This window comes from Miniopterus natalensis, chromosome 14, assembly GCF_054644295.1.
Source record: "Miniopterus natalensis isolate mMinNat1 chromosome 14, mMinNat1.hap1, whole genome shotgun sequence".
Taxonomy (NCBI): Eukaryota; Metazoa; Chordata; class Mammalia; order Chiroptera; family Miniopteridae; genus Miniopterus; species Miniopterus natalensis.
In genome coordinates, this window is record NC_142094.1 from 43,833,355 (window position 1) to 44,256,052 (window position 422,698).

Consider the following 422,698-nt stretch of genomic DNA (forward strand, 5'->3'; position numbering starts at 1 on the left):
GCCCGCGCCCTCGGATTCCAGGGTGCTTTCTGGTAATGGTTTCCTGACTCTTCTCCCCGCTTCGCAGAGCCCCTGTCCTGGCTTCATGCCTCCGGTTCACCTCCGGATCCCCCTTTTCTGTCCTCCGAGTTCTCACTCTGAATTTCCCTTTCCCTAAGTCCTGCAGTCCGCCCTCCCAGTTTCGACCGGCTCCCCAGGTACCGTTCCCCAGTTCAGCTCACCCAAGTCCCCTTTTAGGAATCCCAAAGTCCAGCCATGGCCCCTGGGCCCCCTGAGCCCCTGTCCTCCGCGTGGTCAAGCACTCACGGTGAGTTCCGCAGCAGGCAGGCTCCCGGCAGCGGCGGCGGCCGCAGTCTGGAGGGCAGGCAGGGGCCAGGGGCAGGGCACCCGGCCGGGGTGGGGGCTGCCCCCCTGCGCCCGGGCGGCCGCTCTGCTCGGGCACTCCCGGGGACTGCGGAGCTGAGGGAGCGAGGGAGCCTCGCCGCAAACTGCCACCCCCCACCGGCGCCCATTCACTTTATGGCAGCCCAGGGCGCCCCCAGCCCGCAGCGGTGAGGTTCGCTCGTAGGGCCCCGCCCCCTTCCAGCTGCGCTTCCCGGGCTCCACCCTTTCCAGCTGTGAATCTTCAGGTCCCGCCTTCGGGGGTGGGGTTCGGCAGGCGTGCCGCCAAGAGCCCCGCCCCCTGACCAATCGGAGGCGCTCCTCAGCAACCGGGACACGCCCCTCCCCACGTGGCTGAAACCAAGCTCCAGCAAGAATGCTTCGGTAGAGCCAAACCGGCGAGCGTGGGGTGGGCTGTGTAGCCCCACCGAGCCGGGGCACCACCCCGAGCGACGGGGAGCGGTGCCGGGGACAGGGCTGCCAGGGTGCCAGGTGGGAGGGCGCACGGGCCCGCAGAGGCCGCCGGTTTTCAGAGCTCACACTTCGTTGCCGCTCAAGTTTCGGCGATTTTCTCCACTTGTCGCTGTCCGTCTCTCTGCCCTTTGTGTCTGCTCCAATCCTCCCACGTCTCGCCTTTCTTTCCTCTTTTTTTCCCCTCCACCGCTTTGCTCCCGCTGTTTGTCCCTCTCCTCTGCCACTTTGAAAGACTAATTTCTCTTTCTCCTGCTCCTCTCTTTCCTCACATCTTTCTCTCCTTCCTCTTCTTGGCTATCTTCCACCCTCTCCCCCACTTTTCTCTCCTTCAAGGAAGGTAGCTTCGTGGAGAAAGCAGACTTTGGAATGAGACAAACCAAAGCATCATCCTAACCCCGTCACCAACCACACCATCACTGAGTGACCTTGGACAAATAACTATCACCCCCTTACTCCCATCTACCCTAAACAGTTTATGGAGGCTCTCACTGGATCTCAGGGCTTGGACTGGGCACTCCTCAGAGGTTGGGCAATTCACCTGTTAGTCTGTGTTTTTGGCTTGCCCAGGCTATGCTCTCCCAGCCTTAACAGGGCTAGCTCCTCCTTGGTAATACTAGGTTCAATTCTGTGGGCAAGGTCAGGCCTTGGTGTTTGCTAATTAGGGGACTGCAAGGGATAGAACAGATGTCCCAAGGAACATGTAGAGTCAGGGTGAGTTGTTTGGGTGCCCCCGAGGGCCCTGAACCCTATCACACAATATGCTCCTAAGATAAATCTGACCGGTCATGTCAAAGTCCTTCAATGGCTCCTGATTGCCCTCAGGATAGAGAACAAGCTCCCTTGCCTGGCCCGAAGGGCTTTCAGGATCTGATCCTGCCTTAATTTCCAATCTCCTAGTGGTTTCCTGCACACCTCTGGCCTTTCTTCTGACAGTAACATATTTCTAGCCAGTCTTCATCTTGTCAATTCCAACTCATCCTCCTAAGCTCCTCTCAGAGGCCTTATTTTCTCTGGGAAGCTGTTCCTGAACTCCTGGGTTAGCCAGATGTCTAGCCTCTTGCTCCCACAACCCTCCTGTGCATACCCTCTATTATCTCACCCACTATATTGAAGAGATCAGCTTATATGCAGTCCCCTATGATGCTAAGGTTTAGGATGGCAAATACCATGTCTCCCTCATGTTTCTATTTCAAGGCATAATGTAGGAACTCAGTACTGAAATCTAAGAGGGAGATGTTCTGCCTGGTAAGATGATGGAGTGGCTAGTGCATTGTCATTTCTCTCCTCTTCATTTCTAACACACAATCCCATTCATGCTTTTAGGTTGGTTAATTTTTAGAGGTATGTGGGAGTGGGGATGGAGGAGTAGGAAGTTTTGGCCCACTTGGAGGGTTTTCCAAACTTTGGCTATCTAGGATCTCTCAATCTGAGACAGACCTAAGAGATCAAATCCCAGTTTTCAAGGGAAGTTGGGAAATGGCTCAGAGGTACTGTGGAAAGAGGTGCTATGGTAGTTGTATCTTCTTCCTCTTTTTGGGCAAAAGAGGCAAGAGTCTCAATTGGACCCAGAGACCAGGAACCCAATGTCAGGTGCAGGGAGCTGTTGAAGAGTTCTTCAGGTCTGATGGGTTCTTCAAATTAGAGGATTGTAGTAAGTGGTTGGCCTTTGGATGTCTGGTTTTGAGACCACATTTCTATGGGGTTAGGCATATAGATTCCCTGGACTTGGGTCATCCATAAATGAGAGGAAAATGGGAGAGACTTGGTATCTTTTTTCATTGCCTCCCAGCAGTCTCTTCAGGTCTGCAGGGACACCTGGGCTCTATTCTAGAAAACAGGCCGGGAATTCCACCAGTCAATCTGCAAGGAGGAAATCTATCCTCCTGTCCTCTTCCTACACACTCTCACTTCTAGGTAATTTGTAAATATCCTAGCAATCTCTATCATCTCTTGCAAGAGGCAAGGCACCTGGGGACGGGAGGGTGAAGACTGGGGTGGGCATCTAGCCCTTAGGCTTCTTAATATTTTTAGGGCAAACAGGAAAGGCTTCAGTTTCCTGTCTCTGATATGGACTAATCCGTGTGATTAGCTTTGTTTCAGATAGATAAAGAGTGTCCAAGGCTTAGTATGAGAGGCAGAGCTGGGAGTCACTGCCTGAGAGACTAAGGCATAAGAGGTAGTGAAGGGCAGTGAAAAAGAAAATTGACTGGGGATGAGGACACCTGAGTTTGTCTTTCTGCTCTGCCAGTAAATAGTTATGCGAACGTGGGGGCTATCTTTCCACTCTGGGACTCAGTTTCCTGCTCTGTAAAATGAAGAGACCTGAATTGGATAGGTTTCTGCCACCTCTCATTTTTTCTATTTCTGCATTATAGGAATGGGGTACAAGACACAGAAATAGATAGGACAGACACTCTATGAGAAGCCAGACAGGGCAGATAGACGAGAGAGTGGGGGAGGGGGGGTTGGGCTAAACTGTGGGACTGGTCCCCGGATGGATGGAGCCCAGAAGCTGCTTCATGTGGAAGTGTTCCCGTACGGGGCACGGTTTTGGTCCACCTGATTTTGATGCGGAATGACCGCGCCGGGGTGGGGCAGGGAGGAGAGAGTAGAGTCGTCCGCTCAGGCTCTCAAAACGAACCCCGCCCCCTTTCCAACAAATCAGAGCTTTCCTCCCCATAATGCCCAGCAGACACTACCAAGCCGCAATGCAACCGAACTCTAGCTAACTCCACCTCTCCAACTGCCCAGCACAATTTCTCCATTTTTATTGGCTCTTATTACTGTCACTCACAGAATCCTTGTATCCGTTGGCTGTCCCCTACCTACCCTTTTCTTTCCCTTGTAATCTCGCCTCCTTAGGCACAACCCACCTCTCGAAGCCAATTTCCTTTCTTCAATTGGATAACAGGAGTGCCACTTTTCACGGTGCAGAGTTATGATTGGCTGTGCTCGGCAAGGCTCGCGCAGTTACCAGGCAGCGGGCTAGACTGAGGCTAGTTACCACGTCAGTGAGCTGACAGGCAGGGTAGCCGGCTCTACCGCCCGTTCCGGCCGGCTCTTCCCGGCCGCTGTGCGGCCCCTAACTGCGGCCTCAACTTCCAGGAAAAGGGTTACTTCCCTTCTCCCATCTGCCACCAGAGCCGGGAGAGCCGCTCGGAGACGCCTTCGGGGCCCGGGCTGGACATGAGCAGCGGCTGCCGGTCCTGGGACTAGGCCCCGCCATTTTGGATCCGCTGACAGGTCAGCGAAGTCTCTTCTTAGAGTTCCAGGGTTGTGAAGGCCATCCTGACATCGCCATAGGGAATTAGGGGAGGAGGAACCTTAAATTGGACGAGCCGGGGTGGATTAAGTGCGCAGGGGCTGGAGTAAGACGAGGGAGAGATTGTTGTGGAAAGCAACTGGGAAGAATGTAGGGGGCAAAGGTCAGGCCCCTGCCGCAGGAGGGGTGCCTTCAACTCTGACTTCTGATCCCTTGCAGGTGCCTGAATCCTTCTTCCTGTCTTCCCAGACTTAACCTAGCCTTTAGGTCCGCTCTTCCGGAGCTTTCTGCATCCTAAAGAGCCTGTCCCTCAAAAGCTGAAAGCAAACCTAAAGAGCATTGTATCTACTTTTCAGGGTTGATTATTAGACCTTAGATATGAAAGTCTCTTCAGATTGTGTACAGTGTTCATTTCTTTGTGACTGCCCCATTAACACAGCCGAACTGCTTCATTAATACTGGATGATAAACTAGTGCAACCTAGACTCAGGTAGTGAAGAGAGGTGTGGATGGATTGAGGACAGCAGTGTCAGGACCTGGGCTATGAGAGGCTTTCCTCTTAGAGGGCAGCTCAGTTGCCAGGCTGGGTCTGTATGTAACTCTGGATTTATCTTCTGAGCTGATTGCTTTCTTCACACAATCTGTTTTACAAATACTCTCTCCTGGTGTATGTTTTTGGTTGGCATTTTCTCCCCAGGTCTTCTCTTCACTTGGCCTAAGGAGATGAGGTTCAATCACAAGGAAGCCACTCTTTTATGACATATTTGGCCTAAAACAGAGAAGGATCTGAAGACCGGTGAAGTTTAGTATTTTGGGCCTATTATTTTTAGTGGATAAAAAGAGTCATGAGAGAAGTTCAGCCAGTTTAAAAGAGTCATGAGAGAAGTTCAGCCAGTTTAAAAGAAGGACAGCAGAGTGAATGATGGAACATAACCCCAAAGAGTATGGTATATGGTACTGTGATGACATTTGATAAATTGCAAACCTTAAAGTCCCCCAACTAAGAGTACCTTTAGAAATGAGGAATAGTGTAGACAATGTTTTTAAATACACAACATAGAAATTTGTATTTCTTGAATTCAGGTACACAAAGCACTCCTCTGGGCCCTGTGGAGGATACAAATGGAAAGGTGTGTTTTGGGATTGCTCTGCTCAGTTTATGCACTTAAAAGTAGTACCATATATATGCAGTGGCCTAGTTAGAGCATGTAGCAGGGATAAAGTAGTATCAACCTAATGCCTTTCAGCATGTAGTGGACACTCAATAAATGTTATCTGTGTATGTATGTGTAGATATATGTATGTATATATTTGTGTGTATGTATGTGTTTGTATATGTATATATATTTAGTTTTTTTATTTGAGAGAGAAACTTCAGTTTGTTGTTCCATTTATTTATGTATTTATTGGTTGATTCTTCTGTGTGCCCTGACTAGGGATTGAACCCACAACCACAACCTTGAGTATCGGGACAACACTCTAACCAAATGAGCTACTCAGCCAGGGCCCCTAGTATTAGTTTTAGTATGTGATCCTAAGTTGTGGCATGGTTGTGGTCCTCACAGTCAGGACTTTTGCATCGTGAGGTAGTAGTGACAAGGAGAGTCAAAACCTCATTGTGTTAGAAGGAAAAATTATCTAGAATATAGAATGACTAAACTGTTTCTTTCTACCTAATGCCCTCTGCTCTTCTGAAACTGTGTGTGTTGGAATAACATTATTGATTTAAAATAAGTGAGATGGAAATGGTACAGACAACTATTTGCATTTTAACTTCTTGATCTAAGTTGCAGAATTTTTAAAAAAGCAGTTGAAAGTGGCTAACGAAATGACATAGCCCAGGAAGTATCTAGGTTTGATGGGCCTGCCTTGCACATCTGGGTTGATATGCCCTGTTGAGTCCTGTTGAGTTGATATGCTTTGCATAATAGGCAGTCTAGTCTTTGAGTAGATAGTGTGACCAATCCAGCATCTTTTTAGTTGGGCCTGGAGGTGACTCAGGCATCAAAGATTTTCCCTTTCTTTACTTAAAAAGTCATTTTCTAGATAGCAGTAGTTTTCACCCCCAGCCCCCACACAAGTCAGACAATTTGTGCTTCTTTAAAGACTTGTGTTTAAGCTTCTTTTTAAAGGTGGCTGTAGACTGTACATTCTTATTTTTACAGTGATGCTCATTGACATGGCAGGAACTCAGGTTGTAGACACTTCTCTTCATGTGTAGCTGGGCACCAATCCCAGTTGAATTTGTAGTTCTCAGAGTTCCACTATTTCACTTCCCTGTGTTCCAGAAGGCAGAATGACTGCCACTTTTAGATAATAATTTCATTATAGGGTGCTTAGACTGGCTACTGTGGGCAGGAAGAGTGGAAAAAGACACAGCTCCTGCTTTTGAGGAGTCCCACTATATTTATATAGTACTCATTGGAAGGATTATCCTAGCCTTTGTATGCCACTTGTAATGATTGATCACAGTCTGTCCCTGTGGTTCAGTGTGACAGAATAGAATGATTCCGTTGTTGGGATAAGGGTGGAGTTTAGGTGAAGGAAAAGGAAAGTTTCATTTTGCCCTTAGGCTGGAAGAGCTATGTAAATGTGATTGGCAGCTATTTAGCTATTATTGTTCCTCTTTTCTGTTAGTATGTTCCACAGTAATTGCTTAATTAAATGAAAATATAATAGTGTGTGGATTTGGAGTCCCAGTGGTAGTGAAAGTGATCATGGAAGTAACGATTTGTTGCTATTATGTAAAACAGGGATTACAAGCTCAAATGCCTGAGTATCAAGCAGGTAAATGTAAATAAGTGAGGTGAGCCAGGTGGGAATGGATTAGAATGTAGTGGGACTGTAGTATACTGGAATGTGGGCACAGTATGCCCAGTTTTCCTGTCTTTCAGGAGAAACTAGAATTTCAGATCATTGGGTTTGAAACTGTTGGCAATAGTTAATTTTTTTTAAACCTTTGCAGGTGGAATGAAATATGGATTCTGCCCCATGACACTGGATGATGACCTCTGATATACAAGATGGGCAGGCCTTATGAGACTGTAGTTCTCTTCATATAATCACACAGACTAACTTTTTATCTTGTCCTACTCTGCCAGCTGTTGCCCTTACACCTTGGATGCCCTAAGTAGGTTAAAGATGAGTGAGAGAAGCCTCATTTTATTTTTCATCTTCTACCTGGCAGAAGGGACATCTTTGAACAGCTTTGGACATATCTTAGTGGCTTATCTTGTGTATAGTTCTTGGAATAAACTCAGAATCTCCAGAGGGAGGAGGTGCCATGGCAGAGCTGAGGTACACTGGTCACCTGATTGTCAGGTTTGGGAGGATTTTCCAGTCATGTACTGTCAGGACACCAATTTTTTTCCTGGTTTGACTTTCTCTTACCTCCACCCTTTGAGTAAATTTCTTGAGCCCAGTAAGTTGTTTACTAGTACAGCAATTCTTGGTCACTTTCAATAAAGCACACCTATGGTGTGTTCCTTGTCAAGTTCTGGAAACCTTGTAAGCTCTGCATCTTTAGTGCTCCTCTGGAATGTTTGAGAGACTGAGTGAAGCTAAACCTTGGAAGGGCCAGTTGAGGGTTGTTCAGCTCCCTGGTACCTTCTACTCTTTCAGAAAAACCATCAACGTTCTCTTGGTTTGTGGGCTCTATACTGGACACCAAATCATCATGAAAAAGAAAAAGAAATGGAGTCTTTGCTGTTGGAGAATCTAATTCTAATTTGCTAAGGACAACTTTTAAAAGCAGTTAAGCCCTGGCCGGGAAAGGTCATGGGTTTGATTCCTGGTCAGGGCAAATACCCAGGTTGCAGGTTTAGTCCCCAGTTGGGGCGTGTATGAGAAGCAACCAATCAATGTTTCTCTCTTACATCGATGTTTCTCTTTCTCTTTCCCTCTTCCTCTCTCTCTCTCTCCCTCCCTTCCTCTCTAAAATCAATAAACATATCCTAGGTGAGGATTTAAAAAATAATGCAAGCCCTTGACAGCCCTGCAGACCCGTGCAATGAAAATATCTGGGGATACAGCCTAGGAATCTGCTTTAAAAATAATAATAATAAAAGCAGTTAAGAAAAAAAGGCTTAAATAATGGTGTACTAATAACAGCTGCAACCAGCGAAAATAATATACACACATATATGAAGAATTGACAGTTACATAAAGAATTATATATTTCAACTAAGAAATGTGAACAATGTGAACATGCAAATAGCACATGAGAAGATTTCAGGAATTTAGATGTGAGAATGGAAGCATTATGATTTGGCTGGTGGGTAAATGTGAATTCTTTTTGTCTACAGGGTTGTCTGTATGGAAAGTTTGTAACTTCTGGTACAGAAACAAATATGGGATACAGAGAGAAGATTTGTTTGCCTGGCTTAGAGTCCTTGTCTTCTCTGAAGTCATTGTTTTCACAAGAGGTGGATGTAGCTGCACCACTATCGAAGAGTCAGTCTTGGTGTTAGTTCATTCATTTGTTCATTCAGTATTTATCATTTTCCTTACTACGTGTCAGACATTGGGACTAAAAAGGTGAATAAATTATGGTTTCCTCCTGTGATGCTCATAGACTCATGGCAGAGACAGACAAAATAATTATAAATTAATATGTGTTTAAATAGAGCTACGTACAATGTTATGGGGTGACAAAAAAGGAGTACTAATACTCCCTGGGGTAGTGCGTTAGTTAGGGAAAACTTCACAGAGCAGGCATTGTCATAATAACAACTAACATTTTTGAGGTTTTAATATCCCTGGTACCATGCTAGGTGCTTTATAGGCTTCTTATTTAGGCCTCACAATAAATGGAGGAGAAGGTGCTATCTCCATTTTGCAACTTAGAACTGTAAACTGGGGCTCTGAGAGGCTAAGAAACTTGGTTAAGATCATATAGGTAGTAACAGGACTGGAGCTCAGATCTGTGTTGACTCTGAAGCTTGTCCTTATAACTGCTGTGGTATTTTGACTCTTTCATTGAGTTTTGGATGGAATGAGTAAGGCTTTACCAAGTGGACAAGCGTGGGGAAAAATATTCAGAATGGAAAGGGACCAACATGTGCAAGTGCAGAGAGACAGCAAAGACCATAACTTTAAAAAAAGGAACTTTTTATATATACAAAGAATATATATAGCATACATGGGGCATCAGCGTCTTCCACCCAGCTTAAAAAACAGAACATCACCAAAACTGAGGCCCTGCATGTTTGCCCTTTCCTGACAGTCACACCCCTTTCCCCCTGGCCACTATTCTAATTTTTTGGTAAGTTTCCCTGGGGGTATAGTCTTAGCAGTGTAATTGCTGAAATATAGGATATGAAGTTCCTTCAACTTTGCAAGATAATGCCAAATTATTGTCCAAATGAGTTGTATCAAAATTTATATACTTATCAGCCACTTGGTGTGCATTTTTACCAGTTCTTAGTACTGACAGATTAAAAATTTAGTGCTATTTTGGGGGTGTAAAATGGTATCTCATTATAACCTTATTTTGTAATTTTCTTGATTATTAATGAAGCTAATAATCTTTTTATATGTTTATTTGCTGTTTGTATTTCCTTACTCTGTGAAATGCCTATTCATGTCTCTTGCCAGTTTTGGGAATCATTGATGGGCTGCCTCCTGCACGTCCCCTATTGGGGATCGAGTCCGCAACCCAGGCAAGTGCCTTGACTGGGAATTGAACCGGGATCTCCTGGATCATAGGTTGATGCTCAACTGCTGAGCCACGCAGTCTGGGCTCTCTTTTTTTTTGAAAGAGAAATTAAGTATTCTTATTTTATAGTTTCTTTTCTAGGCCTCCCCCCCTAAATCTTTTTACAATGATAGGTATTTAGTATATATATTGAATAATAACCTTGTATTGAAGGCCTTCCATAGTATGTCCCCACTTGTTTTTCTAGCTTTACCTTCATTTACTTCCCTAGGAATAATGTTCCAGACAGCCTGGAATAATCATGATCCTCTAAATACATACTGAGTTTTCCTACCTATAAGCCTTTACTCATGCCATTTTCTCCTTATATTTTTGACTGTCTTTTAGTCGCCTTTCTAGGACTTCTGCCAGAAATATTCTTTGCTTCACTATAGCACTGTATCAGTCATATATTGGAGATATTATATAAGTTTGTGTATATATGTATGTGTTTTATCTAACCTACCAGTTTATAAATTCCTTGTGGGTTGGTCACAGTATAGGGACAATTCTGTATGACTGTGCCTAGCATTTTGCTTAGCATGTGCTAAGGAATGTGTGATTGACTGAAGTAAATGTTTGTTAGTTAATTAGCTTTGATTGCTGTTCTTAGTCATTTACAGATGGAATAATACAACTACTTTTCTAAAGCACCTACTCATTAAACAAATCAATTAATTAAAATTAAAAAATAGGTAATAGACAATATATGTATGTGACACAAAATTCAAAAGGTGCAAAATAATATACAGAGAAAAGTAAGTCTTCCTATCACCCCTGTTCCTCAGTTTCCAGTTCTTTTCAGTTTCTTAAGAATCCTTCCAGAGAGCCCAGGCTGGTGTGGCTCAGTTGGTTGAGTGTCATCCATGTACCAGAAAGTCCTCAGATCAATTCCCAGGTTGCAGGCTTGATCCCCGGTCTGGGTGCATATGGGAGGCAGTCAGCCGATGTTTCTCTCTCACATCAATGTTTCTCTCTTTCCCTCTCCCTTCCTCTCTCTCTCCCTAAAATCAATAAAAACATAAATCCTTCCAGAGATACAGAGCATACTTATGTTGCCTAAATAATTTTAGGAAGGAGGGATACTAGAGGTTTTATTATTATTGATCTTTTAAATTATTTTCCAATTTCTTCTTCTTCTTGGTTCTCCTTCTCAGAAGAAAATATTATTGTATGTTCTCATCTTTGAGTCTTCTCAGGAAGAGAACATTGTTGTGTGCCTAGACCATCTGTAAAGCAGATAGTCTGAGACTAACCTATTATTTATTTATTTATTTTAAAAATATCTTTATTGATTTCAGAGAGAGGAAAGGAGGAGGAGAGAGATAGAAACATCAATGATGAGAGAGTCATTGATCGGCTGCAGCCCGCAACCCGGGCATGTGCCCTGACTGGGAATCGAACCCCGATCGCCTGGATCCCAGGTTGACGACGCTCAACTGCTGAGCCACGCCTGGCCGGGCTATTATTTATTTAAATTGTCTTTAAAATAAATTTTGACTTATGTTGGATTCCCTTATGGATTGGGAGAGCTGTTATGGGCCTGGACATAATTTGTACCAGTTCTTTTTTCTTTTATTGTGGTGTTTTTCATATTTCTCACTTTCTGGGGGCTCTGTCTTGTGCAAAATATGCAAATGGAGCTACTTGCAGGATTCATTTTTTTCTCTATGTCTCTGGTTCAGTTTTTTTTTTTTAGATCCTACTAAACTCTATAAATGCCTTATGGGCAGAAGTGTACAGTAATACATTCTTGTAAAATATTAAAACATTATAGATAAGGCTAAAATATTCTCTAATTATACCCAGATTTCACAGTACCTTCTCTAAAGATAATTATGGTTATTGAATTTGGGGTACATCTACCCAGACTTTTTATTCTGTGTTTATATATCTATATATATATCTGTATAAAATATATTAAGTACACTTAACAACATGGATGACTCACAAACATAATGCTTCAAGGGAAAATTGCAGAATATATACAATATATTAGTTATATAAAGTATAAAAATATGCAGAATAATACTATATATTGTTTAAAAATACATACCAATGAAGTAAGAGTTTAAAACAACATAAAAAGTTTAATAAACATCAGATTTAGAATAGTGGAACCTATGAATGAGAGAGAGGAGGATATGATTAGGGAGGACACACACAGAGACTTCAGTTGTGCTATTCTTAATCTGGATACTGCCTATTATGTTACTCTTTATGTCTTACTATGTGTTAAATATTGCGTATTTTTAAAAACAAAAATCTAGTTTTGTGTAAGGTGGGTTGGTTTTTACATAAGTGATAACACACAGTATGTCTGACAACTCTTTCCATGTCTTACTTGTTTTGTATCCTTAGCACTCTGTAAGATGCCTTATGCATAGTAGGTGCTCTATAAGTAAATATTTCTGGAATTTCTTCTTCCCTTACCCTAGTAGCCACACTGTTTAACTTTCCTTTAGCCTGATCTAAATGTTTGTCTAACTGTATACACCAGCACCCCTTTGTCTTTCTGAGGAGGCTTTCTAAATAATGGAAAGTAGTAAGTTGGTTTTACCTACTTCTAGGGTTTTCTCTATGCCAAGAAGAAATTGTTTTTGTGTGTGTTTTTTTCCTGTCGTTAATCTTAACCCGAGGATACTTCTTCCATTGATTTTCAGATAAAGTGGAAGGGAGGGAGGGAGGGAGAGAGAGAGAGAGAAACATTGATGTGAGAAAGACACATCAACTAGTTGCCTTCCACATGCTCCCCGACCAGGGCAGGGATCAAACCTGCAACCCAGGTATGCCCTTGACTAGGAATTGAACCCCTGACCCTTCCGTGTGAGGGCCAACACTTTAACCATTGAGCCACAGTGGCCAGGGCTCTGTTTGTTTGTTTTTAAATATTTTCATCTGGAGAGAGAATTAAATATCTTTTCTAAGTGCCGTTCTAGGCAGCAAAGAAAATGGTTGTTAAGTGGTAGTTAAGTTGGGAACACTTACAATACCAAAATAGTATTTCAGCTTCACTTCAGAGACTCATATAGAAGTAGCTTTAAAAAAGTCTGCCTTTCAGTCTGCTTATTAGAGATTTCCTGCTATAAGCAGGGATATTGGTAAACTTGACTTTTCAAAGGTTGTATCACTCCTACTGTCCAGTTTTATGGAGCTGACTTGGCAGAATGGGTGTAGTCTATAAGTTGATATTGTAATTACAGTTTCAAACCAAGGCTATTTTTCTAACAGCCTTCATTCTTTTCTTTTAACTTTAACCTTCATTATTACTTTTATAAAAAAGAACAAAGGGAAGATCTGAAATATATCTTTAACAAACTAGCAACACAGAGGTATTTGCATACCTAAAGGCCTCATAGGAGAGATTTTTTTTTATTGTTATCAGTATTACAGATATCCCCTGTTCCCCCCCTTTGCCCCCCTCTACCCAGCCCCTGCCCCACCTTTGAAGAATTTGACATGCTTGCTAGAGATTGTTTGAGAAATTTTCTGGATTGATGCTTTTTAAAAAACACACATTTTGTTTGATTTTAGAGAGAGAGGAAGGGAGAGGGAGAGAGAGAGAGAGAAAAGCATCGATGTGAAAGAGAAACATCAGTCAGCTGCCTCCTGCACACCCCTGTACTGGAGATCAAGCCTGCAATACCAGCATGTGCTCAGATCAGGAACTGAACTGGCAACCTTTCGGTGCACAGGCTGATTCTCAACCAACTGAGCCACACCAGCCAGGGCTGAATTGATGCTTTTTGAGTTGTATCCTGAACTTCCAGAAATCTTGGTGTACTGCAAAGTTAAATTAAAATTCTAACCATACCAGGTTAGATTTAAGCTGGATATGCTTTGGGTGAGCAAATATTAACTACACTTTTTTCTTAACTATTTTGGTAGGTTTGCCAGGATGGTGGATAAGAATATTTACATCATTCAAGGGGAGATTAACATTGTTGTTGGGGCCATCAAACGAAATGCCCGATGGAGCACCCACACTCCACTGGTAAGTGGAGAATGGGCAGAAAGCTTGGTCACTGATTTGTTGTTGGGGATCTGTGCATGGTTAAAACAGTAATCAATTTCTCAGTAATAATGAAATTCCTCAGTAGGAATTCAGAGTTGTTCTTGATATCAAGGACCCTCTGTTTTATTCCAACTAATGTCAAATTTACAGGCTGCCTCTTTTTTTTCTGGGACCCAAAAGATGATACCATTCTTCTTCTAACTATTTTTGTAAATAACTTAAGCTAGTACTTGGGACCTCTTTAAAATGCCTAAAAATGTCAGGAAGATTCCTTTTCTTTTTTTTTTTCTTTTTTTAAATATATCTTTTATTGATTTCAGAGAGAGGAAAGGAGAGGGAGAGAGAGAGATAGAAACATCAATGATGAGAGAGTCATTGATCGAGCCCACAACCTGGGTATGTGCCCTGACTGGGAATCGAACCCTGATTGCCTGGATCCCAGGTCGACGCTCAACCACTGAGCCATGCCCGGCCAGGCCTTTTCTTTTAATTCCCTAGGGCTATCAGATTTATTTAGTTTAGTTATTTATACATGGAGTATGCCTCGGTTATGGTACTCCTTGAGAGTTCAATAAGCTTCTATGTATAGAACAGGCCATATCTTGCCAATCAGATGAATAAGAAACTTACCTGTTGTAAAGTTGGCTTCCTTTGTTGTATACATATGTTAAAGGATTTTTTTTGTACAGTTGTATAAAACAGTTTTTGACACAATTGTAAAATAAGTTTAGACATTTTCAACTTGGTGTTTGGAAACTTCTCATGTTCATTTATAAAAATAAGTTGTTTTAGAAGTGAGAGTGGAGTCAGGAATGTCTTTGAAATGAATATGTGTGATTATATAGTGAGTATGAAGAAAGAGAAGAGATAGAATAATATACATGTCTTAGTCTGTTTGTGATGCTATAACAAAATACCACAAACTGGGTAGCTTATAAACAACAGAAATTTATTTCTCACAGCTCTGGTGCCTAGAAGTCTGAGATCAGGATGCCAGCATGGTCAGATGGGGCTTTCTTCTGGGTCTCAGACTTCTTGTTGTGTCCTCACATGGTAGAAGGGGCAAGGGAGCTCTCTTGAGCCTCTTTTATAGGGCATTAATTCCATTCATGTGGCCTCTCCCCTCATGACCTAATCATCCACCTTTTAAAGACCTCCACCTCCTGATATCATCACATGGGGCATTAGTATTTCAACATGTAAGTTTTGAGGGGACACAAACACTCAGACCATAGCAAATATAAAGGACCTGGCAATCTGTGGTAGTTTGAGTGCTGTGGTCATGGTGTAGATTAATACTTCAGGATTTACTATTTTAGGTAAGCCCAGAGGACCTCTATAATTAAGAGATTAAGGAACTGGAGAAATGTATAGCTAACTTTCTTTTCCTAAGGAGAAAAACTTGCTGGATTTTCTGGTTGGATTCAGAGAAAGAGCCCTTAATCTGTCCTGTGTTTCCTTTTTCCTCTTTGTCCAATAATGATTAAAAAAAACAACATCTATGTGTTACAGGATGAAGAACGGGATCCTCTGTTGCATAGTTTCAGTCATCTAAAGGAGGTTTTAAACAACATAACAGGTAAGTCCTCACATCTGTGTAAGATTATTTATCCTGGTAACAAAGACATGTTTGATTTACTGCAGGGATAGGCAAACTTTTTCTGTAAAGAACTGTTGCAGGGATGGATAGACTTTTTCTGTAAAGTAAATATTTTAGGCTTTGCAGGCCATAGCAACTGTGCAGCTACTCAGCTCTGCCATTGTAGCTCAAAAGCAGACATAGATAATACTCAAGTGAATGAGTGATAAATCAAATTTTCTTTAAAAAAACAGGTTGTAAGCCAGGTTTCAGTCATGGGTATAGATTGCCCCTGGTTTATTGTATTGCTGATCCTTTTCCTAGAGTTCCTAGAAAGAAACTTTAGTGGGGAATCAGCATTCATATAATTGTAAGCCTCCTTCATTGCTTGAGTAATAAGTAAGTTATTTTGGTTATTTTTTTTGGTTTGGTTTGGTTTTAACTACTTTCTTTGTCTACCTTATGCATGCCATGAGGTAGGAAGTTGGTGGCACAAATAAAGTTTTTAGTATTTGCAACAAAACCTTTCTCCTATAAAAAGTCATTGTCACTTTTAGGGCCTTAGCTCTCTGTAATTCAGATCTTTCAATCTTCATGTGTTCCCAGAATTTTTTCCCCCTTTTTTTCCACCATGTTTTCTTAATCATAATAAGTGTACGTAATATTTATATGTTTAGAATTTTAAAGTCCATTTTCATATTTATTATCTGATTGAACTTTTACACAACAGTGTAAGGGAGGTGTGGTGTATATTGACCCTTTTTATAAATGAAGTTGAAGCCCAGACACATTTTAAATGATTTAGCTGAGGTCACACTAATTTTAAGAGATGGATTCAAAACTAGAATTCTGACTCCTGATGCCTGGTTTAGTGTCCTGTTCTGTACTGCTTCTGTTTGTGCAATTAGAGGAGAATGTGCACAGGAAGTGCCTTATATATGTATATAGACATGAGTGTTGGCAGGGAAGGCAAGTCTCTACACCTTTGAGTTTTTCAAGAGGGGTGATACAGACTGAAAGGGAAAACCTCAGAGCTGCGTTGCTCTGCTGACTGTAAAGGACTTTTGCAGTGTATATCCCTGGAATGGTTTTAGCTAGTAACACATCTAAGATCACAACTGAAATAGTTTTTAGGCTTATGCAAATTACATAACAATAAACAAATATATTTCCTCCTTTTATGAGGAATGTAGAATATCTAGAGAAAAATTCCTTTTTACTTTTCCTAAACATGGCCTAAAGTTATCTAAGGGTTCCCTACATGTTTTCTTTAAAGGACCAAATTCCACTCTATTAAAAACCATTGGGAATGTTAGCCAAGAAGGGTCAACAAGTATAGAGGAGGTGGTTGTTGGCTAGTTAGCAGGGTGAATGTTGCAACTAGGTGGTAGGTTCTTATTTTATGGCCTGTACTGTAAGTGACTTTGATGCTTTTGAAAGAGTTGGCTGCTTGCACAGATTTTTTTTTTTTTTTTTTTTTACTTTATAGATAAAGCTTACATATCCCAATAAGAAAGAAAATATAGTGAGTAGATATTTGCAACTATAAACAAGTGAATATATTTGGAAACATTTGGCCAACATTTTATAACAATAAGCATGGGATTATTGTATTGGTTGGGAAAACCCTAAAATGGCAGAGATCAGACTGGAATAGCCTTGTAGGCCTTTTGGGCACTCTGTGGACCTTGAGGAGCTGAGGTGGTGCTGCGATCCTGACAGCCATATTTCCTGTTTGCCATTCAGTCCATATCCCATGCTTGTTTTCTCTATCCTGACATATCCTGAGACTTCAGCTCAGAGACCATATTTGTGGTAAATGGTACAGTCCAGGACTTGAGGTCTCTAGACCAAGTAAGAGCTACCAAAATTGAGCCTTCTGCCTAATTTTCTTGTATCCTTGGGTTAGGAATCCAGATTATCTGCTGTTTGAAACTAATAAAACCAGAATGTGCTGAGAAGCCAGTTCTGTCTGTGGTACTAGGAACATACCTGGGTGTTACCAAGCTTTCTTCTGGAGGAAGGAAAAAGGTGCTAGTATTTTCTAGGGGCCAACAGTTGTGGCAAATGTTGAAATGATGCCAGCCAAGGTTGCCCCATTGTTCTTGGGCTTTAGCTTATTACCTACCTGAGAAAATGACAGAGTAGACCCAAGGTAGAACATTTCATGGTTTTCTGATTGGTTCTGACCACACACACAGTGTTGGCTTCTAGGAGCAGGTTTATGGGTCAGCTCCCCCTGTGGTCCTGGACTCTGCAATCCATGACCAATTTCTTGTTTCTTTTACTGAAACAAACAGATTTTTCTGATTGGCAGTGTCAGGAGGACTGCTTACTTGGAAGCCTGTTAATGGTAGGAGGCTGGGAAAGGGTTTTGAACTTGGAGAGAGAAACTAAAGAGACTGCTCTTGCCATGTGACTGGAAATGCTGTGCCACTTAGATTGGAGGAGGTATGGCAGGAATTCTAGGGCTTTCTCTTTTTACAAAGGCTTACTATTTGCTTTTTTTTTTTTTTTGGCTTTTTGCTGGCTTAATTGGTTAAGAATATTACTGTTGGAAATAGGTGGTTCATTGGACATTGTCAGTAAACCAAAATGATTTGTTTTCTTGTAAATGGTCAGAGGATAATTTACATACATAAGCACTATCTACTCCTCCAGGATTATTATCTGAGCATTGTGAAGGAAATAAGTCCATTGTCTCTAGTAAGGTTGCTAAGTCCATACCTGTTATTCTCACAGATATGTATCTCTGGACCACATTTACAGTCAGTATTTGCCCAAACTGCACCATGACTTCATGCTCTGTAGCATTTAGAGTAATAGAATATTCTAACACCAAATCTAAAGAGTGGGTTGCACTTGGAAGATACAGTGTGCCTAAGAGCAAAGTTTGCATATTCCTACTTTGGATAAAGCCTTGGCTTACCACCAGTGAGACTTGACTGCTGCCCCTTTTAGGAATCCCTTTAGGAGGTTATTCTGAAAAAGTTAAAGCAGATATATGATTGCTAAGGGTGGGGGAGGGGAGTGGGGAATGACTGCTAATGGGTACAAGTTTCTTTTTGGGGTGTTGAAAATGTTCTGGAATTAGATAGTAGTGATGGTTATACCACTCTGTAAATATACTAAAAACCATTGAATTGTATACTTTAAAAGGATGAATTTTATGGAATGTGAATTATATATTATTTATTTATTTATTTTAAATATGTCTTTATTAATTTCAGAGAGAGGAACGGAGAGGGAGAGAGAGAGATAGAAACATCAATGATGAGAGAGTCATTGATCAAGCCCTCAACCCGGGCATGTGCCCTGACCGGGAATCAAACCCTGATCGCCTGGATCCCAGGTCGACGCTCAACCGCTGAGCCACGCCCGGCCAGGCTCTTAATTTTTTAAAAAATAGCAAATGTAGGTTGGGAAAATGATGGGGTTTGCCAGTTCTTTCTCAGGGCTCATAGCTGTGGAGGGAAGCCTCTGACTGTATTTGATGCTGTGCTTTGAACCCATTGTCCAGCAAAGGCAGCATAAGGCTCTCTGTTCAGCCTCCTGGCCCAGTTTGTCCTTTTATGTCTCTCTCATTAACTCCAGAAGCACATGGCTTTTATATTTAAATTTATTCAAGCTGTAATCTTTGACATTTGAGTTAGCTTTTAGTACAGTTTTGCATTTATAGTAATATATATTATGTATTTTCTCTATCCCCAAAGAATCCGTTTTAATCTTTTCCGGATGCAAATTTCAGTCTGTCTTGTCCCATCTTCCCTCTCTTGCTCTCTTTCCCCTCCCCCAACAGAGTGTGTTTGATCAGGTGTGGCAGGAATATCCACTGTCAAGCTGCGCCCTTTATATTAGTCAATATTTTCTTTCTCCCCCCTCCCTGTCTGTCTGCCCCTTTGGGCTTTCCCAGTTGATTTATAATTTTGGAATTCTCATCGGAGTCTGTAATACAGTTTGTTCATTATTTAACCAAAACCTGTTTAATGAGCAGAGAGAGGCAATGTAAATGTTAGGCATGTTGCAGTGATGTACCTTTGTGCTTCTCAAAGCGGGTGAGTAGTTAACTCTGTGCTGCCTGCAGGGCTGGGGTGTTCTGGCCGTAGGGGCAGAAGGACCACTGTCTCTCACTTACATCTGCCTAAGCCCTGCTATGGGCATAGATTCCAAAGACACATTTCCTTTTATCCTAGAGATCTTGTGGGGGCTCTTGCATATTAGAGTTATCTTTAGTCAAATAGCTAGACTGTGTGGTAAGATCTGTGGCATGGGATAGGGGATAGAAGGGAAAGTGAAGTGTCAGGATACTTGATATTGCTCTTGGTTTTAGGTCTGAAGAGAGTAGATGGTTTAGAAGAATCATTCTAGCTGACATGGTCTGAGGTCGTTGATCTCTCTGTTCCCAGACTAGACAAGTGTTTGCAAGCCTTAGTACCCTTCATCCAATAAGCTTCGTAGAAAGAACTGTAGTCAGTTGTCATTTGTGGTGTTTGGCTGTGGTCATTTGCTTCTAGATTTAGGCTGCTTTTGTCCTTGGTCTTTAAACTTAGTTCATTACCAAGAGATTCTTTTCCAGATTTTGGATTTAAAGCAGAGAGAGAGGAAGAGTCCAAAAAGTCTAAAAGTCTAAACAGTCTAAAAGTCACAACCAGAATTTCCTCTTAAGGAATCACCTCTTAATGACTTTAAAGCCTTCAGGGCCAGGGCTTGAGGAAGACTTCTCAGTAGTTGTGTAGGTCAGGGGTGGTGTGGTGGTGGTGGTGGGACAGTGAGTTTGCTTTTGGAGATTTAACTCCAGGGCTTTTTAATTTTAAAGACCTTTGAGGAATGAGGGTATTGAGCCTAAGACCAAGGTGGTCTTGATGTCCAGTATAAGCACATGTAGTAACTGTGGAACTATTTCAGCTTCTTGGACTTTTTTTTTCTAGGATCCACCAAGATTTGGATTCCTTCTGGGCATGGCTTATTGAATTGCTTCTAACCAATACTTACTCTCTCTTATGTGCTAGGCATTCTGCTTAGGCACTTAGGCATTGGGTCTGTCATGGTAGACGAATAGGCAAACTTTCTTCCTGCCCTAATAGCCACTGGTTTACCAGACTAGTGGCTTTAGCTGACCATTCCAAGGCTAACCTTTGTGTCCTCTACTCTGTCCCATATGGTTCCCTATCAGGCATGGAATGCATGATAGTGAACGAGAGCAATCTATTGCCATCTTTTCTTATTCTCACACTTACCTTTGCTAACAAAACAAACCAAAGAAATGAACAAAAATGATAGCTTGTACATTTGCTAATTTGACTTACATTCTTGCCAGAGTTTTGATATTCCCAAAGACATTGGTGGATTGTATACAGTAACTCTGAGGGATAGGCTATTTCTTTACTGAGCTTACCTGGACAGGAAGAAATGGTGTACTTGAGTTTAAGAGCGAGAAGCAGGTGCCTGGAGAAAGTGGATATGTCAGGAATTTATTTAAATATAGTTTCTCCTGGGCAAACACACCTGTAGGGTACTGTCTGTCTCAAACTTTGTGAATTAAGAGTCTGAGCTAGGAGGTTTGAATCCATATAACATCCAGAGGTTTGCAGAGAACATTTAGACAGCATCTGGGAGCCAACCTGGGAGGAACTAATGCTTAACATTTGTCTGGCCTAGGCCTCTTAGAAATAGACTTCTAAGTAGAAGTGAAAATGTCCAAGGATGCCTCATACCTCAGTTTTAATGTTTCAATTGGAAAGTGGGAAGGTATAGGGAAAAGAAATTTTAGTAGCTACTGTTAGGAAAAAGATTGAGTTAAGGGTATCTTAGTTGAAGAATAAGAACATTTTGCTAGAGTTATCATTTCCCATACTGATTGAATGCATACTTTCTTCTTTTTTTGTTTTTTGTAGTGTCTTATGGTTTGGGGAGTAGTAGAGTATATCACTGTTAATCAGCATGAGAAGAAGGTTGAATGAGTCATTAGCTTTGTCCCACTTGGAGTTGAACTTGTGAATTGTTCAAGGCTTGATTAAATGGAGGCTAAAAGAACTGAGTGTAATAAAATTTGGCAGACAAATTCATGTAATGGCCTGTTGGAAGAGGCAAGGTTGGACACTCTTGTATAAGTATCTATTTCTAGTGCCCTTTTTGACTTTCTTGTTCTATAATAAAATATAAGACTATATTAGTTTGGAGATTATTGAGCAACACATTAGAACATGACTTGAGTTTGAGTCAGACTGATTTTGGCACTTTAGAATCTTGGTAGCTTGATTTGCCTCAGACTTGTAGGCATTTCAGCACAGTTAGAGAAAATAAAATAAAAAGCTGTGATTCCTTTCCCCCCAGGGAATATTCATATAAATAAGGTAGCTCCAAGAGGCCTGTATTTAGATAACTTGACTTTGTCTGATCTGAACCCTTTTCACTTGACATTTCTAAACCAAGAAGTTCTTCCAAACATTTATTTGGCCTTTAGGTTAGAAAATGAAGACTTCTTGAGAAGAAGCAGCTCTGCATAGTCTGGCTTCTTATGGATCCAGCTCTCCTATTTTCTCTTCCTAATACTCAAACATACTTAGCCATCAGAACTAGTCTATGGGCACATTTCTCACTACATGTATCTGAAAGGGGGTTATAAAAAAAGGAGCATTCTTAATAGATTGTCTCTCAAAGGCCAGAGGCAAAGGAACCTAATTTGAAATAGAGGTTAGGGGTGGTGTGATAGTATGGTCTGTGGTGTCAAAGTTGCTGGTATTGCTTTCATTGCCATTGTCTCTTTAGCACAGCCACCTCTTAAAAGGCCTGAAATTATTCTCTGGGTATGTGCCCAACTTGCTATGACAGCAGTCAGATGAGTAAAAAGAGGAAAAGCCAGCTGCTGCTTTGTTTTTAACAAGGAGGCAGGCCTAGTCCCTTTCTTCTTTTCCACCCACTCAAACTCAGGGCAAGTGCCAAGAGGGTTTCAGAAGAAGCCAAATGTTTGAAATTCAATGTGCAGTTTTGATTAGGAAAGATAATAAAGAGTTATTTGTCTCAGCCTGGCCCCCTCTAACCACTTCTTTATGCTCATAGATGCTTAATTGGTTACCTCAATTTCTAAAGTGATATTGAATATGGAAAGGGTGAGTGCATTTGTCTTTTCTCTCCTCGCACCCATTAAAAGATAGAGCTGGGTATACAGCAACATGGAGATTATATCATTTCAGCTCAGATCACCTCATTTAAAATGGGTGGTAAATGGAGAGCAGTAACTACCTTAAGTTCTCCGTTTTGTTTTTGCTCTTGGTGATAAGATGCTCCTTACCAGTTTTGAGGCCTTTGTTTCTTTACTTTGGTCTTGAGAGATCCTGAAGGACTTAGATGGACAAGCACTCCTGGCTCCCTGTTGGCTGGCTTCTCATTGCATGCCTCTTCTGTAACACCAGCCTTCTGTTACCACTGATACTACTGTAGGTTGAGTTGTGAAGGGCTGCCACATGTGCACACATCACAACTGACCTTTCCTTGTTCCATGCTTATTGAGCGATTACTTGCCGTTTGTGGAACTCACATTATTGCCTTGGATTTTTGGCCCTGTGTGAAGTGGTGCATCCAGGAAGTGGCCTGATCGACTGTACATCAGAGGGCAATAAATTGGCATTTGATTTGGTGGAAAGGCAGGGCCAGATGTGGTGTGGGAGCAAGGATTTTTCTGCAGTCAGCCATGCAGCTTGTTTCCAGGTGTCCTGGAAAGCAGCTTGGGAACTGGAGGCTAAGGGTAGTTGGGGACATTAATTGTAGAGGAAAAGGGTCAAAAGAACTTCAGTGTGATATGCCCTGAATTGGGAAAAATCCTCTAAAAATAGATGGACAAATAAAATTTCCCTGATGTTAGTAGGAGTTTTTCTACTGATTATTTTTACTTTTCAAATAAAGTAAGTTATTAATTGGCAGAAAAAATATAAAACTTGGGAGACCCTTGACAAGGGGTTGCAGAATAAGAAAGCCTTATCCCACATGAGCATTTTCATGAAGGTTCATTCTTTTTGTGTAAACACAGGTTTAAGAAAACTGGCTCAAAATTGACAATAATGTGAGAGCTAAGATATTATTATGACTGCCCTACCATGGGCTACAAGTGGTATCATTCAGACTGTAAAAGTTGTATTTTATTAGTGCAGGGGTAGGGAACCTTTTTTCTTTCAAGGGCCATTTGGATGTCTATAACATCGTTTGTGGGCCATACAAAATTATCAGCTTAAAAATTAGCTATGAGAAAAGCTACTAGATTTATTGAATTTTGACACCCACCTGTGGTTGCCTTGGCAGGACCAGACCAAATGATTTCTTAGGTCGTATATGGCCTGCAGGCTAGACATTCCCCACCCCTGCATTAGTGGATTATGATATCATTTTAAAGGGTTGCACAGCATTTTTCCTCAATTTTTAATTATGAAAAATGTCAAACATACCAAAACTTGAAATAATATATTATACTGATCACCCACATCCCACACTTAGAGTTAAAAATTTTAACATTTAGCCACATTTGCTTTATCTGTATATATGTGTGGGTTTTCATAAACCATTTGAAAATAAGTTGCAGACATGATGACATTTCACCTTTGAATACTTCAGCATGCATCCTAAATAAGGATATTGTCCTACATAATTATAGTACCATTATTATACCTAAGAAACTTAACAATTAATTTACCAAAGTTAGCTAATATTGCAGTCTATATTAAAAATTCCCCCATTGTCCCCAAATTTCCTTTTGTAGCTGTAGTTGGTTTTATAAACCAAAATCCAAGCAAAATTCTCATTTCATTAGGTAGTAACATTTCTTCAGACTTTTAAAATCTAACAGTGTTTTCTCTACCCTTTTCCCCTCCCTTTGCATTGACTTTTTTGAAGAGACCAGGGCATTTATTTTTAGAATGTTCTACATTCTGGATTTGTCTTTGTCATTGTGGTGTCATTTTACTTGTTTCTCTATCCCATATATTTTCTGTATTCTAGAATTTAGTATTAAAGGCTTAATTTGATTCAGGTTAAACATTTTTGGCAAGAATACTCCATTAAGTGATACTATGTGCTTCATATTTTATCACCACAGGAGGCACATACTGTCAGGTTGTCCCCACTATTGGTGGTGTTAAGTTTGACTGCTTGCTTCTGGTGCTGACTGCCATATCTCCTCATTGTAAAATAAATTTATTTTTCTCTTTGCAATTAGTAATGAACCTGTGGAGTAATAATTTGACACCTTCTGAATATCCTGTTCTCTAATATTCTTTTACCTAATGGTCATCCACTTATGAATTTTTGCAAGAATCATTTATTTCAGTAGAGGTGGTAGAATGATGATTTTCTAATTGATATTTTTTCTACATTTATTAGTTGGCAATCTTTTTAAAGAATTATTTCCTTCATGCACTGGAGGATCAACTACAGTTTCTTGTAAAAAGGCAGGGGGAATGCTTAATTCTTTCCCTTTTATTGCCAATTTTCAAAGTAAAGAGTTAGTGTTAATGACCATTAATGTTGATAAATGAGGGGTTCCCCCTTTGTGAATACTTACTTATTCAGTGTTTTATAATTAATTACATTTATGATTATTTTTGGTGCTCAATCATTTCAAATTTGGTCAGTGAAAGCCCATTCAAACTAGTTCCTTTTTTCCTTTGATATGACTTCTTTAAGCACTTCCTTGCTTTCTCATATAAGCTATAGGCATTAAGTGGGGGAGGGGAGGAGAAATAGAATAGAAAGTATTAGTGTATCACACATAATAAGGATAAATATTGTTTTGGGAAACTTCAGTTTCAATTAGAAACATGTATATGTTCTGGGTTGTAGTGTAAACTGTCTTTCTTTAGGTCATGGTAAAAAAAAAGTTGGAAGGCCTGGTAGAGAGAGCTTGTGATTTATTCCTGTTCCAGCACTGGTTTGAATTTGTCTCTCTGCAATGTTATTTCTTGGGCGAGGAGTCAAAAAGAATGTTAAGTCAGTGTGCCTCTTCCACCATATTCTTGGCATTCTGCAAAGGATTCTGAAGGTGCCTTAGCCCCCTTGACCTTTGGGAACCAGTGGACTATTACATCTGGGTTTCATCCCTATCAACTTTGATTTTAGTAAAGCAGTTCTTTCTATCTAATCATTTATTTATTTAGAGGTTTACTATTACATATTATTTTATTCCCCCCCAGATTTATTGTGATATAATTGACATATAACATTGTGTTAGTTTAAGGTGTACAACGTGATGATTTGATATGCATATATATACTGAGAAATGATTACCACAATAAGGTTAACACGTTCATCACCTAATATAATTACAATTTGTGTGTGTGTGTGTATGGGGAGGTGAGAACATTTAAGATCTACTCTCTTAGCGACTTTCAAGTATATAATACAGTATTGTTAACTGTAGTCACCATGCTGTGTATTAGATTCCAGAACTTATTTATCTTATAACTGGAAGTTTGTATCCTTTAATCAACATCTTCCCATTTTCCCCACCACCCAGCCCCTTGGCAACTATGAATTTAGCTTTTTTTTTTTAGATTCTACATATGAGATCATACATTATTTGTCTTTCTCTGTCTTATTTCACTTACATAATGTTCTCAGGGTCCACCCATGTCATTGCAAATGGCAGGATTTCCTTTTTTTTTTTTTAATGGCTGAAACGGTTCTATTTATATGGTTGATTTTCTCTGGATAAATCAGCTTTTGCAAGGCAGAAATTAGTTTGAGACCATTTCAGTCATAACAATCCTAGAGAATGTTATCCTTCCTCTAAAAATTGGGGATATAATTGTGACTGACTAATCACTTTGCATCTTCTATTTTGTCCCTTTTATGTGATGCTAAGCTGATGGTTCAGGGATAGGGGGATAGCATGTTGTGATAGACATGGCCTGGCCATCCTTTTGAGTCCTTTTGGTGGGTTGAGAAGGGAGTTATTTGTATTGGAAAAACTCCAAAACAGGACCTTTGCTCTTGGCAGAAATTCATTTATATATTCTGTCAATAAATATTTCTTGAGCACTTAATGTGTCCCAGACACTGAACCAGATATTAGGGACCTAATTTTCAAGGATACTGACACAGTTCATGTCCTCATAAAGTTTATGGTCTAGTGGGATGGTGATTTGAGAAGCTCTGAAATTTGAGTGGACAGCTGGGCACTAGTTTGAAGTCTGCCCAGCTTCCACATGTGACCTCAGGAAATTGTTGTATGCCCTGTGTGCCGAAAGAGGTTCTAGGATGGTCTGAAGAACAGTATTGGTGTTTGCGTGCATTGTCTATCCCACCTCCACCTTCTGCCCTAGCCCTGGCTGCCTGGTAGTAACTGAGTCCATGGCAGTTTCATTGGCCATTTAAGGGCCTTGGATGTCTTAAGGCTCAATTAGTCCATTTATATTCACCTTTGATTAATCAGTCTGCACATCTCAGAACTGAATTAACTAAAATTGTACCGTAGTATAAGATATTGTGAAAATTAATGGGCAGAAACGTCATTTAAAATGGAATAGGGGGCTAGAAGAGAGAACTCTCATGCATGTGTCACTCGATGCACACTACTAACCTTGCCTTTCCAACAGGAAGTGATCCTACTTAACTACCTCAGCACGAGGAAGAAAAGATTCCTCCTTATCCAGTAACAGCTCAACCAATGGCAGACTGCCATAACTCAGCCAATGAAAAGTTACTATATTTCAAATTTGCAGTTTCTTCCAGTGGACTCCCAAGTTCGTAAAAAAGCGGTCCTCTTCTTTGTATCTCAGGTTTTGCATGTGGCTTGCCATTAGACTGCAAGACCCAAATTACAATTCTTTGTTATTGCCAAATAAACCCATCTTGCTGTAGAAATATCTGGCTGTTTGTTTAAGGTCAACAATATCAATGGCTGATTGGCTTTTCTAATAAAATTCTGCTTTGCATTTGAGTCCTCTCAGGCTTGGTCTTCAGACACAATTGTTAGTATTTTGAAACCTAGGGGCACGAAACAAAGCTAGCTAGCTAAGGTGCTAAAAGAATGAGGAAAGTTCTTTTCTATAGCTCTAATAATCCCAGTTCAAAAATAACATCAGCATTTTTTAGTATCAACCCATTGTGTTTAACCCAAGGGCCTCATTCAAGGAAAGAAGCACCAAAACCCATGTAACCATGTAACTTTATTTACTTATCTATCTATCATCTATCTATCATCTATCTATCTATCTATCTATCTATCTATCTATCTATCTATCTATCTATCTATCTATCTATCATCTATCTATCATCTATTTTCTAATCCTCACCTGAGGATATTTTTTCCTTTGCTTTTCAGAGAGAGTGGAAGAGAGAGAGAGCGAGAGAGACATCCATGGGAGAAAGACACATTGATTGGTTGCCTCCCACATGTGCCCTGACTGGGGCCGGGGATTGAACCTGCAACCGAGGTATGTGCCCTTGGCTGGAATTGAACCCAGGACCCGCCAGTCGGGGGTCTGACCCTCTAACCACTCTGAACCAAACCGGCTAGGGTAAAATCCATGTAACTTTAGATAGAATTTGGCTTCAAATTAGTTGAACATCCCATTATGTATTATCTTTTGAATCTCAGAGAAAGCACCTATATTTGGAATAGCGCTTGGGGACCTTGGGTCCTCAGAAAGCCTTTATGAAATGCCCTTTTTCTTTAGGAAAAGTATTCCTAGGATTTTCAGGGGTGGAAAGAGATAATGAGGCAGTGAAGCAAATTAAGTAGGGATTAAGATTGTTCTCAGAGAGAAAGTTGGAGAGGATGTTGGTGTATAGATGTATACCACAAAAGGACCTGTGACGTATCATTTTCTTACTAGCTTATTGTGTTCTGAATTTAAAGTGCATTTCTTTCTCCTTTGCCTCTTTTTTCTGGTTTGAGCCTACATCAATGGAAATACAATGTATTTCATTAATATCTACTATAGCCAAATACTTTTTGTGACCAGAGTCTGGTGACAAAAGGATCCTGGTTCTCTCTGGTCCATGAAGAGAACTTCTTGGTTCAGTCCACCTGGACAGAAGCATTATGGGGAAAGTAGTCTAGGTAAATGGATTTCTGTTGCCAGAATTCAAATATGGCTCGCTAATCTTCCCAGGTGAGCCCAAGATAAACATCTTAATCAGTCTCATTTCAGAAGTTTTAAAGACTCATTCTGTTCTCTAGGTTCATTATAAGGAAGGAAATGAGCAGTGGCTGCATTTGTTAGAACTCTTTGGTATTTAGAGAATGGGATACATTGCTACAGGGTAAAGAGTCAACCAAACTGGGTTGTGTGCATGCAGTAACGGAAGGTAGAGAGTGGGGAATACTGTATTTATGTTGGTAATAGTCTTCCTCTAAAAGCTCCCAGGAAAGGAAAAACTTGACTTGCTCCCCTACCAGAGGTTGTTTTACTGTTATTTAAAATGTGAGTTCATCCCCATTTCCTCTTTACCTAATTGATGTCAGGACATTTAATTAGGTCAACTGATGGTGAATTTTTTGAATTTTTATTTTGAAGTAATTTCAAATTTACAGAAAAGTTGCAAGAATAATACAGAGGTTTCTCATAAACCCTTTTGTGAATTGTTTTAATTATTCTCTTTCTCCACACACATACGCATACATATGTATTTAAAATCTTTTCTAAACCATTTGAGAGTAGGTTATATACATCATGACCTTTTATCCCTAATAATACGTCAGTGTATATTTCCTAAGAATAAGGATATTTTCTTACATAATCTATATTTAGTACAATTATAAAATTCAAGAAATTTAATATTGTTATAATACTTTACTATTTATATCTCAGTTTTGTCAATTGTCCCAATAATAAACTTAAAAAAATTCCTCTCTTCAGTTAAGGATCACATACTTCATTTAGTTGTCATGTTTCTGTTTTTTATTTTTTAAAAAAAATGTATCTTTATTGATTTCAGAGAGAGGAAAGGAGAGGAGAGAGAGAGATAGAAACATCAATGATGAGAGTCATTGATCAACTGCCTCCTGCACACCCCCAACTGGGGATTGAGCCCGCAACCCGGGCATGTGCCCTGACCAGGAATCGAACCCCGATTGCCTGGATCCTAGGTCGACGATCAACCTCTGAGCCATGCCCAGCCTGGCCTGTCATGTTTCTTTAGTCTCGTTTAGTCTGTAACAGTTCTTCAGCCTTTCTTTATCCTTCATGACATTGACATTGACATTTTTTGTGAACACAGGCCAGTTTTTCCTTTTCTTTTTTAAAAAAATATGTTTTTAAAATTGATTTTAGAGAGAGGGAAAGGAAGGGAGAGGAAGAGAGAGAAACATTGATGTGAGAGGGAAACAGTGGTTGGCTGACTCCTGCACTCCTCGTATTGGAGATTTGTCCTGAAACTCGGGCATGTGCCCTGACCGGAAATTGAACTGGTGATCTCTTGGTGCATGGGATGCTGCTCAGCCAACTGAGCCACACCATCTAGGGCTCCCTTCGCTTCGCTTTGCTTCTGTTTCTTTGTTTCTTTTTTTTCTTTTAGAGAATGTTCATCATTTTGGGTTTGACTGCTGGTATCTCATGATTAAAGTTATGCATGTCTGGCATGAATCTACATGCCACTCCTGATAACAGTGTCCTTCTCAGGATATATGTGGAGATACTCCTCATTGGTGGTATTAAATATTTTTTTTAGAGAGAGAGTAAGGGAGAGAGAGAGAAACAACAATGTGAGAGAGAAACATCGATCATTTGCCTCTCATATGTGCTCTGACTGGGTTTCAGACCAGCAGCCTTTGGTGTACAGTATGATGCTCCAACCAACTGAGCCACCTGGCCAGGGCGGTGATATTAATTTTCATCAAGGTATTACTTTATTTGTCCACTGGATATATGCTATTTTTTCTTTGGACCTCATAAGCCATCTGTGAGGAGAAACTTTAAGACCATACTCTGCTCCTCTTTAAACTTTACCCCCACAATTTATCATACATTGATGATTCTTGCCTGAACTATTTTTAGGTTGCAATGAAGGTGAGTTTTGAATGATTGCTTAAATTACCTGTTTTTAAAAGATTTGTACTTAGGCTTGGGCATGAACTGTCTTTCCAGCTTGCTTGTGTTAAGAGTTTCTTTTCTTTTTAAGAAACACCATTGCATGCCCTAAAGGTCTATATTTCTTTATGCCTTTGGTGATTCTGTTTTTAAAAAAATAGTAACCAGAGAGAGTTTTGAAAATTGAAAAAAGGTTTATTTCAGTCTGGCTTGACTGGGGGCTTGGTAATTTTCTAGAATATGGCAATGTAGCCCAACTGAAATTTGTTATCCACTCAACCAACAGCATAAATACTTCCCTAAGCCAGACTAGGAACAGCCACATGAAGATGATTCATTCTCATTCCCTCTCTCTCTCTCTCCCCCCCACCCTTCTAATAAGTGGGATGGCAATACGAATTCATCATCATATTTCAACTTTTATTCTTAAATCTATTTTAAAAGCCTGATTGGGCTCATTAAGAATTTCTACTTTAGCTTTTTTTTTTTTTTTTTTAATATATCTTTATTGATTTCAGAGAGAGGAAAGGAGAGGGAGAGAGAGAGACAGAAACATCAATGATGAGAGAGTCATCGATCAAGCCCACAACCAGGCATGTGCCCTGACCAGGAATCGAACCCCGATCGCCTGGATCCTAGGTCGACACTCAACCGCTGAGCCATGCCCGGCCGGGCAGCTTTTTTAAATCTGTAATTTTAAACTCTCCAGGAGTTTTAAGAGAGAAATGGTTGAAAAAGCATTTTCCCATTCTTATTTACTATCACTCTTTTCTCTCCTTCCCTCTTTTTTCTCTGCATTTTTTTTTTGGCCTCTACTTTCCTTTCATTTCCTTTGAGAGATCTGATCAATATGCATGACTGTGCCTCCTTAAGAAAAGGTGACAGTTTATTTTGTTAATTAGATTCCACTTATAAGTGAGATCATATAGTATTTGTCTTTTCTCTGACTGAGTTATTTCACTTAGCATAATAATCTTCAGGTCCATCCATGCTGTTGCAAAAGGTAAGGTTTCCTTCTTTTTTTACAGCCAGGTAGTATTTCATCGTATAACAAAACTGAAACAGAGTCATGGATACATGGAACAGACTGACAGCTGTCAGAGAAGGGGGACTGGATGAAAGAAGGTGAAGGGATTAGTCAAAGAACATATATACATAACCTATAGACACAGATAACAGTGTGGTAATGGCCAGAGGGAAGGGGGCACTGGGGCTGGGTGGAGGTGGGCAAAGGCAAGGAAAATGGAAACATCCGTAATAGTTTAAAAAAAAAGAAAAGATGAGAGAAAGAGTTATTGCTTTTGAGTCTCAGGTTCTTTGCTGTTACCGTGGAGAGTAGGCTAATGACATGATATTACTAATGAAGGCTTGTCAGTTATCATTATGGTTTGTTGAGGGAGCCTTGCACATGATAAATAGAAAAAAGAGAGAAGTAGGGAAAGAAGAGAAAAGAAAAGCAGCTGGGAGGCTGGAACTATAGAGAAATGAACAGAAAGGCAAAGATGAAAAGGACTTGGGACTGGGTACACAGAAATGGGTGGGAAGGACCAAGAATACAGAGCTGCTAAAATAGGAAAATGGAAGTTCTAACATTTACCTTTACCTACTCCAGTGTTTGGGCTTTCCCCTTTTCAGTAGAGTGTACTATGAGGTAGTGTGAGGTGGGGTGAATGAAATGGTCCCATTCTTGACTCCTTGGATCCATCTACCCAGAACTGAAGAATTTACCCTGTAATAAGGTGACTTGATAGCCTGATCCTAGTAGGTTGGAGTGAAAGAGGCTGTTATTAAGTAATAGTGATGGGTAGCTACTATTAATAGTTATTTTTAACCTCCTATTTCAATCCCTTCATTGTTCAGGCTCCTTCATTGGCTACCATGAGAGCAGTCAAAATTAGCAACTATATAAAATGAGGTACCTCTTGTCTCCCCAGTCACTTCCAAAATAAACAGGGAGTAATACTGTCCATATTTTGTCTCACTTTACTCTGAAGGCTACCGATAGAGGAAGCATGGATTAGTGTGTAGTGATTTCTAGGCTCTGTCCTCTGGACAAATTCCCCTCTGAGTGCTGTGGCTGAATGACAGGACCATGTGGCAGGAGTGCAGCTGGAAGTATATCATCGGCAGATTTGGGTTGGGTAAATATAGCAGGAGCAGGATGTCAGTGTGGGAGATGGATTGTTCTGGGAAAGGAAGTGTTGTCTTTCGTCTGAGAAACAATTTCCTGCACTTCTGGGGCTCTTGCTTTCTCCTCCTTCTTCTACTTCTTTTTCAAGGCAGAATAGGAGTTGGCAGGGGGCGGCTATACTTTCCCTATTCTGTCTCTGGCTGGCTGGCTGGGACATTTGAAGTTGGGAGTAGATCTGTTTCCAGATCTATTTCAGCCAGTTAAGAAATGGACCCAATAAAATAGCCATAGCCATGCCTTACAGTTCACTTTTTCCGGTCTTAAATTAAAGCACATACCTGCATAGAGCCTCTTTTAAAAAACTAATCATTCTTTTAGTAATACAGACAGGTTGAGAGACAAAAATAATTATACAAAGAAAATCAACTCTATTGAAAGTCAGACATGAGACACCAGCTGGCAGGAAACAGCTGGGATGTTTCTGGGGGCTACACTCTTCCACACCAGAACTTAACTCTTGAAGCTATCTCTGTTATCTGATCTACTTAAAATGGCTGTCTACTTACCAACAATCTACATAAAAGACTAAATATAATAAATTATGTGGTATTTTACAATTTATAAAGTGCTTTTGCATTTTTTTCTACTTTTTAAAATAGCCTTTTTATTTTAGAATATATTTAGACTTACAGAGAAGTTGTAAAGAAGTTTCCATGTTCCCCACACCAAGTTTCCCCTATTATTAACATTTTATATTAGAATGGTACATTTGTCACAATTAATGAACCAATATTGATGTGTTGTATTAACTAAAGTTCATACTGTATTCAGATTTCCTTGGTTTTTACATAATGGCCTTTTTCTGTTTAGGATTACACCCAGGATACCGCATTACACTTAGTTGTCATGTCTACTTAGGCTTCTCTTGGCTGTGACAGTTTACATATTTTTTTAAATTTAAATTTCATAGCAACCTATAAAATAGACTGGGCCTTTTTAGTATCCCCCTTTTACAGATAAAACTAAGGCTCTAGGAAGGTTAAGTGACATGTTCAAGGTTACACAGTAAATGCTTCTATTAAAATGTGATTATAATATATGAAAAAGGCAATGAGGTAACTATTTGCTTTTTATGTGGATGAGGGCAGAACTGTAGCTAACTTTCAGGTGGGCCCATTGCAGAAGAGGAGGAAGAAACAGAGGTGAATATAGCTTACTTGTTTCTGGACAATTCTGTCTTACCTGGATACAAATTAACATTATTATTTTAATCATAATTCCATGAGGAATACCCTGTCTCTTTGTAATTCTGCTTTCTACCATAGAAGCTGGTCCCAGAGAATCCTGTGCTGCCAGTTTAATTACCTTTTTCTCTAGCAGCAAATTTCAGGCTGCCTCACAGCTCCCTGTTGTTAGACACCCAAGTTCAAGAGGACGGTCCATCAAAAGCATGACATACACACTAAAGCAACCAGGCTGTTTTTGGCATGTGTGAAGGTAACAGCCTGGGACAAAAGCACATTAATTTTTTTAGTTCTGGTATTTATTTGGATAGACTGAAGTTCTGGGGAGAGGTTGGAGATTTGTAGAACTGTAGCACTGAGAAGTAGTAGAAAAATTAAAAATCTAACAAGACGTGACAATTTTTATATCCAGAGGGGTGAGTGAGGGAGAAGGGTGAGAGGAGGTAAAGTGTAATATGTAACCCATGATCATAGATACTATTAAAAGGTCATCTCAGGGCAATGGAAACTATGAGGGTTCAAACCATCAGATCTTAAGGGAGGGAATATCACCTCTTGCCTATAGAAGTAGTCATAGGATGTACTTGTATTCTAAAGGGCAACTTTTAAAGTGCTCCAACTTAAGCTGACAGGGCAATCAGTTTATTGATACCATTAACAACCACTTTTATTGAGCAGTGTTTAAATGAATGGGAATGGGATACTTCTCAGTTTACGCTTTTATGATATATATCTGAGCATAGAGGCTGGTTTGGGAACCCTTGGTAGTGAGTGACTGTTGCCCTTTTTTGTTAATTCTGAGGCCAGGAAAAATCTGATGTTTTTCTTGAAAAGGAAGCTGTGGAAGTAGCAATGAGTAAAACAATGAAGAAGAGCTTTAGGAAATTTGCATTATGTTGTGTATCTTCATGGCATCATGTAGTGAGTTGAGGACAGGGTAGATTTTTTATTTTTAATTTTTTTAAATAATCACAGGGAATGTGCTTTTGAATATATCTTTATTGATTTCAGAGAGAGGAAAGGAGAGGAAGAGAGAGAGAAACATCAATGATGAGAGAGTCATTGATCAAGCCCGCAACCCGGGCATGTGCCCTGACTGGGAATTGAACTCCTATCGCCTGGATCCCAGGTCAACGCTCAACCACTGAGCCACGCCCAGCCGGGCAGGGTAGATATTTTAAACCACCAATTATAGGAGTCTTTAAACATCACAGGATGGACCTCATACTCTGAAAATACTTTGCTTCAATAATTTGAAAGAAAAAATGTGAAAGACAAAGTGACAATATAAGGAATGACTATTTGAAGTGCTTCTACCAGAAAATCCTGTCCATTGGTGAGATTTAAACTGTCCTTTGGTAGGAGAAAAGACTGAAGAGGATCACTAGTTCTGACTGCAAGATTAGAAGTGATAAAGTACCTGTGTCTCCAGAGAACTCTGCATTTAGATCTAACGGAGGAAGAGGAAAGTCCTTACTGTGGCCTTGCATAATCTAAAATCTTCATATGAGTCTCAGCAGTTGTAGAGTCTCTAAGGAGGAGTTTGTGGCTAGCTGAAGCATCGGGTTCAGTAAGCCTCCAGTGGGAGTGCAAGACAGAAATGGCTCACTGACATTTCTGCTTCAGGGCAACCAGTTTTGTTGAGTGGAAAGCTACCAGGTCTACTTCACTTTTGCAAGAATACAGAATGATCCCTTTGCACTGTGGACTGATGTGATTACTTGTCTCTACAAAAGCTCCAGAGGAGACACCACAGGCTTTAACTGGAACTTGGTTATGGTTTTCCAAAAACAAAGCTCAAATCCTGTTAAAGCACTTTAGAAAAATAAAGAACTTTAGAAAAAATAAATAGAGATAAGGAAATCTTTACTTTCATTTTCAAGAGCTTTTTTAAAAAATTGGGGTAAAATTCATGTAACATTAAATTAACCATTTTAAAGTGAACAATTTAGTAGCATTTAGTACATTCTTAATGTTGTACAACTACCACCTGTACCTAATTTTCTTCACCCCAGAAGGAAAGCCTGTATCCATTAAGTAGTTGCTTCCTTTTCTCCCTTCCCTCCAAACCCTGGCAACTACCAATCTGCATTCTGTGTCTATGGATTTACCTATTCTGGATATTTAATATAAATAGAATAATATGTGATCTTTTGTATCTAGCTTCTTTTACTTAGCATAGTGTTTTCGAGATTCATCCACATTATAGTGTGAATCAGTACTTTATTCCTTTTTATGACTGAATAATATTCTATTGTGTGTATATACCAGTTTGTTTTTCCATTCATCCACTGAGGGACATTTGGACTTTTTCTATCTTTTGGCTATTGTAAATGATGCTGCTAGAAATATGTGTGTATGTGTATTTGAGTACTTATTTTCAGATTTTTTAAATTACGTACTTAGGGGTGGAATTACTGGATCATATGGTTACTTACTCTATGTTTAACATTTTGAGGAGCTTCTAAACTGTGTTACACAGTGGCTGAACTGTTTTACAGTCCCAGCAGCAGTGTATGAGGGTTCCAGTTTCCCCACATCCTCACCAACACATGATCTTCCAGTTTTTTAAATTATAGCTTCAAAATCTTTTGAGACTAGATAGGACTTCAGCCAGTCCTTATGGATCTCTGAGCATGCTTCTCTTGAAGTCGTTGGATGGCTCTTCTAGGCCAAATAAGGTATTGCGGTTCTAGCTTTGTGCTGAAGAATGACTTTCTTCTAAAATCTGTGACAAACATAGTGATCACAAACATAGTCATATGGGTTGCCTAGATAGGGCTGAAATCTGATTTGCCAAAAAAAAAAAGAAAAAAGAGTGTTAGTTATACTTTGGGTTTTGAGGGTAGGTGACGATATTTCAGATTTCATCTCCCATTGGAATCCTGGACCAGGCAATGGTCTGGGTCTTGCTGACTATACAGGAGGCTCAGTTTGCTTGCAGATTGCCAGTTTATTTTCCTACTTGCTGAATAACCTTCTGGAGAGGGAGTTAACTCTAATTCCTGAGAGACTGGTTCTTTTAAAGGTGTCATATAAACTGATTTCAGTTGTTATTCCATTACTACTTATATGAGATTACATACAGATATTAAAACTCTAATGTTCTCATTTTTTTGCTATCTGGCAGGATAGTTTCTTATTTTGATGTCTTCTGCGTTAAATTATTAAGTTCCTAAATGCCTTTTTCTTACCTCCTCTTTTTTAGACCATCAATTTCTACTTCTTGTGTCTATATATTATGGTTTATCTAATAGTCACTGTGGTTAATGTTTTAGAATGTTTTATCTAAATTTATTTTTCTTTTGTGAAAATTATTTTCTTCTTGTGGAAGGAGAAAATTGATGCTGGGATCTGGGATAACTGAACTTCTAGTTCTTTCAGTTTTCTCTATAAATCTAGTTTTCCCTTTTTTCTTAACACTGCTTTCTCTAGTTTATGTGTTGGGTGTTTGATTTTTCTGACTTCTAGAAAAATTTTTTTCCTAGGGTGCTGTTCACTGTATTTTCCCCTTATAATATTTTAAGTCAGTATGCTTCAGTGTTTATTGCTTCCATTGGTTGCTTTTTTAAAAATGAGTTTGGATCAGTTTTCAAAGTAAACAAAAATTATAGTCTCTGCTGTATCTTCACCTCACCCCCAACACCACTGATGTTAGGTTTGTAAATTCATCCTAACCATTTGATCAAAGTCAGGCTTTGAATTAGGCTTTATATTATAGTCAGGTGTGGTTGAATGACAGGTACATCTGGATTTGGTCTTGAGAGATTTGGGGATGTACAAGTATGAGGGGTTTTTTCTTTCTCCTACAGTAATGTACTCTGGTCTATAGTAGGTTGAGTTGTAACATTTATTAAACCACTCCTCACATTGCCTGTTTTCAAAGCTTAACAGGATGACTTTGATTTAGTTATTTGGAACCAAAAAGGCAGTTTGTGGAGCCTGGTCTGGAGTTGTGGAGCAGTAATATATCAGAGATCAGACTTTGGTCCCAGTGGGATTATTTCTCAGGATTTACTTGCCTGGAAGTACACACAGGAGCCAAATGGTATGTATGGAAAGCTTTGCTGGAATGCAAATTGGATACATTTTGTTGGGACCTGTAGGGGATTTTCACCGCTTCATAATTTTTCAAAGGTTTGTTATACATCAGACAGCCACTGCCTCTTCTTTAAATCTTTAAATCCCCCTTCTTTTTCCTGTTGTAAAGGTCAGATTTTTTTTGACAACTGTGTGCAGGAACAAGATTTGCTAAATCCCTTCATTTTTATTCATACAAATATCAGCATTCAGTGAGCATCAGTTATCCCAGCATTTAGAGGTAAGGAAAACTCAGGGAGAATCTTGTGAATCTCAGCTTAGTGCCAGGCATATATCTCTGGGGATAAGTCTGCTGCCTCAACTTTAACCCTTGATTGCTCTGATATGGGACAACACCCTCACAATGGCTAGCATGTGAAGCCTACCCTTTACTAACCTCATGTCTATAGCTGTAAGGTAGATAATATAATTAGTGGGAGGGAGCTGTGTTGGACTCTTCTGATGAGGTTTTTTTGCCTGTGACAATCCTTCAATTAGTGTTGAAAGAGAAGGACAATTAATTCCCTTCAGTAGAGACCCTTTAGCTTTACTTAGCTTTTAGTGGTATCTTGTGCAGCAAACCACTTTTAATTTGAAGGTGATTTTTTTTTCACCCAGTAGGTAAAATCATATTACCATATACTGCAGTTTCCCATTAAACTTGTTTAGGTTGAGGTTATCTGTTATCTATTACTATATAACAAAATACCCTAAAACTTAGCTGCTTAAAAATTGTTTTATTATTTCATACAGTTCCTGAGTGTCAGTAATCTGGGAGCCACTTAGCTAATGGTTCTGGCTTAGGGTCACTCAAGATGGTCTACCCAGGGTGTAGCCATTTGAAAGCTTCTCTGGGCTGGAGGATCTATTCCAAAGCTCACTCATGTGGCTATTGGTAAGAAGTCTCAGTTTCTCACAGGCTGTTGTCCAGAGGCCTCAGTTGCTTACAATGTGGGCCTCTCCATAGGACTGCTTGCAGCATGGCAGTTGGCTTCCACTAGGCGAATAATCCAAGAACAAGTGCAAAAGCCACACTATCTTTTCTGACCTAGTCTCAGAAGTAACCTACCATCACTTCTGCCATATTATATTGGTCACCCAGACCATCCCTGATACAATTTGGGAGAAGACTGCACGAAGGTCATTGTCATTGGGAGTCATCTTGGAGGCTGGCTACACAGAATGTTAATTGGAAACTTCCAGATATTCACTTGGACTTAAAGATTGACTTTTCCCCCCATGAAAAATTACATTCTCACACTCAGCCCCCCCCCCTTCCTTTTCTCAAACTTTCATGTCTCTGAAATTATCCAGGGTGTATATGGCAAATACATGTGTGAATATTGTTTCAACATGTGAATCTCCTCCTCCTCTGTTGCCATCTCAGCCTTAAGCACTAATAAAAACCTTCTATTTTTCTTTTTTCTAAAGCAAGCCAGTAAGCTTTCTTTCTCTTTCCACCCTTTCTCTTTGTCTCTTCCTTTCGAGGGGGGTGGTCTGCAGCAGGTGGTTCAAGGAGCCCTTTCCTCATGAGAACCCCTCAGTTGAACTCAAGTAATCTTCTGTTTCCTCAACCCTCTTACCATTGACCTCTAAAATTTGGGGCAAAAGGACTAGCGTGACCAGAATTATGGGGCCACCATTGATTTTCCAGACTGAGATATATAATGATATGAGAGCTCTTCTTGTATTCTACCCAGGAGCTCTGAAATGGAGATAAAGGCCTTGTACATGGGAGATATTTTAAAACTAAATTATTTGTTTGTTACTTGATGGTTTCATTTGGTCCTTTGTGTATCAGTCAGAAAGGAACTTGAAGAGTTATTTGCTATTCTTCACTTTTGTAGGACAAGCAGGTCTATAGTCACAGTGATGAAGAATGTACAGGTTGATCCTGAAGCTAACCAGGGAAACTGTTCAGTGACTATGCAAGCCATGCTGTTACATTCACATTTTTCCCCCACCTTCGTGTATACCAAACTCTATACCTGATAACAGAAACCTTCGTTGTGAAATTGAACTTGTTCGGCCCTTGCAGGATTAAAATGGAGAATTAGTTTCCTTTCTCAAAAATTCCAGAGAATCTTTGGCTTCCTAGGAAAGCCAGAAACTGTGAGTAAACTCTGTTCTCATATTCCTGTTTCCATTGACTGGCCTAGTAGCAAATTTATACCTGGGAAAATCCATTGAATGCTTTCTTGGCTTAGGCTTTACAGAACAAGAGAGTATCTGAAATTGTGTTTAAGTCTATAGAAGATTATAAACAAAAGTAACAAAGTAGTCAAACAAGAACAGAAAACATTTCTCCATAAAATCACAATTTACCTAACTCTCTGACCTCCTCTAATCCTTATCATTATATACATATAATTTAAATAGATTAGTCATTATTTTTGTTCCTTTTATCCATTTAGCATAATTTAATACAGAATTTTCCATCCATTTACCTACATATTTATTATCTTTAACAGCAGTATAAAAATACATCAAATTAGAATGCCATATATAGGTTAACTATTTTTTTAAAATTTTCACCTATAGTGAACTTTAATTATCTTTGTACTGATAACATTATTTCTCTTTCTAATTATTTTCATGATATAATAGCCCCACTAGTAGAATGATTGAGTTTTATGTGCTATATCTGATACTGAGTTTTCTAACTTTTTTAATTTTTGCTAATTTAGCTGACAAGATGATATCTTTATAATTTGTCTTACATTTCTTTAATTATTAGCATTTTCTTAAGTGTTTTACTCTTTGGATATTTTCCTGTGTGAATGATCTGTTCTTAATTTTTAGCCACTTATTTGACAAAAATTAGACAGTGTCCTTTCAGATTTGTATTAGCTACTTTCATACCTGGATAATGCTTTTTTATCTTTTCATATTTATTGCCAGTGTGTCGTTCCCCGCCCCCCCCCCCGCCTCATTACTGTGGGCTATTTGAAACCTAGGTAGATAGAGGTATTTTTAGTTTTTACAGAGAGATGCTTGAGTATCAACTCGTTTATTTGCATTTGAATGTAGAAATGAGACGTCCTATGAGAACCTTTGGCTCAGAGTGTGCATAGGAGCCTCCCTGTGTGGAGAGTAGGCAATCCAAGGTGTAAGGAGGGGAGATGAGGACAAGGCTGATACTACATCTATAAATAATCTAAAATTTAGCTTTGTACTTTGAAATAGGAATTAGCTCACTTTTATTGTCTTCCCCAAATTATTTACTGTTTGGCCATGAAGAGGAGGCATTGGATTTTTGGAGCAAATACTGTTTTCAGCTCTCAGAAAGTGAAAAGTTCTGATATGAGTCAGTTCTGCCTCTTGTTTTCTCATTTCTCTTAGAGTAAGATGACTGAATGAAAAGTCTGGGTTTGGGAATTTTTTAAACTGGATATGATACCCAGCTTCCTAAGTAAGAAAGTGGAATTCTAAATAGTGAAAGGCCCTGTATCTCTTTGCCATGGCACCATGCCCAGGACAGATTGACCATGTGAAAGGTGGAGCTAGTAATACAGCATGTCATATTTTTCACTGTTGAGCTGTCTTTTTTTTTTTTTAACCTCTATTACAGACTGTCATGCCTAATCATTCTCATTGTCTCTGCACAGATTTAGAGATCCAGACTTTTAGAACGTTTTCTAAGGTCCTAGTTTCTAGTGTTGGCTCTGGGCTGTCCATTTTCTTTTCTAAAATGAGAAAAGTCTCTAACATCCCTAAAGTCCTAAGATTCTTTGGGTCCATTGTCCTCTCACAGTTTGGAAATACTTTCAGAGGGATTCTATTGTATATGAATGTCACTGCACTTTATTTGTAATGAAAATTTTGATGTTGGAATATTATAGAATGTAACTTAAAGAAGGAAATATGCACACTTTTTACCTCTATGCATTTTGAGGTAGTCTGACTTTTCAGTTTCCCTTTGTCCTACTATTGTCCAGTTAGGTCATTTTTCAGATAAACTGTGCTTCAAACTTGTTATGTAATTTTATAATGGATAATTTCAAGATCTTTGTATCTTTTAAATTTTTCAATCATACTTGAAAGTGGATTAACATTGCCTGAGTTTCAAGTGAATATTTTTTTATTTTTAAAATTTTACTCATTAAAATACCTTACATTTTATATATTTCTATATGAAAATATAGAAATATACCTCAATTAAGCTTTATAACGATCCCATGAGGTAGGCATGAGGATATGGAATAGTAGCCCTCGATACCTACTTTTTTCATCCTATGCTACTCCTAAGAGGCAACCCCTTTCCTCTCTTTTAGCAGACTCTTTTGGAATTTACTTTGACATTTCTAAGTAACAAAATTATGTTGCTACTTCTTGTTTTTTAAGTTTTAAGTATGATGTTTCACTCATTTGTTTTATCTCTCTGTTAATGTTTATAAGAATCAAGGTATCTTAAAGCTGGAAGGACTTCAGATCCCCCAGAGATCCAAACTCAAAAAACATCAAGGACCTAGCTGATAATTTAAATGAGTACAAAAATAGGGAGCAGTGTGGACTGTAGCAAACTGGAAGGCTACCTCCATCTAAAGTTATTCAACTCTGTTTTTAACTGCACTCATCAAACAGTTGCAATATATGGACTTTATTTGGATCCTGATTCATGCAAACAAACATAAAACAAAAATTTATGACAATTATAGAAGTATAATAATTGCAAATTGAGCACTAACTAAAACTTTGATACTAAAGCAGTATTACTCTTTTAGATATAATGATAATGAGAATATGGTTGTGTTCAAAATGGATAAAATGATATGATGTACAGGATTAGCTACAAAATAATATGGGAGCTGGAGGGCATAATAAAAAACAAGATTAGTCCTGAGTTGCTAATTATTGAGAATGGGTTTGGGGTACATGGAAGTTTATTATACTAGTCTATTTGCTTTTATATGATTTTGAAAATGTTCATAATAAATGTTAAAAAATTATATAGCTTAAAACCTGGTCACCTTAGCAGAGGAGTAGTAGAATGAGGAAAAGAATCCAGAATAGGCTAGAACAAAGGCAGTTCTATTACCTATAATGTTTAAAGGTTGTCACAAGACCCTTAGTAGTATATTCAGTTAAATAACTATTTGTTATTATAAATATTCATTTGTCTAGTGTATTCTGTTAAATATTTACTTGAGTACTCAGTTAAATATTTATTTGTATTCTTAAGTAGTCAATAATAACATGTTCCAAAATGTGGTTTCAGTTATTCTCAATAAATTCATTTATTTCTATTTAAAAAACTCATAGCATACACCAAACAAAACACATCTGTGGATCAGCCCAGATTTTTTACCTTGCCTTCAGTTTGTAATTCCTGAGTCTGCTGCAGCCTTATCATTTTAGAGAAGAAGAAACTAAAGCACAGAGTAGTTATGATTTGACCACAGTCATGCAACTTATTAGTGGGGAAAGCTAGAACTCAGGTCTCCTGATTCCATATCCCTTGCTTCTTATGAGAAAATTGCCCAACTGACTTAAATAAGAAAAAAGGGTTATGATTTTGCCTGGCAGTTTTTCTGTTCCTTAATCTTAGCTCTTTGTTTTTAGACTACTGGCTAAAGATTTGGCTTCTCTCTTTTTGTAAGATGATAGGGATAAGAGATTCATTCAGCCTTAAAGTCTGGTGAAAATCTAGGCCTAGGGATAGTTATGTTTCTTAGAATGATAAGGAATTGCAGAGCTTAGGCAAATGATAAACATAAAACTTTAGCTGAGGCCGGACTGGAAAAATGAACCCCTTGGTTCTATTTGATCTACAAGTGAGATTTCACTCCCACTAAAAACTATTTCTGTGTGTGGACTTTTAACTTTTATTTTATTTGTATTATTAATATTTTTTTATTCTGACCTGAGGACATTTTTTCCATTGCTTTTCAGAGAGAGTGGAAGGGAAAAAGAGACACACACACACACCAATTGGTTGCCTCCTGCACATGCCCCAACTGGGGCCAGGGATGGAGACTACAACCTAGGTATGTGCCCTTGGCTGGAATTGAACCTGGGACTCTCCAGTCCGGGGGCCAGCTCTCTAACCACTAAGCTAAACCGGCTAGGGCTGGACTTTTAACTTAAAAAAAAAATTATTTTAACTATTTTCTCCAACTCCTAAAGCACTAAACCAGTAACATAGATATACACACTTGCCAACTGTGGGGAATATGTTGCTAAGAAGCTGTGACAGCCTTGGTAAAGTGCTTTGCTGTAGAGCTGTGCCTACGTTTTGCTACCAGGTCAAGTTGGGAAATAAGGATTTGGACAGCCTTATTTTATATGTTTTATTTATGTGCTTAATTTAAAAGCCTAATAAATGGGAGCTGACTTTCAAAGAGTTATTGCTGTACTGGCAAAGATGCACATAGTAAACATTGAGGGAAGAAGATTTATAGAAAGCTCCAGAAGAAAGTAAAATGACTCTTGTAGGTAGATTTTAATAGTCTTCTCCCCATTCCAGCTTCTTCTCCTATTTATTATCTTCCTACCCTACACTTGTTTGTTTATATATTTTCCCACTAAGACCAAACAGAGACAGAAGGGAAGGAAATGATCTTACAGAATTCCTTTTGGCAGAGAATTTGAGTTCTTTTTTAGATTTTAGTTCAATAACCCTTTTGAAGCATACCCTGTTTTTCTAAAGAACCAGTCACTTACTAAGTGTCATAGAACTCAGGCTTTTATGTATTTTTCTCCCTTTCAGGTGTCAAAAGTTATTAGGATAAATACCATTTTGAAATTGATACAGATACCTGGAATGAAAGAGTTGGAACTAATAGTTTTTAGAATACATTCTAGATATCGACTAGTAAATACTTTGCCTTTACCTATGCCTAGGAACTGTTCTAGATTAGAAGAAGGTAGATTACACACCTGAGTCTTCATCCTGATTTTTAAGAAGATTAAATAGAAAATTAAAGCTATTGGCTAAAATTATGTTTATCTCTATATTTTATTTATAGATCCAGCCACATAATTTAATTTAATATATAATGGCATTGATTCTATTTTTATTTAATTAATTAATTAATTTAATCCTCACCCAAGGATATTTTTTTCTATTACTTTTCAAAGAGAGTAGAAGGCCCCAGGGCAGATGGGTGGGAGGAGAAAGAGAGAAAGACACATCGAGTGGTTGCCTCCTGCTTGAGCCCCGGTCTGGGCAGGGATCAAGCCTGCAACCGAAGTACATGCCCTTGGCTGGAATTGAACCTGGGATTCTTCAGTTCGCAGGCCGAACCACTGAGCCAAACCCGCTAGGGCTTGACTCTATTTTTAGGAAAATAATCGTCTCTTGAACTAGAATATATGCTTCTTGTATTTAGGGGCCATGCTTTTTACATCTTTCAGAGCTTAAAGGATACTGACTTGTATATTTAGTAGATATTTTGTTTGTCATGACTTTATTGGCTCTATTCAATATGGGACACAATAATATTATTAGGTGTCAGGAACTTTACCTATATCATCTCATTTAATCCTTCCAAGAATATTTCAACATAATATTACCCTTATTTTATAGAAGAGGAAACTGAGGTTTCAAAAAGTTAAGAACTTGTGTAAGGTCTGAACTTTAGTAAGTGGCAGAACTGGGATTCTAAACCTTAAGCCTGTTTCACTGATGATAGCTCCTGCTCTTATCTCCATATCATGTTCCCTTAAGAGCTTTGGAATCATTTCTAGAAATATTGACAAACTATTCTCAATTCTTTTTTGGTAAATATGAAACTCATTTATTCTGTTGTTCCAAAAGAGCCCTTTATATTTAAATTAGGATTATGGACTGCTCTTCTGAGAGCCTAGGCTAATAGGAGGCAGTATAGCAGAGTGGTTAAGAGTATGTATTCTAGAGCCATACAGACTTGGGTTTGAATACTGGCCCCACCTTGGTGACCTTCAGTAGGTTACTTAAACTTTCTGAGCCTCAGCTGCCTTATCTGTAAAATGAGTACAGTATGGAATACTAGTCAGCAATAAGAAGGAATAAACTATTGATACACGTAAGTGCTTGGATGAATCTCAAAACTGTTATGCCGAATGAATGATTTCAGTTATATGGCATTCTGGAAAAGGCAAAACTGTGAAGACAAGGAACAGATTATGATTGCCAGGGGCTAGAAGTGGGGACAAGGTGTAATTACAAAAAGGGGCAGTAGAGAGAATGTTTGAGGTGATGGAACTGTTCTGTATCCTCATTGTGGTGGTGGTTACATGACTTTGTTTATATGTTAAAATTAATAGAGAAGTACACACACACAAAAAAGTGAACTTACCGTATATTCATTTTAGAAAATAAGGTAAAAGTAAAAATGGGGATAGTAATAAAACTTTTCTCATAAGATCATTGTGAAAATTAAAAATAAGATACTGTAACTAAAGTGTTTATCACAGTATCTGGTATGTAGTACACAATGACTAAATTATTGTTTTATTGTTATTTTTATTATTAAAAGTATGATATTAAATTTAGTGACATTCATTGAAAGGACGATGGAATAAGCTGTCACACCATCTGCATGGGTACAATTAGTAAACAGTGAGAAAAATGAGTAACCATGAGTCAGATAGAGTATGTGTTTTCACATGACTCAGCAAGGGACTTGAGGCCTTCTGGAAGGTAGGGGAAAATTAAGTCTAGTATTTCTGGAGTATCTTGCAGCAGGTTTCTTTTGTGGCTGTGTATACAGTTCCCTTGCTATTATTCTTCAACAGAACAGTTTTGGTCTTGGAAACCACAGCTCCTTTTACTGGCTTCAGATTACATCTGAAATTTTGATTGAGCAAACTGATTAAAGAAGGAGCTGGAAGTGGTTCTCGTACTTGGAAGATGGTAACTGGTCTGTATAACAGCTGTGGCTTCCAGAGCCATTTCCTCCTGCCAGCAAGTCTCTGGATTAGACAGTGACAGTAGGAGGGCAAGTATTATTCAAGAGCTAAAAAAAAAAAAGTTAAGGTCAAAGTGCCATTGTAGCTGTACTAACAGTGAAAAAGAGACCCTAAAGTAGAACCTTGACCTTTCCATGATGTAAGTTGGTTATCTTGTACCAGAGCTCAGAACCTGAATCAAAGGAAGTTGAATTGATAGTAAAAAGGACTGTGACTTTACAATACCTGCTACACTAGTTACTACTTATTAGTCTTTCTAGCACTTACTGGTGCTACACTAGTTACTACTTATTAGTCTTTGTAGCACTTACTGGTCTGCAATAATTATTCATTTTAGCTAATGACACTGGAATTCAGGAAGCAGAATCTCATCAGCATCTGAAAGGCACATTCTAAATCTCTGTGAACTTGGGCAAGTAACTTTACCTTTCTGTGCTTTATTTTCTTTCACCTATAAAATGATGGAACTATCCTGTGATCCCTAGTTTCCTCCCAATACTGATGTTAAGGCTTCCTTTTCTCTATGAATTGGCATTCTTGGTTCCACATACCTGAGGAGGTGTTAGCTTTAAACTTGGTCACCTCAGTGAAATAGTATTAAGAAGTACCACTGCAATTCTAATTATGGACAATATCACTTTCTTAGCTGTAGAAGTTGAAGTCCTTTCAACTATGTTTCTCTTCTAAAGGTCATTTCAATAAATTGTTATTGAATGTCTTCTATATGCCAGACACTTTTGAGTGCTTTGTGGAATACAAAAATAATCACATTTAGTGAGTGTCAGGTACTGTTTTGGACAGATAAACAGTAAAAGGTGAGCATTCCTGCCGAAAGGATGGAGGTAGGAAAGTCCAGGGTGTGGGCAAGAGCAAGGAATCCATTGGGAGAGAAGGGTGATAGGTAGGTTGGATTCATGTTATGGAGGGCCTAAACTGCCAGCTGAGGGAGGCCACTAGGTATAATTGAAAAGAGACCTAACTGGAAATCTGAAGACTTGAGATGCAGACTGGCCTTTGTCATAATTATGTGTGTGATCTTAAGTAAGTGACTTAACTTCTCTTGACTTGAGTTTCAATACGTACACTCATAAAATTCTCTAAAAACATACCATGCAGTCTCATGGTATTTCTCTAAAATTCTGTTATTTGCCTTAATTCATTTAGAAGTGGGAAATCATTATAGGTTTCTGAGCATGGTAATTTTTGTCAGCAGAATTACTGCTGTTGCGCTGCTTGGATTCTATTAATGCTGCTTCTTCCATTGTTATGTGATTGCTCTGGAGGTACTGTCACTTTAGATAGTTCTCAATGTGGTCAAGGAGTTGGTTATTATCTTTATTATTAGTTTACATTATCAAGAACATGGGAATTACCAGGTGTTTGTTCTTGAATCAGATCTGAAACTAGTCTTGTTTCCTCATGTTATCAGTCACTGACCTGAGAGATAGACCATACATCCAGAGTGTGGGCAGCAGGTAAGTGCTGACATTTTGATGGCCACATCATATTTCAGGGATCTATGAAAAGTCCTGTAATGACCATGGAAAGCCAGCCAAGAATCTCCTTGCCATGGACAAATGGGAGAAGTTACTAAGTTTAGCTGACATTAAGCTGCAAATTATTTGAAAGGTGGAAAAGGATTCTATTCAGAGGCTATCTAGAATTTCCATTTACTAATCAGGCCTGTGTGCTGTAGGGACTTTCATCCCAGGAAAAGTATTGCTTTCTCTCTTCCTCTTTCCCCACACTTTGTGCCTGTTATATTGGGAAGATGATTTGCAGCTCTTATTGGGACCTGGCAAGTTAGTGCCTCCTGCTATTCTTAGATGCCAAGGGCCTCAGGATGATAGAATCAGAGGTTGGAACTGCTGGTTAAAAATCAGAATATGAGCTTAGCTGGACTTGAGTTTTATCCAGAGAATGATAGAGACGTATGGAATACAGTACGCTCCTGATTTTTGAGAGGAATATTTCTAGCGATATTCACAAATCACCAAACTTGGCAAACAAAAAAGTCTCTATAAGAACTTGTATAAATCAATAAGAAAAGGGCCAGTTTTTCCCAAAGAAAAATGGACAAAAGACTTGAACAGATACCTCACAAAAGAAGATATTTGAATAGTCAGTAAACATAAGAAAAGACTGTCAACTTCAGTAGTCATTAGAGAAACTCAAAGCCACAATGGAATACTACTACACATGGAGCAGAATGACTAAAATGAGCCAATACACCTGTACCCTGTATAAATTCCTATTGGGTATATCCCTAGGGATTGATGCATGTTCACCAAAAGATGTGTATAGGAGCAGTGCTGTTCACAGAAGTCAAAAAGGGGAAACTACCCAAATGTCTATCAGAAGTAAAATGGATAAGTAAAATGTATATTCTCACAATGGAATACTACACAGCAAGGAGAATTTAGTGAACTACAACATACTACAACACAAATGAAATTTTTCAGTGTAATATCGAGCAAAGGGAGCCAAACATAAAGGAGTCCATACTATATGATACCATTTATATATTAAATACTTTTCATTGATTATGCAAAGCAAATAAGTGGTATTAGGAGTCAAGATTATGGTTACCTTTGGAGGGATTGTGACTGGAAAAAGTCATGATAGGGACTTCTGGGTCCTGGTAGTGTTCTGGGTTGTGGTTACATGGGTGGTTAAGTTTGTAAAAATTCATTAAGCTGTATATTTGATGATGTAATGTACATTAACTTAACGGTTTCCTCAAATGTGGAGGATGGGCTTAAATGTGCAGATGCTGAGCAATTATCCAGGCTCACTCAAAAGCTAAATAACCTACTGCTAAAAATTAGCCTTAGAGCAGTATTCAAATTATTGTCTCAGAAAAGTTATTAATTACAATTCATATCTTGGATCTTCAGAGTCACTCTGTTTTTATTAGCAGTTGGAATTCTGTTTGTTTGTTTTTTATTTATTGAAGGAGGGATTGTTGTTCTACCTCTTTGTGTATTGGTTATTTGTATGTGCCTTGACCGGGGATCGAACCCACAACCTTGGCGTATCAGGACAATGCTCTAACCAACTGAGCGGTGCAGCCAGGGCAGAGTCACTCTTAAATAGTTGAAATAGTAAATGTTAAATCTTTGGATGCAAGGGTATATATTATTTTGTTCATCAGCACTGATAAAATGGCCTTTGGGGAAATGAGTGTAAGATCACTGAAATGAAATGGCAAGAGGAGGTCTACTATTTCCCCTGATAACACTGATTTTACCCTGTCAAAAGTCAGCCTCCAGAGATTGTAAATGTGAAACTTGCTCTTTCTCTTTAGGCAGCTCACTTTGTGACTTTTTTTTTTAGTTTTGCCTCACTATCCTCATTTGTAAGATATTGCTTGCCCACATTCCATGGCTGATAAGCAGCTCTGGTGTGCTATATTCAGATTAGATTGCCTTTTTTAATTCTTTTGAGAATTTTTTAGTCTTTCTAGTTATGATTTTTTACATGTCTTTGTTTATGGATCTGGAACTTGATTCATTATTAGTTGTGAAACGAAAAGTAAAGATATATTTTGTTCTGAATTGTCTCCCTATTCTAGATCTGTGGTCATAAAGCTTTAATCAGAAGCTAATTTGGTGATACTGAGTTAGGCTTAGAAATTCCTTCAATTCTAGTTTAATTTATTCTGTGTTTCTGGGTTATAGAAAAATCTCATTTTATGATTCTTGGTTTACATTTGTTTAATTTAGGAAAATATTTTAAATATATATAGGCCTTATCTTTTCTGTTGGGCTTTAGGAGCTGTGTTGGATATTTTGAAAGTGGAAAGAAGTCATGTGGATAGTTATGGGATTTAGGTGAATTCGTAGTTGATAGAAGTGGTGAATTGGAAAAGTGGTAGGGTACACATATTTCTCATTCAAATCTAGTCTGTTGTTACTGTTTGATGTCAGAGTAAAAGGTGTTAGTAGCTCAAAAAGGCAAAGCAGACAGTCTTCGCAGAGAGTCTCTGTGGTTTCCTGCTTCAACAGTGCTTGGGTGGAACCCGGCGCTCCACCCATCCTCGCCAGCAGCCCAGATCCAGCCTCCCACCAGCTCCTCACAGTGCATCCGACAGCCCCAAGGCCCCTCGCTACCGCTCCAGCGCTGCAGCCTCCTCACCTTAGCCGCCAGCATGAGCACGACCAGGTCCACCTTGCAAGTGTGACAGAACTACCACCAGGACTCGGAGGCCGTCATCAACCGCCAGATCAACCTGGAGCTCTACACTTCCTACGTCTACCTGTCCATGTCTTACTGCTTTGACCGAGATGATGTGGCTTTGAAGAACTTTGCCAGATATTTTCTTCACCAATCTCATGAGGAGAGGGAACATGCTGAGAAACTGATGAAGCTGCAGAACCAATGAGGTGGCCAAATCTACCTTCAGGATATCAAGAAACCAGACCAGGACGACTGGGACAACGGGCTGACTGCAATGGAGTATGCATTACACTTGGAAAAAAGCGTGTATCAGTCTCTAACGGACTTGCGCAAACTGGCCGCTGACAAAAATGACCCTCATTTGTGTGACTTCATTGAGATTCACTACCTGAACGAGCAGGTGAAATCCATCAAAGAATTGGGTGACCACGCAACCAACTTGTGCAGGTTGGGGGCCCCTGAAACTGGCATGGCAGTGTATCTCTTTGACAAGCACACCCCGGGAGACAGTGATGAGAGCTGAGCCTTAGGCTGGCTTCCCATAGCCATGGGGTGACTTCCTGGTCACCAGAGCAGTACCTACATGTTGGAGTTACCTTTACCTTTTCTATAACTTGTACCAAATTATCCACTTATGTCTTTCATTTGTACCGTTCCTTCAAATAAAGTAATTTGGTACCCCAAAAAAAGGCAAAGCATCCTGACAGAATGAAAAAAATTGTGCCTGGTATTCTGTTGCCAAGAAGAGGTTATATTTTCAAACTAGCCTCCTGATATGAAATTAAAGTACACTTGCACTGCTTATTCTTCTTAACCCTGATTTTAGTTTTTCAAATCTTCCCTAATAAATATATATTAGCATTGAGTATTTCAAAGTCGCTATTGTATTGGTTGAGACTTCTGTTAATCTGTGTTAGATTTCTGGTCTTTGTTAGGTCTTTCCTACTACTGGCCTCCCCTAAAATAGAAGCATACATACATGATTATATTCTGTTGAGTATAAGAACTAGGGCTTTTTCCTAGGACTGGTAGAAAACCTTGTAGTAGCATTAACGTAGGAGAGGTTTTGGGGTTTGCAGGTAACAATTGGGGGGGGTCAGTTTGTGGCCTCTACACCAAGACTCTTCTTTATCAGCCTCAAGTTGCAGATTGAGGAAGAGGTTGATTTTCTGTTTATTAGAGGTGACATGGGCAGTGGGGCATCGGCAGAGAGGCCATGTTGCTCTTGCTAAATATACATCCCTGACAGTTGGATAATAGGTTCCAGGAAGTTCAGTGGAAAATTAAAACAAAGCAACATTTATAGCTGATTGAACTTGAAAAGCCATTTTGGTGTTGAATGGCAAATATGTAGACTTCAGCATTCCTGAAGCCTGATGCATCTCGCTGGATGTCACTGTCCCTGTATACATGATGGCCTGGGGACTCAGCAGTGTGCAGGGTGCTCTTTTTTAGATTGTTTTGAGGAAAGACAGTTTGCTACTGCTTATAGAAGTCCCTGTCCCATAGACTTATGCAACACAGGTTCCTTATGTCTGGTGAGCATCTTTCCTCTAATGGTTTGAGGAGTTATTTGTTAGAAGGACAGGAATGTCTGGCAAGAGACAGAGGAGCTCTTAGGTACTATAAATACTCCTAGTCATTCTGTTTTGGGGCTGAAGCTCTAAGCAGATTGCTGTGGTATATACACATGATCTTAGCATGGTAACACTTCTGATTAATGACCTTAGCTGTCATGAGGCCACTGGCTTGAGCCTTAAGCTGGGCTGATTGGCTGAAAAGAGGGTTTTGGACTCTTCTGTGTGGGGTGGTTAATTTTCTTGGAACCAGGAGAGAGACTGCAGGGGATAGGAAGGTGAAGAAATTGTATAGGGAATGTAGGCAGAGAGAGAGAATTGAGCCTTTTGTAACTATCAAGAAAAGTTCCTGCACTTCCCATCTTTTTCTCCAGGATGGACTCATACTGCTGTCCTAAGTATCTGTCTTGTGGGGAATGAGGCATGATGGGAGCTTCTGGGCTTTAGTTTGGTTAGGGTGATAAAGCCCCTATCACTTAACCCTATCAGTCCCTTGGGAACTTCATGCTAACCAGCCTGGCTATCAGGAAAACATGAATTGTGGATATGGGTTTAATTTTCTTCAGTTCCCACTCATGTGAACTGTCTTTGTTGGCTGTAGAACCAACGATTCCTGTGCCCTGTGAATTTCCCTAAGTTGAACTCTCCAGTGGAACTGAGAGTTTATAGGTTCCCTAGCTTATCAGGGCATTTTCCCAGCAAATGAGAGTTTTTTCCCCTTGCATCTTAACTGAAAAATAGAGATCCAGCCTTAACAGTTCCCCCAGCTCCTCCTTTACTTAATGAAGAGCTTGAGTGAACCCCACTTTTTAGAAAAATAAATTTTTTTTATGACTTCAGAGAGAGGGAGAGACAGAAACATCAGTGAGAGCCTGGCCGGGCGTGGCTCAGCAATTGAGCATCAACCTATGATCCAGGAGATCTCAGTTCAATTCCGGGTCAGGGCACATGCCGGGGTTGTGGGCTCGATCCCCAGCAGGGGGCATGCAGGAGGCAGCCGATCAGTGACTCATCATTGATGTTTCTATCTCTCTCTCTCCCTCTCCTTTCCTCTCTCTGAAATCAATAAAGATATATTAAAAAAAGAAAAGAAAAGAAAAAGAAACATCAGTGAGAGAGTCATTGATTGGCTGCCTCCTGCATGCCCCCTGCTGGGGATCGAGCCCAAAATCCGGGCATGTGCCCTGACCCGGAATCGAACTGAGATCTCCTGGATCATAGGTCGATGCTCAATTGCTGAGCCACCCAGGCGAGTGGCCCCCACTTTTAGACATGTTTCCTTATTATGGAGGAATGTTTATAAACGTAAAAAATGTTAAATCTCTCTCTTCCCCCACTCTGCTGTGGGGTTGAGACATAATACATTTAATGGGTCTCTTCCTTTCTCAGCTGCAGCTATGGCAGCTCTATGCTTAGGTTGCTTAGCAAGCATTTATAAACCGGACAACCTGGCACCAAGCCCTTGGTTCACTTATATTAACACTATTGAAGTTTAGCTTTTAGTGCATAGGGGCCTAACTATTCTAGTTAACAATGTCATCCATTGCAAGAGAATCTTGGTGGCTGATCCACTGTTGTCTGTGCAGTTTAAAGGGTCTTTAGTTGGAGTAAAACCATTCTCTTGATGTCCCTAGACTATGAAGCTGTGATGCTACAAGATTGAAACAGCTGTTTCAGTTTGGTTTCTCCGGCAGAAACAACTGTGCTCATGGGTTTTCCTTAAGTACCTGCAGAGTCACTGAGGAAGAAACAGGTTTCAAGTGAATTGAGTTTAATTGTGGCCTATTGCTCTCTGTCTACATCTTGCACTGGCACCATTAGTTTGCTTCCTAATCCGGTGAAAGCAAAGATGTACCTTGTCCTGTGGAGATCTGAGGCTTGGCTAGGCTCATCTTAGTGGTCTCCTAATGGTGAAATAAGGGCCAAGGCACAAGGAAATGGTTGTTCCTATTGTTCTTGTGCATATAGTTCTTCCTAGTCAGTGCTTACTTTGTCAGGACCAAGAAAGTAGTTCTGAATATGTACTCCAGAGGCCTGTACAAGAGTAAAATACTGTGGGTGCTAATGAGGAGGAATTGTGCCACTGGGCAAATGAAAGATTTCATGACTTGAAAGCAGGCTCCTTGTATTGTGGAGGCCGGGTTATTTGCCCAGTTTTATGGAAGTGAGACTACACCATGGGTCACTCAGAAGCTTCATGAAGCTTCATGTTCTTCTGAGTACACACAAGTCCAGACTTCAGTTAGTACTCTTCTTTTCCTGAAATAAGAAAGTGATTTATGAGGTGTGGGCCCTTACATGAAAGAAAACAAAACCGGCCTCTGTGTGGGCCTGTAAAATTCTTGTGCCATCTCGGTGGTGTTGGTTACAGGAGAAGATGGAGAGGGCTAGCTGGCCCTCCCTTGCTGGGGCTCAGCTGCCCCAAATACTTGTGATATTGTGGGTTATTTATGAGCTTGTCTGGGCTAGGATTCACTACCCTACACCCTGGTAGGTGAAGATTTGTAGGCCGAATGTAGAAGCCTTCATTAATCTTCCTGGTCTTGTTGAGGATTTCTTGCCGGCCAGAGATCCTGTTGGAGAACGGACTGGCCTTTCCCACTGAACTGCAACGGCTCAGATTAATATTAATCCCTTTAATGCTGCAGTTCATGATATAGTCATTAGGTGACTTGGAAGTAATCCTGTCCACCTAACTAGTGTGATTTATTAAATACACATGGAGAGCGAGTCTGAATACAGCCAGGCAGAATCAGCAGCAAATAAATACCTCTCTGTATCTGTATTAATGCTGGTTGATTGGGACACAGTTGCAGGCTGGGCTGGGGAGAAACAAGGGCAAAAGGAGGCAGCACTCTCTAATTAACAGCATTTGCGCGCCCTTCGCCTTTAAGTGGCAGAAACTATAAAAACTCTAAAGACATAGGCCCAAACTAAGAAGGAAGAAATCCCTTAAACATGTTAATTATTTGAATGACTTTCCTACTACACTTTTTCTTCCTTTATGTTTTAAGAATAACTGTTGAAATAGAACTTTTTCTATGACTTAACTCGCTTAGATTCTTTGAGTTCTTAATTAGTAGACACCTGAGGCAGGACATTGGGTACACTGATATATCTTCTCTCCTGGCTTCAGGGCTGAAATTTTTCTTTTTTAAAGGGGCAAGTAGGTAGAGCAGCCAAGCCTGCCAGATAACAGTTCTCTTCTTTGATATCCTTGCCCAAGCTAACAGAAGCATAATTTCTTTTGTAAATAATAGAAGTTTATCATTTTCTTTTCTCAAACCTCCTTTCCTCTCCCTCTTTGCTCTTTTAGCAGAGATGGCATTACTATAAAAAACATCTACCTAGCTGGCTTCGCTTAATCAGGCAAGTCTGACATTTGTGAAACCTCTCATTAACCTTTTCCCCAAAGAGCACAAAATGGCTTCTCCTCCATCTCCCCTCCCAATACAGCCACCTCAAAATTTAGGCTGCTTTCCATTACCATTGGCAGGCTGTTCTCAGGGATGTAACTTCTCTAAACTTTCACTCTTGGCCAACAGTCATTGGTCCCATATGGAGGGCAACTATTCCTTGTTCATGCTCTATTCCTTGTAAACATTACTTTTTACCAATTTTTCCTGGAAATGAAATCTTTGATAGGAAAATTGGGTCATGGATTTCTTTAGTACTTCCCTGTAACCTTTTTCAACTAATTTCAAAGCATTGGTTGAGCAATACTATGTTCATGGTCCTCAATTAGACATTGTAATTAATACAAAAGCAAAGAAGCTTTGTCCCTCTCTGCCTCCAGGAGCTGACAGACTACAGTTAGCTGTTCCATAAACCAGAATATGCTATAGTAAAGCAACATCTCTCTAGAAGTATCAAGAAGGAAGAGATTAATTCTGGTAGAAAGAAATCAAGGAGTTACCTTTGCTGAAATTGAAAAAGTGAGTAGTGAGAAAGCCAGGCCTAGATTCTTGGGAAGATCTTGGTTTTGTTACTGCTTTCAAAGCAGAGACCTTGTGTACCCTGAACCAATGGAAAAGAACTAACCTGGAATAGGGATCACACTTCATGCAGCAATAGTGCTTCCTATGTTTACCGCAACATGGGCAGTGGTAATCTTTATTGCTTGTACTCCTCAGTTTTCTACGTCACCTCTCTATGTCTCTTGTTGTTTTCTTTTAAATCCTCACTCGAGGACATGCTTACTGATTTGAGAAAGAGAGAACATTGACCAGTTGCCTTCCCTTACGTGCCCCGACTGGGGATCAAGCCTGCAACCTTTTGGTGTACGGAGCAATGCTCCAACCAACTGAGCTACACCTGCCAGTGCACTACCTCTCTAGTTTTTGACTGAGTATATAGTTTAGGTGAGGACATGGCCTGCTTATATCTCTTGGTAATTTCAGTTGTCCTCTTCCCCTTCTCCTTTCTTCATACTCTGTCTCATCCCAGTATTAGTGACTATTCAATAAGCATTAGGAATAGAACCACCATTTAGGTACTGTGTGAGCTACAGCTTTAAAACTGTGCTCCAGTTAATAAGTAGGAACACTTGGCATGCCTAACAACCAGAAATCATAGTCCTTAATTTTGGAGCTGTATAGTCATTTCCAGTTTCTATCCTCTTTTATTTATTTAAAATTTTTTTTGAAAAAAATTGATTGAGAGAGAGATTTGTTGTTCCACCTATTTATGCATTAATTGGTTGATTCCTGTATGTGCCCTGACTGGGGATCTAATCTGCAACCTTGGTGTATTGGGACCACACTCTAACCAACTGAGCTATATAGCCAGGATATCCTTTTACATCAGTGATTTTGAACCTTTTTCATCTCATGGCACACGTAAATGAATTACTAAAATTCTGCAGCACACCAGAAAATATATTTTTTGCCAATCTGATAAAAATACAGGTATAATTTTTATTCATTCACGCAGATGGCTATTGTGCTGGCTGTTGTCATTTTTTAAAAAATATGTCTTTATTGATTTCAGAGAGAGGAAAGGAGAGGGAGAGAGAGAGGTAAAAACATCAGTGATGAGAGAGTCATTGATCGACTGCCTCCTGCACTCCCTCTACTGGGGATTAAGCCTTCAACCCAGGCATGTGCCCTGATTGGGGAATCGAACCTCGATCTCCTGGATCATAGGTCGATGCTCAACTGCTGAGTCACGCCAGCTGGGCAGTCTTTACCTTATTAAGACCTTAAGTATTATTCACCACCAAGTCACGTATTCCTCCCTTTAAAAAAAAATATGCTTAGTTTTTTTCTACGTTACTATCCATATTTCTTCTCAAGCTCCACATATAGTTTTTAAAACTCTCTGAATACTGTTTTCCCAATGATCAAACACATAGCTCTTCTGTTCCATTTTTATCTCTTCCTAGAGACATCCTTCTCAGAGCCTGCTGTCCCCTTCTCTCATTCTTTATTGGTTGCTCTCTAGGAGTCTGGCACAACTGTCATTCTTGAACTTCACTTTTCTCTGGACTTCTTTTTCCTGGACAACATGTCCATTTCTTTCTTGGGATTTATTCTCTTATTTTGTATTAAAATAAAAATCCTTCAAAGGCTCCTAGGAAAAGACACCTGTGATATAAATTTTTTAGATCCTGCATGCCTGAAACTATTTTTATTCTATACTAACTCTTGATTGAAGATTTGACAGGATACAGAATTTTAGTTCGGAAATTGTTTTAATTCAGAATGTGGTGGCTTTGTTTCTTTGTCTTCTCATTTTGGGTGTTGATTTTGAATAGTCTAGTACCATATAGATTCTCAGTTCTTTGTATTTGAAGTAGAAGTTTTTTACAATCTCCTTGTTCCTAGTTCTAAAACCCTGGGTGTGGGTCTCCTTTTATTCCTTATGTTAGGTTCTTTTGATCTAGAAAAGTATATCATTTGATTTTGGGAAATGATTGTATTAGTTCTTCAATATTTTCTTCTGCTGTTTTCTCTCTGAATTGGCCTTCCTATTTTCTCACCCAGCTGATGCCTGCATTTCAGACCGTGTTTCTCACTGGTGCTTCCCTCTAAAGGCACTTGGTATTCAGACTTTTCAGCTCTGCTTCCATATCCTTCTCTTTTGCTAAGAATATGTTGATGAATCTCATTCACCACATTCTCTTCACCTAAAGTCACATTCTACCTATTATAGTTTCAGTGTTTTTTGTGTGTTTTGTTTTGTTTTTTAAATATATCTTTATTGATTTCAGAGAGAGGAAGGGAGAGGGAAAGAGAGAGATAGAAACATTAATGATGAGAGTCATTGATCGGCTGCCTCCTGCACGCCCCCTGCTGGGGATCGGCCCGCAACCCAGGCATGTGCCCTGACCGGGAATTGAACCCCGATCTCCTGGATCCTAGGTCGATGCTCAATTGCTGAGCCACGCCCTGCCGGGCTAGTTTCAGTTTTTATATTTAACTGTTGAACACTCTTATTGCCTTGTACTTCTTCATAATACTTGTGTGAGCCCTTGCCTAATGTCATTACCTTCCGCTACACAGGAATTGCATTGCATTGTTTACCAATATATTTCTATTATCTAGCCCAGTGACTGGCACAAAGTTGGTGCTCATAAATATTTGTTGAGTGAATTAATTAGTATCTTCCTTTAATCAAATAGAATTTATTTTGTCAAATGAAATGCGATAGGAATTTAACTTTACCTAATAATTAATAACATGTTACAGGCCCATTTTTTGAATATTCTTTTATCGTATAGTATACTTATTCACTTTAGCTTTATAATATATTTTTATATGATACTGTAAACTTTCTGTCATTAGTTGTTTTAAAAAGTATTCTGGTTATTCTCATCTGGTTATTATTTCACATGAAGTACAGAGTCACTTAAGTTTTTGTGTGTTTTTTTAAATTCCCATTGGGATTTTTATTTAAAAACATAACTTAATACGGGGAGAATTTGGCCTCCCTTCCCAGAACATGTTATGGCTTCCTCATTTATTTAAGACTTCTTTTGTGACTCTAGTAAAGTTTGTTGGTTTTCTTTCCCCCATTTATGTGCCATAAATTTCTCAAGTTTATGCTTAGGCATTTTTAATTTTCAATTGCTAATGGAATAGGATTCCCCCCCCCATTATAAATTTATTTTATTTTACTAAAACTGGGTTGATTCTCCTGTATTCCTACAATACAGTATATGTTATATGCCCAGGACAAAAGAACTACTAGCTTCATTTTTAACAAAAGCCAGCCGTTTCAGTTACTTATTGCTAAATAACAAACCACTCCAAAACTTTGTGGCTTAAAACAACAATGTTATTATATCTCATAATTCCAGGCTGACTAGGGCTCAACTGGGTAGCTGTTCTAAAGGTCTTACTTGAGGTCTCTCCTGTAGTTGTAGTAAGCTGTGGCTGTGACTTGGATGTCTGGCACCATGTGGCTTCTTTTGAGGTGATGCCTGACTCTCCAGGCCTTTTTTCATGACCTGTTTCCACCACAGGGTAACTTTGTACATGGTACTTGAGATCTACAAACTGGAAGAAATAGAAGCTTCAAAGCCTTTTTAGTGCCTGGGTATGGAAGTCCCAGATTGTCACTTCCTCTACATTGTGTCCATCAAAGCAGTTACAGACCGGATTAGAGGGGAACAGGCATAAGCTCCACCTCTTAAGTGGAGGAGGGGCATGTCAGGGGTGTTGTTGTGTGGGACTATCTTTGGAGACTGATAATTATCATAATGGCATTTGTTCATTTGTCCTTACCTTCTTCCTTTTCTCCCTCCTTTTATGCCAAGTAGCTACCCTAGACTCTTAGCCTCCCACAAGCGTCTTTTATCCAGTCCCAAATCACTATACTCATTGTTATAAGCAGGAATCTGGTTGAAGGTAGGGTAGCAGAAGTAAAAAAAAATTAATGTTTTTACCTTCCCATTTGCTCTCCTGGACAGAAATACAAAGTTCACTTGAGCGTGAAATACCAGACAAGGGGGCAGTTGTAAATTGGCCCTGTTCTCCTGAATTCTGCCTACTCTCCAGGAAGGGCAGCCTCCCTCTTTCCTCCCCAGCAGAAGTTCAACCCCTTTCCTCATTATGGCTTGTTAAAAGGTTCCCTTCTATGCTAGTCTAAGTAGAAATGAGAATGTTATTCTTTTTTTTTCACATAGTACTTCTTCCTACCCGGGTTTATTAACCTCTGACTTAAATATGCACTAGGCAAAGATGTATAGTCTTCCTGCCCTCCTCCCCCTCAGCTTAGTCTGAAGGAAGGCAGCAGGTGATGGAATGCATAAAGGATGGGGGTGCTGGAGGGGAAAGGAATCTTTTCTCACACACTATGGATGTTGCTCAACAGAACGGGTGTGAAATTCAGTCAGAGCCGCAGCATGTGTTTCAATTTTCCAGGGAATTTCCTCTTCCTAACTGTAGGTTTAACCCTTTCTTCTGTGTAGCGCCAAAGGCTATCGAGATATATGAAATGAGTTACTTGCAAGAAGAAAATGCTAGGATTTACAGGATCCCTTTGAGATGTAGGATCTCCAACTTATTTCCTGCCAAGTGATTGTGAAAAACGCGTAACTTTGGACTTGGATGGACCTAGGCTTAAATCCTATCTTTGCCATTGGGTGGTCTTGACCTATTTGAACCTCCATTTTTCATCTGTAAGTGGAGATAAAAACTTGTCTTATAGGGTTCTTGTGAAGATTAAATGAGATGATGTGTGCATGGTGCCTAGTACAATGCATACCTTGCATATAGTAGGCATTTGATATACATTTGTTTTCTTCTTCAATCCTCCCACTGGATTTTGAGGATATCTACTCTTCTTTTATCCTGTGCCACATTGGGTTTGTGATGTAAACAGCTTCTCACATCTTAGATTTATTGCTTTTCTCCCTGAATCTAACACTGTAAGTATGTTAGAGGGGAGAAATCATTCCACATGATATGCAGAATCCCTCTGGAGGTCCTCATTACGCTAAAGCATGAGTCTCTGTAACACTGATGAGAAGGATTACAAGGCTTGTCTTCCTCATCTGATTCTGCAGACCATATGAACTTATAAGAGTTATAAAATCATATAGTGATAGAGCTCAAATTTATTTATTTATTTATTTATTTATTTATTTATTTATTTATTTATTTATTTATTTAATATATCTTTATTGATTTCAGAGAGAGGAAGGGGGAGAGAGAGAGAAACATCAATGATGAGAGAGTCATTGATCGAGCCCGCAACCCGGGCATGTTCCCTGACCAGGAATCGAACCCTGATCTCCTGGATCTTAGATCAATGCTCAACCGCTGAGCCATGCCCAGCCAGGCTAGAGCTCAAATTTAACAGAGGTCATCTTCTCCACTTTATAGAGAAAGAATTGTGACTTTTAGAGGTCATGTCCTGTGCAAGGCCTCATGACAGTGTAGTGGCAGTTTTGGAACTAGAGCTCTGACTCACTTGGCTGTTACTACAGTTATAATTTAATTTTTTGGAAGACTGATTTGTAAGCCTTGAGGGCCTAGCTTTTAAATTTTTTAAAATATTTATTTATTGATTCTAGAAGGAGAGAAGAAAAGAGAGAAACATCCATTTGTTGTTCTACTCATTTATGCAATCATTGGTTGCTTCTTGTATGCGCCCTGACTGGGGATTGAACCCCCAACCTTGGTGTATCGGGATGAGGCTCTAACCAACTGAGCTACCCCACTAGGGCGGGTCTAGCTTTTGTTATACGTGAACTTTCTTCTTCTAAATTGGGGTCCTGATTTTACTTCTAGCAATGGGGAAGTAGACACTGTTGAAGACATTTCAGTGACACTCCTTTGGGGAGCAACAGGGCTCCATTGAGGGTATATCAATTACCACCTAAAAATCTCTTCTTTCTCCAAAGGTTGTTCAAGGGACACTGAGGTGGCAGCTCAGTTGGCTTTTGAGCTCTGCTCCCAGAATTGTGGGTTGGGAAGCAAATTTGTTTCTTCTGTTCTATAACTTTATTCTCCAAATAATGCCCAGTAGGGGTGGCTCACCCCAAGTCTTCAGCTCTCTTTTCTTTTTTTTTTAAATTGAGGTTTAATTAACACACAGTAAAATTCACAGACTTTAGGTGTTCATTTGATAAATTTTGATAATTATGTAAATCCATGTAAGCATCATTAAAAAATACAGAATATTTTTATCACCCCAGAACAAATTTTCCATGCTCCCTTTAAGTTACCCCCCCACACACGTACACAAAACCACTTTCTGTGTCCTATTATGATAGATTAGTTTTGTTTTTGGATTTCATGTAAGTGGAATCATGCAGGATATGCTCTTTCATATCTAGCTTCTTTTCACTTAGCATGTTTTTTTAATTTATCCATTTTGTTGCATGTATCACTGTTTCTTTTTATTTTGTTTTGTGTTACTGAGTAGTATTCAGTTGTATGGATAAACCATAAGAGAATTTATTCATTATGTTATTGAAGGGCATTTGGATTGTTTCCAGTTTTTGTCTGTTATGAATAGGCTGCTATAAACCTTTCTATACAAGTGAACATATGTTTTAGTTGCTCTTGGATAAATACTTAAGAGTGAAATTGCTGGTCATAGTGTAGATGTGTGTTTAACTTTGAAAGAAACAGCTCTTCAAAGTGGCTGTACCCTGCAGCCTGTCTTTTCTTCCCCTTAGCGGCAAGGCTCTTTAAGTTGAGGATTTGGCAGGGGAAGAGAACCCACATCATCAGGGTTCCTGCTGCCAGAGCACAGTGGCCTGAATCGGACATTTAAAAAGCTGAAACAGGTGTTTGAAACCCTACTCCAGCCTCCCTGTTTGATGCCAGCCCCCTGACAGGCTGGGACTTGGCCAGCAGAATTCAGACCTAATCTAATGGATGCTGGATTAGGGACTTTTGCAGAATGTGGCAACATAATATTGTATATACTGTGACTTGGTACATTTGAAACAGGTAAATGAACATCATCTAGGAGAGGGACCTTTGCTGGGCCAAATGCTTCTGGAGCATGGGGCAGTTAGTCTGTGTGCCAGATGAAAGCCCCTCACCACTCTTGCTTCTTACCCTCTTTTCTCCTTGAAGCTGTATGCAGAAGAAGTCAGCACTTCCCTTAGTGATGTTAATATTGCCAAGAATAGCCAGGTAGGATTTGGTATCTTGTGTGTCATCTATTATGGGAGATAAGTTATTCCCTGGTAAATTCTCTCTCTCCCCCGCATATATATATTTTTTAATTTACTCCTCACTAGAGAAAATGTGTGTTGATTTTAGAGAAAGGGGAAGGGTGAGAGAGACAGAGAGAAACATCGATGTGAGAAATATCTATCGGTTGCCTCCCTTACGCTCCTGGCCTGGGGATCGAACCCACAACCTTTCTGTGTGTGGGAGGGATCACACTCCAATCAACTGAGCCACACCAGCCAGGGCTCTCTATATTTTTAATTCTTGTGTCTTAGGCCTTGGGGAACTAATTTTGATGAGCCAGAGGTTGGAGCAAGAAACTGAAGGTTAGGGTGTGGGCTCCCCAAACCAAACAACTTAATGTACCAAAGCAGTAGTTTCTCTAACAATGCTCAGTGGGGTTAAAATTGATAGAAATGTCATCTGTCTTTACAGAGTTGCTTCAACTGAAGATTTCAAAAAACGAGGTTCAATTTCCAAATCTTTTCTGATATTGTTTAGAAGAGCCCAGGGAACAAAGAAAAAGCTCCTCATGGCAGTCTAGCCTTTCCATAAACACTTGAGAAAGTGCGTTTCTGAATTCAGGTCTCCCTTATGAATTCATGACTACATTATAGCTGACCATTCCCTTAAAACCTAATCTGGATATCTTTAGACCTCAATCTTGGAAGACAGGGCCTGGTATTGGACTGTATTATATAGATGCCATTCTTGGTATGAATAGGCTGAGATTTGTAGATTTAAGATTTTTTCAGTACTTTTTTCCTTTTAATTATCATATAGTAAAATATACAGTTCTGTGAATTTTAACACATACATAGATCCCTGTAACCACTGGCAATCAGGATACAGAACAGTTTCATCACCCAGAAAACTCCTTCTGTTATTCCTTTGTAATCAGTAAATGCCCCCCCTAACTTCTGTCAACCAGTGACATTTTCTCCATAACCATAGTTTTATCAAGGTCATATAAATGGGATCATATAGTATGCAGCCCTTTGAGATTGGTTTCTTTCATTCAGCATGATGCCTTTGAGATTTGTCTAAACTGTTGCATAGATCAATAGTTCCCTTTTTTTTGCTAGGTAGTATTCCTTTGCATGTATATACCATAGTTTGTTTATCCACTCACTAGCTGAAGGACATCTGGCTTCTGCACTTTGGGGCAACTACCAGTAGAGCTGCAGTAAACATTTGTGTACAGGTTTTTATGTAAAGAACATTGGTATCTCTATGTGGTTTAAATTTGTATTTCTCTAATGGCTAGTGACATCACACATCTTTTTTGTGTGCTTATTTGCCATCCATGTATCTTTTTTGATGATGTGTCCAAGTCTTTTACCCATTTTTTAACTGAATTGTTTGTTTCCTTACTCTTACGTTTAGAGACTTCTTTATCTATTCTGGATTCAAGTCCTTTATTGGTAATACAATTATTTACAAATATTCCTCCCACTCGTCTTTTCGATCTTTTAACAGCCTCTCTCACAGAGCAGACATTTTTACTTTTGATGAAGTACAGTGTATCATTTTTTTTCTTTTACGCATTGTGCTTTTGGTATCTAAGTACTCTTTGACTGATCCCAGATCACAGAGATTTTTCCTGTTTTCTTCTGAAAGGCATACAGATTTATGCTTTTCATTTACATCTATGTTCTACTTTGAGTTAATTTTTGTATTATGTGAAGCTTAGATCAAGGTTCTTTTTTTTGTTTTTGTTTTTGGCATATAGATGTGCAATTATTCCAACACCATTTGTTAAAATTAGTGCCTTTTTAGATACCAAATTCTCCTTAGGACTGTATCTTCTTTAGGAATGAAGGAGTTACAGAGGATTCTCTCTTGGGTTTCTCCTTTCTTTCCAAGAAATCATCCTTGTTTCTTTCTGGGTCTTTCTGAATTTGGGTTTGTTTTGAATGCTATGTAATGGAGCACTCATTATTTGTAAGTTGACTGAGCGCAAAGTATTACATTATAAAGTGGCCATCTATCACAAGGAGGCATGTGGGCTGTAAAAAACATTAACTGTACATCCTGGGCTGGAATGCAGCTTTACCAGAATAATGCAGCTTTTGTATTGTGTGCAGTTGGGATAAAAATGAGAGACAGAGAGAGACAGATATTGTTGGAGGAACAGATGTTGGCTGAACCTGGGTTCTGTCCCATGTTTTCTGAAGTTGTTTCTCAACCTTTTCAGGATGCTCCTCCAGATTCAGCGGTCTTGAAGGTTCTCTGGGCACCTTTCAGAGCAAATATTGTGGCCTCTCAGAGTACTGCTGTTCTCATAAACTTTATTTATTCATTCTTCAGCTCACAAACATGTCTTTAGAGGCAAGTGGTTGTTGTACTTGTCCTGGCTGGTTCTGGGTTACATTTTTGATTCCTTTGTTTTCTCATCAGAAAACGGGGAATGTCCCTTATCATAAAGTTCTTGAGCCCGTTTACAAGGGCTGGCTGACACAAAATAAGATTCCTCAGTCTTAGTGTCACTAAGAATTTATGATACACCGCTGTAGAAAGCATCTGCAGCTGTTAGAGAAAGGTAAATAAGTAGGATTCTGTACACTTAAGGGACAGGGCAAGGTTGCTTAGCAGTCCCATAATTGATACTTTGGGGATTCTCTTGATTCTTCTCTAAAAGCTTTGGCTATTGACCCTTCAGTCTTTTCTATCATCTGTAGACTTTGCTAATGTCAGTTCAGAATTTAGTTCTTTTTTATTTTCTCTTACTTTCCTTCAGGGCTCCTAGAGGAGACCTGACAGGGTGGTAACTGATAATAAACCTATAATTGTTTTCTCTTCTTGCTGTTATTGAACAATGAAATTTTTTACTAGACTGTGAGAGAGGAATTTGGATTGAAAAAATTGCTCCAAGTGTAATGAATGCATAAAGTTGGAGTGAATTGTTCTATTTTAAAGTATAGCAGCAGAAGTTTTTAATTTCTCCTGGGCTTTCCAATTGCCTGCTTAAGTTTTGGCTTAGTCTTGTACAATGCATGCAGAAAACGACAAGGCAGAGTAAAGAACCACAGGCGCTCTGGTTTGCCTGTATGTTACAACCTAATTGCTTTCCTTTCAATATGTGCCAATTTCCCTCTAGAAAGAAGAGAACTAGTGTTTAGAGTTGATACACATCAAACTTGTGCTCTCAGTAAGACACATGGATCAGTCTGTCCTTGAGCCTCTGCAGTATGTTTGAGGCCAGTCCCTGTGGGCCTCATTTAGCCCTGCTGGCCTTGTTAAAGGGCCCTCACTCTTCTACTTGGATTAGGAGGGAACCTGGGTAAACCTGATGCTTAATTTGTATAGCAGTACTAAAATCAAAAGCAGTGTTTAGTCAGTGGTTAGGAGGAGGAGAGGTACAGAAGAAATTTCAATTCTAGGATAGTTGAGTTTTAAATTTTTATTTGCCATCCAAGTCAAGAAGTTAATATAGCTAGTAGTAAACTTGTAATGATAGCATGGTATAATATTTAAGAACATAATGCAGTGTTTAGAAGCATGGACTTTGGAGTCCAAAACAGACCTGGATTTAAATTCTACCTCTCCCACATATTGTGTAATTTTGGGCAAGTAACTTAACCTCTTAGAACTTTGGTTTCCTTATCTGTAAAATGAAAACAGTAATACTATTTCTCAGGGTTATTGGGAGGATAAAATAAATAATCTATGTATAATAATTATACTTAATAATCTGTGTAGCTGTTGCTGATGTCTGAGGCAAATTAAGATTTTCGTTCTGGGCAGTGGAATGGGATTTTTAAAAGTTGATTTAAGAGAGAGAAAGAGACAGACATCATTTTGTTGTTCCACTTATTTATGCATTCATTGGTTGCTTCTTTTTTTTTTAAAGAATTGTGTTTTTTTCCGTGCTTAGAGGTGTTTCCTTTTATTTTAGTTTATTTATTTATTTATTTTTTAAATATATCTTTTATTGATATCAGAGAGAGGAAAGGAGAGGGAGAGAGAGAGAAACTTCAGTGATGAGAGAATCATCGATCGGCTGCAGCCTGCAACCTGGGCATGTGCCTTGACCGGGAATCGAACCCTGATCTCCTGGATTCTAGGTCGACACTCAACCGCTGAGCCATGCCTGGCCGGGCAGGTTGCTTCTTGTATGTGCCCAGCCAGGGATAGAACCTGCAACCTTGGTGTATTGGGATGGTGCTCTAACCAACTGAGCTACCTGGCCAGGGCCTGGGCTTCTTCTTGTAAGGGTGGTGGATAGCAGCTCCTAATTGCAAGGTAAACTGACTATTTAGCAGGAATGCCAAAGGTGGGAAGCTCATTTCTCTTCCAGTCAGGATTCATGCATCATGTTGGAGAAAGTCATGCAACAAACTAATTTTCCCATGTGTATGCTGCCTTTAAGTGCCTGTCTTATATTCTGAAAGTGAAGGGTAAATCTGACTTCAGGCAGACCAGGGTGGCCCTACTCAACAAGAAGGAGATGGCAGAAGTGAAGATTTCAAGAGTAGAGATTTACTGAAAGCAGCCTGCTATTGACTGTATATGTTATCAGGGATTTCAATCCTGAAAAACGAAATCTTCTTCCCATCTTCTCTCTAAGGAGAGGTGGACCTGTGTAGGCACAGAGAGGTGGCCAAAGGTCCTGACAAAGTGTTTGAGCCAGTAAGCATTTGTAAGTGCCAAATACCCTTCTCCTTCTTGGTCATCTTGAACATTTTTGGGCTAGATATTTAGGAAGGAGTTCTGTCATCTCTGGCGTAGGTTGGAACATGTACATGAACATGACCTTTCTATAAATTGCTTATCAAATACAATTCAAGGGGAAATGTGAAATTGTGATTTCTAATCATTGGGGTTTTCAGACTTTCAATAAAACCCCAAGTTGTATAAGTACAGGAATTGCTCATGTTTAATCAGAGAGAGCGTTAAATTTTTTAAATATGTGTAAAAAGCAGGTTGGGCTGGTTTTTGAGGGATAGATCAGTCTGAAAAATGAATACTTCAAAGATTATCTCCCCTCTTCCCTCTCTAAAGGCACCTTAAGAAACTAAGCATGTGTTTGAGAAAAGAAAACAGATCTGGGAAACTATTGGGTGATAGCTGAAAAAAGAGGTCCACTGTCAAGAACTTAGACAAACTGGGTTGCCTTCCCCCCAGGCTACCTTTGTAACAGACTGTCTGCATTCATGTGCATTTATTTCCAAACTGTACTTGGCATTTAGAATAAGTTTTAGGGATCTAAAGGAGCCTTAAAGAATTTAATTAAACTACCACGCCATCGTTTTCCCCAGGAAATCCCTATGGATGAGGAAACTGGCCCAGAGAAGTGAAGTGTTTTGCCCAAGGTCACATAATTAGCGACAGACCAAGACTGGGCCTAGTACATTTCTTTATTTAATTTCTCCTGTTATATAAGGCAGGGTTGCAAAGGCTTGCCTGGGTTTGACTCTTAAGCCTCCACTAGGTGATAACATTTTTCAGAAAGCTGCCCTTTGGCAGTCTTCTCTCAAGTCAGTTCCTGAGATCAATTCTAAATCCTCACCTGACCATTCAAGGTCTGGAAATAAAGGTATGGAAGGTGTGGCAGATATTCCAGAGGCTCTGGCTTCACCAAAGTTTAGTTTTGCTCATCCTTTGGACCACTACTCTTGATCTCCTCTAGTGACCAAAAAGTGCACAGCTCCTTTCTACTAAACTTACAGTATCTCAGAAAGTCCAATTGCAGCTAGTTCTCAATCTTACTTATAAGATATTTTCCTGGGTGTAGCATAATCAGAAAAGTAGAACATAAGGATCAAACACTTTTCACCTAAAATGGAATTTGCAAGTGTAGACAGAAAAGCCAAAACCAAAAAGTTTTTTGTGCTTAAATAATTTTGTCCTATATCTCTGGATACAGAAATGTCAAGAGGGGTAAATGAACTAAGCTTCTGTTTTTATCGTGCTCTGATTTATTAGTCTGTTATACATGACACCTTGTGAATGACGATATTCTGTCTCCAGGAATATGAGCCAATATTTGCAGGATGAAGAGCTAGGATGGAAGTAGGCTGATGACCCTCTAGAAAGCAAGAATGGAAAAGTAGGCTCTGAGGGCAAAAGGGTCGAGACAGGCATTTCTGAAGCCAAATGGTGTTGAAATAATATACCACAGGCCTTTTTCCTTGTCAGCGTAATCCAATTGAGAATGCCCAACCACCGTTGATAAAGGGTCACTCAGGAGTGAAGAGCCTCACTACCAGGGAAAGCAGCTTATGTGTGCATTTTGGCCCAGGAATGTGCCAGTCCAGTGCTGGCCAAATGAGAAAAGGCTGCTGCAGGCTGGAGAACATAAGCCTCCTGGGAGGATGGTGACTGCCCCACTGTAGGCTAAGAAGAGAGTGTTCCCTTTTGTGTAAGGGCAATGCTTCATGCCACATGGTGGAGCCTTTGACAGATTATGGGAGATGGTGGCAGCTCTGACGTGAAAAGAGAAAACTGTATCAGGATTCATCCCCTTCTATACAGGTCACCTCATTATCTGAGAAGACAGTAGACTTAAGGGAAATCTGCAGATTCTCCAACTGACATTGGGCCGGAGACTTCTCTGTTTTAGTGTGGTAAAAATATGGGGAGTTGAATTCCCTGCTCATTGGTGTTGAGTAGAGCACCACCAAGACATCTCTAAAGGGCTTTTACTTTGCTTTGTGTTGAAGTGGCCTATGAGCTTCTCCAGAAATGGTTTAATAATTCTTGTTGTAATTGTTCTTATTTGACACTGACTAGCCAGAAGTTGGACCTGGATTTGATTTTAGAAGCAGGTAGCCTGGTACTAAAGTATCCCAAGCGTTCTTTCTCCAATGGGGAGTTAATTTATCCTTTTTTGTACCCACCCCTTTTTTTTCTTCCCATCTTAGAATATGAACCAGTCACCTTCAGAGCGCCCCTCTACCTGATCTGCACTCTGTGTGTACTGGACTGTTTGTGCCTTGAGGTTGACAGCCTTCCAGGGTGGGAGTTTGGCTGCTTGGCAGGGGTGTCAGATGTCTCCTTGGTTGTGAAATTACTCAGCCTCCTTACTATGAGCAGCATTATGGCATCTTTCCCCAGAAGAACTTGGGCAGCTCTTCTCACTCTTCTGAAGAAGATCAAGACAATTGAATCTCAGCCCCAGGTGGCTGAGCCAGGAGATAGAAACCGGAAACTTTTCTGCTCTGGCGTCATAGGAAGCAGTAGAGTTGAATGGCTAGGAAAACAGATTTTGGAGTCAAGTGAATCTGTATTTTTTTAAATGTTTTATTGATTTTAGAGAGAAAAGAAGGGAGAGGTAGAGAGAGATAGAAACACCGATGAGAGGGAAACAACTATCAGCTGCCTCCTGCCAAGTATCGAGCCCACAACCTGGGCATGTGCCCTGACCGGGAATCAAACTGGTCACCTCTTGGGTCATGGGCCAACACTCAACCAACTGAGCCACACTGGCAGGACAGATGAATCTGGATTTGATTCCCATTTTCACCACTTGCTAGTTACATGGGTAGATCTACTTATCCTTTCTAAGTCTCATCTTCAAAATGGGGATAATTATGAAGAGAGAAGGTATATAAACTGCTTAGCACATGGTATGGTACAAGGTAATAATGGTAGCTGCTAATTATCTCTCTCTCTTCTAAAAGGAGGATGAATATTTCAACCATTCACTTTAGAAAGGGAGTCTATTCCTTTCTCTGACAACTTGTATGTATACCTTGGATAAAGCTAAAACCCTCAGGAATTAAAAGAGCTATTTCATGGGGTGGTGAACACATAATACAGTGTACAGATGATGTGTTGTAGAATTGTGCACCTGAAACCTGTATAATTTTGTTAACCAGTGTCACCCCAATAAATTTAATAAAAAGAGGGGGAAAGAAATTAAAAGAGCTATTTCAAATTGTACCATATATAAATAACACCTTAACTTGTATCCCTTTTAAGGTTTAGTAATCAAATATAGACGACTCACCTTTGAGGTTTTTGATATTTACTTAAATCTTAAGAATAAACTGAACATACAGTACCTTACAGTATTAAGAACAGTGGACTGGGATTCTAGAGCTAAAAACTAGAATAATAATATCTTAGTTATATTTATTGCACATTTAATTTATTCCATGTACTTGTATCACATGTTTCACATGCATCAAATCAGATAATGTATATGATTGCTGAGCACAGTGCCTGGCGTATAGTATATGCTCAGTAAATGTTAGCTGTTATTTATTTTAAAATGTGATTTATTTTAATCCTCTAACACCCATTTTGCAGGTGATAAAATACAGGCTTAGAAAAGTTAAGTATCTATCACACAGCCATTACATTGCACAACTGGGACTTGAACCCTACTTAAAGCCCATGTTTTTTTCAAGTGCCCTCAACTTCTAGTCCTGGTTCCAATACTACCTGGCTTTGCAGCATTGTACAAATTACTTAACTTCCCTAAATCTTAATTTCCTCCTTCATAAATTATTTTTAGCGCCTATTTTAGGTATAATATCCAAGGATTTGAAGGATTTTCTGGAATAGCTTCTTGTAAATTAGGGCTTATTTTTGTAGAGCATTACTCAAAGTATAATTTGTAAATCATTTCAGGTTCACAAACTGCTGCTACTTGGTACACAATGGGATATATACAAAAATTGAAAGAAAGCACTTAGAGATTTCTATAACATCTTGACTGAATAACTTTATGTATGTTGATTCTAATAAAAAAGTGGAGTTTGTGCTATGTCTTTCTGTTTTAAATTTTGTTTTCTAGTAATTCATTTTATTGTAGTTTATAAAACTGTAAATCTGCAATGGATTGCCTAAAGAAAAAAAAACTGGCCTTCACCACAGATAGTTTGAGAAGCACTATTCTAGAGGGCCATCCAAACATCTTGCTGATTATGAATAGAAATTTTAGGGTTTTTTTTAAATTATGTGTTTACAAAGAGGTACCCTTAAATTAAAAATGTCCTTACTAGTGGTGTCCTGCTAGGAGTACAACATCCCCTACCATGCCCCTCCCCCCCACCATCAAAAGCTGCAGGAGTTGCTTTTATTAGAGCTTCTCTGACGTTCTTGGCAATCAGCAGCTACACCTAGAGAGCAAAACTCCAATTCTGCCTAGATCAAACTCTCTTAGGAAAGTTAACTTTATATACATTATTCTCTTTTTTTGGAGGGGTGGGGGGAGTGAGGGTGATAGTAAAGATTCCTGGTGAGCTCATTAAAAAATCCAGCCCTTCTAGTTTTCTATCACTAAGTTTCCATAAAGCATTGACTCATAGAATGGAAGTGCTAGAATTAATGTATTGTAGCAGTTACAGATTCTAACTACCTAATTCGACAGATGATCTTGAGTAGCATATACCTGGCTATTGGTAGGACTGAGACTAATGATCCCTGTCCATTAACTGGATTGTACACTGTATGAGGATCGCATTCAGAACCTCCAGAGAGTTCTCCATGGGACTTTCTCCAAGCCTCTGTATGGTATTACTCCTGTCCCCTCCAAGACTCTTGATGTCATATTGAGCCCTTTTATTTTAAGAAGCAGATTAGCAAATCAAAGCTAACAATATATAAAAAGAATAATATACCAAAACTAAGTGGGGTTTATCCTGGAAATGCAAGACTGATTCAATGTCTGAAAATCAATCTATCATATTAACATTCTAAAGAAGAAAAACCACATGATCTTATTAATTGATGAAGAAAAGACACCTGAGCCCAGCCAGGTGTGGCTCAGTGGTTGAGCGTCAACCTAGGATCCAGGCGATTGGGGTTCGATTCCCGGTCAGGGCACATGCCCAGGTTGCGGCCTCGATCCCCAATCAGGGGTGTGCAGGAGGCAGCCAATCAATGACTCTCAGCATTGATGTTTCTATCTCTCACTTTCCCTCCATTCTTCTCTCTGAAATTAATAAAAGTTAAAAAAATTGAAATGGAGCCCTAGCCGGTTTGGCTCGGTGGTTAGAGCATCGGCCCCGTGGACTGAAGGGTCCCAGGTTTGATTCTGGCCAAGGGCACATACCTTGGTTGCAGTCTTGATCCCCGGCCCTAGCCATATGAAGGAAGCAACCAATCGATGTGTCTCTCTGACATCAATGTTTCTCTTTCTCTCTCTCCCCCTTTCATTCTCTCTGAAAAGCAATGGAAAAAATATCCTTGGGTGAGGATTTAAAAAAAATTGAAATGGAGAGGCAAAGGAACTGGAATACTGAAAATGGTATTGAAAAAAGAGGAATAAAGTTGGAAGAATTACATTACCTGACTTTAAGCATTAGAATACAGTTACAGTAATCAAGACAGTGTGGTAATGTCAGAGAGTTAGACACAAAGATCAATGGAACAGAATGGAGAACCCAGAATAGACTCACACAAATATAGCTAACTGATTTTTGACAAAGGCAAAGATGACTCAATTGAGAAAGGATCATTTTTTTCAATAAATGGTGTTGGAACAATTGGATATCCATATACACACACAAAAACCCTTACTCTAAACCTCACACATTATATAAAAATTAACTCAAAGTAAATCATAGATGTATATGAAAAGCATAAACCTGTATACCTTTTAAAAGAAAATAGAAAAAATCTCTGTGACCTGAGATTGGGCACAGTACTTAGATACCAAAAGCACAATGCATAAAAGAAAAAAGATACACTGGGCTTCATCAAAATTAAAAACGTCTGCTCTGTGAGAGAGACTGTTAAGAGATTGAAAAGACAAGTGGGAAGAATATTTGTAAATAATTGTATTACCAATAAAGGACTTGAATTCAGAGTAAAGAAGTCTCTAAACGTAAGAGTAAGGAAACAAACAATTCAGTTAAAAAATGGGTGAAAGACTTGAACAGACACATCATCAAAAAAGATACATGGCCCGGCCGGGCGTGGCTCAGCGGTTGAGCACCGACCTAGGATCCAGGAGATCGATCGTGGTTCGATTCTTGGTCAGGGCACATGCCCGGGTTGCGGGCTCGATCCCCAGTTGGGGGCATGCAGGAGGCAGCCGATCAGTGATGACCCTCTCATCACTGATGTTTCTATCTCTCTCTCTCCCCCTTCCTCTCTCTCAAACCAATAAAGATATACTTAAAAAAAAAATAAAAATACATGGATAGCAAATACGCACACACAAAAATGTTTGATGTCACTAGCCATACCGATGTTCTTTTTTTTTATATATATATCTCTATTGATTTCAGAGAGAGGAAAGGAGAGAGAGGGAGAGAAACATCAATGATGAGAGAATCATCATTGATCGGCTGCCTCCTGCAAGCCCCCGACTGGGGATCAAGCCCGCAACCTGGGCATGTGCCCTCTCCAGGAATCGAACCTTGATCTCCTGGATCCTAGGTCGATGCTCTACCGCTGAGCCACACCCAGCCAGGCATCAATGTTCTTTACATAAAAACCTGTACACAAATGTTTACTGCAGCTCTACTCATAGTTGTCCCAAACTGCAGAAGCCATATGTCCTTCAACTAGTGAGTGGATAAACAAACTATGGTATATACATGCAAAGGAATACTACCTAGCAAAAAAAGGGAACAAACTATTGATATATGCAACAGTTTAGACAAATCTCAAAGGCATCATGCTGAATGAAAGAAACCAATCTCAAAGGGTTCCATACTGTATGATCCCATTTATATGACCTTGATAAAACTATGGTGATGGAGAAAATGTCAGTGGTTGACAGAGGTTAGTGGGGGGGGTGACTGACTACAAAGGAATAACAGAAGGAGTTTTCTGGGTGATGAAACTGTTCTGTATCCTGATTACCACAGTGGTTACAGGAATCTATATATGTGTTAAAATTTATTGAACTCTCTATACCAAAAAACGCAGCTTTGCTAAATTAAAAAAAAATTTTTTTAAGAGGCCAAATGCACAATGCCCTGAAAATGTCAAACTATGGCTATAAAATTGCCCTGGTCTTTCACTATGAAAGAAGACATGAAGCAAGTGTAGTAATAGCAATTGTATGAAAGCTTGGAAGAAATGTACCCTGTCCCACCTCTCAAAGATTTTTTTTCCATCTAGATTTTTATATCTCAAATATACCAAATATGACCATGTTTTAAATGATAGACCAGATAGTATGTAATACAGTTGTGTTCCTAAAGCAGCAACACTAGATGACTTTAAATCTTTTAATGTAGTTTGTAAAAAAGTATTTAAAATGTTAAGACTATTAAGATAAGAAAAATTTTTTATATTTTTTCAGTTTTTCCAGATGTTTCTTTTCTTTACATCTCAACTCTCTACCACCTCACACACACAAAGGTTTTTCTCTAGATTTTTTTTCTGTGAATTGTACAGTTCTAGGTGGGGGTAGTGGGGGATGAGAAGCAGGTTTTATACAGCTGATGTTATCACTGTACAGACAAGCTTGGAAAATGCTACTCAATCTGCCAATTAATTAAAGCATTAATCTGAGGAGCAGCCGGGCCCAGGGAGTGTTTACCCGGGGGGAGGGAGAGGGAGGAATTGAGTGGGAAGCTCCCTGCATTTGCATGAAAATGAACGTGCTTAGGAAACCTAGCTTCCTTTTGTCTCTAAAAGTGAGCAGCCTGGATCTTGACCCTAAATCTTTCTGGCCTATTTAGGAAGCCTTTCAGAGAGCCGGTCTCTGAATGATGAAAGTACAGCATACTCTAGAAAAACAAGTTAAACCCTAGGCAAAGTAGGGTAGGAAGCAAGTCCAGTGTAGTATAACTTCTTAGACCTTCTAAATTCAGGAGTATGTGCTGGTAATTAGATAGAATAAATGTAATGGTTTTACAAGTTTTGGAACTATATACTATATAGATTGGGTTCAAATCCCATCTCTACTTTTTATTAGCTATGTAATTTGGAGCCAGTCATGTATTTTATTTGAGCCTTGTTTTTCTCATCTGTAAAATAAAGATTATGAATTGCCCCTTCACCTCAGGGCAGTTAGCTCTCTGCTTGCTCTGGGCAGAAAGGAGGTTGGAGAGTGGTTAGGACCTTCCAAAATTATAAACTGCCTCCATGGGTAGGGACTGTGTAACCTTTTGTTCTTTTTAGGTTTATTTATTTATTATGTTTAAAATTTATTTTATTGTTGAGAGTATTTCATATTCCCCCATTTTCTCCCCTTTACCCTCTCCCCCCTATTTTTTTTTTTTAAGCAGGGTTTTATAAACCTCAAGGTTTCCCTCTCACCTTCCTGGGATGTACTACATTCTTTATCCCTAAGAGAAGTGACCTGACCTTTATCATAACAGCAAAAGACAAAGAAAGACAGCAGCTCACTCTGGGATCTCTTTGACCATATTAGCTGTACCCAAGATGAGGTTTACCTGTGTATCACTAGGGGCAATGGACATGGAAAATTGACCCAGCAATATTTGAAAATAAATAGTTATTGTTATTTTTAAAAATTGTGGTAATAGATACATAACATAAAATCTATCTTAACCATTTGTTAATTTTTAAACCATGATAATGATGCTCTGTTTTTTTAAGCTTTTATTTTATTTATTAATTTTTTTAAATTAATTTATTTATTTTTAATATATCTTTATTGATTTCAGAGAGAGGAAAGGAGAGGGAGAGAGAGAGATAGAAACATCAATGATGAGAGAATCATTGATTGAGTCCGCAACCCGGGCATGTGCCCTGACCGGGAATCGAACCCTGATCGCCTGGATCCTAGGTCAACACTCAACCACTGAGCCACGCCCGGCTGGGCTAAGCTTTTTAAGCTTTTAAAGCTACATACTAAAAATTTTACAGATTAGCCCGACTGGCGTGGCTCAGAGGTTGAGCATCGACCTACTACAATCCAAGAGATCACAGTTTGATTCCTGGTTTGAGCACATGCCCAGGTTGCAGGCTTGATCCCCAGTAGGGGGCGTGCAGGAGGCAGCTGATCAATGACTCCCTCTCATCATTGATGTTGCTCTCTCTCTCTCTCCCTCTCCCTGAAATCAATAAAAACATATATTTTTTAAAAATTTACAGATTAAATGATGTCTTAAATGCATCCAGGATTTGATTCAAGGTAAAACAGACAGAGGGAGATCCATCCAACAACTAAGAACTTGAGCCTCATGACACACATAAGAAGGATCTTTTTCTAGGATTTAGCTTTTTATTAGATGGCATCTGTTCATTCCTGTTTCTTTTCTTGCAGAACTCTCACAAATTGAGCCCAATGTGTTCCTTCGTCCATTTCTGGAAGTGATTCGCTCAGAAGATACTACTGGGCCTATCACTGGACTGGCGCTCACGTCTGTCAACAAGTTCCTGTCCTATGCACTCATAGGTAAGAGCCCAGGCTTTTTGACCATAAGCACTTCATTTCCTGCCTTTCCTGAGCTGGTCAGGCTGTAGGCAATGAGCTGGTGAGGCTGGGAAGTTTTTCCCAGCCATTTGTCTCCTTGTAAAAGACAAATAGGATTATTGATTACTCATCATGCTAATTGACAGGTTTTGCAGAGTGGGGAGAGAGGAGAGGTTTCTTGGGACTCCGATTTCTTTGTGCTTTGGAGAGAGTTAAGGGTATGGTGGGTGCCCATAAAGGTTTGGTTTGGTTTATTTTTGAAGTTATTTTTTAAATGTAATGCCTGCTTATTTTAAGAAGATAAACAATAAAGAGATATCTAAAAGAAAAGTTAATGGACTCTCCTCTGTCTTTCTCAGTGCTATTCCTTCCTTAGGCAAATAATGTTAACAGACTGGTTTGAATCTTCCTATACCTTTCTCTACATGTATATAAATGTAGAGAGTGTACCATATTATGTGCTACATATTTTCTTTTTTTACTTAATAATAAAGAAAAAATGTACATTATATAATTATCTATCTGATTTCTCCCCCTCAGTTTTATTGAGATATAATTGACATATAACATTGTATTAGTTTAAGGTGTACAGCATAGTGATTTGATATATGTATATATTGTGAAATGATTACCAATATAAGTTTCGTTAACATCCATCATGTCATATAGTTACAATTTTTTTTTTTTATGATGAGACCTTTTAAGATCTGTCTTAGCTACTTTCAAATACACAATATGGTATTGTTAACTATAGTGACCATGCTCTACATTACATCCCCAGAACCTGTTAATTTTGTAATTGGCAGTTTGTATATTCTTTTTTTATTGTCTTAAACTGTATATAATATAAAATTTTCTATTTAAATCATTTTAAGTATATAATTAAGTGGGCATTAATTACATTCACAATATTGTGCAACTATCAGCACCATCTGTTTCCTAAACTTTTTCATCACACCAAAAAGAAATTTCTCCTCAGGACTGGTAAAAGAATTTTTCTTTTTGGTAGCTATATAATTTCCATAATATAGATGTAACACAGTCCATTCAATCGTTATCTTGTTGATTAATATTTACTATTCAGTTTGTTTCCTAGTTTCAGCCGTTATAAATGCTGAAATAAGCATCTTTGTTCATATATCCTATTTATTAATTTTCCTTTTGTATGACAGATTTCTGTACTTGAAATTTCTGGATTAAAAGGCCATGTGCTTTTTACATTTTCATAGGTACTACCATGTTGCTTTCCCAAAACATTACGGCATTTGTACTTCCAACAGTAATGTTTGAGAGTTTCCATTTCCCCACCCTGTCACCAGCACTGAATATTACCAGTATTGTTTATTTGTGCTAACTCAGTGGGTGAAAACTGGTGTTTTGTTGTTTTTATTTCCTTGTTGAACACTTGAATTTCTTTTCCTTTGCCTGTTATTTTATTGAGTTGTTTTTGTTCTTCTTATCAATTTGTAGGAATTTTTTTGTATAGTGGGGATACTAACCCATTGTCTATCCCAGTATTACATATATTTTCTCCCAATGTAGCCCAAATATTTTATTCAGTCTATTGCTTATCTCTGAATTTGTTTATAGTGTCTCTTTTGAATTCCTTTTTAGTTGGTCTTGTCATTCAGAATCCTGAGTTCCTTTTCCCCTATTGACAGCCCATGTGCAAGAGTAAGGGACATAGAAAACAGGCAGCTGTCTTTGTTTCTAAGAAAGACAAGAAAAGAGGCAGCTCAGACTGAAGCTAGCTAGAAAGAAAAATGGCCTTCAGTTTAGGGCAAGAAACCTGTTTATCTTTTCTAGAAAATTGGGTTTGCTTAGTTGACAAATTCAGGATCCTGAGCAGGAATCCTGGGTACCAGCTAGTTTCTGAATAGGTGCACCAGCCTCTCCAGGCACCCTAGTCCTAGCTTCATACTTTTCCTAAGCAAAAATCAGGCCCAGCTACTTCCAGCTTTGTCCTGAGCACCACCTGCAGGTCATCTCTCTTCACAGCCTCCAGCAGCTGCCCTCTGTGTCATTTCCCTCTGCTCTCCTGTCATGTAACCCTCTCCCCTTCCTGGACTTGGCAGACAAGCTGGGTCATTGGAGACCTCAAGCCAGCTGGTCATTGGAGTTTCCTGTGGTGGGAAAAGAAAATGCTGGAGGTGGTGATTGCAGTGGGCATGAGAAAAGGAGCAGGAAGGAGTGTATGAAAGCCAGAGGCAAAGGAGACGAATTTGGCAAATTTCCCTGTAGTCTGCTCTAGAGTGGCCAAGAGAGGAGGACATTCTAAGGAATGGGTCCTGGGGAACACAGGTCTGCTAAGTGAACCCAAGCCAAACACTCCTTTGTTTAGGCCTTTCTAGAAGACAGTATCCCACCCCCCACCCCCCAATCCTGTGACCCAAGGCTTCTAGGATTATTTTAGGTCTTACTCCAAGGACCAGCCTTTTATTTGGCCCCACACAGCTGCCAGACCAGGATTTGTGCCATTGATTGCCTGGCTTGCTGGTGGGCCATGCCTATGGTTCTAAAGACCTATCACTCTTTCCTGCCTCTTTAGAAAATTAACTTTGCTACTTCATTCAAGCTCAGAGGATAAGAGCTACAAAAAGACTGGTAGAGCTTGTCTGGAGTAGCTCGGTTGAATGAGCATCATCCCATGCACTGAAGGGTTGCTGGTTTGATTCCCATTCAGGGCACACGTGTGGGTTAAAGGTTTGATTCCTAGTCTGGGAGCATACGAAAGGCAAGTGATTGATGTTTCTCTCTCTCTCTCTGTCTCTCTTTCCCTCCCTCCCTCCCTCCCTCCCTCCCTCCCTCCCTCCCTCCCTCCCTTCCTCCCTCCCCCCTCTTCCCTTCCCCTCTCTCCCTTCTCTCTCTAAAATCAATAAAAACATATTTTTTAAAAAAGAGCTTAAACTACTTTAATAAGGGAGATTTCTGAAGGAGGGGAAGAAATGAGCCCCCCAGGAGCTTTGTGAGGTGGGAGCAAGGCTGGCATTCACTGAGCTCTAAATATGCAACACTAAAAAGAAGGACCTGAATTTCCTGTGCAAGGAAAGGTCCCTGGAGGCCTGGAAAAGGACTATTGGGCAGGGCTGAGAGAGAGGATTCAGGCAAGGGCCTTGAGTGTACAGGCATACCTCAGAGATATTGTGGGTTTGGTTCCAGACCACTGCAATAAAATGAGTCATAATTTTTGCTGGTGGAGGGTCTTGCCTTCAATTTCTACAAAACACAACATCTGTGAAGTGCAATAAAGTGAAATGCAGTAAGGCAAAGGTATAGATTTTCTGTGTTGATTGGGAGAAACAAGGAGAGTTGAAGTGATAGAAGAAGCTGGTTCACCCCATGTACTACGTGTCATTATGAAATTGACTTCCTTCTGCATAACCTCTAAAGTAGCCACTCCTGATGCTGAGTATAGGCATGTTGTAAGTAGGACAAAAACAGTCTGACTAAGTGTCAGAAACTAACCAGGACAGAAAAGAAAGGTGAAAACCACTCACAATTAATGAAAGTCCTCTGGCTCATTGTGCAAGAGAAATGTTCTAATTTCTCAGCCATCCTCTGAGCTTTAGGCTCAAGAACTGTTAATTTCAGATAACAGGAAAGAGACAATGGTAAGAATTTACTATAATTCCTACCACGAGAAGGTGTTCTGCATTACCCCATGCTACCTCTAGAGCAACTTCCTGTCCGTTGCAAAGTTTTGTCATGTTCCTACCCCTTTTTTTCCTACTTACTCTCCCCATTTAAGGGTAATCTAGATAGTCCTCAGGACCCTTGTAGGCCTTCTGGGAGGCTACTTCTTTGGCTACTCCTAGTGGACTTTTAACACATGAATGGAGTTTTCCCCTTGGCAACATTTGTGTTAGCCTTCAGCATGGTGCTGTTTGACCTTTAGCTTCTCCCCTTATCCTATTCACAGTTGAAATTCTCCCTCTCTCCTACTCCCCAAGTAACCAGCTTCCAGTCCTGTTTAGTTTGTCCCTTTTCTCTCCTAACACCTGTTTAGTTAAGCTGATAACAGGATTCTTGCTCTGTGTCACATTATTTTAAATAAGAATGAAACCAAAGCAGGAAGAGGTCTATGATTTGCTGTAACATGGCACCCAGATATGAGTATTGGCAGCAGTGACTGTCCATTTCTTCCCCCTACTTCCCTTCCTCAGTAGCTTCTAAACACAAAACTCCAAAAGCAACCAGAGAGGGATGTGTTGAAGGAGAACACATGAAAAAAGAAAGACTGCAGCCTTGGGATTCAAAGGTCTTGCCCTACTCAGCCCTTACTCTGGACCCAAAACTCTATTTCCACACCCTTTCTCTGTGACATGAGTAACTTTAAATCAGTGATTCCCAAAGTGTGGTCCCCTGAGCAGCAGTGTTAACATCACTTGGGATGTTTTTTTTTACGCCTCACCTGAGGATATTTTTCCCCCATTGCTTTTCAGAGAGAGTGGGAAGGGAGGGAGGGAGAGAGAGAGAAATGTTGATATGAGACGCATCAATTGAGTTGCCTCCCACATGCACCCTGACTGGGGCCGGGGATCAAGCCTACAACTGAGGTACGTTCCCTTCGCTGGAATTGAACCTGGGACCCTTCAGTCCTTAGGCCAACGCTCTAGCCATTGAGCCAAACAGGCTAGGGCTGAGATCTTGTTAGTAACACAGATTCTCCGGCCTCATTCTAGACCTGCTAAATCAAAAGTTCTGAGAGTGGGCTCAGCAATTTGTATTTTTAACAAGACCTCCAAGTGATTTGATGTATGCTTAAGTATGAGAAACACTGGTTTCACAGAGGAGTTTGTGCTGAGGAGCTTGTTAAAGTCGTTTATAGGCTAAAATTCTGACGTAGCCAAGGAACCATGGGTTAGGGAATTGGAGAGGAGAAAACCAGTCTTTCAAAGCAGTCCCTAGACAGGATGTCTTGCTTTTTCTCTCTCCTCTCCACATCATTTAGTCTTTCCTTTTTCACTGGAGCAGATCCCACTCATGAGGGCACAGCAGAGGGCATGGAGAACATGGCAGATGCTGTCACCCACGCCCGTTTTGTGGGCACGGATCCTGCCAGCGATGAGGTTGTCCTGATGAAAATCCTTCAGGTAAATGGAGGGGAAGAACAATTAGGCTAATGGCCAGGAGCTGATGCTGTTGGCTCTACTTACCCTAGTCTACCAGTCTGTCGGCAGCATGAAGCTGTGTTTTGACTCCACTGGGGCTTAGGGAGCTACTTTGTTTCCAAACAAGCAGCTCGGGTACCCAAAGTAAAAGCTTTTCCTAAGGAAAATAATTAAAAGCTTTAAATGAATTGATATCAAATACCGAAAGCCCTTAATACACTTGTACCTCTGGCAGCCTGTGTCTGTGCCATCCATCTGTTAGGCTTACGGGCAGGCTAGGGCTGGAAAGAGTGCTGAACTATGTCAGGGTTATGCAGAGTAAAGACACAGTTCCCAAAACAAGCTTCTGGGAGATCGCCCTGCCAAACTGAAGCAAAGTCAGCAGCATTCCTGCTAACCTTTCTCACTCCGAGTGCTTCCGTAGGAGACTAGAGCAACAGGAGGCAACTTCTTTCCCCTCAGGTACACCCTTCCTCACCTTGCCTGCTTTGCTTATTACAATATCTCTTCTTTCTTCCTGATAGGTGCTGCGGACTCTCTTGCTGACGCCAGTGGGTACCCACCTAACCAATGAATCTGTATGTGAGATTATGCAGTCTTGCTTCCGGATCTGCTTTGAAATGAGGCTCAGTGGTAGGTCCTTGAATATTGGGCCCTTCACTTTTCCTGTGGCCAATGTGAATATGAATACAGGATGCTTTCCCTGAACCCAGAGAAATGGAAAACTCGGGATCTCTTTATCACCTACCTTGTGGAGCCATAGGAGTCTAGAATTCTCCCTGTACTTGACTATTTGTTGTGCAGCTAGAATAGAGAACTTAGCCCACTGTGCCAGGGCAAGAATTAGAATAGATCCCTGACTAACTCAGCCCAGGCACCAAATCTCCCTCTCTTGGGTTTTCTGGAATTGACACCAGCCTACAATCCCTAAGAACACATCATTGCACCCCTTTTTTTTCTGACTCAGTAGTGCCACCTAGTGGACCAGTGAAGTTATGGCTGCCTGGCTGAGCTGGATGGAGCTAGTTTTAATAAGTTTGGCATAATCCTTGGTAAACAAGGTTTGGAGGGGAGTCTGCTCTGAGAAGCCTCCTGATAATAGCACAGCAAGTAATGACACCTGTGTTATTTGTTTTTGCCTGTGCAGAGTTATTGAGAAAATCCGCAGAGCACACTCTCGTAGACATGGTGCAGCTGCTCTTCACAAGGTAAACCTGCTGCTGTTTGCTTCAGCCCTGCTGCCCAGGCCTCTTGAGCCTGCCTGCTTCCACACAGCCACTTCAGGGACCTGGCCAACCCCACAGCCACATCAGAGGCCAATGGGATTATGGATGGGGGTACTTCTCTGGGTCCAGGGTTACCAATCAAGGGTGAAGGAGGAGGGAACCAGCTTGGCCTCAGGAGGAGGCAGAAAGTTATTTGATCTAGGCTGACAGACCTCGTTCTGCTTCCCAAACGTGTGTCTGTTTCTGTACAGGTAGCAGCTGGGAAGAGAACCCAGAGAGAAGCCAAAGTCAAGGGATCCTAGAACAGGTTGCCAAGCTCCTAGAGCTCAGCCCCATTTCTGTGAGGAAGGACCAAGGCTAGGGTGACCAATTATCCTGGTTTGCCCAGATTATCCTGATTTTAGTGCTGGAAGTCCCTCATCCCCCACAAATCCCTCAGTCTCGGGCAAACCAAGACTGTTGATTACCCTAATCAAGGCCCTCAACTTAGATCCTAGGAGGCCTTTTCATACTATGCCTAACTTACTGTTTCCTGCACCTCCTTTCAATAGACTAACTTTGAGAAGAGCTGAGGCAAGGGCTTTAAAGCCCCCCACACCCCCAGGGTATATTGATAATGGGGGAGGTTATGCATGTGTGGAGACCGGTTATATGAGAAATCTGTAACTTCCACTTGATTTTGCAGTGAACCTAAAATTGCTCTAAAAAAATAGTCTATTTTTTATTTTAAAAAGGCTCTTCCTGGGACTTCATTTTGCTCTCAGATCTATAAATAATAATCCTTATTATCTACAGAGTAGATCTACCCCTTCACTCTGCTACAAAGAGTTTCTTACTCCTCTGGCTCAAATTTCCTGGTTTCAGAACTTCAACCTGCCTTTTACTTCTCATCCTATGCCCAGTCTCCTGGGGTTTTGATTGACTGCTCTCCTCCATCTCATGGCTTTCAGCAACACTTGCCAAGTGAAGCAGGAAGGAGTCAGTTTAAGGATGAAAAGAGGCTCCACACTCGAAGGGCACTTAGTTACTTTGCCCTGATATCTACCTTCTTTTTTAGAAAGTGTCTGTGTCATACATACCCCAATTTCTGTGGCTCTTTGTTGAAGCTCCAAAAAGGGTGAAATTAGCATGCTTCCTTCCTAGCTATTCCTAAGAGACAGGCATGCTCTGTCTCAGAGCATCTTTGGGCTGTGGCTGGCATGGAGAGGGAGATTTGTTATTATCCCTAATGATAGCCCATGGGATTCTTTGTACTATAGGTTACCTCAGTTTAAAGAAGAACCCAAGAACTATGTGGGGACCAACATGAAGAAGGTATGACCTGCTGTCCCTCATCCAAACCTTGATTTCCCAATGTCAGTGCTATGGGGATTTTCCTGTGTACCCCTGCTTAGCAAAAATATGCTTTTGCCTAGCAAGGTCTGTTTGGAATCTAGAAATAGCAGTCACAACTTTAGTGAGAAATTTATTCTTTCCCAGATACCTCTCCTTCCCCAACCTTTTCTTTCCAGCCTATCTTATTGACCCACTACATAAGCTGATGAGCCAGTCCTTCCTAAAAAACTGGATGAAGCTCATTGGGTTGGGCTAAAAATGTATGTTGATAAAGATGAAAGACCTGCCATCCCCTCAGGGCCCAGCTTTGTCAGCAGGTAGGAGTCCAAGAGAGTCTATACCCCAAATCCCACCCTAATATTGAATTAGACTGGGCTCATGCTTGGGCTAGTCTCTGTTGATGAGACAAATCAAGCCTGACTCCAGATCAGAAGGTTCTCAAACTGCTAGAAGAAAAATGATGGTTAGAAGAATGGCTTCTTTCTATCTTTTACGGAAGCCTTGGACTTCACAGACCTCTTATGAAGATTCTGCTTGCAGCCCTAAGAGGTTCTGCCCATGGAGATGACCCTTGGCTGTTTGGTGCATGCACCTGACCTTCCCCTCTCCCCTGCCATCCATCCCCATTCCTGCCCTGTGCCCTGTTGGCTTGTGTCTGAGTTTATTTCACTCTGTTTAAATCATTCGTTTGCCTGTCTTTCACAGATTTCTCCATGTCTCCTCAACAAACTGGAGCTAAGTAGTGGGGAGCAGACCAAAGCCCTGAACCAGTTAGAGAGGGTACTACTCTTTAAGAACCTCAAGGTCTCTCTCCCTCTCCCTCTCCTTTCCCCCCTTTATATTTATTTATTTAAATGTTTATTTTTTTATATGTAATGTGTGGGTCCCATTTCCATTGTGTAGAGCACAACTTACCCCTCCCTAGTAACACAGCATGGCTTTGAAAGAGTTGCATGTGTTTGTAGCTTTGCAGTGTTGATAATATTCTTTGGGCATCTAGTTGCCTGGAGGCAGAAGGAATCCTTCAACTGGTGATGTATCACATAGTGGGCCTAGATAGAGCTTGGGTCCTGCTGACATGTTGTGGGAAAGCTTAATATCTATCGTTTCTAGGGAAACTATGAGGGACCTCCAAGCAAGACCCTTCCCTCTTCTACCGTTTTTCTGTCTCACAGCTGGCATAGAGAGCTTAAGCACAGTCCTGTCTCTTATCTGGATACCTGAACTGGATTTGGAGGGAAAGGGTAGTCCATCTAGTTGGTGTCTTTATTATTATTATTATTATTATTATTATTATTATTATTTTGTTACCATTAAAGAGGTTATTTCAAATTTTAAGACTAAATGGATGAAAAGGAGCCAGGTGCCAGGATAGCCCAGGACACTGGGAAAACTTTGGGATCTGCAAAGATGCCCTCTATCCTTTAAAAGTGAAGATATATGGGAGCTTAGTGGAGAGGCCCAAGCTAAAGATTACTCTAATGCCCATATCCCTGCCTTAGGAGGAAGAGGGAGAAAAGGAGATGTGGGCTGTCTAGGTTATCTATCACAATAGTGTGCATGCTAGCAATATGGTTTTAAGACATCCAGGTCATTGAAGATAAAAAGAAATGTGTGTGTGTATACCTAGCTGGATAGTCCATAGACCTATGTTCTCATTGCATGCATTGCCTCAAGTTCCATTTGTGTCCTGGCCTAATCTCAAATTGCAGGTCTTTTCATAGGCTACCCAGCATTTTGCCATATTTATTGATCTAGGACCTGTCCTTTCTTTGTAAAGCTTATACTGTCCTTTGGAAATACAGAGTTATGTGAATATGGTGGTGAGGGTTCCATGAACATCTACTGCCCTCCCCCCCCCCTTAGGACTGTAGGACAGGGAGCACAGCTATACTTTTTAAGGGCTGAAACATTTGTGAGAACTGTCAGTCAGGAGACAGAGAACACTCATTGAAATGATCAGGTTGGAGCCAGCTTTGCTGAGGATAAAGGAGGAAACAGGAAAGACTGATCCTAGTGTGGGAAGGAATCCTAATGAGTGATTAGGAAGTAGGACTACCTAGAATCCCTGAAATGGGTAGGGGGAGCTGCCTGGAGAGAAAAGATATCCCATAAAAGTAGATCAGATGTTAGCACTTTTTGGAGCTCAGTAACAACTGCCAACAAAGCCAGGATGTTCTTGTTTTCCCTCATTGATCTCTTGGGCTTCTTACCTGTCTTTATGTTTGGCTGACTCTTACCTCCAGAACATTTTTTTCCCCCATGAATTTGACCGAGATGAGCCTCAGTGGTTCCTGGAGAGAGTATCTTATTTCCTGTTTAACCACAGTGCTCAGAGTACTTGAAGCTCCATTCTAGGCATATGACTGCAGGCATTTTGGAGATGGATAGACAGGAAGTAACCATGCAAGCCTATTGCTATGTTACTAAAAGCCAGGGGCAGAGCTCAGCTCCAGGTCTTTTCTCCTTATAGGTGGAGCTATGGATAGGGAAGGAAGAATTATATAGTTTTTAAGTAAGGGATCAAAGGTTATCCAGGTTCTGGAGGACTTGGGGGAGGTTGAGGAAGGGAGCCTATTCCCCAAATATCAGAAGGAATTGAACAGGCCAAGAATAATATAGTTATACTTAGCCTTTAGAAAGAAGCAGGAAGGAAAAGTGCTTCTACTGTCTTTAGAGTCATTTTGATGGTTCCTGGAAGAGAATTGCTGTTGACCATTCCAGAAATGGCCCATCAGTCTTGGAATAGTTTGCTGTAACTCTGTAGAAGGACTGGTTTTAAATCCTAACTGAGAAGGCATCAGGACTAGGAAAACAAAATGGGCCTAAACAAAGTCACTGTGAACTTAGGGTGGAGAAAATGCATAAAAACTTATATCTTAGAATAGTCAATAGATGATAGAGATTTTCCTGTGTGACTAAAAGAAAGCTATAGGAAGAATAGAAATACAGCAAGAGAGAGGGAAATGGAATGGAGCAAGGGTCTAAGAAATCAGTAGCTTTACCATCTGGAAACATAAAATTGCATCTAGAAAGACCCCACAGTGAGGACAGGAAGGCCTATTGATATACAAAAATTGGGAGCAACAGTGTGGCATGACCCTCCATCCTTAATTCCACAAACCAACTGAAATGCCACTCCTTTCTTAACTCTAAGAAATGAGCCTTTGACCAATTTGATGCAGAAATTCCAGACGGTAAGGGGTATGGCCCAGCTCATGAAGCAATAGGAAAGCTAGGAGTCTGGCTGGGAAGGAGCAGGCTCTCATAGTTGGATAAGAACTAGGAATAGGAGGCTTCTCTGCAGGTAGTTGAGGAGGAAAGCCCAAGAGTCCAGGAACTGTAGATTTAAAGCTCCAGGCAAAAGAGTCCCTGCCCTTGCCCTTTCTGCAGGAGAGTCGGGCACCATCTATAGGTCTCAGGATTGCTACCCAGGACTCAGGGAAACAGAGTGATGTGTGAGGGCGGGGCCCTATCAATGACCAGCCTAAAAGCAGAATGTAACCTTCCACATGGAGGTTGTCAGGCTCACCTGTAAAGTGGCCAGTATAGAAGCTAGGTTAGAGGAGTAGAAATGTGCTCTGATGGTCTAGATTCTTCCTTTGGCACAGATACAGAGTATAGGCTGTTTCTAGGGACGAGTAGAACTAAGAGAAGGGAGATTTTTAGGGATAGAGTTTTAGTTTGAATACCAGTGCTAATGAAGTGTGATATTTCCAGCTGAAAATGAGAGCAGGAGGCATGAGTGATTCATCCAAGTGGAAGAAACAGAAGCGATCCCCCCGGCCCCCACGCCATATGACCAAAGTTATACCAGGCTCAGAGCTGCCCACCTCCAATGGAACCACCTTATCCTCTAACCTCACTGGTGAGTGCCCTGAGTTGCTCCCTCTAATTAGAATAGAAAAAAGAAAAGCATCTTCCCCTCAGAGATTTTTTTTTTTTAATATGTCTTTATTGATTTCAGAGAGAGGAAGGGAGGGAGAGAGAGAGAAACATCAATGATGACAGAGTCATTGACTGGCTGCCTCCTGCACTCTCCCAACGGGATCAAGCCCGCAACCTGGACATGTGCCCTGACCGGGAATCAAACTGAGATCTCCTGGATCATAGGTTGATTCTCAATGACTGAGCCATGCCGGCCCAGCTCTCTCAGAGATTTTGACATTGACGACCAGCCAACTGAGGGGCTTTGGTTTCTTTCTGCTGAGAGCAAAAAGGGGAAACTCTGGCTCAGATCAGATGGTAACCATTTAGAAATTCTGCAGTGACTTAAGGATGTTCTCCTTCCAGCGGGACCCTGACTACATTAGAAACTAGTGTGTACAGAGATTAGTATGCAGTATAGGAAACAGTTCTGGTACTGTAAAGGGTATATACCTCCCACAGAGTCTCTTCTTTAAGGCTCACTTACTTTGCTTGGCAGGTGGGATGCCCTTCATTGATGTGCCCACTCCCATCTCCTCTGCAAGTTCAGAAGCTGCCTCAGCAGTGGTCAGCCCCTCTACAGACAGTGGCCTGGATTTCTCCTCCCAGACCACTTCTAAGGAGGACCTTACCGACCTGGAGCAACCTAGCTCTTTAGGGTACAGCACAGCTACAGAGCCTGGGAGCAGTGAGCTAGGAGTTCCTGAGCAGCCTGACCCCCAGGTATGGCTTTGATTTCTAAAGGTCCCTCTCCAGTCTTCCACTGTGGGAACTGGCTTGAATCTTTGGATCCTTTATCCAGGCCTTGGCTCAAGAGATGGCTGGGGTAGGGCGGGTTCTTCCCTGTTTCCTCGAATTAGCTGTGCTGCCTAGAAAACCCACAGCATGACTCTGTGAGAGGTAGTTCATGGGATTTATCAAGTTATGCATACAGATAGTAAATACTTGGCAAAGGTGAGGGAGCTGGCCATGTCTTTTTCTGGAAGGTAATCATCTAAATCCCAAGGTTATGAGAGCCTCTGTTGCCTGTAGGATTTGAGTCATTATAGGTCAATGATGCCTCAGGACATGTTTTCTAAGTCCTTCGTCATACTCCTTCTATTGAGTCATAGCCCACTGAGCCGGCCCTATTCCTGCAGTCCATAAGAGACACTTGGAAGACAGATATTTCAGGGGAGTAAGTTCCAAGTTGCTCTTGCCTCATCTCACTTCCTATATCCCCCTGCCACTGGTCATAGCAGGAAGGGGCCCATGTGGAAAAGGCTCAATCAGCATCTGTGGAATCTATCCCTGAAGTGTTAGAAGAGTGCACATCCCCTGTTGACCACTCTGATTCTTCCTCTGTCCATGACATGGATTACGTCAATCCCCGGGGCGTGCGCTTTACACAGTCCTCCCAGAAAGAAGGTGAGTACTCTTAGGCAGGCTCTGCCTATCCATCTCCCCCATCCAATCCACTAAGCTGCCTGAGCCTAGACTGTCTTGGACCCATAGCATCTGCTAGTTCAAGTTCTAGTCAGGAAGTGGAATCAAGCCAGAGGGCTATTGGCATGGATTGAGCCCTTCTTACACAGAGAGGATGTTTGGTGGACAAAAAGTGAGAGGGAAGAATAGAAAACCTGGGACTTTTAACAGAAAGGCAGGATCATCAATTCTGATTCCCTTCAGTAAATGAGACTAGTCTCCTTACTTCCCCAGAAGAAAATATTTTTTTTCTTGAAGAGAATCACTAATCTGAAATTGCCTTGTAAAATGCAGGGCAAACTAGGTCAAGCTATCAAGCCAGTTGTTTCTTAGGAGCCCCACTACCCTCCTGGTCTTCCACAGGTACAGCTTTGGTCCCCTATGGTCTTCCCTGCATCCGCGAGCTCTTCCGCTTCCTCATCTCCCTCACCAATCCACATGATCGCCACAATTCAGAGGTTATGATCCACATGGGACTGCATTTGCTGACAGTGGCTCTTGAGTCAGCTCCTGTAGCCCAGTGCCAAACCCTCTTGGGCCTCATTAAGGATGACATGTGCCGCAACTTATTCCAGGTAAGGTTGGATTTCTAGAGGGGCTCAGAGCCTCTGGCTGTTTCAGGGTCTCTCACAGGGCAGGGGAGCACAGGGAGGTTTGAGAGATTCATGAGAAGAGTATAGGACCCAGGAGAGAACCTCCCTCCCAATTTGGCCAGTAGTTGTAGTCCAGATGACTTCATCAATTTCCAGGAACTCTGGCAGCCAAAGGGAAATATAGGAATGGCTAGACATAGAACCCCCTCAGAGCACAGGACCTTAGTGGAAACTTCATACAGTTTGCTCTCCTGCTTTTCTCTTGGTTGAGCCATAATCAGGTTCAGAAACCTAATGGCCTACCCTACCCTGATTTCCAGCTACTCAGCATAGAGCGACTGAACCTTTATGCTGCTTCCCTGCGGGTATGCTTCCTACTGTTTGAGAGCATGAGGGAGCACCTCAAGTTCCAATTGGAGGTGAGTTTCTCAACCTTGGAAAAAGAAGAAAAAAGTAGGAAGATCTGTGGCACCTTTGGTGGGACTAGCTCTGTCATGCTACAGGGGTAGGATTTAGGGGCTTCTGTAGGAGAGTGCTTCTAGCCTCCACAGTTTGGTTCATTGTCTGTCCTCTTTAGTGGAGAAGTTAAAGAGATCCTAGAGAAAATTAGCTGGCTATAAAATGGGATAACCCAAAGATGAGGACTGGCAGGTAATCTCACCATGAGTTGGTAGAGCTCTTCTACCTAACAGCTCCTCTGCAACACAGGCAGGCAAGTCAAGCTGGCTTTGCCACTAAATTGGAAAAAAGAACTCTAAATAGGACCAGGTCAGGCTCACAGAGAGAGCACAAAAAAGGGCAACAGGCGACTTGTTTTGGATCAGGCATGAGATAGCCAGGCCTTATCCCCCAACGTGGAGGCCAAAGAGGGGATGTATTTAGGGTATGGATATCTATTAGTGTCTCTTTTTAGGAGTCTTTTTATTGAAGTTATTAGGATGACACTGGTTAACAAAATTATACAGGTTTTAGGTGCACAATTTCACAACACATCATCTTTACACTGTACTGTGTGTTCACCATATACATGTCTCTTAATGCATGCCTCCTGACAGGGCTTCTGCTTCCTGTTTAATGTTTTCCAATTTTGTCTCTTCCTATTTTGAATCCTTTCCTCACCCAAATGGCAATTAATGGGTTATTGCCAGATGTACATCAAAAAGCTCATGGAGATCATCACTGTGGAGAACCCCAAGATGCCTTATGAGATGAAGGAGATGGCACTGGAGGCCATTGTGCAGCTCTGGCACATCCCCAGCTTTGTCACTGAGCTCTATATCAACTATGATTGTGACTACTACTGTTCCAACCTCTTTGAAGACCTCACCAAGCTGCTGTCCAAGGTGCTGAGCATTATTTCTGGCTTCTAGAAAGAAGGCTGTAATAAGGAAATCTCTCTGGTAGTAGTAAGGGTGCCTCATACAGGGAGGAAAACACTTGAGAACTGGGGAACCAGAAGAAGAAAGGCGTTTTCTCAGGCAATGTAGAAGTTATAGGAGGTTGGGGATTTTTGGAAAAGGATCAGATAAGTGTAAAGTATTCTCACTTCAAGTCTGCTGGATCTGTTTACCTTCCAGAATGCCTTCCCTGTGTCTGGCCAGCTTTATACAACACACCTACTGTCTCTTGATGCCCTGTTGACAGTGATTGACAGCACTGAGGCCCACTGCCAAGCTAAAGTCCTCAACAACCTTACCCAGCAGGAGAAGAAAGAGGCAGCCAAACCTAGCTACGAGGCAATCGACGGTATTCGAGAAGTCAGCAATAGTAAGAGGCATTTCTTACTTTGAGGATCCCAGGGTTCTATGCTTATCCCTTCTCTACTCTGAATTCTTTTCCTGCTCTTATATCACTTCCTCTGGGGTACTCCCAAGTCTATGTTTTTGAGGTTTGGTGGTTTGAATTACAGGCCAGGCAAGCAGCTTAGCAGGGCTCGTGGACTTTGCCCTTTCTCCTTCTCCACACTTTGGCTTTTTTACAGAATTATTTATGGAGAGAAAAGAAAACATAGATTAAAGGATATAGGACTTCTGTCCCTAAAAGTTCCAGGTCCTACCTTCTCCCACCCCAGTATCTGCCTCCACTCTAATTAATCTCCTCAAGCTTCCCCTTGAGATTGAAGTTGCAGAAGATAAGGAAAGTGACTGGGTAATCTCTATTAAATTCTACAATCTAATGCTTGGCTCACCTGGGACAGTGTCTGCTTGTTTGGGCTTGGGTTTATCCTGTTCAGCGCTGGCAACCTATGTGGGCACATGCAGGCCTCCTTGGCCAGGTACTTAATTTTTCCTGTAGCTTTACTTGGCTTCCTACTCCATAAGTCTTCACCTATCTTCTTCTCTCTTACCAGCTGAGAGAGCAGCCAGCGATGGGAAAGCTGTAGGCATGGCCCCAGATATCCTAGGCCTGCATCTTCCAGGCGGAGGGCGGCTACCAGCAGAACATGGGAAGCCAGGATGCAGTGATCTGGAGGAAGCTGGTGACTCTGGGGGTGGGTACTGGGTGTCTGTAATCCTAAGCCCCCTTAACTGGGGGGCCTGGTGGAGAGCAGAGGTGGGGGAGCAGAGACACCCTAGGGTAGTACCTGAGTGCACCTTAGCTGGTCACCATGCCTTCAAACCCAGAGAGAGGAAAGAAGACATATGGAGCCAGCCCTAGGAGATAGAACCTCTAGGGAAGTGGAAGACGGATGAGGACAAGAAAATTTCTGAGGCATTCTTCTTTTTTTTTATCCTCACCTGAGAACATTCTTTCCATTGATTTTTAGAGAGGGGGAGGGTAGAAAAAGAGAAACATCAATGTGAGAGAGACCTATATCAACAATTTCTAAAAGTCACTTCCTGGTAAAAGAGGTCTTATGGGTTTTTCTATTTCTTCTTCCCATTCCTAGCTGACAAAAAGTTTACCCGGAAGCCGCCTCGATTTTCCTGTCTCCTGCCAGATCCACGGGAACTAATTGAAATTAAAAACAAAAAGAAGGTATCCCCAGAGCCCAGCCTCTACCCACCTCTGTCTGAGTATTCTTTGTAGGGCTTCTATCCCAGAGGATGAGACAGTCTAGCAGCTTATTGTACAACTTCCTAAGGTTAATCTTTGGGCTTGTTGGGACTTCACTAATCCCCCAGTTTCCTTTGAAGTCCTTCCCTTACTCCAAAACCATGTAGTTAGTCATACCTACCCTATTGTATGCTCCTAGACAACTGCTTTTCTAAATGAGAGCTGTTACTGGTGGTCACAAGAGCCCTGGGAGCTGGTATCATGGCCACTGAAGGTTATTGGTCTGGTCATCTCAAGCTCTGGGATGATGGTTGTCAATAAAAAGAATGTTTTGGTGTTCTTAACACAAAGAAAACCTTCTGTTTAGCCCTTTCTTCCTTCTATTGCTAGCCTAAATGACTTTGGTTTATGTGTGCCCTTGATTACAGGGCTATGAGTAGAGTTATCATCACAGTTAATTCTCCTTATCCTTCAAACTCCAGAGCCTCAAGAGCTAGGAAGCCAAAGAAAGACAGGGAAACCAGGCTAGGCTATAAACAAGATGCTGGCTATAAACAGATCCCAAGGATCGCTATAAAACTGTAGAGAAGAAAACCTTCTCTGGTCTCTTTCTTCTACTTTTTCCACAATCCTATTGATGGAGTAGAATGGTCTGTCCTGTGCATCTTGAGCACTCAGAAAAAGAGTGAAAAGGAGCTCTTCAGCCAGCTCTAATGAGACATGAAGACTGAGGAAAGCTAGGGCCAGTATGGCCCAGCCTTAGTTCTAGAACCACTTAGAACCACATTCTAGGAGACTGTTTGGTAACAAGCTGTGGACTGTGATCAAGTCCAGCCTGGCCTTGTCTGGTTTAGGGGCAGAGCAGCTTCTGACACCTCTAGTATTTCTTCTCCAGCTTCTGATCACTGGCACAGAGCAGTTCAACCAGAAACCAAAGAAGGGGATCCAGTTTCTACAGGAGAAAGGCCTCCTCACCATCCCAATGGACAATGCAGAGGTAGCCCAGTGGCTTCGAGAAAACCCTCGGTTGGACAAGAAAATGATTGGAGAGTTTGTGAGTGACCGCAAAAACATTGACCTGTTGGAGAGCTTTGTGAGGTGAGGAAGCCGCAAGAAATATGGGACATAGTTGTTGATCATTTGGGGAGAAAGCATCCTTCCCTCAAAGCAGCCTCAGTCAGTTCCTGCTGGTGACCTAGCTCTCACACTCTTCCATTTTTATCTGTTGGACCTGAAAGTCTCCAGCAAGATGGCTTTGGGAGCTGGGATGGAGCAGGGTCCCTGAACACAGGGTAGGTTCTGGGTTTCTAAAAAAGGCAAGAGTGCACTGATATGAAAAGTACTAAGGTTAGGAGTTTTCAAATTCTGGTCTGTGTTAGAAATGGCCAGGAGATACCTCCCCTTTGCTAGAGCCCTCGGGCTGCTCTTTTCCAGTAGGAGAAGGTTAGGAGGACTGTAGCTAATAGAGAGCACAACATTTGCAGCTTATATATTTTTAGCATCTTCATCCTTCCTCTCCCTATAGCACCTTCAGCTTTCAGGGTCTTAGGCTGGATGAAGCTCTTCGCCTCTACCTGGAAGCCTTCCGCTTGCCTGGCGAAGCACCAGTCATCCAGAGGTTGCTGGAGGCATTCACAGAGCATTGGAGGGTGAGTTTAAGTGTCAGGGGCTGAGCCTAACCTTCCAAGTTAATTTGACTGAGGGTTTCTATGGTTCCAACTAAGAGACTCAGCTACTGTCTCCTAAGAAGGCTGAGAGAATCATCAGTGAGCTTTTCTTAGAGAGTCCAGCTTCTGTTTTAAGGAATTGGCAAGAGGTTGGCCACTTTCTGTATCAGCATTGACCAGTGGGTTGGTGGTGCGTGTTTAATTGGCCGGAGAAGGGCATTGACACAGGTGGGGTCTTTGCTTTTTCAGAATTGTAATGGCTACCCATTTGCCAATAGCGATGCCTGCTTTGCCCTGGCCTATGCTGTCATCATGCTTAATACTGACCAGCACAACCACAATGTTCGCAAACAGAATGCACCCATGACTCTGGAGGTAAGCTTGAATCCCAGCCAAGGCAGAGAAGATCCAGCAAGCTTTGGAGATAGCAGAAATGACATGGGATATCTAGTGGGCATGGTTGACAGGGTTCTGGGAGTCAAGGAGGGCTGGCCAATCCAGAAGAGGAACTGCAGTGGGGAAGTGGGCTCTTCACTTACTGTTTCCTAAGTCCTATTTACCACAGACTCAAGTGTTCCTTGGGTGTGGCTTCAGCATTGACACATGAGGGGGGAAATTTTATTGGTCTGTCTCTAGGAGTTTCGCAAAAACCTAAAAGGTGTGAATGGAGGCAAGGACTTTGAACAGGACATCCTGGAAGATATGTACCATGCCATCAAGTGAGTATGTATGGCAGATGGTGTAGCATCTCTGTTAAGTAGAAGCACACTGCTCCCTTTTCCATATTTTAGAGTCACATCAGGCTGCAATGACTCATATGCCCTGGATTTAGCCTTGGAACTTAGCTGGGCAGCCCCCTCTCCCAACTCATTTCTTCCTTAAAGAAGCCTGAACAATATTGGGACTAGCGCTTTAAGCCAGGATCTAAACTGCCCCTGCTAAGCAGAGTGTCATGATCCCATTTCCCCAAACCAGAGCAGCTGGGTTTTCCTGTGTAGCTCCAAAGTTGTGTTCTGGGGCTAATAGAGAACCCAAGATGGGCACTGGATGGTGAGGCCTGGATCAGAGGTCAGAGATGGGACACTTAGTTCTTTACTACAAATCAGAAACTGTAGAGAGAATTGTGACATCTTACTACAGAACTAAAGACCTCACTTAGAGACAAGTCCTTGAGATTATGGGGAATTATGGAACACCTCTTTTCTTTCTCCCTGGTGGGTGGGAAGTAGACCACTGAACTTCAGTTTTGATGACCTCTCATTTATGGAGAGTGCCACAGTAAAGCCCCTTGTCCTAGCTTGGAAGCAGTCAGGTGCACAGCAGTGTACCTACTCCTTCCCTTACTTCCTGATAGGAATGAGGAAATTGTGATGCCTGAGGAACAGACAGGCTTGGTTCGGGAGAACTATGTATGGAATGTACTGCTTCATCGAGGTGCCACCTCAGAGGGCATATTCCTTCGTGTGCCTGCTGGTAGTTACGATCTTGACCTCTTCACCATGACATGGGGCCCCACTGTTGCTGCTCTCTCTTATGTCTTTGACAAAAGCCTTGAGGAGACAATCATCCAGAAAGCCATCTCAGGCTTCAGGTAGCTCACCTTTGGCCTTGGTATTGACCTCTTCCCTCCTCTCTGAGCTAATATGGTTTCCTTCATACCTCTCTGAGTCCTACTCTTATTTTCCTTAGAGTGGGTTCTTCCTGAGTTTTTGGAGGGAGAGGGTGAAGCTTGGGAAAACTCAGTCTTAAAAATAAAAGGTTTCCTCCTGGAACTGATTGGGGAAGACTCGTAAGCAAGCCTCCTCAGGGACTTGGAAGGACTTCCTGGCCTTCCAGTAACTCTGTTTCTGGGGTGGGGGTGATGTTACAGGAAGTGCGCCATGATCTCCGCCCACTATGGCCTCAGCGATGTGTTTGACAATCTCATCATCTCTCTGTGCAAATTCACAGCTCTCAGCAGTGAGGTGAGCCAGGGTGGGGGGAGCAGGAAATATGTACCTGGAGTTCCAAAAGAGGACCTCTTTGGGCCATGAATTATTCTTATTTTCAGAGCTGGTTACCCTCAGCATATTTCCTCACCTCCCACTTGACTACAGTAGAGCTTAGGCCATTTCTGTCTTGCATGCCCTAAGGTGAGAATAGCGTCACCTCATGTAATGGGGATGGAAGAGGATATGCAATAATGGGGAAGGCCTTATCCAGGTTAGCCCTTCCTACTAGTATTGTTGGTGATTGAAGGAGAGCCAGCAGAAGGACCCTCAAAGGACCATAGGTTGAGGCCTAAGAGGTTCTCTTTTTCAGACATTTGCCAGGCTCTAAGCTTCTTCTCATCTTGTTTTCCAGTCTATTGAGAACCTGCCCAGTGTGTTTGGAAGCAACCCTAAAGCCCACATTGCAGCCAAGACAGTATTCCATTTGGCCCATCGTCATGGCGACATCCTTCGAGAGGGCTGGAAGAATATCATGGAGGCCATGCTGCAGCTCTTCCGAGCCCAACTGCTGCCCAAGGCTATGGTGGAGGTAATTCTTGGTAGGAGACTAATCAACAGTAACAAGCAAGAGCTCCAAGATTATATACTATCAGTATATAGAGCTGGTTGAGAGTAGCACTGGGCTTGATGCCTACTGATGCTTACCAGGAATACCTCAAACGTAAGACCACAGATCTTGAGTGGGGTGACAGCTGTCAAGGAAGACTGGTAGAAGCCATTACCAGTCACCATATGGAGGGGCCCTAGTCAACAGTGTAAGGCAGAGAGCTATAAGAAGAAAGCCAGAGAACTTTGCATGGGGGAGCAGGAAATGCAAAGGGCATGTAGAAAGAAATTATTCTTGACTTGCTTTTCCAGGTAGAAGATTTTGTGGATCCCAATGGCAAGATCTCTCTACTGCGGGAGGAGACACCATCGAACCGGTGAGGGCAGATCAGAGTTTGAAGGCCTTGGGAAGAGAGGGTCAGGACTCTGGAGCTCACCTGGGCTTGTACTCTGTTCCTACAGAGGAGAGTCGACAGTGCTGAGCTTCGTGAGCTGGTTGACACTAAGTGGTACCGAACAGTCTAGCGTGCGGGGCCCATCAACTGAAAACCAGGAGGCTAAGAGAGTGGCCTTGGAGTGTATCAAGGTAACTGGTAACTGCCTGCCTACCTCTGGTGAACAAGCCTGGACCCCTCCCCACTGGACAGATGCCCTGTGAAACTGAAGAATAGAATCATTGAGGGCTTGTGACCAAAACACACTCCTCCTCTCTCTCCCTGGCTCTTGTGCAAGTTTTTTTTTCCCTCCATCCATTGTCACTGACCCCTTCCTTTTCTCTTGTGCCCCCTCCAGCAATGTGACCCAGAAAAGATGATCACAGAAAGCAAGTTTCTCCAGCTGGAGTCACTACAGGAGCTCATGAAGGTACAGAATGAAGAGGAAAGAAAAGGAAGGGCCAGCTGAGTCTGGGAGAGGAGACGGGGACAGTGGGACAGTGGTGTATACTTCAATTTCTGCCAGGGCAGGGCCAGTGGCTGCCTACTTTTCTGCTGTTGTTTTCCTCTAGGCTCTCGTCTCAGTGACACCAGATGAAGAGACATATGATGAGGAGGATGCTGCTTTCTGCCTGGAGATGCTATTGAGGATTGTACTGGAGAACAGGTAGAAGTCCGTCTTTAGGCAAGCCTCACACTGGGCTTATTCCAAAGGGATGGAAGCCTGGAGCCATCTTGCTGAGTGGACTCTAGGGGCAAGAAGCACATGAAACTGTAGGCATTGGAGGATAAACTTGCTCATTATCCTTGTCTGCTTAGGGTATAATACCTGAAAGGCCTACCCTGCATCAGAAAGGGAGGCTTATTGCCCAGTGGCCACTCTAGCTGACTATACTCATCCCTTATGTTCCTAAGGGACCGTGTGGGCTGTGTGTGGCAGACTGTTCGGGACCATCTATACCACCTGTGTGTCCAGGCACAGGATTTCTGCTTTCTTGTGGATCGGGCAGTGGTGGGGCTACTGCGCCTGGCCATTCGGCTACTCCGGAGAGAAGAGATAAGTGGCCAGGTAAGCAGAGTACAGCTGGGAGGGCAGGAAGGTATGCAAGGGATTAAAGTCATAGTGTCAGTTGTGGATATGGCCTGAGACAGAAAGTACATTTAGTGCCCCATAGAATGAACCCCAGTGACCAACTATGGGGCTGGTAGGATCTAATAGGTGGCAATGGGGATGAGTCTAGAACATCCTCAGGTATGAAGCTGATATTCAGCGCCTCTGCTGGCTCCTATAAATCTGCTCTGAGGGTCGGATGGCTGCTGCTTTGTGGCAATCCCAGCCCTATACCTGGTTTCCTCTAATGCTTAGGACCCTCCTGAGATCTCTTAGCTCAACTATAAAAGACAACAAGCATAGAACTAATAAGTGAATTTAGCAAGGCCCCAGGATATAAAATGAAGACGCAAAAATTAATCACATTTCTATATACTGACAATGAACATATGGGAAATAAAGCAAAAAAAAAACCCCAACAATACCATTTACAAGTGCTCCAAAAAAAATGAAATACTTAGATATATACCTAATAAAACATGTATAGGATCTATATGCTGAAAATTACAAACTGCTAATGAAAGAAATCAAAGAAGACCTAAATAAATGACAGGGCATACCATATTCATGGATTGGAAGACTCAACATAGCAAAGATGTCAGTTCTCCCCAAATTGATCTGTAAGTTTAATGCAACTCCTATGAAAATGCCAGCAGGAGTTTTTGTAGACATAGACAAGCTTATTCTAAAATTTAGATGGGAAAGCACAGGCCCTAGAATAGCCAAACATCTTGAGAAAGAAGAAAGTGATATTAAGGCTTACTATATTGCAACAATAATCAAAACTGTGTGGTATTGGTGGAGAGATAGACAGGTAGATCAATGGAACAGAAGGGAGAACCCAGAAATAGACCCACACAAAGATCCTCAACTAATTTTCTGAAAAGGGTACAAAACAATTTTTTAAAAAACAGTACATAAAACAATGGGGGAAGGATAACTTTTTCAATTACCAAAGCAATCGAAGTCCATAGTACAGAAAATCAAATGAACCTTCACCGAAGCTTCATACCTTACATAAAAATTAACTCAAAATAGATCATAGATTTAAATGTAAAATGTAAAACTATAAAACATTTAGGAAGAAACATAGGTGAATATCTTCAGGAGCTAGGCGCAAAGAGTTCTTAGACTTGACAGCAAAAAAGAACAACCCATAAAAGGAAAAAATGATAAATTTCGTCAATACTAAAAACTTCTAGCCCATATAAAAAGGAAGAAAAGACAAGGAATATATGTTTGCAAATCACATATTTGAAAGAAGACTGGTATCTAAAATATAAAAGAACTGAAAACACAACAGCAAAAAAAAAGAAAAAAATTAGAAAATGGACAAAAGGTATGAACAGACATGTCACTGAAAAAGATACACAGGTGGTAAATAAGCATGTGAAGACATTAAGTGATGCTCAATATCATTAACCAATAAGGAAATGCAAATAACAGAATGGCTAAAGTAAAAATAACAAGTGCTGGCAAGGATGTGGGTCACTCATACATTGCTGGTGGGAATGTAAAATGGTATAGCTACTCTATTGGCAGGTTCTTCTAAAACTAAATATGCAATTACGACACAATCCAGCAATTGCATTCTTGGGCATTTATCCCAGAAAAATAAAAATTTACTTTCTCATAAAAATCTATAGATATATGTTCATAGAAGTTTTCATTGTAATAGCCAAAAACTGAAAGTCAGATGATTTTCAACAGGTGAATAAACTGTAGTCCATACATACCCTGGAATACTTACTATTCAGCAATTAAAAGCAACAAACTGTTGATACATGCAACAACTTGGAATTAGGCCGAGTGAAAAATGCCAATCCCAAAAGGTTATATACTATATAATTCCATTTATTAAATTTTTGAAATGACATGGTTTTAGAAGTTGTGGACAGATTGCCAGGGATTAGGGATGGCCTCAGGAAACAGGCAGATGTGATTATAAAGGGGTAACATGAGGGATCCTGTGGTAGAACTCTTCAGCATCTTGACTAGTAGTGGATACAAACCTACACAGGTGAATAAATTGTGTAGAACTTAATACACACATGAGTAGAAGTAAAACTGAGGAAATCTGAATAAATTAGTGGATTGTATCAATGTCAGTATTCTAGTTATAATATTATACCATAGTTTTGCATAACGTTGCCATTGGGGGTAAACTGGACAAAGTGTATAAGGGATCTCTTTGTGTTATTTCTTATAATACATAACCTATAAGTTTCTCAATAAAAATTTTAATTTAAAAATAAAAGCACTGAAAAAAAAGACCAGGTGCTGTACCCTAACTTAGGTCCTAGTCAAAATATCCTCACTGGCCTAAGAAGACTGGTGGGAAAGGAGACTAGACGAGAAGTTGTATGCCTCTTCCTCTTCCTACTCCTACCCAGGTATTGCTGTCCCTGCGCATTTTGCTACTAATGAAGCCCAGCGTGCTGTCTCGAGTCAGTCACCAGGTAGCCTTTGGGCTCCATGAACTCCTTAAGACCAACGCTGCTAACATCCACTCAGGTGATGACTGGGCTACCCTCTTCACGCTGCTGGAGTGCATTGGCTCAGGCGTGAAGCCTCCAGCTGCCCTGCAGGCCACAGCCAGGGCTGATGCACCTGATGCTGGTAAGCCCTTTTCCAGGGAGACCCATACTAGCAGATAACAGTTATGGCCCCAGAGGTTGATACAGGAAGAAAAAACAGGTTATTGTGTTCAGCAGATTAGATACCCATGGCTTCAGCCATCTGCTTCCATAGCTTCCTATACCCACTGGCTTCTCCCCAGCACACCCTCAGCATGAAGGCAAGTAGGTAGCAGAGAAGGCGTGAAGCCAGGCTAACTACTGTCCTGAGGACTGTTTTCTCAGAAACTGTGAGAAACTGCCACCTCCCTCCCCTGACAGTTGCTCCTAGATGCCATCAGGAACCCAAATTAGCCTGCTGCCCTGTTTGGTCAAGAGAGAAGCTGTCCAGACCATCCTTCAGCCCTCTGGTGACAGGGCTGAAACTAAGCCAGACCAAGAAAGAGGAGAGGCCAGGCTTCAGCACCTTTCTTCTGAGAGCTGAAATTATTTCCTCACCCAATGTCCCCAACCTCACTTTGACTCTGCCTTTCTCCTTGACGGCTCAGGGGCTCAATCAGACAGTGAACTCCCATCCTACCATCAAAATGATACGAGCCTGGACCGAGGGTACACTTCCGACTCGGAGGTCTACACTGACCATGGCAGGCCTGGCAAGATCCACCGATCAGCGACAGATGCTGACATGGTCAACAGTGGTTGGTTAGTGGTGAGTGAGCCTATGGACAGCAGATGAGACTTCCCTCCTTGGCATGTGGGGAAGATTTCTGGTCCTCTGAGGGGCATCCAGGGGAAGATCTGGTTCAAGCCTGGGTTCCCAGCTCCTCTGTGTATTTTACAGGTGGGGAAGGATGACATCGACAACTCCAAGCCAGGGCTTGGGACTGGACCCAGCCGGCCAGGCCCGTCACCCCTGGTCAATCAGTACAGTCTAACAGTGGGATTGGACCTCGGGCCACATGACACTAAGTCTCTGCTTAAGTGTGTGGAATCGCTGTCTTTCATCGTGCGTGACGCTGCCCACATCACACCCGACAACTTTGAGCTCTGCGTCAAGACTCTCCGCATCTTTGTGGAGGCCAGTCTTAATGGCGGTGGGTCACCCAATGAAGGGACAGTTGGGGAGTAGCCATGTGAATATACAGGGGACAGGGAGGAAAAGGCAGGCCATCTGTGCCCATGTTTGCGGAAATGTGACCTAGATCTGGCTCTGCTCAGGGTGCAAGTCCCAAGAGAAACGTGGCAAGAGTCATAAATATGACAGCAAAGGGAACCGCTTCAAGAAGAAATCCAAGGAGGGCTCAGTGCTTCGGCGGCCTCGAACGTCCAGCCAACATGCCACTCGGGGTGGGCATAGTGACGACGATGAAGATGAAGGCGTGCCTGTCAGCTACCATACGGTGTCTTTACAGGTCAGTCAGGACGTAAGTATGGCACCCTTTACTTCCTCCTCTCTCCCTGCACCTGACTTTGGGAGCATGGGCGGGGCCAGGGACAGCCAGGACTGAGAGGAGGGGCCAGGCCCTCAGCCACCACCTCCACAGTGTCCCCACCTGTAAGTCTTTGTTTGCTTAATTTTTAAACTAAGGTTTATTTTTTGAATCAGTAATACATGCACATGGTACAAAGTTCAAAAGGTACAAAAGGGTAAACAGATAAAAGTAAGTTCCGTTCCATTCCATTCCCTAGCCACTAAGTTCTCACCAGACAGAACTACTGCCACCAGTTTCTTGTCTATCTTTCTAGAGTTATTCTGTGCCTATTCAAGGCATATAAAATTGATTTTATGAGCAGAATTTTTATCACTAAATAAATAGATAGCTAATTGTCTTAAGTAGAATAGCCTAAGAAAAATGATGAAAACAAATTATTAAATCTGGGCAGACACTATTACCCATCAAAGCCTCTGAGCCTGAGGTATGCTTTCTGTTTTTAAAATAAGATTAACATGATAAGGTTTTGTCTATAGTCAGGTGTGAAAGAGAATTGAAAAGAAAGTATCTTTTTCACTGTGTAATTCAGTATTATTAAATACTTAGTCCACACCTCCTCCTTAAGTCCCCTCTGTTAGGCGTAATACCCAACTTTGGGAAACACTGGCTAGGACTGGGCAACTAGCTTCATAAAATCAAGAAGAGAGGAGAGGGGTGAAGTATGGTGTGATTGGTACTAGGGGATCCCTTGAGGACTTAGGGACAGTAGAGGGGTTCACCAGACCTAACCCCACTCATGTCCTTCCCCTCTTGTGACCCCAGTTGCTAGACCTGATGCATACCCTGCACACTCGGGCAGCCTCTATCTACAGCTCATGGGCAGAGGAGCAGCGCCACCTGGAGACAAGTGGTCGGAAGATCGAAGCGGATTCACGCACCCTCTGGGCCCACTGCTGGTGCCCCTTACTGCAGGGTAAACCTTGGGGGAGCAGGCAGGGGAGGGGCAGAGGTGGACCTGGAGCTTGGGAAGTACCAGGATTGGAATGCCTGAAGGATCCTGAGCCTGTTCTCACTCTCAGGCATTGCCTGCCTATGCTGTGATGCCCGGCGCCAGGTGCGGATGCAGGCACTGACCTATCTGCAGCGAGCACTACTGGTACATGATCTACAGAAGCTAGATGCTCTGGAATGGGAGTCCTGTTTTAACAAGGTAGGACTTCCCTCTAGTCTTAAGTTAAAGTTCAAATCCTTAAGATAAGGAGAGCAAGGCAGCCTGAAGAGCCCCTAATGGCAATCTTCAGCCTGTATCATACCTTCCCCTTCGCTCAGTACCCATCCACCCCAGCCCCTGGCTTCCTTGGTGCAAGGGTGCCAGCTGACCCTGCTAGGAGATGTTGGCTATTTACCCACCAGGTGCTGTTTCCTCTACTGACCAAGCTCTTGGAGAACATCAGCCCTGCAGATGTGGGCGGGATGGAGGAGACCCGGATGAGGGCTTCTACACTGCTCTCCAAGGTACTGCTCACCACCCTACACCCACCCACTCTCCTGCCTCTTCACAAGGAGGGAAGCCAAAACTGCTGGTAGGACCTAGAGATGCAATGTAGGTGCTCAGGACCCTAGCTATGGAGACTCAGTGGGACTTAGGGATCTGGGTGGATTTTGGAATTCAGAGAAACCTCTAATCTAAGATTTCCATACAAGGGAGGGCAGGCTTACCTCCTAGCCTTGGAGAAGGGTATAGAAGGCTCCTACCCTACCCTTGGCTAAAAGGGGCTGGTGGGGCCATAGGTCTTCCTGCAGCACCTGTCTCCGCTGCTGTCACTCTCTACCTTTGCGGCCCTCTGGCTGACCATCTTGGACTTCATGGACAAGTACATGCATGCAGGCTCCAGTGACTTACTGGTACGTTCTACCTCAGCCTGACTCCTGCTGCCTGCTTCCTCTCCCACCTGCTAGAAGTCTTACTGTTTCCCCCTTGGTGGCTACCTCCTCCTTACCATATTCTCCCATGCTGTCTCCAATTCTTATGGTCCCACTGCCACCTGTAGTCAGAGGCCATCCCTGAGTCTCTGAAGAACATGCTCCTGGTGATGGACACAGCGGAGATTTTCCACAGTGCAGATGCCCGAGGAGGCAGCCCCTCAGCCCTCTGGGAGATCACCTGGGAGCGCATTGACTGTTTTCTGCCCCACCTACGAGATGAGCTCTTCAAGCAGACTGTCATCCAGGGTAAGGGGCTCAGCCCAGCTTCATCAAAGAGTCCGGAGCTGACTAGTTCTCTATGTTCTAGGTGTATGGGAAGACTAGTGGGTAGTAGGCTTCACTTGAAAGAAAGCATTAAGAGCTGCCATCTGGATTCTTTGCCCTTTCCAGACCCCATGCCCATGGAGCCTCATGCACAAAAACCTCTGGCCTCAGCCCACCTGACTCCTACTGCTGGAGACACCAGGACACCTGGCCATCCACCTCCCCCAGAAGTGTCCTCTGAACTGGGGGCCTGTGGTGAGTTCCTCTGGGCCAGCCTGCTGGGTGTTGAGCAGGAAACAGGAGGCCTAAGAGGAGGCCCAGGGTAGCTTGGGGTTGCTGCTGAGCCTGGCTGTGAGCCAGGGGAAGGGGAGAACCAGAGAATCCTATCTGCCTGCTCTTCCTATCAGAAATGGCAGGACCAAGTAAGTTATGATGAGCTAGGTGCTTGAGATTTTCAGGCCTGAGAGGAGAAAGCTGGCTCTGGGACTTGGAGAATATGCAAAGGTTTTCCTTCAGGAATTCTAATAAAGACCAGACCAAAATTAACCTGACTAGAAATACAGCAAAGGAGGTAGAGCGTAGAGATAAGATAGCTGGGCATTGGAATGAGTTTCAAGGGAGACTCCCAACTATTTAGCCTGGGAGGGGTCATTCTGCTCAGGGGAGTGGGGAGGAGCAAAGATTGGCATGAGGGAGTCTAACAGCAGCCACCTTGTTCTTTCTCCTTACAGACTTTGAGAAGCCTGAGGGCCCCCGACCTGGCAACAGCAGCTCCCCTGGATCACCAGTGGCATCTAGCCCCAGCAGACTGAGCCCTACCACAGACGGGCCTCCACCCCTGGCTCAGCCCCCACTGATCCTGCAGCCTTTGGCCTCTCCACTGCAGGTGGGCGTGCCACCCATGACTCTGCCCATCATCCTCAATCCTGCTCTCATTGAAGCCACCTCACCAGTGCCCCTCCTGGCCACACCTCGCCCCACAGACCCCATGCCCACCTCTGAGGTCAACTAAAGTAGACCCCTCAGAGATCAGGACCAGGACTACCAGGCTGTCCCTGGCTCCCCCTCCAACTGTCCCAGAGGCCACAAACTCTTCAGACCCAGCCTGAGCTGTTGTCGCTGCTACTTGTATGGGGACCTGAAAAAGAGAACTTTCAAAGCCCTTACTAGGACCCACAGTCAGACTGCAGGACCTTCTTCCTGCTCTGCTCTCCATTCTTGGGGATCCAACCTGAGAACACACTCAGGTATCACCTGCAGCCTGGTAGCTCTGGGGAGGCATCACTGTGCCAGCCCTGCAGTGCCCGTCCTTGTGCCCCTCCTGCCCATCGTCAGGCATTGAGAGCCAAGCCAACCACTCTGCACTTTGTTTCCCTCTCCCATCCCCACTCCCATCAGCCTTGGGCCACCTTCTCCAGTTCTTCCTCTTTTACTAACTTGGTCAGTTTGGAGAGCTGATTGGCACCATGGAGGGTGGGCAGATGGGGGCTGGACAGTGGGACTGCCCACAGGAACGTGTACATATGGAAAAACAGGACAATGGACTTTTTATGATGTAATAAATGTCTTAGTACCAACATCAATGGTTTTCCCTCTGGTTTCCTTCTTGAACTTGTGGGCACCATGTTATCAGAATACCCAGGGCTTGGACCTTTCATGAACAGAAGTGACATGGAACCTATCAATAGTCTGGTCCATGTGGCCCCCTGCCAGACTCCAGGACTGAGGTCAGGATTCCCTTACCACTGCTGCTGCTGGACCACCACCATCAGCCCAGCAGTGCACCCTTGCCAGCAGGGATGTGCCAGGGGTTTAGGCAGTTGTCCTCTCACCTAACTGCTCCAAGGGGGACACCTGAGACAACACAGACTGAGGTCAAAGGGAAACCAGAGCTGAGCTGTAGTTATTCAGAAGTCTTCCTTTTGATGTGCCTCAATGTCCAGGAGCAAAAGGAGCCTATGGGGCATAGGAGGGGGCCATCTTGCCCACAGCTGTGATCGTGTGTATCTGGGCACAGGATATTCACTTGGGCTCCAAACTGAGGAGGAACAATTTTTTCCACCCCACAGCCTCCATCCATGCCAGTCACTGAAGCATGATTGGAGAACCCCTCCTCTTCTGTCCCCTTGCATCAGGGTAAGCTAGGTGGGCGTGTGAATGGGGCAGGCTGTGTAGCCCCTGCCTGGCTTAGGTACTGTGGGTTGGATGCAGGATGCTATGTATTAAGCTTTCCCAAGTGAAGCACCTATATCACCTTGGTTTCCTCCATAATGGTCCCTTCCCCCAGAGGGGGAGGGAGTGGTTCCATGTTGTACTACTAGCTGACCTCATGGAGAGTTAGGGAGACTCACTGTCTTCATTTGGGCCTAGCTGGCTATGTGATCATTCAGCATCTAGGGCTTCCCTGTGCTCAACATAACCATGTGGATGTCGCTGGGAGTCTGGACCTCTGTAAGTGCCTCCCTCAGGTGTGGAAAAGAGTGCCTCAGAAATGGGAATAGCCTGATGTGGAAAATACTGACATGAGACCTGAGCTCCTATACTAGTTTCTACCTCTTCCCTTCCTTCTTCCCCAAGTAGTCCCAGACTGTCCCTGGTTTCCCAGCCCTGCCCATGGGAAAATTAGGAGTATGACTGCACTTTCCTGTACAAGTGCAAAAAAGACAGGAACTACAGTCAGGTAGACACTCAGCCCCTTGGCTTGTAACAGCTATGATGTCTCTGTTCTACCACCTACAAGCTCTGCCTTTAGAAGCTTGCAAGTGTTTGGGGGTGGGGGAGGTTGATAATGTTGGCTGCTGCAAACAAGCCTGAAAACCATCCTGTGGTCGAAGGAATGCGACAAATCTGTGTTCCTCAGTTGGCCTGCAAATATTAGGAAAGAAGCTGGGATGATTGCAAACTGACCCTCTCCCTGCCGGGTAGCAAAGAAAAACATTTGTTGGAAGTCTCATTCTGTTATAGAAAGGTCAGCTGACATATACATGACTTGTGTTGTTGGCAATGTTGTCTCTGAGGAGGCAAAGGAAGCTACAAGAAAAACTAATATTCAGGCCCTAATTCTGACAAACAAGGAAGAGTGGCTCGGTGATGTGGAAGTGACAAATAACCTTGTGGGTAGTAATTCAGAGGGAAATGCTGGTCTTAATGATGCGTTCTGTAAGAACGCTAGGAGAGCAGATTTTAACAAGTTCAGAGGAAAGCTAGAGACCCTGCCATGGAGAAGTGACTTTGTGTGTCAATATTAAGTGCATGCTCACACACCTTGTAGAGGTATGCACCACTCTTATGGACGAGGCAATGGCTTCAGAGATACCAAGTCCCTGGGAAGTTAGGGAGTTGGGACTCAAACCCAGGTCTGTCTCACTCTAAACCTCATGGTCTTTCCTATAACACTGCTTCAATTTGAAAGTGGTGGTGGTGGTGTGGAAACCCTCCAAAGCTACCAATGCTCCTTCACTTACCATGGGCTTGCATCCCAATAAACCTATAAGTTGAAAATATCATAAATCAAAAATGCATTTAATATACCTAACCTACTAAACCTCATATCTTAGCCTAGTTTAAATGTGTTAAGAACACTAACATTAGCCTACAGTTGGGCAAAATCATCTCACACATCTAAAATGAATATACTTTAGAGTACTGGTTGTTTACCTTCATGATCACATGGCTGACAGGGAGCTGAGACTTGCTGCCTTGTCCAGCATCACAAGAGAGTATCATACAGCAAGCATATCGCTAGCCTGCGATAAAGAGTAAAATTCAAAATTCAAAGTACAATTTCTACTGAATGCGTATCTCATTCACATCATTGTAAAGTTGAAAAATCTCAAGTCTAACCATTGAAGTTGGGGACCATCTATACATACATTTTCTATAGCCTCTCATGAAAAATAAAAGGTTGAGCATCTGAAGAAACAGGCTATTACCTAGTAAGCTAAGAATTCACTAGAAAACTGGAAATAAAAAGAGATGTACGCAACCAAGAATAAAGGTGAATTTTCTAAGCACATAAGAATGATACCAGGCCCTGGCCAGATAGCTCAGTTGGTTAGAGCATCGTCCTGATACGCCAGGGTTGTGGGTTCATTATAATATTCTCTGCATTCTTTATGGTTTATACAAATTTGTGGGGAAAGAGTTTCATCCTAGATTTAACAGACTGGCTTTGAATTCTTGTTCTGTCCCTTTCTAGCTGTGTTACTTCACCTCTCTGAGACTTAATTTCTTCATCAGTAAAGGAAGGTAATATTTATCCCCTGGAGTTGTTGGAAGAGCAAAAATGTATACTAAAGTACCTTAATATGGTACCTGGCACATTCCATTTGTAGGCAAGATTAAGAGGAAGAGGAAGTAACAGGAAATAAAGAACCCAAATCAAGGGCCATAATAGTCTTTCTTTATGTAGAGCTAGTGCAGACCTGTAATTCCATTATTAAGAAGGTCAGGGGAAGTTGCAGGAAAGATCTGAAAAGACGGCCTGTGTTTGACTGTGAGCCCAAGGTAGGACGACTCCAGGAATGGAGGTTGCTCATGGTGCCTCATAAAGGGAAACTCTACCAAGCAGAGGTGTCCAGCCTCAGAGTTAGTACCTTGTGAAATCCTGTACTGACCTTGCTGCCACTAGAAGCATACAAGCGGACGTTAGGAACTACATAAAAGGCAATTTCCTATATCAGAGAAAGTTTGAACTATTAAGATCGTGGATACCTTTTTAATTCTAATATTCCAAATCTCTGGGATGGATGAGCAAAGCCTTTTCGGGCGCAGAGCTCCTGAGCTCAGTGAGGTCTGAAAGTCTGCCCCGCTGTGAACCTGTCATTTATAGAGGAAGTTTTAGGTCCAGATTGTCTCTTCCAGGGGAGAATGAGTCAGAACGGAGGACGGTTAGAGTCTCCTTGGGGCTCCAGAAAGGCCGCCAGATGGCGCCTGGGACCGACGGCAAGAGCAACTAACTTCCTCTTCCCCTAACTTCCCGGCAGCGGGGCCCCGCTCGGGGCAGGCCACCGGAGGGCTGGGGCCCCTCAGCTTCCCCCTGGGGTTCCCCGGCCAAGCTGTAGGCACAGCAAAAGCCGAGGGGCAGCGGGGGCTGCCAGTTGTTTGAGGCAGGCCTGAGGGAGTGAGGAGACCGGAGTCGGGGCCCTCGGCCCGGGGTGGCGCTAGTTCCACGAATCTCGCCTCTGGCTGGTCCCCCACTAGAGCCGGAGCCTGGCTGACAGTCGTCTCCACTCCCCACTCCCGGCGAGGCGCGAGTATTCCCCCCTCAGGGACACGCCTGAGTCGCTCCTGATTGGCTGTAAGCATCCGGAGTTAAACTTTCAGCCAATGAAAAGGGGCATGGGGCGTGACGCACGGATACGTCACGGGAATTCCCCCCTCCCGGGGGCGGAAAAGGGGCTTTCCCCCCTGGAGCCCTGGTGACTGGAGAGGTGTCGCGACCCGTCCGAGGTGGGTCGGGCCCGGAGAGAAGCCGGAACCGAAGCCGCCGCCGCGGTGAGTGGCCGGGTTCAGATCGCTGGGTGGCGGAGACACTGGGAAGGGAGGGAGGAGGGCCTGTAACTGAGGGAGCTCCAGGGCTGGAAAGCAGCAGATGCACACACACACGCAGAGCACGCACACGCACAAGACACCCGGATACACATCCACATCCTCGTACAAAGACACGCGGACCCGTACCTATGCCGGCGAGTGCACAGCATCATCCATGTACTCAGAATCGCACACATATACACACACCAACATGCTCACCTTTCACAGGTGCCTGGACCCATGCCCTTCACGCACAAAGATATGTTCACCTGTGCCCTTACATATCAAGACAAGTTCAGATATGTGTCCACACTGAGAAGTTTAAGGACGCTCACCTGTTGCACACGCACGCCAGCACATGGGCCAAAATACACTTGTATACCTGTGGTGGAGACACACGTGTATTACACACCACTATGGGGCTCGAGCAGGGGCGTGGGCACCCATAGCAGGTGCGGTGTGGGAATCAACCGCTGCCGAGATGTTTCGGTGAGAGGGGTCCATCCCAAAGAAGAGACACCTTTCCTCCCACCACCCCGAAGCCCCAAGAGAACCCCGGAGCCCCCCAAGTGGGAAGAGCCCCCGCCTACAGGCCTTCTGGGAGGAGGCCTTCCTACAGCAGGAATGTCCCCCCAAAAGCCCCCGGGTGAATCAGCCGTGGCCTCCCTTTGGGTAGAAAATCCCAAGGTTGCTCCAGAGTGGGGGAGGGGAAGGAGGAGGGAGGCGGGCCTCGCACCCTAACTAGCAGCCTCCCCGGGCCTTGAAAGACCCTCTAGTCCCCGGCACCTGCTCTGAAGGGAGGAGGGGGACCTAACCCCCATGGGGGCTTCCCTGGGTCTGGTTGCCCCTCTGCCCTGAGGCTGCGTGAGTCCACGGGCCCGTGCCGACCTGGCGCCCCTCCCGCCTCGGGGGCGTGGCCAGTGCGTCATTTCCAGGCCCGCCCCCTCCGGCCCCGCCTCCCCCTGGTATTTTCGGGACTTTCCTAAGCTGTTCTAACTTTCCTGCCCCTTCCCCGACCCAGCCCAGCCCAGCTCCGGATCTCGCCCTCCACCGGATCTCTCCCGCCACACCCGGACGGGTGGCTGGAGGAGATCCGACCCTCCCCCAAATCTGGGCCCCCCTCTCTTCCACATTCCGGTCCTGATTTGTCTCTCCCTGCCCCCGCCACTCCCCCCAACCTAAGGCGGGCGCCTGAAACTCTGGGAAAGAGAACCCGGCCGGAGCCACCAGACAGAACCGGGCCTAGCCCAGAGACATGGAGAGTTGCTACGACCCAGTGAGTCACTCCGCCTGGCCCCAAAGCCGGCTGGCTGCCCCCGTGTTTGTCTGCTTGTCTGCCAGTCGGCCGGTGTCCCCTCTGCTCCCCTACACCTGTAATGCCCTCAGATGATCTCAGCCTGCCTGTTAGTCTCTCTGCAAACTGCTTTCAATGGGAGCTCTTTTATGGGCATGAGGAGAGAAGTAGTGATTACTGAGGGTTTGGAGAGTTGGGAGGTGGAGGGCCCTGGGGGCGGCTCAGAACCAGCTGCCACCCCAGTCTGTCTCCAAAGCAGGGTCTGGATGGCATTATTGAATATGACGATTTCAAATTCAACCCTTCTATTATGGAACCCAAGGAGCCTGCCCCAGAGTCAGGTTAGTAAGTCTCCTAACCTCCCCTTGTCTTAGAGGGAGGGGGAAGGGGAGACTGTGCCTTCTGCCTTGGGGATGGGCTCAGAGATCCTGGATCAGCAAGGCCCCTCTGTCCACAGCTGACGGCCCCTACCTGGTGATTGTGGAACAGCCTAAGCAGGTAAGTAAAATGGAAGGGATGGTATGGGACCGCTTCAGCTTTGGGGGCAAATGGGGTAGGTGTAGCTGGGTGGCCGTGGGGAGGGTCACTGACCACAGAAGTCACTTCAGGTTGGAACAGTTGGCTGCTGCTGATCACAGTGGTGTGGTTGTGATTCAGGCAGACACTACCAGTCATTATGGTCACTGCTCGCAGGGGGTGTGGCTGGCTCTGGGGGGGTCTCTCCTGGTCACAATATCACTCTACCCTGGAACCTTCAGCGAGGCTTCCGATTTCGATATGGCTGTGAAGGCCCCTCCCATGGAGGGCTGCCAGGTGCCTCCAGTGAGAAGGGCCGGAAGACTTATCCTACTGTCAAGGTGAGCAAGGATGGTGCTTGAGGGTGGGCTAGTGGACAGTGTATCCAGGGATATTACTGACAGCCCTCGACCTTCCCAGATCTGTAACTACGAGGGACCAGCGAAGATCGAGGTGGACCTGGTAACACACAGTGACCCACCTCGTGCTCATGCCCACAGCCTGGTGGGCAAGCAATGCTCGGAACTGGGGGTCTGCGCCGTGTCTGTGGGGCCCAAGGACATGACTGCCCAGTAGGTGCCCCCTACCCCTGGCCCCCACTGGCATGCCCCCTCATTGCCTACCTGTCCTGTCTAGGAGGAGACTTAGGTTGGCCCCAGAACCCAAGGCCCCAAGTAAAAACCAGAAAAGCTTCCTAGAGGAAGTAGGGCTAAGCTGAGCCCTGGCAGTGGGGCGGGTGCCTCAGGAGGAAAGAACTGGCTGCAATACCTCTGACTCTCCCTCCTCCACCCAGATTTAACAACCTGGGCGTCCTGCATGTGACCAAGAAGAACATGATGGAGATTATGATACAAAAACTTCAGAGGCAGAGACTCCGCTCCAGGCCCCAGGGCCTTACGGGTACGGTGGGGAGGGAGGGAGTCATGGGAGGTGGTCATGGAAGGAGTAGAGGAGGAATCCAGAGGTCACATTGTGCCCACTGCCCAGAGGCTGAGCGGCGGGAGCTGGAACAGGAGGCCAAGGAGTTGAAGAAGGTGATGGATCTGAGCATCGTGCGACTGCGTTTTTCCGCCTTCCTCCGAGCCAGTGACGGCTCCTTCTCCCTGCCCCTAAAGCCCGTTATCTCCCAGCCCATCCACGACAGCAGTGAGTATCTTGACTACCTGGGATGCAAGTCCTGGGTGTCAGAGGGAACATGACAGGCAACCTCAAGCTGTGGAGTCAGAAAGGCCTGGCTTTGAACTTGGCCCTGCCACATATAACTAAGTGATCTTAAGCAAGTCATTTTAGCCTCTCTGAGTATGGCTTCTGCCTTGGGAAAATGCAGATACTAGTGGTTCCTCTTGGGGTTGTTCAGATAATGATACAAAGCACTTGGCTCCATAAATGGGGTCATGACTCTTACATCATTTCAAGTAATTGATATCCCACCTCCATAGAGTCTCCTGGGGCCTCAAACCTGAAGATTTCTCGCATGGACAAAACAGCTGGCTCTGTACGGGGTGGAGATGAGGTTTATCTGCTTTGTGACAAGGTGCAGAAAGGTGAGGCTGAAGCCTATGCTGGGAGCTAAGGATGCTGGGTGTCAAGATTGGGGGCCAGGGCAACATCAGGACAAATGGCCCTTAAGATTCCACTAGAAGTTGTGGCCAAGCTTCAGTCTTCCCTGCAGATGACATTGAGGTTCGGTTCTACGAAGATGATGAGAATGGGTGGCAGGCCTTTGGGGACTTCTCTCCCACAGATGTTCATAAACAGGTACCGTAGGGATACTACCAGGCCAGGGCTGGGGGGCCCATCTAGGCCAAGGCCTCAACGACACTTTATGTCTTCCTTTTGCCCAGTATGCCATTGTGTTCCGGACGCCTCCCTATCACAAGATGAAGATTGAGCGTCCTGTAACCGTGTTCCTGCAACTGAAACGCAAGCGTGGGGGAGATGTCTCTGACTCCAAACAGTTCACCTATTACCCTCTGGTGGAAGGTGGAGCAGGCCTGAAGATCTCAAGGGGGCTGGGGGGGGGGGGCTGGAAAGTCCCAAGAATTAGATCAGGGTACCCATGAGTCAAGTTAGGAGTGGGGAAGGTCCCAGAAAGAGGTGTTCCTACGAGCCAACCTGAGGGCTTTGGGGGAAAGGGTCATTACCAACCTTGGGACAGGGCTCATGAGTGACCCATGAGTTGGGGTTCTAACACCTCATTTCCCTCTGCCCCCAGACAAGGAGGAAGTGCAGCGGAAGCGGAGGAAAGCCTTGCCCACCTTCTCCCAGCCTTTTGGGGGTGGCTCCCACATGGGTGGAGGCTCTGGGGGCTCAGCAGGGGGTTATGGAGGAGCTGGAGGAGGAGGTGAGGGGGTGCTGGTGGCATGAAGGGCGATGGAGGAGGGAGGGGTAAAGGGGACAGAAGTTGTGGGGGAGGTAATCTGGGAGAGTTCAGGCTGGTGCCCCTCCCCACAGACTGCTTGTCTCCACAGGTGGCAGCCTCGGCTTTTTCCCCTCCTCCTTGGCCTACAGCCCCTACCAGTCCGGGGCTGCCCCAATGGGCTGCTACCCGGGAGGCGGGGGCGGGGCGCAGATGGCCGCTGGGGCGCCTAGCGGGGATGCTAGGGAGGAAGCAGCAGAACCGAGCGCGCCCCCCGAGGACCCCCACCGCAAACCACAAGCCCCAGAGCTGCTGCAGCGAGGTATAGTCCCAGGAATTCGGGTGGTCTGGGCGCTGGGTGTGGGGGTCTCTAGCCCACGCCCACGCCCCCTGTCGCCCGCAGCCCGGGAGTACAACGAGCGGCTGTTCGGCCTGGCGCAGCGCAGTGCCCGAGCCCTGCTCGACTACGGCGTCACCGCAGACGCGCGCTCGCTGCTGGCGGGACAGCGCCACCTGCTGACGGCGCAGGACGAGAACGGAGACACGTAGGTGGGCGGGTGGCGGGGAGAGGGGAGAGGGGCTCCAGGGTGGGGATTTGGGACTCGGTGTCCCGTCCTGTGGAAGGTCGTGGGGTGCTCTGAAGTTGAACAGACCCGCTTTCAAGTCGGGCTCTCTACGTACTAGTTCTGTTGAAGGTACTTAATCTCTCTATACTTCAGTTTCGTCAACTGTTAAAGGTACTTATGTACCTCAAAAGCTGCTCAGGTAGGATTAAATTCAGGTGCTGCATTGCCCTTGGAGACGTCTGGGCTCCACAGGCCCCAGCAAGACAGATTATGGAGGCTGTGGGGTTTTGAAGGTAGAGGATACTCCGGCTGGCTGGGCTTGCTAAAGCAGAGTCTTGCTCCCCAATCCCTAGGCCGCTGCACCTGGCCATTATTCACGGGCAGACCAGTGTCATCGAGCAGATAGCCCATGTCATCTATCATGCTCGGCACCTGGGCATGGTCAACATCACCAACCACCTGCACCAGGTGAGGAGCACCTATTGGTGAGGGGCTGAGTTGGAAGGTCAGTGGATCTAGGCCAGGGGCCAGCCTGGCTCACTCTACCTGCATTCCCAGACACCCTTGCACCTGGCGGTGATCACTGGGCAGACCAACGTGGTGAGCTTCCTGCTGCAGGTAGGCGCAGACCCGGCACTGCTGGATCGGCATGGAGACTCAGCAGTGCACCTGGCACTGAGGGCAGGTGCCAGTGCCCCTGACCTGCTGGGTGCACTGCTGCGGAGTGGAGTTCCCAACATGCCCCAACTGTTGCACATGCCAGACTTCGAGGGTGAGTTCTTCACCTCATCTAGACCAGGGGCAAGGGTAGGGACCAGGGAGGGTAACTGGTGAGTGCCTAGAGTGCACATAAGGTGTAGAGGTCAGCTTGTCAGGGGGCCACATTGGGGTCACAGCTGCAGGCTGAGTATCCTGTGTCCCTAGGGCTGTACCCAGTACACCTGGCAGTCCGTGCCCGAAGCCCGGAGTGCCTGGATCTGCTGGTGGACAATGGGGCTGAAGTGGAGGCTGCAGAGCGGCAAGGGGGCCGAACAGCTCTGCACCTAGCCACAGAGATGGAGGAGCTGGGGTTGGTCACCCATCTGGTCACCAAGGTGGGAATGAGGACCATGGAGGGACCAAGGATGGTGAAAATGTAGGGAGAGGGAAAGCCAGTCAGTTGGTGCTGTGATCAACCACTCCCTTGTATCCTGCAGCTCCATGCCAACGTGAATGCTCGAACCTTTGCGGGAAACACACCCCTACACCTGGCAGCTGGATTGGGATCCCCAACCCTCACCCGCCTCCTTTTAAAGGCTGGTCAGTCTCACCCTCAGGGGCATATGAACAGGACTGGGAGGAGAAAAAGGGGTGCCTCCCAGGCCCCCCACTGTGCAATCCTGAATGTGGGCTCCCATTGCACCTCTCTCCCCTAGGTGCTGACATCCATGCAGAGAACGAGGAGCCCCTGTGTCCACTGCCTTCGCCTCCCACCTCTGGTAGTGACTCAGATTCTGAAGAGCCTGAGAGGGACACCCGAAGCAGCTTCCGGGGCCACACACCTATTGACCTCACTCGCAGCACCAAGGTGAGGCCAGCCTGGGACAAGAAGAACCAAGGAACAGGGAGTCTCAGCTTAGGGATGGGGTCCAAAGTATCTGGTACCTGGGCTTAAGAACTGGGATGGGAGTAGTCCAAGCTGAGGCTCTCTCTTCAGGTCAAGACCTTGCTGCTAAATGCTGCTCAGGACACCATGGAGCCACCCCTGACCCCGCCCAGCCCTGCAGGTGAGATCTCTTCACTCATTCCCAGCCCCCAGCCCCTGTTCACAGAGGTCTCTTCTCCTTCAGAACCTCTGAAGGGGTCTGCCTTGTCTACCAGATTGCCATGGGAGAAACATGAAACATGGAGTCTGTGCCTGTGCCCATCTCTGGAGGTAATTGACACATTTATGTGTATGTCCCCCTCAGGGCCAGAGTTGCCACTCGAGGATACAGTCCTGCAGAACCTGGAGCATCTGCTAGATGGGCCAGGAGCTCAGGGCAGCTGGGCAGAGCTAGCAGAACGGCTGGGGCTGCGTAGCCTGGTGGACACATATCGAAAGACGGCTTCCCCCAGCGGCAGCCTCCTGCGCAGTTACAAGGTCAGTGGGGCCCTGTCCCCTGCTCAGTGCCTGGCTTCCTTTCCCGTCTCAGATCCCAGGTCCTTCCTTGGCCTCAGGGCTCCTGACCCCACATCCTAACTATAACTCAGGTTCTCATACCTCTTCCTTCTCTCCAGCTGGCTGGTGGGGACTTAGCAGGCCTGCTGGAAGCTCTGTCTGACATGGGCCTAGAGGAAGGAGTGAGGCTGCTAAGGGGTCCTGAGGCCCGAGACAAACTGCCCAGCACAGGTAAAAGGGTCCTACCTAGAAGATCATCTGGGCCTGGAGGGTGGAAAGCCAAAGGCCCTGACTGTCCCTTAACCCCCTCCTTATGTCTGCTTCCCCAACAGAAGTGAAAGAGGACAGTGCATACGGGAGCCAGTCAGTGGAACAGGAGGCCGAGAAGCTAGGCCCACCCCCTGAGCCACCAGGAGGACTCTGCCATGGGCACCCCCAGCCTCAGGTGCACTGAACTGCTGTCTATTCACCAGCCCCCTTCCTGGGCCCCTCTGTACAGCATCCCCACCTACTCTAGTCCTTATTTAACACCCCGTGCCCACCCCTCAGTTGAAGTAAATAAAGGACTCTCATAGGAAAGGGAGGGAGGCCTGGCTCCCTTCCCAACTTATGGCAGCCCTTGAGTGACTTGTCTTACCCTGGCCCCAAGCTAGGCACTGGAGAGAAAAGGGGTCCGGCCAGCAAGTTCAGAGCAGTTTTAATGGGGGCGGAGGTGTATAAAGGGTGGGGCCCACTGAAGGAGGGAAAGCAAGGCCATGCTGTCCCCGGCCTGTGTACAGGGGCCTGGGCATGGACACCCTTCCTCCACCTCTGAAAAGAGAGAAGGTGAGCCCTCAAGGAGGAAGGAAAACCAGCTCACCCCCAACTCCTGGCCTCTGTCTGAGCCAGGCCCCAGGATGGAGGACTGCTGGTGTCAGGGGTGGGGGTGGTCTCAGCAGAAAGCGGAAACGTTATCAGGCCTCCCCCCCCAAAAAAAATCAAAAGTCCAGGGGCCCTGGCCCCTCCTGCCCCAGCCCCCAGTACGAAAAAGTGCAAAACATTATCACAAAATGGGGTCTCAGAGGAGCCCTAAGCCTCAGCTCCTGAGGCCCATGCCCTAGCCCTGCGCTGCCCCGGACACCGCGTCCGGCGCGGTAGGGCCCTAGGCCAAAGGGCCCTCAGGGGTTGCCCGAGGCCGGCCCGGGCTCAGGCAGGGCCATGTCATGCAGGTGCCCAGTGGGCACCACCCCACCATACTCTCATCCCCAGCTCAGGGCTTCCTATGCCCACTGCCTGCCCCTACCCGAGGCTCTGAGCCATGACACAGAGCCCGGGGCTGGCTGGAGATACTGGGCTGCAGGGAGGAACCGGAGCGAGGTGGGGGGACTCCATCCTCCGTGCTTCCAGCCTGGGCCAGTGCTGCCTCTACCTCGTCCAGCTCTTCATTGCCAGCCTTCAGCTTGACCCGAAGCAGCGCTGCATATGTGCCATAGCGGGATTTCTGAGGCAGAGGGGCAGGGGCTGTGAGCCGACTCTCCACCCTCTGCCCATCCCACCCCATCTCTACCCCATCTGGACCAAGGAGGGACACCGAAGAAGGCTAGGAGATGGCAGGTTCTTGCCCATTTCTGAAGCCCCCAAGGACTGTGACACGATCCCCTGGTAGGTTGATGACCCTCTATGGGCTCTCAAGATTGCCAATTTTAACAGCCAATGTTTCTTGAGCCTTCAGAGAGTTGGGAAACTGAGCACTTGACAGACATCTCACTTCAATACCCTAGTGAGTACAGAAGTCAATAACCACTAGTCTGAGCCTATATTGGGACACAGAGGTCCTGCTAATGGAGATAGGTGCCCGGTAGCTCACCTCAAACTCCAGGTAGGCCTCCTTCTGCCGCTGCTCCTCAGCCTCCTTGCCACGGGCCTTCCTACCCAGTAGGGCAGCCCTGTGCTCCCGCAACTCACTTGCCATGGCCTTCAACTTGGCCTCATGGGTCCGCACCTGCTCCTCCTAGAGGCCAGAGGAAGCACGGTCAGGGTTACTCTAGCATACACAGTGCCTTTGTGCAAGTTTATTTAAAAGGTGCCCCTTCCTTAGGATGAACAAAGTACTGTGTCTGGATTCACAGCTTGGCAAGTGGAGCTCAGCCTCTACTTGCCCCACCCCACCCCCACCAGTGTCCTAGTGCAGTAGACATCTACATATCATGTCAGCAGCCTTGACTGTAGTTGGCCTGAGGCTGCCCTACTCCATCCCACTGGCCACGTGGACAGAGTTGGGACTACCTGGGAGAGGCGGGTGGCAGCGCTGGGCAGCAGAGGGCGGCTGAACTTTTTCTGGGAACTGACAGCAGCTGGGAAGGGGGGTGCAGAGAACATGGCAGCCACCACATTGATGCGAGTGATCCAGGACTGCATCTGCTCCAGGCTCCTGAGGAGATAGCACAGCAACTTGAGACCTGGGCCCAGGGCTCCTATTCAGGAGTGCTAGTCCTGGCTCAGGATGCGGCCTGAGAAGGAAAGAATCCAGGAACAAGGGAGGGGAGCAAGCTGGGAATGGAGAGAAGGGGTCTGGGATGGGCAAGAGGAAGACACTCACGGAGCCTGGAAGAGGAAGACCCGCCAGTCAGCTGTGCGTAGGTAGAAGACGTGGGGTCTCTTGCTGTAGTCGTTGGCACGAGTGGCCAACGCGTGGTGGATGCTGATGGCATTCTTAAGCTCTGCCTCCGATAGGGCCTTCCCAGGCTGGTACTCCTCCTGCGGGGGTGCCCATCTTGTCCTGGCCACAGTCCCAGCCTGGCCCGGCCCAGCCCAGCCACATTCCCCAGAACCAGATCAGCCCCCATCCCTTGGGCTGGCCCCGAACCTTCTGCAGGTAGAGGATCATGCCCTTGAGGATCCCGTGGAAACTCTTCCAGCCCCGCTTGCCCCGAGGTGCTGGGGGGAAGGAAGATAGGTCACGGGAGGACTGGGACAGGCCGACTCCCATCCATTCCCCCAGACCCTTCCACCAGGACACGTACTCTTCCTGCAGTCAGGGTCTGCGTGCACCTTTCGCACCAGGGCCCCATGCTTGTAGACGGTAGCCCCAGGCTCGGGAGTCAGGTCCAGGAAAGGGCTGGAGCCGCTGCCACTGCCCCCGCTGACCCTCTTGATGACCTTGGGGTTGGGGTCGGCCAACTCAGACAGAGAGCGTCTCAGCTCCTCCTCGTCTCTGCAGGTGTGATCACCTCATAGGGGGCTGGCCATGAAGCCATACACCCCCCCTTTCAATCCTGGCCCTTGCCCACCCAGGAAAGCCCTTCCAGTGTTTGTAGTGATGGAGGGTGGGGGAACTGCTACTCTCAAAGGGTGTGGCTCCCCTCAACCTGAAGCATCTGGAACCATGGCTCCCACCTCAGACCAGGTCAGCTGTGTCTCCCCACTCAGATCAGGGCTCCCTGAGGCAGCATGGCTTCTCCCTCAGATCAGAGCCCCAAGGGTAGGGCCGTGTCAGTCCCTTCCTCCCCTCACGTGTAACCAACCCCATCCTCTCCATTTCTGCACGCACACACACACAAACCTCACACACAAACCTCACGCCCTTCTCTACTAGGACAGACACATGTCTGACTCAGCTGGCTCAACCACACCCAGCACCAGCTCACAGCTTGTTGGCTAAGTGGTGGCAGACGCTGCTGCTTCTTAGTGGTCCCCTAGTACATCCCTCTCTGCAGGCTGTCAGATATCATCTGAAAAGTCTGATTCTGTCTGGTCACTCCATGCTCAAGAACCTGCAAGCTCCCTATTGCCTCGCACATGGAGCTATAATACATTTCTGCCAACATTCTCCTTCTTCCACTCTCCAATCAGGCCTGCCTCCTCTTGGTCTCTCCACCCCATACTCATTTCAGCCACCACATATTTGCCTCCCAAATATCAACTTCTCCCTTTCTCTTCCCAAACGTTTCCCCTCTTTCAAGGCTTGCCCCTAAGTCCTAATCCTCCAAGAAGCTTTCCCTGACCTTTCTCTGCACCCCAATCCTGAGCTCTGCCACCTGAGGTCTCTCTCCCACCTACTGGGAGCTCCCAGCTAAACTGAGCAGTGACTGGACTCTCAGCAGATACCAGAAAATATGAGTGATTTATTGACTGTTTAGATGAGGACTCTATCATCAGACAAGGCTAAAATGGGACCTTCTCTCTCAGACTGGACTCTTCCAAGACTTACTCTGAGTCTCTGTTTCCACTGGGGCTGTAAGAGTGCACAATGTGGTTCCTTGTTCTGTAACACTTTGGGCTCCCTAGGACCCAAGAGGGGACTTTCATGCTATTGCCCAAGGTCCTACCTCCAGAGACTTCTGCTTTCCCACAAGGGTTGCCAAGGGACCTCCCGTTCTTTCCTTCTCCTCCCAGGCAAGCTGACAGTGGCCACTTACCCCAACCCAGCTTGTCATAACAACCCAGCTAGAGACAAGACACAGAACTCCAAGTCCAGGCAAGCATCTCCAAAGAAGGAAGTGAGGCCCTTCACTGCCTCTCATGCCTCACCCACTGCCCCGGCCCTACAGCCCCAAGACTCACAGGGCCCACCTCAGCTCTCTCCACCTCTCCAGGCAGACCCTTCCCCACCCCCACATCCCCACCCCCACCGCACAGCCCCAGGACTCACATGGCCCATTGCAATTTTTCATTCTTGATGGAGCTGTACAAGGCCTGAGGAGGGAAAAACAAATCAGGGCAGTGTGGGTCGATCTTGGGGGAAGGTGCACTATGTACCCCGATGCCAGAGCTCAGAGCCCTCCCTCCCAACCTGGGGGAGAAGAGAGAACTGAGGGAGAGGGCAGCAGGGTGTAATTACCAAAAACATAGGCTCTGGAACAGAGTACTAGGACCGGGGCCCAGCTCTGCCACTTTAGCTGCATGACTTTAAGCAAGTATCCACAGGGAAGAACATAGTGCATATGACTGATGCACAATAAATGGCAACTGCTAATATTATCTTTACTGTTGTTATTGTTAAGAGATCATCCTGCTCAGATCCTAAGTGGGAGAAGCACAGCTCTGGAGGAAATGGAAAAGAGCATCCCAAGAAGCTCGCCTTTTCCCAAACCTGTGCCTTGGACCTGTTCCACAGGTTAAAACCACACAGAGCATATGGGGAAACTGAGTCCCGGGAATGGGAATTCACCGCCACTTCTTTCCTTGGCTAGTGAGAACATATTCTGATGGCTCCCAACCCCAGGAGTTGAAACCTTCCCTCAACCCAGACTCCCCCACCAAGCCAAATGCCAGGGTGGTCCAGCCCCCAGCCCACTCCCACACTTCATGTTACTAGAGAGTGAACATTCGTTTAAAAGGCAGTTGTTTTAGCTTCCAAACTCTGCACACCCCAAACTCCCTGTGAATTCCTAAACTAGTCACTTTCTCTCAATATAGTTGGCCTGGAGGACCTGTTGGGGTCTTTGGGTGGTCAGAGGACAGAACAGGCTCCAGGAGTAGCGCAGGAGACCCCTCTTCTTGGGAGTGGCCTGCAACATGGGTCCACACTAGGGCCTCCCACTGTGGGGGTGCTTCTGACAGCCTGTCTGAGTGGGTGTGTCCCCAGCATGTGCCTGTTGGGCTAAGTGTGTGGTGCGATGCTGTCTGCGTGTGAGCTGGGTGCAGTGGTGACGTCGACACCTTCTCTGTGACGGGACACAGCCCACCCCCAACACACCAATACTTCTGACTCTCTCACTGCCCACCTCCATGCCAAACAGCCCACATGAGCACACCCTGTCCAGGGTTGAGTACACCCCACGGCATCCACCCTACACACGGCACAGCCCAGGCTTAGGCACACATAGCTTCCCAGCACACACCCAACCCAAACCCAGCATAGCTTGGACTCTAAACCCTCACTCTCCAACTCTCTGGCCAGGACCCTGAAGTGGCCACCGATATCCAACCTGCCATCCCTGTCTCCAGCCTTCCAGTTCATCCCCTGCCCCATTTGGCCCCCAATCACATCTTCCTTCCAAAGTTCTAAACCCCATCCGTGAGCGCCAAGTCACGCTCCCACCTAAAAGACCCAAAGGCCCTTTAGTTCGAGATGCCCACCTTGAGCGGCGGGTCTGTGCTCTTCCTCCTCCAGTCTTTGCCCACCCCTGGCTACCCCTGGGCGCCAACCCTGCTGGGCTCCCCCCTCATTCCCACCAATGTCCCCTTCTGCTCGTGCTGCCTCAGGTGCCTCCCTCCAGCCGCCCCCTCAGCCGCGCCGCCCTGGCAACCCCCGCGGTCGCCCCCCAGCATGGCGTGGGCCACAGCCCCAACGCCCTCACCGCCTTTTTCTTCTTGCGGCTCTGCAGGCGGCTGACCACCAGGTCGGTGTAGAGCACCGGCTTGAGGCTGCGCGAGCGCTGCGGCCAGCCGTAGCACAAGGTCTCGGCGCCGCGGTGGGTGCGCCCGTAGCGCACGGAGCACAGCGAGCGCGAGCGCAGCCGCCCGGCGCTGCTGTGGATGCTGTTGACGCCGATCATGCTGGCGGGGCCGGCGCGCCGCGGCCCCGGGCCATACCCCCGCCCGCCCTCGGCCCGAGCGGCCCGCGGACGGCTCCCCCGACAGCCGGCGCGCGGGCCCGGCCCGGCTCCCGCGGACGCAGGACCGCGCGGCGCCGGCGATGTCGGCTCTGCAGCTCTGCGAGCGGGAGGGGGCGCCGACAGCCAGGGGAGGGCGAGGGCTGGGGCGGGGACCGCGCAAAATGGAGGCGTCGGACTGAGAGGGTGGCCCCCCCAGCGGCGCGCCGCCACGGGGGAGGGGCCGAGGGAGGCCAGTGAGGAGCACCTGCGCCGGGGCGGGGTGCTCTAGGGGCGGTGGGGGAGGCGCTGGGAGCCCCCAAGCCCGGGGCTGGGAAGGTGGGCGGACCCTGGAGGGTCTAGAGCTCCCTCCCTGCTCGTCGGGATTGGGAAGGAAGGGGGCGGTGAGGAGAGAGGTCGGAATGCCTCCTGGAGGCCCTTTTTTACTGATCTGCCATGAAGCCAGACGGCAGCGCAGGATAGAGGCAGCCCTGGAATCGCACTGGCCTCACCCAACTCACCGACTCGCAGATAACCTCAAACGCCCTTGTGTGTACCCCAACTCAAGTTCACACTCCCCAGTTTAGACACACACCTCAACTAACCAGATGCACCAATTCACATTCACCCCAACTCATGGGCACTACAAATTCAGATGCACACCTCGAAATTTAGTCATTAACTCACAAGCATGCACCCCTCTACTCACGGCCACATGTCATAAATCGGGGTCAATTCATAGATGTACACCCCAACCACATAGCACACAACCTACGCCCCAACTCAGACACACACTCTAAATCATAAGCACCAAAGCACAAACATACCCCAAATCAGACAAAACCCATTGCTTCACCGATGCCCGAAATCATACATATACAACTCAACTCAAGCATACCCCCAATTCCCAATGGATACCCCCACTCAGATACGTTCCCAAACTCAGAAATCCAGCACAGCCCAAGTTCACAGACAAACCCAAGGACACACCTATGCAGACACATTTATGCGGTGGCCCAGAGACCCTTGCCAAATCTGGGGGTTTCAAGTGAGCCCAGGCCTCCCTGGGTGAAACTTCACTGGAGGAGTGAACCCACGGACTGGATGCCCCTCCGCCTCCCATCCTACCAGCCCCAGGGGAACTAACCCCGCAAGGGGCCTGGGCTCTGGGCTGCCCACCAAGGAACCAGAAGCACAGTATCTAGTTCCAGTTGGCGCTAACTCTCCGCCAGAGCTTGGAGAGGCCTTTGTCCCTCTCAGGCCCCGCTGCCTCCTGTGGGATGGCCTTCGTGACTGTAAACTCTGGGGCAGGGGAGTGGCGGCGGAAGAGGGAAGCGGTATGCCTGTGTGCCTCCCGCGCCACGCAGGGGCCCTTCCCATCTTCAGTGGACACAGGATGAAGACAAATGCAGGGTCCAGGGTCGCCACATCACGCGGTTTTCAGAGCCGCCTCCCCTCCCCCCGCGCGATGCGCGGCCGGGACTACACGTCAGTGCGCATGTCCCGGAGAGCCTGCCAGTGAGGCTCCGGGGAAGGGGCGGGACCCAGGCTGAGTCGCCCGAGCCCAGGTCCCGGGGCAGGGGCCCTCACCTCACCTTCCGCCGACGCCAGCCAACAGTTCCCTTGTCCCTCCCCTCCAGCTACCTGTGCCCGCCCGCCCCCCACCTTGAGCAGCTCCCTGGGGAAGTCGCCGCCTTCGTTGAGGCCCTCCAGGTTCCCGATGAAGTCTCCGCAGGTCATGCGCTTTCCGATGTTCTAAGGGAGGGAACAGAGGACTGTGAACCTGGGTGACCCTGGGCCTTCTGGGCCTTGAAGTCTCTGGACAGGGTCTATTTTCTGGGCTCCTTCCCGCCAGACCGCACTCACGTGGCCATGGAGATCGGTGTTCAGTAGCATGAGGGCGCAGGTCAGCGTGTGTGCGCCGTCTAGGGTAGAGTTGACATTCAGCCTCCGCCACCTCCCAGGGGCTCTTACTCATTCCTGCACACATACTCATGCACCTATGCACACACACAGTGCCCATCTGCCTCAGTGCCCAGCCGGGAAAGCCCTGCCCCTGGCCTCCTCACCCTCTGAGGACAGAGCTCCAGGATTGCACTGGAAGTATCTCTGGGAGAAGTGGGCCAGCACGCGCTCCCGTTCCTGGGTCTCACCCATTAAGGCCAGCTCCTTCAGAAACACCCTGGGGAGGAGGGAAGGAGCATGTCACCCCCACCCAAGGTCCCCTTACCAGGTAGCCCTGGCTCTTGGGAAGGGTGATGTCAGGGCAGCTTAGGGGAGGTGCAGGAGCTCAGAGGGGGCATAGCTGAGGCCCTGCACACCAGGCCTGGAGAGCTGGGGCTGCCCTCAGAGGGCTCAACACCCACCTGAGAGCTTGGTCCAGAGTCATGCCCGTGAAGACAAAGAACTTGAGGTACTCTCCAGCCACAAGTTTGCTGAAGTCATTGCTGTGGGCAGAGCAGAGAGACAGGTAGAATCTCAAGGGGAGTGGGAAGGGGCCAGGTGGGGGTTACCTAGAAGCCTGGGGGCATTAGATAGAGGGGATGTGGAGGTGCTGCCCACAGGATGCATCCCTCTTCCCCCCTTCTCATTCCCAGCCCAGTGGCTTTACTTCTTGCCCAGGTGCCGGGCCACATCAGCCTTCCTGAAGCCGTCTAGTCGGTATAGCCTCTTAGCTAGGCGCTGCGCAGCCTCCAGGTCTGCTTTTTGCCCATTAGACAAGGTGTCCGTGCTTCCCAGAGCTAGCCGCTCTGTGCTGTCCAGCTCTGAGTCTGAGTCAGATATCAGCTGGCTCAAGGGTGGTTCGCTGCCAGGGTAGAACACCAGCTCAGAGGTAGGGCAGGCTCTCAGGGGCCATCCAGATCCTTCCTCTGCCTCCAGACCAGATGGCAGAGAAGGGGAGACTGGGACATGGGGAAGACATTTTCTTTTCCCCAGAGGGGATTGTACAGGTTCCCTCCATCATAACCGCCTCTCTCTGGAAGTTCTGCCTCAAGTCTAACCCACATCCATTTTGCTGCTGTGGGAATTCTGGCTGCTTCCCCAAAGCTCCCTAAGTTTGCTGTTACACATAGATTCCTTATCAGCACACTGGTCCTACTCAGTACAGTCTTCTATCTCTAAGAATATGGGTAAGGGTACCATAGATAAGCTGTCAGGGAGGAACAGTAGATGGTGAAAGATTTGAGGGCAACAGAGACAACTTCCCCCTCCTATGTCTTTCCTCCTCCCACCTTTTAAGGAGAGGAGACTCCTCCTTCGTCCTTCTATACACAAAGAAGCAGGTTCTGGGATAGAGGGGACTGTGGGTCAAAGTGCTCCCCCTCATCTCCTGTCTCCTCCTCTCCTTCCCTTCCCACCCCAGCTGCTCTACTTGCAAAGCCACCTGTCACCCAGAGACAGAGGCCGGAAACTCCTGGTTGCTAGGCAACCCTGTATCCCTGGCCACCCCCTCCTGTTGCCATGGCTTCCATGACTGAGAGGGTAGCTGGCAGAGGGGAGAGCAGAAAGGTTAGACTGATGAATGGACTTCCTGGAGAAGGGTGAGAGACTCCTGATTGGAGGGGGAGGTGGCAATGGGAGAGGCTGATGGCTGCATCTTTGGGAGAAGCCTCCAGGCTGGATGGGCACGTAAGGTCACAAGAATTCTAGGCAGGTTCCAGGCTCTGTCTGGGGAGGGAAGGGCCCTCCTGGAGGGCATCCTTCAATTCTGAATCATGGTTTCTCGAGTCACCGGATCTGAGACCAAGGGGGAGGGCTGTAAGGGGCTCCCCCTCCCAGTCAATGGAAAGGCCTCCAAGTGGGAAAACAGGGCATCTGCATTCCCTAACCACCCCTATCAGGGGTCAGAAATATAAACTACATCTTCACACTTAGGCTCTGTCCCTTGGAACAGCTGTTCCTAGAGCTCTGGTGGCCTTAGGTCTGAGAAACCAAAGGAATCACTCACCTGCCTAGGGGTGCTGTCCCCAGCCCAAAGCTGTCCTCTGAGCGGCAGGGACTAGGGGGCTCCCTCCCTGAGGCCTGCTTGGCTGCAGCCTCTGCCTCTTCTTCTTCCCCTCTCTGTGTCCAAGGCCCATCAGCAGCAGAGCTTGTACCAGAATCCAGTTCAAGAGGGGCAAGTGGGGCAGGAGCAGGGGGATCAGGCCGGGGGGTGGGCGATTGGGGAGGCAGCTCAAAGGTAAAGAAAGGGCTCTGGGTTGGGCCAGGTGAGGCCAGGGCCTCCAGTGAGGCAAGGCTGGTGTAGGAGGTGCCCTTGGCCCGGTGTGACTCCAAGATGGCTTCGAACACACAACTGAAAGAGTCAGGCCCATCAGCCGAGGGGCTGATCCCAGGTAGAAAGGGCACAGGTGACTTGAGAGGCCCCAGGTGAGGCATCCGGGTGCCTGTCCTGCAGGGGCAGGGAAAATCTCTGATCAGGGACCTATAGGACAACTCTCAGGTAGCATTTCATTGAACTTTCATGCTGACTCTATGGAGGGGATTATCACCTACTTTCACAGTCCCCCAACCCCCTTAAAAAGCCATTTGGATAGGGGCACCCCACCACAGGTTCTCCAAGCTATTCAGGGCCCTGGGGCACACCATCCCTATGCACCCCCAGCACCCAATCCCCTCCTTCTCTCCCCCCTGCTAATCTCCCTTTCTCCTCCGCCTCCCTGATCCTCTCCTCTCCTGCCATCCCATTTCTATTTCTGGCAACATCTCAGAAGAAGATGAGGCTCAAGCTGCAGTGGGGTGTGAGACGGAGAGGAAAGCCCCCACACCCACACTCCCCACTGTCCACCAAGATCCAGGATCTGGGTTGATGCTCTCACACCCCCAGGCTTCATTCTGGCCTCTGGCATCTCCTCAGCCCCTTTCTTCACTAGAACCCCTTTCCTCCTCCATCCTGGCTGCCCCCCTCCTCCCGGGTTCTTGCTGATTCCCCCACATCCCCAGTACTCTGCCAGGCCTCAGGGATCTGTTCAGAATCTCCTGCCACACTGCCCTGTTGGCACCACCAGCTTGGTCCTTGCGCACCCCCCCAGCCCGTCTCTGTTCTAGTCCCTTTACCCCAGCTCTGCCTTGGGCCCGTGGGAGGGAAAAATCTGCTTTCCTCCCCCCTCCCCCTCCCTACCCCCCCCCCCCACTCACCGGGCGCCCTCAGAGGCCTCAAACACCTCATCGTCAGCATCCTCTTCCCCACCTGCCTCATCCTCGGCCTCCTCCTCGCCGCCGCTGCTCAGGCCCAGACGGAGGCCGAGGCCCGGGCAGGGCCAGGGGGCAGGCAGGCGGACAGAGCCAGGCAGGCCCTCGGAGCTGGGCTGACTCTCGATGGCCGAGTCAGCCTCCTCCCGCTCAGCCAGAACTTCATCGATGTTGGTCTCTCGGTAGCACCTCAGGGGCACCGTGTCCAGGTCGGTCTCGGAGTACTTGGCTGCCTGCCCCACAGCCACCCCAGAGCCCTGCCCTGAACCCACCCCAGGTGGAGATGGGGGGGCCTGCTCTGGGGGCTTAGCACCTGCAGTATGCACAGGCATCGGGTCAGGAGGTTATCCAGGCCAGCTTCCTGTCCTGACTCTGTTCTAGAAAGGAACTCAGCCCCACTGTCTCACATTGGCAAGAAATTCTTTCGCTCTCTAGCCACCATTCCTGCTACAAACTCAGCCTGGTACCGGTGGGGCTCATTTCAAATCAAGTTCTTGTCAGACAATTTTGAGGGGCCTGAGGGAGATCAGTCTCTTTTCTACTCCAAGGACTGATCCTTGATATCCTGCCATCCCCTCCTTCCACCACCTAGCTTGCTGCAGGTGCCCAACCCAGCCACCACCCCCTAACCCCTCCATCCTAACACAGGTGGAAGGATATAGGCCTGAAGAAGCACTATCTGACTCAGGAGCCCAGGAAAGGGTTGGGGGAGGTTTAAAGGAAGGCTTCCTCCTATGCCTCAGCTGCTGTGGAGGACCTGTCCTGTTCCCCTTGCTTTAGCCCCAGGCCTTACCTGAGCTGGGGGGTGCCAAGGAGCCATAGAAGAATTCCCATTTGGCTCGAGCGATCCTCTGGGCATGAGAGGAGACTTCCCGGGGTGAGGACCAGGTGTCCCCCTAAGCCAAGGAGGGAGAGATAGACACAAACACCCAGAGATAAAGCCAGATATGCAAAGACAAGAGGACATGGGATAGAAGCACAAAGAAAAACACACAGGAACAGAGATGGAGGTACAGAGACAGAGGGACAAGCACAGAGGACAAGAGAGAGACAGGCTTAGAATAGGATTGAAGGATTCAATGAATAACCCATGGGGCCAAAACTGCCACAGATTCAAGTCTTGCCCCCTTCACTGGGACTCTGGGATTCCAGGGAGACCAAGGGAGGTCGCATACCTGGTTCAGGAGTCCAGTGTCAGCAGGTCCTCGGAATAGTGTGGCCAGGTGCTCAGAGGGCCCCCCCAGCCCATTGGGAAGAGAGGAATAAAGGCCATCTGCCCCAACCTGAGGTTGGGCTGGTGGCCCCTGTAAAAGGCCCTGGCCGCCAGGCAGAGCTGAGCCTCCTCCGGCTGGGAGTGGGTCTGAAGTGGATGCTTCCAGCCGCAACTTCCGGTTGGAGCCCGGCCCAGGAGCTGGAGTGGGCCTGGGAGGAGAGACTCCACCCAGGTCCCAGCTCCGACTCAAGCCTCCGGGAGCAGGTAGCCCATTCAGTGGCCTCACGCTGGCCTTCTCCACAAAGCGGAATATGACCACGGAGCTCCGGGCCCCTGGTGGAGGCTGCCCAGTGGGTGAAGAGGGTGCCCAGGGTGAGGGAGCAACACGGGGTGAAGGGGAGCCACGCAGGGGTGTACAGGGTGCTGTCACACGTCCCAGCTCCCGGCCTTGGGGACCTGGACCTGCCACTCGCCGTAGCAGGGAGCCTGTGCTGCCATACATGCTGGCTGGGGGACTCTGGGGCACTGGGCCTTCTGGGAGCCATCGGCGTGGGCATCGTGGTGGGGAGATGGCACAGTCGCCTTCTGAGCAGAAGCGCATGGCACCCTGGGCCATGCTGGGGCCGGGGGTCAGGCTGGGGGGGCAGGGATGGCGAGGCCAGGCGGGGAGTGAGGGGGCAGCATGCTCTTCAGACAGGCCTGCAAGAGAGGAAGGGGAGCAGGGGGTGAACTGCCAGGGAGTTGGATGGGCAGGAGAAACAGGGAGGGAAAAGCTGTCTGGGGCCACTGAGCACCAGGGGCTTGGGCCAACCTGGGAATATGGCATCATTGATCCCTCCCCTAGGGGTGATCGGGCCTCCTGCTTAGGCTACTTCCATGGAGGCCTGAGGAGAAAAGATTGTTTCCCCCAAAAGGCGACTGGATTCTCTCCTTCAACCTGGGGACCCTGAGTATCACCTTGGGAAGAGAGAGGAAGCTATTTCAGAAGCGGAGTGAGCCCAGAGTCCCTGTGGCATTTTGGAGCTACTTCTGGTGGGGGGGAGGGGAGAGCAGGCGCCCCACCCTCTGGACCAGGAGTGTCAGCCAGCCATCACTATCATGCAGCCATGAGTGCCCACAGTTCCTCTTATGGAGGCCCCAATTCAGGCCCCCTGGAAGGAGAGGAAAGAAGAATTGGAGAAGGAGGATTATATAGGGACCATAAGGAGCTGAGAGGCATAGGGTGAAGGGGAGGGAAAAGGTCTGAACAGAAGCTGCTACTCCTAATACATACGTGATGAATGGGAAAGGGACATTTTTGTCCTTAATACAGGTACACACACTCATGCATACACACATACTTAAGGACAAATAAGTCAATATATAGTTAAACACATTAATAGGCTACACCTTCCAGCACACACAGATACAGGCACACATACACATTGCTCAAAGACACACCCTCACATACTCTACAGTCATAACAAATATGTGTGTAATGGAAAGGCACATTCTTGTTTTACACACACACTGTCATCAAACAGGAACACACAAAGAGATACCCAAATATACACACAGGGACCATCATTCTCCAATGCTCACAGACACACAGGCATATCAGATACAGAGACCTACCGATCACAATTGCACACAAATACAGATACACACTCACACCGTACTTAAGCAGGGACACACACCCTCTCTCCCAACCCCCACCAGTCACTGGTCTCTGGAGGGGGAGGCTGCACCAGACCCCTCTCTTTCCTTTCTCCCCCCAAGGGTGACAGATCTCGTCCAGCCCAGGAGGGACCATACAGGGGTAAAGGGGCCTCTGGTGGCAATGCAGAGTAGAGGCAGAGGTCAGGAGCAGCAACCCTGCTTGTCAGGTTCCTGAAGCTCAATTGAGGCCCAGCAAATCCCCAGTGCAGCCCGGACTCCAGCCGCCTCAGTACTTACCGCAGCTGGCCTGGAGCTGGGGCCGAGGAGAGGGAGGGTAGAGGCTGGGCCCAGCTCAGCTGTGAAGGCAGCGCGGCTCCCGCTTGCTCCCGCTTTCTCCAGGCCCGCCCGCCTCTCAGTCCCTCCTCCTCCCCCCTACGCGTGGCTCCGGCGGAGCTAATCCCACCCCACCCCCACAACCCCCGCCTTCTCCCAGGGCGCTGAGCCCAGGAGGTTGCCCGCCCCTCTCGCTGTTAGTTCTTAGGGCCCCGCTGGGTCTCCCGCCAACCTGAGACCCGCCCCTGACGAGGGGGAGGGCATATGGAACCCCTGGTTCTCTTCCCCAACCCTCACGTGTCCCACCCCAATCGTGTCCACGTTCCTCCCGCCCACTGCCCCCTGAGCCACACGCAGGACCCAGCTTCACACGCGTGTCCCACTCCAGACCCCACTCGTGTACCTAGGAGGTTGCCACATGACCTGTTACATGCCACACGCGTTCCCGCCCCCACGAGAACGCGGCGGCGCCAAGCACACGGTATGGGTGTAGGCTGGACCCGCCCCTAAATCCAGGAGACCATCAATTTATGGAAGAGAGACTTAGGGTACACAGTCTCAAACCCTCCCGGGTTCTGAGTCTCGGACCCAGGAGACACAACCCTGACCATTCGCCCGGGATGCAGTAGGAGGGATATTAACCAGACTTCAGGAAGACTTCCTTGATGCCCGAGTTAGGTGGCCGTCTAAGGGTAAGAGGTTAGACGGGATGACGGCGGGGCTGAAGGTAGTGGGGGACAGGCAACCCTTGTGCCCTTGGCCAAGGTAAAAGGAGACCCATCTATTTTTAAGGAAGCGCCGCTAGAATTACTATGGCAACTGCTCTTCTAGGGAAAGCCAGGGTAGGCAGATGGTGACCACGGAAGGAGGAAGGGGTCTGTTTGGGTGGTCGGGGGCCGCGAGGACGTGCGAGGCGGGGACGCGCGGGGCTCACCGCGGGGAGGGGCGGCGCCGGCTCCGCGTGGTGCTGAAGGGGACAGCGCCGGATTTGTCGCACTGCGCAGGCGCAGAGGCGCTAACAAAGCGGGGAGCGGGAGAAGGCGCGCGGCCGGAGGTGCTGCGCGCCCACGAGCCTCTATCTTAGCAGAGGTGGATCCTTCCAGCTGTCCCCTCCCCAAGCAGGCTGAGGAAGAAGAAGCAAGTCCCTCACCCAAGCTGATCCTCTTTGGTCCTTCCCCGCTGCTGGCTTCTCTCTTCTCGCTGCTTTGGGAGATGAAGGGATGTGGAAAGAATTCTGGGAAACCCAGGATGCCTTAGTTCTCTATCCTGACTCGCTTGACCCTGGACAAGGCGCTTCCTCCCCAGGGCCTTTGTCTCTTGTTTACAGTGGAATGACAGCACAGACCTGCCCACCTTGCAGAGGTGCCCGAATAATGGATGGGAAGCAGTTTTCGTTATAAAGAGGCAGGTGAATCTGTTGCACCGAGAGGGCAACCCTGCTGGGGGGGGGGGGGGCAGCGTTCAGACACCAGCAGCTCTCGGAGTCCTTTACACTTTTACCACCAATGGGTGATGGGGAAAGCACTGCTCCAGGGGGGTTCCCCGGAGTGGACCCTGGAACTAAGACCTGGGAATGTGGGGATGTGGTGAGAGGGTGGCCCAGAGTCTGGGCCCAGAGCTCAAGGGCGTCACTGCGCTAGGGCAGCTCAGACCCGGACTCCACAGCGAAACCCTCAGACCAACCGAGAAGCAGTATTCCTGGAGGGCTGAGCTGAGCTGAGCACGCATTTTTCTCAGGACTCTAGAGCTCCTAGGGAAAGAAAGGGACTCTCGGCTGGAGATGTAGTCTTTATATATATATCTTTATTGGTTTTAGGGAGAGGGAGAGAGAGAGGAAGGGAGAGGGGGAGATAGAAACATCAACGATGAGAGAGTTGTCATTGACCGGCTGCCTCCTGCACACCCCCGACTGGGGATCAAGCCCGCAACCCCGGGCATATGCCCTGACCGGGAATCGAACCTCCCTTGATCTCCTGGATCCTAGGTCCATGCTCAACCGCTGAGCCACGCCCGGCAGGGCGAGACGTAACATTCTTAATGCGCCCTACATCTCTCCCCCAAGGTGTAAACCCGTTGCAAATTGTCCGGGAGTGGAAGGGGTTGGATAGCTCTGTACTTCACAATTAACCAGGAATGGGAGGCTTGGGCAAGTTTGTTTGATGGAAGAAAAATTCTAGCTTCGCCCATTCAATTCATTCAACAATTATCGAGCACCTACTGCTTGCCAGACAGTAAGAGCCTAGTTTCTTCCCATTTTTCAAAGTCCCTAAAAGCGACAGAAGGCAGAAGGCAAGCCCAGAACCTTGGAGTTCTGGCTCCGCCCCTTCTGCGTTTTGGCCTTGCTTGCTCCTCCCATCACACTTCTCTAAGAACCATGCACTGGCCCAAGACAATAAAAGAAGCCAGTCTCTGCTGCATCATTGCCTTCTTTAGACTCGGATCTCGAGCCCTGTAGCGGAGAAGGCGAGATCTAACGTTACAACACCGGTCTGTTCTGTCTTCAGTAGCCGCAGTTTCGGGATCCTTCCGGAACGCTTTCAGATAGGCTCCTCAGTGAGACGGCACTCGATTGAATCAGTCTGTCACTACAGCCCAAGAAGGCGGGTTCACCGCAGCTGCTCCAAAGCCAAAGCGAGAAGACCGTACTGCGCACGCGCAGTAGACAGCCGAAGGAGCCACAGATGGAGCCGTCCGGAGGGGAGCAAGAGCCCGGAATCGTCAGGTACCTAGCACCCGAGGGGCCGAGAGAGTGAGGAAGGACCTGGGGGAGGGGAGTTGACCCGGGACCCGGCCTGGAGGCCAATCCTAGGAGCCAGGGCGCAGGAGCATAACGGAGGCGGACTCGCAGGTAACAGCGGTCCGGGGACACCGCTGCCAACGCCCTTTACCCATAGGCTCCTGGACCTGCCTTGGGAAGACGTGCTGCTCCCACACGTCCTGAACCGGGTTCCCCTGTGCCAGCTGCTCCAGCTGCAGCGCGTCAGCCGTGCCTTTCGGGCCCTAGTGCAGCTGCACCTGGCTGGGCTGCGCTGCTTTGACGCTGCTCAGGTGAGCCGGAGGCCGGAGCCCTGCTCGGGTCTCGGTGCCGCCCCCCGCCCCGCCCCGCCTCCAGCCCAGCCCCCAGTCCCTCTGTTTACGGTTCCGGACTTTCTTGCCCTTCCTGGAATGCCGGGGGAACGATCCACCAAGCGGGAAGTACTCTCAAAGGGCGAGTACTGGGTATCAACTCAGAGTGCGCGTGGGGTCTCTCCTGGGAGGGCAGGTGGCAAGCCCCAGAGGGCAGGCTACTGCCAGGAAAGAACTCATCTGGGGCGGATAGACAGCGCCCGCCCCGTCCCCAGCACCAGCTGAGAGTCGAGGTGCCTCCCCGCCCGCAGGTTGGTCCGCAGATCCCGCGGGCTGCATTGGTCTGGCTGCTGCGGGACGCCGAGAGGCTGCAGGAGCTGGCGCTGGCACCTTGTCACGAATGGCTGTCGGACGAGGATCTGGTGCCGGTGCTGGCGCGGAATCCGCAGCTGCGGAGTGTGGCGCTGGCCGGTTGCGGACAACTGAGCCGCCGCACGCTGGGAGCGCTGGCCGAGGGCTGCCCCCGCCTGCAGCGCTTATCCCTTGCGCATTGTGACTGGGTAGACGGGCTGGCGTTGCGCGGTCTCGCGGACCGCTGTCCGGCCCTTGAGGAGCTGGACCTCACCGCCTGCCGTCAGCTCAAGGATGAGGCCATCGTGTACCTGGCGCAGAGACGCGGCGCAGGGCTCCGCAGCCTCTCTCTGGCGGTCAACGCCAATGTGGGGGATGTTGCGGTCCAGGAGTTGGCTCGGAACTGCCCGGAACTCGAGCACCTTGACCTAACTGGCTGCCTCCGCGTCGGAAGTGACGGTGTCAGGTGCATGGGCCTGGGGCTGGTGGGATGGGAGGAGGGCAAGCACTTAGCCTCTGGGGGTAGAGGTAGACAGTAGTCAAAGATAGAACTGGGGTTTCTGGATATTCCTGTTACCACAGCACCCTCATCCTGAACAGGAAAGGCCTCTAGGATTGCCTAGACCAGAAAGCCCACAGTTTAGAAACTTTGTTGAACCAGTATTTATTTACACATTGGCAGTTTTCACCTAGTCAGATTCCTGGCTTTTCTTCAACCAGAGGTGCTGAGGAGCAGTAACGCTTTTAAGAGACAGGAAGTCTCCGGTTCACTGGAGGCATTAAGCATATGACCCCGATCCAGACCCCTTCCCTTGTGTATAGAAGAAAAAAGTATGCCCCAAGATAGTGAGATACATAGGGGCTCTGCTGGCTTCCCCCACTATGGGTGTAGGGGTTTCACGCCCTCAGCCTCACTCCACTCATCCCTCAGGACTTTGGCGGAATACTGCCCAGCGCTGCGTTCACTCCGAGTGCGGCACTGCCACCATGTGGCTGAGCCCAGCCTGAGCCGCTTGCGGAAGCGCGGTGTGGACATCGACGTGGAACCACCGCTGCATCAGGCCCTGGTGCTGCTGCAGGACATGGCAGGCTTTGCACCCTTTGTCAACCTGCAAGTCTGACCCACCCACTGATGGGGCACAGCTGGACTGTGTGTCCGGGCCTGACTATGAACTGTAGGAAATTGGACTATGGGGGCCTCTAGTAAGAGGACAATGTCCTACCCCACTCTGGAGCTTCAAATAAAGTTTTTTACCCCCTCCTGCCTGGCGCTGCCCTGTTGGAGAAAGGGGATGTGAGGCTGGAAGAGAAGGTCAGGCAGACACAGTCCCCCAGCACCCCAGTTCTGGGGCATAAATGACCAGAATACACTCATCTTCTTGGGGCCACCTTTACTGTGCCCATGGGCAGCTCCAAGAGGTTAACATGGTGGGGCAAGGAGGTAAGAGAAGATGTAGAGAGGGGGTCAGGATTAGGATGGGCCCTCTGGTGGTGTAGGGCTCCTGCATCCCTCTGGGATCTGATCTAGAAGGCTCTAGCAGAATCTGGCGAATGCCTCAGTGGAAGCGGTATTTTCTGGCTGGCTTGAGGTTGATGTATGTAGCCTTCATCTCCTCGGCCTCAGGGTTCCGCACATCTTTGAATCGCTCCCCCTTGGTGCTCACTACCTGGTTGTCGATGTATCGGATCAGCTTCTTGGGGGCCTGTCAGGCAATTAGTGAATAGCAGAAGCCAGGAGACAGTCCCACCCATTCCACACCCCTGGCAGCCCCAACTCTCTCACCTCCTTGGGAGCCATGGGCCTGTGAATCTTCTGATCCTCTGCGCTATCCACCATCATATACCTGCGGAAAACTGGCTGGTTGAAGCTCCTGCCACCCTGGGAAAACCGTTTAAGAGCCCAGCCCAGCCCAGACTCACTTCTGCAGGATGAAGGACTTCAGCTCATCCTTTTGGGGGCTTCTGAGGCGCCTGGGCAAGTCCTACAGAGGGGAAAGCCTCTTACTAGGTCACCAGTAAGAGAAGCATATGGTGATAGGACAGGGGTGGGGGCTTTACACTAAGGTGCAATGTAGCTGGGGCTACATGGGTTAGGGGGCATACAGCAGAGGATACCTGGTTGGGGCTATCCCAGGCTGGAGGCCCCTCCTCCTTCCCCTCTACCAGCATCTGCACAGCTTCTTCCAAGTCCCCCCGAGCTTTGGCCAGGACCCACTGGGCCTGCTCCACCGAACAGGTAGGGAACACCTCCAGGAGTACATCCACCCCTGGCAGCAGCTCCTCCTCAGCACTGGCTGCCTGTGGGCATAAATGTTGACAAAAGGCAGTACTTCCTCCTTTTCTGTCCCCTAGCTCCCTCATTAGTACCCTCCTCTACCAACCTCATCTTGGGTGTCCCCAGTAGCAGGAGAAGCCCTAGTCTCTTCTTTGAGCTTTTCAGGTCGCTGCAGGGGCTCTGGAGAGATGGGCACCTGACACTGGACCTCAGAATTCTGTGGTTGCAGGTTCTCTTAAAGAGGCAGAGAGAGCACCAGGTTTGCCAGAGCTTTGAGGATGAGGGTTATAAACCATCCAAGTGCCTGATCCCCAGACTCACCTTTGTTCCTGGCACCACTCAACTGCCCTGAGAGCTTCTGCATCATGTCCCCTACTGTACCCCTGAAAAAACAAGGAGGATGGTAAGAAGACAACTCTGCCCACCCTCCACAATCAGCTAGCACCCCTCCTCTTGGTCCCACGCAGGCCCCACCTTGGGATGTGGGCAAAGCCAGGCACATAGGCCTCCATCATCTCAGTGAAGGCCTCCATATCAAAGTTCTCATCTGACGGGCCTGAGGGGCCCAAATCCTCCAGGACCCCGAGAACATAGGAGAAGATGACCTCATCCAAGCCGCTGCAAGAAGGGGACAGGACAAGCAGTGGGTAAAACATTGGATACTTCCAGCACTCCCATCTAGCCTAAGGCTCCAGCCCTTGCCTTCATGGTGTCCATGAGCCAGACCTCAAGCCTTAAGGCCAGAGACTATTCCACCCTCCCTTAGAGCTTTGGTTTCCCATTTGTCCAACAATGGTGACGGACAGGATAAGAAGGCCATACAGCAAATCATAATCAGCCCTCCCCCACCTCCGGAATAGGGCTGTGATCCCATCCCAGTCTTTCCATTGGCCATGGCCCAGATACTGCCAGGCAGCTCCAACCCTAGCCCTAGCGTGATCCTTCTAGGAGAGCTGCTTCTACCTGAGGTCAGCCTCTGGGAGGTGCGTCTGGACAAAGGCAAGGAGGGCTGCACTGACAATCCTCTCCAGCTCCATTCTCTCTCCTCTTCTGAAGGGACACAGATGTAGGTTTATCAGGCCCTCTCCTGCCTGCCCCTACCCACTAGGCCCAGGGGCGGTCAGCTCCTCCCTCCTGCCCTGCTGTGGAAACCATTTGTTAATGTTGCTCATAGCTTCCAGCTCTCCAGCCCTCCCTCACTCCCTCAAGCAGAGCCATAGCCCTCTCCCTGCCCATCTCTCCACCTCCTCCAGCCTGAGACAGGGCAGGGTACTGTGTTAGGAGAAGGCTTCCAAAGTGACAGTTCCCCTCACCCCTCCCTCTGACCTCTCTCCATCTCCCCACCCCATTCCCCAGCAGCAGGCACAGACCCTCTAGTAAGAAACCAAGGTCTTGAGGTCACATGCCTTCTGGTTGAGGAATCCTATCACTGAGAGGGCCACTTACCCCCAAGTCTAACCACAAGGGGCCCATTGTCCAGCCCCCTAAGGAGCAAGCTTAAGGACACAATCCTCCCCACCCCCCAAGAATGGCCACCCACGTTCTGGCACAAAGGGGCTTTTCTGGCTCCAGGGCCTAGATAGAAGGGGTAGTCTTCCATGAATTCTCTTCCTGACTAATCCTTGCCCTTCTAGTAGCTTGGGACTATCTACAAAGGACTTTCCATCTTCCTTTCAAAGGCCTATGGAGCCCTAAAGATCTACCCCTCCAACCTCCCCATTCCTTCCTCACTCCCTCCACTCCCACCTGACCAGCCTCCTTGCTGTTCCTCAAACTTGCTGGGCTTCTTCCTATCTCCTCCAGATATCCACATGGCTCATTCCCTCACCTCCTCCAGGGCTCTGCTCAAATGTTGCCTCTTCAGAGAAACATTCCCTGACTAACCTACCAAAATAAGTATTCCTCATACTCCCTAATCCCTTACCCTGCTTTATTTTCTATATAGCTTTTATTACATCGTAATGTTATTTTATGTTTATTTGCCTATTGTCTGTCCTCCCCCATAGAATGTAAGTTCCAAGAAGAGGGAGGAGGGAGGACTTTGTCTTATTCATTGGTATAACCCCAACACCTAGAAAAAGGCCTGCACATAGTACGTGCTCAATAAATACTTATTTACTTATTTCATTCCCACCTACATATGTCTCCCAAGTCTGTATTTGGGAGTCAGGAACACATAGATGGTAATGAATGGCTCCAGACCCATAGGTCCAAATGTCAGCTCTCCGTCCCACTCAGAAGACTCAGAGGCACCTTAAATTCTACCTACTCCAAACTCACTATATTCTCCCAATATACATTCCCTCTCCAAATATGCACCTTCTCCTGTTTCACCAGCTGATACAAACACTCATTCACTCAGTTGCCAACCCTGAAACTTGGGGATTACCCTTGATTTCTCCCTCTCTCAACCCCACCTGCTGCACTCAATCAATACCAAGTCCTGTCCATTCTACTCCCTTATTCGTCTCCATTCTATCCACTTCTCCCCAAGTTGTCTGGCTTCTGCTCCAATATCTCTACCAACATTTCTTAGGCTAGGTCATTAGTTACTTTTTCAGGTTTTGCTCTAATTAGATTGAACCATATGAGCTTGCCAATATTGCTTGATTTTGATTTACAAAGTAAAAAGAAAGGGTGTGGCTCAGCAGTTAAGCATCGACCTAGGATCTAGGAGATGGAGGTTCGATTCCCGGTCAGGGCACTTGCCTAGGTTGTAGGCTCGATTCCCAGTCTGGGGTGTGCAGGAGGCAGCCGATCAATGACAACTCTCTCATCATTAATGTTTCTATCTCTTCCTCTCCCTCTCCCTTCCTCTCTCTGAAACCAATAAAGATATATTTTTAAAAAAAAATTTTTTTTAATTAAAAAAAAAAAAAAAAGGATGTGTGCCCTTCCAAGCAGTATTAATGTTGGTTTCTAAGGCATCACACTCTCCTGTTTTCCTTCTACCTCTCTGGCCATTTCTTCCCAGAGTCCTCTCTCTGCTACCCTGTAAATGTGACAGCAAAGCTCAGGCTCAAAGTTGTTCCTCCTTTCTTCTTACTCTGTACCCTCTCTCTCTGGAAGATCTCATCTAGGCCCACATCTTTATGTACCAACTCCATGTCACCAAATCCCAAATGTCCAATCCTCTAGACCAGTATCTTCTGTGGCACACCCAAGTCTTTTACTCCTCCAAAGCTGTCTTCAGTAAATGCATGTCCACACACCGGGCTGTTCCTGTCACAAGCATGGGAATTATCTTTGACAACCTTTCCAGATCCAATCAGTCACCAAGCCCTGACAATGTATCTCTCAACACATCTACTTCTCTGCATTTCTACTTCCACTCTGCTCCATCTCTTAACTGCAAGAGCTTCCTCACACTTCTCCCCACTACCATCTTTCACCCAATAACCTATTCTCCACAAAAATCAGTTGTGTGACCATTACAAAAAAATGTTTTTCCTGCTTGAAATCTATCAGTAACTTCCCACTTCCCTTCAGATAAATCCAGATTCTTTTTGTGGCCTTTGATTCAGGGCCACACCCCTGCCTACCTCTCTCTAGCCTCACTATGCACCACATCCTCCCGGGATCGCACTCATGTCCACTCTGGCTTTCTTTCAACTTGCCAACACTCAAGCTCTTTGGTGGCAAAAGCCTTTCTATGAACTGTCTCCTCTACCTAGGCAACCTTCCACCTCCACCCCTTCACTTGTCTAATTCCTTCAGGTCTCAGTTTTAAATTCCCTTCCTCAAGGGACATTGTCCCTTACCCTCTAGAACTGGTTTGGGTCCCTGTATATACACTCTCATTGCAGACTGCCTTTTCCTCACTTACCAGCACCTTTCACAGCTACTTGGGCAATGTTTAATGTTTCTTCCAACTGTTTCATGAGGACAGGGACTACACTTATTCATCAATGTACACTCAGTATGTCCTGTGAACTAGATACTCAATAAATAGTTACTGCCCGCTTTACAGGTGAAGAAAAGGAAGCTCAGTGAGTTTAATTACTTGCCCAGAGTCACTTGGCTTGACTGTGGTAGTCAAGACTTAATTTCAGGTCACCTAGTTAAGTGTATAATCGAGGGGCTACTCTGGGGATAGGAGGATAACAAGACTTCTCAGTGGGTTGAGACAGGACTACCATCTATGATCAGTTTCCTGGTCCCCTGAGTGTAACACAGAGTTGCTATGACAGCACAGGGGTCACTTTGGACAGCAGGACTGAGAAGCCCTAGCCTAAGGGCAATGCCTGCCCATTGCTCCAGACCTTAGCATGGGCCCTGGGAAGGAGCCGAATTTCTCAGACCAGGCATACCAGATCACCTCATGCAGCTTCCCCAAGAGGTCAGCCACCTTCAGAGACCACATCTACCATGGGTTACAACAAATCATGGTTGCTGACAGTTGCCTGGCAACCTCTGCAGGGACAAATGCCCATGGATGCTGAATGAAAGCCCAATTTCTAGGGAAGAAGCTTTAAGGAATGTGCCTGATGCCTCTAGGTTTCTAACCAAGGTCTGAGGGCCAGGGAGTTGTTATTGGGAAACTCCTCAGCATGCCCAATGTCTTCCTCCTCTGAACTTTCGGACTACCTTGTCTCCTAAGGAAACATCCTCCCTCCTCCTGTTTTTGAGCTGCCTAAACTCTACCCAGCCTTCAAAGTTTGCACTTCTTTCTTTCACCCTTCTCCATCCCCCTAGCCTTCCTCACTTCTTTCCTGCCCAGAGGCTTCTCCTAACATTTCTCTCCACAGTCCCTGGGAAGTTGCAGCCTGGGCAGCCAGCATTCTCCAGGGTAAGAACATGATTTCCATAAGATTTTTCAAATTCTGGATGTAGCCCACAGAAACCCATTACTCCTGGGGGCTCTAAATCAAGACTCTCTGGTTAATGGCAAAAATGAAATGTGGCTCTTGTCCTGCCATGAGTCCTATTTAAACACCTTTGATAATAGTAATAATAGTTAGCATTTACTGACTGCTTACAATAAGCTAGGGATTGCTCTATGCACTTTACATGTATTAATTTACCTAATCCTCACAATAACCCTAAAATATAGATACCAATATTATCATTTTCTCCCATTTTACCCAAAAGGAAATAGGGAACTGACAAGTTAAGTAACTTGTCCATGGTCACACAGCGAGCAGATTTATACCCAGGCAATATGGCTCCAGAACCCTCACTGTTGTAAATCCTCCTCCCCTGCTGGGTGGGCCCTCTTGCCTACCTCACAATCTTTGCTCACACCATTCTCCCCACTTATAACATCTCCCTCTACCTCTCGTTGTGCAGGATTCATTTCCTCCCAGCAGCCAACCCTGAAGGCCCCGTCCTCACTGCCCCCAGCTGGCCTGAGAGCATCCCCAGAACCAGGCACAGGCCTGGGCTCTCCAGATGATCCATACAGACCCTCTGGGCAAACAGCCTGGGAGGAGTACCTGGGGGAAGGAGTACAGTTCCCTTTGGGTGGGGAGGTGCTCAAGGTGGAGGGAGAACAGAAGGCCATGTGGTAACCAGTGTGGAAGAAATCCTGTGGCACTCAGAGGGTCTAGTATGGAGGTATTCACTGCTTTCCCAGCACCTATGAAGCCCGGCCCTGGGGCCCTAGTTCCCTAAGGCAGGTTCTAGAGGACATCATTGTCCCCTCACCCCGAATCAGGTCTTAAAGGCGCCAAGGGCACTGATGGGTACAAGATATTCCGGCATCCAAAGTCAGGCGGGAACACAAACGGATGGAGGGGGCAGCACAGGAAGTGGGACCGCAATGATGGCCGACCCCTGAAGCAGGAGCTCCCTAAACTGGCTAGCGGGGTATCCGAAAGGGTCCAGAATCGTGGGCCCGAGAGCATGGGGATGCGGTTGCGGCCCTGCGGGGACACGTGACGCGGGAGGCCTGAGCAAGCTGGGGTGTGCCTTGATACAGGCCAGGGCAAGAATCAGAAACGGGGGCCCGGGAGGTACCATGGGGGAACACACAGGATAGGTACCCTGGGTCAACGCTCTCTGCGCCTCTCCTCGCCCCGGGCTGGCGGCTGGAGGGGAAATCACCTGCTCCGTCGGGCGGCGCCGGCGACTTCTCCCGCGCGGTGCAGCTCTCATCCCCAGCCCCACCAACGAGATCAAAGGCGGGGCCCAGAGCGGCTCGCATCCAGAAGCTCCGCGGTAACCATTTTTGAGAAGGGCAGATGCCCACACGTGGGCGTGGCTTCTGCTCCCATTTTCCTTTGTGTCAGGGCTTTGGCGGGGCTCCCGCAGCGGCCATTTTTGTTGCGGGGAGGAAGGAGTGGAACTTGGAGGTCCGGCCAGTGGGTGGAGTCGCAGTACTATCCAGTGTCTTCCCATTCACCTCCTGTCTTCGCCACAAAGTCTCCGCCTTCAAATTCTATAGCTTTTTCCTGCTCTCCTTGTCTCTCCTGCCCTTCCACAGAACCGTGACCCCTTCCCAAATCCCAGTGCCTCTTCCCCTTCGTGTACAGTCCTGATTCAAGGCCTGTCATCCAATCCACTCAGGTTCTGACTTCCCCACCCTATCTGTCCCCTTAGCATTCCCTTAACAGAGATGTCTCCCCAAGACTAGGGTAGGTTTACAGGGTCTGGGTCTTAGGACCGCAGAGCCGGGCTGGATTAGGGAGTGGGGGTGGAAAGAAAGTGTTCTGGGTGAGAATCGACCTGAGCTCAGATCCTGGACGCACTGCAGGCCATTCTTACCGCCAGTGCCTTCACTCCCATGTTGGCAGGGCTTCTCATTTAAGACAGGACATCTGAACTCCAGGACCCAGCAAGGCCTCAGCTTCCTCTTTCTGTTCCTGCTGCCTCAGCTTCCTGGTGCTACCCTGTGGGGAAGCCCACAGCCATCTCCTTCCCAAAACCCCCCCAGTGGGTCATGAGGGAAAGAGTTCCCCTCAAGAATGAGTTCACCCATCCCCAAACAGCAAGGATGATCCCCTTTTCAGGGCTAGTCCCCTTGAAGGATGCTGAGGACCCAGAGACTGTCCCTGCCCTCAGGAGTCACAGTCCAAAGTAGAAAGTCCTGCCCTCTCCTCTCTCCTAAGGACTTGAGGCAGTACCAAAACATGGAGAAAAGGGAGATCACTGCTCCCTCTTCCAGCCTTGTTTCTCACTGTAGCTCCCACCACCCACCAGGGTCCCCTAGCCTCAAAAGCAGCAAGATGTTGACTGCTGGAGAGAGGGGGCAGAAAAGGGGAGGGAGGGAAGAAGGGAGGGAGGAGGGAGCACATTTGGCATCGCGTCTCCCATAAAAGCACTGCCGCTGCTAGTCTGGCGCTACTGGGGTTAATGAGGGGCGTGGTAACAGCCACTTTCAACTCTGGCCAGACAGGCCCCTGGGAAGGGGATGACTGGTAGCTCCACCAGCCCCAGGCCTCTGCCAGCCTCTAAAGACTGACCATTCCTCCCCTTTCCCAATCCTTCAACCTCCTTGCTGCACCCCCACCCCCATTGCTCAATACTGATGATGACTCTTCTCTCCCTACCACCCCTATTACAGGAACTGTCTGGTTTCCTCAGCAGAATTGTCCCTAGTTTTGGCCCAAGACCCGGGGTATAGCCATCCCTGACACTGTGCCTTTTCCCCTCCCCGTCGCCTCTTTTTTTTTTTTTTTAAGGCAGTTGGATGTAACTAGATATCATCAGAAAGAACTTCCTGAGTTTTCAGGGAAAGATGATGGGAAAGACCTCTTCGGGGGAGCCTCTTAATTGCCAGCTCAAACTCTGGAGAATACCAACTGTGTAGCTGGGGTCAGAGGATGGGGTGGGCTGAGGAGCTGGACAACCACAGACACAAGACACACACAAACTGCAAAGTAGGGGCTCCAGGGAACACTTGTCCTGCTCAGTATTCCACAGCTGGCTGGATCTTAAGACACTTATTTTCTCTCACTCTCTCCTTCTCCAAGATGGGAACAGACTCCACCTGCCCTATGGGTGCTGCTTGAAGCCACACAGGTTGAAAGGAAGTAGAGTGATGCCTCCCCTCTCCCCATTCCCTCAAATGAATTTTGCAGCTGGTGTTTGGGTGCTTGGGTGTCCTTAGCTGACTGGAAAAGCTAGAAGCCTATGTTTGAGGAATTAGGCCTAAAGGGCAGGTTTCCCAGACATTAAGAGCAGAAAAAGGCCTGGCAGGCATGGCTCAGCAGTTGAGCATCAACCTAGGATCCAGGAGGCTGAGGTTCGATTCCAGTCAGGGCACTTGCCTGGGTTGCGGGCTGGATCCTCTGTCCGGGGTGTGCAGGAGGCAGCCGATCAATGACGACTCTCTCATCATTGATGTTTCAACTCTCCCTCTCCCTTCCTTTCTCTAAAATCAATAAAGTTTTTTTTTTAAAAAAAAAAAAAAAGAGAGAGCAGAAGAAGAACCGAGCTGTTTGGTCTCAAAAGCTGGGAGGGACTCAGAGACTGAGGCGAGGAAGGAGTCTCTTGGGAGGCTGGCGGGGAGCAGAAGGGGTGTCCCCACTCTTGCTTGAGGTCAGAAAGGGCTCTCTGGGCAGTGCGCCCGGCCCTCCCACACCTTCCTCCTTTCTCAGAAGAGCCAGGTTGGGGCGGGGGCGGGAGTTGGCTGGGGCAGAGTCAGAGCCCTATTTAAGTAGCTCTCTTTGAGAGCATCACTGCAGACCCAGTCCATCACTGCAGATCCAGTCCCTGGAGCGAGAGAGGAGGCTTCATGGGTAAGTGCTGCCCCCTTTCTCTCGACTCAAGCAGAGCGAGGGTAGGGTGGATACTGAGCCTGCTGGCTTGCCTTTCCCTCTCCAGGAAAAGGCTGCAGCTCTGCCTTTTGAGTGGGAATAGTATCTAGCCCCCAGTTTAACTCTCTAGAAAGTGAAAATGTGTTTCAAGGAAATCTTTCTCTACCACTCTCCTATCTTTTGGGTACTTCAGATGAGACTTTTGGGGAGCTGGCACTCCTGGGCCCTTATCTTGGGGATCCACATTTTGGGGATCCCCTCTGGCTGAGGAAGCCCCTTAGTCTCTAGAGAGATACGCTTCTTGGTATACATGTCCTGGCTCTTCTCCCAACCCCTCACCCCTCCAGCTTCACATCTGGTCCCACTAGGAGAAGCATATCTTCACATGAGTGATGGGACTGACTCAGCAGTACCCACAAAATTCTTGCCACAGCCCTTAGTCCCCTTTTCTCATGTCTTACATCAATTCCATTTGAAATGTAAAGAACCTCTGCCCCTTTCCCTAGCAACGAGCCCCTATTTTCAGCTCCCAGCCAGACTGTCCCTGGGATAGGAATCGTGAGATCCCACGTTCCTTATCTGATCCATCCTGGGAATGGGGAAAAATGCAACAGAAATGAGCATGGGAGGGCATCATCAGAGCTGAGAGAACTTTGGCCACCTGGCTCTGAGAACTGAATTCCATAGGCTGTGAGCTCTAGCAAATGCCCTAGGGACTCAGTTCTGGTGCCCGGCAGCTCTACATCACCAATATTAAGGTCATGGGGAAGCTGCTGGCTCAGGCTCATGGCATCCCAGCCAGGTGCTCCTCTTCAACTTGGGCTACTCTTCTGCTCAAAGACTTTAATGTCCCCCTAAAACTCCTTACCTTGCCATTAAAGTCTTTCATAGTATGGCCTGCACTTAGCTTTCATGCCTGATATTCCATTGAAACCCTTCTTCCTGCTCCTGCTGCAGTGCTTTTACTCATGCTCATCCCTCCTCAGTGCTTCTTGGGACCCCTCCTTCCCATCACTATCTCTTGGAATCCTATACATCCTTCAAAGCCTCTGTTTGATGGCTCTTTCAAGAAGCCTCTGTCAACTCCCCAGTGGTGCAAATGATCTCCTGGAAATCCTCCACACTCCCCTCCATCACGTCTTGATTCATGAGCCCCTTAGTGTCTAGTCCAGTGTTCTGTACATAGCAGCCGTTTAATAAATGTTCCTTAAATTTTACTGAGTGTGTCTCATGTATGAAGAGGCAGTGTAGCCTGGAGATTTAGGCTATCGTCAGATTTCCCTAGATGCATTCCTTACGTGTGACCTTGGGTTAGTTGTTAACCTCTGTAGGCCTCATTTGCCTCATCTGTAATTGGAAATAATTACATCCACATCAAGGTTTTGTGAAGATTAAATTGAGTTAATAGTTTCTATACAGGACTTCAGCACAGCGCCTACACATAGTGTGAAGTTGTTATGATTCTCACTCTACTCCCTTGAGTAGAACGTGAGCTATCCAGTTGAGAAGTATAATAGGGATAAAAATTGGTCAGTCAAAATTCACTGAGTGAAGGGCTCCAGGCCAGATGCCAGGGTTGGTAAGGTTGGGACAAGGCCAGGAGAAGGAGGCCATCAAGATCAGGGTTTGGTGGCCCAAGCTCTGCTGAGGTCTAAGACCTCTGGATTCCCACCTACTATGTGACCTGGGTAAGTGGCTCCCTCTCTTTGGCCTTTGTTCCCCAGCATAATGTAAATTGAAGGGCTTGGACCAGGTGATCAACAAGGTCCCTGGCAGCGCAGATGTTTTATGATTTCTAAGCATCTAAGTGTCAAGTTCAAAGAAAAGATCAAAGAATGAAGCATCCAGGCTCCCTGAAGGGCTCCTTTACATCCACGGGGCCAGGAGCAAGCACTGGGGTTTGGAAGTACAGGGCATGCTGAACTGAGGTGAGTGGCAGCACCCCCTTCAAAAGCCTGTAATCAGAGGGTAGGGATAAACTCGTGTGCAGCCTATGGGCATTTCCAAAGTATAAGTGGAAGCCTTGGAGAAATGTGAGCAATGCGGATCCTCAGAGATGGGGGAAGTTGAGAGACTTCAAGGGTTTGGACCTGAGAGGAAGTTGAAAGACTTCAAGGGTTTGGACCAGAGACATTGTTTTCATGTCTCTTTAGTGTCCTTTGACCTGAAACAGTTTCTCTGCCTTCGTCTTTTATGACATTTTTGAACAATAAAGACCAGTGGGATTGTGTCTCAATTTAGCTTTATCTGCTGTGTCCTCATGATTATGCAATACTGCTGAATCGATGTGGTGTTTTCCAGTTTAACATATCAGGAATCACATGACGCTGATTTGTCTCTGAGAAAAAAATTTCAAGACACTTGTTAAAGACGGTAAGAAAGACTTTATTCAAGGAATATTTCATTGGGGTTAAAGTGCTATCCACCAGTGTTCCATACTATACTATTAGGTTACTATTTACTTTGTAATTAATAAATACCTTATTGGAACATACTTTGAAACTACGTCAGTATCCTGTTTCTCATCAAACTTTCACCCATTAGTTTTAGTATCCATGAATGATTCTCATCTGAATCAATTACTATTGGTGATCAATTGCTGATGGTTGGCAATGGTGATTGCCTTTTTTTTTTTTAATCCTCACCTGAGGATATTTTTTCCATTGCTTTTCAGAGAGAGTGGGGGAGAGAGAGAAAGAGAAAGAGACACATCGATTGGTTGCTTCCCACACACGCCCCGACCAGGGCCAGGGACTGAGCCAGCAACCGAGGTATGTGCCCGTGGCTGGAGTTGAACCTGGGACCCTTCAGTCTGCAGGCTGATGCTCTAACCACTGAGCAAAACTGGTTTGGGCTACAGTCTCTTTTTCATTCAACATCCAAAATAACTTTTTTAAAAGTCTGATCACATTCTCTCTTGCTCATAGCCCTCCTCACCTAAGAATAAAGTCCAAAATCCTCAACATGGCTTCAAGGTGCAACAGGATCTAGTTTCATCTCTAACCTCAATTACCACTTTTTCACTAGCTCGCAGGAAAGAACATTCCAGCCACCAGGCTGTTGCACCTGCTTTTCTCTCTAGGCATTCAAATGGCCTATAAAGGTCTTTGTCTCCACTCAAGAGTCACTTTTTTTTTTTTTAATATGTCTTTATTGATTTCCGAGAGAGGAAGGGAGAGGGAGAGAAACATCAATGATGAGAGAGTCATTGATCGGCCGCCTCCTGCACGGCCCCTGACTGGGGATCGAGCCCACAGCCCGGGTATGTGCCCTGACCAGGAATCGAACCTTGATCGCCTGGATCCTAGGTCCATGCTCAACCGCTGAGCCATGCCCAGCCAGGCAAGAGTCACTTCTTTAGAGAAGCCTTCCCTAACTATCTACTGAAAACAGCACCCCATCACTTATCACTGACATTACATCATATATTTGCCCAGTTGCTTGTTGTCAGTCTCTATTTCTCTACATTACATCTCTAAGGTAAGCACCATGAGAACAAGGACTTCTTTGGTTTTCTCCTGTAGCTCAGTGTCTCGAATACTGCCTGGCATATTGGATGTGTGGCCTAATCCTCCAGCAAACTCCCACAATTATTGCAAATTCAACCTATTAAAGACTTAGCAAGAATCAGGGGACAAGAAGTGACATTCATCTTAAATTTCAACCCTAGTGAATTTTCCAGGTAGGTTGGGTTGGTTTTATGCTTCTTTTACAAAGAAACTAAGGCTTAGACAGCCTAGTTACATGACTAGAAAATGTCAGCACCAGTTCTGTATCTGTCTTAGATATCCCTTCCCGAGCCATGCCTGCCATCTATGCCTCAACTTACACCCTCAGAATCTCTCTGTGGGTGGTGGGTCGCAGGATCTAGGAAGGTGTCATCCTGCACACTGCAGGTGGGTAGGCACACTCTTTCAAGAGGTCCACTCTCATCCCTCCCAACTCCTTGAGCCCCAGGCAGGGAAGTAAGGCTCACATTACACAGATGAGGAAACATCCCCACCCCCAAACATAAAAATAATCTCGCAGTATACACTTGACTACGCTCATTTATTTACTTTTCATTACAAGCTGGAGACAGGTGGGCCCTCAGCTTGGGGAGTTCAGGGAGCTTTGCTAGAGGGAGGAGAAGAGAAAGGGGAAAGTGGGAGCTTACTGCAGGGCAGGCTTCTAAGGGGAAGAGATGGGGAGGAGGAGAGAGAGGATACAGAGGGTTCAGGCCCTTCTTCCACCCCACACCCAGGTTTCCCAAGTCCAGGAAGGAAAGAGTAACGGGACACCCACTCAGGGATGTCCTTGATCCCTTCTCGCCCTTCCCCCACCATCCAGCAATAACACGAGAGAAATCAAGGAAATGCAGGAGGTGGGCGGCCGGCATTCTCGGTAAAAAAGCCAAGACAGGTGACCCGTGCACCCAGCCCGATGCACAGCGTAGGCTCCCTCCTCGCTTGGGAGGAGAGCCGCGCGCGCGCTTCCCGGCCGGGCGGCGGGCCCTGCGGCGCCCTCAGCCCAGGCCTTTCCTCGTCTTCCGGCGACCGCGCTCCGCCGCCTCCACAGCCGGGCTGCTGTCGCCACTGCCGCTGCCGGCGCGCGGGCGCAGCAGGCGCCTCTGCACGCGGTACTCGGGCTCGCCCACGCGCGGCGCTCCCTGCAGCAGGAACTCGCCGCCGCGGAAAGTGACGCGCACGTCGGTGCGCGGGTACGTGCCGTACACGCGCCGCAGCTCTCGGCGCACGAAGTCCGGCAGCTCCAGGCGCGAGCCCAGCGCGCGCTCCACGCGGCCCCAGCGCAGCTCCGCCTGCAGGCTGCTGCCCTCCGGCCACGGCGCCCAGTTCTCGGCCGCCGCGGTCCCCGCTGGCGCGGGCGCCTGCTGCGACAGTCCGGCGTAGCCGGGCGCTGGGAATGGCGGGGGCAGGGCCGCGGCGTAGGCCTGCGGGAAGGCCCACCAGAACGGCGGGGCCCCGGGGCACGCTCCCGGGCCGTGGAAATAGTGGTATTCCCGCGGGGCCGTCCAGTCGCCGGCGCTCAGGGCTGGAGGTCGGCTGCAGAAGTTGTGGGCCTGGATGGGGGGCAGCAGCAGAGGGCCAGGCAGGTAGGTGTAGGTGAGGGGCTGCAGTGGAGGCCAGACGCCTTCCGCGGGCGCCAGGCAGCTGCATGAGTACATGGTCGGAAGCTCAGGCGGCAGGCATGTTTCCTGGGGCCTGGGCCTGGTCCAGACCTGTAGGGGTGGGTGGGTGGGTGGATACACTGTTCTTATTAACACCACCCGTCCCTGGGGCCTGCTTATCCAGCGCTCTGGTTCATAGCATGAGGCCGAACTTGCCTCCTGGCTTTTGGGAATCCTTCCTAAGGTGTTGGCTCCTACCTCACCTCTTGTCCCAGGGCTGGGCCGGAGCCCTAGTCTCCCAGCGCACAATAAGGACCTAAGGCCTTCTCAAGCCCTCAGCCCTCAGCTCTTCCACTCACGTATCCTCTTCAGCTGGGGGGCAGTTGGTTCTCAGCATTTGGGGGAGCCAGAGAGATCCAGAGCTAGGGCTCTTCTCCACCACTTTGTAGTTGAGCTGCTACCCTTCATGCCCTGCCTCAGCCACACCTCCCCGTTTCCAGGCAAAGGGAAACACCTTGAGCTGGCCAAGAGCCAGCCAGCCTGAGTAGACACTAAAATGAGCCTGTTGGTTGTACCCACAGTAACCTAAGATGTTGTGCTCAGTGATGCCCTCACCACAACTTGCTCAGACTCACAGCCAGTTTGGTAAGGGCAAAATTCACCTGTTAGGTGGAGGGAAGTGCTTTCTTTTCCCTGGACAGAACTTTGAAAGAATGCAGTCTGGGTGGAGAGGTAAAGACCTATCTGAGCATGGAACCACAGAAGTGTAGCCAAGGGACAGAGAGAAATTGGGTCCTGATGACGTCGTTTGAATTCTGGACTTCAAAGTTACACAAGCCAATAAGTTTCTTTTTCCCTCTCTAGTTTTTTTGAGATATTGACATACACTGCTGCATAAGTTTAAGGAGCAGGCACAGCATGATGACTTGATTTATATATATTATGAAATGATTACCACAATAAGTTTAATGTCCATTATCTCTATAGATACAAAAAGGAAAAAAATTTTTTTCTTCTATTAAGAACTTTTAGGATTTACTCTTTAACAATTTTCAAATATACCATACAGCAGTGTTAACTAGTCATCATGTTGTCCATTACATCCCTAGCACTTACTTATTTTATAAATGGAAGTTTATATATTTTGAACCTTTTGACCATCATCATCCAATCCTCCTTTCCCCCACCTCCCAATAAATACCTTTCTTGCTTAATCTAGTTTGAGTGGAGTCTTACTTTTTTCTTTTTTTCTTTTCTAACACATAGCCAGTTGTGTTTATTTCATATAAATTTAACTACAGAAGACATAAGGAAATGGGCATTTTAAAAGTTTATTTGAGCCAAATGCTCCAGAGGATAACAGGCAGTTTCTGTTACACATTTGGAATTAAGGAGGGAACAAGGAAGATCACATGAAGGTAGGAGAAAACAAGGTACAGGATCGTTACCAAGATTATGTACTTCCTTGAGGGGGGTTAGCCTCCAAGGGGTCTGAAAAAGAGGATGACTCTGGCAAATGGGCTTTTTTTTTTTTTTTTTTTTTTACAAAGCACCGTCACCTAAATCTTCAGAAAATTAAATGTTTGGGTTATTATACTATGGAGTAGAGTTCTCCTTTGCTTGCAGCAATAATACACCCTCAGTGTTCCCCTCCCCCAGCATTTTATTATAAAAACTTCTAAATACAGCAACCTGAGTAGTTTTTGATCAGTGAACCCCATGACTAGAGGCTCTCTTGTCCGGAAAGTAGGGATATGTTGGCAAGAGAGAGGATGGAAGCCAGTCTTGGAGGAGGTTCTCACACTAGCCCAGGAAAACTGATAGCCAAAATAGGCACAGGGGAAGAAAAAAAGGGATGAGAACAGAGTCACCTGGACTTGGTCCTAAATAACTGCATGGCTGGAGAGGGTAGGATAGAAGTGGATAAACAAGTTTTGGGCTTAGTTACCTGGGTTGGTAGTAAAGGCAATCCTGGAGATTAAAAAAAAAAACACCCTAGTGGGCAATTGGAGGCGGAGGGAATGGTGAGTTCAGCTGGGACATTTGGGGAGCTGTCCAGCAGGCAGTTTTATATTCAAGCTAGAGATGGGAGGTGGGGTAGTCATGAAGGGAAACAGAGTAGGTGTGACCAGAATAACTGCTACTCAGGCCTGCATCACACTGTGTCATCATGGCTGCCAATTTATTGGGTTCCACTCATGCCTTTTTAAAAATCATCTGAGGACATGCTTAGAGGGAGGAAGTGGGGGAGAGAGACAAACTGATGTGAGAGACAAACATCTATCGGTTGCTTTCCAAACACTCCCCAACTGGGGATCGAACCTGCAACCCAGGCATGTGCCCTGACTGGGAATTGGACTGGTAACCTTTCGGTGCATGGGATGATGCCCAACCAACTGAGCCACTCTGGTTACAAAAATAATATCACAGAGTTCTTACAAAAAGAGAGTATTGAAAATGGAAACTTGGGGGACCCTCCCTCCGCCTTAGAAAGCCCTGGGAAAAAGTGAAGGGGATTGAGAAGTTAGGTAGGAGGAGAACACAGTGGAACCTAGATCTGAGAGGTCAGAAGCCAAAGGAGAGGATTTCAGGGAGAGTGTATCTTTCTGTCCCAGGATCCTGGGACTCTGATATCACTCAAGAAGTCAGGCAGGCCATATGACCTTCAGTCGCACCCCATGTCCCCTCCCAGTTAACTCTGTGCTTGGCAACCGGGAAGGGAAATCAGATAATCACAAGGTCCAGCCCTGGTGACAACACAAAGGATAACTGGTTACATTGTAAACCCGGAGGGCTGCAGAGCCTCAGAGTGTAACAATGGGGCAGTAAGTGCAACACGGGCCAAAAAGCCTTTCCTATTGTTTCACACCTAGTTCTGTCCCTTCGGAAGTTTTCCCCGTTCCCCTGTTCCCCAGCTGGACACCCAGGCAGGCCAGAGACAGAAAGGCAGGGGCACTTCTTTAGTTATTTTACAGAGGCCCTACTGTGCTAGGCTCCATGCTGAAAGTTGGGTTTCCTGTCCTCTCTTCTCACAGCCAGGAATGCACAGATGAGGGTAAGGATAGGGATAGGGATCTAGTCAGGAGTGCATGCTGGAGCAGGAGGGGTTGCTGAAAGTGCTTGAAGTCTGTAAAAGAGATGTGTGTGTGTGGCTTAGGAGAGACATAAGAGGTAAGAAGAGGATCTGAAGGGGCAGGATTGGGAAGGAGGGAAATGAGACAGACTGGTGGGAGATGACTGCTGAGGGCAAGTTCATGGGATCCCTGGGGACTCCCCCAAGAACTGGCCGAACATACTCTAGCCCCTGGACACCAGAGCTCTTGTGTTGGACCATTCGCTGTGGATGGGCCCTTTGCCAGGCTGTCAGGAAGGAGGGAGAGAATGATATTCCTGTTGACAACAATCAACAAAGTCATACGGACCAAAAGTTTGCAAGACTCTTGTGCCCCTGCTTCTCATTTAATGCCCACAAAATCCTCATAAGGCATAATATAGAGGCTCACAAAAGGAGGTCCCATAACAAAGAAGTGGAGCTAGGGGACTGAGTCCCAGGTCCCCCAGCAGCTAAAGGCCATGCTCATTGCCCTATCTCCCAAGGTAGGGAAACAGCAAGTCTTGAGTGTGTGCTGTCTGACTGCCTGGAAACCTAACCAGGAGAAGACCTGAGACATCCTCACCAGACTAGACTGAGCAAAACTAAACTTTGAGGGCCTGCAGAGGTAAGAAGAGGAAAGTCCTGTTCTAGGAATCAGGAGAGCTGGGTTCCAGCTTGTCTGGACCTCTTGCTTGTTGTGTGAATGTCACTGAATCTCTTTGAACCTGTTTCTTCATCTGTAAAATGGGGATAATAGCACCTGCCTCCAAAGAATGATGTGAAGACTCAACAAGAGAATGCACATAGAGTTCTTGACACAGTGCAGGGCACATAGTGAGAGCTCATTTCTCTTTATATTTTATTATTACTATTATTAATAGGAGGCGGTTGGGCTGCTTGGTTGCTCTCTTAGGGCCTGTAACCTGTGCCCACAGCTCAAGCTGGGTCTGTCTGCTCTTGAGGGGCTCACAACCCAGCAGTAGGGAGTCCCAGGTCGGGCCACTGCCATCTCCTTATCTGCGTGGGCTGTGCATTCAGTCAGACAACAAGGCTTGAAGGAAGGGGCTGAGCTTTCATTCTCTGAATTAATACTAAGGAAGGACAGGGGAGAGGTGAGGGGATGCTCAGAAAAACCTTGTTGATTTAAACTTGTCGTCTGAGTGTAAATGAATCAGGAGGCTTTGGCTAGAAATAAATGATAAAGATTTATTTGATGATCTTGGGATTTGCAAATAGGAAATACAACTAGGCAATACCCAGAGAGTTCCGAACAGGAGAGAAAGGCTGAGAGTTCTTGTAGTAAAAAGAACAGTCTTGAGAAGCATCAGTCCTGCACTCAGCCTCTGGATTGTCCGAGATAGTGATCTTCCCGATGTCTGGTGGCCTGGACGCTGAACATGCTTTCCTAATATGTACAGGGGGTTATCTACAGATTTCCATACATATCTCCAGGCATTGACGCACAACTGAAAAGTTCGAAAGTTTAAGTTCCCAGGCTAGTTAGAGCAAGAATGGAATCATTTCCTACGCCTCAGCTTACTTTGATTTTAGTAATTTAGCAGTTTGACTAAATGACTCCACTTTATTTCTTCACTCTTTCCGCACTCTGAAATGACATTAAGCTTTGAGGAGGGGACGAGCAGGTCAGGAATCCAGGCAATCCGCCCCCGTCTTGCTAGCACCCACGTTCTCTTTTTTGGTCCCTAAGGGCACGCGCCCATGACAAACATGGCGGCGGCGGCCTCGGGCCCGGGCACCTACCTGCCAGACGGCGGCCCGGAGCTGCGCAGAGCCAATCGCAGGGCGGGGGCGGGGGCAGAGGCCGGGGAAGCGGCGGAGCGCGCGCCCGAGCGCCGCCTGGCACCTGGTTCCGGGCGGCCGGGATTAGGCTTCGGCTCCCACGATTGCGGTGAGGGCTTGGCCGCGGCGGGGCTCTGGGGCAGGAGCGGGCCGGACGGGGGGCCAGCCAGACTCAAAAGACAGATCTAGAGGGACAGCAGTGCAGTCCGCCCTGGGAGCCCCGGGGGCTGTCTGCCGGGGTCCCCGAGATGATCAGGTTGTGGGTTCGGAGAGTCCTTGGGTCAGGGTGGGAGGAGCTTGGGCTCCCACGCGAGGGTGGAATCCTTGCGCTGGGGCTCCCGGGGGCTGGGGCGCGGCACGCTCAGGGCCGGGTCCATTTCCTTAACTTAAAGGCCCTTAGCCCAGGTGACGTAGAGTTTTAGGAGAGCACCGCGCTGGGCCCCATCTCTAGAAATTCCGATCCGACTGGTCGGGGGTGCGGCCTGGCCTGGGTGTTTCCAGCAGGTGATTTTAACGTGCGGACGGGCAGGAGCACCACCACGTGTTTCAGCGTCAGCTCCGGAGGAAAGACTCCTGCGGGCGAGGGAGAGGGAGAGGGAGAGGGAGAAGGTCCCTCTCCGAGTAAGGTGCAATTTCATTTCCAGCCTGAGGAGGAAGAGGAGGAGGAGGAGGAGGAGGGCAGGCCCACCGGTGTGCGTTCCCCCAACAGCCCTGGCCGGCTGGGCCTTGCTGTGGGGAGTCTGGGCAGGGCGACAAGGCTCTGGGTGTGAAACAGGAAACAACAGATAATTCTGAGGTCAGCTGCTTGTTAAGAAAAGGACACACCTAATATTTGCGTGTTTGCGTAGGGCAGTATACCTTTCAATTTCATTTGATACCCCCGAGGAAAGGCTGGGAGTGGATTTGTTTCTCCTGTTTCATAAACTCAGATGGCTAGTTAGTGATAACATTCAGACCTGGCCCAGGGCTCCCAACTTCAGATGTTGCTTATTACTAGCTTTCCCCTCTGCACTAATTGCTTCTCATATGGTCTCTGGCCCTGAAGGGAGTCAGAAGCAAACACCCACCTTCCGACACCCCTCACTCCAGGGGCCTAGTCTGGCATCCTTGGTTTCCTCCACTGAATCCATCAGTCCCACTCACCCAGCGGGAGGGGGGGGTGCTACTGTTTTTTTTCTTTTCTAGTTCTTTATCTCCCAGAAGCCTGATAGGGTGAAGAGGGCAGAGTTTTACATAATGCCAGGGGGATCTTTCCAAACAGCTCTGCTCTGTGCTGGGGGTTTGTCTGTAGCATTGCTGAACATTGTATGTGTTCCTGCTCATTGCAGGCCCTCCTCTATTGACTTTGTTAGATCTCTCCAACTCCCTTACCTCCATTGGAAGAGGTCTGATTATCAGGATATCGCCGTGCTGCTACCCTGATCTGTTATAAGTGAGCCTAAGCAAAAGCCAATTTCTGATCATCTTCCATGTTATTGATGTAGTGCTTGGGACATTAGTTTAATCCTCCCTGCACTCCCATAAAGATAGGCATTACTACCCCATTTTACAGATGAGAAAACCAAGACTCAGACTGGTTAGGTGACTTGCCTGAGGTTACACTCTTAGCAGGAAGTGCAGTTGACATTAAACCCAGGACCTTCTGATGGCACAGTCAGAGCCTTTCCATCTCACCCCCTTCAGAGGTTTTCTACTGTTGCCCCAGTGCGGGAGCCCAGACTTGGGACCTTACCTGCAGGGTTCAGCTCTAGCAACTGGGGCAGGTCACTGGATATCTTGGTGGCAAGGGAGTTTCACTCCCTTGGTCAAAGGCTTTGGAGTAAAGTTGGGGAGTTCTGATTCCCTGGAGAATCAGAGAAAGTGACCCAACTTAAGGATAGTAACAGAGGTGTACATTGTGCTTTATAGCCCTAAAGTCCCTTTAGATTAATTTGCACCCCATCCTTGTGTGGTGGGGAGGGAAGGCTTGAGAAGTTCAGTAGTAATCATTTCTAAAGTGCTCACCACACCCATCATGCTAAGTGCTTTAGAGTCTTTTCTCATTGACTGCTAACCATAGCCTTATGAAGGCTGGCCCCATATTGCAGACCAAGAAACAGGCATAGAGAGGTTAAGCAAATTGCTTCAGGGCACCCGGGGACTAAATGGTAGAGTTAGGCCTTCAGAGACATCCAGTATGTCTTCTTTCAGCTAAGGTACTTAGAACGTGCCAAGGAAACTTGTAGGGTGAGGGATATGTTCATGACCTCAATTGTGGTGGTTTCACAGGTACATACCTGTTAAAACTGATCAGACTGTAACACTGAATATATGTAGATTATTGTATGTCAATGATACCTCAATAAAGCTGTGAAAAAAAGGAAAAGCATTTCCCACCAACCATTCCTTCAGGAGCTCAAGGTTCCAGAGAGAGGCTACCTGGTCGTCTTCCTGCTCTGGGGCAAGGAAGGACCACTGTGGCCTGGGAGAGATTCTCATAGACTTAGTAGCTGGTTTCAGGTATTTGGGCTGCTTCTCCTTCTCTATTCCTTCACCACTAGACATAGACTGGCAACAGGTTGGCATGGGGTTGGAGGTGCATACAGATCTCTTGAGGGATTGCCACTTGGCTTCCAGTGAGTCTGAGAATGACCCCAGTGAGATTTTCTCTTCTCCCATCAGAGCCACTTTCTTTACCAGTCACTCCCAGAGCAAGAGTGGCTGAGTCCAGAACATTCTTCCTGAGAGGGAGATGGAGAAGACACAGGCCCTGTTCTTAAAACCTCCCAGTCAGGCTGCAGTGGAGCAGGCAGGAGAGCCTGCTGTGCGGGGGCAGAAGGCATCAGTGAGGGCCCGAGAAGTTGGAGGCCTGTTCACAGTGCTGGCTCCTAAAGAATGGGTGAGATGGAGATGGGGAGGTGGGGAGGGTGCTTCTTGTGGGAGGCTCCAGCAAGAACAAAGGCCTGGCCAGAGGAGAAGGTGGCTTGAAGATCCAATTAGGCCAGGCTGAACATGTTGGGAGAGGCCAGACAGCAGAGGCCCTTGAAGGCTGGGCAGGGAGAGGGGGCCGTGGTGGGTAATAGGGGAAGGACAGGTCCTGTGGGGTCATTACTGTTGGACTGGGGCTGAAGTGGGCTCTCCAGGGCCTGAACTATTGAGAAACAAGTTTTGGCTCTGTATGTGAGAGTATATGTGAGTGTGTGTGTGTGTGTGTGTGTGTGTGTGTGTGTATGTACAAGATTATATCGATGAGGCCCACAGGCAGGCTTGGGTCACAAGGACTCAGAGGATCAGCCCCTGAGGGTGGGTATAAGTCTCCTGGGGGTGCCATAACAAATTACTGCAAACTGTGGTGTGAAACAACCAAAACTTACTACTTATTCTCTCATAGCTCTGAAGGGTAGAAATCCAAAATTGGGGTGTCAGCAGGGCCACACTCCCTCTGGAAGGAGGATCTAGAGCAGGGGTGGGGAACCTTTTTTCTGCCAAGGGCCATTTGGATATTTATAATGTCATTCTCAGACCATACAAAATTATCAACTTAAAAATTAGCTATGAAAAAAGCTCCTAGATGTATTGAATTTCTAGTTCTGCCTGCAATTGCCTTGTCAGGGCCAGAACAGATGATTTTTGCGGGCTGAACATTCCCCACCCCTGATCTAGAGGAATCCTTCCTTGCCTCTTCCAGCTTCTGGCAGTTGCCCCCAGTCTTCAGCATTCCTTGACTTGTAGCTGCATCACTCCAACTTCTGCCTTTGTCTTCACCCGGCATCTTCCCTCTGTGTGTGTCTGTCTCTATGTCCAAATTTCCATCTCCTTATAAGGATACCAATCATGGGATTAGGGCCCACTTTAATTCAGTATGACCTCATTTTAACTTGGTTACATCTGCAAAGACCCTATTTCCAAATAAGGTCACAACGTGGTTACATCTGCAAAGACCCTATTTCCAAATAAGGTCACACAGGTACTGGAGGTTAGGACTTGAACATATCTTTTGGTGGTGGTGGTGTGTGTGGGGGGGGTGTTGCAATTTAATTCACAATAGGGAGTTTGAGAAAAGGAAGCCCCCAGAGCTTCCCGTTGGGGGTTAGACAAGCACACATGGGATTATTTTTCTGAAAAAAGAACAGCAGCTTTGAGCCTAAAAAAAAAGAGACAGACTTAATGCCTCACTGTTTAAAGTGTGGTCGTGGACCGGCAGCATGAAGTCAACTAGGAGCCTGTTAGAAATGCAGAATCTTATGTTCCTCCCCAGACCTACTGAGTCAGAATCTACATTTTAACAAAGTCCTCAGGTGACTTGTAAGTACATTACAGTTTTACAAACAGCTCTCCATTAAAAATCTGACCTTTATTTCCTTTCCCACCCATGATGGTCAATCCAGCTTGCCAATCTCTGCACAGGTCGGCCTGGTTGGAAACCAGACACCCACGCTGTCCTTCGTTTTCTCTTTACACGTAATGTGTTTTTGAGTTTCTCTCCCATGTGTCAAGTTTGCCGTGTGCTTCCACCTTCTGGAGAGCATTGGCTTGTTGAGCCAGTCCCTTTGTTGTGTCCTTGGGCTGTGTCCAACTTTTTGTTTATAAATGTGGCTGCCATGATCATCTCTATACACATTCCTTTGGGGTTAGCTCCTTGAGGTGGAATTTATGGAATCAAAGTGCATGGGCAGTTGTGGACTCTTTATTATATCTTATCACACATCTATATCTATGGAACTTGACATCACAGCAGGTTCCCCATTTTATCCAGCAGTTCATAGGAACCGGATTTGGGAGGTCAAGTGGCAGATAAGGCTTTGGAGCCAAAGAGGCCAGGGTTCAAATCTACATTTTTGCTGTGTGACATTGGGCAAATTACTTAACATCTCTGAGCTCAGTGTTGCTCTATAACATTGTAACTTCGTAGGGATTTTATAAAGATAATCATGACATCACCAACATCCATTTATTGAGCACTTTCTGTGAGTTACCTCATTTAATCTTTTAAGTTTCTTTGCAGAGTAGGCATGATCATCTCCCTTTGCCTTTTACAGAAGAGGAAACTGAGGCTTGGGTTAAGTAGCTTGCAGTTATATTGTAGGAACATCGTGTGCCCAAGCCCAAGGTTGTAATGTCTAGATCATTAATGTCTAGATCATTAAGGCCAGAAAGAAGATACTGAGCACATGGCCTGAGCACGTGGTCAAGGTTGTACCTTGCTCAGCACTTGTTGGGTGCCTGCCTTTGCTTCCCATGCCTTTATCAATTTTCTCAGGTTACTCCCAGGTATGGTAGCTAACCCAGCATTGTTTCAGCTGTATGTCATTAACGATTCTACAGCTTTATTTTACGTGCAAACTTTCTCCCAGTTGGAAATGAGTTTTTAAATGACTCACAGGTCTGTGGTTTGGAGCAGAGCTGACTCTGATCTTTGCAGCTAACTAGCTCCTTCTTCCTTAGGGACAACGATGGCCAGACTGCACGTGGCCATGAGCGCTTCTCAGTACTCCTAGGCTGAGGCTGGGCTGGCAGCCATGAGGCTGGGTGGGCCCCAGGCCTGGCTGTTGAGCTTGCCCACAGCCGTGGTCTACGGCTCCCTGGCCCTCTTCATCTCCGTTCTGCACAACGTGTTCCTGCTTTACTATGTGGACACCTTTGTCTCAGTGTACAAGATCAGCAAAGCTGCCTTCTGGGTCGGAGAGGTAGGCCAGTGCCTGGGTGGGAGCTGGGCAGATTGCTGTGCTGGGTCCTGCCCAGCCAGGGGCCTGGGGCAGGCAAGGCTGCCCACTGACACGCAGCAATAAAAGCTGGAGCAGGAGGCCTTGATGGCTCTTTAGTAGGGATTACACTGGCTCTGGCCACTATCCTATGAGCCAGGGACTGTTTTATGTATTCACATATATAATCATATATATTTTCTCAGCTGGATATACTTATCAGCTGGGCCCTGGATGGGTGGGAGTTTGATGGGACAGTGGCCCATAGAGTGGGTTTTAGCAGAGGGACTGACCTGAGCAAGTTAGCAGGCAGGAAAGCTGGTGTCATCTATAAGGGGTGGTGAGCAGGCTGGGTAGGGAAAGTCCTGGAGAGGAGGCTGCCTGAAGCCCACCTGCCCCATCTCCCCTCTGCCCACAGACGGTGTTTCTCCTGTGGAACAGCCTCAACGACCCCCTCTTCGGCTGGCTGAGTGACCGTCAGTTCCTCAGCTCCCAGCCCCGGTTTGTGTCTTGGGGAAGGCTCATCACTGGTCCTGCCCCACCCCACACTTCCCCAGGACTGGAGGGCCCCCACCTGTGTTTGGGGTGGGGAAAGAAAGGGAGACCATTTTCAGCTGTTGTCCAGGTTTCTTCCCTTCCCCAAGATTAGGGCAGACTCTGTCTAGGTTGGAGAAGTAGCTTTGACTAGCTGTTGGCCTTGATCACCTGGGGGAGAGATTGACCCCAGCTCTGTTCCTCTGGCCCTCGGGACTGGGTACTCACTGTACCACAGACATTGCTGCTTCTGGCAGACCCCTTTACCCCATCCCTGCTTTAGCCCATCACTGCCTCCAACCCTAAAAACATGGTATCACATCCCCCTTTGGCCCTCAGCCCTGGCAGGCTGGCAAGAGAACAGAGGAGGGAGTACCCATTGGTGAGTTGTATTTCCTAAATTGGAGGCTAAGGACTCAAAGCTCAGTGGGACACCCTTGGGTGAGTCCCACATCTTGGGCCTCTGTCCCTCTTCTGGGACCTGAGCAGGGGGTACTGGGGCCCAAGGCTGCAAGGGCATTTCCCAACAGCCCTCCTCTCCCTGGCAGGTCGGGCACTGGGCTCTCCTCGAGGGCTGTGGTGCTTGCACGGGTGCAGGCACTTGGCTGGCATGGGCCGTTGCTGGCGGTGTCGTTCCTGGTGTTCTGGGTGCCCTGGGCCCCAGCTGGCCTGCAGTTCTTGCTGTGCCTGTGCCTATATGATGGCTTCCTGACTCTCGTGGACCTGCACCATCATGCCTTGCTGGCTGACCTGGCCCTCTCAGCCCACGACCGCACCCACCTCAACTTCTACTGCTCCCTCTTCAGTGCAGCTGGCTCCCTCTCTGTCTTTGCCTCCTACGCCTTCTGGAACAAGGAGGACTTCTCTTCCTTCCGTGCCTTCTGCGTGGCACTGGCCGCTGGCTCTGGGCTGGGCTTTGTGGGGGCCACACGGCTGCTGAGGCGGAGGGTTGAGGCGGCTGGTAGGGAGCCAGGGTGTCCAGATCTGGCTGCGGATAGTGGGTGAGTGGCCAGCACTTTTCTGAGTCTGATTTCAATGCTGGATTCCCTGTCTGATGGGTGGCTGCCCTGGGGTGGGGGATGGCTCTGGCCCAGCCCTAGGCGGTTCTGACTCCCCTCTGCCCCATAGCCTGTATGGAGAGGAGCTGCTTGTGGGCGGCGAGGAGGCTGGCAGCATCACCTTGGGCCAGTACCTCTGGCAGCTGGCACATCACCGGAACTTCCTGTGGTTTGTGGGCATGGACCTGGTGCAGGTATGGGAGCAGTCCCCCTATCCAGGATGGTTAGGGTACTCCTCACTCAAGGCAACAGGCTTCTCAAAAGCTGGGAAATCAGTTCTGTGCCTCTTGTGATGACTGCAGGGTGATTTGAAGGCAGGAACACAGGTTGGGTAGTTAGAAGACCTGGATTCTAGCACCATCTGAGTTCCTAACTCCTTGTGTGATCTTAGGCGAGTCTTAGCCCCTGGGGCAGCCGTGTCCTGCAAAGTGAGAATTTGAAAAAGAGGCACTCCTCTAGGAACTCAGTGATAATCCTTTTAAAACACCAAGTGCCACACCTAAAACACAGGTAGTAGATAAGCTAGCCAAATAGTTTTTATGGCATTAAGCTTGTTTTACTAAGGTGTTTTTAATGAAAAAGAAACAAACTTTTAATTGTTCTAATGACAATTTTATCATTCCTTCTAACTTTTAGCAACATTAGATAAGCAACTTGGTTTTAGGTTTTGTTCTGGCATGTTCCACTTTGAGGGACATGAGGATAAAGGTTGCTCTTGCCCTGGCTCCCCTCCTTCCCTGGTGGCCTCCTCACTGCCACTGTTGGGTTGCAGGTCTTTCACTGCCACTTCAACAGCAACTTCTTCCCCCTCTTCCTGGAGCACCTGTTGTCGGACCACATCTCCCTTTCCACGGGCTCCTTCCTGTTGGGTGAGTGGGTGTCTCGGTCAGGCTGGAAGGACAGAGGCTTGCACCCCAGAACCCTTAGCCTAGCTGCAGGCACAGCCAGCTCTTCAGCTGGGGCCTGGGTGGCAGAGGGCAGAATCCGCTGTGGTTGCACCTCCAGCTCCCAGCTCAGTTTCCCTGGGGAAGGGATGGAAGCCTGTTGTGGGTATGAGGGGGTAGGGCTGCTCTCATGGTGGTCCCCTTGGTGATGGTGCCACCCAGAGGCGACGCAGCACAGCAGCTGGTTAACAGCAAGGACTACAGTGTGCCAGGCGTGAGTGTGAGTCTTGACTGTACTTATTGACTGGCCTTGGGTGTGTTTTATTTCATCTCTTTGGGTCTCCATTTCTCATCTGTAAAGTGGGAATAATAATAGTACTTAACCTTCAAAGGCTATGAGAATTAAATAAATGGATGCAAATGAGCTCTCAGTATGGAGCCTGGCAAGTTGTTAGGCAAACTCTGGTTCTGATGGTTAAAATGTGGAAAATTGTGGAAGCTGCCGCAGTGCCCCCTGACAAGGCTGCATCCTCCTCCCCAGGCATCTCCTATGTCGCTCCCCATCTCAACAACCTCTACTTCCTGCCCCTGTGCCGGCGCTGGGGTGTCTACACTGTGGTGCGGGGGCTCTTCCTGCTTAAGCTGGGCCTGAGCCTGCTCATGCTTCTGGCTGGCCCCGACTGCCCCGGCCTGCTCTGCCTCTTCATTGCCAGGTATGCCCTGCCCTCCCTCAGCCCCACACCTCTGTCCCACCCCTTCACTCTTGCCTGCTTTCTCTCTCTGCTGGCAGCAACCGTGTCTTCACTGAGGGCACGTGTAAGCTACTGACCTTGGTGGTCACTGACCTGGTGGATGAGGACCTGGTGCTGAACCATCGCAAGCAGGCGGCCTCAGCGCTCCTCTTTGGCATGGTGGCTCTGGTGACCAAGCCAGGCCAAACCTTCGCCCCACTGCTGGGCACCTGGCTGCTGTGCTTCTACACAGGTGAGGGCCCAGGGGCTGGCAAGGGCCCCTTGAGACTCCGGGAGCATGGCTTATCTGGAGTACCAACTGGCAAGCCTGGCTCTAGGTCCAGTGAGGGAGAGAATGGCAACTGGCTGGCACAGGCTGGGTCTAGGCCACCCTGGGCTGCCACACCTCCTCAGCCTCTGCCCACATATGTTGAAAAACTAGGTCTCTGATTCTTCTGTTTCGAGTTCATTCATTGATTCAACAAATATGTATAGAATACTGTCTCTGCCAGGTGTTGCTCTGGGTGCTAGGGAGGTAACAGTGAGACATACAAGGTCTTGGCCATCATGAAGCTCATATTCTAGTCAGGGAGGAGGGGGATGTGGTGATATACAGCCAAACAAGAAAATAGCAGGTAGTGATAGTGCAGTGGTAAAAACACAGCAGGTCTTCAATAGATGTGGTTTTGTTCAACATTGTTTCATTATGTTGATGAGATGCTGTAGGAACTTAACTAGTTTATGTCAATTAGCCTACGGTAGAACTGGTTCGTTATAAATTATTTTACTTAAAGCCACAGTACTTGCTGGTGACAATGAGTGAGGACTTACTGTAATGTGACTGAAAAGCTGCTTAGTGTGGTCTGGGAAGTTCTCTCTGAGGAGGTGACACCCAGGATGTGAATTGAATGGGAAGGATTTGGTCTACAGAGATCTCAATGAATCCCAGACAGAGGAGCAACAAGTGCAAAGGCCCAAGGTATGAGGAGTGCTTAGATGAAGCTGGAAAAGTGATGAGGGCTCTGAAGAGCAGGGCTGGGTTTGGATTTTATTCTCAGTTCAAAGAGAAGCTATTGGAAGGGTTTTAAGCAGAGGGTGACACGGTCTGATTTCTGTTTTTAAGAGCTGGCTCTGGCTGCTGTATGGAGAATGGTTTGTAGGGAGGCTGTGGCAGAGGTGGTGCTGGGGGGCTGGAAAGAAGTATTTGGGTTTGGGATGTGTTTTGGTGTTGAGTAGAGGTGAAGGATTGGCTATTGTGGAGTGCTAAAGTTAACCAAGGAATCTAGGAAGACTTTAAGGTTTTTGGTTGCAGTTATTGGGTGGTTGGTGGTGCCATTAACTGAGAAGTAAAAGAACAGGGGAGAACCAAGGTTGGGGCTGGAACCAAGAGTTGTGTTTTGGTTGTGTATGTGTGGCATTTGAGATGCGGCATTGTGGACCTGGGAGGAGCCCAGGGCTGACTGTTCTTTCTGCACACTCTCTTGTCCTAGGTCATGATCTCTTCCAGCAGCCCCTACTGACTCCTCTGGGGAGTGCCCAACCCTGGCCAGAGCCCCCAGCCCCACCTCCGGTTCAGGCCCCGACACTCCGCCAGGGCTGCTTCTACCTGCTGGTGCTGGTGCCCATCACCTGTGCTCTTCTGCAACTGTTCACCTGGTCCAAGTTCACACTGCACGGGAGACGCCTGCACATGGTCAAAGCCCAGCGCCAGAATCTGTCACAAGCCCAAACCCTGGACATTAAGACAGTGTGAGAGGTGTGGCATGGCCACCCTGATGAGGACACTACCCACAGCTCTGGGCAGGAGCCACTTTTGCCAGCCTGGTTTCCTGCTCCCCTGCCTTCCTTGGGTGCAGCCTGGAGGACAAATGGCAGAATGGGAGCTCCTGGCTCTGAGCCAAGAGTGTCACTGGGTCTAAGATCTTGCTTGGCCATCTGGCCCAGCTTGGGCAAGGGCTGGGCCAAATTTGCTCAGGGACCTGCTTCCCCCTATGGAGTAGGAGTAAGAAAAGGACCAAGAGGGAATGGGATTGCCCTGTGGTCTCATGGGGTTGCCACAGGGCACAGAAGCCTAACCCACTGCCTGGCTGGGGCTCACACTTCATGTGTGCTCAGGAACCACTTTTGGTACTGCAACTGCTCCCTTTCATCCAGTCAGGGGAGCTGACTGTAAGTCCCACCCACCCCCTCTCTACCCTTCTAGTGGTTTGTCTGGTTCTCTGCTTCAGCTGTGCCTGAAGTAGCATGCCCCTGCTGCTGACTGCTGCAGGGTTTCTTCACCCCCACCTGGCCTTCAAAGAGGTTCAGCTCAGCAGACGGATTAAAGTCATTCTGTTCCTGTTCCCATACCTGAGGTCTGTGCTGTGTGTGGGAATGGGGGGTTGGATAAGTTCCTCATTTAATATGAAAAGCACTCACAGCATTTTTCCAAAGGTGAGTTGGGGGGTCACCCACATCAGATTCACAGAGATGGCAGGGAAAACACGTGGACTGGTAATGCAAGGGCACTTGGGAGCAAAAGGCTTTCAGGCCTGTGGTCATAGCCCCAGGGCACTTCCGTGTACCACTGCTGGACATTGCAGTCAAGGAAGAGAGGCAACTCTTAGTCCAGAGCCCTCAACCTTGGAGACACCAGGGAGCTTTCAAAAATGGTGATATCTGTGTTCCGTTCCCCAGGTTCTGCTTTCATGGGTCTGGAGTTCAGCCTGGGCACTGGGGTTTTGGAAAACTCTGTGGTGATTTTACTTCTGCTCTAGGACAGTGTTTCTCAGCCTTGGCACCCCTGGCCTCTGCTTAGATGCCAGTAGCAGCCCCCTTCTCCCATTGTCACAACCAAACGTTTCCAGGTATTGGCAAATGTATATGGGGGGCAAAACTGACCTTGATGGAGAACGACTGCTTTAGGTCAATGGTTTGTGGAAGGTCTGCATAGTGTCTAAGAGCGTAGGCTCTAGGGCTACATTGCCTGGGTTCAAATCTTAGCTAATAAAGGGCACAGCTTTGGGAAATTATGTGACTTCTCTGTGGCTCTACTTCCTCATCTATAAAATGGATGATAAAAATACACTATGTAAGGTCATTGGATCAAATGGATTAACAATTGTAAAGTGGCTGGCAATTTCCCAAGTATATAGGTTTAAAATGGAGAACTGATTAATCAGAATATCTGAGCATGGGCCCCAGGAACTGCATTTTAATAAGCTCTTGAGCTTCTTGTATACATGGAAGTTTTGAGAGCCTCTGATTTCAGGGATGTGAAATGCTGCTCCCCTCATTTGGGTGGAGTCTCACCCATGGGCTTGCCAGTCTGGCACTTGGACTAAGGGTGGCCAACTCTGGCTGGTGCAACAGTGCCCTCTAGAGGATGGACTAGGCCCAGTCACCACCTCAGATTCAGGGCCCACTGCTCCTCCCCCCTCCCACCCAGCATTGACCACAGACAGAGGCCCAACTGATGTGTCTATTGGAAGGACTTTATTTAAGTACACTGGGCCCCACCAGGCAACGTGGTTTGTGCGAGGCTGTGTGAGGGACAGGCTTGGGCTAAAAGAAGGGAGGTGAGCTGGTTAAGCACACTGCAGTCCTTGGGGTCGCCACATCGCTTTCACACACATCTGCTGCTGTGGCCCACACCTAGCGGGGCCTTTGGTTGTTGTTGGATGGCATGGGAAGAATACTGCCTGAAACTGGGACTGGGGCAGGTCTTAGTGTCAGGTGAGGGTGTCAGTGAACATTTGCTAGACCCAGCTTTGTACCACCTGGGCTGAAGGGCCTTTGGACCACTGCTAGGTGAGGCCAATCTAGGGTAGGTGCCTGGGCCCACTGGACCAGGGATGAGCCTGAGCCCATCAGCTCCTGGCACCTGTGCCTGGCCTCTTCCCTCCCTAACTAAACAAGCCCAAAGTCAAGAATGGCACAAAATCAGCCCAGAGGGGGACTTCTCATTTATACAACCTAGCCCCTCAGGTCAGCTAGGGGAAAAGGCAACTTGGTTAATTGCGGCTCTTTCTCCAAACCTAAGGGAGTTAGATCCCCAACACCCCTCCTTTGCTAGGGCCTCTGCAAAAGAGTGATTCTACCACCTGTTTCAGAAAATCCAGCCAGCAACCAACCTTTTGATTCCAGGGCAGTGAGCAAGTGGATGAGGGAGAAAGAAAGAGGCTTGTGGGAGTGAGTTGGAGTGTAGCCTCAGATCCCAAATGGCCTCAGCCTATGGATACTGTCAGTTCACCCTTAGCAGGGAGTGGTGGGGCCCTGGAGGCTATGCTAATTAGGTGCTGTAAACATTAGTATGAACAGGGTGGCTAACTGGTGGGCAGGAGGCAATGAGTTCCCTCTCTCCAGTTTCCATACTGAACAAACACTTCAATAAATAAAACTGAAGATGGCACTGCCCAAGGACGGATGAAAAGTAACAGGGCCTGGAGCCAGCAGGCTCCTTAAACTCTCTGGAGCCCCCCTGGAACTGGAACATTAATTCTGCTGCCAATCAAAAGTAGCACTACTAAAAACAAACAAACAAAAAAACCTAGCACTACTCCTGCCCTCCTCACATCCCAGTATGGTCCTGGCCCCCAGGTAAAGTTAAGAGCACCCTGGCCTCTCCTGACCCTGGAGTCTCAGTAACAGCCTTTTCAGCCCCCCAAACCCAAACTGCAATCAAAACCAGACAGAACTCAACCTCGGTTCCAGTCCGCAGTCCATGATCGAGAGGCATCAGGAACAGAATGATGAGCAAGGGAGGCAGCAGCTGCCTTGGGCTTCAGGGCACCCCGGGGGTGGGAGGGGCGGGAGCGGGGCTTGGCCAGCCTAGGGTGGGCAGCAGCAAGGTCTCCCGGGGGTCAGGTCTGCCTCCCTTTGTGTCCCCATACTAGGTAGTAAACATAGTCCCGCACAGCCAGCCAAAGGCCCAGCAGACGAAGGAGTGGGGCCCTCTGCCAGCATCCTTCCCTGTCAGGGGCCAGTTAGTGGTCAACCTCAGGCCTCAGGCCATCACCATCATGGGTAGTTCATCGTCCTTTCTGGGCCCTGGGATCCCTGGGCCACACGGCACTCGCATAGGTGCACATACCTGTACCCACACCCACACACACACACACACACACACAGGCAGTTCCTCGCAAACACTCCGACTCAAGAAAGCGAGTTTTAAAGTGGAGTTAACTTCAGAGAAAGGTGAAGATGTTGTCCCAACATTAGAAGGTTTTCCTGTGGATGGATCGGGCACCGTCTTCCTCATATTCCTTCTTGGAGACCCACATCTTCTTAAAGGTGTCCAGGGATGCGAGGATAGAGCCCCTGGAACAGAGGGAATCCAAAGAAACAGTATGAGAAAAAGAGAGCGGGTATTTGCTTCCTGTTCCACCTTCCCAGAAGAACTACTCACCCAATCCACGTGGAATACAGTCTCTCCTGAGGTGCAGATATCTGCAAGGGTGAGTGGAAAGAGGAACCTGAGACACTCATCCTCCCCTCTCACTTTCCCTTCCAATTCTCCTCTTTATGGCCCATTCTCACCACCCAAGGCAGTGGATGGATTTCACACAACAGACTAAGTTATGTCCCTGCTGGACCCTGTGGCCTCTCTGGGGGTATTGTAGCTAGCCTGGCACTCATCTTGAGAAACAGGTTTCCAGCAACCCTAAGTACAATTCCCAGAGAGGCTAGGGCTATCTGGGGGGGAAGATCTGGCTCTGTTGGGAGTCAGTGGGAAGCAGATTCCATGGCAGGAACCACACTTAGAATCCCTCCTTTCTCAGGCAGGCTAGCTCCCCTTAGCAGTCACTAAGATGTTGGACTGGGTCACAGGGGAGTAGCAAAAGTCAATCTCCTATCAATGTTACAGTTTCCCTGAAAGATCACAGGTAGGGCTCTCACTCCAGCACTCTACCACATCTGGGTATTAGAACCCTCCCCCTTTGTGAAGATGGAGAGTGAGAATGGGTCCTTCACTCTAGCAGACCTCAGGGTCAGTGTGGAGGGAGGAACCATCTGCTGGCACCTGTGTAGCCCTGGATGCCTGAAAAGCTTGGGCCGAGCTGGAAAGGAGTCCACACCATATGTCACTTTGGACCCTTAGAGGCCCAGTTCCACCCAGCCCTAGCCCGCTCTGTGCTCCTACCCTGATCTTCACGTCTTTCGGAGCCAGTTTCTTTACTTCACTCAGTAGCCTGTCACCAAAACCTGGATGGGTAGGAAAGGAGAATCTCAAAGTCAATCCTCCAGGCATCTAGGCCCAGCAGGATCTGGAAGCTTCCTGGGGAAGGGCCCTGAGAGCAAAAACCAACCTTTGAACAGGGTGGAACCTCCTGAGAGGACAATGTTAGAGAAAAGCGTGCGCCTCAGGTCCATGTCAGACTTCTGGATGGCAAACACCAGCACCTCATGGATGCCCTCACTCTCCTCGCCGATGAGGTCTGGCCTGAATAGAAGCTCAGGTGCCCGGAATCGGGAAGGACCAATCTGCAGGGTGGAGGGCAAACTTTAGAAGCTGGGACTGGGGCCGAGGTCCCTTTGGGAATGGGGATGGAAGAGGCCCCTGTGTTCACCTCTTAGTAACAAGGTAGCTATGAAGGCCAGACTAAGGAAAGACCTCGGATGTCAAGGGTCTCAAGGAATAAAGATAGGGCTCTTGGGAACAAATAGGGAACAAAAAGAAACACGGCTCCCAGGAAACTAGAGAGGAAGCTTTGATGTTTAATCCTAGCTCTGGCATTTCCCAGCCAAGAGACCTCTGGCATTAATAATACATGGGTTCACTCATTCATGGAGACTTCTTCCTATCAGTGGAGGTCTGGGGAGAGGCAACTCAGCCTGTACTGTGCTCAAGTGGTTAAGGACAGCACTAATCACCCCCTTTCCTAATCCTATCCTGACCAAGGAATGTGCCTCTGGTGTCCCCTCTTCTCCACACAAGAGAAGCAAAGTCCCTGGCACACTGGGCAGGAGATGGTGCTGCTCAAGAGCTCCAATGCTCCAGGCAGGGGCTGAAAAAGGACTGATACCTCTGACTCCAGCCTCCCCACAGGGAGTGTTTGGGCCCAGAGCTTTTGGGGGCCTGAGGGCACTGTGGGGAGAGGTCCGGTTGCCTACCTCAATGGTGCTGCCGTCGGGCAGGTAGTACTGAGCCTTCTCCGTCTCTAGTGTCTCATCCTTCTGAGGGTTTATGGATAGGTAGCAGGCTCTCTGCAGAACCAAGCACATGTCAGGTAGGCAGGAAACCTGGCACCTACCCGGTCAAAGTCCCTGGGGACTGATGTGCTGCTGCAGAAATCTGCCCATCACAGTGATTTCCCTAAAGGTCATTAGAGCTGCTGCCCTAAAGCAGGAAAAGGGACATTTCCATCGGCATTCACTGGGTGGCATTTAGGAATTCCCACCGATTCCACCTTCCTGGTGGGCAAGCATGGAAACATGGCTCTGTGGATCTGGGTGTGAAACCACAACCTAATTTTAGTCCAGACTCAGGCATCTTTCTTCTACTGCTCATATGGTTCTGAGTCCCACTACGCAGCTTAGAGGTTACCCACAGCTGCAAGTGGCAGGAGGATTGTTTACTTAGAAAGAAAAGTGTACTCTGAATTCCTCAAGGATGTAAAAGAACAGGTGTAATTTGTACATAGGTATGAAAAACATAATGATCACCAGTGTGCCCCTCACCCAGCTTACGAAACAGAAGCAGTTCCCTTTCTCCCCTACCAGGTGGGAGCTCATTGGGAAAGTGATCTGTGTGAGGGGGTCCAGATGGATATCTCACAGCTGTCAGGAGGCCTGACACAGATCCCCAGGACAGGAGTGTCACTTCTTTTCATTCCTGGTCCTGGAAGTCCTGGATGCTCTGTTCCCATTCCCTATCCCATCCCTGGGCCCACAGGGCAGCACTCACTTCTTTTATGGCCTTGACAATCTCAAACTCCGAGGATGAGTGGAAATCATAGCCCTCTTTACGCAGATAAAGGCGAAGGAAGCGAGAGACGTCTCGGCCAGCGATGTCGATGCGCATGATTGAGTGAGGCATAGCAAAGCCCTCGTAAATGGGCACAGCATGGGTGACACCATCCCCAGAATCCAGCACCACACCCGTGGTCCTACCTGTGGCATAACTAAAGCAAAGGGGGTAAACCATCACTAACCCCTGCCTCCTCACTCTGGGAAAGACTCACTTGTGTTAGAGTTCCATGTTAGCTAAACTAGAGCTGGGGCCTGTCTTTCTCTGGGGCCTGAGACTGGACTGAGTAGTAAGGATGCCTGAGCACTGAAACAAGTCTCAAATGACCTGAATGAAAGGAGCTGGGCCTCTCCAAGCTCCCTCTCCACCCGCAGAAGACCAGGCCTTCCAATCTCAAGATCTGCCTGTCCTTCAACCATTTCAGGGACCCAGCCTAAAGGGCAGTTTTCACTCCTAGACAAGAGGAAAAACTCAGCTGCCTGCAGGGGTTAGGCAGGAAAAGTAAACGAGTAAAGGAAAATAAGGATGTTTTCACTTCCACAAAAAATTAGCTTTTCCCCCACACAGCTCTCTAGGTCTGTCCTTAGTTTTTTCTCTTTTGGTAGAGACAAGGGGACAGACATATATTTCTGTGATATGAAGGGATAAACCTCACAATGTTTGATAAGTAGCAACTGACACTGCCTTCGTGTCGGGAGGACAAGGAACGGAGTGAACTGTGGTGAAGTCAAGCTAGCAAACTCTAAAATGGCAGCTTATGTTAGCTGGTATTTTGCCCTATAGGAATGCCAAAGGACTGCTTTCCCCTCAAGGGGCCAGGCTAGCCACCCAAGCTGCTACTCACAGGCTGAGCACAGCTTGCATGGAGATGAAAAGGGCTGGCACATTGAAGGTCTCAAAGAAAACTTCAGCAGCTCGTTCTCGGTTTTTCCGCGGGTTTAAAGGCGCCTCTGTCAGGAGCACAGGATGCTGTTGAAACATGCCCAGACAGCAGTCAGAGTGAGGCCAGATTTCCACCCCTCATTAGTACTGGGGGAGAAGCCTGTGTGTGGCTGGCCAGGGGACCTGTGTCAGCCTCCCTCTAAAAAAGGCAAGCTGGGCCTATCACTTACCCCTACCCAAGTCAGTTTTTCAACTTTCCAAAATAAAGGGCTCTTTAAAGTCTCATTCTCTCCTCACCTCCACCTCTTTACTCCCCTCCTTTTCTTTTAAGATTCTTATATAGATCCCTATGTCTACTATATATCTCCAATTGTCAAGAAGATTTTGCTAATAAACTCTTGGAATTATTATGATAAAAATAGTTTACATTTTGTTTAAAATAGAAAAGAATGTACTTTTAAAACAGAGCATATCCTTCCCCTGGAAATTCTGATACACTTAGTATGCATGTTCCTTGGTGTTTTTGAGTGGAGAGTTACTCCTTAGAAGTTAAAAAGTATAGGCTCTGAAGCCTGAAAGATGTGGGTTTGAATCCCAGCTTTATTCACTGGGTGATCTTTGAAACACTACTTGACTTCTCTGAACTCATTCCCTTGTTTGTAAACTAGAGATAATACTACCTACATCTCATAGGAATGGTGTGAAGATTAAATGCAAACACGTTTAAAAAGCACAAGGTCTGATGCCTGGCACACAGCTAGGACTCAATGCTCTCGGCAGCTATTGTCATCTTCTTCATCTCTCGGTAGGGGTTCTGACCAGCTCTGCACAGCCCCCAGGGCTGCTCTGCACACAGGCCCTCACCTCCTCTGAGAAAGTCTGCAGCTGGTCCTTAGAATAGACATATTGCCAGATGCGCTCCATGTCGTTCCAGTCCTTGACAATGCCGTGCTCCATGGGGTACCGGATGGAGAGCAGCCCTCGATGCTCCTGGTGGCAGAGAGCAGGACTTACAGCAGCAGCCAGTCTCTCAGCTGAGCTGGCCCATGGACCTTGATCTTCCAGGACTGGGAGTTCCCACCCCACAGCCCCCACCCAGGGCTAAGGGCAGGCACCCATTCATTTTCTAAGTCTCCTAACTGTACGGCTGCAAACTGCTTTCACTGCCTAATCAGCAGGTAAAGTAGAGGGCTTCTGCAATTCCATGGGCCCTTGGGGGTCCCTAGAGCAAGTGACAGGAGACACCCTTTTCATTGCCTGATCCCAGGACATAATCTCCTGGCTCCCACCTCTGGGCCTCAGCACTTTGAGCCAAGGCTGCAACTATGATTCTGTTGTTCTGCTTCTAGAGGCTGCCTGAGGGCTTTGCCAAACTGTGCTAATTAACTCATCCCCAGGGTACCCCAGCCAGGATCTGCCCCCAATCCCTTTTGCCAAAAAATAACCAAGCCAGTAGTCAATTTGATCATTGGCAACATAGTGACAGAATACAAAAGGAAGGCAGAAGTCCTGTTTCCTAGATTGCTCTCTGTTCCCTAAATTAGGGTTTGATATTTTCTTTCCAAAACCAGAAGCTGCTCCTGGGAGAAATAAACTGATGAGGCCTAGGATGAGAGAACAGAAGAGGAGATTTTTAAGAGGAAATCACTCCTTTTTCTCATGGCTATGTCCCACTGCTGGCACACTGTCCACGTGGGGAGCAAAGAAGGTCCTCAGTTGGCTTGAGGACTGGGAATTTACCTCAGCTTTGGGGCCAATGAAGATGTCACCTTCGAGGGCTCCTGCCATAACGCGAACGTGCTTGGGTCTGCCCACACTACACAAGAGAGAGGAGAGGACTGTCATTTTTCATTTCACAACAGAACACATGACAGAACACAGGAAGGAGGTATAGAGGCACAAACGACAGGAATATACTCAATTCTGCAGCGATTATCTTTAAGAAGGAAGGTTACAGTTGATTTTGATTTTCTTCTTTCTCCTTTTCTGCATTTCCCACAATTTCAACAATGAACATGTATTAAGTTATTCATACATTATTTTTATTATGTTTATATTATTTTATAAGTTATTAAAACAAATTTTAGAGGCTTCAATACCTCTAGTTCTTCTCTTTCCCCAATGTATGTGCAGAACAAGAGAGAGAAGGAAACAACAATTTCTAAATGAATGGTTAATGCAAAAGATTTTAGTCTCCTTAGGCCCCTGCCCAGGCTTTCTACTAAGTAAAACTATGCTGTTGTAACTGTGACAGATGGCCTTCTTTCTTTTGCTTTTTTTAAAAAAAAATTATCTTTTTTTTTAGATTTTAATCCTTATCTGAGAATGTTTTTATTGATTTTTAGAGAGAGAGGAAGGGAGAGAGAGAGAAACATTGATGTGAGAGAGAGAGAGAGAGGGACTGAGGGAGAGAGAGAGAGAGACATCAATCGGTTGCCTCCTATAAACGCCCTGACGGGGATTGAACCCGAAACCTTTTGGTGTATGGATCAATGCTCCAACCAAACGAGCTAGCTGGCTAGGGCAGATAGCCTTCTTTCTTTTTTCCCCGATTTCAGCCCCTTCCCCAGGTGCCCTGCCCTTCTCCTGCCTATAGTTTCTCTGCCTTAGGAGGAAAGTGCTGTGAACTCATTCTCACTAAGATGGGAGGTATGGTTTAATAGTTGAACCCCATCCTGGGTGACAGCCAGCTCCTGTCCTTTGCTTGTTGCTTTGAGTACCAAGGCTGACCTGAATAACAGATCCTTTCTCTCTAAAAGATGGAGGGGTGAGCCCATAACAAAGCCAACAAGCTTCTCAACCTTCTGGCTAAGCTACAGAATGACTTACTAGTTTGGAAAGCAGTATTTGGGGATCTGGTCACCAGCAAAACCAGCTTTAATCACACCGGATCCCTGAGGAGAGAGGAGAAAGAAAAGTCAGAAGTATCACAAAAACAAGAGGAGATGTATACCATACAATATGTATATGGTTTCGTTTTTATTTAAAAAGAGAGAGACCTTCTAGTTGTATATAATATGTCTATTTTCATAAGCATTTTTATAGTGAATACATCCAAAGAGAAGTGGGACTGGGGAGGGTGAGGAGAACTTTCACTGTACACTCAAACTGTTATTTGCTTTTTCTGTATTCTTTGACTTTTCTACATTAAATATGTTTTACTTTGGCATTAAAAATGTTAGCTTTTTGGCAGCTGTGAAGGTGGGAGATCTTGGCCAGATCTCATTGTCCTCCCAGGGCTTTGACCCTCCCATAAAGGCCCTCAATAAAATGGTTTGATACCACCCCCCCAAATATTAATAAAGGGAAGAAAAGGAGAGAAGAGGAAAGTAGCTAGAAGCACCAAAGCAGTCAAGTTCAGGAACACAACCAAGGTGGGAAGAGTGCATGATTCTTTCAGTTATACCACCAAGGAATGTCTGAACCCTCCCTGCCGTCCAGGCTGTATATGACAGACACCACCATGAGCACTGCCATGGCACACACTGTCTGCTTCTTACTGCAGGAGCAGACACTCTGCTTTGTAGGGGGGGAGTTTGTGGTTATTGTTTTTTATTATGCCTTGTTTTACTCATAGGTCTCCTGATGATAAGGAGCATGGAAGCCCGAAAGCATTGTCTGAGAAGAGAAGAGATCCAGCATTATAATCCTGCTGCTCCAATCTTTGGTATGTTGGGTGGGGTGCCCAGAAAAGAACCTGACTTCTCCCACCAGCATCTTTGATACCACCCTGGGCCCAACCAAAGTAAACACTGACTCTATACACAGATACTAACTCCATGCAGGGCAGCTGTTGAGGCTTGATATTGCTTGCAGACAGAATCTGTTCTCTTCCTTCTTAACTCTTCTACCACCACAGCTGATACCCTCGTCCTTCCAGCCCAACACAGTTTGCAGCTAATTGGGGCAAACCTTTCCCTGCTGCCTGTCAACCACTTCTCCTGGGGCTGGGTGTGATATTTCTAGAACCCACACAGCAAGCAGTAAACATATCAGGAGATAATAAATAGCCAAGGTTATCTTTGCCCCAAAGGCTTCCCAGCAACACCCCTGGTTCCCTCCATCTCTTATTCCTGCTCTTCTATGGGAGAATGGGCTGAGATGGGCCATCCTGGTGCCTGACTCTGGCAACACAGGAAGGAAGAAGTGGCTGAAGGACAGGGAAAGCAGTAAGTTGATCAGGCAAGCCAGTTCTCTATGACAGCAGGAACCTCTGCCAACAGAAAAGAGAAAACGGGAGATAAGTGCAAACTCATTGGCCTGGGCAGACAAGCAAGAAGCCTGGAAAAGGTGAAGCTGTACACTGAGCTGAAAGACTGGGAAGGAGGAAGAAGTTATCGGACTGCAAACACAGGGCTCTGGGACAGTGGCATGGAGAGTGAGAACAGCGCTGTACAAGAGAACTCCAGGCGCTTGTTAGCTCAAGCTTTCTATAATTGCTCACTGCCTTCATCTGGGTGTGGTTATGCCAACAGACTCACTGGATCTCCGGCAGAGGTTGAAAACAAGAAGAGTAAAGATGAGACCTGTACTGCAGACTCTAAATACCTTCCTGGATATCTGATTTTGAGTTTATGAGCAAAAAGACTACAGTCTGAGTGATAAGGCAGATTAAGATGTTAGGCTCATTTCTTCCTCTCCGTCCTTCCTAGCAAGGCTATAATGGGCCCAGTTCAAATATCACTGCCTTCCTCTTGAAGAACAGTCACCATGTGGAATTAATTATCCCCCTCCTATTATCTCACAAAATCACCGTTACCTATACCACTAGGTAGATGCATTTCACTCTGCTCTCTATTTGACTTTATGGTTTGCATTTTTGTCTCTTTTCAGCCCAAGTTCCTCGAAGTCAGAGACTTTATATATCATCAGTATCTGGCGTTTACAGGGTACTCAAATAGACACTGGCTGACTAAAATGAAAATCAAGATCAAATGACTGGCAGATGATCTCTAATATATGGAACCCTAATGAGCAGCTAGAATGCCAAAAGCCCCAGGCAGAGGTGGTGCAGAAAAGGCTAAGGCAGTGTCGGGAATGATGCACAAGACCAGGAACCAGACCCAGCTTGTCCCTGCAGACCTGGGTGAAGAATGGGTAGCGATGAGCGAGGTAGTTTCCTCCCTCTGTGTTGCCAGAATCAGGCACCAGGATGGCCCATCTTTCTATTCTGCTCAGCCATACCATGAGATCATATAAAAATGTAATGGCAATTTCTTTACCAGTATTTACAACTAGGAACTGTATACCTGGCAAATGGGCTGCCACTCTCTTTGTTATTTACTGTGGCAAAACCAAGTAAACAAATGCCGTGTAGAGGCTTCTTGAAAAAGTAGTCTCGTTAAGTATTTGATTTTTGAGGACTCAAATCTGCTGCCAGCCACCATTGACCATTTATTCTCCTTCTGCTGCAGGCAAACAAATAGCAAATCCCTTTGTAAGGCTCTTCCAGTACCTGCTGGCTATAGGCCTTGTGGTTTGGGTGACCTTGATCCTAAGCTCTCCTGATTATTCTGGACATGCTGGGAAGAAAGCTAATTGTCTCCCATTTCACAAGTGGGAAAAGGATGCTGAGAGGTGGAGCCTCAGATTCTAGGATATTGATGGCCTATTTTGGCCCAAAGACATATGTTTGGCCCACAAAGTACTTTTTAAAAAACAACTTTATTGAGATAAAATTCAATGTACCCATTTAAGGTGTATAATTCAGTGGTTCTTAGTATATACAGAGTTGTACAATCATCACCACAGTCTAACTTGAGAACTTTTTCATTATCCCCCAAAGGAACTTTGTATCCATTAGGAGTGTCTCTCTATCCTACCCCCCCAATCCTAGCCCCCGGGGAACCACTAATCTACAGATCACTTATTACTTTTACATTAACTTTTTTTTTTTTAATATATCTTTATTGATTTCAGAGAGAGGGAAGGAGAGGGAGAGAGATAGAAACATCAATGATGAGAGAGTCACTGATCGGCTGCCTCCTGCAACCCGGGCATGTGCCCTGACCGGGAATCGAACCCCGATCGCTTGGATCCTAGGTCTACGCTCAACCACTGAACCACGCCCAGCCGTGCTACATTAAAAATTGGAGACTCATATGGCATTTAAAATTTATGATTTCTCGCCCGGCTTGGCTCAGTGGTTGAGCATTGACCTGTGAACCAGATGGTCACAGTTCGATTCCCGGTCAGGGAAAATGCCCAGGTTGTGGCCCGATCCCTGGTAGGGGTCATGCAGGAGGCAGCCAATCGGTGATGTTTCTCTCTCATCGATGTCTCTCTCTCTAGCCCTCTCTCTCTCCCTGAAAATCAACAAAAACATATTTTTTAAAAATGAAAAAAGACCCTAGCTGGTTTGGCTCAGTGGTTAGAGCATCGGCCCTTGGACTGAAGGGTTCCGTGTTTGATTCTGGCCAAGGCCACATACCTTGGTTGCAGGCTCTGGCCCAGGTTGGGGCACATCTGGGAGGCAACCAATTGATGTGTCTTTCTCACATGATGTGTCCCCCCGCCTTCCACTCATTCTCAAAAACAAGCAATGGAAAAAATATCCTTGGGTGAGGATTAAAAAAAATTTAAAAAGAAAAAAAATTTTCTGATTTCTCTTGAAAAATCAGATCTGGCAACACTGGGCCTGCATCCCTGCAAATATGGCAAATGTCAGCATTTATTAAATATGGGTGGTAGATACATACCATGTGGGTGCTCATTATATACTTACCTGAAATTTCTTTATGATTAATGTCTCTCATTTTTTAAAAAGGGGGCTGAAGCAGCATAACATTCCCTGAAACAGTGGAAACTCTTATCTTATTGATGAACTGGTAAAGATCTGATACTGTTCCTGCCTTTAGGCCCCATAGTCACAAAGACGGTTTTAAGATTGACCAGAATCTTAAATTAGGATAGTTGTTCTAATTTAGGGTAGAACTTAACCTTTAAGATCTTAGCAAAGACTGGTGCTTTGGAATAAATAAAGTAATCTAATCAAAGTGTTGTAGTCAAAATGTTGCCGGGGAGCTACCCTCCTCTTGTATTACTATTACATTATATTGTACTGTACTGTATGCCTTTCGGAAAAATAACTTGTATTTGGTTTTTAAAAATACCTCATTTATTGTTGTCATTAAAGTACAGGCATGAGCACCCCACCCACCCACCCCCAGTTTTCCTCATTAAATTCTAATGAATTGGTTTGGTGCGAGAATAGGATGAAAAGAGTGGTCAACAATTGTCTTAATACTAGGAAAGGCTATGAAGCAATAATGAGGCTCCTCCCTTTTTCCCTGCTTTCTTTGTTTTCCTTTCTTTTAATTACACTCTTCTTAGCCCATTAATAAAACTGTAGCAGCACGTTAAGCTATGGAGCTGTTAAATCTGCTAGAGACACATTATTCTCATAAAGTTAGCTCATATATTTCAAATGATGTTTCCTACCCATGTTTCACTGTGAAACAAAACAAAACTCTCAAATGTCAAACAGCAAGAACTACCGGAGGCCCCCAATCTAAAAATGTGGCAGATGCTCTGTAAATCCTAATGGGAAAATTACTTAAGTTTCTTCTACTTCACCTTTTGGCAGAATTATGGCATAATAAAGGAAATGTTTTCCCAGAAAAAACACACAAGTCAATTCTTTTAATCTTAAAACTGAAAATGTACCACTGGCTTTGATGCATTTCAAATACACTACCAGGAAAGAGAAAAGAGAAACTAAGAAGCATTATTAGCTTTAGTGACATTAAAGAAAGTGGCTGGCGATGGAACTTCTGCGCAACAATTCAAGAAGCAGAGGATCTGGTGGGATGGGCAGACTACTTCTTCTGCATTGGTGATGAAAAAAAGGAAATTACTAATTTCTATTCTCCCCCCCCCCCATTTTAACACTATGAAAAAGGTAGATGAAGCCCGGCCGGGCGTGGCTCAGCGGTTGAGCGTCGACCTAGGATACAGGTGATCGGGGTTCGATTCCCGATCAGGGCACATGCCCGGGTTGCGGGCTCGATCAATGACTCTTTCATCATTGATGTTTCTATCTCTCTCTCTCCCTCTCCTTTCCTCTCTCTGAAATCAATAAAGATATATTTAAAAAAAAAAAAAAAGGTAGATGAAGCATACACAAACTGGCTGAGGGCAGAAATGTAGTGTTTTCTGAAAATCAACATCAAGAACAAGGAGTCCTACTCAGCCCTCTAAAGTAACTAACTAGGTGTCCCCTTCATCCTTTATTTAGGAATATCTTTGTTACTGTGATGGAGATATTCAGTCATTTATCCACCCATCCATTAATGCAATGAAAAAAAAAATTATTTAGTACTAAGTAGTGCCAGGCCCTAGGTATTTGTATGTGGAGGGAGGTGGGGAAGGGAAGAGTAATGAAAAATTAAGGAATACCATCTTTTTCCACAAGGATTTAATAGCTTAGTGAGTGAGACCCCCCCAAATCCTCCCAAAATGGAGGTGTCTCATTGAACTCAACCACCTGCTTTTCAAGGCAAAAGCCATATACTCCTAGAGAGAAGGAAAGCTAACAACAAAAAAAAGCACCTTTCCTTAAAAAAAGTGAGGAACTTGGAACTCGGTCTCAGTTTGAGTCTTGGCTCCTCACCTCACCAACCTGATGATCTGAATATTGTTATTTAACCTCTTCAGGCCTCACCTTCCTGCATAAACTGGGGATAGTCATTTCCATCTACCTACTATAGCTGAAGCTTAAATGAGATGATGCAAATAAAAGGACCTAACATGCCTAAGGTCCTAAGGGCTGGATCAACATAAGGAATCTGACAGTCAGCTTAGGACAGAAGGAATTGGCAATTTTGTTTTGCCTCAAGGGACTTAGAAGGGGCACAGAAAATGTATCAGCCCATCTTGGTGGACTAAATCTTCAAGTGGAAGACAGAAATGCAGTTATTTTACAACTGTCCCTCTCCCCCAAATAAGATCAGTATTTAGATTCCGTTTGTCACTATTTATGCATTTTCGTGGGGTACCAGCAAAAGGGGTAACGGATAGAGCACTGGACTTAGAACACCTCTACTATGTGACCTTGGGCTCACTTTACCTCTTCGCGCTTCAATTTTCTCATTTGTAAAACGAGAATCAAACTTCTTGCCTTAACCATTCACCCAGTTTTTGTGAGGACCCACCTCGAACGTATGTGAAACCCCTCCAAAAGTGCTACAGAGGTTGGCAAATATTTTCACCAGCAACTAGGCGTCCCTGCTTGCTTTGTCACTCCTTTAGTCTCGACCTTTATTAACGCTGTAATTTATAATCACAGAAATAAATGAAATCCTATGGTAATTTCTGGCACCAGATTCTTGAGCCCCACCCAAATACAGAGCCAAGCAGCCCGGCTGGCTCCAGACCGAAGGAAACTTAGCCCTTCTCCACCCGCGGGCGTGCCCTAGCCCGTCAGGCCCCTCCACTGAGAGTTCCGGAAGCCAATCCCAACAGCCCTCGTGCAATGCACCGCCCCTTAGAGAGGAGAAACGCAATGGCGTCCAGGAGGAATTGCAGAGCCGCAAGCCAATCACTGCCGAGGGCAGCCCTCATCCGGCAACGCACAGAGGCGGGGTCATCCGCCAAGATCGACAGCCAGAGCAGCCAATAGAGTAATCGGAAACTGGGGAGGGGCGGGTGCCGGGAGCTCACAGAGCAGTTAAGGCCCCTGGAGCCGCCGGCCCAAGGACCCGGCTCGGACTACAAGTCTTCCCTTTATTCATTTCAAAGCTCTCCATCCCGTGGCTGCTGACCGGCCGCCCTGCCTGCGGACTATGGGTGGGAGTAAGACGGAGGTAGCGGCGGTTGAACCCGCCTGACAGGCCGGGCCAGTGACAAAGAGCTGGCGGCCCAGGCTGAAACCGGGAAGCGATCCCTTCGGGGAGGAGAGCATATGTCCCTTTAGAGATAGGAAAGACGCAACTCACGTTGTCGATCACAACAGGCTGGTTGGCGATAACATCGTAGGACTCCATGGCAGAGGAATCTCTCCCTGCAAGGAAGGAACTGCCTGCCCGGTCCGCGGCTAGTGCCACTGACGCGCATGCGCAGACTAGTCGCCGGTGCAGCGCGGTCAGGGAGCGGCCAGACCTCACCTCCAAAGAACTACAACCCCAGCATGCCTTGCACCCGCAGTTAAAGGGCCAGGCAGTTTCGAAGCCACGCCTAGTTTTAAGAGACTGGGTGTAGCGTTCGGGAGGCACGGTACCCTGGGTTTTGTAGTCTCCATAGATAAATGGAAGGGGAGCAGAGTTTTTCCTTTCTATTGAATTTATTGGGGTGACACTGGTTAACAAAATTATACAAGTTTCAAGTGCACAATTCTACAACACATCATCTGTACACTGTATTGTGTGTTTCCCACCCCAAGTCAAGTCTAGGTCCATCACCATTTATCCCCTCTATACCCTCCTCCTCCCCCAGCAATCACCATACTGTTGTCTGCGTCCATGAGTTTTTTCTTTTTTGCTCAATCCCTACACACACACACACACACACACACACACACACACACCCCAACAGCTGTCAGCCTGCTCCCTATGAGCCTATCTCTATTTTACTTGTTGGTTCATTTTGTTCATTAGATTCCACGTATGAGTAAAATCATATGGTACTTGTCTTTCGCTGGCTGACTTATTTCTCTTAGGACTCGCCAGGTCCATCCATGCTGTCACAAAGGATAAGATTTCCTTCGTTTTTACTGTCTAGTAGTATTCAATTGTGCAGATGTACCACAGTTTTTATATCCACTCATCTACTGATGGATGCTTGGGCTGCTTCCAAATCTTGGCTATTGTAAATAAGGCTGCAGTGAACATAGGGGTGCACATATTCTTTCGAATTAGTGCTTTGGGTTTCTTTGGATAAAGTCCAGATGTAGAATCACTAGGTCATAAGGCAATTCCATTTTTAATTTTTGAGGCAACTTCATACTGCTTTTCACAGTAGCTGCACCAATCTGCCTTCCCACCAACAGTGCACAAGGGTTCTTTTTTGTCCATGTTCTGGCCAACACTTGTTTGTTGATTTATTGATGATAGCTATTCTGACAGGTGTGAGGTGATATTGTGGTGTTCTGTTTTTTTAATCCTCACTCTAGGACATGCTTAGAGAAAGTAAGGGGGGAGAGAGAGAAAGAAGAAAGAAAGAAAGAAAAAGAAAGAAAGAAAGAAAGAAAGAAAGAAAGAAAGAAAGAAAGAAAGAAAGAAAGAAAGAAAGAAAGAAAGGAGAAGGAAGGAAGGAAGGAAGGAAGGAAGGAAGGAAGGAAGGAAGGAAGGAAGGAAGGAAGGAAGGAAGGAAGATGTGTTGCCTTCCCTACACTCCCTGACTGGGGATCAAACCCACTACCCAGATATGTGCCCTGATTGGGATTCAAACTGGCAACCTTTTGGTGTATGGGACAATGCTCAACCAACTGAACCATTCCGGCCAGGTTCATTGTGGTTTTAATTTACCTTTTTTCTGATGATTAGTGATATTGAGCAGTTTTTCATATGTCTATCAGCCATCTGGATGTCCTCTTTGGAGAAGTGTTTATTCAGGTCCTTTGCCCATTTTTTAATTGGATTGTTCATTTTTTTGATGTTAAGTTTTAAAAGTTCTTTATAAATTTTGGATATTAACCCCTTATCAGATGTATCGACAAATACATTCTCTCATTCAGTGGGTTGTCTTTTCATTTTGTCGATGGTTTGCTGGACAAAACCTTTTTAGTTTGATGTAGTCCCATTTATTTATTTTTTCTTCTGTTTCAAAGGGGATGCAGATCGATGGTTGTGTTGCATGCTTGGATCTGTAATCCCTTGTAGGGATTCACAGTGCATGCTGAAGTACTTGTCTGTAGTTTGCTTTGGATTGGTCAGTAATTTGTGGGTGTTTGGACTTTATAGATCAGTCCTGCCACTCCCCACCACTTCTCCTGGTCAAATAAGTTACTATGCTCTTATTTGGGTCTGTAAGACATTAATAATACCTATCGCCATCACACTCTAATAAAAAAAATTTAATACACACATGGGGAAGGACATATTCCCAGAACAAAGGAAAATAATTTAAATTGCATAAAATTTGCCTTTTAGGAAAAGTACATTTTCTTTGCTTCTTTTCATTTTTTCCTGGAGAGGAGTCAACTTTGCAACAGGCTAACATTTGTCTGAAGACCGGCATTTGGAACAACTGGTAAAGAATTGACATTGATAAGTGAGAATATAGAGGGGAAGAGAGGGTATGTGTCAGTGCTTTCAAATCAGCTCAGTGCATTTTTCTCTAGATTATTTTCTCCCCGATTCAAGTTGCAGGAACCCTTTTAGTCAATAGCACTGGTAGTCAGGACTCCCTTCTATCCCTGTCTCTTGGAATTTCTTTAAGATCATTGAGTGGAAGACATTACTTTTTGAAAAGTTATTGTAAATAGGAAAATAATTCCCAACCCAGTGCCTTAGGAATGAAAAATTCTCCCAGTTAAGAGTGTCAAGGTAATGGGGAATAACAGGGAATACCAAATAATGAATACTGGTGTTCCTCAAGGCTGTCTGCATACCTCTGCCTAGGACACAACAAAGAAGAGACTGTCATCACTAAAGACATTGATTAAATAATTATCTGTCTGGCCTGCGTGGCTCTCCGGTTGCGCATCTACCTATCCAGGAGATCAGGGTTCAATTCCTGGTCAGGGCACATGCCTGGTTTGCCGGCTGATCCCCAGCAGGAGGCCTGCAGGAGGTAGCTTATCAAGGACTCTCATCATTGATGTTTCTATCTCTCTCTCCCTTCCTCTCTCTGTAGTCAATAAAAACATTTTAAAATAATAATATTGTTGTTTTTAATAATTATCGTCTTTATTATTATTATTTTTTATCCTCACCCAAGGATATTTTTTCCATTGCTTTTCAGAGAGAGTGGGAAGGAGGGAGAGAGCGAGCGACAAACATCCAAGTGAGAGAGACACACAGGTGAGCTGCCTCCCGCACATATCGGGAGAGGAGCCTGCAGCAGAGGTAGGTGCCCTTGGCCTGAATCCAACCTTTCAGTCCCCCGGCCCACGCTCTAACCAATGAGCCAAACCAGCTAGGGCAGAAATAATGATCATTTAAAAAATTGATCCTAGTTTACCTAATTCTTGTTACTTTCCGACAGAACTCCAAAATAGGTATTCCGACATATGACCCCTGAATTTGACGGTGTGTCAGTCAATAACTGTCAATGGACATTCAAAGACATAGGAAACATTCTGAATTATAGTCTATTAAAACTAATGCCGCATGGACGAATGAATCAACCCATTGCCAGATTTATTTTTAAGTAAATATGGTTTGCGTGTCAGCAAACCTGTGACAAGTCCATTGTCGGCGAACTTTCCAGTGGTTTCGCGGGACCCTAGCACCTCAGAAGGATGCTTACACATCTCCGTTTAAACCTGGGTTCCTCCTAACACTAGGGGGAGGCCAAGAGCTTTGGGACGCCTCCACCACAAGGAGAGGGAGGCGGAACCTATTGCCAAGGCACGCCATTTATGTGACTGGCACAGACTTTAGCCAATGGAATCCGGGGTAGGGCGCGCCGGTGCCCCGCCCCCTTGAGCGGCCCGCGGCCCCCGAGGCACCCTCTGGCCCGCTCCGCAGCCGCGACGGCCTGGGCGGACGGTTCGCCGTGCGCAGGCGCGGATCTTAGACCCCGCTGCAGCCCCCTACGCCTGGGGGAGTTGCACCTACGGGGTCCGCCCGCTGGCGCGTCAGTGCTCTCCCGCTCGTCCGCCCTCCCGGGTCCTCCCAGCGCCCTACGCGCCGGGATGGCGGAGCTGCGGCCTAGCGGCGCCCCCGGCCCCACTGCGCCCCCGGCCCCTGGCCCTACTGCCCCGCCGGCCTTCGCCTCACTCTTCCCCCCGGGACTGCACGCCATCTACGGAGAGTGCCGCCGCCTTTACCCTGACCAGCCGAATCCACTCCAGGTTACGGCTATCGTCAAGTACTGGTATGCCCTGGGCCGCGAGGAGACCGACGCGGCGGGCTGGGAAGAGTTTAAGCACCCGGGGCGAAGTATTTTGCAGGAGAGGAGGAGGAAAAGGAGAATGGTTAAAGCACTCGAAAGGAGGGCTTCCTGCTGCGAGGGAAGGAGTTAAGGCTCAAGTTGGGAATGGGGACAAAGGGGTTAACGAAGACTGTGGGTAGCGAAGGGTTAAGGAGGGTTGGGAGGTTGAAGGGTTAACTGGGATTAAGAGAATCGAGTGAATTGGGATCGATAGGAGCGGGGGAACTGTAAACGTGGTGAAAGGAGGGGGCGCCTGTAGGGGGTCATTAGTGGGCGAGGGGAAGCCAGGAGGGGGGTGCGGCTGAACTGGGACGGGGGAGGCGAGGCGGGGCTGGGGAGCGTTTTGAGAGGGCTTTGGAGGAGCGCGACTTGGAGGAGCTTCGAGGGCAAGAGACTGCACTGGGTAGAGGCGGGTCTGGGGACCCGGGCTCCGCTTTGGGTTAGGAGGGGAGCAAGTTGTGAGTGTTGCGCTTGTGAAGTGATGAGGGGATGGATCACCTTTTTGATACTTTCCTAATGCACTCAGACATCATATCAGTGCAATGCTTTTGTGTTGGAAGTTTCACCAAACAACTTTTCCTGATAAACTTTCTGCTTACTCTGCACAGTTCTCTTCATGCAGAGCTTTCTCTAGTTTTGCAGCTGCTTTGCTTTAAGACATTGGCTAGAACAGAGGCAGGGTCAGGGAGATCCATGGGTTGGCTGAGGATTGAAGGGGACCACAGTAAATATTGAAGACCTGGGACTTGGACAGGGTGGAAAGAAGGCAGTGCAATGTTGAGGAGCTTCCTGGCCACAAGCTTCAGGATTTAGGCAGCAGTTCTCAGGGAAGCTGAGAGTAACCCTCAAGTATCTCTGTGAAGGATCAGACCTGTTTACAGATGGGCTGTCCGTGGGGTAGGAATGGTCTTTTCTAGTTTCCCATTCTTGTTTGCATCCTGTTTCATCCTGCAGCCTCTGGGCAAAACTGGTGTTACGGGGACTGTGGAAAAGAAAGAACCTATTTTCGTGGTCTTCCTGGACCAAAAGTTGACTGAGGAATTGGTTGAATCTGTCCAGAACCACTTTCTTGCAGGCACTGTGTTAGATGACCCCTTCACTGAATCCTGAAAGACTGTTCAGGCAGCTGCTTGGGGTGTGGCCAAAGGGGCAGGCAGACTTGAATGGGGAAGTGAGTGGATGTCTTTTCTGGTTACCTCTCCCTTTAGGACTGAGTCTTTCTCCTCCAGGACAATGTTTTATTTCCTCCAGAAATGGCAGGACCTAGGCTCTATGGGACTGAGACCAGCTCCTTGTGTGGACGGGAGCATGTGAAGAGGCTGACACTGTGGAGGACCAGCCACCTGCTCCTTAGGGAGGGCCATGGGGAGCAGTCTGGTAGCCAGGAGGTGTGGCCAGTTGTACAATTCTCTCGGGCAAGCAAGCTATTCTTTGGTTGAGAGGAGTTTGTGAAGAGAGCTTCTGAGTGAAAAGCAGCTCTTGATAACTTAATCTCCATTCTAATTGCACCTCTATATTTAAATATGTATTGTGATGAACTCTATTGGATTGTGTCATGAGAAAAGTGGGCCTGGCTCTGCCATGCTGTTTGTTCAGGCCTCATTTGAGTGTAAGGAGAAATTTCTACACAGACTTGGGCACCTGTTTTTGTTACCAAGCGGCCATGAAGAATAGAGTTGTGTGTAAAAGGTATTGAAGCACAGGCAAAGGAAGACTAGTTTGGGCAACTTTTTTTTCTTTCTGCTGCAAGCTTGTTAACCAGGCAGGACTTATTTCAGAGATGGACTATCATGTAATGACAAATAAAGGCAATTGTACAGAACTCTTTGAAATTAGTAATGTTTTCTATATGCAGAAAAATATAAGAGGGAACACCTGAGAAACTAGTCCTTTCTAAGATTTGGAGGACTTTGCATGATTAAGACCCCAAAATTAATTCATCAGTGTCCCTCACATTTGGGATTCCACAAGGCCTCTTCAGTTCTCATAGCAGGATGACTCACCGAGGCTGCCTGGGTCTCACTGTGGCCCAATATACCTTGAGATTCCTTTTCTTGCGACAGAAGGGTGGCTCTTTGGCTAGTGGACACCCTGGTCAGTAAGGACACGCTGGCCGAAAGCTGAGTTTAAGTGAGCAGGGATCAGAAGCAGAGAGGCAGAACCTATGCTCTGGGGCCACTCCATTCTTGCAGCTTCCCTGGGGAGTGAAGTCAGGTGTTCAAGAAATTAAACTGAGGGATGCTCTGGGTCCTTGGATAACATCTTTTTCTAAGTGCAAAATATGAAAATTTTCTACATACTCATCTGCTTCCCATCAGGTTTCTGAGTAAGTAGAACAGAACTCTCTGTGCTCAGGGATGAGGTTTATTTGGTCTAACTTTTGGTCATTCCCTGGAGTTGGAGTTTTAAGGTAAAGTCTCTCTCCTTGATGCAGTACTTCCTGGGAGACTTTGCTAGAAAGAGGGTTGCGGTGGAGTGGCAGATGTAGCACAGAACGGTGGATGCAATTTTGCTGCTTGTTGCTGGGTGGACCAAGGCTGAAGGAGGGGCAGGACTGGGAATTTGCAGCAGGGCACTGGAACAGACATGGAGCCTGTAGTCACTCCCATCTATTCGTGGGCTCTGCAGCTATCATGGGGTCCTTTCAGAGAGAGCTACCCTTTTCTTTCCTCCTTTCCCTGACAAGCTTTCCTAAATCCAACTGGTTGTGGAATTAGTCAAATGATTTGGCAAAATCTGAGTTGAGGAAAGACATGGAGATTTGTCCCTTTTCCTAACCCACTCAGTTGAGATTCTAAGCTATTTGTAGTGACTTTCTTACAAGCTCTGTAAATAACTTAGCATTTCCTAGCAGAGAATAAGGATTTTTACAAAAGCAAATAATATCCTGGCAAAGAGGATGAAACCAGACCTACTGGTTTTAAATAGTGTTTTAATTGCATGGTGCTGGCATGCTTGCTGGGATCACATGTAACATGCCTTTTATTTGGTTGTTAGTGTTTCTTTAGCATACGATCCCAACTGCAAAGTGCACTCCATCAATGTCCCAGGAGCAGCAAAGTTTTTGCAGTCTGTGGAACAGTCAGATGTCCGAGGCAGCTCAAATGCAGTGTTTGTGGGCTAAATGCAGACTTCCTTCCTTCCACTGATGGTTTCCATTTCGTCTGTTTCTCAAGTCTACCAGTTTCCCTATCCATTCTGAAGAAAAGCAGGATTTAAAAATATATATATTTATTGATTTCAGAGAGAGGAAGGGAGAGAGACAGAAACATCAATGATGAGAGAGTCATTGATCGGCTGCCTTCTGCATGCCAGGGACTGGGGATTGAGCCTGCAACCCGGGCATGTGCCCTGACCGGGAATCGAATCCCGATTGCCTGGATCCTAGGTCAACGCTCAACTGCTGAGCCACGCCAGCCAGGCAGCAAGATTTTTTTTTAAAGAGCACTAATTACTAAAGGGAGCCCTTATTGAATTAAATCCTCAGAGTGAGGTAATGACTGAATGTCTTCCTCAACTACCTTTCTGTTGGAAGTATGCGGGAAGCTTAATGTGGTTCTCAGACGCCCCAAATAATTCAATGTTCCAGCTCTACCTTTGAGATGAGGGCACATGCCTAGATTGTGGGTTTGATCTCCAGCCCCAGTCAGGGCATGTGTGGGAGGCAACTGATCGATGTTTCTCTCTCACATTGATGTCTCTCTCTCTATCCCTCTTCCCCTCTCCCCCTTCCCCTCTTTCTAGAAATCAATGAAAAATGTTCTCAGAGTAAGGATTAAAAAAAACAAAACACCAGCTTTGGTCTGTGGGGTGTGGGCATGGGTCTGGAGGCATTGGGTTTGTTTAGAGCAAACTTTAATTAACATAAGGTACAATATAGTCTTTCAGGAATTAGCTGTCTAAGAGGCAAGAGCAGAGCTGAGCCTCTGCTTCTAGGAACAGTACCCATTGCGGATGCTCAGGATGGTCTGTCAACAGGGGCCAATTGGATTGACTGATATACCTCTTGCCTTGAAGCATGTTTACAGGCACTATGGAAGAGAGAAGATCCCTGCCAGTCTCATTTGGGATTGGTAATTTGAAACAGGAGGAAGCAAAAGGGGCACCCATCCAGTCTGTTTTATTTTTAAAGAGGTCCTAACTCTTGGGGATAGGAGAAGGGAGTCTGTCATGTTTGTGGAATTGGGCAGCCTCTAGCCACTTACCCCTTGGTCTTACCCCAGAGAAGTGTGGCCTCTTTTTAGTTACCTTTCACCCCAGGGTCTTCCAGTTTGGGGCTCTTTAGGTTTATGAGACAGAGTCCCTTAGCGTCACACGGTCTGTTTTCAGGCTCACACTGACACCCCTGTGTTTTGTCTTTTGCAGGTTGGGCGGCCCAGACCCCTTGGACTATGTTAGCATGTACAGGAATGTGGGGAGCCCTTCTGCCAACATCCCCGAGCACTGGCACTACATCAGCTTCGGCCTGAGCGATCTCTATGGTGATAGCAGAGTCCATGAGTGAGTGTGTGCCACTTGTTCATCCTTCACCTGCCTGTTCCTTAGCCTTGAGCCTTTTGTTCCTGAGGTTTTTCCTGAGCAGGGATGATGATGTCATAGTCCTTTGGGCTTGGCACTTCTCAGGTAGAATCTCTGGGTTTCTGTCCTCTGCCTGTATCTACTTGTGCCAGCGTGGTCCCGGTCAGCACTTGAGCTCTGCTTATCTGGTGCAGGAAAGTATCGATGGTGAACAAGAGTTCTAAAACCATCGGGCTTTCCCACGCCTGCTCTGGTGTTTGAGCTCAGAGGATAGGAAGCATAGCTATGACCCAGAACTTGTGCTGATGCTTTTAAGTCCACTCCCCCCTTCACTATCTTATTATGAAAAATGTTAAGCATAAAGCAAAGTTGAAAGAATTTTTAAATGAACACTCATATACCTGCTACCTAGATTCTACCATTGACATTTTACTCTACTTGCTTTATCACGAATTTATCCACCTCTGTAGCCATCTCTGTTTTTCCGTCCATCTACTTCCTCTTAACCTGCAGTTATCTGTGCTTAGATTAGCCATAGTACATTTTTAATCCTGGCCTGTCTTCCATTTGCTGCCCTGTATACTTCTAAATCCTACTTGCCTCTCTTATTTCCCTCTATAATCACCAAATTTAAACATTAAGTTGAACATAATCAACTTAGTATTAAATCAGTTAAAACAAAAACAGTAATAAAAATAAAAAGTAGCATTTATTAAGCATTGATTATGAGCCAGTCATTCTTCTGGTCACTTTATATGTACATATATTGACTATTTTTGCCACACCTGTATAATGCTGGCATAGGTACTGACGTTTGCACCATAACTTGCTTAAGGTCCCTCAGCTTGGACGTGGTGGAACTAGTTACTCTGACACAGGCAGTCTGGCTCCAGAGTCCATACTCTTATGACTGTGCTCTATTGCCTCTTAAAACAATTATATCACTTACTCTAATAAGCTACTATCTATAATTTTGAAAAACATTTATTTCCATCTATATTCTTTTGAGGGAGGGATTCTTTTCAGTTTAAATGCTGTCTTTCCTCCATTATCATGGTTAATCAAGAGCTGATTTTATTTCTATTATCATATTCTCTTTTTTTTATTTTCATACTTTTTTTTGCCTCTTACACCATCTTTTTTAGTATCTTGGTGGTGACTGATTAGTGTGTATAGATTGAAAGAATAGCAGGGCAAAAAAGAAAGAATAGCAGGACTCGCCCTGGCTGGTTTGGCTCAGTGGTTGGAGGATCGACCTGCAGACTGATGGGTCCCAGGTTCGGTTCCAGCCAAGGGCACGTACCTTGGTTATGGGTTTGATCCCCAGCCCCAGTCGGGGTGCGGGAGGCAACCAGTCGATGTGTCTCTCTCACATTGATTGTTTTTTTCTCTCTCTCTCCCCGCCTTCCACTCTCTCTGAAAAGCAATGGTAAAAATATCCTCAGGTGAGGGTTTAAAAAAAAAAAAAAAAAAAAAAGAATAGCGGGACTCTTTATGCCTCAGTATAAGAGGCTGATTCTGGAGATGATGATATGATGAAGAAGAAGATGATAATAGTCTTTTTTTTCCCATTGTTTTACTTCTTACTATGTTTCATATGTGTCAAATGCTTTACAATTTTATCAGGTTCTTTAGTTATCTCCATTTTATGGATGAAGAAGCTAAGTTCTTGAGGAGTTAAATGAATTGCCTAAAATCATACATCTAAGCTGTAAAAGTTAGGATTGAATTGAGCTTTGAGCCCACAGTCTGAGCTCTTAACCATTAGGCTATACCACTTCTCTGATCATAGGCCCAACCCAACTTCCTCTTTTCTCTTGTTAAGCTCAGAGGCCCAGGCCTCATCTCCTCACTCGGTACAAGTTAGGAGCAGTGCCTGGACCTGCCTTTGCAGCCTTCTAAATGGATCCATTGCAATGTCAGCAGAAGGCTTTGGGAACAGGGAATTAATCTTGCCTGCATGGGGACCCTGCAGTACAGTATTAATAATGGAGATAGAATAGCAAACAGATGCGGGGAGTAAAGGGACTGTGCTGAATTTAAATTTATATTCTTAATAAGAACCTGCAGAGGGTATTTAGTGCAGCTAACCTATACCTTTTTGTTGACAGATTTATAATACTTAAAAGAATGCCATTTCCTGTGTGGCTTAAATATTCTTACAGTCTCCCTACTTATCAGGTAGGGATCCAAGGACCAAAATGACATGAAGAACATAATTGAGAAAGCTCCATATTTCAGAAGAGGCAAGCTCAATTTGAAAGAGGGTCTTCCTTACTGTTTTCCCTAGTTTAACAGAACCCTTGTATATATGTGTCATTTCTAAATTTCTAAAGCACTTTGATATTCATGTCATTTATGACAATAATGAGACCTTCATTGAGCTTTCACCTCACCACTCAAACCTAGTGTTTTCTGATATTACGTCCTTCCACTAGAAGGACATGGGTGGAATGTACTTGGATATTTACCCAGTTCTGGTCTGTATTGCAGAGGTTGAAAGTACCTTTGGTGCAGCCGGGTGTGGCTCAGTGGTTGAGCATCAACCTAGGATCCAGGAGATCGAGGTTCGATTCCTGGTCAGGGCACATGCCTGGGCTGCGGGCTCGATCCCCAATGACTCTCTCATCGTTGATGTTTCTGTCTCTCTCTCCTTCTCCTTTCCTCTCTCTGAAATCAGTAAAGATATATTTAAAAAAAAACCACAAAAAACAAAGACTTTCTTCAAAAAAAAAGAAAGAAAAAAAAGAAAGTACCTTTGTAATTGGCCTTGTGCTGGTATGACTGGTCTCTTCTCAATCCTGGTAAGTTTCTTGAAGAAAAGTTTGCTTTTTCCAAATATTTCATGTGGTGAGGCCTCTTTGAGACAGATTCATGGATTCTTATTTAATTCATTGCTTGAAGCTGAGATCAGAAAGGTGAGTGTTGCATCTTCTAGGATAAGTGCTAAGAGGTGTTAAATTAGAATTATGGCAAGTAAATTTCTGGCAACTTCTTTTTCCACTGTCTTTTTTTTTTTTTTTTTAAAGGGTTTCTGATTTCACCAATTTAGTGAAGGCAGCATTTTTTTTTTTTTTTTTAATATATCTTTATTGATTTCAGAGAGAGGAAAGGAGAGGGAGAGAGAGAGAGACAGAAACATCAATGATGAGAGAGTCATTCATCAAACCTGCAGCCTGGGCATGTGCCCTGACTGGGAATCGAACCCTGATTGCCTGGATCCCAGGTTGATGCTCAACTGCTGAGCCACGCCCAGCCGGGCTCCACTGTCTTTTGTCTCCTCATTCAGTGAAAAGAGGCCAGAAATATTGATTCATTTATTCATCAAGCACCTATTTTATAACAGACACAGAATATCATAATAGATGTGTTGGGAATATAAGCCAAGACATAACTCCTGTCTCGAGCTCATGTTCTTGAGGGGAAATAAGCTTAAAGAGATGGTTATAGTACTGAGTAATAAATGCTACAGGCCATGGATGCAGAACATGTTCTGGGAGCAGAGAGGAGCGAGTGACTGTTCGTCAGGCTGCTGGGTCAGAAGAAGCTCCAGGGAGGTGAAGTTTGAGAGGAATCTTGTAAGAAGAGGGCTAGGGTGAGATCTGTGCCTAACACTGTAGGACACCAACATTCACTTTTAGTACTGAGAGAGGCTTTAAAATCTTTTTTTTTTTTAAATATATCTTTATTGATTTCAGAGAGAGGAAAGGAGAGGGAGACAGATAGAAACATCAATGATGAGAGAGTCATTGGAGATAGAGCCCTCAACCCGGGCATGTGCCTGGACTGGGAATCGAACCCCGATCGCCTGGATCCTAGGTTGACGCTCAACTGCTGAGCCACGGCCGGCTGGGATAAAATCTTCTAGCCCTGTGTTTCCAAAACTTCTAGTGCTGCCTGCATAATTTCTGCCACCTATAGCATATTATCTACTGTGAGTTCTCTTTAAATTAATCCTCCTGCCCGGCCGGGCGTGGCTCAGAGGTTGAGCATCGACCTGGGATCCAGGTGATCGGGGTTCAATTTCCGGTCAGGGCACATGCCCGGGCCGTGGGCTCGATCAATGACTCTGTCATCATTGATGTTTCTATCTCTCTTCCCCCCTCTCCTTTCCTCTCTCTCGGAAATCAATAAAGCTATATTAAAAATAAATAAATAAATTAATTAATTAATTAATTAACCCTCCTTTAAAAAACTGATATAAATTTTTAAAAGTTAAATCACTATCATATATGGAAACCAATATCACTTGCTGTAATTTAAAGGTAATTATGGACATAAAGTAATAACAAAGCAATGTTATTAAATTTTAGCTTAATACTGTTGTGTGTCAAAGAAGATTCTAAGCCCGAGGACACCTTTCTCTTTGTTTAAGAGATTAGTAAGAAGTATGAGAAAGGCATTAAAAAGATATGCTAGCACCAAATAGAACCTGACCCTAGACATGATTAGAAAAACTGAAAGAGAATTTAAAAGGGAACTTTTTTTGTAAGTATGATTCAGTGTTATTGTCATAGATAAATAGGAAACACTGATCTAGCCCATCTCCCTTAATTGTAATTGAGGAAAGCCCAGCAGCCTTCCAAAGGCCATAGAGCAAATTAACGAGAGCAGCAGGATCTCCTGCATTCCTGCTGTTCTATGCTCTCACTTATGATTGGGGAGAAAGGAGTGTATGGAGCACTGTTTGTCTTTAAGATGATAATATGAGCAAACTTTTTTAGTTTTTACCATATTCCAGGTTAGTGCTAAGTTCTTAATATAAATTTATCATATTATGTTATCCTCAAAGTAATTCTGTGACATAAGGAATGCTTATTATCTCTTGTTTATAGATACAGAAATTTAAGCCTTAGAGAACTTACTGCACAGGTGGTAAATTAGAGGCCAGGTCTAGTGACCCCGAAGCCTATATATTTTTTTTAATCCTCACCTGAGGATATGTTTTTATTGATTTTTAAAAGAGAGAGAGAGAGAAACATTGATGTGAGAAACATCGGTAGGCTGCTGACCGTGGATTGAACCCACAGCCTTTTTGGTGTATGGGTTGACGCACCAACCAACCGAGCCACCTAGCCAAGTCCCAAAGCGTGTATTCTTAGCCACTGTGCTGTATTGCCTTTCTATTTTAATTAGTCCACAGTATTTATTAAAATGCCTTTTGGATACCTCCGCCCTTTAAGATCTTTCCTTCTCAGACATCTGTAATACTTTCAACAATAAAGATAAATTAAAAAAAAAAATCTTCTTACAGCTTGTTGAGGATAGGGACAAGCAGAAGCCTAGGGTTTCCCTGCATTTCTTCTTGCCTCCGGCAGGCTTGCTTTGGGGGCAGGAGGGGAGCCCCATCCTAGTAGCGCTAAAAAGGGTGAAGAGTAAACTGATTGGATGAGCCCCGGGATGGCCAGTTCCATCCAAATTTTTCCCCTATTTACATTCACGAAAGGAAACAGGACAAGAGAGCACTTGTTTGAACTAAAAGGTTGTTAAGAGGCTGTTTCTGAAGTCGGAGAGATGGAACAAGTTCCAGCCTGGGGCAGCCACAGGGGAGAATTTGGTGCTTTTCTACGAACCCTAAGGCTACTCCCAACTGACTTCAGCAGCAGAGACTGTCTTGTTGCTCTTGCCTGGACTTGGGAGGTGTGAGACAGCTGAGCGTCAGCTGCCAAGTGCTTGTCGGAAGCCTGCAGCTCTGGCTCTTCCTTTGTGGCCAGGCAGCTGTGGACTGGAATGTAGGGATTTGTGGGGCTGTGCAAGAGGTGGCTCTCTGTGAGGATTTTGGGCTGCCCGTGGTGCTGCCAGCAGCCCTGGCTGGACCCATACTACACCAGGCCTAACCACTATGTGAGCAGCTGGCTAAGTGTTTGTGATCTCAGGCAGACTTCCCTGATGAGATTCCGCTGGGCAGGTCATCTGCTGTACATGCCGGGCTGGTTCCAAAGACAGCCTCTGTGTGGTGTTGGCCCAAAGGGTGGCAGCTCCACAGGGGAGAGCCCACACCACCTCTACTGCATCATCAGTGTGGGCTCTCTCCAACAAACGCTGGCTTCTCGGCAGGTATGTCCATGGAGTTTGGGGCTGGAACTGCTGGTGACTGGTTTTCTGTGGCCGCCTCTGCTGGGTTGGTGGAGAAACTACTTTTCTCTCCAGGTCCGTTTCAGCCATGCTCTGCATGGAATGAGTTATTTATTAAAACACTGGATACAGATTAACTTTTCCACTTGTTGTTTTCTGTGGTCTTGGTTACTACAGATGGGAAATGCTAATTTTCCCTCTTCGAAGCTTAGTTTGCAGGAACTTTTTGTGCCATTTCATCCCCTGGGGTTTCCAGTGGAAATCCTGCCTTTCCCCTAACACACCTGTCCTGGGAGCATGGTTCCCTCTCTGGTTGCGCGTTTGCTTTCGTACCAAAGCTGTCATGAGGCTAATAACTGGAATGCTTTGTAAGCCACACACTGAAGGCAAGTCCCCACCCTACCCAAGCTGGGCACAGCAGGCTGAGGAAGTGCTGTGTAGGCTCTTTGGAGGGCAGGGCTCTCTGAAGCTTTGGTCCCACTGCCTTTCATCTCAGAGGTGCGTAGTTTCAAGATGACTGTTGGTATGACATGGTGACTGCTCTCTGCTAAGGGCAGGGGATCTGGGCTACCTAGAAAGAGCCAGGGCCTCCTTGATTTTAGCTCAGGGTGGGAATAGGGGCCAGCAGTGGGGCTAGAGCTCCTCCTGAAGCTGAAACCACCACTCTGGGTTGGATTTCAGGCCCCAGGTCTCTGAATTTTGAAATGTTGAGAATTTTTCTTCTGTAACCACAGGAACACCTAAGGCATTGTGGGACTCCCAGCAGATCTGTGCAGGTGTGTGGTTTCATCCTTTGTAAAGCATTTCATTTGCAGCATGGATTAGCTCTTCCTCCATGGGGTAGGGATTCTAAATTGTCCAATTCAGAGAGCCCCTCAGCAGTAAGGGGACAGTGGGAAGAAGTACCTTGAGCTGGCTCAAACTCACTTTAAAAAGGCCGAGAGGAGATGATTACTAGACTTATTGTGGTGACTACTTGGTAAAGTATATAAATGTTGAAAGACTGGGTTGTGGGCAATGGACCTAAATAGACACTTCTCCAAAGAGGACATACAAATGGCTAAGAGACATATGAAAAAATGCTGAACATCTCTAATCATCATAGAGATGCAAATTAAAACCACAATGAGGTATCACTTCACACCTGTCAGAATGGCACCATCAACAAGTCAACGAACTACAAATGCTGGCGAGGGTGTGGAGAAAAGGGCACCCTAGTACATTGCTGGTGGGAGTGCAGACTGGTGCAGCCACTATGGAAAACAGTATGGAGTTTCCTCAAAAGATTAAAAATTGACCTGCCATTTGACCCAGTGATCCCACTTCTAGGAATATATCCTAAAGAACCTCAAACACTAGTCGCAAAGAACTTATGCACCCCTATGTTCATAGCAGCGCAATTCACTATAGCTAAGATTTGGAAGCAGCCCAAGTGCCCATCAGTAGATGAGTGGATAAAAAAGCTGTGGCACATTTACATCATGGAGTACTATGCGGCTGTGAAGAGGAAGGACCTTTTGGCCTTTGGCACAGCATGGAGGGAACTGGAGAGTATTATGCTAAGTGAAATGAGCCATTTGGAGAAGGACAAGTACCAAATGATCTCACTTATATGTGGAATATAATAAACAAAATAAACTGATGAACAAAGTGGATCCAGTAACCTAGAAGCTTGGAACAAACTGAGGGATCTCAGAGGGAAGGTGGGGAGGGGTGGGGTGGGGAGAGATTAATTAGGGAACTTGTATGTTTATGGGCATGTCCCATGGATGTGAACATTGGTATGGGGAGGGCCTGGGGGTGGGATGGATGTGGGGTAGAGGGGATCAGTAGGGTTAGAAGGGGGACATCTATAATGGTCTCAACAATAAAGATAAAGTAAAAAAAAAAGACTGGGTTGTACCCCTGAAACTAACATAATACTATATGTCAGTTGTAATTTTTTAAAAGAAGTCCAAGAGACCTGACTACTGGGGAGTGACTGCCATGTCAGAGTGGTGCCCTGGGCTGGTCGGCACTGGGGAATTTCCTTCTCTTCCTGCAGAGAGAGGCAGATTCGGTAGCCTTTACGGGTTTGACTTGATCAGATATCTTCGTCCTAGGATTCTTTCTTGTTCAGCCCATCCTTCTAGACTTCCATCTTTCACACCTTGGCTTTTTTCATATTGAATTTTGGTCCTCACACCTGCCATTTTCTAGATCTGGTTTTGTCAGCATCTCCCTTGCCCAGCTTTCCGACTCAGAGATCCTGACTCTGGACTTTGACCTTTTACTCCTACATTCATTCCTCTATCCTGCCTCTGGGGTGTCCCACTCAGCTATGTTTTTGTTTCAGTACCTCAATTCTAATGTCTGGTCTTAAAATATGCGTGGAGAGATCTTATCCTCTGACCTGAGCCCCATAGGAATGGTCTTTTCACCCCTGCACACACTTTTACAGCTTGCTAACCTGCCTGCTGAGCTCTCTTACACAGAGCATTGGGCTGTACAGCACACCCCACCAGTAAAACTATGTCAAGTCCCTGATACAGGCAGAACATTGGAGAAGATGATGTGTTGGGGCTGGGGAACAATGAGAAGTCATACCTAACTTCTAACTTTGAGAAACCCAACATCTGCTTGGTAAGAAATGACAAAGACACTGGAAAAGAAGATAGTGAGGATTGGGGCTGGGAATAGCTTTTGGCTTTATCTGACTTCTGTGGCTTTGAAGCTGTCTCCTCTCACCCTGTGATCTTCAGTGCTTTAAGATACTTAAAAAATGTAATAATAATTGCAAACACATAGCTCTTACTGTGTTCAAGCACTATTCTAAGTGCTTTGTATAAACTCATTTAATCCTCACAACAGCTCTATGGGGTAGGGATTATTAATTTTATTTTATAAGGAAATTGAGGCTCAGAGATGTTGAGGAACTTATGTACCAAGCCAGTGAATGCTGGAACTGGGCTATCAACCCAGGCAGTCCTGCTCCAGCAGTCTTCATCCTTCCTTTCTGCCTGTGCAAAGAGGGCTGGGGCTGGAGACTACTATTACAATTATGCACCTAAGTTCAAAGGTATCTTGGGTTAATGGAGTGTGAATAGTTAAGCAGGAAGTGCTTTGTAGGGGAAATGTTGAGCTGGATGTTGAAGCAGCTTTGTAGAGAAGAAAAAGTCCTGCTGGGTAATGGCAAAAGGGTAGAATTGGAGAGTAGGTGACAGAATCCTGTGTCATCTAAGTCAAGGCCAGGAAAGCCTGCAACTCTTAGAAGAACAAAGATGGTGCTTCTTGCTTAGATGCCAAGTTCACATAGTCATGCTTCTTGTGTGTTCGGTATGCTTCTAGTGAGGCCCCAAGAACATATCTTGACCAAGATGTGTGGAGTATTGGATCATTCTCTCTGGGGAGAGGGTGTAGAAATGAGGAACACTTAGAAGTAGGGAGTACTCACACCATCTAGTTGAGGCATCTGCGGTGCCAGTCTGTGAAGGATTTTTCTTCTGATAAAAAGATGTCTTCCCTGGCCGGTGTGGCTTAATTGGGCGTTGTCCCATGCACTGAAAGGTTCTGGGTTTGATTCCTGGTCAAGGCACATCCTTGGGTTGTGGGCTTGATCCCCTAGTAGCAGGCACGCAGGGGGCAGCTGATTGATGTTTCACTCTTACAACAATGCTTCTCTTTCTCTCTTCCTCTATTTCTTAAACAAAACAAAAAAAGATGTCTTTTCACCCTGTAGAGGGTATTTTTCCCCTGTGTCCTCATATCAACGCAGATTTTCATATCATTTTGTTGTTGTTATTGTTAATCCTTATCCGAGGATATTTTTTCCACTGATGGGAGGAAGAGACGGAGAGGAGGAGAGAGAGAGAAACATTGATGTGAGAGAGGCACATCGATTTGTTGGTTGCCTCCCACATGTACCCCGACCAGGGCCAGGGATTGAGCCTGCAACTGAGGTACGTGCCCTTGACTGAATCAAACCTAGGACCCTTCAGTCCTCAGGCCGATGCTCTAACCACTGAGGAAACCGGCTAGGGCGATTAGTTCCAGTTTTGGGCAATTTTGAATAAAGCTGTCATAAATATTTATATATATGTTTTTGTATGGACATAAATTTTCAATTCATCAGGGTTAAGTTTCTGGGTCATGTGATAAGACTATGTTTAGCTTTGTAAGAAACTGCCAAACTGTCTTCAAAAGTGACGGTACCTTTTGTGTTCCTACCAGCAGTGAATGAGTTCCTCTCATTGTGTGTCCTCACTAGCATTTGGTATTGTCAGTATTTTGGATTTTAGCTATTCTAATAGGGGTGGAGTGGTATCTTATTGTTGTATTAATTTGCAGTTCCCTAATGATGAGATGTTGAACATCTTTTCATATGCTTGTCTGCTGTCTGTATCTATTCTTTGGTGACATATCTTTGTTTTTGTTTCTTTCCTCCTCCCACACATACTCCACCCCTGACCACATATACTTCTTTTTCTTACATCATGAGTTCAGACAGTGGGGCTAATTATGTTTTCTGGCATATTTTCCTTTTGGTCACTTTTCAAGCCACTAAGTAAGTTAGTTCCCCTGAGTAGGTGCTAGGTCCACATCTGAATTCCTCCATCTCTGTTGGTTTTAACTGAGGCTGGCTCACGAGTTCTGTACCTTCTTTTCCCCAATGATGGTATCTTCCGTAAAGTCTGTGGCTGGTACTGAGGCCTACAACCTCATTCCCAAGGTTCACGATTGTGTCCTCCAAACAGACTATAGAAAGAATGCTGTGCAAACTTGTCAACTGCAGACTCTGGCAAGCTTAACCTTGCCTTAGATGAGAAATGAGTACATCAGGCTCCTTGAGGCCCCAGCCAAACCTCAAACTCTCTGTCTTGGTTGAACGAGATCAAGAGGATTTTCCAAAATTCAAAACTTTCCTGGCCTGGACTTTTTCTGTTCTATCCATTATTGTGGTCACTTTTTAGTTATAAATTTACTTATCCCCCACTTGATTTTAAAGAGAGAGAGGGAGGGGGGGAGAGAGACAGACAGACAGACATTGATTTATTGTTCCACTTATTTATGCAATCATTGGTTGCTTCTTGTGTGTGCCCTGACTGGAGATCAAACTTGCAACCTTGGCGAATTGGAATGACGTTCTAACCAACGGAGCTACCCGACCAGGGCTAAATTTGCATTTTTTGCTATAAAGACAGTTGACCCATTTTACCAGAAATGTTGGAAATTGGAGAAGGGTGAAGGAAAAATATCATTCCTAATCCTATCACCTTTTGTTCGAAATCCTGCATGTCCTCATGATGGTTTCTGTAAACAATCATGAGTGATGCTTTCCCAGGTGTGTGTAGGGCTTTTGTCTTGTGTAAGTCCTCTCAGTTTAGGACTTAACATCTTCCAACGCTGCCCTTCTACATGGCTAACACTGTTTTCTAAATTCAGCTGGCTCATGGCTGCTAGGGTTTCCAGATACTGAAAACAGCACATTTGTTTGGGAAGATGGCTCCTACCCATTGCCATGTTGCATTAACTACATCCATTTTTTTGCTGCTTGACTTCTCATAGAAGTGATGAGCAGTTTAGGTAGTGTGTGTACCAACTGTGCAGCTGCCCACCTCTCATTTCATACTGTGATTCTTTAACTACAGATTACCATGCCTGGTGGTGATAGCCTGAAGCTGTGTGCTGTTCCCATTGTTGACGTCCCCTTAGAAAGGTGATCAGTGTTTAGATTTGGTGGTCATTGTCACCTGGAAGTGAATACCATGAGCCTCCTTGCTTCTTCCTTTCTTGGGTGTGTGGATACAGAAGACAGTGAGACTGGGCTTATAGAGTGCCCCGGGCTCCTGGTACCCAAGTATACAGAAGATTCACAGTATAAGCACAAATGCCAAGAGATGGATGAGATACTTTTCAGGCAATTGCCTAAAATAAATGGCTACCATTTCGGGCTTGTGAGGTTTTCTGCCATATATAGGAATCAAATAATATACTAATACTGTATGTATGCTACAGGATCTGGTCAATGGATCTAGGAAAAAGGATGGCCCACTGTCCTCTCCTGGCACTGGGTCTACTGGCTATTGAGTGGTACATTTGGTTCCCATTCAGCGTTAATCACTGGCCTCTCTTCTTCATTTGGATGGTCAGCCATTCATTCATTACAGTGATAGTCATTGTTGAGACAGTTCTGGACATGAGGTATATAGTAACGAACAGCATTCTCCTGTCCTGGACTTCATGGAGCCTCCAATCTTTTTGGCTGAAGGGCCCTTTAACTGGAAAACATTGTGGGGAGGTGGGCCTGATACAGCCTTGGGGCCTTAGGTCACCATGCAGAACTCCTTGCCTCCTTTTCTGCAGTCCATGTCTTGAGGCCTGGTAGAGGGCTCTTTTCGAGCAGAAGTTCTGAGGCTCAGGACCAGAACCGTGGTCAGGACTGTGGGGCTAGGCCAGTTTCCCATTTGTTGATGAGAGTATGGGTTTATAGCAGCTTCTCAGAGAGATGTGGTTCACTGGGCTCCAGGCCCTTTGTAGTATGTTAGTAAAAGCGAATGGCCTTCAAAGATCCCTTACCTTCCTGTTCCCTCCCATGTTATTCAGGCTTCTTGAGTCCCGGGTCATAGAACCAGCTTTGCCACAAGAAGGCCAATCAAGGAGATGTTTTGTTTTTCCAGTACTGACCCTACGAGCGCTTGGAGCCCTGCCTCTGACCACCAGTTTCCCTTACTCTGATCTCAGGCTTTTCAACATGAGGTCAGGAACTCAGGAGCCATGCCTGTGGGGAGGGGTAAGTACTATAGAATGGGGCCTGGCCCAGGCTCCTGATCCCAGGGGGTCAAGCTGGCTGGCTGCGCTTTCTGCCTGTGATGGATTTGACTCCTAAACGCTTCTGAAAAACTTGGTGGTTAGAGGAAAAAACATAATGGAAACTGACAGATGACACTGTGGCTTGCCCTAACCCCTTCTTGCTGTAGTTTTTCCAATATATTGGGTTGAAGACATGTTGGATTCCTGCCCTCTTAAAGCTAGTGTGCCAATTTCTCATTCCTGTAGCCAGAGAAGTTTTGCATAGAGAAAGGACCCAGAAAGATGGCAGTAGCTGCTCAGGGAGCCTTTGGGATTGGAGCATTGCAGGAACATTGCTGATGTGGGTCTCTTAGTTCTGTGCTAGCTCTGTAGCCGGGGGCAGTGTCCATAGCATCTCATGCATGTCACTCCTCTGCTCAGACCATCCATTGGCTTTCTGTGCAGTTGGTGCTCCCTGAAGTTGTACAATGCCCTGATCACTCAACCATGTGAAGATTGTAGTTAGTGAAAATAGCTAGTGCAGAGTCCCTGAGGTAGGAAGGAGTCCAAAGAACAGAAAGAAGGCCAGTATGTTTGGGGCTGGGTAAGAGAGAAGAGCAGTGGAGCAACATGAGGCTGGAGAGTTTGAAGGCAATGTAAAGAATGTGATATTTAACAAGTTATCTGTTGATGGGAGGGAAGCAAAGGGATGATGCAATGTGGGACAGGAGTGGGGCTTTAGGAAACTTTTGCAGTGATTTGGGACCTCAGCACTGGTACAAAGGCAAGAGAACAGAGTTGAGTGATGGTTTTATTTCCCTAAAAAGGAAATAGCAACAAAAGTGGCTCAAAGGAAATGCCATTAAGATATTTGAATCTTACTTTGATAGTGACTGAAAGGAATACTCATTGCTTTTTAATACTGTCTTATCTTGCTTGTGTTTGAATGTCTCAGCCTGATTATCTTTTTGGACGGCAATGGGAATATTATTACCATTTAGTATTTGCTCAGCTGTGACATGATGTGCCCATGTACAGAACATGTAAAAGTACAGCCCTTGGGGAACTGAGATGCTGCAAAGATTTGTTTCTTTCCACTACCCTCATTCATATATCTTAATCTTCTGGAGCAGATGGCTTCCCAGAGTCCTGGAGGATAGTGGGTGGATAAATGGCCCTTGGGCAGAATGCCTGACTCTTGGGTATGCAGGAAGCCCCCAAGCTGTACACCTGTATGCAGATGGCACCTCACTTCCCAAGTCAGACTTTGATCTTGCTGCCATTGGCCTAGCCTGTCTTTTTTTATTTTAAAAAAGATCTTTGACCCAGCTGTCATGGCTTAGTGGTTGAGCATCCACCTATGATCCAGAAGATCACGGTTCTATTTCTGGTCAGGGTACATGCCCAGGTTGTGGGGTTGATCCCCCAGTATGGGGCATGCAGGTGGTAGCCAATCAATGACTCTCTCATCATTGATGTTTCTATCTCTCTCTCCCTCTCCCTTCCTCTCTCTGAAATCAATAAAGATAACTTTAAAAAAAATTAAAAAAAATCTTTGTATAGATGTTGCTTTACACCAGTGCCAAGAGTGGCAGCTGTCATAATGATGCCCAGAAACACAGGTACCAGGCTCTTCCTTGACCCAGAATTCCTAGAGAGTGTCAGGCTGGCTTGGAATCCCTCAGGGGACTGTCTGACCTTTCAGTTCTTTGGTGGTGGTTGGGAGTAGAGGGAAGAATGTACATTAGGTCTCCAGTAGGGGAGAGTGAACTGTTGTGTTTTCTCCACCCTGTAGAGAGAGGGTCTGCTGCTCTAGGCTTGGTGCTTTTGTTCAATTTAGTGTCTCAGTCTGGGAAGCTCTTTGCTCACTGGGATGGAGGTAAGCCACCCTAAGTGTTGGGAGCCAGGTAAGTTTGTTTGTCTGGATTCTCAGCTGAATCAGTCCTGGGAGCTATTATTTTTAACCTTGAGGAATGCTGTGGGAATGTGCTCCTTGACTCCCATCAAGGGATCTCGGGAGACATCTACTTGAGTGAGGCAAATGCTTTCCCTGAATCTGGTCGGATGGCGTGTAGTGGAAAGAGCATGTGCTACTCAGAGTTAAACTTGAAGGTGGATGCCCTGCACCGCAACCTCCCCGGACTCCCAGCTCATTGTGAGAGTGCAGAGTCTTAGCTGGTGGGGGTTTTCTTACTCATTCTTCTTTTTTTTCTTTCTTGTTTCTTAATTTCTTTAACAATTTTTCAATTATAGTTGACATTCAATGTTATATTAGTTTCAGGTGTACAGATAGTGGTTAGACATTTATATTACTTATGAAATGATCCCCTGATAGGTCTGGTATCCACCTGACACTATACATAGTTATTACAATATTATTGACTGTATTTCCCATGCTTAACTTATCCCTGTGACTATTTTTAACTGCCAATTTGTACTTTTTAATCCCTTCACCTTTTTCCCCACTCCCCCAACCCGCTTCCCACCTCATTCTTTAAAAAAAAAAAAAAGATTTTAGAGAGAGAGGAAGAGAGAGAGAGATCAATGTGAGAGAGAAACATTGATCAGTTGCCTCCCAAATGTGCCCTGACCGGGGATTGAACCCATAACCTGAGTATGTGCCTTGACTGGGATCGAACCGCCACCTTTCAGTGTACAGGATGATGCACCAACCAACTGAACCACACTGGCCAGGACACGTTCCTTCTTTTTTTAAGATTGTACAAAATTAATATAATATAGCTGGAAATTTTTAAAAAATCTTAGCTATGTCAGAATATTACCATATAAACATATTTCAAAAGAATTTTACAAAGTTTTTCACATAGTGTATGGTGCTTTGGTAGTTACTAAACACCATTTCAAAACATCTAATGAAGTTTGAGTAATTGTGAATTGTTCGAAATAAAACATCTTTGCAAATGCTTGTTTAGCAATTGTTTACTGAATTCTGTTGTAATGGCTGTCACTCAAAGCATGGTAGCAGTCAGGAAGAACCCCAGGCCTGGTTTGAGGGTTCTGGGAGGAGTCTAAGGTCAGTAAAACCCCTTCTACTCATATTCTGTCTGAAGTTAGCAGTCATTTTGGCCTATTGGAGGCCGAGTGATAACCTTAGTCAGACGCTTTGAGACAGACCTTTGGGCAGGTTCCAGGGGTCAGACAACTGTGTCCAGGACTCAAGGCATGTGTTCTTCCTGTCAGCGGGTTTGATGCTATTCTTAAGGCCGCACAGCCATACCTAGGCTCACCAAATTGTTGGGACAAAGCCAGCCTCTCCCCTGGGCACCTCAATTAGTAGGATCAGAAGTTCTTGAGCTGGAAACAATTTTGAGAAGCCATCTCATTCATCCTTCTGCAATAAGACTAATAGAGCCCCTCCCCCCTCCCTACCAGACTGGGGAGAATCTGTAATGTATTTTTTTAAAAATTCCTGTTGGAAGAAATCCCAATGGTTTCCTTTTCCACCAGCCAGTATTTTAGCAGCCTTCTGTGTTAGAAAAAAATCTTTGCTCTAACCCAGATCCCACCTTCTGCCATGCATGCCAATTTCCTCTTGTGTTTTTCTTTTTCAGAAGATGTGAGAGTCAGCTGCTCCCTAGAAGGGGCTTCATCTCTGGTCAGACAAAACCGCTTTGGCTGGAGAAGCTCTCATGTGAGGAAGTCCAGACCAAGCCAGGCCCCTCCAGGGGACTTTAAAGACTAAATGACCCTGTCACTTGGCTATTGCCTGAGCAGTCTGCTTTGAAAGAGACCTGACAGGCTCCAGGTTGTGTGTTTATCCTGCTGGTGGGCCATTCCAAACTCATGTTTCAGAGTTTAGAGGTTGTGTCCAGCAAGCCTGGTGGGTGGTAATCAAACACAGGTGGAGACCATCTGGCTGGGCCTGCCCCTCCCAGATGAGGGCTGGCCTGCCCACCACAGAACTGGCCTAGAAAGCACCCTGTGTGGAGGCAGATGGTGCACATGTGCATGTGTGTGCATGTACACTCACACATACGTGTGCATGTGTGCACAGCGCTCCTCAGAAAGGTGGTTCTGCTTCGATATGTATGATTTTTTTCTCTCTACATCCAAGGGTTCCCCCATTGCGCATCCTGAGGAACGTGTTTCTTTTAGTCTGTTTCTCAAGTTTTTGTGGTTAGAAATCATGTATTTTTCTTGGCCCAGGATGAAAGCCCTGGAGTAATAGTCTAATATATTTTACAAAGCTGCCTTTAATTGGTGGCTGCTTGAAATCTTCCTTTTGACCTAGTGACCCATCTCCTTTTGTAGAGTTTTAGCTCCCAGTCAGTCTTGCATTACCCCAGGTTTTCACACTCCTATCATACCTGCAGCCCTGGGGAGGCAGCTCTTCTACCCTCAGTTTGCTTAGCTATTTCCTCAGCATCCCTGCATGGAATTACCCCAAAACAGGGCAGTTCAGCAAGGAAAGAAAATAGTTTACACTGCGTGCTGCCAAGCATCTTCTAGTATGGTCTCCAAAATTCTAGGTGTGTACCCTCAAAATTGATCCCCCCCCACATAGTTAGGTGCTCAGAGGAAATGCAAACTGTGGACACCTCCTTTGAATGTAAGTGGGTATGACCATGGTGACTTTAAGGATGGATTCCTTTTCATCCTTTAGATAACTTAGCTATGAGAGGTGATCTCCCCACCATAGCAAGTGCAGAAAGCCTGTGTTCACCCAGGCACACAGCAGGGCTAGGACTGGTGTCAGAGCTCCTGAGACTTTGAATATCTTTCTGTCTAGTCTCTTGGGATTGGTGATGGTGATGATGAAGATGAAGATGAAGAAGGAAAGAGGCCTCATGAAATTATAGGGTTGGGCATTGACTGCATCACTATCCCTTCAGAATTCTCCCCTCTGACCAATTGTCTATTCCAGTAGCTTGGCTGGCAAGGAGATGTGGGCTGTCATCTTAGGTTATGGTTTGTATTTGTATGCTGAGGAGCTTACATATGTATAATCATTATGGCTCATGTTTGTACAAGATATAATTACTGAAAATTATATCATCAACATATTTTAGCTTTTAACCCTTCCCATGCTGGCAGGCCTCCTGAGCTCTCAGGAACTCTCCCAGATGTGCCCCTCACCTGGGGAGGTGTGTCACTCTACCAACCAGGCCTTGCTTTCTAATCCATATCCTTTCCCTGTCTGGCAAAAGTCGATTCCAGGGACTTCACCCTGGAGATTTGGGGCTCCTGAGCGTTTCCTAGCAGACAAGGAGGCAGGCATTCCTTGCCTTGTCATCACTGTAATGAGTGTGGCTACAGAGGTAGTAACTCTTATTGTCTGGGCTACCTGGGGATGGGAAGGGAGGGCAAACCTTGCTTCCTCAAGGTTCCAGTGATTGAGGAGTGCACACAGGATGCCAGATTTCAGGAATCATATGTACTGATTGATGAATGCACGAGGGGCTTTCAGGAAAAATACAGGCCCTCTCAGTATTTGGAATCTGCCCTGGGAACTGTCTGCAAATGCTGAGTTTGGAGGCCAGCCAGCGTGGCCAGAGGCTTGCACCCTTGTGGGCCAGGGTGGAGGTGGGAGCAGGAAAAGGGCCTCATCCTCACAGAACATACAGCAGGACTTGCATCCTTAGCAAGCGTAGTATGTGCTTATTAACAACCTGAAGGGATATGGAGCTTGAATAAGGACAGTTTTCAGTATTGACTCTCAGTCACACAGAAAAGAATTTACCAGAGCCACAACATGTGGGACTCATAATTCAGGGTGCCGGTAGGGGAGTTTGATTGGCTGGGCCAAGGTCACACACAAGTACTAAAGCTGGCTGGAGGGCAAGGCTGGAGCTCTGGTTCCTTATGGGCTGTTGAGGTCCTTTCTGCCCTCGAGGCTTGCACCCTGGGGGATTCCTCTAGGGTTTGGATGCTAAGGCCGCCAAGAATAAGGGAGAACTTTAAGTAGACTTTCAAAACAGCGTTTTCTTTTTCCTAAGGTAGTTGAACGAAAAACATTTGCTTTTTATTCCTTTCAGATTTACAGGAACAGATGGACCTAGTGGTTTTGGCTTTGAGCTGACATTTCGTCTGAAGAGAGAAACAGGGGAGTCTGCTCCCCCAACATGGCCAGCAGAGCTGATGCAGGGCCTGGCCAGATACGTGTTCCAGTCAGGTAAGAGCCCCAAGAACTGGCTGGTGTGGTGGTTTTATTGTCATGAGTTTGGTTGGCTTTGAGAACTCACAGGCGTTTTGATGTCTGCAGAGTGACCTTTCCTGGGAGCACTGTACCCCATTTGTACCATGAGGATGGTTTGTTTTGCCTGGTCTTTTGGGGTGGAAAGCTAGCTGGGCCATGGAGGAGAAGGATATGTCACTATGACCTCTGGCAGCAAGTGAGAGTCTGTGCTGCTGTCCTGACACCCTGAGCCCTTGTTACAGCCTGCCAGTCGTGCTTCTGAATCCCAGTGAGCCAAAGGCCGACTTGGCATGGAACTGACCAGCTCTTTTCTGTCTGCCCTGTTTTCCATAATTAGCATGGTCCTTGCTCCCTCCTGTCAGTGGCCTAAACCATCTCTGTTTCTGGGGCCACAAGCACACGTTAATCTTGACTAAGGATTGGGTTAACAGTAGAGGATGAGGCAGAGAGAGAGAAGGAATTGCCAGGAGCTTGCTCTCTCACTGTGTGAAGGGGAAGCTGGAATCAGGTAGGACCTTAATAGTCAGAAAGATTGTTTGATTCAAGTGCCTTCCAGGGGATGATCCTATGCTCCTGTTGCCCCTTTGGAGACTGCTAATGTGGAACCTGAGGTGGGACTTCGTGCTGGGAACCTTGGTCTCCCACTCTTGTCTCAGCCTGCTTATAGTCCTCCAGTGGCATGAAATGTTGGAGTGAAATTTAGTACCTTTTATGGAGGGTTTCATATCATCTGAATGTTTCTGTGTGGCTAATTGCTCAGAAACATTTCCCATATCACCTCAGATTTTGCTTCTTGGGTTTGGTAAGTAGCCTCAAATATATGCCCAGACACTTTATTCAGGTCTTTTGCTCTTTGCTTATAGATAAGGGCAGAGCAGCATCAAGGCCAGGGGCCCTCAAAATGTGGTCCTTAGAACCCCTGCATCAGAAGCACCTAGAGATTTGTTGCAAACACACATTCCTGGGCCCCATAGGAGACCACTGGCTCAGATGGGGGTGATATTCCCAGATGCTTCTGGTAGAGACTAAATTTGGAGAACCATAAATCTGGTAGCTTCTCTTAAGAACAGTGACTTTTTTTTTTCCAGCCTCTAGTAGGTTATAAATTAGGGTGCAATAGAGCCTCTGGGTTGAACTCCTCTGCTCATTCCAGACTCCTAGGAGTCAGTTGTTGGCAGGGTAGCTGTCACATAAGGGGACTGATACTATCATCTACCATTGTGTGTACTATGGGATAGTCCCATTGTGGAGGCTACAGTGGGTCTTCTCTAAGCAAGAGTCCCAAACCTTGCTGCTCATGAGATCCCCTGAGAAGCTTATCAACACACTTATTCCCAAAGTCTTCCACAGGGCTCTGATTCAGTTGATCAGAGGTGGGACTATGGCATCTGTTTCTTAAACAATTTCTTAGGAGATTCTAATGCAGCTGGTCTGGGGATGGTGTTTGGGCTTAAAGAACTGTTGACCAAGAAGAAGTAACCTTCACAGGGTCAGGGAAGCAGGCTGCCTGGAGCAGCTGGTGTATGTGATTTGCTATTACCCTAGTATGGTTTGAAGACTCTTAAAATTGTGCCAAGAATCTATTGCCCGAACACTTTGTGTCTCTTCTCTCCATTCTTTGGAGGCCTAAACTGACTTTGATATAGAACTATCTTTGGAAAAATAGATTTTTCTTGGTGTGGAATTTAATCTGCTATAGGAAAGGGGGCTCTAAAGATTAGGCAACCCCTTGCTTGTATAGACAGGTATCTCCTTGCCCACTGCTTAATCCAGTGTATTTATACGTTTGTTTCTACTTAATGTACTTGCTCAGGTGGATAGAGATCAGAGAAATGGAAGACAGGTGGGTGTTGTGCATCACTGTCAGGCAGAGTCCAGCAGATGAACTTCCGAAATAGTTCTGATATTATAGTTATGAAATAATAAGGTAGGTGAGTGAAAAAAAAGGGATTTGATTTGCAAGGGTTCATTTCACCCACACCGTAAACATCACCAGTGACCATTTTGTAATACTAATGTGATCGTTGATTCAGGCAGGTTATCAACAGATGCTATAACCATTGGATAAAAAGATGGTTGGGGAACAAGATATTCATTCACAAGGACTCAAAAGATCCCTCTACAGATTACTTATTTATTACAGAGAGAAAAATAATCCCATTACAATGAAAAGATTTGGGTGGACATCACTTTAGCGCAATGATCAAATGTAGCAACACCAATAATGGAACAAATTATTATTTGGTACTACTTAGTGTGTTGTGGTGTAAAGTATAAAATATCAACTATGTAGCACTTTTCCAAAAATGTTGCACCCAAATTGAATCCTGAGCAAATAGACAAATCCAGATTGTGGGACATTTTATAAGACAACTGTCTAGACTCTTCAGAAAATGTCAGTGCTATGAAAGATATAAAAAGGCAAGGGGTGGGGGCTGTCCTAAATTAAAGGAAACATGACAGTTTAAATGCACTTATGATCCTTGATTAGATCCTAAATTGAAAAAATAAGATCATTTTTAGGGCAATTGGAAAAATATATAGACTGTGTTAGATAATTGTATTGTGCAGCTGTGAAATTCCTTGGGTATGATACATACAGTATTATGGTTAATGTCCTTGTTCTTAGGAGATAAAAGCTGAAGTATTTATAAGTACAGTGACATGATGTCTGCAACTTACTTTGAAAAAAATAAATAAAAAACTTTTCTAGGCTCCTTTGAGTCTTCCTTTTAAAAAAAATTTTTTTTTTTCTTAATCCATTGATTTTAGGGAGAGAAAGAAACATCGATTTGTTGTTCCACTTATTTATGCATTCATTGGTTGATCCTTGAATGTGCCCTGACCAGGAATTGAACCTGCTACCTTGGCATATTAGAATAATATTCTGACCAACTGAGCTGCCTGGCCAGGGCTGCAACTTAATTTTCTAACAATTCAGCAAAATAAAGTATCTGTGTGTGGAGAGAGAGAGAAGAGAGAGCAAATGTGGTAAAACGTTAACAGCTGGTGGATCTAGGTGAAGAGCATATTGTACTGTCCTTCTAACCTTCCAAATTTTCAGAATGAAAAGTTGTGGCTGTTCTGTGACTGATGTGTGTTCTGTCTTCTCTTCTTCACCAGTGGCCCTTTTATGGTGACTCTAATGTTGCAGCTATGGTTTGTGCCTGTAGATCACTTCAAGCATTTCACAGCAGTGGCAGAATGACTATACTCCTAAAAACATAATACTTGATTTTCTGTGTTCCACGTTTTCTCTAATATGATTGTACTACTTAAATAATAGCTAAAAAAAATCTACCTTAAATTCTTTTTGGAACATGGCAGGGAGGGAATACTAATAAATTAGCTCAATAATAGGGAAATGATAAAGAAAAGTATATAACAGCTGATGTGAGATAGGAGACTATGGCTGTGGGCCTAAATGGTGAAGACAGGAGCTAATATTTAGTAGTGTTCTACATGCTAGGCACAGTTGTAAGTGCTTATTTGATATGCAATAAAGCCATGGGAGTTAGGCACAGTTTATACCAGCTTTACAGTTGTAGGAAGCAAGATAATACAGAGAGGTGAAATAGCATATTCAAGATGACGCATCTAGTAGGTGCAAAGGCAAAATTTGAGCCCAGACAGTGTAGCTCTTAATGCCACTCTCTTACCCATGATGCCAGTCGCTCAGCTGATGTCTGGACTGCTGCATGTCTGAGGCTAGAAGGTGAGATTTGAGAATCATCCATATGGGTGATTGCACTGGTTAGCATGGCTTCTAGCTCCATGATGCCTAGCTCGGCTATTCTGGAACGTTTGGAAAATAGAGAAGGGCAAAAGGCATTCATAATATTACCAAAATCCTCTTAAAACCATCCTTCCATTTTTAAACTACTTATTCATGAAAATATATATATATTAAAAAATACAGCTTGATGAGTTTTCACAAACCAAACACACTCATATAACCAGTACCCAAATCAAGAAACAGGCTAGTTCTCCAGAAACCTCCCTTGTGCCTCCTTTTTAATCACCATTCCTTCTTTTTTTCTATTTTACTGCCGAGTACAGGTCCTCAGCACCACGTGCCTGAACTTGTTGGCGGTAGGCTAAGAAGCATCCATTTTCACACCTCTCGCTATGCTGTTTGCTATCCTGCATGTGACTGCAAAATCAGGGGAGCAGCGTAGTATGATGGTTAAGAGCAGGGCCCCGGATTCAGACTGCTTGCATTTTTATCTCAGCTCCGTCAGTGGCCACCTCCTGACCTTGGGCAGTGTAACCCATTTACTTATCTACAAAGCAGAGATAATAGCTATAGGTGAAGTTATTGAAAGGATAAGATGAGTTAATACCTGTCAAAAATTTAGAACAGTTACGTAGTAAGAACTATATACTACTACCTGCAATTATTATTACTATTCAGTCTTTTAAAACTCTAGTATGGCCTGGCCGGGCATGGCTCAGCGGTTGAGCGTCGACCTAGGATCCAGGCGATCGGGGTTCGGTTCCCGGTCAGGGCACATGCCCGGATTGTGGGCTCGATCAGTGGCTCTCTCATCATTGATGTTTCTGTCTCTCTCTCCCCCTCTCCTTTCCTCTCTCTGAAATCAATAAAGATATATTTTAAATAAGTAAAACTTTAGTATGGATCAAGAAGGTGGGTACTTAGGTCTTTTTTTTTTTTTTTTGCAGTAACAATACCCCATTTAAACAGTAAAACCCTGTTAGGAAGGAAATGTCTTGCTTGTCCCTGAATCAGATGCCTGCCTCAACTGATACGATGACATTTGGTACTCTCTTTATCTCACACAGAAAATCAATAATAGCGATACAAATAAGATTATCTTGTTTTGTTCATCACGTTACACAACAACAAATTCAGTTCAACTGTGGCTCCTTGATTTATGTAGTTGACAGTGCCTGTAAGCCTTATACAAATCAAATCCTATTCTAAACACAGTGTAGCTGAGGCAATTTAGTGGGACCTTGTAGTAAATCCTTTTATAAGGTGAAGAATCTTTATATAGTGTGAATATTTGCCCCTTGTAACTGTTTTGTAAGACTGGGCTTAGGCGTTTCAGGTTTTCTCGGAGCAGGGCACACCCCTGATGCTGCACAGAACCTCCCTTGTGACGTGTAGGCATTGGTCTGCCCCCTGATTGGTTACAGTCTACAAGATTTGCACAGATGTTATACAGAACATGTATTTTATGTTTGATGTGTACGTAGATATACCTACATATGTAACTAGCAGTGTAGTTCTGTTTGATGGTCTTGCCTCATTTGTGCTGTCCACCTTCAACTCAGTTTTTTTATGTGGTGCACCCTACCCCTTTGCATGTGAGAACATGCTGAGCATTGTTATCAAGTAAGTGGAATGCTTAGACCTGCTTTTCCAGATCTAAAAGGCATCTGCAGCTTTATCATCCAGACTCAGAAATAGCATCAGGGAAGTGGTAGGCAAGGGAAAGAGGACCATGAGACTCTGGGGGTGGGGGTGGGAGGTGGGATGCCCAGACCCAGCTGTGGGCCTTTGTGAGGCTGCCTTTGAAGGCTGCTCTGAGGAATGACTCAGAAGGGTCCTATAACTTAGCCCAACCTGCCAGAAGACAGATAACTTTTGGTTGCTTTGCTCAGAGGTGGGAAGCTGGCTGCAGACAAAAGGAAGTGGGAATGAGAGAGGCCTGGGAAAGATAGATGTCCAGAGAAGGTGAAGGGTTCAAGAGGTGGGGCGGGGCAGGGTAGTATTTATTTTAGTTGAGACGCTTCTCGTTATAAGAAAGTGACAGAAACCTAACTCAAACTACCTTAATAAGACTTTTTTGGCTCAGGTAACTGGGATGTGCAGGATTTCAGGCATGGCTTGATCTATGTGTTCAAACCGTGTCCTCGGAGCTCTGACTTATGTGCTTGGTCATGAACTTTAGCCTGACTCTCCCCATGTGCCAGGAAGGATGAACGCCCCCAGTCAGAGTTTCTGGTTCTCTCATTTTGTAGTCCCAGCAGGCAGAAGGCTTCTTCTTCCAACATTCCTACATTAATCCTGGGGAAGGACTCAGATTAGTTCTGCCTGGATCATGTGACCACCCCGGTTGGTGGTGACAGTCCAGATGGAGCACCAGGATGCATGTTTAAAGTTCTCCCCCACTCCTCACTTCTAACCACATGGAATAGGAGAGAAGTCCTCTCAAGCAAAGGGTAACTACTGGCAGAAAAAGAACAGGTATGGTGCTGGGTAGGCAAAATCAGTTGCTCTCACAGGGCCCAAGGGGAATCTAATGCTTCAGTAATCCAGCTGTGCAGTTATGCTTGGAAGTTGAATTATTAGAGATTGCATAGACAGCAGGCATCTTTTGTTCTGTCTTGTATATGCTGAGATGGTTTTGACCCCCAAGTAACAGAATACCCTGACTAAAATGGCCTAACAGTAAGGACACTTATCTTACATAGCAAATCATCTGGAGGTGGGACAGTTCCAGAGTTGGTTGTCATCTGTTCAATAATGTTGTTAAGGACCTGAGTTCTTTCTAACTTCCTGCTCTGCCTTCCTCAGCATTTTGGCTTGTCTTTTTAAACTGTCTTTTTAAAGTGGTTCCCTCATATTCCAAAGATGACTGCCATAATCCATAGTATTCTGGGATCACACTTGACAGTCTACCAGCAGTAAAAGAGACACTGTACTTTGTCTCTTTTAAAGACCAATCAAAACCTCCACAGAGGCCCTGGCTAGATAGCTCAGTTGGTTAGAGCATCATCCTGATATGCCAAGGTTATGGGTTCGATCCCTAGTCAGGGCACATATAAGAATCAACCAATGAATGTATAAATATGTGGAACAACAAATCTCCCCCCCCAAAGCAGTAAATAAAAATTTTAAAAAACCCACAAAACTCCACAGAACTGCCCTCATTGATCTCCCCTTGCATCTCATTGGTTAGAATTATGTCAGGAAAGTGAGACAGCCTTGTTGGTTTACTATCAGTATTCATTTCCTAGGGTTGGGGATAGGCCCTGGTTCCCTGAAGGTCATGGCCAACAAAAGGCAGAGGAAAATAGTTGGGATTCTGTTAATAGGGAGGGGAATGATCACCAGGTGGGCAAAACAGTATCTACTCCCACCCAAGAAGCCCCAGCCCTACCTGGAGTCAGAGGATCCTTGCATATTGATCAGGAGCTAGGCCAGTACAAAAGTGTCATGCGGAAAGAGAATGTTCCAGTCATGAGGACAGAGTGGCTGTCATTGTTTCACCTGCTACAGCAGATTTAGAACCAAATCCAGCCTCTGCATGAATCATTTGGAAAGTTTTGCAGTAAATACATCAGTGACTTTACCAGTAGGTACCCAGCTTCTTTCCTTCCTACCTTGAAGCCAGTTTCTCTTATTTCCCCATTCCCTTTTAATTTTATGATCAGTTTATTCTTTCTTCTCAGATTGCCAGTGACTGCTCCCCTGCCCCCACTCTCTGGGTTTCATTAGAAAGAAACCATTCCCCAACTCAGCAGGACTTGATTTCTTAGCTGTGCTTTAGAGTTCTGCTAGAGAAGCTGTCTGCTCTCCAGTCTGCCATTGGTAGGCCTTAACCACAAATTCCAAGGCAATTTCACTAGAGTTTTAGGAGAAACATGGCCCCCCAACCTTGTAACTGACACTGGAAATTCAAGTGGCTTTGCTTGCTGCTGTTTAATGGCAACCTCATGACATGTGCTGAGTCAGCTCAGTTTGTGATTCAGGCCCAAGAAGGGAGATGGGCGGCACTTCATGAGCATTCTGAGCCATCAGAGCTGGTGGCTGATTAAACTCTGTGGTACGGACAGACTAACATGAACAGAAATTTTATTTTACATTTTTTTACTTATCTCATTTATAAAAGAAATACTTGCTCACTATAAAAACTGAAACATTGAACTATATGACACAAAAAGTGAAAAACCTTCATAATTCATTCCCTCACTGGGAAAGGGCTAATGTTTCTATTTCCAGATTTTCTTTTCAGTGCAATTATCTATATAGAATTAATATTTTATAAAAATGGACCATGCTTTTCATACTGATTTTCAGCTAGCTTTTTTTTTTTTTTACTTCATATCTTTTAGACATCTTCCCATGTCAATATGTTTTTTCTAACTATACACTTTTTTATTATTAAGATGTATTATGCTTTATTTAACCAGTCTCCTGTTTGGGGCATTTGGGTGATTTCCAGTTTTTCCCTACCACAAATCTGCAGTGAGCATCCTTGTATGTGTGTCTTTGCACTATGGAATAAATTTCCAAAAATAGGATATCTAGGGTAAGGGAAATGAACATTTTACATATTAATAGCCACTGCATATGAATGCTTATTTATTATAATAATACTGTTGTAATCATTCAGTAAAAGTTATAATTGTTTTCAACAAACAGAATGATTGTTATATAAAATTATGGCAACAAAGTCCTCTCTGAGTCCTTGAGAATTGGTCTCCTTTCTTAGGTTACTTGGCCTGAGAGATGGTCAATTCATGTTAAATGGCATACATTTGGCATCAGGAAAGACAGGAAGCCCTTGTACAGTGTCTCGCACAGTTTAGATTTAGCACAGGAACCCATCCATCAGGCTGCCTGTCTCTGAAGTTGAAAGTGGTGAGTGACACAGCCTACTGCCTCAGGTCAGAGACTTTTCCAGATATTGACAGCAGGTCATGTTTTATATAAAGGATCTCAATGAATTGTGGAGTTTTCTTGAGTCTTGCCTCCTCCTACCTTTTTTAAAGTGAAATTACACATGCATTTCAGTTTTTATCTGTTGAGGCCTTTATTTATTTATTTATTATTTATTTTTTTGAGAGAGAGAGAAACACTGATTTGTTGTTCCACTTATTTATGCATTCATTGGTTGATTCTTGTATGTGCCCTGACCAGGGATTGAACCCTCAACCTTGCCACTTTTCAGATGAGGAAATAGGCTCGGAGAGGTGGTGGCCTGCAGCTGGCGAGTGTCAGGAGTGAGCCTCCGGACACTCTATCCAGCATCGGTTTGCATGCTCTGAGCCTCTAAGGATCCATTTTAAATGAAGAGAGAACTTGGTGTGAAGGAGCTCTTTGCATTAGTTTTATTTTTTATTTAAGTGCCTGCTACATGCCAAGAACTCTGTCACATAGACCTGATCCCTGCCCTAGGCAGTGGAGAGAGACACTGAAAACACAGGCAAATACATATTTGATTCCATAGATCACTGAGAAGGAAAGATCAGGGTGTGCCAGAAGCATAAGGTGGTGGACTTGTTTTTGGATTGTAGAGTTGAGCAAGGACAGGACTGAAAGCAAAGAGAAGAATGTTTTTGGCAGAGAGAACAGCATGTGGAGGCCCCTGAGGAGGGAAAGAGCTTGAGGAATATGAGGAACTGGCAGAAGGCTCATGTGGCTGGAGAGAGGTGAGGTAGAGGAAAGAGCTCCGGGAAAGCTGGAGGCCTAGCAGGCATGGGAAAGTGCTGGGTCTTGCACTTGCACTCAGAGTCCTGATGAAGAGTCTGGACTTGAATCTGAGGGCAGTGGAGAGCTGTGAAAACATTTTAAGGAGGAAGGTGAAATGACCAGATTGGGGAGTGTAAAACCTTTAAAGAAATATATATATTAAGATGTACTTGGATTTGAGCTGTTGAGACTTTCCTGTGTGCATTTTAAGATTGGCTCTTCCCCAGAAGATGCTGGAGCTGTTGAAGCACTTGGAGCATAGCCATCAGAGTCATAGATTTTTCTCTAGTCATTCTGATCCTTGGGGCCATAACTCTGTACAGTTCTGCCCCCAACCTGCCTCCCCTGAGGCTCTCTAGTCTAGAGAGGGACCCCTCTTCTCTCTTGGAGGCGTTAGCCTCCCCATACCTCCAACAGCGTACCACCGGCTTCTCTTTCCAAATCCAGGAGGTGGGATGGGTCCGCTTCCTCATCCCTGCTCAGCAGGTGAGCGAGGGAAGTCAGAGAGACTGAGTAAGGAGCTGAGGGCATATCCCGAGGTGTGAGTTACAGCTGGGCTGCAGTGCAGCTTCTCATCAGCAGCTTACCTGGCTTTTTTCTCTAGTCCCAAGTGTATGTGACCTTAATATCTTTGCCTCAAGTAAAGTTTTCTAAAAGGAGATGCTCCATCATTCCAATGAGAGCTGTCGAGTTCTCTCGTTTCCTGGTTTGGATAAGCTGCCCATTGCTCCTCCAGTCAGCTAACTGAAGCCAAATGGAGCTGCCTGAGTATATTAATATCATTTTTCTTCCTCATACTCTTTTTGATTTTCTTGACATTCTCTTTCCCTCAGCCTGATTTATCTTCTTTATTGGTTGCTATGGATCTGTAAAATATTTTTCCTTTCATCTGTTAGTAATACTGACCACATCTATAAAGCAGAACAATCCCTGATTTCTCTGCACTCTCCCAAGATTTTAGGTTAATAGTTGAAAGATCGTGTTCCTACTCCACTGAAAAAGAACAGCTCAACCCCTCAGAAGTGAGCTTATGCCCTAAGTGGTTTGCATGTAAATTAGAGTCTAGCCAGTATCTAAATCTGGGTGTTTTTAGGGAAGACTTCAACCCTAAGAGCAGAGGTTGACAAAGTACAGCCTGCAGACCAAATCTTGATGTTTTTGTAAATAACATTTTGTTGGACATAGCCATGCACATTACATGTTATCTGTGGCTTCTTTTGTGCTACAACAGTAGCCTTGAGTAGTTATGACAGACTATATGGCCCTCAAGGCCTAAAATATTTGATATCTGGCCTTTTAGTGAAAGAGTCTGCCAACCCCTGACCTAGAGACTATTTCCCACTTCTGAATAACTACCTGTGTTCAGAGGTGGCCATCTTTAAATCTGTGAGATATCCAGAGGCCTTGGGGAATTAATTGCCTTAACTGGAGCCTGTGCCCTAGCCCAGATAGAGGGATCATACTGGGAGAGGTTTGTTCTTGGAGGAAGGGTGAATGCATCTCCTGTTGAGCTGCTGCTTGATTTAAGGCAGATTTCTTTAGCTTCCATGGGTCTGTATCTCAACTTGGAGTATTGCAGGAAATGCTTTTTAGTAGAAAGGGGCTATTCTATACAGGCATTAAGCTAGAATAATTCACCTTCAGGCTAGTTTGCTCATCTCTGGCCCCCTGTGGAGTCATAATTGGTTGCCTCTTTCAGTGACTCCTTTGTCTCTAGCACCTGCATTTCAGGAATGCTCCCTGCAGGGGGTGGTGCAAGCCTAGCTGAGTCTCCGGAAAGTTAGGGGTAGATAGACACAGCCCCTCTGCAGGAGGTAAAGCCCTTTGGTAACCTGAAATGGCTCAAGATAGAATGTTCAGTGAAGACGGCTGGACAACTGCTGTCTCAGAAGCTTGAGACAGGTTGCTTGAATTCAAATCTCAGTTTGGCTGTGGGGGACCTGTTGGGCCCCAGGGTCAAAACTAAACATCTCCAAGACTTGGTTACTACTTCATCTATGAAATGGAGCAATAGTAATATCTACTAGTAATATATTTAATGCCCCTAGTGTAGCATAATACATGGAAGCAATTAACATTATTTATGTTGTCACTTAAAAGCATAATGCAGAAAAAAGGAAACAGGCTTAAAAGAAAAAAGAGAAGCATATTACAACACTGTATAAAGTTGAGTCGTAATACTGTTAACAATATTATGCCTCCACATAAAAGGCTGGAAGTGACACATGAAGATATTCACAGAGGCCCTTGTAGGGTAATGGAGTTAGAGTTATTATTGCTTTCGTATTGATAGTTTACTGCCATTTAAAATTTTTCTATACAGAACATGGGTTTTATTGTTACAAAAGAAAAACCAAAAGAATAACCATGACTGAGTTATTCAGAGAACTTCCCAGAGGACAGGACAGTGAGCCTTGAGTAGCAGCCCCAGGCCATTACCACAGAACAAATCACACCTCAAGGTGTGCTCTCTGGTGCAGCTATTAGAGCAGCTTTGAAAACCATGCCGTGATCTGCCAGTGCAAGGGGTGCTGCTTTCTTGCTCTGATTCTTCATAGCTCTCAGTGGGAAATGAATGGCTCCCCTAAGCCAGACACAGCTCTGCTCTGGCTCCCCTGGCAGTGGGGCTCTTTATAGAGCCCCTGTTCCAGGAATGACAGATGCAGCTAGAACCAGAAAAGGAAAGGACAAAGGAACTCAGGTGCTCTCCAAGAGGGATTGCAGCAAGCCCGGGCAATGGGAGGTGGTTTTGCTGACAGGTTGTAGGGCTCCTCCGAAACAGCAGTTGGGTTGCCTTCCTTGGCCTTGGCCTGCTTGGCCCAGTGGAAACTGCATACTTGGGGTACTGTATGGGCAGGGAGGCATCTCTGGCTCAGGCTGCAACCCTGTCCCAGCCTCGCTGAGCTCTGGGTTCAGCTCTGGCAGTCCCTCTTTGGGTTTGAGGATTTAGGGATAACAAAGTACTTACCAACTTTCTGGGCTGGCTGGGCATGTCTGGATCCCCACCAGCATGGTGACCTCAACACTAGAAGCCTTTGTCCTATGCCTCTCTTCACTGGGCCACTCAGATCACACATGCATTGCATTCTGTCCTGATATCCTTTTATTCCCCCCAACAAAAGTAATTTGTTTTTCCTGTTAAAAAAAAAAAAAGATGGTTTAAAAAAAGTCTAAGCTATGGTGAAAACATGGAAAAAGCAAGTAACAACAGCAAGGTGTGGGTATGCGTTTTTACTTTAAAAAATAAGAAAAAATATGAATTTGATTATATATGCTTACAAGAAAATCTTTTCTTTTTTCAAGGTAAGATTTTATTGTTCGAATTATAGATTATGCCAATAAGCCTGCTTTGTACTCAAGTTTCAAAAAAATCTGCTTTTATTACTAAAAGCATCTGGACTTTAGACATCGCTAATGAAACCATGTAATCCTTGGCAGATTGCAGTTGAAGCTGTGTGACTATCATCTTAATAATCCTCTCATAATGCACATAAACGAGGCAAACAACAAGAAAATCTTGAAGAATGCTTGTCAGACATTAACAATGGTTATATCTGAAAAATGGGCTGGTGTGAAAAAAGTTTTATTTTTTACTTTATACACTTGTCTGTTGTTTGAATTTCTTATAATAAGCCTGTTTTACTTCATAACTTAAATAACTATATAACTGAAAAATAAAAATAAACGTTATCTAAATCCTGCCCCTAAGACAGCCACTGTTAACATTTTGTTACCATCCTTTTAGACATGTCTCTGTGCATAAAATAATTAGACAATTTTACTAATTCAATATTGTACATATTAGCATGTTCTCTTCACCCAGCATCATGTCATGGAAGTCTTTCTAGCCAAGGAAATAGAGACCAATAGCAATGTGTGTAATGGTTGTAAGGTGTTGCATTGTGTGATGGTGAAAGGAAAATGAACTATGTTCCTCTACTACTTTACTCTCTTATGTGACCAGAGGTATGGATTTTTCCATTCTTAGCAATTCTCCAATCCTTTGCAGACATCAACTGGGTGTTCTACAATTTAATTCAGTTATGGTACTATCTACCTCAAGTTAGCATCAGATTTCACAAGGCTCAGTCCCACAAGACTGTCCGCACTTCAGGAGCAAATTGCAAGTCCCAAGTTGTCACCTGTACTTCTGACCAACCAACTATAAATGCGGGTTCTCCTCAGGTTTGACAGTTTGTTAGAACAGCTCACAGAACTCAGACAGTTTACTTACTAGATTACTGGTTTACTATAAAAGGATACAACTCAGGAACAACCAGATGGAAGAGATGCATAGGGTCAGGTATGTCGGGAGGGGTGTGGAGTTTCCATGTCTTCTACAGGTGCACCTTCCCAACACCTTGTCTTCACCAACCCAGAAACACTCTGAACTCCATACTTTAGGGATCCTTATGGTGGCTTCTTCATTGCCTAAGCATGATTGATTATTAACTCAGTCTCCAGCCCCTCTCCCCTCCCTGGAGGATGGGGAGAGGCTGAATGTTTCAACTTCTAATTATGGCTTAGTCTTCCTGGTGACCAGCCCCTATCCTGAAGCCATCCTGAAGCTGTTTCCTCAAAAGATGTCCCCATCATCCAGGAAATTCAAAGGGATTTAAAAGCTCTGTGTCAGGATCCAGGGTCAAAGACCAAGAACAAAAAATGTTCCTAGCACCATTATCATTTAGGAAATTACAAAGGTTTTGGGAGCTCTGGCCAGGAGCTGGGGGTTAAGACCAAAATACATATTTCTTATTATATCAGTGCTACAGATAGCAAGATAACAGACCTCCCAGGATAAACAGGCCCTTCTTGATGAGCTTTCAGATTGTTTCCAGTTTTCCCCAATTTGAACAACACTCTAAGGAATTCCATGTATGTACATCTTGGCAACCAGGTTCAGTGATCTCAGAATAAATTTCTAGAGTGGGATTGCAGGATCACAAGGTCTGTATCTTTTGCAGTTTGGTATATATGCCCAGTTCTCCTACATGAGGGGGATTCCAGAGGCAGCCCCTGGCCATGACAGCCACAGTGCTGTCACATGTAGTGGCCATTTGCAGCCCAGGCACTGAGGAAGCACTGTGTAGCCTTTGAAGTCCACAGAATGAGTCACAGGAATCTTCTAGCTTTGGGTAAATTTAAGACTGGGTTTACTCCAATGTTGAGGAAGTTCTTTGAGACTGGAGGGCTATCAGCTAAGTCGACTGCATGGTTCTCAGAAAGCCCAGCAAAATGCACTTCCAAGCTTACCCTCACAATTCAGCCCCTACTCCATCCCTCTAAACAGGAAGTGTCCTGGCAAGGAGTCTTGCCTAAACACCAAAATGTTATTACTCATAACTTACTGCTGTTTCTTCTTATAACCATATCACCCAAAATTGGTTATCTCTAAACCCCTTCCTGTGTCTGATCAGATAGGAACTTTGGAAGTACATGGGCAGACACATAGACAGCTGGGGGTTTGGTCTTTACGCATATACTCAGAAGTAAGTGTCTGCTTCATGTTCCATCTCCAACCCAACAGCCCCTCCCGGGTGCCACATTCTGAGGAGCATTGACAGCTCAGGGCATGTCCAGAGAAAAGTGGCTTTCAGACTGGCAAAAGTTCTTTAAACTGTAGTCTGGAAGGAATGGTTTTAAAATGGGGGAAACTGGAAACATTTTCGTCTGAAGAAGAAAAGACTTTGGGATGAGGTGTGAGGAGTGGTAAACTATGACGCACAACAGGTGTTTTAAAAATATTTGAGGTCTTGCCATATGGAAGAGGGATTTGACTTTTTCTTTGTTACCCAGCAGAGAACTAGAAAGCTGTTAACTGTTCTTTGGGATGTGGAAGCACTTCTTAACATGGCTAGGCCTCATGAGACAGTATACTCCCTACCTCTGAGGTTGGTCTAGTAAAGTCTGGGCAGCTGCTAGCCCAGGCCTTTGTAGAGGGGCTTTAAGTGCTAGGTGTGGGGTTGGTGATCTAGGAGCTCAGCCCACTGAACCCAGAGGCCACCTAATACATGGTCATTTTTCTTCGAATCCAGCATGCTTACCAGAACCCTTCTGCTGGGTTCCAGTCTGGCTTCCTGCAAACAGCTTGCCTCCTTCCCCTTCTTGTTGCTCTCTCTCCCAGGCCCTTCCAGGTCTGACTCAGGTGGGAGATCTTTGAGAACACCCATTAATACTATCGATGTGTTTCTTGATGTAAATTAAGGCAGGAAGAGGTGGGGTTAGTTTCCTAAGTAAAAAATTAGAATCCTGGCTCCCTGTGGAAGCTGTCTACTCTGCCACTGTGGATGGACTTTGTGTGTCTTACCTCCCACTGCGCCCTTCTGCCTTCATTCTTTCCTATGAAGAGCGACTGTGCTTTCCAGTGGTAGAATCTTTCAAATAACAGTTGCTTAATTTGTATAGTATTTTCAGCACACAAAGTCATTTTTACATATTTTAATTCTTTTATTTGATTCTAAAACTACCCTTCAAGGTAGACAGTAGCATCATCACATCATCATGTTTTTATACACAAAGAACAGGTGCAGAGGAGTTAAATGACTTGTTTTAAAGTCATACAGCAAAGGAAAGTACATCAGAGAATAAAGCAGAGAGAAGTGCCATTATGTGAAGACTTTTCACTTGAGGGTCTGTTTTTACCTTGGACTTGAGGGTGAACACAATATGTATATTTGGAGTGACTATTTGGGAAGTTGTGTGGTGGTGGTTATAGATGACTCAGGATTGTCCATGAGTTGATGGTTATTGAAGGCAAGTGATGGGTATATGGGAGTTCATTGTATTTTCTTTACTTTGGTTTAAAAGTCACCAGTAACAAGTTATTTGTTTTGTTTGTTTCTTTCTGAGGCCTAAACTTCAGACCAGGAACAAAAAAAGGATTTTTAAAAAACGTACTTTGGAGAAGTTTGAAGTACAGTGCTCTATGGTGGACTGGCCAAGGCCTAGTGGAAAAAGAGTTCTTTGGAAACCAGGTTCTCTGGTGCTCATGCCCCTCCATACCATGTTCTTTCTTTCTTTCTTTCTTTCTTTCTTTCTTTCTTTCTTTCTTTCTTTCTTTCTTTCTTTCTTTCTTTCTTTCTTTCTTTCTTTCTTTCTCTCTTTCTCTCTTTCTCTCTTTCTCTCTTTCTCTCTTTCTCTCTTTCTCTCTTTCTCTCTTTCTCTCTTTCTCTCTTTCTCTCTTTCTTTCTTTCTTTCGTTTTTATTGATTTCAGAGAGAGATTGAAACATCAATGATGAGAGTCACTGATCGGCTGTCTCTTGCACGCCCCCTGCAGGGGATCCAGCCTACAACCCGGGCATGTGCCTGAGGGAACCGTGACCTCCTGGTTCATAGGTCGACACTGAACCACTGAGCCACACTGGCTGGGCCAAAGCATGTGCTTTCCTTCCCCCTCAGACTCTTCCAGTGTGGTGGGGATGAGGGATGGGGATTTGTTGGTTTGGTTTGATTCATCCAGTTTTCTCTGCTGCCAGATTGAATCAGTGGCTGGCTTAGCAGTGGCTTCTTCCTGAGAATTCTGGGGGGAAACTTTGAGCTCCATACCAGGCCTGCCCAGTTCCACTCTTGGTTATATTTGAACTTGTAGTCTAGATGAAGCTAGACATGTTTTCTGTAATGAGGACAGCATTTGAGCGAAGAATTTATTTTTTGATCTACTTAACTCCTTACTGGCTCCAGAAAGTTTCTCTTCATGTTAATTGGAAACCAAATGCTTTATGTACATAGAGCCAGGGCAGAGTCAGGTTCTTCTCCTGAAAAGTTTAGAGCCACATTCTAGCCACCTCATCCACTCTCCTGAAGGAAAAACAAAGATGCTTGTTTTGTCTGCACCTCTCTAGCCTAACAGTGCCAAGAACACAATTTTGTCCACTCCCCAAACAAATGCAAAACAACAACAAAGCAGGAAAGTTTACCCTAGGGCAGTGTGTCCCTCCTGATACCAGACTTCTGTGGGGCAAGATGCCCTTCCTCTTTGGAATTTAGGCAGAATGAGGGCTGTGCTGAAGTTCTTTGACTTGGGAATGTTCATAGATACAATTGCAGCTTTGCTCCTCAGCAAAAGTGCATCAGCTCTACCCCCTCCCCCCAACAAATGGGAATAGCAGATAGGTGCAGTATCTTCACCTGGCCTGTCCGGTTGTTGGTCTATAGATGTATTTACCATTTTGAGCTTAGATTTTAGATGTTGTAAGAGCAGTGTTAACCCTGAGCTGCAAAGCAGTAAAAATGCTCCAAGTGCTAGTCAGAAACAGTATACGGTATACAGAAATAGGACTAAACAAAAATTGCAAGGGAGAGAAAGGGGATTGTTTTTATGTAACTGACCATAACCACCAAGAGAAGAAAAATAAAGAAACGGAAAAAGTTTGAAGTCTGTGGCAAGAGGACCAGATCATTAGTCTGGTTAATTTAGGAGAAGGTGGGGCGTTTGTCAAGTACTTAAAGGCTGCCCAGTTGGCGTGGCTCGGTGGTTGAGCATCAACCTATGAACCAGGAGGTCACAGTTCGATTTCTGGTCAGGGCACATGCCTGGGTTGTGTGCTCAGTCTCCAGTAGGGAGTGTGCAGGAGGCAGCCAATCAATTACTCTCTCATCATTGATGTTTCTATCTCTCTCTCTTCCTTCCTCTCTCTGAAATCAATAAAAAATATTTTTCAGAAAAAGAACTTAAAAGCTAAGCTGGTGGAATTTCCACTGGTGACATTTTAGATGTGAGCCAAGAATGGTCCCCTAGATACTTGGCCCGTTCAGGTCTATACCACTGCTCTCAGAGTGAATGGTGTAGTGACCAGTGTGATGGCTGTGGGAGCTGCTAAAGGGATATCTGCTGCCCTTCAGAGATATCAAGGAGGGGTTCTCCTAATTTTTTAAGTATACAAGTAATACGTAAATACATTTTTGACGTTAAAAATTCAAACTCCACAGATAAAGTTCTCCATGCCATTCAACCCAGTACCAGGCCGTTTCCTGAGGGAACCACTTCATCCTTCAGTGTGGGTTCTTGCAACTGTCCAGGCTGCTCTTCTGTGTATTCGCCTTCTTCTAGGTACCTGTAGAAATGTTTGGGTTCTTTTTCCCTTCTCTAATGTAAGTGACACTGTACCACTCTTCCCAATTGGATATTTAAAATTAGTTCCAGCAGCCTACCAGCCTCCTACCTCCCCTGCAGTATGTCTTAGAGATCTTTTCATGTCAATATATGAAGATTTATCTAATGCTTTTTGCTGCTACCTATGATTTTGTAGTATGGATAAGCCATAATTTAACCATACTTCTGGGGTGCACATTCAGGTTGTTTCCATTTTCCCACTTTTGCCAACAGTGCCCAGATGCTGTGAGCTCCTTTTTCATTCCTCCTTGCCTATGTATTTTGCTCTAGACTGGACATTAAGTCGAATGAGTAGGTCAAAGGGAATGTATCTTTTATGTTAATAGAGTCTGCCATGTGGCCCTCCAAAGTGACTGTGCTAGTTTACATGTGTCTGGCAACTACATGGATTTTCATTGTAGATTTTTAACTAGTCTCTTCAGGAAAAAGATGAAAGGAGTAGAAGCATATGCTTGATTTTAAAGCTTCAAAGGATCTCCTGACATTTGGGGCCGGAAGGGGTGGTAGTGAAATGTATAAGGGAACTAACTACAGGTTTAAAACCCCTTCAGTCACTTTGACTTTAAGAACAAAGGGGCTTGGGATCTGACCTGTGAGTAGGTGGTGGCCCTCTGTGCCGGTTAAGGAAAGTGAGAGCAGCAAGGGCGGGTTTGGCCCAGTTACAAGCCTCTGGGCAGAAGACTCTTCCTCCCCATACTGACAAGTGTCTAAACAGATGGAGCTGCTTTAAAAGAAAAGTGAAAGCACCTGCCAGCTTAGTGTGCAAGGCTCTCTTGAAGTGGTGAGCAAGGACCTGTGTTCCTTACAGAAGGGCATGGCACATAGTGGATGAATGAATAGGATTTGACTGGTGACAGCTACAAGCTGTGGTGGGTAAACCCCTGCTGAGCTGTTTTCCATTGAGGTACTCACCCTCACCTCCATAACAGTGAGGTTGTCCTGCCATGGCCCTGTGTGTGTGTGGACACAAGGTGAGTGTCTGGGAGTGATGGTCCACTCCTGGGGAAAGCACACCATTGCCGAGTAGTGAGCCAGTTTTGAAAAGTCTGCAGCCCCCAGAGACTCACTTTTGGTTGAGGCTCCCTGGGGCTGCAGCAGCCTCCTACCTCCCTTGCTGTAACTGTATTTCAGTTTGCTGAGTTTCTCTGCTTATAAAAGGGATTTTCCTTATACTTCACTATTTGCCTTTTTGATTGTGCCTTTGAGGGAGAGGAAGGAAGCTGGAGAGCCAGAGGTTTTGAGAAAATACATAGGGAAACAATTTTGAGTCTCCTCTGACTAGCTTTCTAATCCTTGGTGATTCCTTTGATTCTAGGCAAAACCTAGAAGGAATATCCTTTATGTTTCCTTTTAGTTTTGTAAGAACAAACATGTCTCCTCTCTTTCTTATTTAATCAAGTGGTATAGCACATCCATTTCCCTCACAGTGTCTTGCAACCACATTTAGCCAAATTAATATCAGACAGAATTAGTTGAGGGAGGGTCTCTAACCAAACATTCAAATTAACTTTTCAAGTCACAAAACTGCATTCAGAAGCTTAAAAAGGTGGGAGGATGTTAGTTCTTGCTTCCACCACTTGACCAGTTGGAAAAACTTTATAATTGGCCACCATCCAGCTCTGAAGATCTTTGCCGCTAGCCACAAAAGCTCATAGCACGTACAGAGAATCTGTTTCTCTCCCTCTCCCATGCATGGTTTGTTTTATTGTTATTTTTTTTCTTTCTTAAAGAAGGGCTCCTCTGTTGGCCTTTCTTAGGAGGAGTTTGACTTGAAACCCTGCAGTGGGGCTGTTGTGTAGTTATGCTCCTAGGATCTCCTTCCCTACAAGCATCTTGTCTGCTGTGCATGTGTGTGGAGAGGAGCAGGGGTGCCAAATTCCATTGGTTTGTACAGTTGAAGCCTTTAAGCTCCAGAGTATCCCACTCTTATCCTATCCTTGCAGCACTCACATGTTAAAGGTGCATTACCCCGGACATAATTATTTTTTGTTCACATGTGATGTGCATATATCACTGCTCTTAACTGCTATCAGAGTTTCTAGGGCAGGCCTCACCTCACCACTGCTGCAAGGCTCTGAAGTGAGCTCTTAGCCTTGGCTTGGGGATGGGATGGGGAGGAGGGGTGGGTAGGCAGGGAAGCACTCACTCAAAGCTTTATTTGGATCCCTGGAGAGAGGAGAGTCAGTGTTACCAGGAAAAGATGAGTGCTGATCTTCCCCAGCAAGAAGAGGGTCTGTGGTCAGCCTTTGGTGGGTACTGTCAGGTAGAGGTAGAGGCCTGGAGCAGGCTCTGGGTCTTAGGGTGCTAAAGGCATTGAGGGCAGTGCCCTTTGTAGTGCCTGGGGTTGGGCCTGCCCCCCCTCCCCCCCATGAGCCTAGTATCTCATGGTTGTGTTAAGGACTTCAGAAATGTCATTACATCCTATCACCTCATTTCTGGAAATATACTAAGAAACAAATAGATTAGGCACACACATCCTTACTCCCTTCCTCCCAGCTTGGCTTAGAGCAAGGAGAAAGCCTGTGTGTGGGCTTTAGAAATTAGAATAGGATTATGTGAGGGATCTGACTTTGAACTTGACCTCCTCCATGCCTAGGCCAGAGCTGGTTCATTTGGCAAAACCTCCAGGTTGTCTCCTTGTCTCACTTTGGGGACATGAGGCTGCCTGTGCCTGTGCAGACTTGTGTTTCTGCTCCCATAAATGTATTTTAGTTTGTGGGCCTTCAGTTGACTTTAAGGGGTTCTCTTCCAATCTTAGAGGAAGCCTTCTCTGGGCCCAGGTCCACCAAGCAGCCCACAGTGGGGTGGGGTTAGGAGGGTGGGGTTAGGCAGTTGCCAGATTCTCCCCATGTGTGTTGGTTTCATCCTGGAACTTTTTGGAGACAGGAGGGCAGGCTATGTGACCTTCCCTATCAGCAGTTTGTATTGCTGAGGGTGTCTCAGGCATATCTGGCGTTTTAGAGTACTGCTAAGCCCTCCTAGGAACCAGCTCTGTCTTCATATAGGACACTTGGGCCCTGGTTGTCATTGTAATTTGTGAGTACCAAGAAGGCAAGGAAGAAGGAGACTGTTTCTTGAGAGACCATGATGGCCATCCCATTGGTCAGAAGTTTGACCTCAAAGTTGACAAACTCTAATCTGCCAGCCTACTTTGGGCCACCTCCTGTTTTCCTGGCCTTTCTGAAACACCTCTTGCAGACCAGCCACTTATTTGATACCTGACACAATTCAGCTAGAATTCCTGCCCCTGCCCTCTGTCCTCAGAAGCATATAATACCTCAGAACACTCAAAGGGGCTTTTACTCCCGGGCTCCCAGCTTCAGCCATGAGAAATCTACTCTTTTGGACTCCAGAAGACAACATTAACCTGTTCTCCTTGGACCAAGCATATTAATTTTGAGCACTGGGGTAGGGAATGGGCAGTGGGGGTGGGGAGCATTGCTTTTTGAGCTGCTGTGTAGAACATCACTGGGACTGGACTTTTACATAGAACGGAGACAGTCATTGTCCAGAGTTGGGATGAATTAAGAATTCTTCAAGAATGTATTTGTTTCTCATTATTTCAAAGGCAGCACTAATTATTTTGCAAACAATAGCTGTTTTCTTCTGCAACCCATTTCCCTAGATTTTACTAACTTATTATATCTGGCATAGTCCAACTTTAGACCACCGTGACTAAGGCCGGATGTTTGGGAGATGGGGGTAAGGTCAGTTTAGGGGCCAGTTAGAATCTGTACACCCATAACCCCCACCCCCAACTTTTTAAAGAGTTCTTGCCAGGGAGTTGTTTGTTAAGGGGAAAGAGAGATAGAGTAACAAGACCTTTCTGTCAACTAAGCAAATGCGGAACTGTACCTAGCAGTTTCTGGACCCTTTTACCACTCTGAAGTGGTATTTCCCCTCTGGTGAATTTACCAAACAGGCAGCAGCGAGGGAGGTTATTCATGGTACTTGGAGGCAGAGCTCAGAGGAAGGAGAAAATGGCCTCACTTGAAATGGCTTGCCTTCGGACCCCAGAGGCCCCTCTGCTATGTGGTTTGAGTTGGGGTCCCACAGATTTACATCTTAATTTCTTGGTTAGGATTCTTCAGGAAGCCAGAGAGGAAGGGAGAGGGGGGAGCTCCTCTAACCACTGGGCTGAACAGCTGGGCCTCTGACGGAGGCATCATTAGCATTTGAAAACCCTTTGAAGGGGGCTGAGAGCTTCCTGGGATGGCGCTGGGGCCTGAGTGCTAAGACTGTGGTGGCTCCACACAGAATGGGGCCGAGCATCCAGAAATAAAGACCAGACTGGACTCAAGAATGAGCCCTTTGTGGCTTTGTCCCAGGCTTGAAAACTGTGACCGAGGCTCTTTCATTGTTAAGAAAGACTGTTTCTTGGCCACAGCAGAGCTAATAAGTCTAGTTCTCCATCGGGCAGGGCTAGGGAAGAAAACCCTGCCCCCGGCTGGAAGGTTGTTCACCTCCTGCTCTCTAAACCTTTCTGTGGGTGGTTATGCTTTCTCCTCACCTGCCCCGCTTTAACTCATTTTGCCAGACCTTGATTACACACGCTCAGGGAGGTGTGTTGATCTTAGAGTAGCAATTGGGTCTGTCTCCCTTTCCTGCTTTAGGGTCTCCACTCCCAGCTGCCTAAATTGCACTCCTTCCCAAATTAAGTGTACCTTTTAGTCATTCTTCATTTAAACAGTTTAGGTTTGCACATTTATTTTTAAATAAATGCCAGTTCTGGTTAATAAAAGGTCATGGCTCCAAACCTTTTCAGTCTTTTCCCTGTTTCCAGCCTAAGTCCCTTTCAGGTTTGGGTATATTTCTACACACCAGACGTCAGCTGGACCTGAGGCATTGGAGGGAACTGGCCCAGCTCTTTCTTAAACCAGGAGTCATGGTGCCACCTACTGGTACTTGCTGTTAGCTACAGGCTCTGTGGCTGGTCCTGTTTTCTGATAAAGGGACGAGGACCTGGGTGGGAATAGCTGTACTGTATTCCAGGACGCGAGTAATAACGTGCAGCAGCGGAGAGCACCCGGAGTAGGTGCACTATTTCCTGTTTACAGATGAGGAAACAGGCTTAGAAGTTGTGATTGTACAGGTTGCCCAGGGTCACAACTAGTAAGGGGCAGAGGCAAATAAGAACAAGGCTTTCCCAGCTGCAGAATTAACCACGATGCCCTGATTTGCCAAAGCCAGCAGATTTAAGTGGTAATTGGACAGGGCATTCAATAACATGAGTGAGGACTCTCTTCCCTCTTCAGATCTCTGACTCAGTCTTGCTGGTTTTGTCAGTTTGATATGACTTACTCTTTAACCCTTTAACAGCTCTTTACCCTTATTCATTTCACTTTTAACAGTGTCAGGTAAGCGACAGTATTTGTTGGAGATTTAAAATATTTTGTTTTCATTCAGTTATTTTGAAGCTATCAAATTATCTTCTCTACAGTAAGCAACACTGATTTTCCCTATTTCGTGTTTTGATAGGGAGTTTTTCCATTTAAATTAAGTTTGTTTAGGTTTTAAAAGTGAGTCGATTTTAGGGGGGAAACACAGGTAGATAATAGTACAGGTGGTACACAGATACATTAAAAGTTCTGACGGTGTTATGGATGACTCAGGAGTTTGGGAAATGTTACAGTGTGCCCATTGTCACTGTCTTGCCCCATGACCTTGAGCAGTCTCGAGGATCCTTTTCTCATTTGTAGAAAATGAACATGTTGGACTAGGTGATTGTCCAGGACATGTAGACCTGTAATATGCTGTGATGTCTGGCCATTATGAGTCAGTCTTCTCCCAGGCGGGGCTGTTTACCCTGAGGAGGTGGTAACAAGGAATCCAGGGCCTTGGCCTTGCTTCATACGCTTTGCCTCTCTGCCAGGTTCCTCTCTTTTGCCTTCTTTCTTTCTTTTTAACATCTTTATTGAGATATAATTCACATACCGTGTTATTCACAGTTGTGAAACCCTCACCACAATGAACCCTAGAACATTTTCATCACCCCAAAAAGCAAACTCATACCAGTCATTCCCCATTCCCCCCTAACCACCCCTGCCCTCAGCAACCTCTGATCTATCTATCTACATAGATTTGCCTTTCTGGAGGTTCCATGTAAATGGCATCACATATGGCCTTTTATAACTGGCTTCTTTCAGTTAGTGTAATGTTTTTAAGGTTCATGAAGTACAGTGTTGAATAGAAGTGGTAAGAGTGGGAATCTCTGTCTTGTTCCTGATCTTAGAGGGAAATAATCCAGTCTTTACCATCACGTATGATGTTAGCTACAGGTTTTTTGTAGATGCCCTTTAACAGATTGAGGAAGTTCCTGTCTATTCCTGATTCAAGTGTTTTTATCATGAAAGAGTACTGGATTTTGTCGAATGCTTTTTCTGTGTATATTGAGATGATATGTGTTTTTTTAAACCTTTATTTTATTGATAATACTATATCAATATTACACTGACTTTCTTATATTACACCAACCTTGCATTTTGGGGTTCAATCCCACTTGGTTATTGTGTGTAGTCCTTTTTGTATGTTGCTGTGTTCAGTTTGCCTGTATTTTTGTTGAGGATTTTTGTGGCTATGCATCAGGGATATTGACTTAATGGCTTTCTTTTTTTCTAGTGCCTTTGTCTGATTTTGGTATCAGGGTAATATGGGTTTCATAGAATTAATTATGAAGTGTTGCCTCTTTTTTTATTTCTTGGAATAGTTTTTGAAGAATTGCTATTAATTCTTCCCTAAATGTTTGATAGAATTTACCAGTGAAGCCATCTGGGCCAGGACCTTTAATTGTGGAAGAAACTTTTAATTACTAAGTCAATCTTTTCACTTGTTATATTGTCTCTAATTTGTAGATAGTGCAAGCTACTTATAGACATGCACTTCTGTGAAAGGAGAGGGAATCTGGGAAGAGTGGGTCCAGCAGGAGTTTGGAAATTTGGAGGCTAGAGCCAAGCCCTCTCTCCCCTTTATTATTCCATGTCTCTTAGAGGAAGATGTCTTTCTTCTCCCTCCTGAATGAATGCTTTTGAGGTTAGGACCAATAACCTGAACCTGTCTCCTAGAAAAACTGGTGTGTAACTTCACCTGACTCAGGAGGGAGTTAATATTTAGACCAAGACAGATGAGAGCAGAAGCTCTCTGAGGCCTTCAGACTGAGGGGTGTGTGTGTGTGTGTGTGTTTTCTGCCTTGCTTCAAATACTGATAAAAAGTGAAGGGGCCCCAGCAGTTGAGATTCCCAGATCATATGTGATAGACCACAGTGAACTGCCATACAGCCATTTAAAGAATGTGGTAGCTTTCTGTGTGCTGATGTGCAATGATTCCAGGATATATGGAATGTACAAAATGGGGAGCTGCCATATGTATTAGAAGAAGAAAAGTAGAGAGGCTGGTAAATGCAGAGTTCCTTTGGAAGGGCACCCAAGGTAAGAGTCAGGGGTGGTGGAAGACTTCATACTACGTGGGTGGTTTTCTGCCTGTGGTTAATACTACCTTAAATTTTTTTAAGTAATGGGCCTGTGTGAAGTTCATTGATAAGGTTGTGAGGTGACCGGCCGTGTTTGCACATGTTTCTGTTGGGCAACCTGGGCGCAATGTCTGTGTCCTCATGGAAGCAGACACCCCACCAGGCTGTATGTCTTTGCCGAGGAGTGTGAGGCACAATTCTGACCTCCATTTAGTTCAAGCCTCCAGTGTTCCTCCCTGAGGAACTGTTCCCTAAATCCATCTACCTGGGGGAAACTGCTGACAGATATCAAAGGCCCTGCAAGGTTAGGTGTTCTCCTCTGAGCAGTTTCAGCAGCACATAAACCCTGGCCTGCTTTTCCAAGGTGAAGGGCTTTCACTGCCCTCCAGTCTCCCTGTGGACTTCTGTTCAGGTGGCCCCACAATAAAGCACATTATTCTTTCTTGATAGGTCCAATTATGACTGTCCCTCCACCGCCACCCCCTGCCAAATAAGTGAAGGTGCTAGGGAAGTGGAATAGATGCGAGAAGGCTTTGGACTTGCCAGGACAAGTGAGCGTGCACACTAGCAGCCTGTCCTTTTCTGTCAAAGGCTGGCAGAATTGGCCTGCAGGACCGCATTTGGCTTGGGGGAAACGTCTACACTCTTTGCTCTCATCTGCATGACTGTTTCTCCTCCTTCACAGAGGCTACCTCAGAAGCCTGGGTAGCCTTCCAGCCTGGGCTTCTCAGATCCCAGGTTGAGTTCTAGGCCTGATGCAGGGCCTCAAACACTAAGGATCTTCCTGTCTCTTCCACAGAGAACACCTTCTGCAGTGGGGACCATGTGTCTTGGCACAGCCCTTTGGATAACAGTGAGTCAAGAATCCAGCACATGCTGCTGACAGAAGATCCGCAGATGCAGCCCGTGCAGACACCCTTTGGGGTAGTTACCTTCCTCCAGGTGAGGCACAGGTTGGACATGGGCTTGAGCCTTCCCTGTAGGAAAAGTCCTGGAAGGACAGAGGGCTTGGGTAGAGGGGAGGTGAAAGGACCAGGAGATTTTCTTCGTCTTCCATTTTCTCCTGCCTCAGATTGTTAGTCAGGCCTATTCAGATGGTCTGATTTAACCTGCTGAGATGGGAGAAGGGGGAAAGGGAAGGGGCATTTGGGTAGGAGAGAATGGGTGTATCTGACAGGCGTTCCAGGAAGGGTGTTTCTGTTAACTAGTTAAGACCCAGGCAGCCTCAGGCACAGTAACTCCCAGCAGGAATGCAGCTTTGGGGTATGCGTCCATCCCATCTGCAGAGGGGCCTCCTTGTGATTCTGATGGGTTCTATGTGAAGATTCAATCGTTTCCCTTGAGATTTACTAAAGGTCCCTGATAAGGAAGGGAGCTCTTCCACCAGCTGCTAGGCCCTTTGGTTGTTGTTTTGAGCTTGAAGAGTCTCCAAATCTGTTTACATTCCCCATGATCCTAGGTGAAACAGGAACATCTCCCTGGACCTCCCTTACTTCTAGGGACACAGGCTGGGGACCCATTCTGAGTTGGCAGGGCCCTGATTTTCTCCTCCGCACTCTAGGGCTAGACTTTGTGTCACCAGACACCTGACCTATCACAGCAGGACAAGAATCAGGCCTCAATGCCACATCTATGGGTCCATCCATATCCTGGCCAGGCAACTGTTTCCGTCTAAGGGAACCGTCCCATTTTGGATGCACCAACCCCTGAGCACAGATCTTGCCTGTAGTCCCATCACTTTAGGTGACAGTGACAGTGACAGAGCCTGGGTGGCTGACCTTTGGATGGGTGGGAGGAATGGCCATTAACGCACTATGGCATCTTTTCCCTTGGTCTCAGATTGTTGGTGTCTGCACTGAGGAGCTCCATGCAGCCCAGCAGTGGAACGGGCAGGGCATCCTGGAGCTGCTGCGGACGGTGCCCATGTGAGTATACCCCCTCCTTACAAGGTGGGTGCCTGGCTTCCCAGGCCTGGGGGTGGGACTCCCTCCTTCCCCCACATGTGGGCTTTCCCTTACATTGCTGTTCAGGCACTGGTTTTTCACATCAGGGCTTCCTGACACCTTGGTCCCTGATGGCCCCTGACCACTAACCATTCCCTTTTGTTCTGGGCCTGGGGCAGCAAACAGGGCAGGCTGTAGGCCCAGCCCAGACCCTCCTGCCCCTTTCTTTGTCCACAGCGCTGGCGGCCCCTGGCTGATAACTGACATGCGGAGGGGAGAGACCATATTTGAGATCGATCCACACCTGCAAGTATGTCTTGAGTGAGGAAAACCTTTCTAGCACACTGTGCCTAGGCCTCTTCCAAATAACACTGGCTTTCATCCTGGGAAAATGAGGAGCTTTATTTGTAAGTGAGTAGAAATACGGCATGATTTGGAACTTGTCCCCTGAATTCTGCAGAGTACATAAGGGAGCAGAGATTTCAGGCCAGGAAAACTGGTCTCAAACACATGTATTTTTGCGTTTAAAAAGGATAATTTTATTTTATGCAAGCCATGATTAGTAAACCTGACTTTAAAAAATAAGATCAGCAACTAAATCAACATAATGGATATTGCTTTCCCAGTATTCACCCTCCCACTTCCCCTTTTTGTAAAGAACACTGCCACCACCACCACCCTACAATAGAGTAGGTGATGACCCCACAGCCCAGCTGCAGTGGGGAGCCCTGATTGGTCTAATGATCTTATCCCCTTTTTAGATACATTTTCATCTTGAACAGTCAGACACCAAGCTCCTTCCCTGGGTAGGTGGGCATTTCTTGATGTGTAAAGGAAGTCTTTATACACACAGGCCTGCAGTTGCCCACTCACGTGGCCCAGCTGTATAGTTTTAGTGTCGTCTTTGGTTTTTTTAGAAGAAGCACTCTTTTTGCATGCAGATGAATTTTGAAAGCCAAATAGAACGTAACTTCCTTTCTTATGGGCTGCTTAGGAAGCAGGAGCAGCAGATGCTAATAATGTTCCTGTCACGTGTTTGCCTCTCCTTTCCCCCTGCCAATTGCAGGTCATTGCCATCTCTGAACTATTTATGCCTCTAAAAATCTGGTAGGACACAGGCAGCTGCGAGGAGTTACGTGGCCTCTAGAGGGACAAGGGATGGCAGGGAAGAGGTAGCAGGGAGACACATAGCCAGCAGTCCTGCGTTCCTTACCTCAGATCTGTGAGTTCTTGGGGAAACCCTACTCTTTCACAAATGATGCGCCTCTATTTTCCTAATGCCTTTAACACTGAAGTTTTCAAATTACTGCCAGGATCCTCTGTTATCTCTACTTTAAACTTGGTTTCCTTGTAGCTTCTACTTATGCAAGAACCAGGAACCACCAAGGGTATGTTTCCCTAAGCCCTTGTTCTACAGCCACACTGGGATCCAGCATGGGACACTATGGGCAGTTGTTTTGCCCCTGTCATAAGTGCCAAGTATTGAGAAAGAACCTGGTCCTTTGAACTAGTAGGGTAAGCAGCCTGTCTTTTCTCTGCATGCCAAGAATAGTTCTCTTCCTAATCTTTAGGCTCCCCGCAGAGCACCCAGCAGTACCAAGAGCACCTAGTGGTCCTTAAAAGCAAGCAGGCAGACCTTGGTGAGAAAGTCCAGCTCTCTTTCCTGGTGGCTCTGTGCGCCAAGTGGAACTCTTGTGCTCACGTGCGCCAGTCTGGGGCCTGCTTGCAAGCTGTTCATTTTAGAGCTGGCTCCTGTTCCTTTACTCCAGGCTCTACCACTGGCTAGCCATATGCCTAAACAAGTCCCTTAACTTCTCTGGGTCTTAACTGTTTCTTTTTTACTTATAAAGTAAGTGGTTTTAGCTAGTTGAGCCAAGAGGTGTTCTTAGCTCTTTGCTTCAGTGAGGGGCCTCAGATGGCCAGTAAAGAGGGAAGAGTTCAGACTCTACCCTGAGAAAACTAGGGCCCACATGCTCCTGCCTGGAGCACAGAGCTTCTCCCTTTCATCAGCCTGTCCCTGTCACTGCTCAGAAGCCCAGCTTTGCCCAGGGTAATGGTAGCACTGGAAAGGAGGAAAGTGTGATTGATGAAAGGGAGGCATCCAGGGCAAGGCCTGGTCTCAAGAAATAAGGACTTTATGTAAGATTACCTTGTGCTTCCCCAGATAGGCTCCCTGGCCCACCAGCAGCCAGTTGGTGCCTGTGGAGGCCTGCAGAGAAGGTGTGCAGACTCTTATTGAGGTGCTTACTCAGGAGCTTTGTTTGGCCCACATGATTGTTTATGAGCAAGGTTACTAGAGCCTTCCAGATGACCTTTAATCCAAAGCCCAACATCACAGAACTAGGTTTTACCAGAAACCCCAGGATGTTTAGGTACAACTCTTCCTCAAGGCCATTTGGTGAGGCCATTTGGAGAGTGTTTGGACTCAACAGTGCCAAGGCCTGCATGAAGACAGGACCTCAGATGGGGCCTTCAGATGGTCACTGCCCTCCAGGCCCCCATTTCATTCCAAGAAATGGAAAAGAAACTCCATCCAGAGTCCTTTGCCAAACAAGTTAGTAGTGCAGGAAGTCCTGCCCTGCTGCTCTCTGGTGGCGCTTCACTGTGTGATCACACCCCCTGCTGTTAGAAGAGGTAACTGCAGACTTGGAGCCAGGGAGAAGTTGGTCTGAGTCCTGGCCTCTCCCACCTGAGTCCTGGCAAGCTCCCACCCTTCCTCTGTAGCAGCCGCTGGGGAGGTTCTTCCTGGGTGCTGGGAGGAGAGGAAGGAGTGTCTCTTTCCTCTGGGAAGTAGTTCCTGGCTCTGCTACGTCAGCAACACAGGCCTGCATGGGGTGAGCAGAGTCGAGGCTCCGAAACAGGTGTGAAGGTCATTTTACTGGAAGATTGATGATAGAGGAGAAGCTTCCCTTGGGATTTTCCTTCTTCCTGGCTTCCCCTAACCCCTGGTTCCCCTGGAGGAGTCTGGTGGCTGGCAGAGACCATCACACATTAATAACCAGGGCAGAACAAAATCAGAGATCCTGCTTGTTTAGCACAAGTCCCGTGCACAGTATCTACAAGGGCTCAGTAAATACTGGAAAGGTGGTGTTGACCTTGGGCCACCGGTTAGCTGAAGGAACTCTGGCTCTTTGGTTCTTTCTAAGCAGGAGAGAGTTGACAAAGGCATCGAGACGGATGGCTCCAATCTAAGCGGTGTCAGTGCCAAGTGTGCCTGGGATGACCTGAGCCGGCCCCCTGAGGATGACGAAGACAGCCGGAGCATCTGCATAGGCACACAGCCCCGACGGCTCTCTGGCAAAGGTAGGAGCCCTCACCCAGCCTTCCTCTTCCCCTTTCCCCAGGCCTGGTTTTCAGGCTCTATAGGATGGGTCTCTAACACAAATAGCCCATTCAATAGTTTCTTTCCTGGCAGGATTTAAACAGCATGTGGAGTCTTCCAGCAGGGTGGAATTAAGGGAGCTTTACTGACCCATTTCTCCTGTGTTTCCTGTGTGTATTTCAAATACACCATCAGCAGTGACCATTGTGTTTTAGATTTATCCCTTGCAATCTGAGGTCACGGAGGTGAGTGGAAGCCATAGAACAGTTACAGGAAAAGGCCACAGTCCACCCAAGTACAAGAGAACAAGCATCGGCCACCCACAGAATTGACACAGGGCCCAGCTCTGGCCTGAAAGCCATGCCAGACCCAAGGATCACTCTGGCCTCAGGCCCTCCCAGGCCTTAGACAAGAGAGGCCTGAGTGTGAGGCCAGCTTGCAAACTTCCCTGTCCTGCTGTCCTGCAGATACAGTGTTAGGGGCTGTGAGCAGGGGACCCTGTACCCATTGCATTCTGGGTGAGGTCTTAGAGAAGGAGGATATGGCTCTTTTGTTGGAAGCTCATCATGTTGGTCTTGGCTATAGAAGCAATTGTGGTTTTTAGCAAAGGGCATCCATAACTAACTCCGAAAGAAAAGCAGCCATTTAAAAATATATGTATTTATAGCTTCTTTTTCTTCCTTTGTCTATTCTTCCACCTTTTCTCATTTTTTAAAAGTAAGATACCCACACTCCTGAATAAAATGCCTGCATATGTGATTGCACTTGTGAAAGGTTTTCTCGTTCCATGAAGAACAACTTAAACCCCTAGCACAAATAGCTGACCTCTTTCTTTTCTTCCTGCTGTTTTAATGGTGTGCCAAGCCCATGGGAGTTCCAAGAGAACATATACAGTTATTGGAATCATTCAGTTGCTTTTGACAAAAGAGGTAATTTAAGGAGGAATTCCAAAATTTCACCATTATTGGATATTTTTTTAATTATAAAAGTAACCCATGCTACTGTAACAAGTCAAACAGTTAGAAAAATTAATAATCACCTCTGTCATCCACTCTGAGCCCATCCTTTGAGCAGCTAGTGTTAATTGTTAAGTCTTAGACCAAAATCTCAGTATAGGGGACCAGGCTAGTAGGCTTCACCCAAAGACCAGCAAAGCACCTTGCAAAGAAATAATCCCATCCAGGGACTCCTCTCTCGTCTCTTGGCCCTTGCCAGACTCCTGGAGAGGCAGGGTACCCTGGGTCAGGGTGGGGAGATGACCTCAGCATCTCACTGACCCAACCCACAGGGAAGGAGTGGCAGGACCAGATACCAGCTGGCCACCCAGAATCCAGAAGCTTGTGTAAGAGACACCTGACCATTCATGGCAGGGCACTTGCAGCCCTTACTGGCACCCATTCCAGTGGGCAAGAGCTGTGGATGGTCTTGGTCAGTGGCATAGGCCTTGGCAGTCACTGTCTGGAACTATGTTAAAGTTAAAGCTGGGGCTGTAATTCAGGAAGGGAAAGTACAGTGAAGAAGAGCCCTGTCTTGAGGGTGCCCATCTGAAGTCCAGAGGCCACCCCTTGTCTTCTACACGAATGGCCTCTTCAGACCAAAAGTTTCTTGAGAACATGGTGCCTATCAGCCCTGTGTCCTCATGCTCACTCAGATCTCACTGCTGGTGCCTAGAGCAGGCTCAGGGCCTTCATGGGGGCCTTTCCCCAGCATGTCTGCAGAACCAGGTTCCAGGAACAGGGTTGGGGGATGCTGGGAGTCCAAGGGGCCACCAGACAACTTAGTGATGTTGTTGCAGATACGGAGCAGATCCGGGAGACCCTGAGGAGAGGACTTGAGATCAACAGCAAGCCCGTCCTTCCACCAATCAACCCTCAGCGGCAGAATGGCCTTACCCATGACCGAGCCCCGTAAGTTCCCTACCAACAGAGGGGTTAGTACAGCTACCTGACAGCAATGTCCCAGGACTGGGACAAGGGGACAGTTTTTTCTGAAGGGCCTGTTTCTGTGGCTTGCTGAGAAAACAATGCTGATAGCCCTTGCTGGCTGGGCCCAGGGTCTGGGGAACACAGATCTGTGGGTCATAGATAGGAAAAGGCCTCAGAGGGGACCCAGCGGAGCAGGAATATAAACATAAGTAAATATTTACATGGGCTGTGTGAGCAGACGGGAGGCCAAATTGGGGCAAAATCTGAGTTGGGGCCTCCTAGCCTTGTGGGAGCCCATTGTGCTGAGCACGGCTCCCCCTTATCTCGGCCTCGACCAGAGTTGCCCTTCCTTCCTTCCTGGAGCCTGGTCTCCGGCTGATAGCTGCAACCCCAGGGGCCTCACTGTCTGGCCAGCCTCATACTGGACGCCTGCTGCTGAGGCCCTTCTTCCTGCCTCCCTTCCATGGGCCCCAGGGCAGGGAAGGGAAGTTCCTTGCAGGCCTCTTTTGCCTGTCCAGGGGCCTCCATAGCCCTTGGAAGAGACTGTGGCCACCCTAAGGTCAGATCCGTTTCCTGCTAACCTCTTTTCCTCTGATAGGGGCCAAATGGTGGGCAGGGCTGGAGCTGGGCACCCCCCTCTCTGCTCTTAGTCCCAGGGCAGCTCTAGGGAATAGCTGCTGGCAGGGGATACCTGGGAGCTGGCAGGCCAGAGCAGGAACCTTGCCTGCCAGGGAGGAAGTTGCTGTGCTCTGGACTAAAAAGGAAGCAGCTCACTGTAAGACCAGTGTAATCCGTCCTTCTTCTAAAAAGTCTTTATTACACACTTGTTGTGTGGCAGGCTCAGGACCCAGGGATCCACCTAGGGTGTAGGCTCTTTGGGGGGGGCACATGAACCACTTAACTAATTAATTAATTGGTGTCAGTCTGGCTATAGGTGCAATATTTTGGAAATAGCCACTTCTTTCAATTCTAGCTCCAAATGCTGATCCACAAGCCCCAGAAGTGGTAGTGATTTAATACACTGCAGAAAAGACAAGTCAGCATGATCAGGAGTAGTTAGGGAGGGCTTCACAGAGGAGGAAGAGCATGAGATATGGACCCTGAAGGCACCCTGGAATTGTAACAAGCAGAGGAAAGACCTGGCCGGGATGGTACAGGGAGGCGTAGCTGGTTTAAAATGCAACCTGGGAGCAGATTGTGGAATAGGAGAGTTACTCTGGGGATATGCCTGCCTAAGAGGGCTCACCATGCAGAAGCCATGAGAATCGAGCTCTTTGGCAAGAGCCAGGAGAAGACTCCACTGCCGCCTCAGAGCAGTTTTCAACTCCAGCCAGTGGGTTTCTCTAGCCAGCTACCCTGAAGTAGCTGGCTTAAGGCACCGTGATCTTCCCTTGGCAGCAGCAGATGGCCAGGCTGGGTCATGAGGCATCTGGAGACTCTCCACCTGTGGATCTGGACCCTGTCCCAAGGCCACACTTCTTCTTGTGCCCTGAGCTTGGCTTCTCCCTCTAGGCCCTGTTAGCACTGGTGATAGGCTGGGAGGTAGTTGAAGGCTTAAAGGCTCAAGCAGATTGCCTATAACTTTCAGACAGTTTTAGTCCAGATGGCCCATCCAGCTGCGGAAGGTCCGGCTTTCTGGGCAAAAGGGCAGGGACTCCCGTGGAGACACACCCCACTTGCTTCTCTTGTATAATCTGATGTAGGTCTGAGCTCTCACTCCCTGTCTTGGGCATACTTCCAGCTGCTATGCCCCCATGACATTGCAAAGAGGCACAAGGCTCTAAGTTTCTGGATGCACACATATAGCGCTTTCTGACTGGGCAGTGGACATCAGGTCTGGTCTGAGGGCTGTCTGTAGACACAAAGCAGAGGCTGCAGCCTCCACCTTTTGGCCTGACTTGGCTGAGCTACAGAGAGATGAGTGGGAATAGACCAGAGGTGCCAGCCCTCTGGGGTATCTCCCTTCCCTGCAGTTCAAGTACCCAGTCAGGTCTCCCAAGTGCTGGAATCTGCAGTTTGGAGGGAATTGGAACATTTCCTCTGAGGTTCTCAGTATGCTGATTACTAACTAACTTGTTAGCAATTGGTTGAGAAATGGTTCTTCCTCCTTTGCCAAGAACATTTTCCAATACACCCCTCAAGTCTCTCAAGACTCTAGTTCCCTATTATCTCAGGATCGATGACGATGGGCTCAGTTCAGATAAGCAAGCACAGTTGTAATATCTGTGCTTCCCTCTCTGGGACTTGACCCCATTTCAGATAAACCACATGGATTGCGACTGAGAAAGTCAACCCCAAATGTGCTGGCACCAGTGTTTGCTCCTTTCTTGGTGGGGGCGGGCAACCAGCACGGGCATTATTGTGTCTACACGTCTGATTTTCCTTTAGCCAGGCTTTCTGGCCTGGGACCCTCATATGCATGGGGCTTCGTGAGTCTGAATGTGGCCTGAGGAAGCTGCAGTTCAGAGGAGCCAGTGGAGTCTCGACGTTAGCAGCTAGGCTCTGGGCTACTTGGGGAGTCAGGTACTTGCTCTTTTCTTTTTTTTCTTTTTTTTTCTTTTTTAATATATCTTTATTGATTATAGAGAGAGCAAAGGAGAGGGAGGGAGAGAGAGAGATAGAAACATCAATGATGAGAGAGTCATTGATTGGCTGCCTCCTGCATGCCCCTGACTGGGGATCCAGCCCGCAACCTGAGTGTGCGCCCTGACCGGGAATCAAACCCCGATCGCCTGGATCCTAGGTCGACACTCAACCGCTGAGCCACGCCTGGCCGGGCAGGTACTTGCTCTTTTCATACCTCAAAAGCAACTGACACTGCAACCACACCTAATATGTGCCAAGTGATGTTCCAAGTGCTTTATAGCATGTGAATTTAGCTGATCCTCATAGTCACTCTATAAAGTAGATAATCTTATAGATGAGGAAACTGAGGTACAGAGAGGCTAATGAGCAACTCGCTCAAGGTTAGAGAAGGGTGGCGCTTATGACAGTCTATTAGTCATTAACACAGTGTGATCTTCCTTGCCCCATGGCTATGGACCCCATGAGGGACACACAAGACTGTCTCTGAGGTGGTAGTAACCCTCACTGGTGGGTCTTATCTAACTAGTTGGAGCATGAATAGAGACCTTTCACGTGACATCAAGGATAAGGCTAAAGCTGGGTGTTAGAAGCTTACTGTGTATATTTAACCCTAGGAAGACATGCTGTCAGCCTCATGACTCCAACTCCCAGAAATAACGAGCTGTGTTTGTCATAACTGGCTCATTTATATCAGAACCACTTTTTGACACAGAGCCTTGTTTTCTTCATATTCAGAAACAAAACCAACCCTATCTCTGGCCCCTCCACCACCTCAGAGTCAGAGGTGAGGGATTTCTTTCTTTCTTCCTTGAGGCCTATTTCCTGCGTCCCAGAAAGGCAGACTCCTCTGAGCAACCTGCTCTTCTCCACTAGCCCTGGCCAGCCCTCCACCCACCGCCTTCCTGGAAGGAGAGTCCTTGGCCCTCTTTGGGGCTTCTTCCAGCATTTCACAACCCTTGCATTCCAGCCGTGAAATTTATATCTGGCTTTTCCCAAGATGATCAGTTGAGAAAAGCCTCCTTGGGCTTGGCTGGCGCCTTTCTTCCCACTGCCTGCCCAGATGAGTTTGGGAAGCAGCTCCTTTGTGCCACTGAGGAGAGCCTGGCTTAGAGACTGTGCCTGCCAACACTTGTACGGACCTGGGGGGAAAGTCACTGGGTGTCTTCTCTGTCCAAGGCTGCTTGGGTAAACATATAATGTTCTGTGGAGTCTGCTCCCAGCCTCTTTACAGTGAATTGGAGGATGTAATTGCCCAGTGCATCATGTGGGGAGGTTTGCATTTCTATAAACTGTTACTCTGGTGCTGGGAACCTGTAGCAATGTCCCAGGACCTCCTCCTCCCTCTGCCAGTGATTCATTGACTGAAGTTGGGGACCTTTTGGCAGCTCTATGGGCCGATACTTTCCTACAGAAGGCAGGGCTCAGATGTGTGTGTAGACACGTGTTGGCGGGAAGGTTCCTGACTGTGGGAAAAGATCTTTGTAGTTGAGGCACCTTTAAAAAGCAGACTAACCAACCTTGCTGATCCAAGTTTCTTGGTCTTCTGGAATTGCACCAATAGCTCTTAAGGTGTGTTTTTTCCTTTTTGCCTTAATTGCCCAGAGAATTGAAGTTTTGAATTCTGCTGTGACAATCTCAGCTGCACCCTCCCTCCAGCACGCACCCATGTACACACACAGATTTCACTTTTATGAGTGTCTCTGCTTCCATTTGTTTGACCTCTTGGATGGGGTGACTTTGATGCCTCTCTTCCTGAATCTTGAATAGCTTGTGACCTGGCTAGGGAGTCATGGTTTAGGGTAAATTGTGTTTTGTTTTGCTCATCTTAGAAGCCCATGAATGTTAATTAGGAGAAGAAAATATCTAGTTTGCATCCAGTGAGTTGGGTGAAGGAAGGTGAGTTTCCATCTGGGGAAACAGCTGGGCTGTTGCTATCACTGCTCTCATGCAGGGAGATCTTCGGTGACCCTGTTCTAAGGGGTCTGCGGCGTCAGTGCAGCAGTCAGCCCGGAGCCTGCATCTGTCACATTGGCTTCCCTCACCCTCCCACGCTGGGGAAGTATACTTGTTTTCACTGGAGAGAAAACCCAGAAAGAAACAGGCCTGTTGTCAGGGCCTTAGCCAGGCCCTGCAGAGTTGTGGAGGAAGGACCCAGGCCTCTGTGATCCACATGCTGAGTGCCTGCCTTTATGTGCCTATCTCAGAAATACATGTTTGAAAGGGCAAAACAAGGGGCTCCACAGCACATCTGGCTCGGTGAATTTCTGTTTGAACTGCCTTCTCTGCTCCACTTCCCCAAAGCGATGAAGCCACGGCCATTGTTAACACCCCAGCCTCGGAGTTCGTGGCCAGCGCGTTGAATTCCCCATCCAGAATACATCCCCTTATCCTCGAGTTGCACAATCAGGAGTATTTTTATCGCCCATCCTTGATATTCATTGTCACCCAACCCTTCAGCAGTGAGTCACTTCTCCAGAGAAGGGAAAAGGAAGGCTCAGAGGTGAGACCTGGAGAGAGGAAGTGACTCAGTGTCTCACAAAACGGAAATCCAGGGGCTCTGGCTAGAGTGGGCTCAGGAGAGCAGGGGTCCTCTTTGCCCACCCAAGTCAGAGCGGAGGCTGAGGGTGGAGGTCCTTAGTGCCCAGAGGAGTTAATTGTTAGTTAAGGAATCCCTTAATCTTAACGTAAATTTTTTCACTCTATCTACTTCAGCCACACTATTCCACTATTTCGTCATCACATTCCACCCTTGGAATATTCACAATGAAAATACTGCTTTTTATCATTTGGCTATTGGTTTACGAATAACCTTTTAATAATTTGGTTATTGGTTTACCAATACCCTTTTACTCCTGGTATTGTCCCATCAGAGAATTTTTTAGAATGACCGGTGATTGAGCCTTTTGCTTAACAGTAATTGTGGAAGTGAGCTGGTGCCTTCATCCCCACCCAAACCCTGTCCCAGCCCCGCCCTGGAGGCAGACCTACAAGCAATTCTTTCTCTGGAAAGTTCAGGACTTTCGTCAGCAATCCGAAAGCAAAAGAAATAATCTCCCAGGCTAGAGGCAGAATCCAGAGGTTGTGCTAGGCTCTGCTGGCCAAACCCACTTCACTTCTGAATAGTTGCCAACCCTGATGCCCTGGTTCCAGCTCCTGGGAGTCCCCAAGGAGAAGGCCCTAAGTCGTGTGGCTGGTGCATACGTCACCAATGTCACAGGACTGGGATTGTGGCTAAAAGGAGCCTTGGTGGTTAGGCTCCTCTCCTTTCCATGCCTGCTGCTATTGATAGAATATAGCCAATACCCTTGGGCTAAAGTGGAAAAATTAAGATTTTTTGATCTGAGAGACCATGGTGGAGAGGAAAATAGATAAGGTTCTGTCAGTCTGTAGAGTGTGGGTAGGGTGAAAGAGGCATGTACTATAAACTATACAGTACTAGAAATCAGGAGTCTTGACACTGGAAGGAGACGGTATTTTTGGATACATAAAAAGTCACCTTATGCAGTGGGAAGTGTAAATATAGAATGTGTTATGTAGACAGGTGGTAAAGAAGTAATTGGAAAGACTTAGATCAATTCCTGAATTACCAAGGTGTGCCTCTAAGCTATCTCATAAACCCTTTGGTGCTCCTAGTACAGGAGGAATCCTAGGCTAGACTGGTCTTTGTGGCCAAGCAGGCAGTTTTTATTGAGCATCGCCCTGTGCCAGGCCCTGTGTTGTGAGCTACTGTTTCTCCCATTTTACAAATTAGACCTTGGAGGCTTAGATACATTATATGACTCACCTAGGGTCAATAAATTGGGAATAAGTGTCAGAGCCAAGATTTGAACCTCGGGTGGTTTGACTGCAGACCCAGGCCCTGCCCCGCTGGACGCTGCCTGTAAAAGAGGATGGAAGGGGAGCAGGTGCTGCCAGCTCCCGGGGGACAGGGAGTGGAGGAAGGCCTGTGAAGCCCACATGCCAGTGCACAGAGTAAATCTGTCGTTCAGTTTGCCTGCAAACCAAGGGGGTGGCAAGTTAGAGGGGACCATTTGGCTGAGAGAAACATACTAAAAAATAAAGTAGCCCGGCCGAGCGTGGCTCAGCAGTTGAGTATCGGCCTAGGATCCAGGAGATCGCGGTTCGATTCCCAGTCGGGGCACATGACTGGGTTGCGGACTCGATCCCCAGTTGGGGGCGTGCAAGAGGCAGCCGATCAATGACTCTCTCATCACTGATGTTTCTTTCTCTACCTCTCCCTTCCTCTCTCTGAAATCAATAAAGATATAGTAAAAAAAAATAAAGTAAAATCTGCTAGAGTATATGCTCCATCAAAATGAGTGGGGAAGACATGTGGGGTATAGGAAATGGGATCCAACTTAAAAGAGACAAGAGGAGTCACCAGGGTGAAGTGAAGCGAGGTCCCATGATGACAGCTGTGCCGCAAGAATGGAAGGCAGCCAGCCAGCGTGGACTGTAGTAGCTTGGGAGGATCCTCTGGAGAAATGTCTGTAAGAAGATAATATTGATAAATACTTGATGTATTTGAATGTCTTGGGAGAATCTGTAGGCCATTGGTAGTTAGTTTAGGATTGAATTAATGATAAACACATCGAAAACCAAGATAGTAAATCCAAGAAAGGTAGAAAATCTACACAGAAAGGAAGAGTAATCATAGAATACTACATGGCTCAGTTGTAAATAGCACTTGGTATAGTATCATAATGTAAACACTTAATAATGATTTAAACAAAATTATAATACACTTACCTTGAGAAGGTGGGGGGTTGGGGATGGAAGGGTATTAAAAGCTCATCTTCTTAGTGGGAAGTCAGTAGGTAAAGCCTGAAAAGGGAATGCCCAGAAGTAGAAATAAAGTATATTAGAAATATTAAGGAAAATACCAAAAGAACCAGCAAACAGAGATGAAAGTGGTTGTTTCTAAGGAGAGGGTAGTGGGAAGACTGCTGACTATTGTAATGAACCTTATAGAACTATTTGACTCTAAACTTCACAAAAAATAGTAAAAAAAAAAAGTCAAAGAAATGTTATTATAGCAGCTGTTATAGCTTGCCCTACCCAGGAAAAAGAAAGGATGGCACTTTTCAGGGGGAAAAAATCACAAAGTTGACACCAAGGCAAGCTCTGGTCACGTAGAGGAACTCCAGCTTCCCTGGCATCAGGCTAGGAGCTGAAAGTAGTATATAACCATCCACCTGGCCTTCTAAGGGTGTCTGTCTTGGGAAAAAGGGAATGGTGAAAGACACTCAACTGTGCACCTAATTCTGACCGGCAAAGAGGTGGGTGGAGTAGAAGTGACAGGGCTTTGGGAGAAAGCATCTTGGGCAGAGCTGAGTATGGGAGGGAAAGCCCTGTGCCCTGTCAGAGTAGTGCCTGGCCAATCAGTGGTCTCCAGAGGGAAGGCCCCCACCCCCACAGCCTTTTTAGGGGGGTTTGCTGGGTGTTAAGTGGAAAGGGGGTTCTAGAAGACGCTAACTTACACAAAATGAAACCAGTTTGTTTGCCTTCCATATCCCTCCTCAGTCTTCAAAATGCCAACATTTTATGAGTCTCTAATCTGAGAGGCAGCATATTACATTCAGCCCTTGCCACATCTGCTTTCTAGAAGCTTTTAAAATTCCATCAAATACCCTTTGGGAAGCCCTGCCCTGGCTTCTAGGAAGCAGTTCTTTTAAGAGTTCAGGGAAAAAATAGATGTGTCTACATGGCCTTGAGACCCTCAGAAGAAAGACCACTAGAAGGGATAGGAGGTTCTTAAGGAGAAATACTGTGGTTACGTTTTCAGCTGGTGGCAGGAAGACCTGGGGATTTTGCCTCAGCCCTTTATTTGCTCATTGTGTGACCCTGGGGTAGTTATTTAAGTCCCTGAGTTTCAGTTCATCTGGAAAAATAGGGTGGTTATGGAAATCAAAGTTTTTAAAGGGTTTAGCATAGGACCTGCACCATAGTCTGCACTCAATAAAAGATACCTCTTAGTATTAGTGTAAATAGTCCCCTGAAAATTAAAAGGAGGTGTAATACTTCTAGGGACCAGTATAAATGTGTAAAAAATCCTTTACATAACTCAGATTTTTTAAAAGATTTGAGCAAAAGCCGGAAGAAGAAGTACGTTCTACCAGTACAGACTTTAAGGAACAGGGTGAAGGAAAGCTGAAATTCAAGAACTGAGTCTTGTGAAAAAGTGATTTGACCAGCAAAAAGGACTTTAGTTTTGTACTTTTGTTTGGAACAATAAGAAAAAGAAAAACCTAGGCCACCTTTTTGGACAGAGTAAAGTGAATCAGTGGCAGAGAGAAAGCAAAATTTACTTGAGTTCTGTTACACATCTCAAAAAGAATGGTTATCAGAGCAGGAAGTTTATCATACAGGCATAAGAGGATTGAAGCCATGATTTCAGATCTCCTGGTCCTCATGGATTGTGCCCCAGAATCCCGGGCAAATTGGCAGATTAGATTCAGAAGGCTGAGGTCAGAAATCTTTGAGGGAATAGGAGAGAGGTATTGGCAGACTGAAAGCACTCAGAAGTTTCAAGATGCAGAAAGCATCTTGACTCTCTAGACAAGTGAGCTTGGTGTCAACTCTTGGGGAAGATTCTGGACTAGATTATTTAGGATGTAGGCTGTGAACACTTCTTAAGGGAAAACAGCCCCGAGAGTCAGCATGGACTCATGAACAGTCATACCTGACAGGCCATCCTTACTGCCTTTTTAGAAACGTTACCTTGTCCGGCCGGGCTTGGCTCAGTGGTTAAGTGTCAACCTAGGATCCAGGCGATCAGGGCACATGCCCGGGTTGCGGGCTGCAGCCGAACAATGACTCTCTCATCATTGATGTTTCCCTCCCCTCCCCTCCCCTCCCCTCCCCTCCCCTCCCCTCCCCTCCCCTCCCCTCCCCTCTCCTCTCCCTGAAATCAATAAAGATATATTTAATAAAAAAAGAAAAAGAAACGTTACCTATTTCTACCTGGTAGACAAAGGAAATACTATAGACCTTATATAGGTGAGGTTTAGTAAGACATTTTGAGAATGTCTTCTGATATCATTGTTGGCAAGACAAAGAAATGTCCACAGAGCATCCTGGAGGGTGAGGGGCTTGGTGATGGGATGGTTGGGTTGATTTGTAATTGGTTGGGTGAGCATACCCAGGGAGTACTAATGTCGGTCTAGCAGCCTGTTTGCCTGGCCCTGTCCTGCTCACTGTCTATTCAAAGCCTGAGATGAGAACATCGATGGCAGTTTATTAGTTTTGTCAGCGATGTGAAGTCAGAAGGGAAAGCTGATATGATGAATGCCAGAGTCAGGTTTCAGAAATATCCAAACTGCTTAAAACACTAACCAGATAATACAGAGTTCTGCTCTTAGCTCCAAATAATCCACAGGACCTATAAGATGGGGGCGGAGAGGTCTAAATGCAGCCCATGAGAGAAAGCCTGAGGGAGAGCTCTTGACGGGGAGTGCAGTGCGAGTTGGTAGTACAATAAGGTTACAGGGAATAGACAATTTGATGACAGTTTTAATAGAAATGAAATTTCCCAAACAAGAAAGCTCATAGTCCCTCAGTGATCTGCACTGGTTAGGCCACATCGTATATTTATTTCCACACATGACCTTTCACTTCTGGACACGACACTCTGGCTTTACAAGCTAGAGTGAATTCATAGGATAGCAACGTGGGTGGATAGAAGATTCCAGAATCTTGTCTTAAAAATAGCACTTAAAAGTTGAAAGTTGGGGCCACAAATGCCGGAAAAGAGAAACTGTTGATGGTCAGTGCGAGTAGCTTCAGGGATTTGAAAGGCTGTCATGGAGGGTGGATTAAACTACTTCTGGGCAGCTTGACGATCAGTAGATGAGACTTACAGGAAGGCCGATTGTGCTGTGTGGAAGGAAGATGGCCCTGCCTGTGCCTCCATCAGGAGAAGAGAGACCTCGAGGGTTTTCGTAGTCTGACCTTCCCAGGCCCGCAGTGTCTGGTCAGGGAGCCAGGAGCCTTTTCAAGCCCCATCTCAGAAATCCCCGCTCCCAAGCTCAGCGCAAGGACCTTTGCTCAGAAAGGGGGACTGACTTGATCAGAGGCAGTGGATTATGGGCCCAGGGTAAAGGCGAACAAGTCTGTATTAAGCTGTCAACATTCTTACAGGAGGAGCAGATAGACTTCTAGAGGCAGCCAGCTAACATCCTGATAATGCATTCCAGATATATTTTGAGCACTGAATACATCCCAGACACTGTTAGATGCTTAGCTTGGGTCATCTCATTTAATCCCATAAAGAAGGAGTATTGTTATTTATTTCCATCAAGAGGATACGGAAGCTTAGGGAGAGGGTAAGCCATTTGCCTGAACCAATGCTATTAGCCACTCTGCCTCCTGGGGCAGTTGGTCATCCTTCATCTCCTGGCTTCATATCCCTAGCAGTCCCAGTGGGTGTGGACCATGCCTCCCTGGGAGCCCTTCCTCCAACCCCCAACCTCTGCCTTCCCCTCCACTGGGAACTCAGGGAGAAAACAGCCGAGCTGAAAAATTAGGCCATGCTGGCGAGCACACTACTTATTTTTTTATGACTAAGATTAAGCTGACAACCATGCAAAACATTGCAAACCTGTGTCGGCTGCAGATTTAATACCTCACCCAGCCCACACAAATAATTCATGCTTCTGCATCGATGTCCAGAAAAAACAAATCAGCAAAAAGCTGGGCTCCTGCGTGTGTGTGGAGCAGCCGCATTTCCATTGAAGCAGCATGCCGGAAATACCCAAGCTCCAGGACTGCAGATCCAGCATTTTGCAAATTTTTTTTCTCTTAAAAGATTAAAGTACGTTTTCAAATGATTGAAGGTTGGTGGGAGGTGTAAGTGTGGGCACTTGTCACATTAATTCCTCAGATGATTAAGCTCTTTTCCGTCTCTTTAAAGCTGTTTGCAGTGGGGTTTGATGTCCTCATTCAGGGTGAGTGTGTTGTAGCAGTTACCAAGGTGACTTTAGCTGACTTTCAACAATTTATTTTTCCCTCCAGCTTGAGATGTCTCTAGTCCTGTGTGCTGTTGATTCTTTTCTCCCAGCCCCCCTCCCCCACCCCCACCCCCACCCCCAGTTGCTATTCAGCAGCATTTTTGCCTGTGCCCGAGGCCGGGATCCTCCTTCTAGCAGGCCCTGCACGCTCAGGGGCCCTGCCGGGCATCCAGGCCTCTGTCCCTCTCGGGAGCATGATGGTGTATGTCTGTGTGGACCATTGTCAGGGATGGCACAGGGAAGTAATTGTAAGAGTCACACCCTGGCTCTTCCACTTAAACTCACTCTGTGACCTTAGGCTTGTCACCTCACCTCTCTGAGCCTCAGTTTCCTCATCTGTAAAAGAAGAGTTAACCATAGAATCTACCTGGGGAGCTTGATGTGAGGACTCAGAAAATCTATGGACTCCTTACTCTGGAGCAGAGTAGGGGCTCACCAAAGGAGAGCTGCCGTCTCCCGAGCTCTGCTCTTGTCTGGGTGCCCACTGAGAGGCAGTATTTGGTGTTGCTCACCTTTTCTGGGAAGGGAGGCAGGAGGGCCTAGCAGCCAGCCAGGTATAAGGGAAAAAGAGCTGGTCAGAGGTCCTAGGCTCCCACCCTGGTCTGCCACAGACCAGCTCTGTGTCCTCAGATGCATGACTGGATCTATTTTGTAAAGGAACGAAGTAGATTAAACAACCTGAGTTTCCTTCCAGTGCTGAAATTCTGTGACCCTGTTGGCCAGAGCATTTGTCTCCTTCTCAGGTCTTGTGAAAGGGTTTGTCAAAGGAGAAGCTAGAGCAAAGGGCAGTTTCAGAACTGGCTTTGGGAAACCAGAGGAAGGGAACGCTTTGTGAAAGAGCAGCCACACACATCTGGGGGTGGATTCGCCCAGCTAGTGGGAAGGGTCCCCATTAACTCAGGGGCTTTTATAAACCAGTGTAACCCTCGTCACCCTGGTCACCCTCTGTCCTCTTGCCTGCTGACCTCACACCTTCCCTCTGGGGAAGTTCTCTGCCTCTCAAGGTGCCTCGTTGGCCACAGGCCCCAGCGCTTAGCTTTCCAGTGTGTGAAGAGGCTGGGCCTGCCCCTCACTGACTGACTTCCTGTCGGGCCCAGACATCCTGGGTGGCTTTGGCCACTTGAATTATAAATAACTAGAGCTTCTCACCCAGTGTTTTGATGGACACTGGGGGATTGTTCTGAGATTCACAGCCCAAACCAGGATCCGGCCTTTTGAATGGGATCAGTGGGTAACCCTAATTTCTGGCTGAGGCAGATTTGAGATGTTTCAGTGGGGGCAGCTGAATTTAAAAGAGCAAATCTTAGATTGCAAAGGGCTCCTGTGGCCTAGCTGTGGGACAGCTGTTGGTGGGAAGCAGGACAGGAGGGAGTATGAGGCAGCAGTGACAGCTCACTGTGGGCAAGGCCACAGTCAGAAAGACTGGTACAGGCTCTGTGACCCACCCAGGCTCACTGACCTGACTCCTGAGAGCCTGGTTTCCACCCCGTCACTGGGGATTATATCATTTCCTGGTTAGACGAAGGGTGTGTATGTCACTCCAGCTCCTGGCCATTAGCAGGGGTATGCAAGTTAGAGTCTGCTCTGATGTCACAGCCTTTTCAGGGTTAGCTGGAAGGAAGCTCTTAGAGCCATGTCTCCTGGTTTTCTAGTACCCCAGCCATGGAAAACTCCGAGTCTGAGGCTCCAGGGCAGGGGAGGAGGGACCCCAGAAGCCTCTGCTGCTATCACAGGGAAGAACAAGTCACTGTGACATAAACATTTATAAAATGTGTTGGCCGAAGATGCGTTAGAACCAGATCTCCCTGCGACCACATCTCAGCTTCACAGTCCTGGCTGTGCAGCCTGGACAAGTTACTTACCCTCCCTCATCCTCAGTTCCTTACCTGTAATAGGATTAGAATAATACTGGCCACCTCATGGGGATATTGTAAGGTTGCTTGGCAAGTTCTTTTTTCCCCCTAATTTATTTTTAAAATTTTATCTATCACCATTTACCCCCCTCCATACCCTCTTTTACCTCTCCCCACCCCGCCGCTCCCCTGCAGTCACCACACTGTTGTTCATGTCCTTGAGCTCTCTTTTTTTCTTTTTTGCTCAATCCCTCCACACACACACACACACCCGAACACCCCTGCCCACCAGAGCTACCTGCCTTCTCTATCTAAGAGTCTGTCTCTATTTTTCTTGGTAGTTCAGTTTGTTCATTAACTTCCCCATATGAGTGAAATCATACAGTACTTGCCTTTCTCTCACTGGCTTATTTCACTTGGCGTAATGTTCTCCAGGTCCATCTATGCTGCCGCAAAGGGTAAAGTTTTCTTCCTTTTTATGGCCGAGTAGTATTCCATTGTGTAAATGTGCCATAGCTGTTTTATCCACTCATTTACTGATGGACACGGTCTGCTTCCAAATCTTGGCTGTTGTAAGCTTAGCTAGTTCCTATTGAATGGCGACTGTTGTTATCATTATCATCAATCACTGTCATTGTCATTGCTCAGCATCCCAGCCTGGGAGACTCCCATCTTGCTCCTCCCTGTGGACAGAACCTGTCCCTGTGCTTGCTTCACAGGAGCCGCAAAGACAGCCTGGAAAGTGACAGCTCCACGGCCGTCATTCCCCATGAGCTGATCCGCACACGGCAACTGGAGAGTGTGCACCTGAAATTCAACCAAGAGTCAGGAGCTCTCATTCCTCTCTGCCTAAGGTGAGAGCCCCACAGCACCCAGCTTGGCCTCAGGGAGCCCTCATACCTGTGCTTGCCATCTTCCCCCCACACCTAGTTGGAGTCCGGCGCCCCGGGAGGGAGGAGAACTAGTTGGGCAGCTCCATGGGAGCCTGTGGGGGAGCCTGTGGACTCTGAGCCAGCCAGGAGCCCCCACCGTGCTGAAGAGCTCTCCTTTGTCCAGAGAAGTGTCCTTTAGCCCTGACCCCTCAGGGGGAGATTCAGTGACCTAGGGTGTCTCAGATGCCCCTGCCCTCCCCCAGTCCCAGAAGTGGGGTGGCAGAGTCCGCATAGCACTGTAGTAGTAGGGCAGGGGCTCTGGTGGATTGGGCTCTGCTTTCTCCTGCTTGCTGCTTTTCCCAGGCAAAACACTCAGTTCTTCAAACCAGTGGCCAGCCTAGCAGACTCCTTGAGGGACAAGGAAGCCCAGCTGTGTCCCTTCTGCTACTGTCCACAGTGCCAGAAACCCAACCCTGTGTCCAGAATTCAGCTCTCTGCTTGGGGCTGCTGTACTGGGCTGAATCTGTTGCATATGGCTTCCTCCGTAGCCCTCAGGGGTTCCACCCTCATTTTATTGCAGGGAAGGCAACAAGAATAACTTGAAACTCAGACAACAGGGGCAAGGAAGAAAGGGCAGGGGAGGAAGGACCCCAGAAGCTCCTGCTGCTAGAACAAGTCACTGTGACATAAACATTTATATAGTGTGTTGGCTGAAAATGTGGGCTTTAGAACCAGATATGCACTGCTTTGGACCCTTCACACTGTCCCTGTATCTTGGGGAAGGAGCTTGGATGGTGACCAGCCTTGGCCAGCTACCCTGGTTAGCAGGGCAAAGATAGCTAGCAGGCAGGATGAATGGCAGCTGGCAGCACCCACAACCACCAGGACCCCAGCCAGCCATTTCTTCCCCAGCTCCCTCTCTGAGCCAGGCTCAGGGCCTTTAGACCAGTAAAGGGTTAATCTGGGGCAGTCTAAGAAAGCAAAGAGCAGCTCTGCTTCCTTTGCTGACTGGCATCTCTGCCCCACTGGCTGCTCCTGCCTGCCCTTCCCCCAGATGTATTTCCAGACTGGGGATTAACAGTAACTTCTTGTGACTCCCTCAGAGTGACCCCACTTCGCTTCAGCTTTTCTTTTCTTTTTTTTAAAAGATTTGCTTATTGCCTTGGGGTTAGTCATTTATGTCTTGTGAAAGGGTGCATGAGCAGGTGGAAGATTCTGGGCACAGGGCTTGGTCTGTGAAGGTAGGCACTCTACCACCATCCAGGAGCATGGGAAATTAAGAACTACTTCACCCCCCTCCCCTAAACAAAGGGGCCATGACCCCCTGCCTTAGCTCTGGGCATGACCGTGGGCGCATTGCTAACTGCCCTCTCTGGCCTCACCAGGACGTGAAGGAGGTGGACTCGACTACCCCTGCAGGCCCTTTGAATGCTGATCTAGTGTCTCTGCTAGCTTTGAGCACTTTGGAAGAATGCCAGGAGAGAAATCGTGAGAGACTTCTCTTGGAAGGTGTTGAAATGAACATGTTTAGTTACAGCCCCCTGTTAGTGGACCGGTGGGCAGTCAGGAGGGCATGTGTCAGGCTTCCTGTTCCAGGGAGCATAGCCCCCACAGTCCCTGAGCCTTGGCCAGGCCTGCTGTTCACTGTCTCCATGTTCCCACCCCCAGGGGCAGACTCCTGCATGGACGGCACTTTACATATAAAAGTATCACAGGTGACATGGCTATCACATTCGTCTCCACGGGAGTGGAAGGAGCCTTTGCCACTGAGGAGCACCCTTACGCAGCTCATGGACCCTGGTTACAAGTGAGAAGGCTCTTTTTCTTCTCCCCAACCCCTTCCCATGGGCTCTTCCCGCATCGTTCCCTCCCTCTCCTCCGTTGGCAGCTCTTGGTGGCTCCCTTCCTGAGGGCTGGTTATGAGAAGCCAAGTGGAGTGTGGCTGCTGCTGTCTATGCCATCAGCTCCAGGAACACTTCCTGGCCTCTCCCCTATCACTTGAGACATGAGTGATAACTTCTAAGCTCTGGCCATTGATAGTTTTATTTGCCATAGAAATTCAGGTTTGAGGGGTGTGTCACGTTCTGCACCCTGGGGAAACCAAGGTACAGGAGGACACCAAGGGTGAAGCAGAATGGGAGGATGTGTGGAAGCCATTCTCGAGTGCCTATGGAAGTGCCACCAGAAGTCCTAGAAAGGGGCATGTGGACCTGGGGCTAGGATAGGCAGGCCTCGGAAGGCAGAGCCTCGCCCTCCCCTCATCTAATGGCCTCCCATTCCTCCTGATGGAAACCCAGCTTCTCTGCACAGAAACCTGCTGGCTTTTCCAGAATGCTTTGTCCTTTGCTCTTCAGGCTGGAGCACAGCTTCAGAGCCACTGCCAAGCCAGGGGCTGGGGCCCAAAAGCCATAGGCCTCCTTCGGGCCCCCACTCTGCTTCAGGCCTCATAGGTGCTTGGCTGTCCAGGACACTCCCAGATGTATTAGAGGAACAACATCCTTGTTTGTTGTTTGTTGGGGGTGTGGGAGGAGGGACACTTTAATTTGCCTCTCTCAGGAATATCAAGAAAGGGTATCTGACCCTAATCCAAAGGTGACTTGTTTGTGGCGTGTGGGTGGGGACGGGAGATTACAGGAGAGGGGAAGAGAGTTGTGTGGGTTCTGTGGGCTTAACAGGGTCTGGTGTGGGGAGGGGTCTGTGAAGCATATATATTAATGTGGGCATGTTTTTCGTCTGCATGTGTGTATCGTCTTGCAGCTGAATTTCTCTTCCTTTAGGCCAGCACCTCCTCCCCCTCCCCTGAAAATACTAACCCTTAATTAAAACAAACAGCAAACAAAGGACACCAACCACACTCCCCAGACTCAGCCAAGGTAGAAATGGAAGCTGGTGCTGTAGGGATATTGTGTTCCATAAATTATCCTGCCTTTTTCCACTGTTGTTATTACATTGTTTCATAACAAAATTACTTTGAGCCATAAAGTTATAAATACATTTTAAAAGTCCCTCTTGGTAACATTAGATTTCTGTCCATGTGGTGTTGATAGTTACTGTAGCAAAAGCTCTGAAGTGTAACATTTGAAATTAGTATAAGTGGAAAGGGCCTCCACACCCAACCCCAGCGGTTTCCCAGGCCACCAGGCTGTCTCTGTGGACAGCAGGTAGGGAGCAGACCTCTTGCCTGGGCAGAACTAGTCAAGAGGGGGAAGGTGGGGACCATGCAGGAGACCCCAGCCCCTGAGAGTTCACAGGGCATTATTCCCAGTAGATGACCGAGTGCTGACAGGTCTCGGCAGCAGTGTCCTTGGGTAACATTTGTGTATATTGAAGGCTCAAACACATTTTCTTGGGAAAGTAGGGACTGGGGTCTCCCAAAGCTCAAGAAGAAATTCCCCCCGTTACATTTTACATCCTCAACTCTGAACCTATTTTTGGAGTCCCACTTCCCCCTTGGAACACCTTCTTGCCCTGAGGGGGGGTGGTCAGCATCTCCAATTTTCAGAAGCCTGGGTACCTTGGCCCCCCAAGGACTCAGCAGATGCCATGTTGCCCCTCAGTTCCCCCAAAGTTCTAGACCCAGCCCTAGTTCCCAAGCTTCTGATCCCTGGCTGCTGGCATTCTAGTCCACCTCCGCTCCCCCTTGCCTCGCCAGCAGCCCCTCAGTGAGCTTGAACACTAGGGCACTGCCGACTCCCATGCACACGGTCCCCTCCCATGCACTGTTGCCTGGGGAACCGGTAGCAGTGGGAACCAGCTGCTGGCTTCGGCATGTTTCAATAAAGTTGCTGTGCTGGGAGCTGCTTAATCAAAGGCCTGTGTTATGGGCTCATTAATGTGGTCCACCACAGGGGCCAACTCCCAGGGGAGCTCCCAGGAAAGCTGGCTGGGGCCCCACTCCCCAAGCACGCACCCTCACTTACCAAGGGGTTTCTCAGGCCCTTTCCAAGAAGTCCTGGGAAACCCTCTGCCCTGCCCCCAGCGAGTCCTCAGCTGTAGAACCCACACCCACACCAGCCCTCCTCCCCACCCCCAAAGCAGTCAGCATTTTCGGCATCTGACTGCCAGCCTGCTTTCCCTTTAGGGTCTTGCCACTGTGGTCACAGGCAGCTCCCTAGCTTGTGGGAACCTGGGCCTGTAATTACTTGTGGGCCTTTAGGTCTCCTTCTGGGGCTGGCTGTCTCCCTGGGAGTCTGCAGGACCTCTTAGAGGCCTGGGATTAGGTTTGTCACCAGTGAGGGCAAGAGACCTAGACTTCTGTTTTCTTGGCTGCTACTTGAACCTCCCTGTTGGTCCCAGCTGAATTGGGAGGGGCTGGGATGACTTTTCTTGCATCAGCCTTCGACAGTCTTGGAAGCCCTCATTCCCAGCCTTGGCACCTTGTGCTGGCTACCAGCCCAGGCCTGTTATCTCTTGGGGGAAAGGCATGGCAAAGACACCCCACATGGGAGGAGAGTGACAAAAGAGAGGCTGAGAGAAAAAGGCAGAAAGTGAGGGAATCTGGGCCCTTTCTGGAGCTTGTGGAGTGTCCCCAGACAGGTCTCCACACTCACCTATTCCTGGGCCTGCACCTTTTCTTCATGTTTCTTTTCTCCATGTCTCTCTAGCCCCAGGAAAGTCAAGGCCCCAGCACACAGAAAGGCAGGGCCTTTGGCAACCCCAGGGTGAGCACAGTGGATGTTCCTTGCTTCCTTGAGGGGCTGGAGAGGCAGGAATCCTGCTCCAGTTCCATGGGCTCCTCAATTTCCAGAGGTCGACACTTTGACTCCCTCTGCCCTACCATCTGCCGTTTTCATCCTCAATGAGGTGGCAAAGCCTATCAGCCAACTCCAGAGCTTTGCAGGCAGGTCTTCAGACCCTGGGGGACGCCTGCCGGCATCCTCTCCTGCATACCTTCCCCCAGCATTCCTCATCCCAGTGGCTTTAACAAGCCCTCTCCCTGGAGTCTGTCATCACCTTATTGTTAGTGCTGTGAATGGGAGCTCGGCCCAGAGCTAAATTGTTCATCCATCCGTCCCCAGCCAGGATTGATCTGAAGGGGGAGAAGTCGGCCCAGAGGTTATATAGGGGTCACACCACCAAATATCAGAATATTTTTTAAAGCCCTGCAATGCTTTCTCAGCTGTGTGGTGTTTGACAGCTCACCCAGGTGGTGCTCCCATTCCCAGCCATTCCCTACCAGCCCTGGTGGGAGGCCCCAGGCTTGGGAGAAGACACCCGGCAGCTGTTCCGAGTGGGCTCCACACTCCAGGCCAGGTTTGGGGACTCACTGCTGAGCTCTCCTCCTCTGACTCATCATTGTCCTCAGGAAAAGCCCCTGCCCTCTCCCATCCCTATCCACCCACTTGGACGTAGTGTGAAAGACACTTGGTAATCCCTGGCCCAGGCCCTGGGAAGCTCCTCTTCAGGGCCTCTACTCTTTCTCCTTCCACTGAACTGGCCACAGCCTGTTCTCCCTGGAAGCCTTTGCTTGGGCTGTAATGGTGACATCATTGTCCAGGGGTCCACCCAGGAGGGTTTAAATCCCAGCACTGTGCCTGGGGAAGTACACCACCCTCCCTTTCGAGAGATGACTTTGATGGCCCGCTGTGCCCTTACCAGCCAGCAGCCAGAGCAGGAGAAGTCTGAGCCTGATCCTGGCCACCAAAGCCGACTTCTCACCACCCACCGAGAACAGGAAGTGAGTGAGGCCTCGCTGTGCTACCACTACTGCAGCCCCACCTGCCACACCCCTCTCCTGGGCCTGGAGAGTGTCCAGGCTGTTTTCTGGCTGGTGTCTGGCCTGTTGGGGTGAGGGGGACACAGACTGGACTACTTCCTCATCCCTGCCTCCTCCACTGCCATTGTGGATGCCAGAGCAGTTCCTTGGCAAGCCCTACCCTGTAAACAATACATTTCCTTCCCTCAGAGAAGGAAGGAGAGGGAAAGAGAATGCCAAACTTGTTGGGAAGCAAGAACAACGTGTCAACACGAAATGCAAACAAGGCCCCAGACAAAGTGTGGATTGTCATACCAAGGGGAAAGAGTGGGCATTGTCAGCGCTATTGCAGACTCAGAAATATCATTGACCACAGACATTTGAATCAGATCTGCAGCATCTGGGCTTCTGCCTGCAGCATAGCCAGACCTGCCCAGGGCAGGCAGGCATTGACAAAAGATCACTTTTTTAGTTCCTTTTGGAACTTGCTGGGGCCTGGGAAATTGGGCAGTTGTTGACAACCCTCCCTCATCACCAACCAGCCAGGCTGTCCTAAGGCACCTAGTGTGAGCAACGTGGACTAAGTTGCTGGTCTAGATTCCAGGCCCCCTCCCTGATCAAGGTGGTGTGTGATGGGGGCAGGAAGCTGCAGCCACTAACTCACCCCTATTGGTTAAGCCTGTCTCCAAACTCCTTTCCCCTGTGAACCTGAGTATTTCCCAGCACTCTCCCTACCATGATCTCCTGGGGCACCTTTTTTTTTTTTTTTTTAATGTATTTTTATTGATTTCAGAGAGAGGAAGGGAGAGAGAGAGATAGAAACATCAATGATAAGAGAGTTGTCATTGATCGGCTGCCTCCCGACTGGGGATCAAGCCTGCAACCTGGGCAGGTGCCCTGACCAGGAATCAAACCCCGATCTCCTGGATCCTGGTAGATGTTCAACTGCTGAGCCATGCCCAGCCGGGCATCCTGGGGTGCCTTTTTAAATGCACATGCTCAGGATATTCTGATCCCAGAGGCCCGGATGGGGCCTGGTCTTCATATTTTAAAAAACTTCCTGGGGGTGTTTGGTTGGGGCACTTTCCCTCTCACTGGAGAGTCTCTTCCCTCCCAGGGCTGTTTGTGCACAACAATAAGTATTTTATGCCCAGCACTTGGTTAGTGCAGACATGAGTGCTATTATAATTTCCAATTTGCCCTCCTGTCTCCAGTTAGAAACCATTTTTGGGCATGGTTTGCCTTCCTTTCTAATTGCCAACCTGGTTTTTGAGCAGCTGCATGTCTGTGACCTTTAGGATTCCAGCTCTTTTGAGCTGAGCAACTGGCCAGGAGATATGTGGCTGGTTGGGATTGGGGTTGTTGGTTTTCCAGGCCATTGGTCAAAGCCAAAGTCATCTTTATCTCCCCACAGGAGAGAGAGAAGCCAGCTTAAGAAGACAGGCTTAACCAATAGGGGTGAGAAGTCAGGGTACCTTCCCCAGATAGGAAAAGAGCCTCTACTACCATGAAGTCAGATCACTGTTTTTGTTTTGTTTTGTTTTTAATTAATTTTAGAGACGGGGGGGGGGGGGAGCCTGATTTGTGATTCCACTTATTTATGTATTCATTATTTGCTTCTTGTATGTGCCCTAACCGGGGGTCATACCCACAACCTTGGTGCCTCAGGACGATTCTCTAACCAACTGAGCTACCCATCCAGGGTCAGATCACTGTTCTTTTATGTTAATCCTCACCCAAGAATATTTTTTTCCATTGATTTTTTTTGTTTGTTTTAGAGAGAGAGAGAGTGGAAGGGTGGGGTGGGGTGGGGTGGGGTGGGGTGGGGTGGGGTGGGGTGGGGTGGGGTGGGGTGGGGAGAGAGAAAGAAAGAAACATCGATTGGTTGCCTTCCACACATGCCCTGACCGGGGCTGGGGATTGAACCTGCAACCCAGGTACAGTGCCCTTGACCAGAAATCAAACCCGCAGCCCTTCGATGCACAGGCAGATGCTCTAGCCACTGGGAAACACTGGCCAGGACAGATCACTGTTCTTTTAAAGTCCAGGAGACTCCTCTCCTCTTGACCTGCTTGTCTACAAAATGGAGATGATAGTTTCCTCCCTTGCAGGACTGCCATAAAGATTCAGTGAAACGATACAGGTCAAGCACTAAGCCCAATGCCTGGCACTCAGAGGTGGCACTGCTGCTGCTATTAGCGGTGTTGTCATTACTATTGTCATTGTCATAACTATTCCTGTTATTATTTGTGGCAGAGCCAGGCAGCTCCATGGGGACCCAGTGAGTTTTAAGAACCCCAAGCCCCAGAATTGCACAGGCTTTTCCCACAGTTGTATCACAACGGGTAGTCTGTTACTCGTGAGAGTGCTCCATCATAGCTGTCTATCTCCAGTGTCCTGTTGATAAGATCTGTTAACATTCTCAGCTCCAGGTCTGAAATATACAAAGAACAGGGTCTTTGTTGAATTCAAGCGTCTAAGGTTTAACTCCCAAAGGAAATTAAATTAGGTGCCTGGAGCTATGACAGTCTGTCGTGTTTCTTTGCAGGGAATGTCACCCTTAATATCATGCAGATCTCATGTATAATTTCACCCCGTTTAGTTTCTTTAAAATAATCTGAACTTTCCAACAGGAACCAGCAAACCGCCAGAAGTGAAAATTGACCAGCGATTAGGGTTGGTCCCCTTTTTTGGTCCTGCCATCCTCTCCCCCAGCTGAGTACAGAATGAGTCCACAGGCAGATTGTACCCTCCACCCTTGGTAGTTGTTCTACTAAAAGCCACCATAACCCACCCTCTCTCCACCACCAGTTCCAGACCTTTGTCAGAGGAACTGGCTTATTACTGAACTCAGCATTGACGGGGTTATCTTTAATGTTGTTGAAAAACAGTTCTTTGGAGTCCCATTAGGTGGCCACAGTCCCTGTGAGCCCTCCCCCACTTCATCTCACCCCCTGAACTAGTTACGGTCCCAGGCCTATTTACCTCTCTGGCAGAAAAGTCTCTCCCTCCAAGTTATTTGTGGGTTAGAAATCAGCCCAGCCTGCCCCAGACTGGAGCCATTGTAGTATAATTGGGTTTTAGGTATGCTTGTGTTTGTGCTAGCATTTGAGGAGATGGCAACAAGTCCCGGAAATGCCAAAAATATGAATGTGACTTTTGTACTACTGAAGCAGACTGGTGATAACTGGTAGAGAAACTCTGGACCGGGGGGGGGGGGGGGGGGCGGGGGGGGGGCTGGGGGGCTGGAATAAGAAGAGGAGGAGCGAGGAACAAACCCCTGTGGCAGGATCAGTGTGTGACTGGGAACTGGTCCCCGTCGTCTGAGAGGAAGTCAGCCAGTCCAGTGTGGGGGAGAGCAGGGCAGAAGGGGCACCCAGGGTGGGCATTTCCCTAGACCAGCTTTGCCTGTCAGAACCTTGTCTCTGTCCTCACTTGAGGCTTGAGCTCCTCAAACAGAAGCTTTAGTGAGGAGACGTGGGCCAGTGGCCAGAGCTGTTTCGTTCCTGACTGTGGGCTTGCAGCCTGGGAAGGAGATGTCCTTTGGCTCCCTGTCAACCAAGGGTGGGGCATGTCCAGGTGGGGAATGGACTGTCTTCATTCCTGTGTCCCTGGGGCTCCACCCAAGGCTGGGCCTAGCAGAGACACCAGGGAATGCTGTGGAATCGTGTAGACTGCTGGGCAGATGAGTGGAAGGATGAACAGTGCATGAAACGTCATGTGGGTAAGAGTTCAGGATTTGAAATGAAGCAGGACTTCAGGCACTAACTTCAGAGTCCAGACATGACTAGGGTATATGGTCTTATCTCAGCCACTCACAGGCTGTGTGGCGTTGGGCAAATTACATAACCTCTCTGTGCCTTAGGTTCCTCACCTGTAAGGAGACTGAGGAGATAAGATTATGAGCATTTAGCAGGACGCCTGGTTGTGGTAACTGGTGTGTTCACTTGGGGTAGTTTTCTCTCGTTCCTTGTTCCTACCTCCACCCATCAGCTTCCTTTGGAGTCCTCCATCCTTTGAGGTCCCTAGTGACATGCAGCTTTTCTCTGCCGTGTTACTTTGTCTCACAAGCTGACTATATTCTAAATGTTGAAACTTCTGGTCTTGTGTACAACTCCCAGGGGAAACCTGATGGGTATTTTCTCACGTTCTTGATCCCCATCTTCTCATAGGTGTTTTCCTCCAGAGGAGCCCTTCGCCTTGGTCTTCACCCATTGTTTTTCTTCCTCTCCCGCACCCAGGGCATTCAAAGTTTGCTGGAGGAGGCAAAGCAGTGGCAGGTAGAGCCACAGCCTGGGGGCGCAGAAGGGTCTGGTGCAGATGCCAGGAGGCCCCCTGAACCAGCACAGGGAGGAAAGGGCAGAGAAGGGGGCCAGCTGGGGAAGAGGAAAGACACTCTTAGCCTGGGCCTGGTGTGGTACAGGCCTGTGGCGAGGTTGGCCTGGCTCTGCAGAGCCCATCTGAGCAGAGGAGCTGGCTGGGAAAATGGCCCATCAGGTTGAGGAAGGCCTGAGTGCCCTTGGACATTCCCATGAGCTGTGAAACTTCTTTAGGGGGTGAGGGTTGTGGTTGTGCCAGCTGAATAGTGGGGCCAGGCTGTCCTAGACATCAACGCATAAAGTGTCAAGGCATCAGACTGGAGCAGCAAAGTGGGACGGACAGCTGGGAGGCGACCTGGAAAAGAGGTTTCTCAAAGGAAGTTTTGAAGAACTCAGGCTGAATGGGGCCAGCACGACAGGAGTTTTGGGAACTTCCAGCCTGAGAGAATGTGGATCCCTCAGATGGAAATGGGAGTTGAGAGTCCCTTTCCCATTTGTAAAATGAGAGATTGGTGCACAGTCTCCACAAATTCTCCAGCACATTCTTGGATGTACCTTCCGGGGCATTTCCAGATTCCAGACAGGGCTTGTATTCCAAATCCAAACAGATTCTTTTTGTCCTACCAAGCGAGGGCGAGGGGGAACATGTGACCTGGTTGGGCAAGAAGGATGTTGGCAATCGTTCTTCTCTGCCCCTCAGCTTTTGTTTCCCCTGTACTACACTGAAACATGCAGGAGGCCCGAAAACTGTTTTCCCCCCCATTTCTATATCCCTTCTGGGACCAACACTACTGTCTCTCCCGATGTCCCCACCTTGCTTCCCACTGTCCTTTGATGCCCTTCCTTCTCTACCCTAGTTCCTCTGATATTGCAGGCGGGAGATGACGGCAAATGACAGTTGGGATAGTCTTCAAGCACTTCCCTCTGTTCCTAGAACAGTTCACCACGGGCTCATGGATCTCCTCCTTGGACAGGAGAAGGTCCATAGCTTGACATTTGGCAAAAAGACTGTTTAAAAAAATAAAAGGCTGTCTTGTGCTTTCTTCCCAGATTCTGTTGACTGAAGAGTTTGTAGAGAAAATGTTGGAGGACTTAGAAGATTTGACGTCTCCAGAGGAAGTAAGCCTGTTTGATTCTGACAGAGGGCTTGGGTCTCCAGGAGCGTGGGTGCTTGCGTGTGTCCCTCCCTCTCCCTCCCTCTTCTCTCTCTCTCAGGTGTCGGGATAGGCTGGAAAGGAGACCCTGAAGAGAGATGTTTAATAGCTTTATTTCTCTCTGTCTTCCCACCTCCCCCAGCCCTCGTAAGGACACCCAGCAAACTGAATTGCCAGCTCCTGAGAACCTCATTGAAGAGGCAGCCAGGGCCTTCAGGCTAGTACGAGTTCTCCCCAGCCCCTGCTGTTTCCTGGCAGGTTCTGAACAGAAAGCTCATGCCTGCTGCCAGAGAACATTCCACTGGGGAGTTCTGGTGGGCAGCAAGGGACTCCTGCTCTCGCCTCAGGCCACCCAGGAGCCACTCTCCTAACTCCCTTTTTTTAGCCATAAGCTCTCTCCTCTTGGTCTGCCTCTTCCAACCCTAGCCCAGAGCCTGAGGAGCTGGCAGGCCAGGTGAGGACTTGTGCTTTCCTTGGCTACTCCTCAGGGGTACAGGACTGGAGCCCATAATCCCCTTTGTTTTTCTTCCTTGTTCCCGGCATTCTCATTTGCAGGGACTTACCTCATCCTGGAAAGTCCCTTCCCCTCCCCTGGCCTCCTACTAAGCAGCACCCCAGTGGGATCTGAGCCTTCCTGGCCTTGATGCCCGATAGGTTAGTAGAACATTAGCAAGCTGGCCTCCAGCCTCTGGAGAGTTCTTCTAGGCCCTGCCTGTGGCAGAGACAGGCCCTTCCTTTGCCCTTTCTGCTGGGAAGTGTGTTTGGGGGAGAGCTCCTTCACCTCCAGGGAGCCAAGCTTTCAAGCCAGAGAGGCCAGGTAGGAGCTAGCTTTCAGCCAGAAGTCCCAGCTGCCAAGGCTCCTAGGGCCACATCAGACAGTGCACAATGGCCTCCAGCGTCCATGGGTGAAGGAGAGTGCACAGGGCGGGACTTCCTGTCCAGGTCTCCAGGTGCCTGAGGTCACCCCTAGTAGGATAGTGTCTTCTCTGTCCTCTAGGATACAGCTTGATAAATTAACTCATTTGTACATTCAAAAGTCACCAAGCACCCAGTCTGTGCCAGCCAATCAACCCCCACAAGCCACTGGTCCCTGAGGCCCAGCTCCCATTCAGTCAGACCAGAGCCAGCTGCCCAGAAGCGCTTCCGGAGAGGCCATGTAGCACTGCGATGGCTCTGCGCCAGGCTGCTGCTTTGAGCTTGGATGTTGAGGGGGTGGGAGGGGGACAGTCCAGGCAGGAGGGACAGGAGCCAGTGGAAGCTTAGGAAAGTAGGTCACTCAAAATGACTTTTTTTTTCTTTCCTGTCCAGAGGCTGTCCCTATACCCTGCCCCACTCTCCACTTTAGTCCTGGCTTGGACAGTCCCCCATCAGGGAGGGTCAGGGAGCCAGCCAGGAAGTGTCAGGCCTATTCACTTCCAGCCCCAGCTCTAGGCAGGCTGAGAGCCTACTCTTTCCTCCTGTCCAGCCTGGCCTGACTCCTCGCCTAGCCCCAGGACAGTGGGAGTCATGAAATGTGGTCCCTATTTCCAAGTCAGTGTACATCTGTTGGGCGCCAGCTGTGTGCAGAGCACATTCAGTGTCCTAGAATATAGAGGGAATAAGATATGCCAGTCTCTTCCCCCTACCGCCACCGGAAGCTCTAGAAATAAAACTGTAGGAACAAAACTGTAAGCAAATCAGTGATTCTGGGTGGTGCAAAGACCTTGGACTCTCCTTGGCCACCACTGGGACTGCTCTCAGGCTGGTAACCCTGGGAAGCAGATGAGAGTGAGCAAGGGGGAGCAGGGTGGAAGGTTTGTTCCTCCCAGGGATGACCAGACCCAAGAAACCACCTCCAGCCATACTTACTCTGCTCCTCTGCTCCCTCTGAGGCCGTCAGGGCCTCCTTCTCTTGGACCCTTTGGCAAAGGCTGCAGAGGGCAGGTTCCAGAATCCTTCTGCACCAGCCTTCAAAAGAGAAGCCATGGCAGGGACAGGTCTGCAGTTTTAGACCTCAAGCCTTTTCCTGTATCATCCGCACCCTCCCCCTGTCCCCCATTCTCCAGCCCCAGGGCCTCAGGGAACAGATTCCTTACATGCTTGTGGCCAGAGGCAGAACCAAGGAAGTGAGCTGGAGGGAGGTCAGCACAGTCAAGAAAGTTAGAAAGCGTGCCTCCTCCAACCTGGGGTTAATTATTGGCCCAGCCAGAGTGGGGAAGAAGGGGCCACCTAACTACAGCAGCTTGACTTCAGCCACCCACCTGGGTCTAGCATTTGAGATTGAAGCCAGGCAACCATGGCCTGTCTTGCCCCAGCACCCAGGGACTGGCCTGGGTGGGGGTCCTGGCCACTCTGTAGGCAACCTGGGAAAAAAGCAGTGGGTTCTGCTAACGTGTGCACTCTGGCTCTGTGCTTGCTCCCTCCACAGTTCAAACTTCCCAAAGAGTACAGCTGGCCAGAAAAGAAGCTGAAAGTCTCCATCCTACCTGATGTGGTATTCGACAGTCCACTGCACTAGCCTGGGCTGGGCCCTGCAGGGGCCAGAGGAGAGCCCAGCTGCTCCCCGGTGACTTCGGTGTAACAACTGTGTAAGAGAATCCCACCAATAAAAGGACAATTGTGAGGATGACCGAGCAGTCACGCACCTACAGCTCAATGGGATGCTGGGCATGGGCAGCTGACCTCCACCTCACCTGCAGTGCCAAGCCCTCATGACCAGGCCCAGGTCCCACTGGGCACTGGGCTGGCAAATGCAAACCTTCCTTTCCTGCTGCCGCCACAAGTTCTGGTTTGAGAAGTGACTCTGGACCTTTGATGCGCCCCTAGGTCGCAGGCCTCCTCCTAACCTACCCCCTGCTGCGCAGCCCAGCAGGAAGGAGGTGGAGTGGCCCGGTGGGTTCACTGCCCAGCTCAACTCTGGGAAGCCTTTGGTAGTCAAGCCCCCCACGCCATGGAACAATTTCTCTGATAGTATTTGGTTTTTTCCTCTATTTTATTTTGTAGAAACCAATAGTATTTTATTGCTTTTCAAAGATGTCCAGAAGCTGTGTATATAATGTTTTTTAAACAGAACTTTATTCCCAGATGAACTTTTTCATTCTCTCAGACAAGGGCCTGGGGCTGTCTCCCCCTGAGCCGCCACCAGAGAAGGTGCCACCAACCAGAGAAGGTGCCGGTGTTCGCCTGCCAGTTCAGGGCTCAGAGGAGCCAGCTTCAGAGAGAGGCTTTTCTTCCCAGATAGGCTCAGTGGAGCCTGGGGAAGGAGAGAACTGAGACACTTCCCCATGAAGCCTTGAGCCCAGTTTAGCTGGAGCCAAGAAGAGATGCTGCTGGTTCCCAAGTAGGCAGCCCCACAAAGTTCAAGAACCATCAGGGTCTCAGAGTCTTGGTGGCCTCAGCCTCATCTTCCAGGCCTTTTTCACCCAACCACGCTTGCCTGGGACAGGGGAAGGCCCAGCACCTCTCAGACCATCCCCACCGCCACTCAGGGCCTGGGTATCCAGCTCTTTGACCACTCCTGTCTCATTTCCCCATCCCCTGGGCCTCCCAGCCTCCAGGCTGCAGGATTCTGGCTTATTTAAAATGGAAAAATTAACCCTCTCAACAAGTCTTTCACTCTGATTTTGCAAACACTGCACTCTGCCACCTTCCCTTCCTCCCTGCATCCATTCATTTCTCATCTTTCATTCCCCATTCCTGTCCTGCTTCTGGCCTCTCTTGATCCTTGGTCCTTTGCCCCAATACTGCAGTTCTCATGGTCATCCTCCCAGAATCCAGCCTATCTCTGGCCTGTGTTTTGGGGTTCCTCTTGGGCTGTCTCCCACTTCTGCCCTGGAATCATAAACCCCTTTCGTGCTCTCTTACCCCCAACTCTAGGGAGTGCTATTTCAAGATCACCCTTCAGCCTGTCCAAAGCAAAGCCATTTTGTCTGTCAGGGACCACACAAGACCATGCTCTGCCTGCGTGTGCACCACCACTCGCAGGTACCACCACCACCAGGAGTGCCACAGGAGACCCACGGGTACAGGCCCCCACTGATGAGAGATCGAGACAAAGCTGCCTCCAGGGGCCATGAAGGCAGTGACCAGGCTCTCTAGGGAGCAGCAGTTGGACTTCCAAGGGGCCTGGCCTCTTCTCTGCACACACCCTCAGGGCTACCTGGTTAACTCCATCAAACTCAGAGCTTCAAGGCAGATCAACCTGGAGTATTGGGAACGATGGACTCTAGGCTCCCAGCAGCCAAGGTGGGACACTCTGGACCTGATTTTGGCAGCAGCTGTGCCTTCTCTGAGAACTTTCCAAAAGGACGTTTCCTGGCCTTCACCCACCACAGCATCCCTGCCTCTGAAGCTCTTGTCTTCTGACCTTTCATGGCAGGGACGTGCCATCACCTTTCCTCCTTTCCCTGCCACTCTGACCTGCCTCTCCACCAATTTCCTTTCTGGGACCATGCCTCCACCTGCCTGGTTTGATGGCAGGGAGGGAGGTATTTTTCTAAGCTTTGTCATCAGTATGAGAGGCCGGAGGGAAGTAGGTAAGCTCTGAGATGGTGAGCCCATGGAGCCCCTTCCTGCCCCACCATGTCAGAGACCTCCAAGGTCGTGCTGGAGCCAGGCTTCCACTTCCTTTCCCTACAGTGCATGGGCTCTGGGCAGTGGCTGGGCAGCGGCTGTCTCTGACTAGACCTCCTTTCCTTGTGCAGTGATGCCTTCCCAGAGGTTTTTCTGGGAGTGACTCTCCATTGAGCTGGCTGGTGAGAAGGGACCTCACTGGGGAACAAGCAAAACTGACCACGCACTGTGCTTAGCACAGCACCTAAAATGTGGGGTTACTCACTAAATGCATCCCTTCTTTCCCTCCCTGCAGCCCTTCGGGAGCCCTGACCTCTTAGTGAGTGGGGAGGTGAGAAGCTTTCCTCCCTCATCTGCCTCTTCCACGGGCTTTCTTGAGGTTTGCCGGGTACTACCCCACCCTTCAAGTCCCTGGTGCTCGGAAGGGGCTCCCCAATGCTACTTGCCTGCTATGTAAGGCAGACTCCTGTGGCTCCTTAGGTCCTGTATGGGCTGCAAGAGGACCACAGACCCAGCTGCCATTGCGGGGAGATGGAGAGGCTCATGCAAGGTCTCAGGTCTGGCCAGGGATCTGGTACTTTTTCCTGCCCTTCTCTTCCGCTTCCAAAGGCCAGGCTCCAGGACAGGGACTGGGAACCCTTGGGGAGATTCTGAAAAGGCTAGAGCATTTTAAAAATAGGGTCTTGGGACTGGTTTTGAGATTGAGTTGAAAGCAGGGAAAAACCTGAAAGGTGGTGCCCCTATGGGGCAGGCCAGTAAAGAAATCCCTTGACTATTTTTTTATTTGGTTGTCTTTCCTCTCTGGCTTCCAGGTCCTCCGTGCCAGGTGAGGTCCCTAGGTCCCTGTTACAAATCAGGAGCCCTGTAGAGAGAGCCCCTCTTTTGTACAAGTACCTGAATGCTGCAATGAGCAGACTTTTGTAAAAATTTTTATTAGTTTCTAATGTCAATGGCAACTCAGTTCCTAGGGGCTGCAGCCAGCCAGGAACTTTTGTAAGAATTTTGGGTGACTCACTTAGATGTCGTTTCCTTCTTGCCCCCTCTTCCTCTGTGTAATCTAAGTGCATTAAACATGTTTGCAGAACTACTGGGTCTTATGCTCCTTTCTGGCTGGGGAGGAGGGGAAGCAGGAAGCCTGGGGCCCAGGCAGAGGGGGTAGATTGTACTTGGCCATTTAGAAGAAGGGGGGCACTCCCGCACCTTTCCCATCCCCCTCTTTTTCCCTTAGGCACTCATTTCCTAAACTCTAACAGATGGACCCCATGAAACTTGCAACCAGGGTAGCAATGGGCAGTGGCAGCTCCTCCCAGGCTAACCCCCTAAGCCTGTCTCCAAGGCCCCCTTTTCTGACTTAGTGAGCCAGAGCAGTCCCACCAAGTCTTTCCTGTTGCTCCTTCTATCCTAAGCCCTTCGTTGTTTCACTGTCCCCAGCTTTAATAAACATACTCTCAGAATTAAAAAAAATTTTTTTTAAAGAAGCAGTTGGGGTGGGGAAAGGTCCTGAAAACTTGCTGGGAGTGGAGGGGGTGCCAAGAAACAGGATCATGCACTGGTGGCTTCAGTCATGCAGAAATGACTGCAGGGACAGTCTCTCTTTTACTGAATTCCTCTAAGGTCAAGAGGCAGGAGCATGGAACAGTCTGGGGAGCTGAATGGGTGGGTAACAACCCTTCATTCCTCTTGTAGCTTCCTCTCACCAGAAAACCCTTTCCCCTTGGGAAGATGGGCCTTCCTCACCTCCAGTTTGGAGTCCTTGCTCCCCCTTCCAGCTAGGGCCAAGAGACAGCCACTCCCCTCACTAGGCTTCTAAAGTCAACCTCCTAATCCAGAGCCTGGGGCGGGTGGAGGAGTGGCCTCAGGACGGGCACACCCACTGGGTGACACTGAGGCCAGCCCACCCTTCCTATCGACTTCTCTCAGCCAGGTCTGGGTGAGGAGGTGGGTAGCTCTTCCTTTCCTGGATTGCCCAGCTCCTGTCTCTCCAGGGCATAGTGTGGAAAAACAGTTCAATGCCTGTGAGGGAGACAGCAACAGCCTGGGAATTTACAGATAGGCAGGTGGGGGTCTGCACTGAGACAGGGTTCCTGGAACCTGCAGTACTGCTCTGGGTCCTCACGCATTCTTTCCCTTCCTGCTAGGCCTGGCTGTCCTGGGGAGTAGCAGGGCCTTTTCTCTTGTTCCTTGGGATGGGATGGAGCTGTAGCACCCAGGGGGTTCTGCTGGGGCAGGTGGCAGAGGTCCTGGGGGCATCACAAGAGGGGAGCAGGAAGGGAGTGAGCTCCTGTAAAGGGACTATTCGCTCCCTTCCCTGTGTTTTGTGAGAACTAGCCTGACCTGGGTGCTCGAGAGGAGGTCAGCGCTCCTCCTTGGGCCTGTGACCTCCTGCTGAACTGTGGCTGCCCCTGGAGCAGTGGAGCAGTTCCTGTCTGGGGCCCTCAGTCCCTCTGGCAGTCAGAGCAAGGGAACTGGGAGGGTCTAGAGCCAGGCTAACAACCCCAGATGGCCCAGGCCATACCCTTCCCCTTTCTCGTTGGAGACCGGGGTGGAGTGATTATCTAATCCTCCTCATCTGACTGGACTAGAAGGACCAGGGTCAGTGTGAGGTTCTTGCTCCAAAGAGTACAGAATAGCAAAATCCTGTGCTTAGGTGATTGCAGGAGATAGGACTAGGCTGGGGTGGTTTCTGGAAAGAGAAGAGCTCCTGGAGGCTTGGGGGGATAAGGAGCCCTGCTTGGGGGGGGGGGGGGATTGCCCATAGGCTCCAGGGGCTGGGGAGCCTGAGAGATTTGCCAAACTGGCCTGACCAGAAAGAGAATGCATGCTGGAAGTGACTCAACCCAGCCTGACACGCACTGAGGCAGCTACAGGCTGCAGAGGGGGAACAGGTGGGGAGGATGGGGTGGGGTTAGAGGAGTGATTTGCTGGCGGGAGATGTTCCCAAGGCTGCAGCAGTAGGTCAGGATGTGATCTGGGAGGGACAATCATCTCCAGGCCCCTTCTACGGAGGCATGGTGGGACTGACCCAGTCCCTCCTCTCCTCCTTAGTGTCAGGAAGCCTTTGGGAGAGCTAAGGGCAGGATGGAGGAAGGAGCAAGGTCACGCTGGTGGGTGTCCATGGTATGTGTGACATAGCTCCTGAGTAACTTGAGGGGCAAGAGAGACATTAAAGGTTGTGATGAGAGTTATGGCCTTATTAGGGCCAGAGAACTAAGGGAAGCACCCCTGTTCCTTTGTTTTTCCAATTTCACCCACTGCCAGCCCGTACCCCACCTCAATCCTGGGAGCCCTGAAAGGAAGGAGAATGGGCCTTCTGGGTCACAGCCTTTATAAGATGGGGAAGACCACCTGTGCATTGTTGAGCCTCTACAATACCACTGTGGAAAGGCTAAGAACTAGAAAATATGTTCACTCGTTCTTTCAACAAACCTGTAACAGACACTCTGCTATATGCTGGGAGGGTGGACACAGGCCTGGCCTTAAGGAGCTGGCACAGTGAGGGAAAACAGACGGAACAATCACAAGGAAGAGCCATAAAGGGGAAGGTGTAAGCTGCTTTTTGTCCTACCCCAGCCTCACCAAGTATTGTTAGTGTGACTAAGACAGGCTAACTTGTGCCTCAGTTTTTCATCTGCAAATGGATACTTGCTTCATAGAGTTTTTGCAAGGATTATATGAGATAATGCACACAAGATGCCCAGCACATAGTAATTGCTCAGTTAGTGTTAACCGTTTATTAAAGAAGTGGAGATACTGCCTGGGTAGCCATCAGTATATAGACAGTAATAAAACCTTAGGAGTAAATGTGATTCCCCAGGAAGCAGGTATAGATTAGTTAGAGAAGAAAATGGAGGGCAGGATTCTGAAGACCACCGGCATTTATGAGATGGAAATTAGAGAAGTTTGTGGTTAGAAAGATAAAACCAGAAGAGTATGATGTCTTACAAGTCAAGGGGAGCAGTCTAGAATGGTGAGAAATGAGAAGAATCCTTTAGATTTACTATCCTGGAGATCATTGGTGAGGAGGCCACAAAAGGACCCTCTGCTCCAAGCTAGACCTTGTTTGTTGTTGTTTTTTTTATTATTGATTAGAGAGAGAGAGATCAATTAGTTGTTCCACCTATCCATGCACCCATTGCTTGATTCCTGCATGTGCCCCAACCTGGGGATCCAGCCTGCAACCCCTGGCGCCTTGGGACAATGCACCAACCAACTGATAAACCTGGCCAGGGCCAGACCTTGTTATTTCTTGCACCATCTTTAGAGTATGGAATTACAGAGCAGGGTTTGAGAACTATTTTCTCCATGTTTGTTGAGACATACATGCATGCATTCATTTTTCATGTGTTCAACATGTGAGGGGATGCAAAGTGCTACAGACACGGGCTCTGTCCTTGAAGGGCCCACATTAGCCCTCACATCAGGAATAAGGAGATAGAGGTTCTAGAGCAGAGAGGCCCTCTGGTTTTATGGAAGGATCAGCACCCCACAGGCCATGCTGAACTGAATTTTGAATTTGTTCTACCATTTAGAATGTAATCACCTATGACTCCGAAATCCATCACAATCTCTAGCACAAACCTCCCCCGTGAGTCTATATGTATCATTGCTTCCTCGACATTTCCACTGGGATATCTGAGCCAATTCATACTTAACTTAGAAATACTAAAAATCTCCCCACCCAACCTACCTAAACCTCTTTAATTTTCTCCTTCTCAGTAAATGGCAATGCCATTCAGCCTTTTGTTGAGGCCCAAATCCTAGGACTCTTAGGAATCATTTTAAATATTTTTGAGGAAGCACACACACATCACATATGACACACACATATATATGCATATATATAGAATGTTTTTAAAGTTCAGAAAGATATACTATATACAGTGATAAGCACATCTTGATCCCACTCCTACCCTATAACTATTATGTGTTGATTCCTCTCTACCCCATATCTAACCCTTACCTAGTCCTGTTGGCTCTGCTTCCAAAATATACCCCAAATCTGACAGTTTCTCATAACCAGCTTCAAGTCCAAACTCCTTACCATGATCTATAAGGAAGGCCCTGTGTGTTCCAGCTGCTACCTGCATTCCCCCTCACCACACAGCCTTCATTCTGCCCTAGAAAATACCTAATCTATTGCTTTTGCCTTTGTTTTTCCTCTAACTAAAGCACTCTTCCCCCAAGTTGTCACTTGCCTGACTCCTCCTGAACATGCAGGTTTCAGTTCAAATGTCACTTTTTTGGAGAGCTGTGTGTGAGCCCCTAACTATCAGAGAAATTATCTTACATATTTAATTGAAAAAAAAATTTTTGTACATGTTCTCTGAGGAATCCCCAGAGCCTAGAAAGATGCCTGGCATGTAAAGGCTTTTGTTAAATATTTGATGACTGACTGATCCACCTCTGGTAGATTACTTCAGTTCTTTAAGTATCCGGTTTTTTATTAATATTAAAGATATAATAATTCCTATCTTGCTTAGTAGTTTTATGTGAGAAATGGGGGGTAATGAGAACATAAATTGTTTGCCCCACAATGAACCTTCGCAATTGCCTGCTCATTCCATCAGACGGCTTAGCTAACAACCCTCCTTTCCCTCTCAGGTAGGAAGAGCTACCGGAGAAGCCCAGGAAGAGGTGGCCATCATCGCCCTTTTAAGAAGCGCGGAACGCCCCTCCCATCCTAATGTTTAATGTATCCAAATTAGCACAAGTCACGTGAGGACCTCTGGTTTGCCCCGCCTTAAAGAGGCGGAGCCTTAGCTTGGGGCCCAATAGCAGGAGCAACCTCCGAAACAGCCTCCAACTCCAGACAGGGAAAAGAGGAGGAGCCGGTCTCCTCGGCAGCTGTAACAGCACTTCCGGACAAAACGCCCCGCCCCGCCCCTCCCTCCCCTGTCCATTTATTTCTCGTGTGCTGGGTGGGCCGAACTAGCGGGTGCTGATTAAAGGCGCCGGGGTTGCGCTGCCGCTTTTGCCTCGCCTCCCCCTCCCGGTCTCCCCGCCCCTTCCCGAGTAGCGGGACCGGCCTTGATGAAGGAACACCACCCTCCGCCTCTCTCCGCCCTAGCTCAGGAGTCCAGCTCACCGCAGCCCCCTGCCCGCCAGCGTCCCCACCCTGCCAGCCGCACTCTGCGGCGGAGGGAGCCCATTGTATCTGGCCCCCCCCGCTGCAGGCCGACTCCGAGGCCGCGCCGTCGTGGGAAGATCCGGGACCCCTGGGCGCCCCTCAAGCCGGTCCCGCGAGCCGGAGCCCCTCCCTCGCCTGCCCCCCTTGCTACAGCGCGGTAGCAGCCTGGGCGCCCTTTCCTCCCAGCGGAGGCGGAGGCCAACTGGCGGGCAACAGGGACGCACCCCTTCCCGAGCCCCAGCGGCGAATCCCCCCACCGCGCCCCCTTCCTGGGGGAAGGAGAGCCGGAGCCCGAGCGAGCCGAGGCAGGAAAAGGCTGCCGCGGACTGCCCGACCCGCAAATCATTTTTATTATCGAGATTATTATTAAAGGGGGCGGGGAGCCCAGAATGTGGGGGAGGGGGTTAGAGATTCAGCTATTTTTATTAAACAAATTATTCCTAAAATAATAATACGCGCAAGATGGCTGAAGGTGGCTGTGATGAGAGTGTTAGTTGGGTTTTTTTTCTTCTTTTTTTTTTGATCTGAGGATAAAGCTCTGAGGCGACAGCCGCTGCGGAGACCCTGCCCGGAGTGCCCTCCCCTCAGTTGAGAAGCTGTGGGCGGACAAACGGACCCACCGTCGGAGCGACTGGCGCAGGCCCGCCCCGGACGCGTCGCCTGGGCAGCAGTCGGGGGCCCGCCGGCGCTCGCCTTTCTGCCGACTTCTTCCAATTCTAATCTTTTTTTATTTTTTGGAAAGGACCCGGGTGGGTGGAGCAGAGGTGGAGAGAAATCGGGACTTGGCATTTTCTCCCCTCTGTCTCTCCTAATTTGAGGGAGGCCGCCAGCTCTCCCCTTGAAAAAAAAAAAAAAAGGAAAAGGAAAAAGAAAGACAGAAAGATAGAAAACGCTGCAGGACCCTCGAGTGAGCGCGCCCGGACCCCCTGCCGCCGCGGCCGCGGCCGCAGGAGCCCAAGATGGCTGGGTGCTGAGAGAGGCAGCCCGGCCCGGAAGGCTCGGCCCGGCCCCGCCGCCGCGGGCTGGCTCCGACTGCACCGCAGCCCGGAGCCTTCCAGACCAGAGCAGAGGCCGAGAAGAAAAGAAAGTGGGGGGGTGGGGGGGCGAAGGGGGAGGGCCGGGGGGGAGGGGAGGGACGGGAGCCGAGCCTCCTGTTCATTAGCAGTTGAGAAAAATTCCTTTCTAGTTTGATCAATCCTTGTTTTCCTCGGCAGAGCCGAGGCGCCCGCCCAGCGCGGAGACCGAGAGCGGGGTCTTTCCGCGGCGGGGGCGCCCGGCGCCGGGCCTCGGGGGAGCGCTGAAGTAGCGACGAGGAGGTCAGGCCGGAGCACCGCCGGGGCTTCTCCTCCCTCCCTTTCTTGTTGGCTTTTTTTTTTTCCACTTCTCTCCCTCCCCCTTCCGTTTCTATTTGTGAAGGGAGGAGGAAGGCAGAGGCGGGCTGGTGTCTCTGGCCGGGGACTGGAATTTCATCTGAATGACTGCCCCTGCGCGCACGCAGCGCCCCGGAGTCGGCCCGCCTGCGCCCAGCAGCCCATACCCGCAGACGGCCGGCGAGCGGAGGGGCGTCCGCGCCGCCGCCCGGGGACCGCCGGCTCGCCTCGCCCGCCCTGTCCGGATCTAGCAGCCCTTGGCACGGCCGCACTTGCTTCCCCGGCTCTCGGACCCTGGACGAGGCTAGGGAAGAGCGGGGCGGGCGAACCGGGAGGGAGCCACCATTGCCGCCGCCGTCGTCGCTAGAGGAAGTGTGCGGTTCCCGGACTCAGTCTGCCGTGGGGCGCGCCCCAATGTCAGCTGCGGGGCCGAGTGCAGGCCGCGGGCCGTTGCTGCCCTAGCCGCACAGACGGGGAGGCGGCCTCTTATATGGAATTTGGACTCCGGCGCTCCCCTCCAGGGCTGGTGCCCCGGCTGCGGCCCTGGCGCAGTCCGCCACCTCCCGCTAGGCGCTCCGGAGGAGGAGAAGACGCAACCGGCTGCGCGCGCGACGTGAGGACCAAGGCTCCCTCTGGGGGGCGGGCGCGCGGAAGGCGCTGGTGACTGAGCGACTGTCGGGGCCTCCTGGGGCCGGAGCTCGGGGCTCGGTGGGCCTGCAGCGGTACCGGCCGGACCCCCAGGGTGGGGGAGTAGGGAAGGCCTGCCCGGGCCCTCTCCCCGCAGCCGCCATGGCTGAGAATTGGAAGAACTGCTTCGAGGAGGAACTCATCTGTCCCATCTGCCTGCATGTCTTCGTGGAGCCGGTGCAATTGCCGTGCAAACACAACTTCTGCCGGGGATGCATCGGCGAGGCATGGGCCAAGGACAGCGGCCTGGTGCGCTGCCCGGAGTGCAACCAGGCCTACAACCAGAAGCCGGGCCTGGAGAAGAATCTGAAGCTCACCAACATCGTGGAGAAGTTCAACGCCCTGCACGTGGAGAAACCGCCCACGGCGCTGCACTGCGTGTTCTGCCGCCGCGGCCCCCCGCTGCCCGCACAGAAGGTCTGCCTGCGCTGCGAGGCGCCCTGCTGCCAGTCCCACGTGCAGACGCACCTGCAGCAGCCCTCCACCGCCCGCGGGCACCTCCTGGTGGAGGCGGACGACGTGCGGGCCTGGAGCTGCCCGCAGCACAACGCCTACCGCCTCTACCACTGCGAGGCCGAGCAGGTGGCCGTGTGCCAGTATTGCTGCTACTACAGCGGTGCGCATCAGGGACACTCGGTGTGCGACGTGGAGATCCGGAGGAATGAGATCCGGGCAAGTACCCTACAGACACACACACACACACACACACTCTCACTCCCTACTACCTGGGGACCACCCATCTAGACAGCCTGGCTTTTGTGACATCAGGCCAGAGGCCCCCTTCCAAACTCTAATACTCTGAAAGTTTGGGGGCAAGGTTCTAGGAAGAACTGTTCCCCATGGTTACTTAATACATTCCTGCACCTGTGCTCAGAGAGCCCATCTTGTGAGTCATTTGTAGAACTGAGGTGTGGAGCTGTCAGGGGTAGAGTTTGGGTGTTGCTTTTCCGTTTTTCCGCACAGCTCCCTCCCCGAGCCTTGTTTCTGTAGGCCCTACAGGAAGTCACCAAGGCAGTGACCCAGGTTCTGCATCTCCAGCTGCTGTTTATGTAATGAGTGTCCTGGTGCCGCTGCTGTGGCTGACATGATCCATGATGTTGGCATACCAATGAGGAAGTAAACAAAAGCAGCCATGTTAGTTTCAAGCCCTACTGGAAACACATTGGGGGGTGGAGGGAAGCTTCCGGAGGGAGAGCAGAACTCGGGTATCTATGTGGACAAGGCCTGGACAGCCAGTCGTATCACCGGACAGTGTCTCAACCGTTCGGATTACTCCAGACAGCCACTCTCCATGTGTGAGAATCGCTCCCTCTGTGTGCCTGTGTCTTGAACGCTCCTGCATGAACAAACCTTAAAGTATGTGTCTTCATCACCCTGAGCCCTTTGCTCCCAGCCCAGCCCTATATCACAGCCCTCCCACATTTGGGGAGGGGAAGTGGAAGACGGAAAAAGAATCCTGTGGGTTTAAGGTTGAGCCGCCTTACAATCTGGTTTCAGGCAGCTGGCTCCCCTGGGCTGCCGGCTGAGTGATTACGGAACCACATCCCCTCCCATTGTATACACCCTGCAGCAGCGGCCAATGTCAAAACCGCCTTCCCCCTCAGGCCTCTGGGCCTGGCTTTGGAGCTGGACTGAGGCAATACTTCCGTCCCCTTCCATGGAGGGGGGCTCCTCCTAGGTCCCTCCCTGGTCCCCTGACTTTCAGTGTTGAGTCATACCAGAGGAAGGGGGTTGGCCTGGGACTGTATGAGCCATTTCAGAAGCCCCAGCTTGGGACCTGGGGGTGAGGTTGGGCTTTGGTAGGACTGGGAGTGTTTCTGGGTGGGGGCCCCTGGAGGCTAGTCGAGGCCAGTGGGGAGCTTGGGTATGAGGAAGCAGTGAGCTAGGGACGGTTTTAGACGGGGGCTGTTTCCTTTGGAGAGACCAGTCAGAATGAGTCACTGTTTAGCCATTAAAAAACGTACACAGACAACTAACAAAAGGCAGGAGGGCTGCCACTGGCTGAGGGCAGGGACAACAAATAAAATTTGCTGTATAATTAGTTTCCAATCCGATGGGCTAGCTCTGGGTTTTTGTGCCAGTACACAGCCTCTGGTTTCTTAAAGGAAGTGTGGGGGGTGGAGAGAGGAGCCATTTCCCCCTCCCTCCCCACTAGGGTTAGAAAAGGCAGAAGCCTAGGGGAAGCAGATGAGCCCCAGGGCAGACAGAGCCCAGACTTTCCCCAGTATTGGGAAGCTGCTGCTATTAATAAAGATGGAAGGGCTTGGGGGAGGAGGCTGGGAAAGGGCAGAGGCAGGAGAAAGGGGGCTGTCCAGTTCTCAGTCCTGGGATTGGCAGTGGAAAGTGAGAGGAGGGGAAAGACTGAGATGTGGCTGAAAGGAACAGAGGAGGGGGCGGCAACCAGGGTGATGAGTGCATGTGCCTGCGCCCTTGGTTTTGCTCTTAGCTATGTCTGAGTGCTAGGGGTGTCTTTCATTTGGGTGGGGGAGAAAACATAATTGTACCTAACTTGATAGTAGGAGGGTATCTCTAGTGTGTGCCTGTGTTTGCTAGGGTCTTCGAAACTCTGTCTTGCCCTCAGTTGCACCTGTCTCCTGGTTGTGCAGTTGGGGTGCAGGAGGGGTGGCACATCCATGCAGAGTGCACCCATGGGTTCCCACCATCAGGCCCTGAACTTTGTCAGCAGCTGTGTCTGTGTGTGTGTGTGTGAGTGTGTGTGAGAGAGAAAGAGAGAGAGAGCGCGAGCTCGAGCTCCTGTCCCTGGTGTGTGCAGGCTTAGAAGTGGGTTGCATCAGGGCCAGATGTGTAGTTCTGTTTGCTCAGCATCTGTGCCCCCCAGCCTGAGTCTCATTCCCCTCCAACTCCACCACTCTAGGCCTCAGGATTCTCTCTGGTGCCCCAGAGTACTGAAGTTGGAAACCCTTCAATAGCCCAGCACCACTCACTTATTGAATATGGAAGAAGGAGGGCCGACCCTGGGGGAGGGTAGAGCTTTGGGGAACCTGAATGGAAGAACCCATTTCACTCTATCCTCTCTGGGCTTCAGAGGGAGGGGCCTTTCCATGGGCCTCTTTTGCCTTGGAAGCCAGTCCTAAAGGACCTCTGCTGGTACCGTGGATGAGGGCAACAGAATTCTCCCAGATACAGGAGCAGAAGCATGGAGGCCTGGCACATGCCTTAAAAGTGTAGCTCTGCTGCTTGTGCTTCCTCTTCTGTCCTCCTGGGAGAGGGGAGGGGGCGGCTGCTGAAATGCCCTATTGGCTAGAAATAGAAAACCCTGATCAACCTCTCCCTGTTGGCCCCTACTTGCTTACTCAAAAGCATTCACATGTGCATGAGCCAGGGGCCCAGCAGGAAGGCAAGCAGGGCCTCCATTCAGTGGCAGGGACTAGCAGGGGATCTCAGAGTCAGGCCTCTGAAGTCTGTGGCACCATCCTGCCCTTGGGAAGCCAGTGTGTAGGCCACATTGCCCTGGATGAGCAATGTGGCCTACACACTGCAGAGGCCTGGATGCCCACTGCATGGGCCCCAGAGACCACTCTCTGGGACATGTCTAGACCCTAAATATGTTCACGCTTGGGCATATGTGAGTCTAAGGGCTAAGATTAGGACATTTAAATGCACTCAGACCTGGCAGCCTTGGTGTTCAAACACTCTTCCAGCTCCTAGGTTTAGGGATTCATCTGAGCAACAGGGGACTGGTATGAGCTGGGAGCACCTCTGTCTCATGACCCCCTTCAGCATGGAAAGATGACTCAAGATAAGGCCTAGTTATGTGTGGGAGGGGCTATGCAAGGTGTGTGTGTGTGTTTTCAGGTCATAGTTTTATGCCTCTGTGTCATTCCTAGGATCCTAGAAGAAGCCTGGAAATGTCCCTTGCATTCTCAGAGGTTTATAGTTGAGATGATCTTTATGGAGGGGATCCCACTGCTTGGGCCAGTTGGGGGTTTACAGCTGCTCAGGATGAGTTTACCCTGCTGCTCACATTCTAGCCCACTCAGGCAGTGCAGAGCCCACCGCTGCCTCTTCCCCCACCATACTCCCATGGCAGGGTGGGAGCTGGGGTGGGGAGGCCGTATGTATCAAAGTGAGGGTCATATAACTGCCCCTTCCTTGACATCCGGAGTCTGCACAGAGGGGGCCTGGTTTGGTCTTCCTCCATGGGCCCCAGGCAGAGGCCCAGCCCCCCACCTCCACCCCAAGATACTGCTGACACAGCAGGGTGCCTATCATGCACGCCCTATTGATTCCTCTGCCTCCTGTGCTCTGGGTGGCAGTGCATCCATGTCAGTCTGCAGGTGTGTGTTGTGTATGCTAGCCAGCATGTCTGGTTGTGTATCTCACTCACATGTGATGAATTTTTTGTACCTCATGTGTGTATCTCTGAGAAGGTATGATATGAGTGACTGGCTTAATTATGTAGTTATATAATTGTGTATGTGTGGTGTGAGGTGAAGTGAGAAAGGTGTGTGTGTGTGTGTGTGTGTGTGTGTGAGAGAGAGAGAGAGAGAGAGCAAGCATGCTGCACACCTGTGAGGTGAAGTTGAGTGTGCACGCATGACTATCGGCATGACCGAGCTAGTGTGACTGCCTGCTCAGGCTGTGGTTGGTGGTTGTGAGTCTTGTGCGACTTTCTCACCTGGTGGGGTGGAAACTGGGGAAGGAAGGGGAAGATGGGATTCACCTTCGGGTGAGCTTGTTGCCTGTGGCAGTATCAGAGGTAGCAGCCTGGATGGATCCTGCGGTGCTGTGTTGGGGGCAGCCTGGGTGGGCGTAGGACGAAGGTGAACCCGGCTTGTCCTCTGCCCTGGACTGAGCAGACAGGCCGGGCTGGCCTCACCCCTGGCTCTGGGAAAGCCTTCCTTCCCGGCTGGCCTGGCATTCAAACCCAGACAAAGGGGGGCTTTCTCTCTCTCCTCTTTGTTCTGCTGCCCCAGAGTGCTGCTCTCTGCATGGCAAAAGCTAATTTGACTCTGCAGCTGGGAAACCCTCTCTGGGGTCTGCCGGGGCTTGCCTCCCAGGTGCTGCCTCTCTCCTTGCCCTGGCTCCTGCCCTGTAACCTCTGCTCTCTGGGTCTGTGGTTGCCCCAGCCTGGGGGTTCACAAGGTAGGCCAAGCAGGAGCTGAGGCACAGAAAAGGGCATCTAGGACAGGCAGAAGCTGCTCTGAGGCAAGGGGAGAGCGCTGTGGCCCAGGAAGAGAGGAGGCTAATGTATTCCTGGGATGAGGTCTTAAGTGTGTTGCGGGGGTGGGCAGCTGGGGAGGAGGTTAGGAAAGGGTAGCTCTGGAGCAGTGGTTGCAGCCTGAGCTGGAGCTGGCATTAGAGTCATCTGGGCAGGGGTCTGAGTGGCTTAGCTCCCTCTTCCTGCCCCCCACCCTCCCACCACAGGGGCTGCTGGACCCAGCCCTGGCCTTGTCTGAAAACTTCTAGCCTGCCTCTGGCCCAGCCCCTGGGGCCCTGTTTCCTCCTGACCTTGCTTCTCTTCAAGGTTGACTTGTGGGTTTTGTTATTATTTATTAACTTTTATACAGCCTAGAGTCCCACGGCCTCACCCGTCTGCCCAGTCCAGTCTGGCACCAAAAATGCCAGCTGGGCCTGGCCAGTCAGGCTCTACAGGGACATGCGGCTTTCCCAGGGCAGGAATGTAAGGGGCTTACGATTACCCCCTCTCCAGGTTGGGAGAGGCGTCAGAGGGAGCAGCTCAAGGCAGAGTCTAGAACACTGGGTGACAGGTATGAGAAGCAGGATGTTTTGAGGCCTTGGAGAAATGAGAATGAAGTGCCCTCAAGCCTTCCTGATGCTTCTGCCCTCACAGACCCAGGAGCAGACCATGGAAAGCCTTAGATCCTCAGGGACAGGGACAGGAGTGAGCAGGTCCCATCTGGGCCAGGGGGCTGCTGAGGTTGGGGTTGGGATGGAAAGGAGGCTGCTGGTAGTGGAGAGGAGTCCAGGCCTTGCTTCCTCTGCTCCCCATCTTCTAGCTTCTCAGCAGCTTGAATCAGTCATTTGGTATAACCGAGGTGAGGGGTGATGAAGGGGCAGCAAGTGGATATTTTCCTCCATCCCCCTAATTTCCCAGCGCTTGAGGTGGCAGTAGTCCTCCTAACCCCCTGCATCTCCCAGGTGTTGTCTGTGGCAGGATTAAGATCACCTGGCCCCAGGGAAGGCAATCCCTGCAAAGGTGAGCTGGCCAGCATGGGCCCTGGCCCCTACCCCTGCAGCAGAGACAGGAGCCCAAGGGCCTCTGAGCTGGAGGAGGGAAAATGAAAAACCTGGCCACCAGTTAGGGAGTGTGGCACTGCCTTTGCTAGGCCTGGACTGGGCTCCCACCTCAGAGGGTTCTGGGTAGGCAGGATCCAGGACCTGGGACTGGTGAAACTAAGGGAAGATGCTGCACAGTTCCAGGGTAGAAGTGCTGCCAGGAAAGGCTCTGAGCAAAGCCTAGAAGAAGAGGGAAGGGGCTGAGTCCCCCCAGGATGGACAGGAGGTGCCTCCCTTGGCTCTACCCTGAGGGGTCAGCCATGAACTAACTCCCTGAAGGGGCTTCAGGGGGACAGGAGAGGGGCCTCACACTGGTCTGGGTGGTTGGAGTGAACAGCCCCATTCCAATCCTCTGAGGGAAACAGGGCTGGGAACCCACCTGGGGCTGCCCTTTCCTGCCCCTCATTTGGGACTCAGCCCCAGGTGCACCCCTAATGGGATACTGTTGAGTCTGAGCAGGGAGTCCATGGTGCACAGATGGGGGGTGGGTGCATGGGACCTGGGCTTTCAGATATCCAGGGCATTGAGAAGGCAAGAGTGGCCTGAAGTCTGAGCTGCATTGGGGGGCAGGGGGCTGTCCTCCCAAGTATGGGTACAAGGTATCCAGCAGGTGAAAATCGGAGGGTTGCCCTGGCTGGTGTAGCTCAGTGGTTAGAGTGTGGGCCCCGCGCACCAAGGGGTCTCAGGTTCTCTTCCTGGTCAAAGGCACGTATCTGGGTTGCTGGTTGGATCCCCTATTCGGCCTGTCTGGGCATGTGTGGGAGGCAACCAGTCAATGTGTGTCTCTCACATCAATGTTTCTCTCCCCCCCCCTTCTACTCTCTCTAAAAATCAATGGAAAAAATATCCTTGGGTGAGGATTAACAATAAAAAAATCAAAAAATCTGAGGGCCAGTTGCTACAGGGGAGTTAAAAAGGCATAATGTCCTGAGAGGGTGTCCTGGCCACCTTGCCCTTATGGCAGGCCTCCCTCAATTGTCCGGGGCCTTCAGGAGGTCCAGCCTTCAACCTGCATGGGGTTGGATGCAAGTACATGTACAGCTGGTACACTGTGTATGAGGTATTAGCAAGGCCCCAGTGGCAATGTGTGCCTGTGTGTGTGTTGTATGCATGTATCTGGTCAATGCTGTGAGGTGCTGCCTGCCCTCTTCACATAGCTGTGGGCAGTTTCACAGCTGGGGAGGACCCATGACTGTCTACCTGTATTCCTGCCCCCCGGGGGTATTTCTAAACAGGTGCTGAATCTCAGGTTGGCAACAGATACCTGAGCATGTTGGACTGGGGTGGGAGCCTGCCGGAAGGGCAAGGTACTGGGGGCAAGGCAAGGTCTCCTGGGGCTGGTTCTTAGAGGTCCTGCCCTGGGTTCTTGAAAGATCAAGTTGTTGGGGGCGATTTCCCCAGCTTAGCTAAGAGCCTCACGCCCACGACCTCCTCTTCTCAGGGTCCTGCTGTTTTGTTTAGCCACCAACACAAAAGGGGGTCACTGCACTCCTTACTACATGTAAAATGGGTTGGCAGGGCACACGCGTGCGTGTGTGTGTGTGTGTGTGTGTGTGTGTGTGTGTGTGTGTGTGAAAGGGGTTGGTAGCAGCTTGGGAAGCCAGCTGGGTGTGGGAGTCATGGGGTCAAACTTGAGAGTCACTCTGAGGCCCACACAGAGGAAGGAAAAGAATCATTCCTTGTAGAGTAGACACTCACTGTAAGTGAGCTAGGCTCTATGCAGTTTGCTTTGCAAACCTTATTTTATGTGTAAAACCCATGGGTTTATTCAGTAAACATGTTATGCATTATAGGGTACTGGGGCCTATCTCAGAAGGGAGGTGGAAAAAGATAGCAGCAAAGCCCTCGTTTCAAGAGGCCTTGAGTTTTGTAGGGAGATCAAACCATGGTGAGACAAAATATAGGATAGTGTATCCTGTAGATCTTTCTGGGATGATGGCATGTTTTGTATCTTTAATGTTCAATACATTAGCCAGTAGCTCCATGCAGCTATTGAGCACTTAAATATGGTAGCCATGAAATGTTTCCTAGAGGAGCAGGACCTTAGGTTGAGCCTTGAAGATAGACAATGAGAGGGAAGAGGCACTGTGGACTGCAGAAAACCATCAACGGGGTGCAGGGAGTTCAAATGTGCAGAGTGTTGGGCACAGGATACTATCAGGTCTTAAGAGAGCCTTCATTACCATGCTAAAATATTTGGAAAGAAGAGAGTCATTGAAGGTTCTTGAGCAGGAGCAAGACTCTGTTTGAAGAGGGAGATGACAGGATGGTTGGAGCAGCTGGGAGGGGCAGGGCTGGGAGGTTAGGGGTTGTAGAGATAGGACATTAAGGGCTGAGATGAGCAGCTTGGTCCAGTACCTTCCAGCAGACTGGCCTCAGGTCTTAAGAGAACCAGTGTCTCCTTTCCACCTGGGTCCAACTGAGGGGCTGAGGCAGCTGGCAAGGACTTCAGAGATCTAGTTCTCAGCGTCAAGGGTGGGGGTGGCTGGCTTGATGCTCCCAAGTGTAAGGTTGTTTGACCTCTGTGCCTTAGGGTGCTCATCCCTGAAATAGGGCTCCCAGAGAGAGGCAGCATAAGTTGGATAAGAACAGACCCTACTGCCAGATCACCTAGGTTTGTATTCCAGTTCTGCTGCTTCCTAGCTGTGTACTTTGGATGAATTACTTAACCTCTCTGGTTTCCTTTTCCCTGAAATGAGGATAATAATAGTACTCAGAGCAATAATAAATCTCATAGCATTACTGGGATGATTAGGTTTGTCTGAGGTGGGGGAGGAGGTGCTTAGAACAGAGACTGGCCTGTCCTGCCCTCAGAAAGCTCATGTTTAGATATGTGTGAGAAGCTATTCCAGGCTTTTTTTTCCTGGGAACAGGCTGGCCAGGCAGCTGTCACCAGCCAGTCCCCTGGGATTGCATGAGGGCCAGAAGAGGTTGAATGGCAGAAATTTTAGGTCATCTGGGTCAATGGATCTATAGGATGAGTCTGTTCTATAGAGGGGATGTTGGTGCTCACCCATCCTTGGTAAGGGGTGGAGCTGCAGCCCCCTCTGATGCCCCTGCCTCAACTGTCCCTGCAGAAGATGCTGATGAAGCAGCAGGACCGGCTGGAGGAGCGAGAGCAGGACATTGAGGACCAGCTGTACAAACTCGAGTCAGACAAGCGCCTGGTGGAGGTAGCTAAGCCCAAGCTCATGGTATGGGTGGAGGCTGCTTGGGTGCAGGGCCTTGGGCTAGGATCTGTTGCGTGGTCGGCTCTGTGCCAGAACCCTTTGGTCTGTCATTCAGTGAACTGTTAGTGGATGAGCCCTACTGGTGCCAGGGGTAGCTGGCACAGAGCCCTGTGCTACCAGCAGGTCAGACCTTGCCCTCAGGAACCCTGGGCAGCCTGGGGGTTGGGGTCCCACACCATCCAGAATGTGAGACGGACAGAAGTGGCAGCCAGAGATTCCCCAGTGCTCACCTGCCTGCCCACTCTTGCCCCCGGTGCCTGCAGGAGAAGGTGAGCCAACTGAAGGAAGAAGTGCGGCTGCAGTATGAGAAGCTGCACCAGCTGCTGGATGAGGACCTGGGGCAGACGGTGGAGGTTCTGGACAAGGCCCAGGCCAAGTTCTGCAGCGAGAACGCAGCGCAGGCGCTGCACCTTGGGGAGCGCATGCAGGAGGCCAAGAAGCTGCTGGGCTCCCTGCAGCTGCTTTTCGACAAGACAGAGGATGTCAGTTTCATGAAGGTGGGCTGGGCCCAGGACCGGATGGTGGGACCCAGGGGCATTCCTCAACTGGAGTCTGCAATTCTTTGTTCCCCAGCCAATTTCCTCTGCCAGTGTGCTCACAGGGTTTTGGGGCCACCCTATTCTTTCTAGCTTTGTGATCTTGGGCAAGTCATATAAGTTCCCTATGCCTCAGTTCCCTCACCTGTAAAATGAGGTTGATAATACAAATCTATCCTTAATCCTCAGTTCCAAATTTTAAGAATCTCTGCAAACTCAAAGAAGAAAATTCTGGCAACTCATTTAGCAGCAGAAATTGAGCTGAACTGATGTTGGCAATTTATGGTCCTTATTTATCTCACCTGGTATAAATATTCAAACATTTTGCTACAGAAACAGTGATGTATTGGATTATGGTGCCTTTTGGGAGTGGTATGTAATATATGGTACAGGTACCGTATTTCCCTTCTGAAATCCAAATAATTCCACATTCCAAAACTCATCTGGTCCCAAAGATTTCAGATAGAGGATTGAGTGCCTGCAGAACCTTCCTCCTAGGGTAGTTGTGTGGATAAAATGATGGATATATAAGAAGCACTTACAGTGTTGTCTGTCACATAGTAAGTGCTCAATAAATGTTAGCTATGCCTCTCTTCTAAAAATGGAGACACCACCACTGTCCCCCCACTACCCGGCCGCACTGTAGCCAAGGTCAGCCCTGCCTGGGGAGAGGGGCATGGGGTGGCTTTTGTCTTCCCTTCTCTCATGCTGCCTTTTCCACTGACTAAACCTTTTCTCTCTCCCTAGAACACCAAGTCTGTGAAAATCCTAATGGACAGGTGAGCAGATGGTCATTGGCCCTCAGGGGAACACATCTTGGGAGGGCAGGGAGGGCCAGGCCCACGGGTGGGAGGTAGGGCGGGCTCACCGGTGATACCTCCTCACAGCAGATGCCCCGTCCACTGCCCCCAGGACCCAGACCTGCACGGGCAGCAGCCTCTCTCCCCCTAAGATCGGCCACCTGAACTCCAAGCTCTTCCTGAACGAGGTGGCCAAGAAGGAGAAGCAGCTGCGAAAGATGCTAGAAGGTGAGGGTGGGGTCCTCAATGGAAGGGAGAGAGCCCTTTGGGCAGAGCCTTCCCTCTGAGAGGCAGCCTGGCCTAGTTAGGTGGACCTTTCTTCACGTCCTGGCTTTGCCGCTTCTAGCTGTGGAGCTTTGGGCAAGCCACATTACCTCCCTGAGCCTCAGTTTCTTCAGCTGTAAAATGGGAAGAAGAATAGTATCTGTGTGCTAATGGAGTAGTGAGCATTGACCAAGGTGATGGGTGATAGAGTGTGCTTGGTCCTATAGATGAGCAAGCCCCCAGGGGGAGAGGAGGTATGGTTGTTTGGGATGTGAACTTCAGTGTCTTTTGTCCCAAACTCTCCACAGGCCCCTTCAGCACACCGGTGCCCTTCCTGCAAAGCGTCCCCCTGTACCCTTGTGGCGTGAGCAGCTCTGGGGCGGAAAAGCGCAAGCACTCAATGGCCTTCCCTGAGGCCAGTTTCCTAGAGACGTCGTCGGGCCCCGTGGGCAGCCAGTATGGGGCAGCAGGCACAGCCAGCGGCGAGGGCCAGTCAGGGCAGCCCCTGGGGCCCTGCAGCTCCACACAGCACTTGGTGGCCCTGCCAGGTGGCGCCCAGCCAGTGCACTCAAGTCCTGTGTTCCCCCCATCGCAGTATCCCAATGGCTCCGCCGCCCAGCAGCCCATGCTCCCCCAGTATGGCGGCCGCAAGATTCTCGTCTGTTCTGTGGACAACTGTTACTGCTCTTCCGTGGCCAACCATGGCGGCCACCAGCCCTACCCCCGCTCCGGCCACTTTCCCTGGACAGTGCCCTCGCAGGAGTACTCACACCCGCTCCCACCCACACCCTCCGTCCCCCAGTCCCTTCCTGGCCTGGCGGTCAGAGACTGGCTCGACGCCTCCCAGCAGCCTGGCCACCAGGATTTCTACAGGGTGTATGGGCAGCCGTCCACCAAACACTACGTGACGAGCTAACGCCACGCGGGCGGCGGGGTGCTGGGGAATCTTCCCCCCCAGCCCCCAGTGGCTCGGGAATTATGCATCCAGAGACCTGCCCTTCTACCTTTCTGTCCTCCCTCCCTTCCTCCTTCATTCCCCCAAGTCTTGTCCTTTTGGATTTTGTTTTGTTTTGGGCTTTGTTTTTGATTTTTTTTTTATTATGAATCTCTGGACGCGGAGGTGACAGTGGGAGCTGGGCTGGGCTGGGGCCGCAGGTGGCCCTGGAAGTTGGAAAAGCGTCTACCTCAAGGCGCTGAGCTCTCTCTCTGTCTCTCCTTTTTTCTTCCACTCCTTCTCCTTCCCACCCCACGGCTGGAAGGAGCCTCAGCTTTCCCTAAAGCCTCGGTGGAGGGCAACCCTCCTCACCTGGCCCTGGGAGGAAGGACCAGTGCCCACTGGCCTGCTTCTCTTGTTTTCCTTTTGGGCAGTTTGATCACTGACTGAGTAAGGAATGACCTTAGATTGTGGGGCTTTTGTTTTTTAATTTTTTTAAAACCAAGAATGATTTCTCCTGCTTCTTTCTTCTCACCATCCTCCCAGACGGAGTTCAAAGGCCACTTCTCAAACAGCTTTTGGCACCTTCAGCCTCAGAGTGGAATCTTACAGACAGGAACCCCATGTCCAGGAAAGGGAAAAAGGAACTTTGCCAATAATAGTGACCACAGCAAAAGCAAATAATAATAATATTAATAATAATAAAGAGAAATAAAAAAAATAATTAAATAAAAAACCATAGCACAGCCCTTGTTGAGGTCAGCGGGGGAGGAGGGGCTGCCCTGAGTTGGGTCCTTGCCTGGATTTTGACACAGCAACTTCCTGTAGTGAGCACTTTGTATGAATTGTGGACTTCCTGTTCTCAAGGCGCAGGTATTTATTCTGTAATCTGTCTAGAGCACACATCGAAATCCAACTTCTAATAAACATAATGGCGCAGTCCCACTCCCTGCCTCGCCTCTTACCCCCAACTCCCTCAGGCCTGGGGGCCAGGTTTCCTCCCTCTACATTCTGGTTTTTAGACTTTTTCTTCAGAAATTTACTTCAGAGACTACTTTCCCCACAATGCTGGCTGGCAGGGGTCAGGCATTGGTGTGGGGATGGGCCCTCTAGAAATGGCAGCCCCTGCCCTCCTTGCCTTGATTCTCTTGTGGGTCTAGCCTGTTCCAGGCCTGTGAATGTTAACCCGTAAGGCACTAACTACATCTGCCCTCGGCCTTGGGTTCATTTGGAAATATTTGCTGAGGGTTTCCCAGGCCCAGAGCCCTGATGCATGGACCCTGGCATCTCTTTGAGGTTCTGCTAACATGCTCTTAGCTAGGACAGACAAAGGAAGAAACACCTTTCTATGAGTCCTGCAACCTTTACCTCCTTTAGTCCACAAATACTGAGCACATGCTAAGTGCTAGGCACAGCATAAGCAGAGCAAGACCCTGTCTTGGAGTTTAGTGTACCAGCCTTGCCCCCCATTGGGAAGGTGGAGCCACTCCATGCTTTGGTGAGGGGCTTTGGCCTCTGAGCATGGAAGAAGGGCAGGCAGGAAAAACCGGCTCTGGGAGGCATGGAATTAGGGTAGCAAAGTGAAAAATACATCCTACTTCTATCCCCTTTGGAAGAGCTTCTCAAAGTCTCTAGCATGTATTGGGAGCCTATTGAAAGGCCTGATTCCTGGAGCACCGTTTAGACTCAGTGGGAATCACTGAGATGCCAAGAATCTGCACTTTTAACTCCAGTAATTCTGACACATCCCCAGGTTTCAAAAGTGCAGCCATGAGGGACTGTCCAGGGTCCTGCTTGTCACAGTGACCCCTGGGGTGGAAGGGGGTGGTGGGACACACCAAAGGTCTTCATCCTTTGCAGGGGAGCTGACCTATTTAAAAAGGATCTCTGGTTTGTTGCCTAATACATGGATCTGTTTATGTTGTAAAGCAGCCTATACCCTTCCATATAGTTTCCGGGGTAGAATCAGGGCCCTCAAATGTTGTAAAGCAGCCTGTACCCTTCCATATAGTTCTGGGGTAGAATCAGGGCCTGAGTGCCCCCTGCCCAGGAAGCCTGGAGCAAGCCATGTGTAAGTCCTGTGCCGGGGGTCTGAGCCTCATGAGCCTCTAGTCACTCCTCTTAGAAAAAAAAAAGACCCGGATTGGTGGACATGGTCAGGCCAGCTGGGCTGGCCAAACCAAACCAGTTTTGGTCCTGCTAAGTACCTCGGTCCTCCTGTCCTGTGGGAGTAGAAGATGACTCAGTGTGGAGTGGGTGTACACTGTTTCATTGCTCCCCTTTTTCTACTTTGGCAGAGAGCCAGAGCCAGGAGCAGGCTGACAACAGCTGGCCTGCCCCCTTCTCTTCCCCTGCACCTGTTTAGGGCTAAAGAGAGGGGGCAGATGGCTGGAGCACAGTACCCCTCCAGCCAAGGGTAGAAGGATGCCTGAGGGCAGGTGGTGGTGGACAGAGAGAGGTTTAACTCCACTCACATCTGTTCCTGTCTCCCTGTGCCTTTCTCTAGTTGTCAGGAACCCTGGGACATCTTCTGTGCCAAGAGCTGGAAGCCAAGGCAGAAAGCTGCCCAGTTTCTTTCCTGCTTGGCCTGGTTTTGTTTTAGATGATGGGAGGGTCCTTTCTCCAGGTACATCAATCAGGTTAGGATATAGAAGGAAACTCAGGTGGCTGTGGGATGGGCTTGAGCCCCCCCACCTGTGTCCCAGCTCTGAAAGCCTACCCCACACAATTACCCAGGCTGTGGGCAAAACAGCCAGCTGCCTGGAGTGCGGCCTGGGGGTGCCTGGGCAGCCAGGGAAGCAGGGAGAGCTAACCCCATCCAGCTGTCTCCAACTACCCAGCTGGCCCTGGCTTTGTAGGAGCAGCTGTCACCCACCTCCCAAAAGGGTCAGGGGCAGAGGAGGCCCAGAAAGAGCTGGAGCTGCCCGGCGACACAGGGCCTGCTGGAGAAGGTATGTGTGTGTGTTGGGGGGACTTCCACACCCTGCACTGGTGTGCACTCTCAGGCACCTCTTGCACCCACAGGCACACCCTGTGCCTCCCTCCGCTGCGACTCAAAGACACCCGCTTTCACACCCCCGGCGGTGCCCTCCCGCCTTCCCCGGAGAGGAGCCTTTCCCGGAAGGGCTGGGTGTTGGGAGCGTGTCTACCCCACCCCACCGAGGGGGGGTTGGGGGGCCGACTCCTGTGGCCCAGATGTGCGGGGGCCCGCGGGGAGGCGACCACCGGGGGGTTTCCTGAGCCAGCCACCCCCGCCAGCCCCAGCTCTTTCATGTCGCTGCCCTCCCCGGTCCCAGCCCCGAGCGGAGCAGCTGCACCCCGCTCCCCGCCCCCAGCCTCTCTCCCAGCTGTCTTTGGGGTGGGGCTGGGCAGCTGAGGAACAGCTGCAAGGCCCGGGGGGGGGGGGGTACTCGGGTGCCCCCTGCAACAGCCGGAAACGGTCTCCGTGCCCAGGACGCGGTGCAGGGGGCCAGGGGAGCGCAAGGCCTGGGGGCTGGTCGTCTCCGCCCCTCCCCCAGCGCATCTGGCCCGGCCAGCTGAGAGCCGGGCAGGCCCCAGATCAAAGCCCCCTCCCGGCTTCAAAGGGCACCCTGGGGGCAGCGGCGGCGGGCGGGGCGGCCGGGAACACCCTGAGCAGTGAAGCCGCTGCGTCAGTGCCCCGGGCCCCCTCTCCGAGCCGAGACCCCACGTTCTGACCTCACTTCTGGATTCTTCCAGGCCCTATTCACACCCACCCACTCAGCCCCTATGCTGTCACCATGCCCTTTCCTCAGACACCTTCATTTTCTCCCATCTGAGGGTGGGGAAGAACCGATGAACACTTTCAGGACCAGACCTGGCTCCTAGGGGGATTCCCTACCCCACCTCTTCAGCGTGTAAATTCCAGGGTGGTGGTGGGGTGTCTAGGTCATGTCATGTCCTTACTCAACCCAGCTCTAGGCCTACAAAGAAAGGGGACATGTTGCTCTTACTAGGGTTGCGGGGTAAAGGGAAGTGGGAAATGATTCCTGGGTGCCCCCGGGCAGACCCCACGGCATCTTAGGCCCTCTTCTAAAGCGAGAGTCTTCCTATAGGGCTTTGGAAAACCCTTACTTGGAGTTGCTTAGAAACAGTGGTCTCTAGAAACTGGGGTCGTGGTGCTGGTTCTAGAACCCTGGGAGTCCTTTTCCTGTGAGTTAAAGGGGCAAGGAATGAAATCAAGGGCACTCTTGGATTGCCCCTTCCCTACTCTGTGAAAAAGTGCTGAGGCAAGGACCTGGGATTCAGGCTGAGATCCCAGAAACTTCACTGGAGGCTGCGGGGATGGGAAACAGATCAGAGTGTGGGGCAGAGGCTGTGAGGGTTGGGAGGCTCATAGGGAGAGGTCAGAGACCTGGCCCAGCAGGGGCCGGCCTTAGGAACTTCGGCTTCTTCCTTCAGCTTCCCTATTTCTGCTCCCAACACTCCACTCTTTCCACCGGCACCCCAAAGGCTTTCTTCCCTCGAGGGGAAGATGTGTTCACCCTCTGCTTCAATTCCTCCAGTGACAGAGAACTTACAACCTCAAGGCGTTCTTTCTACAACGAAAGCTTTGACAAATAACAAACAGAAATCCGGTGGATAGAGCTTTGGCCTCTACCATAATTTCCATGGTGTATGGGAATCATACCCCTGAGTGAAGGAAGCCTTCAAAAGCCCAGGGCCTCTTCCCTAAACCCCCCTGTCCTTGGTGTCTGTGATGCAGGGACTTGGCAATGGACTTTACCCAGAGTTCTGCACTGGGAGTCTGAATGTTGCCTCCATGGGTGACCGTTTTTAAAAAATGCTTTGTGGTTAATTTCTCTCAACTGGGATATTTATTTCTCCTTGCACTAGATCTTTAATAATTGGATATTTCTTGAGAGAAAACCCATCTGCTCAATGCCATAAGTTATTTTTTATTATTTACATTCAGGCAAGAAGAGGGTGATGTGTGAAGTGGTGTGTGGTATAGTTTTTAACAGCTTGTAGGATGGAGGGTTAGAGGTGGCACAGGTAACATCTCAAAACTTCAGGTACAAAGTGAAACTAGGGAGCAGGCTTCCAAGAATTGTGTGTTAAGGGTGTGTGGACTTCTGGTGTACCTCGAACAAGTGGCAGTGAGTCACTTGACATATGGATGCACTGGCTCCCTGATTGTGAACTGGGTGTTGTCATCAGACACTCTCCATGTTGCTGGGCACTGAGGTGGGAGGGAGCATGGATGCAAAAGGGCAGCTCAAGGCCTAACAGATAGGAACTCTCCGGCCACACCAAATGTCACCCCTACCCGCTGCAGATCCCTGGGCTCCACCCATCAAAATTGTGTGCTTACAGTCAGTCCTCCAGCAGCCCCTGTGGTTTCAGGCCCCCTGGCTCTTCTGATCCCTCTGCCTGATTGTCTACCTAGACTGTCTCGCCTCCCCTGTGCACCCCTCTCCAACCTCTCCAGAGTGAGGAGTAATGAAATGAACATGTAAAGGACCAGGTCTGGTGCTGGCATGGTCTGCTTTCAGGCATTGATAGTTATCACAATATTTATGTTCTTCTGAGCCAACCACACTCCCATGTACATAATGTTCTTAACAAACTGCCTAAACTAACTGCAGAGCTTACATGTCCAGCTAGCCTGTGTGTCCCTGAAGGACATGAAATGTTAGTCATCTTTGATTTTTTTAGAGCCTAGCACAGTGCCCACTTCATTCATTTGCTCAGCCATTCATTTGACAAATAATTATTGAGGTCCATCTAATGCTGGGCAGTGTTCAAAGTTGGGGATACTTTGGTGAACAAAATGACAAATTCTCTGCCTTCTTGGGGCTGGTAATTTAGTGAGGAAGAGACAGATGACAAACAATAAATCAATAAATGCGAGTTGGCCATAATACTATGGAGGAAAGTACAACAAGGGGGGCTAGGGCATGTCAGTAGGAGAGAGGGGGCATGGCAGTTTTTCTATAGGGAAGTGGTCAGGGAAGTGATATTAAGCAGAGGCTCCAGAATGAGAAGAGGCAAGGGCTAGGGCTCTTTGGAGCAGGAGTGTTCCAGGAAGAGGGAACAAGTGTTGCCTGAGGCAGATGATGCTTGTTTCAGGAACAGCAAGACGGTGGGTGTGGATGGAAAAGGTGAGTAAGGGGCAGAGCAGTAAGTGATGAGGTCAGAAAGGCATGAGGGAACTGGGCCAGGACATAGGCATTGCAAGTGCTTTGTCTCTGCTCCAGAGAGATTTGCTGAATAAATGAGTGAATGAACAATGAATGAATGCCGAATGCCTAGGCTGTCAGGGCTCTGGGAGCTTCATAGGGAGCCCTGTGGGCTAGAGGGTACCAGGCCATCTTCCTGGGGAGACAGAACTTGAATCATGGCCTGAAGAAGGGGTCAGAAAAGCACAAAAGAGGAGGGAGACACCCCAGGGAGGATGTGGCTATGAGCACAGGTGGGGAAATAAAATTGTGGGGTGAGGTTGGGGGACAGTGAGGATAGCTGATGTCAAGCTCAGGGTATGTATGAGAGTCCACGATTGACAGGTCTATAAAAAGGTTTGGGGTCAGATCAGAGGGACCTTGAATGACAGAATAAACAGTTTGGCCTTAAGTGTCCCATAGCAGCAGGGCCTCCGAAGGCATCTGAGTGGGAGAACTGCATTTCAGAACAAAGGAGGTGAGCGGCCAGGCAGGAGGGGACAAAGTGGCAGCTAGGAGGCAGCAGTAGGTCCAAGTGCAGGAGGAGGTAGGGGTGCAGGGGCAGCCTGGCTCCAGCCCAAGGACCAGGAAGGACTGTGGCAGGTTCTGCTGCTCAGGCCAGGGGATGGAAGCCCAGATCAGGCCTTCTCCTTCCCTGCCAGCCAGCCATGGGCCCTGGAGTCAGCAGAAAACTCTGGCCCTGGGGAGGAGGCGGCTCAGAGCCAGAAGCTGCTGAGGGAGCACTGGCAGCAAGATGCCATTGTATGTCCGCAATCAAGATACTTCAGAGGAAATCAAAAGCACCAACTGGGGAAATGAAGTGTGCACTCTCTCTTTCTCTCTCAAACACACACACACACACTTCTGCCTCCGAAATGGGTCAAGTGAAGGCTGTGGGCGTGGGCTGGGGAGGGAGGGCTGGAAGGAGAGGAGGCCCAGGGCTGGGAGCAGCCTGGGTGCTTGTGCCCACTCACCCTCCTGGCATAGGGGCTGATAGCAGCTGCAGGGTAGGGTGGGACATGAGGATAAATATACACCTCCCCATGCATATGGATAATGCACACAGCTGCCCTGCCTGCTTTGCGTTCATTAGGACCAACTGTTTCAGGAGCAGTGGCAGGCGGGTGGGAGGGGGTAATGTGCCCATTCACAGACTGGGGGTAGGGGACTGCCTGCAGCTGTGCAGACACCTCCCCCCTGCCTGGATCAGCATCCCAGCCCCTCAGTGCCCCTTCCTCCCCCTTTTTCTTCCTTCCAACTCACCGCTCTGGCAGATCTGGGAGTCTCAGGGTGGGAAAAAGGCCTAGGGAGTTGGCTGAATCCCTGCAGGAGCTGGAGGAGTTGAAGGGAGAGTTGGGCTAGACTGCATCCCCTGGCCCCAGGATGGGATGTTGCTTACAAACCAAAGCTCCTTATCCCCTTCTTTCTAAAAGCCATCTGTAGCATCCAGGCAGGAAAAATGTTTTGGTCCTGTCATCTGGAGGCTCCAGGGAGGCGCTATTCATGTTCAAAAGCCTTAGATCAGATCTGTGCCCCCGGACAGATTCCAAGGGCATGGGGGGCAGGGGGTGGTGCCAGCATGATTTTCTGTGATTCTGACATCTTGGCAGCAACCGCTGGGCTCCAACTCCCCAGAGCAGGTCACCCAGGTGAGAGTGAGGACTGGGTTGGGGGGGTGGGGCAGGGAGTGTTGAGAGCCAGGCCCAGGATGGGGTCTGGCTGATGTGCCAAGTATGGCTGTGCAGCTTTTGCCCTGCACAGGGACATGCTGCTGAGGGGTCCTTGGCTAGTGCCAAGCCTTGTACCCTGGTGTGGGCATCCTCTCTAATGGGTCAGCAGTGGCCCAGGTGACAGGTCTGTCTAGTCACAGGAACGTGAATGCCATTAACAAGGCAATGAGAGACTGCGGGTGGGCCGTTTCTCGTTCCCCTGCAGCAGTCTCTGTGGGCTCCAAGGGCTGGATGGAGCCAGGTCAGGGCCCAAAGAGCAAAAGCCATCCAGCCTCTTTCCTTTGTTGTCAGGGTGGGGCCAGACCCCTCTGCCCCCTCTGCTGGTGGCCTCCAGAGCAGCAGCCACCTCTGGAAAGGGTCCTGTGGATCCTGAAGAGGGGGATGGCTCACCCATCCCCCTCCCTGTTTCCTGGAGCCCCTCTCCCAGAAGCTCATGGCCGTGTTTAGTCAAGATGGCACCCCAGAGAAAAAAGTGGCCTCAGCCAAGCCAGTTCCTAGCTGTGTGATTCCAAGCAAGTGACAACCTTTGAGGGCCTTGAATGGTTATCTGTAGGGCCAATTGAAGGATCACACCAGCCAATGACTAGCAGGAGTAGCAGTTTGCTTAGCTAAGTGGGGGTCCTGCCTCCAACCCTTCTGGCTTTCAGCTTCAGGTAGCCAAGCAAGTTCTCCTGTAAACCCTGCCCCTCCTTGACTCAGCGTGCTCATTGCAATTCTGTCATTAATATTTCATTTCTTTAGCAAAGGCTTTTTGTCCCTACGACACTGCTGTTAACTCTGGGAACAGAAGCTCTCCATGTTCCTTTGTGCAGGAGGATTCCTTAGCTCCTTTTCTGGGCTTAGAAGCCTAAAGGGGAAAAGGTTTCATGGTATGAACGTGAAGCCCAGCAGTCAAACAGGCCTGGGTTCAAAACCTGGCTCTACCTCGTTCTTCCTGTGTGATCTTGAGCAAGTGAATCAAATTCTGTGAGCCCTATCTCCAAACTGTGAGTGATAATACCTGCAGGTATTACAGTTAATAGTGTCGCAACGGCCTAGCCAGTTTCTCAGTGGTTAGAGCATCGGCCTGCAGGCTGAAGGGTCCCGGGTTCGTTTCTGGCCAAGGGCACGTACCTGGGTTGCAGGCTCGATCCTCAGCCCAGGTAGGTGTGTGTGTGTGAAACCAGTTTCTCTCTCTCTCTCTCTCTCTCTCTCCCCCTTTCACTCTCTTTGAAAAGCAGGATTTAAAAAAAGAAATGGTATTGCAAGGATTAAATGACAACTGTGAAGTACCTTGTCACAAGTGGGTGCCCCCTTTACAATTGGCCCTGGTCTGACTGACCCTGGGGGGTTGGTCATATCTCCACATGCCCACGTGTGTGGCTGGTTCTGGGGACACACACACACACACACACACACACACACACACACACACCCTGACACAGTGCCGGACCAGCAGATTCCCTGCAGGGAGCTGGAGCTCTTTCTCTTTCCTTCCTCCCTGCCTAGCTCCTGGTGCTGAAGCTTCTCTGTGTTCTGCAGTGTTGGAAAAGGAAATTACCGAACAGATTGCAATTAAGGGGGGAAAAGGGGGAGAGGGAGACAGAGGCCCTAAAATGCAGCTTGACTGAGCGCTAAACTGTGTTTTTGCCCCGAGCCAATCAGAAGCCTCTAACAGGAGCAAGTTCCCACTTACAAATCTAATTGCAGGAGGTGTGGCTGGGGTGGCCCTGGGAGCCTCAGCAGGAGGGGGCTGCCCGCATCTCCGGGAAGGCTGCTGGCCCAAGCTTGCTTGTTGCCTGGAAAGTGAGCCAAGTGGGAGGGGAGGTGGCAGGGCAGAGGCCTTCAGGGTCTGGGAAGGCCCAGACTCCAGAATTTCTTCCAGTTATAATAGCTGCCAGTGACTTAGCACCTACTACACTCTGGACATCCATAACTTCACCTAACCCTCTGGAGAATGCCATGAGGTAGACGACTATTACCTCATTTTACAGATAAGAAATGGAGGCCCAGAGTGTCCCTACTACACTCTCGCTATTGTCCCAGGTCCAGGTATTTTATTTACATTTCATCTCTTTTCAATCTCTCTACCACTTAAGTCCCATTCCACAGATGGAGAGTCAAGACTCCAAGAGAGTAACCAACTTGCAGGGTAACCAAGATCACAGAGCTGACTTACAGATGAGCAAGGATTGAGCCCTGAGTCTAACGTCAGAGAATTTTTAAATTGTAGCAGAGCAGGGCATTCTGGATAGAGTTGCCAGATTTAGCAAAACAACAAAAACCCAAAACAGGGATAGCCAGTTAAAATTTGAATTTCAGATAAACAATAACTTTTTTTTTTTAGTATTATAAGTATATCCCAAATATTGCATGGGATATACTTATGCTAAAAGTGATTCCTTGTTGATTTGAAACTGAAGTTTAACTGAACGTTCTGCCATTTATCTGGCAACACTAGACCTTCTCTTCTCCTGCCTCAAGCTCCCTCCCCTCTATTTTGCCAACAGCTTACATTTAAAGGTGGGCCCTTGGGACCAGCCATGCTGGTGTCTCCAGACCGAGGAAGTGAGGCTGCCAGAGGGAAAGATAAGCTCCTCTGCTCCAGAGGTCAGAACCCTGGACCAGTGCCTACCCTGCCACCTACTGTGTGACTTTGGGCAAGTCTGAACCCCCTGTGAACCCTCTCTAAAAGGAAGGCCCGGTATCAGGTACTAGGTAATTGCAAACATCCTCGTTAGCCCTAACTTTCCCAATGTCTTCTCCCTTTTTCCCGTCTATGCAAAGGACGGTACAAAATACACGGTTGTGCTGCTGTGAGGACAGAGGATACCCAACACCTGGGACAGAAACTGCCAGGGGAGCAGTGCTGGTCAGAGGAGAGCCATGGTGTGTGCTTGGAAGGCCAGGGGCTCAGGCTACTGGGAAATGGGCTGTCACTGTCTTTATCCCCCAGAGGTGGCAGCTGTAGCATTCAGACCCAGGTTCCAGGCCCCTCCTGCACTAAAGGCTCTGTGATCTTGGGCAAAATCCTTACCCCAGGGAAGGGCTTCAGTTTCCTCAACTGTAATGTAGGGCTAATGCTGCCCCATGATGTTTGTAAAGTGCCTCGTAGGTAGGAGGAGCTTACTAAAGGGTTATTTTTATTTTTGTTATTGGTGATGTTAATATTACATCCTTCTGGAAAAGAGCACCTTGACGAATGTTAACCTGTGAAATAACAAACGGATTTCAGGCCCTCTCGGAGCTCCAGCAAAAAGCACAACACATTCCAGGCGGCTTTCCTTTCAGCTAAATTTTATTTGTTGGATTTTTGACAGACGTCTAAATTATACATTGAATTTTCCACATGACCAAATACCATGTCCATTTCTTTATCATTCTCAAAAGGGACTATAAAAAAAGAAACTTTCAATGGATCAGACTGAACCCTGAAACCACATGGAGTGCAGAGCTAAAAATAAAAGGAAGTAAGAACTGGCCCCTGAGAAGGAAAGAGAAATCAAAGCAAACTCTGACGGGAATCAAGGGACGAGTCCTGGCGAGGGTGACATGGTGTCACCCTCCAGGCCAGGCCCGGATAAGGAGCGGCCCACAGTGAGGGTGGGGCACAGAGTGGCACAAAAATAGCCACCACTTTAGCCCAGAGGGGAATAAAGAAATTTGTCAAAAGCCAGGAGGGAGAGGAGCGGAGAGGAAGGGAGGGGGCGGGACTGTCCTTCCAGCAGTTTCGGGGGCTGCGGACTTCACCCCGCACGTTGCTACCCACCGGCAGCATCGCTGACTTTCAGCTGCGCCCGCCGACGTGTTCCCCGGCTCAGCCCACATCGATGACACCCTGGTTTCCATAGTAACCAAGGGAGAGTGAAGGGGAAAGGGTGCGATGCCCTGGGCGCGGGGGTCCACCCAAAGGAGCCGCGGGGAAGGGCGGCGGGAGGGGAAGGGAGTTTTTCTCACCGCCGGTCGAGCGCACATCCTGGGGCCCGCCGGGGCCCTGCCGCCTCCGCCCCGCCCTCTCCCCCGCACTTTCACAGGCTGTCGCGCCGGGAGCGAGTCTCACCCAGCGCGCCGGGGGCGGGAGGGTGGAAAACCCGGTATCCCCTTTCTAGCTTCAAATTCTATCTTCTGGTCTTGGCCACAGGGGGCGGGGGTGGGGTGGGGTGGGGGTGGGGAGAGGAAAGAGGACTTTAGAAGTATTTTGTTTTTACAAATGGGAGCTTTCAAAGTCTGCATTTTTCAGGCTTCTCTCATCTACCCCGTGAGCCCCCGGGAGAGTTCAGCAGGGCTCAAAGGGAAGATGAAAGCTTGTGACACCCACTATGTCACTGTGTCTTTAGCTGAAAAGCAAATCTGAACATTCAGGGAGGCTCTTATCAGAGGAGGGGAGTGGCTTCTGCCTGCTGGCCCAGCCTGGGGAGGACTCTTGCAAACAGTTCCTTAAGTTGGTGGTAAAAGAACAGAAGTATTTTACAGACCATCCACTGTCAGAATCAAAGTTCCACAGCACATTGTTGCAGAGTTATGACCTCAAAGCAGGCATTTGCCCCTCAGCTCGAATCCCTGGTGCACTGTTTGGAGGAAAAACCCATTTTCAAGTGCTAGAGCCACATTTCCAGCCTGACCACAGGGGGATTTTGGTTCCTTGCGATTCTGTTGCCTCTGTTCAAAGTGAGAGAGGCCCTTGGGTGAGCCAGAGAAGCCAGAGAAGGAGGTAGCAGGAAGCAGGTAGCTCCGTGGTTGAAAAAAAACTCGCCTTCTTTTGTTTTACAAGTCAGTACAGGCCTGTCCACAGGAACCCTGGGGCGCCTGTTCATGTCTGCACTCATGGCTTTCACCCCAGAACGCCTTTAAGGCTGGACATGCTTCAGCCTCACCTGCACAACTTTGTCCAGAAAAGCTGGGCACAGAGGGCCAGGGGCTGGAGTGGCTCCTCTGTTTGGCTCACATGCCTCGGTGGGTTTGGGAAGGGCCACCTCCTGGGATGAGAAGGCAGCTGGCCTCCTGAGGCCCACCAGCCAGCCACTGGACAGTCTCTCATTCATTCTCTGAAAACCCCTCAGCTCAGGCACCAGAACAGAGTTCAATTCAGGAGCTGGGAGATGCTCTGGCCGGCTTTCATGTTTGAAGCTTGGGGTTTCTTAAGACTCAGGAAAACAAGCTCTTTTTGCAACACGGGGCAGGAGAAGTCTCCTTCCAGTCCTCTCCAATCAATCAACAGAGGACACATTTTGCTGGAGAGAGGCAGGGGAGATGGGCAGCTGCAGTCACTCTGGCTTCCCTGGGAGTGGCCCAGCAGCAAACCCTCTCCGCCCATGAGCGTCCCACACCACCAAGTTGCTAGCACTGTAAAAATTGATCTCCTCTAAAAATCGATCTGCCTGCCTTTTCTCAGTGGAGCAGGTTCATGGTAAAGCTGCATTTATTTTTAAAATCTGATAGCAATGGCCTATTGTGATCATTTAAACACAGAATTCTTTGAGCTTTAGAAATCCCTTCTATAGGACCGCTGTGGAGAAGCCAGCTAATCTGAGTCGGCTGCTCCCTGCTCCACTGAACTGGAGAGAGCCTGTTTATGCTAGCCTGAGCCCTCGATGTGAGGGCTAAGGACCTTGTAATTTTTCTGGAATTAAACCTCCCACCTCTCCTTACATTCCAGATGTCATTACAGCCAAAAGTCCTAAGAATTTGCTTCCCTGTGTGGCCGGCTGGGGGGTTGGGGATGGGCTGTTTATGTGGTGACTTGTTTGCAAGACAGGATTTTTTTTCCTCTCCAAAGGGTGAGGATTACATACACAGTCTCCTACCTGCATGACAAGATGGTTTAATCATCTGCCCCCCCTCCCCCCCGCAGCTTCCCTCCCAACGGAATGCAGCCCTGGCTCAGTTGGTGATGGTAAAAATCACTGACCACACCAGCAAACACTGTCTGTGCTTTCAAAACCAAGGGGAGAGCGTAGGGGACAGGTCAGTAAATAAATGAATGCAGCATAAGCTGCTTCTTCCTCTCTCCCTCTTCTTTCTTTCTTGAAAGGAAAAAAAGCCCACTGGAATTGTCTGAACTGCAATGCAATCTCTTGCTCATTTAAAAGATCTCATTTTCTAATCATGTGCTTTGAGACATTTAATACTATTTCAATTATGCAGAGGAAATAATATAATTCCTTTATTTGAAAAATGATACTGAACCTCAGAGATCAGTTAAATCTACTGCTGGAATGGGGATTCTTTTTAAACTGTGTTGTTCCCTCTCTTCAAACAGCTGTAGCTGTACACAGATGGAAAAACATTTGGTCAGAAAGCAGCAAATTAGTGTTTTTCAGGACAGAATTCAGCTCCCGAAGTTCCTGCATCTCCATTCGTCTAGATTTTATTTCTTCTTTGCAATGACATTTTTGCAGACCCAGTTCATGCCGTCCTTTGAGGGAAATGGGCAGAGAAAGGCAGTGTTAGTTATAAGAAAGGCACTATACACTCAAGCCCAGAAGAGTGGGGGGTGGGGGTCGGGAGTCCACCCTCCCCAACCTCTAGCTCCAGGGAGTTTCCTTGCCCTAGGGGCCCACCTGGGTGACCAGGGATAGTGACCTCCTGGGGAGGAGGAGGGAGGCTTCTGAGAGCACAGGAGGGAGATGGGAGGGGGAGTGCCCAGTGTCTGAACTTGAGATGGGTCCTCAGGAACTCCCTCTGAAAAAATAAACACATCTGCCTGGATCCAAGGCCTGATTGAGGAGCTATCAGGAAAGATTCCAGCCATTTTTGGCTTTTTCTAAAAGCTGACCTTTGCTAGGGCATTAAATTCAATAAGCCACCCTCCTGGTGCCCCGGTGTGTTTACAGTGTGGCAGTGTACACTTGGGTTAAATTAAATTTCTTTTTGGAAAAACAAACCAACTGCAGTGTGTGTTACTAGACACACACTAAGGCAATGTGCATTTATTTCTCTTCCTGCCGCACTACAGAGAGGTTTAGAAGGGCCTGGCCTGATTCTTGTAGCTTTAAGCACTACCAAGCAGAGGGACCGGGGAGAAGGTTCCCTTAAAGGCACAGTGACCTTGAAAGTGTCCTTTCTTAGAAGGCTGGAGAGGGACAGAGGTAAAAAACCACACAATACCTACAGCCACCTGGCAGGTGGCATGATTTCTCCTGGATGCCAGGCCTGCTAGAGATGACCTCCTTTTCAACCCCCCTTTGGAGCCACCCCTGAAAACTCTCCCTTTCCCTAGAGTTTTTCTGACCTTCAGAGGTGTGCAGAGTTCCTTTGGAAGCTCAGAAAAAAAATCAAAGAAGGATCCTGCACAAATCCCTTTCCCCTGCATCTGTAACATGCTTGTTGAGGTCCCCGTCACATTTGCCCATCTCGGGACATACATGACATGAAGAGCCCTGCATTTTCTGGGACCACGGAGCTAGTGGTTGAACCTGAACAGCTGAGCCAGCTTACAGTAATAAATATCAGCTGACACCTTTGGCCGTTCGGAGCATTAATCCCATAAACAATACATCACTTGCAAAACAACCAGCAGGCACCCTATCTCCTGGTTAATCTGACCATAACCTGAATTTACAGCGATTAAAACTCTGCCAGTTGCCATCGGAACACTTGGCCAGGAGAATCAGATAATCTGATGGCTGGTCTGGAGCAGACCTTAAGGCATTTGCCAAGATGAGGCTGGTCGTGGCCCGGAGGTGGACAGCACCTGGCAGCAGTGGGGACAAGGGAGGTGGAACGCCGAGGTGGGAGAGAGGTGGCCTCCAAATACATCTCCAATTACAACTGGGTCAGCTACTGATTTGAAAAGCTGAGGCCAATTTTAAGACCATTTTATGAAAAGGATTAATTTAAAGAGAAGCATGTTTAATTTTAGTAGCTAATTGGTTTCCAGGAAAAAAAATGATCACCTGCCAGGAGACAGAAAAGATTTTTACAAATAAAAGAGGGATGAGTAAGATAAGCATCCTCTTTTTGCCTTCAAAGCCGAGCAGCTCAGCACTTAGGTGGCACTTTCCCTCTTCAGGAACCCGCACAAATACTGTCAAAGGTGTCTCGCTATTTTCTCCTCTAGAGACTCGCAATATTTCACCAACTCATCTTCTCAGAGAAATCAACAGTATTCCCGCACTATATGAATACAGTTTCCCCCCCTTGTTTTATGACTGATTACAGGGGGTTTGGTTCTTTTTATTATATGTAACTAACCATGAATACAGTCAAAGAGATAGAAAAAATATTTACTCAGCTGCAGGAACCCCGAAGCAGAATGTGGAGGGTGGGGGCAGCTTTCTCCTTGTTATCTGTTATGGAGGCAGAGGGGATTTAAATGGGGGAGCCCTGCTGAGGCGCCAAGTCCTCCAGATGTCTGAGGGCCAGTAGCCGCAAAGCCCTCCCAGCCGCGGCCCTGCCGACAGAGGGCGCTCAGAGGTCAGTACCCACCAGCTGTCCTGCTGGCCCCTGAGCCTGGGCAGCTGCCTCCAGCAACCTGGAGTGTGGGAATCACAGGGAGATTGAACAGGGGCCAAGCCCTGTGGCAGCTCTGCCCTGATCTGAAGGGTCGGAGGGTGGGGGAGTTGTACCCTTCCTGCTATTACCTAGAGGAGAACACGAGCTGGAGGTGAGGGGCTGTCGGGGAGCCAATAGTAATGGGGATAATACCTCTCCAATCAAATTAGGGACAAGCTGTGCCAAGCTGCCCACAGAAAAGGAAAGATAATAGTGTTGTCCCATATCCCTGAAGGGAGGGTCCATGTCAGATTGGCTTGAGGTTGTGTTTATAGAACCTAGCATGGTGTCTGGCCTACAGTAGATACTTAATTTATATCTTTTTAATTAATCCTTGAACAACCCTGTGAAGTAGGTACGTTAATTTCCACATTACGAAGGAAGAAACGGGAGCACAGACTAGTGTGTGGCACAGGCAGGCTGTGAACCCAGGCAGTCTAGCTCCAGCACCCATATTCTTCAACCATTTACCATTTCTCAGTGAATGTGGACAAGTGCTGGAGGGAGGAGCTCTGCCTCAAGCTTAGAGTGAAGCTGGGAAACACCCTGAAGTTGGGAAAGAACAATTCCAGTTATTTCTTCCTTAGGACTCCCAACTGACTATAGGGGCATGAGACTGGGGTGGCCCCAGGCCAAGTTCCTGCATATCTTGGCTGCAGCTCTGAAGGTGCCAAAGGCTGTTTTTGGCCACTCAACTCTCAAGATTCCTGGGCTGCCAGGTATCTCTAAGTGTGGAAGCTGCATATTTACTTTGCTGCACATCCTAGCATATTAATGCTCCACCAAGACCACTACCTCCAGTGGGAACTCTACATTTAGAGACAACATCATAGCAAGAGGCGGAACCTTCTGCTTCTTGGGTTTAAATTAGTGCTCCACATCACTCTTGCCTTAGTTTGGCAAGGCTTTGTTTTTTTAAAACAGACGACTGAGAAAAAGTGATCATTTACTTGAAGTAGGTTACTGCTCTGCCTCCAAAGAAGGAAATGAACTCATAAGTTTGTTTAATGGTTGAACCTTTATTGTTAAAAACTGGTTTGACCAAATTTCTGCACATCTGATCTTCGTCATGGGGATGACAATATTATGGCATGAGTAGTCCTCCCCTTTCTTCCTCCACACCTCCCCCGGCCAACCTTGCTGAAACTGAATTTAAATTGATTAGCTTTAATTCAATAATAGAGACTAAAGAGAGACACTGAACCTCAAATACTGAGCTTTGGCCTTGTGAAGAGGAAATAAATTTTGCCATGTCATGATATTACCCCCTAACAGGACCACTGGGAAAAATATAAGGCTGCCCCTAACCATAGGGGTGGAAATCCTCTCAGCGGTCCAGGATTAAAGGCATGATGCCCCTTTCTATGGAGAGTGGACTCTGACTGCACTGCTCCTTTTCATTTGATCACTGTACAATGCGTCCATCACTGCTTGATGGTTGGAAGGAAGCAGTGACAGCCATGGTTGGGTGGGCCTGGTTTTCAACACCAGGAGGACTACACGTCATATCAGTAATTGCTTTAAGACGAGGAGCTCCAGCCCTCGCTGAGCAATGCAGCCTATCCCATTGTGGCATCTGGCCCCCAGGGTCAAGGAGCAGCTGGATGCAGCATACATAAAATATTGCTTGCTATTAATATTTTTTCTAGTGACAAAGGGCACTGCACCAGCAAGGTAGCAAAATCGCATGTCCCGAGCTTGCTTTCTTAGTCTATAGAGAGGTTTGAAAATTCAAAAATAAACCTGAGGCCTGACTTGCAGATAAGCAATTCCATGTACACTTGGAGTCAAAAATAACTGATGCCAGGCCTAGAAAGAAGTGGTAAATGTCATATTTAAAAATACCGAAATTCTGTTGGTATATTAAGGGAAAAGTCCCCTAGACCAAGGAAAAAGGAACAAAACAAGAAGCTGGGCTAGCGAGTGTGTAGTGTTCACCTGCAAGGCACACTCTGATGCAGAGCTCACACACCATGGCTCCGGCTGCTAGTGGTCCTTTCTAGGTAGGTGAGACTACGAGCTGGACCATTGCTCCTGTTTAGAGAAAGAAGGCAGGGAATGTGGGAGAGATGTGAAAAGAAAAGGTGAGCATGAAGTGGGGCATGGAGAGGAATACCCGCGAGGACTTTCTGCTAGTTCAAAGCTACTGGTGTAGGCAGGTTTCTGTGGCGACTAAGGCTAGAGACCAGGTTGATACTGCTGATTCTCTATACTGAAAGGAAATTCTATTCCAGTACAATTTTAATTAAACACATATACACACACTCATGATATTTTAGAGAGAAAATGTGTTCAAACACCTGACACTACAACAGCAAAGGACAGCTGTGGTCTGGGGTTCAAATTCAGATCTGTAAGTGGAAGAGAGGTTGATTTCTCTACCTTTCTCCAGCTCTAAGCCAGATCCTTTGTTCACCATTTCCTAGACACCACGGGAAAAGAAGAGAGTCCCAGGGCTAGCTGTTAGACACTAGAAGAGGCCCTAGCAACCCTGGCCCAGCCCCAGGGCACAGAGGGAGACAGCCTCCATGTCTGTAAGGCAGTCTGGCTAAGGGGCTGCAGGTTTTCCCTGCCAGACATTGTTCAGTTTCTCTTTTTTCTGCCTTCATCTATGTGACATAACTGGGTCTCTTCTGATTGCTCCTCTGGACTCTGGGCCTCTCAGCAGGGCAGGGTTTCCAAGATTGATGTTCTCCTTCAGCTTCTAGTGCCCTTTACCTATGCTCTGCTCTTGACAGTTTCCCATGAAAGCCTGCTTTAATTACACGATGGGCTGGCCTCCTGGTCACCATCAATCAGGCAAGGAAAGACCTGTTCTGAACTCCCTTGAAGCCCTTAGAAGTCAATTTCCACACCCAGAACAGGGGCTGTTGAACAACATATGGGATTGCCTGTCCTTGTAAAGACGGCACATATTTGTCTTCAGAACATCAGGTAGAACAAGAATCTGAAACCCATCCCAGGAATCACTAACTTCCATAACCTTAAATCATGTGTTTAAGCTACTCAGCTAAGGGGAAGTGATACACCTGCCCGATGGATGAGTCCAGAAGGTGTAGCTCGCTGTCTACCGGATCTTTGGCTGTTCCCTCAACTCACTCACTTGAGGGTGTTATTTATCAGCATAAGATGGGTCTCTCAAACATTCTGATTAAACACATACACACAAGCACAATATAAAGAGAGGCACTGTCTCTAAACACCTGAAACTGTAACAGAAAATCCAGGTCTTTTTTTTTTTTTTAACCTTTGTACATTTTTTCTTTCAGGGTCATTAGAGTGGTGGTGCCAGATGTTATCTGACCCATTTAATGTCTGATCATTTTCATAGCTCCGTCCATTATTGACCAGCTCTCACGGGGCAGCGGGAGGGGAGGGTGGAGAGGGAGGATGAGGAATGTGCCCTGGCCAGTTTGGCTCCGTGGTTAGAGCGTAGGCCTGCAGACTGAAGGGCCCGGGTTCGATTCCCGCCAAGGGCATGTACCTTGGTTGCAGGCTCGATCCCTGGTTCTGGTCTGGGAACCGTGCGGGAGACAACCAATCGATGTGTCTCTCTCACATCCTCACATCGATATCTCTTTCTCTCTCTTTCTCCCTTCCACTCTCTCTGAAAAAGCAATAGAAAAAATATCCTCTGGTGAGGATTAAAAAAAAAAAAAAAAAGAATTTAGGGAATTTTAGTAATTATTATACAGTATCCGTGCCTGAAAGTGATCTTATGGATATTTTTCTAGTGAAGTCTTTCATTTTTAGGAATACTTAAAACCTTAATTAATAATAATCATTAAAGGCCTGAATGTGAACTAGGCAATGCAGGAAAACAATTCTTACTAAGTGACTCTTTCTAAAGTAAAAACCAAGACACTGGCTGAGTGGGAAAGAGCTTAGGCCGCAGGCATTACCTGAGGGAGGGGCACGGTCAGTCAGAGCCTCACAATGAAATACTTGCACAGAGAACTCCACGGCCTTTCTGTAGTCCCCAAAGGCTACCATTAAAGGACAATAGATGGCAGATTCCCTTCTTAATTAACATTTTTATTAAATAACTCATTTCAAATAATGGTTAAATTCTCTAAATTTATATCATTCTATTAACCATGATATAATCTCATTAACCTTGAAATCCCAGTCTTAACTACCCAATTCTATACACCATGGTACTATCTACTAAACTAATTAAGTGACCTTCAAACTATTTCTCCTCCATGTAAAATCTTTTTTTTCCCCCACTCACAGTTCTTTGTTAGATTTCTCTTGCTATAATTTCCTGTGAATCTGGTTGCTGAAGGTCCCAGATCTAAGAACTTTAACAAAATCCAAACATACATGGTTGTCTCACTTGATTTAAACTGATTGCTTTTAAAGCCCTCCCCACTCTGTAACTGTCTAATAGCTGAGTGCTTCTTTTTTTGGTCTAAAGATCCTGTGACTTAAAGGGAACTCCACTTCTATGGTGACTACACAGCTAGGAACCAAGAGCTCTCTCCTTGTAACCTCCCCTGGCAGGCTGGGGTGTGGCAGGGTGGGGGCTGGGAAGACAATGACTGGAGCTCCCTCCCAACCTCCAGGCTCAGATGAAGAAGTCCCCTTGACTTGAATGCCTCTACTGAAAAATACTGATTTTAGATAAACTCTAGTCCCTGCTTAAGGCTAGCCGAAGAAACAAGGACCTCACTGTTAATTCCAGCTTTGCTTTTCCTTCCTTTCAACACTCTGGCCAAGTGAACAAAGATTACAGAGCTGCAGTTTCCCACTTTCTTAGAAGGAGGCACACAAAATGTGTTTATTTTCTTTAGTCCCGCCTTTAGAGCCCCCAACCTCGAGATGTTCTCTCCTCTCTATATTTGTGTTCTAAACCATTTAGACAGGCAGAGCTCTCTTGCTGAAGTGCTTTCTACAAACACAAGAAGGCTTCATCCATACCCAAATCACCTTAGGCCTCATGAAGGCCATCTTATGCACAGTCGAGGAAAATACCTTAGGCAAAATTTGATTTTCTTTAAAAAGTGAGAAGCTAAATAAAATGATTCGAGTTTACCTATTTGAAAACATCCTGGGCTGTAGTATACTTGTTGGACCTGCCTAAATTAAGCTGAAAAATGCAGTTAATTCGAAACTTAAGAGATCTATAATCACATATGTCATTATAATTTTCTAGAGGAGACTTAAGAAGAATAAAGCTATTAATGATAGTTCCTTTGTCAAGTGGGATTAGGGGGAAGCAAAGAACTTTACAGTTTTAAATTTTATATACTTTTATATGATTAACAAAGAGAATACAGCCCAGCCAGGCATGGCTCAGCGATTGAGCATCGACCTAGGATCCAGGGGATTGACCTAGGATCCAGGAGACAGTGGTGCAATTCCCGGTCAGGGTACATGCCCAGGTTGTAGGTTCAACCCCCAGTTGGGGGTGTGCTGGAGGCAGCTGATCAATGACAACTCTCATCATTGATGTTTCTCTCTCTCTCTCTTTCCCTTCCTCTCTTTGAAATCAATAAAGATATATTAAAACAAAAACCAAAAACCAATGAGAATACATTACTTTTATAACCAGAGTTTAGGAAGGAAGGAAGGAAATAAATAAGACTCCCTAAACCGAAACCTCACAGAGAGCCCCACAGAGCTCAAGCATCCATTTGGGGGAGGTGGCTGAGGTCATCTCTGGCTATTTTAGAGCCTGCACACACACACTTGCAAGAGAGCTTCGGAGGGTGGGGGTATTGAGGGCTGTAGAGGAAGGAGTGCTTGTCTTGTGCTGACTGGTCTGCTCTTGGATCTAAAAGCCAATCAGAGAGACAAGCCCTGGTTGTTTGTGTAACAAAAAGAAAAAAATCAAGCAGCAAACAGATGGAACAAATGAGATAATTCTAGGACGTGACTATTTTCTTGAAATAAAAGCAGTCAGGCAGTTTTAAGACAAATCAATGTCAAATGTCTTCGGAGAGAGGGAAGGAGAGTATTAGAAAGGAAATGGAAAGAGGCTGCAGAACAGCGATTGAGAAGCAAATTGCAGGCTCGTACTCAACACACCAAGTTCAGAGAAGAGCAAACTGGTCATGCCATTAGAGACACATGCCATATGGCAACGAGGGAAGACACCATTTCTTTAGTTGTTAATCCCCCACAGCAGCCCAGAGCAGTACTGTCCAACTCTCACAGCATGGTGTCGCTTCCCCGGCAGGTCCACCAGATGTTTAAAATGAGGCATGTGGAGCATGCTAGGGCTTTGGAATAAAGAAGTGGTCCTAGAGCGCTGACTCCAAGTGTCACCTGGTTTGCGTCTGCTTGGCAGGAAGCGTCAGAGCTGAACCTGTTTATCATTCTTTGAGGATATAGCCTCTCAGTTGTCTTGGATACAACTGTTTTCTGCCCCAAATTAGTATCAAATGAAGGGGAGCCTGCTCTCTGGTATATAGTTCCTCAGTATAGGCCCTCTGTCCGCAGAAGCCTCCCAGGAAACAGACAGTGGAAACAACTCTGAAGGCAGTAGAGACAGCCAACAGAAAAAAACAAAACACTTCTATAGGATAACTAATGTGCATAATTGTCGATGGCTCTGCTACCTCGGGAGTACATGTATTTAGTGTCCACAATATGGGACACAACACAAAAACCCCAACCCAATCATCAAAGAATCCTACAGTTAGAAAGGATCCTCTAAGTCTTCTGTTCTGACCTCCTACCTAATGGGATAGTTTGCTGCTTGTGTGGGGTGGTTTGTCTTTCCTAGAACAGTTCATGATATCACATTGGTTGCTAAGCAAAAAGACCTAAACTCTCCATTCCCTTCACATCCTGGATTGTTCATCTGCCAATCAAAGGCTATTTGTTTCATATCTTTCCTATCTAGATCAGCTCAACAAATGAGACAGACTACCTTGGTCGGCTGTCATGTTGCCAAGTGACCAAGACTTCTGGTAATCTCACCTGAATGCCCTCTCCTGTGAGAGCTGAGCAAGACTGGATCTGCCAGACTCGGTCACGGATGGTGTGCAGGTTCAGTCCTTCTGCAATTTCAGAGGCAGGGGCTGCCGTGAGCAAATCCTGCTTATTAGCAAAGATGAGCACTGGAACACAACTTAGCTTTTCTTCCTCCAGTAATTCAGCTAGTTCCTGGATCATTTTGAGAACGGATGGGGAGGGAAGGATGAAAGCTACGATATTTAACCATTCACTTCTAGTTAGAAAAAAAACAGTTAAGCTGATCAACTAGCAACTTTCAAGGGCAGTGGCTCACAAGCTTGAGCCTGTGGAAGAATTCCCTGGGAGATTGCTGGGCCTACTCTAGAGATGCTGACTTTGGGAAGTTTGAGAGAGGGCACAGGAATTTGCATTTTTAATTAGCTCTCCTATAGTAGTTCTGCTATAGGGATTCATAGATCATACTTTGAGAAACACTGTTTAAGGGAGAACATAAGTTGTGATTAGAAATTTAAAACTTAGCCAAGCGTGGCTCAGCAGTTGAACACCGACCTATGATCCAGGAGATCATGGTTCAATTCCTGGTCAGGGCACATGCCTGGGTTGCGGGCTTGATCCCCAGTGGGGAGTGCACAGGAGGCAACTGATCAATGGTTCAAGAGGCAGATCGTTACATGACGCCCTTCACCTTCAAGCTCATGTTTAGCATTAGTTCACATGAGCGATGATCCAGTGATGATCAAGGTACAGAAGGATTATCTCTAAGAGTCTGGAAACAAGTTCTCAAACTAATTTCCAGGAAGAAGGAACATAAACGTGGGGACTGCTACCTTTGGAAGGCCACCTGTGGTAGTTTAGGACACAAGCCAAGGACTCTGCGATAAAATGTAATTGTGCTTCTCCAAAGAGGCCCACTTTACTCTTTGCTTCTTATCAGTGTACTCAAAAAATGATCTATGCTCACCGCTTCTCTATTTAAAACTGTGTACACAAATTGCACTGTGCAATCATGTTGACATGTACTCTGCATTTGAAGCCATATTTGGGTTCAAAGTATACCTATCTCTTGGCTTGGAAACAAGAGCATTTTAGTCTTCTTGGCTTGCACATTTCTTCCCATCCCTTTGAATGTGTTAAAGTTACCCTTGGGTCAATTAAGTTGATATTGAAAATGTACATAGAAATAATAAGTGAATTGTTGCTCTGGGTTCATTTCTATGTAGAACGGGAAGAAGCATGAAGAGCTTTTGGGCATGGTGGTAAGTTCCATTTGCTTATAACTTGTTTATTCAATTTGATTCAAACTGAAAGGCTTTAATCAAAAAAATTATTTAAAGGATTCTGAACTAATTTCTTTTTAGGCAACTGGTATTTTTGCCTGTTTGCCAGAATGACTGCCTTGTTTAAACTGCAAAGGTTAAACAAAGAAAATCTCTCTCTCACTCTCATACATTTACAAGACAGATTAATGAACACCCAGTTATTTGGGAAATAGCTCAACAGGAGAATTATTTACCTGACCCGTCTCTTCAAATCTTTTTCTGTCTGCACTGTCGATTACATATATCTGTAAAGCAGAAGACGGTTACTTCAACAAGCAGAGGTGGGAAAGGGCACCTTTATGGAAGGAGCGGGCGATCCTGCCAGCCAATTCCATATTAGCACAGCACACAGACACTGAGCTGGTAACTATGACCTCCTCTATGGGTGCAAAATTAACAAATTAATAACAAGTTAATTAAATGGGGGATGCCCCCAAAACACCTCCAGCAAAGCTGCAAAATACAAAGTCAGTAGAGCCAAGCAGGATGAAAAGAGCCACATTTACTGGGCACTAACTAAACATTTTTGCTAGATTCCCCATATTAATCCTTGCTACGGCTCTGTGAGGTAGATTGCATTACTTTCCCATTTTATACATAAACACAAGCCCAAAGAGGTTAAGTAACTTGCTCAAGTTCTATCAGGTACTTGACAAAACTGGGATTCCAACTCAAGCCTACCTGCCAGTAAATCCAGAGTTGCTCTTGGGCACTCTGCCTCACTGCATCCCAAATGGTCTGGAAGGGATGCTGTTTTGAGACATCTACAAATCCTAGTCTTTGGTCATCACTCTGAAAGTACCGTTTGCAGTGTTAACTATAAGTTGACTTCATGTACTGACGCAGGAGACCCAGTGATCTCCATCCCATTCCTACCTTCACAGGCTGCTGGGAGCTTAGAGGCAAATAGCAAGGGCACAGCCTCTGCCAGAGTAAGAGAAGTCTTGAGATTCATCATAAATTACAAATCTTAAACTTTCTCTCCCATCACTGAATTTTATTTATTGCATAAGTAACATACTATAACAATAATAAACTAAGAAAAGACCCAAAAAAAGAAAATCACCTATAGTTACAGAACCCAAATATATTATTTTAATTTCCTATGAAAGTTCTCTTTTAATTCTTCAAATGAAAATTTAAAAAGAAAATCAGATATAATTTTGTAGTCCATTCAAAAAATTAAATGACATATTAAATGTTTTCCCAGTTACTAATCTTAAAAATTACCAAATTTTCTAACTTCCTTTAAAGAATTTAGAACTGTTATTAAACTAATGGTACTATGACAACAGTCTTTTAAAAGAGCATACAGTAAGTCCTCACTTAATGTCATCAACAGGTTCTGCAACTTTAAGTGAAACTACACATAACAAAACCAATTTTACCTTAGGCTAACTGACATAAACAAGAGTTAAGTTCCTAGGGCTCCTCATCCATGTTATAATGAAACAATGTTGAACAAAATGACATTGCTCGAGGACTTGCTGTATTCATTTAAAAACAACAAAAACAACTCTCACCTTTACATGCCTTAAATTACATAAACTGATATGCACGTAGGCATTTCTGTACGCAGGTCAAATTCTGTGCTACCTGAAGACTTGCTCTCTTCAGAAAGAAAACAATTATAATTCCTTAGTTTAACGTACTCTCATTTAGAATCACTAGTGCTAAATATACCAGGAACCAAGTTCAGCTTTTTGGCTGAAGAATGCCCTATGTTTCTACCTGTGTTTCTTTCATGGAGAATCATAAAGGAAAAAGGATGGATGTGTTTGGTCTCAGTATTTTTTTTGCAGCCTTATTATCTCTGTCATTAATATTACACCTGACTCAACATCAATATCTGTATTAATGGGCTCTGCACACCACTGATACCCAGAAGTCCAGTGCTGTCCACCAGTGAGCCTCCCATTTTTAAAGTTGCAGGTGGAGGGTAAACATAGATATAGAGAGAAGGAATGTACTGGGAGCGTGAACTTCAGTATAAAAGACCTAATCAGAATTTCTCAGGAGCCTACAGTGGATTAGGATTTTCGTCACTCAGGCAATAGTCCAAGAAGATGTAAGGGGGGGAGAGTCAGGTGATCACTGGGAGGGTGTTTTGGGCTTCCAGGGCTTCCTGAAGGCTGTGTGCAGGTCACGGGGCAAGAAAGGAATTACAAAGCAGGAAAAAATGTGCCTGGGAGCAAAGGCTCTGAGTAACGAGTTGAGGGTAGAAAAGAGGAGGCTGAGACAAGGTTGAAAACACAGATAGAGGTTTGATGTAATGAAAAACAGTCACGAGAGGGTAAGAAGGAACGGGAAGAGTTTAAATGACGAGAGAGATGATACCAGAGAATCCAGAGGCTTAAGCTCAATGAGAAGAAAGTTTTAACTTTTACTTATAATTACTTGCTATTTATTGCTTCCATTAAAAGATTCAAAAGGAGGGTTTTCCTAAACGATGCATATATTCTTCCTACCATTTAGCGTAATTTTCATAAAATGTGACGATTACTACACAGTAATTCCAGGAAGAAGTCTAGAAAACAATCGCCCCATTTATTATGGGCCCGGTGAAAAAGGCGTAAGCACCAGCCAGTCTGGTGATACGCCATCTGTTTTTCTGCAGTGGTATACGCGTCTCTTGGTTGCTCCCCACCCCAGTGCTGTGCAGTATCTATTTTCTCCTGGTCAAGAGATAAAGATAATGATAGCCTTGTCTTTTTTTTTTTTTTTTTTTTTTTAGTAATATAGTTGTTAATCTAGTCATAAAAATGTTTTTAAATTAAAAGTACATTGATAATCCATAAAAATACTCAGAAAGTATCAGATAAAGTTAAACATGTACAGTGCTTCTGACTGATCTTAAAACATTATAAAGCCTCAAAACTCAAGTTTCATAAATCTATTCTAAAACAAAATTATCCGTGGCACTCAGAATGATGCTTTAAGCAAAGCCCATTCACATCTCCCTTGGCAACTGCTCTGCAATTGTTATCTGGTTGTGGGAGGAAGACCTAGAGAAAGAGGCCTTTTTGTTTGTTTGTTTGTTTGCCTGATGGAAGCTCAGCCCACTCTGGGCGATCCCCACGGCTGCCCAGCGAATGGAGGGCTCTTTGTTTCTCCTCCTGCTGCTGGTCCTCCTCCCTCTTGCTGCCACCTTTTGGCCATTTTATTGCTCCTAAGTATTTCTCCACCAGAGGGGTAGGCAGAGGCGAGAAGAGATGGCACTAAAATGCGTGGCTTTTTATTGATAGCTCGAGCAAAAGTCTAAAAGGAAGTTGAAACTAATACAGAAGGTTTCTGGATAACTTGTTTTCAGTTACGTTTTTCTGAGAAGTATCGATACTCAGGTGTGAGTGCCGTTACGGAAATAACACACACGAGACAGTTTGAGATATCACTTGATGGCCTACACTTTGGATATGGAAATGATGACAGAGTTACTTTGTTTAAATTATGTTGCATTTAAACACAAAACTGATAATAAGTAAATGGAGTTTAGTAATAATATGAATATACCTTGAAAAAAAAATGATGTATTTTTATCAAAAGGCTGTTATTTCCTGCCCTAAAAGAAACAGAAGACAGCCTATTGCCTCCTTTCTATCGAACTTCAGGTTTTATTTCTTAGTCATTTCCCCGAAATTAATAAAGCTGAAGTCAGATGTTCTCAGTGTTATCTTCTCTGAGAATAACTTTGGCACTTTTAGGAGTTTCCCTGACTCTTTCAAATCCCTAGGGAACCATTTAATGATCTAAAGAAATCTTTTTCTGTAAGGGGTCAGGTAGCAAATATTTTCGGTTTTTGTGGTCCACACAATCTCTTTCACAACCACTGAACTTTGCTGTCATAGTGTGAAAGCAACCAAAGAAAATACAGGGTAGGCAAATGTAGATTTACAGTTGTAATATAAATAAAAACAATAATTAAGAATAATAACACAAGAAGAGACTGCGTTTCAAGCACTACCAGCTGTAAACCTACATTTGCCTACCCTGTGTGCAAACAAGCGGCCATTGGCTGTGTTACAGCAGAACTTTATTTATAAATAGTCACTGAAATCTGAATTTCCCTTCATTTTCATGTGAGGAAATCTTATTCTTCTTTTGATTTTTTTCAGCCATTTAAAAATATAAAAACCATTCTTAGCTCACAGGCTACAGAATAACAGGAGGCAGGCTGGATCAGTTTGTCGACACCTGCTCTAAAGCAAGAATTTATTATGGCACTCTAGAGATAATTGAAAAGTGTTAAACCGGGCAACTAAATGTGTCAAGACTCAATACAGCTGCGGAGTCTAGTGTAATAGGTCTTTTTAACCAACAATGGAAAACTATTAAATACAAACAAACTAATATAACTCATCAACCACTGCCACTCCAAGCTGCTGCCAAACTGGAAGACAGGGCTAAGAGTCACCAGGCCTTAGACACTAACCCTGGGGACTCAGCTGCTCCCAAAGAGTTGTTTAATCTCAAACGGCACTGGAAAATAATGGAATGTTGACACTGAATCCAAAATACTGTCTGGTACTGGCAAAATGTAAAAGCTCCCGTAGGGTTGCTCTAAACTCCTTTTTGCTGGATTGTTTGTTAATTCCTAGGTACTCTAAGCAAATGAGAAGTGTGGAATCCAGGGTCAGATTACAACTAACTACCTTGCAGTCTACCCTCAAGGTGTTAAAGCTTATGATTTAAAATTACCCTGACCTGTAGACCAGAAAGTTTCCGAGACTTCCTTATTCTGAGTTAAACTCTACCACCTAATACTTGCCAAACTGCTCCTTGTCCAGTCCTTTAGAAATATTCATAATGAGGCTAATCTCTCTGACTTAAGATAGTTCTTAAAGCAACTGAAGACAGTTCCAAGTGTTTTCTTTTCCAGGAAGGGCATCTCAGGTCTTTCAACTATTCTTTATACATCATTGTTTCTAGGACTCTATCTTGATTGCTCAGTTTGGGGTACAACTGATTTGTTGATATCCTTGGGGTGACAGAGTTAGTGGCACAATCTTCTGATTTCCCTTCTACTATTCAAATTACTATGGTAATAAATAATTACTTTATTTGCCAAGGTGGGTGTGGGTACAACATTGTTACTGAGTAACAGCAAAACATCTTATGTAAGTTATACAAAGATGTTTGTCCCTCACAATATGGAGCCTTCTGCTAGCCCTAAATCCATAGTGATTAATGTTATGGCAATGGAATTATTGGCAAGAAAGAGCGTTACAGTGTTAATGTTCCTAACCCAGCAGAAAAGACTATGAATTAATGCATCAGACAGGGTACTTACCAGAATATCAGTGTTTTCAAAATAATTCCTCCAGTATGGTCTGATTTTCCTCTGTCCACCAATGTCCCATACATTCAGTTTAAAACCTTGTGATTGTACACTTTTAATGTTAAAACCCTGGAACACAGAAAGGCAAAACCATCAAGTTTTATTAAGCTCTGAGATCATAATTCTGACAGTTACATTGGACAGCTATGTTATTTACTAGTTCTGACGTACTCTGCCAGATGTGACATTGGTAATACTGAAAACAGTTTGCTATGATAGGTAAGAAAGGGATGTATTTATACATGCTTACTTTATTCAGATTGGGAGTCAGTGTTATTCATGTCACGGCTAACATGATGCCCTTTCTAGAATGAGTACACACACACACAATTGGGGAGGACAACTTGGTATGGGAATAGCTCTGATAATACAGACCACTCCTCTGATAAGTCCTCAGGGTGCTAAAATTTAACAGGACATTATATGTAACTAACAAAAAAACCAAAGCTGAATCTGAAAACTCAACAGAACAGACAAATGCTACATTTAAAAAGAGGTAAAAGCTACAATCTGGAGGATTGAATTCTTTAGAAGCAGTTCAAAATTAAAGAAATTTCCTCATATCGATTACTCAGGGAAAGGAAGGAGCTGAACTCAGCACACTGTTGGGGAGGCTGGTGAATAAGGAGTCTGAGCCCAGTGAGGAAGGTAGGCCTGCGGGAACAACATGTTCAGGCTCTAAAGTGGAGCCCTCCATTACAAGGCGGCGATGAAAACAAACAAACAAACAAACAAACAGACAGACAGACAGACAGGCATTTGAAACTGTTCTTTATTAGGTACCTCTAGTGAACCTGAGAATAAAGTATTCATTTTCAGAAAAGTTACTCAAGGTGGAACCTTGGGGAAGGTGAGCAAATCAGAGGCAGGCAGAATTGTGAGCTGGGAGTCAGTGTGCAGAGAAACAAATTAACAAGAACTTCGGGGTTCGGAGAGAAGGCATTTCATGAGCAAGAATATAAAAAAAAATTCTTCTTGCAAAAATGATATAGTGAAATCAGGATCTGAAAAATCCAATCAACAGCATGCTACCACAGAAGTGACATTTTATCCAGAATAACTGGAGTTAAGTGCATCTGGGGATGCCTCCATAAACATTTGCCTCATCTGGCAGCTTGCCTACAATACTGCCTGGCGTAGAAAGCAACACACAGTGCAGCAGTACAGGAACACTGCCACTCAATTTCCCCTGAGGATAAATAGTCACTAGAGAGTAACTGGGGAGGATACTGACTGCGGCTCCTCTAAAATGCCAATGACTGAATAAATTAGAAGTTTAAGAACTCTAAAGGGAAGTGGCTTAGGCTTATTGTAAAAGGCTGCTTCATTCTGACTCATTGACAAAACCATTTTTGTGAGCTTAAAAATTCTATACATAACTACAATATTAAATGTCAAATCTTGTAACATCAAATCCTTCTAAAATGAAGCAGGGAATAAATAAGAGTAAATCCTGGAATACAACTATATGTATCAACTACCTTAAAATTCTATTAAGTCATCAGACCAAATAAATCTACTAAGAAATTATTCTAAGGAAATAATGAGTGGGTATAAACATTTAGGGATGTGTATTGCATTAATATTTATAACAACATAGAAAGATGTTTGCCTGGTCGGGCGTGGCTCAGTGGTTGAGCATTGAACTAGGATCCAGGAGATCACGGTTCGACTCCTGGTCAGGGCACATGCCCAGGTTGTGGGCTTGATCCCCCGTCGGGGGCGTGCAGGAGGCAGCCGATCAATGACTCTCTCATCATTGATGTTTCTATCTCTCTCTCTCCCTTTCTCTCTCTGAAATCAATAAAAATATATTTAAAAGAAAGATGTTCAACATACATTGTTAAGTGAAAAAGATTATACAAAGCAGTATATTCTCTATAAGCCTTTTAAATTTATATTAAATATACTCATCATATATATACATAGAAGAAAAATTGAATGCATATATCACTGAGAGTTAACAGTGGTTATGTATGAATGGACATTATAGGTAATTTTTAGTTTCTCAATTTTACTTATATATGCTTTCTAAGTTTACTATAATGAGCATCTATTACTTTTTCTAATATAAAACAAAAACACAATAAAAGTTTGTTTTTAAAGAAAACACACACACAAAATTTAGCCCCTTTTCTGGCAGAAATCCTCATACATTAATGTGTGTTTTCAGCCCTTCTAGGCTAGACTACTATAATATGCTCCTCCTTAGGCTATACATTAAATTTGTTCAGAAGCTGTAAAATTGCTCATTTGGTAGCAGTTGAAATGACTTTTCTACAAAGTGTTTTGAATTAGTCAAACTCACAGGCTGTGAACTACATACACTAGCACAGATACTCAAACCTGACACGAAGTTCTTAGCACAGTATGGTGACAGGAAATTCTAAATAACCCTGGTTTTGCTAACACCTCTAAAGCTCAAACACTTTAAAGTGACTAAGACCAAAGGGCTGTCCCTAATTAGGAAACCCAAAGGCTTGGCCAAGGTCAAGCTTTCTCAGCATTTCCAACAGTAAAGGAGGCCTAAAAAAGTGGACTAGAGCTCTTCCAACCAGGACTTGGCTTTCAGTTTCCTACAGTGAGCACCACCACTGCCTATACTTCGTGTCTGCTTGTTTAGCCTTGGGAAAGAGGAGGGCTCATGAGGCTGGATTAAAAATACAGGTAATTATTATTTTATTATTTTGTTCTTAAAAAAAAAATCTTTATTGATTTCAGAGAGAGGAAGGGAGAGGGAGAGAGAGAGAGAAACATCACTGATGAGAGTCACTGATTGGCTGCCTCCTGCACGCCCCCAACTCAGGCATGTGCCCTGACCGGGAATTGAACCTCGATCTCCTGGATCCTGAGTTGAAGCTCAACTGCTGAGCCACGCAGGCTGGGCTATTTTTTTATTTTAAAAATTGATATATATTTGTATTTATCAAGTCTGAAAAACATACACTAAAATATTAACAGTGGCTTTTCTCAGAATACTCGTTGGTTCTCTTTATACTTTCTCTGTATTTTCTACATGAATTAATTTCATAATCAGAGAAGAGAAAGCTACTTTAAAAAAGGTATCACTTAGCCCAGCTGGGTGTGGCTCAGCAGCTGAGCACCGACCTAGGATCCAGGCGATCGGGGTTTGATTCCCGGTCAGGGCACATGCCCAGGTTGCGGGCTCCATCCCCAGTCGGGGGCAGCCGATCAATGACTGTCTCATCATTGATGCTTCTATCTCTCTCTCTCCCTCTCCCTTCCTCTCTCTGAAATCAATAAAGATATATTTAAAAATAAAAAATAAAAAAAAATTAAAAATAAAAAAGGTATCACTTAGATCTGAGGGAATTGATTGTGTCTTGACATATGTATATACATATATTTATTTGGATTATTTATTTAGAAGTTAAAAAATATACATAAAACAAAATATACCATTTTAACCATTTTTAAGTGTACAGTTCAATGGCATTAAGTACATTCGCACTGTTGTACAACCATCACCACTATCTGTCCACACAACTTTCTTCATCTTGCAACACTGACTCTGTGCCCATTAAACAGTAATTCCCAATTCCTCCTCTCTCTTTAGCCTCTGGTCACCATTATTCTATTTTCTGCCTCTACGTATTTGACTACTCTAAGTATCTCATGTGAATGGAATCCCTTGATATATTTTTGAAACCATAAGATTATTTTCATACAGTATAGACTTTTCTCAGTAACAAAACTTAGAAGTGGACAAAATGGTATTTTGCATTTTGTCTTTCATGCTGCTATTATCGTATTATCATCTTCCATGTGTCCCACAAGCAGCTGGGACCAATGCAGTGCTCACCTGTGTGGGTGTGATGTGACTGATGTCTTCAGATGCAAGCTGCTTCAGAAGGGTAGTCTTGCCAGCATTATCCAAGCCCAGGAGAAGGAGTCTTACCTCCTGGTCTGGTGCACTTTTCAATTTACGCAAAATTGAGAGTAAGCCCTAGAACAACCATAAAAAAGATTACTTGGGGGCACTGACTTTCATATTACTGAACATCAGAGTATCTTCTTCTCTTTGAAAAAAGTTCTTGGTTGTGGAGAGCTTAATTATTATTCTTTTCTATTTTAACGTCATTTATTTCACTTGCTTTCCCCTTCTAAGTTTTGGCAGAATTAGGTTAGTAAATTCTGCAGTGTAATACATAGCGGGGCTTATTCCTGCTCCTCCTATTAATCCAGCTTTGCAGTCACATCAAACCTCCTGGGAGTCTGAGCTACTACCCAACTCGTGTTCCTAAAGCCCTTTATATAAACTTTGAGTATAGCACTCATCATATCAGACGAAAGGTAATTGACTTTTGTATTTTTCTCCTCTACTAGAGTGAAGTTTCTTGCAGGTAAGGACTGTAGCTTCTGTTTCCCAAATGCCTGGAACTTACTAGATAGATACTAGATAATAGTTGTTGAATTAAATAGAATTATCCACCCAAGTTAATGCAAGATTTAAAGGTGCTATACAAAGAAATACAAAAAAAGTTGTATAAAATTGTATCTAGGCTCTCTCTCTGTTTAAGACTTGATCTATTTCAGTTCACCTTTAATACTTCGTCATTCAGCCCTGGCCTGGTAGCTCAGTTCTTTAGAGCATCCTCCTGATATGTGAAGGTTGCTAGTTTGATCCCTGGTTGGGGCACATACAAGAATCAACCAATGAATGTATAAATAAGTGGAACAACAAATCAGTCAGGGCATATACAAGAATCTCTCCCTTCCTCTCTTTCTCTAAAAAAACAATAAATAAAATTTGAAAGAAAAAAAACGGACTTCATCATGCAAAATACTCTACCATCATCTAACTTTCACAAGACCCTTACAGGATAGGTGCACAGTATGGATTATCTATGTTTTTCAGATGAAGAATTTGATAAAACAGGGTAGTTTTGATTCAACATGATATTTTTGACTAGTAACCTAATATTCCTGTTTCTTGTTTTTATTATTATTATTTTTATGGGCTGGAAGTAAATCATATTGCTTTTTATCTAAGAACATAAGAAAAATCTTATGAGATAGTTACTTGTTCTGTCCTGCACCTGACAGTCTTGTTCCAATGAGGCATGGTTACAAGAATCAAAGAATCCCAAATTTTAAAGGGCATTTAATCTAATCTCCCAGCTCAAGCAGAAACTCCTTCAAACTGAGTATTAGAATTATGTAAAATGGTTATATTTTTTATATGCATTGTGTCAGGTAATAATTCAAACCAGTCTGTTCACTCTGATCAAATAATAATTCTGTGAAATAAATCTCAACAACTCTTTGGACAATGATATGCAAATATGCATAATTATTGAGAATTCCTTTCTCCTCAGAGACTCTTTGTTTACCATTTCTAGTACTGGATTTGCACTGACTTGCTAAGGACCACATTAACCTCTCTATGCCTCAAAATTTTCCCGCAATAAAATGGAAGGTATGGTTAAAGACAGAAAGACAAATTCTATACCAAAAGATTTGGGAAAGAAAGGCTGAATAGATCTGAAACTAACAAAAAAAGATAGGCATGACATTTCTTCTGTTTTCATCTCTTCTGGCCTTGAATACTTTCACACCATTCCTTTTTGAAAGTATATTTATGAGAAGTCTCCCTGGCTTCTGGTAGCCACACTGCAATCACTCATTTATAATACCTAACCTTTCAGAACAGTTAAAATTAGAATTCTGAGATCCTCAGGGGACTGGTGATATAAAAAAGCTAAGAACAGGGAAAACACATTGTACTACTCCTGGGTTCCTGGTTAGGTGTCCCCATTATCTTTTCAATAAAATTCTAAAACAACTGGAATTTATCCCATTACTACATTAAACAACAGTACAGGTACAGTTCTTCTCATGCAGTATTTACTAGTGTAGAAATTGTAAAAGAAGGTCTGTTTTCTATAAATTCTTTTCAAGGTTCAAAATGAATGTTTTAGGTTTTTCCTCATGTGTCTCTTCTTTTGAAAAATTAGTACATAAAAATACTGCATTCTGCAGGCTGAGACTTTTTACATACTCATTCTATTTGAAATTCAGTAATTAAAAGAAAAATATAATTTCTATTCATCTTAAACAGAGAGAAGCAAAGCACAGATGAGAAAGAAACCATTCTAACTATAGCTAAACTTTATTAACCTAATGGTATAAAAAACAAGGCTTCGACATTTCTAATGGGTAAATTTCCTCATTGGGAAACAACGACTTCACATGCTTTACCTTTAAGTGAAATTACAGAGAATGGAAAGTTGAGCTAATATTTTCTACCAGCAAAATAATAAATGGCACCTCAAACACGGTCTAGGCAAGACAAATGCAAATACAGCACAGCATCATATTAACCCAACTACTGAGGACAAGGGATCACAGGATTACTAGGGTTTGCTAAATAGGGAAGAGGATATTTATAGATATTAGGGTTCTGCCTGAAAGGTACAAAGTAAGCTGATTTAAGAGGCTGGAGGAAAGAGAGCAGAATAAGTCTATTCTATGCTTCTATCCATATATGTCCATACTTTATTTTAAATGTCAAATTAAGGAAGGCAGACATTAGAAGTTAATTTTATGGAGCTAGGTTTTGTAGTATAAATATGAAGGAATGGATTTTTAAGGTGTGGATTTTTGGTCAAAATATTCATTCATTCATCATTAAATACCCATAATGTACCCGAGTACAATAGTGAGCAAAATAGACATGATCTCTAGGTAGAATTTGTACTCCTATGCCATTAAATAAAGGCAATTTAAGAAACAACTTTAGTTAACTATAGATTGTTATTACCACACACATATACAAGTTAGGTGCACCCTGGCGGACAAAAGTGTTCTGACTTAGCCACAAAATGTTTGAACACTTTTCTACAGGCAAATCATGAATAGATGTGTTACATTTTACTTGCCTCAAAATCAGCTTAAACTCAACTACTGGCAGAGGCATGGCGCACTGACCTAAAATGATACAAACTAGGTCATTCAAAGAAACCAGTGTAGCGGAGGGGGAAAGACGAGTGTGTTGGTGTATGGAAAATGTATGTGGCTGTGAGAAGCAGCTAAAATTTAAATATTCAAATTAGTAAGCCAACTGCCAAGTACATGCACTCCTCATAGCTAGCTTAAATAGAACTGACTTCAATTTATTTTTACCTCTTTAATCTAACAAAAAAGCTGGTGTTTCCCAGTAAGACCTTATTAATTTCCAGGAATTCTGATGGCCTTAATAGGGAAAACTTCACCCAAACTTTGTCTTCTTTCTCCTCATCTCTCGACTACATAAATACCATCTTTCTTGAGGAACAAAATATGGGCACCTCCTCAGAAAGAATGTGGGTTCTGACTACACCAGAGTCCTAATGAAAAGAACATTACAAGCCTTATAGTTTCATAGATTTGTATTCAACTTCCCTATATGTTAACTAACTCCAGGCACAGCTAGATCTAGAAAATGGGAACAATACTTAACAAATCTCAAGAAAACTGTCAGGGCCCTGGCTGGTGGGGCTCAGTTGGTTGAGCATCATCCTGTGCACCAAAAGGTCGCTGGTTCGATCCCTAGTCAGGTCACATACCCAGGTTTTGGGTTTGATCTTGGCTGGGGTGCATGTGGGAGGCAACCAATTGATGTTTTTCTCTCTCCCTCTCCCTTCCTCTCTCTCTAAAATAAATAAAAACATATTTTTTTAAAAAGAAAAAAAATGTTAGGAAGATTAACAAGGTAATGTGTGTAAAGCATGGCGCACAGTAGGCCCTCAAAACAGTTGTGTTTTTTGTCTTTTTTGTTTACTTTTCACTGACCATTTCTGACCAGAAAACAATCTTGGGAACCGTCTTCAAATGCTGAATATGCTTGATAAATACTACTAGGTTCATGCATGTAGAAACTAGTCCATAAGTAATTCCTGAATGAAGGAGTCATCTATTAAATAACAATAATTAGCTATGCCCTAAAATTACTGCCACCTTAGTATTTCACCAAAGACTTAGAATCATAAGGCAGGGGTAAAATGGCTGACCCTAAATGTTCAGAGAAACCCCAATGGGTTTTTGTTGCAGTACTCTCCAATTTTTTTTAAAAAAGTATGTATTAGTCATAACTGAAGGTTTAAAATAAAACACAACCCCAAAACTAACAACCTGGGACTTACTGTTCAGTTGTACAGTTACCATGGGGGCCTATGGGATACGAGGTGTGACACACTTAATCATACCACTGACCGTTTAAATTCCATGTTCCACTTTCAGTTCTAAGAATAACTCGCACTTTTGGAGATAGGAAAAAAATGCATTTTGGAAACCGGATAAAGAATTCAAAATAATGTCCTAATTTCTAATTGTTCATTTTAGGAAAAAATAAAAACAAAATCTGTCTTGATCACTGAACAGAACAGTTGTATACAACAGTGTTGTATACACTGTCAATGTGTTGTATACAGTGTCAGTTTGCACCTGGAAACATTAGCAGTGCTTAATTTAATGTGGCCTGTAATTATAAGTTAAACAATCATGAAATTACACAGTCCACTTAATTGATAAACAAACTGGGAAAAGTTAGGCTACTCTCATACATTTCTCATTTATGATTACATCTCATTCTCTAATAGGTTGGCATGCCTTTTTCATTTCAATTCTAGTTATTTTGTGTGTAAATATTTATGTTTATATTCATTTGTTGAGAAAAACTTAGCCTTTAAATGGACAGCTCATGTATAAACGATTAATAAAAAGAAAATGTAAAAATCTGTTTAGCCCGAGGTTAAAAAAACTGCAGTGTAGCAAGTGTGAAATGTGATTGGCAACTTCAGGTCAAATAATTCTACTTCTTTAGCATCTGACAATGTAAAGCCAATTGAGATTTTTGTCCTATCAAAATTTACTCATTGGATAATCTGACGAAAGGTACATATTTTTCCCCTGTGGACATCTAGCTTTTTTCTTACCTCTAAATAAATAGAAGTGGTTTAACATTTCTATAAGTCAAAGAGACTGGGGGTGGGGTAGGAAAGTGACTCTAAGTTTGAGTGTTGACTCTTTACCGCTGGAAAGACAACCAAGCTGTTCTAAATGCTTCAAAATCAATTTTTCTTTGCTTGCTCTAAAACTACTCAATTTCACCTTAACACCCTCCAATTAACTTCATCGAAATCAACAAGGAACAGAGTGTCAATGGCCAAATTTGTCACATATCATAATTTAGTTCCGGAAAGATTTCATTCGGGGTAACGGAGAAAGGGACCGCCCACTCTCTCGTTTTGATTTCCCATTCTTTTTAGTTTGGAGGCCCCAAGCTGAGACGAAGACCTTTTGGCTCCGGCGCGGTCATACGCAAAAGAAGGTTCCAACAGGTTCTACCAGGGCGCGGGCAGCCGATTTGCCTCCATCAATACACAGCTCAGGATGCAGAAGCACGCCCGCCACACACACACGCCGAGGCAGCGTAAGATCCGCCAGGCGTATCTTCCCAGCGGCACCTCTTCAGCGCCCCGGGACTTACACTCCTCCCCTGAGACGCCCCGCGCAACGCCGGGAACAGGAGCGCTAATCCACGATCTCCCAGGGTACCGCTAGGACGACCTCAAACGCAGTAGCACTGGCCCTGTGCTCCCCGCTTCTGACCCGGCCCCGGCGGACCCCACTTTCTTGCGGCGTGAGGAGGCCGATTCCCTGGGAAGATCTAAGCCTGAGTGCGGAGGCTGCTCTTCGCAGCTCCTCGGATCCGCCCTCATCCCAGTCCCCAGAGTAATGATGGAGCCCCGGCTCCCAACCGGGACATCCACGCACCCTCCAGCCCCTTCCCCTAGCTTCAGACCCGTGGCAAGCCCCGCCTTCCTCCTCAGGCCCAGGTCTCCCTCCAGGGCCCACACCCCTGGGGCTCCCCGCCGCCCCCTGAAACCAGCCTAGAACCCAGACAGCAAGCTGAGCACCATCCCATTCCCAACTTGGCTATAAGCGCAGTGCCCCGCCCTGGGCCTGGGGACGAGGCCGGAGGTGACCGACCGGCTCTGGAGGGGCGCAGGCCCCCACACTCACCATCCTCCCGCCGAGTCCCCCTCCTCCTCCTCCTCCTCCTCCTCCTTCCACACCCCGTTACCAGGGGCAACTGCTGTGGCACCGCCCCCGACGTCCCTCGCACGCACGGCGAAGCGGAGCAACAGAACGCGGCGGGTTCTTGCTCGGCTTTCCCCGAAGTGCGCAAGCGCGCCAAGGTACCCGCCCCCTGCGCAGGCCGGAGGCTAGAGCGGCTGGCGGCCGCTGCTGGCTAGTAGAGACTCCGGAATAGTGACAACTCGCCCACGTGGCCGGCGGGCCTCCCGGCTTGTGATTGGTCGGAAAGGAGAGGCGGGGAGGCGGGGCGAGGGGAGGTTCCGGAGGGGAGGTTCCCGGGCGGAGTCTCGCGGTGCATCCAGGCCTGGCTAGCGTTCTTCCCGGGGCCAGGTAAGTGGTCTGGGGAGGAAGCCGCCCACCGCGTCTACTTCCAGTCCTCACCTCCTGGGAGGGAGGTTGTGTTTCTGGCTTGACTCTGCCCACGCAAGTCTGCAGCGCGGACTGGGCTTCCACCTGCTGCAGCCACGTGGCGAGAGGAGTGCCAAAGTCTGCCCCCGGACCTCTCCCTCATGGCCCCCAGCGCCGTCGTCTGTCAGTCTGAGGGGCGGGGGAGTTGAGGGTTGTGTGCCCTTCTCCACACGCCGGTGTTAAAGTCCGGGATGGAGGAGCCCGAGTGGTGGGAGGCTGCCTGTCGGAGGTAAGAAGCAGCCGAGGGACTGGCCCTGACCCCTGAAGTGAGCTGACAGTGCGGGTGAAAGGCATTTTGGGATGGCCAGGGTTTACTAAGTTACGTCAGACCGGGAGGCACGACTTCTGCAGTCCCCAAGGAGGCAAAAAATGGGCATGCACGTCCAGGCAAGTGAGAGCCAGAGGCATTCTGGGTGAGTTGGGAGGTGCTGTCTCCCACCCCCTGCCCTGCAGAGGACAGGATGAAGAGTTTCACTAGGAGCCAGGTCCTATTCTGGACTCTGGAGGCACAGCAGCGCACAAAATGTACCCTCTTGGGAATTATATCCTTCCTAGTGAAGTGCTTTTCGTACAAGATTTCATTTCATTCTCACAACCCTAGACATTGGTTATTTTGAGCAATATAGAGTGGGGACTTGAACTCAGTTCTGCCTGACTCTTGAGGAAGTGCTTTTAAACGTTTTTGTATGGTCCAGGTGGAAAGAACAGAGTGGTCTATATTTGTGATGTAAACCCAGAACTTTTTAAGAGCTGATACAGTGTGGGCGGGGATGGTACATCTGGATTGCACATGCATGTGTGCCTCTTACCAACCTCACTGGGTAGGTAAGGATTATATGAATTATATGATTGTATTAATAGTTTCATCTAGGTTTTTGGGCTTTGCCTCTCTTCCTATCAACAAAGGTTTTCTAGTCTAGTAAAGATCGTTGAAATGAAGGCAGACTTCCCCTGAATGGTCCTTAGCTATTTAAACATTCAACTAAAGTATTTTTTCAAACATCTGCTACATGCATACTTGCTTCAGATCCTTGGAGAGAAAACTCAGTTAAGAACCTTGATTAAGGAGGTACAAGACAAATGGTTAATTCAGATCATCACTCCTACAGTCTACCTATCTCTAGTCTGGTTCTTTTGTGAAAAAGGCAAGGCAGACTTCTCAAAGTTGTTGCCTTGGAATCACACATACCTAGACCTGCTTGTTTATTTGTCTCATTCTCCAATTTGCCCTAGTCAGTCTTGACACCAACCCTTGCCATCTCTGGTCTTTGTGACCTTCTTGAGCTTTTGGTTGCTTTGATCTTCCTCTGATGTGAGTACCAGCCATAATGTTTTGTTTTTCTCCCTACCTGGGATACAAACGGGCATCCTGGGTACTTCGCTTCCCTTGCAAGAGGATTTGGAAGTCTGTTCTCTGAGCTCTGATACTGTTTGCCAGAGAAAATCAGCTCCCTTTGGCAGGATGAGCATTACTTCTGGAGATGTAGTAGATTATTTCTTTTTTTCTCCCCCACCCCTTTCTTGACAAGTACCTATAATGGATAGAGGACCTATCTAGATGACCCTAAGCCTTGTGACCTTGGGAAAGTAAGGCCCTAGCTATTGTCAGATCGTTGGATGGATATACAGGACTGGATCTGTTTGTTGTTAGTGAGAGGCTGTGTGTGCCACTATTGCTCACCATGCTGGCTCAATCGATGTGAGCCTTTCTAGGCATTAGTTTCCTGTTCTATAAACTGAGATCTTGGCTCCCTCCCTAACGTCGTTGAGCAGTGACATTCTCTAACCCTAGAAGGAAAGGGAGTTATTGGTCATTCACGGTTTGACCTCCATCTCCCCCCTTGTTTCCAGTAGTGGCACCATATTCCTTCATTAGTGGAGCCACCCTGGACATGATAGTGACCTTTCTAGGGAGTACTAGATGTGGTTCTGTGGGAAGAGGGAGGGTAACTGGAAGAAAACGTAGAGACCAGATAGGATGCAGTATAAGCGCGGTAGACAATTTTTATCTTCGTGAAAGAAAGCCTGCTTTTCCATATTCAAGGCAAATTCTGAGTTCGACTTAAAAGAGGTGACATCCTTGATGCCAGGAGAACCCAAGGATAAGTTGGAATGCATTTTAGGCAGGCAGTGTCTTTAGAGGGCAGATGGGAGATACAGCATGAACCTTATAGTCTATTAGGGAACTCAGACTTCACATGAATAACTGTAAATAAAGAAAATGACAATTCCAAAAGCCCAATATGCTGCCAAGGAAAACAGAATGCTAGGGGAGTGTGGAACAGAAGGGCTGAGTTTGTCCTGAAGGAGTCACAGAACTGTACCCTGTGGGGCACTGATGTGGGGAAGACGTTCCAGACATAGAATTTAGATTTTTTTTGGTCTTAGTTTTTACATGAGACAAGGACTGAACAGTTACTATCCTCACCTCAGTAATAAAGGCAAAGTTTCTTGCGTAATTTAGCAAATGCTTACCCCTTCATGGTTGAAGAGCTTCCATTGTGAAAGGCAGGGAACTTTCTAATGTTGGGTTGAAGCTGGAGAGAGATGTCTGAGAAGTGTGTGTGTATGCTTTGAGGGGTAGGCATAGCATTTTGCTCTGCTGGGCTGTTTCCAGGGGGTGCAAGCATGGGGCTCTGTAAGCCAGGGCAGTGTGATTTTCTGTCCAGGCCAACTTCTTTTAGGCTCATTTGGAGTCAGGGAAGGTGACCTCTTTCCCCCTCGCACTCCTGGTTCAGTTGGGACTAAGTGAAATACCTTTGGTCTTTAAATGAACCTGCAGGAGGCCAAGTTAGCCTGTCCCTTTGAGGGCAAAGCCCAGAGCTTTCCCATCGGCTCTGTGGTGCTCAAACTGTGCATATGAACTTGTAATTTTCTAAGTATGGAAAATCCTCAGTTAAGGTAATATTTTCGAGATAAAAGACAAATGACCTAGTTGTGGAAGATATAAATTAAATCTGAAAATTATTCATTAAAAAAACACACAAAAAAGATGCCTGGCCGGCATGTTCAGTGGTTGAATGTCAACCCATGAACCAGGAGTTCACAGTTTAATTCCAGGTCAGGGCACATGCCCGGATTGTGGGCTCGATCCCCAGTAGGGGGCAGCCAATCATTGATGTTTCTATCTATTCTTCTCCCTTCCTTTCTCTCTAAAAATTAATAAAAACATATTAAAAATAAGTTAATTTAAAAAGTAAAAGATGAGTAGGTGTTATTTAGTGAAGAGGGGAAGGAATAGCACTCTGGACAGGGAATGGTATTTGCAAAGTACCTGAGACAGGTGGCAGGCAGCCTATTGCATTTAAGGAACTCCATGGCACGTGAAACTCAACATGTGGAAAATCAAACTAATTTTTTTCCTGAAAGCCTTTTTTTAAAAAAAAAAAATATTTTCTGTCTCAGAACATTATTGCCCAAATTAGAAACCCCAGGTGTCACTCCAGATACTTGTGGTGTGTCAACTTGACTAGCCTAAACAAAACTCCCCAGGACCCTGTCTTTCTCTGGTATGTTTGCAGTGGGCTATGAGGGAGAAGCCACCATTCCTAGCATCCACACACCTTCTCCCAGTTATTCCATGGAACACTTATTTAGGGACTGTGGTGAAGGGATTTTGCAAATGTAATTAAAGATCGTAATGGGTTGGCTTTGAATTAATCTAAAGGGAGATTATTCTGGGTGGCCTGACTTAATCAGATGGAATCCCTTTAAAAGAGGGCTAGCCCCCCACTCCCCACTCTGCAGGTCAGAGACTCCAGCCACAGCTGGGCCTGCATTACTTCCCTTTCCCTCAGGATCAGCCCTTCCTGTCTGCCTCTTCTGTTGGCCTCAGGCTTACTTAGCCAACTCCCACAATTACATAACCCAGTTAGCTAATTCCTTGTACTAAGTCAATTTTTATCAATATGTGTGTATATGTGTGTGTGTATATAAAGGAGATAGACATATATATATATCTACTACTGTTTCTGCTTCTCTGGTTGAACCCTGACTTACAATATTCTTCCTATACCCGATCACTTAGCAAATCCTCAGATTCTGCTGCTTTAAAAGGTTCTTTCCTTTTGGACCCTCCTTTCTGTTCAGTGCATTTGGGTTCATTTGAGCCCATTTCTTGCCTGGGTTATTGGGGTTCCCTTCCAGCTGCTCTCTGCCTCTTATGAGGTTCCTACCACATTGTCTTTATCTTATATGATTGCCCAGGATGTTCTTTATAAACTACACATCTGATCTTGTCACTCTTAAAATCTTTTAATGGCTACCTGAAGTTTTTAAGCAAAAGTTCCAAAGCCGTCGATTTTTGTATGACTCCAATTTCTCTCTTCTCTTAGCATATCATATTTCTTTTGAAAATTTTTTACAACTAATCCAAGTTCACTTCCAAATAACACTCTACAATTTCACTGGTGTAGTGCAAGTACCTTACACTGGGTATTCCCAGTTCCTTCCTCCCATCCCTTGTATCATTGATGTCATTCATTTCACTTATCCACAGCTATAACCACTGAATACATTGTTGCTATTATTATTTTGAACAAACTGTTATCTGTTTGTTAACTGTTAACAATTAGAATAAGAAAAATAAAGATTTTATTTTCACCTTTTATTCCTTCTCTGACGCTCTTATTTTATTTTATTGATTTTTAGAGAAAGACATTGATTTGTTGTTCCACTTATTTATGCATTCATTGGTTGCTTTCTGTATGTGCCCCGACCAGAGATGAAACCCACAACTTTGGCATATGGGGACGATGCTCTAACCAACTGAGCTACCCGGCCAGGGCTCTGACACTCTTTATGTAGGTCAGAGTTATGACCTATATAATTTTCTTTCTCTCTAAAGAACTTCTTATAACATCTTGCAAGTCAGGTCTCTTGTGGACAAATTCCTTCAGTTTTGTTTGTCTGAGAAAGTCTTTATTTCTCTTTTATTTTTAAAGGATTATTTTGCTCAATATAGAATTCTAGGTTCATGGGATTTTTTCTTTCAACATTTTATAAATATTTCACTCTACTCTTGCTTACATGATTTCTAAAGAGAATTCCAATGTAATTTTTATCTTTTCTCTAACTAAGGTGTTTTTTCACTCCTCCTGGCTTCTTGATCTTCTTTATCTTGATTTTCTGCAGCTTGAATATACTATGCCTAGGTGTAGGTTTTTTGGCATTTATCTTGCTTGGTGTTCTCTGAGCCTTCTGAATCTGTGGTTTTGTGTCTGTCATTAATTTTGGAAATTTTTCAGTCATTACTTCTTCAAATATTTCTTCTTTTCCTCTCTCTCTCCACCTTCTGGTATTCCCATTACATGTATGTCACACCCTTTGTAATTGTCCCAAGTTTTTGGCTATTCTATTCTTTTAAAATTCTTTTTTCTCTTTAATTTTCAGCTTGGGAATTTTCTGCTGACACATGTTCAAGCTCATTGATTCGTTCCTCAGCCATTTCCAGTCTACATCAAAGGCATTCTTCATTTCTGTTACAGTATTTTTTATTTCTAACATTTCCTTTTGATTCTTTCTTAGAGTTTCCATCTCTCTGTTTACATTATCCATTGGTTCTTGCATGTGGTCCACTTCCCTGTTAGAGTCTTTAGCATACTAATTATAGTTATTTGAAGTTCCCAGTCTAATAATCCCCAAATCTCTTGTCATCTGGTTTTGATGCTTGCTCTGTCACTGTACTTTTTGCCTTTTAGTATGCCATGTCGTGTTTTTTTTGTTGAAAGACAGATATGATGTGTATGAGGCTTTATGTTTATCGGGCAAGAAGTTAGGCTGTGTTTCCTATCTTCTGAAGCTATAGGTATCAAAGGCTAAAATTTCCTCTGGTGTCCTTGTTTTTGTCTCCCTGGTGTCTTTGGATTTCTAGAGATTTCTTCTTCAATAAGGTTTGAGACTTGCAGTTCTATAGGCCTAAGATTAGGTCTCAGTATTTGAGTGAGTAAGCCTGTAGCCCCGAACCTTCACAAATGATTATCAGTCTCCCCTCACTCCCTCAACGTGAGATAGGAGGCTAGAAGGGGCTAGAGTTGGGTATTTCTCCTTTCCCAAGTCAGTTAGGTTCTGCTAACAGTTTCCTTTGTGGGCAGGCCTTCTAAAGAAGAACAGAGGTCTCTGGCTGTGCTTTAAAATGGCTTTTCCACATCTCCCTGCCAGAAGCACTAGGGGATATTTTTCTGATCTTCACTTTGAGAACCTAGTGGGCTCCTGGAGATAAAACTCACAAAAATGTGCCACCGCCCCAAAGATTGAATCCCCACTTGTCCACACTGAGCTTCCAGCAATTTATCAATTACATTTTAAGTTTTCCATTGAAACTTGTCCCAGCAGTGGGCTTCTCCTCCTGATGAATTGAACTGTGTTTCTCTGTACCTGCCTGTCTCTTCAGGTTTGGGGGCGGTGGTTTGCCCTGATCTCAATTCTCCGACGGGGCTAAGAAAAGTTGTTGATTTTTAGTTTGTTCAGCTTTTTTTCTTATTGTGAGGACAGGAGTGATAACATCCAAGCTCTTTACATGTCAAACCTGCCTTAGGGTTTCAAGTCATGAATTCCAGAACCCAGTTATGGACAAGAGTTCTGAAGTAAATCAAGCTGAATTAAAATCCTGCCTCAGCTACTCGCTAATGCTTGTGTGACTTGGTAAAGTTACTTATCTGTGCCTTGATTTTCTCATCCATAAAATGGGGTTCTGTCTTACAGGGTTATGATGATGAATTCAGAAAATGCATTTCAAGCACTAAGCAAAGTGTCTAGCATAGAGTAGGAGCTCAGTAAGTATGAGCTGTTATTATGCCCCCCCACACAGTGTGCTTTCAATGCTTGCTCTTCTACGCATATTTCAAAACATTATTTCTCATACTAACAAAATGTGTTCATAATCCCTCGTCTATTTTAGATAAGGTGACCATATAATTTGTCACCCAACTGGGACATTTGAGAGTGAAAGGAAATGCTATTAATAATTACCCCAGGCCAACAATCCTAGGCAAACTGGGAGATATGGTCTTCTCAGTTTTAGATGCTTCTTCTCTGGCTTTCCACTGCTCCCAGTGTCTGTCAACAGCATTGTTTACTCTGCTGTCCTTGTTGAATTACTTGTCTGTTTACCTCCTATTCTGAAATTCCTTGAGGGTAGGCATGGTGCCTCACTCACAGCCGTGGCCTGGAATCTCGAATCTCTCATAGGGCCAACATGCACCACCCACACAGTCACTGAAATGATGAAAGTGATTATGCCATGTTCATGTCCACCTTTATCTGTGATTGTTTCTACCTTTGATGTGATCCCATGCCTTCTACCTCATTCAGAAAAACCTATCCTATCTTCAGGGTCTTGCTCACATTCCACCCCTTCTGGGAAGCCCCCTTTGATTACTGTATTTCCCTGCCCCACCATCTCTGCTTCTGCTCATCTCCTGTATTATTGTTGCTGTACATATTACATACTGTTCCACTGGTGGGCTCTTGTTCCCCTGTCAGACTTAGCTCCCCAAGGACAGGCACTGTGTTGTCCTTTTTCTCAGTCTCCCCCGCAGCATGATCAAGCACAGGGCTGGACACCAGTAGGAACTCAGGAAACACATGTTAGTACCCAGTTGCTCAGTCTGAGGCCTTCCCAAACTGAGTTAGATGACAGCAGTGGCTGGTGAAAGCAGGCTGTTTACCACAGTGCTCAGGGCCTCCAGAGCAGACTTTGATTTGGAGGACAGTCCTCATTTTTCCTGTATTCCTTAAGTCCACAGTTTTGTGTATGAGCAAGATGGAGGCTGACGCATCTGGCTTTAACATCGATGCCCCCCGTTGGGACCAGCGCACGTTCCTGGGGCGAGTGAAGTACTTCTTCAATATCACGGACCCCCGCACTGCTTTGGTACCAGAGCAAGAGCTGGACTGGGCCAAGGCAATGGTGGAGAAGAGCAGGTAAATGGTTAGGGGAAGGGGCCAGAGGAACTGGGGCAACATTGATGGCTTCCCTAGGGAGGGTGTGGAAACTGAAGATGAGGGAATAGGCAGAGATCTCAGGAAGGAGGGAGAAATTAGAGCAGGATGACTTGGAGTGGGGGGACAAGGCGATAACTCTGCCTATTGTCGTTGGGCGACAGGATGGGGATCGTGCCCCCAGGCACCCAAGTGGAGCAGCTGCTTTATGCCAAGAAGCTGTATGATGCAGCCTTCCACCCTGATACCGGAGAGAAGATGAATGTCATTGGACGGATGTCCTTCCAGGTTCCTGGCGGCATGATCATCACAGGCTTCATGCTCCAATTCTACAGGTGGGACCCGGGAACAAGGCAATGGGAGGTGTATCCACTTGGGTCTGCTAGGCAGGGAGCCATATTATGATAATAATAATAGATATCAGGGAGCCATATTATGATAATAATAATAATAGCCGTCTTGCCTGGCTGGGTGTGGCTCAGCAGTTGAGCATCAACCTAGGATATAGGAGATCTCAGTTCGATTACCTGTCAGGGCACATAACCGGGTTGCAGGCTCTATTGCCAGCCGGGGCATGCAGGAGGTGGCTGATCAATGACGACTCTCTGATCATTGATGTTTTAACTCTCTTTCCCCCTCTCCCTTCCTCTCTCTCTGAAATCAATAAAGATATATTAAAAAAAATAACTGTCTTTATTGAAACTTGCCAGATACTAGGTATTGTGCTAAATTCTTTGACTGTGTTACCTCCTTTAATTTTCTCAACAGTCCTACAGAGAAGTACTGTTATCATCTCCATTTTATAGAAGAACAACTGAGGTTCTAGAGAGGTTATATAAGTTGTCCAAGTTCATACAGCCAGGAAGTACTGGTACCTGGATTTTAACGGAGGCAGCCCTCTCTAGAACTCTCAGTGAATAAACTATGCTAATTTCCTCTTTTAAAAGTGCTTATAGTCAACAATGAGTTTAATGTATTTTTATAATGTACTATCCCAGGAAAAAATTAGGAAGACCCTTTCAGCTCATTTGGGGAGAGAATAAACTTTGTAGCTGCTGGATGTGTGACTCCTCCCCCTTCCTCTCTTCCTTCTTCTCCCCTGGCTCCACCCCATGCATTCATTTATCCAGTTATTGAGCCAGGCCTTGGGCCCCAGCTGTTAGGAATATAAAGACTTTAGTCCTTCCTCTCAAAAAGATCCCAGTTTTGTTGAAGAGATCAAGAAGTGAACAGTTACAGTCTAGCTTGCTAAGTGGTAGGCTAAGGAAGAAATGTGGGGTTGTAGGAGCTGGGAGCATGGAATGACTGTCTCAGGAAGGGCATGGGAAGGGTCAAAAAGGTTCCAAGGAGGAAGTTATTTCTCAACAGAGCAGGATTTAGCCATGTATACAGTGGAGTGTGTCAGAGTGTGTGTGTGTGTGTGTGTGTGTATGTGTTCCAGGCAGAGGGGCAAGACTGTACAAAAGCCCAGGTGCATAGAACATGGGAACAGTTTGGAACATGGGAAGCTATTAACATGGTTTGACCTGTGTATACCAAGTCCTTTCTTCCATTCTCCTCTCCTCTCTGGACCTCACTTACTGGTAGGACGATGCCGGCGGTCATCTTCTGGCAGTGGGTGAACCAGTCCTTCAATGCCTTAGTCAACTACACCAACAGGAATGCGGCTTCCCCCACATCAGTCAGGTAGGAGACCCGAACCCCAAGCTGTCCTCATAGGTCTGGAGGATGTGGCTGTCCTTTTGTCTCTAGGGGAACTGTCCTTCTAAAGGGTTCTCAGGCTATTAGACCTCCCTGGGTGGGGCTCACACTGGCAGGTGATGAAGTCTCCCTTTCAGGGGTTGGAAGTGTTTTCTTAAGCTGACTAGGAGAGCATCTTCTCCTTAGACCAATTCAAAATTTGTTCATTCTAAAGACGAACAAATTTCTTCTACATTGATTCTACAAGTAGTTCTTGGGTGTATATTATATACCAGGCATGGTTCTAGGTGCTGGGGATACATTTGAGTAAGACATGTGTGGTCCCTTTTCTTGTGGAATTTAAGGACTTCTAAAAAAACAAGCACAATAAACTCAGGTTGTGATTGCTGCCATTAAGGAAATACACAGGTGAACACAGGCGTCAAGGTAGAGAACAGCAGAGAGGTGTCTGGGTAGATAGGCAGCTCAGGGAAGTCCTCCCCGCAGAGCTGACATTTCAGCTGAGCTCTGAAGGATGGAGATTTAGCTATGGAAGAGCCCAGGGAAGGATACCCTGGGTGGGAGCAGCCATGTGCAGAGGTTCTGAAGTAGGAAAAAGCTGGGCATTCTTAAAGTACATGAAGAAAGTACCTAGCACATAGTAGGCATTCAATAAATATTTGTTGAATTCAAAAATAAATAAAGTACAGAAAGGATCCAGGGGCTGGATCGTCATGAGTTGGGGGGAGGTCACAAGATGACACTGGGGACAGATCACGAGTTTCTCAGGCATGAAGCCTCATTTCCAGACTTTCTCATTGAAGCCATGATCTTACTTTCCACCAGAAGGACTCCCCACTCCTAAGTCTCTCTCTCCTCCACTAGGCAGTTGGCCCTTTCCTACTTCTCAGCTACCACCACTGCTGTGGCCACTGCTGTGGGCATGAACATGTTGACAAAGGTACTGTCTGGGCTGCCTTGGGCATGGTGGCCACTAGGGGGCAGCAAAGTCCTAGGGAGAATTAGGAATTTCCCTAGTCCTGGGTTGTGGTAAACCCGAGCCCACCCAAGCAGTAGGAAATGCAGAATGGCTGTCCCCAGATTGGTTCTTCTCAGGCCTTTGAGGGAGTTTGGGTTCCCAGATGGATGTCTGGATGTGTGGCAGTAGCAAGGTCTGATTTCTTGTTTTGTAGTCCTTAAGTTCCTCCACTCCCATCTTGCAGCGAGCATGAACAACTCCCCTTGTTCCCTTTCCCCAACAGAAAGCTCCACCCTTGGTGGGCCGCTGGGTGCCCTTTGCTGCTGTGGCTGCTGCTAACTGTGTCAACATCCCAATGATGCGACAACAGTGAGTACAGGGATCCCTTTCCCTCCCTACGGGCCACAAGGTCAGTAGGGAAAGCAAGGCAAGAAACCAAGTCAGTGAGTGGCTTCTTGGAGTTGAGGTGGATGTGGGGGAGGCTGCTGCACTGTGCCTCTGAAGGGTCCCTGAGGATTGACTGCTCCAACAGTGATGGCCACTCTTATAGGAGTGGCGGGTAATTTAGGTTTAATCTGTGATGAGTATGTGGGAGTCATTTTTTGGATGGTGTGGGATGGAGGCATAGGGTGAAACTGTGGTTTTTACTCAAGTATGCCCTTTCAGCTGCAACTGTAGTTAAGTTGTGAGTTCTGCCTACCTCCAAAGCCCTGGGGATGACTTACAGAATGAAATGTAGCAGAGCGAGGTGTCCAAAGATAGAATAGAGCCATGAAGCTTTGAAAGAAGCCAGAGGAGTAGATAGATGTTTTCCAGGCACCCGGCTCTAAGTTTCGCAGCAGGAAAGGTAAAATGAGAATTCACCCATTGTGTCTCAGTTCTTCTTTCTCTATTTTTCTTTTAAAAAAAAATATGTCTTTATTGATTTTAGAGAGAGGAAAGGAGAGGGAGAGAGAGAGACAGAAACATCAATGATAAGAGAGTCACTGATCGGCTGCCTCTCACATGCCCCCCACTGGGGATCGATCCCGTAACCTGGGCATGTGCCCTGACCAGGAATCGAACTGTGATCTCCTTGATCCTAGGTTGATGCTCAACCACTGAACCACGAAGGCTGGGCTCAGTTCTTATTATTTCTTGACTAGAGAAAGCATAGATGTTCCTCTGTTATAAAATTGAATGATGTAATATACATAAAGCCCTCAAAATAGCACCTAGAATATAACAAATGCTACATAAGTGTTAGCTGTTATTGCTACTGTTGTCATCATCGCCTTCATCATCATCAATTTCTACAAGCCACATTTGCTTGGAACTACTAGTAAATGGAAATTTACCACACTTGCCCTTGCTGAACGAGCACACTACCAGAATAACTGTGCATACACATTACTCCTCTCCTCTTTCCCTCACCCCTCCAGTTGCTCCTTCCCATCAAATTAATAATCCCAGCCACCTAACTGGTTTTGGGTTGAGTGCTGTCAAGAACTGGCCTGAGAATAATAATCAGAGCAGCTACTGTTTGTGGCGCAGTCACTCTGTGTCAGGCACTGGACTAAGCACTTTACAGCCGTTATGCTGTTTTATCCTCACCAAGTCCTATGACGTGGGTGCCACAATTGTCCCCGTTTTGCAGATTAGGATAACCGAGTCTTTAGAAGGATTAGGGAAGTTGCTCATGATTAGACACTTACCCTGCAGTTTTAGGATTCACCCTAAGCAGTCAGGCTCAGGACTAGCTCTCTTAACCACTGCCTAGATCACTTCAGAGATACCACTCATTGGAGTGCAGAGGAAGGTCACAGGGCAAGGCTGCAGGAGGGGGTGTGCTAGAGCTTGAGTGCCCTGGCCTTGGTCCCCAGGTGTGTCACATTGCTGGCAGGCTTCCAGCACCCCTTTCCCAAGGCAAGCAACTCCTATCTGTGTTTAGGGAACTCATCCAGGGCATCCGCGTGAACGACAGGAATAACAATGAGATTGGTCATTCCCGGGTAAGTAGAGGTCTCCCTTTGGGAGGAGGGAACTCTCTTTCCTCCTTGTCCTGTCCTTAACTGTCAGACCATCCTGGGCTCCATTATAGGATCTCCCTGATTCCACTCTCATTCTCCTCAATTTCCCCCACATGTCTCTCTTTAGGACATTTCTCATGTCCTTTCTCCATCATTTCTAGTCCTGAAGCCATAGAAGTCTGGCTAGGTGGGTGAGGGTTGAGAGAAGTCCCTCAGCCCCTGGCAGGTCCATCCCTTTCCTTTTACCAGCTAAGACTTGGCTAAGACCCTGACCCTGACCCTGACTCTGACCCAGCTCAGATACTGGATAAGGTCATTCCTGACAACTTGCTGTTTTCTGCCCTCAGAGAGCTGCAGCCATAGGCATCACCCAAGTGGTTATTTCTCGGATCACCATGGCAGCCCCTGGCATGAGTAAGATGGGGAAGCCTTCCCTTCTGGGGGCCCCTGGAACACATGATGAAGGCCTCAGCCACACTCAGCTTTTGGGTGGGAGATGGGACTCCAGCTTCTACAGCCATGCTTCTCATACTGGTTTGCTTGAGTACTGAGAGCTGCACTGTAGTTCTTGGAACATCAATTAATCAGACATTTTAAGTTCTTTTCATTCAACACACATACACACACACACACACACACATATATTTTAATCCTCGCTCGAGTATATTTTTCCCATTGCTTTTCAGAGAGAGTGGGGGTGGGGAGAGAGAGAGAGAGAAACATCGATGTGAGAGAGACACATGGATTGGTTGCCTCCTGCATGCAGTGGGATCGAGCCTGCAACCCAGGTACATTCCGTTGGCTGGTATGGAACCCAGGACCCTTCAGTCCATGGGCCGACGCTCTAACTATTGAGCCAAACCAGCTAGAGCAACACATATATTTCTTAAGTACCTCCAATGTACTGGACACAGTGCAGGGTGCTGGGGAGACAGTGGTAGAGAAAATAAATCCCCTGCCCTGATTGTGCTTCCAGCAGGGGCACATTACAGAGTACGGTAAAAAGTCTGTTTACATGAGCCTTCAGAGATAGTTTTGAGAAGGACACTTTGGGCCTGGCGTACATGTTCTATTATTGCAGGTGTGCTTTGGGAAGCACCCTTCTGCTGGGACTTGGGGGACAAATCAGAGTGGCCATGCCTACAGTCTTCTACTCTTCTCCCAAATGAAAATATTTTCTGGAACTTCTGGGGAAGGAGGGGGAATCACTCAGTCCCTGATCTGACTTCAGAAAGGGGTCATAGGAGCCTTACAGGGCCTCCCAGCTTCTCCCTGGTTTCTTTCAGTCTTACTGCCGGTCATCATGGAAAGGCTGGAGAAACTGCCCTTCATGCAGGTGAGTGGGGTTCCCTTTTGCCTCTTCCCTGCCCAGAGTCCTCCAACCTCACCTGTGCCTGGGAGCTCCCAATCCTCTCATCCTTCCCTCTAGCTACCAGCCTTCATCTCACTGAAGTAGCGCCCATACGAGTCCCCACTGGCTTCCCACTTTAGACATCGTAGCTGGTTGCTTGGCCTTATCTATGGAGAGCAAGGAGAGCCTCTTCTCCTCTCCTTCAGGGCCAGCATACCTCTGGGTTTCTAGCTAGCTGATTGGTTGTGAGGCAGGTGTGGGGTTCACCTTAAGGTACATAAGTCCCATGTGAGTCTTTATTTTTTTTTTGTGTGCAGAAAGTCAAGGTCCTGCATGCGCCATTGCAGGTTATGCTGTGTGGGTGCTTGTGAGTAACTTGTTTTCTTGGTTTGGGTTCTGTGGTGGCTGGGGCACCCAAGATCTGTCTTCTTGTGTCACCTGTGTTGAAGAACATGTACGCCTTTACATGACTTCCACAGTGCCCGATCTCAGAACACCTATGATCCATCTGGAGAGTTCTCACCTCATCTTTTTGGAGGGAACCAGGCTAGCTAGGCTCTATGCACACGTCTGCATGGAAAGCGGAGTGCTTGGGTACCCTCCTGTCCCAGGGTCTTCCCTCTGACCTTAAGTCTGGAGAAGAGACAAAAATGAAAAAGAAATGATAATTATGTGATGTGATAGAGGTGTTAGCTAACCCTAAAGCAATCATATTGCAATATATGAATGTGTCAAATCAGCATGTTATATATCGTAAACTTCCACGTTATTTGTCAGTTATATCTCAATAGATAAATTAAATGAAGAGACAAAAATGATGAGACAGCCTGCGGCTGTCGAGTGTCCCAGCCTCGCACAGGAGGAAAACGTGTCATGGCAGCATTCTTGGGTACCTGCCATCGACTGGACATGTCCTGCCATTAATCATGCTTTGCAGGGCTACAGGGCTAATGACAGCAACAACAACTAACATTTATTGAATGTGCCCACTGTGCTAATGCTTCACACTTAATTCCCTCAGCCCTGGAAGTATATATACTGCCATCATCATCTTTTACAAAAGAAGAAACTGAGGCTTGGAGCAATGAAGACACTTGCCCAAGTGTATATAGCTGATAATTGCTGGAGCTGAGATCGGTTCTCAGCAGACATGCTATACTTCTGCTAATTGAGTTACCACTGAGTGGGCAGCTACCATAAGCTTTATGTTGTACATAGATTATCTCATTGAATCCTCACAGTAACCCTACAAAATAGACACTCTTGTCCTCCCTCTGCTGCCAGGAGGCAGTGTGCCCCAGATTGCACAACTTTATTTATTTATCCTCACTCAAAGAGTGAGGATATTTTTTCTATTGATTTCAGAGTGGAAGGGAGGGAGGAAGGGGGAGAGAGAGAGAGAGAGAGAGAGAAACATCGATGTGAGAAAGACACATCGATTGGTTGCCTTCCACACAGATCGGACTTGCAACCCAGGTACGTGCCCTTGACCCAGAATCGAGCCCACCACCCTCCAGTGCACAGGTCAGTGCTCTAACCACTAAGTCATGCCAGTCAGGACTGTACAACTTTTAAGTGCCAAAGCTGTGATATGAACCCAGGTTTGTTAAGACTCCAAATCCTTGCCCTGGCCAGTTTGCCTCTGTGGTTAGAGCATCTGCCAGGGGACTGAAGTGTCCTGGGTTTGATTCCGGCCAAGGGCATGTACCTTGGTTACAGGCTCGATCCCTGGCCCCGGCCCTGGCCCTGGGACATGCAGGAGGCAACCAATCGATGTGTTTCTCTCACATTAATGTTTCTTTCCTCTCCCCTCCCTCTCTCCCTGACTCCCTTCCACTCTCTCTGAAAAGCAATGGAAAAAATATCCTTGGGTAAGGATTAAAAAAAAAAAAGACTCCCAAATCTTGTAAGGCATGGTCCTGGACCCGCATCATCTGAAAGCTTGTTAGAAATAAAGACTCTCAACCCTTCTGGAGACCTACTGGAGTTTTTTGTATGCACACTGAAGTTTGAGAAACCCCGGCCTTTACTGTTCTCTAGCAGTCCAGATGGTCAGTGAACAGAGGAGCAGGACCTTTGGATTCGCACCCCTCACTGCTTTCCCTGCCCATCAGCATATGCATGTGGTCTTTAGGGCTGCTGCTTGCACTCCCTAGTGACTTCCTGTGCTTGAGTAACGGGGGGATTGTGGTAAGGGGTGAGGGTGGAGGCGGGCTGATTTTATTCTCTGCCAGAACAAATATCCTGGCACCAAGAGACCAGGAGAAGGGTTGGAGAGAGACAACTATGGGGCTGGCTGTGAAGGCAGGCCAAGTGAATGGGCATCTCCCCCAACCTTTAGGAGGCTCAGGCGCAGCCTGTGGGAGGGCCTGTGGGGAAATGTCTCCTAATGCTTTGGTTTCTCCTTTTTTCCAGCCTCATCTTCATGGTGCCAGTGGCATGTGGGCTCTTCCCACAGAAATGGTATCAACTATTCATTCCTTACTTTGTTCTAAGAAATGTCCTGTCCCTGCTCTCCCTGCCCTGCTTGCTGTCCTGAAGGAGAGAGGGAGGGGCAGGAAAGGCAGCATTTGCCCAGAGACAAGTGCCTATCAGCCTAAATTCTGGGCCTCTTAACCCTGTGTGAATGGTAAGCCAGAACATGTCTCTAAGGGGATGAATTGCTTCCTCCTGGTGGAGCAAGGGCTGCTTTGGAGAGAAGGTGGGGGAACAACAAGAGACTCTGTCCCACTGGTTGGGTTATTAGATAAATCTCCCCTGGCTGGTCTAGTCTTTGAAACTGAACAGGGGACAGGTACTTACTCTGATTCATGTTTGCCAGAGGGTGGATGCCTTAAACCTCTTCACTTCCCTTGCATGTCATGGAAGGGGTACATCAGACAGGGTGGGAGGAAGGACTAGCTCCAGGAGACTAGGTATGAATATATACCTGGAATATGTATATATTCAATAGCTTAAATCTATACCCAGGAGATGCCAGTCTCTCCTTCCTTAGTACTCTTAGCTCAGGAGTCATCTGTTAGACAGCTCCTGTATTCCCAGTACTGAGCATGGAAGTTGAGCACCAGGGAGAAGAAAGGCCTCAGTAGAAATAAAAGCAAAATATTGTATACAGAGGCTATTACTAATTCTGAAGGAAAAATCAGGAAGGGCTTCTTAGAGGTGGCATTTGAGTTGGGCTTTGTGTAAGGGTAATATGCTGCTGTCTAGATGGAATACTGGTAACCTTCTCCTCTCTCCCCAGTGAATTGCCAGTTTCTTATCTGGAACCGGAGCTCCAAGACAGCATCAAGGCCAAGTATGGAGAACTTGTGCCTTACGTTTACTTCAATAAGGGTCTCTAAATCCTCGCCCACCCCTACCCCTCCAAGGACCAGTTTATACCAGCTCCTCCTTAGCCTCCTCTGCCTTCATTCCTCTTTGCCAATAGGGCCTGAGGCTAGGGTGGATTTGGGGGTGGAGATATGAGGATGCCTCATGCTTCTACCCAGCCACTTGGTTTATTGGGGCTCTAGGGAATAAAAGTGAACGAGGGAGAAAGACCAAATCTTCTATCTGCTCCCCGTTTAACTCCCATCCCCTGGAGACCAGAGACTGAGACCCCCTCAGGGAGAAGCTGCTAGGACCTGAGGAAGACACTTAGCAAACCAATTGGAAAATTTAGGGAAATTGGGGTCCTGGTTACAGCCAGGATTGGGAGAGAGCCCTTGGGACAAGAAGCTCCTACTCTTTCCTCTTCCCTTCTGCATCATCCTCCCTCAAGCTATGGAACCTTTCTTTCCCCATGGAGTTCTAGCTAACGCAGGAAGTGTGTGTGTGAGTGTGAGCGGGGGGGGGGGGGGGGGGGGGGGGGCTAGTCCGTGTCACCCTGGGGCTCATCTCCATTCTTCCCATTCTCATTGCGCCTCAGAAAGGTTCTTGGGAGTGCTGCTAACCTTGCACTTTTCAGGAACCTGGGATTTCTCAGTGCTAAAAAAAGGTCATTGTGTGAGGCAGCAGAGTTCCATGGTGCTTCAAGCCCTATCTATTGACACTTCTGTTCTAAAAGCATGTCTGATTTTACTTCTGTTTAAAAGATAATTCCATTAACTGTTGAGTAAAAAGAATGTATGTAAGTATTAACCACACATTGTAATGGGTATAATTTCCTGGCTACTGCCCTTCCTCAGCCCATTGGATTAAACACCAAAGAAAGACTAATGTGTACTGACTAGAAAAGGAAAGTTTTATTTGGACGCCTGTACAAGAAAATCAGCCAGGCCCAGCCGGACATGGCTCAGCGGTTGAGCGTCGACCTAGGATCCAGGCGATTGGGGTTCGATTCCCGGTCAGGGCACATGCCCGGGTTGCTGGCTCGATCCCCAGCGGGGGGTGTGCAGGAGGCAGTCAATCAATGACTCTCTCATCATTGACGTTTCCCTCTCTCTCTCCCCCTCTCCTTTCCTCTCTCTGAAATCAGTAAAGATATATTAAAAAAAAAAAAATCAGCCAGGACCAAAGAGCCTTAAAGGACATACAGCAAAGCACAGCCACTTGCCTTTTCCAACTTGGTGGTTGTAGGTGATTTCTCAAGCTCCCTGGGGGACTGTTGTGGCACAACCAGGGTCAATGTCTGTATGAGTTTTGTCTAGTAAAATTTACTGACTGTCTAAAGGATACCACTGTGACTTGAATAAATTTCTTAAAAGCACAATGAACTGTCTGCAGATTGAGTTAATAACACCTGGATGGAAAGCAGGATCTGGACTTACTTTGGCTTGGCATGGAGGGAGGGTATCACAACTTGAAGGGGAACCTACCTGTTTGAAGCCTGGAGGCCATTGTTCATTTCCCTATTACTAGAGAAAAATCCACCTGTGCTGGAAGCTGCAGAGGTCTCCCAGAATGGGAGCTGTGTTGCTCCGGAGCAGGAGTTGGCAAACCATGGCTCAAGGGCCCAAATCTGCCTGCTACCTGTTTTTATGTGCCTGGGAACCAAGAATGGTTTTTACATTTTTAAAGAGTTGTAAAAAGGAAAAAACCAAAGAGTATGTGACAGAGACCCAATGTATGTAGCATGCAGAACCTAAAATATTTACTCTCTGGTCCTTTATGCAAAAAGTTTTCTCTACTCTGGAGTAATAGCTTTAAAAAAATATGTATCAGGATTACCTGGAGGGCTTGTTAAAACACATTGTATGGCCTCCTCCCCAGAATTTCTAATTATATGGGACTGGGGTAGAGCCTGAGAATTTATATTTCTGGTAATTTTCCAATGATGATTCTACGTACCACACTTAAAGGACCACTGCTTTTAAAGTGTACAATTTAGTAGTTTGTAGTATACTCAACAAAGTTGTATAATCATCGCATCGCTATCTAATTCCAGAACTTTTTCATTACCCCCAAAAGAAACTGCAAATTATCAGTCACTCCCCCCACCCCCAGCCCCTGTCCTTCACAATCCCTAATCTACTTTCCGTCTCTATAGCTTTGTCTATTCCAGACATTTCATATAAATGGAATCACATAGTATGTAGCCTTCTGCATCTGGCATCTTTCACTTAGCATAATGTTTTGGAAGTTCATACATGCTATAATGTGCAATTCGATTTTAGCTGATGTTTGAATAGAAAAGTGTGTCTTTGAGCTAGTTTTCTTAGGATAAGAGATTTGGCTTCAGCTTTGCCCATTTCCAAAGACAAATAGGAAAAACCTTACAGAGCTCAGAAGCAGTTTGACACTGATGTTCTTTCAAAAATCAACAATCTTTCCCTTTCTTTCCCAGTTCCTTAAGCCTCCTGGCATTCCTCCTCTCGTCATAGACAATTACTCTTTGGAAATGTCTGGAGTATCTAGTGGCTACAGCTCAGAGGCCAATCTTTACTTATCTCCTAGGGAGCTTGATTACGGAGTGGATGAATTTCTAAGAAACTTGAGGTTGCCCAAAATGCTTGTCACCTTTTGCAGCACTTGGGAAAGCAGGATCAAGGTAGAGACAGAACTAAGGACATTTCTTATGCTCAAGCGAAACGGGTTTTCTTCACTCTTACCTGTTTCCCTCTTTGCCACCATTTAAGCCAAGAACAAACTCCCTGTGGGCTTAGCCCTGGGCCAGACTGTATAATGCTTTGGCAGGTTTTGGAGAGGAAATTGGCAGCTGCAGACAGCTGGCTTCTCTGTCATGGGCCTTCATTTCATTTTACTATCATCGATTACATTCATAGTTGGGTCCTGTACAGGATGTTGTAGGGATTTCTTAGGAAATGAATAAGGCCTGGTGTGCCAAATAAAAAGCTGCAAATTTAGTAGGAGTGGTCAGCCAGGCAGATACAGATTAGATACACTAGGGGGGAAGTGTTATGTGAATCCAGAAGAAGAAACAAGGGGGTGGGAACTAGGAGTTTATATGTGTAATGTGGAAATGAAGTTACGTGTACTACATAGCACAGCACCTTGAAGATCTCTTTAGTGTCCAGTGTGAGCAGAATGTGTGAAAAAATGTGTGGGTGGCAGGTGAGATAAGTATGTAGGAACCACAGTGAAAAGTCCAGACTATATATCCTATAGGTAGTTGAAGTATTTTAAGAGCGAAAGCCGTAAGACAATGTTTGGAGTTGTGTGTATTTGTGGATTGTGTGTTTTTTTTTGTGGTAGAGCACCCTTGTGGTGTGTGAAAGGAGACTATTTGTATTTAGGCAGAAGATGAGAACATGGATTAAAGCATTTGGGGTAGATTTCAGAGCTATTTTTGAAGTAGGGTCAGAATTTTGTCCATTTTGTCCCAGAAACTTTTGGTGACAAAGCACTGTGCCTCAGGTAAAGATACTGTCTCATAGGGAATTCAAGTTGACCTAAGCTACTGCTTGGGCAATTGGAGACCAGTAGAGGGACCCTGGTACTGGGGCTGCGCTTCAAGACATGATATCAAAAGATTTTTAGATTGCAGTTGTTTAATTCTTTAGGAGCTCCCGGTTACCTTCTCTAAAAAATAACATTTGCCAACACCGCTTAGAATCATCAAACTCATCCTTTCTTTGCTAAACTGTGGAAATCTAGTACTTCCGCCACGGCTGTATTCTAGCTGGACTTTTCTATACCACACGTTTAAGGTGGCCCGTCCCCCGATCCAAGGTACTTCTTCCACTCGCCGCCTTTACACCGGCTCGCGGCGCTCAAGATGGCCCAGCTTCCTCCTACTTTTAATTGGCTGTATCCTTCTGGTTTTCCGTCTTCATGGGATGGAACTTCAGGGGAGGGCGGAACTTCGATTTGATCGACAGCCATTTAGACCAATGGGCGAAGGGCAGAGGCCAATGAAGCGCTGGGACTGGAGAACCTCCCCGGTGTTTGGGAGGGTGTTTTGGCTGGGTGGAGCAGAGCCGGAAGCGGAGGGGGAGAGTGAAACAGGAAAAGAAGGGAAGAAGGAAGAAGAGGAAAGAGGAGGAGAGGGAGGAGGAGGAGGGTGGTGGCGGCGCCGTGGCGGAGGAGCAGGAGCAGGAGGGGGATGGAGAGGAGAAGGCTCCTGGGTGGCATGGCGCTCCTGCTCCTCCAGGCGCTGCCCAGCCCCCTGTCAGCCGGGGCCGAACCCCCGCAGGTAAGGGGGAGGGGGCGTCCGGGCCAGGCTGTGGGCCTGGGAGTCGTCGAGGCCTGGCAGGAGGGGGCTGGAGACGACCTCGCTGCTAGCTGGAGGGGGCTGAGGGAGTGTTGTTGCCAAGAGTTGAGGGGTCCCGAGAGGGACCCTCAGGCCTGGCGTGGGCAGGATCTAAGGGGGCGTCGGTGTTTAGCTGAGGGACACCTGTTTTGGTTTCAGGGAGGTTGGCAGAGGCATGGTGCCAAGCGAGTGCGGGTTAGGTCAGGTGGGCTGGGGTGACTGTGACTGGAAAGTGGTGCCAGGCTGGGGCATGTGGGGCGCGTTCGTGTTCCCCGTGGACCAAGTCTCCAAGGCAGCGGTGCCGCGTGTGCGGGTCAGGGTACGTGAGCTGCTGAGCTAGCCTGAGAGGGAGGAGGGGCGAAGAGGATATTTATTTCAGGCCGGACTGGGCCAAGTTCTGAGGACACCATTTTTAATAGTGTTTGAGTTAAGTGGTTGGAGGAAGGACTCTTGGAAGGCAGGTGAGATGAAGTAGAGCTGGACCCCTCAGGAGGAGGCCACACTTGAGTTCTAATAAGCTTTTAAAAACTGTTAGGCTGGCCCGCCTGGGAGAGCCAGTCGCTGACGCTGATCTGGGACAGCCTAAGGTTTTTGAGCAAACGGTGGTGCTGATGCCAATACGGGCAGCAAATGGAGCACCCCAGCTTTTCTTGCTGGGTGGCTTGCTTTTTATCCATGCAGAGAAGCTGGCTTGTGTTGATTCCAGCTCTGGCTGGCATTTCGAAACCTTGATGGGAGTGGTACTCCTGGTGCCAAGTTGGGTGGGGTGTACTAGGGGTAATCACCCCTCCTTCCCTTGCATTTGGCAAGGCTTTCCCATTCTATTTTCTTCACTATCTGTTCCCTTCCCTGTCTTTTCAGAAAGATACACACACGGTGGCAGAGTCTATACAGCTTAGCACTTGAGCTTTGCGTGGTAATCAAGAGTAGAAGAGTCCCAGCAAAAATACTTATCTTTTCCCTAGGAAGTCATGGGCTGCCTGTTCACATACTGGATGCATCTTTGTTTTGTCCATTAGTATCCTTTATTTTAAAATTGAAATGAGATGGAATTCGCGTAACAAACTATTTAAAACCATTTAACCATTTTAAAGTGAAAAATTCAGTGGCATTTAGTATATTCACAATGTGTAACCACCACCTCTATCTAGTTTCGAAGATTTTCATCACTACAAAGTAAAACCCCCAACCCATTAAGCAATTCCTCCCTGTTTCCCCCTTCCCCCAGCCCCTTGCAACCGCCAGTCTGCTTTCTGTCTCTATGAATTTACCTATTCATAATATTTCATATAAATGGAATTCTGCAATGACCTTTGTGTCTGGCTTCTCTCCCTTAGCATAATGTTTTTGCTTTATGCTAATGTTTAGCGTAATGTTTGAGGTTCATCCATGTTGTAGCCTGTACCAGTATTTCTTTTTTATGGCTGAATGATGCTCCACGGTATGGCTCTACCACAATTTGTTTATTCATTTATCTGTTGAAGTGTCCTGTTTCCCCCCCAGAATATATTTATATTAGAAATAACATGTGAAAGTAATAGAGCTCATTTTCTGGGCCAGTATATTCCCTTTTCTAGGTGTGAATTCTTCCGTTTTAGGCTTTGTTGGGGTTCTTTATTTTCCCAGTTAAAGTCAAACTAGCAGGAGAAATTATTATTATTTTGTCTATTAGAAAAGTTATAACCCTTTGGACTGGTAAAAGTAAGTATAAATGCTGACAGAACAAAACATAGAACAAACTGTTGCTTTTCCTTTGCATCTATTTCTGTATCTCTAAAGGCTGTTCCCCATTACCAATAAATAACATTGCTAGAGGGTTGGTTTAGGAATGTTGGAGCCTTTGGAGGTGGGCGCCCAGGGCCTGTGGACTGCTTTACCCTGTTGGAGAGGAGTGGTGGACCTCCTAGTCAATGGTGGGACACATCCATTTCTTTAGCAGGAGAAGGGACAGCAAGTGGAGGTTCCTTACATGTCATGCAAGCCTTGGGAGGTGGCTAGAAAATGTGGGAGGGGGTCTTCAGTGTCATGCCCTAATTGCAGTTTGTTGAGCACAGGCCATTTTCTTATCATTTCCCTGAAACTTCCAATACTTATTTTGGGGGATAGAGTGGCTTTTGTACTTTGTTCTATTTGGATGGATGCACTCACTAGCAGCTATTATGTGGTTACAGCTCATGCAGAGAAGGGAAGGTTTTTGTAATGAGTAGCCTCCCTCTTCCTGACCCCTCCCCCCATACATTCCCACCCCTACCTAATACCCCTGTCTCTTTCTGTCAGAGAATACTATATATCTGTAGTGAGATTTGTGTTTTGAATTTTAACCTTTGGAATGGAAGCTATTATATAATTATTAACTCTGAATCCACCGCAGTTTAGCCAATTTGATTTTTGGTTTGTTTTTTTGTTGTTGATTTTTGGCTTGTAGAAATCAGTAATGAAAAAAAAATTCAGAGACCATTTTGGCATAGGACCGACTTCAGGTACTCACTGTCCTTATTTCAACAAGTGACTTCCAGCTAACTCTGAATTGAAGAGAACTCTCTGTACTCATTCCTTGTTGAAATGGTATGGGTACCTCATTGTATTTCCCCCCTTGAAATTCCTCTGTCAAATACAACCTTTTTTTCATATGCATTTAATATCAGAAATACATGATATTAGGTGGCTTGCTTTCCCTCTTAATAACTCTGCCCTGGAACAGCTATTTCTTGCCATCCTGGCTCAGGAAAGTTCATTAGTTTAGCTCACTGCTATGATTAGGAACTTAGGCTTAACTCTCCTATAGGTCGCTGCAACTCGGTTATGAGTGTTTGAATCCATAAAGAAGAAAAAAGCAGTAAGGTCTCTAAATAGTAAGGCCTTGGCATTTGTCTCTTCCAGTTAAATTATAATTGAGATACATAGAGATTCTTTTTTCTATTTTTGGTTAGGCTTAACCAGAAAAGTCTGACTATATTATCTAAAATAAAGATTTAGTAAAAAAGTCTTTTTCCATGAAGTGACTCAACCAATGGCCTGGGCACAAATCTCTAGAGATGCAGTCATTACTTTTCCTCTGTCATGCTTAAAACTTTGAATTGGATGGAGATTCTCGTTCCTGCTGTTTTTTCCCATCTCTCAATAGTATACCATTGGCCCCCTAATCCCCTTTTTTACTCACCTCCATTGCCCCAGTTTTCAGTCCAGAAGCCCCTCTTTTTTAAAAATGGCATTTCAGTGCAATCACCAACATTCCTTGTAGAATAGTGGGCTAAAAGACTTCCAGATTAGAATCTTCTTTCCCTCATTTTCTTAGTCTGTTTTACACACCAAAGTGAGCAATTGTCGAAAATCAATACCTTGAGTTTCTGTAAATCCTTTAAGTAGAATTCAGCAAACATTTACTGAAATGTCTACTCTTTGCAGCAGGCTATTATTATCGTTAGGCATTGGGGAACCCTCAAATGAGTAACAGAATCCCTGTCCTCAAGGAGCTGGTGATCTTGTGGGAAAGACAGAGAACACACACAATGATTTGTAATCCAGAGGGATCAATGTTGTAATGCAAGTACAAACAAAGGCCAGTGGAAGCAACTGGTTCTGCTAGGGCCAGGGGAAGGTGGGGACTTAGGGAAGAGGCATTTATTTGGAAGGGCTCTAAAGGTTGATAAGGATAAGTAGAATTGTTTATGGGCCAGGAAGGGGTAAAGCGCATTCCAGATGAAAGTGAAATGGAGGTGCATTTGAAGGATGTACTTAGTCTGTGGTTGAAGCTTCATATGTGGGTGTGAGGAGTGTGAAAGTATTGAGACTTGAAAAGGGGACTGTGGTTAGATGGCAAAGGAGGTCTTTTATTCATTCATTGATACAACACTGTCCAGTCAAATGTTCTGTAATGTTGGAAATTATCTATATTACACTGTTTTGGTAGCCGCTGTTTAGCCACATGTGGCTATTGAGTATTTGAAATGTGGCTAGGATGACCGAGGAACTGAATTTTGAATGTCATTTAGTTTTTTATATCAACGTTCTTGAGATATAATTAACATGCCAAAAGATTTACCTTTTTATTTTATTTTTTTAAATATATCTGTTGATTTCTGAGAGAGGAAGGGAGAGGGATAGAAACATCAGTGATGAGAGTGTCATTGATTGGCTGCCTTCTGCACACCCCCAACCGGAGATCGAGCCTGCAACCTGGGCTTGTGCCCTGACCGGGATTCGAACCGTGATCTCCTGGATCATAGGTTGATGCTCAACCGCTGAGCCACGCCGGCTGGGCAAGATTCGCCCTTTTAAAGTGTATATAAAATGTCTTTTTAGTAAGTCACAGAGTTGTGTGACCATTACCACTATCTAATTTTAGAATGTTTTCAGTCACCCCGTAAAGAAACCCCATAGCCATTAGTCTCTCCCCTTTTCACCTCTTCCTCCCCCAGGCACTGACCACCATTAATCTACTTTCTGTCTCTGTGAATTTGCCTATTCTGGACATTCCATGTAAATGTAATCATACACTTATGTGGGTTTTTGTGACTGGCTTCTTTCACTTAGCATAATGTTTTTAAGATTCATCAATGTTGATCAGTATATCATCACATGTATCAGTATTTTATTCCTTTTTAAAAAAATTTATCTTTATTGTTGAAAGTATTACAGATGTCCCCTTTTTACCACCCCGCTCCCCCCCCCCCAGTATTGTATTCCTTTTCATGGCTGATTAATTCAGTTGCATGAGTGTACCACATTTTATTTATCCATTTGTAAATTGATGGTCGTTTGGGCTGTTTCCACTTCTGGGTTATTATGAGTAATGCTGCCATGAACATGGGTGTACAAGTTTTTGTGTAGACATATGTTTTCATTTCTCCTGGGTGTATACCTAATAGTGGAGTTGCTGGGGCATATGGTAACTGTATGTAGCCTTTTGAGGAACTGCCAGGCTTTTCCAAGGTGGTATGATATTCATTTTAATTTAAATGAAATAGCTACATGTGGCTACTGACTACATATTAGACAATGCAGATCTAATAGCTTTCCAGTGGGGGGATAGGGTATAGTCTAACACAGTGGTTAGGTCATGAGCTCTGGGGGCAGACCACCTGAATTCCAAACTTGACTCTTCTACTTACTATCCTTGAGTAAATTACTTAACCTCTTTGTGCCTTAGTTTCCCCATCTATATAATGGTAATAATAAATAAGTAGATAAATAAATAAATAAACCTAATAGGTTTGTCGTGAGGTGAAAAGACGTAACATATGTAAGGCTCTTGGAATATATTTAATGGTTATTGAGTACAATAATTATCACTACTGTTAATATTGGTGTTCCTCAGAGGACATTGTGGTTGGTAACTAAGTGTCAACTCCCAAACTAAGTTTAGAAACTGAGATTTGAAAGTCACTTCCTTGATTCTCTTCTACTGCTGAGTTTAGGTTTGTCCTTGTGATCTTTTAGCTATGTAGGTAACTGTTCATGGTGAACCTCTGTGTTCAGAGTAGTGGTTCTCATTGGGGACAATTTTGCAGCTTCCAGAGGACATTTGTCAGTGTTTGGAAACATTTTCGGTTTGTTACAACTTGGGAGTGCTTCTGGAATCTAGTGAGTGAAGGCCAAGGATGCTGCTAACTACCCTACAATGCTCAGGGTAGCCCCCCCCCAACAAAGAATTGTCCCCAAATGAGTAATGCCAAGGTAGAGAAACCCTGGTTTCTTTTCTTTTTAAATATGTCTTTATTGATTTCAGAGAGAGGAAGGGAGAAAGGGAGAGAGAGAGAGAAACATCAGTGATGGGAGAGACTCATTCATTGATCAGCTGCCTCCTGCATGCCCCCTCCTGGGGATCGAGCCCACAACCCAGGCATGTGCCCTGACCAGGAATCGAACCGTGATCTCCTGGATCATAGGTCGATGCTCAACCGCTGAGCCACTCTGGCTGGGCTGAAACCCTGGTTTCTTACCAGGTCCTGCTCATTTATCACAGGGATTGGGTTCAGCCTTCCTATGAAGAGAACATAGCATTATGAAGTGTATGGAATGCCCTCTGACAACAAATTTTAGATGGGATAATTTAAAGCTTTAACATCGTGAATCTTGATTACTCTCAGATTTGTTGATGTATGTTACCAGTCAGCCCTGCTTTGTCAGCTGACATCAAACATTTTGAAAAAGCAACTTTTTTAAGTCTGTGGTTTAGTAAGAAAGGTGAGCCCTTCCTTAGTCATCCGATCTTGAACTTTCTTTTCCCTTGATTTGGTCTGCCCTTATGTTTTTATTTGAGAACATGTTTGTTTTCACCCCATTGAAGCTGATGGCCAGTTACTTTCTTTTCTCAGTGTCCTCCATTGTCCTATAACCAATATGAACTTAGTCATGTTCTTAGAACTTTTTCCTCTCCCCATTCCAAGTCTTGGCTCTACTCTCATTTTCAGCCTCATGGACGTTTGTTCTTACACACGCTTAGCCTGCAGAAACAATTAGGTAGGGCATGACGAGGGAAGCTGACTCTCCTGGACCTCGAGAAGATTGTGTCTAGAGGAGAGCCTTCTCTTCCAGGCCTCAGGATATATAGCTTGTTGTGGGTGTTGGGCACTAACCAGGAACACTTATGGATACTGTGGCTACTACCTTAGATGACTTTGGATTAAAAATTCCAACTGCCTTTTGAATTCTTGGTCATCCATATGCCCAAGAGGGCCTCTTTCTGCCTTAAGTTGTTAGGACTAACGCTTGAGGGGCCATCTTTTTTAGTTAATCTTCATCAGGAGATTATTTTTCCATTGTTTCTATTAGAGAGAATGGAAGGGAGAGGAAGAGAGGGAGAGAGAGAGAAACATGGATGTGAGAGAGACACATCAATCAGTTACTGCCCATGTGTACCCTGACCTGGGCCAGGGATTGAGTCTGCAACCCAGGTATGTGCCCTTGACCTGGAATCGAACCCCAGACCCTTTGGTGCACAGGCTGATGCTCTAACCATTGAGCCATGCCGGCCAGGGCAGATGTAGGTTTATTTTTTACTCTGCAACCCCAGTTGTGGGCACTGCCAGGGCCACTCATCCAACTATAACTTCAGAGACAGTAAGAGCAGCCCTGAGTGACAGGGATCAGTGATGGGGGGTTGTGGTGACCTGTCTACTCAGGGCATACAACAGACAGGCTGATGTTTGGCTGTGGGCACCTCTCTTTTGGACCATCCTTTGTGTTTCCACTAGGTGGAGCAAAGTCTGGCCAAAAAACTGCTTGCAATGTGGAAACACAAAGAAATACAAATAAGGAGAGGGGAAACATATCTCATCCTATTGAATTCTGCAGCTTGTTGTTACAATTCTGGGCTTTCCCATTGTGGGAATTAAAGTAGGTCATTCTCCCAAACTTGTAGATTGCCAGTCTTGCGTGGGCTGGGTTTTTGGGATGCTCTCACTCAACTACATTCCCGTGGCCTTGCTTTATTTACTTTTGGTTTTCTTCTTTCCATACTTTCTTCTGTGGGAAAACAGATGAGCTGTGTATGTATTTTCTGTTCCTGGTGCCATCATCACCCTTAGAGGGCCACAGCTGAGTTTTGATTCACGATTTTAGGTGTTTTAAAGGATGTAATTTAAACTTGTTTTGGAAGAGGTAAAAATGAATGGAAGAGGTTGCAAGAATATTTGTGGCTGGGAAGGGTGGGCCCTACAGTAAGGTTATAAAAACATGTCTGTTTTGATTTTTAAGTATCAAGCAAGACATCTTGTGTCGTAACACTGTTATTACACATTCTTGCAGATCAGAGGCGTGTGTTCATGGAGAAAATATTCATGTTTTTCATAATTCTACATGCTTTTTTGTTTGCCCTTCCTAAATTATCTTCCTCACCTAAACTTGTCAGTTTCACTTCAGTTGTATTAAAAACCATCTTACCGTAGAAACAACAAAAAACCTCACAGCTTGCCCGGCCGGGCGTGGCTCAGCAGTTGAGCATCAACCTAGGATCCAGGAGATCTCGGTTCAGTTCCCGATCAGGGCACATGCCAGGATTGCGGGCTCTATCCCCAGTTGGGGATGCACAGGAGGCAGCTGATCAGTGACGACTCATCATTGATGTTTCAACTCTCTCCCCCTCTCCCTTCCTCTCTCTTAAATCAATAAAGATCAACCCAAAAAACCCCACAGTTTCGTTTATTGATCAGATCTCAATGTTTTCCCTCTTAGTGGTTTATGTGGGTAAAAAAGTTAATGTTTGTTTTTTTTACACTGGAATGTTGGAGCATTGTAGCTCTTTAGGACTTGAATAATGTGAGAGTTGAATAGTGTGAGTTCATTCCATGTACTTCTTTTTTGTACCTTGGGACCTTTCTCTTTAAATATGCAAGTCCTCTTGCTCTGGCCAAGTGATTTGGTTGGTTGGAGCGTTGTCCTGTACACCAAAAGGTTGTGGGTTTGATTCCTTGTCAGGGAACAAACCTAGGTTGTGGGTTCAATCCTCGGTCGGGCATACGGGAGGCAACCGATTGATGTTTCTCTCTCACATCAGTGTTTCTCTCCCTCTCTTCCATCCTCTCTCTAAAATAAAAAACAAACAAAACATATCCTTGCCAGGGGAGTGTGGCTCAGTGTTTGAGCTTTGACCTATGATCCAGGGGATCCCAGTTCAATTCCCGGTCAGGGCACGTGCCTGGGTTGTGGGCTTGATCCCCAGTACGGGGCATGCAGGAGGAAGCCGATCAATGACTCTCTCATCATTGATGCTTCTCTCTCTCTCCCCCTCTCCCTTCCTCTCTCTGAAATCAATAAAAACATATTTTAAATATATATATATATATATATATATATACACACACATATATCTATATATAGATATATATCCTTGTGTGAGGATAAAAAATTTTTTTAAAATAAATATGCAAATCCTCTTGCTACATTTGCAGGGGATGGGGAAACAGAAAGCAGGCATCAGTTTGATTTAGTACAAGGTCCTCTATGGCTGGCTTTTCATTTTCCTTCCTTAGGCTTGATTGCTGCTCTTATTTGAGCTTTAAGGTGTCTTTTATCTCTTCATATCAGTTTTAATTACACAAAAACAACATATGCTCATAACAATGTTAAATTGTACAAAAATACAACAATGCTTAGAATAAAAGGTGAAAGTCTGGTGTGTATTTTTGGTGTTTTTTCTGCTTACGCTGTCAATTTATAGATGTACAGTGTGGGGGAAAAGTAGGTTTACAGTTGTGAGTACACAAAACGCAGTTTATTCTTATATTATTATTTATTAATTGTTGTATTACTTATTTGTATTACAACTGTAAACCTACTTTTGCCCCAACCTTTTTGTAAATTCACATATATACATGTATTTGTATATATGTGTGTATATATATAAATGTAAAATTGGTGATATGTGTAGGGTTTTTTCTTTTTTTTTTTTTTTTATGTCTTTATTGATTTCAGAGAGAGAGAGGGAGGGGGGGGGAGAGAGAGAGAGAGAGAGAGAGAGAGAAACATCAATGATGAGAGAGTCGTCATCGATTGGCTGCCTCCTGCACGTCCCCAACTGGGGACCGAGCCCACATCCTGGGCATGTGCCCTGACCAGGAATCGAACCATGATCTGCTGGATCCTAGGTCGATGCTCAACTGCTGAGCCACGCCTGGCTGGGCTATTTTCTTTCATTTTTTAAACAAAAATGGGATAATTTATGTGCAGTATTTTACAACATGCACTTTTTTTTAACCTTAATGTATTGTAGACTTCCATATTGTGTTATACCTCAGATGTTTTTTTAAATTTCTGTATGTTATGCATTAGACCTTGACTTATTTAACCACTCCATTATAGATGAACATATGTTGTATCCAGGTTTTTGCGAGGTAAACATTGTTGTACTTAGTTCTTTCTGCAGTTGTGCTAGATTCCTAGGTGTGGCTTTGGAGGTTGTGGGGTCATAGGGTATGAAATTTGGGGTCAGAAGTGCCAAGTTACTCTCCACAGTGGTTCTGTCCGTTTACATTCCCATCACTAGGGTATGCAAGGGCTCAGTTCCCCAAAGAGTAAGCAACATTTCTTGACCATTTCTACTCCCTGCGCTTATCCTTGAAGGGGTGCCTTCTGATTCTTAACAGGAGCACCTGAGGAACATTTCACTTTTCTTCGTCAGAAGCCTATGTGCCTCTAATTTAATTTGATTAGCTTCCAGTCTCCTCCCTGTCTGCAAACCAGATGCTCCCTTTGCTGTGGAGAAGGATTCACCCAAGGACAATGAACCTGTAGCTGAAGAAGGGTAGAAATACCTGCCCAGGTGCTGAAAAAAGAGGTCTGTGGTCCCCTGGAAAATGGCAGGCAGGTGGCCTGGACCTGTTGCCCAGTTGCTATGTACCACACAAGTCCAATTGCATGCCCAACCAACCATGTGTTCGTGGTCATCAGTCCAGGAGGAGGGACACTTGGAAGTTGCATTGCTGAGAGTACAGACTCTGGAGCCAGACTGCCTCCATATAATATTGAGCTAGTTTTCTCATCTGTACAATGGGATAGTAGCACCTAGCTTATAGGGTTATTGTGAAGATAAATTGAGTTAATACTTACAATGCACTTAGAACAGTACCTGCCACATAGTAATTACTTGGTAAATGTTACCCTCCATTATTATTTTTATTACATTTGGGGAACCTTTAAGACTTCTTTATTTCCTGACTGACCCGAGATCTTTCCAGAGGAGGAATTTAAGAATATATTTTGGTTAACCCTTAGTTCAAAAGGCATGTGCATTACTTTCCATGTCATCAGTGTTGGCAATCAGATGAGGTGTTTTTCCAGCAATTGTTTTCTAATAATAAAGAATGAAATTATAGTGCAGGTAAGTTGGAACATACACTGTTATTCTGATTTGTACATCATTGTCCTCTCGAGTGAAGAAAAGAGTGGAGACTTCCACCAGCAAGGAAGTGTGCTATTGTCCCAAGTGTGGAAGTTGTGGTTCGTCACCCTTCTGACCACAGTGCTAGACCACATGCAGGTCTGCCTGCTCTCGGAACACTGTGTACTGTATTGAGGTGAGGCGCTCTCTGGGGCTGCTTGACATCTGACCCCAGCTTCCATCTGAGGTGAAGATGGTTTCTGAGGCCATTTTTTTTTGTTGTTTTTGTAATAACAGCTTTATTCAGATGTAATTCACATACAATAAAAATCATCCTTTTAGAGTGCATAATTCAGTGGTTTTAGTAAGTGGAACCATACACCATGTGGTATTTTGTGACTGGCTTGTTTCACTTAGCATAATACTTTGTTTTTTTCAGAGAGAGTGGAAGGGGGGGTGAGAGAGAGAGAAACATCGATGTGAAAGAGACACATCTATTGGTTGTCTCCTGCACGCACTCCAGTTGGGGTTGGGGATTGAGCCTGCAACCAAGCTATATGCCCTTGGCTGGAATCAAACCCAGGACCCTTCAGTTTGTGGGCTGATGCTCTAACCACTGAGCAAACTGGCCAGGGCTAGCATAATATTTTCAAGGTTCATCCATGTTGTAGCATGTGTCAGTATTTCGTGTTTTTTTTTACTGCTGGAGAAAGTTTATTGGGCAAGCAAAGGGAAAGTACACTCGAGAAATTGCAAGTGGGCGCTCAAAGGGCTGCTGTGTCAGTATTTCATTTCTTTTTATGGCCAATTAATATTCCACTGTATGGTTGTAACACATTTTGTTTATCTCAATCAATTAATGGACATTTGGACTGTTTTCATTCTCTTGGGCATATACCTGGAAGTAGAATTGCTAGGTCATATGGTCACTTGTGTTTAATTTTTGAGGAACTGCCAGACTATTTTCCACAGCAGCTGTACCATTTTACATCCCCACTAAAAATGTATGAAGATTTCAATTTCTCCACATCCTCTTTAGCACTTGTCTGTCTTTTGTATCATAACCAGCCTAGTCGGTGTGAAGTAGTATCTCACTCTGGTTTTAATTTGCATTTTCCTAATAACTAGTAATTGAACATCTTTTCATAATTAAAAAAAAAATGTATTAATTGATTTCAGAGAGAGGAACAGGTAGGGAGGGAGAAAGAAACATAAGTGATGAGAGAGAATCATCGATCTGCTGCCTCCTGCATGCTTCCTACTGGGGATTGAGTCTGCAACCTGGGCATGTGCCCTGACTGGGAATCAAACAGTGACCTCATGGTTCATGGGTTGATGCTCAACCACTGAGCCACACTGGCTGGGCTCTTTTCATATTCTTATCGGCCGTTTGTATGTCTTTGGAAAAATATCTGTTTGATTGTTGGCCTGTTTTAAAGTCCCTTATCTGAAGGGGAAAGGGGTCATCACAGGAATCCACAGTGAATGACTGCCCAGGGGGAGATTTTCCTTTCAACCAGATTTAGGGCTCTGGCCATGCTACCAACTGTTCTCCTGACCCTAGACCAATTGCTTTACCTTTCTGAGCTTTCATTCTATCAGTATTGTCCAGAGACCTCTGGAGGCAGCCATATCGGTGATAAGAGGCGCCTGGGGTTAAAGAAGTCTGGGTCTCTTTTGGAGATTCAGAAGCCATGCTCTACAGTTTTAAGCCTCTGAAGAATCCTACAGTTAAACCTAATGAGTCCTTTGTCAGATAAATTATTTGCAAATATTTACTTCCATTGTATGTTGTTTTTTCACTTTCTTGGTAGTATCCTTTGAAGCATAACTTTTTTAAGTTGATGAAGTTTAGCTTATCTATTTTTTTCTTTTGTCACTTGAGCTTTTGGTGCTCCTTAGCTCTTTTAATAAAGATAAAGAGAATTAACCCATGTACCCATCACCGACCAGCTATTTATAGTCTTGGCCTGTCTTATCTATATTCACTTTCATTTCCATTCATCCCTAGTGAAATTATTTTAAAGCAAATCATAGACTTCACATCATTTCAACCATAAATAATTCTGTTTGAATCTCTAAGAAATAAAAGGATTCTGTTCCTCAAAGTAACCACCCTTCCATATCATACCCTAAAAAATGGACAATAATTCCTTGTTGTTACAGGATTGGATCTTGCACGGGACAATTTAAATTAGATCCTGGGGTAAAAATACTATTAGAAAATTCAGCCAATTATGACAGCTCTTCAGTTTTCGTAAGTAAGTAAGCCTCACTAAGTATTCCACTACTTTAAAAAACGTTATCCCACAGCCCTGGCTGGGTGGCTCAGTTGGAGCGTTGTCCCATACACCAAAAGGTTGAGGGTTCGAGTCCCGGGCATAGCACATACCTAGGTTGAGGCGCCTGCAGGAGGCAACTGATTGATGTTTTTCTCTCACATCGATGTTTCTCCCCCCTCTCCCTGTCTCTTTTTTTTTTTTTTATTTCTCTCTTTCTATCCCCTTTCCTCTGTCTCTAAAAATTAATGGAAGTGCCCTGGCCGGTGTGGTGTAGTCAGTTGGGCGTCATCCCATGCACCGAAATGTTGCAGGTTCAATTCCTGGTCAGGGCACATGCCTGGGTGCTGGCTCAGTCGCCGGTAGGGGGTGTGCAGGAGGCAGCTGATGGATGTTTTTCTCTCTCTCCCTTCCTCTCTAAAAATCAATAAAAAATATTTTTAAAAAAATCAGTGGAGCCCGGCTGGGCATGGCTCAGTGGTTGAGCATCGACCTAGGATCCAGGCGATCGGGGTTCGATTCCCGGTGAGGGCACATGCCCGGGTTGCAGGCTAGGTAGCCAATCAATGACTCTCTCATCATTGATGTTTCTGTCTCTCTCTCTACCCCTCCTTTCCTCTCTCTGAAACCAATAAACATATGTTAAAAAAATCAATGGAAGCATATCCTCAGTTGAGGATTAAAAAACCAAAAAAGTTACTTCCGAACAATACCCTTCAAAAGTGCTTCTCCAACCACAGCTTTCTCTCTCTTTTTTTTTTTTTAACTTGAACAGGTCTGTTGGTGGAGTTTAATCATGGCAAACCCTTTTTTACACCCCTCAAAACTTTCTTTGTCATTGTTTGGCACACATTCATTTCTAACTTCTGCCCAGTATATAAAGTGAAAGATTAACTTACGACTTTTGCCCTCAATTTCTAGTGTAGGGAGAAATTTTGGAAAAACCCATCCCTTATCTGAGATTGCACAAATGTTCAGAGAAACCTGGGAAAATGAGGAGACCACATAAGTGTATTTTTTTCTCTTTTAGCTGTCCAGGGGCATAAGCTGTGTGCTCCTATCCCATTTCTGGCTGACTGTGCCTGCCCTCAAGATAGAGTATTGGGAGTTCATGGCAGATTCACAAGGCTGGTGAGGGAGAAATGGAATGTAGAATATGGAGGCTGAAAGACACTATAGAGAGAATGATGCTGTGAAAAAGTTTAGTAGGAAGAGAGTCTGTGCTATTTAACATGTAGTAGATTTAGGGTTGAACAGGCTTAACCATGGGACTCTTCAGAGGTTTCACTGTAGAGCATATAACTGTACATCGTAAATCTCCAAAAGGGACCTTAGACTTCTTTGACCACATGGGCCTCTTATCGCAGAATTGCATGCCCCAGGGGAGTTTCTGGATAATGCTGATAGAAGTAATGAAGGCTCAGCCCAGCCAGCGTGGCTCAGCGGTTGAGCATCACCCTATGATCCAGGAGATCGTGTGTCGATTCCTGGTCAGGGCACATGCCCAGGTTTTGTGCTCCATCCCCAGTGGGGGGCATTGCTGGAGGCAGCCAATCAATGACTCATCATTGATGTTTGTATCTTTCTTCCTCTTCCTTCCTCTCTCTGAAATGAATAAAGATATATTTAAAAAGAAGTAATGAAGGCTCAGAGTACTAAAATATTGGCCCAGGGTCATGAGAATAGGTGGTCACATGGCTAGAATGCCAGAGCCCTGACAGAATCTAGTTGAAAGGTAAATCTCCCCCTAGGCTGTTCCTCACTGGCGTTCCCGGGGAAGACCTCTGTCCGTTCTGTCAGAACCCTAGATCTTACTCCTGGGTCACTCATATTTTCAGACCTTCAGTAGACTCTGGCAAGGGGATAGTAATGACTTCCTAGCCCTGTCACCAGCTGATGTAAGGAACAACTAAAATGGATATGAAAATAGTTTATAAACCTTGAGTTCTCTGCAGGGAAGATGATTTATTTTGTTTCTCACTGGTTAGTGTCAACTTTTCAGCAATATTGAGCACCTTGAGCAAAGTGAAAGACTTTGGAACAATGGATAGAAGTGCAAAGATATTGGCACCTGCTAATTTTTTCTGAGGAGAAACAGTGGCTTGTGCCGACTTTCCTTCTTGCTCTGATGGGGCCTGTTTTCTCAAAGTCACTTCCAGTTTTTTTCCTCCTGAGCCATATGCCTATATAGTAGCATCTTTCTGCCCACTTCTGCTTCGCTCTAGTGATTTCTTCGTGATTTGGACCCTGGGTCAAGGTGTTTTTAAAGTAGGTTTACTTACCGCTGCCATCCTGTGTTGCCTTACACTCTGTGCCCTGGGAGGGAGGGAGGGAGTACAGGTTCAGGTGTGGCCTCTGGTTGAGCATTAAATGACGAAAGGACTAGTAGTCCCTGCATCTGGCATGATCCCCTCTCCAGTTTCACCACCTTTAGTCGTTATTTTACTTGGGTGGTGGGCATGTATTTTCCAGAAATTTTCCCACTTCCTACAACTTATGGGAGTGATAAACTGCCTGAATGTTTTCTTCTGGTGTTTTTCGCCATGAAATCTTAGAGCTGGAGTAGATTTGCTTACCACATAGCCTAAGGGGGGAGGAGGTAATATTTGATTTACATAAGATCCAGGAAATGAGGGAAGGCATGGAGCCCAGAGCTGTGTTTCCAACTATATCTAAGTTTCACAATCCTTTATGCAGAAAAGGCAACTTCCAGGTGTTGCTCATGGAGTTATCTGGTGAATGGGAGACAAAACTAGGAGCAGCTTCATCCCATTTGCCATAATTGAAAAACAAATGGTGGGGTTTTAGATTATGTTCCAGCTCTTCTTTGAAGAAAGGCCTTTTGCTTTTTTATTTTTATTTTTTTATTTTTGTTTAAAATATTACCTATGTCCCTTTTTCTCCCCAATGACCCACTCCTCCCTGTCCCACCCCCCTCCGCCTTTTGCTTTTGAGTGGCTTAAATATCTTAAAATCCTTAGCTGAGAAGTTAGAGACACACAGATAATGAGATCCACAGAGGGTTTCCCAGTTCTTGCATCAGACCTCATGAGCTTGTAGTAATATCCAGGTGCTCTCCTGATCTCTCAGCTGTTTATCAGGTTTCTATTGCCAGGAAAATGTTACCCATACTAATGTTTGAGGGCTCAGCTATATTAACTTCATTTTTACAGTCTTCTCTTTAGTCATTAAGTCTGTTCATTTAACAATCTTTTCTTGAGGGCTTATTTTGTGCAAGGCATTGCTTAGTATTTTGAGGTACACAGAAGTGAAAGGTATGGATCTTGCCCTTAAATTGCTTGAACTTTAGAAGAGGAGATAAGTCTGAGAATAAATAACTTTACTGAGTTTATGAGCACAGAAAAGTTACGTGGATTTTCCTATAAAAGCACAACCAAGCCTTGGCCAGTGTGGCTCAGTGGTTAGAGTGTCACCCCGCACACCGAAGGGTCGTGGGGTGTACCTGGGTTGCATGCCTAAAACATCAATGGAAAAATCCTTGGGTGAGGATTAACCAAAAAAACAAACACACAACCAAGATGGCCTCTCTCTGGACAATGTGAATGATTGCTCTTATGCCCTTAAACCCAGAGGGCCTGGAGCTGCTTCCAGGGACTCAGAGTTGAAGTCATTAATAAAATGACTTTCATGTTAGTCTTTTCTCTGTACCTGCCACCATTGCATTCACAGTCCCACCTAATGTGGACCACATCTCTCTTTGTTTTGCCCAAAGTTTAAATAAAAATAAAAGATGAAATCAGATTCAATGGAGACCTGGAAGACTAATTTTCTTAATGAACTTCTCTTTCCAAGTTACATCTGAGTGTGTATCATGTAGTTTGTGTGACCTGTGTCTCTCTTTTTGTTGTTATCCCGATCTTTGGTTTAAAGAACAGTTCCTTAGGAGACAGGAAATATGTCTGGGGACAGTCGTGAGCTTTGGCTTCCTAATTTTCATGTAATTCTTGGCTTCTTGCCAGTTTGGTTGAGATTGAACTGTTCCTAGAGCAGGAAAGATGAACCTTGCGTTTTGGTATGAAAGCAAACAAGGCTGCTGTGTTTGATAAAGCTGAATTTGCAGATCCAGAGACAGCCCATTAACCATCAGTGATGGCCCGCTGTCAGTGGTGAGTTTCAGAGACCCCTGTACTCTCTGGAGAGGGCAGCAGTGTCCGTCCATGAAAGTAATAAATGTTGTGGAGTGATTGATTATCAGCACAAAAGGATTTTTTTGTTAGGGGTCAGAGAAGCAAGAGGCAGAAACCTTAGGAAGCTGTTGTAAACTGGTTTTAGCTTCTGCTACTTTCATCTCTCTATTTAACTGAGGCTGTCCCACCCCCAGAATGTAACAAAATCATCTCCAAGATTTATCATATTTTAGTAGTAAATGTAATTAAATAAGCAAAAAGAGAGCCTAAGATACTTAGTCAACTAGAAATTCCTGTCCTTGATGTTTTGGGCTCTACTGTCATTATTAGAAAGAAAGAATTGTGCTAGTCACAGGTGCTGAGTAAAGACACACAGGTGTAGGGCCTCTGCATTCTGGCTCCAGCCAACCTTTGCTGCATCTTTACCTTTCTCGGATGCCCCATGTGTCCTTGTTTCCACGGTTTTGGCTGTGGTTGGCCCTTTCTAGTGCGTTCATATTCCCACCCAAACGCTACACATTATTTTAGTACCAATCTCTTAATAAAACTTTCTTTGTCCATTCTGTCTCGACAGCCTTCCTTGTTCGAGCCCTTCTTGGACTTACTGTCTTGACTCCCCCCTAACATTTTTATGAAGTGCCTGTGTTTGTTTCTGCGTCTGCTGTCTTTTCTCCCTCACTGGGTAATTAAATAAATAAATCCTCCACGGCAAGACTAATTCATCCAGTAGTCCATCCTCATACTCATGGTATACGCTAGATGGCTGGATGTGGCTGTGACTATCAGGTCACAAAAGAGGAGGAAGTGACAATTATAATATCAAAATATTAACTCCATATGTGTTCAAAACATTTTGGAGCCAAATAGGCCTGGTTGAAATGCTGGTTCCACTGCCTACTAGGTGTGGGTCCTTGAATGACTTAACCTAACTTCACTAAAGCTCATGTTTTTCACCTGTTAAATGTCACTTATCAACATATGTTAGGTTCCTCTCTCTGAAGTATATCATTTGGTGTTTTAGCAAGTGATTACATACTGCATTTAAGAGCTGTATGCCCAGCCTTCTTTCTGGGAAGACTCAATAATTAGGAAAGCATTGCAGGTTTTTATGGAGACCGTGTAGAAGAAATAAGCCCCGTGACTTGTAGAGTTCCTTATCCTCAGAAACCAGGAGCGGTGTGTTTTCTTGCCAGGGCAGGCTTGCTACACGTCTGCCTTTGTTCAGCCCCAGGACACAGATAAGCTAGTATTCTTCGCTTCTGGCAGCTAATCGATCCTTAGTGTTTCTACTTGGTAAAGTTCTGAAAAAAATCTTTGTTCTGAGTTTGGAATTCTTTCCATGGAATTCCCCAGAATTATTACTTCAGGATCCTTTTCCTGATGCTCAGCTCCACGTTCATGATGTGAAGGTGTTCTATCTGACTTTCACTGTGGCACTCACCTTGCTCTGGGGTTTGACTTAGTATCCACGCCTGGTGGGGTTTTTTGGTCAGAACTCTAAAACATTTAAGTGTGCCTGTGCCTGAGAACAATAAAAAACGTCTCTTATCTTAGATGTTCTGTGTCTGCCTAGCAGTCTCTACTCAAAGCTCCTAGAAATAAAGTGGCCTTAGATCTGGAAATTATGTTTTATCCCAGAAGCCTGGAGGTTGCTGTCCTGTTCTGATAAAATTCTCTTTCTTCAAATTCCTTGACTTCAAAATTAAAATCCCCCTTCAGCCTCAGCCAGCCAGATGACCTGGGTGTGGGAACAGGTCACCCACCAGGTTACCTGAGATCCAAGGCATGGGAAGATCTTCCACTCCAGCTTGCTGCTTGTTTGGGGATCAGCTGTGTGCTGGGAACAGATGAGAACTTTAGGGCTTTCCCAGTCATTTACCTCACAGAACTCTAGCTGCAAAGTGGGTCAGAATGGAAGTTTTGGGACCCAAGGGCCCTGACTTCACACTCCGGAACACCACTGTCAGATCCAGTCTAAGTGGAATTCCTATAAACAGGGTTCTGGGCCACTCACCAGGGACAATGTTCAACTAACCGTCAATTCTGTTTTTTGTCTTATTAGTAACTTCTGATCTAATATCATTGCTAATATTATTGTAAAGGAAAGAGTCTTTAGAACAAGAGACTTCATTGAAATCCTTGCTCTCCTGCTACTAGCTTTGGGACCTTGGGCAAGGTCTCCACATGCCTCAGTTTCTGCAGCTGAACAATAGGGTTAATAGTACCTACGTTGTGGGGGTGTTGTGGCACTGTGAGCTGTTGGTTAAATGAAGTTCCTAGCACAGAGTCTGGCTGATTGTCAGTGCTGAACAAATAACTATCTTTCCCCACCTCCCTTTAGTCCCAGAACTAAAAATTATAAATACATAGGCTGCCTAGAAAAATGATGCCAAAAGATTCTTTAAAAAGAAAAAAAAAATATATATATATATATATACATACATATATATATATATATACATATCTTTATTGATTTCAGAGAGAGGAAGGGAAAGGGGGGGGAGAGAGAGAGAGAGAGAGAGAGAGAGAGAGAGAGAAACATCAATGATGAGAGAGTTGTCATTGATCAGTTACCTCCTGCACTCCCCTGACTGGGGATCGAGCCCACAACCTGGCCATGTGCCCTGACCGGGAATTGAACCATGATCTCCTGGATCCTAGGTAGATGCTCAGTCACTGAGCTATGCTTGGCCAGGTGCCAAAAGATTCTTAAATCAACTACAGTGAAAGAATGAATGCCACTGGCCATGAACATATATGCTATTGCAGTGTGTCTTCTTAAATATGTTAATCAGAATACAAAGGGTTTTAGCATGACTGTTTTGGGGGATTCACTTAACTGGGAAGGAGGGGGGAGCTGATCAGCAGAAAGATGTCTCAGACACTGCTTGAGGCCATAAACAGTTGCTTAACTGCAGCATTTTGACAACATAATCCTGCTTAATTCTGGTTTAGTGTGATGCTTCCTTTTTTTTTAATTGGAGAATTGATCATTGAATTTAATTCTGCATTGTCAGGCAGATGACTACAATTATGTGATGAAGGATTTGACTTGCCTTTGGTCTACTGTGTATGAGCCGGGATCACTTACAGAAAAGAACCCTTTTTTTCACACTGGCAGAAATTGCTAATGATCATCTTGCCTCTTAAATCCCAAAGCTGACTACTTGACTACTTTGTCACTACACTGTGGTAATATTTGCAGGGCATGGCAAAAAATGAAGTCACTTTCCTGACAATGCCTGCATTTGCCAATTCAGCCTCTTTTCCTCCTTACCACCCAAATCTCAGTGCTCAGTGAGGGTTGGTCAGCAAGGGGCTGGGGCAAGGAGAAGTAGATTATTGAAAAGCCATGGTCAGTAACTACTCTATTAGATGTGTGATATTGTGCTAAGTGTAATGCTTTGGGTTTAATGCTGCCTTGCATGCAGGAATGTATAATCTTATAAGAAGAAAAAGTAGAAAAATGCTGATTAGAAACACTATCTTGAGTAGTATCCATAAAGGATGATTCATTGGGGGGAAATCTGGAAGTCTGTGATGCAATTTTGATCATTTAGATTGAACTTCTACAAAATTATTTTTGGATTTCTAGTAATTTTGTTGCAATTCCACTTATTCAGAGATCACTGCTGATGAGTATTGTTTAGAAATGGGGAAAGTTTCTGTAGCCCATCAGAGCAAGGATTCTTGGGTATTTTGGTCATGCGGGTATCCCCAGTGCCTAGAGCCGTGCCTGGCACACTGTGGACGTTCAGTAGGTGTAGAACAAATGAGTAAGTACACTTACGCCATGGTTCTTTTCCTGGAGAAGTGCAGGTGCCACCCTGTCTTGTTAGGCAGGTTCAGATCAGAGTTGCCCATGAAGGGCTTAGGAAGCCCTTTCCTCCAGTTTGGCTGTCAAACTTGATAATGATGCACATGTTTTGTGGTGGTCAGCTGTTGGCAAGGAACTGAGGAAATGAAAGGAAGGCACTGAAAACAGCTTCTTCGCTCTTCTTTGGGTAGCTGTGCCTCGATGTCCACGCCTGCCTGTCTGGCAGTTTGGCCTATAGGTGAGGACTGTAGCAAGGCATGAGATAGACTGTATAACCATGTCTTGAGATACATATATGCCAAAGAATGGCTCCCTAGGCCCCAAACACTTTTAGCAGCAGAAGCCACTTCTCTCTGTACATCTTCCCACTTCTCTTCTCCATAGCAGTGAGGCTGTGATTCATTCTTTTCATGAGCCTCGAGGAAATGGCACAGCTGGCTTGGCTCATTCATTTCCTTGTCAGGAAAGTCAGTGTGACCTTGACAGTCAGTGGGAGACCTGCAGCAAGCACGTTGTGTTTGGCTGGATTCACTAATGACCGAAAAGTACTTTTGGCAATTCCCCATGCTCTTAAGTGTTGTGTACTACTAATTTATTGTCCTAGGTTGGGGTGATAGGTACTGATTTGCAAGAATTATTTCTGATTTACCTGGGTCATGTAAATGACCAGTGCCACTCGCAGGGAGGCCTTTGATAAATATCACTGAAAGAAAACTGTTGCAGAAAAGATGATGAGATATACTTGCTTTGAGTCATGGAAACTATACCTTATTTGCACCTTATTTGAAGTTAGCAGAAAGTAACTTTGGATTTATAAAGTTCCTCTGAAGATTGCTCTCCTTAAGGAGAGTCACCTCTGCGAGTCCAAATCCAAACATAGGCCTTTTGTCCTTTGTTAGTATTTTCTTTGGTAGAGGATTCAGGTTGGAGAGAGCTACTGTGACCTGCTGTTTAGGGAACGGTGGCCAGATGAGAGCTGGCTTACATCACTGCTAGGAAAAGTCAGATCAGGACACCAACCCCAGGGCCTTTGCTTTTTGTGCAAAGCTTGCTGTTAGAGAGCCATTTTCTCTATAAACTGAGCTTAGAGAAGAAGGCACAACACACCTAAGGTGGTGAACTTTTAAGAAGCAAGAGTTAGTTTAAATATAGATGATCTGCTTTACTGGCAATTTGGAGGCCGCGGTGGGACTTGTTGTACCTTTTGTAAGACAAGTGAGGAAAGATGTTGGCACCTGTACATGTGCAGTTTGTTTATGAAATATAAACTCTCCTGTTGAATCGAGGGCTGGAGAGGTCAGCGTCCAAGGTAGCACATCCTACCTTAGTTGGGGAAGAGGTGCCTCTCCACGCCCTCTGCGAATTACCTAATGCCTAGAGAAAGTTGAGACAGCCAGACTTAAAGCCCTGTTATTTACTGAGTACCAGCTCTGGCAGGGGTGGGAGTGGAAAGGTTCTGTGAAACTGACAGTGACTCGGCTTCATTTTCTGTCCCAAGGAGGAGAAACAATACCTCAGGGGTTGTAGTGTCCAGTCCTTATTCAGAGAAGTGTAGCTCTTTTCAGCTTTAGACTCTTGCTTTATGTACACCCAAGCCTGCCGAGAACTGAGGGGAGCTGATGGGAGCTGGGACCGCCTCTGTCCTCTGTTGCAGGCTCCAGCTCTAGGTCGGTCCAGGGCTGGCCATCGCGGGTTTGCAGCACATCCTCCTCAGTATTCCACAGCAGCTGTCTGGAGCTTTTTCTCCTGTGCCTGAACTGATGTCATTTCCCCCTTGGCAGACAGCTTGGGCTTTGCTGCGTCTGAGATATGTCACGAGAAGGTGGGGGTGGGTCAGAGCCAGGCAGGGGCGGGTAGCGAGGAGAGCAGGAGGGAGAGTGCCTGCTTGGTCCCAGGACCCTGTTTACTTTCTCTGCTTTGCTCAGGAAGGCTGCTTTACTGGGACCGTGGAGCATGCACGCCCACCAGGGGAAATGCTCATTCCAAGGACTTAACTTTTAAAAGCCCCGTGTTGCAAACGTTAGTGTGGATGATGCCCTTGCAGGATGCCTTTCCTTTTGGGTCTTAAACAGGTAATGAACTGGTTGTACTCGGATCTGGGTTGGGAAGGGGAGAAGGGTGGGAGTTCGTTTATGGTACTTCTGCTTGGGGTGAAGGGAACCTTTTAGAAAATGTCTCGCAGTTATAACACGCCAGCCCCCATACAGAAATTTCCAGCCTTCCCTTCTTGTTTGCTAGTGGCTCCTTACTTCTAGAGCCACCGTGTTATTAACCCCCCTACATCCCCTAGTCTCTCTGGGGCCGTCCCTTCTTATTTTCCATTAGACACCATAAGACTGTTTCCAGAGCTTCTTGGAGGAAACAGTTGAGAGGTTGAGGTGGGGGAGGGGGAGAGGCAGAGTAGGATTCTTCATCAAAACCCCTTTTATTCCTTCTCCATTTTGATTTGGCTAGTTAGCGGAGATTACTTTACAGTTCTTTGGTCCTAAAGAGATTTCTGAGTGGATAGGGGAGATCTTTTTTTAAAGGGAAGGGCTCCCAAAGGTTTTCTCCTTTTAAGCATGTGGTCAGGGCTGTGTGCCTGAGGGACACCCTGGACACTGCAGAGGCATGGGGGAGGGATCAACCACCTTTTGGCCTTCCTGACTGATTTTTCAAAACCAACAGACCCCTGTGGCTGAGACTTGATTGCTTTGGGAGCCGCTGTTTGAAGTAGGGGCACTACATTATAGCCGGTAACCTAGTTGGGATGAGAAAACAGTAGCAAGGGACCAACTGCTGTCTGCTGCAGACACAGCTGTTGCCAACTATTTGTTCCAGGGCTTCTGAGAGTTGGCCATCCCCCTCCTTGGTCTGAAAGGCATGTCTGTATCGGAATGCGTAACTGTAACCGGGGCCTCTGTAAGAGGGGGTGGGGAGGGACACACACCCTCTGCTGCCTGTTTCTGGTGAGCAAAAGCCACAGAAAAGATCAAACCAGAAGCCTTAGAGAGTCCCTGCTAAGGACTGGTGGTCTAATCTCGCCCAGAAAAGTGCTAGGTGAGCAAATCTCCCTTGGGTTGCCTGAAACTCTTTTAAAAGTAAGCTTCTCTGAATAGCTCCACACATTGCATTACTGCTCCTGTTGATCTTCAGTGTTTCTTTCATGCAGTTGATAGGCAGGGTTCCCATTTGAGTATCTCCTCTTTTCCCCAAGACTGTCATTTTAACCTGGGGGCAGAGAGAACCCTGGTGAGGCTTTTGAGCAGCGTTGGAAATGGGATGGATGGAGCATCCCATCCTAGGTCAGATAATGGGGAGAGTGTGCCTGATATCGAGGAAAGAGTAGGGCTGGGGAGCAAGAAAGACCTGTGTCCATATCCTGACTCTGTGGTCTCAGTAGGCAGGCCTGCTTATCTGTTCTGAACCTCATCTTTGAAATGAAAATAATAAAACCTACTCAAAAGAGTTATTGGGAGGATTTCACAAAAGAATGTATTTATAACTGTAGCACCTTGGCTGGCTGAGAGTAGGCCTTTTAGTTAAAAACATAACTTGTTTTTATCCACTCATTCCTGAAGAATGCAAGACAGCAGGAGTACCAGAAAGTCTGGAGGACAAATTCCTTTACCAAGGTGGAGGGTGTGGTGGGCAGGAGCTCTTGCACCGGTCATTTGGTGTCATTTGGTGACTCTCATTGTGCATTGACTGAGAATTGGGAGGCTGTGGCTTACTGTACCAGTATACTATTAATCTTATGTATTGGGGGGCAAATGAGAAATTCAATACCCTCCCACTCAGTTAAGTGAGAGGATGTAGTGATGGGTAAAGGGCTGGGTTGGTTGTTTTGGGGGGCATCTCAGAAGATCAAGAGCAGGTGAATCTCTAGCTCTTATTTCTGAACAGGTTCCTGGTAGAAGGCTAAACTAGAGGACCTCTTGAAGGCCCCTTCTGCCCTCAGCTTCTGTGATTCAAGCCTTGCCTATAAAAACCTTGAGTATTTTGGTTACATAATTGTTTATTTCTAGCATTTCTGTGTCTGACGGTTAAAACTGTTCTTTATTGGACCCATGTAAAAGCCAACCTTCTAAAGATTACTTGGTGATAATTCTGTTTTTTAAAAAATGACATAAACTATATATGCTACTTATCTTTATCATACATAATATATATGCACTATTAAATACTTTTTTCCTTTTAATTCACATAACTCACAACCTTGTCCTTTGTGGTAGTGTGATTCTGTTTCTATAGAAGTGCGTGCTGAGGCTTATAGAAATTAAGCCACTTGCCCAAAGTTGTTCAGTTAGGGAAATGGTAGTTGAAGGTTTTGGGGTTTTTTAAAAGCCCTGTTTTTTTAAAATTCTAAAGTCTGAGAGATTTTCTCACCTAGACAACTTTGTCTAATGTCTGTGAGAATAGAGTGGGATTAATGCATTGTTCCAGTTGGGGCATATTTTCTGAAGTTGCTTCTAGGTGGTCCAGGAGCCAGATAAGACACTGCTCTTATCTGTGTGAACATTTGCATTTTACTCTGTGAAGACTCTCAGGCATGCATCATCTATTGAATAATGCCACTGCATGGAGATTTTGAACACCTAATGAAAGAGGTCAAGGTACAAAGGATGCAAAAAAACGAAATAAAGCACAGTTCTTAATTCCTGGGAGCTCACACTGTAATGCAATTCTTTTCAAAATGCATAAAAATCACCTGTGAGGCGGGCTTATTAAAATGCAGATTCAGTAGGTGGGGGTGGGGTCCAGGAACATGCATTTCTATGGAGGTGCTGATCCTGGTAGTTTCTGGTCACTTTGAGTGATCCTCTTTCCCCCATCCCCACCCTTTAGTAGCAGGGAAATAATTACATGACAGTATGCTGAGAGTACAGCTGAGGAATCCCCAGGAACTATAATAGCTGAGGGTGGGAAAGCATCTAAATCAGGTTGGGGGAGGGAAGGTGGCTTGGAAGGCTTTCTGGAGGTGATATCTGATCTGAATCTTGAAGGATGAGTAGGAGTTTACCAGACATATGAGCTGGGGAAAGAGCATTCTAGGCAGATCAGGTTGGGAGTGTTGTTTTTGTTTTCTTCTGCGGATGAGAAGGGAAACTGTCATCTGTGAGTCTTGGTGTTAAAGAACTTGGCTCACCAAGTATTGGTGTCCTTTGTCACAGAGGAGGAGGAAAGCATTAGGGCCCTTCAGTCAAAATGAGTGTGACATGAATTCAGTGTCTGTAAAAGGCAGATAGGCCTGTAGCTTCCTTCTAGTGAGCTGTCTTAACTGTCCTTTGCATGGCAGAACTATACAGTGTTAATTAAAGAGTAGTCTTTTTGCTTAGAGGAGCTAAAATTCATAAGAGAGTCACCTGCTGAACTTTTTGAGAAGGCACTATGTACCAAATTTTAGATAAAACATACAATTGAGCATGCTATCTATATGGGTGTGTGTGTGTATTTTATTATCTGGCAAGATCAGAAAATGGGTTTTCTGGTTAAGGGAGAATCTATCATGTATACCTAATGTATTACTGATTTGCAGAGAACAAGACTGCAATTAGAATGTTCTTAGTGTGCTGATTTGCATGAATTCTATTTCCTGTTTGGTTCAGAAGGTATTGATTTTGTAATGCTGAAGCATTCTTATGACCAACATTCTATATCAAAGTATTTTGCACCTATTCTGTTCAAAACATGTGCATAAAAAGAGGTATAACCTCTGTCCCTGCCCTCAAGAGGTTTACAGTCAGGTAGGGGAAGCAGAACAAGTGTGCAGGTAACTGGAACATTGGGCAGGTGGTGCTTAGTGACATTAGAGAGGAACAGAGTGTTACAGAAGTTCAGAGGAGTGAAGAGATGACTTTCTGCAGGTGGCCCTTTCCATAGTCTAGTAGTCTCAGTTGCACTGTAGGTGTGTGGAAGGGCTAGTCGAAGATAAATTCTAGTCAGAATGCAGGCTAGATCCATCAAGACAATAATTTATATCTTGCACCTTGGAATGTTGCCTTTCTCTGTGAGAAGGGCCCACTGTGCCTCAAATTGTGCCACTGATAAAGTGAGATGATCCCTGATACTAGAAATGAGTATTCTCCAACAAAACTGGGATAGGTCTGGGACTCTCTCAGGCATTGTGCCCTTGCCATTTTAGAATTTGACATGGATAGGGACAGCTAAGAGGGACCAACTCCTGGGCCAAGGGGCTTTTTATATTCTTGAAAGGGGGACCTGGTCCCTACAGGCCTTTGATTGGCCTGATGCTGATTGTCAGGGCAACCAGAATATTGAACACCAGTTACTCCCTGGGCATGGTAAGAGATCTGAGGGTCTTACAAGGACAACACTGAAAATGCTGTGGTAATAGCCAGCCTAAAGCTGCAAGGTGGGAAGAGGAATTTGCCAACTTCTAATGTACCCCCTAAACTGCTGGATATTAGCTGACATTTACATGATACTTTTATTATTTCATCAAGACAGCCACCCGTGAGGTAGACGGTCTTATCTCCTTTCTACTGTGAGGAAACTGAAACTCAAGTTCTCGCCTGAGGATCACACAGCTAATGGGTGGCAGTGGTAGCTCTGGGGCCAGTTCTTCTCAATGTTGTCCTACTCTTGCATATTGCCCTGGTATGGGACCTACCTATACCAGAGTCTGCTGCCAGACCTACCTGCGTGCCCTATGCTCAGCAGAGGACTGAGTGTTGACTTCCAGTCACCATTACCCTCTTTGTGTGCTTAGCCTCTCTTTACCAGGTTCAGGACAAATTGAGCAAGATTCTGCTTGGAGGGTAACTGGCTGTGTATAGTGCAGCACATGCCAAGGTGACACTTGTTTGTACTACCAGAGGTTGGAGCCAAAATCCTTATCGGAACTGATTTGTAAAAATCTTGTAAGTGAAGCACCATAGAACACCTCAGTTCCCTACTGTCCCCTAAAAGTGAGAAAGGGTGGCTGTTATCTAAGCCTTTCTGGTGAATTTTTAAACCCCAACCACCTCTATTGCAAGAAGGTGCTTTTTTAGAGGAAAGTGGCTTGTTTTTCATCACATTCCTGATATCAAAGCTAAGAGAACTCAGTGGCCTGGACAATAATTTAGTGGAAAAGACGACTATCTGCTGATTTTGAGACTTTTATCCAGGATGGAGCCAAAGAAAACATTTACTTCCTCCAGTGATATCCCATGAGTTTCATCCACCCCCCTCCCACCCCTTTCCTTTGAAGATGTAAATTTTAGTCCAGAAAAACAATCATTTTGGGCTACTTAAAAAACTGGGCTATAAAAATTCCTTGTCCTGCCCTAATTCCTTACCAGCCAAATACTAGTTTCTTAATCTGCCTCCACCCCCCCCACCCCCCCCCAGCATTTCTTGACTGTTTGTGCTAATCTATAGTTGAAACATCCCTGCAGGTTGACCTGTTTTAGCCATTTCTTTGCCCCTCTGTGGCCATTGCTTCTCTGGGCAGGCCTCAGCTGGGCTCGAACCCTGGACCTCACAAGAGGCCTCTGTTGCTGGTTGCTGGAAATGCTGATTCAATTTTAGGTGGCTGGCTTGATTTATCTTGTTCTTTTAACTGAAAGGGAGAGGAGGGGCAGTGGTGGAAAGCTGTAGGCATTTCAGGAGACATGCTTTGACAATGGCTGGAGTGTAACATGGTGACTTCTTTTCCTGAAAGTGGCTGAGGGTTTGCTGGGACTGTGTTGCATATAAGACATTGGTTCCCTTGGGCACTGCATCAAGGAGGCCAGAGTATTTATTATTGTTTGGTTCTCTTAACACACTCCTCTCAGGAGCTTCCACTGAACTGTGACACATGGTCTCAATTCTTGGTTTCAAATACTGCCCAATTTATCGTGTGGTTTTCATCAAGGGTTTGGAAATCCCTGGTTACCCACCAGGCAGTGGTGTGAATACCTGTGACCTCCCACTCCTCTGGGTGTGGCTCTGGAGTGTGGTGAGAAGGCCCAGGATAGGCTGGGGCAGGCTGCCAACAAAAATAGAACATGCAATAGCTCCTGGTCTCTGGGTGAGGTTCCAGATTAATGGACCAGGCTCAGGTTGTGCTGGGTTACTGTAAACCTGTCATGGCCAGAGAGCCATGGGTAGGTCTCTCGGCAGTTATGTGAAATCACATCACCACAGCCTTGGCTTAACCCTTGGAGGATCCTTTCTTGTACCTGGTAGCTAAGAGGCACAGGGAGTGCCAGGCAGGACCAGTTCCTGCAGTTACTTGACTGTCACTCACCAGGATCAGTACTTTCTGTAGGTTTTGGATATCTGATCCTTTGCTAGGGTAGGTGCACTTGAGAGACTGACATCAGTTCTGCTCTCAGGGAATTTATAGAATAATTGGGAAGTCCATGATGCCATCAGGCAACAAGACTGAACGGAACATGATCTGCACTAAATTGTGTGGTGAAATTTGTCTGGCAGTTTTGCCCCCCTCTCCAGGGGACATCTGGCAATGTTTGGACATTCCTGGTTGTTACAACAAGGGGGGTGTGGGGTGTTGCTACCTGCATCTAGTGGGTAGATGCCAACACTGCTAGTAAACATCCTACCAAGCACAGGACAATCCTCACAGCAAAGAATGATCGGGGTCCAAATGTCAATAGTGCCAGAAACTGTGGGTTGGAATCTACTTATGAGTGGTATGGTCCACTTTGCTTAGGAAGTAGTCATGAATTCATAGGCCTCAGGGAATGTGGAATGTTTTAATAAAGGGGAAATAGGTGTACTTTTTTCCTGCTGCGTTCTAAGCAATATGTGTTAATTGTCTGCTCAGAGACTTAGAATTGTGACATCTTGGTTGCCCCTGTGAGCGGGTACTATGTCTGGTGAAGAATATACGTGTAGAGTTAATTTTTTATGGCCAGTACATCTAGCCCTTCTGGAACTGACATTTCACCACTTAATCTGAATAATCTGCATAAGCAACCCCCGAAGAATAGGAACTCAGTAGTGCCCAAATAACTGTATGTAGCTTAAAGAACAATTAGAGAGCAGTTATTTGAATAATAGGCCATATTTCAAGCCAGGTGCCTGTTACTGTGGTGTGGGTTTATTATAATCTATCTTTGATAACATACTAAATTCTCCCTTTTCTAAATCCATCTTTTAATCTAAGATCTTAGAGTTCAGAAAGGTCTTTAAAGTTATTCAGCATATTTTGGAGATGGAGCCTCTGGATTCTGAAGATTTAAAAAAAAATTTATCTATTTGCAGGGAGACCATTGTTAACGTGACCCTTTGTTCAAGGTAGAAGTAAACCGTTTCTTCAAAGTGTTGAACTTTTCATTGGCATTAGATCTCTGCTACTGGTCTCTAGACAAACAGGCACACAAGGCAAGTCCCGTTATTTTTTCTTTAGCTCTCAACAAAAGCCTGCTGCAGTGGGATAGAACTGCTGGCAAAAAATGGGGTTGATTTTAGAATTTTGCTTAAAATGAGGACTCTGCCCCTGAGACCCCACGTGTGCTCTTCACTGTCAAATGAAACTGGTGAATCCCGTTTAAAGCACATCAGCAACAAATTAACTTGTACCTTTATTATTTCAGATCCCTTTCAAAGAAGTATTTTATTTGATCAAGAGCCATTTTCAAGATATAACAAAGGCTTTGATGAGCTAGAAGCCAGTCATAGAAAGAATATTGAACCAAAAGCCAGACCAGGGTTTTGAGGATCCCAGTTTTGTTATCTGCAGCCTTATGCTAAGTGTCACTTCCTTATCCATAGATAAGGTAAACATTAAAAAATTTTTTAAAAAAATTGATTTGAGAGAAAGAGAAACATCAGTTTGTTGTTCCACTTATTTATGCATTCATTGGCTGCTTCTCATATGTGCCCTGACTGGGGATTGATCCCGCAACCTTGGCATATCAGGATGACGCTCTAACTAACTGAGCTGCCTGGCCAGGGCTAAATTTTTTTTTTTTTTTTTTTAATATAACAGTTTACTTATTACGAAGTTCCTCAAAGACAAAGTTCACATTTTATCTGTTGTTTTTTGTGCCTGTCAGCATCTAGTAGGAAAGTTTAGGATAACACCTAAGCATGAAATTCTTTCCACTAAAATTTGGGCTTTAGGTCCAGAAAACTTGTTCTAGCTGTGTGACCACTCTAAACCTTAGTTCCTTAGTTTCCTATAAAGAGGGGAATATATAACATAGATAAAAACGCCGAGCCAAATGCTTGATTAACAGTCTCTGGGCAGAACTTGGCTCTATCGCATCTCTTGAGTGTTGTGGCAGGAGATTTTCCTGACTCTGCAGAGATATTTCCCACATGGATGAAAGAGGGACCCTTCTCCTTGTCCAGGTGCCTATTTTACAGTTGTGTATAAGGTGTTTCTTGAGCCTCAGTTGTCTGCTGTGTTTATATTTGGGCCTCTGTGGCATGTCTTAAGCTCAAGGTGAGGGAATGAACAATCTCTTACTGAACTTGAGAGCAACAAAAGCTGATCAGATGCCCACAGGGGCCAGATAGGCTTGAGTCAGGTAGATGGGGTATTGGATAGTAGGGATTTTTGGGAAGGCTGTGGCAGAGCCAGAGCTCATGAACATCTGTGACTCAGCCTAATTTGGCCCTAAGGCCCTAATATATGTGTCCTGAATTTTCAAGAGAATCTGAAAACCTGAATTTCTGTATGAATTGTTCTCATTTTAAAGTATTGACAGGTAATTCCATTTTTTTAAAAAAACATTGGGAAAAAAAGATACCATTAGTAGGCCCATTGTATCCTAAGGGCCACCAGTTTGCAATCCCTGATTTGTAGCAGGAGAGGCAGTGATACAACATGGGACAGAAAAGACCAACATGGCAAGTCCGCTGAATTGCCTTCCTGCTCAGTTGAAGTACCACTTGCTCTGTTGCGTGCTACCTGCTATTTTGTTCTTAGCTCTGCACCAGCTCTTGCTGAAATGCCACATTTCTCAGTGCATTTATTCTGTGACCAGTCATGGGGGGTTTTGGGGGAGTATCTCAAGGCAGGACTGCTTTTCCTTCTAAGTGTCCAGGGAGGAAAGAGGGGCACATTAATCCAATGTCCTATACTGCTGCAGCCAGCCAGACCCTGCAGGCCTGCTTGCACTAGGACATTGACAAGTAGCTTTTAATAAAACCATGGGATATGTTGCAACTTCCAGTCTTTGCTCTGGGATTTTCCTACCAGGGTCAAGTGGCTTTATCTGAGTTTGTTATTCAGGTTCCTAATAGCAACACAGGAAATGGATTTTAATTTCTTTGTTGGCTGCTCTGTTTGGGGGCTATTTAATGAGGATCCAGTTGCATTGCAGCTTTGACAGCAACAGTGCTGTGTGGATAGGAATGTACCCAACTGATATGTTAACTTCTAAAAAAATTATGTTTATGATATACTGTGTGTATATTTTTATGGACTGAGGCAGGGAAATTATAAATAATTTAATGTGTCTTGATTCTAAGTGGCTAGTCTTGGGGGTAACTGTTGGGATGTTTTTGGGATTCTAGAAAAAGAATATTAGATATTCCACTTTTAGGGGACAAGAACTGTGTATATTTTACATTTATTATAAATCTAGGGCAGTGATTCTCAGACTTGAATATATATGAGCATAATCAGGGGAGTGTGTTTTAAATGGCAGATTTCTTCAGTCTGTCCCCAGAGGTTCTCAAGCTACATTCTTTTTTCTTTTTTTTAAATGTGTTTTTATTGATTTTAGGGGGGGGGGTAGGCAGAGGGAGAGAGAGAAACATCGATCGACTGCCTCCTGCACAACCCCTACTGGGGACTGAGCCCGAAACCCAGGCATGTACCCTGGCCAGGAATCGAACCAGCAACCTCTTGGTGCATAGGATGATGCTCAGCCAACTGAGCCACACCAGCCGGAGCACAAGCTGCATTCTTAACTACAGTGGTACCTCGGTTTTTGAACGTCTCTGTTGGCGAACATTTCGGTTTTCAAACACGCCTTGGAAGGAGAACATGTCACACGGCTTCCACTGAATGCAAGATACTGAGGCCCCGCTGTTGGCTGTTGATCCCTCAGTTTTCCAACGTTTCAGAACTCAAACGGTCTTCTGGAATGGATTACATTAGAAAACGGAGGTACCACTGTAATACCCCAGGTGATTTTGGACCCATGGGAAACATCTCAATTTTGTTGCATTTGTTGTCTCAGTGTGTTCATTGCTAGTTTGGGGCATGTTCACTTACTTGTGAGGTGCTCTTGACTAGTTCTGACTCACTGTGTTGCCCTTCCTCAGATTCTTTAAGAGAAGACTGTTAGAATTGTTCCAGGGGGCCCTCACAGGATGAAGTAAATGTACCCCTGTCCCTGATCCATCAGGGGCCTCTGGAACTCCCCTTCAGCAGCATACACTTAAGTCAAATCTTGAAGTGGCAGCTGCCCCCATTGGTTCTAGGCTTTTCTCAAATCTCTCAGTAGCTCCAGTCTTTGGCTTGACCCTTAAAGGCACTTTACAACTAGAGGATGGGAGACTGGGTGTTCCTGAGCCCTGGAAGCTAGAGTATAGAGAACTTAAGGGCACACTATCCAATTTGAGGGATGAGCCTGAATCTCACCAGATGAGATTTACTGGCTTGGTTAGGGGAACCTGCCCCCGGCTATTTGTCCTTTTGGAAAATTACTGAACTCAACCAAACAGCATAAAAGTTCATTCCTAATATCCCAGTCCATACAAAGCAGAGTCTTGGTTAACTTCTTAGCTATGGCCTGCCCTTTATCGGAGCTCCTTTAGCTAGTAAAGCTTAAAGGTGTAATTGTCATATATAGTATATATTGTGACGGAGACAAAAATAATATATAACAATCCCTACCATCAAAGAGAGGGAGGTTAGACTAATAGATAGTCCAGGACTCCTTGCTGAATCATTCCTCTGACAGAACTTACTTCCCTTTATTCCCAACTCCTCCGTAACTTCCTTAAACCCAGTTACAAATGTGTCCTTGAACAATTCTACTTATTTTCCTCAGTTCTTCAAACAGCCTTAAAAGCAATAGTATTAGGGGAAAAATGAGCTTAACTTATTGTAAAATATAGGTAATTCCACAAAGTATATATTTATTTATTTATTTACAGCCCACAAAACTTTAAAGACTATTTTTTATGACCACCTGCAAGTCTTTTTCTAAAGACCTAGAATTGCTGCATTTTCAGAAATTGAAGATTCTATCTAGAATAGAACAAAAATATCTGATTCTAAGTGAAAGTTGCTTGCTATCACCTCTCATTTAGCCATTTCAAATATGCCTTGTTTATGAAGCCTCTCTTATACTTTGGTCATAGAGCATTACCAAAATCAGATAGAACTCCACTTTAGTAGATGTGCAGTGCTAGAATTTGGTCTACTTTCTGGAAAACCATTCCTGATTTAAAAATGGGAGGAAAGTTGCCCTGGCCAGTGTGGATCAGTGGTTAGAGCATTGGCCCACGCACCAAAGGGTCGTAGGTTTGATTTCCGGTCAAGGGCATGTACTTGGGTTGCGGGTTCAATTCCTGGCCTCGGTTGGCTCTTGTGCTAGAGGCAACCTATCAGTGTTCCTCCCCCCCCCAAAAAAAAAAAATCAATGGAAAAAATATCTTCTGGTGAGGATTAACCAAAACCAAACAAAAATGGAAGGAAAGTTGATTTTGTTGCTTACTCTGCAGTAGCAGCTACAACTTGGGTAGCGGGGTAAAAATAAAGGAAGGAGTCCAAGTTGAAAAGTAAATATGAGAGTTGCAAAAATATTTTGATAGTCAAATCTCCACCAACTAAGGAGAAACTAGCTATGTTAGCCAACAATGAATTTACAAACTGTGATACTTTGGATATTATTTTAAATGTTGTACAAAGCACTTGAGGTCTGGCTTCTCCTGAATTCTCAGCTCTTCCTTTCACACTACTCTGCCTGAGATTCATTGTACTCAGTCACACCGGTCTAATCTCTGTGTAACCCATCTGTTTAGTTTTTAATTTCAATAACTATTTTTCTACAAGTTTTATTTTTCCCCCAGACTTCTTGGTTGCTGTCTCTTTTTCAGTATGTTTTTCATTCTTTCTTTTTGGCTTTAATCAATTGAAACATGTATTTTATCGTTTATATGGTCATTCTATTTTCTTTTTTTAGAAAGTCTTATCCTGCTATTTGTTGAATTTCCCAACTTTTTGTGATGTATTATTTCTGCATAAATTTTTGTATTTTGTATTGTGAGTTCATCTTTAACAGAGCTTTATTTGTGGGAATCCTTCATGCCCTGATTGAGGGTAGGTCTTACTAGAGTTTTACATTTCTTCTGGCAGCTGTCACAGAGTTATTGCCAGCCTAAGCCCACTTTTTGTGTTAAACTTTTGGGTTGGGGATTCTCAGACCATGTAAGTAGTACAATTTAAGTCTGAAATTAGTTTGCAAAAGGCCTATGGTTACAGATTATAAGAGGAGATACTTCTTTTGTTCTCACTTCAGAGCTTTTTTGTCACTGTGTACCAGTGGGCTAGTTTTTTGTTTTATTTTTTTAGAGTTTTTTTTTTAATTGACTTTTAGAGAGAGAGGGAGAGAAGGAAAGAGAAAGAGAAACATTGATGTGAGAGGGAAACGTTCATAAGTCAGTCAGTCAATGGATCGGCTGCCTCCTACACCCCCCTGCTGGAGATTGAGCCCATAACCTGGGCATGTGCCCTGACCAGGAATCGAGCCTGCAGCCTTTTGGTGCACTGGATATGGTGCTCAGCCAACTGAGCCACACCAGCCAGGGCCCAATGGGCTAGTTTTTTTTCCCTAGTCTGCTCTCTCTCTGCTTAAGGATCCTCACTTTATATTGGTGCTTAGTTCCAATTCCCTGTTTCAGGTATGTCCAAGAGCAACAAACAGCCACTTTCCAGGGCAACTGGAAAGACTTGACCTCATTTACCAGTGTAGTTTCTAGTTCCCCACAACATTTTTGGTCCCTGGGGATCCTCCTTGCTTTCTTGCAAGCTCAGCTGTGTAATTAAAAGGATATGGTTATATAGACGGTATTTCTAGAAGACAGAATAATTTTTTTAAGTTACCTACCCAGCAGTATTGCCAGAAGCAGGATCTCTTCCCCCAGAATCTCCTGCTCATTGTTGTAGCTGTAACATCTAGCACAGTGCTTGGCACATGGGGAAGGAGTATCAATACATACTTGTTGCCCTAGCCGGTTTGGCTCAGTGTTTAGAACGTCGGCCTGAAGGGTCCTGGGTTTGATTCCAGCCGAGGGCACGTGCCTCAGTTGCGGGCTCGATCCCCGGCCCTGCTGAGGGTGCGTGCAGGCGGCAACCAATCAATGTCTCTCTCATGGATTTTTTTTTCTCTCTCTCTCCCCCTTCCACTCTCTGAAAGCAATGAAAAAAATATCCTCAGGTGAGGATATAAAAACAACATAACTTGTTACTTGATTCGTGGAATTGGATATTTCCATTAGAAACTGTTTCTTTTCCCTGTAAGGAAAACCAGAGGTGGTGCTCCAAATTCATTCATAGCTAGCAGCCAAGATAGTGTTTTAGCATCCTGTGAAATACTTCAGTTTTCCTATTTTTTTACTTTTAAACTTGAAAACTTCAGTGCTTTCCTAAGAACATGAAGGTGCTGTTGCCAGTTGCTAGCAGAGCTTTCCAGCCCCATAAATTGGCAAATTGAAACCATCCCTGGGCAACTATTACCGCCCAGTGTCTCTTTTTATGCTGGCACTTTGAAAGTTCTTGTGCTGATTAAATTGACCTTTACAGTGGTTCAGCTAAGAATAGCAACTATAAGACCTGGAAACTCTTAAGGAAAATGTTGTTAGTCCCACAGTTTCTGCTGCCACCAAAGAGATGAGATAATGTTTTGCACATGTGCAAAGGCGTGCCGTCCATCCTTCTCCACTGTAAAAATGTTCCTTCCAGCTCCGTGTTGGTCATTCTTGCTGCTTCTTTGTGCCTGTGCTATTTGTTTAGTGACCACATGTGCCCCATCTCTTGGAGCTGGTCACTGTGGTACAAGGGCTTAAAGTCACATACCTGTAACACACGAGGATCCTAATGGTCATTGCCACTGTCCTTCCTGAGATAAAACACCTGGGCATAAAAGCTTAAGTCATTTATTTGCACAAAGTTCATTTGTGTGAAGTTTTACCCTTCTAGCATTTTTTTGGCCATGGTGTTTTATGCAAATGAAACTGCTGGGAAGAAGGTATCTTTAAAATGCAAATCTGAAAGAAAATAAACAAAAATAATAGAATACAAATCTGATCTTGCGGCGTGCCCCCCCCCCCAGTCTGGTCCCTGCTTACCCAACATTTCTCCCTACGTCCTCAGCCATTCCTAGCTAAAGGGCTTTGCTTTTCTGCTCCCCCGGCCCGGAATGTTCTTCCTGTCCCTCTTCCCTTGTTACTAACTTCCCAACCATCCTGACTATCTCAGTTCCAACTTGCCTTCCGCCCAGAAGCCGTCTGGACCTTCTTAACTAGCTGCTAGGTCTTACTGTTGTAACTCTCACTGACTCATGTGTTTTCCCCTCCTAGCTGCAGTTGTATCTGTGTGGTTACTCCACCCCACGTCCCTGGAAACTTCAGACTCCTCAAGGATAGGCATCAGGACTGCTTTTAGCCATTTTCCCATTGTGGGCCCTCCCCAGCTCAGTGCTGGTGCGGGATACTCAGTAAATTTGGAAGGACGGAATGTAGGCCCTGTGTTCCACACTGGGATGAAGCACCATTCTGTTCTTCAGAAAATCAGTATGTGGCCCAGCCGGGCGTGGCTCAGCTGTTGAGCGTTGACCTAGGATCCAGGAGATCAGGGTTCGATTTCCGGTCAGGGCACATGCCCGGGTTGTAGGCTGCAGCAGATCAATGACTCTCTCATCATTGATGTTTCTCTCTCTCTCTCTCTCTCTCTCTCTCCCTCTCCTTTCCTCTCTCTGAAGTTAATAAAGATATATTTTGAAAAGAAAAGAAAGTCAGTATGTGAAAATATGACCTTTTGCGCAAAGAAGGGAGGAGTCCCAAGCATGTTGCCCCTCCTCACTGACTAGTAGAAAAGGAAGGATCCTGTTCTCAAAGTCAAAGAGCTCCACAGGGCAGGGTCCTTATCTGTTCCATCAAAGATAAAATGTTGATTTTATTTGACTTGGGGATTTCATTGGATTTATTTAAGCAACTGAAGTGGAAAAAGCAACTGAGGAAGTATAACTTCAACCAAGGAGGCTATAGCTTAATAATAGTTAAAAGCTCAGGCTCTGAAGTCTGACAAACTAGATTACACTACTTTCTAGCTGCGTGACCTTAGGCAAATTACTTAGCCTCTCTTCGCCTCAGTTCCCTGATACTACCCATTTCATAGTGTTGCTTTCAAGTTCAGATAAAAGAGTGACTGTCAGGCATTGAAAACAGTTGCTGGCACATAGCAAGTGCTCAGTACACATTAGCTATATTCCACCCCAGGTTACTCCGCCTTCATGGAGGTTGCGTTGCCATTGTTTCATTAAGCAAACCTTTCTGTGCCAAGCACTGTGCTCATATTCGGGGTGGGGGAGGAGGAAGAGACAGAGCTCCTGCCCATAGGGAGAGTACAATTCATTCTCTGGTTCTCCTCTGCTGCAAGAGGGGTGGGAGGGATATTTCCTGGTCGCTCCTCAAGAGTTGGCCTGAGCAACACAATGTATGTAAAGTGCTTGAAGATGCTCGGAAGAAAAGCAAAGTATAATCATAGAGGGTGCTGAGAATTTTCCATATTTGAACTCTCCATTGCATTCTCTCCAGCTCCTTTTTCTGTTCTTTGTGTGTCTGGAGCAGCTCACATTGCCAATGAACTTTGCTATTCTGAAAGAGTTCCAAGTGAATGCAAAGTGCTGTTTGCATGGTCTTTCATGCTGGCAATAATGGCTGACAAAATAATGGTGATATCAAGAGCTCAGAGAAGTTAAAGTAACTTACCCAAGCTCACACAGTTAATAAACATAGTGGGTGTAATAAGTTAACAAATTGGGTTTTGAACCCAGATCTGACTGATTCTTGATCACTTCTGCCTCACAGTGGATCTTGAGCCACATGGAGGTCGTGGAGGTCTATGAGAGTACACTGGGTAACAGCTGTTAAGCTCCTCTTTACAGGGGAGGGTGGAAAGCACCAGGCAGCGTTTGCACACACTATTCTTTGCTGTCACTTTGAATGAGAAGAGACAGATTTCAGGAGCTTTTGAGTTGGCTCAGCGCTGTTGTGTCAGACTGGATGAGTTGAAGGGGGACATTAGAGAGCATCTTAACTAGTCTTAGGACCACTGAGTAACCTAACTAAAGTTCTGTTCCTCTGTTGTGGTAGAGCTGGGACCAAACCCAAAGTGCCTAGATTTTTTTTCTCACACCAGCAGGTCTCTTGTTTCTGAAGGAGTTCATCTTGACCCTCACATCTCACTACCCCTAAATCTTCATTTTGCTAAATGTCCATGAGGGCACTTATTTACCTATATTCCTTAACTGCCTGCCGTTTTTCCTTTCTCCTGTAGCAGAAAATGACAATTCCCATAATCAAGACCATCCCAGGGAGCTTAGGGACTCTATCTGGGGGCAGAGGGAGAACAGGGAACAAGGTATATTGGTTAAAAAGTGTTTGAAAAACTCTGAATTAGAGGGTGCTGTTATAGTTCTGCTCTCCCTGGAAAAAAGAGTGGGGTCCTGTTTATATCAGGCTTCCTGCCTCGGGATGGAAGAGCCAAGAGAAAAGCTGACACCAGTAGGTCATGAGGATGCCACTTGTTTAGATTTCAAACACGTTCCATTCCACGCCTCACTTAGGACCATTTGGCTGCTCTGTGTTCAAAGCCTGGACCTCGTCTGGTGAATTTTCCCGACGCAGAAGTATCACTGGATTCTTTAATGTGTCAGGGTGTAGGCAGCATGGCCTCTTTTAGAAACTATGTGGACACTTTGAACTGTGTTCTTGTGAGCCAGTGTCAGAAGAATGGCATTTCAAGACTTGGTAGAGTTGGCAGAAACTTAAAAAAAATTCTAAAAAATATTTTTTATTAATTTTTAATTTTTTACATATTTATTGTTTTAAATATTTTTATTGATTTTTTTTTTTTTCCGACAGAGAGGAAGGGAGAGGGAGAGAGAGAAACATGGATGTGAGAGCAGAACATCAATTGGACGCCTCCTGTGTGCCTGCAACCCAGGCATGTTTCCTGACCAAGAATCGAACCCACAACTCTTTGGTGCACAGGATGAATGCCCTACCAACTGAGCCACACCTGCCAGGGCAGGAGAAACTTTTTTATGTCCTTATGAAAGCAGTGTTTTACTCTGAAGTCAGAGAGCATGTGTTTTAGTAAAAGTGAGCACAAATCTGCTTTCTGTATGTGCGCCAGGCCTCACAGGAGACCTCTCACTGGACAGCCACCCCCTAGGTAGTTGCATTCTGCATACAGTGTACACAGGGAGGCAAAGACAGGAAGAATTGTTTGCTATATTGTGAAACTCTCATTGTCAGAGTTTACAGATGCCTTTCCCATGTTTCCTTCTTCCTAAACCCTTTTACATGGGTGTAAGACTCTTTAAAGAGCAGGAAACACCTGAGGATGTGTGGTGGAAAGCTGTGCTGAGCCAGGGATCTGGTTATTAGCTCTTCTGGTCCTCTCCCTGTGGTTTCAGGTGCCTATACTGTTGCTCTCCAGCCTCTAGCCCTGTAGATAGTCACTGGCATACTTTGTTTATACTCTTGGCCAAGTAGACAGCCTAGTAAAGCCAGGCCCAGAGAGGATGAACCGACCATCTGACTTTAGTTTCCACTGGCAGGCATGCCCGGATGTGTGCTGTGGGCAGGGTCAGCCTGAGTAGCAGCAAACACGAGACTGTGGTTTTAGTTTCTTTGCTGAGCAGGGCTTTTTCACTTTTAACTCTGAGCTTCTTGAGGATAGGGACAATCCTTGTATATCCCTCATAACCAACCCAGTGCTTGGCACAAAACAGTGTCCAGTAAATGCATGTGTTGCTTCTTTAAAGGAATGTTGAAAGCCAGATAGAGGTGACTTATAGGTCTCATTCTATACATTGTGGTCCAGAGAACATTTTGGGCTGAAGTTCAGGTCGGCTTGTGGGGTATTTCATATTTTAAGTATGAAATGTAAAAAAACCCTTTTCACTTTCATCTCTGTTCCCCAGCGCTGTGAATAGAATTTGGCGAACTGCTAAATGGTTACTCAGCAGTGCCCTTTCTGTAGCTGACCCTGACAAGGGACAGGATGAATCCTAGATCCAGTCAAGATTATTAAGAGATCATTCGATAAGCAAAAAACGATCTAGCAAATTGAAATTGGACTAGGTCACTTGAACAGGTCACCCCTTTTCTTAAAAGTGAAGAATTTAGCAGCAGGTTTTTTAGCTCTCTTGAATCACTATAATTAACCTTGGAGATCTTGTGTTTTGAAGGAAGGATGGAATGACTGACTGGATGCTAATCCTAGAATATATACTGCATTAATTATTCCAGGAACTTTCACAGAAAAGCCGATTTTATTGAAAACTGCTAATTAGTGGAGAAGCATCACCTTGTAACCAGCTGAGTTTAAATAACACTGGAACACCCAGTGTTTCTGCTTGGATATAAAGAAAGTGGTGTAACCCTTCCCTGTCTGAGGAGAACCTTGCTCTTTGCCAGTCAGCTTTGTGTGCTGAATCCTCTTCTCCCTTTAATTTTTTTAAAAATGTGGACATTAAAAAATATGTATTTCTTTATTTTAAAGAGAGAAGAATGGGGGGAAGAGAAACGTCAATTTGCTGTTCCACCTATTTATGCATTCATTGTTGATTCTTGTATATGCCCTGACCAGGGATCAAACCCACAACCTTGGTGCATGGGGATGATGTTCCAACCAACTGAGCTACCGAGCCAGGACCTCTTCTCCCTTTAATAAACCATTTCCCCCCTTAAATCTGCTGCTCTTTCTAATATTTTTTTTTTAATGGAATAAATATTGGTACAAACATTCGGGTGGAGGGTGAGCAGATGGGCAAAAAGAGGGGGTTGAGAAAAAGTTTAACATGCTAATTTTTTTTAAATTTTTTTTTTAGGATAAGGAAACCTGTGTGGGTACCAACAATCAGAGCTACATCTGTGACACAGGACACTGCTGTGGACAGTCTCAGTGCTGCAACTACTACTATGAACTCTGGTGTAAGTCCTTGCCTGGAGGTTTCGTGGACCCCAGGGTGCTGGTTACTGCCTCCGGTTATTAGAAACCGTGGACTGGTCAGCCTTTCTCTTACTCTCTCGGGGGGCACTGTTGGCAAGTATAATCAGTTTCCAGGTTCCAGAAGTGATTCCTCTGTAGAGGACAACCACTCTGATGCTCTTTGCACATTGTGGGTTGAAGACTGAAGAGTATGGTCTGAACCTTCTTAAGAGGCTGTGGTGCCCGGTCTGCATGGCTCAGGAGATCCCGGTTCGATTCTTGGTCAGGGCACATGCCTGGGATACGGGCTTGATCCCCAGTGGGGGTATGCAGGAGGCAGCTGATCAGTGACTCTCTCTTATCATTGATGTTTCTATCTCTCTCCCCCTTTCCCTTCCCCTCTCTGAAATCAATAGAAACAAAACAAAAAAAAAGAGGCCAAGTTTACCAGGTCTGCTGCAGAAACTCCTGCCTGGGTTCTCTTTGATGCTCTCTCCAGTATGTGCCCATCAGTGACAACCACTTAGATCTTTCCACTGGCCATCCCAGACTCCCAGGCTTGCCATCTTTTTGAAGAGAAATTGCAGCAGCCAAGCTGCTGTGAGCACCGAGCTGGGCTCTGTGAATGGCTGTAAATCCATTTTTATTTTTATTTTTTTTTATAAGAACAAGGTTCTAGAATTCCCCGTGGAGCATCAAGGAGCTGCTTCTGTGTCTAAAGGTCTCTGTCAAAGGGATAATCTTTCTGTAGTTCCCTGCCTACAGAGCCCTCCTAGAAAGAGGGAGGCCCCTGTGCTTATTCCCTAGCTGGAAAGTTGAAGTGTCTGGAGGCTTTTACAGTGCACCTAACTTGTTACTGTCAGCTAAATGCCCTGTGGAGACAGTCCTTATCTTGCCACTGGTTTGGTTGAGGCCAGGACCACTTGTACCTTCCAGAGTTGCACAAGGGTAGTGACATTACTGTGGTCTTCAGGGAGAAACCCAAGCTTAAAGACTTCACTAACACACTTTGTACTCTGATCCTCATGGTACTCAGATGAAACACTATAGGATGCTCCATGAAGAACGGGAGGATGGGAGAGTCCTTGGGGCAGAGAATCTGCGGTGACTAGCACTGCAGTGGTTTACACAACCGTCTACTGACAGAGGAAATGATAGACTGTTTCCCCAAATAATTCTAAACACTCCCTCACTCCCTCCACTTGGAAATGAGCTTTGGGCTTGTCAAACCATTCCCTTATTGGCACCATCACCCCTGCTTCTTTTTCCCTCTCTCCTTTCTGATTTTCCTATTCCCCCCACATCAGTGATATGGTCAGAAAGCAGCTAGAAGGGGTATTATTTGGTATGGAGAGGAAATTATACACTTGGCTGGGAAGACTGTCCCTCTAAATGCAAATGCATCTTATAGCCAGTGGGAGTGGTTCTTACAAACAGGACCTCTTTTTGCCCTGTTCCTTCCCCTTTCAGGACTGAGGACCTACTTGTCTGCCTTTTCTGAGGAATCCCAGGGGCAGTCAAGGGCAGACTCCTTCAAGGAGAGGACAGGGCTCAGGAAACCCCACTCCCCATTCCTTTGTGTATAAGCAGCCACCGAGAAGGCCCAGAATTGATGTTGCTATTTTAGAAGGGGTGGGGCCGAGGGACTTACTGGAGAACGCAAAGTGCCAAGCAGGTGGGCAGATTCTGTTTAAATGTTTTAAAATGCAGATAACCACAAGGTTCAAATTCTCCCTCCCACCCCTTGTTAAAACAAAAGTTGAAGCTGGGTTGCCAAAAAGCCGCAGAGCTGACAGTTTGTTTTTCTGGGGCCTGGCCCAGGTGCAACAGTTGCGGAAAGGGATGGAGTTGATGGCCCCATCTCAGATTGACAGAGCCTCCTGGGCTGTTGGCAGAGCAGACTCAGTAGCCATCAGAAGTGGGTCACCAAAGCCAAGGCAGGGTGGTGGGGTGGTGGGACAGGGAGACCCAGATGGCAGAGAGGCATTCTGGGAACCAGGTGCTTCACCCCAAGGGCCTAAAAAAAGCCAGAGGAAGAGTTGCATGAGTGGCCGATTATCTCTCCACTTACGGTCGGCTGGGAAAGGGGAAGGCCAGACAGAAACCAGAATCTGGATGAGGAGAAGAGAATCGCCATTATACCAGTTGGGCCATACTTTTTAAGTCCTGCAGGGAAGGAGATTGTAAAAGCAAACCTTTCCTCTCATCTGGACCCAGAAATGGCTTCTTGGTCAGGAGATGCCCAGTGAGTATCCTGTGCCTCTGAGAATTCTTTAGTTTTCTTCCTTATGAGGGTCTTGGCCTCCGCTTGACGTGTATAGAGAGAGGTTGAGTGTTGGAATGAGCCCTTTGCATTCTCATCAAAACTGCACTTTTTGTGGCCTTAACTCTGTTCCCTCTAATTGTCTCTAAACTGCCTAAAATGTGAAAGTAATGGGCTTTGGGTTATTCTTTTTGTCTCTTTACTTTGGAAGGAAAACAATCTCATCCAGGAAATCCTTGGCAGAGGGCCTCAAGGGGGAAAAATGCCATTTGCACAACGCTTGTACCTATACTAAGCTGAATTTTCCTGTGTGCTGAGGCCTATCTCTCTCTCTCTCACACACACACACCACTTTACATAGACACACAAGCACACGCAGACCTTGAGCTTCAGCCAGCCAGCACCCTTTCTCCCATGTCTTTGCAGTCTGTTGTGACTAAGCCAATAGTGATTACTGGGCCTGCATCAGACAGGAAGTGAAGGTGGTTTTCCTAGTGCAGTGGCTGAGGCTATAGGACCTGGTCATTATTATTATTGTCAGCCCTCACATTTTTATGGCACTTGCACTTTACTTGTCATTCAATCATTTATTCATTCAGCAAACCCTTATTCCATTGGTTCTTGAACTTTGGCAAGTATCTGAATTTCCTGGAGGATTCATTAAAACAGTTTTCTGGGCCCTACTCCCAGATTTTTTTAGTCAGTGGGCCTGAGGTGGACCTGAGAATTTGCAATTCTAACAAGTTCCTACTGGATGCTCTGGGCTCTTCTGTTATAAACTGTGAGCAGATACAATCCTTGCCATTAGAAAGGGCATCTCAGCAGAGAGAGGAGATAAGACCAGGTGCCTCAGTAGTAATTGCAAAGTAGAGAGTGGAATATATTTGCCAGAACTGCTGTGAGTGTCCCAACGGAGAGTTTGCTTTGGCTGGACAGGAGTCTGGCAGGCTGTGTGGAAGAGGTAGCATTTGAAGAAAGTCTTAAAAGGTAGATAGGATTTAAACACACGGACGAGGGTAGAATGATTTTCCAAGTAGAGGAGCACACCACCATAGACCAAGGCCCCATGAGAAAACAGAGTATGGATCATATTGTTAACCTTTCCCCTGGGGCGTGACTGGGTAGAAATGGGTGATAACAAGGGTGCTAATGTGCATAGAACTCTCCTAGTGCAAGGCACTAAGTTCTTCATGCACCTCACCTCATTTCACCTTAAGAACATCCTCCTAGGTGCAGATACCACCCCCATGTCTCTGGACCAGGAGTATGCAGCTGAGTAGTAAGGTCAGTGCTCCTCACTCCAAAGCCTTCCAGAATACCAAGTGCTAGTCTAGAAGGGTGATGGGCCCAGGTCATGGAGGGTCTGGAATGTGCATGTTTACTTTCCACCTGAGGATGCCCTTCATGGAGCAGAAAGAGAAAAAAATCCAAATCTCAAGACCTGGGGAGGCCAGGGACATAGTCAAGGCCAAAAGCCTGAACCTGGACCTCCCAGTTCTCATCCCAGGGCTCTTTCCACTCACCCAGCTCCATTTTCCAGAGAGAGGTCAGAGTTGGGAATTTCTGCTCCTGAGATCATTTGGGTGAACTTCAATCAGGCATCAGTTTCCCCTGTTTGGGCTTTAATGAGGGACAGGGGAGTGTTTCTAGACTGGAATTTCCCTGAGATGACATGAAACAGATTATTAGCAAATCCAGTTAACGCTGCTCAGCTTTTCACCTCCTAATATTTTTTAAATAGTTTGTCTTAAGAAACTCGTTGTTGAGCTGCTCTTAAGGAAGGCCCACGGCACTTGACACACTGAGGAAAGTGGAGAGCGGGGAGCTGGGGCCTCCTCATGCCCTGACTTGGACCCCCGTTCCCTAGTGGTCTGGGCTTCAGGACAAAGGCAGGTTGATGAGTGCAGGCGGGTTGGTTTTCCAATGAGTTTAGCCTAGAATAGGACCTAAAAGCAGACTTTGGAATTGTTCCTTACTCTCGCTTTTTAATGGATAAAAAGGGAAATTTAAAGGAAACCCTTCCCATTGGTGGCCATGCCTGTACTATAACAACAACAGTAGTAATAATAAGCTGGAGAACTTACTCCATACCAGGCATAGTTCTGAGTACTCTGCGTATATTAGCCAATTTTCCTCATAGTGACCAAGTAGGTAGAGAGCATTATTCTTCCCATTTTACAGATGAGAGAAGTAAAAAAACTACCTAGTCATAAAGCCAGGAAATGGTTTTGTGAGTTGGGATTTGAACTCAGGTTGTCTGCCTCTCCTCTTTTCTATTTGTAGTCATGCTTATAGGAAACTTGTTTAGTGTTTCAGATAAAGTTGCACATCCTCTGAAGTCTTCATTTCCCAAATTCAGACCTTTTCTGCAGTGACAATGGCAGGAGCTCCTGCTGAGAAGTATAAGGGGCCCAGGAGGTCACCCATCATTCTATAAAAGGAGAGCTAATTTATAGTATGCTTTGGCTTCTTAATGAGGAAGTTCCTGCCAGTTGGGGAGTAGTGTTTTCCCAAGTTTATTGTGAACTCTGGGGCACATGACTCAGTGCCTACGTTGGACTCATTGTTTTTAAAAACATGTTTCCATTTTGCTTAGCATGACAAATGCTCCCCACGTGAGGTCATAAATTTCAAAGTTGTCAGTGGGGAATTTAATCTCCGGGTAGGTGTGTGTTTGGGAGGGAGGGCATACTTCTGTCTTTCGCTGTGTGTCTCTTTCATTAAGTTTTCCTTTTTTAAGCTCTTCCTTGCTTGTGAAATCTAGCAATAAGATCAAAAGTTGGCCCAACTCCATAGAGACTAGTCTGGATATTCCTCCTTTTAAAGTTAATGGGACACTACTTTGACTAGAATGCCTCCTAGGAGGATCTGTTTTATGAGGGTCAGATAAGAATGCCTTCTACCTTCCATTAAGTGGGACCAGCCCATTAGGGATCTGTTCTGGACCTTCACTTATGCTGCGTCATACCACTAGACCCAGCCTGCTCCCAAGTTAGTTTTCCCCCAGGTTTGAGCCACACCATAATCCAGTTGTCTCTTTTCTTCCCCCAGTCCCTTTTGACCTAAATTTTCCTTGTTGTTTTTTTTTTTTTAAAGCCCTTTTTTCTATCATACTTCTAGATCAGTGGATCTTAGCCTTTTTCTGGATCAAGGATCTGCTTAAGAATCTGATGAACCCTTTAAATCCTCTCGCCCAGAAAAGCCTATAAACTCACTGCATCAGTCAGGATAGCCTAGGTTATGCTGCAGTAACAAGTCCAAAATCCTAGTCGGCTAAAACAACAGGTTTACTTCTTACACTATAGCATGTGTGTCACTTTGTTCCCACTTCATCATCCTCTGGGACCAGACTGACCCTGAAGTCACTCTCTGGAATGTTGCCAATTGCCATGGCAGAAGGAAGATTCATGGAGGGTTTCATATCAGCAAGAAATGGTCATTTCCAATCCCAATTCATTAGTTAGAACCAGTATCAAAGCCTCATCCAATCAGAAAGGGACCAGGAAGTTCAGCCTACCCACATATCTGGAGGGGGGAAAACCAGAAATATTTAGCCAGCATGAAAACCAGTGCATGAGATTTTTTCTATTAAAAGCATGGATTGTTTGTTTGGTTTTTTAAAATTATTTTTTAAATACGTCTTTATTGATTTCAGAGAGAAGAAGGGAGAGGGAGAGAGAGAAATATCAATGATGAGAGAGTCATTGATCGTCTGCCTCCCACACGCCCCCTCCTGGGGATCGAGCCTGCAACCCTGGCATGTGCCCTGACCAGGAATCAAACTGTGATCTCCTGGTTTGTAAACCAGGAGATGGTCAGCCACTGAGCCACGCAGGCTGGACTGGTTTGTTTGTTTTTTAAAGCATGCTATAAGAGCTGAGGAACACTGCCTTAGATCATATATATTGCTGCATGTAAGTTAAAAGTTGGTTTACCTTTAGGTGAGAAACTACTGAAAAAAATGACTTGGGAAGTAAAAATAGTAGAGTTAAATGTTGATTATGTAATGGGAGAATGTACTTTCTAAATCATCAAGTAACACAGAAATACGGATTATGAGGTTATGCTGGAAAAAGTAAGAGAAGTATAGGTAATGTAATAAAGTGTTCAGCCCAGAATCTTTTCGACTTTGAAAGACATTTAGAGTCAGGCTCTTCAGCAGAATGCACTGTGCTTATTTGTGGTGCTTCCCTCCAGTGTGGTCCCACCCTAGGAGGCTGGGAGCTAACTAGATTGATCTGGAGGAGATGTTACAGGAGGCAGCAGGTTGCCAGCTCATTCCCACAGCTTTCTTGCCTCAACACCATCCTCTGAGGGTTCCTTTAACAGTGTCTGTCTAGTCTTCAGTCAGCCAGGAGCAGGAGAGAGATGTAAGTTTAATTAAGCAACTGTCCAGTATTTAATCTGGAGAGGGAAGGGAGACTTCTAACGTCAACTTAAGTTTATGTTCTCTGGTTAGGAATGAGGTTTTTCTGTCTGCTGATGGGAAAAGAGGAAAAAGTCCTCCGCCCATTGCCCTCCGCCTGTTCTCCTGTTGCCAGTCCTCCGCAGAAAGTTCCATTGCACGTACCGCAAGCAGTTAGGTGCCACATAGCTTGCCAGAGCCTGGCAGCTGTACCACCTTGCAGTCTCACCCTGTAAGGGTGGCTTTGTGGGGCAATTCAGTGGGGACCCTCCTGGGGTACAGATAGAGCTGTTGCCAGAGGCCACACCCTAAATGTCAGTGGAATCTTTCAGAATATTGTGTTCTGGTACAAAGGGGGGGGGGGCAGGGTTCTATTCATTTACAAGTTTGTCTGTAGGGAGAAGGAAGCCTTTTTAAAAAACCACAATGTTAATTCATTCTGGCAGGATTGGAAATACTTAACAGATTCTAAACACAGATTTATAATTACAAAGCAGATGATAAAAAATAGATGTAGCATTTGTAATGGAAAAAAAAATTGAAGTTATTCAGGAGTAGAGAACAAATGAATGATAGTATAATCTATTCTTATTTAATAGCAACTCACCTTAAAATTGTTCCTCACATAATTAAAAAAAAATATATGGACCTATGTACACATTTAAAAATATATATATATCTTTATTGATTTCAGAGAGAGAGAGGGAGAGAGAGAGTTGAAACATCAATGATGAGAGAGAGAGTCATTGATTGGCTGCCTCCTGCACGCCTCCTGCTAGGGATCCAGCCCCCAACCCCGGGCATGTGCCCTGACTGGGAATCGAACCCTGATCGCCTGGATCCTAGGTAGGTGCTCAACCTCTGAGCCACGCCTGGCCGGGTTCCTCAGATTAATTTTTTAATTTCAAAGAAGTACATGTTCATCTTAGAAAAATTAGGAAATGTAGATAAGCAAAAAATGAGGGTGCTGGTACCAGAAAACCTATTGCCCTGTTATTCAGGAATACATGATAACTTCCTGATCATCCCTCTAGATGTTTATATAGACTTTTTTTAAAGCAAAAATTGGGATCATATTTTGTACTGTTCTGTAATCTGCTTTTTTATTCAATATTAGAAACATCTTTATGTCAAAAAAATAGTATCTATGAATAATTTTTAATGGCTCTTATCATTTCATTATATGACTATATTCCCAGAGTATTTTAAAAACCCATCCAGAAATATATTAATTTTTAAACTAAAAGCCAGCAAAAATAAAATTAATCACAGATATTTTAAGTTTTTTTAAAATAAAATTTTATTGATTTCAGAGAGAGGAAAGGAGAGGGAGAGAGAGAGAGATAGAAACATCAATGATGAGAGAGTCATTGATCGGCTGCCTCCTGCACGCCCCCGACTGGGGATGGAGCCTGCAACCCAGGCATGTGCCCTGACCGGAAATCAAACCCCGATTGTTCGCCTGCATCCTAGGTCGATGCTCAGCCACTGAGCCACGCCCAGCCAGGCTAAGTTTTAATTTACTTTGTTTCCATTTTTATAATTTGAAAATAATTGGAAAAAGAATTAAAATTTGTCATAATATCACTATTTAAATATAAGTCACTATTTTTGTGTTTTTCATCCCAGATCCCCCCCAATATATATATTTTTTAAAGCAAAATTTCTTATTAATTAAAGAAAATATTTAGAAGGCTCTTCTGCATACACCTGAAAATTGAAGAGGGGTAACTAAGAGAACCACTGGGAAATGAAAAGAAATAAACACCTGGAGAAAAGAGGCTACGGGCCTTCTCCTCTGTTCCTCTACCCTTCTCTGGAGCAGGGGGGAAGAAGGAGAGGCTGCTAATGGCCACGAGTCTAATGCAGGTCAAAAGGAGGTGGGAGTGATTGTTTGTGTGACCATGGGAGGTAGAATTGTACCGGATTATATCAAGAGTTGAGGAAGTCATTTGCACTCCCTAGGGAAGAGTTGGACCTGAGGCAATTAGAATTTTCCACCTCTTCCCAGCCGGGTGTGGCTCAGCGGTTGAGCATAGACCTAGGATCCAGGCGATCAGGGTTCGATTCCCAGTCAGGGCACATGCCCGGGGTTGGGGGCTGGAGGCGTGCAGGAGGCAGTCAATCAATGACTCTCTCATCATCGATGTTTCTCTCTCTCTCTCTCTCTCTCCTTCCCTCTCTCTGAAATCAATAAAAATATATTTAAAAAAAAAAAGAATTTTCCACCTCTTACTTTAGGGCCTCTTCTATCACAAAAGCATACAAGGTAGGGAAAAGCCCCAGATCTTTTTGATGATATCAGGAGAACCCAAGAGTTTATCAGGCAGCCCCTCTGAGGCCCCCCTCGCAGTTGCTAATCGGCTGAGGTGTGGGGATTTTGAGAGACTCTTTGCTTTTGGTGAATGGTCTGGTGTCAGCAGCAGGAAGTAAGCCTGGGAGGCTGTTCTTGTGGGAGAAGACGAGTACTAAAAGATGCTAAAGCATTTACTCAGAGATCTCTTAAAAGAGGAAGAGTACACTGTCCTAAAAGGGGAGCATATTGAATGCCCACCAAACCTAAAATATGGGAGGACCAGTGGTGCTGGAGAGTTGCCTTGGCACTCTTCCCTTCCCCCAGGGTCCCTGGAGGCTTCTCAAACTCAGTGGCCTCTTTTACTGTCATTCTTATAATCCTGCCCTCTTCCATCACATGTATCTTTCACTCTGGCACAAACATTATGAAAACTAAATGCAGGTTCTAAATGTGAATTCACTGAGCGAGGCCTGGCAGTTCTGGCTTTGACCGGGAGACGTTGCTGTGACCCTCCCTGTTCTGAGAACTGCCCCTCTCTGGCTGGTGTTCACTGTGTCCCTGCCTCTCTGTCTTGCTTCCCCACTCCCAGGGTTCTGGCTTGTGTGGACCATCATCATCATCCTGAGCTGCTGCTGCGTCTGCCACCACCGCCGAGCCAAGCACCGCCTTCAGGCCCAGCAGCGGCAACATGAAATCAACCTGATTGCCTACCGGGAAGCCCACAATTACTCAGCGCTGCCATTTTATTTCAGTACGTACACCCTCAGGAGCCCAGGACACACAGACTGTGTGTGTTGGTGGCCAGGGCTCCTATGGGCATTGGGGGTTTGCCTCCTTGCCCAGTACAGAGCAGGGTTTTGAAAGTACAGGAACAAGGGGGCAGTAGTCGTGTTTAGCACAGAGGAGCCATTGCTGTGGATGCAGCTCCTTGAAGCCATTGGGCCACTGCAAATCTACACTGGCTGCGCTCTGACAAGGTCTCTGCTTCTTTAGCAGATTTTTTTTAGGGAGATAGTTGGATGGTATATGATGTGAGCGAATTGAGATTTCGAGTTCAGTGGCCTGAAATCCTCCTATTTGTTTACAGTCATGTGATATGATGAGCAGAGTCTGCCATGAAAGGGGCGGGTGGGGGTGGTTGACACTAGGACTTCCTGAGAATTAAGAACTTGATGACTCGCTGAAAGGCACTCACTTGACTTCTTTGGGCTTCCATACATACGCCCTCTCAAATGGTCAGTGGAGGCCCAGCTGTGCAGCTTGTCCAAACCCATTTTACCGTGTGTTCTACTGAAACAAGTGATCACAAATGTGGAATTTCACATCTAGAAGGGTTAAGTGCTTAGCAGTGCCTGGCATATAGTAAGTGCTCAATAAATGCTAACAATTATTGTTGTAAGTAGATCATCAGTGCCTCAAGGCATTCAGCATAGTGAAAAGATAATTCACCTGGCATGCTCTTATAAGCCTTGGATCACAGGCCCTCACCCTTCCTTGGTAACCCACCTGCTCGTTGTCTGAGTCAGGATAAGGTTTTGTTTGTCTTTGTAGACCAACTCCAGCCACACTAGAGTGAGAGACAACACAGATTTACAACCTTCCAGATAAAGGCGCTCTTCATGGTATTCATCTGGAAGGATGGGGGAAGAAAAAAGTGGTCAGAGTATTAAGTTTGGGTCCCTGATCCTGAGGCCTATGGGACATAGATGTAGGACAGTCTGACTGTGAAATAGGAGACACGTGTGCATGTGGAAACAGGTCCATTCCAGGCAGAAATGATCTCTTGGCCATCCACCACATTTGCCTAAACCTCTGCCTTCACTCTGGACCAGACAGGCAGAAATCTTTGCCTATAAAGCAGCTTTAGGGGCTCTCAGGTTTCAAGAAGCTAGATTAGTTTACTCCCATAGCTCTCTGCCCTGCCCACAACCAAGACCTGTAGCTGTCACCTGGTGGGTATGCTGGGGGTGGGAGGAGACATATATTCAATGTCTCTGTCCTAGAACAATTGCCAGTGCAGTAATTTCTCCTCCCTACCTCCCCATTTTAGGGTTTTTGCCAAACTATTTACTACCTCCTTATGAGGAAGTGGTGAACCGACCTCCAACTCCTCCCCCACCATACAGTGCCTTCCAGCTACAGCAGCAGCAGCTGTCTGCACAGTGTGGCCCTGCAGGCAGCAGCCCCCCAGTTGCTGATCCCACCAGGGGCTCCCAAGGGGCACAGAGCAGCCCCTTGTCTGGGCCCAGCAGAAGCAGCACGAGACCCCCGAGCATCATCGCTGACCCTGAGCCCTCCAACACCGACATGCCAGCCAACCCAGCAGCCACCAAAGCCCCTGGAATGGAGCCCAGTGGCTCCGTGGCTGACCTGGGAGAGCTGGCCCCTGGGGCCTTCCTGGACAAGGATTCCGAATGTAAGGAGGAGCTGCTGAAAGATTACAGCTGCGAGCAGGGCGGTGCCCTCCCCGACAGCAAGGACAAGACGCCTGGCCGACATCGCCGCTTCACGGGTGACTCGGGCATTGAGGTGTGTGTGTGCAACAGGGGCCACCATGACGACGACCTCAAAGAGTTCAGCACATTCATTGACGACGCTCTGGATGGACCCCTGGACTTCTGCGACAGCTGCCACGTGCGGCCCCCTGGTGACGAGGAGGAAGGGCTTTGCCAACCCTCCGAGGAGCAGGCCGGAGATCTTGGGCATCCCCACCTGCCACGGCCACCCGCGTGCCTGCTGCTGAACACCATCAATGAGCAGGACTCCCCAAACTCCCAGAGCAGCAGCTCCCCCAGCTAGAGTAGGCCCGCCTGTGCCTGAGATCTCGGCAAAGCAACCGGGATGGGGAGAACCACGACAGAAGCATTAAGTGACTTTCAGAAAAAGTGGTTCCGCCACTTGGTCCTTCTTTTTCTCCTCCCCCCCCCCCCTTGTTCCCGCATTTTCCTACACCTCCAGGTACTGTTCGGGTGTGGATGCCTCTCCCCGCACAGAAGCACAGTGCTGTGGAGGGCTGAGAAGTGGGTTCTGTGACACTTCTCATGGCCCACCCCATCCCCTTTGTCCTTTCCAAGTCATATCTCAGCTATTGCTTGGGTCAGAGAGATGTGTGTTTAAGGAGCCCCCAGGGAAGGGGCTGAGACTACTCCGAGGTACTCGCGGTGGTGGAGTGGGTTTTTCTCTGGTGTTAGTGTAAGAGTCAGCCTGGGAGAGGCAGCAGATCTCAGCCCTGGGTGAAGGAAGCCTGCAGAGACCCAGGACTCGTCACCCCTTGCTGCTGTGTCTGCAGAGCCCAACTTGGGCTAATCCTGTGGCAGGATGAAGGCTGATGGGTAGTCATGTGGTAGGTTGTAAGGGTTTGTTGCATTCTCAGATTCCAGGTGACGAGATCGATGATGCATCACCGCATCACTGAGGGGCCCTGCCCTGCATTCTGGCTGGCCACACACCAGTTCAGATGGGGAAGATTACACTGCCTTCTCTTCGTTTTTTTTTTATTTTAAAAAAGAAAAAGAACAAAAGCGAGCTGAAAACAAGAACTTGATCAGTGTCAGGCAAGAGTTCTGTTCTGGGAAAGAGAAGTCTGCGGCTCTTTCCTAAGTTGGCCTTCAAGGAGCCTGGCTGTGATTGAGCCAGAAGGGGATGCTCTGTGTACCGGCTTTGGTGGAGGCTGTCTCTGAGCTTCTGTGGGTGCACAGGAAGCCCTGAGCTGTGGTGGTAGATAGAAGTGCAGTTTTCTGCATGTCTGCCCTTTGGTCTGTGCCCACAGGTGACCAGGGCACTCCCCGAACCCAAGCACACAGTCTGCAGGCCTTTACGTTTCACTGTTCTCTATGAACAAATGAGGAGGCTGTGGGTCTTGAGGAAGGGCTCCCCCATTGCCTGGCTCTCCCACAGTATTTTCTCGATTCTGAATAAGTTTTTTTGGCTTTTTAAAATTTTATTTTAACTGACCACTTGGGAAAAAATGCCTTGGTTATCTGTGGTTTTCATGTCCGTCCGTCCCCTCCCCCCCGTAAGTGGGTTAACTAATCATTGTAGTCTATGGTAAAGAGTTTAAATGGCCCAAGGAGGGGGTGAAGGCAGCCATCCAGAAGGAACACAGGATCCTTGTTACTGTAGTTTGGCTTCAGATAACCAGTTGAGCTTTGATGGGAATAATCTGAATGGAGAAAGCAAACAGCTGAAACTAACATTCCCTGCCCAGCCCTGTTCATATGAAGAGTTTGGTTCTTCCCCCACTCTTGAACGATGACATTTAGACTAGGCAATGACGTTGTGGTAAGAAAGGAAACAATATGTAGACGTATACAAAAATAGACAAATCCAAGGCTGTGAGGTGAACGAGTGTCTGTGTTTGGAGTCCACAAATCCAAAACCCATGTTGAACAAAGTGAAGTCCGTATACAATGACTTTTTGGATAACCTATGTCTGTCTGTTCGTTGTATGTGAGCCCCCAGCCCTGTTTTCCTGTGAATATACTTTGAATGGCAGCCGTTCTGCTCCCATTTACCACATGTTTGGAGCAGATATGGCCCTCTCAAGGTAATTTATTTTATGCATTTACTGTTTACTGAACAAATGTCTGACTGTGTACTTGGGTGTATTCAGCAGCATTGTCGACGGCAGTCCCGTGTTTGCCAGAGATACTGTCCTCAAAGTAGAGGTTTTACTCTACCCATCACTGCAATTTGCACATTGCTCCGTGGACACGCGGAGGCCTGTGTTCTGTTCCCTATAAATGGAAACGTGCTCTGAACATGTCTGCCTCCCTCGGCTGCTCCTGGCCCTCGGTATCAGCCCCCTGGGGGATGTTCACAACCACTTGGGACAGAAGGTGAAGGTGGAACTTCAGACCGAAGCTTAATTGGATCTTCAGGGACAAGCTTGGACTAGCTGTGGCCCAGACGTCAGCCCTGCCCAGAATTGCCAGGAGGTTTTGGCAGCCACCACAGGGTTTACCTCCCTTTGCTGAAGTCCAGTTCGCGCAAACAAGCCGGTGTGTGGCGAGAGTGGGCGGGAGTGCGTCAGCAGCCCTCAGATGCCTTTCCTTCCACCATTTAAAAAAAAATCCCCAACAACTCACTGAAGTGTCTCCAAGGACATCAAGTTTTACCAAAATGAATCCTCCTTCAGTTCACTGATCAAATGGATGAATTCTGGCCCTCTCAAGTTTCCTTCTCCCGCCAGATTGGGGGGCTGGTCTGAGTGTTAAGGTTCACTGCAGCGTCCCACCCTAAAGGCAGGAGAAGAAGAGGGTGGAGCTGGGGAGCTGGGCTTGATTCCAGCAGTCACAGTCTGTCCCCTGCTCCAGGAGGCTACCCTGAATGCAGTGAGAAATGGAAATGGGGAGTTGAAGGACTGGTTAGGGCGCCAGGGAGATTTGGTTGAGTCTGGTTTTCCAGATGAATGGGAAGGAAGGGGGGCTGGTCGAGGGTTTGGTGCTACAGTCAGAAGATTTGCAAATGCTAACACATTCCTATGTGCAGCACATCACCATTTGTCAGTTATTGTGAATATGTGTATTTTAAGCAATAAGATTCAGCTGGTCAGACCTTTCTGGGCAGTCTCGGTGACGCATTTTCTGTGCTGTGATTGTTCTGAAGACAGAGTGGCTCTAACCACTGTGAGAAGCCCAAATAAAATCAGTCCCAAAATTCTACTGCTCTTTTTCCTTGAAGCACTTTGTTCCTTTTCCCTCTACCTCAGACTTCAGGGAGTTGCACCTAAAGGTTCCTAACCGCAAGTGCTTTTCCCTCCTCCACACAGAGGCAGAGAGAAGTCCCACAGCAGCTGAGGACAGGCTCTTGGGCCAGGCAGAAAAATCACAGGGGCAAGAGCAAGCTAGGTAATGCTGCTGCCGAGGCCACACTCTGTGCTGCGGAATCTCCCCGAAACCGTCTGCCAAGGGTACCTGTCTGACATTTGAATACTTTGTAAAGTCCCACAAACAGGTTAAAATCAGACCCAAAAAAGTAGAAACGAGTTTTGTCAGGAACCTTGAAGCTAAAACATGACATTCAAAAGGAAGCAAGTTCTCTCTGAAATCTCTTTTTTTTTAAAGTATATCTTTATTGATTTCAGAGAGAGTAAAGGAGAGGGGGAGAGAGAGAGAAACATCAATGATGAGAGAGTCATTGATCAGCTGCCTCTTGCATGCCCCCGCAAACCAGGCATGTGCCCTGACCAGGAATCGAACCCTGATCGCCTGGATCCTAGGTCCATGCTCGACCGCTGAGCCATGCCCGGCCAGGCTGAAATCTCTCTTAATGATACGAGAGAAATGTGGTAGGTGCTTGACCTTGAATTTAATATGCAAAATATGTCTTAGTGATTCTCCCACTTGGTGCCCAGCACTGTGCTGGATGCTAAGGAAAATGGAAGAAATACATAAGACCAGGCTCCGTGCCCTTTGGAAGTTCAGTTCCGGTTAGGAAGGCAAAAACATACCCATGTGCCATAGTTAACTGAGGTGGGTTGAGATGAAGTGAGCGGTGCAGATTCAGGGACACTTGAGTCGTGGGAGGTAATTTGAGGTCTTGAATCCCAGGCAGGGAACTCAGAACTGATTTTTAAGCTGTGGAGAAGCCACTGGTGTGCCAACATCTGTCATCGGGGAACAGCTATTGTTTCCTGACTCATTGTCACTTTACTTTCTAAAGACTGTCCCAATAGAACTTTGAGTCAGGTGTAAGTCTCTGCTCAAAGGGAAGGAACTGCCCAACCTAGCAAGACTTCCTTTGGGGCAGCCTGCAGGTGGGCAAAGCAAGATGATGTGGAATCTTGCTGGAGCCCTCCCTGGAGGGTTCCTGCCTCCCCAAGTGACACTCAGTAGCGGGGTGCTGGCGGAGGACACAGAGAAGAGAGCGTTCTCTCACATAGCCTTCGCTTTACCCTGCAGTCAGCACTGCTGTTGCGAAGAGCCCAGTGTAAGCCAGACATGTCCCTGCAGCCATCTTTGACCCTGGTCCAGAGGACACTGCCCTGGCCCTTCAGTGACTCGAGAGGGATGGTTGTTGCCTAGTTCCTTATAAACTGTTGAAGTAACCTCAGGGGAGCCACAGTAGCTTCTGGAGACTGTCTTGCTCTAAAACCACAGGGGAGAACTGGAGGAGTACACCATTCCTGCCTTCTTTAATCGAGTGTCTGAATGGCAGAAACACAAATGTACAACTTGTACAGGCCGAGTGCCAGAGGCTGTGCGTGTACCCTTGATCCCCAGGTCTGTAGCCCCACACCCCAGACTCCTGGGTCACTGAGTTCCTCCCCCAGGTGACCAGGTTCAAGCAGAGACAGTACCAATGCCCTGAAGCACAAACCAGAGTAGCTTTGATGAACTGGAATTTCAGGAAATTCCCCATTCTCCAGTTTCCTGTTTTAGAGGGAGGGCAAAAACAGGGTTTCACTCAGGAGAAGTAGGAAGTAGGTTTGGCTGACTGTTGGCCTAACCTGCTGGAAACCTGCTTCTGGCTGAACCTACTGCCAAGGGCAGTGGGTCCTGGGAGGTGTTTGGGATACGGGTTTCCACTCTGGGGGTGAGTGGCCTTACTTAAGAGCTGATCATTTATCGAGCACCTACCATGTGCTAGGCATTGGGAATGCAAATATGCCCTAGACCTGCCTCCTTGGAAGAGCTCATGGTCTAGGGAGGAGGAAAGGCACACAGTAAACAGGTTTAGTAGCACATGGAAAGTACCGTGAAGCACGTGGAGCACAGGACACCAGAAGGGAATGTGCCCACCTGGACAGGGGGCAGCCTGGAACAGAGGCCTCTGAAATGAACTTGCCAGATGAAGACAGGTGTAAGGGGGATTCTAGGCAAGCGTTCAGTCTGTAGATTATTGAGTGCCCACTGTGTGCCAGGTGCTGAAAAGCACAGAAAAGCATGGTAGGCCTAAAACAGGAGAGGGTGGGCGTCCTGCCTAAAGCTGCGAGCAACTTCATCTTTCTGGGAAGTGACAGGAAATGAAGCTGGAGAGAGGTAAGCTTGTAATAAAAATAATCTATCTTGTCGTTTCATTTGTTGACTGTTTACACAATACCAGGTCTTGTGTGAGCATCTTACCCACGTTTTTAAATTTTAGACTCAAAACAGCCCTTTGAAGCATGGCCTCTAATTCCTGCTTGATTAATGGGATTGAGGCATTCAGAGTTACTGACTGACTTGTCCAAGGCAACACAGCTAATAAGCGGTAGGGTCAGAATTGAACCCCGTACTCCTCGACTCCAAAGCCCAGGCAGTGCTCTAGTCGGTGTGACAGTTGTACTGCTGGTGTCATGTGAAGAACCTTTCAGAGGTGAGAGGGAACCAGAGAAAGGTGTCTTGAGCAGGGGAGTAGCCTGGTGAAAGGTGAACCAGACACCGTTTGCTCAGAGGCTACTTTATCCCCTCTTTCCCTTCCCCTCGCCTTGTCATAAGCCCTCGGAGGCCCCACACGCAGCCAGCGTCGCCTAGCAGAGCCCCTCAGTGCTGAACCGGCCTGCCTGGGACGGACAGGGCTGCCGCAGGTCAGTGTGGACTTCCACAGGGAGGTGCGGCCTCTTGGAAACACCGTGAAATTTGGGGGAGTGAAAGCTCTGGGTCTTTGTAGAGTGTTTTGCTCTTCCTCTGAGGAGATAAAAAGAGCTTTGGGTGGCTTGTGAGGGGAAGAAGAGGAAGTTTGACCTGAAGTGGCTCCTCACCACAGCTTAACCTTCCGTCGCACGTCTCACCAAGAAGTCTCATGAAACCCAATCCTGGAAAATGTTACAAAACACCCTCGGTGTGGGAACCATGCAAAGTCTGTCTCTGGGCTCTCCACCCACTCCCGGCTGCCAGCCTGCCCTGGGGCTGGAGGGAAGGAGGGGGCAGCAGGCAGGGCCGTGGGGTCCGGAGTAGGTTCCTGGAGGCCCTGTCCTTCAGTGAACCATCTGGACGCACCTGCTCCTCCTGACCAAGCCGGTAGCCTTTTGGGAGGCTTTTATGAAACCCTTAGAGAAGGGCTTATTTTGTGGATCTGGACATAGGCAATGACAATAAAGCCAGTGTTTAATCTCACTGAACATGTTACATAGGCCCATATTTCATCCTCAGCAGGGGGTCTGGTGAGAGGCCCGGTAAGTTGCCCATGGTGATTCGGTCTGTAAATGACGACACTGAACTTGCCTCCACAGCCTGACTTCTTACCTTCTGTAACTCCGGTTGGTGTGGGACTCTCCTGTCACACAGCCCTTTCTGCTTTTCATCCTCACCAGAGCCTCCGATAATGGGAGCACAGGTGGTAAGTTACCCCACTGGGCAGATGAGGAAAGTGGGGTTCAAGAAGCTAGCAGTGGGCCTCAGATCCAGGGCTGGGAAACTGTGGAGTCTGGGGACTAGGCCCTGGGTGATCAGGTCCTCCTCGGCTGGTCCTCTCTCCACCCCACAGTGTGACTGGATTCCTGTCCTATCGAGGTGGGTGTTAACACCTATAAGCATGACAGGAGAGAGGACTCCTCATTTGCTTCAGGTTTTATGGCCACAAGAAGCCGACTAGAACTGTCATGCCCTCTCACCCGTCCACACTCCACACCAAGGTTACTGGGGGGGGGGGGGGTCCCCTCCCCTCAGAATGAGGACTCTGGGGAGCTGCCCTTCTGAAGGACAGGGCAGCTCATTGCTCCCAGGAGGGCCAAATCTTAGCTCTCAAGAGCTGATTATTAAATTTTCAGGAATTTATTGAGCTGTAGTAAATGGTATTTACTATGTACTATTATGGTAAATAACATAATGCTACTGTGCATCTCTTCCCAACCCTGTGGTCAGTGACCTCACGTTCGTGGCTTGAAACCAGTCGTGGTGGGAGTGTCATGTAATCAGCATACACTGCACATCAGGGCTGTTCCCTGCCACCAGCACCAGAGCACTGGTTGGTCAGTGTTTACGTATCAACATCACTGGCTAAGGGCAGTCTGAGGCTCGAAAGGTGACTGACTGGGCTCTTGGCAAAGACCTTCCAGCTTATCCAAAGACCTGGGCTTCCTTCTACACAAGGAGATGGAGTCTATCACTGGACCAGTTAGCCAAGTGACTTAGAGCATTTGATTCAGCCCCCGTGTGTGACTAACCTACTTGTCAGGTGTGATATGCAGGACAAAGAACGTGAGAGGGCTCAGTGTTGAACTCCAGAGATACAGAGGTGGACAGGGTCCCTTGGGGACACCACACCCATTTTAAGTCCAGGCAGGTGCTCTGATGCACGTGGGATTTAGTACCAAGGAACAGAAGCTGCGTGCTAAAAGGGGACAATCGTGGTGGGCTGGGAGTTGAGAAATGTCCTGGGGGAGGGCTTCACTCTGAGACTCAGCGTGGGAGACTAAGTGGGAAAAGGCCTTCCAGGCAGGGGAGGGGCAGTTTGGATAGGTCATTCCCTGAAAGGACACTGAGCTTTGTCCTTTCCCCGGCCAGACACCTGAGAGCCCTTCTGCGTGGACACGGGACAGGTAGGAGAGCACGTCCAGCTCCTCGTCCTGTATCACTGAAATCTTGGGTCTGGTCCCAGTCCTGCTGCTAAGTAGCCACTTGACTTAGAGCAAGTCACCTCCCCACCCTAGCTACCCCCACTGGCCCTCAGTTTCGTCATCTTTAAAATGAAAGGTTAGTCATTTCCCTGCCACTCAATGATCTGACTCAATACTTGGAGAGTAGATGTTTCCATCCCAGTTACACTCACCCGCTGCTTCTACAGGGGACACAGATCCTCCGCTAGCTATTTACTGGTTCACCACTAGTCTACAAAATGCTTTTCAAATTTTGAGCAAATTTGTAATACTTCACTCTCCTCCAGCTGATCCGCTCCCCTCTGCTTAGAGCTGTGGGTAGCTTGGCACTATAATAGAGGGGATGTGTGTGTGTGTGGAATCTCCTGCTTAACCCTTTCCCATCAGCTCACTGTGGTGTTTGCATCTCTCCAGGCTGCTTGTGATGGGGGCTGGGGTCGGCCACAGCTGCTCACAGACTCTACTATGGGCTCTCAAGCAAGGCCCCAGGGTCGCTGGCCATTGAAGGCCAGGATTGGGTTGGGGGGACAGGAATGGTCTACTACCACTGGCTTTACAAAGCTCTTTGAAGAAAGGTGCTGCTGTAATGGAAAACCTTGTTCCTCCTTTCAAGGGATTCCTTGATTTCTTCTCTCTAAGAACTTGGCCGCACATGGTCTCAGCCTTGCCTTCTGGCCCTTCTGGAGCCTCCCTCCAGTCAGAAGGGAAGGACAGGGTGTTGATGACCTGACCCTGGTCTGGCTGGCACCAGGGAGCTGGGATTGGAGCCTCTCTCTAGGCTAAAGAGCAGGGTCAGTTTTTCCAGGGGCATCTTGGGACATCTTTCACCTGCAGGCTGGCCAGTGGCCAAGGTTTAAAGATGCTTGTTTCAAGGTTTGAAGAAGTCTGGATTCGGTTCCATTTTTAAAAAAATATGTTTTTTAAAGTGATTTTAGAGAGTAAGGAACGGAGAGAGAAAAAATCATTGATGTTTCCCGCACGCCCCCTACTGGGGATCGAGCCCATAACCCCGGGCCCATGCCCTGACTGGGAATCCAACTGGCAACCTCTCTAGTGTGACCAGGTCTGGGTTCCATTTTCTGGTGAGGCACTTAGAAGCTTCCTGGGATCGTGGAGCAGGGAACAGGGGCAGAGCCTGGGCACTTTAGCAGAAGGCTGCTGTGGAAGCCCTATCTTGGCAGTGTCTCCTGGACAGGGCAAGGAAAAGAAAGCCTGCTGTCCACTGGGGACCAAGACAAGAGTGACGGGTAGTGGTGAGTTGAGTTCGTGGATCGCACACACTCCCCCAAAGCCAAAACATTGAGGTACATGCAGCGATGCCCATTTGCATCCAAGCAAACAAGATCCCTGGCTCTACTATCAAAACATAACTAATTTCCACCACTTCTCGCCATCTCTGCTGCTGTTGCCAGCACAACCCCTCCCCTTCCTCCCTCGCTGCCTCTGCTCTCATCCGTCGACAGACCAATCTCCACGCAGCAACCAGGTTGATCTTTTAAAAATATAAAGCAGACCTTCCCACTTACATGTTTAAACCCTGTAGTGACCTCCTAGCATACTTGGGATAAAAACCTAGATTCCTTCCTGCTAATTTCAAAAGCTCCCTGGGACCTGGCCCCTGTCTCCAATCTGACCTCATCAGGGACCACTTTCCCCTTCACTTGCTCTGCTCTGCTCCAGCCACACTGACCTCTCCCACCTGGGGAACTTCTCACCTGCTGCTCCCTCAGCAAAGGGACACTTTCCCCCAGGTTTTCTGCACCTTCCCTGACCACTTGCTTACAGTAGCCACTTCCCATCTCTGCCATTCTCTTTTAAACCACCATTGCCTGGTATAATTGACTTCAAAGAACTTATGGGTCTCTGAAATGTTTATTTGTCAGCCCTCACTAGAAATGTAAGCTTCAGGAGACCAGGGAGCTTAAGT

At 46.3% G+C, this 422,698-nt stretch overlaps 13 protein-coding genes and 1 pseudogene across 30 annotated transcripts; 9 read left to right on the forward strand and 5 right to left on the reverse strand.

Moving 5' to 3' along the window:
- The first annotated feature begins 3,857 nt into the window (after positions 1-3,857).
- Positions 3,858-108,204, forward strand: GBF1 (golgi brefeldin A resistant guanine nucleotide exchange factor 1). 12 transcript variants are annotated; one of them, XM_087824531.1, is made up of 41 exons: positions 3,858-4,098; positions 13,701-13,806; positions 15,340-15,406; positions 77,811-77,942; positions 82,935-83,053; positions 83,596-83,704; positions 84,219-84,279; positions 85,557-85,611; positions 86,338-86,436; positions 89,353-89,500; positions 90,059-90,282; positions 90,798-90,966; positions 91,387-91,598; positions 91,937-92,035; positions 92,765-92,959; positions 93,194-93,383; positions 93,967-94,107; positions 94,507-94,595; positions 95,509-95,711; positions 96,139-96,262; positions 96,530-96,655; positions 96,917-96,999; positions 97,635-97,871; positions 98,151-98,244; positions 98,624-98,800; positions 99,130-99,194; positions 99,280-99,403; positions 99,610-99,681; positions 99,824-99,918; positions 100,167-100,320; positions 102,756-102,981; positions 103,487-103,647; positions 103,780-104,032; positions 104,157-104,362; positions 105,194-105,344; positions 105,451-105,581; positions 105,785-105,886; positions 106,163-106,276; positions 106,423-106,603; positions 106,748-106,876; positions 107,353-108,204. In XM_087824531.1, exons 2-41 carry the CDS (start codon positions 13,711-13,713, stop codon positions 107,631-107,633), a joined length of 5,694 nt encoding a protein of 1,897 aa, XP_087680657.1. In that variant the 5' UTR covers positions 3,858-4,098; positions 13,701-13,710; the 3' UTR covers positions 107,634-108,204. The 12 variants fall into 12 exon arrangements, with proteins under 12 accessions (XP_087680657.1, XP_016075408.2, XP_016075410.2 ...); XM_016219922.2 differs by having other exon boundaries at positions 86,338-86,412; XM_016219924.2 differs by having other exon boundaries at positions 86,338-86,412; positions 104,157-104,350.
- Positions 50,924-51,567, forward strand: LOC107542575 (ferritin heavy chain pseudogene; annotated as a pseudogene).
- A 4,925-nt stretch (positions 108,205-113,129) lies between the features above and the next one.
- Positions 113,130-119,638, forward strand: NFKB2 (nuclear factor kappa B subunit 2). 3 transcript variants are annotated; one of them, XM_016220022.2, is made up of 22 exons: positions 113,130-113,429; positions 113,707-113,788; positions 113,905-113,945; positions 114,206-114,304; positions 114,384-114,535; positions 114,757-114,863; positions 114,951-115,109; positions 115,403-115,507; positions 115,636-115,721; positions 115,808-115,946; positions 116,179-116,307; positions 116,435-116,644; positions 116,726-116,867; positions 117,242-117,356; positions 117,447-117,660; positions 117,813-117,982; positions 118,085-118,187; positions 118,304-118,455; positions 118,585-118,654; positions 118,838-119,010; positions 119,148-119,259; positions 119,361-119,638. In XM_016220022.2, exons 1-22 carry the CDS (start codon positions 113,409-113,411, stop codon positions 119,480-119,482), a joined length of 2,703 nt encoding a protein of 900 aa, XP_016075508.1. In that variant the 5' UTR covers positions 113,130-113,408; the 3' UTR covers positions 119,483-119,638. The 3 variants fall into 3 exon arrangements, with proteins under 3 accessions (XP_016075508.1, XP_016075509.1, XP_087680661.1); XM_087824535.1 differs by lacking the exon at positions 113,130-113,429 and adding an exon at positions 113,500-113,556; XM_016220023.2 differs by lacking the exon at positions 116,179-116,307.
- A 71-nt stretch (positions 119,639-119,709) lies between these two features.
- PSD (pleckstrin and Sec7 domain containing) lies at positions 119,710-132,562 on the reverse strand. The gene is made up of 16 exons (XM_087824533.1): positions 131,909-132,562; positions 131,527-131,629; positions 130,680-131,046; positions 129,493-129,933; positions 128,155-128,349; positions 127,910-127,990; positions 127,613-127,725; positions 127,410-127,468; positions 127,209-127,298; positions 123,659-123,702; positions 122,031-122,221; positions 121,874-121,944; positions 121,607-121,764; positions 121,294-121,438; positions 120,875-121,018; positions 119,710-120,508 (listed from the first exon to the last, which is right to left on the reverse strand). Exons 1-16 carry the CDS (start codon positions 132,560-132,562, stop codon positions 120,278-120,280), a joined length of 3,087 nt encoding a protein of 1,028 aa, XP_087680659.1. The 3' UTR covers positions 119,710-120,277.
- A 4,033-nt stretch (positions 132,563-136,595) lies between these two features.
- Positions 136,596-138,598, forward strand: FBXL15 (F-box and leucine rich repeat protein 15). The gene is made up of 4 exons (XM_016220029.2): positions 136,596-136,639; positions 136,812-136,965; positions 137,295-137,800; positions 138,266-138,598. Exons 1-4 carry the CDS (start codon positions 136,599-136,601, stop codon positions 138,453-138,455), a joined length of 891 nt encoding a protein of 296 aa, XP_016075515.2. The 5' UTR covers positions 136,596-136,598; the 3' UTR covers positions 138,456-138,598.
- A 112-nt stretch (positions 138,599-138,710) lies between these two features.
- CUEDC2 (CUE domain containing 2) lies at positions 138,711-145,713 on the reverse strand. 3 transcript variants are annotated; one of them, XM_016220026.2, is made up of 9 exons: positions 145,594-145,713; positions 140,573-140,656; positions 140,084-140,227; positions 139,931-139,992; positions 139,716-139,843; positions 139,450-139,632; positions 139,255-139,316; positions 139,118-139,178; positions 138,711-139,037 (listed from the first exon to the last, which is right to left on the reverse strand). In XM_016220026.2, the coding sequence occupies exons 2-9, from the start codon at positions 140,644-140,646 to the stop codon at positions 138,891-138,893; spliced, it is 861 nt and encodes a 286-aa protein (XP_016075512.2). In that variant the 5' UTR covers positions 140,647-140,656; positions 145,594-145,713; the 3' UTR covers positions 138,711-138,890. The 3 variants fall into 3 exon arrangements, with proteins under 3 accessions (XP_016075512.2, XP_016075511.2, XP_016075513.2); XM_016220025.2 differs by having other exon boundaries at positions 140,573-140,659; XM_016220027.2 differs by lacking the exon at positions 145,594-145,713 and adding an exon at positions 142,708-142,937 and having other exon boundaries at positions 140,573-140,659.
- A 7,099-nt stretch (positions 145,714-152,812) lies between these two features.
- On the reverse strand, positions 152,813-153,472 carry C14H10orf95 (chromosome 14 C10orf95 homolog). Its single transcript, XM_087824170.1, has one exon. The coding sequence runs from the start codon at positions 153,470-153,472 to the stop codon at positions 152,813-152,815; it is 660 nt and encodes a 219-aa protein (XP_087680296.1).
- A 9,992-nt stretch (positions 153,473-163,464) lies between these two features.
- SLC68A1 (solute carrier family 68 member 1) lies at positions 163,465-169,690 on the forward strand. Its single transcript, XM_016220019.2, has 8 exons — positions 163,465-163,975; positions 164,409-164,491; positions 165,073-165,525; positions 165,653-165,776; positions 166,355-166,451; positions 167,008-167,179; positions 167,257-167,450; positions 168,688-169,690. The coding sequence occupies exons 1-8, from the start codon at positions 163,808-163,810 to the stop codon at positions 168,948-168,950; spliced, it is 1,554 nt and encodes a 517-aa protein (XP_016075505.2). The 5' UTR covers positions 163,465-163,807; the 3' UTR covers positions 168,951-169,690.
- A 961-nt stretch (positions 169,691-170,651) lies between these two features.
- On the reverse strand, positions 170,652-186,056 carry ACTR1A (actin related protein 1A). The gene is made up of 11 exons (XM_016220018.2): positions 185,963-186,056; positions 178,857-178,921; positions 177,768-177,843; positions 176,892-177,017; positions 175,990-176,114; positions 175,083-175,299; positions 174,290-174,382; positions 173,485-173,659; positions 173,319-173,380; positions 172,584-172,624; positions 170,652-172,495 (listed from the first exon to the last, which is right to left on the reverse strand). The coding sequence occupies exons 1-11, from the start codon at positions 186,008-186,010 to the stop codon at positions 172,393-172,395; spliced, it is 1,131 nt and encodes a 376-aa protein (XP_016075504.1). The 5' UTR covers positions 186,011-186,056; the 3' UTR covers positions 170,652-172,392.
- A 3,766-nt stretch (positions 186,057-189,822) lies between these two features.
- On the forward strand, positions 189,823-277,915 carry SUFU (SUFU negative regulator of hedgehog signaling). Of its 2 annotated transcripts, none has more exons than XM_016219938.2 (12): positions 189,823-190,004; positions 194,427-194,561; positions 213,419-213,555; positions 240,403-240,545; positions 241,443-241,528; positions 241,784-241,856; positions 244,693-244,849; positions 246,664-246,775; positions 260,960-261,094; positions 262,781-262,919; positions 272,177-272,245; positions 274,688-277,915. In XM_016219938.2, exons 1-12 carry the CDS (start codon positions 189,823-189,825, stop codon positions 274,775-274,777), a joined length of 1,458 nt encoding a protein of 485 aa, XP_016075424.2. In that variant the 3' UTR covers positions 274,778-277,915. The 2 variants fall into 2 exon arrangements, with proteins under 2 accessions (XP_016075424.2, XP_016075425.2); XM_016219939.2 differs by having other exon boundaries at positions 244,696-244,849.
- Positions 277,916-284,218: 6,303 nt separating this feature from the next.
- Positions 284,219-297,985, forward strand: TRIM8 (tripartite motif containing 8). The gene is made up of 6 exons (XM_016220080.2): positions 284,219-285,687; positions 294,354-294,449; positions 294,770-295,003; positions 295,790-295,821; positions 295,955-296,070; positions 296,415-297,985. The coding sequence occupies exons 1-6, from the start codon at positions 285,118-285,120 to the stop codon at positions 297,020-297,022; spliced, it is 1,656 nt and encodes a 551-aa protein (XP_016075566.1). The 5' UTR covers positions 284,219-285,117; the 3' UTR covers positions 297,023-297,985.
- Positions 297,986-311,064: 13,079 nt separating this feature from the next.
- Positions 311,065-337,050, reverse strand: ARL3 (ARF like GTPase 3). The gene is made up of 6 exons (XM_016220002.2): positions 337,029-337,050; positions 330,826-330,969; positions 326,955-327,071; positions 321,862-321,912; positions 320,352-320,537; positions 311,065-311,343 (listed from the first exon to the last, which is right to left on the reverse strand). The coding sequence occupies exons 1-6, from the start codon at positions 337,029-337,031 to the stop codon at positions 311,296-311,298; spliced, it is 549 nt and encodes a 182-aa protein (XP_016075488.1). The 5' UTR covers positions 337,032-337,050; the 3' UTR covers positions 311,065-311,295.
- A 614-nt stretch (positions 337,051-337,664) lies between these two features.
- Positions 337,665-355,298, forward strand: SFXN2 (sideroflexin 2). The gene is made up of 12 exons (XM_016220071.2): positions 337,665-337,740; positions 345,250-345,434; positions 345,617-345,787; positions 347,040-347,138; positions 348,018-348,093; positions 348,395-348,480; positions 350,042-350,102; positions 350,468-350,534; positions 351,407-351,456; positions 351,789-351,838; positions 353,887-353,934; positions 354,716-355,298. Exons 2-12 carry the CDS (start codon positions 345,265-345,267, stop codon positions 354,813-354,815), a joined length of 978 nt encoding a protein of 325 aa, XP_016075557.1. The 5' UTR covers positions 337,665-337,740; positions 345,250-345,264; the 3' UTR covers positions 354,816-355,298.
- A 3,669-nt stretch (positions 355,299-358,967) lies between these two features.
- On the forward strand, positions 358,968-415,915 carry WBP1L (WW domain binding protein 1 like). Of its 2 annotated transcripts, none has more exons than XM_016219965.2 (4): positions 358,968-359,047; positions 401,188-401,290; positions 410,842-411,003; positions 412,303-415,915. In XM_016219965.2, exons 1-4 carry the CDS (start codon positions 358,985-358,987, stop codon positions 413,049-413,051), a joined length of 1,077 nt encoding a protein of 358 aa, XP_016075451.2. In that variant the 5' UTR covers positions 358,968-358,984; the 3' UTR covers positions 413,052-415,915. The 2 variants fall into 2 exon arrangements, with proteins under 2 accessions (XP_016075451.2, XP_016075452.1); XM_016219966.2 differs by lacking the exon at positions 358,968-359,047 and adding an exon at positions 382,083-382,239.
- The last annotated feature ends 6,783 nt before the right edge of the window (positions 415,916-422,698 follow it).

Excerpts from the sequence above, each read along its gene's own strand:
- TRIM8 (XM_016220080.2), top strand. The coding sequence starts at position 285,118 with ATGGCTGAGAATTGGAAGAACTGCTTCGAGGAGGAACTCATCTGTCCC. Across the intron at positions 294,450-294,769 it reads CAGACAAGCGCCTGGTGGAG|GAGAAGGTGAGCCAACTGAA; the intron begins GTAGCTAAGCCC and ends CGGTGCCTGCAG. Across the intron at positions 296,071-296,414 it reads GCTGCGAAAGATGCTAGAAG|GCCCCTTCAGCACACCGGTG; the intron begins GTGAGGGTGGGG and ends AACTCTCCACAG.
- ACTR1A (XM_016220018.2), bottom strand. The coding sequence starts at position 186,010 with ATGGAGTCCTACGATGTTATCGCCAACCAGCCTGTTGTGATCGACAAC. Across the intron at positions 177,018-177,767 it reads TCATTGGCCCCAAAGCTGAG|GAGCATCGAGGGCTGCTCTC; the intron begins GTAAATTCCCAG and ends CTCTGCCACCAG. Across the intron at positions 175,300-175,989 it reads ATGCAAGCTGTGCTCAGCCT|TTATGCCACAGGTAGGACCA; the intron begins GTGAGTAGCAGC and ends CCTTTGCTTTAG.
- SLC68A1 (XM_016220019.2), top strand. The coding sequence starts at position 163,808 with ATGAGGCTGGGTGGGCCCCAGGCCTGGCTGTTGAGCTTGCCCACAGCC. Across the intron at positions 163,976-164,408 it reads CTGCCTTCTGGGTCGGAGAG|ACGGTGTTTCTCCTGTGGAA; the intron begins GTAGGCCAGTGC and ends CTCTGCCCACAG. Across the intron at positions 165,526-165,652 it reads GATCTGGCTGCGGATAGTGG|CCTGTATGGAGAGGAGCTGC; the intron begins GTGAGTGGCCAG and ends TCTGCCCCATAG.
- CUEDC2 (XM_016220026.2), bottom strand. The coding sequence starts at position 140,646 with ATGGAGCTGGAGAGGATTGTCAGTGCAGCCCTCCTTGCCTTTGTCCAG. Across the intron at positions 140,228-140,572 it reads CTCCCAGAGGCTGACCTCAG|CGGCTTGGATGAGGTCATCT; the intron begins GTAGAAGCAGCT and ends CCCTTCTTGCAG. Across the intron at positions 139,633-139,715 it reads CTGGGGACACCCAAGATGAG|GCAGCCAGTGCTGAGGAGGA; the intron begins GTTGGTAGAGGA and ends TTATGCCCACAG.
- SUFU (XM_016219938.2), top strand. The coding sequence starts at position 189,823 with ATGGCGGAGCTGCGGCCTAGCGGCGCCCCCGGCCCCACTGCGCCCCCG. Across the intron at positions 213,556-240,402 it reads CAGATACGTGTTCCAGTCAG|AGAACACCTTCTGCAGTGGG; the intron begins GTAAGAGCCCCA and ends TCTCTTCCACAG. Across the intron at positions 244,850-246,663 it reads CCGACGGCTCTCTGGCAAAG|ATACGGAGCAGATCCGGGAG; the intron begins GTAGGAGCCCTC and ends ATGTTGTTGCAG.
- WBP1L (XM_016219965.2), top strand. The coding sequence starts at position 358,985 with ATGGCGCTCCTGCTCCTCCAGGCGCTGCCCAGCCCCCTGTCAGCCGGG. Across the intron at positions 359,048-401,187 it reads CCGGGGCCGAACCCCCGCAG|GATAAGGAAACCTGTGTGGG; the intron begins GTAAGGGGGAGG and ends TTTTTTTTTTAG. Across the intron at positions 411,004-412,302 it reads AGCGCTGCCATTTTATTTCA|GGTTTTTGCCAAACTATTTA; the intron begins GTACGTACACCC and ends TCCCCATTTTAG.
- C14H10orf95 (XM_087824170.1), bottom strand. The coding sequence starts at position 153,472 with ATGTACTCATGCAGCTGCCTGGCGCCCGCGGAAGGCGTCTGGCCTCCA.
- FBXL15 (XM_016220029.2), top strand. The coding sequence starts at position 136,599 with ATGGAGCCGTCCGGAGGGGAGCAAGAGCCCGGAATCGTCAG. Across the intron at positions 136,640-136,811 it reads CAAGAGCCCGGAATCGTCAG|GCTCCTGGACCTGCCTTGGG; the intron begins GTACCTAGCACC and ends CTTTACCCATAG. Across the intron at positions 136,966-137,294 it reads GCTGCTTTGACGCTGCTCAG|GTTGGTCCGCAGATCCCGCG; the intron begins GTGAGCCGGAGG and ends CCCCGCCCGCAG.
- GBF1 (XM_087824531.1), top strand. The coding sequence starts at position 13,711 with ATGGTGGATAAGAATATTTACATCATTCAAGGGGAGATTAACATTGTT. Across the intron at positions 15,407-77,810 it reads GGTTTTAAACAACATAACAG|AACTCTCACAAATTGAGCCC; the intron begins GTAAGTCCTCAC and ends CTTTTCTTGCAG. Across the intron at positions 92,960-93,193 it reads TCACCAAGCTGCTGTCCAAG|AATGCCTTCCCTGTGTCTGG; the intron begins GTGCTGAGCATT and ends TTTACCTTCCAG.
- NFKB2 (XM_087824535.1), top strand. The coding sequence starts at position 113,530 with ATGCCCTCAGATGATCTCAGCCTGCCT. Across the intron at positions 115,508-115,635 it reads TTGTGACAAGGTGCAGAAAG|ATGACATTGAGGTTCGGTTC; the intron begins GTGAGGCTGAAG and ends TCTTCCCTGCAG. Across the intron at positions 115,722-115,807 it reads CCACAGATGTTCATAAACAG|TATGCCATTGTGTTCCGGAC; the intron begins GTACCGTAGGGA and ends CCTTTTGCCCAG.
- PSD (XM_087824533.1), bottom strand. The coding sequence starts at position 132,562 with ATGGCCCAGGGTGCCATGCGCTTCTGCTCAGAAGGCGACTGTGCCATC. Across the intron at positions 121,945-122,030 it reads AGACCCTGACTGCAGGAAGA|CACCTCGGGGCAAGCGGGGC; the intron begins GTACGTGTCCTG and ends CCTTCCCCCCAG. Across the intron at positions 120,509-120,874 it reads AGGCCTACCTGGAGTTTGAG|AAATCCCGCTATGGCACATA; the intron begins GTGAGCTACCGG and ends CCTCTGCCTCAG.
- SFXN2 (XM_016220071.2), top strand. The coding sequence starts at position 345,265 with ATGAGCAAGATGGAGGCTGACGCATCTGGCTTTAACATCGATGCCCCC. Across the intron at positions 345,435-345,616 it reads GCAATGGTGGAGAAGAGCAG|GATGGGGATCGTGCCCCCAG; the intron begins GTAAATGGTTAG and ends GTTGGGCGACAG. Across the intron at positions 350,103-350,467 it reads ATGAGATTGGTCATTCCCGG|AGAGCTGCAGCCATAGGCAT; the intron begins GTAAGTAGAGGT and ends TTCTGCCCTCAG.
- ARL3 (XM_016220002.2), bottom strand. Across the intron at positions 327,072-330,825 it reads GTCACATCACACCCACACAG|GGTTTTAACATTAAAAGTGT; the intron begins GTGAGCACTGCA and ends TCTGTGTTCCAG. Across the intron at positions 320,538-321,861 it reads GATTTGAAGAGACGGGTCAG|GAACTAGCTGAATTACTGGA; the intron begins GTAAATAATTCT and ends AAAATGATCCAG.